This window comes from Macaca mulatta, chromosome 10 (assembly GCF_049350105.2).
Source record: "Macaca mulatta isolate MMU2019108-1 chromosome 10, T2T-MMU8v2.0, whole genome shotgun sequence".
NCBI lineage: Eukaryota > Metazoa > Chordata > Mammalia > Primates > Cercopithecidae > Macaca > Macaca mulatta.
In genome coordinates, this window is record NC_133415.1 from 20,464,997 (window position 1) to 20,905,000 (window position 440,004).

Sequence of the window (440,004 nt, forward strand, 5' to 3'; positions counted from 1 at the left end):
CTGCTCATCTGGGCTGTGGGGCGCTACTCCCTACTCAACCTCCTGGCTCTGCTCCAGGGGGCTCTGGCAGATCTTGTTGGGAAAAGTAGTAAAAGAGAACATAAAATGAGTGTCTCTCATCCATGCTGCAATAATTCCTAGGGACTTTTTTTTTTTTCGCATGCATTTAGCTGTAAAATTCATAACAGAGGATGATTTCAATCCATCGACCTCTGGGTTATGGGCCCAGCATGCTTCCGCTGCGCCACTCTGCTGACTAGTACTGCAATAATTCCTAATTCTAAGACTTTACTCATGTAATGTGGTCCACGGAGTACTTCTCTAATCAATGCTTAATGTGTCTTTGGTGGCCAGTGTGAGGTATCAGGAGGAGTTACTTCATAACTGTGAGACCTGCAGTAAGTCACTCATCTCATCCATCCATCCATCCACCCACACATTGGGCACCTATCTGTGCCAAGCACATTAGATACAGACTCTTCTTCCAGACTGGAAACTCCATGAGAATTGCAGACCAGGTGTCAAAAGATAATTATTCAGGGCGGGCATGGTGGCTCATGCCTGTAATCCCAGCACTTTGCGAGGCTAAAGTGGGTGCATCACATGAGGTCAGGAGTTTGAGACCAGTCTGGTCAACGTGGTGAAACTCTGTCTCTACTAACAATACAAAAATTAGCCAGGCGTGGTGGCGTGCACCTGTAACCCCAGCCACTTTGGAGGCTGAGGCAGAAGAATCACTTGAATCCAGGAGGTAGAGGTTGCAGTGAGCCAAGATCGTGCCAGTGCACTCCAGCCTAGGCAACAGAGTTAGACTCTATCTTAAAAAAAAGAAACAAAAAGATAATTATTCAATCAATATCAATGGGTGGTATAGTCTCAATGTGTCTCCTCCAATTTATATGTTGAAATGTAATTGTAATGTGGTGATATTAAGAGGTGGGGCTTTTGGGGGCTATCACTTAATGAGGCTCCATCCTTATAAATGGGATTAGTGCCCTTAAAAAAGAAGCCTGAGGGAGTTTGTTCACCCCTTCTACCATGTAAGGACACATAGAAGGCGTCATCTACGAGGAACAGGCCCTCATTGACACCCAATCTACTGACACGTTGTTCTTAGACTTCTTGGCCTCCAGAAATATGAGCAACATATTTCTGTTGTTTATATATTACCGAGTCTGAGGTATTTTGTTATAACAACAGGAATAGGCTAAGTAAGACAATGAACCAATGGGCCAAGGCTTGTCCTTACTACAGACCTGGTAAGGCTGTTATCATTATCACCCCCATTTCACAGTTGAGAAGCCTGACACTCAGAGAGGGGAAGTATAAAGAACATACAGCCAGAGATGAGTGGAGCTGAGACTTGGCCAAGTTCTTAACCACTGGCGGTTCTGCCCCACTCCTAACAGAGGGAGGAACTATGCTGAGGGGCAGGCCCTGGAGGAGGACAGGGACCATTTCTCCTTCAGGTCTTGGCTTCCTTGGCAGGAAGCGGATTAATTCTTTCTCTTGTCTCCCTCCTAACCAAGCCTTTGAGGGTGCCCATCCCAGCTCAGAGTCTGCAAAGTCCTTTTCAAGGTTTCCAGAGCCCTCCTCTCAGCCCTGTAGAGGATTCAGGGCAGGGGGGCCCTTCCCCGTGGTTCAGATGGGAGAATTGAGGCCTCCGTACTGCCCACAGTCACACACCATATTAGGGGCCTGGAATCTCATGCTTCAAGAGACTGAGCATAGAACTGGCTGCTAGAGGCCGGGCGTGGTGGCTCAAGCCTGTAATCCCAGCACTTTGGGAGGCTGAGACGGGCGGATCACGCAGTCAGGAGATTGAGACCATCCTGGCTAACATGGTGAAACCCCGTCTCTACTAAAAAATACAAAAAACTAGCCAGGCGAGGTGGCAGGCGCCTGTAGTCCCAGCTACTCGGGAGGCTGAGGCAGGAGAATGGCGTAAACCTGGGAGGCAGAGCTTGCAGTGAGCTGAGATTCGGCCACTGCACTCCAGCCTGGGCGACAGAGCGAGATCCGTCTCAAAAAAAAAAAAAAAAAAAAAAAAAAGAACTGGCTGCTAGATATTTCCTGTAGGTGTGGTATGAAGCGCTTAGAGTCTGACGGGTCGTAGCTCTGCCACTTACAAGTTATGCAGCCTTAGAGGAATCACTTCACCGCGCTGAACCGCAGACTTCTCCCCTGAGTAATGAGGACAGTGCTAGTACCTATTTGAGAGATGTTGGGAGGAAGAAATGAAAAAACGCTTGTGAAGCACTTAGCATAGTACCGGGAACACAGTGAGTGCTCCAACAATGAGGCTATTATGGTACTAAGTGCCTAAAATAGAACATCAGACTGGTATGAGTATCCATGCTGAGGGTAATATTAGCTAATGTTTCTCTTTTTTTGAGACAGAATCTCGCTCTGTTGCCCAGGCTGGAGTGTAATGGCCCGATGTCAGCTCACTTCAACCTCCATTTCCCAGGTTCAAGCAATTCTCCCGTCTCAGCCTCCCATGTAGCTGGGATTACAGACACAAACCACCGCACCTAGCTAATTTTTGTATTTTTGGTAGAGACAGGGTTTCACTGTGTTGGCCAGGCTGGTCTCCAATTCCTGGCCTCGAGTGATCCATCCTCCTTGGCCTCCCAAAGTGTTGGGACTATAGACGTGAGCCACTGTGCCTGGCCAGCTAACGTCTTTTTTATTGCTACTATGTACCAGACACATTCATCTGGATAATATCCCTATAACTTAGTGCCATTTTACAGATGTGATAGCTAAGGCTTGAAATTTACTTGCCCTAGCTCCTTGCCCAGCAAGAGGAAGAGTCTGGGCCTGAACCTGAGTCTAAGTCCATGATCTCAGGAGCTCTGATCCACTGTCCTGGATTCTCCAACTCCATCATGCTGAAGCCCAGAGAGGAAAAGGGAGTTTCTCAGGGCCCCATGGCAGGTGGGGGTAGGGCAGACCACATTGGGGAGGCTTTTTTTCTTCCTGGCAGCTCTGCATGGGTCTGGATAATTCTCCAGCTTTAGGATTAAGGCAGAGCCTGACTAGCACATTCACAGTCCTCTGGAAGAATCCGGGGATTGGTTCTTAGTCTCAGGCCAGTTAGCAGATTCTATTTCCACTCCCCCCGCCCAAGCTTTAATGACACCTTCAGCCCCTACTCTACTCTGTGACTGCCCATTCCCCACCCCCAGCTTTAATGCATGGGGGCCCCCCTTTTTAATCAGCTGAACCTTTGGCCAAAGAAAACTAATCGGTGCCCGCAAAACCAGCCAGCTGCCCTGGAATGTTGGAGGGGGGTCATCAAGCTGTTTGTGAGCTGCTGGCAGAGAAATGTGAACAGCTACCTTTTTTGGGGAAAGTCAGAACATCATCTGTGGGAAAAGATCCAGGGCAGGCCAGCTCAGAGGCTTGGGCCTCAGTTTCCCATATTCATCACCATGGCATGTATGCGGGATGAATAACTTCGGTTAAAGATTTAAGAACTATTGTTTGGGTGCTTGCTACGTGCCAGGTACTGCACTGGCTGCTGGGGACACATTGGAAACAGAGTTAAGCCCTGTCCTTGGGGGCTGACATTCTAGCAGAAGGCAGTCGCTCAGTAAGTGTCCCAACAGGCTAGAGGCAGGTGCCTCAGGTCCATGAGACCTGATCAACACACTTGTGGCTGGATAGGTTTCAGAATTCTTTTTTTTTTTTTTTTTTTGATCCAGGGTCTCAATCTGTTGTTCAGGCTAGAGTGCAGTGGCACAGTCATGGCTCACTGCAACCTCAAACTCCTGGGCTCAAGTGATCCTCCTGCCTTGGCCTCCCGAAGTGCTGGGATTACAGGCATGAACCACTGCTCCCAGCCTGAGAATTCAGGATTTTTTTTAGACTTTAAAATGTGATCCAGTGGAGTCTGGATCCATCCATCTCCAATGAAACATATGAATATTTCTGTAGCTCGAATTGTGAGTATTGACTCTAAGTGAAATGAACAGATTGCACAGCCTCAGTCAATCCAGGTCAGATATTGCTCCTGAATAAGTTTTCACTAAGTGTGCAGAAAAGCCTTTGGTTGTCTGAATTTTCTGGACTTGGAGCTGCAGGTATGAGACTGAGGGCCTGATTCCTCTTCCCATTGTACAGATAAGAAAACTGAGACACTAAGACTCGGGACCAGACAGTCACCTATCTCAGGCTCCCGAGCAAGCAAAACATGAGGTGGGTGGGAATGCAGGTCTTGGTGTCTCCAGATTGAGGGCTTGCCACTAACTGGGACCGTGCCTCAGAGAGAAGCAGGGACTGGGTGGAGAAGGCCCCTTGACCAAACCTTGGCCCAGCAGCCAGTTCTGCCAGGAAGGAGTTAAACATTAGCTGGGCCCCTGCCAGGCCTCTGCACCACAGCTCCTCACAGGGCCTGCCTGTCTGGGGCCTGTTTACCAGGCTGTGCTTGCATCACCGGCTCTGGCTCTGATGTGCAGTGCAAACACATTCACATTCTTGGGTCATGAGAAATGCACAATTGTGGTGACATCATGCCCAGCGAGGAGGCTTTCGACAGCCTCTTTCCCGCCCTAAGTCAAAGCTGTTTAATTAGTTCCCTTTAACTGGAACTCTCTCTTCTCGTAAAAACCGACTGGAGATACTGACCCAGTGCGGATGACGGGGATTGGAGTGTTGTGTGTTTCTGTGTGTGTGTGTGTGTTTTAAGGGATAAAAATAGCCCATCTGGGACTCCTTTTGGGGTATTTGTGAGTATTAATGCACCAGTGTTTATATTAAATCTATGTCACACTGGATATTTTCGTCCAAATTTGGGGCTTGGAGATGGAACAAGAGAAACCACCCATATCTTTTTGGTTCCCTCTAGGTTTTCCTTTTGGGAGGGAGACACATAGTCCAAGTAACAGGGCCCTCGGAGACAATTTAGATCAATCCTTCATTATACAGCCAAGGAAAAGGAGGCCCAGAGAGGGAAGGGCCTTGCCTGAGGTCACGTAGTGAGGCTCCCAGTTCCCATACCCCTGGGATGTATTTTGCAGCACGCCCCTCAGCCCCCATTTCAGCTTTATGAGCTGTTTTTCAGGGTGTTGGAAAGAGAAGTGCTCCTGGCTAGAGTTTCCTGGCTATGTTTTGAGATGAAGAATGAACATACCAGCTTGGGCAATATAGGGAGACCCCGTCTCTACAAAAATATTGTAAAAATCAGCTGGGCATGGTAGTGCGTGCCCATGGTCATGGCTACTCAGGAGGCTGAGGTAGGAAGATCACCTGAGTTTGGGAGGTTGAGGCTGCAGTGAGCTGTGATTGGCTATTGCACTCCAGCCTGGGAGACAGAGTGAGACCCCATCTCAAAAAAAAAAAAAAAAAATGCGGGGCAGGGGCCAGGCACAGTGGTTCACACAAGTGATCCCAGCTCTTTGGGAGGCTGAGGCAGGCGGATCACTTGAGGTCAGAAGTTTGAGACCAGCCTGGCTAACATGGTGAAACCCCATCTCTATTAAAAATACAAAAATTAGCTGGATGTGGTGGTGGGCGCCTGTAATCCCAGCTACTCAGGAGACTGAGGCAGGGGAATTGCTTGAACTCTGGAGTTAGAGGTTGCAGTGAGCCGAGATGGTGTCACTGCACTCTAGCCTGGGCGACAGAGCAAGACTCTGTCTCAAAACAAAAAAAAAATGTGGACACTTTTTTTGTGGTGGTGATGGTGGAGTCTATATGTGGTGTTGGGGTGGCAGCAGGGAATAAGAAAACAAGAGACCTCAACCTCCCCAATCTCCTGTCTTTCTTTTTTTGAGACAAGGTATTGCTCTGTTGCCCAGGTTGGACTGCAGGGTATGACTATATCACTCTGTTGCCCAGGCTGGAGAGCAGTGGTGTGATTACAGCCCACTGCAGCTTTGACCTCCCAGGCTCAGGTGATGCTCCCACCTTGGCCTCCAGAGTAGCTGGGACTATAGGCATGTCCCACCACACCCAGCTATTTTTTGTGCTTTTAGTACAGACTGGGTTTTGCCACATTGCCCAGGCTGGTCTCCAACTCCTGGACTCAAGTGATCTGCCCATCTCGGCCTCCCAACGTGTTAGGATTACAGGTCTGAGCCACTGTGCCTGGCCACCTCCTCTTTTTCTGTCCCAATGACTTGCCTCTCCTCCCCAGATCACCCTAGGTCTTCTTTTGTTTCTCTTTCCAAAGAAGTCCCCGTCCTTGCTGACTTCCTGCAATGGCTGCTGAAGCTTGTTTCTCACTTAGGGATACTAAATTGAGCCAATATAAATGTAGGATACCCAGTTGAATTTGAGTTCAGATAAACAACGTTTTAGTTTACGTCCCATGGAGTATCAGGATATACATTTATCGAGTAACCCTATTTTCTTCCTCCTGCATCATCCTGACTGTGGCAGATACTCTTGACTGCCTCCCCATTAACCTTCCTTCTCCTTCCTTGATAACTGAGCCCTGATTTCTGTCTGTGGTGCCAGTGTGTCCCAGTTGGTGAACTGTGATTGGTCTAAGCTAGTCATGACAATCCTGTTCTCTGTTGTTTTCCCTAACTCCCTTGTAGTAAGAAATGATCTGATGGTTATTATTATTATTATTTTTATAGACACAGGGTCTCACTCTGTTGCCCAGGCTGGAGTGCAGTGATGTGATCATAGCTCATGGCAGCCTTGAACTTGTGGCTGAGATCCTCCCATCTCAGCCTCCCCAGTAGATGAGACAACAGGTGCATGCCACCACACCTGGCTAATTAAAAAAAAAAAATGTGTAGAGATGGGATCTCACTATGTCCCATCTGATCAGCCCAGGCTGATCTCAAATTCCTAGCCTCAAGTGAGCCTCCTGCCTTGGCCTCCCAAAGTGCTAGGATTACAGGCATGAGCCACTGGGCCCAGCAGATCTGATGGTTTTAAGTTATGCCTGCAAGTTCCTTGACATCTCTCCTTTCAGAAGGTGGAGACTCATCCCTTCCCCTTGAAAGTAGGCTGGACTTAGTGATTCATTTCAAAGAGTGACTTCTGAGGGCAGCTCATAAAAACCATTGTTGCTTCTGCCTTGCTCTCTTAAATTACTCATTCTAGGGGAAGCCTGATGCCATGTTGTAAGGATACTCAGTAGCCCTATGGAGAGGCCTGCATGGGGAGAAACTAAGTCCTCCCATCAACAGCTAGCCCCAGCTTGCCAGGCATGTGAGTGAGCAACCTTAAAAGTGGCTCTAGACCCAGGCAAGCCTTTGAATGACTGCAGCGTGGGCCAACATTCTGACAACAGCATAAACCAGAAATATGCCTGTATTAATATTTTTATTTTCTTTCTTTTTTTCTCTCTCTTTTCTTTTTCTTTCTTTTCTTTCTTTCCTTTCTTCCTGTCTTCCTTCTTTTCTTTTCCTTCCCTCCCTTTCTTCCTTCCTTCCTTCTTTCCTTCCTTCCTTCCTCCCTTCCTTCCTCTCTTTCTCTCTTCCTCTCTTCTTTCTTTCTTTTTCTTTTGTTTTTTTTGAGACGGAGTCTCACTCTGTCACCTAGGTTGGAGTGCAGTGACACAATCTCGGCTCACTGCAACCTCTGCCTCCTGGATTCAAGCGATTCTCCTGCCTCAGCCTCCTGAGTAGCTGGGATTACAGGCGTGTGCCACCACGCCCAGCTAATTTTTGTATTTTTAGTAGAGATGGGGTTTAACCATATTGGTCAGGCTGGTCTCGAACTCCTGACCTCGTGGCCTGCCTGCCTCAGCCTCCCAAAGTGCTGGGATTATAGGTGTGAGCCACCGTGCACAGTTTCTTCTTCTTCTTTTTTTTTTTTTAGAGACAGGGTCTTGCTCTGTTGCCCAGCCTGGAGTGCAGTGGCATGATCATGGTTCACTGCACTCTGGAACTCTGGGGCTCAAGTGAGCCTTCTTTCATCCTCCTGAGTAGCTGGGACTATAGGCATGCACCTCCATGCCTGGCAACAGAGTCTCTCTCTGTTACCCAGGTTGGGGTGCAGTAGCACAATCTCGGCTCACTGCAACCTCCACCTCCCAAGTTCAGGTGATTCTTGTGCCTCAGCCTCCCGAGTAGCTGGAATTACAGATGTACACCATTAGGCCTGGCTAATTTTTGTATTTTTAGTAGAGATGGGGTTTCGCCATGTTGGCCAGGCTGGTCGTGAACTCCCAGGCTCAGGTGATCTGCCTGCCTCGGCCTCCCAAAGTGCTGGGATTACACGTGTTAGCCACTGCACCCACTCCCATGCCTGGCTAATTTAAAAACATTTTTCTTTTTTTTTTTGAGACCGAGTTTTCGCTCTTGTCACCCAGGCTTGTGTGCAGTGGCACAATCTCAGCTCACTACAACCTCCACCTCCGGTTCAAGCAATTCTCCTGCCTCAGCCTCCCAAGTAGCTGGGATTACAGGCACCTGCCACCATGCCTGATAATTTTTTTTTTTTTTTTGAGACAGAGTCTCGCTGTGTTGCCAGTGGTGTGATTTTGGCTCACTGCAACCTCTGCCTCCCAGGTTCAAGCGATTCTCATGCCTTAGTCTCCCTAGTTGCTGGGACTACAGGCGCGTGCCACCACGCCCAGCTACTTGTTGTATTTTTAGTACAGACGTTGTTTCACCATGTTGGCCAGGATGGTCTTGATCTTTTGACTTCATGATCTGCCCACCTCAGCCTCCCAAAGTGCTGGGATTACAGGCGTGAGCCACTGTACCCAGCCTAAAAATATTTTGTAGAGATGGGGGTCTCCTTATGTTGTCCGGACTGGTCTTGAACTCCCAGGCTCAAGTGGTCTTCCTGCCTCAACCTCCCAAAGTGTGCTGGGATTAGAGATGTGAGCCACTGCCCCCCATCATTTTTCATTTTCTTCGAGTGTGCGTGTTTCCGTGTGTGTGTGTTTTAAGGGATAAAAACAGCCCATCTGGGACTTCTTTTGGGGTGTGAGTATTAATGCACCACTGTTTATATTAAATCTATGTCACACTGGACATTTTCTCATATTTTATGTTGTTTTTGACATATTTAAGGGAGGGTTTGCCGACTGGAAAGAGACTGCTGCTTTTAGGGGTAGGTAATTTCTAGAGACAGTGAACAACTTGTCAGTGAGCCCACGTTTTATACACAAACCAATGAATTTCAAGTCCATACCCTCAACCTCCTTTATCCAATTCTCATATATCCTGCCCTAAATCAGTCTAGGGCCAGGTACCGGACAACTAGGGACAGCCCCTATTCCCCACAGCTATCTGGAATGATTCAAACTAGGCAGTCCTAAACTGTTTACCACACCCTGCTTTGCCTTTCCCGTGGAAACCACAATAAACCTGTGGCTATGCCTTCTCCTTATTCCTTTCTGCCTTTCTACTGATGCTAGTGCTTCTCCCTGTGGCCCCACCTGGCATGCTATACCTCTGATTTTACAGAACTGTAAGTCCGTAAACCCCGTCTCTACTAAAAATACAAAAATTAGCTGGGCATGGTGGCGTGCACCTGTAGTCTCAGCTACTCCAGAGGCTGAGGCAGGAGAATCGCTTGAACCTGGAAGGTAGAGGTTGTAGTGAGCCGAGATCGCAGCACGCCACTCCAGCCTGGAGACAGAGCGGGACTCCATCTCAAAACAAACAAACAAACAAACAAGAAACCCAATAAAAAAAAAAAAAAAACCTGGCCACAAATCAACTCAGAGATTCTGAGCTAGAATCACCTAACTAAGCCATTCCCAATACCTGACCCACAGAAAGTTTGAGATAGTAATCCCAGCCTCCCAAAGTGCTGGGATTACAGGTGTGAGCCATTGTGCAAAGCCAGAATGTAGCAATTCTAAGATACTCCAGAGCACATTTATTCTGTTATCTCTGTACTTCATAGATGGTAATCTAAGGCCCTAGGGTGGGGAAGGCACAGCCTAGAATAGCATAGGAGACCAGTGGCAGAGTGGAGATTAGAATCCAGAACTTTGAACTTTCCCTTTCTCTAGGCTGTGAGGAAGGCAGTGTGGATTCCCTAGGACCACCCAAACATTTCCTTTCAGGAAGCGATTCTTGACCCAACGCTGCTACCAGCTCCCCCTGGGTCAGGAAGCTCTGCCTGCCCAGGATTTCCTGTGTGTGGGAAAGAAACAGGAAGAGTAGATAAATCCTCCAAGGCTTTTTCTCCCAAGTGCGTGAGGTCCTCTCCCTGGTAAGTCTGCGGCAGTTCTAGCCAAGATGATCAACCCATTGACATGTGTTTTGTGTGTTTCTAAACAGTAATAAAAAAGAATGAAGGAGGCCGAGGCAGGCGGATCACAAGGTCAGGAGATCGAGACCATCCAGGCTAACACGGTGAAACCCCGTCTCTACTAAAAATACGAAAAATGAGCCGGGCGTGGTGGCGGGCACCTGTAGTCCAGCTACTCGGGAGGCTGAGGCAGGAGAATGGCGAGAACCTGGGAGGCGGAGCTTGCAGTGAGCTAAGATCGCGCCACTGCACTCCAGCCTGGGCGACAGAGCGAGACTCCATCTCAAAAAAGAAAGAAAGAAAAAAAAAAGAATGATTGGCAAGTCACAGTGGCTGTCACCTGTGACCTCAGTATTTTGGAAGGCCAAGGTGAGCCGATCGCTTGAGCCCAGGAGTTTGAGACCAGCCTGGGCAACACAGTGAGACCCCATCTGTACAAAAAATACAAAAAATTAGCCAGGTGTGGTGGCGCGCGGCTGTAGTCCCAGGTACCTGAAAGGCTGAGATGGGAGGGTTGTTTTAGCCCGGGAAGTCGAGGTTTCAGTGAGCCAAATCGCACCACTGCACTCCAGCCTCAATAACAGAGTGAGACCCTGTCTCAAAAAAAAAAAAAAAAAAAAAAGAAAGAATGATTGTGTGTGCATGAAGCACAAGACAGGAGGTAGGGGAGAAGAGTCCACGTCACTGTCCCTTGTCCCCGCTGTTGGGGAGCTGCCTGTGTTTGGGTCCTCCCATAAGCAGGCCCTAAGACAAGTATTTTAAGTTCAAGTGATCTGTCTGGGAGGTGGTCCCAGGGAATCCCCTGCAGGGGAGTGGGGATGGGGAAAGGAAAGCAGCCAATAAATTCAATAAATAAATTGAAAGCATACCGCAATAGGCAACTGCAGCTCAACCCCACTAGGGAAAGCTCAGAGACATTCATCCCAACCAAGGAGCAAGGCAGCTGGAGTATCTAGCCACCAACATCTCATCTTTCACTGGTTGAGGGATGCTTCTGGAACTCAGCCTTCCTGCTTGCCCGAGGAGAGGCCCAAGTGTGCTCCCGAGGTCAGAACAACACAGTCAAGCAGTTACATTCACAGTAAGAAGCCTTTGACGGGTAGAAGTATCATCAGGGGCATATGGGTGGTATCTGCTCCAGAGGCTGACCACTAATGAGTTTTCCATCCACAGGAAAAGGCAGACAGAGGCCCAGGAGACACGCCTTCCCCTCCCTGAGTAGGGTTATAGAGGCCATGTGGAGTGCATAGTGGGCCTTTTGCCTGTCCAGGCCCCCATCACCCCTTTCTTCTCATTTTGAGGAACCACCTTACCCCACTGTGGTCCACATCCTCCTCTTCAACACTGTACTAGACCGCATTTCCCAGCCTACCTTGCTGTTAGGGGACCATGTGACTGATTCCAGCCAATGAAATGTGAGCAGAAGGGACATGTGCTGTTTTCAGGCTTGGTCCATAAAAACCAACCACTCACTTCCTTTTGCTTTTTCTCGCTTTTTAATTTTTTTTTGAGACAGGGTCCCACTCTGTTACCCAGGCTGGAGTGCAGTGGCATGATCATGGCTCACTGCAGCCTCCACCTCCTGGGCTCAAGTGATCATCCCAGCCTCAGCCTCTTGAGTAGCTGGGACAACAGGTATACACCACCACACCTGGCTAATTTTTTATTCTTTATTTTTTTTTGTAGAGACAAGGTCCCACTATGTTTTTTAGGCTGGTCTCAAACTCCTGTGCTCCAGCAATCCTCCTGCCTTGGCCTTCCAAATAGTTGGGATTATAAGCGTGAGCCACTGTGCCTGTCTCACTTTTTAGAATGTCTTCAATGGTGCTTTGGAGGAAGACAATATCATGTGACTACACAAATCACTATTGTCAGTTGGGAGTTAGCTCTGAGAGGAAAAGTTTAGGGTGTCTTGAGCACTTTGACTTGAGATCCAGGCAAAGGAAGTCATGGGCAAAGGCCCTGAGGCAGGAAGGAGGAGTCTGAAGTGGGCCATGGTGACTGAAGGTTATAAGTGAGGCTGAATGGCCTGAGAGGAAGGCACATGATCTTTATGTAAAACTCACAGGTGTGTGTATTAGTCTGTTTTCACGCTGCTGATAAAAACATACTAAGGCTGGGAATAAAAAGAGGTTTAATTGGACTTACAGTTCCACGTGGTTGGGGAGGCCTCACAATCATGGTGGAAGGTGAAAGGCGCTTCATACATGGTAGCAGCAAGAGGAATGAGGAAGAAGCAAAAGCAGAAACCCCTGATAAACCCATCAGATCTCATGAGACTTATTCACTATCACGAGAATAGCATGGGAAAGACCGGCCCCCATGATTCAATTACCTCCCCCTGGGTCCCTCCCACAACACATGAGAATTCTGGGAGATACAATTCAAGTTGAGATTTGGGTGGGGACACAGCCAAACAATATCAGTGTGTGAGGAGTTAGATGGATATGGGCTGGACACTGCCCCGGCACCATTCTTCCTCTTTCTGGGGACAGAGAGCCAGTTTGAGAAACCAGATTATAACCAGGAGGGGCTGAGCCTAGAAATTCAACAGAATTTTGGTATATATGTGGCTTGCAGGGACATGGAATTCAGTGGTCCCCATGCCTGGCGCCCCCTGCTCTGGTCTATAGTGGGGGAAGGGCTTTTCTGTCTTCCAGACACAGCTCAGTCTCACCTCATTCTCAGGTCATGTGACCTGAATTTGATGGGTTTTCAAATCGTGTGCCCCGACCATCTTGTGTATGGGCTGGGTACCTCTCATCCCACACAAGTGACTTTCCAGGTCAGGTGCTGTGGCTCACACCTGTAATTCCAGCACTTTGGGAGGCCGAGACGGGGAGATCACCTGAAGTTGGGAGTTCGAGATCAGCCTGGCCAACATGGTGAAACCCTGTCTCTACTAAAAGTGCAAAAATTAGCTGGGCATGGTGGTGCAAGCCTGCAATTCCAGCTACTTGGGAGGCTGAGGCTATGAGAATTGCTTGAAACGGGAGGCAGAGGGGGTTCAAGTGATGGCACAGTGAGCCGAGATCGCGCAACTGTACTCCAGCTTGGGTGACACAGAGAGACTCTGTCTCAAAACAAACAAACAAAACAAATGACTTTCCAATATCTGTGCAATAGGCTCTTCTTGAGGGCTAGCCTGGGAGCCTTGCTCCGTGGTGTTGTTAAACCTCAAGTAACTGACTTAATATTGAACTGCTGGGCCAGAGCTGCAAGCCTGACCTCAGGGGCTGCCTTTCTCCTGCCCCACTCCCTCCCCTGAAGCAGTGTCCTCTGGGGAAATGCAGCTGACCCAGCTGCATCCGTGGGAAGGCCTGGCCCCCACACTTCACCTTCTCAGCCCTGCCTCTCGGCCACAGGAAATGACCCTCTTAGCGGCCACGAGCTGTGATCCAGAGGACAATGACAGAGGGACGGAAGCCCCGTTTGTCCCAGCTAACTTGTTCCCTTGGGTGGGTGCCAGCTGCTGGAAACAAAAAACTGAAGATTCAGTGGAAAACATATTTTTTACAAAACAAACAAACAACCCTGCGGGCTTTAGCCAACTTCTGAGGCTGGGGGGGGGGCGGCGGGGGTGGTTTTCTTTACTTGCTTGTGTGTGTGTGTGTTTAAAACACAGATAAGGCTCAGAGAATCAAATAATGTAAAGCTTGGAAGAAGGCCGGGGATCCCACCCAAGCAGCAGAGCCCCCCTGTGGTGTCTGTCTTCACACGGCTGGGCCCCACCTCTCCACACCACTGTTCATCATGTCACTTGGCTCTGACCACTGCCTCCACCCCACCTCCATTCACCACCCAGAAGTCAGAAAGCTCTGCTCAAACCCAAATCAAGTCACCCTTCCAGGGCTCTGCAGGCCACCTGTCTCAGTCTTCAGGTCTCCAGCGCAAATGCCACCTCCTCCAAAGGGCTTCCCTGACCATTCCATATGAAACAGCACCTCTCAGTCTCTCTCTCTCTCCCGTAGCACTTGTAACTCTTACTATATTTGGAATGATCTGCTTTGTTTCCACGTGCCAGGCACATAGTAGCTACTCAATAAATGTTTGTCGACTGACACTGTTTCTCAGTGTTTGCTGCATTCAGATCAAAACTGGCTTAGAAAATCCATATTCCATTGTATTTCAATAAACATTATTGGCCACAAACTGAGTGCTAGGGACCAGAGGGAAGTTAGTTGGGATTCATTCATTCACTCACTCACTCATTCATTCATGAGAAGGGTAGAACCCACAGTAAATGGTGACCCAGCCAGGGGGTGCAGAGAACCAGGAAAGCTTTAGGTGGGAGGGGTTGTTGGTCGGTTTTCCCCTATGAAAGTGGGGTTTGAAGGTGTGAGCAAGAAAGTGTTTGGAAAAACAAGAAAACCTTGGGGTGTGGAATTTAATTTATTCCCACTTAGGACCCCCAGGGAAGGCAGAGACCCGATTTTATCTGGGGCTGCGGAGAGGGCACTATCCATGTGCTTGTTGAAGGAATTGAGGGATGAGGGATGGTCAGGTAGTGTATGAAGTTTATGACTGTTCAGGAGGTTGCTGTGAAGTCCTGAATGCCAGGCTATGCAGTCTGGATTTCCATATACAGGCAACAGAGTCTAATCAAAATAAGGATTTTGGGGCTGGGTGTGGTGGCTCATGCCTGTAATCCTAACACTTTGGGAGGCTGAGGCAGGAGGATCGCTTGAGCTCAGGAGTTCAAGATCAGCCTGGACAACATAGTGAGACGTAGTCTCTAATAAAAAAAAAAAAAAAAACTAGCCAGGTGTGGTGGTGCATGCCTGTAGTCCTAACTACTGGGGAGGCTGAGGCAGGAGGACCATTTGAGCCTGGGAGGTCGAGGCTGCAAAGATGTGTGATTGAGCCACTGTACTCCAGCCTGGGTGACAAAGTGAGACCCTGCTTCAAAAAAAGAACAAACCGGTTGCCAGGCACGGTGGCTCATGCCTGTAATCCTAGCACTTTGGGAGGTCGAGGCGGGTGGATCACCTGAGGTCAGGAGTTCAAGACCAGCCTGAGCTACATAGTGAAGCCCTGTGTCTACTAAAAATACAAAAAATTAGCCAGGCATAGTGGTGTGTGCCTGTAATCCCAGCTACTTGGGAGGCTGACGTAGGAGAATTGCTTGAACCTGGGAGGTGGAGCTTGCAGTGAGCCGAGATTGTGCCCCTCATTCCAGCCTGGGTGACAGAGCAAGACTCCGTCTCAATAATAATAATAATAATAAAATAATAATGATGTGCAAAGCCTGTTTGAAGTGCCTGAATGTCACTGACTCCTGAACTCCAGTTCACTAGCTACATCAGAGTATTCCAGCCCCGTCCTAGAAGAGTCTGATTCTCCGTAAGTTGGAGTTGGGGCCTGGCCATCTGCCATTTTCACACACTTGCCAGATATCCTTGCCATTCACTAGGTTTGGTGACCACTGAGGCTCAGAGAGGTGAAGGCACTTACCCAAAGTCTGTAGGTGGTGGGGGTGGGGGCAGAGGCCGGTGTTTGAACCTGGTTGGCCTGGCCCTCCACATTCACCAGCTTCACTTCAGCCTCCCCCTGGAATGGCTCCTTTCTCCACATTATTTTCCCCTGGATGCAGGAATCTGGGCTGTGGCTGAGCCTGCCTGCCCTGTCCTCTCTTCCCATCCCCGCCCCCAGCCTCAAAGGTCAGATACCTCCCAGCCTCCCTCGGTCATGTCCATTTATGGCTCTGTTGTTCCAAAATGTGGCCAAATTTATAAACTCCCCTTTCCTGGAGACACGAAACAATTTGTGCAGAGTGCAGTGCGGGGGCAGAGCTGGGAGCTTCGTCTGAGACCTGGACTTCAGCCCAGGCCCAATGAGCTCTGGCGTTGAACAGGCCCCAGTCCCTCCCTGGACCTCAGTTTCCTCACCTACAGAATAAATATACTGGACTAGATCATTCCTTAAGTCCTTCCTATGTCTAGATACAGCCACACATTTTTACTTCTTCAAAATACCAATTCCCTAAATCCGTGGGCTCAATAATTACAAAAGAAGGTGCTGGGGATGGAGTGCAGTCTCTACTGCTATCTTTTGCATTTTTTTTCTTTTCTTAATTTTATTATTATTATTTTTTTAAGAGACAAGGTTTCACCATGTTGCCCCAGCTGGTCTTGAACTCCTGGACTCAAGTGATCTGTCCAGCTTGACCTCCAGAGTGTTGGGATTACAGGCATGAGCGACGGCACCCAGCCTCTTTTTCTTTCTGGGGGCTAGATTTTTTTTTTTTTTTTTTTTTTTGAGACTGAATCTTGCTCTGTTGCCCAGGCTGGAGTGCAGTGGCCGGATCTCGGCTCACTGCAAGCTCCGCCTCCCGGGTTTACGCCATTCTCCTGCCTCAGCCTCCCGAGTAGCTGGGACTACAGGCGCCCGCCACCTCACCCGGCTAGTTTTTTGTATTTTTTAGTAGAGACGGGGTTTCACTGGGTTAGCCAGGACGGTCTCGATCTGCTGACCTCGTGATCCGCCCGTCTCGGCCTCCCAAAGTGCTGGGATTACAGGCTTGAGCCACCGCGCCCGGCCGATTTTTTTTTTTTAATTAAAAAAATTACCCAAATAATTAACTTTCACTGTAAAGTAAATGTCCCCCTTTCCAGCCACCCATTCCTGCTCCCTTTCCCAAAAGTATGGGGTAGAGCTTTCACGACAGGTTTCTCTGCATTTATCAGTATATGTACTCATGTTCCTATGGAGGTTTTTCCTTTTTACGTAAAAAGGAATTATGGTATATTTTGTTTGGCATTCTGCTTTTTTTTTTTTTTTCACTTAATGTCTTTTTTTTTTTTTTTTTTTTTTTGAGACGGAGTCTGGCTCTGTCGCCCAGGCTGGAGTGCAGTGGCGCGATCTCGGCTCACTGCAAGCTCCGCCTCCCGGGTTCACGCCATTCTCCTGCCTCAGCCTCCCGAGTAGCTGGGACTACAGGCGCCCACAACCGCGCCCGGCTAATTTTTTGTATTTTTAGTAGAGACGGGGTTTCACCGTGGTCTCGATCTCCTGACCTTGTGATCCGCCCGCCTCGGCCTCCCAAAGTGCTGGGATTACAGGCGTGAGCCACCGCGCCCGGCCACTTAATGTCTTATTCTTTTTCTCATATCAATCTCTTTTTTTACTTTTTTTTTTTTTTTCCTGAGATGGAGTCTTTCTTTGTTGCCCAGGCTGGAGTGCACTGACACGGCCTCAGCTCACTGCAACCTCCACCTCCTGGGTTCAAGTGATTCTCCTGCCTCAGTCTCCCAAGTAGCTAGGATTACAGGCATGTGCCACCACGCCCAACTAATTTTTGTATGTTTTAGTAGAGATGGGGGTTTTACCATGTTGGCCCTGATCTCAAGTCATCTGCCTGCTTCAGCCTCTCAAAGTGCGGGGATTACAGGCATGAGCCACCGCATCCAGTCTCAATCTCCTTTTCACAAAACTGTTTTGGCTGGGCACAGAGGCTCATGCTTGTAATCCAAGCACTTTGGGAGGCCTAGGTGGGTGGATCACCTGAGCTCAGGAGTTCTAGACAAGCCTGGGCAACATGGTGAAACCCTGTCACTACAACAAATACAAAAATTAACTGGGTGTGGTCCCAGTTACTGGGGAGGCTGAGGTGGGAGGTTCACTTGAGTCTGGGAAGTGGAGGTTGCAGTGGGCAGAGATACTGCCACTGCATTACCACCTGGCTGACAGAGTGAGAACCCATCTCAAAAAACAATAACAACAACAACAACAACAAAACTGTTTCACTGAGCCATAATTAATACAATATGTAGCTCATTCATTGTGAGTATATAGTTCAGTGATTTTTTTAGTAAATGTATAAAGTTGTGCAACCACTAGCATTCATTTAGAACATTCAGACCTTTTCCAACCCCCTAACAAATAACCATTTTCAAGTCAATTCCCACTCCCACCCCAGCCCCAGGCACCCCAATCTACTTTCTGTCTATATGGATTTGCCTTTTCTGGACATTTTTTTTTTTTTTTTTTGAGATAGAGTTTAGCTCTTGCCACCCAGGCTGGAGACAATGGTGTGATCTCAGCTCACTGCAGCCTCCGCCTCCTGGGTTTAAGTGATTCTCCTGCCTCCGCCTCCTGAGTAGCTGGGATTACAGTGCCCGCCATCACGCCTGGTTAATTTTTGTATTTTTAGTAGAGACAGAGTTTCACCATGTTGGCCAGGCTGGCCTTGAACTCCTGACCTCGGGTGATCCGCCTGCCTTGGCCTCCCAAAGTGCTGGGATTATAGGTGTGAGCCACCGCTCCCCACCAAGACATTTGACATAAATGGAATAGTGGCTGGGCATGGTGGCTCATGCCTGTAATCCCAGTACTTTGGGAGGCCGAGGTGGGGTGCATCACCTGAGGTCAGGAATTCAAGACCAAATAAAGGCTGGCCAGTCATTTCCAGAGGATGTAAAGGTCTCATGGAAAATTAGGCTCCATGGCTTCTGAGCTAGTAATGTGGCTGAGGGCTTAAGAAAGTGGGCTTTGCTGGCAGGGGCCCCTGGTTCAAACCCCAGTTGTGCCCTTTCCTAATTCTGTGACTCTGGGTAAGTGAATTCAGCACCCTCAGCTTCAATTCTGTCAGGTGTAAAATAGGGAAGCAACTCCACCTCCCATTCTTTCTGGGAGAGGTCAATGACATCATGTGGGTGAGGGCTCAACTGTTGGGGCTATGATTGTGACTCCCTTAGTCCTGTGATAATGAACTGTGCTGTCTGGGGACTCCAGGAACTGGACATGAGAAGACAGTGATGTGTGCCCAGTCACCTCCATGGAAGGAATGCCCTCAACAACCCTCATGACTTGGGATTCACACCCAGGCTCTCCCGATTTCCAGCTATGTGACTATTCTGTACAACAGTAATGGTACTATACTACTAACCTCACTGGGCTGTTGGGCAGTGAGAACAGGTTCAACTGCATGTGTCAGAAAACCTCCAAATGATGGTGCTGATATGGTTTGGATATCTGTCCCCTTTAAATCTCCTGTTGAAATGTCATCCCTAGGGTGGGCACGGTGGCTCATGCCTGTAATCCCAGGACTTTCGGAGGCCGAGACGGGTGGATCACTTGAGGTCAGGAGTTCGTGACCAGCCTGACCAACATGGTGAAACCCTGTCTGTATTAAAAATACAAAAAGATGCGGGGAGCGGTGGCTCATGCCTATAATCCCAACACTTTGGGAGGCTGAGGCAGGTGGATGACCTGAGGTCAGGAGTTCGAGACCAGTCTGGTCAACATGGAGAAACCTCATCTCTACAAACAACAACAACAACACAAAATTAGCTAGGCATGGTGGCGCACACCTGTAATCCCAGCTACTCAGGAGACTGAGGCAGGAGAATCACTTGAACCCGGGAGGCAGAGGTTGCGGTGAGCCGAGATCGTGCCACTGCACCCCAGCCTGGGCAACAAGAGCAAAACTCTGTCTAAAAAAAAAAAAAAAAAAATTAGCCAGGTGTGGTGGCACGTGCCTGTAATCCCAGCTACTCAGGAGGCTGAGGCAGAACTGCTTGAACATGGGAGGCAGAGGTTGCAGTGAGCCGAGATCAAGCCACTGCACTCCAGTCTGAGCCACAGAGCAAGACTCCATCTCAAAAAAAGAAAAAGAAAAAAAAAAAGAAGTGTAATCCCCAGTGTTGAAGGTGGGGCCTGGTGGGAGGTGCTGTTTGGATCATGGGGGCAGATCCGTCATGAATGGCATGGCTTAGTAGCAACCCCTTGGTGATGAGTTCATGTGAGATCTGCTTTCTTTTTTTCTTTTTTTTTTTTTTTTTTTTTTTTTTTTTTGAGACGGTGTCTGGCTCTGTCGCCCGGGCTGGAGTGCAGTGGTCGGATCTCAGCTCACTGCAAGCTCTGCCCCCCGGGTTTACGCCATTCTCCTGCCTCAGCCTCCCGAGTAGCTGGGACTACAGGCGCCCGCCGCCTCGCCCGGCTAGTTTTTTGTATTTTTTTAGTAGAGACGGGGTTTCACCGTGTTCGCCAGGATGGTCTCGATCTCCTGACCTAGTGATCCGCCCGTCTCGGCCTCCCAAAGTGCTGGGATTACAGGCTTGAGCCACCACGCCCGGCCGAGATCTGCTTTCTTAAAAGTGTGTGGCACCTTCTCCCCCATCTCTCTTGCTCACTTTCTTGCCATGTGGCATGTCTGCTCTCACTTTGCTTTCTGCCATCGTTGTAAGTTCTTTAGACCTCACCAGAAGCTGAGCAGATATTGGTGCCATGCTGTACAGCCTGCAGAACCGTGAGCCGATTAAACCTCTTTTCTTTATAAATTACCCAGTCTCAGTTATTCCTTTGTAATAATGTAAAAACAAAACAAAACCCAGCCTAATGTAGTGGCTCACCCAAGAGAGACATCCATGTCTCTCTCTCATACAAAGGAAGTCCGGAGTAGAGCAGTGAGCTGTTCAGAGCTGGTATGATAGCTTCATGGAGTTGTTAGGGAGCTAGTTCCTAGCTCTTCCAACCTTAGGCTACAGCCGTAGTCCTCATGATCCAATGTGGCAGCCAGGGATCCAGCCATCACATCTATATTCAGAGGGCAGGATGGAGGAAGATAAGGCCAAAGGGGCAAACAGTATGAACTAGCCCTTATAAGAGGCTTTCTCCAACTGTCACCCAACAGTTCCACATACATCTCCTTGACCAGAACTTTATGAAGTGGTTACACTAGTGGCAAGAGAGTGGGGAACAAATATTGGGCACGTAAGGAACAGCTTTGTCTGTTCTTTCCAGCCCCTAGCCAACCACTGTTCTGACTCCTCTCATCATAGATTTATCTTTTCTGTTCTAGAACTTTATACAAATGCCACCACATAGCAAATTATCTTGTGTCTGGCTTATTTCAACATTATGTTCATGAATTCTTGAAGTTTTTTTTTTTCACCATCCAGAAGGAGACATTCATCAACATTCAGTCTTTAATTTTTTTCCATGGAGTCACTCATTCATATTTCTTGAGCCCCTACTGTGTGCTGGCAGCTGGCCAAACAGCCACCTATGTCAAAAGGCTGAGTGTCCCAGGGTGCCCTCTGACCCAAATCTATTTTGGCTTCACATAAGAATTGTGTCAGCCCTACTTTAAACATCCCTCAGCATCAGGGAGAATCTCTGGTAAACAGAGGCTGAGCAGGCCTGTGGGGAGGAACTCAGGCTCAGGTGTACACAGTTAGGAACCTAGTAGGTCCTTCATAAATAATGGCTAGAAGGTCGGGCATGGTAGCTCACACTTGTAATCTCAACCCTCTGGGAGGCGAAGTGGGAAGATTGCTTGAGGCCATGAGTTCAAGACCAGCCTGGGCAACATAGTGAGACCCACCCCCTCCCATCTCTACAAAAAATCAAAATTAGCAGGGTACGGTGGTGCACCTGTCGTCCTAGGTACTCAGTAGGCCGAGGTGGGAGGATCATTTGAGCCCAGGAGTTTGAGGCTGCAGTGAGCTGTGATGGCACCACTGTGCTCCAGCCTGGGTGACAGAGAGAGAGCCTATCTCAAAAAAAGATAAATAAATAAATAAATAATTAGTGACTACAACTATTTCCTTGGCACAGGTGCATTGTAAGGAGCAGTACTCTTCTATTTTCTAACCCTTCACTACACTATAAGGTAGGTACCAGGACAACCTACATTTTACCAATGAGAAAAGGATGCTCAGAGAGGTTGGATAACTTGCCCAAGGTTGCACAGCTTGTGAGTAGCTGAATTGGGATTCAAATCCAGTTCCATCGAGTATCAAGTCCAGGCTTTCATCCTTCCACTTTGGGGAATCAGCTGGTACCTCCTGGCCCTTCCTTTAAGCCTAGACTCACTCCATGGAGAGCCCAGGATTCCTATGGACAAAGGCTGTGCCCTTGGCTTCGTTGTGTTTCTTGTCTTTCTCCCTCTTTGGGGGTCCATCCCGGATGTTTTCCTGGCTTTGGATCTTGTCTGTTTCAGCTTAAAATGAGACACTTGGGGAAAGGCATATCTTACCATCAGCCCCCTGCACTGCTTAGCCTTGGGTTCTAGACGGTCTCACCACCCTTCGCCCCCCTCCATCCTGTTCCCTTGGAACTGTAGACCTTGGGGCTCTCTTGGGCCCTCATTGCAGCTTCCGTCCAGTGATCCCAAACAGCAGCATTTTTCTAAACATTTTTCTAAGCAATGAGCATGAGATTTCACATCTGGGCCAGTTGTTACTGACGCCCTGAGTCACCCAGCTCTCCCACAAGTGAATGAGCCTTTCAGTTTAACTGCTGGCTTTTAAAAGGCCCATGCATGCCTCTGTTTTTCCAAATATGTAAAAATCCATTAGAGAGGAGGAGAATGTGGTTCAAAGAAAAAGTTAAGTTCTCTCCATGGGAACAAAAGTTTTCCAGGGAAGAAAATCTGTAAATCCTACGTTATAACTGAGTGGCTTTCAAAAAAGAGTTTTTCCAGAGATGAGCCCTGTTGCAGAGGCTCCTTAAGTTGAAGGTCGATGTACAAAATGGTCAAAGTGGAGCTTATGGGATGGAAGGAGGAGGGCTAGGGGTTGCCCAGTGACGTAGCTTCCCTCTTGTTCCCTCACTACCCACTTCTCTAGGAAACCTGCCATTGGGGGTGGAACCCAGTTTGAGAACCCCTGAAAAAGCCCTGGCCCAGGAGTTCAAACCCTGGCCCTGAGTCTCAGAGCCATCCTTTGCTGTTGTGTAACCCCAGGAAAATTAGTAACCTTCTCTGGGCCTCACTTGTCCCATCTGGGAAATGTCATGGCTGGATTAGACATTTTCTAAACTTCTTTCAAGCCTAAGATTCTATCTTACCGGGGAAAATTCAGCCTGAAGTTGGCAACTGTTTGAAAAGTAGACTTTTTGAAAAAAGAAACAAGAGTTCTCTTGTTTGAGGCGATCTAGTAACAAACCAACTGCTAAGAAAGTGTTTTCCAAATAGAGGTGCTGTGTGCCTTCTTGTGTGAATGGACAGAAAATGACCAACTTCATTATTAGGAAGTAGGTTAAAGATACTCCCTGCTCTCTCATCTGTGTGAGTAATTGGTCAGTAATCCTTCCTTCATGAAAGGTACCAAGTAATGAAAAATCAAACTGAACGTTAATAGAGACATCTACTGATCAGTAATGTAGACAGTTTTGTTTAAAATATCAGGCCTGACATGGTGGCTCAACGCCTAGCATTCCAGCACTTTCAGAGGGTGAGGCAGGAGGATCGCTTGAAGTCGGGGGTTTGAGACCAGCCTGGGCAACATAGTGAGACCCCATCTCTCCCTAAAAAAATTAGCCAGGCATTGTATCTGTAGTCCCAGCTACCTGGGAGGCTGAGGTGGATGGATTGCTTGAGCCCAGGAGTTTGAGGCTACAGTAAGTTATGATTGAGGCACTGTACTCCAGCCTGGGCCACAAAGCAAGATCCCATCTCTTAAAACAAAACAAAACAAAACATGTCAAACATACATATATGGCTACAATGACAAACTGTCCTGCTTTATGTGATTGAGGGGTTTCCTGGGATGCAGGACTTTCTGTGCTAAAACCAGGAAGGACGCAGGCAAATTGGGATGAATTTGTCACCCCACATATAGCACTTACTATGCACTCAACACTGTTCCAAACATTGTTGACATACTCTAATTTTATTTTTTAATTTTAATTTTACTATTATTATTATTATTTTTGAGACAGAGTCTTGCTCTGTCACCAAGGCTGGAGTGCAGTGGCACAATCTCAGCTCACTGCAACCTTCACCTCCTGGGTCCAAGCAATTCTCCTGCCTCAACCTCCTGAGTAGCTGGGATTAGAGGAACGTGCCACCACGTTTGGCCAATTTTGTATTTTTAGTAAAGATGGGGTTTCACGATGTTGGCCAGGCTGGTCTCAAACTCCTGGCTTCAGGTGATCTTCCCACCTCATCCTCCCAAAGTGTTAGGATTATAGGCGTGAGCCATAGCGCCCGGTCTTATTATTATTATTATTAGAGATAGGGTCTTGTGTCACCCAGGTTGGAGTGCAGTGGCGTGATCATAGCTCACTGCAGCCTCCAACCCCTGGGCTCCAGTGAACCTCCTGCCTGAGCCTCTCAAAGCGCTGGGATTACAGGTGTGAGTCATGGCACCTGGCCAACTAACTTTTTAAATCTGCATCACAACCGTATGAAGAGGGTACTATTATTATCTCCATCTCACAGATCCTCAGTGGAAACAGGCTCAGAGAGGGTTAGTGGACTTCCAAGGCCACACAGCTGGTTGGAGGCAGATCCGGGATGAAAACCCACCCTGTCTTGCTCTGAAGCTGGGCTAGTAACTGCTATACCACATTGTCTTGCTCCTAAATTGTGTCTTTGGTGAATCACAGAGCCATGGCCAGTCTGTGACCAAGGCCAGCTGGACGCTCAAGGAGACCTGAACCTGGCTCTGTGCGTGTCACCGAGGAGCCCCCAACTTCTCCGGGAGCTTCCTTTCAGCTCGGTGAAATGAAGGGGCTGGTCTGGAACAATAGTTTGTCCAGTTTGTTTAAGCGGTAGAACTTGTCAGACAATTTTACTGGGACCTCAATATATAAAACAGACCACAGTCCCAAGTTTACATCTTGAGCGTTGAGCTAAAAATTCTTCCTGGCAAGCAGAATTCTTGAAACTCTGCCCCATAGCCTGAGGCTTCCAGAAGCAGAGTATAAAAACTTGTGGTTTAATTGCTCTCTAAGGACCTTTCCAGCTTTAAAATTAAATCCAACACGTAATTCAAACATTTCGTTCGTTCATGCAGCAAAAATGTTTGAGCTTGAGCCACGTACGATTTGCTAGGCGCCGGTCCAGGCGCTTGGGCATCAGAGACGAGCTAGACCAGGGTTACTTTCACTGTGGCACTGTTGTTATTCAAGGCTGGATAATTCTATGTGGTGTTCTCTGTATTGTAGGATGTTTCGTGGCATTTCTGGTCTCTACTCGCTAGATGCCAGTAGCAGCGCCCGGGTGTGTCAGCCCAAAGTGTCTCCAGACACTGCCAAATGCCCTCTGGGGGTAAAGATCAAACCTGCTTAAGAAACACTGAGCTAGACTCATAAAGATCTCTCATCTCATCAATTAGCCTATGTTCCCTGAGGAGAAACAGAAAATAAATATATTGAAAAAAAAGTGAAACGATTAGATAATGATACACGTGTGATAAAAATAAAACGGGATGATGAGAAAGGGTGTCACTGGGAGGCCCTTTCAATTTCTTCAGGCAGCAAAGCCTGAGAAGCTGGATGTAGCCTGGCTAGTTTAAGGAACAGAATGAAGGCCACTGTGGTAGAAGCATGGATAATGAGAAGCAGAGTAGGGAGAGGTGAATTGGGCGGTGTAGAAGCGTGGTAGGAAGGGGAGGATCAGATAACCGAGGGCTTCATGGGCCGGAGATGGGAGGTTGAATTTTATTTATTTATTTTTATTTATTTATTTTTTGAGACAAGGACTTGCAGTGGCACCATCATAGCTCACTGCAGCCTCAACCTCTGAGGCTCAAGTGATCCTCCTGTTTCAGCCTCCCGAGTAGTTGGGATTACAGGTTCACGACTCCAAACCAGGCTAATTTTTTATTTTTATTTTTGTAGAGATGGGGTCTTACTATGTTGCTTAGGCTGGTCTCAAACTCCTAGGCTCTAGTGATCCTCCCACCTCAATCTCCCAAAGTGTTGGGATTACAGGTGTGACCCACCACACCTGGCCTGGAATTTTATTTTTAAACATAAGCATCTATTATGTGCTAAGTCCTGGGCTAGGTGCCAGGGACACAAATGTGAATAACATAGTTCACTTATGAGCCCACAGAGAATGAGGCAATTAGTTCTGAGGTCAGTCAAGGAGTGCTTTGTGGTGGAGGTGATATTGGAGTTCACCTTGAAGGATGAACAAGAACCCATCACACAGAGAAAAGGGAGCAGCAGAAATTGCCTCGCATGACTCTAAGCGAGTGACTGTATGTAAGCTGTTAGACTGTTGACTCTCAGGTCCTATCCCCAGTGGTGCTAAGGCACAGGAGTCTGTATTTTTTTTATTTTTTTATATTATTATTATACTTTAAGTTCTAGGGTACATGTGCATAACGTGCAGGTTTGTTACATATGTATACTTGTGCCATGTTGGTGTGCTGCACCCATCAACTCGTCATTTACATCAGGTATAACTCCCAATGCAATCCCTCCCCCCTCCCCCCTCCCCATGATAGGCCCCGGTGTGTGATGTTCCCCTTCCCGAGTCCAAGTGATCTCATTGTTCAGTTCCCACCTATGAGTGAGAACATGCGGTGTTTGGTTTTCTGTTCTTGTGATAGTTTGCTAAGAATGATGGTTTCCAGCTGCATCCATGTCCCTACAAAGGACACAAACTCATCCTTTTTTATAGCTGCATAGTATTCCATGGTGTATATGTGCCACATTTTCTTGTTTTTTTTTTTTTTTTTTTTTTTTTGAGATGGAGTCTTGCTCTGTCACCCAGGCTGGAGTGCAGTGGCGTGATCTCGGCTCACTGCAACCTCTGCCTCCCAGGTTCAAGTGATTCTCCTGCCTCAGCCTCCTGAGTAGCTAGGATTACAGGTGTGTGCTACCATACCCAGCTAATTTTTGTATTTTTAGTAGAGATGGGGTTTCACCACGTTGGTCAGGCTGGTCTCCAACTCCTGACCTCAAGTACAGGAGTCTGTATTCAACCAACACTGTAATGATTCTAATGCAGATAGAGGGACCCCACTTTGAGAATAGTGCTCATTGGCTTTTTTGCCACTTGTTTAGTGTTCAGTGATGTAGAAATGTCTTGACAAGTCTTATTTCACCTGAAAAGCATTCATTGAGGGTCTTTTTCTTTTGTGTGCCGGAACCTGGGGATAGAAGATAAAGGCAGAAGGGCTGGGCGTGGTGGCTTACACCTGTAATCCCAGCAATTTGGGAGGCTGAGGCAGGTGGATCACCTGAGGCCAGGAGTTCCAGACCAGCCTGGCCAACATGGTGAAAACCATCTCTACTAAAAATACAGAAATCAGGGCCGGACGCGGTGGCTCATGCCTGTAATCCCAGTACTTTGGGAGGCCAAGGCAGGCGGATCACGAGGTCAGGAGATCAAGACCATCCTGGCCAACATGGTGAAACCCTGTCTCTACTAAAAATATAAAAATTAGCTGGGTGTGGTGGCACACGTCTGTAGTCCCAGCTACTTGGGAGGCTGAGGCAGGAGAGTCGCTTGAACTTGGGAGGCAGAGGTTACAGTGAGCTGAGACTGCGCTACTGTACTCCAGCCTGGCGACAGAGCAAGACTCCATCTCAAAAAAACAGAGGAAAGGCTGGGCGCGGTAGCTCATGCCCATAATCCCAGCACTTTGGGAGGCCAAGGCAGGTGGATCACGAGGTCAGGAGTTCAAGACCAGCCTGGCCAAGATGGTGAATCCCCGTCCCTACTAAAAACACAAAAAATTAGCCAGGTTTGGTGGCATGCACCTGTAATCCCAGCTACTCGGGAGGCTGAGGCAGAGAATTGCTTAAACTTAGGAGGTAGAGGTTGCAGTGAACTGAGATCGCACCATTGCACTCCAGCCTGGGCAACAGAGCAGACTCCGTCTCAAAAAAACCAAAAGAAAACCCACAAAAATTAGCCAGGTGTGGTGGTGGCACATGCCTGTAATTCCAGCTACTCAGGAAGCTGAGGCAGGAGAATTGCTTGAACCTGGGAGGTGGAGGTTGCAGTGAGCCAAGATTGCACCACTGCACTCTAGTCTGGGTGACAGAACAAGGCCTTGTCTCAAAAAAAAAAAGAAAAAAAAAGTTAAAAAAAAAAAAAAAAGACAAAGGCAGAAGGACCCAGTCTCTGCCTCTCTATGTCCCCAGTTACCCACCTCTCCCATATGAAGACACGGAGACTCAGAGAGAAAGAGTGACTCCCACAAGGTTGCACAGCTCCGAAAAGATTCATCCTGATACTGAATTCAGGTCTGTGGACTCCTGATCCAGTGCTTTCCCCTCCCTGCACCATCCACACTCAGGATGTTCTTCTCTGCGGGAGATCCCTGTCTTCCATGGAGCCAGCACCCTCCAATTTCACAATCAGCTCTGGCTCACACCAGAGGGAGCCACGTGAAGCTGATCAAGCCAGTCACCAAAAGGCTGGGGGAGAGAATCTACACACGGTGCCACACACAAGGCCATGAATACACAAGTTCCTCAAATGCTGGCTGTTTTCCTTCCAACGAGACATACGTGGAGACGAAGAAAAAAAAATCCCACAAAAACGTCCAGACCGTGGGAAATCTGTTGGCAACTGTTGGAGGTGTGGACAGGGGCTCTTGCAAGAAAAGCTGGTGTGAGTCAGGCGCCAGGGATGAGAGTGGGCCTGACTGCTAACTAAGAGCCTGCCTTCTCTGAAATCCAACCCCCTTGCATTTCCCCCTTGGTGTCTTTGCAGCTGGGCGCTGGCAGATCTGGAGCTGTATAAGTGGGTAAGCATGTCATTGTGTAAACTTGTAATCATATAGTGTGTGATTATGTCAGTATGTGTAAACGGTAAGTGTGTGACTATGTAAGGGACTAAGCGAGCATGTAAAACGAGATAAACAAGTAAGCATGTAATTGTGTTACTATGTGAGACTGATATAAAAGGGACACGTGTAAGGAGGTAAGCATGCAGCAAGTAAGCAGGGAAACGTACAAACAGGTGAATGTGTAAATATGTAAGTGGGTAAGCATACAACCAGGTCAGGGGTATGTAATTGTGTAGGCAGAAATTCTGGTTGTTATTGTTTTTTGTTTTTTTTTGACAAAGTTTTGCTCTGTTGCCCAGGGTAAAGTGCAATGGTGCAATCTTGGCTCACTGCAATCTCCACCTCCTGGGTCCAAGCAATTCTCCTGCCTTAGCCTCCCGAGTAGCTGGGATTACAGACGCCTGCCACCACACCTGGCTAATTTTTGTATTTTTAGTAAAGATAGGGGTTTTGCCATGTTGGCCAGGCTGGTCTTGAACTCCTGACCTCAGGTGATCCACCCACCTCGGCCTCCCAAAGTGCTGGGATTATAGGCATGAGCCACCGCACTTGGACAGAAATTCTGTAAATGAGTATACATGTAAGCAGGCAATCACATAAGTGGTAAGTGTGCAAGACGTGTGTGTGAGCAGATGATCACATAAGTGGGTCACCATGTAAGCAGGTAAGTGTGCAAGCATGTATTTGACCTGCTGCTTGAGGCGAGACATGCAGCTTCCACAGGCTGCACTAATGAGTACCTAGGCTCCTTTCAGAATTTTAACCCAGTTATCATTTCAGCTTGCAATATGGTGAAGTGACAACATCCAAAACGCTTTCTAGAGGGTTCTCAGCACATGGCCTTAGATAGTTGGGAGTTTATTTCTACTCACGCCATTGTCAGACAGGACATACCAAGCTTCACTGTGCTATTGGCCCAGTCTCCCAAAGTGGTCTTAGACGTTCACGTAGTGATTTTCGAGGATAAACATTTTTTCCTATCAATCATTCCATGTGTCTTAGAGGAAGATTTAAAACTGACCCTCCAAACTCATAATTTCATTGTGGCCATCATTTATTAGGATGAATTAAAATTGCTAATATATGTTTGTTTGTTTGGTTTTGAGACAGAATCTGGCTCTGTCACCCAGTCTGGAGTGCAGCGGAGCAATCTCAGCTCACTGCAACCTCTGCCTCCCAGGTTCAAGCGATTCTCATGCCTCAGCCTCCCAGTAGCTGGGATTACAGATGTGCACCACCATGCCAGCTAATTTTTGTATTTTTAGTAGAGATGGGTTTCACCATGTTGGCCAGGCTGGTCTCAAACTCCTGATTTCAAGTGATTGCCCACCTCAGCCTCCCAAATTGCTGGGATTACAGGCGTGAGCCACCACGCCCAACTAATGTATGCATTTGTAAAAGGGAGTTGAGGCTGGGCAAGGTGGCTCACGCCTGTAATCCTAGCACTTTGGGAGGCCGAGGCAGGTGGATCACCTGAGGTCAGGATTTCAAGAGCAGCCTGACCAACATGGAGAAACCCCATCTCTACTAAAAATACAAAAATTAGCTGGGCACAGTGGTGTGCGCCTGTAGTCCCAGCTACCCGGGAGGCTGAGGGAGAAGAATCGCTTGAACCTGGGAGGCGGAGGTTGCAGTGAGCCGAGATCGCACCACTGTACTCCAGCCTGGCGACAGAGCGAGACTCTGTCTATAAAAAAAAAAAAAACAAGCCGGGCACGGTGGCTCAAGCCTGTAATCCCAGCACTTTGGGAGGCCGAGACGGGTGGATCACGAGGTCAGGAGATCGAGACCATCCTGGCTAACACGGTGAAACCCCGTCTCTACTAAAAATACAAAAAAATAAGCCGGGCGAGGTGGCGGGCGCCTGTAGTCCCAGCTGCTCGGGAGGCTGAGGCAGGAGAATTGCGCGAACCCGGGAGGCGGAGCTTGCAGTGAGCGGAGATCTGGCCACTGCACTCCAGCCTGGGTGACAGAGCGAGACTCCGTCTCAAAAAAAAAGAAAAACAAAACAAAACAAAACAAAACAAAAAACCTAAGACAAAGAAAGATATTAAGAGCAGCCAGAGAGAAATGATACATTTCCTCTAAAGGAACACTAATTTGAATGACAGTAGATTTCTCATCTGAAACCATGGAGACAGGAGGCAAATGGTACAGCATTTCCCAAGTGTTGAAAGAAAAGAACTGTCAGCCCCAAATTCTGTAGCCAGTGAAATTATCCTTCAGGAATAATGGAAAAAAATAAAATCATTCTCAGAAAAATAAGAACCAAGATAATTTGTTAACAGAAGACCTAGCATTAAGGAACGGCTAAAGGAAGTTCTCCAGTCAGAAAGAAAATAGTAAGAAAAGAAGGCTAGGGCCTCTAAAAAGGAAAGTACAATGGAATGGATAAAAATAGAAGTAAACTATCCTTCAGTTCATGATTTTTTTTTTTTTTTTTGAGATGGAGTCTCACTCTGTCACCAAGCTGGAGTGCAGTGGTGTGATCTCAGCTCACTGCAACCTCTGACTCCCTTGTTCAAGTGATTCTCCTGCCTCAGCCTCCCGAGTAGCTGGGATTTACAGGCACACACCACCACACCCAGCTAATTTTTGTATTTTTAGTAGTGACGGGGTTTCACCATGTTGGCAGGATGGTCTTGATCTCCTGACCTCATGATCCATCCCCCTCGGCCTCTCAAAGTGCTAGGATTACAGGCGTGAGCCACTGCATCCAGCCAGTTCATGATTTTTAATTATATTTTATGGTTGAAGCAAAAGCTACCATATCCTTCTGATGTGGTGTGCAATGTATGTAGAGGAAATCCTTAAGACAATTATACTTTAAAAATGGGAGCATTAAGAGACCTAATTGGGAAGTACGGTTTCTACACTTCACTCAGATTGGAACTTTGATACCAGTAGACTGTGATGAATTATATAAATATATGGTAATGCCTAGAACAATAATCACAAAGCAAACAATACAATGCAATACACTCAAAAAACATTATAAATATTAGGTTGATGCAAAAGCAACTGTGGTTTTTGCCATTACTTTTTGTTTTTTGAGATGGAGTCTTGCTGTGTTTCCCAGGGTGGAGTGCAGTGCTGCAATCTTGGCTCACTGCAACCTCTGCCTCTTGGGTTCAAGTGATTCTTGTGCCTCAGCCTCCCAAGTAGTACAGGTATGTGCCACCATGTCCAGCTAATTTTTTTTTTTTTTTTTTTTTTTTTGTATTTTTAGTAGAGACAGGGTTTCATCATTTTGGCCAAGATGGTCTCGAGCTCCTGACCCCAAGTGATCTGCCTGCCTTGGCCTCCCAAAGTGCTGGGATTACAGGCATGAACCACCCCACCTGGCCAGTTTTTGCCATTATTTTTAATGTAACGGCATTACATTAAAACCAAAACCAATGGTAAAAATTGGCATTACTTTTGCACCAATGAAACAGATCAAATTGGAACTCTAAAAAATGTTTAAATAAAATAATCCACACAAAGGCAAGTAATAATGATAAACAGAGGGATAAAACAAAAAAACACATAATAAACTGGCAGACTTGAGCTTGACCACATCAATAATTATTTTAAATGTAAGTGGTCTAAATATACCAATTAAAAGACAGATATTGCAAGACTGGATAAAAAATTACTCAAATATGGCCGGGCGCGGTGGCTTTCACCTGTAATCCCAGCACTTTGGGAGGCGGAGGCAGGCGGATCACGAGGTCAGGAGATCCAGACTATCCTGGCTAACACGGTGAAACTCCGTCTCTACTAAAAATACAAAAAATCAGCCGGGCGTGGTGGCGGGCACTGGTAGTCCCAGCTACTCGGGAGGCTGAGGCAGGAGAATGGCGTGAACCCAGGAGGTGGAGCTTGCAGTGAGCTGAGATAGTGCCATTGCACCCTAGCCTGGGCGACAGAGCAAGACTCTGTCTCAAAAAAAAAAAAAAAAAAAAAAAAAAATCCAAATATATACTGTGTAAAGGCAGTTCGTTGTAAATGTAATGACATAGGTAGATTGAAAGTAAAAGGATGGGCCGGGCGCGGTGGCTCACGCCTGTAATCCCAGCACTTTGGGAGGCCGAAGCAGGCGGATCATGAGGTCAGGAGCTCGAGACCATGGTGAAACCTTGTCTCTACCAAAAAAATACAAAAAATTAGCCAGGTGTGGTGGTGGGCACCTGTAGTCCCAGCTACTCGGGAGGCTGAGACAGGAGAATGGCGTGAACCCGGGAGGCAGAGCTTGCAGTGAGCTGAGATCACGCCACCGCACTCCAGCCTGGGCAACAGAGTGAGACTCCGTCTCAAAATAAATAAATAAATAAATAAAATAAAATAAGAAAGTAAAAGGATGAAAAAATATATATTATGCATTTTTTTTAACAGGCAGGAATGGCTATATTAATGGCAAAGTAGACTTCAGAGCAAAGACAATTACCAGAGACAAAAAGGGACATTATGTAATGTAATGATAAAAGGGTCGATCCACCAGAAGATATAGCAATCCTAAATGTGTCAGAGCTTTAAAATATATAAGCAGAAACTGACAGAACTGAAAAGAGAAATAGGCAAATCCATAATTATAGCTAGAAACTTTAACATCTAAATTCCTGGCAATTACTAGAACTACCAGGTGGCAAATCAAAGATAAAGAAGATTTAAACAACACTATCAACCAAAAGAATCTAATGGAAATTTATAGACTAGTCCACCCAACAACAGCAGAATATATATTCTTTTCAAGCGCTCAAGTAACATTTACCAAGGAACATAAACCATATCCTGGGTCATAAAACAAACCGTAACAAATTAACAAAAAATCCAAATCATACAGCATATTCGTTCTGACCATAATGGAATCAAACTAGAAATCAGTAACAGAAAGACAACCAGAAAGGCTCCAAACGCTTGGGAATTAAACAGCACACTTTTTTTTTTTTTTTTTTCCGAGATGGAGTTTTGCTCCTATTGCCCAGGCTGGAGTGAAGTGGCACGATACCAGCTCACTGCAACATCCGCCTCCCGGGTTCAAGCGATTCTCCTGCCTCAGCCTCCCAGGTAGCTGGGATTACAGGCATGTGCCACCATGCCTGCCTAATTTTTAAAATATTTTTAGTAGAGATGGGGTTTTACCATATTGGTCAGGCTGGTCTCGAACTCCGGACCTCAGGTGATCCACCCACCTTGGCCTCCCAAAGTGCTGGGATTAGGGGTATGAGCTACCACACCTGGCCAACCGTACACTTTTTTTTTTTTTTTTTTTTTGAGACGGAGTTTCGCTCTGTCGCCCGGGCTGGAGTGCAGTGGCCGGATCTCAGCTCACTGCAAGCTCCGCCTCCCGGGTTTACGCCATTCTCCTGTCTCAGCCTCCCGAGTAGCTGAGACTACAGGCGCCCGCCACCTCGCCCGGATAGTGTTTTTTTTTTTTTTTTTTTTTTTTTTGTATTTTTTAGTAGAGACGGGGTTTCACCGTGTTAGCCAGGATGGTCTTGATCTCCTGACCTCGTGATCCGCCCGTCTCGGCCTCCCAAAGTGCTGGGATTACAGGCTTGAGCCACCGCGCCCGGCCCAACCATACACTTTTAAATAATACATGGGTTAGAGAAGAAATACCATTTTTTTTTTTTTTTTTTTTTTTTTTTTTTTTTTAGACGGAGTCTTTCGCCCAGGATGGAGTGCAGTGGCGCGATCTCGGCTCACTGCAACCTCTGCCTCCCGTGTTCAAGCGATTCTCCTGCCTCAGCCTCCTGAGTAGCTGCAATTACAGGTGCCCACCACTGCGCCCAGCTAATTTTTTTGTATTTTTAGTAGAGACGGGGTTTCACCATGTTGGCCAGGCCGGTCTCAAATTCCTGACCTCATGATTCGCCTGCCTCACAAAGTGCTGGGACTACAGGTGTGAGCCACTGTGCCCGGCCGAAATTTTTTTTAAAAATAGAACTGAACGAGAACAAAAACACAGTGTGTGAAAATGTGTGGGATATCGCTAAAAGAGCGCTGAGAGGGAAATTTACAGCAATAAATGTTTACTTTAAAAAAACAGCAAAGGGCCAGGCACGGTGGGAGGCTGAGGTGGGCAGATCACTTGAGGCCAGGAGTTGAAGACCAGCCTGTCCAACATGCTAAAACCTTGTCTCTACTAAAAATACAAAAATTAGCTGGGCATGGTAGCGTGCACCTGTATTCCCAGCTACTTGGCAGGCTGAGGCAGGAGAATTGCTTGAGCCTGGGAGGCAAAGGTTGCAGTGAGCTGAGATCGCACCACTGCACTCCAGCCTGGGCTACAGAGTGAGACCCTGTCTCAAAACAACAACAACAACAACAACAACAACAGCAACACAAAAAACAAAACAGCAAAGGTTTCAAATCAATAATATAGGTTTCTATGTCAAGACACCAGAAAAAGAAGAGAAAAATAAATGTAAAGCAAACAGTGTAAAGAAAATAATAAACATAATAGCAGAAACGAATGAAATTGAAAACAGAAAAGCAATAGAAAAAAAATTAATGAAACCAAAATGTGTTTCTCTGGAGAAATATAAAAAAATTAACAAACCTCTAACAATAGTGACAAAAAAGAGATAAATCACCAATATTAGAGTGAAATCGGGGATGTCACAGCAGATTATGTAGCTACAAAAAGGATAATAAGACTACAAGCAACTGTACACTATTGCACTTAACAGAAATGGGCCAATTCTTTGAAAATCACATACTACTAAAACTCATTCAAGATGAAATAAATAACCTTAATAATTCTATAACTATTGAAAAATTGAATTTATAATTTTAAAACTTTCCAAAAATCCACCAAACTCCAGGCCCTGATGGCTTCACCAGAATATTTTTTAAACTAATATTCAAAGAATAATTACCATCAACTTTACACAGTATCTCCTAGAATATTAGAAGTCGAGAGGTCGCTAACTCATTTTATGAGACTAGTATTAGCCTGATACCAAACATAAACAAAGCTCAAAAAAGAAAACCATACACTGATATCTCTCATCAATTTAGACACAAAAATCCTCAAAAAAAAAAATCAAATCCAACAGAGTATAAAAATAATATGCCAAGACAAAGTGGATTTTTTTCCAGGTATGCAATGCTGCTTCATTATTTGAAAGTCAATTAATGCAATCCACCATTACATTTTAAAATGATATACTTGGGTATAAGTCTAGCAAAACATGAACAGTATCTGCTGGATGAAAGTTTTTAAAATTTTGAGGAAAGAAGTTAAAGAAGACCTAAATTCTTGGATTGAAATTCCATGTTCATGGATTAGAAGATTCAACAGAGTAAATATGACAGTTATCCCTATGTTTGTTTATATGTTTAACAAAATTCCTGTCAAAATTCCAGTAATTTTTTTGTAGATAGAAGCAAGTTTATTCAAAAATTCATACGGAAAGGGAAGGACTCTAGAATAGCTAAAACAATTTTAAGAATAAGGTGGGTGGGAGGAATCACTGCTCTCAGCGTGAAGGTTACTAAACAGCCACAGAAAGAAGTGGTGAGATAGACACACAGACCAATGGAGCAGAAGAGAGAACCCACACACATATCCACACAAATATGCCCAATACTTTTTGAGAAAAGAGCAAAAGCGATTCAACGGAGGAGAGATAATTTTCAACAAATGGTGCTGAAATGGCCAAAAAAAGGGGAATGTCAATTTAAACTTTATACCTTATAAAAATTAACCCAAAATGGATCAGGAGCTTTGTTTTTGAGACAGGAGCTCTGTCTGGAGTGCAGTGGTGTGATCTCACCAGGCTTGAAATCCTCTTGCCTCAGTCTCCCAAGTTGCTGGAACTACAGGTGCCAGGCCACCGCGCCCAGCTAATTTTTCTGTATTTTTACTAGAGGCAGGGTTTTGTCATGTTGCCCAGGCTGGTCCTGAACTCCTTAACTCAAGTGATCTGCTTGCCTCGGCCTCCCAAAGTGTTGGGATTACAAGTGTGAGCCACTGTGCCCAGTCAAGTCATGAATTTATGTGTAAAATAAAACTATAAACATCTAGGAAAAAAAACACAGGAAAAATTCTTTGGAACCTAGGACTGGGCAAATAATTCTTAGATTTGACACCAAAAGCATGATTCATAAAAGGAAAATTTTGATAAACTGGATCTCATCAAACTTTTAGGCCAGGCACGGTATCTCACATCTGTAATCCCAGCACTTTGGGGGCCAAGACAGGCGGATAACTTGAGGTCAGGAGTTTGAGACCCACCTGGCCAACATGGAGAAACCCCCTCTCTACTAAAAATGCGAAAATTAGTCGGGCATGGTGGCGCTCCTGTAATCACAGCTACTAGGGAAGCTGAGGCAGGAGAATAACTTGAATTCAGGAGGCAGAGGTCACAGTGAGCCAAGATCTCGCCACTGCACTCCAGCCTGGGTGACATAGCGAGACTCTGTCTCAAAAAATAAATAAATACATAAAAATAAAAAAATAAAGTGCTTCCTCTTTCCTACCTTAATTGTTTTTTTTTTTTTTTTTTTTTTTTTTTTTTTTTTTTTTTAAATTTGCTCTATGGGAGACCAATGAGGATGAAAAGACAAATTATAGGTTGGGAGAAAATATTTGCAAACTAGATATCTGACAAAACAATCACATCTAAAATATATAAAGAACTCAGCTGGGTGTGGTGGCTCATGCCTGTAATCCCAGCACTTTGGAAGGCCAAGGTGGGTGGATCACCCGAGGTCAGGAGTTCGAGATCAGCCTGGCCTAAGTGGCGAAAACCCATCTCTACCAAAAATACAAAAATCAGCCAGGCATGGTGCTGCATGTCTGTAATCCCAGCTACTCGGGAGGCTGAGGCAGGAGAATTGCTTGAACCCAGGAGGCACAGGTTACAATGAGCTGAAATTGCACCACTGCACTCCAGTCTGGCCGACAGAGCAAGACCCTGTCTCAACAACAACAAAGATAAATAAACAAATAAAATAGGCTGGGCGCAGTGGCTCACACCTGTAATCCCAGCACTTTGGAAGACCCAGGCAGGCAGATCACAGCATCAGGAGATCGAGACCATCCTGGCCAACATGGTGAAATGCTGTCTCTACTAAAATACAAAAATTAGCGGGCGTGGTGGCACTCGTCTGTAGTCCCAGCTACTTGGGAGGCTGAGGCAGGGGAATTGCTTGAACCTGAGAGTCGGAGGTTGCAGTGAGCCGAGATCACACCACTGCACTCCAGCCTGGTGACAGAGCAAGACTCTGTCTCAAAAAAAAAAAAGAATAAAAATAAAAATAAAAATAAAATAAAATAAAATAAAAAATATAAAGAACTTCCATAACTGAATATTAAAAAACTAAACAACCTGGGCTGGGTGCAGTGGCTCATGCCTATAATCCCAGCACTTTGGGAGGCTGAGGTGGGCAGATCACCTGAGGTCAGGAGTTCAAGACCAGCCTGGACAAAATGGTGAAACGCCAGCTATACTAAAAATACAAAAATTAGCCGGACGTGATGGCAGGTGCCTGTAGTCCCAACTACTCAGGAGGCTAAGGCAGGAGATCCCTTGAACCCAGGAGGCGGAGGTTGTAGTGGGCCAAGATCATGCCACTGTACTCCAGCCTGGGGGACAGATAGAGACTTTGTCTCAAAAACAAACAAACAAAACAAACTAAACAATATGATTAGAAAATTGGCAAAAGACAGGCCAGACACAGTGGCTCACACCTGTAATACCAGCACTTTGGGAGGCCGAGGCAGGTGGATCACAAGGTCAGGAGATCAAGACCATCCTGGCTAACATGGTGAAATCCCGTCTCTACTAAAAAATACAAAAAATTAGCCAGGGATGGTGGTGGGTGCCTGTAGTCCCAGCTACTCGGGAGGCTGAGGCAGAAGAATGGTGGGAACCCGGGAGGCGGAGCTTGCAGTGAGTGGAGATCGCTCCACTGCACTCTAGCCTGGGCGACAGAGTGAGACTCCATCTCAAAAAAAAAAAAAAAAAAAAAAAAAAAAGAAATAAAATTGGCAAAAGACATGCACAGATATTTCACCAAAAGGGACATATACAGATGGGAAACAGGCATATGAAAAGGTTCAACACAATTAGCAATTAAATAAAAGCAAATAAAAACCACAATAAGCTAACACTACATAGGTAAAAGAATGGATAAAACAATAAATAGTGATAACACTAAGTGCTTGTTGAGGATGTGGGGAAACTGGTATTGCCGGTGGGAATATAAAATGGTATAGACCTTCTGGAAGACAGTTTAGCAGTTTCTTTTAAAACTAAAAATAGACTTACCATATGACCCAACAATTGTACTTTTTTTTTTTTTTGAGATGAAATTTCGCTCTTGTTCTCCAGGCTGGAGTGCAGTGGCGCAATCTCGGCTCACCACAACCTACGCCTCCCAGGTTCAAGTGAATTCTCCTGTCTCAGCCTCCTGAGTAGCTGGGATTACAGGCATGCGCCACCACGCCCGGCTAATTTTTGTATTTTTAGTAGAGACAGGGTTTCACCATGTTGGTCAGGCTGGTCTTGAACTTCTGACCTCAGGTGATCCCCCCTCCTCAGCCTCCCAAAGTGCTGGGATTACAGGCGTGAGCCACTGCACCCGGCCTCAATTGTACTGTTAGGTATATATTCAGAGAAATTAAAAGTTATTTTCTTACAGAAACATGTACACAAATGTTCATAGTAGCTTTATTCATAATACTGTTGACCCTTGAACAATATGGGTTTGATCTACGTGGGTGCACGTATACACAGGTTGTTTTTCAATAAAAGCTATGAGTGTCCCAGCCTGGGCAACGTGGTAAAACTCTGTCTCTACAAAAAATACATAAATTACTTAGGCATGGTGGGACGCACCTGTGATCCCAGCCACTCAGGAGGCTGAGGAGGGAGGATTGATTGAGCCCGGGAAGCAGAGGTGGCAGTGAGCCGAGATCACGCCACTGCACTCCTGCCTGGGTTGCAGAGTAAGATCCTGTCTTAAAAAACAAAAACAAAAACAAAAACAAAGAAAAGGCCGAGCGCAGTGGCTCACACCTGTAATCCCAGCACTTTGGGAGGCCAAGGTGGGCGGATCACCTGAGGTTGGGAGTTCACGATCAGCCTGACGAACATGGAAACCCCGTCTCTACTGAAAAAAAATACAAAATTAGCCGGGCAAGGTGGCACATGCCTGTAATCCCAGCTACTTGGGAGGCTGAGGCAGAAGAATCCCTTGAACCCGGGAGGCAGAGGTTGTGGTGAGCTGAGATTGTGCCATTGCACTCCAGCTCTGGGCAACAAGAGCAAAACGCTCTTTAAAAAAAAAAAGAGGCTGGGCGTGGTGGCTCACGCCTGTAATCTCAGCACTTTGGGAGGCTGAGGCGGGTGGATCACCTAAGGTCATGAGTTCGAGACCGGCCTGGACAACATGGTGAAACCCCGTCTCTACTAAAAAACACAAAGAAAACTAGCCGGGCGAGGTGGCGGGCGCCTGCAGTCCCAGCTGCACGGGAGGCTGAGGCAAGAGAATGGCGTAAACCTGGGAGGTGGAGCTTGCAGTGAGCTGAGATCCGGCCACTGCACTCCAGCCAGGGCAACCAAGCGAGACTCAGTCTCAAAAAAATAAAAATAAAAATAAAAAAATAAAGTACTTAGATATACCGTATGAAAAGGATGGTAAGGCTTGTACACTAAAAATTAGAAAATGTCACAGAGAAATTTAAGAATGTCTAAATAGGTGGAGAGATATTCATGTTCATGGACTCAATATTGTCAAAATGGCAATTCTTCCCAGATTAATCTACAGATTCAATATGATCCCTAGTAAAATCCCAGCAGGAATTTTTTTTTTTTTTTGTAGAAATTGTCTAATAGATCTCCAAATCCATATAGAAATGCAAGGGCTTAAAATAGCCAAAAAAAATTGGATGAAGAACAGCTGGGGAAATGTACACAATCCAAATTCGAACCTTACTATAAAGTTCCATATGGTACTGGTGAAAAGCTAGACATAGATCAATGGGACAATATCAAGAGTCCAGAAATAAACCCTTACAATTATGGTCAATTTATTTTTGACAAAGTGTGAAGGCAATTTGATAAGGAAAAGAGTTTTTTCAACAAATCCTTCTGAGACAGTTGGGTATCAAAATGCAGAAGGATGAATTTTACACTGTTATCTCAAAATATACAGAAAAATGAACTAAAAATGAATCACAGACATATATTTAAGTACAGCAACTATAAAATCTCTAGAAAACACAGCAGAAAATGTTTGTGACATTGGGTTAGTGAAAGTTCTTAGACATGACAAAAAAATTATCCGTAACAGAAAAAAAATGATAAATTAGACTCCAACAAAATGAAAAACTTTTGTTTTGTAAAAGACTCATTTATTTATTTATTTATTTATTTATTTATTTATTTATTTATTTTAATTTATTTTTTTTGAGATGGAGTCTCACTCCTGTTGTGCAGGCTGGAGTGCAGTGGCGCGATCTCGGCTCACTGTAACCTCCACTTCCCGGGTTCAAGAGATTCTCCTGCTTCAGCTTCCCGAGGAGCTGGGATTACAGGCATGCGCCACTATGCCTGGCTAATTTTTTGTATTTTTAGTAGTTTCTCCATGTTGGTCAGGCTAGTCTCGAACTCCCGATCTCAAGTGATCTGCCCACCTCGGCCTCCCAAAGTGCTAGGATTACAGGCATGAGCCACTGCGTCTGGCTATTTATTTATTTTTTGAGACAGAGTCTCACTCTGTCACCCAGGGTGGAGTGCAGTGGTGTGATCTCGACTCACTGCAACCTCTGCCTCCCAGGTTCAAGCGATTCTCTTGCTTCGGCCTCCTGAGTAGCTGGAACTACGGGCACCCACCATGCCTGGCTAATTTTTGGTTTTTGTTTTTTGTTTTTTTTAAATTAGAGACAGGGTTTCATCATGTTGGCCAGACTGGTCTCCAACTCCTGACCTCAGATGATCCACCTGCCTAGGCCTCCCCAAGTGCTGGGATTACAGGCATGAGCCACTGTGCCCATTTATAAAAGGATGAAAAGTGAAACCTGGGAGAAAATATTTTCAAATAATATATTTGATAAGGGACTGTATCCACAATATACAAATAAATCTTACAACTTAATAATTAGAAGACTACCCAGTTTTAAAATGGGCTAGACCAGGCGTGGTGGTGTGCACCAGTAATCCCAGCTACTCAGGAAGCTGAAGGAGGAGAATCACTTGAACCTGGGAGGTGGAGGTTGCAGTAAGCCGAGACAAAGCCACTGCACTCCAGCCTGGGTGACACAGCAAGGCTCTGTCTTGAAAAATAAATAAATAAATAAATAAATAAATGGCTAGAACCCAGCAACATATACAACATGACCAAGTGGGATATGTCACAGCATGCCAAGTTTGCTAAGCACCCAAACATCAATTTATACAACACATAATATCAATAGCATAAATTATAAAAACTACACAGTCATCTCCATGGATGCAGAAAAAAGCGTCTGACAACCTCTTACATTCTTTCATGACAAAAACACACATGAAGTAGGACTAGAAGGGAGCTCCCTCAAGTGACAAAGGGCATCTATGAAAAACCTACAGCTAACATACTTAAGGCAGAAAGGACTGGATGCTTTCCCATGCGATGATTTGAATTTATCCCCAAAAAGTGCGCGTGTTGGAAACAGAATCCCCAATGTAACAGTATTAAGAGAATGGGCCTTAGCTGGGCATGGTGGTGGACGCCTCTACTCTCCTTGTCAGAAGCATCTGAACCAGAGCAACTCCATCTTGAATAAGGGCTGGGTACAATAAGGCTGAGACCTACTGGGCTGCATTCCTACAATAGTTAGGAATTTTTTTTTTTTTTTTTTTTGGAGACCAATCGCTCTGTCGCCCAGGTTGGAGTGCAATGGCACAATCTCGGCTGACTGCACCCCCCGTCTCCCAGGTTCAAACAATTCTCCTGCTTCAGCCTCCTGAGTAGCTGGGATTACAGGTGCACGCCACCATGCCTGGCTAGTTTTTTTGTATTTTTAGTAGAGACGGAGTTTCACCACGTTGGTCAGGCTGGTCTCGAACTCCTGACCTTCTGATCCGCCAACCTCAGCCTCCCAAAAGTGCTGGGTTTACAGGCATGAGCCACGGCGCCTGGCCAGGAATTCTTAGTCACAGGATGAGATAGGAGGTTGGCACAAGGTACAGGTAACGAAGACCTTGCTGATAAAAGATTGCGGTAAAGAAGCCTGCCAAACCCACCAAAATTAAGACGGCAATGAAAGTGACCTCTGGTTGTTCTCACTGCTCATTATATGCTAATTATAATGTATTAGCACGCTAGAAGACATTCCCACCAGTGCCATGACAATTTACAAATGCCATGGAAATGTCCAGAAGTTACCCTATATAGTCTAAAAGGGGGAGGAACCTTCAGTTCCAGGAATTGTCCACCCCTTTCCTGGAAAACTCATGAAGAATCCACCCCTTGTTTAGCACATAATCAAGAAATAGGCTGGGCGTGGTGGCTCATGCCTATATCCCAGCACTTTGGGAGGCTGAGGTGGGCAGAGCACTTTAGGTCAGGAGTTCAAGACCAGCCTGGACAACAAGTCGAAACCCTGTCTCTACTAAAAATACAAAAATTAGCTGGGCATGGTGGTGCACACCTGTAATCTCAGCTACTTGGGAGGCTGAGGTAGGAGAATCACTTGAACCCCAGAGGCTGCAGTGAGCAGAGATCACGCTACTGCACTCCAGCCTGGGCAACAGAGTGAGACTCTGTCTCTAAATAAATAAATAAATAAATAAGTCTAATCAGCTGAGCAGCCCATGCTGCTGCTCTGCCTATGAGTAGCCATTCTTTTATTCCTTTACTTACTTAACAGACTTGCTTTCCATAGAGTAAGACTCTATGGATTCACCTCAAATTATTTCTTGTGCAAGATCCAAGAACCCTCTCTTGAGGTCTGGATTGTGACCCCTTTCCCGTAACACCAGCTACTCGGGAGGCTGAAGGAGGAGGAGGATCATTTGGGCCTGGAAGGTTGAGGCTGCGGTGAGCCATCATCACACTGCTGTACTCCAGCCTGGGTGACAGAGTGAGATCCTATCTCAAAAACAAACACAAAACAGGGCGGGGGCAGGCACTGTGGCTCAGGCCTGCAATCCTAGTGCTTTGGGAGGCTGATGTGAGTGGATGGCTTGAGCTCAGGAGTTTGGGACCAGTCTGGGCAACACAGTGAAACAAAATATACAAAAAAATTAGCTGGGTGTGGTGGCATGTGCCTGTGGTCTCCACTACTCATGAGGATGAGGTGGGAGGATTGCTTGACCCTGGGAGGCTGAGGTTGCAGTGAGCCATGATTGCATCACTGAACTCCAGCCTGGGCAACAGAGCCAGATCTTGTCTCTGAAAAAAGAAAGGTGGGGCCTTTAAGAGGTGGTGGGTAACGCAGGTTCTGCCCTCATGAATGGATTAATGTATTAATGAATTAATTCATGTATTAATGAATTAACAGGATATCATTGGAGGGGGTTAGCTATCAGAGTGGGTATAAAAAGTCAGTTTGGCCCTCTCTCATGAGCCCTCTTACCACGTGATGGCCTATGCTGCCTCAGGACTCTGCAGAGTCCCCAACAGCAAGAAAGCCCTCACCAGATGCAACCCTTTGACCTTGGACTTCCCAGTTCCAGAACTATAAGAAATAAATGTCTTTTCTTTATAAATTACCCAGTCTCAGCTCTTCAGTTATAGCAACAGAAAATGGACTAAGATAAATCTGTTACTGAGAAGTGGGGTTGTTGCTATAATAAATAATCTGAAAATGTGAAAGTGGCTTTGGAACTGGAAAAAGGGTAGAGGCTGGAAGGATCTGAAGGAGCAGACTAGAAAAAGCCTGTATTGCCATGAAAGGAGCATTAAGGGCAATTCTGGCAAGGTCTCAGAAGAAGGCAAGAAGACTAAGGAAAGTCTGGAACTTCCTAGAGATTATTTAAATGGTCATGACTAGAATTCTATTAGAAATATAGACAGTAGGGGCTGGGCACAGTGGCTCACACTTATAATCCCAGCACTTTGGGAGGCCAAGGCGGGCAGATCACCTGAAGTCAGGAGTTTGAGACCACTCTGGCCATTATGGTGAAAACCCGTTTATACTAAAAATACAAAAATTAGCCGGGTATAGCAGCGGGCACCTGTAATTCCAGCTACTCAGGAGGCTGAGGCAGGAGAATCACTTGAACCTGGGGGGCAGAGGTTGCAGTGAGCTGAGATCGCACCACTGCACTCCAGCCTGGGCGACAGAGTAAGACTCTGTCTCAAAAATAAATAAATAAAAGAAATATGCACAGTAGGCCAGGTGCGGTGGTTCACGCCTGTAATCCCAGTACTTTGGGAGGCCGAGGCAGATGGATCACTTGAGGTCAGGAGTTCAAGACCAGCCTGGCCAACATGGTGAAACTCCATCTCTATAAAATTACAAAAAAATTAGCTGGGCATGGTGGCACAAACCTGTAATCCCAGCTACTCGGGAGGCTGAGACAGGAGAATTGCTTGAACCCAGGAGGCAGAGGTTGCAGTGAGCCAAGATTGTGCCATTGCACTCCAGCCTGGGCGACAGAGCGAGACTTCATCTAAAAAAAAAAAAAAAAAAAAGAAATATGGACAGTAAAGGCCATTCTGATGAGGTCTCAGACAGAAAGATAAACAAGGTATTGGAAACTGGAGTAAAGACCATCCTTGTTATAAATTGGCAAGGAACTTGGCTGGATTTTATCCATGCCAGAGGGTTTTATGGAATGTACAACCTGAGAGCAATGAATTAGGTTATCTGGCAGAAGAAATATCTAAGCAGCAAAGCATTCAGTCTACTTACAAAAAAAAAAAAAAAAAAAAAGAGAGAGAGAGAGAGAGAGAGACAATGTCTCACTGTGTTGCCCACGCTAGTCTTGAACTCCTGGACTCAAGCAGTTCTCCTGCCTTGGCCTCCCAAAGTGCTAGGATTACAGACATGTGTCCTGCCATGCATGACTACTTTTAACTGATTATGTTAAGCTTTGCGAGGGGAAAAAAATTACTTAATGACAGACTTCAAAAGGGAAGCAAAGCAGAAAGATTTGGAAAACTCTCAGTCTGAGTGAAAAAGTCATTCAGGAGAGAATACCAAGGGTGTGTCCCAGAGACCTTTTGCTACGGAGATTAGTATGCTAGAAGGGGGCCAGGTGCTAATCATCAGAACAGGAGAAAAACCCTGAAGGCATTGCGGAGATCTTCAAGGCTGCCCCTTCCCTCACTGGCCTACAGTAGTAAGAGGGTAGAATGGTAGGATGGGCCCAGAGTGCTCTCAATGGGTTTGCAGCCCGGGGATGCCTTGGAACTCTTGCTTCCTGCATTCCAGTACAGGACAACCTAACCCTGACTCAAAGGGCCCCGGGCTCAGCTTGACCAGTTCCTCTGGAAGACATAAACCATAAAGCTTCGTGGCGTCCTTATAGTGTTAAGTCTGCAGGCACACAGAATGCAAGAGCTATGAAGGCATGGCAGCCTTCACCTAGATTTCATTTTTTTTTTTTTTTTTTTTTTTAAGACCAAGTCTTGCTCTGTCGCCCAGACTGGAGCGGAGGGCAGCGGTGCGATCTCGGCTCACTGCAACCTCTGCCTCCCGGGTTCCAGCGATTCTCTTATCTCAGCCTCCTTAGTAGCTGGAATCACAGACATGTGCTATGACACCCAGCTAATTTTTGTATTTTTAGTAGAGATGAGGTTTCACCATGTTGTCCAGGCTGGTCTTGAACTCCTGTCCTCAGGCAATCCACCCGCCTCAGCCTCCCAAAGTGTTGGGATTACAGGCATGAGCCACTGTGCCCGGCCCTTTTTTCTTTTTTGGAGACAGAGTCTTATTCTGTCACCCAGGCTGGAGTGTGGTGGTGCAATCTCAGCTCACTACAATGCAATCTCCTGGGTTCAAGCCATTCCCCTTCCTCAGTCTCCCGATTAGGTGGGATTACAGGTGTGTGCCATGACACCCAGATAATTTTTTTATTTTTAGTAGAGATGGGGTTTTGCCATGTTGGCCAGGCTGGTCTTGTACTCCTGACCTCAAGTGATCTGCCTGCCTCAGCCTCCCAAAGTTCTGGGATTACGGGCATGAGCCACCGCACTCAGCCCTCCACCTAGATTCAAACGATGTATTGGAACAGCATGAAATCTCAGGCAGAAACCTGCCACAGGGGTGGAGCCACCACAGATAGCCCCGACTAGGGCAATGCTGAGTGGAAATGTGGGGCCGGGGCTGCTGCAGAAAGTCCCCACCAGGACTAGTGCAACCATGGGAGCGGCAATGCCATCAAGACCCAGAACTGTAGTGCGACCAGCGTGCATGCTACTCTTCGTAATGCTGCAGGAAGTGGGACATGAAGTCAAGGAAGATTATTCTGGAGCTTTAAGATTTAGTGTTGTTTTTCCCTATTGGGTTTTGGATTACTCGTGGCCAGTTATTCTTTTCCTCTTGCTTAATTATCTCTTTTGGAATGGGAATGTCTGTCTTAAACCTGTCCAACCACTGCATTTTGGAAGAAGGTAATTTGCTTTCACAGAAATTTGCCCCAAGGTGAATAGTGCCTTGAGTTGCATTCATATCTGATTTAGATGAGACTTGGAACTTTGGACTTTTGAGTTGATGTTGAAATAAGTGAAGACTTTAGGGCTGGCTAGGTGAGATGGCTCATGCCTGGAGTAATCTCGGCACTTTGAGAGGCTGAGGTGGGAGAATTGCTTGAGTCCAGGAATTCAAGACCAGTCAGGACAACATAGTGAGACCTCTTCTTTGCAAAAAATACAAACATTAATTGGGTATGGTGGCACGTACCAGTAGTCCCATCTATTTGGGGAGCTGTGGTGGGAGGGTGACTTGAACCTGGGAGGTTGAGGCAGCAGCAAGCAGAGATTGTGCCACTGCACTCCAGCCTGGGCTATTGGGATAGAAGGAATGTATTTTACATGTGAGAAGGACGTGAGAAGGACATGAATCTTGGAGGTTAGGACAAAATGCTGCTGTTTTAATGTGTCCCTCAAAAGTTCATGTGCTGGAAAGTAATCCCCACTGTAACACTATTACGAGGTTGGGCATTTAAAAGGTGATTGAGTAACGAGGGCTCTGCCCTCATGAACGGATTAATCTCAGTTCGCTTTTTTGGAGAAAGTGACAAGCTGATTCTAAATTTCACATGTAATTGCAAAGGACTCAGAATAACAAAATAATCTTGAAAAAGAACAAATTTGGAAGACTCACACTTCCTGATTTCTAAACATATTACTGTGAGAAATGGGAAAGCTCTTCAAAGATTATAAAAAGTCACAATTCTTTTTTTTTTTGAGACGGAGTTTCGCTTGTTGCCCAGGCTGGAGTGCAATGGCGCGATCTCAGCTCACTGCAACCTCCGCCTCCCAGGTTCAAGCGATTCTTCTGCCTCAGCCTCCCTAGTAGCTGGGATTACAGGTATGTGCCGCCACGCCCGGCTAATTTTGTATGTTTAGTAGAGATGGGGTTTCTCCATATTGGTCAGGCTGGTCTCGAACTCCCGACCTCAGGTGATCTGCCTGCCTCAGCCTCCCAAAGTGCTGGGATTACAGGCATGAGCCACTGTGCCCGGCAAAAGTCACAACTTCTTACCATAAGATGGCTAGCCACTATTAGTGTGTGTGTGTGTATATATACACACACATATACACGTATATATACACATATATACACACACACATATGTGTGTATATACACATACACACACACATGTGTATATACACATACACACACACACACACACACACACACACACACACACACACACACACACACACACATATATATATATTCCAAATCAGTTGTCCTAGCTTGCTCTGGCATGCCTGGACAGAACTAGACAAGCCCCAGCCCACAGTGCATGCCACTCCTCATGCACTCCCAACATTACAAAGCAATAATAATCAAGACAGTGCAGTCCTAGCATGAGGAAAAACATATAGATGAATGGAATATAATTGAAAGTCCAGGGGAAAAAAAACCCACCTGTCTATGATCAATTGATTTTCAATATGGGTGCCAAGGCTGTTTGTAGAAAATAATAGTTTTGAACTCAGATTTGGCAATGGATTCTTAGATACAACACTAAAAGCATGAGGAACAAAAGGAAAAACAAATAGATAAATGGACTTAATCCAATTTAAAAACTTTTGTGATTCGAAGGACAATGTTGGGCAGGCATGGCTTACTTAATCCCAGTGCTTGGGGAGGCCAAAGCGGGAGGATTGTTTAAGGCCAGGAGTTTGGGATCAGCCTGGGCAACATAGCAAGACTTAGTCTCTATGAAAACTAAAAAAAAAAAAAACAAAAAACTAGGTCGGGTTCAGTGGTTCACACCTACAATCCTAGCACTCTGGGAGGCGCGGGTGGGTGGATCCCTTGAGCCTAGGAGTTTGAGACCAGCCTAGGCAACATGGTGAAACCCTGTCTCAACAAAAAATACACAAATTAGCTGGACGTCGGCTGGGCATAGTGGCTCACACCTGTAATCCCAGCACTTTGGGAGGCTGAGGAGGGCAGATCACCTGAGGTCAGGAGTTCGAGACCAGCCTGGCCAACATGGTGAAACCCCATCTCTGCTAAAAATATAAAAATTAGCCAGGCTTGGTGCCAGACACCTGTAGTCCCAGCTACCTGGGAGGCTGAGGGACGAGAATCACTTGAACCCAGGAGGCAGAGGTTGCAGTGAGCCGAGAACACACCATTGCACTTCAGCCTGGGTGACAGAGTGAAACTCAGTCTCAAAACAAAAAAACAAACAAAACAAAACAAAACAAAACAAAACAAAAACCAAATTAGCTGAGGGTGGTGGTGCATGCCTGTAGTCCCAGTTACTCTGGAAGTTGAGATGGGAGGATCGCTTAAGCCCCGAAGGCTGCAGTGAGCTGAGACTACACTCCAGCCTGGGTGACAGAGTGAGACCTTGTCTCAAAAATAAAAATAAAAATAAAAATAAATAAATAAATAACAAAAGATCAATAACTCAAAGAATGGGGAAAGGACTTGAACAGATATTTCTCTAAAGATATACCAACAGTAAACACATGAAAAGATGCTCAAATTCATTAGTCATCAGAGAGATGGAAATCAAAACAATGAAACACCACTTCATACTTACTAGAATAAAAAAGTCAAATAATGACAAGGGGTGGTGGGTATATAAGGAAATCAGAACACTTATACACTGCTGACGGGAATGTAATTTATAATAAACAGAAATTTATTTCTCATAGTTCTAGAGGCTAGGAAGTCCAAGTTGAAGGTAATGGCATCTGGTAAGGGTCTTCTTGCTGCATCATAACATGGCAGAAGGCATCACATGGTGGAAGTGCAAAGAGAGGGCGAGAAGTGCAAAGAGAGGGCGAGAGTGAGACAAAAGGGGCCAAACTCATCCTTTTTTTTCTTTTTTTTTGAGCCAGAGTTTTGCTCTTGTTGCCCAGGCTAGAGTGCAATAGCGTGATCTTGGCTCATTGCAACCTCTGCCTCCCAAGTTCAAGCAATTCTCCTACCTCAGCCTCCCAAGTAGCTGGGATTACAGGCGTGTTGGCTAGGCTGGTCTTGAATTCCTGACCTCAGGTGATCCACCTGCCTCGGCCTCCCAAAGTGCTAGGATTACAGGCGTGAGCCACTGCGCCCAGCCTGTTGTTTTAAATCGCCTAATCTGTGGTAATTTGTTATGTCAGCTTTAAGAAATTAGTACAGGGCTCTGTAACTATTATTTCTACTTTTGTGCATGTTTGAAATTATTCATAATAAAAAGTATTTTTTTTTGTTGTTTTTTTTTTGTTTTTTGAGATAGTCTTGCTCTGTCACCCAGGCTGGAGTGCAGTGGCGCGATCTCGGCTCACTGCAACCTCCATCTCCTGGATTCAAGCGATTCTCCTGCCTCAGCCTCCCTACAGGCGTGCACCACTGTGCCCAGCTAATTTTTGTATTTTCAGTAGAGACAGGGTTTCACCATATTGGTGTCAAACTCCTGACCTCATGATCTGCCCGCCTCAGCCTCCCAAAATGCGGGGATTACAGGCGTGAGGCATGGTGGCCAGCCAATAAAAAGTTCTAAAAACACCCTGCAAGCCAGTTCATTGGCCTCTATGATGGGGAACAGTGGGGAGTGGTGGGGGCTGTGGCACATGCTCACAGAGGGCACATGCTCTGTCTAAACGGGGTCTCTCAGCTCCAGTGATTGTAGCACCGTGGAATATGCACCCAGTGATTCCAGAGCTTTCAACTTGCCAAAAGCAACTGGAAATCCATATTTTTACATGAGACCTCCTGAATTTGAAATATTGTAAATTCAAAATCTTAAGAAATTTGTGTGGCTTTTCATAGCAAGAGCATGGCAACAGCATGGCATGTATTAATTCTTTAAATCCCCTCATCAAAGCTAGGATGAAACCCAGCATGGTGGCTCAACTCTGTAGTCCCAGCACTTTGGGAGGCCGTGGTGGGAGGACTGCTTGAGCCCAGGAGTTCAAGACCAGCCTGGGCAACATAATGAGATCCTGTTTCTACAAAACTAAAACAAAACAAAACAAAAAAACAAAAAAATTACCCAGGTGTGATGGTGTGTGGCTATAGTTCAAGCTACTTGGGAGGTTAAGGTGGGAGGATCGCTTTAACCCAAAGGATGAGGTTTTGGTGAGCTGTGATCACTCTCCTGCACTCCAACCTGGACAACAGAATGAGATGCTGTCTCAAAAAAGAACAAAAACACCTAAAGACCTAGGAATGCAAAAGAGTCCCCCACTCCCCCGACAGCCTCTGTTTGGGCCAAATGAGATTTTTGCTGGCTGGATCTCACTCTCAATCAACATTGGGAATATGGATTTCTTAAGTGCCTATTATACGTCAAGCACTTTGAAGGTATTTTATAGGCTGTATTTTACTTAATGATCACAAGGCAGATATTCATGGGAAATTTTTTACACATGAGGAAACTGAGGCAAGGAGTTTGCATGTACTGCTCTCTCTGTTCTACCATATCCAATGAGCTGTTCCAAGAGGTCTTCATGGGTCAAAGGAATGAACCCTGGGATCAAATAGACCCAAATTCTGAAGTTAAATACTATATGACTGTGGGCAACATACTCAAACTCTCTGCATCTTGATTTTCTAGAGTGTAAAATGAGGATGATATCAGTGCTTAATTCATAGGGCAATTAAATGAGACAGTATATTTCATATACTTAGTCTATTTCCTGTAAATGTAACTAGGAAGTAGTATGTGCCAGCTATCATTATTGTTATCGTAAAATACTATTGCTGGGTTCAAGAGTTTGTTTCTTTAACTTCTCCCTAACACATTCAAAATTACTGATTACAAAAAGCCAACCAACACTAAATTTTCTTGGAAATCCCTTTGTGAAGGGATCTTTTGGTTTTCTTTCAAAGCAAAATGGTTATAACTATTGTTTTCTCCATGTAAAAACAGTACACATGCTCTGTAAAATGCCATGTTGCTGAGCCTTGCTGCAGATCACTTGGTTGCCAGGAACAAGATTCCTTCCTCTCCACCATGCAGTGGGACAGGAACTCTTTGTCCCTCCAATGATTCCTGGTCTCTTGACAATTTCTCCCTGCCTGCCCAATACATGGCAGCAGATGGCTACTGAGGTTTTTGGTGTTTTTTTTTTGTTTTGTTTTTTTTGGGTTTTTTTCGAGACAGAGTCTCGCTCTGTTGCCCAGGCTGGAGTGCAGTGGTGTGACCTCAGCTCACTGCAACCTCCGCCTTCCACGACCAAGCGATTTTCGTGCCTCAGCCTCCCAAGTAGCTGGGATTACAGGCATGCACCACCATGCCTGGCTAATTTTTGTATTTTTTTTTTAATTAATTATTTTTTTCTTGAGATGTAGTCTAACTCTGTTGCCCAGTCTGGAGTGCAGCGGCACAATCTTCATTCACTGCAACCTCCGCCTCCGGGTTCAAGTGATTATCTTGCCTCAGCCTCCCAAGTAGCTGGGATTACAGGCATCTGCCATGATGCCCAGCTACTTATTGTATTTTTAGTAGAGATGGAGGCTCACCATGTTGGCCACGCTGGTCTCGAACTCCTGATCTCAAGTGATCTGCCCGTCTTGGCCTCCCAAAGTGCTGGGATTACAGGCGTGAGCCACTGAGCCTGGCTGCTGCCGAGGTTTTTGTTTTCACCTCAGCTTACTGTCTGGAGCTGACTTTCAAGGGAATAAAGAAGTCCCAGGACAGAATCTCACTGGTTCAGCTGAAATTTGATGTTCACTCCTGGACCAATCAGCTGTGATCAGAGAGGGTCATCTCAGCAGGTGGCTCTTGGGTGCTGACTCTCTGAGAATCAGAGGTTTGGCTACCACTGACTGACAGGGTCATCTGTTCATGCAGCCAGGCGAGAATTGCTTGGATGTAGCTGGCACTTCAGACTGATGCCAGAGACAACCACCATGGCCTACTGGGGCACAGTACTGGGAGATGTTGTTGATAAATTTTCTTCATTTGGATATGCACCAGATTTATTAATGGTTATCTCTCAGGATTAGGAATTCAACACAGAAGAGAAATAACTTCCTACACTTTAGTGTTAGGTTTCTAAAAACTATATACTTTATTTTTATTTATTTATTTATTTATTTATTTATTTATTTTGAGACAGGGTCTCACTCTGTTGCCCAGGCTGGCGTGGAGTAGCGTCATCATGACTCACTATAGCCTTGGCCTCCCAGGCTCAGGCGATCCTCCCACCTCAGCTGGAACTATAGTGGTGTGCCACCAAACCCAGCTAATTTTTTGTATTTTTTATAGAGACAGGGTCTCGCCATGTTGCCCAGGCTGGTCTTTAACTCTAAGGCTCAAGCAATCTGCCCACCTTTGCCTTCCCAAGTGGTGGGTACACAGGCATAGGCCATCATGCCCAGCTAAAATATACTTTATTTTTTAAAGAATTGCTTTAGCCAGGTGTGGTGGCTCACACCTGTAATCCCAGCACTTTGGGAGGCTGAGATGGGTGGATGATGAGGTCAGGAGATCGAGACCATCCTGGCCAACATGGTGAAACCCCGTCTCTACTAAAAATATAAAAATTAGCTGGGCATAGTGGCACACACCTGCAGTCCCAGCTACTTGGGAGGCTGAGGCAGGAGAATCGCTTGAACTCGGGACGTGGAGGTTGCAGATCGCACCACTGCACTCCAGCCTGGGTGACAGAGTGAGACTCTGTCTCAAAAAAAAAAAAAAAAAGAAAGAAAGAAAAAAAAATTGCTTTAGATTTACAGAAAAATTGAGAAGACAGTATGAAGAGTTCCTATATATTCTGCATCCAATTTCCCTATTAACACCTTACATTAGTATAATCCATGTGTTTACAATTAATGAATCAATATTGATAGGTTGTTATTAACTGAAGTCCATAGTTTATTGAGATTTTGCTAGTTTACCCAATATCCCTTTTCTGTTTGAGTATTCCATCCAGGATATCACATTACATTTAGTGATCTTTCCTTAGGTTCCCCTTGGCTGTGACAGTTTCTTGTATTTTCCTTTGTTTTGAAAACTTTGACAGTTTCAAGAAGTACTGGTTAAGTTATTTTGTAGGATGCTTGTATTATTACTCTGTTTTCACACTGCTATAAAGAACTGCTCGAGACTGAGTGACTTAGAAAGGAAAAAGGTTTAATTGACTCACAGTTCGGCATGGCTGGGGAGGTCTCAGGAAACTTACAATCACGGCAGAAGGTGGAGGGGAAGCAAGGTACCTTCTTCATAAGGCAGCAGGAATGAAAGCAAAAGGAACTACCACTTATAAAACCATCGGATCTGGCCGGGCGCAGTGGCTCATGCCTGTAATCCCAGCACTTTGGGAGGCCGAGGCAGGTGGATCACCTGACGTCAGGAGTTCAAGACCACGCTGACCAGCATGGAGAAACACTGTCTCTACTAAAAATACATAATTAGCCAGGCGTGGTGGTGTATGCCTGTAGTCCCAGCTACTCGGGAGGCTGAGGCAGGAAAATCGCTTTAACCTGGGAGGTGGAGGTTGCAGTGAGCCAAGATCGTACCATTGCACTCCAGCTTGGGCAACAAGAGCAAAATTCCGTCTCAAAATAAATAAATAAATAAAATAAAATAAAAAATAAAATAAAATAAAAATAAAACCATCAGACCTTGTGAGAACTCACCATCACGAGAACAGCATGGAGGAAAGTACCCCCATGATTCAATTACCTCCACCTGGTCTCTCCCTTGACACATGGGGATTATGGGGATTTCAATTCAAGATGAGATTTTGGGTGGGGACGCAGCCAAACCCTATCAGCGCTTGATAAGTCAAGGTGTCTGCAAGGTTGTGCTTCTGAAGACTCTAGGAAGGAATGCTTACTTTCCTCTTTCACCTTCTGGTGCCCCCAGGTGTTTCTCGGCATGTGGCAGCATAACTCAAATCCCTGCCTCCACCTTCAGAACACGACCTTCCTCTCTGTGTATCTCTAAGTCCTTTTTTTTTTTTTTTTTTTGAGACTGAGTCTCACTCTGTCACCTAGGCTAAAGAGCAGTGATGTCATCTCAGCTCACTGCAACATCCGCCTCCCAGGTTCAACCAATTCTCAGCCTCCTGAGTAGCTGGGAATACTGGTGCATGCTACCACACTTGGCTAATTTTTGTATTTTTTTTTTTTTTTTTGAGATGGAGTCTTGCTCAGTCGTCCAGGCTGGAGTGCAATGGCACAATCTCGGCTCACTGCAACTTCCGCCTCCCGGGATCAAACGATTCTCCCACCTCTCCCTCCCGAGTAGCTGGGATTACAGGCATCCGCCGTCACGCCCGGTGACTTTGTGTATTGTTGTAGAGACGGGGTTTCACCATGTTGGCCCGGCTGGTCTTGAACTCCTGACCTCAGGTGATCTGCCTGCCTCGGCCTCCCAAAATACTGGGATTACAGGCGTGAACCACCGCACCCGGCCAATTTTTGTATTTTTAGTAGAGTCAGGGTTTCGCCATATTGGCTGGGCTGGTCTGAAAGTCCTGACCTCAGGTGATTCGCCAGCTTTGGCCTCCCCAAGTGTTGGGATTACAGGTGTGTGCGCCGCTGCACCCGGGCCTTCTAATTTCTGTTCTTTTTTTTTGAGTCAGAGTTTCAACCTTGTTGCCCAGGCTGGAGTGCAATGGCGCGATCTCAGATTACGGCAACCTTCGCCTCTTGGGTTCAAGTGATTCTCCTGCCCCAGCCACCCGGGTAGCTGGGATTTTAGGCATGCGCCACCATGCCCGACTAATTTTGTACTTTTAGTAGAGATGGGGTTTCACCATGTTGGTCGGGCTGGTCTCGAACTCCTTACCTCAGGTGATCTGCCTGCCTCAGCCTCCCAAATTGCTGGGATTACAGGTGTGAGCCACCACACCCGGCCTCCTCTTCTTATAATGACACCAATCACTGGACTAAGGGCCTACTCCAAGTAGGTATCCAAGTATGATATCTCAAGATCCTTAACTGATTGCATCTACAAATACCCTACTGCCAAATAAGGTCACATTCTGAGATTCTGGTAGACATGAATTTTGGGGGGGACACTATTTAGCTCACTCCGTTCTGCGTGGGAGATTTGTCTTTTTCCCCTCATTTAGTAATTTATCCAATCATTTATATCATTATGGATGATATGATTTGGCTGTATTCCTACCCAAATCTCATCTTGAATTGTAGCTCTCATAATCCCCATGTGTCATGGGATTGACCTAGTGGGAGGTAACTAAATCATGGGAGCAGGTTTTTCCTGTGCTATGCTTGTGATAATGAATAAGTCTCACAAGAGCTGATGGTTATTTATTTATTTATTTATTTATTGACATGGAGTCTTGCTCTGTCACCCAGGCTGGAGTGCACTGGCACAATCTCGGCTCACTGCAAGCTCTGCCTCCCGGGTTCACTCCATTCTCCTGCCTCAGCCTCCCGAGTAGCTGGGACTACAGGTGCATGCCACCACACCCGGCTAAATTTTTTTTTTGTTGTATTTTTAGTTGAGATGGGGTTTCACCATGTTAGCCAGGATGGTCTCGATCTCCTGACCTTGTGATCTGCCCACCTCGGCCTCCCAAAGTGCTGGGATTACAGGCGTGAGCCACTGTGCCTGGCCGAGCTGATGGTTTTATAAAGGGCAGTTCCCCTGCATATGCTCTCTTGCCTGCAGCTATATAAGACATGTGTTTCTTCCTCCTTAGTCTTCTGCCATGATTGTGAAGCCTCCCCAGCCATATGGAACTGTGAGTCCATTAAACCTCTTTTTCTTTATAAATTACCTAGTGTCACTGGGCGTGGTGGCTCACGCCTGTGGTTCTAGAACTTTGGGAGGCTGAGGCGGGTGGATCACAAGGTCAGGAGTTCGAGACCTGCCTGGCCAACATAGTGAAACCCCGTCTCTACTAAAAATACAAATATTGGCCAGGTGCGGTGGCTCATGCCTGCAATCCCAGTACTTTAGGAGGCTGAGACAGGTGGATCACCTGAGGTCGGGAGTTTGAGACCAGCCTGACCAACATGGAGAAACCCCTTCTCTACGAAAAATGCAAAATTAGCTAGGCGTCATGGTGCATGCCTGTAATCCTACCTACTTGGGAGGCTGAGGCAGGAGAATCGCTTGAATCCGGGAGGTGGAGGTTGCAGTGAGCTGAGACCATGCTCTCTGTCTCAAAAAAAAAAAAAAAAAAAAAAAAAAATTACCCAGTCTTGGGTATTTCTTCATAGCAGGATGCAAACAGAATAATACAATGGACTAGTGGATACTTAGTTTCATATTTTGGGTTATAATCCAATATTATATTTTTACTCAAATTGTTTTTCATCTTTGGCCATTGGGAGCTCTTCCAGTTGGCTCCTGTGACACACCTTCATTAACTTTTTTTGAGCACTTCCTTATTTTCTTGTACTACAAGATGCTCTAGGCTCATCTTGTATATTTCCTGCCTGACTCCTAGAATCACTGATTCCCCCCAAGAGCTCTTTTTACTGGTAAATGGCATTAGAAACCAAGATCTGGGCACTAAAACTCCTTATGGTTACTGAGATGTCATTTATTTTAGGTCCTCTCAGCTGGCAGAGCAAAAAATGTATGCATATTACTTATCCAAGTATATACACATATCTAGAAATATTTCTATGTGTAACCATCTGTATCTAAATTAAGCTAAACATGAGTTCATACTGATGCATTCAACTTGAATCCATTACCACATGGTTCATTCTAGCCTTCTCACTTGGATTATCTGTAAATTTCTACTCCAACAGTGAGAAACCTGACTCCCACAATCTGACATCCACTTACTTACTTGTTTTGTTTCATTATGTATGTAAAGTAGTATCAAAATTAATCTGTAGCCAATAGGTAACAACTTTATCAACTAGAGTACAGTGCTTATGTGCAGTTCCTTTTGCCTTTAGTCTATAGACTTAACTCATTCCAAAAATTTCCTTAGGTCAACACCTAATCCTTTCCCTGGAGTCCTCTTCAGGGAAGTTGTTGTATACAATCATAAAAATTCCTTAAAGAGACAAGGACATGTTCTGTTGCCCAGGATGGAGTGTAGTGATGCAATCATAGCTCCCTGCAGCCTTGAACTCCTGGGCTCAAGCGACTCTCCCACCTCAACCTCCTGAGTAGCTAGGACTATGACTGCATGCCACCACTCCCGGCTATAATCACACTCTGCATTTTTTCCTAGGATCTCCCAACCTCCTAAACAATTTTTAAAAATTTGCATATTAAAGTTCACTGTGCTGTACAGTTATACGGGTTTTGACAAATGTAATAATGAATTTTATCCATTGTTATGGTTTTATACAGTTTTACTGCTTTAAAAATCCACCGTGTTTTATTATTTATTACTCCCATGGAACCCCTGGCATCCATTTTTTTTTTTTTTTTTGAGATGGTGTCTCACTCTGTCACCTAGGCTGGAGTGCAGTGGCATGCTTTTGGCTTACTGCAACCTCCAACTCCAATGTTCAAGCAATTTTCCTGCCTCAGCCTCCTAGGTAGTCAGAATTACAGGTGGCTGCCAACACACCCGGCTAATTTTTGTATTTTTAGTACAGATGGGGTTTCGCCATGTTGGCCAGGCTGTTTTTGAACTCCTGACCTCAGGTGATCCAGTCGCCTTGACCTCCGAAAGTGTTGGAATTACAGGCGTGAGCCACCATGCCTGGCTTCCACTGATTATCATCTCTATAGTTTTGTATTTTCCAGAATATCATATAGTTGGAATCGTAAAATATATAGCCTTTTCATACTGGTCTCTTTCACTTAGTAATAAGTATTTAAGGTTCTTCCATGTCTTTTCATGGATTGATAGCTAATTTCTTTTCTTTTTCCTTTTTTGAGATAGGGTTTCATTCCTGTCACTCAAGCTGGAGTGCAATGGTGTGATCTCGGCTCACTGCAACCTCTGCCTCCTTGGCTCAAGTAATCCTCCTGCTTCAGCCCCCCAAGGAACTGGGACTACAGGTGTATGCCACCATGCCTGGCTAATTTTTGTATTTTTTGTAAAGGTGGGGTTTCACCATGTTGCCCAGGGTGGTCTCAAACTTCTGAGCTCAAGTGATCCACCCGCCTTGGCCTCCCAAAGTTCTCCTGGCCTCAAGTGATCTGCCTACCTCAGCCTCCCAAAGTGCTGGGATTATAGGCGTGAGCCACCATGTCCGCCTCATAGTACAGGTGTGAGTCACCACATCTGCACACCTGGCCACTATCTTCTTTTCTTTTCTTTTTCTTTTTTTTTTTTTTTTGAGACAGAGTCACTTGCTTACCCAGGCTGTAGTACAGTGGAGCGATCTCGGCTCACTGCAACCTCTGCGTCCTGGGTTCAAGTGATTCTCTTGCTTCAGCCTCCCAGGCATACACTACCATGCCCAGCTAATTTTTTGTAGAGACAGAGTTCGGCATGTTGGCCAGGCTGGTTTCAAACTCCTGACTTCAAGTGATGTGCTGGTCTCAAACTCCTGACTTCGAGAGATCCCCTGCCTCAGCCTCCCAAAGTGCTGGGATTACAGGTGTTATCCACTGCACCCAGCCCACTTATTTTTTTATATTGCTGAATACTATTTCATTGTATAGACATACCAGTTTGTTTATCCATTTATCTATTCAAGGACATCTTTGTTGCTTCTAGTTTTAGCAATTACAAAGCTACTATGAATATATGCACGGTTTTTTTTTTTTTTTTTTGAGACTGAGTCTCGCTCTGTCGCCCAGGTTGGATGGAGTGCAGTGGTGTGATCTCGGCTCACCACAAGCTCTGCCTCCTGGGTTCACACCATTCTCCTGCCTCAGCCTCCCGAGTAGCTGGGACTACAGGCGCCCGCCACCACGCCCGGGTAATCGTTTTGTATTTTTAGTAGACACGGGGTTTCACCGTGTTAGCCAGGATAGTCTCGATCTCCTGACCTTGTGATCCACCCGCCTTGGCCTCCCAAAGTGCTTGGGATTTGTTTTTTGTTGTTGTTGTTGTTTGTTTTTTGAGTTATCGCTGTTGTTGCACTCAGGCTGGAGTGCAGTGGCGTGATCTCGGCTCAGTGCAACCTTCACCTCCCATGTCCAAGAGATTCTCCTGCCTCAGCCTCCTAAGTAGCTGAGATTACATGGTGTGCCACCATGCCCAGGTAATTTTTTTGTATTTTTAGTAGAGACAGGGTTTCACTGTGTTGGCCAGGCTGGTCTCAAACTCCTGGCCTCGAGTGATCTGCCCGCCTCAGCCTCCCAAACTGCTGGGATTACAGGCGTGAGCCACCATGTCCGACTCATATGCAGGTTTTTGTGTGAAATGCTGGTAATTTTGGGGGACCTTGGATCCTGGTTTTCACTCTTGCTGATTCATATTCTCAAGGGTCATATGAGAAACATGATTCACAGGCTTGTAGTTGTATAGTGGTGGTTCTGAGGTTCACAGGCTTGAATAATCCTTCTTTTCCTCTCCCAGCCCATTGCTTAGACTGCTCAGCACACTGACACCTTGACTGTCTCTTCAGCAGCCTTCCCCTTGAAGTGCCCCCACTCACATCTCACCTAAAGTCCCCTGCCTGCTCATTCTTCCCCCACCTCTAACTTGGTGAATCCCAACCTGAACTCATTACCTCTCCCCTCAGACCTGCACTTGCTGCTGCTGCTGCTGCTGCTTTTTATTTTTGAGACAGGGTCTAACTCTGTCACCCAGGCTGGAGTGCCATGGCACAATCATGGCTCACTGCAACCTTAGCCTCCTGGGCTCAGCGATCCTCGCACCTCAGCCTCCTGCGTAGCTGGGACTGCAGGCACACACCACCACTCCCACCTAACTTTTGCATTTTTGGTAGAGACAGGGTTTTGCCAAGTTGTCCAGGCTCGAGCAATTCTATTGCCTTGGCCTCCCAAAGTGCTGGATTACAGGCATGTGCCACTGCACCAGCTATGCACTTGGTTCTTTATTCATTGGTTTGGTGAGGGCATGCCTCCTCCATCACCCATGTCCTCCTTCACTTCCCTTTACCTCCAGTTAGTTATCCAGCCTGTGGATTCACCCTGATGTCTCCACATCCTGTGACCCATCACCATCAGTGCTCCTCGGGGGAAATTTTTCTCATCTTCTTCCCACCCTTTGAGCTTGGGGCTTCAGACAAACCAGGCCATGTCATGCCTATGCATCTCTGCATAGGATAGTCCCTCTTCTAGAGTATACTGTTCCCTTCATTAACTGTCTCGGAAATTCTTGTTCATCTCTTGAAACTTGCTTAGGTATCTGTAAAACTTTGCTTACTTCTATCTATACTGTTGTTACTCAAAGTGTGGTCTGCAAATAAGTGGTCTTGGCATCACCTGGGAACTGGCAGAAATACAGAATCTCAGGTTCCACACCAGACCTTCTGAATCTGCATTTTATTTTATTTTATTTTACGTTTTGAGATAGAGTTTTGCTCTTATTGCTCAGTCTAGAGTGTAATGGCACCGTCACAGCTAATTGCAACCTCTGCCTCTTGGGTTCAAGCAATTCTCCTGCTTCAGCCTCCCAAGTAGCTGGGATTACAGGCTCCCGTCACCACACCCGGCTAATTTTTGTATTCTTTTTTTTTTTTTTTTTTTTTTTTTGAGACGGAGTCTCGCTCTGTTGCCCAAGCTGAAGTGCAGTGGCGTGATCTCGGCTCACTGCAAGCTCCGCCTCCCAGGTTCAGGCCATTCTCCTGCCTCCAGGACTACAGGCGCCTGCCACCACGCCCGGCTAATTTTTTATATTTTTAGTAGAGACGGGGTTTCACTGTATTAGCCAGGACGATCTTGAACTCCTGACCTCAGGTGATCTACCGGCCTTGGCCTCCCAAAGGGCTGGGATTACAGGTGTGAGCCACTGCACCCGGCCTGAATCTGCATTTTAAAAGATCCCCAGGTGTTGTATGTGTACGCTAACTTTCGAGAGGTCTTCTATTGTGTGTTTCTATTGTAGCATGAGTTATACTGTTTTGCAGTAATCCATGTTTGTTTTCTCCTCTGGACTGTGAGTTTCTTTAGGTCAGGGTCAGGGTTCATGCCCCATTCAGGAGCCAGCTGATGCTGGGGCAACAGGAATGGAGCCCAGATACTTGTTTGACCTTCAGTGTTCTTCAGACCTGGGATCTAGGCCTGTGACAAAGAGAAGTGCTACAGAAGTAAAGTTCTTTTCAAACATTATTTTGCTTTATCTTCTCAAAGATATATATTTTTTTGTTTTTGTTTTTTGAGACAGGATCTCACTCTGTTGCCCAGGTTGAAGTGCAGTAGTGTGATCACAACTTACAGCACCCTCGGCCTCCCGGGCTCAGGTAATCCTCCCACTTCAGCCTCCCAAGTACCTTGAACTATAGGCATGCACCACCATGCCCAGCTAATTTTTGGATTATAGGCTCCTGCACCTAGCCACAAATATATTGTTAAACAATGCATATCCTTTCTTTTCCCATTTAAGATGAATTCCAGTGAGAATCAAATGGCAACATGAACAAGGGTTTGTGTGTAAGACTGTTCCTAATTATAAACAATTATAAAAACTTGGCTAGGCGTGGTGGCTCATGCCTGTAATCCCAGCACTTTGGGAGGCTGAGGAGGGTGGATCACGAGGTCAGGAGATTGAGACCATCCTGGCAATGGTGAAACCTCGTCTCTACTAAAAACACAGAAAATTAGCTGGGCATGGTGGTGGGCGATGTAGTCCCAGCTACTCGGGAGGCTGAGGCAGTAGAATGGCGTGAACCTGGGAGGTGGAGCTTGCAGTGAACCGAGATCGCACCACTGCACTCTAATCTGGGCAACAGAGCAAAACTCCGTCTCAAAAAAAAAAAAAAAAATTAAATTATAAAAACTTGAATGTCTAACTATATGGAACCATTAAAAATAGTGTTATATGAATATATATTTATTTAGAAAGATATATAAATACAGAAATTTTTATAATTTAAAAGTTTATAAAGTATGTACTTTTTTGTATTTTTAGTAGAGATAGGTTTCGCCATGTTGCCCAGGGTGGTCTGGAACTCCTGGACTCAAGGGACCCACTCAGTGCCTCAGCCTCTGGAAGTGCTGGGATTATAGGCGTGAGCCACTGTGCCTGGCTGTTGTTTATTATTATTTTACCCAGGTGGCTAAAAGCCACACTGCTTAACACAGTAACATCCTTCACTGGCTTCCTTACAGATAACATTTCTGAGGTATATGTTGCCATGGTAATTAATGATTGCTTAGGTTGCTTTTCAGGAACTTGGGGACAGCTCCTGTCCAGTTCAAACTGGCTGAGACCACTAACCCTTCAACTTGGCATGTGCAAATGGCCATAAGGTAGCCTTCTGACATCACGGGGACAAAAACTCTACCCTCTGATGATGCTAATGCAGCCATTTTCTGAACATGCATCCTATAAAAAGCCATGACCCCAACTACACTTGCACAGATCACCAATTCATTTTTCCTCAGTGTCAATCACCTCTTTCTATGCCTTAGACCACTCTGCTTCTCTAACCCATAAACATTCCTAAACCTTATTTTCAGGGAGGCTGACTTGAGAGCTATTCTCCTACCTTCTTGCTGGGCTGCCCTGTGAATAAACCTTTTCTGTTTTCCAAAATCTGGTCACAGTTACTTGTTTACTGCGCATGAGCAGAACGAACCTGGTAGGTATCAACTGCTAATTTAAGGGAAACAACATATCATGAAAACTTTATTTTTTTTTTGTTTTTCGTCATCAACGTTAGAAGGAAAGGACGTTGAAGTAAATGTTGTTGGAGAACCCGCTGTACATTAGTTATTTCACTTAAAGTTGTGGTTTCCAAGAACCTAACTACGATGTTAAATGACATTCTGTAATGCATTATTTGTTGTTAAAATTTTAAGTTACAGAAAGGCATAATGTATACAGATGAAAATTTTAAAATCATCCTTAATTCCATCAGTATGAGACACTGAGTTTCAGTTTTTCTTTCTTTTTTTTTTCTCCACCTCCTAGGTTCAAGCGATTGTCCTGTCTTAGCCTCCCGAGTAGCTGGGACTACAGATGCATGCCACCATGCCTAGCTAATTTTTGTATTTTTAGTACAGGTGGGGTTTTGCCATGTTGGCCAGGTTGGTGTTGAACTTCTGACCTCAGGCGATCTGCCCGTCTCGGCCTCCCAAAGTGCTGGATTACAGGCATGAGCCACCAGGCCCAGCCATCAGTTTTTTAAAATATTTATTTTACTAGAATTTAATAGAAGAAAAAGAAATGAAGTGAAACCAAAGCACCCCTTCTCTCTCTATTCTTCTAAATTTAAAAACAGATTGTGAAATAGTAAGAGCATGGGAACATCGTAATTTTGGTTAAACTTTGTTTTTCTCAATAGGCATGTCTTTAAATTTCCATGCAATAACATTTTGTCACCTGCCAAATTAAAATCAGAAGAGACTAATGATGGCCAAACAGACCACACACACACACACACACACACACACTACACCACACACAGTTGAAAAACTTATTGACAGGAACAAAATGTAAAACCTGAACTAGGCTACAGGCTACTCTGGGCACATTGTCTATGGAATTGCCCTGCTCTGCAAGGAGGAGTACAAAAAAAGTACACTTTCTTCAGGAGAAGGTAATAAAAACAAAGGCTGATCTCCAAGAAAAACATCCAATAAAAACGACAAATTGCTTGTAGGAAAAAAAAAAAAAAAGATACTTATGGAAAACACATCTATTTACTATCTATTATAAATCCAACAAAATCATTAATTCAGAATATTAATCTTACTCCTTCCTTATTGTTTTTGTCTACTAGGGGTTAGGCACTATTTCATACTTATTTAAAATAACAACAGCAACAAAAAACTTGCTAAGTTTTGAACATGCACATTAAGCACCTCTGATGAATGACCTAAGGTCTAGTGGAATCTTTTATAATCTATCTTGGACTTGCTTAAAATTAAGTTCCTAGTGTTAGTTACAGAGAACTTGAAGACGACTTAACAATCTACTTTGTGAGTCACTTGCAGGCCAAAATTCAGAATCTTGCCTTATTTAGTGCACTTCCTTTTTTCACTCCTATTTAATTTTTGCTGTCAAACTTGTGTTTGAGTGACATGGCTTTCACTTGCGAAGAAGGCAATAAATTCAGCTTTGTTTTAGATGGCTATTTAGTGGTCTTTATTTCTTACTCACTAGTTTTCTGAAACCATATGCATTTTAGCTTGACCATGATTTTCTAGCATAGCTTTTGTCCCCACAAAGCTTCTAAATGCACTCTCCTTTTTTGGTAGCAAAGGAGCCTTTGTCTGGATATCATCTTTAAGAACTTCTAGATTTTTACCTATTCAATTTGTGCAATGGCATCTATTTTCTTTTCTGTGTTTTGTTTTTGTTGTTGTTTGTTTTGTTCTCCTCCACAGGAAATGAAGCATCTATTTCCTTCTTGAAGTTTTTTTTGTTTTGTTTTTTTTGAGATGGAGTCTTGCTCTGTTGCCAGGCTGGAGTGCCGTGGCGTGATCTCGGCTCACTGCAACCTCCGCCTCCCAGGTTCAAGTGATTCTTCTGCCTCAGCCTCCTGAGTCGCTGGGATTACAGGCACACACCACCACTCCCGGCTAATTTTTGTATTTTTAGTAGAGATGGGGTTTCACCATGTTGGTCAGATTGGTCTCGAACTCCTGACCTCGTGATCTGCCGGTCTTGGCCTCCCAAAGTGCTGGGATTACAGGCGTGAGCCACCATTCCTGGCCTTCTTTCAAGTTTTTATCCCTGAGACCTCTTACTTCCAGTTCTAGTTTTGATGGATTGCATCTTAGGTCTGCTGCATAGCTATCAAGTTAGGATTTTTTCCCAACTCTCTCTTGCTTTAGTTCCACTGTTTCTTGCTTCCCAAATCTTTTCCCTGGATTCCTTTATTAATTTGTTGGAGCATATCCTCAAGTAATTTTTTTTTTTTTCCAGAGAGTGCATGGGAGGGAAGTTTCAGAATCCCTGCTTGTCTTCAAATGTCTCCTTTTGCCTCCACATTTGCTAGATTAGGATATGGAAATTTCTTTCAAAATAATTTTCTCTATACAAAGGTTAATACAACAAATGGAAATTTCATTATGTTAATAACCGGCACCAAAATTCATCTAAGGGAAAAGATTATCTATGGGATGAAAAAAATACACTGATAAGCTCATGTGGGTAGAAGATAAAGGCAGGAGTGTTTCAGAGAGACCTGGAGGAAAAGGAAATCAGTTACACTGCTCATTATGAGACAAGAGGAGGAATCTGTACCGGTTCCAAGAGAGCAGAGGGTTGAAGAGAGAAAGAGGGGGGTCCACTACTCAATGTGAAGTGGACTGTGCTGTTGTGGTGGTACTTTTGAAAAATGTATGTCCACAAATTCTTTGAAACTCTTCTCTTCAACAGTTGGAGCTTAATTCTCCTTCCCTCAAGTATAGGTAGACTTAGTGGCCCACTTCTAATGAACAGAATCAAGCAGAAGTAATGGTATATGACTTTGAAGAGCAGGTCATAAAAAGGTACTGTGGCTTCCCTCTGGGTTGCCTTTAAGAGGGGTGACAGTTTCCACTTTCTCTTGTGGAATGTTTGCTTTGGGAGAAGCCAGCTGCCATGTAGAAGTCTAACAACCTTAGATTGCCATGCTAAGAGGAAGTCCAAGCTAGCCATGTGAAAAGACAGCATCACCTTGCCCACAGCTACCCAGCTGTTGCCAGCCCACATACCAGACATGGAAGTGAAGGAGCCATCTTGAACATTTCCTGCCTGTGATGGGTTAATATTGAGTGTCAACTTGATTGGACTGAAGGATGCAATGTATTGTTCCTGGATGTGTCTGAGGGTGTGGCCAAAGGATGGTAGCATTTGAATCAGTGGACTGGGAGAGGCAGACCCACCCTCAATCTGGGTGGGCACCCAGCAGCTGCCAGTGCAGCTAGAATAAAGCAGGCAGAAGAATGTGGAAGGACTTCACTTGCTGAGTCTTCTGGCCTTCATCTCTCTGGTGTGGGATGCTTCCTGCCCTTGAACTCCAAGTTCTTCAGCTTTTGAACTCCTGGACTTACACCAGTGGTTTGCCAGGGGCTCTCAGGTCTTCAGATGCAGACTGGGAGCTGCACTGTCGGCTTCTCTGCTTTTGAGGTTTTGGGACCCTGACTGGCTTCCTCACTCCTCAGCTTGCCGATGGCCTACTGTGAGACTTCACCTTGTGACTGTGTGAGTTAATACTCCTTAATAAACTCTGCTTTTATATACATCTGTCCTATTAGTTCTGTCCCTCTAGAGAATCCTAACTAATACACCGCCCTAGAAGACGCATTGTGGAGAAGAACTGAGGCCCCAGGCACATGGCCCCAGTTGAGCTGTCCCAGCCATCTTCAGCCATCATCACTGCACTGCACTGTAGCTGACGTCTTAGGTATCTAAGAACAGAGATGAACTATCCATACTGTGTCCTGCCCAATTCCTGACCCACAGAATCATGAGTATATAAAATGCTTGTTGTTTTATGACACTAAGCTTTGGGGTGGTTTGTGATACAGCAATAAACAACTGGAACAATCATAGTTTACAAATGTTAAACTAATTATTGAAAGTGACCTCGGCCACAATCCCAGCACTTTGTGAGGGTGAGGTGGGCAGATCACTTGAAGCCAGGAGTTTGAGATCAGCCCGGCCAACAAAGTGAAACCCCATCTCTACTAAAATTACAACAATTAGCTGGGCATGGTGGTGGATGCCTGTAATCCCAGCTACTCGGGAGGCTGAGGCAGGAGAATCGCTTGAACCCGGGAGGTAGAGTTTGCAGTGAGCAAAGATCGTGCCACTGCACTCCAGCCTGGGTAACAGAGTGAGACCCTGTTTCAAAAAAATAAATAAATAAATAAGCAAATAAAGTGACCTCATGCTACCTCATCTCAATAGCTCTACTACTTAGCATAGGGGTCTGGTCTTCCAGAGGCCTGATGAAAGTTTATTGAATAAAATGACTCCTGCCTTCCTTCTTCCTTCCTTCTCTTTCCTTACTATCTTCCCACTCACATTTAAAAGGAAAAGGCTGGGCCAGTGGGTCATGTCTGTAATTCCAGCACTTTGTGAGACCAAAGCTGGTGGATCCCTTGAGCCTGGGAGTTCGAGACCAGCCTGAGCAACATGGCAAAACCCTGTTTCTACAAAGAATAAAAAATCAGCTGGGTGTGGTGGCAGTTACCAGGGTTGCTGAGGTTGCAGGATCACTTAAGCCTGGGAGGTGGGGGTTGCAGTGAGCTGAGATCATGCCACTGCACTCCAGCCTGGGTGACAGAGTGAGATCCTGTCTCAAAAAATAAATAAAATAAAATAAAATAAAATAAAATAAAACAAAAGAAGCCCAAATGCTCAGAGTTCTGAAATGATACTCCAGGAGTTGATTTCAGTTGCTTAGGGGACCAGGGAAGAATTGGGCCTCATGGATGGTGGATGGCCAGATCTCAGTCAGAGGGTTCTAGCTTCTTCCTATTCCAAGTCCCTCCAAGCACCTCCCTTGATTGGAGATGAGGTTGTGGCTTTAAGGAACTTATGTCTGATAATAATTCCAAGGGTAAAGCTTCGGGGCACTGTGTGGGTTTTGGGAATACAGCAGCTAAGCTACGATGTTATGAGGAATTTGGAAGGAGGGAACTCTCTGGGTGCCAACAGCCTATCTGACCTTGTGCATGTCCTCCCCTCTCTGGCCTCAGTTTCCTTTTAATGAGTCTCCTTTGCCAGAGCCCACTCTGGGAAAAACCTGAGGTCATTAAAAATGGAATCTGGTAATGCCCCAAAATGCCGGAAATAAACTTACCCCTCTGATGCTTCAAATTCTTCAGAAAATGTGGGCTAACACTGTGGAAAGAGCAAGTTACAAAACAGTGGCATACAGAACATTCTCTGTAACTTTATCCAGCCTCCTTGTATAGAACCAAGGTGGTGAAGGCTGCTTGCCAATGTGTTATCTGTGGTTATCTGAGTCGGCAGGAGGAAATTATTCTGGGTAATTTTTATTTTGTTTTTGGTGTGCTCCCAGATTTTCTACAGTGAACATCTATTACTTTTGATAATCAAGAAATTAAAAAAGTTTAAAAGCAGGCCTTTTGGCACATGCCCTTTGTCATGCTCAGTAAGTACACAAGTTGCTTCTGGGTAGAAGTAAAAAAGAGAGGAAACCTCCATGCAGCCTTGTGGGTGAAGACTGCAGGGTTTTCTAATTTATAGATTTTCCCTTGCTATACAACAAATTACCACAAACTTAGTGGCTTAAAACAGCACACATTATCGCAGTTTCTGTGGGTTGGGAGTCCAGGCATGGCTTAGCTGAGTCCTCTGCTCAGGGACCCACAAGGCTACACTCAAGATGTTGAGTGGGCTGTGTTCTCATCTGGATGTATGAGTGGGGAAGAATCCACTTCCAAGCACACTCAAGTTGTTGGCAGAATTCATTTCCTTGGAGCTGTGGGACAGAGGGCCCCAACTTCTTGCTGTCCTTTGCTTGGAAGCCACCCTCAGATCCTAGAGGCTACCCATACCCACAGTTTCTTGCCATTTGGGATTTCCCAACATGTCCACTTTCTTTAACAAACCAGCAAGGAGAGCTTCTAGAGCAAGACCCTTTTTTTTTTTTTTTTTTAAAGCAGGGTCTTGTTCTGTCACCCAGGCCAGGCTGGAGTGCAGTGGCATGATCTTGGATCACTGTAACCTCCACCTCCCAGGTTCAAGTAATTCTCCTGGCTCAGCCTCCCAAGTAACTGGGACTACAGGCACATGCCACCATGCTCAGTTAATTTTTTTTTATTTTTAGTAAACACAAGGTTTCACCATGTTGGCCAGGCTGGTCTTGAACTCCTGACTTCAAGTGATCTATCTGCCTTGGCCTCCCAAAGTGCTGGGGTTACAGGCGTGAGCCACCATGCCCAGCCAAGACACTGTTTTCTAAAAGGAAATCATAAAACCCACCTCAAGGGGAAGTCAACTGAAAAGGAAGGGATGACACAAAGGTGTTGTTATGGACTGAATATTTCAGTAAAATTCATGTTGAAGCCCTAACTCTTACCCCTGCAGTGTGACTATATTTGAAGATGAGCCTCTAAGAATGTAACATTAAATGAGGTCACAAGGATGGGGCCCTGATCTGATAGGATTAGTAACCTTGTAAGAAGAGTTCTTTCTATGTGCATGCACCAAGTAAAGCTATATGAGGACATATTGAGAAGGCAACCATATATAAGCCAGAAAGAGAGCCCTCATCAGAAACCAAGGCAACTGATCACCCTAATCTCAGATTTCCAGCCTCCAGAAATACTCCGTGTTGCAGGGTCATGCAAAGGTTTGAAATAAGAAGGGGACAGGATTTGAGGATGTTCAAAACATGAAGGAGACCTGATTCTTGCTTGTCCTTACAGCCAGAGAAGGTGAGCGTCCAGGTGTATATCTGAAGTCAGTTGGGGGACTGGAATGAAGGAAAAGCCAGTGTCCCTGGACACCAGAAGGAAGCGTCCTGGGCATGATGTCTAATAGCAGGTGAAGGAGGTGCTTTTTTTCTATGTGGTGACCACCAAGGGAGGTGCCTTAGTTTTTTGTCATCACAGAGTCATGGCTGGGATTAGGGCTGCGTGAGCAAGTAGACTCAGGGCGGCATGATAAAGGTATGGGAAACTTCTTGCGCTAGGGCTATGGAATAAAATTCACACCCGAAACATGTCAAATGAGATGACGTATATAAATTGCAGAGTGTGTCTGGCACATGCTAAGGGTTTGATAAAAGAAAGCTACTATTCTGTTATCAACATCTCCTAGTTGAGTGCCTAAAAAGCCTCTGTTCTTATTCATCCACCATCATGGGTCCATTGTTTTCCACGCTGAAAAAGATATATGGCTCGGAGGATGAGGTTTTGGTTAGAAGCCTGCGTAGAAGATCATTTACAACCTAGGAGACTCTAGTTTTCCTCCTCGGCAGTGCTCTGAGTATTAACTGACTACACATCTGTGGGTCCTCTATATGGAAGAGATCCTCATACAGTGGATAAAAGCAGAGATCTTACATTCCCAGCCCCAATCAGTTATTATCATGTATTGTAATAATGTTACTGAATGCTATCCAGAACTGGGAGACGGGGTGGTATGGGTATGTTTATATGCTTAACCAAGGATATTTGAGCAAAATATACAATCAGGGCCAGATTCCTGGGCATGCAACCTGTGGAGTCACACAAGTATCCATACTTAAAAGGGCCGTGCTCCCAGAAGGGCCTCACATTTGTTTTGTGCTCTGCTGTCACCATCTTGAAATTTTTTTTTTTTTTTTTTGAGACGGAGTCTTGCTGTGTCGCCCAGGCTGGAGTGCAGTGGAGCAATCTTGGCTCACTGCAAGCTCTGCCTCCCAGGTTCACACCATTCTCCTGCCTCAGCCTCTCAGGGAGCTGGGACTACAGGTGCCCGCCACCACACCCGGCTAATTTTTTATATTTTTAGTAGAGACGCGGTTTCTCCATGTTAGCTAGGATGGTCTCGATCTCCTGACCTTGTGATCCACCCGTCTCGGCCTCCCAAAGTGCTGGGTGGGATTACAGGCGTGAGCCACTGCACCTGGCTCATCTTGAATTTCTTAATAATTTTTGAACAAGGGACCCTGCATTTTCATTTCGCACTAAACCCAACAATTTATGTATATGTCCTTGTATACCACATCTTGATCTCAGTTCTTAGTAGCAAACTGAATGTGAAGTTTCCGAATTTCTTACAGCCCTTTATCTTCTATGAGTCTTGATAGATGTTGAGCAACCTTCCTCCTTACGAAATTTCACAAGGCAGGGGTAGAAGATGGACATGACAGGTTTAGGGGAAGGGGAAGGAGCCAGAGCCAGGGAGAGTGTGTGAGGATCCCCTCCACACAGGGCACCCAAAGATGTATAAAAGAAGTGGCCTATGTGGAAGGCCTATGTGGAAGACACATGGAAGTCTGACTCAAATTTTCCAAGTGGAAGAAAGAACAGGAAATGAGAAAGGCAAGGAAAGAAGGGAACAAGCAGGTTCTGCCTCTCCTTCTTAGGCTGTTAGGGTCCTAAGGACAAGCACAGAGGTGAAGCAAGAGTATGTGGTTATCATCAAAGGGGTCCACAGGGCTGTCAGGACACAATGCTATTGGAGCAGGGTTCTTTGTCTTAAGAGAGGGTACTGGGAGAGGTATCTTGGCAAAGAGCTATAAACACAGCAGCCTCAGCCGTCATTCCCTTTTTGGGTGCTCCAGGCACAAGGAAATAGCAATCCATTTGGCGAAGTGCTAAGAACAACTTGGTATCAATTTGCTTTTCGGCCAAAGCCAAGGATACTTGCTATTATAGACTTGAGGTTTCTTGAAACTTTTCCACAGTCATTTTTTATCACTGTGAGTTTTCCCATAGTTAAACATAACGTAGCATCTCAAAGTGGTTGGGGGTGGGGCTTGCTTTGGGCCAGAAAGGGATGGGAGAAGCTGTGTAACTCAACCCAGTTCTTCTGTAGGACCTGCAATGAAGCCTGTTGTACTACAAGCTGCCTTTCATCAAGACCTCTTCTAGGCCCTGTCTCTGGGGCTGGTTTCCAGGGCTGTCTCATGTGTGCATGTGCATGTTTACGTGTTGCTCTGACCTCTTGATTTCACTCTTGATTTCTCATACACTTTCCAAAATTTGTGGTATAACTTAAGTGATCACATTGGAAAATGAATATTGTAAAATACACACAGAGTACACTGCAGTATAATTGTGCTGGTTACAAGGCAAACAGAGATTTAAAACATGAGTTCATAGTGCACTCCAGTTCATAGTGCACTCTTAGGATAGGATGCAAGTTGAATGTCATTTTGAGGACCATCATTGTTGTGTTGTTGAGTATACCAGTAAATATTTATGACTGGAGCCTGAACTCGATGGTTCTCCTGTCTCCCCAGCTCCATGGAAGCCATGTTCTATGTATGTCTCCTGAGTCCTAGAAGACCTAAAACAGCCTCTGATCTTCTCTGGCCAAACCATCTTCTCTCCAATTCCAAAGAGTTCCAGGCATCATCTGAACTTGAGAAATCAGACTCTTGTCCAAAGAGGCCGAGTGTTGAATCAGGCAAACGTGATTCTGCTCTTTTTTTTTTGAGATGGAGTCTCGCTCTGTCACCTAGGCTGGAGTGCAATGGTGCAATCTTGGCTCAGTGCAACCTCCACCTCCCAGGTTCAAATTATTCTCCTGCCTCAGCCTCCCAAGTAGTTGGGATTACAGGCACCTGCCATCATGCCCATCTAATTTTTGTAGAGATGGGGTTTCACCATGTTGGCCAGGCTGGTCTTGAACTACCGACCGCAGGTGATCTGCTTGCCTCGGCTTCCCAAAGTGCTGGGATTACAGGAGTGAGTCACTACACCTGGCCTGATTCTGCTGTTTCTGTTCCTCTTCTGTTGACTCAGGAGAATGGCAAAGATAAGCCCAGGAGTCCTTAAGGTTCTCAGGGTTTCACTCTTGATATAAGTGTTGATCTAGCTTCAGCCCATTTCCCTGACCTAATGACTGGGTCTTATTTCAGGTACTTTAAGACGTGGAGATCTGCTGGTTTGGGATGGCAACCTGGGATAAAACTGTGAGGGCTTCTGGGATATTTTAATTGTTCAGAATTACACCTAAGCAGAAAAACACCTTTTATTATTGTTGGTGTAAAGGACCAGGACTCTTCTGACTTAAATAAACCTGTGGTTTTTTTAATATCAAGTAGCAATCGAGGGTATGGGACCTTGATCTGATGCAGTCAGTGCAGTGGTAAGTCATTTATCCCTCTGGAGTGTGCCCAGCCTCCCAGGACTGTCCACCTGCTCTGATAGAGATGAGAAAGGTCATGTTTCCTTTTTTCTTTTTTAATTTTTTGAGATGGGAGTCTCACTTTGTCATCCAGGCTGGAGTGTAGTGGTGCAATCTTGGCTCACTGCAACCTTCATCTCCTGGGTTCAGGCAATTCTCCTACCTCAGCCTCCCAAGTAGCTAGGATTACAGGTGTGCACCACCACACCTGGCTAATTTCTGTATTTTTAGTGAAGACAGGATTTCACTATATTGGCCAGAATGGTCTCAAACTCATGGCCTCAAGTGATCTGCTCAAGAAAGGCTGTATTTCTATGAATGAGAATTGGACCTTCCTTTTTTTTTTTTTTTTTTTTTTTTTTTTGAGACAGAGTCTCGCTCTGTCGCCCAGGCTGGAGTGCAGTGGCCGCATCTCAGCTCACTGCAAGCTCCGCCTCCCGGGTCTACGCCATTCTCCTGCCTCAGCCTCCCGAGTAGCTGGGACTACAGGCACCCGCCACCTCACCCGGCTAGTTTTTTGTATTTTTTTAGTAGAGACGGGGTTTCACCGTATTAGCCAGGCTGGTCTCGATCTCCTGACCTTGTGATCCGCCCGTCTCGGCCTCCCAAAGTGCTGGGATTACAGGCTTGAGCCACCGCGCCCGGCCATGGACCTTCTTAATCCAGGCCTCCTACCACATTTGCTAACTGGCCAACTGGCATGAGTGGCATCCAAGGACCTCAGTCCATGAGAGAAATGGAATGTGACATGCTTTTCTGTCAACAGCATTCCTGAGGGTGGTGGGGTAAATAAGAAATTGCTTTTCCTTATAAAACAAATTGAATGTGATAGCATGTGCATGTCATTTACACCAGCAGTTTGTGGCTGTGGTTAAAAATGTCAAGGGAATGGCTGGCTGAGCTAAGTCTTCCAGGATATTGTTACCTTAACAGCATTATTGCTAACAATTGCCATTTGCTGAGGCATGATAGTGAAACCCCATCTCTACAAAAATATAAAAATTAGCTAGGCATGATGGCGGGTACCTGTAATCCCAACTACATGCCAGGCACTGTGTGTTCACATCTCACTCCCTAATCCTCACAATATTTGAGGTAGAGATTGTTACTACTTCTTACCTACCCTCTCTCCCCTTTTTGAGATGGGGTCTTGCCATGTGGCACAGGCTGGAGTGCAGGAGCTATTCATAGGAGCAATAATAGTGCACTACAGCCTTGAACTCCTGGGCTCCAGTAATCCTGCCTCAGCCTCTTGAGTAGCTGGGACTACAGGCATGTGCTACCAAGGCCAGCTACCACTCCTTTTCCTATGAATAAAGAAACAGAGTCAGAGAGGTTAAGTAGCTTGTCAGCCTCCTTGGCTTTGCTATTGCAGAAACTTGCTTGGCTCTATCTACTGGAATTGACAGGTTCTAAGTTTCTGCCTCTTATAAACTGATCTCATATTATTTCCTCAACACCTTCTATGTGTTAGGTGCTGGTAATAAGTTGAAATGGGGATAGTTTAGTTAGGACTCTGTCCATTTCATAAAAACAGAGGACAACTCAAACCGAATAAGCAAAAAGCAAATCTACTGGCTTGCAAAAGAGTCCAGGGTGAGCTTCAGGCATGGCTAGATCCAGAGGATAACAATGTCTTTAGGATTCTTAGTCCCCTACACAGATTCCACTCTCAAATGAGCAATCTCCTTGTAGTGGCAAGAGGGCTGTCAATAATGCCAGCCTTGCAACCTTACAGTTCTAAATTCAATAGATTAAAAAGGAAATTCCCTCACCCCCATTAGCTGTATTTGTGTAAAACTGGCTTGGCTTAGATTAATATACTCACTCCATATCCAACTACCCTGACCAAGGGGCTGCAGTGCTCTGGTTGGTCTGAGTTACATCCTTAGTCCTGGAGCCAGGGGTAGTGAACAGGCAGAAAGTGAAGGAGGGTTGGAAACTCAGAGAGCAACTAATATTCTCTTATCAAAAGAAGTGAAGATAGATACTGAGCAGACAAAAGCAATGGATGTCCATAACAGTGGAATTCTGAGAGCATAAAGGAGGGCCACGAAACTAATAAAGAGACCAATTTATTAATTTATGATTTTTTTTTTCTTGAGATGGATCTCACTCTTGTTCCCCAGGTTGGAGTGCAATGGTGCGCTCTCGGCTCGCTGCAACCTCCGCCTGCCGAGTGGCTGGGATTACAGGCACCCTCCAACACACCTGGCTTAATTTTTGTATTTTTAGTAGAGACGGAATTTTACCACGTTGGCCAGGCTGGTCTAGAACTCCTGACCTAAAGTGATCTGCCCGCCTCGGCCTCCCAAAGTGCTAGGATTACAGGCATGAGCCACCGTGCCTGGCCCTATTAATTTATGACTAAAGATAATAATGTGGCTGGTTCATGACCCAACCAGTTATCTACTCTTAGTGAGTCCAGCTAGGGGCAGGTTGATTCAGTAGTATAAAATCAGAACAGCTGGAATTAGATGTTCCTAAGAAATATTTCCAGCAAAATATTTATGGGCAGACTAGGCTCAGTTGTGAGGGAGAGAAAAACCTCAAATACTAATGATGTCAAGTGGACAGAAATTAGTTTTGTAAACGAGGTCCAGAGATAAACAGTTCAGGCTTGGTAAGGTGGCTTCACATTCATCAGGAATCTAGGCTCCTTCTAACTTGTTGCTCCATCGTCATTGGCACAGAGCGCCTTCTCCTTTATGGTCCAACAGTGACAAATTCCAGTCATGGAATTCTAGTCAGCGGGGTGAAGACTACATTCTAGTCAGGAGGGTGAAGGAAGGAGATGGGCTCACTCCTTTTTTTTTTTTTTTTTTTTTTTTTTTTTGAGACGCAGTCTTGCTCTATCCCCCAGGCTGGAATGCAGTGGCCGGATCTCAGCTCACTGCAAGATCCGCCTCCCGGGTTTACACCATTCTCCTGCCTCAGCCTCCGGAGTAGCGGGGACTACAGGCGCCCGCCACCACGTCCGGCTAGTTTTTTGTATTTTTTTAGTACAGACGGGGTTTCACCGTGTTAGCCAGGATGGTCTCGATCTCCTGACCTTGTGATCCGCCCATCTCGGCCTCCCAAAGTGCTGGGATTACAGGCTTGAGCCACAGCGCCCGGCCAGGCTCACTCCTTTTTAAGTATAAGTCCTAGAAGTTACTCAGGTCCCACTGGCTAAAATTTAGTCAGTGGGTTATACCTGCCAGGGATACTGAAAAATGTGTTTATTCTGGGAAGAACAAATACAGGGAGACAACACATCTTTATTAGAAGTGGCACCCTAGTGGACAACCCTTTCTCTGTTGTAGGGAGTGGCCTATTCAAAGGCTGAAGACCAGACACCTGGAACCCAGGCATCTACAAAAGGCAACCCTGAATATAAAAGAGTTAACCAGCTGTTACTCTTTGTTGCCTTTTTTTTTTTTTTTTTTTTTTTTTTGAGACGGAGTCTCGCTCTGCCGCCCAGGCTGGAGTGCAGTGGCCACATCTCGGCTCACTGCAAGCTCCACATCCCGGGTTCACGCCATTCTCCTGCCTCAGCCTCCCGAGTATCTGGGACTACAGGCGCCCGCCACCTCGCCCGGCTAGTTTTTTGTATTTTTTAGTAGAGACGGGGGTTTCACCGTGTCAGCCAGGATGGTCTCGATCTCCTGACCTCATGATCCGCCCGTCTCGGCCTCCCAAAGTGCTGGGATTACAGGCTTGAGCCACCGCGCCCGGCCTGTTGCCTCTTTTTTGATCCCTTAGCATATGCTAACTTGAAAAAGTCTAGGCGCAATTTAATCGCTTTAAATCTTATATTTATGGCTCACGCCTGTAATCCTAGCACTTTGGGAGGTCGAGGAAGGTGGATCATTTGAAGTAAGGGGTTCAAGACCAGCCTGGCCAACATGGTGAAATCCTGTTTCTATTAAAAAAAAAAAAAAAAAAAAAAAAAAGAAATACAAAAATTAGCTGGGCGTGGTGATGTGTGCCTGTAATCCCAGCTACCTAGGATGCTGAGGCAGGAGAATTGCTTGAACCCAGGAGGTGGAGGTTGCAGTGAGCCGAGATTGCGCCACTGCACTCCAGCCTGGGCAACAGAGTGAGACTCCATCTAAAAAAAAAAAAAAAAAAAAAAAAAAAAAAAAATTATTTCCCTTGAACTCTTAAAAAAAAAAAAAAGATGTACTCCCACAACCAGTGAAACAATGTCAGTATGTATAAAGTACCAAGTTTCTCCAAACCCTTCAATTTGGTGTATCCTTCCACTTTTCTTTCATGTTCATTTAGATACATTTGTAGGGCTTCCAGCCCTTCACCCCATAAAATGGGCTATTATGATACACATTACTCTGTAATTTTTGTTTGTTTTGCTTAATACATCATGGACATGCCACAGGCTAAGAACTAGAGGTCTTCTTTGTTTTTTTTTTTTTTTTTTGAGACGGAGTCTCGCTCTGTCGCCCAGGCTGGAGTGCAGTGGCCGGATCTCGGCTCACTGCAAGCTCCGCCTCCCGGGTTCACGCCATTCTCCTGCCTCAGTCTCCCAAGTAGCTGGGACTACAGGTGCCCGCCACCACGCCTGGCTAACTTTTTGTTATTTTTAGTAGAGACGGGGTTTCACTGTGTTAGCCAGGATGGTCTCGATCTCCTGACCTTGTGATCCACCCGTCTCGGCCTCCCAAAGTGCTGGGATTACAGGCTGAAGCCACCGCGCCTGGCCTAGAGGTCTTTCTAACAGTTGCATAATATTCCACAGTATAGTCGTCCTATAACTGATTCAACCACTCCACTTTGATCGATGCCTTTTTAAATTTTTTGCTACCACAGGTTACGCTGCTGTAAATTTCTCATACTGATGTCCTTTTATCTTGGTGCTTTAATTCTTTGAGAGTCTTTAAAGTAGAAATGCTGGGTCCAAAAGTGTATATTTAAAAATTTGCAACAATATTGCCAGGATCTTCTAAAAAAATTGGAACAATCTACGTGCCCACCAACAATGTATAAAAGTTGTTACCCTAATTCTTGCCAGCACCGTATGCTACTGCTCTTTTAAATTCTGCCATCTGATAGGTGGCAAATGGTACTTCGTTGCTTTGATGTACATCACATCTCACTGACCTCACTGTCTTTCACATGCTTACTGAAATGTTGAAGAGCATCAACATTTCAAAGTACAGACTAACAAACCGTGTTTGAGTCATAGCTCTATCACCTATTGTGTGACATGGGCAAGTTACTTTATCCTTCTGAGCCTGTTTCCTGTAGCTGTGAAACAGGAATAATATTGCCTATCTCATAAACTGTGACGATTAAATAACACTTATAAAGTGCCTGAAAGAATGCCTAGTATGAAACACCAAATAAATGGCAATTATTACTTTAGTTATAAATTTGTAGGAACTCTCTGTATTAGCAATATGAGTCCCGAATCTGTCATTGATGTTGGAACTGTCTCTCCAATCACATCTTTTACAGAACCAAGATTTGTTTCATGTAGTCTTATATGTCTGTAATTTCCTTTATGGCTTGTAGGTTTTCTGCTTTATGAAAATCTCCCATGTCATAAGATTACAAAAATAGTTTCCTAAATATTCTTCTAGTGTTTCATTTTAAGATTTAAATCTGTAGTCCTTTTGGTATTTATCTTTGTAAATGTTAGGTAGGGATTTGGTTGCTCTCTAGGCACCTTACTGTAGCTCTCGGTATCATAGTTACAAATATAAGATTTTAAAAAATTTCATGGAAAGAAATATGGAAGAAAATAAGTTACAGTATTCATAGCAATAGGCTTTTGGGTTGTTCTGAATAATCATTTCAATCTTTTTTTCTTTTAATGAAAACTTCCCATCTCCTCTGCTTTAAAAAATGTGGAAGCCAGCCAGGCACGGTGGCTCACACCTGTAATCCCAGCACTTTGGGAGGTCGAGGTGGGTGGATCACGAGGTCAGGAGATTGAGACCATCCTGGCCAACATGGTGAAACCTTGTCTCTACTAAAATACAAAAAATTAGCCGGGTGTGGTGGTGTGCACCTGTAGTCCCAGCTACTTGGGAGGCTGAGGCAGGAGAATCGTTTGAACCTGGGAGGTGGAGATTGCAGTGAGCTGAGGTAGTGCCACTGTACTCCAGCCTGGTGACAGAGCGAGACTCCAGTTCAAAAAAAAGAAAAAAAAAAAAGAAAAAGTGGAAACTTTTTTTCAAATGAATACAGGAAATTCCAATATACAAAATTGAGTTGTTCCCGTTTGAAGTGGTGAAAGATGAATCTTGAGGAATAAGATAATGAAGAGCTAAAGAGTCTTGTAAACCAGGATAGTTTAGATTTTATTCTGAAATGATGGGGGAACTATTAAAAGATTAAGTAGGCTGGGCATAGTGGCTCACACATGTAATCCTAGTGCTTTGGGAGGCCAAAGTGGGAGGACTGCTTGAAGCCAGGAGTTCAAGACCAGCCTGGGCAACATAGCGACATGATGTCTCTACAAAATACATAACTAAATAAATGGCCAGCCAGGCATCGTGGTACATGCCTGCAGTCCCAGCTACTCATGAGGCTGAGGCAGGAGGAATGCTTGAGGCCAGGAGTTTGAGGCTGCAGTGAACTATGATTGCCACTGCGCTCCAGCCTGGGCAACAGTGATACCCTATCTCTTGCGGGGGGCGGTACTCAGCTGTTCTGTAGAGAAGACTGTATGTAGTGGGACAATAACAGAGGCAGTGAGACCACTAGAAAGGCATTATAATACTTATAGCAACAGATATATGTTCCCTTGGACAAAGTGATAGAAGTGGAGATAGTTTTAAGGTATATATTTACATGCTAACACCAAGACAATTTAATGACTAACAGGGACTCTGGGAGAGAGGGAAGCTTCGAGAATAACTCTCATGTTCTGGTTTGAGAAACAGAGTAGAGGGTGGTGCCATTTACCATGAAAGGGAACACTGGAGGAAGAGCAGATTGTAAGGAAAAAACGAAGAGGTCAGCGTTTATTATGTTGGGTGAGAGTATCTTTGTGTTAATCAAGCAGGGGACATCCAGATACAGGTGGGCATTCAGATCTGGAGCTCAAGACACGTATCAAGGCCAAAGGTAGGAATCTGGAAGTTATCAACATAGAGTTAGAAACCAAGGCCATGGGAACGGATGAGATTTTTCAGAGTCTACAGGGCAAGGAGACTTAAAGTCAGGAATCTGGGCAGGTGAAGGCCTCTCATATTGCTCTCAGAAACTCATATACCTCTTACACGTTATCCTCTGGGCTCACATGGCATGGGAAAGGGGTAGTTTCCCAAAGGAAAAGTGAAGTTTTTCTTAGAGGGGAAAAAGATAACATTGGGTAGGCAAAACGTACACTATGTGGACATGCATTCTTCAACATGAACAATCTTAATACCTTCACTCAACATAATCCCCTCTAAAGGGAGATCTCCCTCTTAAAGGGAGATAACCTAAAATAATTTCTAGTTATAAGCCTAAGATTTCCGGGTGATGCTCATTCTTCTCTAGTTCTTAACCCCATCTTGATAATCTGCAATTTACGGATTTCCTGATATATTTAAGCATCACCAACACACTCATACACATCAATGAGGGGACACTGCCATTAGAATGGCTCAGCTCCAATGGAGAAGAAATCTGACTGGATTAACTAGCATCATGCTCAAACTTCAGCCAGGAAATGTTAGGGCAGAATACTGTAATGAATAAAGAGGAGAGGGGGAAATAAAATAAGGCAAACGAAGAGATACAGGTTAGACTACAGATCTTACTTCTCCAAAGGTTATGAGTCTATAGCTGCTATTTATTTCTTCCTCTTTTGACTATACTTTTTTGTTTCATTCAGTCAGGGATTTTTGACTAATAGGGTTACCCAAACCTTCATTCCTGAGATATTTGGAGGATTGGGATTCTCTAAATCTTCTGATATCAGCACTCTATACATAATTTAGTCTCTTTTCTGATTAATACCTTAACTCTCACAAAAGAGACCTTAGTAATGCTACAAATTCAACCAGCATTGTAATTTTGCAATTTGAATAATTAATCTCCAAGTACTAGTTTGGATTTAAGCACAGAGATTCACTTATCCTGGACACAAAAAGACCCTGTATTTTATTCTATGCCCACAGGTCAGTTTCTGGGTTTGAGCTGATGCCCTTCACTTTAAAATAGCTAATGAAGCCAGGCGCGGTAGCTCACGCCTGTAATCCCAGCACTTTGGGAGGCCAAGGCAGGCAGATCACCTGAGGTCAGGAGTTCGAGACCAGTCTGGCCAACATCTCTACTAAAAATACAAAAATTAGTCAAGCATGATTGCATGTGTCTGTAATCTCAGCTACTCGGGAGGCTGAGGCAGGAGAACCGCCTGAACCCAGGAGGCAGATATTGCAGTGAGCTGAGATGGTGTAATTGCACTGCAGCCTGGGCATTGCAGTGAGACACTGTCTCAAAAATATATATACATAAAAATACAATTAAAAAAATAGCGAATGCATCAAAGTAACCATTTTAACTCAGTGGTCCTGGCCTGCTTTATCCACTTTATTATTTTTTTGAGACAGAATCTTGCTGTCACCTAGGCTGGAGTGCAGTGGCACAATCTCAGCTCACTGCAAACTCTGCCTCCCAGGTTCAAGAGATTCTCCTGCCTCAGCCTCCAGAGTAGCTGGGATTACAGGCACCCATCACCATGCCTGGCTATTTTTGTTTTGTTTTGTTTTGAGATGAAGTCTTGCTCGGTGGTGGTCACCTCTCTTAAGAATCAAAGTCCTGGTGGGACAGAACGAGCTTGCATTGCTCAAACCTCAGCCACAGGGCATGAGGCTGGAGTACTATCATCTATAATTCCAGTGACACCACATGAAATACGAAGGAGCAGCTTTCTAAAGGATAAGTGGGGATGTATCATTAAAGGAAAGGGGAAGTGATTTTTGGCAAGCCAAAGCAATGGATGTCCACTATACCTATATTTACATGATGGGGAGAAGAACCTACAATAAAGGAGTAGTCAGCAAGTTGAAAAGAAAATGAAAATTATTATAGCACTTAAGGGAAGAGTGTTTCAAGAAGCTGGTGGGAGTTATCTGTGCTGCTGAAAGTTCAGATAAGATGCATGTGTAATGGATTTACCAATGAAAAGGTCACTATTGACCTTAATTGCAGTGACATCAGAATAATTCAAGGATTTTTTAAAAAAGTGACTTCCCCCTGCTCTCTGCCTAATGTGGATACTGCAATAGAGTCTTGGATTAACATCAGTCAAGAACTAGAATAATCTTTGATCAACCTTAAAATCCTAAAATTCTGGTAATCCAAACAAACTCACTTGAAGGAGACATGCTTAAAAGATTAAGGAATAATTACTGAGCTCTGAGTTTTTCAAACAAGTAAAGGTATAGCAATCTGTCAACTTGAATAATGAATGATTTATATTTAATATTTACGAACATAAAAGTGGGTATTTTTAATCATTTGATAAAACAGGCTCAGTGTTGAATAACTTGCCAAGGTCAAACAGTAAGCACTATATTTAATTAAAAAAATTCTTTATTTAAAATAAAGTTTAAAAGTAATGTGGGTAGTGTAAAATATTAATACAGAAATGTATAAAGTTGAAAGTGTCATGTAATCTACACTGTTCAAAGAAAGCTGTGAATAGACTTTTTTATGCATTTATAAACATAAGCACACACATTTTAAAATGATTTCACACTGTACACTTTTCTATCAGTAGCTTGTTTCACCTAATGTATCATGGCCATTTTTCCATACACAATGAATGTACTTTATTCATTTTAATAGATACAAGATTTTCCTATATGGCTAAACCATACCTTAACCTATCCTTTAACGACAGACATTTAGGTTTTCTATTACTTTCTACTATGTCATTTTTATGCTTCTGTGGTATCTTAAATATTCTCTCAGTTCCTGTTTCATTTTGTCTTCCACTTTGGAAAGTAATTTCAGGGACCATGACCTCTAGTTTAATAAATACTTGGATCTGTCAAGTTTCAAAGTTGGTAGATGTTATCAGTCTGGATTCAATTTCAAGTAATAGAAACCCAACTCAAAAGTAACTTAAGCAAAAAAGGGTATTTATTGGTTCACATAACTGAAAAGTCCAGGGGATATACTAGCTTCAGGCACGGTTGGATCCAGGGGCACAAACGTTGTCATCAGGATTCAAGTCTCTCCATATTTTGGCTCTACTTTCCCCTGCACTGGCTTCATTCTCTACATGGCAGGCTCTGTTGGTTTGAGGTTTTCATCCTACAAAGCTAAAGCACCTCAGTAAAGAGAGCTTCTCCTCCACAGTTCAGATGGATTTGCTGATTGATGAGGTCTGAATTACACGTCCACCCACAAAGCTCAAGGTTGGGTCAGACTGTCCAAACCACAGACTGAAAATAGGAAGAGGTGGTTTTAAGAAACATCAGGGAGTTGTTACAATGAGATGGAACGGATGCTGGGCAATTAAAAACTACTGATGTCCAGGATAAGAACAGATATGAAAATGTCTAGGATAAGAACACATATGAAAAAGCTTAATCTCTGCTTAAGAAGTTGAATGGTAACAGCTGGCATGGTTTCTTCCTTGGTTATAAAAGTATTCTAAAAAAACACCATGAGAGATAAGTTTGTCCTGTCCTCAGTAAGTCTGTAATCCATTTGAATGAGATAATAATCAAGTCCAATAGCATACTTCAGATGAAACCACAGTTTCAATACAAGTAAACTCAGTGGTCATGAGTCTGAGAGTCCAACTGTCCTGCTGATGTGAAGCAAGACAACTAGCCTCCTATATCAAATAATTCTGTGAGGCAATTTGAGTCGGTGGTAAATTTTAAGTACAGTAGAAACTGTTCTTTTGCCAGGCTGAACTGGTACAGTTCTGTGTGTACTGGTGAATCAGACTTATTTCTGTACTACTGAAGAAGAGAAATGGACACAGCTTTCGATCTGCTGTATTCCTTCTAGACCTGATAGATGAGGTTCCAGGTGCTGAAAATGATCAAATACATACAGGAATAGAGGCTAACTCTGCACTTAAAAATATCTTTAAAAAAGCTGCTGGTCAAGTAGTATACAACATGGTCCTTCCTGTTGTGAACACTGAGTCCTAGCAGGTGAGGTGTGGGTTGTTTCTATTAAAAATCCTTGTTGTATTGGGCACAAGATAGACTAAAATTGGCTGTAGTCTTCTCAAGGTCAGTGAGTCTAACTGCAGCAACATGTGAAAAGGGCAGGCAAGAGCTGAGTCACGAAAATAGACAAGCAGGGCAGCTTCAGAAAGGCCAGCCATACCAATAGCCAGAATATGATCTGGAAGAACAGGCAGATCAACAAGGAAGCTCTGTAAATTAGTTTTTACCCTGGGTACTCAGGGGTTAATCCATAGGGCTTATTCTGGATACAGTTTTCTGATCTTACAGAGCCAGTCAGGTATATCAGCTTTCAGTTTCTTGCTCATCTGCCAAAGAACTTTCAGCTCAGGAGAAGGCCTTATCCTCAATCAGACTTGAGGTTCTGTTTAGGAGTCTATGCTACATCTGGGAATGACAGGGTCAGCAGAGCCAGGTTTGTCAAAGTTGGCCCTACTTTCTTTGGTAATCAAGTCGTCATCTTTTTTAACTCAGCCGATCTCTGAGAATCATCTTACAAGCAAGCCAAGGCCTCAGATTGGTTGAATGGTGCTGTTCAAAGATTCAGATGAGATCTGAAGCATGGAGACATGGAGATAGTAGGCAAACTCCTAGGTTTAAGTTTTAGGTTTTTTGCTTTTCTAATCACCAATTCTTATATACAATGTATATTTTAGACTCTTGAGCAGATGATCATCTTCATCTTAAGTCATTCATTTTGAATGAGTTGGCAGGATTAGAGGGATTGGCAGTATAGATCAATGTCTTTTTCTGTAAAGCATAGGAAAAATCAGAGAGGAAAAAAGCTGACAATTTGAAGATAGTAGAAAATTGAAGATAATTTCTTCTTAACAAATAATATTTGTATATACAAGCAGGCTAGTCATCCAGATTTTATTTGTTGAGGGTGAGCAGTCTACAGCAACCAGACTTAGGCCTTGTTTGACAAGATATAGAGTGGAGTCATGTAATCACAACTGGCCTAGAGAGAGAGGATATAAACTATCCCCAATGTTTAACCAGTGCATTCATTCGAGTAGCTCAGGATAGCTGGCCTTTAAATTGACTGGGAAGTAAAGGATGAGTTTTCTCATGACACATATCAAAATCTCCTTGTTCAACATGATCCGGTCTGAGAGTCCATAAACTGAATCCTTCCTGCTGAAACAGATAAGTTGTCTTAATGTCTGTTACAATGCCTGCCTTAAATATATATCATGGCAAGGAATGACGTCAGCTGCTCTGAGTCAGTGTAAAATGACAGTATTAAGACTGTTGTGGTTCCACTAAAATATCCACAAGGACAAAAGCTCTTAAGTCTACTGATAAAATCCTTAGCTGCAGTCTTCATAGATTTTGTTTTTCAAATCAGTCTGTTTCCAGCAAAAGGGTAGGCAATAAGCTATCTGAAATGCCCAGCAAGTAAGCTATCATGGCCTGCTCAAAGGGCCAGCCTCCAACTATCCCTACCACCTACAGTTGGTGGTATCAGACATCAAAAGATTCATCTTAAAAGAACATCTCTCGGCACAAGGCAGAGCAATTAAAAAAAATCTATTATTGGCTAGAAGAAACTTTTCCAAATGGTTTCACTTTAAATCACATGGGGGGGGGGTGTTCAAAGATTGTCTCTTGAAGATCAACTGTTAAAAGTGAGCTGAGTAGTCATAATAATTCTGGAGAATAGGCAGATATGCCAGTGATGAAGAAAAAATAATTGTTTTTTTTTTTTTTTTAAGGTTATTAGCTCATTTATCTTGGAAACAGTAGTTAAACTGAATAAAAACCAAGGGGCAATATAACTGCTACTGGTTGAGTCATACAGTGATGTGTAGTTTGGAAAAGATGATGATAGATATTGAGCCCCTTTAGGAAATGTTGCCAGTATTTGAATTCGGCTTTCATAGTTATCTCTTGTACACGAAGTAGAGTACCATGGCTGACAACAAGAGGTCAAATGTACAAGTTGCTCTAATATGCCCTCAATGAGGCACCAGCTTCAAAACCCGCTTGCTGGCAATTCAGGTATCCATGGAGGGTCAAGACTTCAAAGTCATGTACTTCAAGTACCAGTAGAGCATCTGGTGTTTGTGAAAGAAGTTGCTTAAGGGAGTCTGTCAGTGTAGGGTGCATAGAATTGTTCTCTGGCTATATCCCATTCTAGGAATCACTGGATATCCATCTGGAGTGGAGGGCTGTTAATCTAGGTTCACTTGACACCACTTTCAGCCCATGATCATTCCTGGGGTCAAAGACATGCCTGTCTTCTTGCACTTTTCTAAGTTCACACACAGTATTTCTAAGAATGTTCAGCATCAACTGAACATGAACTGTGCTGAGTGGAGGTACAGAAAAGATTGGAATGCCATTCAGGTCAAACATATTGCTGTCTGGGGCAGTGGTTTTCAAACTGTGTTCTGGAGAGTTCAAGCTGTTGTAAGGAAGTCCCCTTAGGTGTCACCACGGTGGTAAAGGAAGATAGATAGTTGTAGCAGGCTTCAGGCCCCTACTCTTGCTTCACTGCTTCATCCAGAGCAGCTTCACTTTTACTCTGGGCTTCTGCAGTTTTCACTCAAAGGGCTTCATGGCCACAAAGCCTCTGGAAAACCAATGATCTAAGAATATGTCGGTCACAAAATGCTGAAATACAAAAAATAGGTCACAGAAAGCAGAAACTGTAAGCAAAGCCTATGGTAAACCAAGGTGTTTTCCTATTCGTTCCCTAATATGGACCACATTACAGGTTGGAGTTAGAGCTCATCGGCTATAAATTTTGATTGCCTGCAATTGGGCTTGTAACTATCAGAGAATAAGGCTAATGATTTTCAGTTGCAACAGCACTGGGGTTTTTGCCCAAGGTTGCAAAATGCATCCAATTCTTTGTAAGTATTACTCCAAGAAGTCCATGGCTGGATGACTTCTCAGACGGTGATAAATCTGAAGAAAATATCTCCTTAACCCTTTTCTCCCCTTCCCAACCTCCTTAACCCACCTGAGATGCAATGCCCTTGAACTAAAGTTATGGTACAATTCTAGGGACACAGAAGTATATTGCTAAATGTCATAGAATTTATCCAATTTGGGGTGAATTAACTTTCCTCCATTCCTTTCCTATGTCTCCCCACACATCTTCTAGAGATTCCCTTGACAGAAAATAAAGGTAATTGTCAAGATGCAAGACTCTCAGATGACAGAGACATACTAATTCAAGCAGTTAATAACAAGGTATGAGAAAGGGGGATTTTGAAGATGCTATTTATTCTGGGGTGTCCAGGGCAATCTGTTGGCAATCAGGAAGCACTGGCTATACTGCTCTAAAGCAGTTTCTGCATTCCATTAGATGGAATGATGCAAAAAATACCCTTTTGTGTTTGATTAAACTTAGGACACAATGGGTTAAACAGCAAAATGGAACTCTTTGCTACAAGTCTTTTTTTTTTTTTTATTAGACTTCTGAATTTAAGCACGGAAGCAGTAGTAATTTGCTGCGAGTCTCCTGAGATCCTTTAATACACTACACCTCAATGTAGACTGGCGGAAGGGACATGTCTTACATACTTCACTATCTTAGCAGGTAACACCTTTCTCTATGTCATATTTATACACACACACACAAACAATACTACCTTTAAAAAAACCCAGGTGGCTCATTTTGTGTAAATACTAGTTGGCAGAGATAGGACCATAGATAAGCTTTTAGGGCCCAGGAGTATTAATGTCTTAAATGCCCTTAAACCATGGGATATTGCCATGGGATTCTGGTCTAGATGTAGCTATCATGTGATCACACTTAAGACATACTATGTGACTAGGGGCACCAGGAAGCTGGAAAATTTCCTGAGGTTCCCAATACCCAGTCATTTTAACACTGTGGGTAATTCCAAGGAGAATACTGGACTGGGAGTCAGAAAACCTGGCCTCTACCACTTTCACAGCTGTGTCACTTTCGATAACTGCTTAAGTTTTAAAATTTACATTCCCTCACTTGCAAAGAGAGATTATAATTCACTCTTATTTTGACAATTGAGATAAATGTATGTACAAGTGCTTTGAAACTGTAAAGTGCATTATAAACAGAAGGGATTTACCATAGAGGTTCTACCTTGATGTATCAAGAGAAGCCTTTTCTGGAATCTGATGCAGCCTTGTGAGATGCTTAGGTAAGGGGACTCCTTGGTAGAATTTCTTACATTTGTGTAAAAAGTTCTGGTTCCTGAGTAATTCCAAAGAAGATGCTATGAGGAGTTCACTGTGCCTTTGATTTGATCCCAATGGGTCAGAATATGTTTTCTCATTCAGTAGGCTACTACAGGATTTGAAGTAGAAAAAACAGGGTCCAGTGACCTTCATGGGATCCTAGATGTTCATGAATTTCAATCATTTGAGATTGTGGGGTATGGTCCAATGCTGCTCTCAAAAAGATGTTCCCTTTCTTCAGAGAGCATTAATAACTAAAAAATCCCCTGGTCCAAATTTATTATGTGTCTCTGAAGGCTTTAACTGAAGAAATGAAATGCACACTCATGGAACAAACTAGGCCTTTGTTGTGATAAAACAGCTTTAGCTATTTGGCTTGAGGACTCTGACTTCACTATAAAGGGCTGTGCTGAATCTGGGTAGAACAGGACAGGAGTGGAGGTAAAGGCCACATCATGATGGCTGAATGCCTCCTGGGTCACAGTGGTCCACTGGAATGGGTGTCTTCTTCAGTAGTAAGGTGGTAGGAATCATCTTGGGCAAAAATCCAGGTACCAGGTCTGTAGGCTGATGGAATAGCACAGGGAAGGTAGTCAGAAGGTCCAGGTGAACACTCAGCAATCAGGAAGCACAGGACTAGAAGGGGCAGGGACAAAACAGGTAAGATAACAAATGCATGGAATTACAAACACAGGACTCTAAGTGGGTCTGCTGTCAGCACATCAGTAGCCTGATGGCTGTTAATTCTTGATGAGCCTGGCTTAGGCAAAGACAAATGATAAATGAAAACAAACAACAACAATCCAAAAAAGAACACACAAAAGCCTGATTAACACTCTCAACTTGTGGCAACTGTCTCAGTGAAGCAGCAAACAAAAACTAAGCCTCATACTTTGGGAAACTAATCTGATTGGATTCAGGGTGCTGGGCATTTTTTGGTGGGGAGAAGAAGTGGCTCCACAAGTGGCATAAAAAGAAGTGAGATTTTAAATTTATATACCAACAATAAAACAAAGGAGATAATTGCCCCTCTTCCTCTTCCAATGCCTTCCTCAAATTGTCTTATGACCGTCTCCTTTTAAAAAGCTGTCCTTTCACCTTAACAAGATTTCATCTCAAGTAGGAGAAAATAAGGTCTTGGTCCTTCTGTATGTAACACCCCATTCAATATATTGGTTTCTCCTTATGTCTGAGGGCTCCCTGGATCAAAATTTAGAATCAAAAAACATTAAAACATAAAGAAACATGACCCATATCTAGCGACTTTTCTTCTCATTAAGAGTAATTTTAGTTATCACACAGCAATTAAGAAAACACTGAGTGGTTATTCTGATAGCCTGCTCTCTAAACTCCTCCTTCCTAATAAATGTTTCATGGTATGTTATGGAGTATGTGGGAAAGATGCACTAAACAAGGACTCTGCTTTCAAGGAGTCTGCTATCTGCAAAGACAGAAAATGCAGGCAAGTAACTATTTTACAGGATTCTGTATACAGATAGAGGATACATAACAAAATGTCATAAAACTTAAAAGTTCTATTCTGGCTAGTTAGGAGACTCATGGAAAAGAGACCATAAGAGTTGGATACTAAGAAAATGGCAGTTTTGACAGATGAAAAGCCAGAGAGGAGCATTTCCAAAGTAGAAAGAGAGTATGAACAAAAGTGCAGAGATGGTAAAGAAAAAGGCATTTTGGAAAATGGCAAGTACCATAATTCACTTTGGATGGAGTGTCCTCAGTTTCCACTGAGGGTCTGGACAGAAACTCAGGTCTTCTAATTCCCAGTAACAGTGCTGGTGGTAGTGCTTGCTCAGTCGTTGTCTCTTTTCTCACAGCAAGGTCAACAGTCCCAAAATTCAAAAATAAAAAAAATATCTACCTCCAGTGTTCCTGCCACATCCCGATAAGCTCTTTCGGGTTCCAAGTCCAGTTCTTGAAAATCTGGAAATCTGGAGTCCACGGCTGTGGCTACACTGAAAGTTATCTGCTCCAACTATTGTAGAACACTGTAGTGAAATCTTTTCAATCTCCAATCCTGGACATCTCATGTTTTGCCACAGAATTTCAAGCTTTGAGTTCCAGTTGTTTTTTTTCCTCCTTTCTGCTGAGGAAAGCATCTTATCACCACAGTCTTAAGAGTTTTTTGAGGTACATCCAGATTTAATTACAAAAGAGCAAAAAGACCAACACTTTTTTCCTCCAAAACAGTCATTTCTCTGGAAGTGAGATTATTTGTCTCTGCCCTTTAGGAAAAGGGAATAGTCAATTGATTTTTTCAGACATTTGAATGAAATAGCATAACCGGCTAACATCTAATCAGACAAAATACACTTAAATGTGTTTGTGTTCACTTGCTTAGGGCTGTACCACTCGGTGAGCACCACTCCACAAAACGAAAATGTTTGAAATCCAATTGTTCAAACATTTTTATAGTGTTTGTTGGATAATGGCCTAAAATTTGATAAAAGCAGCTGACAATTAACAAAGAAGCAAAAACTAGCATCTTGGACATCTTAGTATTACACTTGCAAGCAATTAGAACACAAGGAGGGCCAAGGTTAAAAAGTTAAGCTTTGAATCACTTCCAAATCTACTGATTTTGAGGTTCCGCAGTAGTTCTAACAAAACTTTTCAGAGAATGTTAACCTTCGATTAAGAAAGAAAAAAACCCCAAACATCTTCAGGAATTCCATGCCAGGTACAGTCTCTTCCAGTGAGCCCACTTGCTAAAAGTCCACGTGCACCATTAATTAGCTGGGCTTGGCAGCACCATGTGAAAAGAAGCCTATTCACCACCAACCACACAGACTAGACACGTAAAGTAGGATCAAGTAACGGATGACAACCATGGTCATGGAATATGGTCAATGAGAGTCAGAAAGGTAGTCAGGCACCGGTACAAGCAGCAGAAAAAAGTTGCCGGGCCAAAGATTAAATAGGCTTATTTAAATAGGATGCTACAGAACACATCCACTCCTAATTGCAGCTGCTTTACACTGGGTGCCATTGTACCATATGCATCAGCCACCCTTCAGGCACCCCATGGTGAAAGAAAAGGATTCAGAATAGAAGCTAAGCAGGGGACTGTTGTTACCCCGAATATCCATTATGCATAGAAACAGCTCACATATCCCAGGGACTCAAACAGGGGCTTCAAATTGGTTGTGAAGGGTCCCAAATGACATCTAGGCCTCAGTTTCCTCTCTGTAGCATAAAGAAATTGTGATTTTTAACTCTTCTGGGTCACAGCCCCCTTGGAAAACTTGCTAGCGATGGATCATCATTCCCCTAAAACGCACATTCCCACAAATTCCCATCATTCCCCCAAACCACACATTCCCACAATTTCAGGGAGTTTGGGGATCCCCAACTCCAATCCAAGGTTTCCAGGTTCAAAACCCAAGGATTGGGGAACTGCTAAGTTTTCTTACAACTCAAAAAAAAAATACAAACAATAACCATCCTTTACGTACATCCACGCTTTAGAGTTTACAAAGCGCTTTCAACCCCACACACATTGATAGGCAGAGGAGGAAACTGAGGCGCAGAAAAATTACAGAGTGACTCGCCTAAGGTCACTCCGCCAGCTGGTGGCTAGGCCCGGAAGCAAACCCACCTCTTCCGACTCCGGAGCTCGTCTCCCCACCCCGGGGCTGCCGCCAGAGCTCCCGCCCCTCACTAAGGCGGCATAAGAAGGAAAAGGCAAAGTAGAAATCCCACAACCAACCATCCTCCGGCCCCCTCCTGCCCCCCCAACTGGGTCCTTGCAGGCCCCGAAGGGTGGCGCCAGGCCTCCAAGCCGGCCCCGGCCACCCCCGCCTCCCCGGCCGCTCCAAATCCCGCGGCCGCTGCCGCCGCCGCCTCCCCCGGAGCGGGGCGGAGCAGCTGCCCGCCGCCGCCGACCACCCGGACGACTCCTCGTCGAATCGCAAACGCATAGGCCGCCGCCCGAGTTCTGCGTACGAGAAGAAAGACGCGGCGCGAGCGCCAACGGCCACCGGGCGCGCGCCGCGGCGGCCGGGCCTGCGCCCCAAGAGCTGGATGCCAGAGCAGGAGAAAGAGCCGCCAACCGATCGCTCGATCGACCGCACGCCCGTTCCTTCGCCCTACCAGACCCGGGAGGGGGGGAGGGCGCGCCAGGGCTTCTTCGAGTTAGGGGCCTGACTCCCCGGCGACGAGACAAGATGGCTCCTCCGGTCCGCACCGCAGCTACCGTCCCGGCTGCGTCGCTCGGCCCGCCCCCGGTACTGTTTCTTTAAATGGCGGAGAGGGTCAGGAAAGCAGGAAGAGAGGCTCACGCTCTCACGTGACAGGGGCGGGACCGGCCAACCAAGATCCGGTCACATGGGGACACGCAGTCCGCCAATCAGGAGGCTGTACATCAGGGCGGGGGCGGGAGGAGCTGCAGCTTTGTGATTGGCTGAATGCTCCGCTGAGGCCTCGGGGGCTTGGGGCGTCGGGGAGTGTGCGAGGTGGCCGGGGCTGTGTGCACTAGCGGAGACAAAGCGGTGTCTGTGGTGTCTGTGACGGCGGCGGCAGAACAGCTCTAAACGCCGAATTTCGTGTTGCTGAGTCCTGTCACCATCTCATCTAGCGCGGCGCGCGGGCGGCGGCGGAGGCAGCGGCGGCGGCGGCGGAGGCGGCAGCAGCAGCACATGGTTCCAAGAGCGCGCTGCGGCTGTTGGGTTCCAATTCCGCGGGGAGGGACAAAGGCAGTTGTGAAATCCGGGTAGTGCCCGGTCAGGTGGTGCGCTCGCCACTGCCCTCGATCCGGTCCTTGAAAACCGGGAGTAGCTCCTCTTCGTGAGGAGGCTGCCACGGGACCGAGGCCCGGGAAGGGCCTGGGAGGCTGAGGCTGTTGTCTGAGGGACGTGGGGGCAGGGCGCGGCCTGCCCGAGGTGCTGTGGGCGGGTCATTTGTGAGGTGTTTTTGTGGGCCAAGTGTGAGGTAATCTGACCCCCACCCTGAACTGGGTTTGGTCAGGCTTTGAAAAAAGAAGGCTTTGAAAAAAGAAGTCGTCAGTGCCTAGGAACTTTTTCAGTTGGGAGGTGGTGAAGCTGCGACTTGCGCCGTATAACACTCCATCGAGATCTTGGTCGCCGGTCTTGGGCCTGTTTAAGAATCCTGGCATCACGTGTGGCGAAGACATGGCTGATCAGTTTTCTAACAGAAGTGGGTAAATTTCCGGATTGGTAAATTTCCTGACAGGAAATTTCAGGGAACCAAAAAAGGCTCGAAGAACATGAAGATGGAGCAGTCATAAACCGCCCACTCAAGGACCATCTCCTTCAGGACCATCCGCACGAGACTCAGATTGTCTGAATTGAGCTATCACAACTTAATGCTAAAAGCTCCTTAAAACTACAGATTTATGACATAGTTCCTTCCAAAATATTACATCGTAATCATTGAGAAGATTAAAAAAAACACTTGAAGGAATTGTAGTTTTAAACATCTCTTTGCATATATTTTGGATAGTTACTAGGTTACTTTTAACTGTCATTAAGGAGCACAGACTTACTGAAGCTTTACTGGACGGAATCCTGGGAAACTGATTTCATTATAAGGTTATATTTCCCAGTTAGTGGAGACCTCATTGCAGTCATGGCTTTCACAAATTACAGCAGTCTGAATCGAGCCCAGCTAACCTTTGAATATCTGCACACAAATTCGTAAGTATCCTTTAGGTGCCACTGAGGTAACCAGTAACTCGTTCCGTGATATTATATGGAAATCGTTTCCCCAGAAAATTTTGCTTTTTTGCTTTTTGAGATGTATCCCACTGGAGTGAAATGTATCACTGGATATCTTGAGCTCTGTATTGAAGAACTGAGATCAGTGAAATACTAGTTGCTAATCCAGAAGAATCTGATTTTTGTTTATTGGATCAAAATTTTCTAAATGCAAACTTTAGTTATTTGAAGTCAATATGTTGAGTTGTTTCATTCAAGTGTTTATAGGAATCCAACAAGTACTACTCTATTGGATCGCCAAGTGTTGGACTATTTTAGTATCAACCGTTTCCCCTCTCTAGTGACAACGTCCTAAACAGGTTTATAGCAAGTATTTACTTTCTAACAAGAAAACAGAAGACATTTAAATGACAACTTTCAAGAAGAAAATTTTTATTTTTTCAGCAGTTGGCTTTATCTTCCTGGCAAAGTGCTCCCTACATCCAATGTTATTTGTATATGCTAAGCAGGAAACGACAACTTGTTTATATCTCGATTTAGATAGTCTTTCCCCAGAATTTCCACAGAAACCAGTGTTCATGGTTCTTGAGTTCATGAAGGAGTAATCTCATCACTCCAACATGGTCTGAAATGTTGCAGGTTTAATCCATAATGCCCACTCTCTTGGAGGTTGTCCAGTAGAGTCAAAACTTCTTTAGTGTTTTAAATACATTCACCTGTTACTTTTGAGATGAAGGTAAGTGTTCTACCATTCTAGTACCTGGAGAGGAGATGAGCAGCTACATGAATGGTCCAGTCTCTGAAGAACCCCCTTCAGAGGAGAGTATAGACTTCCATTATGTAGTAATAGTACAATGGTTTTTAGCTTTTTATGGAAAAGACAACATGTTTGTGATACCATAATGTCTGTAATATTTTTGCTATTTTTCCTTTAAAGGGAATAAAATTTTGCCACGTAGTGAAGCAAATTGTCAAATGGTGAGAGCCTGGTCTTATTTTGCTTAGGAAGTTTGTTATTTTTTTGAGAGACGGAGTCTTGCTCTGTTGCCCAGGCTAGAGTGCAGTGGTGCAGCTCACTGCAACCTTCACCTCCCAGGTTCAAACGATTCTCCTGCCTCAGCTTCCCAAGTAGCTGGGACTACAGGCATGCACCACCACACCCAGCTAATTTTTGTATTTTTTTTAGTAGAGATGGGGTTTCACTATATGTTGGCCAGGCTGGTCTCAAACTCCTGACTTCAGGTGATCCACCCGCCTTGGCCTCCCAAAGTGCTGGGATTACAGGCGTGAGCCACCATGGCCGGCCTGTAGCAGTCACCTAGGCTGAATTCTCACACTTAAGTATGATGGCCCTGAAACACAGTTAGGTGAGGTTGCTGATTAGTGATTATTCAGCTAGCATAGCCTTGGGAAAAACCTTTAGTGTCCTTTTTAATATTTGAACTGCCATATTAAGAACAAGCAGTTGAAGGACACTTAAATGTTCCTGGATGACTGTGTTTGATAAATGGTTATCTCAGCTCTGAATTTTGGAATGATGGCAAGTCTGGAATTACAGATTTTATGATAATCTTGGAAGACCATGAACTGGACTTCAGAATTTGAGTTCTTGTTCCAGCTTCACCAGAGACTTTATGGGATGATAATAGTAACAACAGTTAATTGCTTCATGCCAGTCACTATTTTAAACATTGTCCAAAGCAATCTTTACAGGAAGCCTTTGGGGTAAGGATTATTCCTATTTTGTATTTGAGGAAACTGAGGTTCAAAGAGATTAAATTACATGGTAATGGCTATATAGCTGCTAAGTGGCAGACTTAAACGGTGCCAACATTTAAGTCAGTAAGATTTATCTGACTACCATAGTTGGTGCTTTTAACCATTAGGCAGTGCCTACTTTAGTCAGTTTTACCTTCAAGAGCCTATTTGCTTGACTGTAAAGCAAAGGGCTTACTTCACAGTTTGAAAGTCTTCAATTTTAGTTTATCTCAATGAACCTCTAAGGACTCTGGGATATTTCTCCCTTCTTTTTTTCCCCTTTGCTATTTTATAGTTTATTAATGATAGATACTTGGCAGTGCCAAGGAAAAGAAAGAAACCAGTTAAGTCATTTGTTTTAAGTTGGGGAATTTTCTGGGACTTTGACTTACCCATGTTGAATTGGAACCACCTGCTTGCATGAACATTTGAGGGTTGGAGTATCATTTTGGAAGCTCTGGAATTTCTTACCTGGATCACAAATTCGACCTTAGAAGTTGTTCTACTTTTTGATGTATTAGTCCTACCAGAAGAAAGTATAAACCCTAAACCAACAAGATAAGTTTTTTATTTCTAATTTCAGGAGATTTTTAAAACATTGTGGTGACCTAATTGAAAGTTCATTTATACAGAAAATAAATTTTAAAATTCTCACATGAGGTGACTTGTAGCTCATAAAGATGAAAGATGAACCACCTCTGTGTAAAGTGGTTCAATAAGTCATTTTCAGAGAAGGGAAGATTTGTCTCTGTCTTCTCCTTTGTTCTGTTAAAATCTTAGGAACACGAGACCATTTCATGGTGTCTGACATGTACAGTATTGTGAATTAGGAAATAAATGGTCCTTTGCTTACTCATCATTTAATGTAGACTTACAAGCAGTGACCAGACGAGCAGGGTGGAAATCAATGTAGTGCAGTGAAAAGACCATGTGCTTGCAAACCAGCCAAACCTGGACTTGACTGTTTCCTGGCTCTGTCTTTGGGCAGGTCAACTTCTTGAATCTCAGTTTCTTCATCTATAAAATGGGGCTAATCTGACAGTTTTTACGAGGATTATGTAAAATGATGTTTATAAAGTTCTTAGCTCATACGGTGATACACAGTAAACATTGTGTGAATGGTGAGTGTTACTCTATAATATTAGTTTATATAAACCAGAAGTTGGTCAGTGTGGTGGCAACTTGTTTGGTGCTAGTCATTAGACAGATCAGTTCTTAGTAAATTCTGGAGCATCTATTGGAGACAACATCTCTCTTTTTTTTGTATCAGGTCTTTGATAACTTTTGATGGTTATTCTCTTGGTTACATCAGCTTTATAAGGCTTAACGCAGGCCTGGGAAATAAATTCTCATGATAACCTGAAAGTCTTGAGCTAATTTAGTATCAGATGTTGCTAGTATGAGATGATAAAAGTTAGGGTTTTTAAGTAAAAGGAGTTTTATGCTGTTACTTCTCTTTGGTGGTGGGTTTTGTGACTGTTACTTCAGATGTAGTGGGGGTAGTGATGTTCCTTTGGCATAAGATGGGTATATTAAGTCACCTTGTTTGCAGTACTGCTAAGTGGTCTGATAGAGCAGGATGCTTAGATATAAGATGTCTGCTATTTATTTTTGTTGGCACATTTAGTCACTTAACATCTTGGGCATATATTTCTGTTTTTTTTTTTTTTTAATGGAGTCTTGCTCTGTCACCCAGGCTGGAGTGCAGTGGTACCATCTCAGCTCACTGCAACCTCTGCCTCCCGGGTTCAAGCGATTGTCCTCCCTCAGCCTCCCAAGTAGCTGGGACTGCAGGCGTGTGCCACCACACCCAGCTAATTTTTTGTATTTTTAGTAGAGACGGGATTTCACTGTGTTAGCCAGGATAGTCTCGATCTCTTGACCTCATCATCTGCCTGCCTCGGCCTCCCAAAGTGCTGGAATTACAGATGTGAGCCACCGCACCCGGCCCTATTTCTGAATTTTATGGGTATGTGAAGTGAATGTAGAGGAGCCTGGCAACTCAGAGGCTTAGCTTACTTATTACTTTAAGCCTGTTGAGTAAGCTCATACCTTAAATATATTAAAGCCGTTTAAATGTAAAATGGTTGCTCCAGAATTTCTTAGCTTTATTTTCTAGCAATTAAGGCAATTAACTATTGTCAGCACGTCTAGGATTTTAGCAGAAGCTATCACTGTGTGATGGGCCTATGGATGATCTATTGGTTTACATTCAGGATGAGTATAAATAGGGAGACCATTTTCCTTACATAACAAGCTAATTTACACGTGAATTTGTCCCTGGAAATGCTAAGCTGCAAACTATACTGTGACACAAGTGATATAAAAGCCGTGATCAGCCAGGCGCAGTGGCTCATGCCTATAATCCCAGCACTTTGGAAGGCTGAGGCGGGCGGATCACTTGAGGCCAGGAGTTCTAGACCAGCCTGGCCAACGTGGTGAAACCCCATTGCTATTAAAGACACAAAAAATTAGCTGGGCATGGTAGCTTTTGCCTGTAATCCCAGCTACTCGGGAGTCTGAGGCAGAAGAATCGCTTGAACCAGGAGGCAGAGGTTGTGGTGAGTTGAGATCATGCTACTTCTCTCCAGTCGGGGCAACAGAGCAAGACTCCATCTCTCAAAAAAAAAAAAAAAAAAAAAAAAAGCCGTAATCAGTTGAAAGTGAACACATTTTCAAAAAATCTTTGTCTTTTTCCAGTTGACTTTTATTGGATCACATGCAAAGGATGTTTAGGTCTGTGAAGAAAAGAATTTTGATATTTATTCTATCCCAAATGCTAGCTAGCAATGAGTATAGTCTTGGAATGTTATTTGGGAAAGAAGAATTTATGCAGTTGGTATAATTTTGATTCTTACGATTTTAAGAAATATTTAGAACTCGATTTTAGCATCTAGAAGATCTATCTTTAATCAGTTGGAGGTCTGGAAGAGATTCTGAGTATTATCTCTGACTTTACCAACAGTGATCACAAAAGCCCTTTTTTATGGTACATACTGCCATCACAAAAGTACCCTTTGGCTACATTGTAAAGGGTACTATTAGCTTATCTGAAATATGTATGCATGGAACAGCACTGAGACTGTGTGGAACAGCAAAGACCATTTAGAATTTTTTTTTTTTTTTGAGACAGGGTCTGGCTCTTTCACCCAGGTTGGTGTGCAGTGGCGCGATCTTGGCTCACTGCTACCTTCACTTCTTAGGCTCAACCCATCTTCCCACCTCAGCCTTCCAAGTAGCTGGAACTACAGGTGTACACCACCACACCTGGCTAATTTATTTTACTTTTTGTAGAGATGGGGGTTTCGCCCTGTTGCCCAGGCTGGTTTCAAATTCCTGGGCTCAAGGCATCTGCTGGCCTGGGCAAAGTGCCAGGATTACAGGTGTGAGCCACTGCACCCTGCCCATTTAGAATTTTTTGAAAGCTCTAAATATGCAAGGCACATTTCTTTGTTTCTTTTCTTTTTTTTTTTTTTTTTTGAGACGGAGTTTTGCTCTTCTTGTCCAGGCTGGAGTACAATGGCGCGATCTCACAATGTCGGCTCATTGCATGCAACCTCCGCCTCCCGGGTTCAAGCAATTCTCCTGCCTCAACCTCCCAAATAACTAGGATTACAGGTGTCTGCCACCACACATAATTTTTTTTGTAATTTTAGTAGAGACAGGGTTTCACCATGTTGGCCAGGCTGGTCTCAAACTCCTGACCTCAGGTGATCCACCCACCTCAGCCTCCCAAAGTGCTGGGATTGTAGGTGTGAACCACTATGCAAGGCACATTTCCGAGCACTGTGTGGCAGGTGCTTTGTGCTTGCCCTTTTGAGATCTGCTTATTTGATTCTAAATTTCTCATTCTTGTGGGATGCTATCAGAAAATATGTATTGCTAAGAAGCAGTTGCGATTTCTGTTTTGGTTTTCTTGTCCTAATGGCAGAGGGTATCAAAATTAGTTTTCCAGATTATTCATATTGACCATTCTCACTGCCAAAGACTGGAAACTTCATTATTTATTCTGAAGTTAGTACATTCTGATGCAAGATGTGGTCTCATGCTTACTATGGTTGTGCTCTTGTGTTTTTCTGGTAGCTGTGTTTTTGAGATTCCTTGATTTACATTAAAAGTACAAACTCATGTTGAAATGAGAAGTATTGGGATAAAATTGGTTATTTTATATTTCTATATAACAATCCTCAAAATTAAAAATATTTAGGGTATATAAAATGAATTCACTTTGTAAGTTTCTAAGTCACTTCAACATTTGATAGGAAAATGACTGGTTGAAAGTTTGAGAACCAATATTAGATTCACTTTTAACCAACATTACCTTTGGCAAGTCACCTTAATTTTTAAGCTTATTTCTCCCTATTTGGTGGGGTAGTTTACAGAATACTTTTTGTTTATTCAGTTGGTAATTTGAAGAATTTAAAGTGATAATTCTAGAGACATAAATATTTTTTGTTCTTTAATTTTTTTTTTTTTAAATTTTTACTGAGGGGGCACAAGACAGATGTTTTAAATAATTAAACATATGGGCCGGGCACGGTGGCTCACACCTGTAATTCCAGCACTTTGGGAGGCTGAGGCGGGTGGATCACCTGAGGTCAGGAGTTCAAGAGCAGCCTGGCCAACTTGGTGAAACCCTGTCTCTACTAAAAATATTTAAAAAGTTAGCCGGGCACGGTGGCAGGCGCCTGTAATCCCAGCTACTCAGTAGGCTGAGGCAGAAGAATTGCTTGAACCCTGGAGGCGGAGGTTGCAGTGAGCCGAGATCGCACTGCTTGTACTCCAGCCTGGACAACACAGTGAGACAAAACAAAAAAACCATATGGCTGTTTTATGCACTTTTTTTTTTTTAGAAATCTGTCTTTACCGTCTGGGCATAGTGGCTCACGGCTGTAATCCCAACACTTTGGGAGGCCAAGGCGGGTGGATCACCCGAGGTTCGGAGTTCAAGACCAGCCTGACCAACATGGAGAAATCCCATCTCTACTAAAAATACAAAAAAATTAACTGGGCATGGTGACCCATGCTTGTAATACCAGCTACTCAGGAGGCTGAGGCAGGAGAATCGCTTGAACCTGGGAGGCAGAGGTGGCAGTGAGCAGAGATTGTGCCATTGCACTCCAGCCTGGGCAACAAGAGCAAAACTCCATCTCAAAAAAAAAAAAAAATAAGAAATCTGTCTTTTCCATGTAGTATAATTAATTAGATTTTATCCAGAAGAATTTGAGCTCTTATTTCCTAGGTGAATTGATGATAAAATTTCTTTTGGTTATAGCATATTTATCAGTGTTGCCTTTGGATTAGCAACATATATATTCACTGATCTTCGGGGGGAAAGGTCTTCCTATAATTCCATTAAGTGATAGCTTAATTCAAAATTTGCATTTGTAGGCCGGGTGCGGTGGCTCAGGTCCATAATCCCAGCACTTTGGGTGTCTGAGGCAGGCAGATCATCTGAGGTCAGGAGTTTGAGACCAGCCTGGCCGACATAGTGAAACCCCCTCTCTACTAAAAATATGAAATTAGCCAGGTGTGGTGGTGCATGCCTGTAATCCCAGCTATTCTGGAGGCCAAGGCAGGAGAATCACTTGAACCCGGGAGGTGGAGGTTGCAGTGAGCCAAGATCGAGCCATCGCACTCCAGCCTGGGCAACAAAAGCAAAACTCTGTTTCAAAAAAAGAATAATAATAAAATAAAAAATTGCATTTGAAAAATTTGGAGTTACTTGAGGAGGAAAAAACAATATTCCTGGAGAGTTTAGTTATGGATATTTAATAAATGTTTTACATTTTGTTTACAGTATGGTAAGTGATTAGAGATCCTAGATGCTGGTTATTTAATATTGATATATTTCATTTTAAAATTTTTACTTTAACTGAAAATTGGCTTAAACTTTTTACTTTGGCTGAAACTCTATGCAAAAAAAGTTGGAGTAACATGGATATTTTAAAATTGATGGTCATGTATTATATGGGTTAATTTTGTATTTTCTCTAATCAAAAGTCAAATTTTTTTTTTTTAGGTGATTCTATGTGGACACATCCTAATTTGATATCTCATGAGGACTGTTGTGGAAAAGACCACAAATTAAACAGTATAAATTGCACATGCTCAATGTATAACTTGTTAGCATTTTGTTTTACCAATACTTGTGTGTCATCTACAAGTGAAAAAAGGAAACTGATACACTTTTGTGTAATTTATAAGCAAAAATATCCCATTTGAAAGAGAAGGAAAAGAGAATAACTGATTTTATGACTTTCTCAGATTTTGACTAAACCAGAACATTCTCTCCATTAAAGAAAGTAATCCAAGACCTTTTCCAACAATTCCTTCTAGGATGACAGGAACTTGCTTGGTGTGGTCACCTAGGGCCCCTGTTAACATTAACCCCTTCAAGGAGGGGAACCAGTGGTCATCTCCTCTGGGAGGCTGCTTAAAGTTTGGATTGAGTAAATACACAGTTAACCATGTTATTCAAAACTTACTATACTCCAGCCTGAGTGACAAGAACGAGAACCTGTCTCAAAGAAAAAACAAAAAATTCAATATGTCTGCATAAGATATATCCTTACAATTCTTGCTCTGAGATACACAGAAACTGACCAGTGGTTAAGGCAATGAAAAATAAAATATACAGGCATTTTTCTAGGCAGAATATGAATAGTGAAAAACACTTTTAGCAGTTACTACACGTAGGACTCTCTCAATGCTTCAGGGTGGGTTTCCCAACTCAAAATAGGAAGAATAAACATTTCTGAATAGATGGCAGGACTTGATAAAGATTAACACTTTGGGAGCTCTGGAAAGCCTTGAGTACTATAAATCAACAATGTGAATGGTGGTTTTAAGATTTTTTCAAAAAACAAATATTGTATAACCATGGCTTTTTATTAGGAATTATAACTTCAACTCATAATTCTTTTGCTGACTTTTAGTATTTATCATTTCAGAACCACTCATGAATTCTTGTTTGGTGCTCTTGCTGAACTGGTTGATAATGCAAGGTATGTAGTCTTCAGGCATACAATCTGTGCTTGAAGTGGAAACACTTTAGGTAGCTGTGACCTTTGCTTTCTGAAGACTTGAGAGGAAGACATTTCTGTAGCATGTAGACATTCTGTAACTCCTAAGAGGCCTCTTACTGAAAAAAAATATTTTTAATAGCACATTGCTTGATAACTTCCACTTTCTTACTTAAATTCACTAATTGTTCTTTGTATTCTAGCCTAAAAATAGTGAATTATCACCTCCAAAACCACTTCCCTTGTGTATTAGAGCAAGATAATTGTAGTAAAATGCAGGGAATTAAGATGGACACTTAGGAATCATATTAATGGGACAGGCAGGCTCTGATTTAATTTGTGCTACCAGGATAGTACACCATCTAATGTCTTTAAAACTATGCTAAAGTTCTGTGTCTTCTCAAATTGTGTGTTTGTCAGATAACTAAATGATCACAGTGTCTTTCATTGTTAGCAGCTGTGCTTGGAAGGAATCATTGGTCAGCACTGTCTTATACTGAGTTCTTAGTGATAGAAACATATAAATGTTACTGTGTAAGACTGAATAGAAGTTTGGGTTAATTCTGATATAAATCCAAGTCCATATCAAGATTCTGTTTATAATTAGGAAAATATTGTCTCAGTCTTACTCCTGAATGCAAATGTAAAATTCAGACATATCATTTACTGACCAGGTTTTGATGACTAATGAAGGAAGAAGAGGATGAAAATTGACAGCAGAAGTACTTTCAAACAGATCTCCAGTTAATGTGCTTGCTGATAATTTCCTGTTTACCTCTGTCTATACAATAAACTTATTCTAATTACTTTTGTTATTGTTATTAGCTCGACTGCTCATGGAAGTGTGCTAGTTGTTTAACCAGAAAACTCCCATTTTGTTTCAATCCTGGTTGACTCGTCATTTTTCCATTCAATTAAAAAATATAGGTTAATGGAACTATGTTTGAATTTGCCACTTGTTAATTTAGTGAGACCATGATGTGCGGTGGCAGGCTGCTTTTTTGTGTATCATATGGTAAAATAGAGATTCTTAGAAGTACGTGTTCCTACTTGTGTATACATTTGGCCAGTATCTCTCATATTTGAAAATGTTTTAGATATTCGAGAATAGGTATATGTAGAGCTGCACGGATTTTTTGCACGTAAAACCAATGAAACGGTTTCATTTTCTTTGCCTGCATTGGCAGAATTGGACTAAATTACTTCTGAGCCTTTATGGAAGTCTTCATTGATAACTAAATCTGTATGACTTCAGCCAATGGTTGGAGTCTAATGGGGCAGGGGTATCCCAGCTTCCTTTTAAGGTTAGGGAGGTTAAGATTATGGGCTCAGGAATTGGTCTGCTGACTGCGGTGGTATACCACGAGATGATTTTTCACAGGTTTTGTGGGAGATTATTGTTTTCCTTTTTTCTTAAAATCTTGAGAAGAAAAAATGGACAAGTTATTGGAACATCTTTTTATGATTGCAATCAAATGAGTGAGAAAAACATATATTTGAATCATTTTTTAGGGTATAAAGGGAAATATTCTTGATTATCCTATAGATGTTTTTACCACAAAATCAGGATTAAAAAAAAATATCCAGGCCCCATGTCATGTGATTATAGTAATTTGGGGCTTTGGAAATGTTTTACAAGTATATAAAGAAAATTGTGTTGTCAAGTATAAAAGTAAAAAAATTCTAAATGTATATAGAATTTCTGTATGGCTTCCTGAAAACAGACTCGAAATACTCTGCATTCTACTCAAATCACTATGCATTTTGATGGTTGATATTTCATATTAATTCACGTGATTCTTTTAACTTTGCAGAGATGCTGATGCCACCAGAATAGATATTTATGCAGGTAAGTCAGGCTTTAGTCCTTCTAATGTCTAGTTCATCTTAATGCATTTATTACTGTGCCTAAGAAGAATCAAGTTGGAAATAACTGGATTCTGGAGCCTGGGAAGATGGCATGATTATTCCAGGTCATAGGTAGAAAAGGGGCAGCCGTAGTCAGGTATGGTCAACTCTGGTCAGGCATAGAAACCAAGAATACTAATTTCGAGAAACTAACACAAGGTATCCAAATCTGTGCAAATAGCTATCGGTAGAGTTATGGAAGTGATGGAGTAGAACAGTAGAGAGTGAAATGACTAAGTTATTTTACTGGTGGGAGTTAATAGGTGAATGAGGTTTGTGGTACCGGCAGCCAAGGAGAGATCTTGTTGGAGGCCACTTTGTTTTGAACTCTTGGTGAGCACTCGTCTCAACTTGGAGAATTGCTGGTATCAGTTGCAGCAAATACCAGTAACTGGATTGGCTCTGAGGTTTGCTGAGTTGTTCTCAGAGGTGTCAGGAAGGAAGGCTGCTTGGCTTGGAATTTACACCTGTCAGCATCCTATTTCATTTTGCTTATTTGGCTCTGCTGTTTTGTAGTAAGATCTTCTCCTTTTCCTAGAGTAAGTGCAACAGTCATTGGCCTTTTAATTAATTAATTAACTAATTAATTTTAATAGTTTGCTTTCTGCCTGGTATTTGTACTGGCACCTTTTTTACTCATTTGAATACTAAAAATTTGAAAGCAGAATGGAGGAAGACAGCTTTTTTTTTTTTTTTTTTTGAGAGGGAGTCTTACTCAGTCGCCCAGGCTAGAGTGTGGTGGCACATCTTGGCTCACTGCAACTTCCTTCTCCCAGGTTCAAGCGATTCTCTGGTGTCAGCCTCCCAAGTAGCTGGGATTACAGGCACCCACCGCCACGCCCAGCTAATTTTTTATATTTTTAGTAGAGACAGGGTTTCACCATGTTGGCCAGGCTGGTCTCAAACTCCTGACCTCAGGTGATCTGCCCGCCTCGGCCTCCCAAAGTGCTGGGATTACAGGCGTGAGCCACCCACACCTGGCCGGAAGACAGCTTTTAAATACAGTTTGACTTGTATGATGTGTTTTTTTTCTGACAGACTTTTTTGAAATCCTCTGAAATGTGTGAGGTGATATTTTGAGTAGCATGGACTAGGTTCTGAAAAGTGTGTATGTTTATATGGGAATGAAATAACCCCTCTCATGGACCCTTTTGATGAATGGGAACAAGCACACAACTAAGTAGTAATTCTCAGAACCACTAATGTCATATAATTATGAAGAATCTGCTCCAGATTTGATGAATTTCTCATGTCTGCTATACTTTGGAGCAAAGAAAATCCTCAGAGCAGCTAAAAGTCAGCCGTACTGCTTCAATTCTGAAAGCCTTTTGTTCAAAATGCTCCGCCAAAGTGGTGAAAATAAGGCTTCTTTTCTTTCTAGAAGAAAGTAACAGGAAATAGGGGCACATAGGTAAAGAATGTTAGAAGATGATTACTAAATGCTCAGGCCAGGGCTGGGCGTGGTGGCTCAACGCCTGTAATCCCAGCAGTTTGGGAAGCGGAGGTGGGCAGAACACCTGAGGTCGGGAGTTTGAGACCAGCCTGACCAACATGGGGAAAACCCCATCTCTACCAAAAATACAGAATTAGCCAGGCATAATGGTACATGCCTGTAATCCCAGCTACTTGGGAGGCTGAGGCAGGAGAATCACTTAAACCCAGGAGGTGGAGGTTGCCATGATTGCACCATTGCACTCTAGCCTGGGCAACAAGAGTGAAGCTCCATCTCAAAAAAAATAAAATAAAATAAAAAAATAAAAAAAATTTAAAAAGTGCTCAGGCCAGATGGAGGTGCCTTTCCAAGCTAAAGCTTGTATCTTACATCTGAGTGTGCTTTCTCAGGAGTGGCAACAGCTACCGCTGGAAAAATGGGGCTCATTTAATCAATGCACAGATGATAAAGCAGAGAATGGGCCTCTTCTTCAAGTGATGCTGAAGGTACAAATCATAACAGTCAAGTCTTCTTGGAAGACGTTTTTTAAAAAAAGATCATCTCTGCTCTCTCCTACTACACTTGGTGGGTGAATTTCAGTAAGGAAATTTAGTTCCTGACACTCAGAATGAAGTTGGATCTCAATTTAAATGAAAAGGACCCAGTGTCTTTATTGTGTGCTCAGTACAACTCCTGTTATGCTTTGGGAAAAGTCCAGGGAGGATGAGATGGGGGTCTTTGCTTTAAGAACTTAGTCTTTAATTGGAGAGACAATTAGTGCACTACAGATAATTGGAGAACAATAACTAGATCTTGAGGGAACAGTCAAGACAGTTAAGGATTAAATGGTGTGATAGAAGCACTAAGCACCCTAGCATTTTGGAAAAAGACTTGATTTACTTCAAGTACCAGGAGACTGGGATTCTTGGCTGAGGGATCTTTAACCCTACACTTTTCTACGACAGGGCCTTATTAACACATTCAACAGGAGAAATAAATCATCAGTGGAATCTTTTTTTTTTTTTTTTACCCAGGCTGGAATGCAGTGTGCTATCTAGGCTCACTGCAACCTCTGCCTCTCGGGCTCAAGTGATCCTCCTACTTCAGCCTCCCGAGCAGCTGGAACTACAGGCGCACACCACCATGCCTGGTTAATTTTTATATACATATTTTTTCACCATGTTGCCCCGGCTGGTCTCAAACTCCTGAGCTCAAGTAATCCGACTGCCTCGGCCCCCCACAAAGTGCTGGACTTACAGGCTGAGCCAATGCGCGTGGCCAGTAATAATCTTAATACTATAAAGTTCTTGTTGGTAGTTCACGGGGGAAAGTATTTTCTTATCTCCACTTCTGAAACTAAATTGGTAACTTGGACTTGGAAATCTTCCCAAACATCAGATGTAGTTTGAAGTTACCACAAAGTCACATTTTAAGGACTGTTTTTAAACCTAAAAAGGGCAAAAAAGGAGCCAGCCTCTCAAAGTGTAGAGGTGTTCATTTACCCAAAGCGTATTATTATTAGTTGGATTATTATTATTATAGACCATAATATGCCTGTCATAAGCAGACTGTTTTTGTTGACTTTCTTGACCTTCTGGGGTAGGTAGTGCCACCTCCTTGGAAGAAAGATCCTTTTTGTGATGCCAGGGCAATGATTAACACATGGAAAATTGGAGCAAATGAAACTGCAATTAATACTGCTCAAACAGATTGCAGAGTATGACGAAAAACTTGGATGTCATTTTATTACAGCCTCTCCTAGGGACACCATTATTTTATCACCTTTGACTTTTGGATGTATAGCTCCATTTGACATCTCTTGTCTTTTCCTGCTTTCTTTCTTTATTCTTCCCAGGGGGAGTTCGATGAGGAATGTCTGGCTTGGAGAAGCCAGACTTGGCCATGTTGGGAGATGTACAGACTTTCAGATTGGCTCTGACAGTCTTACGGAGCTGTTCCCAGGATATGAAGCACAACTGCAAAGCAGGCAGTTCGGCTTTGCCTTCTCTGTCTTGCTTTCAAGATGTGTGATGGGAGGCAGGGAACATACAACCTCCAGCTGTTTAGACTCTTCTTCATCCAGAATTCCCCCTCCTTTATCTTTGGAGGCTTCAGATATCACTTAGTTGACTGATTAAATATCAGGTGATAGGAATCTTTCTCTATGGTGGAATATATGAGGAGATAGTTTTGAGCAAGGAAGCCTTCAAGTTCTTGCTTGCTCTAGTTTAGTGCTTCTCAAAGGGTGGTCCACCCACGGACGTTGTCAATATCGTCTTAGAACTTGTTAGAAATGCAAATGCCCCACCTCAGACCTACCTAGACTCTCCAAGGGGAGCCCAGAATCTGTATTTTCACAAGCTCTTTGGATAATTCTTAGCCATACTACATTTTGCTCTAGCCAATACTTTTCTCAGCTTCCTTCAGCTTAAACCCCCCTCTCCTTTACTTCCTAGCTTATCTGCTGCAGGCAGTAGAATCCATTAGACTGTAAGCTCTGTGAAGACAGTGATCCCATCTGTATTATTCACTGCCCATGTCCTCATCATAACCAGGCACAGAAGAGCTGATCACTTAAGTAGTCATTAAATAAACAAGTGATTGGCGTAAGCATTAGAACAAGGTGAAGAGACCACACTGTCTGTTTACAGTTGAAGAAGTCAATGCTGTCTTAGTCTTGTTCCTGAGGCAGTATTGCATGTGACCATGGACCTAGACACTACTAGCCATTTACAGGCTGTCAGTTATACTATGTAGCCAGGAGGATCCCCCTAGTGTCATCTCTTAAGCCTTTAAACTACACAAAAAAGCTTTGAAATGAAGTCCTTGAGCCAGAAAAGGATGCCAGCCCCACTGTTAAGTGATGATTGTGTGCTAAAGCAGCCTGAGAGTTCTGTCCTAACACAAGGGCCTAGAAAGTAACTTCTTAGGCAGTGTCCAAAGAATGCCAGTAGTCCTTGGAACTTTTCAGAGGTGCTTCGCTTGAATCAATTTCTAGATCCCAAAGCAGAGTCTTCATGCACATTTTATGACTGTAGTGTACCGCAAATGGCTCTTGGCTAGGTTTAGAATGCTGCTTTTACCATTCTCTGTATCTGACCCAGTTTGAGTCTCCATATGACACTTGGTGTCCTCCAGATGGAAATTTTGAAGCTTTTTGGACTTTTAGTGTACTTGTTCTTGATTGCCACATCTCATTTGGATTCTCCAAACTCTGATTAGAGGCACTGCCACCAGGATAAATTTTATCTAACCAATAGTACCTCCAGGAAGATCCTCACCCTTGTACTTTCAAGAAGCACTTGTGATTAATGTTCAGCTTCCTGAACACTGAGTGGTACTTGAAAATCTCTGTGGTTTATAGCCTTGCTGAAGCTACTCTGGAGGCTGAGGCAAGAGACTCGCTTGAACCTGGGAGGCAGAGGTTGCAGTGAGTTGAGATCATGCCATTGCACTCCAGCCTGGGTGACAGAGTAAGACTCCATCTCAAAAAAAAAAAAAAAAAAAGGCATTTTAGCATTTTAATTTACGTTAATAGTCTGTTTAACAGGGGACCGTCCCTACTCACTTGAATTTTTAGCCTGAAGAAAGGACAAAGAGCATTTAAAACAGATTTCTCAGCTTAGATAGTTGTACAAAATTGGTGAACTGAAGCTTGGGGGAGATTAAAAAATCATCAGGGACCAGGCTCCAGAGCAGCCTTGGGCTTACCCCTGTAGTACCTTACACAGACCTCTTTCCTCTTAGAAATGCTACCTTTGTCCCCGTGCCAGTCAGTAGACTGAACAGCATCTATATGGGAAGTTGACTTGCTTGGCTTGTGTGGGTCTCCTGCCTATACCTCTGCGTCACATCCTTCTCTTCTTCATGTCTGCCAACTTCCTTGATTCCAAGGCTGGTTTCTCTTTTGCTCACCTAGTCCTCATCATTGGGACAAAAGGCACCTTGGAAACTAGTATAGCCTGTTTCCATATTTGGGAATCGCTTCTCCATTGACCATGACATGCTTGGACCCAGGCCACTTTCAGTTACCACTTGCTGCTGCAGAAGAGAACTGCTCAGAGAAGAGGTTCTTTTCCCTGGAATGGCAACCATAGTTTATTGTGTTCCTTTTCTGTTGGCCAGGAAACCCCGCCACAGCTGCTGTGCATCTTACTGTCAAAGGACCATTCCCTCTTCCCATCAGGCAGGTCCAGCTAGGAACCAGGCACCTCCCACTGCACCATGCGCCTTCTCACTATTGGGTTGGGAGCCCTTTCAAGGACCATAGCTAGCAGGGGATATGACAGTAAATGCAGATAGCCCAGAATGCCAGTCAACCTGGGGATGGTCATGTATAGACACAGTATTTCATCTTTTAGATAGCAGCTTCCACTGCTGTGCCCATACCATGTCTGGTTTCATCACTTTGAAGGCTACCCCAGACTTAATTCACAAAGGAGGCATCCTGTTGAGTTTGAGCAGTATTGATAAGGTACGGGGTATAGTAGTTGGAGTACTTTAGTGCTTGGGGTCTATGGCATAGGGCAGAAGTGATAGTAATCCAGGTGGAGCCAGCAGAAGGATAGGATGATTGAGATATGTGTGAGGTATGTGCATATTCAGTGGTGGCAGGTGTGATTAGATGCTAGACCAGATATTCCTGCCTTCATAGATTCTCCCAAGCTTTGTCATGAACTAGAAAGCATTGGAGAACCTTGGATGGGAATTTGCAACCTTAAGGACCCTGAAGTTTAATTCACACTAGTGTAGAAGCTTAGGCTTGACCTGACCTTTTTGGACCAAGCTTCACATTGATCTGCCTTCTGATCATAGGCATGTTGCTACCCTCTCGTGGGTAATGGCCCAGTAATGGCAGCTGCTTCTTTTACAGAAAGACGAGAGGACCTTCGAGGAGGATTTATGCTTTGCTTTTTGGATGATGGAGCAGGAATGGATCCAAGTAAGTGATGAGATTGTTGTTTTGTGTGGGGGGTGGAGGGGTGGCGATGTAACCATTTTTACAAAATACTTATTATGTGAACTTGTTTTTCTGTTGCCTGCAATGTTATGTCTAGAAGATCTACCTGGGGAGTAAGAAGTCTGTTGCAACATCTCAGGCTTAATTCTATTAATGTATTTGCCAGGTCTTGTCTTAACATGGAAGATAGGATCTGAAAGGCAATCTTAAGTCAATCAGATTACCTGTCTCTTGGCGTTGTATTTATCAGCTTGCACAACATTCTCGAGCTGGAACTACGGAGGCCTCCCCTGGCTGTCTTACCACATTCTGGAAATAGAACATAGGTCACAGTGATGGAGGTATCGACAGGCCAGGCAAAGCTGTGCCTCCATTTGCTTCATGGTAGTGAATTTCCTTGGAGAGAGATTTTCAGTAGACACACACCCTGCTTGGATTTAACAAGGCTCAGACCTTTGACTTTGAGGACCCCGGGAAAGAAATGCAAACTTTTCACTTTCTCTTGTGTCTGCCCTTTCAGGTGATGCTGCCAGTGTGATCCAGTTTGGAAAGTCGGCCAAGCGAACACCTGAGTCCACTCAGATTGGGCAGTACGGGAATGGGTTAAAATCGTAGGTATATTAGAAGCTTGTCACAGGGCTCAAACAAAATCCAGCAGTGCTGTCCTGCTTCTCTTAGATAAAAACTTTCCTTCTCCTTGTCCGTCTTTTGACTGTAATTCTGGAACTGGAAGAAAGTCAGAAAGTGTGGTTTTTGGAGTAGCTTACCAGCTGTTCCCAGGTGAGTTTGCTCCATAGATTGAAAAGTATGAACATCCAAAAACAGGGCAGGAGAGGCTGTACGTTTCTCTTGGCACTGTGCTCTAGAACTGCACCTGTCCTGTTGAAAATTCTTATTTTTACCATGTAGTCAAGGATGTGAGTGATTCTCTTGTGGTGTTGGGATGTATCTGAGATGATGAAGGGGTTGCCTTACTGTGCAGCTGTGTTCCCTGAGCACCTGCTACATGTCATGCTTTGTGCCAGGCACTGGGGATCCAGGGTAAGGAAGAGAGATGTGAGCCCTCGGTCCCAGAGGATGCTAAATGTACTGCAAGGCCCGTATAGCAGGGTCCTACCTAATGTCCTCAAATCCCATGGGACTTTTTCTTAGCCTTGGTTCCCACTTGGTTAGTGTTTGGAATGTGTTGTTCTGGTTTTGAGTGAAGCCCCAAGAGAAAGGTTTCTATTTCTGAAATGCTCACTTCCAGCTGTACATACCTTTGGATGGAATAAGATTTAGTGGAATTGGAGTTTGTGCAAATGGAATTGTGAGTCACGTTTCCAGTCTTGCTGTGGAAACGTGTTGTGTTTGAGGGAGGGTGGTGGTTTGATCAGTCAGCAGCATCAGTTGGGCCTTATGTGCAGTGTGCTTTGGGTGTATGGAGAAGAAAGAGAGTACATCCGAAGAAAGCAGGACCTGGTACCTGGACTTTGTGATTTTTCTTTCAGGGCAGGAACCAAATGGTAATAACAGATCCTTATCATGTGCCAGGCACTGTAATCATGTGCCAGGCACACGAATGATCTCATTTAATCCTCATGATAGCCCTATGAGGTTGTAGGTACTATTATTCTCATTTTCAGATGAAGAAATTGAGGTTTATAGGGGTGAAGTTACTTTCCCAAAGACATAAAAATGCCTATGTGTAGAGCGCTAGGGTAGAAACCAGGTCTTTCTGACTGCAAAATGGAGCTGCTGTGCATTTCACTTAAATGACAAACTAAGGTTCAAATCTCACTTCAGCTACTACGTCTCTAAGCCTCAGCTTCCTCCTTTGTAAATTGAGATGATAATGCATGCCAAGTAGGTTAATAATTACATGCTATTGTTGCTGTGAGAGCCTGGTTTCTGCCTTTATTTCTCCTCCTGTGATGTTTCCATGACAGATTGCTGGCCTGATTCATTGGATCTGGGTAGGGGCTAGGAATCTGTTTTTCACAGATGAAATGAATCACCTGTAATCATATGATTCTGATGCAGGTGATCTAAATCCCCCAAAACTGAGGTCTCTTAGAATCAGGGGAGGCCCTGACTTTTCATCTAGATTGTAGGTCAGCCTCCTCCTACCTGGTTCTGTCAGTTCTGTGGCCTCAGGCAAGCCATTTCACCTCTCTGAATGTCTGTTTCTTAATGGCCTCAGGCAAGCCATTTCACCTTCCTGAATGTCTGTTTCTTTATCTAGAAAATGGGGTTCTAATCTCTGACATTGTCCTTTCAGAGTGAGGTTCTGAAGCAAATGAAATGTGACTCTGAAAGTGGTTAGCAGACTGGGAAGGAAAGTGTATAGAAGTTGAGAGTGTTATTAGCATATTTCAGGGGAAGACTTTTGTGAAGGTCCCATTGAGATGGAGCCATCTAGTGTTCAGAGTAGACAATCAAATCATCTTGAAACCAGTTCAGAAGTTAAGTTTCAGGAGAAGGTGATTTGTGGGGAGAATAGGGCCGAGAAGCAAGGAAGCCAGTAGAGAAGTGATGTTTGGGCCTTTTGCTATTCAGAGGCTAAGGTCAGAATCAAAGACAGAAGGAAGATAGAGGCACAAAGTGAGAGTTTTTGCCAAATTAGGGCAAGGGCATGCTTTGACAGAAGGCAAGATAACGTGCCTTACTTGCTCCCCATATGCTTTAGAGAAGGAGGAGGAGGTGGTGTGTGAAATTGTCAGGGCAAGGAGCATTGCCAGCACTTTGGGTACTGGAGGAGGAGAACTAGGACTTGGCAGCCCCCAGGGTATCTTTGAATAGTGTCCTGGGAGTTTTCCTGAGTGGGGAAATGGGGCATGACATTCATTTGTGTGCTTGGCATGCCAGTCTGGTTTGTATTGGTACACAGAAGAGAGTAATGAGGCTTTCCACCTCCATCATCTCCCTGGAGTGTTATGAAGACTAATGAGATAATAGCCATAAAGCCCCAGAAGCTGCTGGAAGAAAGGAGCTGAACAGCCCCATTGTTCAGAGAGCAGTCCCTGTGCTGGTGCTTCACACTTCTGCCCTGCCCTGCATTGCCTGGAAAGGCCTGTCTCTGCCTGCCCCTTAGCTGGCTTAACGTGGCCAAACAGAGGAAGGAAGCAGTTGATTCCATTCAGACTTTTGCCTTTTGGAAATCAGCCTCAAGGCACAGTTCCCAGAAACCAGTTGCATCCAAAAGCAGGGAGCTGCCTGTGTCATAATGAGCTTGAGGTGGCAAAACAATTCTGGGACAGGAGATGGCTCTAGTTATTGGACATGAGCTGAGCTAATTACAGGCATCCTTGAATCCTGGTGGTCAAGAATTATATTTTATTAGCTGCGCCTTGGGTTCATACTGGCGTTTTTTCAGGCTTGTGAGTATAGGCACTGGGCTTTTCACTGGACAGTGCTGCTGCTGTTTCGTGAATGGAGGGGAGTTTGTGTCAGCTGAGGAAGGACATGGTGGGAACTGGGTGTGGTCAGCATGGAAGATGACGTGTTGAGGGTACCAGCTACTAAAGTCTGATGGTGGTACAGTCAGAGGGCACAGCACCTGTTGTGGCTGGGATGAACCCAGAGCTCAAAGACAGCAGGGTTACTCTTTAGTGTTGTGGCGGGGAGTGAGACTAACCTGGGGCTCGTGGTCTGCCATGAGCCTGCCCTGTATGGTGTGGTTGAGAAAGTTGTAAGTAAAGACTAAGGAGTTACAGGCCTGTGGAAAAGCAGAGCAAGGAGTGTTGGGGGATGGAGAGGGAATAAGGGCTATGGAACTCAGTGCACAGTCCTGGGACCTGGGGAGGCCTTTAGGAGAGAATAACATATTTCTGCTTCCTTTTCAGGGGCTCAATGCGCATTGGGAAGGATTTTATCCTGTTCACCAAGAAGGAAGACACCATGACCTGCCTCTTCCTGTCTCGCACCTTTCATGAGGAAGAAGGCATTGATGAAGTAGGTCCCATCCTCATGGTCTGAATCACCAGTCCCCATTTCCTGAGTATCCGCAGGCAGTTTTCATAGGTTGTTTGCAATGCTAGACTCTTTGGGGTTGCGGGATTGGAGCACATTCCCCCAACTGTTACTCAGTTAGCTGGCTGGATGAATTGGTTGAGGGGTTAAGGTAGATAACTTTAATGTGAGAGGAAGCAAAATCTCAGAGCACTTCAGAGAACAACTGTTTTTGATAATGAGACTGTCAAGTGGCAGGAATTAAGAGTTGGATTTGCAGCTCCTCTAGATCTGCCACTTGAATTCCATCTTGGGGGGAGTGTTACCGTGGAGAATTGTTTTATCAGGGGAAGTATTTTGGGCTTCCCTGATCGTGTGTCTTTCCTATTTGATGGTGATTTTGTGGAATGTGCTATGAGCTCATTTTCCTTTTGAGAAAATGTGTTACTCTATGTCAGAAACTATGACTCAGATACCTAGAGAGAGCCTGGGCAGGTAGTAAAGCAGGTGAGTGTATGGAAAACAGGAAAATAGAGCTGATGCTCTGGGTCTCACCTTGGGAATAGCTGCTACACAGCCCCAGTGATTATTGCTATGCTGGAAGGAAGGACTAATGAATCCAGAATATTCTGAGTTTAAATCATTTTGGTAATCGACTGTGTAAGCTAAACACATATTTGGCTGATTGTCCTTGTGGCTCAGATATCTACAGAGCTGTTTCTGGTGAGGTCTATGCCCCATCATTGTCGGGGATCAGGGCAGCTCTGTGGTCTAGCCAGCCTCAGACTGGGCTCTTATCTCCTTTCTTATTTAAGACATGGAGGCCAGGGCTTGAAGGAAGGGGGCTAAGAGGTTCTGTAGAAAGAAATCCACAACTTCCACAGAAGCAGGTAGTTTAATTCAAACTTACAATTTAATTCATCTGTGTTGATTAGCTGTGATGAAACTTGTTCTGGTTCTGTTTAGATCTGAGCCTTAATCATAGCAAACTTATTCAGGTAGGGAATGGTAGGCCTTCCATCATTACATAGCAAGCCAGTGGGTTTGTTTGCATTTTTGGTGTGGTATGTGAGTTCATTCTGCATACTTGAGAGAAGCGTGGCAGCTGGAAAGAGCAGGCTTCTAGGAGAAGTAGGACAGGAAAATACAGCCTGGGTTGGGGTTTTCAGGAATGTTTCCTGATATAGGACTGAGGATGGTGACAGGAGGGTATAGAAGTCAGTAGAAGCAGCCTGCTTAAGGCCCTGAGGGCTGTGGGAGGGGACTTGGCTGCAGGGCCACCTGGAGAAAGGTGGTGGCCTTTGAAGATCAAAGAGGGCCAAGTTAGGCTCGACCTCAGGGCCTTGATGAATGTGTGGGGCTTTATTAAACAAGGATATGCCAGTATCAGATTCTTTTAAGAAGGTCCATGTGGCGATTGTGTGGTGATTGGGTTGGAAAGGTTAGGGTGAGTGTTGAAGTGTTCCAGTTGAGAGGCCCAGGCTCTGTGTAGCTTGGTGGTACTCGCCCAAGGGAGGTGAGAGAAATACATGGAGTTTCCATCTCCTTAGGATGTGGGACCCACAGATTTGATGATTGACTGATTAGTAGAAGGCGAAAGTGAAGGGTAGGAGTCATGGATGACTCATAGGTTCTGCTGTGGCAGTTGGGGAGTGGGGTCTCTGGAGTTGGGAAGAATGAAGAGGGGAAGTATGGAGGGGAAGAGTAAGTTTCTTCTGGACATGCAAAGTGAAGTCTGGGTCTGGCGTTTGGGTGAAGTCTTGGGGCTTCAGGATTCTTGGTAGCAAATGAGGTCACCTAATGGAGAGAATAGAGTGAGAAGAGGACCTGGGACCCAGAGCATGCCAATATCTAAAGGTCGGGGAGAGGAGAAGAGGGACAAAGGGGTAGCCAGAAAGGTAGGAAGAAAACTGGGCAAGTGGTACCATTGAAACTAAAGGAGAAGTGTTCCTGAGGGGAGGGATGGGGTGCCCATGGGAGTGAACGCCAATGTTTAAAGTGATGCCATTGTCACCTGGGACTGCTGTGAAGAATGGGAGGCGTAGAGTGAGGTACAGGTTTATAGAACACAAATGGAACTCAGTTCCCCTGGTGGAGAGGCTAGGTTGAGATTTTTTTCCTTACTTGGTGCTAGAAGGTCGCTATTTTGGACTGGACTCTAGTGCAAACTCAGCCAAGATTTCAAAATAAGATCATTTTCAGCTGAGGAGGAATGTGTCCAGACCAGCCCTTGGGTTGAATACTTGCAGCACAAAGCTTCTTAGAAACCAGCAAAATGGGCTGGGCGCGGTGGCTGACGCCTATAATCCCAGCACTTTGGGAGGCCGAGGCGGGCAGATCACGCAGTCAAGACCAGCCTGACCAATATGGTGAAACCCCGTCTCTACTAAAAATACAAAAATTAGCAGGGCATGGCAGTGTACGCCTAGTCCCAGCTACTTGGGAGGCTGAGGCAGGAGAATCACTTGAACCCGGGAGGCGAAGGTTGTAGTGAGCCGAGATCATGCCATTGCACTCCAGCCTGGGCAACAAGAGCAAGAATCCGTCTCAAAAAAAAAAAAAAAACCGGCAAAATGTCTCAGACTCTTAACGGTTTATCACCCCAGCACTTGTTACAGAGTCCCTTTTTCCAAAGGGTTTGAACCCCTGAGGTACCTAGCCTGGCTTGCTCTGCAGAGCTCTGCAAGGTCTGCGGCCTCATAACCACGGAGGGAGGAGCCTCTGGGGAAGTGGCATATGAGGTTGGGTTTTTGAAGAAAGAGTAGGATTTTTTAAAACATCACTTAGACATTATTAAAATTAAATTCCACATAAATGGAAGAGAGTATTGAAATATTTGTGCAGTTCAGAGGACAATTTTAAAGCCAACACCTGTGTTGCCACCATCAGACTGATGTTAGAAGTGTCCTGTGTGCCCTCATCAGTCATTTCTTGTTGTGCCCCTGAAGGAACTGTCTTCAGGTAACTTTTGTGATAATGATTTCTTTCGTTTTCACTATAGTTTATCACCCTTGTATGCATTCTTAAATAATAGTTTAGTTTTGCCTATTTGTGAATTTTTTAGAAATGGACTCTTACTGTAGGTATTTTTTGTATCCTATTTCATGTAACACTGTGTTTATGATGTTCATCCATGTTGATGCTAAAAGCAGTTCATTTGTATCACTATGTAGTATTCCATTGTACTGTTTAATTTGGCCACTCTAGAATGGATATTTGGGTTATTTTTATTTACTCATTTATCTATTTTTGAGATGGAGTCTTGCTCTGTTGCCCAGGCTGGAGTGCAGTGGTGCGATCTCAGCTCACTGCAACCTCCGCCTCCCAGGTTCAAGCAATTCTGCTGTCTCAGCCTCCCGAGTAGCTGGGGCTACAGGTGCACGCTGCCACACCCAGCTAATGTTTTGTATTTTAGTAGAGACGGGGATTCACTGTGTTGCCCCAACTGGTCTCGAACTCCTGAGCTCAGGCAGTCCACCCACCTTGGCCTCCCAAAGTGCTGGGATTACAGGGATGAACCACTGCACCCGGCCTGGGTTATTTTTGTACATGTTTACTGGTACATATGTACAAAAGTTTCTCCTAAGTTATGTACTTAGGAGTGGAACTGCTGAGTTTTAGGTTATGTTATGTGTATTTACTGATTCACTAGATAATTGCAAATATATTTTCCTTAGTGGTAAGAGTAGAATTTTTACCAAATTAAGAAAATGACCAGAGACATCCCAAGCAGGGAACTTCTCATGCAGAGACCCTAAGCACATAAACCAACGTATCCTGAAGGAAGTAGTCTTGTGTGGCTGAGTCTTGGGAAGAGGCAGAGGCCCTGAAGCCCACAGAGCCTCTGGTGCCAGGCTGTGGAGCTTGGGCCTCACCTACAGGGCAGTGTGGAGCTACTATGGGGAGACACAAGAGAGATGCACATGTGGGAGGAAGGCTGTTCTGGGGCTTCCCTTAAAGTGCCTGCTCATGTTTACTCCACAGGTGATAGTCCCACTGCCCACCTGGAATGCTCGGACCCGGGAGCCTGTCACAGACAATGTAGAGAAATTTGCCATTGAGACAGAACTCATCTACAAGTACTCTCCCTTCCGCACTGAGGAGGAAGTGATGACCCAATTTATGAAGATTCCTGGGGACAGTGGTAAGTAGGCTTTGAGCCTGTAGCCCCTAGAATCTGGGAGCTCCAGAATCACAAGTGGTGTAGGGGTGGGCCAGGGGATCTGGCAGGACAAAGGATTTCTGTTTCTCAGGAACATTGGTGATCATCTTCAATCTCAAACTCATGGATAATGGAGAGCCAGAACTAGACATAATCTCAAATCCAAGAGATATCCAGATGGCAGAGACGTCCCCAGAGGGCACGTGAGTGTGGCTGGGAAGGGAGGGAGGCCCTGGAACTGGCGTTTGTGCTCTCAGGAGCTAGCTTCAGGGAAAGAGGGGAGAGCACATTCATTGCCCAGTGTTCTGTGGTACGGTAGTATGTAGGGCGAGGTCAGTTGCCTGTGGGGTACCTGTGCTGAGGACGTGAGAGGGGCGGGATGTGCTCACACTAAGGGAGCACCGGTTCAGGGCAGCAAGAGAAGTCAGTACCTAACATGGAAAGGTGGAGAGCCTGCAGAGAGGATGTTGTGCCCTTGGTCAGCCCTGTTGTGGAGCAGGTGACAGCACTTCTTTGTTCTTGCCTTCTCCAGGAAGCCAGAGCGGCGCTCATTCCGTGCCTATGCCGCTGTGCTCTATATTGATCCCCGGATGAGGATCTTCATCCATGGGCACAAGGTGCAGACCAAGAGGCTCTCGTGCTGCCTGTACAAGCCCAGGTAGGGGCCAGTGCACCCTGGCCTGCTGTCTCCCATGGGTTGAGGATGTGGCCGCGTTCCTCTGGGGCATTGTTGGAGGGATACTGTATGAGAGGCTCTGGCAGTGCTGACTACGTTTGGGGCTTTAAGTTGCCTGTGATTGGTCACGGGGTCAGTTCTGGGTCCTAGGGGAGGGACAGGTCAGCTGTGGAGGTGGCTTGCTAAGCTCATTGAGTGTGTGTGCCTCTGTGACAGGGAGGGTGCCCTGCCTGGCACAGTGAGCTGTCTGAGTCTCTCGGCTTCAGGGCCAAGGGGCCTTTAGGCACTATATAGGAAAGCAGTGGGCTTGGCTTATTCCCGAGGTTTGTTTCTGCTGTGGGATGAATGACACCCCTGGTGAATGGTGAGGTTGCTTATCAAAGACAGCCGGAGGCTAAGGGCAAGTGGAATAAGAAATTGCATCTTTTTGCTGAATTGAGCTTGGATTTGTCTCATCGCGAGGGGCCAGGACAGCATAGCTTAGGAGGAGGCAGGAAGACAGGGTGCTTCCTGTGCTTGGGTGTGCCACCTGCCCCACTGTTGCGTGGGCTCTCAGCTTGCTTTTTCTACTGATCAGGATGTACAAGTACACGTCAAGCCGTTTCAAGACCCGTGCCGAGCAGGAGGTGAAGAAAGCAGAGCACGTAGCAAGGATTGGTAATGCCACTCTGGGTGCAGGAGTGGGGTGGGGGAGGGGTGCATCTGGGGTATGCTGCTTGTCGGCAAAGTGGGGTTCCAGGAAAAGGCTGAGTCCACAGCTCAGGGACAAGGCTGGTCTCCTGAAGCATAGTTCAGTTCCTTTTCAGCCCCTTTCCCTACAGGCCAACTCCCTCAGCATTTCTTCTTTCTAGACTCCACTTTCTCTTCTTCAGCCATTTATAGGGCCTAAAAGTGTCAACTCTTTGGCTTATCCCACTCAGTCCTCTGACCCAAATACTTGTGAAATTGCTTTTCCTGACTTCAGGGCAAACATCTCAAGGGCTGTCTCGCTGTTCAGGGCTTCTCAGGGTTTCTCGACTGCTTGTTGGCGAATGATTGGCTGAAGACTTCTTTAGCTTCCAGCTCTTGCTGAGCATTTAACTGGTTGCCTTAGGTGTTTTTTTTTAAAACCTGTTCTGGTTCATTTGTAAAGTTTCCTTGGGGCCTCTATGATAGGTTTGAATGCTAGATTTTCCTTCTGCAACTAACTGCAGTCCAGGCACAGAGGCTGCCCTCATATTGCTCATCAGTCATAGCTCCCCCACCTCTTCTTTTCCTTGGTGGTATACACACTTCTTGTCCAGTACTGTGGATCCAGGAGGGATGACCAAGAGTTTTGAAGCTTTGCATTCCTTTCCATGTTCTCTTCTGGGTTTCAGCTGAAGAGAAGGCGCGGGAGGCGGAGAGCAAAGCTCGGACGTTAGAAGTACGCTTAGGGGGAGACCTCACGCGGGACTCCAGGGTAAGGTCCTGGCCCAGGTGGCTGTTCTCCAGCGTTTCTGGCATTAGGAGCCCATGTCCCATGAGCCTGGTCAAGTAAAACACAGCTTTTGAGTTTGTCCCCAGTGAGGGCCATTTTCTGTAGAAAGAAGTAAATTTCCACATCTTTGAGATAAATTGAGAAGTTTTAGATGTCATGTTTCAATATTCCCTGCTGTGGCCCAGGGTGCCTCCTCCTCTCACCTGATGCCAATGTGTGTGCAGGTGATGTTGCGACAGGTCCAGAACACAGCCATCACTCTGCGCAGAGAAGCTGATGTCAAGAAGAGGATCAAGGAGGCCAAGCAGCGGTGAGTGCCAGGCCTGGTCTTGGATCTTTTAAACTGACATAGCTTTTGGACTGATTATTGATAGGTTGCTATTCTGTCACCAGGACTGCTTTGTTTTAATGCCAAATGCTTGTTAAATGCCCCCTGCAGGAGGGAGGTCTTAATCTGAGCTCTCAGCCCTTTCTTGAGTCATAAAGACAGGGCAGGGCTGACAGCCTCGGATCGAGCACCAAACCATCCTTTGGCACTGTCTTACTTTTTTTTCCCTTTTGATTTCTTTTCATTTAAAGGATATATAAAATGCTCATTGTATAAAACTTGAAAAATATAAAATGTTTAAGGAATAACATTTTAAAACTCCCTTATACTTCTACCACCTGGTGATACTACCCTAGTTTTTATGTTACGTATGTATTTTGTCATACTCATTTTCTCCTCAGTGGTTACATATGTAGAATAATGCTGGAGATTGAGTGTTGTATACTTTTACATTTAGAACCATCCTTTGTCCTGGATCATTAAGTTATCTGCTTGTCCCACCTCCATGTCTGGATCCACTTTGGACTCTGTGGCTTGATTTACAGTTTTGCCTCTTGTTGGCCTCCTTGGCGCAGGCATGGGTTTCAGGTTTCTTCTCTCCAAGTCAGTCCACTTCTCATCCATCTGCTTTTCAGCTCCAAGAGTTTGTTGACAGTAATCACATGATGGTGTCTTCTTGCACATGCTTATTGTTCTTGTGAATTTTTACCTTTTAAAATAATAATAATTTACTGTCATACTAGTGGAATTTGGGGGAAGGTATGACGATAACCTCTTGTTTATTCCACCATATAATTGTCTTTGCACAGATTTGCAGCAGCTTCATAATAACCCATTCATATTTATACCCGTCCCTGTTGCCAAAAAGTCACATTCATGTTTTTAATTAGAGATGCTTCGAGTTGGTGCCCAGCGCATGTCTGTATCAAGTCTAACAGGTTACACATTGAATGGAGATACAAAACTTTTGGCTTAACATGTCTCAAGTTTAAGCTTAAGCTTAACACATCTTAAACACCATGATGCTTGTGTGCTGATGTGTAGATCTGCTTGAATTTTTTTGTCTTCTTAGAGCACTTAAAGAACCTAAGGAACTGAATTTTGTTTTTGGGGTCAACATTGAACACCGGGACCTGGATGGCATGTTCATCTACAACTGTAGCCGGCTGATCAAAATGTATGAGAAAGTGGGCCCACAGCTGGAAGGGGGCATGTGAGTACTACCCACGGAGAGCTGTCTAGCCCAGGATAGTTGGCAGGAGGGTGTTGCCAGTGGGGTGACAGAGCTTGTTCTCTTTCTCCTTGTAGGGCATGCGGCGGGGTTGTTGGGGTTGTTGACGTGCCCTACCTAGTCCTGGAGCCTACACACAACAAACAGGACTTTGCTGATGCCAAGGAGTACCGGCACCTGCTCCGAGCAATGGGGGAACACCTGGCGCAGTATTGGAAGGACATTGCCATTGGTAATGGGACTGGGCTGCTGGGCCTCTGCCTTTTCTCTTCACCTGAATGTAGGGAGAGAGAGAGGCTGGCTCCTAACATGATGTGTGGGTGTTTGCTTTCCAGCCCAGCGGGGAATCATCAAGTTCTGGGATGAGTTTGGCTACCTCTCTGCCAACTGGAACCAGCCCCCATCCAGCGAGCTGCGTTACAAACGCCGGAGAGCTATGGAAATCCCTACCACCATCCAGTGCGGTGAGTTGTGTGGTTGGATCCCCCTGACTCATTTCTATCAGCCTGCAAGCTTCTTTTCTCCATCTTCCTGCCAGCCTCCTAACTTGACTGACATTCATGGACTTACAGTCCCACCAGGGATCCAAGTCTGTTTGGTGCTGGCCCTGTGAGCGCAGTCTTGAGGCTTTGCTGAGTTTCACCTGTCCCTCTTGTGTGAGAAAGAAGGTCATCTGTCCTCCCAGACCTCTCCAGCTGCAGCCAGGCCAGGCTTACTTGGTTTGGTACCACATGGCTTCTGGTGTGCGTGGATGACTGGGCCAGGATCCTGATAAAGGAGGGAGAGGGGCTGGAAGTGTTAAGAGTCCACCATGTTAAGTTTCTATCCTTCCTGGAATCAGTGTCCTTGAGAAGAATTAGCATTCTCTAAGGATAGGCAGAGTTGGAGCCTGAGTGAAGATCTTTGCCTGCGAAGTGTGGGGCATCATTGTGGTGGGCCTGTGAGAAGCCCAGATTACAGACAGAGTTGGTGGGGGTGGCTGATGTATGGGGTTTTTTTGTTCTCTGCAGATTTGTGTCTGAAATGGAGAACCCTCCCCTTCCAGCTGAGTTCTGTGGAAAAAGATTACCCTGACACCTGGGTTTGCTCCATGAACCCTGATCCTGAACAGGACCGGTGAGCATATTCTCTAACAAGGGGATTGTGGGTACTTTTCTCCCTTGCCCCTCACCGTTCTCTCTACTCTTGGGATAAATAACTCACTGTGTTTCTTGAGGTCAGTGCACATACCTTATATCTCTGTCTTGCTATACCTAATAAGTGCCCAAGAAATAAGAATTGATGTATGTCCTGCAGGGCATATGATAATTCCGTGCATTGGGAACTCTGAGGTAGTTGCTCTTGTGACAGACAGTGTAGACTGGCTGAAGAGAAAGGTCCTTGCCCAGCTTGGGGCTCTGTTTGCCATGACCTCCCTAGTACCTTTTCTCTACAGGTGTGAGGCTTCTGAACAAAAGCAGAAGGTTCCCCTGGGAACATTCAGAAAGGACATGAAGACGCAGGAAGAGAAGCAGAAACAACTGACAGAGAAAATTCGCCAGCAGCAGGAGAAGCTGGAGGCCCTTCAGGTACGTGGGTCATGGTCAGTGGGCAGAGCCAGCCTGTGTCAGGGCTCTGCCTGGGACAGGAACCTTCAGTAGCTTTCCTGTTCCCTCAGGCTCAGTTTTACCCTCCGCTCACCTGTGTGTGTTTGCCAAAGCTTTCCAACCCCAACCTCCAGGTCCACGTGTACTATTTTCCAACAGTGTTATTTTAAGAATAACACCTTGCTTATTCTTAAGAAAAATTGCTTATATATTTCAAAGTGGTCCAATTCATTTAGAATTTATAAAACTCCAGAAAATAAAAATTCTGCCTTAGAGGTAACCATCATTAACCATACATCCTTCCAACTTGTCATGAACTCATGAATACCTACACATAATACACATGAATATATATTTTTTAATAGAAATAGGGAGAGAATGCCATATATATGTTTTATATTAATACACACACATGTACACGTTTTTTAGTGCATCATTGTTTTGATGACTTTCTAGAAGTGAATTTAAAGGACTTAAAAGGTCCATTGTAAAATTCTGTGGCTTTTTGCAACTATTTCTAAAGTACCCTCCAGAGATGTGTTAATTTCTATTATTTACCAGCAGTATATGAGAGTATTATTTTTAAATGTTGTTGCAAATTTCATAGGCAAAGATGCATGTTTTATAATTTAATTTCTTTAATATTTCTAAGATTGCATAATTTTTCATGTGTCCACTTTTTTTTTATGTGTCCACTTTTCTTTTAGAATTGCTTATTCACTTACATTTTTATTTTTTCTTTGTTTTTTTTTTTCTAGATATGTCTGTGATATCAGCTCTTTATCATATTTAGTACAAAACCATTTCCCTTTTTGGCTTCTGTGTCTGTGCAGATACGCTCTCACTAACCCATGATGTCTTATGCATGCCTCCCTGGCCAGTCTCTCAGTTGCTGGATTAATCACACAGTATCCTGTAATTTGCTGATAGTTGAGTATTTATGTATTTTGTGTCTCCCCAGTGAGAACAGGAGATTTGTAAGAGTAGGACTATGGTTTTCTATTTTATTTGTCCCTGGTTCCAGACACTATCCAAAAAGGTTGCTCAAGTATACTAAAATATGCAAACAACTTCATCATGATGTTTGCCTTGCAGAAAACCACACCCATCCGCTCCCAAGCAGACCTGAAGAAATTGCCTTTGGAAGTGACCACCAGACCTTCCACTGAGGTGAAGTCCAGGGCCTGGGAAGGGCTTTTCCTCAGGTGTCTCATGCTAGGATCAGTGTTCTCACTCTCTGTGGGCCTTTTTTTAGGAACCTGTGCGTAGACCTCAGCGTCCTCGGTCGCCCCCTTTACCTGCTGTGATCAGGAACGCCCCCAGCAGACCCCCTTCTTTGCCAACTCCTAGACCAGCCAGCCAGCCCCGAAAGGCTCCTGTTATCAGCAGTACCCCAAAAACCCCTGCTTTGGCAGCCCGGGAGGAGGCCAGCACATCCAGGCTGCTCCAGCCACCTGAGGCACCCCGAAAGCCTGCCAACACTCTTGTTAAGACTGCATCCCGACCTGCCCCTCTGGTGCAGCAACTGCCACCATCTTTACTGCCCAACTCCAAGAGCCCTCGGGAGGTTCCTTCTCCCAAAGTCATCAAGACTCCAGTGGTGAAGAAGACAGAGCCACCCATCAAACTCTCCCCGGTGAGAGGCTTGTCCTCGTCGATCCCCCAACCCAGTGTCAGTAGTGTAGGAATGGAATTGTGCAGTGTCACAGCTGTACTGGGGGAGCCTTGGGAAGATACTGAATCTAAAGCTTTGCTGCTGCCCCTGAGGAGGGGAAGCCTTGATAGCTGAATGGACTTGTTCAGGGCCAGAGAGCACATTGGTTGCCTGTACAGCGAGCTCTTCACTGCTCCCTCCGAGTTTTGGTCTGCCACAAACTTGAGTCACCTCCACTGGCTCTCGAAGTGTGGGCTTAGGTCAGTCATCATTTGACAGCCCGAGTGGGCTGCAGCAGTGGTCGGTGGTTCTTGGGAAGGTGACAGCTGGCTGGCCAGGCAGACTAAGGTGGGAAAGGAATTGAGAAGCTTCTCCTATGACAGCTTTGAGCAAAGATTCTCATGGCACAGGGGCCAGTGGGTTGCCTGTGTACATTCCAAGTAATGTCAGGGAGGGATTGCAGGGAGTACAGTTCCTCTTGGAACAGCTCCTTTAGGCTAGATGAAATCTTCCTGCCCCCTAGAGGCTGAACAGGGCCCCTCACATCCTTACGCTCCTCTTGCTCTAGGCTACCCCTAGTCGGAAGAGGAGTGTCGCGGTTTCTGATGAGGAAGAAGTTGAGGAAGAAGCTGAGAGGAGGAAGGAGAGATGCAAGCGGGGCAGATTTGTTGTGAAGGAGGAAAAGAAAGACTCGAATGAGGTGAGTGGTTGAGGTGAGGTTCTCAAAAGAGCCTCCCTCTCTAGGGCCTGCACCCCCCACCAGCAGTCTACACCCCCCACCAGCAGTCTATACCCCACACCAGCAGTCTACACCAGCTCTGTTTATATTTGTGTCATGAGCCTTCCAGAAGCCTAGTGATCTCTCAAGGACTCTCAGTTACACAAGTGACTACACATGGTGCCAGGTAGGGTCTTGAGTGAGACTGGCTTCTAGCTTAACCACAGGCCTGAAGTCACACAGACGTACATCAGGGAAACTTGAAACACATTATGTCCCTTGCCTGCTGTCTTGTTCATAAAGGTGGCAGAAGGGTAGGTACCTTGGACAGTGATTTTGGAGTGTGGCTCTCAGCAGGGCTTGGTGATTTAAACTGTAGCACAGGAAGTCGTGAAGATGGCTGATGGCCAGTAAGGCACAAGTCTGCTCTTGTGGGGCACTGGGGATGCCTCTAATAGACTGCTCTCCACACAGCTCTCAGACAGTGCTGGGGAAGAGGACTCAGCTGACCTCAAGAGAGCTCAGAAAGGTGAGCTGGGGGAGTGACCTGGCAGCCTGTGGCGGGGGTGGGAGTGGGAGTGGAAGTGGAGCCCCTTACCAGCAGCAGTTTACCAAAGGCTCATGGAGTCTTTCCTGGGTCTGGGCTCTTGTGCAGCAGTGGATCCAAGTCAAATCCTAAGCAGAATTCTGAAGGGATCACCCCTTTGTGGTTATTTTTAACACTAATTCCTTGGTGTTCACTCCTGGCAATCACTCATTCTTTTGCTCTTTGGCACCCTCATGACAGATGGGGAAGGAGACCATGGTGGCTGGTCCCTGGTTTCTGTGTCCCTGGTGTATTGGGGGCAAGCACCTAAGTGTTCCTGTCCTCCAAACCCTAGGAACTGCCTTTCTCAACGTGGCCCCGGCCAAGTGAGGGACTATAGGCTAGTTTTCTGACTCGCACCTCTGTCTACATTGTCAGATAAAGGGCTTCACGTGGAGGTGCGTGTGAACAGGGAGTGGTACACGGGCCGTGTCACAGCCGTGGAGGTGGGCAAGCATGTGGTGCGGTGGAAGGTGAAGTTTGACTACGTGCCCACAGACACGACACCAAGAGACCGCTGGTAATGCCCCAATCACGGAGGAGCAGTGGTTCCTTGAAGGAGGTATCCCCGGCCTCCCTGCCAGTAGCCCATCCTGGGAGCCCGGGTCAGATGTGACATAAGCTGTGTGTCTTCCACAGGGTGGAGAAAGGCAGTGAGGATGTGCGGCTGATGAAGCCCCCTTCTCCGGAACATCAGAGCCTTGACACGCAGCAGGAGGGCGGGGAGGAGGAGGCAGGCCCTGTGGCCCAACAGGCCATAGCTGTGGCAGAGCCCTCCACTTCCGAATGCCTCCGCATTGAGCCTGACACCACTGCCCTGAGCACCAATCATGAGACCATCGACCTGCTCGTCCAGATCCTCCGGTACATGTGTCTTTTGTCTTCCCACCCCAGGGCCAGCAGCAGCTCTCTGTCTGCTCCATGCCATTCTGAATTACTGTCCCTGCCTTCTTCAGGAATTGTTTACGGTACTTCCTGCCTCCAAGTTTCCCCATCTCCAAGAAGCAGCTGAGTGCTATGAATTCAGATGAGCTAATATCTTTCCCTCTGGTGAGTCTGGCCTGAACTTCGATTCCACACTCTTCATTGCCCCACCCCTGCCCCCTGGATTTGTTGTAACTGTTGTGATTGTGATTGTTATGCTTGGTGCAGTTGCTAGCTCTCAGCTGTGTGCTCCATCTCAGCCAGCCTCTCTTCTGCTGAAAGAAGAGGAGACTTTATGATGTGGGGAAAAAACTGGCTTAGCTGGATATGACTCTGGTGTGCAGAAAGCCAACCCCTTCCACCACAGGTGCTAGGAGTTGAGTCATCCCTTAGGGATAGCAGGTGTAGTCTGACATTTTATGACAAGCATACCCCCTTTCTTCTGCCCCAGCAGAGGGAGTAAACCTGTCCCAGGCAACAGTGAAGAGCTGAGGCTCAAAGTGCATAGAACTTGACACTCAGAAGGAGGTACAGAGAAGCTTGGACATAAGCACTGGGTCTTACTTAACCCAGCAAATGCTGAAGGGGTGCCTTGCCCGAGCAGGTGTCTGCTGGACCTCATAGTGAGCAGCAAAAGAGAGTCTTGCCTTAGTGGCTCAAGATTCAGTAGAGACTGAGTTGTTACCAGGTAGCTGGACATGAGGGCAGGAGCAGTGAGTGCTGAGAAAATGGATAGAAAGGCTATGGAGGGCTGTGGTGGCCTAGGGGGCAGAGAGAGCAACTGAGTTGGAAGAAAATGTGCATTTTGCCAAGTGCCTGCCTGTGTAAGTGAAAAGGAGTGTTTGAGGTGGGGACTTCTGTGAGCAAAGGCTCTGGGGGTGGGGTTAGGGCAGCAGGCTGTGTGGTGAGCATTTAGGGTAGAGGGGCCTGAAAGCCAGGATATGATGGGTTTTGAATCCCCAGTCTGTCATACTGGCTTAAACTCTGTATGAAGAGAAGAGCCTGCAAAAGTTTTGAGCTGAAGGAACTGTCATCCAAACCATATCTAGGGCAGCGGTCAACACATTTTTTCTGTAGAGGGCCAGTTGGCAAGTAATTTCAGGTTCACAGGCTATACAGTCTCTGTGGCAACTCTGCCATTATAGCATGAAAGCAGCCACAGACAATATGTAAAGGAACGGATGTCCTGTGTTCCAGTAAAGCTTTATTTACAAAAACAGTTGGCAGGCTGATTCGGCCCAGGGGCTGTAGTCTGCTGCTCCTGCCCCTAAGAGGGTAATTTGGGTAGCAGTGTGTTTGGGTAGAATGGGTGGATGGGAGATGCAGGGGCGAGGAGGCTGGTCCTATGTAAAAGGTCAGAGGTGAGGGAATGGGAACAGGAGCCAGTGTGGTGGCAGTGGGCTTGGGGGTGAAAGGGTTGTGTCAGCGGTTGTCAGCAGACTGATCATGGATTGTAGGCAAGTGACTCAGGCCTGTGGGAACTGGAGGTTGATGACAAAGCTATTAACTAGGAGAGAAAAATGGGTAAGTGCAACGAAGGTGACGAGTGGAGGTTTGTGTAGTGCCAGAAGTGCCCTCACTATGTTTTTGGTGATGTGCAGTGTACAGGTGGAAATCAGGGACTGGCACTTGGAGGGAGGGGGAGGCCAGGGCTGGAGATGGGGCTCTGGGAATTGTCCACATGAAGTGGGATGATTTTTTTCTATGATAGGAATAGCTAAGTTTTCTAGGAAAGAGGTTCTAGAGAAAGACAACTGGAATGGAAACTGCAGGATTAGGATTAGTATATTCAAGATGTCGGATCCTCATGGGGCAGTTGTGTGCTTGATAAAGTTTGCCAGAGATAAAAAAACATGGTGTTTGTCTTTATTCTACTTTTTAAAATGTGAAATGAAGCGGGAGTTGAAGAAACTAAGGCTCAGTAAAGAGTCTGTTGGTCAGTGACAGAGCCCAGATTTGAACCCAGGTACTTCTTAGGACTTGCTCTGTTCACGATGCTGCCTTGCTCTCCTGGCAAGATATGAAGGGGTGGTGCTCAGTGAGGGAGCTAGAAGGTGCAGAAATCACAGCTGCTTCACAGAAAGATCCACGCTTCAACTTTCGTCCTTGTTTAGGCTGCAGGTGCTCTCTGCAAATCCTAGGAGGAACAAGCAGCTAATAGGGTGGCTAGGTTGGCCTGGAGGCATCTTCTTGTCATATTTGTTGATTTTAGCTTAAAGTTATTGCCAAACTCAGAGTAGAGCCTAGGTGTAGCAGGATCTCTGCAGTGGGCTTGAATGCCTGGGCCCAAAACAAAGTCTGCATGAGTGTCTAAAAATAGTATATTAGGCTGGGTGTGGAGGCTCAGGTCTGTAATCCCAGCACTTTGGGAGGCTGAGGAAGGTGGATCACTTGAGGCCAGGAGTTTGAGACCAGCCTGGCCAATATGGTGAAACCCCATCTCTACTACAACATATAAAAAATATTAGCCAGATGTTGTGGCACAGGCCTGTAATCCTAGCTACTTGGGAGGCTGGGGCATGATAATCGCTTGAACCTGGGGAAAGGCAGAGGTTGCAGTAAGCTGAAATTGTGCCACTGGACTCCAGCCTGGGTGACAGAGTGAGACTGTGTCAAAAAAAAGTATATTAGGCCGGGCGCAGTGGCTCATGCCTGTAATCCCAGCGCTTTGGGAGGCCAAGGTAGGCGGATCACAAGGTCAGGAGATCGAGACCATCCTGGCAAACATGGTGAAACCTCGTCTCTACTAAAAATACAAAAAAAAAAAAAAAAAAAAAAAAAAAAATTAGCTGGGCATGGTGGCCGGCGCCTGTAGTCCCAACTACTCAGGAGGCTGAGGCAGGAGAATGGCGTAAACCCGGGAGGCGGAGGCTGCAGTGAGCCGAGATTGCGCCACTGCACTCCAGCCTGGACGACAGAGCGAGACTCTGTCTCAAAAGAAAAAAAAAAAGTATATTAGCTTTTTTTTGTACAAGGAGCTATAATACCAGTGGATCACCTTTGTTCTGCTAATTGTAATGTCTAAAACCACTCAAAGTTTCTTTTTTTTTTTGAGACAGAGTCTTGCTCTGTCGCCTGGGCTAGAGTGCAGTGGCACAATCTTGGCTCACTGCCAGCTCCACCTCCTGGGTTCATGCCATTCTCCTGCCTCAGCCTCCCAAGTAGCTGGGACTACAGGTGCCTGCCATCATGCCCTGCTAATTTTTTGTATTTTTAGTAGAGACGGGGTTTCCCTGTGTTAGCCAGGATGGCCTCTATCTCCTGACCTCGTGATCTGCCCACCTCGGCCTCTCAAAGTGCTGGAATTACAGGCATGAGCCACCGCGCACGGCCATCACTCAAACTATTTTTTTAGCATCAGGGATAAAACAAAGTCTACTGTTCAATATGTCCTTGTCAGTTATGTCCTTTATACTGTATTCATCAGGAGTTCCATAGAGCCTCAGGAGCCCTGCAATATTAGATTCAAGTATCATTTTGCAAAAAAACGAATGTAACAATTATATGTGAATCTACAATTACCTCAAAATAATTAAAAAAAATTATTACAAACCATGTCTGCTTTCAAGATGTTGTATACTGAATTTTAATACTTTGGGGATTGCTCCAGCATTTATTTTGTGCTGCCAAGGCAATTATTGTTTTGTGTAGAAGTTTCTCTTGCTATCTTGGTTTTAGTAGGATAAGGTGAATGACACGGTTCGATACTTGCCAGTAACAGTTTTAAAAAATGGCATCTAGAAGCCTCTCTAGGCTGGGCAGCTCATGCATCTTTACAGAAGTAAACACCAGAGTTGATAAGACTACAGTAGCCAGCTAGCACCTGCTGGTTGAGGTGTGTGTGTTCATCACAGTGGCCTCATCATTCTCAGTGATTTACGAGTAAGTCATCTTATAAATTTGAACTTGGAAAATAAATTGAACCTAAAGAGATACTACTTACATTGTTTTTCACACTGAGATTCCATGTGACATTTCATTTAAAACAAGTATTCTGCTTCAAAAGCCACTAGAAAAACTGCTTGTTTCCTACCTCACCCGCTGGAGGTTTCAGGTACTCAGGGAAAATAGTAAAAAGCTCTGATGCTGCAGAAGTATATACTGCTCCACAGAGCTGAAGATATCTGCTATTGGTTGGTAGGTGAAGAGAGAACTGATATGAGTGCTGACATTGTTGGGTATGTCTTGGAAGTGGATGGCACAGGGCTGTACTGAAGTCAGACAGGTTATGATTGAGCATGGAAGAGTGATTCTGTCAACCTTTTTTGCCACTTGGAATGGTAAGAATCACCCCTCATGTGTCCTCATGGCCTGCTGTCTGCCAGAGCACTGTGCTGAGTGCTTCACCTGTGTGCTAACTGTCTTCTTCCTTGTGGCAGCCCCTTATGTACCCTCCCTCTTGCTGTGCTCCCAACAGAAAGAGTACTTCAAGCAATATGAAGTAGGGCTCCAAAACCTGTGCAATTCCTACCAGAGCCGTGCTGACTCCCGGGCCAAGGCCTCTGAGGAAAGCCTGCGTACCTCCGAGAGGAAGCTCCGCGAGACGGAGGAGAAGCTGCAGAAGCTGAGGACCAACATCGTGGCACTCCTGCAAAAGGTGCAGGAGGTGAGCCCGGCAGCCTTCCTGTTGCAGCTGGACCACCTGGTCTCTCAGGGAGGGGGGCCTAGGACCTGTTCCTGTTCTCACAAGAATTTGTCCACTCACAGGAATCTGTGGTTCCCACCCTGGCTGCACAGCACCCTGGCAGGAGAGCTTGAGATGGTGTGGCTGCCTGGGTCTCAGCCCAGCCAGACCCATAGAACCAGGCTTTTTCCCTTTAGACATTCCGAGGTACAGCCTGGTTTGAGAACCCTCCAAGCCATAAAAATGAAGTTCTTTTCCACATGACGCCCAGATGGGATTGGGTAGCCCAGAAGTGGGGAGTGCTCCTTAGCTTGTTGGTCCTTCATCCAGGCAGTAAGCATGAGGGCCTGCTCTGTGCCTGTCCTGTGGATACAGAATGAATAAGACAAGCCAGAGAAGGTTCCTGCTCTCACAGCCTGCCAGTTTGGTGGAAGAGACAGAATTACTGATGGTGGTTCCTAAGGAGATACAGTAAAGTGTTGAGAGGCCACTTGACTAAAATGTTCAGGGGCTTAGGCATTTGGAGACACTGGAAGCCAGTCATGCAAAGAGTGTGACACGAGCATTCCACGCAGAAGGAAGAGGAGGACTTGAGGCCTGAGCAGGGACTTGGGGGCAGTAGGAGCAGAGGCAGGGCTTGAAAGTTGGGGGATTTGATCCTGAGAACAATGGAGATCACTGGAGGGGTGTGGCATGATCCAGTTTTCAGTCTCAAGACACTTACCTGGTTGGTTGGAGGAGGCCTGGAGGGGTCAAAGTTAGAACCAGAGCCTCCTGTGAGGAGGCTCCCACAGCTGTCTGAGACAGTGGTGGCCTGGACCTTGGGCAGTGACAGAAGGGAGAGAAGTGGGCATATTTGTAGGATCTGAGGGAAACGTACATCTAAGACAACTGGGAACATGGGGTAGAGGCACGGCGGGCACAGGAAATCTGGGCATCATCCGTGCACAGTAGATGGAGGAGGGGAGAATAAAGATAGGACAGAAGCCTGACATCCAGGGTGGGGTGGGAGGTGGGGGAGGGGACTCTAGGCTCTGTCCCAGAAGCTGAGAGAAGGTGTAAAGGTGGGCCCCCCAATCACTTTCTGGCCCCCCGTTGACTCCTGCCCTGCTCTATTCCAGGACATAGACATCAACACAGATGATGAGCTGGACGCCTACATTGAGGACCTCATCACCAAGGGGGACTGAAGGCGGGAGAGAGAGCAGCTCCCCTGCCCACCTGCCCTTCAACCCTGTAGCTGCAGGGGAAGGGGGCTTCATTCATGGGTTGGTGGTCGCACCTTGGTTTGACTTACAGGGGACATTTGTGTTTTTGGAGGGAAAGATACCCTGATTCTTTGAATCTTCCTCCTTAAGTTTATAAATATTTATTTTTTAAAAGAAGATGCTGTGCCTGTGAGACCATACTTTTTCTTTTTTTTTTTCTTTTTTGGTGACTGCAAAGGACAGAGAACCTTTCCACTTTGGCCACACTGGGTTGCTAAGCCGGAGTCACTTCAGCTCTTGGCTCCTCAAGATAACGGCGAGTTCAGTGCCATCTTAGAGAAGCTCCAGGGGCAGGGCTGACGTTTCTCCTAGAGGAGGAACAACGTGGGGATCTGAGGGATAGGAGGGAGACTTCCCCCCAGAGTGGTGGTCCTGCTGGGGGCTCAGATCCAGGGACCCAAAAGGGGGGCTGTGTAGGAGGTTCCACATTGGAGGGGCTCTCTCTCGCAGCTGTCCGAGTTGGTCCTGGCTGTGGCGTTGTCCAGACAGCTTGGGGGAAAAAGATCCTGTCTAACCACCTCATCTACCACTCAGGTTCTTTCTGAAGGAGGGATTTCTTCAGTTAACCATGGTCAGTGAGGTTTCTTACCGCAGTAACTTGAGTCCAGGTTGAAGGGGAGACAGATCTGTGGTGAATCTCTGATTTGGGTAGCACACTGAGTGTGGAACCCCACAGGACTCCTTAGGGACGGAGCTTGGGTGTGAAAAAACCCCTGGGGCTGAGCTAGTGACCTCCATGTGTGGGTGCAGCAGGGCCCTGGATGGTGCCAGTTGATCTGGACAGCCTGTTGATGTTTTTCTACTTCTACCCTTTGGCCGGGCCCCACTGAGCCCCATCGAGGTGCCTGAGGAGGGGGCCAGTGAGGTCCCTTGGCCACAGGGACTCCAGAGGCATCTCTGCAGGAAGCACACCATGCGTTCCCTCCATGTCCCATCATAGTGCCACAATCTGTGTCCTGTAACTTCTCAGGGTCAAAGACAAAGGCAAGGGTTGCTGAATTTTCTCTTTAATGGCCACTGGAAGAATCTGGTTCAGTTTTTCCCAACTCTCTTCCCACTCGGATTTGGGGCCTCTGGGTTTTCTGAAGGCACAAGGACTATGACTTTGTACCACTAACTTGTGGTTCAAACCTGGGTGTGTTTCTGGCATCTCCCTAACCCAGATCAGCAATGGCTACCCTGCTGCTCCGAGGCCAGCAGAAGACTGGAAGCAGAGGTGAGGGATGCAGGCCACACTGGAATGGGAAGTCTTTCCCCACTGGATGTGCCTATGTCTGGTGGGTTTTGGGCCTTCCCAGACTACATCTCTGGGAGAGGCCTGTTTGGGGTAGTACACTGAGAGACCCTGGCCTCTTCTGCTGGAAGACTGTCCAAGTCTTGGGGTTTCTTGAGCTGGTGATTCCTCTGCCATCCTGCTGTCTCTGTTCATCTCAGGCAGCATGGGGTCCACTTGTGTCCCCAAACCTAATGTTTTAATCCAAATGCAAGTTGGTTCTGCATTTTTACTGGAGGGTAATCAATTTTTAAAATTCACACACATGTAATCAAAATGCAATACTATAAACTTCTACTGGTGAGACTCCTGAACTCGGTCTGTTTTCTTCTTAGTAAAATTCAGCACCTTCCTTCTCTTCATTCTTTGTACCACTGTGGCTTTAAACGGTCTTCAAGTTATTCCTCATCACTTCCATTGTTTTATCTTCACCCCCTAACATCCACAGAAACAGACTGGAGTTCTTGAATGTTTTAGCTTCAACTTCTAGATGTGCCCACTGTGCTTTGTTAATGCTACCACAGTTGTGCTGAATGCAGCCTGTTTCCCAGGCAGAGATCCTGCCACTCCCAATGGGAAGATAAAATGCAGGGGTCCTCTTTGCCAGTTTCCTGGGAACATCAAGGGACAGGTGACCAGCTTGGAACTCTTTGATGACTTGGGAGGAGGAAGATGGTCTGGCTGATCTGTGGTGAAAAGGTCCTTTGCACAAGGCTGCAAGAAAGTGAAGGGCAGCAACGCTGGTGTTTAAGGACCGAGAGGAGTGGGTACTAGGGTGTTTTGTTTGAGATGGGGGTCTCACCCTGGTCACCTAAGCTGGAGTGCAGTGGCACGATCTTGGCTCACTGATACGTCTGCCTTCCAGACTCAAGTGATCCTCCCACCTTAGCCTCTCTAGCTGGGACCACAGGCACGCACCATCACGCCTGGCTAATTTTTTTTTTTTTTTTTGTATTTTTGGTAGAGTTTCATCACGTTGCTTAGGATGGTCTCAAACTCCTGAGCTCAAGTGATCCACCTGCCTCGGCCTCCTAAAGTGCTGGGATTACAGTGTGAGCCACCATGCCTCACCTAGGGTGTTTGATTTTTAAGTGACACATGCACATGGTAAACATTAAAACCGTCTAAAAGGCTGGACCATGAAAAGCAAGGCTCCCTTCTCCCACCCAATCCCTGAATTCTCCCTGGAGAGTATCCCTCCTAAGTGAACACACTTCTACTCTGTTCCCTTTCTGCCTGTTAACTACTTAGTGTAGCTTAAGTGTAGTGGAACCTGCTTCAGAATAACCCATATGGGTCTTCTTTATTCTCATGAACCACAGAGCATTTCATGTGTTGATATATTGTCTCCTATTTATGGACATTTGGGGTTGTTTCCATTTTTTTTGTTGTTGTTTTGAGACGGACTCTTGCTCTGTCACCCAGTCTGGAGTGCCGTGGAATGATCTCGGCTCATTGCAACCTTCACCTCCTGGGTTCAAGCAATTCTCCCCCATCAGCCTCCTGAGTAGCTGGGACTACAGGTGCATGCCACCATGCCCAGCTAATTTTTGTATTTTTTGGTAAAGACAGGGTTTCACTACATTGGCCAGGCTGGTCTCAAACTCCTGACCTCAAGTGATTCACCCACCTTGGCCTCCCAGTGCTGGGATTACAGGCATGAGCCACTGCACCCGGCCAGTCACCATTTTCATCCAGTAACTTGCAATGCACCAGGCCTTACCAGGGCCACTGATGGGTTCAGCAGACATTTCTTTCTTCAAGCTGGCAAGGCCTCAGATAAGTCACTGCCCATTTTGGCTCCCCGTTCCTCCTCTAAAATAAGGGAGTTGGGTGATGGCAGAGGCTTTCCAGCTTATTCAGCCTCAGGGCCTGTTACCTACCTAAAATTTATCCAGAAGCCCATATGGAAATCCAGGAGTCCTGGAACTGCTCTGGTTGAAGCTGGGATGGGGGCCCAAAGCTCCCTGCTGTTCTTGACCCCCACGTCTTTGCTTCCAAGATTTCACTGGCGCCTACCTGCTACCTGTAGGCCTTCAGCTGCTTACTCTTGTCCTATGTGGGGGTAAAGTGCTTACTCAGCAGCCATCCTCATGGCCTAACCATTTGGCCAGTTTCAGTGTCCCTGAAGGATGGAGGAGGGCTGGGCTTCCATGGAGCCTGAACCGCAGGTGCCTTCAGCACTTCCTGGGGCTCTGGACATGTCAGCAGCTGCCCACCAAGGCCTGGAAGGTAAGGGGGTTCATACCACTAGGGCAAACTTGGATCAATAAGAAGGGAAGGATGCGACAGACCTTATCCCTCCTCTTTTCTTGTCCCCTCTGGATTCTACTGAGATGCTTCCAGGTATTCTCCAAGGCCCCTTCCTGCCCCAGTAACTGCAGGTTTCTGGGGAAGCTGTGGCCAGCTCTAATCCCCTACTTTTTTTTTTTTCTTTCCCTTTTTAGACAGTCTTGCTCTGTCACCCAGGCTGGAGTGCAGTAGCGCCATCTCGCCTCACTGCAACCTCCGCCTCCAGGGTTTAAGCAATTCTCCTGCCTCAGACTCTCTAGTAGCTGGAATTAACAGGCGCGTGCTACCACACCTGGCTAATTTTCATATTTTTAGTAGAGACAGGGTTTCGCCATGTTGGCCAGGCTGGTCTTGAACTCCTGGTCTTGAGATCCATCTACCTCAGCCTCCCAAAGGGCTGGGAGCCACAGCGCCCGGCCTAATCCCCTACTTTGATTACTATCCCTCCCCACATCATTTCTTTCCTTATTGAAAGCTCTGGGTCCTCCCCAATGCTACACCATGTAAACCAATCTGTCCCGCTGGGTTTGGGGCACCGCAGTGGGTAGGGGGGAACCTGTTTGTCAGAAGGTTCAGAGTTTTTGAGTTCCTCATGTTTGTTTGTTTGTTTGTTTGAGACGGAGTCTCGCTCTGTCGCCCAGGCTGGAGTGCCGTGGCCGGATCTCAGCTCATTGCAAGCTCCGCCTCCCGGGTTCACGCCATTCTCCTGCCTCAGCCTCCCGAGTAGCTGGGACTACAGGCGCCCGCCACCTCGCCCGGCTAGTTTGTTTTGTTTTGTTTTGTTTTTAGTAGAGACGGGGTTTCACCGGGTTAGCCAGGATGGTCTCCATCTCCTGACCTCGTGATCCGCCCGTCTCGACCTCCCAAAGTGCTGGGATTACAGGCTTGAGCCACCGCGCCCGGCCAAGTTCCTCATGCTTAATTATCAGCGACCACAGCACAACACGTGGCCGAGGGTGGGTTGTAAATTCTCACCTGGCCTAGAGGACGCAGCCAGGACTCCAGCACTTGGCCATCTCTGTAGAGGCTTCGCGGGTCTGTAGACTGGTCATGCTCAGTCTAACACGGCGTGGTTATGAACGCCCGTTATGAACGGTTCATACCAGTCAACGGTTATGAACTGTAGAGGGCTTCCCCAACCCCGCCGCACGCTCGAGGCGGAAGCGACACGGCGCCTGCGCGGTTTTGCTGGCGCGCCGCACGTGCACCGTGACCTGCGCATGCGCTTTGGAAGCCTCGCGAGCTTGCGGCGGCGCTCAGGGTTTGCTGCAGGTACCTGTGGCCTTTGGGGGTTTCTTCGCATCTTTTAGGTAAGTACTTCCAGGGATTCTCTTTTTTTTTTTTTTTTTTTTTTTTTGAGACAGTCTCGCTCTGTCACCTAGGATGGAGTGCAGTGGCGCCATCTCGCCTCACTGCATCCTCCACCTCCAGGGTTCAAGCAATTCTCCTGCCTCAGACTCTCTAGTAGCTGGAGTTACAAGGAGAGCAAGGGCCCACTCACACCCCAAGCAGAAAAGCGAGGATTTTTTTTTTTCCTGCAAGCTGCTGAGCATTAATTAAGTCAAAGTGCAGATGAAATCTTTCCCCCCCCGGTTGTTTTCCAACTTTTGGGGAGTCACTGGGGAAAACAGTCGTTGAACAGATGTCCTTAGGGTCGGCGCTTTTATCTTTGCAAGGAAGAACAAACACTAGGAAAGGAAGCTGCGTGTTTTTCCTTTTGCCGGGATGGGTGTGTGCCTGCCTTTGGACCTGAGGCCGAGCGCCTGAAGCCTCTTGGACTTAACATTAGTCTGTTTTCTATGCGTTTGTCCTTGGCTTGGTTTATGGTGTTTGTTGAAAGGTAAATGTTTTAAAGTTTTGGGGATTCCTATCATGCTTAGGGAAATCCATCCCCTTCTCTCTTCTCCCCTTCCCCCGATATTCTCTTACATTTTGTTGCAATGTTTATTTTTTATTTTTTACTAGACAACCTGTAGTCCTCATGGAATATATTTTGTATAAGCTGTAAGAAAAGAGTCAAGCGTCCCCTGCCCCCAGGTGGAAATTAACTCATTCCAGCCCTACTTATTAAATGAGACTCTTATTAAATGAACCAACAGGTGTGGACTTGTTGCGTTTGAGATGCCCCTTAGACCCCAGTGGAGACATCTGTGGTCAGTTGCACAAGTGAGTGTGATGTGAGGGGTGAGGTTCTGGCTGAAACTATAATTGTGGGCATCATCAGCATCTAAATAGATCAATCTCCCTCACTTGTTAAAAAATGATTTTCCAGTCTTAGAATTTATTCTCTCACATGAAATATTTAATCGCACTATCCAGTTCTCTCCCATCCCTGCCTAAAAGAAAGTGTTCCATTGGGATTTAAATTATAATTGCATTAAATTTAAATGTAAGTTTTGGGAGCATTGACATTTTTATGATATTAATCCTCCCCCAGAGGATAAAAATGGCTTTCCATTTACTCAAGACTTCTTTTAGGTCCTCCAATAAGATTTTATAAATTCTTTATACGGGTTCTATAACTTTCTGGTTAAATTTATTCCTAAGTGTTTTATGGTTTTTGTCTATTGTGATGAAATACTTTTTCCCATCTGTATTGCTCACTGATTATTAATATGAAGAAAAGCTAATATTTAATATAATTCACTTTCTATCTTAGGAATTCTGGTAGTTTTAATAAGCCTGTTTTTTATAGATATAAATTTGCAGGGTATACCAATTTATTTTGTCAGTTTGCTTTAGTTAGAACCTCTGAAACAATGTTGAGTAATGATCCCAGGCTTGTTTCTGATATGGGTGGAAATCCACATGTGAGAGCTGAGCAGTGAGAGTTTCGGCAAGTGGCTTTTAAAATGTTGGGGTTTCCTTTAGTTTCTCTTGGGGCTGCTGGGACTCACCGGTAGTTGCCAGTCCTGCCTGAGTCGGGCGCCAGGGGGCACCAGTCACACATAATGAAATGTGAGTTGTGCCCGCTGGAAACTGGCTGAATTTTGTCAAATGTCTTTACACCTTCTATAAAAAAATACATAGTTTTCTCCTTTATGCTGCTGTTTTTATTTTCCATTAGACATTGAGTAGCTATGAAAGAATACTGTATAAAATATTTGTAAAGTGGCCGGGCGCGGTGGCTCACGCCTGTAATTCCAGCACTGTGGGAGGTCAAGGTGGGCAGATTGCTTGAGCCCAGGAGTTCAAGATGAGCCTGGGCAACATAGCAAGACGTCGTCTCTACATTAAATACAAAAATTAGCTGGGTTTGTGCTGAGGCTGAGGTGGGAGAATCGCTTGAGCCCGGGAGGTGGAGGCTGCAATGAGCTATGATTGTGCCGCTGTACTCTAGCCTGGGTGACAGAATGAGAAACTGTCTTAAAAAAAAAAAAATTGTAAAGCAGAAAAAATATACATCCAACAACCATCACCTGGTTCGTTATTTTATAAATCCTTGTGTGTCCTTCCTGGACCCCTTGTCTCCCTGCTCAAAGGTCACCATCATCCTGAATTGTGTTTATTACTCTTAGGGTGTTTCATTTTATAATTGTGTTTCTTTACTCTTCATTATATTTGTATGAGCTCTGTGTATTCCTGTTTTATTTTGCCCTTTTATTTTGTTTTGTTTTTGAACTTAGATGGACACAACGTTTTATTTACTGTTTTGCAGTTTTGTTTTGTTTTTCAACATTGTGTTCCAGAAACTCATCCATGTTGTTGGATGTAACTGTAATTTATTCATTTTCACTACTGTGTAGTATTCGGGTTGTTAACCTAAATAACAATAAAGAGAGGTTCTCAAAAGAAAATATACTTATTTGGGAACAAAGCATTGCAAATTTATGTATATATGTCTTGTCTTTTAGAGAGCCTCTTTGTTATTTAGGTTGCCACATCACTGCCGAATACTAGACAGTAATGAAAATGAATGAATTACACCTGCAATTGAACATAATACAATTTTAAATGCATGCCTCTGAGACTGGCAACTGCATTGTTTAGTTTATGTCTCCTGTTGCATGTATGCAGGACTTTCTCCCTGGGACAGCTGTCCCCAACATTTTTGGTACCAGAGACTGGTTTTATGGAAGACAGTTTTTCCATGGACTGGGGTAGGGGATGGTTTTTGGGATGATTCAAACACATTACATTTATTGTGCACTTTATTTCTGTTATTATTACATTGTAATTTATAATGAAATAATTATACAACTCACCATAATGTAGAATCAGTGGGAGCCCGAGCTTGTTTTCCTGGAGCTAGATGGTCTCATCTGTGGGTGATGGGAGACAGTGACAGATCATCAGGCATTCGATTCTCATCAGGAACACGCAACCCAGATCCCTCGCATGCGCAGTTTACATAGGGTTCTTGCTCCTGTGAGAATCTAATGCGGCCGCTGACTTGACAGGAGGCAGAGCTCAGGCAGTAATGGGTAATGGGTAGCGGCTGTAAATACAGATGAAGCCTTGCCTGTTTGCCCACAGCTCACCTGCTGTGTGGTCCGGTTCCTAAGAGACCATAGACTGGTACTGGTCTGTGGCCTGAGGGTTGGGGACCCCTGCCCTAGGATATAATCCTTGGAGTAGAATTGCAGAATCATAGTTCATGCCCATTTCCACTTTAAAAGGTAATGCTAGAATTGGTTGTGTTAATTTTCACACCCATTGGCACTCGATAGTTGCTTTGTTTCTCCACTTTGTTGCCTGTGCTTGATATTGCTAGACTTGAAATGTTTTGCCAGTCCGATGGGGATATAGTGGTATCTCAGTGTGGTTTAATTTAGATTTTTCCGATTTCTAAAATGTGGTTGAGCACCTTTTCTTATATTTGTTGACCATTTATTTATTTTTATTTATTTTTGAGACAGGGTCTTGCTCTGTCGCCCAGGCTGGAGTGCAGTGGCACGATCACAGCACGCTGCAACCTCCACCTCCTGGGCTCAAGGAGTCCTCTTGCCTCAGTCTCCCAAGTAGTTAGGACTACAGGCATGTGCCACAATGCCTGGCTAATTTTTGTATTTTTAGTACAGACAGGGTTTTACTATGTCGCCCTGGCTCATGTGCCACAATGCCTGGCTAATATTTGTATTTTTAGTAGAGACAGGGTTTCGCTATGTTGCCCTGGCTGGTCTTTAACTCCTGGACACAAGCGATCCACTTGCCTCAGCCTCCCGAAGTGCTGGGATTACAGGTGTGAGCCATTGTGCCTGGCCTTATTGACCATTTAGGTTTCTGTGATGAAGTGTTTGCTCAAGATTTGGGCCCATTTTTCTATTTTATCATTTTCTGATTTGAATTTTGTATATTCTGGAGACAAGTTCTTTATAAGTTATCTGTGTTGCAGATTTCTTCTCCTGTTCTCTGGTATGCCTTCTTTTTTATTCTCTTTTTACAGAGTCTTTTTGAGGACTAGGAGTCCTTAATTAAAAATGTAGAATTATAATTTATCAGTCTTTTATTTATAGTTTTATTATAACTTGTTTAAGAAATACTTCTTGGCCGGGCGCGGTGGCTCACGCCTGTAATCCCAGCACTTTGGGAGGCTGAGGTGGGCGGATCACCTGAGGTCAGGAGTTTGAGACCAGCCTGGCCAACATGGTGAAACCCCGTCCTCACTAAAAATACAAAAATTAGCCGGGCGCGATGGTGGGCGCCTGTAATCCAGCTACTCAGGAGGCTGTGGCAGAAGAACTGCTTGAACCTGGGAGGTAGAGATTGCGGTGAGCCAAGATTGCACCATTGCACTCACCTGGGAGACAGGAGCGAAACTCCATCTCAAAAAACAAAACAAAAATAAGAAATACGTCTCTACCCTGAAGTCATGAAGATGTTTTGTTTTATCTTCTAAAGCCTTTATAGTTTTGTCTTTCATATACAGATGGTCCCTACCTTAATGATGGTTTGACTTATGATTTTTTTTGACTTTATGATGTTGTGAAAGCAATAACCAGTAGAAGCTGCACTTTGAATTTTGAATTTTCGTATTTCTCCAGGCTAGCAATATTCTGTAAGATATTGTGGTGCCGGGCAGTGGCCGCAAGCTGCAGCTGTCAGCCACAAGGGTAAACATTTGATACTCTATAATGTACAGTGTTCGATATTCAACACTCTGTTATAAAAACAGGCTATGTGGGCCGGGCGCGGTGGCTCAAGCCTGTAATCCCAGCACTTTGGGAGGCCGAGGCGGGCGGATCACAAGGTCAGGAGATCGAGACCACAGTGAAACCCTGTCTCTACTAAAAATACAAAAAAATTAGCCGGGCGCGGTGGCGGGCGCCTGTAGTCCCAGCTACTCAGGAGGCTGAGGCAGGAGAATGGCGGGAACCCGGGAGGCGGAGCTTGCAGTGAGCCGAGATCGCGCCACTGCACTCCAGCCTGGGCAACAGCGTGAGACTCCGTCTCAAAAAAAAAAAAAAAAAAAACAGGCTATGTGTTAGATGATTTTACTCAACTGTAGGCTAAGGTCAGTGTTCTGAGCTCATTTAAGGTAGGCTAGACTAAGCTATGATGTTCAGTAGAAGTATGAAATGCATTTTTAACTTATGATATTTTTGATTTATGGGTTTATTGGAACATAACCTTATTGTAAGTTGAGGACCATCTGTATAGTTGTTTTTTTTTTTCTTTGAGACGGAGTCTCACTCTGTCGCCCAGGCTGGAGTGCAGTGGCGTGATCTCAGCTCACTGCAAGCTCCGCCTCCTGGGTTCATGCCATTCTCCTGCCTCAGCCTTCTGAGTAGCTGGGACTACAGGTGCCCGTCACCTCGCCCGGCTAGTTTTTTGTATTTTTTAGTAGAGACGGGGTTTCACCATGTTTGCCAGGATGGTCTTGATCTCCTGACCTCGTGATCCGCCCGTCTTGGCCTCCCAGAGTGCTGGGATTACAGGCTTGAGCCACTGTGTCCGGCCTAGATTTTTTTTTTTTTAATTATTTAAAAAAAAGACTCTATCTCAAATTATTTTTTGAGATAGAGTCTTATTCTGTTGCCCAGGCTGTAGTACAGTGGCACGATCTTGGCTCAATGCAACCTCTGCCTCCTGGGTTCCAGTGATTCTCCTGCCTCAGCCTCCTGAGTAGCTGGGATTACAGGCATGTGCCACCACACCCAGCTAATTTTTTGTATTTTTAATAGAGATAGGATTTTGCCATATTGGCCAGGCTGGTCTCGAACTCCTGGCCTAAAGTGATCCGCCCATCTTAGTCTCCCAAAGTGCTGAGATTATAGGCATGAGCCACCTTGCTTGGCCTAGACCTTTATATACCCAGAATTGACTTTCATGTATAGTGTGATGTAGAGGTCCAGTTTTTCTCCTTCCGTCCTCCTTTCCTTCTTCATTCCCTCCCTTCCTCTTCTCTCCTTCTATCCATATGTATACCTGGTTGCCTCACCACCCTTCATTGAGTAGTCTTTTCTTTCACTGTTGATCTACAGTGCTACCTCTGTTATATATCAAATGTTCATTTATGTATTAATCTGTTTCTGAAATTTTAATTTGGTTATATTTGTCTATTGTCTCTTTCTCTATGCCAATACTAATTTATAGTTTTACATTGTTTTGATAGCTAGTAGAGCCAGTCCTCCTACTTTTTTTTTTTTTAGACTGAGTCTCACTCTGTCACCCAGGCTAGAATGCAGTGGCGTGATCTCAGCTCACTACAACCTCCACCTCCTTGGTTCAAGGGATTCCCCTGCCTCATTCTCCCAAGTAGCTGGGATCACAGGCATGCACCACCACACCTGGCTAATTTTTTTGTATTTTTAATAGAGATGGGGTTTCACCATGTTGACCACAGACTGGTCTCGAACTCCTGACCTCAGGCTATCCACCTGCCTTGGCTTCCCAAAGTGCTGGGATTACAGGCATGAGCCACCACACCTGGTACTTTTCCACTTTGATAGTGTCTTGACTACTGTTAGGTCTTAGCATTTTCGTGTACATTTTATAATCATCAAGCTCCATGAGAAAACCTGTAGGGGTTCCATTGGAATTGATTATATCTGTCCTCAACTGAGAAGAATGTATACCTTTGTAAGTCTTCCCAACCATGAATATGGTATAATTCTCAATCTAGAGCTTTCTTTAGTGTCTCTCAAAAAAAGTATTAGTTTTCCCTTTTGAGGTCTCATATATCTTTTGTTAGATAAATCTTTGGAACCTGATGATTTGTAATGCTACTGCAGATGAATGACAATTTTAAGTTACATTCTCTGATAGTTTGTTGCTAGTATATAAAAATGTAATTGATTTTTATATATCCATTGACTGTTATCTGCAGAATTCTTTTGGATTTTTTAGGTCACATCATCAGTGAACAGTGATAATTTTACCAATTCTCATACTTTATATAAATATTTTTCTTGCCTTATTGCATTGGCTCTGAGTACAATGTTGAATATAAAGAGGGAAAGTGGGCATCTCTTTTTGCTCCCTGTCTCACAGGAAAAAGTGCGTGTGTGTATGTGTGTAGATATCAGATTATGGAAATTTTCTTCCGTTCCTGTTGCTAAACCTTTTATTTATTTATTTTTATTTTTTTGAGACAGAGTCTCACTCTGTCACCCAGGCTGGAATGCAGTGGTGCCATTTTGGCTTACTGCAACCTCCACCTCCCAGGTTCAAGTGATTCTCCTGCCTCAGCCTCTCGAATAGCTGGGATTACAGGTGCCCACCACCATGCCCAGTTAATTTTTGTATTTTTAGTAGAGATGGGGTTTCACCATGTTGGCCAGGCTGGTCTCGAACTCCTGACCTCAAGTGATCTGCCTGCCTCAGCCTCCCAAAGTGCTGGGATTACAGGCAAGAGCCACTGTGCCCGGCCTTTTTTTTTTCCTTTTAAATATCATGGATGTGTGCTGAATTTTACCTGAAGTGTTTTCTGCATATTAGTATAACTATGTAGCATTCTCCTTTAATTTGTTAATGTGGTGAATTATATTGTTTAGTTTTTCTCAGCATAAACCTTGTATTTTTGGAATAATAATTATTTTTCTATATTGCTAGATTTATTAATATTTTATTTTGAATTGTACCATTATAAGTGACATTAGTTTGTAACTGTCCATTCTCATACTGTTTGTCAGGTTTTTGTGAGCAGGTTATGTTAGCTTCAAGAAATGATTTTGGGAGTATTCTCTCTTTCCCTCTACTCTGGGAAAGTTTCTCTAAGATTGGAATTATTACTTGGTCATCTGTGTAGAATTTTGTGTGTATATGTTAGGACTGTTTTTGAGACGGAGTCTCGCTCTGTCACCAGGCTGGAGTGCAGTGGATCACGGCTCACTGCAACCTCCGCCTCTCGGGTTCAAGTGATTCTCCTGCCTCAGCCTCCTGAGTAGCTGAGACTACAGCTGTGTGCCACCACACCCAGCTAATTTTTATATTTTTAGTAGAGGTGGGGTTTCAACATGTTGGCCAGGATAGTCTCGATCTCTTGACTTCATGATCCACCCACCTCGGCCTCCCAAAGTGCTGGGATTACAGGCATGAGTCACTGTACCCGGCCTGTTAGGACTACTTTTAACTGATTTTTAAAAAGAAATGGTTATAAGTCTTTATAAGTCTTTTTTTTTTTTTTTTTTTTTTTTTTTTTTTTGAGACGGAGTGTTGCTCTGTCGCCCAGGCTGGAGTGCAGTGGCGCAATCTTGGCTCACTGCAAGCTCGGCCTCCCGGGTTCACCCCATTCTCCTGCCTCAGCCTCCTGAGTAACTGGGACTATAGGCGCCCACCACCACGCCCGGCTAATTTTTTTTTTGTATTTTTAGTAGAGATGGGGTTTCACCATGTTAGCCAGGATGGTCTTGATCTTCTGACCCCGTGATCTGCCTGCCTTGGCCTCCCAAAGTGCTGTGATTACAGGGATGAGCCACCGTGCCCGGCCCAACCTCAGCTTTCTTCATTCTTTTTATTATTTTCCTATTTAATGAATATCTAATCTTTATTTTCATTCTTGTCCTTTTCTTGAGTTTATTCTAATGTTCATTTTCTGACTCAAATTGGATGTTTAAAAATCTTTTAGTCTTTTACATGAGCCTTAAATGCTGTAAATTTTCCTCAAGGTACTGCTTTACCTGTGTTCTGTACATTTTGATATGTAGTATTTTTGTTTAACTGTATTTTCTGATTTCTTTTGTTTTCTTCATTGACCTATGAGTTATTTCAAAATATGTTTCTTAATGTTCTAGTCTGTTTTTTCTCCCAGTTTTTTGTCATTGTCATTGATTTTGAACTGTCTTCATGCAAGTCTGAGAATGTGGTCTGTGTATCAGTCCTTTGAAATTTGCTGAGGCTTTATGACTGGATCAAATATGTGGTTAATATTCATAAAAGTTCCGTGTGCATTTCAAAAATACGTATTCTGCAGTCACATGTAATTCCCTGTATGTGTCCATGACATCACGTGTGTTAATGTAGTAATTAGCATAATTTGTTGTCTGAGCTCTCATTACTGGGAGAAATACATTACAGTCTTCCATTATCATAGAGGATTTATCTTTCTCTTTATCCATTTTACTTTATACATTTTGAGATGTTATTAGGTGCATAAGAGTTTTAGAAATTTATGAGTTTTACCTTCTATCACTACAAAGTGACTTCAAAAATTCTAGTAGTTGACGTCTAGTAATATTTTTTGCCTTTAAGTCTGTTTAGTTTATATATTTATGTTTTAGGTGTATTCTTGTAAATAGCATATAGCTGGATTTTTAGTCCATATTGTTTCCTTGAAGCATTTAGATTGCTTAATTTTATGTAATTACTGAGGTATTATTGATGAATTCTCTTATTTGTGATTTTTATTCTACATTCTTTTTTCCTCTCCTCTCTTGCCTTCTTTAGATTTACTGAGCTTTTCCTCCCTGCATTCAATGTGTTTCTTCTACTGCTTTGGAAGTAATTTAGTATTGTTCTTCCTTCTGTGATTACCTGGTAAGTTTTATGTAATCTTAACTCATAGTCTCACTCCACATGACACTACATATATATATTTTTAAAAAATATTTTAATACACTGTTTAGTATGTTAAATTTAGTTATACACACATACATACACACACACACACATATATGTGTGTGTGTATATATGAGAGAGAGAGGGACAGAGAGACAGAGACAGAGACAGGATGATTGTGTAGCTCACTGTAGTCTTGAACTTCTAGGCTCAAGTTATCCTCCCCCCTCAGCCTCCCAAGTAGCTGGGACTACAGGTACACGCTACCATGCCTGGTTAATTATTTTATTTTTGTAGAGATGGAGTCTCGCTGTATTGCCCAGGCTGGTCTCAAATTCCTGACCTCAAGTGATCATTCCACCTTGGCCTCCCCAAGTGTTGGGATTATAGGCATAAACCACCACACGTGGCCTGTGGAAAATATATTTTGACTGAGGAGAATACTAACATTTTCTTCTCTATTTTGGAGGTAATACTTGTCTTCTGACTTCCTTTGGAGGCTAACTCTCAGTCTAATCTGTTCTCGGTCTAACTGGCCTTCCTTTGGAGATGAATTTTCAGGATCTCACTCTGTTGCTCAGGCTGGAGTGCAGTGGTGTGGTCATAGCTCATTGCAGCCTCAAATTCTTGGGCTCAAGCAATCCTCTAGCCTTAATCTCCTGGGTCGCTAGGACTACAGACACATGCCACTATGTCTAATTTAGTTTTTTTTTTTTTTTTTTTTGGTAGAGATGGGGTCTCTTCTATTTTCCCACGATGGTCTCCAGCTGCTGGTCTCAAGCAATCCTTCTGCCTCAGCCTCCCAAACTGCTGGTATGACAGGTGTGAGCCACTGCACCCAGCCTAATTGATGCTCTTTGAAGGTAATTAAAAAAAAATCTGCTTGTAAGGTTTTGTTGTCTTAGTAATCTTGCAGTTTTACTATATTGTATTTAGCTGTGGATTTCTTTTTATTTACCATAATTAGGATTTGTTGAGCTTAAGTTTATATATTGGTGTTTTTTATGATTTCTTGAAAAACTTTTAGCCATGACTCTTCAAAGATTGCTTCTGTTCCATAAAAAATTATTTTCTCCTTTTGAAATAGATCAGACATATATGGGATCTTACCTTTCATGTCTTAACTTCCCTTTGATATGTTTCACCTCTTTATGTCTCTGTGTTGTATTCCAAATTTCTTCAGATCTCACTTCTGCTTCACTAATACTCTCTTCAGCTGTGTAATCTGTTGTAAAACTATTCACTGGATTATTTTTAGTGATTTTAAAACGTTTTCTTGAAATTTGTTTAGTATTTTTGAATATTTACTCTTCACTTGTTTTCAAGCTGCCTGTTTCTAGAAATATATTAAACGTGCTTATTTTCTCTTCTGTATCTGATAATTTCACTATGTGGAAGAGTTTTCTGTCTGATTCTGATATCTGTTATTTCTGGTTGCCCTTTCTTGTGGGTGCTTGTTGCCTTGTGTGTTTGAAGATTTTATACTGTGAGCTGCTCATTTTCCCTGCAATTTCATATCTGAGGTTCTCTAAGGCCTAGAATGAAGGAGATATCTTCCAGAGAGGACTTGTTTGCGTCCCCCAAGTGACTGGGAACATTGCCAGCTTGGGACCATGTTACGTTCTCTATCAGAGGTTTCATTGGGCCATTCAGGTAGTGTGTATTTGGGCTACAAAACTAACTGAGGGTCCACTCCTGATTACAAATTCTTAGGGGGATTTTGTTTTTCTCTGCTCAGGACCAACCTTTAAGACAAGTGATTTTTCTTGTATTTTATTTTAGATTCACCATTACATTGAAGGTATAGCCCTTGGGGGCCCCAAATCTCTTATTATATGCCCTACCTTTGGAGGCTTTTTTGAGGCAGTGAAAACTTACAGTTAAGTTCATTAGGCTTTGTAAATAATTGCAACATAAAATATTTCAGACCTTTTCTTAACTCTCCAGGTTTTCATACCCACTTAGTTTTTGACTTGAGTATTCCTCATATTGTTTCCAGTTGATGGATGCATTTAACATGTAAAAAAATCCTTTTTTTTTTTTTTTTTGAGACGGAGTCTCGCTCTGTCGCCCAGGCTGGAGTGCAGTGGCCGGATCTCAGCTCACTGCAAGCTCCGCCTCCCGGGTTTATGCCATTCTCCTGCCTCAGCCTCCCCAGTAGCTGGGACTACAGGTGCCCGCCACCTCGCCCAGCTAGTTTTTTGTATTTTTTTTTTTTTTTAGTAGAGACAGGGTTTCACCGTGTTAGCCAGGATGGTCTCCATCTCCTGACCTCGTGATCCGTCCGTTTCGGCCTCCCAAAGTGCTGGGATTACAAACTTGAGCCACCACGCCCGGCCAACATTTAAGAAATTTTATCCAACCTGTCTAGTTTTCCACAAAGGAATGTTTTCCAGGAACCTAGTTTACCTATGGCCAGAAGGAGAAGTCCTTTGGCTGATGTAATGAATTATTTACCATGGAAAGCTTCACAACACTGAGCCATTCTTGCATTTCTGCAGTAAACCTAATTTGGGCATGGCCTTACCAACCTGAGATTCAGTCTTTTCTATGTGGCTAGATTCTATTTGCTATTCCCTTGTTTGGATTTATGAAAATTCTTTTCTTCCATGAGACTGAACTATATATTCCCTTTATTTTCACACTGTCTTTATCAGGCTTTGTTGCTGAAGTTATGTATGCTGGCTAGCTTCATAAAAGCAGTAAGTTAAATAGCATTGAGTTTGTCTCTGGTCCTGTTCTGTGTTCCACTTTGAAATGTATCTCTCCATTGTCCACTCCTCCCAGCTCCCCTCATGCTGAGCCATGTTCCTGGAGATGAGGGAACCTCAGGCCTTCTCTTCCCCACTTACAGAATCTGACTCCTATCCCACAGTCTGTCAGGAGCAGCAATTTGGACTCCAGAGTTTGGGGGAGGCAGGAGTTTCCTGGGTCCCTGGGCGTGGCTCTTCCCCAGTTCCATTTCTGAGTCTCCTCCCAACATGGTACTGCAGTCACGCCCCCCACTGCTCAGGTGTTGTCCTACTGAGTGTTTGCTGTAGCTGGTCTTCCTGGCCTGGTGTTGATTCTTTCGACAGCTATTCATTGAGCACTTACCATGTGCCAGGCAGTGGGATGCTACAATGTGTAAGACCAGATTCCTTTTCTCATGAAGCTCACAGTCCATTGGGGTAGGGAGGCACACCATCAACAAATACACTATATGGCAGCCAGGTGGTGATCAGAGTGCAGTGGAGAAAAAGGAAGCTGTGTGTCCCCAGTAGGCTTCCAGCTTGTTTGGGCATCTGCAGGTCAAGCCCACATGGTCCCCTCATCGTCCCCCGAGTTCTTGCTGGAGTACAGTGGCATGATCTCAGCTCACTGCAGCCTCTGCCTCTCAGGTTCAAGCAATTCTCTGCCTCAGCCTCCCAACTAGCTGGGATTACAGGTGTGTACCACCACCCCCGGCTAATTTTTGTATTTTTAGTAGAAATGGGGTTTTGCCATGCTGGCCAGGCTGGTCTCGAACTCCTGGCCTCAAGTGATCTGCCTCCTAAAGTGCTGGGGATTACAGGTGTGAGCCACTGCACCTGGCCCCTTTTCGCTTTTTTTTTTTTTTTTTTTTTTTTTTTACAATTACTTTCTCATATAAATTTCACAATCAACTTGTCAAGCTTTTGAACTACTGGTAGGATTTTGATAGGGATCATGTTGAATTTATAGGTTTGGGACTAACATAACTGAATGTGAACCTATCTATGAAGATGTATTTCCCCTCTTAACTAAGGTCCTCTTTGTCATATCCATAAAGGTCTTTTACAGGTTTTGTGTATTTTTGTCAGATGGCCTATGTTGTAGATCTTTTTTTCTATTATATTTTCTACTCAGCGATGGCTGGGGTATGTGGGACCACTGAGTGTAGGTTGATCTTGTGTCCTGCTGGTCAGAGTAGTCTTTCTAAAACATTGCCCTGATGTCACTTCCTGTTCAAGCTCTTCAGAACCCTCTCTTTGCCTCAGTAGACTGGCCTTTGTCCCCTCCCTTGCCTTCTGGGTCAGGTGCATCCTGAGGTTCCATCTCACTTCTATTCCAGTGAGACCTGCCCCACCAGCTCCTCAGCAGGGACCCCCTGCTAGTGGCCACCGCCCCACAGATGGGGAAGCCTAGCCAGGGAAGGAGCTGTGCAGGGCCAGCCCCAGATCCCACAGGGCTAGGGTGTGGAGGCAGATGGTGAGAGCACTGGCCCTGATGACCCTGGGGTGCCCTGCTTCACCCATCCCTCACCTGGAAGTGCAACCCAGGCTGCTGCTGTCAAGTGACACGGAACTCACCAGGGCTGGCCTTCCCCCTGAAGGCCTCCCATTAGACAGCTCCAGGAACTGAAACACGGGAGGGGGATGCTGGTGGTCTCCACCTGGCTAAAACACTGCCCTTCCGAAACACTGCCCTTCCAAAGGGCAGAGCTGGGTTCAGGTCAGCCCTGTGACCACAGCATCAGGGCAGCCTTTGACAGAGCTGCAACTCTCTCCCCAGCCCTTTGGGCAGTTTCCTGGGTCTCCTACCTCCTCTCTTCCCCGACCCCCCTGCTGTTTCACCCCATGCTCTATCCCCATGCCACCTTGTAGGCTGTCACCTGTCCTTCTATGTTAGCCCCCTCCACCCAGACACAGAGAGACTGAGGGACAGGGCAGTGGAAAACTCCAAAGCCAAGGTTTTTTATTACTGGTCAAAAGGTGCTTGCTAACAAAACAGTGTTGGGGAGAGGTACATTCCACAGCTCTGTGGGAGCCCCAGTGGGGCCGTCCTGCCCTACCCCACCCCGCCTCTCCAGTGGGCATCGTAAGGCATTTCACACATTGGTGTTTTCACTTTTTTTTTTTATGTATATATAAAAACAAAACCAGTCCTGGAGTAGAAAGAAAAACCCTGTGATGAACTTTTAGGACTAAACTGAAATGGAAAGGATTGGAGTGTGAGATTCTGAGGGGCTGGGTCAGTGACCATGGTAGTCCAGCCCCCCATGGTTGGCAGAAGCCGCTGGAAGGGGGCATGAGGAGAGGGAAGGGCACAGCTGACATGAGGGCCAAACTCAGACAGGTGTGCCCGTCTTCATCATTTTTTCACTTTTACATACTGTAGAAATTTAAGCAAAATAGCTATTTTATATATATTTATATATCTCTCTATATATAAATTAGGCAAATAAAGAGTTCAGGGGGCACTGAGATGGGGCACCCCTAGGGGCCTCCTAGGATGAGGAGGGATGCAAGGTCTCTGGTGCCTGGGTCACCAGCCCAGGCTGGGCCAAGGGTTTGTTCATTATTGCTGATTTGGGGCCTGGGTCTCAGGGCGGGGAGCACCTGCAGGCCCTGCCTTCCAGCCCTTCCTGGCCTCTTGGGGCTAGGGAGCCACCTGGGCTGGCTAGGGCGAGGCCAGGGACTGCTGCCCTCAAATCCACATGGGGGATGCCATCAGTACCCTCTCGCGCATCTGTGGGTGGGAGCTCGAGAAACTCTCTGTGCTCTGCTGGGCTGGGGCAGCCCCCTTCTGTTTTGGGCTCTGTGGGGCCCTGGCAGGTGGGGGTGTGGGCAGCTCAGATACCATCGAGGACTTGATATGTTGAGCTACAAAATTATCCCAACTCAAAGGGGTCTGGCTTCCTGATGTCTTAAAAATAAGGGGCTCTTGCCAGGACACTTTTGTGGCAAGAAAGCACACTTGGAAAGCTGTCTGCTAACTGCGGTACTAAAAATATTTACTAAACATCATGGCTGGAAAGAAATGGAGATCATTTTTCTAAAAAAGTCGAAGAGGCTCCCTAGGAGGGGCCAGTTCCTCCCTGGGTTGGGGGCTGGTGATTTGCGCAGCCCGTGGCCCGGGCCAGCCGGCCTGAGTTGTGGTAACTGGGGCAGGGGTTCCAGTAGGGCCCAGGTCCATAATGAAGGGGCACGGGTGACCCGGCGCACCTGGGGGCTGAAGAGAACCCAGGTCAGCCCTTCCTCCTTCCAAGGTGGGAGTCCCAAGAAAGTGTGGGGGGAAAAAAATAGGAAAGGAAACAGGAAGGGCTGGGAATGGGCTGGGAGAAAGACCATTCAGTACTAAATTGAGTGCATTAATAAACAGGTGGGCCGGGCTGTGCAGGCGCCTGTATTTGCTGCAGGGGTGGCGCTCAGAAGATGTTGGGGCACATGTGCCAGTCTTGCTTCTCCTTGGCCTCCCAGTAGCCGCCCTTGTACACACAGGCCATCTCCCCGGTCAGCGGGTCCAGCCTCTTCTCAAACCACAGTGGCGTGTAGGCATCCGCCTCCTTCTCTGCTGGGCAGGCACAGTGGGCTGGTGGGTCGGCAGGTGGCATGCTCCCCCGGAATCCGTCCCCGCGGAACCCCCACCCGGGCACCCCTTTCCTCCCGTGCGGGGCGCCCTTCCAGTCACCGGCCTCACCTTCCTCCGAGCTGCAGCTGCTGCCGGGCCCGCAGGCCTCCAGCCGCCGGCGCCGCGACAGGCGCTGCTTCTCTTCCAGCCGCTGCTTCTCGGTATTGGCCTCGTCCCAGCAGCCCTTCTCCATCAGCCGCTGGTCGGGCCGCAGGCGGCTGTCGGTGGGCGCTACGCCCTCCTCGTGCTCGTTGAGGGTCAGGGCCAGCTCTGAGAAGTAGTACATGTTCTCCGCGTTCTCCCTGTGGCGGTGGCAGTGGCGGTGGTGGAGGTGTGAGCGGGACCACACCTGCAAGGCCGCCCTCCCCTGCCTGGCGGTGTGTCCCCACCCTCCAGCTCCCGGCCTCCAGGACTCCCTCTGGCCTTGGGCCCACCCAAGTGAGCCCACCCGGCGGAACCCAGTGGCTGCAAACAACTGCTTTCTGCTCCCCACACCTCCCATGCTCACATGGCCAACCTGCCGCGGTTTTGCCACATTAGACTCATCTGGGAATTGCCTAGCTTAGTATTTCCTGGCTTTTCTTCTTTTCTGTTTTTTTTTCTTCTTCTTTTTTGAGACAGTTTCACTCTTATTGCCCAGGCTGCAGTGCCTGGCCTTTTTATTTTTATTGTTTAAAGACAGGGTCTCCACCGGGCGCAGTGTCTCAGGCCTGTAATCCCAGCGCTTTGCCAGGCTGAGGCCCGTGGATCACGAGGTCAGAAGTTCAAGACCAGCCTGGCCAACAGAGTGAAACTCCGTTTCTACTAAAAATTAGCCGGGCATGGTGGCAGGCACCTGTAATCCCAGGTAATCTACTCAGGAGGCTGAGGCGGGAGAATTGCTTGAACCCTGGGAGGCAGAGGTTGCGGTGAGCCGAGATCACACCATTGTCTGGGCGACATTTCGAGACTCCATCTCAAAAAAAAAAAAAAAAAAAAAAAAAAGACGGGTCTCACTTTGTGGCCAAGGCTGGAGTGAAGTGGCCTGATCTCCGCTCGCTGCAACCTCCGCCTCCGCCTCCTGGGTTCAATCAACTCTCTGGCCTTAGCCTCCTGAGTAGCTGGGATTTCAGGGCGTACCACCACATCCAGCTAATTTTACTGTATTTTTAGTAGAGATGGGGTTTTGTCATGTTGGCCAGGCTGGTCTTGAACCCCTGACCTCAATTGGTCTGCCCATCTTGGCCTCCCAAAGTGTTGGGATTGCAGGCATGAGCGACCACGCCCAGCCTATATGGGGATTTTTCTAGTCATTTTTTTCTAGCATAATTGCCTTGGAGTCAGACAATATACTTGGCATAATTTCAGTCCTTTGAAATTTGCTTTATGGCCCAGTATATGGGCAGTTTTTGCACACGTTCCATGTGATTGAAGAGAACGCATTTGCCACAGTTGTTGAGTGCAAGGTTGTGTAACTGTCCAGCAGGCCTTGTTCATATTTTCTCTACTTGGGTTGTAGTTAGTCCATCTTTCCTAGTGTGTGTGTGTGTGTGTGTAAATTACGTAAGGGTTTCTTTTGTTGAAAAGATCCTTCACAAAATACCATATCCATAGATTTACTTTCTGTCATATAGCTGAATGTGTTGTGTTTGGAATTCCATTCTTACATTTAAAAATCAACTGGATTGCCCAGAAGTTTAGATGCATTTGTTTTGTTTCTTTATCTTATCCACATTGAAGATGTAAGTAGATGATCTGAAAGCATCAGGCTTGATTACACCACATAATGCATGTCTTTCTTAAGTACTGGTGTTACAGAAATGGTTCTTATCTCAGAAGCAGAGAAGCTGACAGGTGGAAGGAAGGAGAGAGTCAGTTCTGTGGATTGCTGAGGACTTGTAACACAGACACAGTAGGAGAAGCCAAGGATGACAGCCGGTGACCAATAACTAAGCACACTCCGCTGGGCGCCCCACCCTGCCATCACCCGGCAAGGGTCTCTTTCCTAGGACCTTGCTGCCAGCCACCCCCCAACTGCTCCTCAAAGGGAAGACTGGGATTTGGGTACTGAAGCATTTTTAATCTGTTCACACATAGGCATTCAAGCTCAAAAGCCTAACCCCTACCACTCCCAGGTAAGTGCTGAACCCTGCACATGGGAACAATCAAGTGTGTCCCCAAGATGCAGCCACAGACCTAGACAGCTAAAGTCCTATACGGTTATCTGAAGTTTCCTGACAGCTCTGCATAGTACAATTTCATTTATCAAAGGAAATGAGTAAAGTACCAGATTCTAGAACCATTTTGGCTATGAATTGAAGGGGAGGTGGGAAGCACAGTATCTCGTTGTGTTGTCTGTATTAGGAACAGATAAACACAAACACACAGGCAACAGGGATTTGGGGAAACGCTGTGTCAGCACTGCAGTCAACCAAGTGCAGTGCCAGCACTACCCCCAACCCCCAAAGTGCCTCGGCCCAGCAGAAAAGAAACCATCTGGCCATTCGCTGCAGCTGGCCAGAGAGGGGAACCTCGACCATGTCTGGTGAAAGGAGTGAACTAGCTGGGACACAACCTCGAAAGAGCAGGAACAAAAACACGTGAACGCATACGAACATTCACTGTATCTTCTCCATGGACTCCCTACCACTATTCCACAGTCTCCACTTTCAGGTCTCACTGTTTCTCATGTGAGCCTATCCCTTTGGACAGTCCACTTAGGGAAGGGGTCATGGAGCCAGGGCTCCCTCTCAATAGAAATGGAAAGGACCTTGCAAGGATTAACAGCTATTTTTATCCTAGTTGTGAAAACAAGGTGCCTCCAATTCTCTATGTCCATCACAGCTGAATACTATACTGCAGTTCAGTCTGTCAGTGACTTCTGGTTTTTGTTGGAAGCCAACGCAATACAGAACTCAACATGCAGGTCAGAAGAGAAACACTGAAGAAATGAAAGGAAACGCCTGGAGTCGGGCCAGTGTCTAAGGTAAAAAGAGAAAGCCAAGGAGAAAAATGATGCAGCACCGCAGCCCAAATGACTCCCCCACACAGCCACCTCCGATCCTCCGGTGAACCCCATGTGCTGCTAGGAAAAGAAGGAGCTGGGAGGAAGAGGACAGAAGGAAAATGGGGAAGCAGTGGTAGAAAGAAAAAAAACACACAAACAGGCGCTACATAGATACAGCAAAGCCCACCATGTACTAAAAACCACTTGTTAACAGCTGGCATGCACTCAACAAGCTGTGTTTTCACTGTGGGGAGGCCAGTGGCAGGCGCAGAAGTGGAAGCAGCAGGAACACAGCCCAGGGACTCACCAGGCTGTGGTCCTGCTCCAACCCCCCAAGTCCCACTCCCTCCCAACCGCAGGCTCATTCTTGCTCTTTGTGGATGAATTCCGCTCTGGGTTTGGCACCCCCGAAGATAGCAGAGTTGGGATTGGCTACTTGATTGAGGGGTATCACAACCGTTCAAGGTTTAAGCTGGAGTCATGTTCTTTGTGCTCTTCCCTCCTCTGTTGGTTCTTTGAAATCCATGTTGGATCCGTGGAGGGGAGGACCATCTCTGACATGGGTGCCCATTGCGGGGCCTGTTGGCCAGTCATCTGGGTGACTACCTCCCCTGCCTCCTAAGAAGTCATCCCTGAATCCTCGTCATCTGGGCCACCTTTTCTGAATCCAGAGCCACCTTTATCTTGTTTTCTGCCTTCTGCAGTGTCCACATGAAGTGACCGATTACCCAACAGTGTACCATCGTATGTCAAAGCTTCCTTAAGGGAATCCACTTCATTGAATTCTATATAGCAGAATCCTTTAAATTTATCTGTGTCTTTGTCTCTGACTACCCGTATACTCCTTATGCTTAGATCCTTAAAGATAGCATCTATATCACCCTGAACCATATTAAAAGGTAGATTTCCTATGTATATTGTATGGGGGGCTCTGTGGGCAACTCCTTCTGGCTACGGGAACCATGGCCACCAGTACTGCTGCAGCACCTTCTGCTTTTTTTTTTTCTTATTATATTGCTAAGATTTACCTATATTGCTTCATGTTACTAGGGTTTAGTTTTAGCTACTGTACATATTCCTTCATATGAACGTACCACAGTTATTCATTCAATAAATTTGTGTTGTTTCCAAGTTTTTATTAGAATAGTCTCATGCATAGTCTTATGCATAAGTCCTGTTGTACATTTGCAAGAATTTCTCTTGAGTATATTTTTAGAAGTAGAATTACTGTGTTATGATTGTGTGATTGTACATCTTTTTTTGCGGGGGGGGGTGGAGTTTCACTGTTGTCATCCAGGCTGGAGTGCAGTGCAGTGGTGTCATCTCAGATCACTGCAACCTCCACCTCCCAGGTTCAAGCAATTTTCCTGCCTCAGCCTTTGGAGTAGCATGTGGATTACAGGTGTGTGCCACTATGCCTGGCTAATTTTTATATTTTTAGTAGAGACAGGGTTTCACCAGGTTGGCCAGGCTGGTCTCGAACTCCTGACCTCAGGTGTTCCACCTGCCTTGGCCTCCCAAAGTGCTGGGATTACAGGCGTGAGCCATCACGCCTGGTGGATTTTTCATCTTTAGGAGGTAAAGCCAAACTGTTTTCCCGAGTGTTGTGCCAATTTACGTTGCCAGCAGCAATATATCAGAGATATTGTAGATCTATGGCTTCTTCAACATATATGGTTTTTATATGGTGACTGTCTATATATGTTTTTTCTGCAAAATTCTTGTTCATGACTCTTGTGCATTTTCCCATTACTTTTACATTATTTGTTGATTAGAAGTTCTGTATGTGGGCTGGGCATGGTGGCTCTTGCCTGTAATCCCAGCACTTTGGGAGGCAGAGGTGGGCAGATCACCTGAGGTCAGCAATTTGAGACCAGCCTGGCCAATATGGCAAAACCCCGTCTCTACTAAAAATACAAAAATTAGTCAGGCATGGTGGTGCACATCTGTAATCCCAGCTCCTCAGGAGGCTGAGGCAGGAGAATCGCTTGAACCCGGGAGGCAGAGGTTGCAGTGAGTTGAGATCATACCACTGCACTCCAGGCTGGGTGACAGAGTGAGACTCCATCTCAAAAAAAAGTTTTTTATGTGATCTTTTAAAAATTATTATTTTTAACTGTGATAAAATACTCTGTATTCTTGATAATAATCCTCTGTCAAGTGTAGGTAGGTATTATGATTACCTTCTCCAAGTTTGTTTATGCATCGTCTTTTCACTTTCTTTAAATTGCCTTTTAGTGAGTAAAGTTCTCAATGAACAAAAGTACTTTAATATGGTCAAATATATGAATGCTTGTGTCTTAATATTTCTTTAGGGTCTAAAAGATATTTATCCTTTTAAACTTATTAAGTCATTGTTTACAATAAGTCAAACTTAATATTATTGTTAGGCCATTATTTGGAGTTGATTTTCTTTATAATGTGAGGGAGGGATTAAGTGCATCTTTTTCCATAGGGATAATCATTTTTACCCATATCCATTTGGTGAGCCATTCCATGTTCCCACAAGATCTGATATGCCACCTTTGTCATATATCAGAGGTACATATATCCATGGGTCTGTTTCTGGGCTTACTATTCTGTTCCACTGGAGTTTCAAAATAAAAATCCTGGTATCTAGTAGGTAAGTCCTCTTTGGTCTTCTTCAGAAATGTCTTGGCCCTTTATTCCTCAATATAAGTTTAAAAATTCTAATATCAAGTTCCATGAAAGTCCCTATTGGGGTTTTGTTTGATTTACTGATTTTTTAGATCATGACATCTTTACAATACTTCCTATCCATGAACATTATATCTTTCTCCATTTATTTATCTCTTGTTTGGTATCTCTTATTAAAGTTTTATAATGTTTTCTATAGAGGTCTTGAATATATTATAAGATTTATTGCAAGGTTCTTGATGTTATATGCTGTTAATTGGTATTTTTTTCTTTTTTGTTTTGAGATGGAGTTTTGCTCTTGTTGCCCAGGCTGGAGTGCAATGGTGTGATCTTGGCTTACCACAACCTTCGCCTCCTGGGTTCGAGTGATTCTCCTGCCTCAGCCTCTGGAGTAGCTGGGATTACAGGCATGTGCCACCACGCGTGGCTAATTTTGTATTTTTAGTAGAGATGGGGTTTCTCCATGTTGGTCAGGCTGGTCTCAAACTCCCGACCTCAGGTGATCTGCCTGCCTTGGCTTCCCAAAATGCTGGGATTATAGGCATGAGCCACTGCACCCAGCCTTGGTGTCTTATCTTAAATTGCATTTTTCTAGTTGTTTGCTGAAGTGCAACTGGCTTTTGTATATTAATCTTGTATCTAGGCACCTAAAATGCTTTTTCTGAATCTATTGAAATCTGTTAATATGATTACTCTATGAATTTTCTAATATCATTCTGTATACCCAGGATAGATTCAATCTGATTATAGAATGCTATCTTTTTTATACACTGTTGGATTGGATTTTCTGATATCTTGTTTTAGAGTTTTGCTTATGTATTTATTTATTTATTTATTTATTTATTTATTTATTTATTTGAGACGGAGTCTCGCTCTGTCGCCCAAGCTGGGGTGCAGTGGCCAGATCTCAGCTCACTGCAAGCTCCGCCTCCCGGGTTCCCGCCATTCTCCTGCCTCAGCCTCCTGAGTAGCTGGGACTACAGGCGCCTGCCACCTCACCCGGCTAGTTTTTTGTACTTTTTAGTAGAGACGGGGTTTCACCGTGTTAGCCAGGATGGTCTCGATCTCCTGACCTCGTGATCCGCCCGTCTCGGCCTCCCAAAGTGCTGGGATTACAGGCTTGAGCCACCGCGCCCGGCCACGTATTTATTAATATAAGTGAAATCGGGTAGAACTTTTATTTTCCTACTGCTAGTTTAGTCTAATTTGGTATGAGGGTTATCTTGACCTCACAGTATAGGAGAGGTGAATATTTCCTTTTTCTATGATCTGGAACACTTTATATAAAATTGGAATAATAAGTTTCTGAAAAAATTGGGAGAATTAACCTGTAAAATTATCTGGGCCTTGTGTTTTCTTTATGGTAATTTTTAAACTATTGCTTCAGTTACTTTATTATAGGACTATTCGTGTTTTTAATTTCTTCTAGAGTCAGTTCTTTTTCTTTTTTGTTTTTTTTTTTTTTTTGAGACAGAGTCTGCTTTGTCACCCAGGCTGGTATGGAGTAGCAGTCACAGCTCACTGCAGCCTCGACCTCCTGGGCTCAAGTAACTCTCCTGCCTCAGCCTCCTGAGTAGCTGGGACTACAGATATGTACCACCACACATGGCTAATTAAAAAAAATTTTTTTTTTTGTAGAGACAGGGTCTTGCTGTTGCCCAGGTTGGTCTTGAACTCATGGGCTTAAGCGATCCAACTGCCTTTGCTTTCCAAAGTGCTGGGATTATAGGCATGAGCCACTGTGCCCAGCTGGAGTTAGTTCTTGTTATATTTTTCTAAGATTTGTCCCTCCGATCTAAGTTTTAATTATGTCTTTATACTTTATATGTCATATTAAACCTTTTTCATTAATATTTATTTCTGTCTTGCTCAGTCTTGTCAGTAGTTTTCTATTTTAACAGTTTTTTTGTGCCTCAAAGAATCAACTTTTGACTTTATTGATTTCTGCTTTTATTATTATTAATATAAAGATGGTATCTTGCCATATTGCCCAGGCTGGTCTCAAATTCTTGAACTCAAGCAATATTCCCACGGCAGCCTTCCAAAGTGCTGGGATGATAGGGTTTGGCTGTGTTCCCACCCAAATCTCATCTCAAATTGTAATCCCCACATGTCAGGGGAGGGACCTGGTGGGAGGTGATTGGACCATGGGGGTGGTTTCTCTCATGCTATTCTTCTGATAATGAGTGAGTTCTCACTAGAGCTGATGGTTTTGTAAGTGGCCATTTCTCCTACTCTGCTCTTTTCTTGCTGCCTTGTGAAGAAGGTACTTGCTTTTCCTTCGCCTTACGCCATGATTGAGTTTACTGAGGCCTCCCCAGTCAGGCAGAACTGTGAGTTAATTAAACCTTTTCTTCCTTATAAATTACCCAATCTCTGGTGGTATCTTTAGAGCAGTGTGAAAATGGAATAATACGGGAGATTATAGGCATGAATCACCATGTCTAGCCAAAATTATTATTATTATTATTTTTTGAGACAAGAGTTTTGCTCTTGTTGCCCAGGCTGGAGTGCAATGGTGTGATCTCGGCTCACTGCAACCTCCGCCTCCCAGGTTCAGGTAATTCCCCTGCCTTAGCCTCCCGAGTAGCTGGGATTACAGGCATGCGTCACCATGCACAGCTAATTTTGTATTTTTAGTAGAGACGGGGTTTCTCCATGTTGGTCAGGCTGGTCTCAAACTCCTGACCTCAGGTGATCCGCCCGTCTCGGCCTCTTAAAGTGCTGGGATTACAGGCGTGAGCCACTGCACCCGGCCAAAAATTATTATTTTTTGAGACAGGGTCTTGCTCTGTCACACAGGCTGGAGTGCAGTGGTGTGTTCACAACTCACTGCAGCCTCGACCTCATGGGCTCAAGTGATCCTCCCACCTCAGTCCTCCTGAGTATCTGGGACTACAGGCATGTATCATCATGCCTGGCAAATTAAGAAAAAACATTTTTTTTTGTTTTTGTAGCAATGAGGTCTTACTATGTTGCACAGGCTTTTGCTCTTGCTCTTATTTTTAAAGTATTTTTTCTTCTTTCTTTGGATTTCTATGTTGAACTTTCTCTAATATTAGAATTGAAACTCAGAAAGGAGAAAGCCTCAACATTATTTAAATGATTTAAGGCAATATATTTCCTTTGAAGCATTGCCTTTGTTGCATCCAGTCAGTTTAAATATCTTTTGTCTTTTTTTTTTTTTCCCCCCGAGATGGAGTCTTACTCTGTCGCCCAGCCTAGAGTACAATGGCATGATCTCAGCTCACTGCTACCTTTGCCTCCCAGGTTCAAGCGATTCTCCCACCTCAGCCTCCTAAGCAGCTGGGATTATAAGCGCATGCCACCATGCCTGGCTAATTTTTGTATTTTTAGTAGAAATAGGGTTTCACCACGTTTGCCAGGCTGGTCTTGAACTCCTGACCTCAAGTGATCCCCACCCCCAACCGCCTCGGCTTCCCAAAGTACAGGGATTATAGGCATGAGTCACCACGCCCGGCCAAATATCTTTTATATCATTCAGTTCTACATATTTTGCATTTTTTCATTCTAATTTATTTTGCCTGTTATTTAGCAACTTAATTTTTTTTCCCAAATATTTGGGATTTTTTGATCAGTTTGTTTGTAACTTCTATTTTAATTGTCTTATAGATTGTGGTCTGTATGCTACTCTCTGTAAATCTGTGAGGCTTCCATTAGGGTTTAGTACACAATCAATTTTTGCATACATTCCATGTATACTTGAGAAAAAAATACATTCTCAGAGTTTCATCCATGAGTCTGTATAGCCTATATTGTTTCAATTTCCATATACTTGCTGGATTGTTTTCAGTTGTTTCCATTTGACCTCCCAATTTCCCACTGTGGTGATGGATTTATCAATTTCTTCCTTAAGTATCAATATGTGCTTTGTATATTTTTGAGGCATTTAATTATATGCATAATGTTTAAAACTATTATATCTTTTTGATGAACTCAACCTTTATTATAGCAACTTTCCCTTCCTTAATAATGCTTCATTATAATTTTCTCTTACTATTTTAACAATCTTATAAATGTTTCTTCCTTCCAATAAGAACTTAGCATTTCTTCACATCCCTGAGGTTCTTCCCCTTCTCCTCAAATTCCATCATGCTAACATTATCTAAACTTTTAAATCTTCATTATTATGGACATATTTTCTCTTTTTCTTTGATCCTAGCAATTATTTTAAAAATAACTTTTAGGCTGGGTGTGGTGGCTCACACCTGTAGTCCTAGCACTTTGGGAGGCTGAGGTGTGCCGATCACTTGAGGTCGAGAGTTCAAGACCAGCCTGGCCAACATGGTGAAACCCCCGTCTTTACTAAAAATACAAAAATTAGCCAGGTGTAGCAGCATGCCCCTGTACTCTCAGCTACTCGGGAGACTGAGGCAAGAGAATTGCTTGAACCTGGGAGACAGAGGTTGCAGTGAGCCAAGATCATGCCACTGCACTCTAGCCTGGGTGACAGAATGAGACTCTATCTCAAAACAAAAAACAATGAAAAAGCAAACAAAACCCCTTTATTCATCTATTGTGACATCCTTGCTTCCTCCATTCCCCCTTTTAAGTACTATGTCCAGTGTTTTTTTTTTTTTTTTCTTCTCCCAGGCTAGAGTGCAGTGGCACGATCTCAGCTCACTGCAACTTCTGCCTCCCAGATTCAAGTGATTCTCATGCCTCAGCCTCTCGAGTAGCTGGGATTATAGGTGCCCACCACCATGCCTGGCTAATTTTTGTATTTTTAGTAGAGATAGGGTTTTACCATGTTGGCCAGGGTAGTCTTGAACTCCTAACCTCAAGTGATCCGCTTGCCTCGGTCTCCCAAAGTGTTGGGATTACAGGCATGAGCCACCGCACCCAGCCCAATACTGTTTTCATTGTGGGTTTTCGTGTGGTAAAACTTCTGAGGCTGTATGCCAAAGGATAGGGCCCCATATGTGAATGATACTTTGACTAAATAGAAAATTCTGCTTTCTAATTTTGTAACTTAGAAAATACTAATCCAATGTTGGTTGTTGAAAAATCTGATGTCAGTCTGATTCTTTATCCTTGACTAAAATCTTTTGCTCCTCTCTAGAAGCTATTAGAATATTTTTCTTCGGTCTTCATTTTGACTATCGCATGATCTAGATGAACATTTTTCTTTATATCTGGTCTTGAGCACACTTCAGTACAGGGTCTTTCATCCCTTTACTTTTACTCTGGGAAGTTTATCTTCATTATATCTCCCTCTTCGTTGTTTTCTTCTTCTTCTTCTGGGATTCCAGCTAAATGGATTATTTTAGCGGTTACCCTAGGAATAGCAATTAAACATACTTCATACAGTCAAGCAAATGTGCATCTTGATCCTCTTCCAGGGCAGCATGGGGGCCTTTGAGCAGTTTCCCTCCCTTCATTCCTCTTCTTACTGTGCAGCCGCATTCTAAAATGTTATACCCCACATTATTCTTGTTTGTTCAGCATTTATGTAGGTGCACAGTATCTGTTATTCATTCGTATGTCTCAGATCTTCCCTCTGGGGTCAGTTTCCTCCTGCCTGAGGTATATCCTTTCATGTAGGTCTGCTGGTGCCAAACTAAGCTTTTTGTTTGCCTGAAAATGCCTTGATTTCACCTTCATCCTTTAAAGATGGTCCCCCTGGGTGTATAATTCTAGGCTGGCAGTGCATCTTTCAGCTCACGGAAGATATTGCTTGACTGTCTTCAAGCTCCCATTTCTGTTGATAAGGGGACAGCTCCTTGGAAAGTGATGTCTTTTTAAAATCTGGCTGCTTAATAGTTTCCTCTGATTTAGTTTCACTGCATAGATTTAGGTGCAGGAAGTTCTTTGTTATTTTATCTTCAGGTACAGTCCCTCTTTCCTTTTGGGACTCTTGCTAGAAGTATGCCAAACCCTGCTCTCAATCTTGCTGAGCAAGCTTACAGAAATGTAGATTCCATTGCAGGAGGTCTGACGGGAGACTCTGCACTCAAACTAGCTCCCAGTGGAGACCAGGGAGCCTGCTCCAGGGACCTCACTCTGTCTTCTGCCTGTAGCTGCTTGTCTTTTCTGGGTTTTGTCTCTTTAAATTCAGTTCTATTGCGTCTTCTGACCTGTGTTCAGGTGATAGATTCTAGCTACTAAACCATTCCATAGGGTTCTCAATTTCAGTTATTTTTTTTTTCTGTGTCAAATTTCTATTTGTTTTATTTGGACTTTCCTATGCCACATTTTATAGTTTTCTATTTCCTATGGTTATTTTCAAGTATGTTTTTTATTTCTTGTAGGGAGTAACAGGGAGGGGCTCTGTCCTATCACCTCACTTAAAGTCTGTGCATAGTGTTTGATAGTTTCACATTTATTTACTGTTGGGTATCTGCCTTCACACTGGGATGTCGGCTGCATAATATTGTTCTCTGCCCACGTGTGGACTGAACCCTCCCGACTTCCTGTGCCTGTCAGTTGCTTTCTGTCCACTGTCCTCCTTCCCTCTCCTTTGACCCCTGTCCTACGCCTGTGGCGGGGCCCCTGCCAGCCCTACTCACGGCAGCGGGTACTTCTTCCACAGCAGCTTGGCTGATAGGGTCTGGTACACTGTCTTCTGCTTCCCGTCGGAGCTGGGGCTGCTGGGACTGCTATGCACAACCTTGGAGCACTCCATTTGTTCATCCCACGAGCCGGACAGCACATAGTGGGCCTTGCCCTGGCTGTCACTCACCACTCCTGTCACCTGTGGACATTGGCAGGACCAGCGTAGGTGCACACTCTGCCCTGGGCCCCCTGGGGTGCTCAGAGGTGGCTGGTCCTGCTTACCTTCCGGGCTGCCTCTTTGGAGAAGTAGCTGTAGGGCAGGAACTTCAGCTGGCACCGGTCATTGGTCTTATGGTTCACAATCTCGATGTCCCCTGACTGGCGAAGGAGGGCAGTGGTCAGTGGCCAGCCCCCAGGCCATGCACCCCCTCCCCAAGGGCACCCTGACCTGGTCGATCCAGAGCTTGCCCACGATGATGTTGTGCACAGTTGAGGTGCTCTTCCTCCACACATAGTGGTTCCCACTGGCCTGGAATTCTAAGTGGATGGCACCTGGAGGCGGGGGACAGGTCAGAGGTCATGCCCCCCATGCAGGGCTCTGGCCAGTCTGCCCTTAGGCCTGGTGTCTTGAGAACCAGGCTGGGGGTTGGAGAGGCAGGCCTACAGGGAGGCCTCCCTTGGAAGCCCCCAGCTGGCTTTTGCATCACCAGAATCCTCCCTCTTAGGCAGAATGTCTCTGTCCCAGGAAGGCACCGGGCCCCAGCTCACCTAGCGGCATGATGGAGATGTATTTTCCCCGGAACTTGCTGGAGATGGTGATCTCCTGCCAGAGGCTCCAGCCATGCTTGGAGAACACGTAGTGCGCAGCTGAGGGGGGGTGGTGGCTCACCTGAGACCAGACCCACAGGACGTGAGCATCTGCCAGACATGAGCCCAGGTTCCACCTCCCCCAGCCAGGGAGGGACAGCTTGCGCTGTCTCAGCAGGCACAGCTCTGTGGCCATAGGAGCAGTCCTGGCTGTTCCTCAGGTGGCCATGGACCCAAGGCAGGCTCCCAGGAAGGCACTGCCTTGAGCAGAAAAGCATCCGGGTGCGGTCCTGAGCCTCTCAGTGCCTGGCTCCTGGGCTGTGAAATCATGCCTCAAAGATGTGCCTGTGACAGGTGCACTGAAGACTGATAAAACAAAGGGTGTCACACTGTGCCGAGGGTTCCATGTCCACTTCTCATCTAATCCTCCCCACATGCCAGGTGCGGCTGCTGTGCTGTGTTATACCAAGGGGGCCCAGACTGGCAGTGTGATTTTAGCCAAGGGGCAGTTGGGCCCTGCCCCTGGCCAGCTTGGCTCCAGAGCAGGCATCCACATCAGTGCACTGCCCCCGGCCCAGCCCTCCCCTGCCTTACTGGCAGTGCCACCAAACCTCCCTTGTCTGTTCTTCCTTATTCCATGCTCTTCTGGCCGTGGGACCCAGGCTTCCCTCTCCTGAGTCTACTCACTCCCCAGGACAGCAGCCCTAGCCTAGCCCTGCCCCTCGCCTCCAGCTGCCCCTGAACACCTCCCCTCAGACAGGCAGAGCCCGACCAGGGCAGAGCCGGGCTCCCGCTGCCCCTAGTGTGCCTCACCTAACTTCCTGTCTCCGAAAAAGGTGCCTACTTGCTTCCTATGCCCCAGGAGTGCAGGCCCAGCTGCAGACCACCCTGGGAGATGGTGAGCTGGCCCTGAACTCAGCTGATGCCTCCCCAAGAGCCCGTGGGAAGCTCTTCCTCCTCCTCACCTACACTTCAGCATCCTGCCCTTCCAACCACTCACACTAAACGCTCGGCAGCCTCTATGGCTCTCCTAATGCTTCTCCTCTAACCCTGAGCAAAGCCTGCCTGCCCTTCCTTCAAAATGCATCCAGTATCTGCCCCCTCCACTCCCACCTCCACCTCCCCGGCCTCCCTGTGGGCCACTCCCTCCATTACGGGAGAGGGCTCCTCTGGCAGGTCAGGAGGCAGGCCCCACCCCAGGTGTACCACCCCTTCAGCTGCTGCTTCTCCACCCTCCTTTCGTTTCCTCCCTTCACTCTCTCTGCATCAGCAAAGCTGCTCCTTGACCACCCAAAAGAGCTGGAAGCAGCCACAGTATCCGCCCTGCTTTCCCAGCCCCATGAGAACTGGAGCCGTGTCTGTTCACTTCCTAGCTGAAACCTCCATGCCTGAGCAGCACCTGGCATGTTGAGGGCATCTAACGTCTGCTGAATGGAGAAATACATTCACTCCAGGGTTCAGGCCAAGGACCTGGGATCACCCTGACTGCCCCCCACCCCCATATCCAAAGCGTCGGCAAACCAGCTGGCTCATCCTTCAAAAGCTGCCAGTGTTCTGGCCTCCCCCTTCACCCAGGTCTGGCCACTGCACCCCTGTGTGGGTCACTGCAGTCACCTCCTAACAGGGCCTTGCCGCAGCTGCAGCCTCTTCAACTAGCACCAGGATCTGAATGGCCAGCGTCCCATGCTCATGCCAGGAGCCAGGGCAATGCTGGCACCAACGGAATCCCCTCGTTTTCAACCAGGACGCCCAGGTTCAGCATGGGGCTGCCACTGAGGCTCCTGAGCCTGGGTCTTGGCATGTCTCCCTGGGGAAGGGATGGCGGGGACAGGCTGCTGTCACTGGCTGGGGCAGAGTCCATCCCACTGCACCCAGGCTCCTCCTGCCAGCTGCCTTCAGCTCGGTGGTGACCCCATGCTCCTCCCCAGCAGTGCCCACAGATGCCCCTCCACCTCTGCTCCACAGCATCCTGGCCTGGAGCTTATCCTCCCGGTCTCTGCAACCAGGCCTGACCCTGTCCTCACCATGCTGTGTTCTCATGCCTCTCACCGTCTCCAGGAGGCCCTGTGCTGCCCCTGCCATGGGAGGCCGTGCTTCCTGGCTGGACCTCAGTTTGATGGCCCCTTGGGTATGGGCAGTGGGGGTCAGAGGCTGCATCCCATTTGTCACCTTGGGCCTGGCAGGAACAGCTTGGCCAGAGTGTGGGCGGGCACCACCCAGCGCCAGCCTAGCCCGCTCACCTGCTCACAGAGGGAGCGCAGGCCCATGTCATCGAGGCGGTCCAGCTCAAAGGTCTCCCCCAGCATGGGGTTGAAGGGCTTGGCGATGCGGTGCACCGTGGTGGAGTAGGAGGACACAGAGAAGGCAGCCACCAGGCACATCTGCTCCACTGAGCTGGTGCAGTGCACCGCCTTGTCCAGCAGGTGGTGGTACTCCAGGTCCTCTGTCAGCCGCTGGAGCATGGACAGGGGCTCGTTGAAGTTCACCTGTGGGTGGGCAGTCAGGTTGGGCACCAGCCCCGGCTTGGCATGGTGCCCTTGCTTTTCTCAAATGTTCAGGGACATCCCTGCTCAGGCGGCACCTTCACAGTGAGGCTCCTCTGATGGCCCTGTCCCAACACTGCGGCCCCCAAGCCATCACCTCCCTGGTCCCTTCTGCCTGTTTTCTTCATAGCCCTCCCCACTTTCTGGTCTGCTGCATCCTACACACTTTTATCATGTTTGCTGTCGCTCTCCTCTGCTCAGATGGACACCCGCCAAGGCCAGGGGTTCTGCCTGGCCCACTGCTGTATCTTCAGTGCCGAATCTTAGGAAGCAGTGAGAGAATGAGTGAATGAGCACATGAGTCTGTGGGTGGAGGAAGTGGGTCTTCCCCATGTTCTGAGCTGTGATGGGACCTGGCACAGGATGGGTTAGGCCCAGGGCCCCTGTCTCAGTGTCACATAGGGCAGGGTCACTCTCCCCACCATGATGCCATCGGGTACGAGTCTCAGCTTCCTTGTGTTATCTTGCTCCATCCTCCCGGACACTGTGAAGGGGGTGTTGTGATTCTCCCCACTCCACAGATGTGGACACAGAGGCTGGAGATGTGAAGGAACTCGTTCTGGGTCACACAGTAGAACCGTCTGGCCTGGTGGGATGCCACCGTAGCCAGGTGGCATGAAGATCCAAGTTCTGCCCTCAGCCCACTGTGTGACCACACCGAGTCTGCATTTCCTGGGGATGGCACCAGGGATGGCTGCCAGCTGAAGGAGGGCCCACCCCTCCACACACAGCCCCATCCTGCCACTTCCCATCTACAGATCGGGACAGCCAGGACATGGTAAGGCCCCGTGAGATCCAGAGGTGCTCTGGGGCTCCCTAGGTTGCTGATCCATGCAGAGCTTCTCCCTGGCTCCTTCTGTCAGAGCCCAAAGATCCCTGTACTTTGGAAGATTGGGGAATGCCTATGTACACGATTAGATAATTAGTTACATGCTCCTCAGGTGCCATTAAGAAAATGACACTCCAAGGCTGTGTGTACTTCACACAGGCCATTACTTCTCATCCATGCACAGGAAAGCAGCCCCAGAGGACCTGCCGGGGCTGCCCTGCCCGAGCCACCCACCGGCATGGGGATCCTGGAGAGCTCCCGACCGATGCAGTTCTTCATGATGCTCCAGAGGTTAAGGCTGTAGTTGGGCTTGTTGGGGATGCGGACTCGCCTCTTGACTTTGGATGAACCCTTGGGCACGAGCGAGGCACCATCTAGTACCTGCCACAGAAGTGGGGACACCCCCGTCAGCAGAGGCCAGAGCGCCCCCTCAGCTTCCAGGTATCTGCCCTCCACCCTGAGAACTGGCACACTGCTCGTGAAGGGCAGGGTGGCGCTCCTGGACTGGGGCATGGGCCTGCCTGCCGGCCCTTACAGTGCTCCCTCTCACTTACATTGTCTGCTGAGCTCCAGTCCACAGAACTTGTCCCCGTACTACCTTCAGTTTTTCTGCAGGAAACACAAAGCGGGAGGCAAGTTACTGATGAATCCCGAGGCCTCCTTGGGACCTGGCCCATCCTCTCTCTAGACAGCATCGTTTTCATTGCTAGTAAATGTCCTGGTCACTGCCGTCTGTTCTGTGTATAGACAGACACCGCATAACAACATTTCATTGGCGGATAGTGTATATGACAGTGGTCCCATAAGACTATCATACTATATTTTTAATATACCTTTTCTATGTTTAGATACACAAATCCTTAACCACTGTGTCACAATTGCCTACAATATTCAGTACAGTCGCATGTTGTACAGGTTTGTAGCCCAGGAGCAATAGGCTGTGCCATATAGCCCAGGTGTGTGGAGGCCCTATCAGCTAGGTTTGTGTAAATGAGGCTCACACAACAATGAAATCCCATCTGGAGCAAGACAGATTATTGATTTTTTGAGACAGGGTCTCTCTGTTGCCTAGGATAGAGTGCAGTAGCATGACCATGGCTCACTGTAGCCTCGACCTCCCTGGGCTCAAGCGACCCTCCCACCTCAGTCTCCCAAGTAGCTAGGACTGCAGGCCTGTACCACCACCCCTGGCTAGTTTTTGTATTTTTTGTAGAGAAAGGGTTTTGCCATGTTGCCCAGGCTGGTCTCGAACTCTTGTATTCAAGCAATCCTTTTACCCTTGGCCTCCCAAAGTGCTGGGAGCCAGTGGGCCTGGCCAAAGCAAGATTTAAAGGAAAGAAAACCCCAAGTAAACAAGTAGATAGCTGGTGAAAAGACCAGATGCAGCCTAAGACCAGGGTGGGGGAGGCTCTGCCCAGATGCAGCCACCTTACCTGTCTTCCTTGGCCTCAGTGATCACGGTGATGAAGGATGTGGAGTCTTCCATGGCATCAAAGTACTCGGTATCTTCATCTTCCTCACTGTCCTCTCCTTTGGGAGTCAAGAGGCTTCCTAGAGACATAGGCAGAGCTTTAGTTTGTAACTTCACAAAAGGCTCATCTTGCCTCCCTAAGTCCAGAGCCAAGGGCTCCCTCAACCCCCATCTGGCCTCACTCTCCTCCTGCTTCAGTCACCTGGGCAGCCCTGGGCCGCAGCCACCCTTGCTCCCTCTGCTAGAATCATGTGCTTTCAACACATTCATTGCACAGGGGCCTCTTTCTGGAAGCCCCCACCCCCCCGCCCCCGATCTCCCAGCATGTGGGTCAGTCTTTCTGTGGCCCAGCTTCCCTTTCTGTTGGACCCCTGTCCACGATCCCCATGACCCCCAACCCAAGGCTAGGTGGGTGGCCACCTGGCACCAGGACACCCCTGTCACACAAGGGACAGCTGGGCTCATTAAACTTAACTCTTGAGAATGTGAACCTAGGTGCAGAGAAACTGTTGCCAGTGGGTGATGGGCACGGGAGATACAAAGCACAAAAAGGCAGTCCAGAGTTGGCCAAGCCCAGCCCACACATAGACACAGCCAGGGATATGCATGTGGGGGAGCAGAAGTTGTATATGCAGAGCCAGCTGGCAGAAGGTCACGGGACAGCCCTGCCCTGGCCGCCCAGGCACTGACCCTCAATGAAGCTCTTAGAGGGGTTGGCCGGCCGGCCGGGGGCGCTGCGGAAGGCCCGCTCGAGGCTGTTGTGCTGCTTGGCCAGCTGCTCAATGGTTTCCTCCAAGTGCACGCGCTGCTCCTGCTCATACTGCAGTGCCCGCTGCCATTTCCGGCTGTGTATCTCTGCTAGTTCCAGGAAGTCCCTGCAGGCCTGGGGAGGGAGGGGTGGCGGTATGAGACCCTGGCCTCCGGCAGGGGTCCATCTGTCAGAGGCATGTGAACCAGAGCAACTCCATCTTCAACAGGAGCTGGGTAAGATGAGGCTGAAACCTACTGGGCTGCATTCCCAGACACTAAGGCATTCTAAGTCACAGGATGAGATACAAAATACAGGTCATAAAGACCTTGCTGCTAAAACAAGTTGCAGTAAAGGAGCCAGCCAAAACCCATCAAAACCAAAATGGTGACGAGAGTGGCCTCTGGTTGTCCTCACTGCTACACTCCCACCAGCGCCATGACAGTTTACGAATGCCATGGCAACATCAGGAAGTTACCCTCTATGGTCTAAAAAGGGGGGCATGAATACTCTACCCCTTGTTTAGCACATCATCAAGAAATAACCATAAAAATAGGCAACAAGCAGCCCTAGGGGCTGCTGTGTCTGTGGAGTAGCCATTCTTTTGTTCCTTTACTTTCTTAACAAACTCTCACTTTGCACTGCAGACTCGCCCTGATTCTTTCTTGTGCGAGATCCAAGAACCCTCTTGTGGGGTCTGGATCAGGACCCCTTTCCTATAACACATCTGCTCCCCCCACCCCCCCGCCATTCCCTGTGAGGACTAAGCTCTGATATTTTTTATCTTGCCCAAATTCCTATGTAAGGCGTCTGGGGAGTCATGCCCTAAAAACCATAAATTCTCATCAGATGGGTTTTATTTAACCCTATATATCGTGACTTACTTTCCAACCTGACTGGCATAACATTACGAGTCAAGGAAGACAAAGTATTTTATCCCAAAACATGCTTCTTGGCCATATTTTGAAGTGGCCCTGCAAAGCTGTCCTTTGTGCGGGAAAACGTGTATCTGTAAAGAATCCCTATTCACATAGATCGTTTTCTTCCAGGCTCTGCCAATCCTGAAGAGATTGAGTTTTAGCACCTTTTTGAAGCTCTGATTAGGAAACATCTGTCATCTATTGTCTCTAAGGGGAGCCACTATAAGACTGAAAAAGAACCTTGGTCTCCACAATCTTTTATCTTAACCTGAACATTTCCTTTCTATTGATCCCAGGTCTTTAGATGACTCAACCAAGTGCCAACCAGAAAATGTTTAACCCATAGCCCGGAAGGCCCCTCCCCACCTTGCTTTTGAGTTGTCCTGCCTTTCTGAACCAAACCAATGTATTTCTTAAATGTATTTGATTGCTGCCTCATGCCTCCCTAAAATGTATAAAACCAAGCTGCACCCCGACCACCTTGGGCACATGTTCTCAGGGCCTCCCAAGAGCTATGTCATGGCCGTAGTCACTCATATTTGGCTCAGAATAAATATTTTCAAATATTTTGCAGAGTCTGTTTCTGTTGACACCTGCAGTGAAGAAGGCCCTGGGGGCTGTCTAGCTTCCCCCTCTGCTGGGATGGTAACAAACATGCTCACTGCCCGCTTTGGCCTCCATGGGGATGTGGGAACCATAGCCGCCTCAGAGCCCACCCAGCAACCAGCACTCACCCTGGTTGGCCTCCCATGGTCAGGATGCCAGTTGGGGAGCAGCAAAGCCAGATGCCACGGGTGTGCACGCTGCCTCCCCAGCAGCAGCTCGCCTGGAGCTGAGGTGGCTGCTATTGCTCATCAAGGCAGGGGCTGAGCTCTCTGCAGCCACATCCTCCCTGCAGTGTTAGGCCTTAGGTTTGTCACTGGCCCTTGTCTACCACTGGGCCGGTCCCTGGCCGTGGCACAGAAGGAAGGAAAGCCACGTTCTGCTATCCTACCCAGCTCAGAGAGGTAATTGGTCTTGTCTGGCAGAACTGTGACTGGCACTTTCTACCAAGCTACCTCAGAATCTGAATCACATAACTGCTTTTAAGGTTTTCCCTTCAAGCTTGTGGTCTACTAAGACATCCGGATTCTTTTCAGCTTCCCAGGTCCATAGGTGGTTGCACCACACAGTTTTGAAGCAGGGGATGGTCGTTCTGCCATCATTACAGTGGAAAGGATGGCTCAGGCTTCAGCTGTCCATGGAGGCCAGTGAGATCCAATCTAGGAACCTCTGAATTTGCCCTTTCTGGACACATTCTTTAACCCAGTAGGAAGGGATGTTTCCTTGGCCCACAGCTGCATCAGTGGCCCCAGCTGCCACTCCCCAGCACTCCCTCCCAACCCAACTGCCACAGCTGACCTGGAGCACCCACTGAGCTCTATGCACATTGCAGGCTGTCCCACCCCAAAGGAGGAAGATGGGCACACCAGTCCTCACCTGTGACACAGAGATAAGGCAGCTGTTGAGGAAATATCAGGAGGTGATGTGGCAGGCGGGGCGAGGGAGCACTCAACAGATATGTCTTGTGGATCACCTCCCGCATCTGCCCCGGCACCTGGTGCCCAGGCCCATGACCGCTAACTCCCACCACTCCTCAGACCTCTGCAGCATCGCTCCCCCAGGAAATGGCCTGCTCCCTCAGTCATGCCCACTCAGACGCCTGCCCACTGGGTTGGTCTCTCCAGCGACTGTGCCAGGAATGGCCCTGAATCAGCAGCTGCTCCCAGATATTTGCTGCCGAATGACACCTACCAGGGGGGTGGGACTGACAGCAGTGGGAGCGAGCTGGGGGTGTCCTGAGGTGGCCTCAGGAGAGGATGGACCAGCACCTCCAAGGGTGGGAGGCTCCCCAAGGCTCTGCATTGGGGCACCCTGCCTGGGGGCTCAGCAGTCTCGCCCACCCCACAGGGAGAGCCCGAGCTCTGGTGGCCAGCCTGGCTTGGTGGAAAGGGTCCCCAGCCCAGCCCGCCCCTGCTCCAGAGCGCTGGCTGCACAGCCTGCTCCAGGGATGCCATTCCTTGAACAAGCCCTCCTCTGAGCACCTTCCCTTCCCCATCTCCCTCACAGCACCATGCAGGGTGGGCAGGGCAAGGCGTGCCTCCTTATCCTGGGGATGTGGAAATGGGGCCTAGAGATGCGGCATGGTCTGCCCAAGGAAGCCAGCAGAGTGTGGTGGCCAGGGGCGCACTATCAGGAGTTGGAAAACCTGGGTTCCAGCAGAAGCCCCTTGGCCCCTCTGAGCCCACGTCCTCTCTGTGAAACAGACAGTGGTGCCCGACAGATGCTGTGCCCACAAGCTGCCCTGTCTCTGCTCACCCAGCAAAATTCTCCAGGTGGGAGGAATGCAATCACCCCCATTGGACAGATGAAGGTCTCCTCCCCGCAGGTTGAGGCAGGGGGAAAGGTCTCCTCGAGGAAGGAAAGAAACCTCCTTATCTCATGCGCGTCATCCTGATGATGTGTGAGACTGAGTCCAGGATGTTGAAGGTCTGGGCTATTTTGAGTTTATGGGTCTATAAGGCTGTCCCTTGGGTGTGGGGCTATAGTCACTGTCCATCATGCAATTTGTAGACCCCATAGTGGGTCTGGGAGAGTCCTGGGAGACCCGGCTCCAGGCCTGACTCCACTGCTCCCTGGCTTGTGACTGGGAGCCGAGCCTTTCACCACCTGGGGTCCTACAGTGGCCTTCCTGCTTCACCCACAGCCCTGTCCCTCACTGCTGTAGGCCTTAGAGTGAGGACCCTGAAAACAGACTCAGAGACAGTGCATCTCAGCAGCCAGACCAGACGGCACCTCTTTGTTGGTTTTCTGCCAGTGGATGTAAGGGCGGTGGTGGAGGTGGGGGCACAGTATCCCTCTAGGTGCCTCAGGAATGTTCCAGACCCTTACAGAAGCCCCGTGAGGTGGGTAGACAGAGACTCCCACCCCATCCCAAGACAGCAAAGCTGGCTCTGAGGGCACCCAGCAAGGAGGTGGCAGAGCCAGATCCAGAACCCAGGTCCTGAACTGAGAGCTTGCTGTACCTCCTGCCTGGCTGCAGCTCCCACGAGACCCTCCTCCCCACATTGCCCTAAGCTTGGCCCAGTGCTTCGTCAAGTTAGTCTTGGTTCCAGCCACCTGTTCATGGCTCCCTGACGCTGCTGCCCTCCTGCCCCTGTGCCACCGGTCGGCTGTGACCCTGGCCCATGCAGGTCTCCAGGCTCTGTTGAGCTGGTCTCATGGCAGGTACAGAGTGCAAGTCAGGAAGCGCACCCTCATCTCCCGGGGTGCCACTTCAGGGAAGTCCCCTGCATCCTGAGACTGAGGGCCAGGGAGAAGGGGCTAATTAGGTCAGCACAGGGTGAACAGGATGGGATCTCAGGTCTGTCTGGCCCCAGGACCACCTCCACACAAGGCACGATCCCCACGCCTGCCTGATGCGAGCAGGGGTGCAGAGGCCAGGGCTGTGCTGTGCATGGTGAGAGTGAATGGGTGCTTCATGGTTTTCTGAGTTCTTACCTATCTGGGTGCACAAGGCCTCTGCACCCGCCCTCCCTCATCCCTGCACCATCGCTTCCTGCCAATCTTCTACAGCCCCCAGAATCGTCCTCTTCGTCCACGAGTTCTCACATAGTTGGGTGCTTTGTTTTCATATACCTCATGTCATTTACAGCAAGACTTACAAAAGAGCTATACAACAGCAGTTTAAAATACTAGCCAAAGGTCATGGTAAGAATTCCCACAAACTCACATCTGAGGGTGCCTGGGCTTCCCAGCAGCAAAAGCAAAGAGGGAAAGATGACAAGAGAACAAAGATGAATTAGGCCCCCTACGTCCTACCTTTGCTGTTCACAGGGGCTCCAGTACTTTAGAAATGACCATTTTCTCCTTCAAGGGAAAATGGAGGATTTGTTGTTTTTTCCAGAGATCCAGGCAGCTGACAGCCTCTCATAGACACGGTTTCCAATCCTCTCCAGCCTCATCTCCTGGGGCTCCATTCCTTCCCAGGGACCTGAGTGTGGCCCACCAGGTCTTCTTGCTTTTCCCTGGCTCAAATCCAAACCCACCTGCTGATTCTGGTGCCAGCCCCACCTCCCTCACACCTCAGGCCCACTGTGAGGCAGGCCATTGCAGGCATTCTTACAAGCACTGAAATAGATTTTTTTAAAATATAGTGTGCATGACCGAGGAGGAAATGAAGGCTCAGGGTGACTGAGGGACTCGCCCAAGGCCATGAGGAGGTGTGTGTAGGGCCAGGATCCAAGTCCCTGAGCATCTCACCTGCATGTCTCCCAGGACACGGAACCAGTGCTGTTACGGTTTACTTTGTAAGGCTAAGTCTTGATTGCTGTCTGGGACCCCCTTGAGGGCAGGGATGTTGTGGGATCCCAGAGCCTTCCTGGTGTGGAGTTAGGTTCCTGGGAGATACTAACAAGGCTGCCTGGGAATAACCCTGTCCAAGCAACAGAGCCCAGCCCTAGCCTCAGAGAGAAGGGGTGGCCTCCCAGCACCCTTAGCCCCAGCTGAGGACTTTGTTCACACAGCCAGGGTTGCTGGCTAATAACTTGGCTGTGAGTGACCTCGGTCCCCCTCAAGGCTACCAAAGGGCCGGCTGGCATCGTGCAGCAGGGAGACAGGAAGTCCCCGGGACAGCTGGGCTTCATCTGGGTACATGTGCCTAGGCTGGGCACATGCAGGTCATAGAGTGTCACAGTCACCTAAAAGCGGGACAGGGTGAAAGCTGCTGTGTGCTAATATCAAAGGCCTTATGTGTCTGCACCCAAGGCCTTTGCCATCACAGCAGATGAGCTGCCCTGGTCACCCTGTGGATGCAGAGAGCCTGTCCACCTCCTCCAGCCCAGATGCACCCACCTGGTGTCCATCCCCAACTCCCAGGGTCTCCTCTGCTGCTGCCAGCCTTCTCCAGGCCCCATCCTGGCTGTGCTGTGGGGAGAGGCAGGCGCCTGGCGTGGCCCTGCTGTTCTCAGAATGCTGAGCTGGGCTGTGTGCTGTGTGCTCAATAAGCTGGATTAGGCTTGGGGCCCAGCAGAGGGGCTGGCAGGGGGAGGTCCCCAGGGGCCCAGGGGGGGCCTGGCTGACCCAGCCCAGGCCTGAACGTGGTCTCATTTCTCTGAGGCTCTGTGACAACTCTACCTGGGGCCAGGGGACTCATGCTCAGCTGTAAGCGGGAGGAGAGACAGGCTGACCTGAAGCCCCTGCCCACACATTTGTGTCCTGCATTGTTTCAGGGGAGGGGAGTGAGGGGTCCTAGTGGGAGCTGGAGGTGGTGCCTGGGCCCACATGGGTGCTACCCCACTGCCCACCCTGGGACAGGCCTGTAATCTCCTGGCGCCCTCCTGGGCTTCTACAGAGTCCCTGATTCTGTGACCTGTCAGGTTGATTGTCCTCAGCGTGGGGACAGAGTTCCGGTCTCCCAGGCCTGCCCCTTCCACCTACCCCCAAGTGCTGCACAGAGGGTTCCGGTGAGAGGGGTGTTGGGGGTGTGGGTGCTCTGAGATGCAGGGCCCCTGAGCAGTGTGGTCCTGTCTCCATGGGGAGGGCAGGGAGCCTGTTGAGTTGCCCCCAAGCAGAGTGAGAACCACAAAGCTCGACAGACAAGGGGGGGGGGTCTCCACCCTGGGGTAGCCCCACCTGGGGAGTCCAGGCCCTGCTTGCCCACCAGGGACTCTCCCTACTGAGAAGTCCGGCCTGGGGAAGAAGGCTGTAAGGGCTGCCCACCCAGGGGAAACCAAGTCAGGGGCCATGCCATGTGAGGTCTGAGCGGGGGTTGCTGCTGGTCACCGGTGCCCCATGGGACAGACATTGAGCGTCTCTGACCTGGAAACCTTTGCCCAGATGTACCCCAGGAAAAGGAGGACAAACTCTAATCGCTTTTGCTGTTCCTAATCTTAATCCTGACAGCGATCTCACTGCTCCCTGGGACAGGCGGGAGAGCAAGGTGTGAGGTCAGCTAGCCTGGGTCCCCTGTGTGTGACCTAGGGCAGCCTCTGAAGCTCTCGGGAGCATGCAGAGCCAGGACCCTGTCTGGCCTTCAGTGGCTGCCTGGAAACTTCCCTCCTAGACAGGGATGTGAGGGAGGCACCAGAGGCCTGCTAGGCATTGATGTGGGCAGCCATTGGGCTCATGGAGGAGGTGGGGAGATTGGTCAAATGCCCAGATGGTCCAGGCTGGGCGACTGGCTCCAGCCATTAGCACACGCAGGAGGTCCCAGCACCCCTGGTGCAGGGATAATGGGAGAAAGTGCGGCTGGTCCAGGACCTGCCAGGCATCTGACGTGTCTGCCCTCCAGCTCTGGGCTCCCAGGTGGGCGGCCGGAGGACCCTCTGCTCTCCTGGTTTCTAGGGCCAAGTCTACCCACCCTCCACGCTGATCCTCACATCCCTTGTTGCCACAGACTCTGCCTCTCACCAGCCTGTGGTTCTGAAGGTGATGAGTGGTGAGATCACAGAGAGTCATGGTCTCCCTGAGCCCCTCTGCATGGCCAGGGGACTCACTGGAGTAACAGGACCTTGCCTCCCCTGCCATTGAGGAGTGGTGGGCTGGCCTCACCTATTTTTTTTGAGACAGAGTCTTGCTCTTGCCCAGGTTGGAGGGCAGTGGTGCCATCTCAGCTCACTGCAACCTCTGCCTCCCAGGCTCAAACGATTCTTGTGCCTCAGCCTTCTGAGTAGCTGGGACTACAGGCGCCTGACACCACACCTGGCTAGTTTTTGTATTTTTAGTAGAGATAGGGTTTCACCATGTTGGCCAGGCTGGTCTCAAACTCCTGACCTCAAGTAATCTGCCCGCCTCGGCCTCCCAAAGTACTGGGATTACAGGCGTGAGCCACCGTGCCTGGCCTGGCTTCACTTTACACAGGATGAAACCCAAGCTCAGCAGGTGCCTCATAAAGGCAGGAAGGAACTGCACTGTGATTCTGGTCTTAAGTGTCTAAGACCCAGACTGGGGACCTGTGGAGCCACAAGGGGAAGTGCTGGGCTCCCCCAGGGATCCCTTTGGCCCAGCCAAGCTGTCATGCTGTGTCTCCATCACCTGCCTGCCCCCCCGAGGCTGAGCTCCCAGGGCCTGCTCCTCACAGGAGCCCTTGGCACAGGCTGGTAGCACACAGGGGCCTCAGCCCTTCCCAGTCCCCACCGCGGGTCGATCAGAGTGTCTCCTTGATGTGACTCACTCTCGGCACTGGTGAAGCAGCTTTCCACTCCAATTAAAACTTCAAAATAGCCTCTCCACATTCAAAATAGTTTGTCACTCACACACAGGAACCAACACCATCTGGCTTCCAGTTTGCCAACTGATTTTAGACAAACCTGGAATCTATTTTTACCCATCTCCCCAGGTCCTGGATGAGCAAGCTGTCAGGAGCAGGACGGTGGTCAGCTGGGCAGAAACCTGCCCCACAGGCCCCAGAGGGACAACGGAGAGCAGCTCCGGGCCTCTCACCCCCGCCTGGGTTGGCCTAAGGAGCCCCACGTGACCTCCTGGGCCATGAGCCAAGCGGGGCCTCAGAGAAACCTCAGCATTTCTGGCAGTGGGGGCCCCTTCCGACAGGGGTCTTTGTTTCTACGATGCCCCACATCAGAAGCCCTGTATGAGGGCCCCAGGTTGCTGTCTCTGTTCCTGTGACCCTCTCCACAGCAGCCCTGCCTACCCCCGGTGCCCACTATGGCTATCTGGTGCCCCCAGTGTCTCCTACTTCCCCCTTGTACTTTGCCCTTGCAGCTGGAGTATCCCCAAGTGGAGTGTGCCCCGAGCCCACTCCATCGAGTGCTGGCTGTGCCGGGTGCCCTTCCTCCTCAGGGTTTCCCATGTCCTTGCCATCAGGATGTCGCAGGCACCCCATACTGCCCAGCCAGCCCTGCGGCAGGCACCAAAGTGTGTCTCCTGAGGGACACTACCTTCCTTGGTAAACCCAGGGACCAAGAGTGCGGCATCTGTCCCATCCAGGCCTGGTAAGCATCTACCCTCTGTTGGCCAGCCCTGCCCTCCCTGCTTTCTGCCTGCACTGGGCACCTCGAGCTAGCTCTGCCCACTCACTAGCTACACAAAACCCACTCCTGGGAAAGACCCTCCTGCATCCTGCAGAACCCGTGTGTGGGCCAAACTGGGCGTCAAACAGCAAGACCCCCATTCTGTAGGGGCCCAGGCCCCCAGCATGGGGTCCTTCCCCATGGCCTCTTCTCTCAACCACACAGCAACTCTGCTGTCCCTGCCTTCAGCTTAGAGCAGCACCGCCCATTCTCATGGGCGCCAGCTCTACTCTCACTGCCCAAGAGCCCCCGCAGGGCCTCAAGCACCTGCCCCTGCCTCGAGGATAGCACATTCTCCAAGCAGCAGAGGGGTCTCGCTAAAATGCACGTGGGATCATTTTATTTGGCCTTGAATCATTGACCTTGGCATTGAGTCACTTGGCATTGAGTCCCTCATTTCAAGTGGGAGCACAACGCTGTCAGCATGAGGTCCCTTGTGACTGGCCTCCTCTTCACTCTCACCTCCCCTCCTGTGGCTCCCAGTACACACTCCAGGGCGCCTGGCACCTGTGCCTCTGCTCAGCCCCCAGCCTGTGGCCTCTCACCCCATCCCACCTCACTGGCTCTTTCCTCTAAAGGTCTTTTTGCCGCTGACATCCCGTATCACCTATGTGGTTACAGCTCCCACAGGAGGGTGCAGGGCCCACAAGGCTGGGGCTGTGTTCACCCTCACAGCTCAAGGTTCCCAAGTGCCACAGAGGGTCATGTGGTCAGAAGGACCAAGTCCTGGGCCCAGCATGAGTGACCAACTATGAGGAACCTTCCAAGTTCAGGAATGGGGGTCGAGTCAGGTGCAGTCGGTCTGGGCTGGGACCTGCCTGCAGGGACTGGAGGGACAGCAGCAGGAACGAGCCCACAGGCTGCTAAGAAGCAGGATGGAGCCCAGCTGCCGGCCCACCCAGGGGGCTCAGGACTACAGGGGAGAACACGGCCCAGCCTCGCTCTGCTACCCTGGCCTGCAGACGGAACCTGCTCCTGCAGCTTTTTCACTTTGTGGATACTAACACTCCAAGCATGAGCTTGTAATATGTACAAACTCAATCATTTTCCACCTTAAGCCAAGTGACAGAAGCAGTGCCACTGTACAAGGTACACCCTGGTGCTCACGGAGGACGCTGCTGTGAGAGAGAATGTCCCCACCCCATGCCTGGCAGAGCACCTGTGCGCAGGCACGTTATGGTTCAAGACTCATTCTAAAAACCAAAGTCATTTAATAGTGCTACAGGGTTTCTCTTAAATGGCAGGCGAATTCACAGTTACCCAAAACAGTAATTCAAGCAAGGATCTGCTAGGCTGGCTTTTATCAGAGTCAAAAAAATTACCCACTAGGGAATTTTGCCAGACACTAAGCGATTCATTCATTTGCCCCTGTGATTTTTCACAATATTCTCTCCACCCCTCCTCTCTCTCTCTCATTTGCCGAGGCTCCCATGTGCTGGGCTCTGAGCCAGGCATAGAGGCCACAGGGCTACAGGGATTGTGAGAGATACTGTGTCCTGCCCTTGCTGGAAGGACAGGGTCAAGATGCTGCAGTAGAAAGATCTGTGAGACTCTGCAGGCCTGCAGGTGGGTGATCAGTGGTGCCAGGACAGGGATGCAGGGTAAGGGTGGACAGGGGAGGTTTTCTTGACCTCCTAACCCCGATCACGGGGAGGGTCAGGTTTATTTCTCTACCATAATGCAGCAGTGTAGCGGGCTCTGGAATCAGGAAGACATGGGCCCGTATCCTTTTCAGCTGGGATCCCGAGCCCCTCAGCCTCGGTCTCCCCATGCGCAAGCCTGCAGAGTGGGCAGGGAAGGTGCATGCAGAATGTTCGGCATGCCACTCAATGCATGGAACACTCATCCCCTTTCCCATCCTGGCTCGCCACTGGCAGGGCCTGTCCCAGCCTCTCATAGCCCAGTCCTTAGGAGCTGGGGCATGGGTGTTGGGGGAACTACCACCAGGGCAGGAAGACGCAACCAGGGACAGGTGGCCTGTGGGGAATGGGTGGGGAGACGCTGCTGGGCCCACCAGGGATGCTCAGGAATCGTGTGAACCCCATACCCTGGTTCTGTCTCATGGCTGAAAACCCAAGAGCCAAGCTGATCTCTCCAGGTTCCCTGAGCGGGAAGGCAAGGAGTCTACTCCCCTTTCCGGGCAGTGGGGCAGCGAGGCCACCACTCACACAATTGGCAAGCCTCGCCCAATGACTGGGTCCTGCCCACAGGCCCACCATGACTGGAGAACTGTCCAGAGGCCCAGGAAGGATAACCGAGTAGGCAGGTGGGAATAACAGAGGGGCTTCAGAGCCAAACTGGTACAGGTCCCCATCCCGGCCGAAGCAGAAAGACCTGTGCACGATGACAGCCCAGAAGGGAAAATATTAATATTTTCCTTCTCTGCCTGGGAGAAAGCCTACTTCCCATTCTGTGTCTGCTGCCTCGGCCCTCTGTAGGCCCAGCCAAGGCTTGCCCTAGCTCCTGCTGGGCTGTGGTCAGTTGGACAGGAATCTGCCTCCCTGCCAACTGGGAACCTTCCCGGGCTCTCCCTAAACTTGGCCTTCAAAAGTGGGCATGTGAGCTGGCGGCCCTGGGTCATCTTAGAACAGGTCACACCGATGAGCACATGCCTGGCAGCCTATCACTTTAAGAGTTTGCTGGACTGCCTGTTCCCTGTGAGTCCCTGTCTGGCACAGGCCTGGGCAGAGATCAGGAGGCAGCTGCTAAGATCTGATGTCAAATGCCCATCAGGCAGGGCTTTCCTAGCTTTGTGATGAGAGAGGGGTTGCCCTGAGTTCACGATGGGGCTACTGACTTACTCAAATGCTGACCCCAGAGGGTCCTTCCAAGGCCCACCACGTGCACCCTCCGAGTCTGGCTAGAAAGAACCCTGCCAGGGCTGGGTGCAGTGACTCACTCCTGTAATTCCAGCACTTTGGCAGGCCGAGGAACATAGATTGCCTGCGGTCGGGAGTTCAAGACCAGCCTGACCAACATGGAGAAACCATGTCTCTACTGAAAATACAAAACTATCCGGGCATGGTGGTGCATGCCTATAATCCCAGCTACTCAGGTGGCTGAGGCAAGAGACTAGCTTGAACCTGGGAGGTCAAGGTTGCGGTGAGCCAAGATCATGCCATTGCACTCCAGCCCGGGCAACAAGAGCAAAACTCTATCTCAAAAAAAAAAAAAAAAGAAAGAAAGAAAGAAAAGAAAGAACCCTGCCAATCAAAATGTCACAAGGCAGAGGGAGGCTGGAGCCCAGTGTGGCGTGCACATGGAAAATGTGGTTACCTGTACAATTTAATGCCATGAAATGCTGTTCCGGGCCAGGTGATCCCTCCGGAAGGGGAGTGCAGGGGGGTGCAGGGTACAGGGGTGACCTCGGCAGGCTGAGGCCTCGGGGCTGGGCCTCCACTTCCTCACTGACCTTGTTCAGGTGAGAAAATGGGACTAGAAGGGCTTTGTAAAAGGTAACATCACAGGTAAATGTGAGCCGTGGGCCACTTGGAGTCCTTTATCTAGAGACACAAGATCCACTATGAAACATCACTTGCTGGCACTCCCACAGGGCTACTGTCGGGGACACCCGTGAGTAAGACACTCAGCCTGACCTCAGGGAGCACAAAGCCCAGTGGGGAATGGTTGAAACAATGGATTAAATGCCACGCGGCAGGGTGCCTGGGAGCTGGGGTCCCAGCCAGGAGGAAGGTTGCCCAAAAGAGGCCTTGGAAAGCCATGGTGACGTCCCTGTGGGGTTCTGAAGGATGACAAGGGAGCTGCCAGTACCTGAAGGATGAGGAAGGAGTGTTCTAGAACGTACAGCACTGGCAAAGGCATGGGGGGTTGAAACGCAGTGTCACTGTTCCAGATTCCCAATCTAGAAACCACCTCCGAGCACCTTGTTCCCTCAAACACCTGGGGCCGAAGCCATACCTGATGTGAGGTGAGGATGGCTGCAGCACCCTGCGAGGATCTGTGGGTGCGTGGAATGGGCCTGCACCACTAGCCGTGGGTCCTGGGCTCTCGGGAATCATCCAGAATTCCCTCCTCTCTGCCCTTCTAGGATCTGAGGACCTAAAGGCTTATGGTATGTCCTTTCCCAAACTTGAAAGAAATTTAGAACTCACCTGACTTTTCTTTTCTTTTTTTTTTTTTTTTTGAGACAGTCTCACTCTTTTGCCAGGCTGGAGTGCAGTGGCGTGATCTTGGCTTACTGCAACCTCCATCTCCTGGGTTCAAATTATTCTCCTGCCTCAGCCTCCTGAGTAGCTGGGACTACAAGCATGCACCACCATGTCTGGCTAATTTTTGTTTGTTTTGTTTTTTTGAGACAGGGTCTCACTCTGTTGTTCAGGTTGGAGTGCAGTGGCGCAATCTCGGCTCACCGCAACCTCCGCCTCCTGGGTTCAAGTGAACCTGTCTTAGCCTCCTAAGTAGCTGGGATTACAGGTACGTGCCACCATGCCCAGCTAATTTTTGTATTTTTAGTAGAGACGGGGTTTCACCATGTTGGCCATGCTGGTCTTGAACTCCTGGCCTCAAGTGATCTGCCCACCTCAGTCTCCCAAAATGTTGGGATTACAGGTGAGTCACTACACCCAACCACCCTAACTTTTCTCCTGAAACCGGAACAACCCCAGATTCTTTGTGGTCTTAGAGAAAAGTGAAGATGGAGCAGCCAGCCTATCCTTGTAGGAAGAGAGCTGCCTGCCCCAGTGTGCCCTGAAGGAAAAAGGACACCCTCCATGTGGGCTTTGTCTGGCCAGCCGTCCCTCATTTTAGGCTCTACTTCTATGATCCGGCTCAATCAGAGCCCACAAGGTGGAAAACACACAGCATTTCACCAGGAGGAGGGTCTGCCCTGTCCGAGGAGCCAGTGGCAGTAGAGATTTCCCCAATGCAGGCATGGGCGCTGCTGGGAGCATCCCTGCACACATCACAGTCAGGGCAGGGCTGGGGAGAGGGATGGAGATGCAGTGGGGTCCCCACAGTGGGAGCAGCAGCTCCCTCTCACTGTGAGATCGGGAGAGATTGGGGGTGATGATTTCTACCTTGTGGGGACCGCGGTGTGTGGCTTCCATATCCAAGTCCCTGGCTTCCCAGGAGGGGCCCTGGTGGGGCTGCAGCCACGGTTACCACAGAATTTGAAGCTGAAAGGTAAGACACTCCAGGGACTTACAGAGATCTTTGAGGTTGGGATCCTGCCCAGGGTGAAGGTGAGGCTGCCCCGTGTCCTGGCCTTGGCATGTAACCACCGCAGGAGGGGGCCTCTGCAACTCTCCAAGGAGGTCACCCTTACCTCCCTGAGGGAACGAGAGGAAGGCCATCACTTTTCTTGCAGGCCACACAGACCTGGGTTTGCATCTTGGCATGGCCACCTACCAGCTGGGTTATGCTGAGCAGCTCAGGTGACTTCCCTGAGCCTCAGTTTCCACGCTGACACTAACAATCCTTCACAGGTGCTAACCAGGCTGTTGGAAGGAGTAAGTGGTTTGGTACCTGAATAGGCTCCCTGGAAGTTTGGAGGTGGGAGCAGCATGGATGTCCTAGTTACAGAGCCCTGGTCCAACACCTTCTCCTAACAGGTGCTGAAGCCATGGCCCGGCCAGGGGTGGGAACGCATGTGTCCCATGACCTTCAGGCAAGCGGCTGGCTTTGCCTACATGGCTCCTTTGCACACAGTGGGGGCTGAACCCTTGATGTCTGAGAGCTATGTAAACAGCCTTTCCAGAACTGCCCCAGTTCCTGCTAAGCAAGGAGTGGCTGTCAGGAAGGGTCCCCAGGGGAAGCACGAGCCTCTGGGCTAGCCTGGGCTACAGGCACAGTCTGTCGGGGCAGCACCGCACTCCTGCCCTCCCTGCCCCTGATTTCACAGCAGGAGCTTGGGGAGGGGCCCTCATGGCAGGCTAACACCAGCAGGTTTGGCAGAACCCAGCCCAGGGCACAGCTTCCGTCACTTAGGGCTGACTCTGCCGCCATGTTCCCCGGATGCTGGAGCTGCAGAAAGGAATCGTGACCAACCCCAGGGGGTTGTGCTTCTCATAAAACAATTCATTAGGCACTTAGACTTGGAGCTGTTTTGATGGCTTTGTAAACACAGATGAGCCTCTCATGTCTGATAAAAGACTGTGCAAGACGGCAGCCAGCTGAGACGCTCATTATCTCGGAAAAGCCAAAACTGCTTACTCAAGACAAAGCAGTTTTGGTCTCGGGTGGGGAGGCAGTGCCTGGGAAGCCTCTGGCGGTGGCTTCTAGGAGGGACAGGGAAATACAAACACATTATTATGTCATTCAGTGCTTCCCATGTGTGTGTGTCCCTGGTAGAAGTACAGCATAATCTGGTCTGTGGGCTGTAAGGAGGACACTGGGCCTGAGAGGGTGGACGTAGGAAAACAGTGCAGGTGACAATGGGGCCAACATGCAGGGTGGCCCAGCAGCCTCTCACCATCCTTGGCACATGGGGCCAACTACACCCTACCCCCCAGCACTGTGGGATCTGGGATGGAGAAGGCACACACATCTGCTGAGCTGAGGCGGGTGGGCACCTGCACGCTGAGTTTCCCAGCAGCCGGGAAGGTGGGCACACCTCGCCCAGCCTCAGGCCCCAGGGTGGGATTCCCAAGGCTGCATTTGGGTACTCCAAGCCTGAGCATATCTGGGCAGGTGTGGGTGGTGGGGTGGCCCTCCCACCCCACAATCATGCTGCCAACAGGCCAGTGAAGCAGGCTTGGGGCAGGTCTTGGATGCCCAGGGTTTAGCCTGGGCTCTTGGCCTGCAGTGAGCTCTAGCCTCTATCTTCCCACCCTGCCCTTGCATTTCTTGTGGGGCCTGGAGCTTGGTCCCAGCTCCCAGTCCGGCCTTGGTCTAACCTCCTAGTTTGGGGGCTGGGTCCCCCAGCTGGAGCTCACCCAGGCACAAGCACTGCCCACTGTCCCCAGCCAGCAAGATGGCTCTCCTGAACCCCCTTCTCTGGACCTCACTTTTTCCTCTGTAGCAGCCTCCATTTCTGCACAGCTCCTCTGCTCTGGTCTCCTTACTCCCACAGCAGGCCACCCCAAGCTCCTAGAACTGCACCCCTGGCCTAGATGTACCACCCTGTGGGACTGTCCTGGGAGGAGGCTGTCGCAGTCAGACTTGTGTCTGGAGGGTAGAGGCCTGGAGGAGCACGCACACTTCTGGGGAACACTCCCCAGACAGAAAGAGGGAAGCAGGGCCAAGCACTATCCTCCTACCACCATCGAGACACCCTCGTGGCTCCCAGTCATAGCCGTGTGGTTTCCAGACCGGGGTGAGCGGCTGACTCCCACGGCGGGGCTGCTTAGTTTACAACTGCGGTTACCCACTTCGTCTACCATCAGGTTGGCACGACCTCGGCAGGCTCAGCTCTGAGGCTCTTCTAGCTCAGGGAGCCCTCGACCGCAGCCCCCACCACACACCCTCCCTTGTTGTGCACAGCGTCTGCTCCCACTGCATCTGGGGAGTGAACCCAGGGAGGAGGAGTAGCAGCCACTGAGGGCCAGTGTGGCAGCTGTGTCCCTACCGTGTGGGCAGAACTGACCCACTGGGCTAGCTACTCAACTTGGGGCCCCGACCTTCCTTATCGAGGCAGGAAGTAACTGCAGACTGTACCAGAGTCCACACCCAACCCCAGTTTCCTCCAGACAGTGAAGAAGAATGTCCTTGCCCAACAACGGCCGAGTGAAGGAGATGATTTGAGAACCCGGAAGCTAGCTGGGGGGGGCGCTGGCTTTGGGAAACACCGTGGAACCGCAGGAAATGGAATGCTGACGCTTCAAGCACCCCTGGTCACCTGCTCAGGGACCCCGGGGCTGGAGCCAGGGAGCCCCGTGCCAGGGCGGTGGTGGGGGCGGGTACTCACGTTGATCATAGCATTGGATGTGATGCGGAAGAGGGTGGCCCGCTCGTTCACCACCTTCAGCTTCTCCCCACTCTCGGATGGGATCTTGAGGCCGTCCAGCTCCGTCAGGGAGCGCTGGAGCGCGGCGCCGTGCTTGGCGATGAGGTCATTGCACGTGCTGAGGTCATCTAACTTCAGGGAAAGATTCTTCAGGGTGTGGTGCAGCTCGTTCTTGTCGGCTGGGGTGGTAGCCTCGTCGTCATCCCCAGAGTCATCTGTGGAAGAAAATAGAGTTGTTATGGTCATTACGAACAGACGTGGTACCAAGAGGTCTGCACAGCCAGGTCAAGCAGGGCAGGGTGGATAGCGCCATTCAAAAAACATCACTCCCCGAGATGGTGCCCATTCCTGTTCCTGGCCAGGGTGAGGTGCCTGGCCCAGCTTTCCCAGGGTGGGGTGAGCAAGGGCCCACCTGAGTCAGTGGGAAGGACTGTAAAGAGAGCCCAGCTTGAATGGCAGGGCCAGGACTGGGCTTTGGAGGCCGCAGGACTGCAGGCACCCACCTGCGTGCAGGGCACCAGTTCCCTATGTTGTGGTGTGCAGGGAAGGATGGGCTATGCTGGGTGGCGAGGTGGAGACTACTCTGTGGGCACAGAGGCCTCTAGAATGGAGCCCAAGCTCCTTTCTCGGTGTCGCAGGCCTACCCCAAGCCAATCCCTCCCACCCAGTCAATCTCACTTTGCTCTCTGATCATGCCCATCCCCCAGCCACACCAGTCTGTCTGCTGTTCCCTGCAAAGGCTTGAGCACTCCTGTTTGGGGCCTTTCCCGCCATGTCCCCACTGCCTGGAACCTTCTCATACCTGCCCCCACCAGAGGTCCCACCCCACCCACCCCTTTGAGGGCCAGCCCAATGCCACCTTCTGTCCAAACTCTGCCAAAAGAACCTGGGAAACATGACAAAACCCTGTCTTCTACAAAAAACAGAAAAATCAGCCAGGCATAGTGGCATATGCTGGTGGTCCCAGCTACCCAGGAGGCTGAGGTGGGAGGATCACCTGAGCCCAGGGAGGTGAAGGCTACAGTGAGCCATGATCGTGCCACTGCACTACAGCCTGTGTAACAGAATGAGACCTTGTTTCAAAAAACAAAACAAAAAAACCCAAAACACAACAACAAACAAAAACAAAGTCTACTAAAAGACCCCATGTCACAGTTGAGGCTCCCCTGTCCCTGCCTTCACTGATCTCCCTGCAGGAACACAGCCATTCTCACTGATGGAATGCCTTCTGTGTGCAGACATGCTGTGGCCTCTCAGTGGCCTTGCAGGGTAGGGACCAGATCATCCCCAGGTGACAGATGAGGAAACTGAGGCTCTGAGAAGTGAAGTCATGCCCACGCTGCCTGGCTGGCCACCCTCTTCCTTTTGGGCTGCTGGGGCCTCCATGAGAGGGGCAGGCTGTGCCCTCTGCCAGCTCCCACGCCCCCTCTTACCTCTCTCTCACGCAGCTGCCCAGGGCCCTTTGACCTCCCTTTCCTGCCACCCAGCCTGCATCCAAGGGCATGGGGCTGTGGGTGTCTCTGTGGGGTGGTGCATCACAGTAGGTGGGGCAGGAGGCAGCTGGCCTAGGGCCACAGCACACCAAGAGGCTCACACCACCCCATGAGTCCCAGAGCCTGTAACTGCCAAGGGGTTTCTGAAATGCCTTGTTTAGAAATAATCAGCAAAAAACTTTTTTTAGATGAAGAAAATCTGTAACCCAAGATTTAAGATATTTTTGAAAAAGAATGCGTATTGTGAGAGAATGTTTCTTCCCACGGCAGGCAAGGTACACGGAGGTGGACATGGCTGAGTCACACATGGTGTCCATGGCAGGGTCAGGCCAGCCAGCTGTATGGGGCCTGAGCCAAGGGGAGCTGAGGAGGGTGCCCACGGCATACCCTGTCCCCCTCTGGCCACAGGGACCTTGGGCCAGCATCCAGCCAGGAGGCAGGGAGCCTCCCATCACAACGGCAGCCCCCAAATGACAATAACTTGTTATTCAAATGACCGCCTGCCCCTCTCACGGAGGCCCCAGCAGCCCGGAAGGAAGACAGTGGCCAGACAGGCGGCCTGAGCATGGCTTCACCTCTCAGAGTCTCGATTTCCTCATCTATTGCTTGGGGATGGGACAGTCCCTACCCTGGCAAGGCCATTGAGAGGCCACAGTGTGTCTGCACACAGAAGCCCAACTGTGACCCCCAGACATCTGGAGGCCACACCGGCTGGGCCAGGGTCTGGGCCACGGCTCCGTCAGTTGTTGCTCTGGGCCTCACAGTGGAGGTCAGTAGACAGTGACTATTCTTCCCTCCCTGCAGGCAAGAAAATGCAGGTTCCGAGAGGCCAAACCACCAGCTTAGTGCCAGCTATTCAGGGGCAGGGTTGGGATCTGAGTCCAGCTCTGTCTGTTCACAAGTCTTCCTCTCTCTGGATCGGCCTTAGAAAGGCTCTAATGGCTGATGTGTACCACACCTTTCCAGGTGCCAGGCTGTGGGTGAGGCGCTGCCTCAGTTAATGCCTGCGATGACCCGGCGAGGTAGATCTAGGAGCAGAAAGGTGCGTTGAAATTGCCCAGGGCCACGAGGTGAGGGGATTCCTGAGCAGCCAGGCCTCTGGCTTTAGAGCCTGTGCTCTTACCACCTGTGCCTGAGGCACGTGTCATCTCCCCAGGTTCAGTACATCTAATAACCAGAACGGCCAGCCCCCTATCCATCGGAATGGCCACCGGCTCAACACGGGGAGGGCCTCAACGGGGCATGCCCAACGCAGATGCGGGTCAGCCCAAATGTGACCCCTGCTCTGTAAGCAAGAGCTGGTGAGAGGTGCAGTCAGTCTAACCATAAGCATCCTTCCGTGTGGCGGGTGGAAGCAGGTAGCCACATTTCTGTATAACTTGCTTTTCAACAGTACACCTTAGTAAGCAGCCCTTAAGGTCCAAATTCAGGTCCCCAGGGACACAGGGACATGCTGTTCTGGCCTCAGGTCACTGGCCATGTTGTTGGGGCAGGATGGGAAGGCACTTGGGCCAGCGATTACCCACGAGCACAGTCTGTTCTGCAGAGACAGGCGGGGAGAGGTCCCCTCAAAGGGACGGAGAGATCAGGAGAAGGAGGGAGGGTAGGACAAGAGAGGGAACGAGTGAGCGAGTGAATGAATGCTTCGGGGCCCGTCTAGGCCCATGGATTCCTCCCGGGGTTGGCGCGTCACACACAGGAAGGCAGGGTTTGAAGAAGGTGGGGGTAGGGGGTGGGACACAGAGGAGCAGGTTGGAAAGGGGAGAAGGTGAGGGGCTTCTGGCACAGACCAAGGAGCCTGGCCCTTTGTCCTCTGGCAAAAGGGAGCATGTGGCAGTTGACACAGTCCATGGGAAAGACAAGACTGCTGGCAGGTGGAATCACAGGCGGAGAGAGGGACAGAGAGGCCAGGAAGGGGTGGGCTTGGGCAGGAAGGACCCCTGCACCCAGCCCAGGCACACTGATGGTGGCTCCCACCCAGCTCCAAGGCCATGAACGACCTGTCACAGGCACGCTCCCATGCGTACCCACACGCGCACCACCCCTCAAGGAAGGTGGCGTCACCCACCTCCCATGTTCTCACAGCAAGATAAGGATGCTGGGACACACACTGAGCACAGGGGTGTGGGCCTCACCCCAAGCCCAGGCAGAGGCAGAGCTGAACAATGAGGGGGCTTGGCCTCCACATTAGTAAACTCTGGCCACCCTGAGTCCAGAAGTCTCAGTTCAGAACCGAGAGAGAATGATTTCCTGTTGTTTTAAGCCACTTGTCTGTGGTAATTTATTATGGCAGCCCCTGGAAATTAAGACAATGGCTTGAAACAACACATTTTTTTTTCCCGCTTTTTGAGACAGAGTCTTGTGCTGTCGCCTAGGCTGGAGTGCAGTGGCGCAATCTTGGTTCACTGCATCCTCTACCTCCCAGGATCAAGCGATTCTCCCACCTCAGCCTCCTGAGTAGCTGGGATTACAGGTGTGCACTACCACGCCTGGCTAATTTTTGTATTTTTAGTAGAGAGGGGGTTTTACTATGTTGGCCAGGCTGGTCTTGAACTCCTGACCTGTGATCCGCCGGCCTCAGCCTCCCAAAGTGCTGGGATTACAGGCGTGAGCCACCATGCCCGTCTAGAGTTTACTTCAAATCACAGAGGCTCGGAACCAGGGGAGCCCTTGTTTACTGTGCCCCCACACCCCGTTCCCCACTCAGGGCTCTCTTTGACCCCTGCAATAGGTGGATCTGGCTAAGGAGGCCACAGGGTACCCCCTCAGGGCTGGGACCCTTCTATCATCGGGAGGCTCCTAGGAAGGAGTGGGTTGCCATGGAAACATCTAGTGCAGGGGAGCCAGGTGGGCTATTTTTAGAAGTGGAGCTTTTTTCTCATCTTTGGAGGAAAACAGATCAAGTTTCTCATTGGGGAAGCCCTGTTGGGGGCAGCTTTTTGAAACCAAGAACCTGAAAGGCTGCCTAGGCTGGTTATGGATTGGGAAGGAGGTGACCCAGTGGTGGTGTTAGGGCAGAAGCCCTGTGGCCACCCTCTGTGCACTGCTTGCTTATTTCGGGGAAACTAACTTTGCCCTCACCTGCCCATGAGCTCCTCCAGGGTTAAGGCACAGATGTCCAACAGGGACCCATCCCCTCACGTGTCACTGGAGAGGAGAGCAGCCCTGAAGGGTGGAAGGATGGCACTCACCCCGCTCACTGCACCCACACCCAGTGCTGGCTGGACGAGTTTTGGGGGACGTGCTGCTAAGAGGGGTCCTGGCAGGGGACAGGCCGGTGGGGCCTGGGGGTGGGGAGTGGCAAGAGCAGGGGCCTGGTGGAGGATGCTGGGAGCACTCGCAGGGTCCTGGGTGGGGAAGGACATTCAGACAGCCCATGTCCAGCAAGGCTGGAGCAGCACCTACCAGCGCCCTGTATCCTTTCTCCTTCCTGGTTCTTCAGCCCATCCCAGTGCCACATGCGGAGACCCTGCACCCTTGGTGCTGACTTGGGCACTTTCCCACTCCTGTGCCGCACTGCACACAGGCATTGTGGGATGTCTTTCTTTCCTCCTCTGCCAGAGCCCCAGTGTGGGTCACTTCAATGGTGCAGTGCCTGGGGCCCTCAGGTTCCCTCCTTTGGGCTCCCCAGCACTGGGACCCTTCACCAACCTCTGGCTAACTGGAGTCACATTTGGGGTGTCCAAATATTTAAAAGAATGTGATGTAATCCCAGCACTTTGGGAGGCCGAGGCAGGCAGATCACCTGAGGTCAGGAGTTTGAGACCAGCCTGGCTAACATGGTGAAACCCCATCTCTACTAAAAATACAAAAATTAGCTGGGTATGGTGGTAGGCACCTGTAATCCCAGCTCCTCGAGAGGCTGAGGCAGGAGAATCGCTGAATCTGGGAGGCAGAGGTTATAGCAAGCTGAGATTGTGCCACTGCACTCCAGCCTAGACGACAGAGACTCCGTTTCAAAAAAAAAAAAAAAAAAAAAAAGAACGTGGTGGCTTCTTTGAGGACATGGCTCAGAACTTGTTCATCTCCTACATGTCCACAGACCAGGCAGGGCCCTGGGGGGAGCAAAGAAAGAGAAACCTTGCCCTGCTCCCCACTCCCCATAGCAGGTGTGCCCGCATCAGTGCAGTGTAGGGGCTGCTGTGCCGGGGGCTGATATCCAACTGTCAGTCACCTGCAGGATTCGCTCTGACCCGTGGACCTCCCTCGGGCCCACAGTGTGATTAATGGAGACGGGCACTGCTATCCCTCCCCTCTCTGCAGAGCTAAGTTCAAGTATGCAGGACTGGGAGTGGGCAAGGCCTAGTTCCTGAGCCCTGGAAACTTTCCAGCCCATGACCTCGTCCTCAAGCGGTCACTGCTCTCGGGGACTCCTATCACAAGTCTCCAGACCCCCAGAGCAGGGTGTTCATTCCATCCTGAGCGCTACCAACTTCAAGCAGGGCATGCATCCTATTTTGTTACAGTCTGGCTATGCAAAGAGACACTCCACCCCCACGTGGGGGCTCTGAGGAGAAACAGTGCAACGGTGTCAGTTTCCAGTGTGGACTGTGGGGGCGCTGCACCCTCGCCAGAAAACAGCCATTCCCAGCCCGTGTGGTTAGCGCCTCCAACATTCAATTACAGCAGCTTTGGTGACTTTGATTTAGATTTTGGGAGGGCTGTTAAGCTGCCTGAGCCCGATCACAGAATCCAATCAGCCAGATGCTGATAACAGAGAGAAATGCTTGGGGCTGGAGTCCAGGGGATATCAAGTGACGTCACCATGTTTGAGAATGAACAGCCCGGTTGCTGGGTGACTGCCTCCTCCGCACTTCCAGCTGTTGGGTGGTTTCCACATGTTACATGTATTCTGCAAGTGTTACCCCCAGAAGAGGAAAGGGTGGCATGTAGAGTTAGGAGCCCACCCAAGACCCCAAGGCTTTTTTTTTTTTGAGACAGAGTCTCGCACTGTCACCCGGCTGGAGTGCAGTGGCGCAATCTTGGCTCATTGCAACCTTTGCCTCTCAGGTTCTAGCAATTCTCCTGCCTCAGCCTCCAGAGTAGCTGGTATTACAGGTGCCTGCCACCATGCCTGGCTAGTTTTTTGTATTTTCAGTAAAGATGGGGTTTCACTAGGTTGGCCAGGCTGGTCACGAACACCTGACCTTGTGATCCACCTGCCTCAGCCTATGAACCACTGTGCCTAGTCTTTTTTTTTTTTTTTTTTTTCTTTGAGACACAGTCTCACTCTATCGCCCAGGTTGGAGTGCAGTGGCGCGATCTCAGCTCACTGCAACCTCCACCTCCCAGGTTCAAGTGAGTCTCCTGCTCAGTCTCCCGAGTAGCTGAGATTACAGGAATGTGCCAGCAGGCCCAGCTAATTTTTGAATTTTTAGTAGAGACAGGGTCTCACCATATTGGCCAGGCTGGTCTTGAACTCCTGACCTCAGGCGATCTGCCTGCCTCGGTCTCCCAAAATGCCAGGATTACAGGCTTGAGCCACTGTGCCTGGCCTGCTGATCTTTACCGACAGCCTAGTGGCACCTGCCACCCCCATGGCCCTGGAGGCCAAGAGACCACAGCAGCCTGCTAGGCCAGGGGCTGTGGGACCAGGTGGGCCCCCTGCCCAGCCTGGCCTGCTGGTGTCCTCCAGCCTGGCCTAGAGTGGGCAGGTGGGGAACAGAAGCCCTGCCTTGGAGTGGCACCAGAGGAGGACCCACCTCCCTCCAGGCTATGGCTGCCAATGCTCTGCCCACTCAGGCAATGGAGAAGGAGAGTCTGAGAGGTCTTCTATGAGCTTCTGAAAGAACAGGGAGTAGCCGGGCGCGGTGGCTCAAGCCTGCGATCCCAGCACTTTGGGAGGCTGAGACGGGCGGATCACGAGGTCAGGAGATCGAGACCATCCTGGCTAACATGGTGAAACCCTGTCTCTACTAAAAAATACAAAAAACTAGCCGGGCGAGGTGGTGGGCGCCTATAGTCCCAGCTACTCGGGAGGCTGAGGCAGGAGAATGGCGTGAACCCGGGAGGCGGAGCTTGCAGTGAGCTGAGATCCGGCCACTGCACTCCAGCCCGGGCAACAGAGCGAGACTCCGTCTCAAAAAAAAAAAAAAAGCACAGGGAGCCTCTGAGCAGACACAGGAGTGGTCATACAGGAACCACTGGGTGAGAGTTGGGGAGATGACTTCAGGCTGCAGGTAGGGCTCTGAGAAGGCTTTTGGGAGGAGGTGGCAGCTTTACAGCTGGTGCAGGATGATGACTTAGTGGTGGGTGGCACAGGAGCAGGATGCCGCTCCAGGGAAAGGAAAGAGCAGGAGCCCCAGGACAGAGGTGGAATGGGCCAGTGCTCGGAGCCTGAGCCCCCCGAAGCTGCAAGTGGGAGACAGAAGTGGCGAGGGCCCCTGGGAGCAGGAGCAGCGCCCCTGAGGCACCGCCAGTCCTTCCTGACTGGGGAACCCAGAAAGATAACAGATCTGCCTTACCCAAAGTGGGCCCTGTGGAGTTTCTGCCACAAAAGGGATCATTCATTAAAAAAATAAAGACCCCTGGGTAACTGGACAAGTGACGCCGCTCCTCTACAGGAGGCAGGCAGCTGGAGACTCCCAGAATTTCAACCCGAGGATGCTGGAAGGCACGTCAGGATCTAATCTGATGGAAAATCAGATAATAAAAAATAATAAATCACGAAACTCTGGCAGGCAGATGGAAAACCCAAGCCAGAGCACCAGGGTCATCTCAGTTCTCGGGGCCTCTCGGTAAGCCCCTCCCCCCTCGTCTCCTGCTGCAGCCAGTGCTGAGTGTGCCTGGGGCATTGCGGGAAGCTGAGGAGACAACATCTGGGCTCTCCGACAACTTCCCCAGGAGACTGGTGCAGGGCTTCCGCCCTATGAGGGTCACCTATAACCAAGGCCAGGGTGGGGCCTGTGGGATGGGGCACCCAGGCCTGCCATATAAATATCAGGCTTTGCTTCCATTTCACCGGAGCTGCCGCAGCAGAAACCCCATCAAACATGAATCTGCTGGCCATGGTGGCTCACACCTGTAATCCCAGCACTTTGGGAGGCCGAGGCGGGCGGATCACGAGGTCAGGAGATCGAGACCATCCTGGCTAACACGGTGAAATCCCATCTCTACTAAAAATACAAAAATAAGCCAGGCATGGAGACGTGCGCCTGTAGTCCCAGCTAGTCGGGAGGCTGAGGCATGAGAATGGCGTGAACCTGCGAGGCGGAGCTTGCCGTGAGCCAAGATTGCGCCACTGCACTCCAGCCTGGGCGACAGAGCGAGACTCCGGCTCAAAAAATATATATAATAATAAAATAAACATGAATCTGTAGGCTGGTCTCTGTGGGGCTGAGTCTCATGACTTCTCAGGGGAAATCACTTCCCAATACCCCTGGGCTGGCTAGAGAGCTCAACACACACAAATCTCGGAGGATAAAGAAATTCCCCTCCTTCCCTTTCACTGGGGGAACCAGGGCACATGGTCAAAGTCATGAACCAAAATGAGGGGTGAACAATAGAGGCACATGAGACAAGCCAGGGCGGCTCCTCACTCGGAAGAGGGCTGTGACCTAGAGCTGCATTCTTTGCTCGGCTGTCCTTGGGATGATGGACAGCATTGGGCAGCCAGGCCCACGCTAGGAAAGTCACACAGGTGCAGAAACGGAGCACAAAATAGCGGTGCCTGCTCCAATTCTGGCATCCGCCGTGGTGCTGAAGACGGCCTGCTGCCCACAGCTTCCTTCAGCCGGCAGAGCACCCAGCCCACCCACAGCCTCCACCCTACCAGGGTTTCCGCAGGGTCGTCTCAAAGGAATGAGGGTGCCTGCCCTAGATCCAGCTCTGTGGTGGACTCACTCACTCACCCTGTCCAGGTTTGAGTTTCACCCCAAGGTAGAGAGGTGGCTGCCCAGGCCAGGACTTCCACAGAGCTGTTCTCGGGCCCAGCCTAGCAGATGCATGAAGGACAGACCCTGTGCCAGCTGGGCCCAGGAAGCTGCCTGGGGCTTCTGCCATGGGGCTGCAGCCCCCTCCTCCGGTGTGAAGTGAGCCTGGCGAGATGCTCAGCTTCTCCCCGAGCCCTGTGTGACAGCATGGAAGGGGCCCAGAGCTGAAGCACTCGGGCTCCCTCTTCCTACTCTGATCCCCTGCAGTTAAGACCAGCGGTCCACCTGCTTCTCAGCAAGGCCTTAGCTTCCTGGGTTGGCTGGTTTCTAGACAAGAGCCTCCTCTTGTCTAGGGCTCGCTCTAAACCCCAACCCACCCATCTGCCTGCCCACCATCTGCTCCGAGATATAACCAGAAACTCCTGCCTGCAGGCTCAGCCTCCTGGGAGATGGGACTGCCTGGTAACTTGCGGGTAGAAGGATATTGTTTTTTTTTTTTTTTTTAACTAATGAACTGAATTTAAGATTCGGGCATCAATATCATAAAAAAGATTCTCTAGGAGACTTTAATGCTGTAGCCAAGGTAAGATCCACTGGGTTAGATGCTACCTCAGGTCCTGCCAGCTTTAACACCCCATAATAGCAAATTCCACCTCCATCCATTGCTCTACATTTGTCCCTCATGGCCCAGGTGCTGCCTCCCAGCTCTGCAGAGAGGGGCCGGGGGCGGTGGCCAGGCATCCTGGCTCCAGGGCCCCCTCTCCAGTGCTCCGTGCTGCCTCCTGGGTAACCAAAGGAGAGGGAAAAAGCTCTCCGAGGGTCCTGACATCTCAGGAAATTAAACTTTCCTTTGTTCCACATTGAAGTCTAGCCTTTGTCCACATAACACAAATTCAGTTTGGTGTTTTACTTTTTCATCTGGCCCATCATGCTTTTCCCAGTCTCTAGGATTTGGTTCCTTGTTAGCGGCTGCCCCATATTCCACCTGGCTATAGGCCATGGCCTCCCATGGCACCAGCTCTTTGGGCCGTAGAAGGCCCTGTTTTTCAACCCTCGTTGGTGTGGAGAGGTGCTGCCCTTGGCCCATCTCCTAGCCCAGCTCCTCTGAAACCACTGGCCCTACCAATGGGCTCGCCACATGGCCTGGTGCCTAGCTTCTCCCAGCCAGTCACCAGGCACCAGCAGACCTGGTCACTCTGCTGATGGCTGTAGGATCAGCGATCCCTGACCAGTGAGGAGGATCCTTTAGTGGACAAGGAAGAGACCCGCCTATGTGAGCATTTCCTTTGACACAATGCAAACACCTGTCTCGAGGCCAGAGTAAGAGGGACTTTGTTCTAAAGTGAGTATCTGGCGACCCACACTGGAGAAGCCACTGATCTCGGAAGGTGCCAGGACTGTTGAGCAGGTCACTGGAAACTACTGGCATGGGATGCCACTTTCCTGGCCTAGAGACAGCCCCCGCGGCTTCTCCTTGGAAATCATCTGATGCCCTGGTAATCACACTAAACCATTTTCCACAGGCGGCTGCCTCTAGGTATCAATGTTGGAGCGCAAGCTGAGACAGAGGGCTCTGGCGGGGAAAGGGTTCTGCCACTAGGAGCCATGGGGCCCCGAAGGGGTGGGGGCTGTATCTGCCTGGTTGACGCTCACAGCCTGGAGCTGGGTGTATGGGAGGTGCTAAATAGGAACCTATTGGATGAATGGATGGCACGAGAAATATCAGAATGGGAAAGCTTATTACTATTATTATTATTATTGAGACTGTGTCTTGCTCTTGTCGCCCAGGCTGGAGTGCAGTGGCACGCTCTTGGCTCACTGCAACCTCCATCTCCCGGGTTCAAGCAATTCTCCTGCCTCAGCCTCCTGAGTAGCTGGGATTACAAGCACCCGCCATCACACCTAGCTAATTTTCGTACTTTTAGTAGAGACGGGGTTGTACCATGTTGGCCAGGTTGGTCTTTAACTCCTGACCTCAGGTGATCTGCCTGCCTCAGCCTCCCAAAGTACTGGGATTACAGGTGTGAACCACCATGCCTGGCCAGGAAAGGGTTTTGTAAACTGTGCAGTGTGCAGGTATTTGCCGTGAAGATAAGGGTGCTGTGGGGTTAGGAAGAGTACAGGTTTTGAGTTTTTCTTTCTGCTGCCCCTGCCTCTTGAGCTAATAAAGGAGTAAAAAACGAAGTGAATCACAACCGGATTATCTTGTGATTCTCTCCATGAGTGGTCCCCCTTGGCCAGGCCTAGCTGTGCAGTGCCTGCAAAGATCCTCTGTTTCCCCCGGCACACTTTCTCTGGACACCCTCCCGCCCCTTCTGGCTGCAGTGTAGTGGGCAGGTGCCCCAGGAGGCCTGTCAGCAACATTTACTGACAGGCTGGGTTGGCCGAGTTCTGCGGGGAGCAAGGAAGAGACCCACAGTGCCTGCTGAGGGGAAACCTCTTACTCCACAGGCAGATTCATGTGTCTTAAATGAATAGGGGATGAGGGGGCCTCCTTAGTTTACTCCAAGTAAGAGAGGCCTTTCCCTTTCGTGACTCAAGCAGACCTGGGAGTCCCACCTTATTTCCCACCCCATGACCCACAGTTATTACTTAACATCTTAACCTTCAGTCTTCTTCTGTAAAATGGGTTAATGCCTGTAAAGTGCTTAACACAGAGGCTGGCCCGCAATGAGGAGGCTACAAGCATTGGCCATTGTTACTTGGCTATAAAATGGACCCACGTTCAAGGTAGAAAAATAAAAATGCTCTGTAGAGAAAAGCAAAGCACAAAGTAGCAAAGAAACAATCTCCAGTGATTCTCGCCAAGATAACCTCAGCCAACCTGTCCCATATCGGTTGTGACTATTTCCTGCCCGTTCAAATGCACTGCAGAGAATGGGGTTCTCAGCTTAAAGCATTCATCTGTCCACCAATAGGCTGTGTAACTTCACACAGGTACCCTCTCCTGGGCCTTGGAGTTTGCTCCTGTAAAAGGAGGAGCTCCCAGGGAACAAGCCCACATTTCTCTGTAAACAAGGCCCCAGCTGCTAACACAAGCACTAGCCCTCCAGGCCCACCATTGCTTCCCTCATCCCACCTCCTGCACCCACATGCCTGCTGGACTGAGGGGGGGTGGTCACCCCCATCGCCTAGAGGGTCCCTGCCAGGAGGGCTGCTGCAATCACTACTGTGGGCTGGTAGCTTCCAGGGCATGGCTTGGTGAAAAGCTATCCAAGCAGTTTTTGCAAAGGAGAAAAATCAATCTCAAAATAATGAGGCTCCAGAAAAGACCACATTCAGGAAGGAAGTTGCTTAAGAGGAGCTTAGCCAAAGACAAATGAGGTGGGACTGAAGCCAGTCCCGTTCCTCGAGAGGGAGAAAATGCAGAATGTCAGCCCCAGCCTGACAGCCCCTTGCTTGGGTCACCTCCGCACCCAGCCACTGGGAGGCCAGCTGCTTCCTGAGGGGCCAGTAGGCTTCATTCTCTGGGTTCTTGGCAGTTACATTTTTTACTATAAATTCATAATTTTTTTCTATTTTCTGAAAGAAATGAAAATGAGAAATTCTAAGATATGATGGTATTTTTCAAAAACCTAAAGGTGAATAATTGTTCCTTAAAAATGAAGGGCTTTTGGCTGGGCACAGTGGCTCACGCCTGTAATCCCAGCACTTTCGGGGGCTGTGGCAGGCAGATCATTTGAGGTCAGGAGTTCGAGACTGGCCTGATCAACATGGTAAAACCCCGTCTCTACTAAAAATACAAAAATTAGCCGGGCATGGTGGTGCATGCTTGTAGTCCCAGCTACTCGGGAGGCTGAGGCAGGAGAATTGCTTGAACCTGGGAGGTAGAGGAGGTTGCAGTGAGGTGACATCACTCCAACCTGGGCTACAGAGCAAGACCCTGTCTCCAAAAAAAAAAAAAAAAAAAAAAAAAGAAAAGAAAAGAAAAGGAAAAAAAAGGAGGGCTCTGTTTCCAACTGCCAAGTCTCAGTGACTAGTGGCTAGGAGCTGGTGCTCGGGCAGAACATTCTGATTCAGGAACCTTCTGGTGTGGAGGCATAGTGGAGGTGATAGGCCACAGTGAAGCCAAGGGAGAGAAAAGGGGCAGAAATGGAGAGATGGAGGGGTGAAGGGGTGTAGGGGTAGGGGGCAAAAGAAGGAAAAGAAGATCCTTATCTCAGAGCAGGGCTAGAGTAGGGGCCACCTGCCCACCTCAGGCCATGCCAGCGGATTCTCTAGCCCAGTTCTCAGGACCCCACTACTCAACAGCTGATCCCTCAGCCCACAGGAGGATCCTCAAAGCTCAAGCAATGCCAGGTCCCCAGAGCCTGGCTGGGACCTTCCTCTCAACTCCCCAGGGGCCCCTCACATAGCCTACAGGGATGAGGAAGAAACCTGGACACACCCAACAACGCACATACCACGCCGTCTATGATGATGGCTGAAAATGACCTGGCAAAATCTGAACTCTCCTAGTCAGGCAGGCTTGAATTACAACCAGTCTGCAGAGGTCCAGCAACTCTGGGCCAAGTTTCCACCTAAGACCTATTTCAGATTAACTCAATAATGGCCTGGATGGGCCTCCTCTTAAATAGGTCACCCTGTGGCTGCGAACTTTCTGGTGTCCTTGCCCCAGGCCTACTAGCGCTAGAAGAGACAAGCTCTGATTAGCATGTAGTGGGGGCCATGAGGCTTTGAAGGGCTGTGCTGAGGAATATCAAAGGCTGCTTAGGACCAGAGGGCCTTGGAGCCTTGGAATAAAAGGCCCCTTTTCTTAGAGCAGGTCTTGAAGACAGAGACCTGCGTAGCACCAGCAACAGCTACCATTCTTGCTGACAGCACAGAGTCACTTTACTGTTCATTAAGTATTTGGCAAGACAGTCCCCCTGGGGTAACCACACTCCTGTGCTGTGGGCTCTCCTTCTGGCCTCCTTTAACATTAAGGGTGCTGAGGTTCTGTGAGGTAAAGGTGCCGGCCCGTGGTCATCTGGTGGGCACCTTTCGCTCTGGGATTCTGAGAAGGAATGGGCAAGGGCAGTAGGGCGTGTAAGCCAGAAGACAAAGAAACAGCATCTTCACTCTGCTGAAAGAAAAAAGCCTAGAACTATATAGCTTGTTAGAAGCCCCTTCCAAAATGAAGGAGAAAAAGACATTTTCAGACAAGTAAAACCTGTGAGAATTTGTTGCCAGCTGACCTACTGATACGGTTTGGCTGTGTCCCCATCCACATCTCATCCTTAATTGTAGTTCCCATAATCCCCACATGTAGTGGGAGGGACCAGGTGGAGATAATTGAATCATGCAAGCAGTTTCCCCCATCCTATTCTCGTGATAGTTCCCATGCGATCTGATGGTTTTATAATGGGCTTTCACCCAACTTCGCTCTGCTCTTCTCCTTGCTGCTGCTATGTGAAGAAGGAGATGTTTGCTTCCCCTTCCACCATGATTGTAAGTTTCCTGAGGCCTCCCAACCCATGCTGAACTGTGAGTCAACTAAACCTCTTTCCTTTATAAATTACCCAGTCTTGGGTATGTCCTTATCAGCAGCGTGAGAACAGACTAGTACACTTACTCCATAAGAGGTGTTAAAGGAAGTTCTTCAAGCTGAAAGAAAAGGATACCAAATAAAGGCTCAAATCTAGACAAAGGCAAGAAGAGAGAAAGATAAATACGTGAGTAAATATAAAAGATGCTGGGTTTTTTTTTTTTTTTCACTTTAAATGTTACTTAAAAATAACCATATAGGGTGGGTGTGTTGGCTCACACCTGTAATCCCAGCACTTTGGGAGGCTGAGGCGGGTGGATTACCTGAGGTCAGGAGTTTGAGGTCACCCTGGCCAACATGGTGAAATCCCATCTCTACTAAAAATTCAAAAATTATCTGGGCATGGTGGTGCGTGCCTGTAATCCAGCTACTTGGGAGGCTGAGGCAGAAGAATCACTTGAATCTGGGAGGCAGAGGTTGCAGTGAACCAAGATCATGCCACTGCACTCCAACCTGGGCAACAGAGTGAGACCCTGCCTCAAAAAAATAAATTTAAAAAAAACTGTATAAAGAAAACAAAGTATATTGTAGAGTTACATCCATCACAGGTAAAACAGGACACAGTACACACAATGACACAGCAAAACAGGACACAGCACAGACAACAGAAGTACACTGTTGTTAAGTTTCTTAGGGTTCAGCTGAAGTGGTGAATTATTTGGAAGGAGACTGCTGTAAGTTAAAAATGCATACTGTAAACCCTACAGCAACTACTAAGAAAAGAGAAGTGAGGCCGGACGCAGTGGCTCACACCTGTAATCCCTGCACTTTGGGAGGCCAAGGCGAGTGGATGATGAGGTCAGGAGATGGAGACAATCCTGGCTAACATGGTGAAACCCCATCTCTACTAAAAATACAAAAAATTAGCCAGGCGTGGTGGCATGCACCTGTAATCCCAGCCACTTGGGAGGCTGAGGCAGGAGAATCGCTTGAACCCCCAGGAGGCGGAGCTGAGATTGCACCATTGCACTCCAGCCTGGGTGACAGAGCAAGACTGTCTCAAAAAAAAAAAAAAAAAAAAAAAAAAAAGGTGAATAGCTTATGAGCTAATAGAAGAGAGAAAATTGAATACTGAAAACAACAGGAAGGGAGGAAAAAAATGAAAAGTAGATGAGACAAAACAGCAAAATAGATTTAATAATTACATTAAAATCGTCTTAGCACTTCAATTAAAAGTCAGAGACTATCAGACTGGATAAAAAAAGCAAGATTCATTATATGTTAACAAGAATAAAACTCCTTTAAATATTAAAAAATAGATAAAATAACCAATCATATGTTTTCTGCAAGAAATACACTTTAAATATAGTGATACAAATGGGGTAAAAGACTGGGAAAAGAAACACCATGCAAACAGCAATCACAGGAGAGCTGGAGTGGCCTTATTAACTTTAGAAAGCAAATTTTTGGACAGGGATAAAATTTATTTTTAGAAAATAATATTTAAAATTTCACTATGACAAAAGAGTCAGTTCATCAAGATGACGCAAACCCCTCAATGTGCACGTGCCTCGTGACAGAGTTTAAAGGTACTTGAAGCAAAAACAGAAATAAAAGGAGAAAGACAAATCTAACATTATAGTTAGGGGTTTCAATACTACAATACAATATAGTTAATAGAAGTAGACAAAACTAGTATGGATTTAGAACACATAAATCTTCAAGCCTCCTTTATCAACTGAATTGACCTAATTGACATTTACAGAACTCTACATCCTGCAATGGCAGAATACACACATTCTTTTCAAAGATACATGAAACATTCACCAACACAGAATGTATGCTGGGCCATAAACCAACTCTCAAATTTTAAATGATAAAGAGTATCTCCTCTGGACATGAAAGAAGTACCATTAGACAACAATAACAAAAATATATCTGGAAAAAACCCCGAATATATGGAAATTAAACCAGACACTTTTCAATAGCCAATGGGTTGAATAACCGGAAATTAGAAAACATTCGGAAATGAAAGATAAAAAAATACAACATATCAAAATCTGTGAAATGAAGCTAAGGTAGTGCTTGGAGGAAAATTCATAGCTTTATGTATTTATTTTTGGAAAATAAAGATTTAAAATTAATAATCCAAGCCTCTACATTAGGAAGCTAGAAAAAGAGGAGTAAATTACATTCAAACTGAGTAGAATAGAGATAAAAGCAGAAATCAAAATAAAAACAGAATTTAAAAAGTTAAACTAAATACTTTGAGAAGCTTTTCTTCGAAAAGATCAAGGCCGGGCGCGGCCCGGCACAGTGGCTCACACCTGTAATTCCAGCACTTTGGGAGGCTGAGGCGGGTGGATCACGAGGTGAGGAGATCGAAACCATCCTGGCTAACAAGGAGAAACCCCGTCTCTACTAAAAATACAAAAAAATTAGCTAGGTGTGGTGCAGGGCACCTGTAGTACCAGCTACTCAGGAGGCTAAGGCAGGAGAATGGTGTGAACCTGGGAGGTGGAGCTTGCAGTGAGCCGAGATCGTGCCACTGCACTCCAGCCTGAGCAACAGAACGAGACTCCGTCTCAAAAATAAAAAAAAAATAAATTAATTAAAAATAAAAAAACAAGAAAAGATCAATAAAATTGATAAACCTCTAGCTAGGACAGTCAAGAAATAAAGAAAATACAAATTATCAATGATAGAAATGAAAGAAGGAACATTATTATTGATCTTGTTGACATTAAAGGATATAAGGATATTATGAAAAAAGTTACACCAATAAATTCAACATTTGATTAAATGGAAAATTCCTTGAAAGAACAAATTACCAAAAATGACACAAGAAATAAAAATCAGATAAGCCCTTTATAAAGAAACTCAATTTAAAAACCTTTTTCTCAGAGAAAACTCAGGTCCAAATGGTTCCACTGGCAAGTTCTACCAAATGTTTAAGGAAGAAATAATATAATTCTTACCCAAAGTTTTTCAGAAAATAGGGGGTAGAAACAATTCACAATCATCTTATGAGGCCAATATTACACTGAAAGCAAAAGCAGGACATCACAAGAAAACTACAAGCCCCCAAACCCTTATGAATATGGATGCAAACGTCCTTGACAAAATATTAGCAAACAGAATTCAGCAAAAAAGGTAACACATTATGAACAAGTGGAGTTTATCTCAGGCATGCAAGGTATTTGAAATACAACTCATATTAATGGTATTAAGAAAAATGTAAATTCAATAAATACTGAAAAAGTTTCTGGCTGTAAGATTATTTAAAAAACAGAAATACTAAAAATGCATTTTAAAAATTTAATAAGCATTCATGATAAAAACAGAAAACTAGGAAGAAGGAGGAACTTCCTCACCATTATAAAAGGCGTCTATAAAAATCTTACGGTTATCATACTTCATGACGAAAATTTGAACTATTTTCTCTAAAATAATTTTTCCCTATTCCTAAAACCAAGAGTAAGGCATGTCTGCTCTTATTACTTCTACTCAACATTATACTAGAAGTTCCAGTCAGTGCAATAAGGCAAGAAAAATAAACCAAAAGCATACCGGTTAGAAAAGAAGAAATGAAAAAGCTTTTACTTACAGATAACATGATCACATCGTGTTAGAAAGTCCTAAAGGAATCTAAAGAAAAGCCACTTGAACTAAAATGTGAATTTAGAAAGACCGTGGAATAAAAGGTCAATATATAACAATCATTTTTCTAAAATACTAGCAATGAACAACTGGAAAATAACATTTAAAAATAATACCATTTGGGCCAGGTGCGGTGGTGGCTCATGCCTGTAATCCCAGCACTTTGGGCGGATTATTTGAGGTCAGGAGCTTGAGACAAGCCTGGCCAACACGATGAAACCCCATCTCTACTAAAAAAAACAAAAAAAAACAAAAATTAGCCATGTATGGTGGCGTGTGCCTGTAATTCCAGCTACTCAGGAGGCTGAGGCAGGAGAATTACATGAACCCGGGAGGAGGAAGTTGCAGTGAGCTGAGATCACGCCACTGCACTCCAGCCTGGGCAACACAGCGAGACTCTGTCTCAAAAAACAATAATAAAAAATAAAAATAATACCATTTAAAATGACATCAAAAGCCGTAAATACAAATAAGTTTAACAAAATATGTGAAAGGCAACACATGGCTAAGATAAATTAAAGACCTAAATAAATGGAGAGATATACCAAGTTCATGGGTTGGAAACTTAAATACTGTTAAAATATCAATTCTCCACATATTAATGTATAGATTCAATGCAATCCCATTCAGTAACCCAGGAGACTTTTTGTTGAAATTGACAAGCCAATTCTAAAATTTATATAGAAAAATCAGGCCAGGTGCAGTGCCTCATGCCTGTAATCCCAGCACTTTGGGAGGCCCAGGTGGGTGGATCACTTGAGATCAGGAGTTCAAGACCAGCATGGCCAACATGGTGAAACCCTGCCTCTATTAAAAATACAAAATTAGCCAGGCATGATGGCACGTGCCTGCAATCCTAGTTACTTGGGAGGCTAAGGCAGGAGAATCGCTTGAACCCAGGAGGCAGAGGTTGCAGTGAGCCGAGATCACGTCACTGTACTCCAGCCTGGATGACAGAGTGAGATGCTGTCTCAAAGAAAAAAAAATTATATAGATAATCAAAGGATGAAGAATAACCAAAACAGTTTTGGAAAACAAGACCAAAGCTGGAGGACTTAAATTACCTACTAACATGATTTACTATACAACTAAAATAATCAAGGCAGTGTAGTAGTGGCGTAAGTATGGACTTATAATGGAACATAGCAGAGTTCAGAAATAGACCTGCACATATGTGATCAACTGCATTTTTTTTTTTTTTTTTTTTTTGAGACAGAGTCTAGCTCTGTCACCCAGGCTGGAGTGCAGTGGTGCGATCTCAGCTCACTGCAACCTCTGCCTCCTGGGTTTTAAGCGATTCTCCTGTCTCAGCCTCCTGAGTAGCTGGGCCTACAGGTGCACAGCACCACACCCAGCTAATCTTTTTGTATTTTTAGTAGAGACGGGGTTTCACCATGTTGGCTAGGCTGGTCTTGAACTCCTGAACTCAAATGACTCACCTGCCTCGGCCTCCCAAAGTGCTGTGATTACAAGTGTGAGCCACTGTGCTCGGCCTGATCAACTGAATTTCAATAAAGCCGTCAAGGTAAGTCAATGAGGAATAAGCTTCATTTAAAAAATAGTACTTGAACAACTAAATATACATATGGCAAAAAGTAACCTTGACAACTATGTCACCCCATACACAAAAACTGAATAAAAATGGAACATTAACCTAGATGTAAATGTTAAAACTATAAAACATCTAGAAGAAAACATAGCACTATCTTTAGGTAGGCAAAAATTTCTTAGAACACAAAAAGCACTAATTGTAATAGAAATATCTGATAAGTAGATTTCATCAAAATTAAAATCCTATGATCTCAGAAAGATACCATTAAAAAACGAAAAGGTAAACCACAGGGGAAATTTTTCCCAATATATGTTCCTGATAACTTGTATTCACAATATGTAGAAAACTACAAATGCATAATAAGGCAAACATCACCCTCCTATATCTGAAAAGCAAAATATCTGAAAAGGTGTTTTACAAAAGAAGATACATAAATGACCAATAAGAACATGAAAAGATGCTCAATATCATTAGTAACTAGAGAAATATAAATTAAAACCATAATGAGATACCATTAGATGCCTACAGCAAGATGTGAACTTAAAAAGACTAACAATACCAGGTTGGCTGGATGCAGGACAACAGAATTCTCATACCTTGCTGGTGGGGATGTCAAATGGTACAACCACTTTGGAAAACAAAGTGTGGCAGTTTCTTTTTTCTTTTCTTTAAATTATTTCTTTTCTTTTTTTGAGATAGGGTCTCACTCTGTTGCCCAGGCTGAAGTGCAGTGGCATGATCATAGCTCACTACAGTCTTGATCTCCTTGGGCTCAAGCAATCCTCCCACCTCAGCCTCCTGAGTAGCTAGGACTACAGGCGTGCACCACCATGCCTGGCTAATTTTTAAATTTTTTTGTAGAGATGGAGTATTGTTAGGTTGCCCAGGCTGGTCTCAAAATCTTGGCCTCAAGTGATTCCCCTGCCTTGGCCTCCCAAAGTACTAGGATTACAGGCATGAGCCACTGCACCCAGCTGGCAATTTCTTATAAGGATAAATATACACTTACAATATGACCCATAATTCCACTTCTAGATATACCTAAGAGAAATGAAAACATATGTCCATGAAAATACATGCATTTTAAATGTTAACAGGAGTTTTATGGCTCATAGCAGCCCCAAACTGAAACAACTCAAACATCCATTAACAGATGAAAAATTATGGTATATTCACACTACGGAAAATGAGTTAGCAATAAAAATGAACAAATTACATATTTACATAACATGGATGAACCTCAAAAGCATGATACTGAATGAAAGAGGGCACACATCCTATTGTTTGATTTCATACAATGGAATTCTAGAACAAGTAAAACTATAGTGCACAAAGATCAGTTGCTATCTAAAGCAAGATGTTGGGGGATATGGACTGCAAAGAGGTAAGAGAAAACTTTTGGGGATGATTAAAATGTTCTATATCTTTTTTAGGGTGGTGGCTACACAGGTATATACATGTCAAAACTCAAAGAACAGTTAAAATCAGTTCATTTTGTTGTATTTAAATTCAATAAGGTTGATTTAAAAAGAAAAAAAAAGGACAACCATTTACTGATCCAGTTCTAGTTATTTCTCCTACAGACATGCAGATATACACATGACCAAATATTGATATATACAAATGTACATTCCAGCACTGTTTGCAATAGCTTTTAGGATAGTTTTTGGGATGGAAACATTCAGCACTGTTTGCAATAGCTTTTAGGATACTTTTTAGAATGAAACATCCTAAAAGCACTATTTGCAACAGCAAAACATCTGGAAACATCCTAAATGCCCTTCAAAAAGATACTGGTTATTTAAACTATGAAACATGAATATAACAGAATATTATGTAGCTGTTAGGGAATCTAATGGACCTCTGTATACTAATATGAAAAAAGTCTTTAAGACATAGTCAGTGAAAAAGATCAAGGAGCAAAACAGTATGTATACTATAATTCTATTTACTTATCATAGGGTATCTACAGTATATGTTTTGAAAGAATATATAAGGAAAACAGTAGATAAAAATAAAACAAAAATTCAATTCTTTGAAAATATCAATAAAATCTATAAACCTCTTGCCAGATTGAGGAAGAAAAAAGAATGACACAAATGACTAATATCAGCAATGAAAGAGGGGAAATCACTACAGATCTCACAGACAAAGAACAACAAGGAAATATCATGAACAACTTTTTGCTCACAAACTTGACAACTTAGATGAAATAAATCCTTGAAATACAAACATACCAAAACTCACTCATAAAAAAATAACCTGAGGAGTCTATTAGTGAAATTGATTCTATAGTTTAAAATCTTACAACAAAGAAAACTCAGGGCTCAGAAGGCTTTGGTGAAGAAGTCTACCAAATATTTGAGAAATAGGCTGGGCACGGTGGCTCACACCTGTAATCTCAGCACTTTGGGAAGCCGTGGTGGGCAGATCATGAGGTCAGGAGTTTGAGACCAGCCTGGCCAACATGGTAAAATCCCATCTCTCCTAAAAATATAAAAATTAGCCAGGCGTGGTGGTGGGCACCTGTAGTCCCAGCTGCTCGGGAGGCTGAGTCAGGAGAATTTGCTTGAACCTGGGAGGTAGAGCTTCCAGTGAGCTGAGGTCATGCCACTACACTCCAGCCTGGGCAAAGAGCAAGACTCCATCTCAGGGAAAAAGAAAAAAGAATGAGGCTGGGTGCAGGTGCCTCAGGCCTGTAATTCCAGCACTTTGGAAGGCTGAGGTGAGCAGATCACCTGAGGTCAGGAGTTTGAGACCAGCCTGGCCAACAAAGTGAAACCTCATCTCTACTAAAAATACAAAAATTATCCAGGTGTAGTGGTAGGTGCCTGTAATCTCGGCTACTTAGCAGGCTGAGGCAGGAGGACTGTTTGAACCTGGGAGGTGGAGGTTGCAGTGAGCCAAGATTGTGCTACTGTACTCCAGCCAGGGTGACAGAGAAAGACTCCATCTCAAAAAAAAAAAAAAAAAAAAAATTAAGAGTGAAATAATATTAATTCTACACAAAGGACCAAAACCAGACAAAGATCACAAAAAAAGAAAACAGACCAATATACCGCATGAACAAAGACACAAAAATACTCAGAAAAGTACTAGCAAATTGAATCCAGCAATACATAAAAAGTATAACACATATCAAGTGACATTGCTTCCAGAAATGAATGTTGGTTCAATGATGAAATATCAATAAAAGATAACCAAACTTAAAAATGGTATTAGAATAGACATTTTTCCAAAGTAGATACACAGATATCTTCTTTGGTCAATAAACACACACAAAAAATGCTCAGCATCATTATTTATTAGGGAAATGTAAATCAAAACCAGAGTGAGAGGAGGGAAGGGGATTTAAAAAACCCCCACAGTGAGATACTAGCATTTCCCACCTACTAGGATGGCTATTATCAAAAGAGCAGAAAATAACAAATATTGGTAAGAATGTGGAAAAATTGAAACTCTCATACTGTGGAAATGTAAAATGGTACAATCAGGCTGGGTGCGGTGTCTCACACCTGTAATCCCAGCACTTTGGGAGGCTAAGGCGGGTGGATCACTTGAGGTCAGGAGTTTGAGACCAGCCTGCCTGGCCAATATAGTGAGACCCCGTCCCTACTGAAAATACAAAAATTGGCCAGGCATGGTGGTGCATGCCTGTAATCTCAGCTACACGAAAGGCTGAGGCAGGAAAATTTCTTGAACTCAGGAGGCAGAGGTTGCAGTGTGGCAAGATCGCACCACTGCACTCCAGCTGGGTGACAGAGACGGACCCTGTCTCAAAAAAATAACGTAAAATAAAATAAAAAATAAAATGGTACAATCACGTTAGAAAACAGTTTGGCAGTCATTATATAACCCAGCAATCCCACTCATAGGTATACACCCAAGAAAAATGAAAACATATATCCACACAAAAACTCACACATGAATGTTCATAGCAGCATTATTCATTATGGGCCCAAAGTTAACGTCCATCAATTGGTAAATGGATAAAGGCAGTATACAGGCATACCTCTTTTATTGTGCTTTGCAAATACTGCCTTTTCTTTTCTTTTCTTTTTCCTGAAAGAGTCTTGCTCTGTCACCCAGGCTGGAATGCAGTGGCATGATCTCAGCTCACTGCAACCTCCGCCTCCTGGGTCAAGCAATTCTTCTGCCTCAGCCTCCTGAGTAGCTGGGATTACAGGCACGCGCCACCACACTTGGCTAATTCTTGTGTTTTTGGTAGAGACGGGGTTTAACCATGTTGGCCAGGCTGGTCTTGAACTCCTGACCTTGTGATCTGCCCACCTCGGCCTCCCAAAGAGTTGGGATTACGGGCGTGAGCCACCGTGCCCGGCTGCCCCCTACTCCCACCTTTTTTTTTTTTTTTTTTTAAACAAATTGAAGGTCAGTAGCAACCCTGCACTGAGCAGGTCTGTTAGTGCCATTTCTCCAACATCATGTGCTCACTTCATGTCTCTGTGTCATTTTGGTAATTTTTACAATATATCAATTTTTTTTTTTTTTTGAGATGCAGTCTCACTCTTGTAGCCCAGGCTGGAGTGCAATGGCGTGATCTCAGCTTACTGTAACCTCCACCTCCCAGGATCAAGCAATTCTCCTGCCTCAGCCTTCCAAGTAGCTGGGATTACAGGCACCCACCACCATGCCTGGCTAAGTTTTTGTATTTTTCGTAGAGACGGGGTTTCGCCATGTTGGCCATACTGGTTGCAGACTCCTGACCTCAGGTGATCCGCCCGCCTTGGCCTCCCAAAGTACTGGGATTGCAGGCGTGAGTCACTGCACCCAGCTAAACTTTTTCATTATTATATCTGTTATGATGATCTGTTATCAGGGATCTTTGATGTTACAGTTGTAATTGCTAGAGTGCAACAAACCACATCCATATAAGATGGCAGACTTAATAAATGTTGTATGTGTTCTGACTGTTCCACTGACCAGCCATCCCCCCATCTCTCTCCTTCTCCTTGAGCCTCCCTATTTCCTGAGACACAGCATTATTGAAATTAGGCCAGTTAATAACCATACAAAGGCCTTGAAGTGTTCAGGTGAAAGAAAGAGTTGCAAGGCTCTCACTTTAAATCAAAAGCTAAAAATCAGTAAGCTTAGTGAGGAACTCACGTGGAAAGCCAAGGTAGGACCAAAGCTAGGCCTCTTGTACCAATTAGCCAGGCTATGAATGCAAAGGACATGTTCTTGAAGGAAATTAAAAGTGCTACTCCAGTTAACACATAAATGATAAGGGAAACAGTTTTATTGCTGATAGAAAGTTTTAGTGGTCTGGATAGAGGATCAAACCAGCCACAACATTCCCTTAAGCCAATACCTAATCCAGAGCAAGCCCTTAACTCTCTTCAATTATATGGAGGCTGACAGAGGTGAGGAAACGGCAGAAGAAAAGTCTGAAGCTAGCAGAGGTTGGTTCATGAGGTTTAAGAAGTCATCTGCATGACATAAAAGGGCAAGGTGAAGCAGTAAGTGCTGATGTAGAAACCGCAGCAAGTTATCCAAAAGATCTAGCTAAGACAATAGATGAACGTGGCTACATTACACAACAGGTTTTCAATGTAGATGAAACAGTCTTCTGTTGCAGGAAGATGTCATCTAGGGCCTTCATAGCTACAAAGGAAAAGTCAACGCCTGACTTCAAAGGACAGACTGACTCTTCTTAGGGGACAACAATGTGGCTGGTGACTAAGTTGAAGCTAATATTCATTTACCATTCAGAAGACCCTAGGGCCCTTAAGAATTATGCTACATTTGGGCAGGCACGGTGGCTCATGCTTGTACTCCCAGCACTTTGGGAGGCCAAAGCAAGCAGATCACTTGAGCACAGGTGTTCAAGACCAGCCTGGGTGACATGGTGAAACTGTCTCTACAAAACATACAAAAGTAAGCTGGGCATGTTGGTGCACATCTGTGGTCCCAGCTACTCAGGAGGTTGAGGTAGGAAGATCACCTGAGGTTCCAGTGAGCTGTGATCTCTCCACTGCACTCCAGCCCGGGTGACAGAGTAAGACCCAGTCTCAAAAAAAAAAAAAAAAAAAAAAAAAAAATTGTTTGAGATAGGGTCTCACTCTATCACCAAGACTGGAGTGCAGTGACGTGATCCTGGCTCACTGCAACCTCCACCTCTGGGGCTCAAGTGATCCTCCCACCTCGGCCTTCCAAGTAGCTGGGACTACAGGCACACACCACCATGCTGGGCTAATTTTTATTTTTTATTTTGGTAGAGATGGGGTTTCACTATGTTTCCCAGGCTGGTCTTGAACTCCTGAGCTCAAGTGATCTGCCCTCCTTGGCCTCCCACAGTGCCGGGATTACAGGCATGAGCTACAGTGCCTGGCTGAATTATTCTAACTTTATTCTGTCTATGCTCTATAAATGGAACAATAAAGCCTGAATGACAGCACACCTGTTTATAGTGTGGCTTATGGAATATTTTAAGCCCACTGTCAGGACCTATTGCTCAGGGGGTTAAAAAAAAAAAAAAAAAGATTCCTGAAAAGGTGCTGTGGCTTCCAGCAGGGTCCCTGGGAGCACCGCCAGCTTGGCAAATGAAGCTCGCAAAATACTGGACAACGTGGGAGCCTGACTTCAGGGTGTCTATGAATTTGCCACCAATGAGGTCTCTGGAAATCATTCACCCTCCTAGATGCCATTAACAACATTGGTGATTCATGGGAGGAGGTCAAAATATCAACATTAACAGAAGTTTGGAAGAAGTTGATTACAACCCCTCCAGGATGATATTGAGGGGTTCAAGACTTCAGCAGAGGAAGTAATTGCAAATGTAGTGGAAATATCAAGAGAATCAGAATTAGAAGTGGAGCCTCAAGACGTAACTGAATTGTGGGCCAGGCATGGTGGCTCACACCTGTAATCCCAGCACTTTGGGAGGCTGATGCAGGTGGGTCACTTGAGGTCAGGAGTTTGAGACCAGCCTGGCCAACATGGTGAAAACCCGTCTCTACTAAAAAAAAATAAAATTAGCCGGGTGTGGTGGTGCACTCCTGTAATCCCAGCTGCTCAAGAGACTGAGGCAGGAGAATCGCTGGAACCTGGGAGGTGGAGGATGCAGTGAGTTGAGATTGCGCCACTGCACTCCAGCCTGGGTGACAGAGCCAGACAGGAAGGAAGGAAGGGAGGGAGGGAGGGAGGAAGGAAAAGTAGGAAAGAAAGAGGGAAAGAAAGAAAGATGTAGCTGAATTGCTGCAATTCATGACAAAACTTGAATGAATGAGTTGCTTCTTACGGATAAGCAAAGTGGTTTCTTGAGATGGAATCTAATCCTGGTGAAGATGCTATGAACATTGTTGAAATAACAACGGATTTAGAATATTACATAAACTTAGTTGAAAAAGCAGTGGCAGGGTTTGAGAGGATTGATTCCAATTTTGGAAGAAGTTCCACTATGGATAGAACGTTATCAAACAGCATTACATGGTATAGAGAAATCTTTTGTGAAAGGGAGAGTTGACTGATGTGGCAAACTTCTGTGTTGTCTTATTTTCAGAAATTGCCGCAACCACCCCAATCTTCAGCAATCATCACGCTCATCAGTCTCCGCCATCAACATAAAGGCAAGGTCCTCCACCAAGAAAAAAAACTGGCTGAAGGCTCAGATGATTAAGTTTTTAGCAATAAAGGTTTTTTTGTTTGTTTGTTTGTTTTTTAGACTGAAGTGCAATGGTTCATTGCATAGTTCATAGTTGGCTGCATTCATAGTTCACTGAAGCCTCCAACTCCTGAGCTCAAGAGATACTCCCACTTCAGGAGTTCGAGACCAGCCTGGATGACACGGTGAAACTCTGTCTCTACAAAAAATACAAAAGTAAGCTGGGCATGTTGGTGCACATCTGTGGTCCCAGCTACTCGGGAGGTTGAGGTAGGAAGATCACCTGAGCCCAGGGAGGCGAAGGCTCCATTGAGCTGTGATCTCTCCACTGCACTCCAGCCCGGGTGACAGAGTAAGACCCTGTCTCAAAAAAAAAAAAAAAAAAAAAAAAAATTGTTTGAGATAGGGTCTCACTCTATTACCCAGGCTGGAATGCAGTGGCGTGATCCCAAGTAGTCAGGATTACAGGTGCATGCCACAACTCTCAGTTATTTTTTATTTTTTATTTTTTTGGTAGAGGCAAGGTCTCACTATGTTGCCTGGTCCTTCTGCCTCAGCCTCCCGAACCACTGCAATGAGAGGTGTGAGCCACCATGCCAGGTCTAAATGAAGGTATATACATTGTTTTTTAGACATAATGCTATTGCTCACTTACTAGACTACAATATAAACATAACGTTAATATGCATCAGGAAACCAAAAAATTCATGTGATGCGCTTATTGCTTTAGTTGCTTTATCTGGAACTGAATCTGCAGTATCTCTGAGGTATGCCTGTATCTACGCAATAGAATCTTACTCAAAGGTACAAAGGAGAGAAGTACTGATACATGTAGCAACACGCATAAGCTCTGCAAATATTATGCTGATTGAAAGAAGCCAGTCACAAAGGTTGTACATTATGTGTTTTCATTTGTATGACATGTCCAAAGTAGGCAAACCTAGAGAGACAGAAAGTAGACCAGCAGTTACTTAGGGTTGAGGGGTCAGGAGAAATGGGGATTGACTGCTAATGGGTATTAAGTTTCTTTCAGGAGGGATAAAAATGTTCTAAAATTGAGTGTAATGATGGTTTGCCTAGCCTTGTAAATACAGTAAAAGACATTGTACATTTTTAATTTATTTTTTGGGTTTGTTTTTATTTTTTTGAGAGAGAGTCTCACTCTGTCACCTAGGCTGGAGTACAGTGATGTGATCTCGGCTCACTGCGGCCTCCGCCTCCTGGGTTCAAGCGATTCTCATTCCTCAGACCCCCAAGTAGCTGGGGTTACAGGTGCCCGCCATCACACCTAATTTTTGTATTTTTAGTAGAGATGGGGTTTCACCACGTTGGCCAGGCTGGTCTTAAACTCCTGACCTCAAGTGATCCACCTGCCTGGGCCTCCCAAAGTCCTGAGATTACAGGCGTGAGTCACCTCGCCCAACCCACATTGTACACTTTAAATGGATTATGTGGTGTGTGAATTACATCTCAAGAAAGCTGTATTAAAAAAAAAAAAAAAAAAAAAAAAAAACAACCTAAAACTAGCACGTAAGAAGCATTTTGTACGTGCCAGGGTTTTACATTATCTCATTAAGTCCTCCCACCCACCATACAGAAAGGAACAAATAGGTAAGATTTATTAAGCATTTACTTTGTGCCAGACACTATTCTGAGTTATTTCCCCATATCAACTCTTTCACTTCTTGCCTTATTATCAATCCCATTTTACAGATAAGACATAGGTTTGGCGAGGCTATGTTACACGCACACATCTGGTAACAGACAGAGCTAAGTCTGAACTCAAGCTGCTAACTGAGCTTTCGCCACTCCCCACCCCATCTCTCTCCCATCTCTTTAATGAAGTAGTTCTCAAATTGTAATCACTAGACCAGCATCATCTGGGATCTTGTTAGAAATGCCAATCTTCTATTCCAGAGCTAGTGAATCAGAAAAAACCTTGAGGATGGGACCAAAATATAAAAATCAAAGTAACTCACTATATTAACAGACTAAAGAAAAAAAAATCCAAGTGATAATAATTTTAACAGGCACAGAAAAAAGCACTGGGCAAAATTAAACATCATCATAAAATCTCTCAGAAAACTAGGAATAAAAGGGAACTTCCTTAACTTGATAAGGGATCTGTAAAAAACGTACAGTGCACATGGTACTTAATGGTGAAAGACTGAATGTTCTCCCCCAGGAGGTTCCAGCCAATGGAATAATGTAAGAAAAAGAAATACACAAAAGTACATTAAAGTATTTGTTTTGTGGGTTTATATACTTTTATTTCCTCATATTTTCCTATATTTTTCCAATTATTTCATAGATATGAATCAGACCTGGTTCTTATCCTCAGGGAATTAACAGTATTATGCAATCACATCCCCAGGGACTCCAAACACTGACACACAAGTCGGAAGAGAAGCACATTTAACCTTCCAGTCCCTTTCATGCCACAGCTGCATGCTCGAGATCTGCATGAGGCTGCTGCTGGGACCCTCTAAATTGGACAGCTTGCGGCCACACGAGCGATCCTGACAGGGTCTAGATCCTAAGAGGGTGAGCTCTGGCTTGCTGAATCTCACAGTTCTGCTATCTTTACCAAATGACTTAATCTCACTGCGTCTAGTTTCTTCCTCTCTAAAATCAGAACAGAAAAAATATGTACCTCAGGGGCTGAAATTAAATTTGACAATGTACATAAAAAGTACAGCATAGTTTTTGGCACATACAAAGCATTCACTAAAAATAACGATGATGCTCTTTCACAAAAAGCACATGTGAGCTTGGAAAAATGAAGACCTACATTATTCTAAAGAGGGTTCACATGCCCAACCCATGTGTGAGAAGCAGAGTCTTGAGGGCTGCAAAGGAAGCAACCAAGACAATGCTGGCATCAAGATTTAGCCCGGCCTTAGGTCCTGACTCCTCCTGTGGCTCACATCACCCTGTCACACCTGGGCTTTGCTCACCCTGAACCTGCCTAGAACCGTATCACAATCGCAGCCTCAGCAGCTGGCAAACGAGGGCAGGGCTCAGAGCCACACATGCTCAGGGAGTTGCAGGGTGACCCAGATTCTAGGAAATGCCATTTGGAATGACAAGGGATTCCATTCTTTCTGAGCTAGGCACCAAGAGAAAAGTGAGACATTTTTTTTCTGCAATAGTTTCTTCTTCACACAGTGCAGACTCTTGGAAGCCACAAGCTACCTACAAACCAGCACACAGCACTGCTGGGTAGAATGGCCCACCTCCTCATGGGGACAAGGAGGACCCCAGCAAAAGGGGTCTCAGTGGTTTTCCATGCTTCTGCATCACCACCTGGGTACACATAACCACTTCTCTACCCCCAGTGGAACAGATAAGGAAGCCAAGGTCCATTAGAATTAAGGGCAAACTTTTTCTTTTTCTTTTTTTGGAGACAGAATCTCACTCTGTTGTCCAGGCTGGAGTGCAGTGGCATGATCTTGACTCACTGCAACCTCTGCCTCCCAGTTTTAAGTGATTCTCCTGCCTCAGCCTCCCTAGTAGCTGGGATTACAGGGACATGCCACCATGCCTGGCTAATTTTTGTATTTTTGTTGTAGAGATTGGGTTTCACCATGATGGCTAGGCTAATATCGAACTCCTAAACTCAAGTGATCTGCCTGCCTTGGCCTCCCAAAGTGCTGGGATTACAGGTGTGAGCCACTGTGCCCGGCCAAGGGCAAACTACTTACACTAGCACTTGGCTGAGAACTTATCTCCTGGTCCCCAGCACACGGCGCACTGCTAAATACTGACTGATGACAGCAGACACAATGCAATTTAGCATCTTTTTTTTTTTTTTTTTTTGAGATGGAATTTTCACTCTTGTTGCCCAGGCTGGAGTGCAGTGGTGTGATCTTGGCTCACTGCAACCTCTGCCTCCCAGGTTCAAGCGATTCTCCTGCCTCAGCCTCCCAAGTGGCTGAGATTACAGGCACATGGCACCATGCCCAATTAATTCTTTTGTATTTTTAGTAGAGATGGGTTTTCTCCATGTTGGTCAGGCTGGTCTCGAACCCCTGACCTCAGTTGATCTGCCCACCTTGGCCTCCCAAAGTGCTGGGATTATGGGCGTGAGCCACCATGCCTGGCCCAGTTTATCATCTTTGATCTGTTAAATTGGTTCTTTAATCACATTCACCCACTTAACAAGAGTTGACTGAGAACCTGTCATGTGCCAGCTACTACATAAGGCACTGGGGACACAGGCGGCAGTCCCTAAAGGCCGCTAAGTCCCCAAGTCTCCTTCTTTCTGGCCAACATCAACCAGAACTCCAGTGATTATCACCTCTTGGAGCTTCTGGAGTCTCTCCTGTCCCAATTGCCTGCTGTGTCTGCTGACCCTGGGGCTACCTGCCCTGCTGCGTCCCACTTGCTCCACCAGCTCTTCACTGAACCACACCTGCATCAGCACCTTTGCCTGAAAGGTTGCCCCAAAGACAAACTTAGTGGTAAATACCTTTGAAATACTTTCCCTGAAATACCGGTTTGGCAGCAGCAGAAGGTTAAGCATTATATTCAGGGGGTTACAATGAAAATTTGTCTTCCTTTTGTCAGGCAAAGAAAAGAAAAGAAGAAAGGTCTTCAGCTGTTGGCCAGTAGAACAAATGTGAACCAACAACAAATAGCTTTGTATGTGCTTGCCATTAAGGGAAGCAGAATTCAGAGGCTAAGGGTATAGCCTGCAAGTCGGTCTGCCCAAGTTCAAACAAGCCTGGCTCTGCCAGTCATTACCGTCATGGCCTGGGACGTAACCTCTCTAGCCTGTTTTCCCATTTCTAAAACAAGAATAACAGCACCCTGATAAGCGAGCAGGGGGACTTGAATTACAAGATATCAAACTATATTGTAAAGTACTTAAGCCACTGTGGTACTAGAGCAGGGGGAAAAAAATGTTCTGTGAAATGAGAGAGAGCACCCCAAACAGACCCAAACGTATGTAGAACTCTGACAGTTGTCATAAGTGTTAGAGTGGATCAGAGGGGAAAAGAGAAGCTGCTCAATAAATAGCACTGAGATACTTCGTTGACTACATCAGAAAAATAAAATTAATGGCTGGGCGTGGTGGCTCACGCCTGTAATCCCAGCATTTGTAAGGCCAAGGCAGGAGGATCACTTGAGGCCAAGAGTTCAAAACCATCCTGGGCAACATAGCGAAACCCCATCTTTACAGAAAAAAAAAAAAATTAGCTAGGTGTGGTGGCACATGCCTGTAGTCCCAGCTACTTGGGAGGCTGAGGTGGGAGGATCGCTTGAGATGGGGAGGTCGAGGCTGTAGTGAGCCATGATCATGCCACTGTACTCCAGGCAACAAAATGAGACTTTGTATCTTAAATAAAAAAGAAAGAAAGAAAAAGATTAACTACATATTTCATATCATTTACATATGTATACAGAAATCAATTCCGGATACATTAAGGACTTCAGTGTGAAACTTGAAAACTTTTCAGGAGAAAATATTAGAAAATACCAATGTGGTCTCCAGGCAGAAATATAAAAGGTCCTATCTATAAAAACTGATAAATTCAACTACATTCAAATTGAGTGTCTTTTGAAAGTGTGGTGATGGCACAAGGATAGACACATAGATCACTGGAATAGAACTGGAAATCCAGAAATTAACCCTTACATTTACAGTTGATTTTCAACATGGGTGCTAAGATAATTAAATGGGGAGAGAAAAGTATTCTCAATAAATGGCATTGGGATAGCATGCAAAAGAATGAAGCTGGATGCCAACCTTACCCTATATTAAAAAATTAAAATGAATCATAGATCTAAATGCAAGAACTAAAACTATAAAATTCCTAGAAGAAAACCCAGAAGTAAATCTTCTTGAATTTGGATTAGACAATGGTTTCTTAGATATTACAAAAGGAGATGACAAAAAAAAAGATAAGTTAGACATCAAAATTAAATTTTTTTGTGCTGCAAATGAGACTATCAAGAATGAAAGGCCAGGCACGGTATAATCCCAGCACTTTGGGAGGCCGAGGCAGGCAAATCACCTGAGGTCAGGAGTTCAAGACCAGCCTGACCAACATGGTGAAACCCTGTTTCTACTAAAAATACAAAAATTAGCCAGGTGTGGTGGCGCATGCCTGCAATCTCAGCTGCTCAGGAGACTGAGGCATGAGAATCACTTGAACCCAGGAGGCGGAGGTTGCAGTGAGCAGAGATCGCACCGCTGCACTCCAGCCTGGGCAACCAAGCGAGACTCCATCTCAAAAAAGAAAAAAAAAGAAAAGAAAAGACAATCCATAGGAGAAAATATTTCTGAATCATGTATCTGATAAGGGACTTGTATCCAGAATATATAAATAACTCATATAATAATAAAAAACCCAAATAGATAATAGGCAAAGGATTTAAATAGGCATTTCTTCAAAGAAAATATAGAAATGGCCAGTAAGCGCATGAAAAGATGCTCAACATTATTAGTTATTAGAAAAATCAAAACAAAACCACCATGAAATATTACTTCACACCCACCAGGATGACAATGATTAAAAAACAAACAAAACCCAGAAAATAGCATGTGTTAGAGCAAGGATTTAGAGAAACTAGAACCCTAACACATTCCTTGTGGTAATGTAAAATGGTGCAGTCACTATGAAAAACAGTTGAGCAGTTTCTCAAAAGTTAAACTGTATTACCCAGCAATCCCACTCCTTGATATATAACCAAGAGTGAAGAAAACATACATCCACACAAAAGTTTATACACAAGTGCTCATAGCAGAATTATTTATAATAGCCCCAAAGTAGAAATAACCTAAATGTCCATCAACTGATGAGTGGATAAATGTTCTATATTCCCATACTGGAATACTATATGGCGATAAAAATGAATGAAGTTGAAACGCTGAAGTGGTAGGATCACCTGAGCCTAGAAGTTTGAGGCTGCAGTGAGTTATGATCACACCACTGCAACCCAGCCTGGGCGACACAGCAAGATGCTATCTCAAAAAAAAAAAAAAAAAAAAAAAGGACTGATGGTTAAATAGAGGGATTTATGGAAGGATAAGTGGTGATCAAGTACATATAGTAAAATGTTATTGGTAGAATCTATGTGGTGGGTATACAAGTGTTGATTATACAGTTCTTGCAACTCTTCTCTGTTTGAAATTTTGTATAACAAAGTGTTGGTAAAAAAAAAAAAACACTGATAAGAGAAGATCTTCTATAGAAAACATACTTTCCAACTACAATAATAATATCACTGTGGTTTAGGTGCAACGCTAGACAAAACTAGCACATGACGAAGAAGTCACAGACCTGCAAGAGGCTAATATACTAGAAGAAAAAAATTCAAACCCAGCAGAAAGCAAAGATACACCCATTAAACAATGAGATACTGTTTTCAATTCTCAGCACAATTTAAAATGCTATTAAATCCTGGTTCTGGTATATGGTGAGACTAGCGGCTGGCTCTGAGTCCCTTTACTATGGCTGTGTGATAAGGCAAATTCTGTCTCCATATCTCAGCTCCCACACGTACAAAATCAAGGGAGGGACCTCAAACCAGCTGAGGTTCAGGGTGACAGGTCAAGGGACAAGCAGAGCTCAATCACACATGTAGGTGTATGGCCCAGGCTTTCCATGCACAGTAAGCAGCTAGTATTATTTGTGGTTATCTCTGCAACAGAATTACACATTTTTAATTTTCTTTTAGATGCTTTTTTCTCCTATTGGATTTTCTACAATGAGCATGAACTATCTTGGTAACCGGGAAAAAAAAATGTCATGAATTATGTTAACAGCCAAACGGTGATGATTTGGGATCATGTCCTCTAATCTCTATCTCTGACAGCGGAGGGCTGGCTCCATGCCTTCCTAGCTGCACAGTTGTGTGTTTCTAGGCCTCAGTTTCCTTGTCTGTACCACAGGGGTTTGGTAAATCATCTCTAAGAACCCATCTGATGGTAACAGTCTAGGATTCTATGGCTATAACATTCTTTCATATGGGTGACTGAATCCTTCTCAACTCAGTGTGAGAACTCGCGCATTGACACCTTTCTGATTCAAACTTTGAAAAATGTGGAACAAGAACACAAGTATATATGGCCACATTTCCCACGAGAGTAAGAGCTAAATCAAGCCAAGGGCCATTTTAAAAACTCTAAACTCCATGCAATTCACAGGGAGACACTCCTGGAATGCAGCTTCTGCTGCTGCGCCTGGCTGGGCACTCAGCCCCAGCTCCCCTGCAGTGTGCCACTGCCCAGCCCTGAGACCGGGGTCACCTCCCCTTCCTTCTATGGAAATCCATCTAGTCCACTGAGAGTGCCAGCAGGTTTCGGAGGCCCCTGAGAAGTTAACACCCCGCAAGGAAACTCTGCTGTCTACAAGGAGCCCAGTGACCGTGATCACAGAAAGAACCTGGTATTTCCAATTAAGAGCAAGTCCAAACAATGATTCCAACTGCGAGCAGCTATCTGCAGCCACTTGAATTACCTGCTTCGCACAATACAAGCAGCAGCTCCTCCCAGCCCTGAGCTGGTAAGAAGTGGGCAAGGGCAGAAGGGCAGAGGGGGATGGTGGGAGTGAAGTAGGCACAACAAAGATGAATGCTCATACTGGAAAAAGTGCCCAGAATGTCCCAGGACAGTGAGATACTTCCTGGTCACTTGTTCTGCTTGGCCAAAGCAGGCAAAGAGGAGCAGAAGAAAGGTCAGATCATCACCAGAAAGAGCTACCAGGGGTCAGGGTGAGGTCAAAGCAGGCACAGAAAAGGCCATGGGAGAAGGCAATTAACTTTGGGCTGAGGAGATCCAAGAGGGTGATTAACAGGTTCTCCTGTGGTGCTGACTTTGAGTGCTGATCAGAGCAGCAGGATGGGGGCTGCTGGTGGGCATAAGTGGCCTCCCATCAGACTCTCACTCATGCTTGGATTGGGACCTCTGCATCTGGAGTGTCTCTTGGGAAAGTTAAGGAGTGGATTCAGAACAGTCAAGTGAGCTGCTTCCCACTAGATAACTCCAGAGAACAGGGGCAGTGCCAGCATTACGGCCCCAATTCAGAAGGGCCCCACCCTTGGTTTAATTCTCAGCTATTGCTGTCTTGAAATTCTTAATAATTTTTGCAAGGGGCCCTGTATTTTCATTTTGCACTTGGCCCTACAAGTCAAGAAGCAGGTTCTGCTAAAGGATGGTAGTTCCAGGGACCACTTCTCCGAACCCCAACCACCAAGGACAGTGGATCGGTGCCAGGGTCCCAAAAAGTCCTGTCTGGCTTGGGTTCCAGCCACGCACAACATAAACCAACTCCATTTAGAATGCTTTCCTTTGGTTTTCCACACAATGGCAGGAGACAGTGCAGCTGACAAGCCATCAAAGGGCAACAACAAATAATAACTGAACTAGTGAGGACACTTCATGCTTTCTGGTTAGTCAATTGCAAGTGAAAACACTAACAAGGCACATTATACTGGCCAAAGAATAATCTCTCAGAATGATGGAAGTCTAATGTAGGGAAGCTTACAGCAAGGCGTTGTCTATACCCACCCCAAGCATCATGAACCAGAATGCTCTTGCCAAGGGTGATGGGGCTGCCAGAGGAAAGCATTTACACCCTTTGACTCAGCAATTGCATTCTTGGGAACGTGTCCAGGAAAGAAACACAAAGGAAAAACTTTACATGCCAAAGATGCTCAGGCAGCAGTTGGCTACAGTGATGATCTGGGAAGAACCTAAATGTCTAACAGAAGGAAAAGGCATTCCGCAGCCTTCCAATGAACACGAAGCCTGCGATAACGTGGGACAGTGCTTATGATGTACAGCCATGTGAAAATGGCATTTTTTTGGATCTCAATAATATTAAAAGGATGTTTGTATAAAGGAAAAACATTGACCAAAAATAGAGACCTAAAAACAGTGGCAAAGGGATAATGACGTTATGGAAACACCACGCTCTTGAACATCTGGAATTGTTGTCTAACAGTAAATAACCCTTAAAAATAATGAATGCCCAGGGCACAGGGGATTGGTCCTGCTGAATCTCAGAAACTCTGGCCAAAAACAAAGCATGTGTGCTGGGGGACAGGAGGGGAGTGGGATTGGAGAAGGGATTTTGCCAGGCAGATGAGCAGTTACCAAATGGTTAATGAACTAAGAGTCACATTCCAGGGGCCCCGTCCCATATAAACTATGCTGCTTCTAATGTAAAAATATCCCCGGTGGAGGGATGCACCCAATGGGCCCGACCAGGAAAGACACTTGTCCTCTACCCAGCCCCACCTATGGCAGAAAGGCTGATGGACATGCCAGGCCAGGACGCGGCAGGCAGCCCCAGGGCGCTGTCCAGGTGGGGTTCCTTTCCCCAAGTCTGGGTGGCCTCCTTCCGCCTTGACACACCACCCAGTGTGAGCAGCTACTATTTCTGAAGATGTGCGTCAGGAATCATTACTCAACACACACGTCACAGGGAAACAGGACATAAAAGGAAATTTATCTTTGGCAGCCCAAAGCCCATAACTTCATCTTTATTCATATTGCTCATCTATTTCATCAGATGCTGCTGCTGGTTTGAGCTGACTGGCACTTTACAGGAAAACCAGGTGCCAGGAGAATGAATCTGCAGTGGGCAGGGTTGTGCCCTGCAGCACACTCCCTGATGAGGTCACAGGAAGATGCCCATCCAGCAAACCCCCCAGTCCCAGCTCCAGCCCAACCCCATGCAGCCAGACTCAGGCCCCTCTCCCCGTTTCACTAGCCGCCTTGAGACCTTTTCACTTAGTCTCCCAAGCCCTGCTCCCACTTTGGCCCCTGTCGGGTCACCTGTCTTAGCCTAGCACCTAGGCAGCCCTCTTTCTCTTTGCCCAGAGGCAACAGAGGTAATTGTGCTACCTTCAGAACCAGTCGAATATTATTCCTAATAAATGCTTTTTTAAACAGGGCTGTTGCATATGGTTGAGCAGGTTGTACATTGCACAGCCCTAGGGAATGCCAATCACAACAGACACTATAGATTTATTTTTATTACAATGCAAATCCAGCAAATGGAAGAGTCTTGTTCTGACAAATCAGTATATTACAACAGTTTAAAAATAAGTAGAGGTACGGGACCAGCATGGTGGCTCACGCCTATAATCCCAGCACTTTGGGAGATTTGGCTCATGCCTGTAATCCCAGAACTTTGGCGAGTAGATAATTTGAGGTAGGAGTTCAAGACCAGCCTGGCCAACATGGGGAAACCCCATCTCTACTAAAAATACAAAAATTAGCCAGGCGTGGTGGCAGGCACCTGTAATCCCAGCTACTTGGGAGGCTGAGGCAGGAGAATCGCTTGAACCTGGGAGGCAGAGGTTGCAGTGAACTGAGATTACACCACGGCACTGCAGCCTGGGAGCCTCCAGAGCAATACTCCGTCTCAATAAACAAACAAACAACAATAAGTAGGAGTAAAGGGTCTTGAGGAAGAGGCGTCCTTTCTAATCTGTGCAAGGTGCCAAGTGAGCCCACAGCAGCCCTGCACGCCAACCTGAGGCTGCCAATTGAACCAGCTCCCTGGAGAGCACGCTATGTTCTCCAGGCTTCTTGGGGCCACCAGTGGCAAAGAACCTTGACTGCCTGGCTGGGGGATCCTGGGCCTGTCCCAGCCCCATCGCCCCCACACTTTCAATACCTCCCTGTCACTGGGCGTGCTGTGGCACAGTGAACAGCCACAAGCGCACAGGGCTGGTGCTTGGCCCAGGAGGGTCCCCTCTTCTCTGCTGCACTCCACCATCATGACCCTCTTTCCTCTCCAGGCCCTTCCAGTCCAGCACAATTGCCCCCTCGCTACCCAGGGGCTCAGGGTTGGCATGAAGCCTGTTTGCTGACGGGGGTTTCTGCATAGCCAATAAAAGCACTGGGGGAAGCCTGCTCTGCCCACCTCTCCGTCTCCTCCCCTCCTTCCTTGAGCTCTCGCCCTCCCTACCTGTAGGCCTGCCCCTCACACAGTGAAACTCACATGCACACAGGCGTGCTGCCCTCCTGGCACCTCCAACATGTTGCTCCCCCTCCGGGACACCCTTACATACAGTGCCCCCAATCCACCCCTTAGCTGCCTGCCCATGTCGGGCCCTCTGCTGGGATCCCTGCCCACTCGCAGTGCCTTTCCTCAGAGCTCATGGACTCCTGCATGCCTCAAGCTCTGTGCATATTCTCAAATCTTCTCTACTTGGCATGGCCAGCACCTCCTGGACTCTGAGTGTGGCCAGCCAGGGCCATGCCAGTCCTCTCCTCCTTCATGGGAAGGGATCAGCGTGCAGGGTCAGAGGGATGCTGGCCTGGGGATGAGGCGAGCTGGGCTCTGCTACTCCCAGCCCCTCTGGGCTGGGTGCCTGTCACCTGGCTGTGGACACTGTGCCCTACGCAGCTGCTCGGACAGAGTGAGTGACTGACAAGACGCTGTTGGCCAGCTTTTCTGCCTAACAGAAAAGACAAATTCATCTTCTCTTACCATTGGCTGTTCTTCACTCTGCCTCAAAAGCGTTGAAACGTTCAAGACCCCCCTCTGGCATTGAGCCTCCTTCTAATGACAAGGAATCCCCCCAGATCACCTCTCTGTACTCCCCAGGCTCTGAGGTTCTGCCCCAGAAAGTGAGTCCCCAGCCCCACCCACTGTGGCCTTCCCTTGGGCCAGGCCCCTCGAGAGTTCAGTGAGCCCCCAGGCCATAGCCTTCCCCTTGACCACCATTCAACCAACACGTGGTTAAATGCTGGGTGTGCAGGCTCTGGCCCCACTCCTGCCTGTGTGATCTTGAAAAAGTCATCTCTCCTCCTTGAGCCTCAGTTTCCCCATCTGTACAATGATATGGCCAATGATCATCTTCCTTGCTACCATTGATTGAGCACCCTTCCGTGGGCCACAGGCTTCCCACTTTTCCCTCATTTCAAGTTGCAGAGGAGCGTCACCCCCCGATGAGGGAGCTGAGGTGATTTCTTCCATATCTCCCCTAGGTCTCATTTGGCTCCAAGGACTGGACTTGTCCCATGCCCACGGGCCCATGGTTGCCTTGACAGGTTGACTCCTTGAAACCGTTCTTGGCCTCTGTGCAAATTAAGGCAGTAAAACGTCACTTCCCCAACAGGTCTGCTTGTAAAATAATGTGCATGCCTATAAAGAGCCGGACTTATACTGGAGGAGATGGAAAAGATACTAAGAATAATGAGCAGCCACCATGTGCCAGGATGGGCAGGGGCTTCCATATGTATTACTGCCATCAGTTTAAGATACCAAGTAGAATTCTCACCACCTTAGGCCAAAAGCAAGTGGCCAGAGGCTCTGCCATGTTAGGTCTTCATGACAGAAGGTACCGCTTCACAGTGAGTCACACCAAATAACAGTGACAACTCGGTGTGGGAAGACATAAATGGGGTCAGCACTACCATGAGGCCTCCTTTCCATAAGCCACACACCACCTCCAGAGCCGGCAGAGCTGTGCTCTCACCACTCACTTCACATCCTTTCTTGCCCATCTGTCCTTTCTGATGTAGCCCACTGGTAAGTCCCCTTCCTATATCTCACCCATCATGAGGTCCTGACACCTCGCTGAAGCCTAACTGAGCATCCGCATCCTCACCCGCCTACCTCTTACTCATCCTCTGATACCCAACTGGGTGTCACCTCCTCCAGGAAGCTCTCCAGGATCCCCCCACCCCAGGTTCACCTAAGAGCCCCACTGCCCTCCCTGAGCTTCCCTGGTTATTCCAGAGGTTCACAGTGGGACCAGAAGGGAAAGGGTGGGGGCAGGAAAGACTCCAGCCTGAGTCAGGGAAGTCCCAGTGCACCAGGGAAATGCCCCAGAGGAAGAACAGGAAGCTGAGGCCCCCAACCAGAGAGGATGCTCCTTGTCCCCTGGCCTCAGATGGCCCTTCCCTTCGTTCACTTCCAGGTGGTGGGCTGGTTCCAAACACCAGTTAGACAAAAGTGCTGAGTGCTAGAGGGGAGAGGGTGGCATTAAGACACAGATGAAACCCAGCCTCCATGTCTGGGAGCCTACAGCCTCAAGGAGGGTGAGACTTGCATCAAACAACCCAGTCCTGCTACAGAAGGGGCCCATGAGAGGTCCGAAGGAGGGGGCACCTCCAGCCTTGGGAGGTCGGGGGAAGCTTCAGGAGGAACTAGAATGGGCATTGCGCCTGCAAGGATGTATTTATTATGAGGGAGGGGCAGGGAGATTGGGCCAAGTAGGCCGAGTGAGGGTGGACTGGGCATGCTATGAGACCAGGCCTGAGGAGTGGCAAATGTGAATCCCTGGGACATTCTGCAGGTGCAGGGAAGAGATTAGAGCACAGAGCCAGTCCCTTGCTTCAGGCCTTAGTCTTCCCTCCTAGGAACCTCAGCAGATGCCAAATATAGAGAGTGCACTTTGGCAAGCTGTCCCCTAAAAGTCCCCATTTGTGAATTTTTGAAGGACCCCGTATCCTCCATCAATTCCCAGCTGATGTTCCAAGAGGCTCTTTCTCTGTCCTGGCCTTTAAAGATGCAAACACGTCATCAAAAACAATAACCCCTCAGAACATTCCAGGACCTGGTGCTCACATCACAGCCACTCAGAGAGGCTGGCGCACCCTTGCCACCAAGTTTTCTGGGGGTCTGTGCAAAGAACCTAACCGCCTGACCTGGTATGTCCCCCTGGTGGCCCGTGTTGGTTGCCATCGCCCTGATCCCCTCCTGTTTCTGTGACACATCACCCAGTCAGCTGGAAGTTCCGCTCAGCTCTCTCCACTGGGCAAATCAGAGCTGGGCTCAGTATGAAGGCTGGCTCCTGGGCAAGCAGGGGTGCTTTGAGGCTGCAGATGAGAAAGTGATGACCTTGGCAGTACTATGGTCAGGGCCTGCCCAAGGCCACCAGACTCTGACCTCTGGTGAGCCCACCATGCCAGGGCATGGGGTTCATATGTTCTGGTCTCAGTGATTTATGTTCCAACCAGAAAAGATCCACGAGTCCAACACAGATCTGCACCTGTGCATACACACATAAGTGCACACATACAAAGGCAAAGGGGAGAATGGCCAAGGGCTATAGTCAGCACTTACAAGAGACCCCAAGTGGGTGCTTCCCCCTTTTGTGGCCCACCAGGCTCTGTTCGAAGCACACAGAGACACAAACACATAGGTGATTGACAGACTGGTAGGCACAGATGCATAGTATCTCATTTCAACTTCCCAGCAATCTTGCCAGGTAAGTAAGGTTTTTTGTTTGTGTTTGCCTCCTGAGTAGCTGGGATTACAGGTGTGCGCCACCACGCCAGGCTAATTTTTGTATTTTTAGTAGAAATGAGGTTTCACCATGTTGGAGAGGCTGGTCTCAAACTCCCGACCTCAAGTGACCCACCCACCTCGGCCTCCCAAAATGCTGGGATTACAGGCATGAACCACCGTGCCCAGCCAAGGTAAGTAGGTTTAATGCCATCTTTTAGATGAGGAAGTTGAGGCTCAAAAAGGTAAGAAGCTGGCTGAAGGCCAGGCAAGCAGTGATGCTGTGCTTTGAACATGCCATTGCCCATGCTTCCCTAGGGCTCCTCACATGCTTAGGCCTGGGAGCAGGGTGGGGACCTGTTTTTCTGGAACCTCTTTCAATCCATGCTTCCCCTTGTTTACAAGGGTGGGGGCAACGGAGACTCACAGACAGGCACAGACACACAGCCCAGCAGCAGAGTCAGGACAAGAAGCCAGGTCTCCTGACAGCTCAGCTATACCACGGGACCTCCAAAGTAGAGGCCCCTGTGATACATCTCCATAAGGTAAAACCCTGTCCTGCCACTGAAATGGGCACCACCTGGACCTCATCCCTTGGCATCCCAGAGCAGGCAGCAAGCCCAGCTCCCTCTTCAACTTGCACAAAGATGAGCTTAGGTGCATGATGAAATTTCATCAGAACCCTTTCCTCAGGGGAAACTTGTCTGCGGTGACACCTTACCAGAATACCCCCCAACATGTCTAAAACAGGAGGCCAGTCTCACCCTGTTTGCATGCTGAGGACGAGGACCCAATCAATTCCCATAACGATGTCAGGGGCTAGGTGGCTCCCACCTCCCAAAGCTGATCCCTAACCAGGCCTGGCAACCCCCAGCTACGTATGTGTTTGTATGTGGAAATCTCATAAAAACAGATTGCCAGCTTCTCTTGAAAACACCCTTCTGGTCTCCCCAGGCCCACTTTCACACAGAGCACCTGCGGGACAAACTCTCTGTTCACCCCTACGGCCTCCGACATGGAGGCTGAGTTCTGGCTGCTCTTGACTGCGGCTCTCGCGGCTGGGCCTCCTCCTGCTGGTGCAGCAAGCTCTGCTCCAGGCCCTGTTCTAAGCACAGTGCCTACCAACACACAACCTCCTGAGACTCCTCCTCCCCAGGCTTGCTGTGCAGGGCAGGACACCAACAGAAGGATAAGGTGGAAGGCTGGCCTGGAGGGGTCTGGCCGTCAAAAAGGTCACCCCATCACTGGTCTCAAGATACAGCTACTCTGGTCACACCTGAGGTTTCCTACAAAGGTAACATTCCCCCACAACCAAGCCGAATGCTAACAGACATCAGCTCCAACGCTCCTTGTTAACACTTCCAGACAAGGACAACCAAGAAAATCATTAGGTGAGCCAAGAGAAGAAAAACAATGTCTTTTCTTTTTTAAACTAACTCCGAAATTCTCCCTCAGAATAAATCCATCCAAACCGATAACAGAAACATCACTTAAACTTCGCGTAAAGAATATGACTGCTTTAGAAATGACGCTATATCCAAAATAAAAACTGTAAACTAAGACCAATCCTCTAAAACCAGAACATACACTTTGGACGAAATTTACTTGCAAGTTTCCTTAAAGGACCTTTAAGACGGAGGTGTAGTACCAACTCCTAATGAAATACATTTGAAATGTTTACAACTGCACACACCCTAAGACCTCATATGGTGTTTCGAGAGAACTCACATGGTTGGATGGGATTCCCCAGCCGAGGCGTGCAGCCTGCAACTTCGAAGTCCTCTGAGGGTCTTATGAAGCCATTAGCATAACCAGTAAGCAGGCAAAGTTAATTACAAGGTTTATTACAGATCAGAGAGTGCTGATTTCTAAAGCAGCTGTTTCTAATAAATTCGTGTTAAGTGAAATTCACCGCCTCTGTGTCTTTTAGGTCTACAAGGTTAAAGAATCCTAATTTTCCCCAGAGTTTCAGATGTTAACAGAAACACTCATCAAGGTAAATACAGTCAAGTTTCACTGACGCAAAATTTCCAGTAAAGAAGGTTTCAAGCATCAGAAATTGCAGGCAAGAGCTTAGAGAGTTTGCAAGGCCTCCATTTAAGACAGCTAAGGTTTTCCCCCATGCTAGGAAGGGCCCTTGGGCTTGTGAGCCTGCACACCCCAGGGCGGTCATTCAGGATCACCACGGGAGGGGGAGGGGGTGTTGCTCAAACCAGGCGGCCACTAGGAGAATCATGCACTGAGCAAAGCCGACACCACTGGTGGCCCCAGGACGAGGCCCTTGTGGGCAAATCAGTGACTGTACAGGGGCTCCAGGGGCATGCCGGCCCCAGGCCAACTCTGGGGAAGAAGAGGTAGATAGGTGGATTAAACACCGACCGCCGCTTCCCCCTTCTTTTCATAAAGATATAGATTATATTTCGTTTTCTTTTTGCATAGGTTAATTAGACGGACAAGTCTCTAGCCGCAGCCCCCTCTCCAAAATGCCCCGCGCGTGAAGCGAGCTGGGAGCGCACGCCGGCGGGGTGCGGGGACAGGGGTTCCCCAAGGCTCCCCGCGCTCCCCACGCCGCGAGGGAGTGACATCAGAGGCTCGCGTGGATCGATCACTCAGCAAAGCCCGGCACCGGGCGTGCATGCGCGGGAAGCCTGGCCTCCCTCCGGGTGGAAGCCCGGCAAGCACTAACCCTTTTTAAATTTATTCAGGCAGCCGGAGCTGCAGAAGGAGCGCAGGGAGGCCGTGTCCCAGCAGCCGCGTCCCTTCATTCCCGCGGCGGGGCAGCCTCCGATCGGCGGGGCGCTACATGGCGCCGGGTCCCGGGGGCTTGCACGGACGCGTGCACAGCTCGGTGGGCCGCCCGGCGGAGGCGGCGGGCACTCGTGGGTCCCGGCGCCGCGCTACCACAATGCACCACTGCCGCCCGCCACCCGGTGCACGAGCGCGTTAACCCCGTCCGCGCCGCGGGAGCCGAGCCCAGCCTGAGCGGCGGTGCAGCCTCCCACTTTCTCCCGCCCCAGGAGCGCTGCCTCGTCCCGCGTCGCCTGCTGGTCCGCGCGACCCCGCGGACGCCCGTGCAGGCTCCCCACTTCAATGTCACATTTTAATACTGTCCCCTGCAGCAACAAGCTCGGCGTTGCTTTATTTCAAAGGGCAAAGATGCCCTTGAGAGCTAAGGGGCACGTGGGAAATGGGGATGGCCAGGGGCCTGACGGTGATTCCAGGAAATTGGGGTCACCTCTGAGACCTGCTCATCTTCTGACCCCGCTGCGGTGGCTGGTGCACCTGTGTCTGGCCACCTGCAGCCACCTGGCCACCATGCGGGAAGAAGGCAATAGGCAGGGCCCGGGGGAGCTGGGTTCCCTCAACGCTGCTGCCACAGCAGGCTTCTGGTCATAACATCTGTATTTGCCCAGGCCTTTGAACACAACTCCCCCGTCCAGTTGCCCACAGGCATAACCAGTAAGCAGGCAAAGTTAAGTACAAGGTTTATTACAGATAACCAGCAAGCAGGCAAAGTTAGTTACAAGGTTTATTACAGATCAGAGAGCGCTGATTTCTAAAGGAGCTGTTTCTAATAAATTCGTGTTAAGTGAAATTAACTGCCTCTGTGTCTTTTAGGTCTACAAGGTTAAAGAATCCTAATTTTCCCCAGAGTTTCAGATGTTAACAGAAACACTCAACAAGGTAAATACAGCCAAGTTTCACGCAGGCAAAATTTCCAGTAAAGAAGCGCCCGCCGCCTCCGCCGGGCAGCCCACCGAAATCTCCCTAGGATGTGTGGTGGGCGTCAGAAACTCAACTGTCCAAATCTGAGCTTCCCTATCCCCGCACCCCCGTCCCCCATCCACTGCCATTTGTACCACACCCTTCCTCAACCTTCCCCACCTTAGCTAGTGACATCGTTCAGGTCAGAAACCCTGGAGTCATCTGTGACTTCTCTCTTAGATCCACATCCAGTTGGTCAGGACATCATGATGGCGGTACCGGTAGAATACAGCCAGGATCCCTTGACTCTCACCACCTGCATGCTGTTTCCGGGACCTACGATGCCCTCACCTTGCCTGTGGATTCTTACACAGCCTCCCTGCAAGTCTCCCTGCTCCCACTCTGGTCCCCACAGTCTCCGCACAATATAACAGCTGAGAGATCCTTCTCACGGTATGTCAGACGCTGACACTCTCCGGCTCAGAGGTCTTCAGCTCCACACATGGGCCTGCCCCACTCCTCTGCTGAGGCTCCTACTTCACTCTGCCCTGTTTATGTCTCATCTTTCCCACTGGACTACAGGTTCTGGGCCCTGGGACTGAGTTTTAACCACTGTTTCGTCTCCAACAGAACCCTACCTAACTGTGCCACCTTGCAGTAGCTCAAGCAAAGGAACTGATCAAATGTAATTTACTGAAACGGAATCCATTTTCACCAATTTAAAGCTTTTTCAAATACACATCAAATCTCCTGTTTTAACATCTAATAGACTCAGGGAAGGTGGTGCTGGGTCAATAATTCCCGTCCAGGCCTTTGAAGCAACTGAGTACTTCTTTCACCCAGAGAATTAATCCTTAACAACTGAGTTAGATTCACTGGCCCGGGGGGTTAGAAGGCATTTAGCCATTCTGGGCCTTGGTTTTCTGGCTGCAAAATGAAGAGCACCACGTGATGGAAATGGTCGCAGTGATGGAGTGTTGAGAACACCAGGCTGCATGCTTGACCTGCATTTCCTTGTTTCATTCTCACAGAAAAGGCTTGTTTGGTAAATTCCACCAACACCCTCTTTTACAGATGAGGAGATTAAGGCTCTGAGGTCAGGTGACTTGCCCAGGGTCACCAGGCTTGGAACTGGCCTGGTCTGGCTGATCTCGGAGGCCACACTCAGAGAACCATGCTCTGCAGGATCCCTTACAGAGACTACTGCTCCCTGGGCTCCCAGAGGCCTCTTGAGAAAAAATGCGGAAGTCTGGAATAGTGTTTTGGTTTCTTTTTAATTTTATTTTTAAATTATTATTATTATTATTATTGTTTTAGAGATGGGGTCTTACTCTGTCACCCAGGCTGGAGTACAGTGGCAGCATCATAGCTCACTGCAGACTCGAACTCCTGGGCTCAAGCAATCCTCCTGCCTCAGCCTCCTGAGTAGCTGGAACTACTGGGACACACCACCGTGTCCAGCTAATTTTTACTTATTTTTATTTTTTGTAGAGACAAAGTTCTCGCTTTGTTGCCTAGGCTGGGCTGGAACTCCCAGCTTCAAGCAGTCCTCCTGCCTCAGCCTCCCAAAATGCTGGGATTATGGGTGTGAGCCACTGTGTTCAGTCGGAGCAGTGTTTTGAATGTTTTGGGGAAACATTCAGAAACATACAGGCAATTTGTTTTTAAGGATTTGCATGTGTAAGAATAAATCCAACCCAAGGTATTTAACCAGGCATTATGAGTATTGTGGAATCTGAAATCTGGAGGACTCTCTAATGTAAAACTGTGCCTTCTGTCCTAGAGGCTGAAGAAGAGGAGGGCAGAGGAGCTGAGTGCCACGCGCCACCCTCACTGCTAGTGAACCCTGGTGTCACTGACCCTCTTTCTTAGCCCTGCTCTATTCACCCTCATCCAGAGCCATGCCTGGCTTACAGCTGGGTAATTGAGAAGAAAGAGAACAAAATATACCCCGGAACAAAAGGAAAATGGTACGAAAAAATATTTTTCAAAAATCATGTGGTCCCACTAAAGCAAACACACACACTATTTCTCTTTTCTATGTAATTATTTTACACTATAAGTCACAATAAAAAAAACTATCAGATTCTGCTCATGTGAAATACTGAAAAATCTACAGCCTAGCTGAACAGGCAGCCAGAAGGGTGCCAACTTGTCCTTAAAGAAAATATATTAGCTGCAAAGCCTTAGTTGAATTAGTTTGTCAAGGAAGCCGAAGAGACCGAGCCTAAGATGACTGATGGATTCTTCTAACAGCTCCACTGACTGCCCTGAATTCTGTCACAAAGTTTCCCTCATATAACCGTATGGATGAGGCTGAACTCCAGCCCCGCTCCTGTGAGCCATCTATACTTATGCATCAGGGGTGTCTTTTTTCAGTCTCCCTCTGTCATCCAGGCTGAAGTCCAGTGGCATGATCTCTGCTCACTGTAACCTCTGCCTCCCGGGTTCAAGCCATTCTCCAGCCTCAGTCTCCCGAGTAGCTAAGATTATAGACATGCACCGACACGCCCAGCTAATTTTTGTAGTTTTGGTAGAGACGGGGTTTCACCATGTTGACCAGGCTGGTCTCAAACTCCTGACCTCAGGTGATCCACCCACCTTGGCCTCCCAAAGTGCTGGGATTACAGGTGTGAGCCACGGCACCTGGCCCATGGGTGTCTTTTGAACAGGTCTAGGTTCAGGCCTCCAGCCTTCTTCTTTGTGACCTCCTAAAACCAAGTGCACCAACTCTGAAACCTTCCTGAGGTTCACTTACCCCAAATATCCTGTGCTGGCAATCCCAGAGGCAGCTGCAACCCTCCAGACTCCTATCTGACCCCACATCAAACTGGTTGCTCTGCTCACTTCGAATTCTTTGCTTTCCTTCCATGTCTACAGTTACCACTTTCCTTGTCACACCCCACCTGGCCTGCTGCTGCCGCAGCAGCCTCCCTAGAAGCTGGCCTCCCACTTCCACTTGCTACCAGAACATTACTAATCAGAATCAGTAATGAGGGGCTGATTCCTCTATGTTCCTTCCTTTGCTCAACAATGTGGCACACACACACTCAACAAATAATATTCATATTGATGTGTGTGTGTGTGTATCTATTATTCATCCCAGTGCTGGATAGAGGCAACAGAGAGGTATGTCCCCCAGGCACTCATGGCAGCCCCAGAAATTACTGCAAGGCCTCAGGGACAACATGCTAGTACATTAAGAATTGCAAGCACATCCACACCCTACAGCCCAGTAAGGTGAACTGGATTCATCACAAGTGCAAAAAGTTCTGCACCCAATGCCATCTGTTGCAAAAATGAAGCACCCTAACTCTAACAGCAGGTGAATTTCATCAACTCTATTTCATCAACTTCATGGAATATCAGGAAGCCATTTAGATTTATTTATCTATTAGAAGCTGTTTATATAGGTGACAGTGTCAGGGAAATAAGAAACCATGCTAAAAAAACAAAACGCTGAAAGGAAAAGAGCAAATCACACAACATATTTGTAACTCTATGAAAAGTATGCATATAGCAACATGTGAAAACAGTAGGATTGGCTGGGCATGATAGCTCATGCCTGTAATCCCAGCACTTTGGGAGGCTGAGATGAGCAGATTGCTTGAGCCTAGGAGTTCGAGACCAGCCTGGGCAACATGGCAAAACTCCATCTCTGTAAAAATATTTTAAAAATTAGCTGGGCACAGTCGTGGATGCCTGTAGTCCCAGCTACTTGGGAGGCTGAGGTGGGAGGATTGCTTGATCCTGGGAAGGTCGAGGCTGCAGTGAGCTAAGATCAAATCACTGCACTCAAGCCTGGGTGACCCTGTCTCAAAACAAACAAAAAACCCAGTAGGATCACAGGTGAATTTCCTCAAGTCTGAGCTTCCTGAGTGCCCTGAGCTTTCTTTCCCAGGACCTAGCACACTCACTATAGATTTCTATTTACTTGTCTGTCTCCCACATCAGACTTGGAACTCCTTCAGGGCAGAGTCAGAGGCTTTTCTCACTATTCTCAGCCTCCAGTGTGGGTCTAGCACATGGTAGGTGCAAGGGAATGAATAAATCAATCGAACTGCTCCACAAAAGCAACATAATCACTCATCAGGAGACCTTTTAGCTCCAGCCTATCAAACCACATCACCCCCGTCTTCCCAAGCCTTCCATCACTGTTCCCTCCTGTCTGCATTTCCGGTGCATTCCTCCTCACAACCCCCTTTCCCCTTTGCACCCCTGCCTCTCCATTGATGGGACCACATAGATGTCAGCAGCAACTTAGGAGTCCCATGGGAGCAAGATCCAATGGTGGCCTCCTGACCCAAGTTGGCCACAGCCCTCAACCGCTATGGGAACTGGGGATCTTTGGCTTCCCCCACTGGCCTTGGGCTCATCACTAATGAGGGGCTGGGGCCCACAGGGGAGAAGCAATGACCTTCTCTGTGCTTGTCTGGAGAATCAGGTTCTCCAAGGGTTTGTGAAGCATACATGGTCCTTGTGGGGATATCTTAAGAATGAAGCCCTTTAAAGCAGCAGTGTTCTAAGAATAGCCATTCTTAGATGCTGACTGCCATCCTCATTAATAAATGATTCTGCACTGAAGCCAAAGAATTAATTTGAGAGCAATTTGTGATAATGTGTTGCTAGGCAATTAAAAAACTTCCAACGGAAAAAACTTCCATTTATCATCGATTATTTTAGATCAGAAAAATGAGATGGGGCTGGGTGCGGTGGCTCATGGCTGGAATCCCAGCACTTTGGGAGGCTGAGGCGGCTGGATCACTTGAGGTCAGGAGTTCAAGATCAGCCTGACCAACATGGTAAAACCCCATCTCTACTAAAAATACAAAAATTAGCCGGGTGTGGTGCATGCACCTGTAATCCCAGGTACTTGGGAGGCAGAGGCAGCAGAGTTGCTTGAACTGGGAGGCAGAGGTTGCAGTGAGCCGAGATCACACCACTGCACTCCAGCCAGGGCAACAGAGTAAGACTGTCTTAATAAAAATTTTAAAAAATAAAAAAATAAAAAGAATGAGGGAGAGGGCACCGAGGGCACCATTCAGTTTGAAAAAAGGGAAAAGCTGGGGTGGTGCCGAGGCCTTACTGTCCACACACGCCCTCTGCTGGTAGGGGCAACAGGAGAGACAGAGGCCACCTCTCTGGGAGCTGAGCCTGGACGGTTTTGCCCTGGATCCAGCACGTGGTTTCACTGGCATCCCTGCATATGCATTTGGAAAGGGTGGCCTGCGGGTGGGTCAGGCTACCTGGAGGACCTGGATGGAGAGTTGGGATCAGTCCCGCCAGCTGGCTCTGAGGAGATCAGCTTCTTCTCAGGCCCATTCTATTGCTATGTCAGTTATTAACCAAGAGTCCTTTTGCTTGTTTAGGTCTAAATACTACTTTCACTGACAGATTCCTCAAGATAATAACAGCACTGGAATTCCCAAGGGATGACTGTCCATTTGTTTCATCTTCAATGATTCTTTTTAAAAAATAAAAGTGACAACAAAAGGAATTGAAAATACAAATCTATTGAACCTATTGTAGAATGTTCATCCTTTGTTGGTTCTTAAAGCAACACCAATTAAAGCAGCCTTGGCATATCCTTATACTAACATTGTCAAAAGTATATTTAATTATTTACAGCAAATGCCAGTGAGATTACAGTGCAGCTGGTATGTTCACTTGTTGGTGGCATGCGACATTGGCACGCTAGTTGCATAACATGATATTTTAGTTCATCAAGGTGCCATGGTGCTGCTGCAGCCCTTAACTCAGTAATCTGACTCCTGGAAATTTTCCCTCAGGAAATAATTCGAGAGAAGCAAAAAGCTTTCTGTACAAAGATATTTACTGCATCATTATCTGTAATAGCACAAATGGGAAACTCAAATGCTCGACAGCTGTAATGATTCAAAATATTAGAGTATGGCAACTCAGTGGAATATTATGCAGCCATTAAAATGAGCATTAAAAGGTAGGGGATGGCCTTTTGGGCTAAGAAATTTTTAAAAAAAGAAAAAAAGAGAAAGACAGAAACTGTTAGCTATAATGTGCGGTGAAAAGGGAAGCGCATGAAGGGCCACGTTTAATATGATGACAAACACGGGAAATACAAGCGTATGTCCCAAGGGGAGATGCAAGGTAACATGCAAACATCAAGAATACAGCTTTGTGAGGGAGTACGATTACTGGGGAATTTCCTGCATTGCAAATGCTCTATCACATTATGCAGTCTTTCCCGCTGCAACAGTAAAAATGTAACAAGCTATAATACATTCAACTAATTGAATTATTATGCAAAACCCTTTCCCAAGAGGACAGAGGAAGTGCAGAAGAGACTGAAGGAGTAGGTGTCCTGCCCAGGGAGTGTGAGTTATGAGGCCATGGGGTGGGGACACAGTTGGGTGACTAGTGAGCAGGAAGTCAGGGTAGTGGAGCCTAAAGAGGTTTTTTGTTTTGTTTTGTTAAAAAAGACAAGGTCTCACTCTGTTACCCAAGCCGGAGTGCAGTGGCATGATCTCAGCTCACTGCAACATCTGCCTCCCGGGCTCAAGCCATCCTCCCACCTCAGCCTCCCTAGTAGCTGGGACTATAGGTATGTGCCACCATGCCTGGCTAAGTTTTGCATTTTTTTGTAGATATGTTGCCCAGGCTGGAACTCCTTGGACTCCTAGAACTCCTTGGCTCAAGCCATCCTCCCGCCTTGGTCTCCCAAAGTGCTGGGATTACAGGTGTGATCCCAGCCCAGCCCAGCCCAAAGACTTTTAACACCAGTCAGGTCACCCAGAGCCCTGGGCTTTGGAGTCAAACACAGGAGTCTGAGCTCAGATCTACAAGCTGCTCATTGTGACTGAAAGCAAGTACAGGAGCCTCTCTGAGCTTCACTTCCCAGATTCTCATCCAGCCATGGTGCTATCTCCCTGTAATGGGTTGAAATGTGTCCCCCTCAAAATTCGTATGTTGAAGTCCAAACCCCCAGTATCTCAGAATGTGACTCTCTATGGAGACAGGCCCTTTAAAAAGGTAATTAAGATAAACAAGGTCATATGGCCCAGCACTGTGGGAGGCCAAGGTGGGCAGATCACCTGAAGTCAGGAGTTCGAGACCAGCCCGGCCAACATGGTGGAACCCCATCTCTACTAAAATACAAAAATTTGCTGGGCGTGGTGGCATGTGCCTGTAGTCCCAGCTACTCAGGAGGCTGAGGCACCAGAATTACTTGAACTTGGGAGGTGGAGGTTGTATGAGCTGAAACTGAGCCACTTCCCTCCAGCTTGGGTGACAGAGTGAGACTCCATCTCAAAAAAAAACAAAAAACAAAACCAAAAAAAACCAGCGAGATCATATGAGTGGACCCTAATCCATGTGACTGGTGTCTTCATAAGAAGAGGAGGAGATGAGGACACAAACATATACACAGAGGAAGGACCATGTGAGGACATAGCAAGAAAGCAGCCATCCACAAGCAGAGGAGGCCTCTGAAACCAAACCTCCCAACACTTGGAACTTGGACTTCCAGCCTCCAGAACTGTGACAGAATCAACTTCTGTTGTTTAAGCCACCAAGGCTGTGGCATTTTGTGATGACAGCCCAGGCTGACTCATGTACTTCCTTATGCAGAGCTGTGAGGATTGTATCTCCAGCACAGGCGGGCACTCAAACGTCATCTGGGGCCAGGTGTGGTGATTCATGCCTGTAATCCCAAAGCCGAAGCAAGTAGATCACCTGAGGTCAGGAGTTCGAGACCAGCCTGGTCAACATAGTGAAACCCTGTCTCTACTAAAAATACAAAAATTTGCTGGACGTGGTGGCAGGCACCTGTAATCCCAGCTACTAGGGAGGCTGAGGCAGGAGAATTGCTTGAACCCGGGAAGCGGAGGTTGCAGTCAGCTGAGATCGCGCCATTGCACTCCAGCCTGGATGACAAGAGTGAAACTCTATGTCCAAAAAAAATGTTATCTGGGAAAAGTGAGGTAAGGGTCGCAGCACCAGTTGTCCCCACACCACTGCCCTACACAAGGCTGGTGCTAGAAGACTCAAGTCTCAATGTCTGTCAAGGAATTAGTTTAACTGTGAAGATCTGAATGACTGTGAAGCCCCATCAAAGACGGCTTCTCCTGTGAGTCCTGTCATCACTGTGATCCCTGCAGCAGCTGGGCTGAGGATGGGCGGGACAGACAGCATGGCTATATAGCTTGCAAAATTAAAGTTGAAACAGTCTTGAGTTTTGAAACAGCTGAGTTTTGTTCAAAGTCAAAGAGCAAGCAGAGACTAGAGAAGGGTCAATAATGCAACATTGTGGCCGGGCACGGTGGCTCACGCCTATAATCCCAGCACTTTGGGAGGCTGAGGCGGGTGGATCACTTGAGGCCAGGAGTTCGAGACCAGCCTGGCCAACATGGTGAAACCTCATCTCCACTAAAAATACAAAAATTAGCACCTGTGATTCCAGCTACTCAGGAGGCTGAAGCAGGAGAATCACTTGAATCCGAGAGGCAGAGGTTGCAGTGAGCTGAGACTGCACCACTGGGCAACAGAGCAAGACTGTTTCAAAAAAAAAAAAAAGGAATGCTACATCGTAAGCCTCCAAGCTCCATTTTCCCCTTACTACTAAAAAACAAGCCTCTGATGGATAGACCTGACAACATAAACATTTAGAAATTCCACAGCACCACATAAACAGTGAAAAGATAAGCAACAAAGAAAAAACGCTTGCAAAATATATAACCAACAAAGGAGAAATAACCATAACTAGAATAAACTTCTACAAATCAACAGTTAAATCCACAAATATCCAGAGTAACAATGGCAACAAATATAAATATACAAGTCATGAAAAACACACGATGGGTAAATAAACAGATAAGAGTAGACACAGTCTCGGTGAGAATAAGGGAAATGCAAAATAGAGCAAGGAAATGCCTTTTCATTCACCCATCAGAGTAACAATGAGTAAAAAGAATGATGGGGTTGCCTCTGTGGATGATACACACTGTTGGATCATATCAATTTATGCATTCTTTTTGGCTGACAATTTTATGGCGTCTGTTGATATTTATCAGGTGCATCCCCTTGTAACATAGCAATTCCACTTCTAGAAATCTATGCAATGGAAAAATTCACACATATGTAAAAGATGCATGTAGAGGAATATTTGCCACAGCACTTTCTGGAATAGTAATAATGTGAAGAATCTACTGTTCATCAAGAGGAAAATGATTAAATACATTATAATACGCTATGGAATTCTATGCTGTTCTTTACAAAATGAGGCCAGGCGTGATGGCTCAAGCCTGTAATTCCAGCACTTTGAGAGGCAGATGCAGGCAGATCACTTGAGTTCAGGAGTTTGAGACTAGCCTGGCCAACATGGTGAAACCCTGTCTCTACCAAAAATACAAAAATTAGCCAGGCATGGTGGTGCACACCTGTAGTCCCAGCTGCTCGGGAGGCTGAGGCAGGAGAATCACTTGAACCTGGGAGGAGGAGGTTGCAGTGAGCTGAGATTGCGCCACTACACTCCAGTCTGGGTGACAGAGTGAGGTTGTCTCAAAAATTAAAAAATAAAAAATAAAAATGAGAAGGCTGGGTGTGGTGGCTCACGCCTGTAATCCCAGCACTTTGGGAGGCCAAAGCGTGAAGACTGCTTGAGGCAGGAGTTTAAGACCAGCCTGGGCAACATAGCAAGACCCTCTTTTTACAAAAAATAAAAAATTAGCTAGGTGTGGTTGCATGTGCCTATAGTTCTAGGTACTTCAGAGGCTGAGGCAGGAGGATGCCTTGAGCCAGGAGGCTGAGACTGCAGTGAGCTATGCTTACACCACTGCACTCCAACATGGGTGACAAAGCAAGACCCTGTCTTTAAAAATTAAAAAAAAAATAGGCTGGGCGCAGTGGCTCATGCCTGTAATCCCAGCACTTTGGGAGGCCGATGCCGGCAGATCACCTGAGGTCAGGAGTTTGAGACCAGCCGGGCCAACATGGTGAAACCCCATCTCTACTAAAAACACAAAAATTAGCCAGGTGTGGTGGTGGGCGCCCGTAATCCCAGCTACTTGGGAGGCTGAGGCAGGAGAATCGCTTGAACCTGGAAGGCAGAGGTTGCAGTGAGCTGAGATTGTGCCATTGCACTCCAGCCTGGGCAACAGAGTAAGACTCCGTCTCAAAAATAAATAAATAAATAAAAATTAAAAATAAATTTTAAAAATATAGCCATGCATGGTGGTGCATGCCTGTAATCCTAGCTACTTGGGAGGCTGAGGCACGAGAATCTCTCGAACCTGGGAGGCAAAGGTTGTGGTGAGCTGAGATCGCACCACTGCACTCCAGTCTGGGTGACAGAGCCAGACCCTGTCTCAAAAAAAAAAAAAAAAAAAAAAAAAAAAGAAATTAGAAACTAAAAAGAAATAAAAGAGGTATATTTGCATCAACATGTAAAGATCTCCAAAATACATTAATAAGGGAAAAAGCAAGCTCCTAATCAGTGTGTACAGTACAATCTCATTTTTATATATGTCAGTGTGTGGGGGGTTGCATGTACTTATATGGCTTTGAAAATGCATGGGAAAAGATCTGGAAAATACCACTACTGACAAATCGGTGCGTATATCTCTAGGGAGAGGAGGGAGATGGGGAGGGGTCATGAAAGATGACTAAATTTTATGTTATAAATTTTAAAATCTTGAAATGTTTCACAATCTTGTGTTTCCTAACTGAAATTAATGTCTCAACAAATTTACAATTGGACAGAGTGTGCCAGGATCAACTCCAGCTCACACTGAAACCCGTGAAGCCCTACGAGTGACTCTCCAATGGTGGAAGGCCAGGCATATAGAAGGATACTCCTTGGGTGAGTTTGCAGGCAGGAGGGCCCAGAGATCACATCAGAGAAGCCACCACATCAGTGCACACAGACCAACCTGGCAGGCAGCAATCAGAGAGGGGCTGGATCATTTGGCGCACCCGTGGCACAATTCCTATGAGGCGGAGGAGCAGAACCGCCCATGGTGATGGGCCCTGCAAAGAATGGACACAGCTGCAACCAGGTGTGGGGGCAGGGGCTCAGGTATGGCACCTGTCTTTTGGCCAGGCAGGCCTCACCTCACCGTCTGCGGCCAGGCTTCTGGCAGAAGCTCATGGTCGTGGACACCAGTTTCCTTGAGATTAATGGCTGTGGCTGCCCAGGAGAGGCTACCTGTGTAGGTGTCCAGGCATGCATCCGCATTCACCTCATCAGGTCTGCTCTGGACAGCATGGCTTAGAGAGGTGTCAGGAGAGGTACCAGACATGGATAGAGGGTGTCATAAGCAAGTGTACACAGAAGACACAGGGAAAGGCAAGAAACGACAAGTTGTCCCTGAGTCCAGTGGCCCTGTCTGATGCCCTCCATAGGCCACTTCCTGTGGAAGGTCTGAGTCACACCAACCACCCCTCTTTGAAACACCCTGGTCCTCTTGCCACATATCCACTGTCTTCTAACCTCCTCTGTCCTCACTTGAGGACATGAGTCAGTCCTCTCTCTCATCCTCTTCTCACTCCATGATGGGCCCAAGCGATGGTGTCCACGTCCATAGCTCCATATCCTATCCCCCGTTCACATTTCCCCATCGGTAGCACCAGCACAGTCTTGCCCCTCCAAGCTGTAGAGCTCCACTGTCTCTTGGATGTCTCCCACATTCCACCTGTCCCCAGCTAAGCCCGACATCTCTCCTCTGCTCCCTCCTAACTTTTTCCTCTCCAGACAATTCTTTCTTTTCCTAGGCACCAGCCAGAGACCTGAGGGTCAGTTCCTGCACTTTCTCCTTCTCCTTGTGTCCCTATAGGCAACGAATCCCCACGTCCTTACAAATCATTTGCAAATCCATATCCTCTTCTTCACCTCGACCAGCCACACCTCTAGCTCACTTCTGAGGTCTCAGCTTCCATGTGGTACCCCTTCAGATCCATCTTCCATGACATTATGGAGATGATCTACTAAAAATACCATCTGCTCCCTGTCATTTCTCTTCCATAGCTCCCTGATATGAACAGAGGCAAGTTCAAAATCGAAGTCCTTTGCAAACCACAGCCTACTAGGAGCTAAGCCTTGTGGGGCTCAGCACTCCCCAGTCCCAGGCCTTGGCTCCACTGGCTGCTCTCTGCTCTCATGCCTTCACTCACGGGGCCTGAGATAACCTGCCTTTTGCTCTCTGGTGGACTTCTGCTCATCTCTGAACGTGGGGTATGAGCCTTCCCTCCCCCAAGAAGCCTTCCTTGACAGTTGCCACCCCAGCAAGGGGCTGGAAGGCTGCTTGGTGGAGGGCCCTTCTCAGAGTCTTCATCACACACTTTTAGATTTCTGGCGGCACTCACCACACTGACTCATAAGGCTCCACTGAAGAGTCTGTCTCCCCGAAAAATATGCAGCACCTGGGCTGGGAAGGAGACCTACTCACTGTATTAGTTTCCCAGGGCTGCCAAAAATACCGTGGCCTAGAACAACAGAAAGTTATCTGCTTGCTGTTCTGGAGGCCAGATGTCTAAAATCAAGGTGTCAGCAGGGCCACATTCCCTACGAAGGCTCTAGGGGAGAATCCTTCCTTGCCTCTTCCTGCTCCTGGTAGCCTCAGGTGTTCCTTGGCCGTGGCAGCATAATTCCAGTCTCCGCCTCTGACTTCACACGACCTTCCCCTCTCTGTGTCTTCACCTGGTGGTCTCCTCTGTGTGTGTGTCCAAGTCCACATTTCTTTTTTTCTTTTTCTTCTTTTTTTTTTTTTTTTTTGAGATGAAGTCTCGCTCTGTCACTCAGGCTGGAGTGCAGTGGCACGATCTCAGCTCACTGCAATCTCTGCTTTCCGGGATTCATGCCATTCTCCTGCCTCAGCCTCCTGAATAGCTGGGACTACAGGCGCTCACCACCACGCCTGGCTAATTTTTTGTATTTTTAGTAGAGACTGGGTTTCACCATGTTAGCCGGGATGGTCTCGATTTCCTGACCTTGTGATCCGCCCCCCTCAGCCTCCCAAAGTGCTGGGAATACAGGCGTGAGCCACCACACGCGGCCTAAGTCCATGCTTCTCTCTTCTCATAAGGACATCAGACATATTGGATTAGGAATCACCCGAAAGACCTCATCTTGACTTGATTCCATCTGCAAAGACCCTATTTCCAAACACAGTCATGTTCACAGGTACAGGGGCTTAGGATTTCAACATCTCTTTTGTTTCTCTTTTGAGACAGGGTCTCACTCTATCACCCAGGCCAGAGTGCAGTGTGGTGATCACGGCTTACTACAGCCTTCACCTCCTGAGCTCAAGTGTTCCTCCCACCTCAGTGTCCTGAGTAGCTGGGACTATAGGAGCACCCCATCATGTCCAGCTAATTTTTTTTAATTTTCATTTTTTGTAGAGACAGGATCTTGCTATGTTGCCTGAGCTGGTCTTGAACTCCTGGGCTCAAGTAATTCTCCCTCCTGGGCCTCCTAAAGTGCTGGGAATATAGGTGTGAGCTACCATACCTAGTCTAACATATCTTTTGGGGGGACCTCCCTGTGTCTTCTGTGTATACCTTGCTCATGACAATTCAACCCACAACACTCGCTTTAGCATTATTGCTGCCCCACACTGTACCTGGCCCACAGTAAAATTCGGCTGGCTGGGCATAGTGGCCCACACCTGTAATCCCAGCACTTTGGGAGGAAGAGGCAGGAGGATCGCTTGAGCCTAGGAGTTCCAGACCAGCCTAGGCAACACAGCAGGATTTTGTCTCTACAAAAACATAAAAATAAATTAGCTGGGCATGGTGGCATGTGCCTGTAGTCCCAGCTACTCAGGAGGCTAAGGCAGGAGGATCACTTGAGCTTGGGACATTGAGGCTACAATGAAGTGTAAAACTGTGACTGCATCACTGCACTCCAGCCTGGGCAACAGAGAAAGACCATCAAAAAAAAAAAAAAAAAAAAGAAAAGAAAACAAAAGACCCAGCTGATCCCTTGAATAGCTGACTGAGCAAGCATGCTCTGGATTTAGGCAGGGAAAGAAAACTCAGGAAGCTCAGGGGAGGGAGGAAGGTGGCTTGGAGGAGGCAGCTCTAGAGCTGGAGGTGGGAGAGGGAAGGGACATGACCACGTGGGAGAGAAGAGCAGGCCCAGCTGCTGTGTGAGAGGCAGGGAGCTGGGTCAGTCTGCAGAAAGCCCTTCCAGGCCAGGTTGAGGCATCTGCCTTCACCCTGGAGGCAGTAGTGGGCGAGGCAAGGGTCAGCAGGAAAGCAGTGCTGACAGCAGAATCTGTGTTCCTGAAATATTAATCTGCTTGTGCACATAGGGGTAAGTCTACAAGAGACCCTATGCAGGGAGGTACCCCGGTTGAAGGGCATTGCAAAGAGTCAGTAATGAGGAGCCCAATCAGGGCAGTGGCAGCATGACTTGAGGGAAGCGACAGAATTCAGAGAAAATGTGGTAGAGAATGGACAGGGCATGGCCTCAGGTGGCAAGAAGAGGAAGGAGTTGAGTCTCGCAGGGGCAGGGGCTGGGGTTCAGAGTAGGAGACATAGGAGGATGGGGTCAGTAACTGAAAATGGCAAACTAGGAAAAGGAGCACACCTGCAGGAATAGCACAAGGTTTCAGCACCATGAAATGCCATTCATGAAAAGCAAGCTCACGGGTATACTCATTAAACCATCGAGGAACGAGGCACGGTATGTGTGCAAACAGCTATAAAAGTTCACACAGGCCTCGTAAACAATTCAAGTTTATGGGCAATAACTGCATCTTTTTATTTCAATGCCTGGAACTCAGGCTGTTGGCAGCAGGTGCTCTTGGAGAAAGAACTCAAGTCAAGGGAACCAAAAACTCAACTGAATAACCTTTAAATTATCTCATCACCCGGGAAATGGAAATCAATGCAGTCTGCAAACGGCAATCGTGTGCCAGCAGGGGCCAGATGGAGCTGCTAGGTGGGGAGGGAGAAAAAGGAGCTGTCCAGCTCAGTGGTATCTCTAGGATCCATGGAGGTCCCTGGACTTGGGCAGCCCTTTCTGACAGAGCCACCAGTAACACCCAGGCTTTCCACAGAGGCACTGAGGAGCAGTCCATTAGGAGGGGCTCCTGTCCAGGGCAGTGGAATAAAGATCTCTGTCCTCCCCGCAACACCTCCATGGATGAGTCATTTCCTCTCTGGGCCTCAAGCTCTTCATTCACATCATGAGAGGTTGGCCTAGTTGATTTCCAGCAGCTCTGCTCCACCTTCTAGCTCTGTTTACTGCTGCGGCTGCTGCCCCAGCTGCTGAGATCACAAGCCCCATCCTGGAGACAGGATGATGTGGCAGGCCAGGAAGGAAAGGTACCTGACACCAGCTCCTCCCCATTGCAATTCTGCCTGGCTGGCCCTAACCCCGGCTTATTATTCCTCCTCTTGCCACCAAGCAATGGGGCGCTCTCATCCCAATGTGAAAAGAGAGCACTGGATTGTGAGCCTGGAGACTGGGGTGACTCCGGCTCTGCTGCCCCTGCTTTCTGTATCATCAGTTCATCTGTGAGGTCCTCTCCTCATGCTGTAGAGGCAGGGCCAGAGTCAGACCTTGGGCACTACGACCTGTCTGAGCCTCAGTCTCTTCATTTGTATAATAAGGATGGCAATGGTTCTCCTCTCACAGGGTCATGATGATGATTGAGTTACTGCAGGAAAGCCTGGCCTGAAACAAGCACCTTCCCATTTTAGCTGCTATTTCCACAGGGCATACAGGACAGAAGCAGGAAGAGACACATATCACTGGAGGAAACCCAGTACCAGAAAGATAGAACATCAGGACAGAGAAGCCTCTCCATGTAACAAAACCTCCCTTGCCACAAAGCCTTTCTTGGAAGGGGTTTCTCTGAACAGACTCCTCAAGGCCTTTGGCATCTAGGCTTCATTCTCCCGGAGGGAACAGTTCCTTTGTCCTTTTACCCAAGCTCCAGGGCTGGCCAGCCAATGTTCCTGGATGACAACAGACCCAAGAAAAGTCCCTACCTTGGGAACACCACCTCCATCAGGCCTAGGCCACCTCAAGCTATTGAGTCCTTTCATGGCCTTCACAGTTTGAACATAAACACAAATTTGAGGTAATGTTAGCTAAACACACTCATGTTACTTTAATAACCAGTGGAGGCAGACAATGGCAAGGAATATTTAGAATAACATTGAACACCCACATGCCAATCCTGTGCAAACCAGCCAGGTATTATTTTCTCCATTTTACAAATGATAAAACAGAGGCTTATAGAGGTTAAATCATGGCGTACAATTAATAATAGGTTAAAATCAGGATTCAAACTCAGGTCTCCCAATCTGCAAAGCTGGATCTCTTTTCACTCATTTACACCACACGGCTGTTGCCACCATCCCTAACATTTAACTATTCTACCAGGAACCCAAGATCAATTGCTTTCACCAAAATGAAATGTGTTCTCTTGACAAAGAGTCATCACTACATCTTTGTTTGCTGCCTTGAGAAATCCAGACAGAAGTAGTGTTCATATTTTTCATGCACATTTTATAACTGTGCATAGATGCAGGCTTGCATGTGATGCAAGCCAGTCAGGACTTCTGAACAGAGACTGTGAGCTGGATCTAGGACTGTGTATCAATCACCCGGGGTCAACCCTCAAATAGTATCTTCCTCAGTTACAGAAGAGAACTTGATCCTACTTTAATTATTGAGGAGGTTTTAAGTTCCTCAGACTATGGGTTAAAATATATATATATAGATCGATCTCACTCAGTGGAAAACTTTTTTGGTTATAAATGTAATTTTCAAAACAAATAACATGCAAGGCTCAAATATACAATTTTCCCAAAACAAAATCGATGTCCTACTGCTTAGTTGCCCTGCCATTATGCTTCCGGACTTCATATTTTTATGAAACAAGTCAGCAAGAATGTCAAGTACAGTCATGAGTCAGCCATCCTTCCAGACAACCATTCTCTAAAGAGGTTCATTCATCTGGCCAAAATATAAAGTGTTTATATGGTAGTTAAAAAATACTTTTGGGTGGAAAAAAGTGGTCAAGAACAATGTAAATCAAGGATATGTCAGATGTGCAGTTATTATACTTTTCCCTTACGACCTTCCCTCTCTACAGAACATTGGTGAGAAACAAATGGTTCCTGGGTACCAAGTGGTCTGCTTTATGCAAGTAATGCTAACACATTCTTGGCATGCATTTCCATCAGCACTGCAGCACCACTGCAGCTCACACTGACCCTAAAACCAGCACATCATCTCACATATCTTCCCCCCTTCTCTTTCATTTCATCGGCACCATCAGGCATCCAATGATCCAAGGAAGCTGCCCACCAGAGTCATTTCTGATGTGCACAGCTTAAGCTAGACAGATGGAACAAAACACAGACCTCAGTCCTCCAGCAATGAACTTGTCAAGATCCAGAAGCTTCATTTACATCCATTGGGTTAGAACAGCCGTCTCACGCAGCTTGGAATCTAGCACAACTAGACATTTCCAGGGCCCTGGAGGATGGTCCCACTAATTCCACCTCCCCTCTCCACTCCCTCTCCTCCCTAGCACACCAAATGCCCTTTGTCTAGGCAGTAAAGCCCCCCAGAAGCCCACCCATCCAGTTCTAGGAGTTAAGACATCTATCTGTCTGACCTTGCCAGGTGATGGAGATGGGAACCGAATGCTGGTAGGATCGAAGGCAGAGGTGACCCATCAAGTTTAAACACATCTCCCCCTTCAGCAGATGGCTCAAGGCAGAAGGGGGGCAGCTGTAGGGGCTGAGGAAGCCCAAAGCTCCTCTGGCTGGGTAGTTGCCCAGTGTGACCCCGAACTGCTTACTCAGAGGCACAAGCTGGCTGGAGAAGGGCTTTTCCTGTGACAGGCACCACTGGAGTTTAAAATCCCTTTTGCTTGCTGGGAACACCACACACACACACACACACACACACACACACACACACACACCCCACTGGCAGGCAGTGTCTGCCCAGTATCCACTCCAGAGCTCCTCTGCCTGAGTCCAGCTTACTTATAACAGCCAGGTGCACTGAAGTGACCCTCGCACTGAAGCCCCGATCATGGCAGCTCAGGTGCCTATGGAGACTGGAAGGAGACAGGGAAAGGGCTTTACTTCTCGCCTGTAGCCCCAGTGAAGGCTGAAGCTTGCCTTCCCCTGCTAAAAGATGGCTGGCCTCTGGGCTGAATTCCAGTGGCTAGGTTGCTCGGGGCCAGGCCTCTGAACAGAGACCAGAGACGGGAAGGTGTCCCCCCTGTGGCACCAGCCTAGTCAAACAGCTTTTCCTGGTACCTTGTTGTGGGCTGCACCCAAGGTGGAGAGGAGGACATGCCTTGTGACTGTCTGGCTTCTGGCTAAACCCTTTGTCCCCTGGCTTGTGAGGGCAGAGGGGTCTGCCCTCTATCCCAGGACGGGGAAAGTGCGGAGGCATAGCTCTGAGCCCTTAGCCCTGAAAGCTGCTCAAGATCTGGGCTGGAAGAAATTTACAACGGGGAAGGGAAAATTTAAAGCCCAAGAGATCCCATGCCCCAGGACCCGTCCACCCCATCCCTGTTACGCCCGCCCTGACTCACCCCAGGGAGGGGCTCTCGGGTGTGGACGTGGGTCCTGCCCCGAGGCTGCGAGGGCTCTTGCAGCTGCTGCTGCCGCCGCCGCCGCCGCCGCCGCCTTCCCGCCGCCGCGCTCTCAGTCCATCTGGGTGCAGTGCCGGCTGCCACCGCCTCTCCGAGCCTGGGAGAAGGAGGGCGGTCCCGGGATTGGGTGTGCGCTGCCCGGCGGCCCCGGGTCCGCCTCCCTGCCGCGGGCGCCGCTTCAGCACCGCGGACAGCGTCCAGCCCGCGCGCTCCTAGAGCAGCCGGACCGAGAGGAGCCGTGCGCCCGCTCCGCCCGCCCGTCAACCTGAGCGCTGCAAGGGCGCGCCGCGCTGCGTCCTCATTCCTCCAGCCTCCTCCCCACCGCCCGAGGAGGCTCCCTCCGCCCCCTGGAACACTGCTCCGAGAGGGATGAGAGCCGTGCGAGGCCACCGATCAGTCCCCCGGAGGATCCGGCGCGCCTCAGCCAGCCCTGTCCCAAGCCTGGATTAGCCTTCTTCTGTCGCCCAGAGGGCTAAACAAAGCCGAGCTCTCCGTGGCGGGCCGCAGGCGGGCAGTGGAAGGCGCACCTCAGCCTCTTAAAACGCCCGAGCGTGGCCCGGAACCTGACCCGACACTAAGGGCGCTATCGCACCCCAATCGAGACTGGAGAGTGCCGGCCCTTTGCATGGACCCAGCAGGGGAGGGGCCCTTGGATGGCCCATGGCTCCAGCCCTCATTTCTCCAGTCATATGCTACCTGGGGTTGCAAGAAGTGATCCAGTTACAGGCGAGTCTATCTCGGGAACTAGGGGAGATGGGGTCCCATCCCCCCCTTGGAATCCAATTCCCTCTCCCAGCAACAACCAAACAGACGGGACTGCTAGAGCCTGATGACATCTCGCAGAACCGCTTCCACATTCTGTTCAAACCCTTCCCACACCTCCTCCTGCCCAGCCAGGAAAGTCCCTGGGGGTCATTGGTTCTGACTTGGCCTCTGCCACAGACCAGCAACAGGACTCAGGCCACCTGAGTCTCAAGTTTCTCCTCTGAAACATGAGGGTGGGATGGGGCTCCTTCTGGTTCCAGGCTCTGCCTACTTCATGGCCTCCCTCAGGCCTTTCTGGAGTCCAAGATGAGGATACCCTACTTTCACTGAACTAAATGGGAAACTTCCGTCATTTATTTATTCACTGATTCCATTTATGTAGAGACAGGGTCTTGCTCGATCACCCAGGCTGGAGTTCTGTGACATGATCATAGCTCACTGCAGCCTTGAACTCCTGGGCTCAAGCGATCCTCCTACCTCAGCCTCCTAAACAGCTAGGACCACAGATGTGCACCACCATATCCAGCTAGGATTTTGTTGTTGTTGTTGTTGAAATGGGGTCTTGCTGTGTTGTCCAAGCTGTTCTCAAACTCCTGGCCTCAACTGACCCTGCTGTCTCAGCCTCCCCAAAGCACTGAGATTACAGGTGTAAGCCACCGCCCGTAGCCCTGCCTAATGCTTTTTAAAGCAACCACAACTTTTTAATGTCACATTAATTCAAATCCAAAGACACCTTGATTTTTACCATTTGGTGAGCTCCCACTTTGAAGGAGAAAGATCGAATAGAATGCATTCAAGTTGAGGTTAATAATTGCTGTCCAAGCAGGCATAGGGGCCTCTGCTCAAACATTCATTGGCCACGGCTGCTACAAAAAGATCATGGAGCCAAAACTTTCATGCAGGGCATAGGTGGAACAGGAGTGGGCCTTTATCATTTAGGAAATGTGCTAGGCAGGAGGCAAGGGCTCCTTCAGATTTCACATCAAAGAAAGGAAGCACATTCCACATATGGTACCTTAAAAAAAACAAAAAACAAAAAAACCACTACCTCTACTTGAAAATTACTTCCAAGAGCTTATTTTTCTTTCTTCTCTTTTTTAAAGTAGTATACTGTCAAAACTCAATGACAAGAAACAAATCAGTGCTCACGAGCACCAGGTTACATAGACTTCCTGCTGCAATGGTCACAGGTATTAAATGTGGGGACAGGGTACACAATCACCTCCCAAACACCTGTTCGCCAAGTGGACAAGTCTTTATGCATTTCCTCATTTGGAATGGAATTCCTGGAAGGTTTTACGACAAAAGGTTTCTTCAATTTAACTCCGTTAATAGTCTAACTTATAAAACATTCAGAATTCACCAGCATGTCTATAACCCCACCTTCCAGGAGACCAGTGAGGAATCCAGAGAAGCCCATTTCTAAACACACTCACACAGAGACAGACACCCAAACACACACCATTAAAACAAAGCTTAGAATTTCCACTGACATGCCCACAAATTGAAGACCCCAAAAGATTCAGGGTTTGGAACCAACGCAAACAACCCAAGCCACACAGCAAGATTTTAAATCTCAGTTCAGTTACCCCATTCTTTTCTGGGTTCTGGAAAAGCCAAAGAACCGGAACACATACCATTGATTCTCACGCACAAAGGCCAGAAGACACTACTGCCCCAGGCTGTCTTCTACCTTCTGCCCCTCGCCACTACACATGCTCATCCCGGCAGGTAGACTGTGACTTCCATTGCTGCTGACAACTAGTAAACCACCCCCAACCTGCCTGGAACGCCACCTGTATCACCAATGTTGCTGTCAAATCTAAAGCAAATCCCCCATCCACCCTCCCAGCCCAGCTGTGCTTTGCTCTCTCAGGTGTTCTCTGAAGACAGAAGCATGTCCATGGCTCATCCCTTCCTCCTCCCTCACAACCAGCCTGCTCCAGGTTCTACCAGTGCTTCCTTGGCTCACCATTTCCTTCTGACACTTCTGGAGGCCTGGACCCAGCCCTCTTCCTCTCTCCTTCATCCCACATGGCAGCCTCTTCCCTGGGTCCCTGCCTCCTCTCTTAAGCTCCTCCAGAAAATCCGCAAGAGTTCTTGCCTTCTGGTTTTGTGAGGGGCCTGTCAGTTCCCAGCAAAGTGTCCACAATACCACTAAGAGGGGCTTAGTAGCTCTTGAATGAGCAAACCCAGCCCAGGAAATCCTAAGAATGGCATAATTTTAAGTCTGCTTTGGAATTTTGTCTAATTCATATTCCCTGTTGCCCCTATTCTCACCCCCAGCCCAGCCTCTGCCAAGACAATGCTTGGGAAGACAGCCCAGCCCAGGTCTGTCTTACTGGTAGGCATGATGGAAAGAGGCTCTAGGTTGCTGGAAAATTCAAAGATCAAGTTCCTTGCTGTAGGCAATAAAGACAAATGGGCACTGGGAAGGCATTCTGTAATAGGTTATTACATAGCCATATTCAGGACCCTTTCAAACTCTACAAACTAAATGTCAGGGCAAATAGGAACCCACAAAACAGGTGGCCTATTCTCCCCACAGTAATGCTTCAAAATACAGGAGCCGCCAGTGACGAACTGCTCCACAGGAGTAGTGAAGAGGATGGGTAAGCCACATACATTTTCTGCAGAATGAAAAATGCATTTGCCACTTCTATCAAAATAGTAACTGACATAACACTATTCTAAGAGCAAAGCAAACTAACAACTAGCTTTTAAAAGCATCAGATGTGGAGTCAGGCCTAGGAGGTACTTTCAACTCTATCACTACAAAACCCAGGGCAAGTTGCCCTTTGTCTTTGGGCCTCAGTTTCCTCATCTGTAATAAGAAGGCATTGAATTAACTACTGCCTGCAGTATCTTTCAGTCCTAAAACTCCAATGGCTCTTCAGAAATAAACCTCTGCAGGCTGGGAGCAGTGGCTCACGCCTGTAATCCCAGCACTTTGTGAGGCCAAGCCAGGCGGTTCTTTGAGACCAGCTTGTTCAACACGGTGAGACCCCGTCCCTACTAAAAATACAAAAATTAGCTGGGTGTGGCGGCCGGCGCCTGTACTCCCAGCTACTTGGTAGGTTGAGGCAGGAGGATGGCCTGAACCTGGGAGGCAGAGGCTGCAGTGAGCTGAGATTGCGCCACTGCACTCCAGCCTGGGTGACACAGGGAGACCCTGTCTCAAAAGAGAAAGAGAGAGAGGAAGGAAGGAAGGAAGGAAGGAAGGAAGGAAGGAAGGAAGGAGGGAGGGAGGGAGGGAGGGAGGGAGGGAGGGAGGGAAGGAAGGAAGGAAGGAAGGAAGGAAGGAAGGAAGGAAGGAAGGAAGGAAGGAAGGAAGGAGAAAGAAAGAAAGAAATTTTTGCATATATGGTTAAATTATTTCTTTTTTCTTTTTTTTTGAAATGGAGTCTCACTCTATCACCCAGGCTGGAGTGCAATGGCATGATCTCGACTCACTGCAACCTCCGCCTCCTGGGTTCAAGTGATTGTCCCACCTCAGCCTCTCAAGTAGCTGGGACTACAGACATGTGCCACCATGCCCAGCTAAAGTTTGTATTTTTTAGTAGAGACAAGGTTTCACCATGTTAGCCAGGCTGGTCTTGAACTCCTGACCTCAGGTGATCCGCCTGCCTTGGCCTCCCAAAGTGCTGGGATTACAGGTGTGAGCCACCATGCCCAGCTGATCAAATGACTTCTGACTAGTGTGCAAAGACCATTCAGTAGGGAAAAAATAGTCTTTTCAAAAAATGTGAAAAGTGTGTATCCACATACTGAAGAATGAAATCAAACCTTTACCTAACACCATATACAGAAATTAACTCAAATCGATCAAAGACTGAAATGTAAGAGCTGAAACTATAAAACAGTTATAAGCAAAATCTTAGTACAAGAGCTTCACAACATTGGAATTGGCAAACATTTCTTGGGTATGACACCAAAAGCACAGACAACAACAAAAATAGACAAAATGGACTTTGTGAAAATTTAAAAATTTATGCCTCCAAGGACACTATCAACAGAGTAAAAAAAAAAATCCACAGAATGTGAGAAAATATTTGCAAATCATATATATGATAAGGGATTAATAGTCAGAATACAGAATTCCTAAAACTCAACAACAAAAAACCCAATCCGATTCAAAAATGGGCAAAGGACTTGAGTAGACATTTCACCAAAGAAGACACACAAATGGCCAATATGTACATGAAAAGATGCTTGACTTCACTAATCATTAGAAAAATGCAAATCAAAAGCACAATGAGATACCACCTTATACCCATTAGGATAGCTACCATCAAAAAATTGAAAATAACAAGTGTTGGCAAGGATGTGGAGAATTTGAAACTCAGCGTTGGTGGAAATATAAAATGATGCAGCAGCTGCTGTGGAAAATAGTGCAGAGGTTCCTCAAAATATTAAAAATAGGATTATCATTTGAGCCAGCAATTCCACTTTTGGGCATATACCAGAGTCTCAAAGAGATATGTATACACCAATATCCACAGCAGCATCAGTTGGGTGTGGTGGCTCACACCTGTAATCCTAGCACTTTGGGAGACCAAGGTGGGTGGATTGCTTGAGCTCAGGAGTTTGAGACCAGCCTGGGCAACATGACAAAACCCCATCTCTCCACAAAAAAATACAAAAATTAGCCAGGCATGGTGGCAGGTGCCTGTAGTCCTAGTTACTCAGGAGGCTGAGGTGGGAAGATCACCTAAATCCAGGAGGTTGAGGCTGCGGTGAGCCTTAATTGTGCCACTGCATTCTAGCCTGGGTGAGACCCTGTCTCAAAAAAAGTTAGTTAAATAAAAATAAATAAATAGGGCCAGGCGTGGTGGCTCATGACTATAATCCCAGCACTTTGGGAAGCCGAGTGAGCCAATCGCGAGGTCAGGAGTTTGAGACCAGCCTGGCCAACATGGTGAAACCCTGTCTCTACCAAAGATACAAAAAATTAGGCGGGTGTGGTGGCACATGCCTGTAATCCCAGCTACTCGGGAGGCTGAGGCTGGAGAATCGCTTGAACCCAGGAGGCGGAGTTTGTAGTGAGCCAAGATTGCACCACTGCACTGCAGCCTGGGCGACACAGGGGAGACTCTGTCTCAAAAAAAATAAAATAATAAATAAATAAATAAACATAGCAGCATTGTTCACAATAGCTAAAACATGGAAGACACAAAATGTGGTCTATCCATACGATGGAATATTGGTTAGCCTTAAAAAGGAAGGAAATTCTATCACATGCTACAGCATGGAAAAACCTGGAAGACATTATGCTAAGGGAAATAGATCAGTCACAAAAAGACAAATACCATATGATTCCACTTATATGAGGTACCTAGAATAGTCAAATCCAAACAGACAGAGTAGAATGGTGGGAGCCAGGGGCTAAAGGGAGTGGGGCATGGGGAGTTACTGTTTCATGGGTCAAAAGTTTTGGAAACTGAAAAGAGTTTGGGAGATGGATAGGTGGATTATTGGTGGTCATGGATGCACAACAACACTAATATATTTAATGCTATTGAACATTACACTTAAAAGTGGTTAATATGGTAAATGTCATGATTCGTGTATTTTCCTACAACAAAAACAAATTTTGGCTGGGTGCTGTGGCTCACGCCTGTAATCCCAGCATTTTGGGAGGCCAAGGCGGGTGGATCACTTGAGGTCAGGAGTTCGAGACCAGCCTGGTCAACATGGTGAAACCCCTGTCTCTACTAAACATATAAAAATTAGCTGAGCTTGGTGGCATGCGCCAGTAATCCCAGCTACTCGGGAGGCTGAGATACGAGAATCGCTTGAACCTGTGAGGTGGAGGTTGCAGTGAGCTGAGGTGGCGTCACTGCACTCCAGCCTGGGCGACAGAGTAAAACTCTGTTTCAAAAAATAAATAAATAAATAAATAAATATTTTAAAAAATTAAACTCAATTGTTCTTATCTAAAGCACACATATTAACAAAGAATAGAAGAGAATTTAAAATAACATAGAGTAGTAGCATTTAATATCAAAGTTATTTCCCTTGTAAATGTGTTTATGTTTACAATGTTCTAAAACTTGAGATTCATAAGGAGTAAAAACAGGAAAAATAAATTCAACCCTGATCACCATCCTTGTGTCCTTGGTTAACCAAGGGGCCCTCAATGAGGTGGATCCAGCCCAGGAGATCAGCATTTCCCTTAGCAGTCACCAAGCAGCTATCTCCACATAAAGCTGGGGCCTTATGTGGCTGTCCTCCTAGACCCTAGGAAGTTCTCAAAGACTCAATGCCCTCCCTGCAAGAAGCCCATGGCAATCAGGGCAATCAGAGAAAATACCACACAAGAGAAATGTAAACTTTCAAAAATACAGATGGCTGAAATGTCAAAAACCAGTGAGAAAAACCACTTGGCATATCTATGGCATTCAAAGCAGCTTGATTGGCAAGGAGCCAACTTGAAAATAATTATGATTAATAAGTTTTTAAAAAAGGAAAGACAAAGGACAAAATGGATGACTATATGGAGCATTTCAACAGAACTGGAAATCTATACAAGTAATCAAATAGACATTCCAAGATTTAAAAAACATCTGAAGTTAAGAATGCATTGGAGGCCAGGTGGGGTGGCTCATCCCTGTAGTCCCAGAACTTTGGGAGGCTGAGGCAGGAGGATCACCTGAGGTCGAGAGTTTGAGACCAGCTTGACCAACATGGAGAAACCCCATCTCTACTAAAAATACAAAATTAACTGGGCATGGTGGTGCATGCCTGTAATTGCAGCTACTTGGGAGGCTGAGGCAGGAGAATCGCTTGAACCTGGGAGGTGGAGGTTGCGGTGAGCTGAGATCGCACCACTGCACTCCAGCCTGGATAAAAGGAATGCATTGGATAGGTTTAACAGCACAATGGATTAGGCTGGAAGCCGGCTTAGTGAACTCAAAAACTGGTCAATAAAAAATATCTAGAGAGAATAAAGAATGGAAAAGATGAAAGAGTGCATAAAGACATGGTTCAAAAAGTCTAACATACATGTAATTTGTGTCCCTTAAGAGGAAGTGAGAAGAGAGAACAGATTCAGAAGCAGTTGTGGATGAAATAACAGTGATGAATTTTCCCAAATAAGGTGAAAGACATTAACCCACAGATTCAAGAAGCTCAATGAGCCCCAAGAAGGAGAAAGAAAACAAAACCTTATCTATACACATCATAGTCAAAGCCCTGAAGACCAAAGATAGAAAATCTTAGGTCAGTCCCAGTGGCTCACACCTGTAATCCTAGCACTTTGGGAGGCTGAGGTAGGAGGATCATTTGAGCTCAGGAACTCAAGACGAGCCTGGGAAGATGATGAGATCCCATCTTTACAAAAAAAGTTAAAACATCACCTGGGTGCAGTGGTGTGTACCTGTAGTCCCAGCTACTTGGGAGGCTGAGGCAGGAGAATCACTTGAACTGGGAGGTGGAGGTTGCAGTGACAGGAGATTGTGCCACTGCAACCCAGCCTGGGTGACAGAGTGAGACTCTGTCTCAAAAAAAAAAAAAAAAAAAAAAAACCCAAAAATAGTAGTTATATAAATATTGATTGTTTAAAACAATAATTATAATGCTTTTTGGAATGTATATGTGTATGAGTAAAATATAAAATAACAATAATACAAAAAGTAAGGGGAATTTTTTTTTTTTTTTTTTTTTGAGACGGTCTCACTGTGTTGCCCAGGCTGGAGGGCAGTGATGCAATTTTGGCTCACTGCAGCTTCCACCTCCCAAGCTTAGGTGATCCTTCCACCTCCTGGAAATTTTTTTTTTTTTTTTTTTTTTTTTTTTGAGACGGAATCTCGCTCTGTCGCCCAGCCTGGAGTGCAGTGGCGTGATCTTGGCTCACTGCAAGCTCTGCCTCCTGGTTCATGCCATTCTCCTGCCTCAGCCTCCTGAGTAGCTGGTACTACAGGTGCCCGCCACTATGCCTGGCTAATTTTTTGTATTTTTAGTAGAGATGGGGTTTCACCTTGTTGGCCAGGATGCTCTTGATCTCCTGACCTCGTGATCCACCCACATTGGCCTCCCAAAGTGCTGGGATTACAGGCCTGAGTCACCGTGCCCAGCCGCCTCCTGGAAAATATTTAACTGTTGTTAGCTTCTTAAATTGTTTGGCAAGTAGCAAATTAATAATTTAAAGTAGATTACAATATATCAAATATTCATATTATAATCTCCTTCATTAAAAAAAGAAGGTACAGGGTGGGCGTGGTGGCTCACACCTGTAATCCCAGCACTTTGGGAGGCCAAGGCGGGGGGATCACTTGAGGTCAGGAATTCGTGACCAGCCTGACCAACATGGTGAAATCCTGTCTCTACTAAAAATACAAAAATTAGCTGGGCATGGTGGCGGGCGCCTGTAATCCCAGCTACTCGGGAGGCTGAGGCAGGAGAATCACTTGAACCCACTGGGAGACGGAGGTTGCAATGAGTCAAGATCATGCCATTGCACTCCAGGCTAGGCTACAGAGTGAGACTCTGTCTCGGAAAAAAAAAAAAAAAAAAAAAAAAGCTACAAATAAAATTGAATAGGAGAGAATAAGATAATTTTATTTATTTTTTAAATTATTTAAAAAAATTTTTTTAGAGACCAGGTCTCACTATATTGCCCAGGCTGGTCTTGAACTCCTGGGCTCAAGTGATCTTCCTGCCTTGGTCTCCCAAAGTGCTCAGATTACAGGCGTGAGCCACCATGCCTGGCCTGAAATAATTTTTAAATGCTTGCTTAATAATTTTTAAAATGAGAGAGAAGGGATGTCCATGTTATGGTATGTGTCAGAATTTCCTTCCTTTTAAACGCTGAGTAACATTCCGGTGTATGTTATACCACATTTAGTTTATCCATTCATCATAAATGAACGCTTGGGTTGCATCCACCTTTGGGCTACTGTGAACAAAGCTGTATGAACATGGGTGTACAATTTAAACCACTTTTTCTTAGAGATAGGGTCTCACTCTGTCATCCAGACTGGAATGCAGTGGTGCAACCATAGCTCACCGCAGCTCAAACTCCCGGGCTCAGCCTCCCAAATGACTAGGACTATAGGTGTGCACCACCACGTGGGTCTAATTTTTTTTTTTTTTTTTTTTTTTTGAGACAAGGTCTGGCTCTGGGACTATATAGGAGCATACCACCATGCCTGGTTAATTTTTGTATTTTTTTGCAGAGATGGGGTTTTGCCATGTTGCCCAGGCTGGTCTTGAACTCGTAAGTTCAAGTGATCCTCCCACCTTAGCCTCCCAAAGTGTTGGGATTACAGTCATGAGTCACCGTGCACAGCCTAGTTTTTTTGTAGAGATGTTTGTTGCCCAGGCTGGTCTTGAACTGCTGTCCTCAAGCAATCGTCCAGCCCCAGCCTCCCAAAGTGCTGGGATTACTGGCGTGAACCAGTGTACCCAGCCCTAAATCCTCTTTTTTCCCAGGCTGGAGTGCAGTGGTGTGATCTCAGCTCACTGCAATATCCACCTCCTGCGTTCAAGTGATTCTCCTGACTCAGCCTCCTGAGTAGCTGGGATTACAGGCACCTGCCACCACACCTGGCTAATTTTTGTATTTTTAGTAGAGATGGGGGTTTCGCCATGTTGGCCAGGCTGGTCTTGAACTCCTGACCTCAAGTGATCCACCCGCCTCAGCCTCCCAAAGCGTTGGGATTATAGTCGTGAGCCACAGCACCCGGCTCCTAAATCCTTTTTTAAGTCAATCTTTTAGCTGAACTACAACCTAATTTACTCTTACCTTCAGTTTTGAGACAATGTGGTGGACTGGATGAAGCAGAAAACCTGGAATCACACAGTCTTGGATTAAAATCCAGGCTCTGCCATTTACTAACTCAGTGATTGTGGGCAAGTCACTTGGAAGATGACCCATAATGCATGTAAACATGCCAGGCACACAGTAGGCACGCATGGCTGTGATTATTAACATTACTTGCATGAGCTCAGAGCACCTCCCCAGTGATAGGCTGGCTGGGGAATATTAGAGACTGTGGCCCTCGCAGTGCTGGTGTGGAAGACCGAAGGCTTGTGCTTTTCATAGGATTCACTTTCTCCCCAAGAGACAAGACAACCCAAAACTTGTAACAGCTGCCAATCAGCTTTTATCTCTATAAAACATGTTGCCAACCAATGATAATTGGCCAAAGAGTACAGTTCATTTTGCTTGAGAATATTATTTCTATTCATCTGACTTTAACTGCCATATGCTAGTGGCAAGACCAGATTATGAATGATTCATGCATAGACACAATGACTAATTAAACCCTAAAGAGACTATTCATTAAAAAGTATAAATGCAAACGTTTTACCCATGGGCATGTAAGTAGATGTCTGCAGGAAGCATTTATAGGAAGGTTTATAACCTCAGTTCTTCTGTAAACAATACTGCAGATGGTGAATGAAAAAAATACTTGTATTCATAAACTATTTCTTATCATGCAAACCACAGTGATTGAAACGTCTCTTTTTTTTTTTGAGACAGAGTAGAGTCTCACCCTGTTGCCCAGGCTGGAGTACAGTGGTGCGATCTCGACTCACTGCAACCTCCACCTCCTGAGTTCAAGAAATTCTCCTGCCTTAGCCTCACAAGTAGGTGGGATTACAGGCATGTGCCACTGCACCTGGCTAATTTTCTGTAGTTTTAGTAGAGATGGGGTTTCACCAAGTTGGCCAGGCTGGTCTTGAACTCCTGACCTCAAATGATCCACCCACCTCAGCCTCCCAAAGTGCTGGAATTACAGGCATAAGCCACCATGCCCGTCTGGTTGAAACTTCTGTATGCGGTTCCTAAATACTTTGTTTTTTCCTGTTTTGATTATGAAATTTTATCATAATCTCTCTGACTTTATATATTTGGTAATAAGTTATCTATATGCCCATTGAGTGATACTAATCTATATACCCATTGATGTGGGGGCAGACTAAGAGGGTTCTTAATCAAACCATCTATTATAAAAGCTCCTGAAATCTCCACTGGCCTGGACCTAGCCCTGAGATGATGATGACCTTCCTGTCTTTTTTTTTTTTTTTTTTTTTTTTGAGACGGAGTCTCGCTCTGTCGCCCAGGCTGGAGTGCAGTGGCCGGATCTCAGCTCACTGCAAGCTCCGCCTCCCGGGTTCACGCCATTCTCCTGCCTCAGCCTCCCGAGTAGCTGGGACTACAGGCGCCCACCACCTCGCCCGGCTATTTTTTTGTATTTTTTTAGTAGAGACGGGGTTTCACCGTGTTGGCCAGGATGGTCTCGATCTCCTGACCTCGTGATCCACCCGTCTCGGCCTCCCAAAGTGCTGGGATTACAGGCTTGAGCCACCGCGCCCGGCCTGACCTTCCTGTCTTGCAGCTCTTCCTAGCTAAGACACTCTTCCATTCAAAAAATCATTTTTCTCTATCCACAAAGCAGAATTAAGATTGACAATGTATTTCACAAAACTGTGGCATGGATACGTTAAAGAGACAGGACTGATTGTATTTAGAATTCACCAATATGGGCCGGGCATAGTAACTCATGCCTGTAATCCCAGCACTTTGGGAGGCCAAGGTGGGCGGATCACTTAAGGTCGGGAGTTTGAGACCAACCTGGCCAACATGGTGAAACCATGTCTCTACCAAAAATACAAAAATTAGCCAAGTTTGGTGGCACATACCTGTAATCCCAGCTACTCAGGAAGCTGAGGCATGAGAATCACTTGAACCCAGGAGGTGAAAGTTGCAGTGAGCCGGGATCACACCACTGCACTCCAGCCTGGATGACAGAGCCAGACTCTGTCAAAAAAAAAAAAAAAAAAAGGAATCCCCCAATATGTAAGCTCCTGCAGCTTGAAACACAGAAGTGTTTGGCTGGGCATGGTAGCTCACACCTGTAATCCCAATACTGTGGGAGGCCTAGGCAGGAGGATCACATGAGGTCAGGAGTTCGAGACCAGCCTGGCCAACGTGGTGAAACCCCGTCTCTACTAAAAATACAAAATTAGCCGGGCATGGTGGCGAGCACTCAGCTACTTGGGAGGCTGAGGCAGGAGAATCGTTCGAACCTGGGAGGTGGAAGTTGCAGTGAGCCGAGAATCCACCATTGCACTCCAGCCTGGGCGACAAAACAAGAGAGAAACTCCATCTCAAAAAGGAAGGAAGGAAGGAAGGAAGGAAGGAAGGAAGGAAGGAAGGAAGGAAGGAAGGAAGGAAGGGAGGGAGGAAGGGAGGGAGGGAGGGAGGGAGGGAGGGAGGGACGGAGGGACGGAGGGAGGGAGGGAGGGGAGAAGTTTGAAACAGGGATCACGTTGGCCTTGACTGTCAAAGTCCTTCCAAGCAACGGAATTTAAAAACCAACAAATGAATCTTATTTCCCCTTCAGTGTAACCACGTGATTCGATGAAGCAAACAGAAAGACAAGGGAAGAAACATCCCTTAAGGGATTTTTAAATTGTTGATCCAAAAGCCTATTGGTCCTGAAATGACCCTTAACCACATTTGTCAGTGGATTCTCGGTAAATTACCACATCTCAAAAAAATTTCCTTTAACCTACAAAGTATGCTACCTCTTTATTTATTTTTTTTATGCAATTTGACATATCTCTTCAGGTTTGCTTTTGCATCCGGCTTAGAGTCTTACTGAAAAACTGCCTGGAAGCTATAGACACATGAGCAAGCAGCAGTAGAAACTGCTTGGAGCAACCACACGCGCATGTGCGCACACAGTCTCTCCAAATGCAGCCACCAAACTGAAGTCTCCTTGAATTCCCAAGACTAATGAGGAGCCTCTGGCTTTGTCCTTTTTCCCGTGTCTCTCCAAATCCATCACAGATCATGTGTATGGAAACTAGAAGAGTGCCCAAAACCTCTACAAATTGGCTGACGTAGTTTCAAGCTGTCGAATCTTTTCTATGCTTCTCTCTCTCTCTCTGTCTCTCTCTCTCTCTCTCTTTCTCTCTCTCTCTCTCGCTTCCTAAAAAGTGGGTCGACAGCAGTGCCATGTATTTTCATGGGGCTGCAGATTCAAAATCTTTCCTGAACCTGGGAATCCCTGCAGGCCAGGGCCAAGAGTGAAGCTTGAGAGGGCACAAAGAATAAGCTCTGTGTGTCATCCACATCACCTCCAGCCCAAGGTACCCACACTCAATGGGCCACTCCAACAAAACCCATCTGCTGACCCAAGAGGCTGCGTCCCCCTTCTGTGGCCCAGTCACCTTGTAGCACAGAGATGGGGTCACCCTCTCCCCTTGCACGTCACTTCTTTCATATAATAGCTATTGTCACATGTATAAAGAGGCACATAAGAACAACATGTTTTCACTGAGATTCACATTCCTATTACTCTCAAGAGCATGGTGCAAAATAAAATTCAACTGTGACCTAAAACGGGAACAAAGTTTTTACTGGTGGAAGACGCAAAGCAGTTACAGAGAAAGAATCTCAAGGGCAGACCCTCCTTCTTAGCATTTCTCCCTGCGTGTGCTCTTGGAGATGGAACTGAAGTCTGTCCACCTGGTCACTGGTGCTGCCTTCTGGAAAGTCTGCACCCAAACCATCTCCAGCTAAACCATTTTATTCCCTCTTAGGGTCCTCCAACAGCCTTGGAAGCCTAAACAAATGCTTGTTCCAATGGGTGATTCACACACAGCTGTACCGGGCTGTCCGTAGGCTCTTCCCATCTTTTTCTGATTTTTACATGCTCTGTAAGTTAACTTCTCTTTTACAAGTGTCTGAGCTGATGGGGTCAATGCCGAGGAAACCACTCATTCACTTGTGTTAGCTGCAGGCTCCTGGAAATGGTGGAAAATGTGAACTTGTGAAGAGAAAGCAGACCAGAGCCCACTTCTAAAAGACAGCAGATTTCATGACCCATGAAATCCTGGCTTCTGAATGCCCGGAGAATGTGGCCCCCACTTGCTTGCCAGATTCAGGCCCCTTCTTTCTTGTCAAGGTTGGACATCTTCCCAGATCCTCTCTCCTACAACTTCTAGGCTGTATCTCAGAGATAACACAGTGAAGCCTCTGAGAGCCGTTGAGCACTGAAGTTCTTCTAAGAGGGAGCAACAAAACTTCCACCACTTAGCACGAGGAGCAAGCACTTCCTATTCACCTGTTCCTGCAGGGACATGGTCTCCCAGATGGCCAACCGATTCTCCAGGCATACTATAAATGAGCTAATGCCAAGTAATTTTTTTGCCCTTTCATGTCATCACATGTAGATTTGTCCAAAGCTATTAAAAATAAATTGTTCAGCTAGGTGTGGTGGCTCATGCCTATAATCCCAGCACTTTGGGAGGCTGAGATGGGCAGATCAACTGAGGTCAGGAGTTTGAGACTAGTCTGGCCAACATGGCGAAACCCTGACTGTACTAAAAACACAAAAATTAGCCGGGTGTGGTGGTGGGCACCTGTAATCTCAGCTACTCGGGAGGCTGAGGCAGGAGAATTGCTTGAACCCAGGAGGCAGAGGTTGCAGTGAACTGAGATGGTGCCACTGCATTCCAGCCTGGGTGACAGAGCAAGACTCCATCTCAAAAATAAATAAATTAATAAAATTGTTCACCCCCAAGGATGCCCTGACTTAAAAGTCAACATGTACAACTTACTAATTACCACAGTTCTTGGCATTAGAGACTCCTTATGCTGGAGCTATGGAGATAATCTAATTTTTCATGAAAGGAGACAGGTAATTGTGGGAGCTCTGCATATCTGGGCCACAGCAAAATCATTTTATGCTCCCTTATGTATCTGTCAGATTAAATCATATGAGAGGCCTTGGCTGGTCTGTCAGCTGCCCCAGAGCTCACTCTGGCTGTTTGACTGAGGGCTCTGAGTGATAGCTCCCCACGTTTCAAAGGGCTGGCCTCTCTCTACTGCTGGATTCTCCTTAGAGGAAAATTGTCCATGGGAACTGGGTAGGATTCTGTGTCCAGTGCTTTGGCAGCAACTGCAGAATGATTAACATGGCACTGGGGAAATTCTATATAAAAGGAGATGGTAGCACTCCCATCCTCTTCCTTTTCCTACTCAGCAGGAGAAGACACTTTGCAGCTCATCAAACTGTCCCCACCATCACAATTGCTGTCACTTGTACTGAGGCCATATGGGCCAGGTACAGGGCTGACACTTCACACATCCTCACAACAGCCCTAGTCTTCAAACAAAGGAACTGAAGATGGGGGAGGTTATTTGTTTCAGGTCACATGGCTGGTAAATGACATGGTTGAGACCCCAGTCCTGTTCAGTTAGGCCCAGACATGGAGCTTGGCTCTGCCTACTGAAGCGCCCTCAATCTCCATGCTTCTGTCCTTTCCCACTGTCAAGACCCTCCGATACTACCGTCTGTCACTAAGACCCACGGGCCCCTCAGCCACTGTCCTGCCTTGCTCTGAGGGTACCAGGCTCCAGCTAACACCCTTCCAAGGTTCTTTTGATACTCGAGAGCCAGTGGTGATATGGTTTGGCTTTGTGTCCCCACCCAGATCTCATGTTCAATTGTAATCCCATAATCCCCATGGTGGAAGGGACCCTGTGGAACGTAATTGAATCATGGGGGCAGTTCCCCCATGCTATTCTTTTTTTCTTTTTCTTTTTTTTAGACAGGGTCTCCTTCTGTTACCCAGGCTGGAGTGCAGTGGCATGATCTCAGCTTACCGAAACCTCCACCTCCCGGGTTCAAGTCATTCTCATGCCTCAGCCTCCTGATTCGCTGGGATTACAGGCATGCACCACCATACCTGCCTAATTTTTGTATTTTTAGTTGAGATGGAGTTTCACCATGTTGGCCATGCTGGTCTCGAACTCCTGACTCCAAATGAGCCACTCGCCTTGGCCTCCCAAAGTGCTGAGATTACAGTCGTGAGCCACCGTGTCCAGCCCCAACCCATTCTATTCTTGTGATAATAAGCTATCACGAGATCTGACGGTTTTATAAGGGACTTCCCTCTTCTCTTAGCTCTCATTCATCTCCTTCCTGTCGCCATGTTAAGAAGAATGTGTTTCCTTCCCCTTCCACCATGACTGTAAGTTTCCTGTGGCTTCCCCAGACATACTGAACTGTGAGTCTATTAAATTCTTTTCCTTTATAAATTACCTAGTCTCGGGTATGTCTTTATTAGCAGCGTGAGAATGGACTAACACAGGTAGAGAATCTGACTGGTAAGACCTTTCCTGGCCAGGCACGGTTGCTCACTCCTGTAATCCCAGCACTTCGGGAGGCCGAGGCGGGCGGATCACGAGGTCAGGAGGTCAGGAGATCGAGACCATCCTGGCTAACACAGTGAAACTCTGTCTCTACTAAAAATACAAAAAATTAGCCGGGTGTGGTGGCACGTGCCTGTAGCTCCAGATACACGGGAGGCTGAGGCAGGAGAATCGCTTGAACCTGGGAGGCAGAGGTTGCAGTGAGCAGAGATCGCACCATTGCACTCCAGCCTGGGCGACAGAGTAAGACTGTCTCAAAAAAACACAACAAAACAAAAACCTTTCCTGATGCATGTTTTGCCCTGCTAGTCTCTCCAGCCTCATCTTGAGGCATCCCCACCCCACCCCACCCCCGCCCTCTGCTCCTGCCACCAATGAGGTGTCTTTAGCTCTCCGAACAGCCAGGATCTCCCCAACCTCTGGGCCTCATTTTGAAACTGTACTCCTCCTATCTTCAACAAATGAATTCCTCCTCACTGTTTAGAGGATTCTCATGCCTCAGCCTCCCGATTCTAGGCTCCTCTAGGCAGCCTTCCCCGACCCTCGAAACTGGGCTAGGTGCCTCTCCTTGTGTGCCTTTCACCATGGTGAAGCACTGGGCCACTGCATCATGATTTTGTATTGGTTTGTCTGTCTCCCCACAGCAGGCAGTGGGGTCTCTGGCAGGTGTCATTGATTTTTGTCTTCCATGACTCCTCACCTCCTAGTGCTGTCTAGCACAGAGAGATGTACAGTCAATATTTATTGTAAATATTAACTGACTTAAAATATACTAACTGAGGCCAGGCGCAGTGGTTCACACCTGAAATCCCAGCACTTTGGGAGGCTGAGGCGGGTGGATCACTTGAGGTCAGGAGCTCTAGACCAGCCTGGCCAACATAGTGAAACTCCGTCTCTACTAAAAATACAAAAAATTAGCTGGGCGTGGTGGCGCACGCCTGTAATCCCAGCTACTCGAGGTTGAGACAGGACAATTGCTTAAACCTAGAAGGTAGAGGCTGCGGTGAGCCGAGATTGTGCCATTGCACTCCAGCCTGGGTAACAAAGCAAGACTCCATCTCAAATATATATATATTTGGGACCTAGTGGGAGGTGACTGGAGACGAATGAGAGCTAAGAGAAGGGGGAAGCCCCTTATAAAACCATCAGCTCTCGTGAGAACTTACTATCACAAGAATAGAACGGGTGGGGGCCGGACGCGGTGGCTCACGACTGTAATCTCAGCACTTTGGGAGGCCGAGGCAGGTGGCTCATTTGGAGTCAGGAGTTCGAGACCAGCATGGCCAACATGGTGAAACCCCATCTCAATTAAAAATACAAAAATTAAGCAGGCATGGTGGTGCATGCCTCTGATCCCAGCGAATCAGGAGGCTGAGGCATGAGAATGACTTGAACCCGGGAGGTGGAGGTTTCGGTAAGCTGAGATCATGCCACTGCGCTCCAGCCTGGGTAACAGAAGGAGACTCTGTCTGAAAAAAAGAAAAAGAAAAAAAGAATAGCATGGGGGAACTGCCCCCATGATTCAATTAAATTCCACAGGGTCCCTCCCACTATGGAGATATGGAGATATATATATATATATATATATATATATATATATATATATACACACACACACACACACACACACAGAGTATATATATAATATATATATACATACACACACACACACAGACACACACACACACACACAAACTGTATTAGTTCATTCTCATATTGCTACAAAGATATCACCTGAGACTGGGTAATTATAAAGAAAAGAGGTTTAATTGACTCACAGTTCTGCATGGCTGAGGAGGCCTCAGGAAATTTATAATCATTGTGGGAAGCAAAGGAGAAAGAAGCACTTTCTCCACAAGGCAGCAGGAGAGAGAGAGCAGGATCATGGGGAAGCGCCAGACACTTATCAGACAACCAGATCTCATGAGGACTCATTCACTATGACTGGAACAGCAGGGGGGAAGTCTGCCCCCATGATCCAGTCACCTCCGGCTCGGTCCCTCCCTGGATATGTGGGGATTACAATTTGAGATGAGATTTGGGTGGGGATACAGAGCCAAACCATATCACTAGCCTCTATAAAATTTAGCAAGAAAGCAAGTTTTCTAAATCAGAAAGATTAAGTTTTTTTTTTTTTTTTGAGACGAAGTCTCACTCTATCACCCACACTGGAGTGCAATGGTGCAATCTCGGCTCACTGCAACCTCCACCTCCTGGGTTCAAGTGATTCTCTTGCCTCAGCCTCCTGAGTAGCTGGGATTACAGGCACCAGCCACCACGTCCAGCTAATTTTTTTTTCTTTTTTTTTTGTATTTTTAGTAGAGACGGACTTTCACCATGTTGGCCAACTGGTCTCAAACTCCTGACCTCAGGTGATCCACCTGCCTTGGCCTCCCAAAGTGCTGGGATTACAGGCATAAGCCACTGTGCCTGGCCAGAAAGATTAAGCATTAATGTGTGCAAGGTACTCTCTGCTCCAAAACATGGCCCACACATTACATTGGTTACAGAGGAAAATTTAAATCTATGATTAAAATGTAATACCAAACAAAATCCCAGTGAGGTATTTTTAATACAACTTAAGCTGATTCTAACATTTACATGGAAGAGAAAACTCCAGTACATTTTAAAAATTAAAGAACAATAAGGAGGCCGGGTGCGGTGGCTCATACCTGTAATCCCAGCACTTTGGGAGGCCAAGGTGGGCAGATAACCTGAGGTCTGGAGTTCAAGACCAGCCTGGCCTACATGGTAAAACCTCATTTCTACTAAAAATAAAAAAATTAGCCAGGTGTGGTGGTGCACGCCTGTAATCCCAACTACTCAGGAGGCTGAGGCAGGAGAATCGCTTGAACCTGGGAGGTGGAGGTTGCAGTGAGCTGAGATTGCACCACTGCACTCCAGCCTGGGCAACAGAGCAAGACTTAGCTCAAAAAAAAAAAAAAAAAAAGAGGATTTATTCTACCAGCTGTCAAAATATATTATAAAGCCACAGTAATTAAACAGGCACAGGAATTGATAAAAAAAAAAAATCAATGAAGACTAGAGTATTCAAAATCAGAGTAAATGCTATTGAGAAAATCAGATACACTTTTGGAAAACATAAAAATTAGATGCCTTTCTCACAACTTGCAGAAAAACAAATTCCAGAAGGATACAATTAAAAGCATACTTGTCAACTGGGCACGGCGACTCATGCCTGTAATTTCAGCACTTTGGGAGGCTGAGGTAGTGGGATCACTTAAGCCCAGGACTTTGAGACCAGCCTGGGCAACATAGCAAGACCTCATCTTAAAAAAAAAATTTTCTTGGCCGGGCGTGGTGGCTTACACCTGTAATCCCAGCACTTTGGGAGGCCAAGGCAGGCAGATCATGAGGTCAGGAGATCCTGGCTAACACGATGAAACCCCATCTCTACTAAAAAATACAAAAAAATTAGCCAGGCGTGGTGTGGGCGCCTGTAGTCCCAGCTACTTGGGAGGCTGAGGCAGGAGAATGGCGTGAACCCGGGAGGCAGAGCTTGCAGTGAGCCGAGATCATGCCACTGCACTGCAGCCTGGGCAACAGAGCAAGACTCCGTCTCAAAAAAAAAAAAAAAAAAAAGTTTTTTTAAATTAGCCAGGCATGGTGGCATGTGCCTGTAGTTCCAGCTACTCAGGAGGTTGAGGTGAGAGGATCACTTGGTCCTAGAAGGTCAAGACTGCAGTGAGCTGTGATCGTGCCACTGCACTCCAACCTGGGTGACAGAGAGAGACCCTGTCTCCAAATAATAAATAAATAAATAAATAAATAAATAAATAAATAAATAAATAAATAAAATAAAACTTGTTGAATGGTCCCTTCTTTTCCAAGTGATTTGAATGGTACTTTCATCACTAAGTGAATTCCTAGAGATACATAAATCTGTTTCTGGAAATGCCATTCTAGTGCTAAGAATGAAAATCTAGGATTTGTACCTGCAGTATTTTAAAAAACAGGCCTTCGTGAAACTAAACACTCAGGACAGGATCATAGAAACCTACATCAATCCTAAAGATGCCATCCCTGCTTCTGAAGCCTCTTCCTAGAAGGAAACAATCATTCTGCAGATACACACTTAAGGCCACTTTCAAGAAACACGGTCCCAAGTGATTAAAATGGGCATTTCCCAGACCAAAGCTCTCCTCTTCAGCACCAGTTGGTTTACCTAAATAGGTACTGCCCTAGGAAGCTTCCAGGGTCAAGGGGTAATGTTGCGAGCAAGAGCACCAGGTTGAGAAAAGGCACATTTGCATTGAGGTGTCACGGTTTTTCTATTTCTAAGAAATCTCTGTAAGTTGCGTTCTTATGCAAGCATTCCCAGTGGCAAAGATTTTACATGACCAGGCAGATATGGGAAGCAACAGTATTACCGGTATTGCAGTTATTAATTTACCTTTAGACAAAATATGCTCTCTGGCCTGGTTTAGTGGCTCACGTCAGTAATACCAGCACTTTGGGAGGACAAAGTGGGTGGATCACTTGAGGTCAGGAGTTCGAGACTAGCCTGGCCAACATGGTGAAACCCTGTCTCTACTAAAAATACAAAAATCAGCCAGCCATGATGGCACATGCCTGTAATCCCAGCTACTTGAGACTGAGGCAGGAGAATCACTTGAACCCAGGAGGTGGAGGTTTGGAGTTTGCAGTGAGCTGTGATCGCACCACTGCACTCCTCCAGCCTGGGCCACAGAACAAGACTCTGTCTAAAAAAAAATAAATAAAAGGAGCTCTCTCTGCCTCGGAGATGTGGTATTTTATGTCCTCGGGGAATGAAAACAGGGAGAAGCAAGATCCTGTGTCTGCAGTGAGCTGCCTTCACTAAATTGCCCCAGATACCAATGAATAGGACCATATGCACATGGGTTCCTAGGCAATTGCCCTGTGATTCTCCCTGTATCCACAATAATTTGCCTTTTCTCCAGACAAAAAAAAAAAAAAAAAGCCACAGGTTCCCTACTATTTGAAGCAGAAAGGACATATCAGACACTGTCATGCCTGAGAAAACATACTATCGTTTTTGGTTTTGTTTTGTTTTGTTTTTGTTTTTGAGACGGAGTCTCGCTCTGTCACCCAGGCTGGAGTGCAGTGGCGCGATCTCGGCTCACTGCAAGCTCCGCCTCCCGGGTTCACGCCATTCTCCTGCCTCAGCCTCCCCAGTAGCTGGGACTACAGGCACCCACCATGCGCCCAGCTAATTCTTTTTTGTATTTTTTTTTTTTTTAGTAGAGACAGAATTTCACCGTGTTAGCCAGGATGGTCTCGATCTCCTGACCTCGTGATACACCCTCCTCAGCCTCCCAAAGTGCTGGGATTACAGGTGTGAGCCATCGCGCCCGGCCATACAATCATTTTTGAAAAGGCAAAATGAGTAGTTGCTCATCAGGAGAACCTGTTTGACACTTCCTTGGGTTGTCTTGGGATGGCTGATTTTGTCCCCCAGCCTGGGACACTCCCACACTGCTTATGGGAAGGTAAAATGGTGTAACTACTTTGGAAGATGATGTGTCAATTTCTTAGAAAGTTAAACATATATATACCCTATGAGCCAGCCATTCTATTCCTATTTACTCAAGAGAAAAAAAAAACACGTATGTCCACAGAAAGATTTGTACACAAATGTTAACCGCAGCTCTGTTATGGCCAAACCTGGAAACAACTCAAACGTTCATCCACAGGCAACAGATAAACACACTGGTGCGTCCACACAATGGAGCACTACTCAGCAATAAAAAGCAACACACTAGTGATGCAGGCAACAACACAGATGGATTTCAAAACTGTTACGCTGGGTGACAAAAGCCAACTAGAGTACATGCAGTACAATCCCATTTGTATGAAATCCTAGAAAATGCAGCCGGGCGCAGTGGCTCACACCTGTAATCCGGCACTTTGGGAGGCCAAAGTGGATCACCTGAGGTCAGGAGTTTGAGACCAGCCTGGCCAACGTGGTGAAACCTCATCTCTACTAAAAATACCAACAAATGAGCCAGGCATGGTGGCGCATGCCTGTAATTCCAGCTACTCTGGAGGCTGAGGCAGGAGAATTGCTTGAACCCAGGAGGCAGAGGTTGCGGTGAGCCAAAATTGTGCCACTGCACTTCAGCCTGGGCAGCAAGATTGAAAACACCGTCTCAAAAAAAAAAAAAAAGAAATCCTAGAAAATGCAAACGATCACACGAGAAAGTAGATTAGTGGTTGTCTGGGAGAGGTGGAAGAGGCTGAAGAGGAATTACAAAAGGGCATGGAGAGAATTTGAGTGATGAATGTGTACATTATCTTGATTGTGGCGATGGTTTCATGGGTGCGTAAATGTCAAAACTTATCTGACTGTACGCTATAGGCAGTTTACTGCTTGCAAGTTTTGATTTTTTGTTTTTGAGACAGAGTCTCGCTCTGTCACCCAGGCTGGAGTGCAGTGGCTTGATCTCGGCTCACTGCAACCTTCACCTCCTGGGTTCAAGCGATTCTCCTGCCTCAGCCTCTCGAACAGCTGGGAATACAGGTGCCCACCACCACACCTGGCTAATTGTTATATTTTTAGTAGAGATGGGGTTTCACCATGTTGGCCAGGCTGGTCTCCAACTCCTGGCCTCAAGTGATCCACCCACCTCGGCCTCCCAAAGTGCTGGGATTATGGGCATGAGCCACTGTGCCCAGTCTATGATTTTGGTTTTTTTAAGACATGGATTGAAAACAAAAAGAGTGGTTATCCATCAGGAAACTTTATATTCCCCACATCCTCCAGCTGGGACAATCACTGCAAGCCTGTTGAGACTGGAAGCCCAGAACCTTCCTGTGGTCAGACCTCCTGTCTCCTGCTAGAAGCCCAGTGTTCTCTTGGCTCACTTTACCACCAGTCCCCACCTTCCCCTACTGGGCAGACGCGGCTCCCCAGTCAGCCCACTTGAGGCCAGTGGAGTCCACAGTCCACTCAGTGTCACCATTCACATCCCCTGGATCTTTGCAGGAGGCAGAGGTATATCAGATAGGATTCCATTTGTGATCGCACGTCACCTTCTCAAGCTGGTGTTCCTGTGTCTCTCCGCAAACACACCTCAGGCTGGGGCCTGAGCCACAGGACAAATGACTCAGTGTGTGGCATGAACCAGGGCATTAACTAAAGTCAGGAATGGCTGCCTTGGGGAGCAGGATGGAAAGAGAGGAAGGTGGGGGGAGCAGGGCTGCTGTTTTTTGAGAGAAGCATGACTTCCATACTCCCTTCCTATGTGTATGAGTGGATGTAAAAAACAAAAACATTGGCGGGATGTGGTGGCTCATGCCTGTAATCCCAGCACTTTGGGAGGCTGAGGTGGGTGGACCACCTGAGGTCAGGAGTTCAGGATCAGCCTGGGCAACATGGTGAAACCCCATCGCTACTAAAAAACAAAAAACAAAAAGCAAAAATTAGCCAGGAATGGTGGTGGGTGCCTGTAATCCCAGCTACTTGGGAGGCTGAGGCAGGAGAATTTCTTGAACCCGGGAGGCAGAGGTTGCAGTGAACCGAGATGGCGCCACTGCACTCCAGCCTGGGTGACGAGAGTGAAACTCTGTCTCAAAAAAAAAAAAAAAAAAAACCACCATTTTAAATATTAAAATAAAAATTGTACATGAGACACAGAACCTTCTGTGGTCAGGCTTCCCATCTCCTGCTGAAAGCCCAGCTCCCTGGTCAGCCCACTGGAGGATTTTACTTTTGAGTTGTTTGAAACACCAGACCTTAGATCCACAAATGCCAAAGGGGTTCAATTTAAACAGTTTAGTTGTAGGCTAGGCACGGTGGCTCATGCCTGTAATCCCAACACTTTGGGAGGCCAAGATGGGCGGATCACCTGAGGTCAGGAGCTCAAGACCAGCCTGGCCAGCATGGCGAAACACCGTCTCTACTAAAAATACAAAAACTAGCCAGGCACGGTGGTGGGCGCCTGTAATCCCAGCTACTTGGGAGGCTGTGGCATAAGAATTGCTTGAACCTGGGAGGTGGAGGTTGCAGTGGGCTGAGATCGCTCCACTGCACTCCAGCCTCAGCAACAAAGTAAGACTCCATCTCAAAAAAAAAAAAAAAAAAAAAAAAAGAAACAAACAAACAAACAGAAAACAGTTCAGTGAAGTCTTAGTAGCCTGGGTGCATTACAACAATGTGGAAAATGCCAGAGTCCCAGAGCTGTGGCATTTACCCCGTGTCATGTATGTTGGGTTCTTTATACATAGCAGGGGCTGAGGAAAACTCACGGATGAGGTTGACTCCTCAGCAGCTGTGGCACTGCTGGATGAAATTTTTCACAGGACATGCTACTGGATCTTCACTGTGCCACATTCTGAGAGGAAATGGATCACTGTGGCATATTAGCAGCAGAAGCATTAGCACTGGGGTGCAGGAAATGGTACCAGGCAACTCGTGGTTTTCAAATAATGCTAAATAACAGTGCTTTTCTGCTCGCCCAGGGCTGTGGGCCCCTCAAGGACTGAACACTCAGCCTGAAAGATCCTTCAATTCTGGCATCTTGATTTGGCTTTGAATTGACTACAAAGAGATGAAAGGTTTTTGCTTCATACAGAAAGAGAATCTGTCTGGCACACATGAAACACGCATCTAAAAGGAAAAATAATGAGGAAAGGAACACCAAAGGGCAAGAGAGAGCCTGAGGAGGGAGGACAAGCTCGACTTCTGTGTCACAGGTGTGGGGAGAGAGGCGCAAAGAGCAGGGGCTGCCCAGGTGGGCCAGGGTGGGCAGCAAGGACCAGCCATCACCGAGGGAAAGACTGCCCAGTCACCAAAGAGGCTGGGGGTCCTATGGGTCCCCACACCTCAAGCATGAGACTGGACCCCTCCTTTGTCCCCTCAGCTCTATTTCTACTTCATTCTAGAAAGGAACTGAGGATACTTTCAAAAAAGGTACTTTCTTTTCTCTCTGGCAGTTTCTCAGTAAAGGGCAAGATGTGGGTTCTTGTCACTTGGGGTTACTTTGTCCAGCTCCTGCAGCTGCAAGTGTACCCAGGAAGGGAAGGGAGGCCAAGAGACTGAGGCAGGAGTGTGCTAGGTGACCATACCGCCCAGGACCACCCTCTGGAGGCATTTGCAAATGGCCCCATCCAAGAAACATGAGCTCTTACTATATGAATAATGGTTTATAGATTATACATATATTGTACTACTTGACTTACACTTTATGTATATTATACAACATATATAAAAACTAAAATTTTAAGGCCGGGCACCCAACATTAAAGGAGATTTAAAAGAAGAAATAAAAATATTGCCATGATCCTAGCCATATGCTGTTTCTTCAGGACCTGCTCATACTGCCCGTGTGCAGGTGTGTGTGCGCACACACACACCCCACTGACAGCACTGTGACCACCACTGTGTTCTTTCCCCGGGCATTCCAGCAACATCAGCATGCTGGCTGCTCTTCAGTTTTTGTTGTCACTTTCTGCTTTTACTTCTGCTCTGTGGACAGTCTGGCCCCAGTTTTCTTATCCTGTCGTCCAGTGGTTGGACACTTGAGCAGCCTGGGGTTACGGCCTGTCCGTGCCATGTCCATGCTTGAGCTCCCTTCATTGGTAACACTTTCCTAGGGAAAATTCTACTGGGTAGTGAATGTGAATGGTATTGTGGCTCTGGATTTCTCCTGTCCTCTAGCCCAGTTTTAAAAAATAGAAGTGAGTGCCTCCCCAGGAAGGCACAAGATACCCACTACAGTACGAGAGGAAAACATTAGAAGTTCTATTCAGGCCGGGTGCAGTGGTTCACACCTGTAATACCAGCACTTTGGGAGGCCGAGCCAGGTGGATCATGAGGTCAGGAGATCAAGACCATCCTGGCTAACACGGTGAAACCCCGTCTCTACTAAAATTACAAAAAATTAGCCGGGCATGGTGGCGGGCACCTGTAGTCCCAGCTACTCGGGAGGCTGAGACAGGAGAATGGCATGAACCCAGGAGGCGGAGCTTGCAGTGAGCCGAGATTGCGCCACTGCACTCCAGCCTGGGCGACAGAGCGAGACTGTCTCAAAAAAAAAAAAAAAAAAAAAAAAAAAAAAATTCAAAAATTAGCCAGACGTGGTGGCAGGTACTTGCAATCCCAGCTACTTGGGAGACTGAGGCAAGAGAGAATCACTTGAACCTGGGAGGCAGAGGTTGCAGTAAGCCGAGATTGCCCCACTGCGCTCTAGCCTTGGCAACAGAATGAGACTCTGTCTCAAAAAAAAAAAAATACTGATTTAATTTTATCTTTTAAAATTTTTGGTTTCATATATATATATACAGAATTTTGCTTTTTTGCCCAGGCTGGAGTGAAGTGGTGCAATCTTGGCTCACTGCAACCTCTGCCTGCTGGGTTCAAGTGATTCTCCTGCCTTAGTCTCCCAAGTTGCTGGGATTACGGGAGCCCACAACCACACCCAGCTAAGTTTTTTTTTTTTTTTTTTTTTTTTTTTTTTTGTATTTTTAGTAGAGACGGGGTTTTGCCATGTTGGTCAGGCTGGTCTTGCACTCCTGACCTCAGGTGATCTGCCCGCCTCGGCCTCCCAAAGTGCTGGGATTACAGCACTGTAAGCACTTTGGGAAGCCAAGGCGAGCGGATCACTTGAGGTCAGGAGTTTGAAAGCAGCCTGAGGCGGGAGAATAGCGTGAACCTGGGAGGCGGAGCTTGCAGTGAGCCGAGATCACGCCACTGCACTCCAGCCTGGGCCACACAGCAAGACTCCGTCTCAAAAAAAAAAAAAAAAAAGAAAGCAGCCTGGCCAACATGGTGAAACCCCATCTCTACTAAAAACAAAAACAAAAACAAAAGCAAAAATTAGTCGGGCATGCTGGTGCATTCCTATAGTCCCAGCTACTCGGGAGGTTGAGGCACAAGAATCTCTTGAACCTGGGAGGCAGAGTTGCAGTGAACTGAGATTGCATCAATGCACTCCAGCCTGGGTGATGGAGTGAAACTCTGTCTTAAATAAATAAATAAACTCCTTTAATGTCACTACAACCTTTATAATAGCATAGAAAATCAAGTTGAAGTGAATAGTGGAGGATCATTTTTTTCACCAATTCCTTCTTCCTCTCCTCCAAAAGACAGAGCATTGATTTCCTCCCCCGCTTCCTGGGCTTCCAGACTGATAAGCACGTGTGTGAACCAGCCCAGCTTCACTAATAGGGCTTTCTGTCTGCTTGCTCTCCCCAGCTGCTATCATCACTCTCCCTGATTGCTCCCGGCCCTCCCTTAGCAGAAGGGCTGCATGGGCTGTTGCTGTGGGCACAATGGCATTTTTATCCAGCATCTGGTTATCAAGCAATGGCCTTGAGCTGCTACTGCATCTGGAAGACCCTCAGCCCAGTGTGACCAGGCATTTCTTTACAGAGGGAAGAGTAGTTGTATTAGTCCGTTTTCATGCTGCCGATAAAGACGTATCCAAGACTGGGAGACTTACAAAAGAAAGAGGTTCAATGGACTTACGGCTCCACGTGACTGGGGAGATCTCACGATCATGGTGGAAGGTAAAAGGCACGTCTCACATGGCAGCAGACAAGAGAAGATAACTTGTGCAGGGAAACACCCCTTCTTAAAAACCATCAGATCTTGTGAGACTTATTCACTATCATGAGAACAGCATGGGAAAGACCTGCCCCATGATTCAACCACCTCCCACCAGGTCCCTCCCAGAACACGTGGAAATTCAAGCTGAGATCTGAGTGGGGACACAGCCAAACCATATCATCCCACCCCTGGCCCCTCCCAAATGTCATGTCCTCACATTTCAAAACCAATCATGCCTTCCCAACAGTCCCCCAAAGTCTTAATTCATTTCAGCATTAACTCAAAACTCCACAGTCCAAAGTCTCATCTGAGACAAAGCAAGTCCCTTCTGCTTATGAGCCTGTAAAACCCAAAGCAAGTTAGTTACTTCCTAGACACAATGGGGGTACAAGCATTGGCAAATACAGCCATTCCAAATGGGAGAAATTGGCCAAAACAAAGAGGCCACAGGCCCTATGCATATCTGAAATCGAGTAGGGCAGTCAAATCTTTTTTTTTTTTTTTTTTGAGACGGAGTCTCACTGTGTCTCCCAGACTGGACTGCAGTGGCGCCATCTCGGCTCACTGCAAGTTCTGCCTCCCGGGTTCACACCATTCTCCTGCCTCAGCCTCCCGAGTAGCTGGGACTACAGGTGCCTGCCACCACTTCCAGCTAATTTTTTGTATTTTTAGTAGAGACGGCGTTTCACTGTGTTAGACAGGATGGTCTCGATCTCCTGACCTCATGATCCACCCACCTCAGCCTCCCAAAGTGCTGGGATTACAGGCGTGAGACACCGTGCCCTGTAATCCCAGTAATCTTAAAGCTCCAAAATGATCTCCTTTGACTCCAGGTCTCACATCCAGGTCATGCTGATGCAAGAGGGGGGTTCCCATGGTCTTGGGCAGTAGTGGTACTTTTACTTGAGCTAGGGGAAAGGATTAACATGTGAATATTTCCAGGAAGTATCTTCCCTTAACTAAGTCATACATTTTCTGCCAAGGGGAGTGTAAACTGGAACAACATTGATGGAGGATAACTCAGCAACAGTATCAAAATGTGAAGCATGCACTTGACCCAGTCATCCCTTTTCTAAGAATTCACCCTTAGGAAATAACCACACCAGTTCCAAAAAAAAAAAGGGAAAAAAAAAAAAATGTGAGCACAGAAATGCTTGTCCCAGTGCCTTCTGTTGATAATAGAGAAATACTGCCAACAACCAGAATGCAACTGAACGAACTGGCAAACATTTTCAAAAATGTTTCAGTGAAGTACGTTATATCTATTTAAGGAAATATCATGCACCATTAACAATGATATTTATTAGGCCAGGTGCAGTACTCACACCTGTAATCTCAGCATGTTGGGAGACAGGCGCGCAGATCGTTTGACCTCAGGAGTTGGAGACCAGCCTGGGCAACATGGTGAAATCCCATCTCTACTAAAAATACAAAAATTAGTCAGGCATGGTGGCATGCACCTGTGGTCCCAGCTACTTGGGAGGCTGAGGTGGGAGGATTGCTTGAGCCCAGAAAGTGGAGGTTGCAGTGAGCTGAGTACACACCACTGCACTCTGGTCTGGGTGACAGAGTGAGACCCTGTCTCAAGAAAAGAAAAAGAAAAAAAAAGAAAAGAAAAGAAAAAGAAAAATGAGACTGGGCACAGTGGCTCACACCTGTAATCCCAGCACTTTGGGAGGCTGAAGTGGGAAGATCACTAGAGGTCAGGAGTTCAAGACCAGCCTGGACAACATGGCAAAACCTCATCTCTACTAAAAACACAAAAATTAGCCAGGTGTGGTGCAGCCTGCCTGTAGTCCCACTACTCGGGAGGCTAAGGCAGGAGAATCGCTTGAACCTGGGAGGCGGCAAGTTGCAATGAGCCGAGATGGCACCACTGCACTTCAGCCTAGGCAATAGAGCAACACGCTGTCTCAGAAAAAAAAAAAAAAAAACCTCCCCCCAAAAAACATCTTATGTACCCCATAAATATATACACCTATATGTGCCCACAAAAATTAAAAATTCAAAACAATGACATTTATAATTAGGGATTTGAACAATGATATTAAAGAATTGTGATTTCAGGTAGGAGTGTGGTCGTGAATTTATGGGTTTTTTTGTTTGTTTGTGTTTTGAGACAGAGTCTCCCTCTTTCACCCAAGCTGGAGTGAAGTGGCACGATCTCGGCTCACTGCAACCTCTGCCTCCCAGCTTCAAGTGATTCTCTTGCCTCAGCCTCTCCCAAGTAGCTGCCTCAGCCTCCCAAGTATAGACACTCACCACCACGCCCAGCTAATTTTTTTTGGTTTTGTTTTTTTGTATTTTTAGTAGAGATGGGGTATCACCATGTTGGCCAGGCTGGTCTTGAACTCCTGACCTCAAGTGATCCGCCTGCCTCAGCCTTCCAAAGTGCTGGGATTACAGGCATGAGCCACTGCACCTGGCCGAATTTATGTTTTTAAAAGAGTCCTGGTTTTTTAGAAATGCACAGTGAAATGTGCGCAGACGTGGTTTGCTGTAAAATAATAGCGGGGAAAGTAGATTAGTGGTTGCCAGCGGCTGAGAGAGAGGAAATGGGGAGTCACTGCTTAGTGGGTGCAGGGTTTCCTTTGGAGTGATGAAAATGTTCTGGAGCTAGGCAGAGGTGATGGCTGCGCAACACTGTGAATGTACTAAATGCCTTTAATGGAAAATTCAATGTTGTATGTATTTATCACAATATTAAAATAGTAATAACAGGGGGGAAATAGGGCTGAGATGAAATAAGATTGGCCATAATTGAACATCATTGAAAGCTAAGTGATGAGAACTGGACCATATATGTGTATATCTACATGCATAGAAATGTTAAATATTTTCCATAATAAAATACTATAAAAAGTGATGCTATCATCTCACACAGTTACTCATTGTTTGGTAACCATTTTATTATCTACTGAATGCCCTAAGAGTACACAATAAAATTTATCTTTTTAGAAAAAGTGGTGCCACAGATGTATACTCACTGACATGGAATGTCCATAACATATTGTCAAGTTTAATGAGTCAGTTATAAAACCAAACATCGGGATTATCCCATTGATATAAAATTCTATATCTAGATTGTCCAGAATACTTGGAGTAAAGATTTAACTGTCATTACTGCTGGGTTAGTAGATCTGAGGAGATTTGAACGGTCTGTGCTTTTCTTTTTCCGTTGAATATTTGTACAAAACTTGAAGTAGTTTTCTTAAAAGGTAGAAATGTTTAGGGACACATCTTTTGCTCCTAGCATTCTGACTGAAGGGCCCCAGGTGGTGGCACATTCATAACACAAACCACCTGGCTAGCTCGATGCCTGGGCACCTACTCCAATGACAATGCCCTCCACAATCACCGTCACCTCACAGAGGATCTGAGAGGGGCCCAACTTTATTGTTGGCTATCCCTGTAAACGACAGCTACCCCAATGGTGATCCTAGGCAACCCTTTTGCCAGCACACACTCCTTTGTCCCCACAGTGGTCGTCACGTAGGCTAGGGCTGGAACTGTCCCTGTTTTAGAGACAAGGCAGCTAGAGCTTGGAGGAGTTGGTGGGCTTGCCCAGGTACCACAGCTAAGTAGCCAAGGAAGGGCCCAGCCTCCCTGGGGAGTCCAAGCCTTGCCTTCTCTCTCTTATGAGCCACATCTCATTGGTGGTCAGGACTGTCCTGACCACCCATGACACCAGTCCTCCACTCGGGAGAGGAAGACCATTAAGCATTGATCTTGCATAGGCAAAAACTCAGACACCTGTGTTATCACGACAGCCAAGTATCCCTGGCCCCCACTGCACTTCACACAAATGACAGCAGCTGGAGGGCTAACATGGTGACTGCCCCTGGACTGCCCCCTGCTAAGGACTCCACTGCCCCTGCTGGAGTGCCTCTCTAGCTTAGCTCTCTGGAGTCACCCTGAAGTCCCTCCTGGCCTCCCACACTCGGAGCTATCCTTTGGAAGGACTTGCTCTTCCAAGCTGGCTCTGTGAGGACCCCGAGACTGCTTATCCAAGTGGCCCAGAGGCTCTACACCCAGAGCCTGTGGACCAGAGTGACCACTGTGTCTGGCCACAGCACCAGCGCCCACTTCTCACACTCATTCATTCATGCAGTCCTCTCTCTCTTCTTCCCTCCCCTGATTCCTCCAACAAATAATTCAAGCATGTCTACTCTGAGACAAGCAGGGTGCTAGTCACCGGGCATTCAGTGGCAAGCCAGTTGTCACAATCCCCACCCTTCTGTTGTTATGGATTATCAGGGAAGTCAAACATTAAATAAGTGTACAGGTGAATAATCAGTGCAACTGGGGTGGGTGCCATGGAGTCGTATAGCACTCTTCCCACTACATGGGAAGCCGACCTGGGCTGGGGAGTCAGGAGGGTGTCCTGGATAAAAAGGTGTTTAACAGGCCAGGCACGGTGGCTCACGCCTATAATACTAGCACTTTGGGAGGCCGAGGCAGGTGAATCACCTGAGGTCAGGAGTTCGAGACCAGGCGCATGCATGTAAGCCCAGCTACTCGGGAGGCAAAGGCAGAAGAATTGCTTGAACCCAAGAGGCGGAAGTTGCAGTGAACCAAGATCGTGCCATTGCACTCCAGCTTGAGCAACAAGAGTGAAACTCCATTTAAAAAAAAAAAAAAAGCGTTTAACAGGCCAGGCTCGGTCACTCATGCCTTTAATCCCAGCACTTTGGGAGGCCGAGGCAAGTGGATCACAAGGTCAGGATTTTGAAACCAGCCAGGCCAAAATGGTGAAACCCTGTCTATAATAAAAAGGCAAAAATTAGCCGGGCATGGTGGCAGGCAGCCTGTAATCCCAGCTACTCGGAAGGCTGAGGCAGGAGAATTGCTTGAACCCAGGAGACGGAGGTTGCAGTGAGCCAAGACCACGCCACTGCACTCCAGCCTGGGCAACAGAGTGAGACTCCATCTCAAAACAAACAAACCAAAAAAAATGCATTTAAAACAGCAGCCGTTGCCTGTGTGGTGTGTGACACCTCATAGTACCTGGGGCTCATGCCAGCTAACAGCCAAGAAGCTGAGGTCAAGAGAGGCAGAGGCCACAGAAGACATCACTCAGCTGAGGAGAGGGAAACCCAGACCTCAGAGTGGCCTCAAAGCCAGGCCTGACCAGTCCCAGGCTCGCCCAGAGCCAGCAGGGCTGCTACTAGGACAGGCAGGACTCAAGGGCTCCTGTGGCCAGGCCCTGAAGGTGACACTTCTGGCTGAGCTCACAAGACATCTCTGCACAGTTCTCTATGACACAGAGCTGCCTCACTCATGACAAGACATCCATCCCACGGGCCAGCCTGGCCTCCCCGCTTCTGGTGCTTAACAGAGACAAGGCGAGATGGGCTCATTTGTGGCTGCAGGTCTTCCACGGCGGGCACGGTACCAAGACTGAAGAGCCTAATTAAAATGAAAACCCTCGTTCCTCAGGAGAGGCTATCTTATTTCTGAGCAGTCAAGTGTTTCTGACTGTCTTCCAAAGAAAAATGTAAGGCAGCTGCTGTGGGGGGGGAAAACCCACCACTCAGTCACTAAAACCAGAGCTCACCCACGGGAGTCGCAACTTGCAGGATCCATCCTAGGCTCTCCAGAGGGCAGTGCCTGAGGCCGCAGTGAATTGTCAACTCCAGCCTGCAAGGTCAGAGCACAGCCTGCCCCAGGGGCTTGTCTCTGGCCTGATTCTCTGACATGCGGCTGCCTGATGGCCACTGTACCCTTCTCTGCTCTCACCTGGACTAAGGCAGGTTACTGGTATGACACTGTGCGCACCAAACATCTGGGGGCTGGAGAGAATGTTCCTTCTGTGTCTAGGCATTGAGGCCTGTGGAGGAGCACAGCCTCTGTCCTTTCCATGGAAGGAGAACTGGCTCCAAGCTGTGGAGAGCAGGGAGATCATGAAACAGCCAGGTCCTGCCTCTTGCCATAGCCTGAGCCCAAGCCTGAGCCCTTCCCACCTTCAAGCTCAGCCTCAGTTTCTACAGCCAATCCCGATTCAGGTGGAAGCTCTGGACCAATGGTTTTCAAATCATCTGCAGTGGACCTCATGTTGCAAACAGATATCCTTCACCCGAGACCACTGGCCACAGAACAAGGGAAGCAACCTAGGCTGACAGAGGAAGCCAGTCTGGATCCCACCTACTGGCACCCCCACTGGCAGTGGCCCCTACAGAGGAGTACAGTAGCTCACACCAGCCCAAGGCTCTGAAACCACATGGAAGCCTTGGGCTGCTGGTGCCACTGTATTCAGGTGTACCATACATGGACAGGGACCACCACTGTGCTGCCAAGAGCCAGCCTCCACTGGACTCAGCCCTTCCTGTGCTCATCAGGCCCTGCCCAGCACCCCAGGTTGCCCCTCCGGAGCCTCTGGAAGCTTCCATGATTCCTGCCTGTGCCTTCAGCAACTTGTCTTGTCTTCCAAGGCTTCTCTTCCACAATCTGTGGTTGTCATGCCTACCTGTCAGCCTGGCCTCCCTCCAGAGGAGGGTCTGAGCCCACCATGGTTCCTTGGCCTGGGCTGGACACAGGTGAGGGGGCAGCCTCAGTGGACATGGAGCCCCTCAGGCATGACCTTGCCCTGCTTTGACCATGCTGGATCGGGCCAGGGCAGGGAGCCTGCTCTGAGCTGTGCCAGAGCCTCTCATCCAAGAATTTGAAGCTGGAGCCAGAGATGGCAGCCACAAGGCCAGGCAAGAGCCAGGCCAGGCCAGGCCCAGCTACAAAACGAAATTACGGAGGAACAAAGAAGCCAGGCTACAGAGGGAAAGGACACAGAGGGGACACCGGGAGAGAACCAGAAATGGGGGTGTCAGAGAGAGCAGCTGCGGACACACCTCTCCCTATGGATGCTCCACTTTCTGCACCCTGAGCACAGGCCCCACTTGTGCTTCAGCCAGTCTCAGCGGGGTTTTGTTCCCTGCTACCAATTGACCCTGGATAGAAAACCATGAAAAAATAATTTTTTAAAAACTAATTAGTAAAACAGATCCCTATCTATATTAGTCTGTTCTCGTGCTGCTAATAAGGACATACCTGAGACTGGGTAATTTATAAAGGCAAGAGGTTTAATGGACTCACAGTTCCACATGGCTGGGGAGGCCTCACAATCATGGCAGAAGGCAGCCAGCCCGGTGGCTCATGCCAGTAATCCCAGCAGTTTTGGAGGCCGAGACGGGTAGAGCACTTGAGGTCAGGCGTTCATCAGCCTGGCCAACATGGTGAAACCCCGTCTCTACTAAAAAATACAAAAATTAGCCGGGCATGGTGGCACATGCCTGTAATCCCAGCTACTCAGGAGGCTGAGGCCTGAGAATTGCTTGAACCTGGGAGGCGGACGTTGCAGTGAGCTGAGATTGCACCACTGCACTCTAGCCTGGGCAACAGAGTGAGACTCCATCTCAAAAAAAACACAAAAAACAAAAAACCATGATGGAAGGTGAATGAGGATCAAATTCACATCTTACATGGTGGCAGGCAAGAGAGCATGTGCAGAGGAACTCCCCTTTATAAACCATCAGATCTTGCGAGACTTATTCACTACTTCGAGAACAGTATGGGAGAAACCACCTCATGATTCAATTATCTCTACCTGGCTCCATCCTCAACACATGCCGATAATTACAATTCAAGGCGAGATTTGGGTGGGAGACAACCGAACCGTATCACTATCTATGCAGGTGTATCCAGTGTGGGTAGAAGACATCCCACAAGCATAAGACCATCACACACAGATCTGTTGTCAACTAAGGACCTGAGCTGAAGAGCCTGGAATGGTAGTGATGATGACTGGCATTTGGAGGCTGCTCCACATGGTTCCCTCTCACCTAGACTTGTTTTGTATTATTTAATTTAATTTAACATTTTTTTTTGTTTTTGAGATGGAGTCTCACTCTGTTTCCCAGGCTGGAGTGCAGTGGTGCAATCCCCACTCACGCAACCTCTGCCTCCTGGGTTCAAGTGATTCTTCTGCCTCAGCCTCCCGAGTAGCTGGGACTACAGGTGCATGCCACCACACCCAGCTAATTTTTGTAGTTTTAGTAGATACCGGGTTTTGCCATATTGGCTAGGCTGGTCTCTAACTCTGGACATCTGGTGATGTGCCTGCCCTAGCCTCCCAAAGTGCTAGGAATACAGGCATAAGCTACTGTGCCCAGCCTAATTTTAAAAATATTATTGTTGTTGTTATTTACTCTCACAACCATCTCATGATGCAGACATTATTTGTCCCTATGATGGGCAAAGAATAGCCTAGAGAGGTAGAGTGCCTCGTCCAAAGTCACATAGTGACTCAAGAGCAATGCCAGGATCCCACATTTTGTGTCCCTTTTACTAAGCCATACTTGTTCATACCACCAGGCATGGTACTGTGATTCAGCAAACTGACCGAGGGGCCACCTCAGGGCCCAGCCTTCTAGTTCTGTAGCCCAGAATACTCAGCCTCAACCTTTCCATGACCATCTCCAGTCAAAGCTTAAACTCACAAAGTGAAATGCAGGGGATATCCAGGGAAATGTCACAGTCCTGCCAGCCTCGGGTTTAGGTCAGGCATCCGGTCTGGACCCCAGGACCCTCCATCTCTAGAATTAGTGACATCCTGAGTTGACAGCCTTGCCTGCATCAGAGTTCGGTGCTCATGCCCACGGATCCACGTGAAGGTTAACACCTAAACGGCAACAAAGAATAAACTTCTCCAATCTGATAATTACAAAGGAAAGTGCTATTATGCCTTCTAGTTACAAAGGAAACAATCAGTAATCAAGGTAATTGCCCTGGCAGGAAAATGATGCTTAAATTACCTTAATGGCAACAATGCTTTTTTTTTTTTTTTTTTTTTTTTTTTTTTTTTTGAGATGGAGTTTCTTGCTCTTGTCCCCCAGGCTGGGGTGCAATGGTGCGATCTTGACTCACTGCAACCTCCACCTCTCGGTTCAAGCAATTCTCTTGCCTCAGCCTCCCGAGTAGCTGGGACTACAGGCATATGCCACCACGCCCAGCTAACTTTTGTATTTTTAGTAGAGACGGGGTTTCACCATGTTGGTCAGGCTGGTCTCGAACTCCTGAGCTCAGGTGATCCTCCTGCCTCCACCTCCCAAAGTGCTGGGATTATAGGTATGAGCCACCACACCCGGCTGCAAGAATGTTTTAAACTATAGACAACCACTTTTCTTATGTTCAGACCTCTTCATAAGAAGAACTCCCACCCCCAGAGGCGTATTCCATAACGCCTACTTTTCTACTGAAATAAGGTGGCCACTTCTGGGCTGGCTCCTGGGCTTGGGTGGCCGGCTAAAGTCCCATGCGGAGGGGCTCAGAACAAACGCTGTCACCCCCAGTGTGAAAATCCAACTCAGTTTCTCTGAGAACTGAACATCAATCTCCTTTGAGCTCGGCACATGCATTCAAACTCACAGGTGACCCATTTACCCTGGGCCTCTATCAGTTAGCACTGATTTATACAGGTCTCTCAGGGGTAAGCCGCAGCCATCTGTACGGGTCATAGGGTCACTTCCAAATCCAAATTGTTCACACCTCCTAAAGAACAAGACCATCATTTTCCTGTTACTTTCTGGTGACTCTTCCTCCTCCAAATGTGGATACCTGGGAACTGACTGTGCTCCCATTAGTAACTCCCCAACCCACACCCCTCACCTTTTACCCTGCAGGGCCCCTGATGAAGCCAAGGGTCAGAAGACCACATCCTGCCAATGCCCAGCCCTCCTTCCTTGAGAAGGGCCGGATCCTCTCCCATCTGAGAGCTGTTAACCTCTTTTTGGTTTCTCTGAACTGAACAGAGCCCAGCTTGGCTGCTGGAAGCACATGTGCGGCCCCTTTCCCAGCCCTCTGCATTCCCTTTTCTACTTCCCGCAAACTCTCTAAGACAGGGAGAGGACTGCCTCCTTTAAATAAGCTTTATTCCAACCCACTGTTAATTTGTTGATATGATCATAGCACTTTGGTTATGTTAAAAAACAAAACAAAACAAAACTGAATTCTGATCTTTTAAAGATACATCCAGACATGTTAACAAATGGAATGCTATGACCTCTGCAATGGGCTTCAAAATGATTTAGATAGAGGAAGAGGATGGAGGCATAGAGACAAGACTGGCCATGAGCTGGTAGCTGGTAACTGTGGCATCTGGATGACAGGTATGTAACGATTCCCGAGAATCTTCTGTTCACTTCTGTTTATTCTGTATAACAACAACAATTTTTTTTTTTTGAGAGAGAGAAAGTCTCGCTCTGTTGCCCAGGCTGGAGTGCAGTGGCGTGACCTTAGCTCACTGAAACCTTTGCCTCCCAGGTTCAAGCAATTCTCCTGGCTCAGCCTCCAGAGTGCCTGGGATTACAAGCACGTGCCACAATGCCCGGCTAAATTTTTGCTTTGTTTTGTTTTGTTTTGTATTTTTAGTAGAGACAGGGTTTCACTGTGTTGGCCAGGCTGATAATAACAACAGTTAAAAAAAAAAAAAAATTAAATCCTGTCCCAGAGTTTTTTTTAGCATCCTTAAGCCCAACTTAAGCATCCTTAAGCCCAACTGTTCTGAGGTTTTCACCTGTGCCTCTGTCAATCAACACGTTTACGGAGCAGCAACTATATCCAAGGTGCAGCTAAAGCTGCAAACAGTGAGCCACCTGGCCCTGCCTGCAGTGAGCCCTCGGGATGCACCTCTGTCCCTGACCTGCAGAGTCCTGTCCTCTATTTTATCACAATCCCCCAAACCCTCATTTCCTAGACTGGGCACTGGTTTTTCTCTCTCCCAAAACCAAGATGGGCAGTCAGGTACTCCCCTTCCTGGCCATGTGAAGGAGACTGAGTCCAGCTTCCTGTCCTGGCATCATGGAGGGGAAACATGGACTCCCTTGCTCCTCCCTCAGTCTCACGGGATGAAATGGCCCAGGTGTGAGTCAGGGCAGAGAAGAGTTTGAAGGGAAGAGAGTCTGACCATCTGCTTTTTGGAGGGTTTAGGTGAGGTCAACCCCTCCATTCTGCAACCCGAAGACCAAGACCCAAGTGCCAGGACACGTCCTGCTTTCCACCGGACCAAGAGCGTGGAGGGAAGCCCTGGCACTACACTGGCTCCAGGCTTGAATGCCTGAACACTGCCAAATACAAAGGGCTGGAAACTTTAAGAGCACACAGGCAAGACAGTAACTAAAAACCCTATGAACTAACCTAGATATGTTTATTTGTTCAGAAAGCTGTGTGGCTTTGTTGGGAAAGCCCAAATTTGCAGCCGGTGAGGAAGGAATTTGCACCTTGAGCTGCTGAGCGATCAAGGAGCTATGGCTGCCCTGCCAGGTGCCATTCAATGTTCATTCCAGGGTCACCAGAGAAACAGAAACCAATCCCTTCCATGAGCCACGCCCTTCACCACTACCAGTTTTTTGTTTTTGTTTTTAGAGAAAGGGTCTTGCTTTGTCACCCAGGCATGATCATAGCTCACTGCAGCCTTGACCTCCTGGGCTCAAGCGATCCCCCCACCTCAGTCTCTCGAATAGGTAGGACTACAGGTGCATGCCACCACACCCAGCTATTTTTTTTTTGAAAGATGGGGTCTTGCTATGTTGTCCAGGCTGCTCTGCACTCCTGGCCTCAAGCGATCCTCCCACTACAGCCTTCCAAAATGCTGGGATTACAGGCATAAGCTGCCATGCCTGGCTCCACTATCAGTTTTAATGACCAATAATTCATGCTTATATTCCATTTTTTCAGTTCGAGTGAGAACCATGAAGAGAAAGTCTCTGATGAAGAAAGGGTATAGCCCTCCCGATATAGACACAAGCGGTTTTCTTAGGTAGAGAGAGGGGCTGCACCTAGGCCTAGAAGGCAGGGGCCAAAAACTCAGATACAATGCACCTGATGAACAATAGGGCCCTACACCATCACTTTTGTCTTCCTGCATCCAGCACATTAAATAAATATGTGGAGTAAAGCTGAATTAAACCCCCTCCAAGAAAAACATGGAATTTGGAGATGGGGGAAGAGAGCTAGCAGCAATAAGCGATCCAGGGAGTCTGACAGAGCAGACTGTGCTTCTCAAAGTGAGAGGCTTGGAGGGCTGGCAGGAGCCCTGTGTGGAATGTTTATTACAAAAATGGGCAAAGGCCGGAAGCAGTTGCTCATGCCTGTAATTCCAGCAGTTTGGGAGGCTGAGGTGGGCAGATCACTTGAGGTCAGGAGTTCAAGACCAGCCTGGACAACATGGTGAAACCCCATCTCTACTAAAAATACAAAAATTAACCAGGCATGGTGGCACATGCCTGTCATCCCAATTACTCGGGAGGCTGAGGCAGGAGAATTGTCTGAACTCGGGAGGTGGAGGTTGCAGTAAGCTGAGATCATACCACTGCACTCCAGCCTGGGCAACAGAGCAAGACCCCATCTCAAAAATAAATAAATAAAAATAAAAAATAAAAATGGGGGAGGGCCGGGTGTCTCATACCTGTAATCCCAGCAATTTGGGAGGCCGAGGCAGGAAAACTGCCTGAGCCCAGCAGTTTGAGACCAGCATGGGCAACATGGTGAGGCCCTGTCTCTATAAAAAAAAAATAAATTAAATTAAAAAAAATTAAAATGGGGGTTCCTAGGTGCCATATGACCATCGGATCTGAATCTCAGTGGTCCTGCCCTAGGAATTAGCAGTTTTAACATGCTCCCCCAGGAAGACTTCATGTCCATCAAAGCAAGAGGGAAGTTATTCAGGGTTTTCTTTTATTGTTGTTTAATCCATACCAGTCAAATTTTTACTCAGTGAGTTCATAAGAGAGCTCTTTATACCATCCGACCAGTTGGGAGGACGGGGCTTCTCTCCTCCTCAGGACCGAGGGGTCTGAGGGTCAATAGCTTGAATGCACCTATATTTCCCCTTTGTCCTGAGGACAGCATAAGCCTGTTCCCATCCAGTTTCTTAGGGAGTGAGGACAGAGGCCACAGAACAAGCTGGATCAGTATCTGCAGGCCTTCTCCAAGCACTAAAGAATGACTCCCACAACAAGTAAGAAATACTCTTCCTTCAAATGGGAAGAGAGGACTGTTGAGTGGACCAAGCCCACTTACATTCCCAGGCACACAGGCAGCAGGTTTCCTGAGAGCTGTTTACAGAGCCACAACAACGCCATACTCCCGGGGGATTTATTTCCACCTCGGTGGGATCACAGCCAACAGGAACAGGAGGAAAGTCTTTGAAGTCCTACCTTTTAGAGGATTTTCATTTTGGAGCAATAGGATTGCAGGCTGTCCAGGTATTCTTTAGGGCCAGCCTCTAGGGCCACCAGCCACCCAGCCCCCTCCTCACCCCCGACCCCCTCGCCCCACTCAACTGCCTGCCTTAGTTGCTCTAAGGGCAGAACCTGGGCTGCCTGGGATAATTCCAAGTGCTGGGCTGGGGCTGTGATATCAGAATAGAGTTATGACATCAATGGAAGGCAGGTGAGCCTAGGGGAGAAGCAAGAACAGAGGAGCCCCTGAGGCTCTAGGTTAGCCCCCCAGAAGGGAAGACCCAAGAGGGAGGTGGCCAACTCTGTATCAGCTTCTTACAGACCTGAACATCGGAAAATGACTCACAGGTACGGAGAGATTTGTTGCAAGCCAGCCAACCTGCTGGTGCTTCCCTAGACACTGAGTTACAGAAAAGAAAGCGAACAAGCCATCTTCTAGCGCCCCCCTGTGTTGAGTAAAAGGATACTCTCTCTTTTTGGACTTGGAGGTTTGCCTTTGGACCAGGGAGTTGGGAACACAGACCCAGAGTGGGCTGGGTATTGAGGTCCCCCAGGATAGGGTTAAATACTCGTAGATAAAATGCAGGATGCCCAGTTACATTTGAATTTCAGATACACAATAAATAAATTTTAGTATAAACACTACCCAAATATTGCATGAGACATCCTTATCCTAAAACATTATTCGTTTTGTATTTGAAGCTCAAATTAACCTGAGTGACCTGTGGGGTGTTTTTTTTCTTTTTGGCCACTCTGTTGCCCAGGCTGGAGAGCAGTGGCTCAATCTCAGCTCACTGCAACCTCCGCCTCCTGGGTTCAAGCGATTCTCCTGCCTCAACCTCCCAAGTAGCTGGGATTAGAGGCGTGCACCATTATGCCGGGCTAATTTTTGTATTTTTAGTAGAAACAGGTTTCACCATGTTGGCCAAGCTGGTCTTAAACTCCTGACTTAAGTGATCTGTCTGCCTCGGCCTCCCAAAGTGCTGGGATTACAGGTGTGAGCCACTGCGCCCTTCCAACCTGTGTTTTTATTTGTTGAATCTGCCAATCCCACTCAAGGAGCTTTTGAAGAAAAATACAAGTACTCCCTGCCCCCAAAAGTCATTCTCATTCTGTTTCAGCAGGGCAGGGGACTTGGGAACCTGTATTACTTTAAAGCTGCGAAAGCGACTATCAATAACTGCAGCTTACTTTAGTCGAGCATTTGCCAAGCCATGTGCCAAGATCTCTTCACACATTATCTAAGCTAATAGTACCTCTAAGAGTTGGTTCTATCATGAAACCATTTTACAAAGGAGAGAAATGAGGCAAAAGACAGCAAGCAACTTGTCCAAGGTCACATAGTGGGTAAGTGTGGGAGCCATGATTTGAATTCAGGCAGGCCGGCTCTAGCATCTCTGCTCCCACTGACTTAGAAATCTTTGATTGAAGGGATTCTGGGAAGCACAGAATTGAAGCTTCTAAGGGACTGACAAGTAGGGACTCTGAGGCTCTAGGAAGCCCATGCTCAGACTAACTGCTATGCCACCATGTTCAAGGGGCGGAGCCGAGGAGCAAACACCTGGGAGCCAACATCTGGCCCAAGCAGGAGGCTGGCTCAGGGAAGGCTTTCCTGAATGGTCTCTTCCTGGAGGGTAAACAGATTTAAGGAAAATAGGGTGTGGGAAGGGACTGGATACTTGGGAACAGACTTTGCCAACAAGAGGTACAGCATTCATGCTGGCTGGCAGCAAGATGGTGTGCCAGTGAAGACAGCAGAAGCTGGATGGGTCTAGAGGACAAGAGGAGCCAGAGAAGAGACATAAATCCAAATTGCATTTTATTTTTATTTTTTTGAGATGGAGTCTCACTCTGTCACCCAGGCTGGAGTGCGGTAGTGTAATCTCGGTTCACTGCAACCTCTGCTTCCCAGGTTCAAATGATTCTCTCCTTACTCAGCCTCCCAAGTAGCTGGGACTATAGTTGCACATCAGTACGCCTGGCTCATTTTTGTATTTTGGGTAGAGATGGGGTTTCGCCATATCGCCCAGGCTGGTCTCAAATGATCCACCCGCCTCGGCCTCCCAAACTGCTGGGATTACAGGTAAAAGTATTATAGTTGTATGGTTTACATTTTGAGTTAAATTGTATATAAATCAGAAGTATAAATCAAGATTCATTTTATTGCATATGGATGTCCAATTGTTCCAACACTACTTGTTGAAAAGACTATCTTTTCTCAATTAAAATGTTTCTGCACTGCTGTCAAAAGCCATCTATTTGTGCGGGCCCATTTCTGGACTCTCTATTCTGTTCCATTAATGTATATGTCTATCTCATTAATCTATATGGTATTTACCAACATCACACTGTCTTGTTTCTTTGTGGTAAGTCTTAAAATTGGGTAATTACTCCAACTTTATTCTTCTTTTTCAAAGTTGCTTTAGCTATTCTAATTTCTTTATCTTTCCATATAAATTTATAATAAGCTTGTCTATGCTGAGAAAATGTCCTGCTGGGATTTTTATTGGAATTGCATTCAAGCTACTGACCAGTCAAGGGAGAACTGATGTCTTTACTCTCTTGAATCTTCTGATCCATGAGCATTGTATGTCTCTCCATTTATTTTGGTCTTCTATTTCATCAGTATTTAACACTATTTACATACAGATACTCTATTTGTTTTGTGTATATCTAAGTATTTCATGGGGTCATTGTAAGTGATTTTTAAAAATTTTTTGTTACCAATTGTTCATTGTTAGTACACAGAAATATGATTGGCCTTTACATACTGACCTTGTATCCTGTGACCTTGTTAAACTCACTTACTCTAAAAATATTTTTGTAGATTTCTTGGGATTTTTCTTTTTCTTTATTTTTTTTGAGACGGAGTCTCGCTCTGTCGCCCGGGCTGGAGTGCAGTGGCATGATCTCTGCTCACTGCAAGCTCCACCTCCCGGGTTCACACCATTCTCCTGCCTCAGCCTCCTGAGTAGCTGGGACTACAGGCGCCTGCCACCATGCCCGGCTAATTTTTTTGTATTTTTAGTAGAGACAGGGTTTCACTGTGTTAGCCAGAATGATCTCAATCTCTTGACCTCGTGATCTCCCACTTCAGCCTCCCAAAGTGCTGGGATTATAGGCGTGAGCCACCGCGCCTGGCCTTCTTGGGATTTTTCTACACAGCCATCACGTCACTTGCAAATAGGGATAGCTCTGTTTCTTTCTTCCCAATCTGTGTGCCTTTGACTTCTTTTTTCTTGCATTATAATACTGGCTAGGACTTCCAGTGTAAGGATGAATATGAGCGGTGAGCATGCACATCCTTGACTTTACTGATCCTAGGGGGAAAGGTAAAGCATTCAGTCTCCTATCACTACATATGATGTCAGTTTCTTGAAGATGCCCTTAATCAGGTGGAGGAATTTCCCAGTTTGCTGAGAGTTTTTACCATGAATGATGTTAAATTTTGTCAAATGCCTTTTTCTGTATCAATTGATATTATAATGTAGTTTTTCTTAGATTGTTAATATTGTGATTCCATTTATATTGATTTTTTTTTCTTTTTCTTTTTTTGAGACAGAGTCTTGCTCTGTTGCCCAGGCTGGAGTGCAGTGGTGTGATCTCCACTCACTGCAACCTCCGCCCCCACCAGGGTTCAAGTGATTCTCCTGACTCAGCCTCCTAAGTAGCTGAGACTACAGAGGTGCACCACCATGCCTTGCTAATTTTTGTATTTTCAGTAGAGACAGGGTTTCACCATGTTGGCCAAGCTGCTCTTGAACTTCTGATCTCAACTGATCTGCCTGCAGTGGCCTCCCAAAGGGCTGGGATTACAGGTGCGAGCCACTGCCCCCAGCCCCATATATTGATTTTCAAATACGGAACCTATCTTGCACCTGTCTTGCACTCCAGCATGAAATCCACTTGATCGTGGATCACTATTCTATTATATTGCTGGTTTCAAATTGTTAACATTTTGTTGAAGATGTTTTCATCTATGCTCATAAGAAATATTGGTCTGAAGTTTTCTTTTCTTGTACTATCTTTGTTCAGTTTGGTTATCAGGGTATGCTGTCCTTATAAATGCTTTAGAAATTACTCACTCCTGGCCGGGCACAGTGGCTCACGCCTGTAATCCTAGCACTTTGGGAGGCTGAGGCGAGCAGATCACTTGAGGTCAGAAGTTTGAGACCAGCCTGGGCAACAGCGCAAGACTCTGTCTAAAAAAAAAAAAAAAAGCTGGGCGCTGTGGCTCACGCCTGTAATCCCAGCACTTTGGGAGGCCGAGGCAGGTGGATCATCTGAGGTCGGTAGTTCAAGATGACCCTGGCCAACATGGTGAAACCCTGTCTCTACTAAAAATACAAAAAAATTAGCTGGGCATGGTGGCACATGCCTGTAATCCCAGCTACTCAGGAGGCTGAGGGAGAAGAATAGATTGAACACAGGAGGCAGAGGTTGCAGTGAGCCAAGACTGCACCACTGCACACTCCAGCCTGGGCGACAGAGTGAGACTCTGTCTCAAAAAAAAAAAAAAAAAAGAAAGAAAGAAAAAGAAAAAAGAAAATTACTCACTCCTCTTCTGTTTTCTGGAAGACATTGTGTGGAAATAGTGTTATTCTTTTTTCAAATATTTGATAAAATTTACCTGTGAAATCATAGAGGCCTGAAGATTCGTTTTTTGAAGTGTTTTAAACTATGAATGCAACTTCTTTAATAGTTATAGGATTATTCAGTTTATGGATTTGATCTTGGGCGAATGTTAGAATTTGATTTTTGAGGAATTGGTTCATTTCATCCAAGTTGTCGAATTTGTCAGCAGAGTTGTCTGTAGCATTCCTTTTATGTATTTTTTAAATCTATTTTATGTTTTTGTAGTATTGTCCTTTTGTGTTTGTTTGTGCTATTAATTGTTTATTTCATTCCTGATGTTGGTAATTTGATATTTTCATTTTAGCAGTCTATCAGATAAGTTGGGTTAAAGTCACACGTAGGGACCAGCCTTCTCTGGGTGGTGGTTTCACTGTTTGTTCCATTTTCAAAGCCTTTGCAGTACTGTTTTTGTTTTTGAGACAGAGTCTTGCTCTGGAGTGCAGTGGTGCAATCTCAGCTCACTGCAAGCTCCACCTCCCAGGTTCAAGTGATTCTCCTGCCTCAACCTCCCAAGTAGCTGGGATTACAGGTGTGCACCACCACACCTGGCTAATTTTTGCATTTTTAGTAGAGATGAGGTTTCATCATGTTGGCCAGCTGGTCTCGAACTCCTGGCCTCAAGTGATCCACCCGCCTCAGCCTCCCAAAGTGCCAGGTTACACCATGCCTGGCCCTTTGCAGTACTAGTTGGATCTGTCCCACATGTGTGCCAGTCAGTGGCCACAGGGACGTGGGTATTCATGTAGCTTTAAGTTCAGTTCTCAAAATCTTTAGTACGCTGTTTAGGATCAGATCCATCCATGTGCAGCTTGGATGTGAAGCCAGGAGTTCATGAAAACAACGTTATGGGGGTCACTTTCCCAAGGTGTTCTCTCTCTGCAATCTCCTGTTTTTTTCTGGTTCTCTCAGGCTCTCTGTTTCAGTCCTCTGGTTGCCCACTTCCCACCACTGCACCTATTTCAGGGGCTAAGTGGTAGGAAGAGTGAGAGAAAAATGTAATGGGGGTTGCCTCACCTCTTGGTACTAGAGCTCTTCCTACTGGCATGGATGGATTCTTCTGAGTTTTTGACACCTGCGGGCCTCTCGTTGCCACTTCTATCACTGCCAGGGGACCCTTTCCTTCTTGAACCTGAACTAGAGGGCTTCTCCAGGAGTTTTATCTGTCTGCTTACTTCTGGGTCTCCCCTCAGTCCACTCTAGAAGACACTGGAGGGAAAAAATTGTAACCTCACCACCTGTTTGGTGTTACCGCAGATTCTGGTCTTCTCCAGTCTGCTTGTGGCTACTTAATTTTCAGGGTGCTCAAATAGCTGCTCTGTGCGTTCTGTCCACATTTTATTTTATTTTTGAGACAGAGTCTCACTCTGTCACCCAGGCTGGAATGCAGTGGTGCCATCTCGGCTATTTGCAACCACTTACTCCTGGGATCAAGTGATTCTCACACCTCAGCCTCCCCAGTAGCTAGAACTACAAATGTGCGCCACCACACCCAGCTAATTTTTGTATTTTTAGTAGAGACGGGGTTTCACCATGTTGGCCAGGCTGGTCTCCAACTCCTGACCTCAAGTGATTGGCCTGCCTCAGGCTTCCAAAGTGCAGGGATTACAGGCATGAGCCACTGCGCCCGGCCCTGTCCACGTTTCATAGCTGCAGAGTGAAACCTTCTCACTTAATCCTACCTGGAACTGGAACCGAGCAGAACTGAATTTTAAAAGACTCACTCTTGCTGTCCAGAATCTGGGAGGTCGGGTAGTGAAACTGGGTTGGAGGCCAGGCAGATGGAGGGCAGTGGGCAGATGTGAAAGTGCTCAGGTCTGGCACTAACAGGATCTACTGACAAGATGCACATGATGGATCAGGGAGGGCAGGACTCAAGGTGACACCCAGGTTCACTTCTTGGTCATCTGCCAGGTCTGGAAAGTGACCTGAGACCTTGGCTAGGACAGTTTCAAAGTAGCGAGTGGTGGGTTCATATGCAGTGGGAAGAGGCCAGGAGAGAGGCTGAGGCTACAGGAGAGAGAAGACAGTGATAAGGCTGGGTGCGGCGGCTCACGCCTGTAATCCCAGCACTTTGGGAAGCCGAGGCGGGCAGACCACTTGAGGTCAGGAGTTTGAGACCAGCCTGGCCCACATGGTGGAACCCTGTCTCTACTGAAAATACAAAAATTAGCCGGGCATGGTGGGGCCCACCTGTAGACCCAGCTACTCGGGAGGCTGAGGCAGGAGAATCACTTGAACCCGGGAGGCGGAGGTTGCAGTGAGCCGAGATCGTGCCATTGCATTCCAGCTCGGGCGACAGAGCAAGACTCTGTCTCAAAAAAAAAAAAAAAAAAAAGAAAAGAAAAGAAAAAAGAAAGAAAACAGCGATAAAACCAACTCCCCCAGCAAGATGGAGAAAATCACCCTTTGAAGTTGGGCACTACTGCAAAGGGCAGAAATGTCTCTATTAGAATCATTTGGGATTCACATGGCAGGGGGGATGCAGAGAGCGTAAGTGTGATGGCAGAAAGCTGAGGGGCTCAGGCTGTGGATCTGGTTTTGTTCTATGCATGAGGAAGCAAGATCTTTTGTGGTGTGGCAGGAGGTAGCAGTGAAAATACACAGAGTAGGCCAGGCGCGGTGGCTCAAGCCTGTAATCCCAGCACTTTGGGAGGCCGAGACGGGCGGATCACGAGGTCAGGAGATCGAGACTATCCTGGCTAACCCGGTGAAACCCCGTCTCTACTAAAAATACAAAAAACTAGCTGGGTGAGGTGGCGGGCGCCTGTAGTCCCAGCTACTCGGGAGGCTGAGGCAGGAGAATGGTGTAAACCCGGGAGGCGGAGCGTGCAGTGAGCTGAGATCCGGCCACTGTACTCCAGCCTGGGCGACAGAGTGAGACTCCGTCTCAAAAAAAAAAAAAAAAAAAAAGAAAATACACAGAGTAGCAAAGACTTCTAGAGCCACTGGGAGATGGGAGAGAAGGGTGGTGGGGGACTCACACGAAGGGGACAGGTACTGATCAAGGCCCAGCAGATACCCTGGGTTTGACGAGTGTGGTCTGCATGGCTGGAGGGTCACTGCAGAACGTGGCTGCATAGCATATGTACGTGTGCTCAGCAGAGGACCCTATCACCCCTGCCTGAAGGTAGAAGGTGCAGAACTGACAGGTCATCACCAAAAGACCAACAATGTCACTGCCGTCAGCTGAGTGGTCACCACACTCCAGTGACTGCTGGGCAGTTTGTAACATGATTTGATTTATCCCTCTTGACAACTCTAAGAGGTTTTTTGACTACAGGTGCACGCCACCACACCTGGCTAATTTTTGTATTTGTAGTAGAGATGGGGTTTCACCATATTGGTCAGGCTGGTCTCAAACTCCTGACCTTGTGATCTGCCCATCTCAGCCTCCCAAAGTGCTGGGGTTACAGGTGTAAGCCACCACACCCGGCCCCTAAGAGGTCTTTTTTTTTTTTTTTTTTTTTGAGACGGAGTCTCGCTCTGTCGCCCAGGCTGGAGTGCAGTGGCCAGATCTCAGCTCATCACAAGCTCTGCCTCCCGGGTTTAGGCCATTCTCCTGCCTCAGCCTCCCGAGTAGCTGGGACTACAGGTGCCCGCCACCTCGCCCGGCTAATTTTTTGTATTTTTTTGGTAGAGACGGGGTTTCACCGTGTTAGCCAGGATGGTCTCGATCTCCTGACCTCGTGATCCGCCCGTCTCGGCCTCCCAAAGTGCTGGGATTACAGGCTTGAGCCACTGCGCCCGGCCTCCTAAGAGGTCTTTATCACTACATACACTTTATGGGTGAGGAGACAGAGGCAGAGGGACCTAGCTTGTAAGTGACACAGTCTGGATTGGGGCCCGACCTGTCTAGTGCCTGGGCTGCCCCATGGTTAGAGAGAGGACAGACAGGTGTGAAGGAAGCCGGACAACCAGGAGAGACAGGAAGAACTCACCCCAGCAGGGGTGAACCACAGGGTGAGGCCAAGTGAGAAAGGAAAAGAAAAACGCGACTGCCGCCTGGAGGAGTCAGATCTGGAAGGGCACTGGAAGGGTAACTGCTCTGGTGGCCAGAAAAGCGCTTCTGACTTTCAGATTACTGAGCCAGAGCCCACAGGGTCTGGAGGTGGCCACGTGGGGCAGAGGTGGACAGGGCCTAGTGAGGTCAGGCTGCGTGGGAACTGGTGCTGCACGCTAAGGCATAGCTGAAGATGCAAGGGCATGCTGACCAGGGAATGAGGCCCAGGGTTTGAGGACAAGCTCCATGGCCAAGGGCCCTGGTGGACCTGAGGGCTGAGATGGGTGGGGTGCAATCCTAGCAGAGGCACCAAGACACCAGGATTTGGAAGAATGAGAGGCATGAGGAGGGGAACGCTGAGGAGGGGCACAATCGACCAGTCCCCGGGCCAAGTTTGCCCCTCTTGGAGGGTGGGGGCTGCGTAGGTAGAAGTTCCTTCTGGTTGGACTCTTCTCCCCAGAGGTCCCACATTCCGATGACCCCGCGGGGAGTTTAAAAAGACAGGTGAGCAAGCCAGCCCTGGCTGACTCAACATGCCCTCCGAAGGGCCTCAATCCAGCCACCAGATGGCAGCTGGAAACAAGACAAAGCTTCCCGAAGTCAAAGGAGGCCTACACTTTGGAAGCTGCTTGAATAGCCAGCCGATCACACAGTCCTGGGTTTGCCTGACTCCTCATCAGAACGACAGAAAACTCCATGCCCTTCCTCATATGAATTTTTCTAATAAAGGATAAGAAAGGAATTGAGAATCTGATAATAAGGACTGTTTTGAAAGGCTGCTTGGTCCTGTGGTGAGCTCTGGTTTCTCTGGTGATATCTCCAGACCAGCAGGGAAGTCCCCTAACTACGACCCAGGACATCATCTGAGGTCCCAGACATCAGCTGCCCAGAGCTCCACACCCTCTCTGCTCTAAGCGCCCCCTGGGTCTGGCATGCCCAGTGGGTGTAAAGCATGACTGTTTAGTGGCCACGGCCTACACAGCTATAGATGTTGTTCCTCCGCAGCTGACAAGATGCCCACAGGGGGACACAAGTGAGCTGATCCTGGCGAGGGCACTGGAGATGCATGTGCTGAAAGCCAAGAGGTCAGGAAGATAGGGTCCTCGCAAGAAAGAGGAGAGGCTGCCCAGCAGGAAGGGGTACACAGGAAGAAAGCAGAGGACAGGGAGTTTGTATGCGCTTGAAGACAGATGTGGGGAAGATCAGTGATGGGGATAGGAAGATGTAGTCAGCAGACAGCTATATGGCAAGCGAAGGCTTTGAGGTGGGGCAAAGGCAGCCCCAAGAGGCAATGACCAAAGCTGATCCAGAAGCCCGGGGGCTGGACAGGTGCACCCCCTGCCCCAGCACAGCGGCAGGACGTCCATGCAGAGGAGCTCCAGGTGGAGGAGTCAGACACCCATGGAGACCCCCAACATGAGGCCGGCAGGGCAGGACAGCACAGCACAGCACACAGGCTTCCCTAAGGACAAGGGAGAGCCCTCAGAGGTGACACAAAGGACGTGGGGAGGGTAAGACAGCTTGCTACAGAGCAGGGTGGGGTGTGAGGCAAGGGGCACAGGGAGAAGGTGAGGTGCCTACTCCACCCCAGGTACAGCTCTTCTCTCCTCCACATGGGCCAGCGTACCTGTGCTGCCCACACGAGTCTCTCCTCAGCCCCAAACAGTGAGCTCCTCAAAGGCCAGGTCCAAGCCTGTGCCTGTTTATCTCTGAGTTCCCTGCATCTGGCTCAGCCCCCAGGACACACAAGGACACCAATCAAAGCCTGCTGAGGGACATATGCATGCACTTTAGTGCATAAGAACCATTTTACCTTTGAGTGACCTTGCAGGATTGCCTTGCTTTCTTTCACAGAACAGGAGTCTTCCAATGTCAACAATAAACAGGAAATATAAACAGAGGCAGTGTGCAGGGAAAACACCATCTAGGGAGTTTCGGCATCTTCTCACGCACTTGGAAAAGTCTGCCCAATTTTTGGCTGAAGTCCATTTCTTTGAGTGATGATTTATAAAAAGATTCAAAGGAAAATCTATTTTTTCCCCAAGCAGCAGAAAGACCTAATGTAATTCACACAAGAACTGTGTGCCTCTGATTTCTCAGAGTTTGATCGATGTCACACAGTATTTGGGCATAACAATTAAGAACAAATAAATTCCACACAAGGAAAAATGTGTCATCCAGCCCCAAATACACAGGTGGAAGGGAATGTGAGAGTTGCCACCAGGCAAAACGGAAGGAATACCAAACTGGCTGGAGAAAAGGCCACTGAATTCCAGGGCTTTCTACAGGACATGCTTGCTTCGCTGCTTTCAAATCCCTCTCATAACTTGAAATATGTGAAAAAAGTTTGTTTCCCCCTGAAGGGCTGCAGGCAAATATGCCCTTCTCCTGGGGATAAGTCCAACAGTAACTCTTTTCAAAGGAAGCCAAATAACCCGTGTTCAAACCATCACATGCAAAAGCCTTGGAAAGCACATCATCCTGCTCTGTGGTGGCTGCTGACCAAAGATGGTCTGGCTTCCTGGGGTGGACAGGTGACTTCTACACTCTGGCCACTGAGCCTGTCCAGCCTTCCCATCCACCACCTTCCTGGGCAGATGGAGGCCCTAGTCCCAGATCCTGCCCAGGCCAATCCCCTCAGCTTCAAGGGAAGGAGCATGGAGCTGTCTCCACCAAGTTATCCTGAATCTTCCAAGGAAGGGCTGGAAGACCCTCCCTTCCAACCACAGAGGGTCTTGGTTCTTACCTCTGTGGGAGCTGCCATACCTTGCTCCTGAAGTTTGAGTTCACATAGGGCTGTAAACTGAAAAAAAATTCGAAGCCCCACAACCATGGAAATGGGCTCCTCCTTTCAGCCAAGGGCACTCCAAAGTTAACCTAAAAAAACTAGCTAGGGCCATGATGGGAAGTGGGGGTTGGACATGCCTCTGTACCCTCCTCCCTTTGGAATTCAGGCACAGCTGGCTAGCATTAACATTAAAGCAGAGATCTTAAGACATTTTGTAGCAATGACACCAAGTTCCAGCCTGACTCTAGTATAGTATCACATGACAAATAGTGGGCCCTAAAAGAGACCAAAGTATTTTACCTGAAAATACATTTCTTTGACATATTTTGAAATGGCCCTGCAAATCTGTCTCTTGGGAAAGTCTACGTTCTCTAGAGAATCTCTTTCCTTTTCCAGGTCTTTTCCTTGATCTAGGAGAGAACTAAGAGTGTGGCACCTTTTTAAGTCTGGTGAGAACCATTTACAATCTATCCTCTCTGAAGTCTGCTACTTGGAGGCTTCGTCTGCATAATAAGAACCCTGGTCTCCAGGACCCCTTATCTGAACCCAGACACTCCCTTGTATGGATTCCAGGTCTTTAGATAAGCTCTTTCAACCAACTGTCATTCAGAAAATCTTTGAATCCACCTATGACCTGGAAACCTCACCCACCCCTCCTACCCATTTGCACCCCTGTCCCGCCTTTCTGGACTGAAGGAATGTACATCTTGCATTGATTGATGTCTTATGTCTGCCTAAAATGTATAGAAACAAGCTGTAGGTTGGGCGCGGTGGCTCACACCTGTAATACCAGCACTTTAAGAGGCGAAGGCGGGCAGATCACGAGGTCAGGAGATCGAGACCATCCTGGCTAACATGGTTAAACCCTGTGTCTACTAAAAATACAAAAAAAAAATTAGCTGGGCATAGTGGTGGGCATCTGTAGTTCCAGCTACTCGGGAGGCTGAGGCAGGAGAATGGCGTGAACCCTGGAGGCAAAGCTTGCAGTGAGCCAAGATCGTGCCACTGGGCAACAGAGTGAGACTCCGTCTCAAAAAAAAAAAAAAAAAAAAAACAAGCTGTAGCCTGCTTGGGCACATGTTGTCAGGACCTCCTGAGACTGTGTCATGGGTAAGTCCTTAATTTTGGCAAAATAAACTTCTAAACTGATTGAAATTGTCTCAGATATTTTTTGGTTTATAGGACCACGCCATTTAAATGACATTCATTCCCTCTGAAAAGTTAATGTACAAGAGCATATAAGGTACAGAAGTCTACCAGGGATTTTTATTTTTATTTTTTGAGATGGAGTCTCACTCTGTCACCCAAGCTGCAGTGCAGTGGTGCAATCTCTGCTCACTGCAACCTCCACCTCCCTGTTTTAAGTGATTATCCTGCCTCAGCCTCCCAAGTAGCTGGGATTACAGCCACGCACCACCATGCCAAGCTAATTTTTTTTTTTTTTTTTGAGATAGAGTCTCACTCTGTTGCCCAGGCTGGAGTGCAGTGGTGCAAACTCAGCTCATGTAACCTGTGCCTCCAGGTTCAAGTGATTCTCCTGCTTCAGCCTCCTGAGTAGCTGGGATTACAGATGTGTGCCACCATGACCGGCTAATTTTTTTATTTTTGTAGAGACGGGGTTTCACCATGTTGTCCAGGCTGGTCTTGAACTCCTGACCTCAAGTGATTCACCCACCTCAGCCTCCCAAAGTGTTGGGATTACAGGCGTGAGCCACCGCGCCCAGCCTCCAGCTAATTTTTGTATTTTTAGTAGATATAGGGTTTCCCCGTGTTTGCCAGGCTAGTCTCAAACTCCTGACCTCAAGTGATCCAGCTACCTTGGCCTCCCAGAGTGCTGGTATTACAGGCATGAGGCACCTCACCTGGCCAGGGATTATTTTTATATGATAAAAATTATATTGTGGCCTAGGTCGGAGGCAGTGGCTCACACCCGTAATCCCAGCACTCTGGGAAGCTGGGGTGGGTGAGGTTAGGAGTTCGAGACCAGCCTGGCAAACATAGAGAAACTCTATCTCTACTAAAAATACAAAAATTAGCCAGGTGTGGTGGCAGTGCCTGTACTACTCGGAGGCTACTCAGGAGGCTGAGGCAGGAGAATCGCTTGAACCAGGAGGCGGAAGTTGCAGTGAGCCAAGATCACGCCAATGTACTCTAGCCTAGATGACAGAGCGAGACTCCATCTCAAAAAAGGAAAGGAAAGGGAAAGGAAAGGTAAGGGAAAGGGAAGGGAAAGGGAAAGGGAAAGGGAAAGGGAAGGGAAGAAAAAGTATGTGGCCTGGAAATAAGTATTCCTTTCCTCAGCTCATTTTAGGCAACTGGCAGGTTCAAGCCACAAATATAAAACTGGAAAACCCCAAAAGGTCAAATTTTAGGTGTATAAGCAGAGAATCACTACTGCAGTGAGCAGAGGGGGCTGGGTGCACAGCTGGGGAAGGGCTGGCAGGGAAGGGCCACCGTCCCCGCTTGCAGACTCCTCTGTGACTAACACAGGTCCTTTTTTGGGAAGTGTGAGCACGCCTCCCCCAGGATGACCATGGCTCTCCCTCCCGCGGCCACAAGCAGCATATCTTTGCCCTGAGCAGAAGGTGAATGTCTTTCCGGAGGTGAATCCCTTGGGGGCTGCTGCACCTCATTTTGGGGAAACACATATTGTTGGACATAAGTTGTTTGGAGACAGTAAAAGCAGTTTTTTCCCTTCACCTCTCAAACGCCCTGGGCGCCTAATCTCCTGCGGGTGATTCTGCCCCATCTCCTGCCACCAGCTGTGGGCAAATGATTTTATGAGTGCTGGGTGTCAACGAAAAGAGTCAAACTCTGTAAAATATTTGAAGAGGGCTGGGTGCAGTGGCTCACGCCTATAATCCCAGTACTTTGGGAGGCTGAGGCAGGAGGATCACCTCAAGTCAGGAGTTGGAGACTAGCCTGACCAACATGGCAAAACCCTGTCTCTACTAAAAATACAAAAACTAGACAGGCATGGTGGCGGGCACCTGTAATCCCAGCTACTTGGGAGGCTGAGGCAGGAGAATCGCTTGAACTTGGGAGGTGGAGGTTGCAGTGAGCTGAGATTGCACACTGCACTCCAGCCTGGATGACAGAGTGAGACTCCATCTCAAGAAAAAAGGAAAAAAAAAAAAAATACACACACACACACACACACACACACACACACACATATTTGAAGAGATTTATTCTGAGCCAAATATGAGTGACCACGGCCCCTGGCAGAGCCCTCAGGAGATCCTGAGAACATGTGCCAAGGTGGTTGGGGTACAGCTTGATTTTATACATTTTAGGGAGACATGAAACTTCAATCAAATACATTTAAGAAATACATCGGTTTGGTCCAGAAAGGTGCGACAACTTGAAGGGGACAGGGTTTCCATGTTACAAGTAGATTTAAATTTTTTCTAATTGGCAATTGATTTTAAGAGTTATCAATAGAGGCTGGGTGCAGTGGCTCACATCTGTAACCCCAGCACTTTGGGAGACTGAGATTGGTGGATCACCTGAGGTCAGGAGTTCAAGACCAGCCTGGCCAAGATGGTGAAACCCAACTCTACTAAAAATAGAAAAATTAGCCAGGCATGGTGGCGCATGCCTGTAATCTCAGCTACTCAGAAAGCTGAGGCAGGAGAATTGCTTGAACCTGGGAGGCAGAGGTTGCAGTGAGCTGAGATCGTGCCACTGCACTCCAGCCTGGGCGACAGATAGAGACCCATCTCAAAAAAAAAAAAAAAAAGAAAAAAAAAGAGTTATCACTAGAAAGGAATACCTGGGTTGGGATAAGAGGTTATGGAGACCAAACTTTTACCATGCAGATGAAGCCTCCAGGTAGCAGGCTTCGGAGAGAATAGATTGCCAATGTTTCTTATCAGACTTAAGGTCTGTGTTGATGTTAACATCGGAGAAGTATTATGAGGCATGAGGTGTTATGAGAGGTATTATGAGGCATGAGGTGTTATGAGAGGTATTATGAGGCATGAGACTCCCACTTCCCATCATAACCTGAACCAGTCTTTCAGGTTACATTTTAGAGTGCCCTGGCCTAGGAGGAAATCCCATGGAGACGGCTGGAGGGCCTTCGAATTGTATTTTTTTGTTTACATGGGGCATATGACCCGCCAGCAATGCCAGCGTGAATGGAATTGGTTGCATCCACAGTACAACACACTTCCCATTTACCATTGTGTAATCCTCCCAGCAACTAAGCAGGAATGCCAAAGACAGGGAACTGGAGCTCGGAAGCATTCACTGATTTGACCAAGGCCCCAGAGCTGGACTTGGGGAGAAGCTTGGCCAGTTGTTCATTCCATAGACAGGAGGAGGAGGCACCATGAGACATAGTGACTTATCCAGCGTCAGACCTGCCCCTGGGCCCACTGCTCTGTCCACAGTACTACAGAATATTCTACCAAATGTGGAAAGGGAACAGTTAAAGAAATGCCAACTTAGCCCAGAATGACAGCACTGAAACACTGGGAGGACCCTCAGGCCCTGCCTCAGGCCCAGCCCTCTGGCTCCGATCTTTCACTATGTTCCTCACTTCTCCCTCCCTCTCATAGTGAGCTCTGTTCTTGACCAAGCAGAAATCAGTCTCACTACTTCCACTCCTGGTTCTGCTTGTGTCACTAGAAACGAGTCTGTGGCCAGGCGCGGTGGCTCACGTCTGTAATCCTCACACTTTGGGAGGCTGAGGTGGGCAGATCACTTAAGGTCAGGAGTTCAAGACCAGCCCGGCCAACATGGCAAAACCTCGTCTCTACTAAAAATACAAAAATTAGCCAGGTATTGTGGCACATGCCTGTAATCTCAGATAATTAGGGGGTTGAGGCAAGAGAATTGCTTGAACCCGGGAGGCGGAGGTTGCAGTAAGCCAAGATCGCGCCACTGCACTCCAGTCTGGGTGACAGAGCAAGACTCCATCTCAAAAATAAACAACAAACAGAATTAGAAACGAGTCTGTGGCTTCATTTGCACACCCTGAACCTTCAAACTTGCAATTCAAGCAGGTTCTGCCTGGGCTTCCTTTCTCCAGCCAAATGTCACAAGTTCATTTGTTCCAGTGGTGACAGTGTCAGAGGCATCCTAGCCACAGTGACTCCATCTTGGATAAAGCCCAGATAAAGCCAAACCTGCTGGGTTACATTCCCAGGAGTTTGGGCAGTCCTGGTCACATGTTTATAGTTGAGGGAATGAGCTAATGATATTAACCAACTAAAGACTCAGAATTTATGGAAATGTCCCAGTACTTTAAGAACAAAAAAGCATTCTTAGTTTAAGAATAGGTTTTGATTTAAAAATAATAGTACACTGATAAATTCTTGCTAAAATCAAGAATTAGTAATAATAGGAAAGTAACAATACTAATAGTCTGCCACTAGTTAATCACCAGCCTTTGTAATAAATACACGATTCTTTTTTGTTTGTTTGTTTGTTTGTTTGTTTGTAGGCAGAGTGTTGCTCTGTCTCGCCCAGGCTGGAGTGTAGTCACTGCAACTTCTGCCTCCCGGGTTCAAGCGATTCTCCTGCCTCAGCCTCCCAACTAGCTGGGATTACAGGCGCGCACCACTACGCCCAGCTAATTTTTGTATTTTTATTACAGACGGGGTTTCACCATGTTGGCCATGCTGATCTCGAACTCCTGACCGGCCTAAATACACAATTCTTAACAACCTATATAAGCAAGCACTACTTTTAAGGTAGCGCATTGCTCCTTTTGCTTTGTGAGGACACCCTACTCTGTAATTGAGTAGTCTGTAATAAGTGATCTTAACTTCACTCTGTGACTCGCCTTGAATTCTTTCCTGCGACAGATTCAAGAACCCACTCTGGGGATCTGGGACCAGACCCCCTTTTCTGGTGACAACAGGTGGAAAGGAACTGCAACACCACAGTCTTCTTCTGCAAGGACACTGCTGGTGCTGCCAAGGGTGTCACGGCACACTGGCCCCACAACAGATCCTTGCTGGGCACCAACTCCAGTAACAAACTCAGGGCCTGGCCCTGAGGTCACCATGGAAACAAGACATATAGGCTCTCTCTGCCCTCAAGGAACTTAGGTTCTATCGAGGAGATGAACAATAAAAAATTTAAAAGGTTCCGGGGTCTTAGAAGTTTTTTAGTTTAGGCCGGGCGTAGTGGCTCACACCTGTAATCCCAGCACTTTGGGAGACTGAGGCAGGCAAATCACCTGAGGTCAGGAGTTCAAGACCAGCCTCAGGAGGCGGAGGTTGCATGCAGTGAGCCGAGATCGCACCACTGCACTCCAGCCTGGGTGACAGTGTGGACTCCATATTAAAATAAATAAATAAATAAAAATAGGCTGGGTGCGGAGGCTCATGGCTGTAATCCCAGCACTTTGGGAGGCAGAGGTGGGTGGATCATTTGAGGTCAGGAATTCGAGACCAGCCTGATCAACATGGTAAAACCCTGCCTTTACTAAAAATACAAAAATCAGCCAGGTGTGGTGGCGGGTGCCTGTAGTCCCAGCTGCAGACTGAGGCAGGAGAATCACTTGAACCCAAGAGATGGAGGTTGCAGTAAACCAAGATCACACCACTGCACTCCAGCCTGGGTGATAGAGCAAGACTCCATCTCAAAATATAAATAAATAAAAATAAAAATGACAGCAGATGGCAGTGAAGAAAATATCCAGGGTCCTATAATGGAGATGTCTCAAAAGAGAGGAACAGCTTAAAGTACTTTGAGGTGACATTAGGCTGAGCTCTGAAGATGGGACACCAGTCAGATGTGTTCTAGGCAGAGATACCAGGAAGTACAAAGGCCCTGAAGCAGAACTGAACCCAGTGGGCGGGGCAGAGAAGAGCAGGAAAGGAGCTGCCAGCAGGGGCCTGATCACAGAGGGCCTTACCTCCGAGGTGAGGAAGAGCGTGGATTTTACCCAACGAGCACCAGCAAGCCACCTAAGATAATTTTGGGTGTGTGTGGATGTAAACATACATAACGTTTACCATTTTAATCATTTTATTTTTATTATTATTATTTTTAGGGACAAGGCATTGCTCTGTCACCCAGACTGGAGTACAGTGGCGTGAACGTGGTTCAGTGCAACCTCAAACTTCTGGGCTCAAGCAATCCTCTTGCCTCAGCCTCCCAAAGTGTTGGAATTACAGGCATGTGCCACCATGTCTGGCCCATTTTAAAGTGATATTTAGTACGTTCATAACGTGCAACCACCACCTCTGTCTAGTTACACAATATTTTCATTACCCCAAAAAGAAATCCTGTACCCATTAAGCTGTCACTTCCTATCTCCCCCTAGTTCCTACCAACCACTAGTCTGCTTTCTATCACTATGGATTTACCTGTTCTGGATATTTTATATAAATGGAATCACACAATATGTGGGTGTTCTGTGTCTGGCTTTTTTCACTTACCATAATGTTGTCAAGGTTCATCCATGTTGTAGCATGTGTCAGTGCTTCATTCCTTTTCATGACTGAATAATACTCCATTGTATGGATATACCACGTTTTCTTTATCCATTCACCCATTAATGGGCATGTGGGTTCTTCACACCTTTTGGCTATTGTGAATAGTGCTGCTATGATTGTTCGTGTATAAGTTCTTGTTTGAGCACCTGATTTCAATTATTTTTTGGTATAGACCCAGAAGTGGAATTGCTGGGCCACAGGGGCAATTCTATTTAATTTATTGAGAAAATGCCAAACTATTTCCACAGTGGCTGTATCATTTTACATTTCCACCAGCAATGTATATGGGTTCCAATGTTTCCACTCTCTTGCCAACACTTGTTACTTTTCTTTTTTGATGTTGTTATTTTCCATCCTAATGGGTGTGAAGTGTTTTTTGGATTTGCATTTCCTCAATGACTAATAATGTTGATTCTCTTTTCATGGATTTGTTAGCTTCTTTGGAGATGTGTCTGTTCAAGTACTTTGCCTTTTTTGGTCGGGGGGCGGGTTGGGGGAAGACAGGGTCTGGCTCTGTCACCCAGGCTAGAGTGCAGTGGCACAATCTCAGCCTCTGCCTCCTGGGCTCAAGCCATCCTCCCACCTCAGCTTCCTGAGTAGCTGGGACTACAGGTATGTACCACCACACTGGCTATTTTTGTTGTTGTTGTTTGGTTGGTTGGTTTTTATGTAGAGATGAGGTTTTGCCATGTTGCCCAGGCTGGTCTCGAACTCCTGAGCTCCAGTGATCCACTCAGTTCAGCCTCCCAAAGTGCTGGGATTATAGGCATGAGCCACCACACCCAGCCATGTGTCCACTATTTTATTTTATTATTATTTTGAGACCTAGTCTTGCTCTGTTGCCTAGGCTGGAGTGCAGTGGTGTGATTTTGGCTCACTGCAACCTCTGCCTCCCAGGTTCAAGTGATTCTCCTGCCTCAGCCTTCCAAGTAGCTGGGATTACAGGCACCCACCACCACACCCAGCTAATTTTTAAATTTTTAGTAGAGACGGGGTTTCACCATGTTGGCCAGGCTGGTCTAGAAGTCCTGATCTCAAGTGATCCACCCACCTCAGCCTCCCAAAGTGCTGGGATTACAGGAGTGAGCCACCGCGCCTGGCCTGCTCATTTTTTTAAATAGGTAATTTTTCTTTTAGGTGTTGAGTTGTAAGAATCCTTTATATATTCTGGATGCTAAACCTTTATTAAATATATGATTTGCATATATTTTCTCCCATTCTGTGAGCTATCTTTTCCTTTTCTTGATAGTGTCTTTGATGTACAAAATTTTTAAATTTTGATGAAGTCCAATTTATCCATCTTTTTTCTTAGCTGCTTTTTAGTGTCATATCTAAAAACTTATTGCTGGCCGAGTACGGTGGCACGTCTGTAGTCCCAGCACTTTGGGAGGTCAAGGTGGGCGGATCACTTGAGCTCAGGAATTTGAGACCAGCCTGGCCAATGGGGCAAAACCCTGTCTCCTAAAAATACAAAAATTAGCTGGCCTGGTGGCTCGTTCCTGTGGTCCCAGATACTCAGGAGGCTGAGGCAGGAGAATCACTTGAGCCTGAGAGGCGAAGGCTGCAGTGAGCTGAGATCTCACCACTGCACTCCAGCCTGGTTGACAGAGTGAGATCCTGTCTTAAGTAAATAAACAAATAAATAAAAATTAAAAATAAAAACTTATTGTCAAATCCAAGGTTTTGAAAATTTACTCCTGTTTTTTCTTTCTAAGAGTTTTGTTAGTTTAACTCTTATATTTAGGTCTTTGATTCATTTTGAGTTCTCTTTTTTTTTTTTTGATGGAGTCTTGCTCTGTCATCCAGTCTGGAGTGCAGCAACACAATCTTGGCTCACTGCAACCTCCGCCTCCCAGGTTCAAGCAATTCTCCTGCCTCTGCCTCCTGAGTAGCTGGGACTATAGGTGTGCACCACCACACTTGACTGATTTTTATATATTTAGTAGAGATGGGGTTTCACCATGTTGGCCAGGCTGGTCTCAAACTTCTGACCTCAGGTTATCCACCTGCCTCAGCCTTCCAAAGTGCTGGGATTACAGGTGTGAGCCACCATGCCTAACAGATTTTGAGTTAATTTTTGTATATGGTGGTGGGGACAGGGGGGAGTCCAACTTCATTATTTTGTATGTGGATATCCAATCATTTCTGTATCATGTGCTGAAGAGACAGTCCTTTCCCTATTAAATGATCTTGGTACTCTTGCTGAAAATCCATTGGTTAGAGATGTATGGGTTTATTTCTGGACTCTCAATTCTATTCCATTGATCTGTATGTCTATCTTTACTCAAGTACCACATTGTCTTGACTACTACAGCCCTTAGCAAGTTTCAAAAGTGGAGTCTTCCAACTCTGTTCTTTTTCAAGACTGTTTTGACAATTTGGGGGTCCTCTGAAATTAATTCCATATGAATTTTAGAATAAACGCTTCCATCTCTGCAAAAAAGGGTCAGTGGATTTTGATAGGGATCACATTGATTCTACGGATTGCTTAGGCAGTTCACCATGTTAATAATATTATGTCTTTCAATCCATGAACATGGAATGTCTTTCCATTTATAAAGGTCTTTTTTTTTTTTTTTTTTTTTTCACCAGTATGTTTTAGTTTCAGTTTCCTTTTCACATCCTTGGTTAAATTTATTCCTAAGTATTTTAAATTTTGATGCTATTTATTTATTTTTTATTTTTTATTTTTGGAGACGGAGTCTTGCTCTGTCGCCCAGGCTGGGGTGCAGTGGTGCGATCTCAGCTCCCTGCAACCTCTGCCTCCCAGGTTCAAGCAATTCTCCTGCCTCAGCCTCTGGAGTAGCTGGAATTACAGGTACGTGCCACCACACCTGGCTAAGTTTTTGTATTTTAGTAGAGAGGGGGTTTCACCATGTTGCTCAGGCAGGCCTCAAACTCCTGAGCTCAGGCAATCTGCCCATCTCAGCCTCCCAAAGTGCTAGGATTACAGGCATGAGCCACTGTACCCGAACTTTGATGCTATTTAAATGAAACTGTTTTCTTCATTTCCTTTTTGGGTTATTATTTACAACTATGTAGAAATACAAGTATATAGAAAACCCTACACCTTTGCCGAATTCATTTATTAACTCTAATAGTTTCTCTTTTTTTTGTAGGTTCTTTGAGTTTTTCTATACATACGATCATATGTGTGCCAATAAAGTAAGTTTTACTTTTTCCATTCCAAATTTTCCTTTTGTTTATTTTTCTTGTCTAATTGTTCAGTCTAGAACTTCCAGTAGAATGTTGAACAGCTTTGGGGAACTGGGCATCCTTGACTTGTTCCTGATCTTAGGGAGGAAATTTTCATTCTTTCGTCATCAAGTATGATGTTAGCTGTGGGTTTTTCATAAATGCCCTTTATCATGTTGCTAAAGTTGCCTTCTATTCCTAGCTTGCTGAGTGTGTTCATCATGAAAGGGTGTTGAATATTTGTCAGATCTTTTCTCTGTATCAGTTGAGATGGCCACATGTGGCTTTTTTTACACTCAATCAAATTGGTGTACTACATTGATTGTGTTTTGGTTGTTGTTGAACTACACTTCCACTCCTGGGGTAAGTCCCACTTGGTCATGGTGTATAATCCCTTTAAATATGCTAATGGATTTTGTTTGCCAGTATTTTGTTGAGGGATTTTGCAGCTATATTCATAAAGGATAATGGTTTATAGTTTTCTTTTCTTGTGATGTCTTTGTGTGGCTTTCAGGGCTGGCCTCATAAAATAAATTAAGTGTTTCATCCTCAGGTTCTTTACCTACTTCCTTCAGGTATAAAATTTGGTTTTTCATTTGAGATTTATTTTCCTTCTTTTAAACATATACTTTTAGAGCCATACTTTTTTTTCTTTTTGTATTTTTTCTGGCACATAAATGAGGAATAGATAGAGCTATACATTTCTCTCTGGGCACTGCTTTTTCTGCATTCCAAAATTTTGGTATATTGTGTTCTTGTTTTCATTTATCTCAATGTATTTTCGAATTTCCCTTGTGACTTCATCTTTGATCCACTAGTTGTTTAAGAGTATGTTGTTTAACTTCCATGTATTTCTGCATTTTCTAGTGTTACCTCTGTTATTGATTCCTACCTTCATTCCACTGTGGTCAGAAAAGATACTTCATATAATCTCAATCTTTTAAAAAATTATTGAGACTTGTTTTGTGGCCCAACATATGGTCTATCCTGAAAAATGTTCCATGTGTACTTGAAAAGAAATTATATTCTGCTGCTGTTGAGTGTTTTGTATATGCCTGCTAAGTCTAGTTGATTTATAGCACCTAAGAGTTGATTTGTTTGTTTGTTTTGAGACAGAGTCTCACTCTGTTGCCCAGGCTGGAGTGCAGTGGTGTGATCTCAGCTCACGGCAACCTCTGCCTCCCAGGTTCAAGCGATTCCCCTGCCTCAGCCTCCCGAGTAGCTGGGACTACAGGCATGCACCACCATACCTGGCTAATTTTTGTATTTTTAGCAGAGACGAGGTTTCACCATGTTGGCCAGGCTGGTCTCGAACTCCTGATAGATATTCAGGTAGGAGGGGATTGCACTTGGATTAGGGCATGGCAAAAGAGCTGGGGAGTAGCAGGTGATTTCAAGAGATAAGTAGAAGTAGGAAGTAGGCTTCCAGCAGGATGAGACAGGGTCCTCAGTTCAGGAAAAGAAAACAGGCCCCAGGATAACCCACAGTGGCCTGCCTAAAGTGCTATCTGTGTCCTTGACCCAGCTGGCCACCATCAGCCAGGCCCAAGGAGAGCGACATTAGGCCATCTTCTCTCATTCAAGGCTGCCCCAAGCTGACTCCAAGACAGGCAAAAAGTTACAAACCACAACTCTCTGACATCAGCCTGAGAGCTCAGAGAGGAGGACCTTGCCTTTAACAGAAAGCCAACAAAAGGGCTATGTTCCAAGACATAACCAGGTGGTCCCAATCTTTCTACAAACACAGAGTAGCTGCCTGAAGGCTTTTCCTTCACAAACATGGTTCATTCGTGCTTCAAAAAGCCAACAAGAGAGGAATCCTACCTTGAGTGGTACCTGGATGTTTGTTTCTGTCCTGTGGCCTTGCCCAGAAGGCTGCGCTCTTGGCACATGTGCTGCATCTCATACAATGAGGGAAGCTGAGGCTAAGGTTACTCCCTCAGGGGTCCCTTCTCCTTTAGATGAAGTCTGGGCTAGCAGTCTCTAGCACTGCCAGCTGAGTTAACAAGCACTTCCCTGCTCCCTGCTCTCACCCCCCGACCCCACCAATTGCAAAAACCCCTCGCATTGGCTGTCGTAGGAAAACTGTTCCAGGATGACTAATCCCATGACTGCCACCTGCTGCGTTATTTTCAAGAAGTTCCTAAAAAATAAGGCAATTTATCATTTATTTATTTATTTATTTATACTTAGAAAAGCAAAACCAAGAAGAGGAAGCTAGATCTCTAGTGGGCATCCTCACTTGGCCAGTACGAGTGCCCTGAGCCCAGCTGTGCCACCAGCCACAGCTTTTGCCACAGTGGCTTCCCACAGGCACACAAACTGAGACCACGGGTCCTTCTGGGGGTCCCAACACAGCCCATGTCTGAGATGGTCTCACCTGCCTCCTTCACTCGGTAACGGAGTGGTACCTGGGGGACCTCTTGTCAAACTCAGCATCACTGCTGACGCACAAGAGCTACATGAGTGCTGACCTCAGGGAGAACAGTCACCAAGCAGGTGGCCCATGCTCCAAATGAGTGAGACAAAAGAGAAAGCCAGACTGGTTTTCAGTGCCCTTTAATAGTCACTGAGACCCTAGAGCTGGGGGACAGACCCCAACGTGGGAGACAGGGATGGGGTGTAAAGCCCAACATCACTAGCCCCTCTCATCCTGCTGAATGCCGAGCTCCTTCCACAGGACTCACCATCTTCCCACCCAGTCTCCAAGATAGTCCGGGAGAGCAGGGGCTGTGCCCCCTTCTCACCTGGAGCTCTGCCTCCCCAGACAAACACATAGGTCTGTGGAATATACCATTCCGCTAATGACTTCAGAACGATCACAGCTGCGTGTGTAGACACATTTTTTTTCAACATCAGAAACATTTACTGTAGCTCTGGCCAGGCAGGGCTGTGGGAAGTGTGTGTCCTCACACACTCCTGTTAACATTCCATGGCACAACCCCTGTGGAAGGCAGTTTGACAATACCTTGCACAATTACAAATGTACACGCCCATTGACCTAGCAAGCCGGCTTCCTGGAACATAAATTTCATTTATACTCATATGTGCATGAAATGAAGTACTTGCAAAGGTTACTCACGGCAGCACAGTATGTCATAACAAAATAAGGAAAACAACCCAAATGCTCATCAACAAGCTATAGGTTAAATAAACTATGGTCCACCCATACAATGAAATACTACATTGTCATAAGAACAAAGAGGAAGCTTTTTACATATTGACAGGGAAATTTTCCAAGACATATTGCTAAATGGAAAATAAGGCGGTGAATGCAGTTACTCTGAAATAAGTACCTATTTGAATATATATGTAAAGATACATATATCTCTGGTTGCCTCTGGGTAGGAGAATGGGGTAGGTGACTGGGAACCAGGAGTCAAAGACAGACCTCACTGCACAGGCTTTCGACGCTGTTGGTTTATGAGTCATGTTAAAACATTTTTTTTTTTTTTGAGACAGTGTCTTGCCCTGGTGCAATCTCAGCTCACTGCAACCTCCGCCTCCTGGGTTCAAGCGATTCTCCTGCCTCAGCCTCCTGAGTAGCTGGTATTACAGGCACATGCCACCACGCCCAGCTAACTTTTTGTATCTTTGGGTTTCACCATGTTGGCTAGGCTGGTCTCAAACTCCTGACCTCATGATCCACCTGCCTCAGCCTCCCAAAATGCTGGGATTACAGGCATGTGCCACCACGCCCGGCCGAACATTACATATTTAAAAAATAAATTTATTGGCCCGGCGTGGTGGCTCACGCCTGTAATCCCAGTACTTTGGGAGGCCGAAGTGGGCATATCACCTGAGGTCAGGAATTTGAAACCAGCCTGGCCAACATGATGAAACCCTGTCTGTATTAAAAATACAAAAATCAGCTGGGCATGGTGGCGTGCGCCTATAATCCCAGCTACTTGGAAGGCTAAGGCAGGATAATTGCTTGAACATGGAAGGCAGAGGTTGCAGTGAGCCGAGATCACGCCACTGTACGCCAGCCTGGGTGACAGAGTGAGACTCTGTCTCAAAAAATAAAATAAATTTATTAAAGTAAAAAATAAAATGTCTTGCTCAGGACATCTGAGCTGGCCTCCCTAATAAGCAAAGGCAGCAGCTTTGGCTAAATGGTTTCACTCTCCACTATAGGGGAACCTAGGGAAAAGGCTGGCTTGAGGCACACACTGACAGCTGCTTCTGGACCTGACCCCTGCAGCGTCTGAAGGGTCTGCTGAAGTCCTGACTAGCGCAAAGAAAGGCACACACAGTTCTTGCCCATCAAAAACATTTCCATGCCAAGAACTGCTGGCCAGACAGAATGGCTGAGCCTCTCACTGCTGACGATACACAGAACATGCACGCACCTTGACCTTCCAGATTGATCCGGGCTGGCCTGGGTCTCCTGGCCACCACTGGCCACCAGCTGCTTGCAATTCCCACTTCCTCCACTCATGACACCACCATATACACACCCGCTGTCCCAAGCGCTCACTACCTGAATGAGTGTTCATCACGCGGACAGCCTTGGCCTTGGCCAGCTCCAGGGCGGTGATCCACTGCTGCCGGTCCACCTCTGAGCCGGCCTTGAGGTGGTAGCTCCTGGCCCCACTGGTCAGCAAGATACCACAAGAGTCCTCTGTGTCAATGTGCGCGGTGGACAGGTTGATGGTTCCACGGCACGTGTGGGCCATTTCACCCTGATTTCTGTAGGATGTAAGAGAAGGAACGGGGTGAGGCTCCTAGTCTCAATGGCTCCAGACTAAAGAAACCCTCCAGGCAAATCTTCAGAATCTCAGACCCTCAGAGCTGGGAGAAGCCCTGGAGTCAAAGTTGGGAGATAATGCCTGTTGGAACTGCCTGGTCATGGCTTGGGTAAAGGGGACTTTAAGACCACAACTGCTCTCTGTGGGGAGTGGCAGAGGGACGGGGGCCTGCATCGGTGCCACGTGTGCAGGGAGTGTCTGGTGTAGTCTAAAGCCTCGCAGACACCAGGAAATGGCAGAGTGACTGCCCAGGGTCTCTCAAGACAGATCAGCCTTCGGTCTCTGTGCTAAACTCTTTTCATTAAGTCTTAGAACCACGGAGTTGGGGCCAGGCGCGGTGGCTCACACCTGTAATCCCAGCACTTTGGGAGACCGAGGAGGGTGGATCACTTGAGGTCAGGAGCCAACAAGGTGAAACCCCGTTTCTACTAAAAATGAAACTGCCTTTGCAAAATTATGACTGACACAGTGAAAGAGATCTAACTTAACCGACTCTATCTTGCTTCTAATCTCCAAGCTGTCTTTGTTCATTCCTGGGCATAGGCTGAACTAACTAACTTTGAGATAAACTTAGTTTGTAGTTTATAGTTTTTTGTTTTGTTTTGTTTTGGTTTTCTGTTTTTGTTTTTTTGTTTTTTTTGCGATGGAGTTTCACTCTTGTTGTCCAGGCTGGAGTGCAGTGGCGTGATCCTGGCTCACCGCAACCTCCGCCTCCTGGGTTCTAGTGATTCTCCTGCCTCAGCCTCCCGAGTAGCAGGGATTCCAGGCATGCGCCACCACGCCTGGCTAATTTTTTGTATTTTTAGTAGAGACAGGGTTTCTCCATGTTGGTCAGGCTGGTCTTGAACTCCCAACCTCAGGTGATCCGCCCGCCTTGGCCTCCCAAATTTGCTGTGATTACAGGCATGAGCCACCATGCCTAGCTTGTAGTTTACAGTTTAAACAAAGATGAGAACAGCCCTTTCCCAAAGCAGACCTCCTTCTCGCCTGGGGACTAGAGTAACATTAGCCACAGGATTAGAAATTATTGCTTGGGAGTCATACATTTGGAGGCTATAAGATTCTGACCCTCCCTAAACTGCTCCTAAGAGCAGTGCTTGAGATATTTTGCAAACCCTGCACTTGATGGATCAGCTGGCACCACCCACATAGATAAACTGACTCGTCTGATCTTGTGGCCCCCACCTAGGAACTGACTCAGTACAAGAAGACAGCTTTGACTAACTATAATTTCATTCCTGACCAATCAGTACTCCTGGTTCACTGGTTCCCCCAACACCCACCAAGTTATCCTTAAAAACTCTGCTCCCCTCTGTTGGGCGCAGTGGCTCCACCTATAATCCCAACACTTTGGGAGGCCGAGATGGTTGGATCATCTGAGGTTGAGACCAGCCTGGCCAACGTGGTGAAATCCCATCTCTACTAAAAATACAAAAATTAGCTGGGCATGGTGGCGCTTGCCTGTAATCCCAGCTACTTGGGAGGCTGAAGCAGGAGAACTGCTTAAACCAGGACGGGGGAGGCAGAGGTTGCAGTGAGCTGAGATCGCACCACTGCACTCCAGCCTGGGCTACAGAGTGGAACTCTTTCTCAAAAACAAACAAAACAGAACAAAAACTTTGCTCCCCAATGCTCAGGGAGACAGACTTGAATAATAATAAAACTCCTGTCTCGCGCACAGCAGGCTCTGTGTGGATTACTCTTTCTCTATTGCAATTCCCCTTTCTTGATGAATCGGCTCTGTCTAGGCAGTGGGCAAGGTGAACCCCTTGGGCAGTTACAAAATTACAAAAATTAGCTGGGCGTGGTAGCATGCACCTGTAGTCCCAGCTACTTGGGAGGCTGGGGCAGGAGAATCACTCGAACCCCGGAGGTGGAGATTGCAGTGAGCCAAAATGGTGCCACTGCACTCCAGCCTGGGTGACCGAGCGAGACTCCATCTCAAAACAAAACAAAAAAAGAGAACTATGGAGTTGGAGCAGGTTGGGATCCTGCCACTAAAACTGAAATTGGAGGCCCAGAGCCTGAGGGGGCAGATGGAGAGGCATCTCCTGCTGGGAGGCACCTGGGACCACTGTCTCCCCGATGCTGTCCTTTTGTTCTATCATGAGATCTACAGAGCAAGGATGCCCCATTTCCTGGCTCTACATGGATTAGTTGAAGGCACTGGTTGGGCAAACACAGTACAACCTCATGACAAGGGACTGGGCCCTCTGCTAGTTATAAGATGATGGAGTTAATGGTATCAAAATAAGGACAGGGTAGGTGACTAAAGTGTATGCCATTTCCAGTTACAATTAATGTCAGAAAATGGAGATCCAACTATCATGACTGGACCTAACTCACTCCTTAGACACTTGAAGGAAATTCAGAACCCCTATGACATAATAAATCTTTTCCCATGTAGGGCATTAGAAAAGGAAGAGTGATTGGCCAGCATTTAATACGTCCAGTGGTAGGAGCTCATTTGGTAATTTTCTGCTACCTTTTAATGCGAATTTATTTTCCCTGGCAGCTCATCATCTGTCATTTTTTTAATTCTTCTATCAGTTCTAAAGTCAAATGACTCGACACTCAATCAGACATTTGTCAGCTGGGCGCAGTGGCTCACTCCTGTAATCCCAGCACTTTGGGAGGAGGAGGCGGGTGGATCACTTGCAGTCAGGAGATTGTGACCAGCCTGGCCAACATGGTGAAACCCCATCTCTGCTGAAAAATACAAAAATTAGCAGGGTATGGTGGTGGGTGCCTGTAGTCCCAGCTACTCGGGAGGCTGAGGCAGGAGAATCGCTTGAACCTGGGAGGCGGAGCTTGCAAGGAGCCAAGATGGCACCATTGCACTCCAGCCTGGGCGACAAGAGCGAAACTTCGTCTTAAAGGAAAAAAAAAAAAAGACATTTGTCTTTTTTTGAACAGCGATTGTCTTTTCCGATTCCCTTGTGCTTTGGGCACATTCCTTAGAGAAGATGACACGTAGCTGAAGGAAAGCCCAACTCTTAGCTGCTGGTATGTTTTGCTCGAAGGAAAGTCACTCTAATTTAGAAAACGGGCGAAGCTGGGCATGCCTGTTGGAAGCCTGACATTTTCAGATTTAAGGACATTTTAGGCTAGAAATTGTTCAGGTGTTAGTGTAGTGACTCACCAAAAATGACATTATGGCTTAGCTCAGAAATAAGAGGTGGATGGGCAGTGTTCTGGAGAGAGAGAGCAGCAGGGGCAAAGCCCACGAGGCAAGCAGCAGTTCTCAGCTTCCAAGGAATAGAAAGAAAGGTCCTTTGGCCAGAGTGCCGAGAACAAGAGAGCAGATGAGGGAAAAATGAAGCAAGAAAATCAGGCAAGTGGGTAAGCATATTTCTAAAAAAAAAAAAAAAAAAAAAAAAAAGGAAAAGAAAATAAGTCAGGGACTCAATTCAGTACCTTGTAGGCTACGTTGTTTTAGAGTTTCAGCCGTGCACGGTGGCTCACGCCTGTAATCCCAGCACTTTGGGAGGCCAAGGCCGCAGGATCACCTGAAGTCAGAAGTTTGAGACCAGCCTGGCCAACATGGTGAAATCCCATCTCTACTAATAATAGAAAAATTAGCCGGATGTGGTTATGCATGCCTGTAATCCCAGCCACTCAGAGGAGAATCGCTTGAATCTGGGAGACGGAGGGTGCAATAAGCCGGGATTGCACCATTGCACTCTAGCCTGGGCAACAGAGCAAGACTCCTTCTCAAAAAAAAAAAAAAAAAAAAAAAAAGAGTTCCAGAAGTTCCTGTGGAAAACTGGAGAATCAAAGTGACTTGTGCAGGGTGGGAGATGGCAGCCAGGCCACTGCATGAAATCAGGGCTGGACTGGAAGTTACCCAGCAGTGATCATACTAATTATAACCCATCAACTAAATAAATGGGGGAGAGGGGACAGATATTCCTTAACAAAAGTAGATTAAATTATGGACACAGAAAAATCACTAAATGCAATACAGAATCTTGGATTGAATTATAAAATAGAAAAAAAAGACTAGTGAAATTTGAATAATGTTTGGAGTTTAGTTAATAGTATTATAATGATGTTAGTTTCCTAGTTTTGAGACTTGTACTTTGGTGAAGTAAGATGTTAACACTAAGGGGAGCTAAGCGAAGAGTATACAGGAATTGTCTGCACTATTTTTCTAACTTTTCTGTAAATCTAAGTTATTTCAAAATTTTAACAATTTAATGCTGCTATCATCTTCCCAGGGTCACAGCTGATAGCAAAGTCTTGTAGCCAGAACCTGAACTCATCTGCCTCCAGGGTCAGGGACTGGATTGGAGATACTCCCAATGTCACTCAAGGGCAGAAGCCCCAAGCCCCCATCATAGGATCTGGTTCTAGACGGGACTCCCAGGAGACTAAGTAAAGGCATTTAAAAAAATCACTAGACAAAGAAGAGTAGATGAGGCTGAGGAAGGGAGGGAGGGAAGACCTCCCAGTCGAGATGAGACTGAAAACCAAAATTCAAAACCTGTGAAGAAAACCAATGCTAATAAAGAAGCCAGCGAAGTCAATGCTTAGAAGATGAATCACTTCAGGCCAGGGATGGTGGCTCACGCCTGTAATCCCAGCACTTTGGAAAGCCGAGGCAGGGGGATCTCTTGAGGTCAGGAGTTCGAGACCAGCCTGGACAACACGGTGAAACCCCGTCTCCACTAACAATACAAAAAGTAGCTGGGCATGGTGGTGTGTACTTGTAATTCCAGCTACTCGGGAGGCTGAGGCATGAAAATCATTTGAACCTGGGAGGCGGAGGTTGCAGTGAGCTGAGATCGTGCCACCGCACTCCAGTCTGGGTGACAGAGTGAGACTTTGTCTCAAAATAAATAAATAATAATTTTAAAATACCAAAAATTAGCTGGGCATGGTGGTGCACACCTGTAGTCCCAGCTACTTGGGAGGTTGAGGCACAAGAATTGCTTGAACTTGGGAGATGGAGGTTGCAGTGAACCGAGATCACACCACTGCACTCCAGCCTAGTCAACAGAGTGAGATGAGACTCCGTCTCTAAAAGAAAAAAAAAAAAGGAAGGCTGGGCGCGGTGGCTCACACCTGTAATCCCAGTACTTTGGGAGGCCGAGGCAGGCAGATCACGAGGTCAGGAGATTGAGACCATCCTGGCTAACATGGTGAAACCCCGTCTCTACTAAAAATACAAAAAAATTAGCCGGGCGTGGTGGCGGGCACCTGTAGTCCCAGCTACTCGGGAGGCTGAGGCAGGAGAATGGTGTGAATCTGGGAGGTGGAGCTTGCAGTGAGCCAAGATTGCGCCACTGCACTCCAGCCTGGGTGACAGAGTGACACTCTATCTCAAAAAAAAAGAAAGAAGAAGAAGAAGAAGAATCACTTCAGCCATAATAATATGAAAAGTATTTAATATAAATAGGTTTAGGATTCTCAAAGATAAAGGAATAGCATCAGTAAAAGGAGGAATAGGCTGGGGCGCAGTGGCTCATGCCTGTAATCCCAGCATTTTGGGAGGCTGAAGTGGGAGATCACTTGAGGCCAGGAGCTCAAGACCAGTCTGGGCAACATGGTGAAACCCTGTCTTTACAAATACCACAAAAATTAGCCAGGCATTCCAGCCTGGGTGACAGAGTTAAGATCCTGTCTCAAAAAGAAAAAAAAAAAAAAAGAGAGAGAGAGAAGAGAAGAAGAAACAATTTAATGAAATAGAAGTTGATAAAAATGAAACAAGAGCAGGTAGATACGAATAAGTAACATGAGCACTTCAGAAAATGAAAATATAGCAGATTAGTTTTTCTAGTCATGCAGCATCCAAATCTAAATTGATCCTTTACTCATTCTAGTTAGGGTTACCTTTTATTAAGGGTTTTATATTAATTTGTTTTTGAAATAGAGTCTCACTCTGTTGCCCAGGTTCAAGTGGAATGGTGCAATCATAGCTCACTGCTGCCTTGAACTCCTGCACTCAATCTTCCTGTCTCAGCCTCCCAGGTAACAGAGACCATAGGTATGTGCCACCATGCCCAGCTAATTTTTTTTTTTTTTTTTGGTAGAGACAAGGTCTCAGTATGTTGCCTAGGCTGTTCTCGAACTCCGGAGCTCAAGTTATCCTCCCACCTTAGCCTTCCAAAGTGCTAGGATTACAGGTATGAGCCACCACACCCAGCCTCTTACTTTTTCAGTTTTATCTTTCTACATTATTTGGAAAGAATTATATAGTGAAATATATAAATGTGGGGGCTAACAACCCTTAAAATTATCAAGATCTGATACGTTTGCCAGTCTTAGAATTTAGCTCTGCTCTTCTCTTTCATTTAGGTATTTTATGTTCAATCCATTTTTAACCTGTAGCAAGGTATTATTTTTATCCTTTTTATTCAGTTTTAAAAAATTTTCAATGGCTTCAAACTCAGTACTGAAAAGGTCTAAAATTTAGGGACGTATCCTAAAATTCAGATTGTTGTTTGGGAGTAGTGCACCTGCTCATGTTGTAAATAAATGATTTTGTTTCTCCCATTGTGAGTCCTAGCTGAGGTAACCCTCTCTATGAAGGTTAACCTTCTAGGGAAGTCCAATAGTCCAGATGGTGGCAAACTTAAAGCTCACAGTACATTATGGATCTGGGCCCTGCAAGCTATAGTGGTAACTCCTCTCCCCCAAGAGCCTATGGAGGTGTGCAACATTCCAGAACCATTTGCTCTCACTGAGCCCTGAGCAGCTTCAGTGGCCTTATTACCAGGCCATGTCCTAGGGCCTCCCAGTTTTAACAGCGCTCATATCCAAAATACATGATAATGTGGCCAGGCATGATGGCTCACTCCTGCAATCCCAGCACTGAGGTGGGCAGATCACTTGAGGCCAGGAGTTTGAGACCAGCCCGGCCAACATGGTGAAATCCTGTCTCCACTAAAAATACAAAAATTAATCAGGCATGGTGGTGCATGTCTGTAATCCTAGCTACTCAGGAGGCTGAGGCAGGAGAATTGCTTGAACCCAGGAGGTGATAGTTGCAGTGAGCAGAGATCGCACCACTGCACTCTAGCCTGGGTGATGGAGCTAGACTCCGCCTCAAAAACAAAAAAAAAACAAAAAAAAACATGATAATGTATCTTCTGCCATTTTTAAGGAGACATGTTTTGAGGCATTACTTTGATATCTGATATATTTAGAACAAATATAAACAAAATGATAAACATCTGCAGTACAATTTAACTGCAAGAGAATTTACCACAACCAACCTCCCACTAAGTTAACTACACCGATTAATAATACTCGCAATGACCCCAGTCACACTCTCACCTCTGTCAAGGATTCCAGCTATCCAAACTTGGAAGCCTGTAATAGTTAATGTATCACTTTTTAGGCCACAGAGACCATCTGTGGTTAGCGACTAACACAGCTGTATTGGACACAAACCTTGTGCACCAACTCAGAATGGCGCACCTCCTCCGTCCCCTCTCTCCCTCCTCCATTTAAGCCAAGTTGCCCCTGCATTTTTGGGCTGGGGAGTACTGCATTTCAGAGTATGCAATCTGGCTTCCTGAGTGGTCACCAAGAAGCTGGATTTTTGCAGCTCACAGTATGGAAGGGTTAGTGACTCACAGGTTAAACAATGAGCAGTGGGAAATGGGAAGTGGATGGGAACAAGGCCAGGAAATGCTCTTCCCTGCAGATCTCTCTGAGGTATCCTTGCAAACCTTCCAGAGAAGTCCATAAGCCCAGAGAACATGAGTGGCCTCTGTGAGCCTTGCAGTTTGCTGCAAAGCGGTGGCCAGGCCTTGAAGCCTCATGTTAGTTTGTATCCTCCCCTTGCTTTTCTTCCTCTTTTGCCTCCCCAGCACCAAGGCTCATCTTGCGACTCCACTGAATGCCCAATCTACCAGCAGTAGAGACCAACATGGAACCCTCCTTGAGATGGCCCATCCTTGGGAAGGGCCAGACAGCCACTAACTATATCAGACCCCTTCCACCTTGGAGGGATACACAATTTATCCTTCATGAAACGGAAGCCCTTTTTGGTAATGTAGTTGCCTTCCCTGCCTGTAGTGCCTCCAGTAGCACCATGGTCCAAAGTACTGAATGCCTCATGTGCTGGCCTGGACTTCCATTCAACACAGCCTTATACAAAGTGGCCCATTTCAGCCTAGCAGCTGTGCCAATGACTCCTCATAAATTCACTGGAATCGGTGAATTTATGATTCCAGCTGCACTAGTGGGCAGCGAACCTGACAAAACAATGGAATGCCCTACTGGCTTAGCAGGGGCACGAATGGAGAAATGCCCCTCAGGTTTGGGCCTCTGTCCTCCAGGATGCCTTAAGCTGACAACTGATATCTGGTACCATGTCCCCCACAGCTACAGCAGACAGGTCCAAGAGTGGCCCTGCTCACCATCATGCATGGTTGCCCTTTGCAAGGTGTGTGCTTCCCGTCCTCACACACTTGGGATCAGCTGCGTTAGAGGATCTAGTCCTGGGGTAAGGGAGGAATGTGAAACAAGGATTCCACTGACCTGGACACTGCCACAACCACTTGGCCACCTATGGCTCCTCATGCCAGTGACCAACAAAGAGGGGAGTGACTCTACTGCCAGGGGTCACTGATCCTAATTGCTATGAGGAATTAGGTGAGTGGCCCATTTGGGAATGGGAGGAGAATGTCTGGAATAAAACCCAGAGGACTTCTTGGGGTATCTCTTCTTTTGTTTTTTATTTTTTGAGAGGGAGTTTTACTCTTGTCGCCCAGGCTGGAGTGCAATGGCAGGATCTCGGCTTCCTGCAACCTCTGCCTCCTGGGTTCGAGTGATTCTCCTGTCTCAGCCTCCCGAGTAGCTGGGATTACAGGTGCCTGCCACCAAACCCGGCTAATTTTTGTATTTTTAGTAGAGATGGGGTTTCACCATATTAGTGAGGCTGGTCTCGAACCCCTGACCTCAGGTGATCCGCCCACCTTGGCCTCCCAAAGTGCTGGGATTACAAGCATGAGCCACTGCGCCCAGCCCCGGTATCTCTTAATAATTCCATGTTTGGTGACGGCTGATAATGGGCAAGGCCAACAACATACGCAGACCCCTCAGTGCAAACATCGCCGACCAGCCCGAGTGCTGGCGGAGAGTGGAGAGGGACTAGGGTGCGTAGTGCAGGAGAGAAACAATGAGTAACAATGACCGCATCAGCACCGGCCACAGCAGCAGCAGATGACCTTGTTTCACCACCTTCTTGCTTTATCCTTCCTGGTAACCCCAATGGGCCAGCACCAGGAAACGGCTTGTGTCACTGATGGGACTTGTACCATCCTGCTCAGGGAAGGGATGAGGATGTTTTTGTTCTCCAAGGAAAATGGAGATTCCCACATTGAAGCAGGAGAGCTGATATCATGGGAGGGCACGAGCAGACCTGAGTAGCGCAAGGTGTGGACTGTATTGGACACAAACCTTGTGCGCCTTCTCAGATTCCCTCGACCACCTCCTTCTTTGTCTCTCTCGGTGATGCCTCATCCAGGTCATGCCGTCCCTCCACTTCTGGGCTTGCATGAAATGCCACAGTGGAAAATAGGAGATGAAAAGGAACAGGTCAGATAAATCTCCCTCCACTCTTCCCTCCGTGGATGGCTCTGAGGTGTATTTTCTTCTTGCATATGTTCTGGAAAAGTCCATGTGCCAGGCAAGCATGCTTGCTGAGCGACCCGCCGTGTCTCTCTGTAGCTCGCTGTGAAGTGTCATCCAGCAAGGGAATGCGTTGGGTGATCACTTTGATCTCTCCTCTGCCACTTGCCATGGCTGGTTCACAGCCCTGGGATTGCACCTCCCAAAGTGTCAGCTCTTTATTTTTTATTTATTTATTTATTTATTTATTTATTTATTTATTTAAGACAGAGTCTCACTCTGTCGTCCAGGCTGGAGTGCAGTGGCGTGATCTCGGCTCACTGCAACCTCCACCTCCTGGGTTCAAGCGATTCTCCTGCCTCAGCCTCCCGAGTAGCTGGGACTATAGGCGCATGCCACAACGCCCAGCTAATTTTTTGTATATTTAGTAGAGACAGGGTTTCACTGTATTAGCCAGGAAAGTCTCAATCTCCTGACCTCATGATCAGCCCGCCTCAGCCTCCCAAAGTGCTGGGATTACAGGCATGAGGCACCGTGCCCGGCCAGCGTCAGCTCTTTAATCCCTGCCTTGGGCTATGTTTTCCAGAAGACCTTCCCCAAAAATGTCCATGGGAAAAAAAAAAAAAAATATATATATATATATATATATATATGTATATACACACACACACACACACACACACACACACACACACAAACACATATATACAGACAGGGCAGCAAATCTGAATCCAGATGCACAGAAAGACCAAAAGCTACCACTCTGGAGCAAAGCACTTAGCCATATGTGGAACTTCCATTCAACACAAGCTCAAGGTGACCCTGATCCACTGTGAAATTCCCATCCAACCTTCTGCATTCTAATTCAGCAAGCACTTCCTGTGGGCTACTATATAAAGGAACTGTGCTAGAAACTGGGGAGGGAGTAGATACAAAAATAAAGACACAGCTTTCTGGCCTCAGTGGTCTAGCTTGGGAAGGACACAGGCCTATAAATGACAAGCCACTGTTTGTTAACAATAAGTGGAGGGAAATAAATTCAAAATAAGGGAGGTGCTCACTCCATGAAAATTCACTAGCTACATCCTTGTAATTGACTAGTTTTTCTGCATGTATGTTATACTTTTATACTTTGTAAAAATTGGCTTTAAAAGCAAACTGGAGGCTGGGTGTGGTGGCTCGCGCCTGTAATCCCAGGACTTCGGGAGGCCAAGGTGGGCAAATCACTTGAGGTCAGGAGTTTGAGACTAGCCTGGGAAACATGGTGAAATCCAAAAATTAGTCAGGCATGGTGGCACACGGCTGTAGTCCCAGCTACTTGGAAGGCTAAGATATGAGAATTGCTTGAACCTGGGAGGCAGAGGTTGCAGTGAGCCGAGCGAGATTGTGCCACTGCACTCCAGCCTGGGTGACAGAGGGAGATTCCATCTCAAAAAAACCCCAAAAAACAAAAAACCCAGAAATTTATTATCTCATACTTCTGGAGGCTAGAATCTCATAATTAAGGTGTTGAAGTCCACAAGAGCTGAAGTCCACAAGAGCCTGGCTAATTTTTGTATTTTTAGTAGAGACAGGGTTTCACTATGTTTGCCAGGCTGGTCTCGAACTTCTGACCTCGTGATCTGCCTGCCTCAGCCTCTCAAAGTGCTGGGATTACAGGCATGAGCCACCATGACTGGCCAATTTCTTACCTTTTTAAGGCTACTGTTCTGTTGTATGTGTGTGTGCCTTTTTTTTTTTTTTTTTTTTTTTTGAGATGGAGTCTCTATCACCCAGGCTGGAGTGCAGTGGCACGATCTTGGCTCACAGCAATCTCTGCCTCCTGGGTTCAAGCAATTCTCCTGCCTCAGCGTCCCGAGTAGCTGGGATTACAGATGCCCACCACTATGCCCAGCTAACGTTTGTATTTTTAGTAGGGACGGGGTTTCATTATGATGGCCAGGCTGGTCTCAAACTCTGACCCCAGGTGATCCTCCCAAAGTGCTGGGTTTACAGGCATGAGCCACCGTGCCCGGCCAATAATTTTAGATCCATCCATCCATTGATGGACATTTAGGTGGGTACTGTGAATAATGCTGCAATGAACATGACAGTGCTAATATCTTTGAGATCCTAATTTCAATTCTTTTGGATAAATATCCAAAAGTGGAATTCCTGGATCATATGGTAGCTCTATTTTTAATTTTTGGGGGAACCTTTATGCTAGTAAATGAACCAATTTAAAATGAGTAAAAAAGTTCAGTAGGTACTTCACAAAGGAAGATACCCAAATGGCTGATAAACATATGAAAAAGCACTCAACCTCGTCAGTTATCAGTGAATGTATATGTGTCCCATGATTAAGCAACTTTACTCCTGTGGATTTCAGCATTAGAAATGTGCACATATGCTTACCAGAGGGCAGGTACCAAAATGTTCACAACATTATTCCTAAAAGCCAAAATCTGAAAACAACTTGCAGGTCCATAGACACTAGAATGGACAGATAAATGGTGGTTTATCCATTTTGTGGTTCATTCAAACGGTGGAATATAATACAGCAATGAGAACAAATGAGTCAGTTACATATAAGAACCTGGAAGAGGCCAGGTGCAGTGGCTCACACCTATAATCCCAGCACTTTGGGAGACCAAGGCCGGAGGATTGCTTGAAGCCAGAAGTTCGAGACCAGCCTGGGTAACAAAGCGAGACCTGTCTCTATAAAAATAAGAAAAAGCCAGGCATGTTGACATGTGCCTGAAGACCCCGCTACTTGGGAGTCTAAGGCAGAAGGATCCTTTGAGCCCAGGAGTTTGAGGCTACAGCGTTCTATGATCGTACCACTGTACTGTAGCCTAGGTGACACAGCAAGAACCTGTCTCTACAAAAACAAAAAATGAACAAACAAAAGAACCTGGAAAAAAAGCTCACAAATATAATGTTGAGCAAAAACAGCCATGCACTACTGTGCCCAGCTACTTTTTGTATTTTTTTTTTTACAGATGGGGTTTCACCATGTTGGTCAGGCTGGTCTTGAACTCCTGACCTCATGATCTGCCCGGGTCGGCCTCCCAAAGTGCTGGGATTACAGGCTTGAGCCACTGCGCCCGGCCTTTTTTTTTTTTCTTTCCTCTTTGAGACAGAGTCTTTCTCTGTCGCCAGGCTGAAGTGCAGTGGTGCAATCTCGGCTCATGGCAACCTCCGCCTCCCAGGTTCAAGTGATTCTCCTGCCTCAGCCTCCCAAGTAGCTGGGACTACAGGCACGCGCCATCATACCCAGCTAATTTTTGTATTTTTAGTAGAGACGGCGTTTCACCATGTTGGCCAGGATGGTCTCGATCTCTTGACCTCGTGATCCGCCCGCCTCGGCCTCCCAAAGTGCTGAGATTACAGGTGTGAGCCACTGTGCCCGGCCCAGGGTGGTCACGTTTTATTTCTTCATCCAGGTAGTGGTTATTCAGGGTGTTCATTTTATGAACATTCACTGAGCTGTACACTTATTTGTCTACTTTTCTCTACACATATTAGACTTCAGTTAAAGTTTATATTTAAAAAAAACAGGAATGAGAATTATTTCCTGGCAATGACAGCAGCAACAATGACTGGTTCTTAGGGGCAGCAGAGGCACCAGTGCCCAGGTGGCGTCAACATGCAGTGCCCAGGTATCAGTGCCCTCTCTGAGGTGGTTCTGTGGCATGACTTTGTCCACGGAGCTCGCTGTCCAGCCTCCCTTTTCTCGCCTCTCCTCTGAGAGCTATATTTCCCTGCCTTTCCAGAGATTCCATGAGCTACCCCAGATCCCTTCCGCATATATATGAGTTTTTTTGCTTAAAATATCCAGGTTTAGTTTTCTGTGGTTTTTGACTAAAAACCTGCTGGTGTACTTGGGCATTGGCCACAGAAGGCAGGAAGGGCAGTGTTTAAGAGACACAGACAGCAGGAAAAGCAGTTTTCAGTTCTTCTACCTCTCAGGTCAAGGGGACACCGTTAGGAGCCTCCTAGGTGGAATGAAGGAAGCTCAGCTTATTCATCCTAACTACCACATCCTGAGGACTTACCTTAGCAATGTCTCACATGGATAGCCATTTAAGATGTGATGGAAAAGTAGGGATGGTACCTCCCTGTTCCACACGCATAGGCTGGAGCCCCACAGGGCACTGAGCCACCAGAGCCAGGCCCGCCTACCTGCTCCCAGCCCCTTCCATGTCTTACCAATTGGGCTGCACAGATTTTTGTCCCCCAGGTTCACTTATACTCTCAAAAGCCATTCAAGCTGGTCAGATGGTGCCACTGAGACGATGCTCAACATCACAAATGTCAGTCGTTGCCCATCAAACAGAAGCCTCTACTTACACAGTGTTCACTTTGGGAGATGAGGCTATCACTCTGAGACCTGACATCGTTTCATTTTTCTACTGGCCTGATTCTTTGCCATTTAAAGTTTCCCTTGAGAAATGTTAAATAAATGCTACTACAAGGACACTTCTAATGTAATTTTAAAAATAACAATTAAAAAGGAGGCCTGGAAGCCATTCTCCCATCACTGAACATCACATCACTACATTTATTTATTTATTTATTTATTTATTTTTTTATTATTTTACTTTAAGTTCTGGGATACATGAGCAGAATGTGCAGGTTTGTTAGGTAGGTATACATGTGCCATGGTGGTTTGCTGCACCTATCAACCCATCATCTAGGTCTTAAGCCCCACATGCATTAGATATTTGTTCTAATGCTCTCCCTCCTCTTTCCCCCAACCCTCCAACAGACCCCAGAGTGTGATGTTCCCCTCCCCATGTCCATGTGTTCTCATTGTTCAACTTCCACTTATGAGTGAGAACGTGGTGTTTAGTTTTCTGTCCGTGTTGGAATGCTGAGAATGATGGCTTCCAGCTTCATCCAGGTCCCTGCGAAGGACACGAACTCATTCTTTTCTATGGCTGCATAGTATTCCATGGTGTAGATATGCCACATTTTCTTTATCCAGTCTACCATTGATGGGGATTTAGGTTGATTCCAACTCTTTGCTATTGTAAATAAACATCACTACACTTTTACACAAACATAGGATGAGAGTGATTTATGAAGCACAGCATTCCTATCAATACAACTTTCATCTATGTAGCACCTCACCTTCTATGGGAGCCTATTACAAACATGACTCTTCTGGCCGGGGGGCTCATGCCTGTAATCCCAGCACTTTGGGAGGCTGAGGTGGGTGGATCACTTGAGGCCAGGAGTTTGAGATCAGCCTGGCTAACATGGCAAAACCCCATCTCTACTAAAAATACAAAAATCAGCCAGGCGTGGTGGTGCACACCTGTAATCCCAGCTACTTGGGAGGCTGAGGCATGAGAATCACTTGAACCTGGGAGGCAGAGATTGCAGTGAGCTAAAATTGTACCACTGCACTCAGCCAGGGTGACAAAGTGAGACTCTGTCTCAGAAAAAAAAAAAAAAAAAAAAAGACTCTTTTGACCCTTGACCCTCACAAGGGCCATAAATCAGAAAAGCAGACATTGATTCATTTAGCAAATATTTATCAAGTATTATCAAGTATATTCCATGTGTCAGGTACTTGTTGAAGGAAATTAGCCCCATTTTACAGCCAAGAAAGGGGAGGAGACCAGGAAAGGACAAATCACATGCCCTGGTCCATAGCACTGGTGAACACCAAGGGCAGAACTAGAATTTGTTTTTTGTGGGCTGTTTTTTTTTTTTTTTTTTTGGTGGAGGGGGCTGAAGAGTCTCACTCTGTCTCCCAGGCTGAAGTGCAGTGGTGCGATCTCGGCTCACTGCAACCTCTACCTCCTGGGTCCAAGTGATTCTCATGCTTTAGCCTCCCGATAGTAGCTGGGATTACAGGTGCATGCCACCATGCCTGGCTAATTTTTATATTTTTAGTAGAGACAGGGTTTCACCATGTTGGCCAGGCTGGTCCTGAACTCCTGGCCTCAAGAGATCTGCCCACCTCGGCCTCCCAAAGTGCTGGGATTACAGGCCTGAGCCACTGCACCCAGCCTATAATTTGGTTTCTTTGCCACCAGCACAGGGCTCTTTCCATGGAGCACACTGGGGTATCTGTCCAGAAATATTATTTTGGTTTACTTGGTCATTGTCTATTATGCACAGCTCACAAGCTAAAGCACAAGTTCCATGAGACACGGACGTGGACTGTCTCGTCCCTGCCCTGCTCATAGCAAGACGTGTTAGGTCCACACAAAACCCTGTAAATGGGTGTTTATAGCAGCTTTATTCATAACTGCCAAAATATGCATGCAACCAAAATGTCCTTCAGTGGGTGAACAGATAAACTATAGCCCATCTAGACAATGAAATATTATTCAGTGCTAAAAAGAAATGAGCTAACAAACCACAAAAAGACATGGTGGAAGCTGGGCATGGTGGCTCACGCCTGTAATCCCAGCACTTTGGGAGGCCAAGGTAGGCGGATTACCTAAGGTCAGGAGTTGGAGACCAGCCTGGTCAACATGGTGAAACTCCGTCTCTATTAAAAATACAAAATAAACTAGTCAGGTGTGGTGGCACGCACCTGTAATCCCAGCTACCCAGGAGGCTGAGGCAGGAGAATCAATTGAGCCTGGGAGATGGAGGTTGCAATGAGCTGAGATCGCGCCACCGCACTCCAGCCTGAGCGACGGAGCGAGGCTCCGTTTCAAAACAAACAAAAAAAACCCAGACATGGTGGAAACTTAAATGCATATTACTAAGGGAAAAAAAGCCAATCTGAAAAGACTACGTACTGTACATACTGTGTGATTCCAACTACCTGACTTTCTGGAAAAGGCAAAACTAATGGAGACAGTAAAAAGATCAGTGATTGCTTGGGGTTAGGGGATGGGGAGTGATGAATAGGCAGAGCACAGACTGATTTTTAGGGCAGTGAAAATACTCTGTATGATTCTGTAATGGTGGATACACGCCAATAGACATTTGTCCAAGTCCATAGAAGGTACCGCACCAACAGTGAACCCTAATGTAAACCATGCACTGTGGGTGATAAAGATGTGGGTTCATCCACTGTAACAGATAGACCACTCTGGTGGGGATGTTGATAATGGGGGACAATAGGCCTGCGTCGGGAGAGAGTAGATGGGAAATCCTGTACCTTCTGCTCAATTCTGCTGTGAACCTAAAACTGCTCTTAATAGGTAAAGTTTTTTAAAATAAAAATCTGGCTAGGTGCGGTGGCTCATGCCTGTAATCCCAGCAATTTGGGAGGCCAAGGCGGGTGGATCACTTGAGGTCAGAAGTTTGAGACCAGCCTGGTCAACATGGTGAAACTCCATCTCTACTAAAAATACAAAAATTAGCTGGGCGTCATGGCGCTTGCCAGTAATCCCAGCTACTTTGGAGGCTGAGGCAGGAGAATTGCTTGAACCTGGGAGGCACAGGTTGTAGTAAGCCGAGATCACGCCACTGCGCTCCAGCCTGGGCAACAGAGCGAGACTCTGTCTCAGGAAAAATAAATAGATAAATAAATAGGGCTGGGTGTGGTGGCTCACACCTGTAATCCCAGCACTTTGAGAGGCTGAGGCAGGTAGATCACGAAGTCAGGAGTTCAAGACCAGCCTGATCAATATGGTAAAACCCCGTCTCTACTAAAAATACAAAAATTAGCTGGGCTTTGTGGTTCGCACCTGTAGTCCCAGCTACTCAGGAGGCTGAGGCAGGAGAATCGCTTCAACCCAGGAGATGGAGGTTGCAGTGAGTCGAGATCGCACCACTGCACTCCAGCAAAAAATAAAAAACAAATAAATAAATATATAAATAAATATCTTAGAAGAAATATCAACCAATTGTAATGTATGAAAGTTATTTGAGGCAAGTGGTTATTGGTGGCTCATACCTGTAATCCCAGCAACACTTTGGAAGGTCGAGGCAGGAGGATCACTTGAGCCCAGGAGTTCAACCAACCTGGGCAATATAGTGAGATCCTGTCTTTACTAAAATTCAAAAAGAATTATCCTAATGTGGTGGCACATGCATGTAGTCCCAGCTCTTCGGAGGGCTAGGTGGGAGGATCACTTGAGCTCAGGAGGTAAAAGCTGCCGTGAACTGCGATCATGCCACTGCACTCCAGTCTGGGTGACAGAGTGAGACTCTGTCAAAAAAAAAAAAAAAGACAGAGAGAAAGAAAGAGAGAGAGAAAAAGAAAGAAAGAAAGAGAAAACGAAGGAGAAAGAGAAAGAGAGAAAGAAGGAAAGAAAGAGAGAGAGAAAAAGAAAGAAGGAAAGAAAGAAAAAGAAAGGAAAGAGAAAGAAAGAAAGAAGGAAAGAAAGAAAAGAGAGAAAAGAGAAAGAAAAGAGAGTAAGATCAGGATCTTGATTTCTAGAAACGATAAACAAAACTATAAATCAGTGGGGAAATTTGAGTATTGACTAGATATTTGATAATATTAAGTAATTATTGTTAAATTTTTAGGCATGTTGGTAGTATTTTGATTACTTTAAAGAAACTCTAAAGAGATACACACTATACTAAAACATTTATAAATGAAAGTTAAGGATGTGTGGGATTCGACTGAGTGTGGACCCTAGATTAACCCTAAGGTGAGACTTGTTGACACTGGGTGATGGGGCCAAGGATTTCATCACACCAACATCTCCATTTTTGTATATTTTGAAAATTTCCAAAATAAAAAATAAAATCTGTAAGTATGTTTAACTCTTCCCTGTGTAGAGCCATGACAAACAGCAGCACTGAATGACTTTGTTGACAAAGGGGACCTCTTGAGTCCCAGGGAGCCAGGCACAGGAATGAGGCTGCACATTAAGTGTCTCAAGGCAAGAAGCTGGGAGCTGGCAGGGTCTCTCGGGCACAGGGCTGGATCTATTTCAAGCACAGCTGTAGGCCTATACATCCAGGTTCTCCTCCACAGAATTCAGGATACTTGAACAGATTTGTTTTTTAAATCATCACGCAATTTGGTAGCTGCAGCCACAATCTATAGGATATTCCTGCAACCCAGATTCTTCCTTTCACAAGCTTAGAAGTCCCACAGCACAAAAACCTACCAAAATACTACACTAAGCAAAGAAGTTTCTAAAAAAGAAAACCAGTCACCACGCCAAGTGAAAGATTGAAATGCCATGAATTTGAGACAATTAAGGAAACATTTAACTCCAAATTTAACACACCAAGGCCAATTATAAATTTAAATGCTCAGATTACAATATGAGTTTACAGATCTGATGGTGAGACATACAATTTATGCAGGAATTTTGCTTCTTCCCTTCATGGCCTCCAGTATTATAGACACTGACACGAACAATATATGAAATGGTCTTATGTAAAAGCAACTCCCATCAAGCTTCACTTGAAGCAGGAATGGCAAGTAAACTCCTGTCGAAACACAACAGCAGCCTGCAGAACCAACGACCCCACACCATAGGCAGTTGCAGACTCCCCAAACAGAGTCTGCGTGGAAGACCATCTTCACCCCTGCTCCGCACACTCGTTCTTCACTCAGTCAGCACGGCATTCACTGAGGGCCTGCCACAGGCCGGGCCCTGGGCTCAGAGTGGTGAAAGAGACAGATGAGGTCCTGGCCTCCATGGGGCAGCTACTCTTCCGGGCCCCCGTAGCACCCAGCAACCAACAACATGTGACCTTCTTTCTCCCATGCACCATTTGTCTTTTGGGTTTTGTGTGTGTGTGTGTGTGTGTGTGTGTGTGTGTGTGTGTGTGTGTTTTGTTTGTTTTGTTTTGTTTTGTTGTGAGATGGAGTCTCCCTCTGTCACCCAGGTTGGAGTGCAACGGTGCAATCTCAGCTCACTGCAACCTCTTCCTCCCAGGTTCAAGCAATTATCCTGCCTCAGCCTCCCAAATAGCTGGGATTATAGGCACCCGCCACCAGGTTAATTTTTTTGTATTTTTAGTAGAGACGGGGTTTCACCATGTTGACCAGGCTAGTCTTGAACTCCTGACCTCAAGTGATCTGCCTGCCTCAGCCTCCCACAGTGTTGGGATTACAGGTGGAGCCACCATGCCGGGCCTCCCATCCACCATTTGGACTGAGCAAGGGAAGGACTCCGTCAGCAGAGAAGGGTCTCCCATGACAAGGTTCCACAACCTAGCTGCTCCCCAAGGAAGCCTCAACTATGTCTTCCTCATCCTCTGGCAAATCCAGTCCTGCTTTCCTGTTAAACAGGAATACGGGAGTTAAACAGGAGGGTCTCATTAGTTAAGCATTCATTACTAGCAAAACCCTTATATTCAAAAATATCCCTTACACTTATGAAACAGTTTACCAAGTACTTCTTCCCTTTTTGTTTAAAATAGCCAAGCAGGGCTGTTGAGAGATAAGGAAAGTGAAGGTCATGGACATGTGACGTTTTCCTCCCACACTGAGCAGGGATCACCCGTGTAACTAAGAGCATACTGAGCGTGGATTTCAGGGTAGGCACACTGGGGGTCCTGCCTAGCTCCGTCTTGGCTCACGCTTCCTTAGAAAAGCCAGCTGTCATGTCGTGAGGATGCTCAAGCTGCCCTTTGGAGAACTTCACAGGGTGAGGAACTGAGGCCTCCTGCCAATTGCCCGCACCATTTTGCCAGGCATGTGAATGCGCCACATTGGAAGTGGAGCCTCCAGCCAGTCAAGCCTTCAAATGACTGCAGCCCTCAGGACAGATTCTGAGCCCACTCAGGATCACCCCAATTAATCACCCATATGTGAATTCCTGATCCATGGAAACTGTGAGATAATGCTTATTGTTGTCTTACAGTGCTAAATTTCAAGGTGATTTGTTATGCAGCAACAGATAATACACAAGAACACTGAGACAGCCCCTCTGAAGATGAAAAGTACAGCCATGTGGAAGGGATAACCCCAGCTGTGTGGGACAGAGAAATATCCCAATGAGGACAGAGGTTGCTCGGAAACCTATCTCAGCTCAACAGAAGGATTTTCTAACATTCAGAGTTGTTTAAGGAATAATCAGCTTGTCTTAGAGGTTTGCTCTCTGTTACCTGAGAGGTTTGCTCAGAGGCTGGTGAAACAGGGGGTTGAGATGCTATGGGAAGAAGTCAATGAACAGAGAGATGGTTGGCTTGATGGCACTTTTTGTTGTTGTTGTTAGTTTGTTTTTGAGAGATGGGGTCTATGTTATCCAGGTTGGTCTTGAACTCCTGAACTCAAGCTATCTCGGCTCTGCCCAGGATGGAGTGCAGTGGTGCCATCTCAGCTCATTGCAACCTCTGCCTCTTTGGTTCAAGCAATTCTCATGCCTCAGCCTTCCAAATAGCTCGGATTACAGGGGTGCGCCACCACACCCAGCTTATTTTGTATTTTTGGTAGAGAAGGGATTTCGCCATGTTGGCCAGGCTGGTCTCAAACTCCTGGCCTCAAGTGATCCATTCGCCTCGGCCTCCCAAAGTGCTGGGATTACAGGTGTGAGCCACTGTGCCTGGCCTTGGTGACTTTTAAGTTCCTTTCCTACCTAGAGATTCTTCTGCCACCACATCATGCAACTTTTCCAGGGACCTGGAAAATCTAATCAGCTTCCCATTCATGGCACATCTGTGCAGTGTGTGGCTGGCTATCAGTTACTGAACACTGATTTATTGTGGCCTGGGACTTCTGAGAGGTAACAGACAAAACATGAGCTACTGGTCCTGCCACACAGCTGCACATGCACACATAATGACACATTGCCACCGAGCACAAACTAAGGCTGAAAGACGGGGGAGTGAGGATGGCAGTAGCCTGAAGCCAGGGATAATGTTGAGAGGGCTGCGAGGCACTTAGGTAAGTACAGGCTGGAGAGAAGGCACAACGGGAATCAGTTCAAGGTTAAGAACACTCCAATCCCATCTCTAAAAGGCAAAGGCTCAGTAAGCTGACAGATAAAATAAATTTAAACTTAGGAGAACTGCAGGATTCAAAAGAAGAAAATTGCTTCCATGCCTGTATCTAGCAAAATTATTTTATTTTCTAAAAATAAAAAATTCAAAGTTGCCTTTCCTGTCACAGTGCATGAACAACTCAGCAAAAAGTTCCTATTCAGTCTGCCCGCAAAGCTCCCAAGTCTGAGAACCAGAACACACCATCAGCCCTGTTCCCATGCCACACCAGGGCTCAGGAGCAAGGGCCCAGGCCATTACTGCAACAAATCTGTTAGTAATGGCGGGGGAAAAAAAAAAAAAAAAAAAAAAGGAGACAAGGACCCGGATGCTGTCACTGCAACTCCGAAGCTGTAAAGTTGCAACTCCAACAGCAGTGCCCAGGGCCTGTGGCCCCAAGGGCAGGAAGGCCAGTGAACACCTGAGGCCCAGCTAAAGCATCCCCCATTCCTTCCCTACCAGGGTCAGTCACCAGATTCCTGGCCTCCTGGACTCAGATCTCCAAGCCATTAAGTCAACGGACATTTTCCGAATCCCTTGATGTGTCAAGCCCAGTGCCAAGTATACAGATGATCTTTGATATCTCATCCCTCCTCCTCCTCCTTCCAGATGGTTTCCCATCAAATTTTCAGAAAGGTAAGACTAGAAGGAACCCCAGACATCACCTAGCCCAGTCCTCTTATTCTACAGATAAAGAGACTAAAGGGTGTGATCGTTAGAAGGGAGGTTAGAGGCTGTGGCAGACTGAAGCATTTCTCCCAATTCTTTCTGCCATCCCTGAACTACAATTATAAGTCCACAACCTTTGCCACTGGACTTTGCAGGATCCTCTAGAATGGGGAATGGATATCTTCCCACCCAACTGATACTGGACAGGGCCGTGTGCCTTGATTCAGCCAACGGAACGTGGCATGGAGTGAGGGTATGCAGGCTCAAGCTGGGATGCTGTGACTCCCGTTTACCCTCCTGTACTTCTGCCATCACAACGGGAAGACACACTTCCTAGCTTACTCCCAAGTGCCACTGCCTGAAGGAGACCTGCCCTCGTCATCTGCGGACCCTCAAGCAAGAGTAAACCACTGCTGCTTTAACATCTGAGTTTAAATCACCTCTGGGCAATGTGTTTTGAAGTTGCTTGATCCAGGAGCACAGGTGAGCTGAGGACTTGATTCTAACTCCCGCCCACCCTCGCCTGTCAGAATGCACACATAGCCCACTGTCACTGGGGTGTCACAGTGGAGCATGGGATCAGCAGCAGATGATGATGCTGGAGAGGCAGAGATGAGGCCAGTCCTGAGTGGGAGTCATGGTGGCATATATCTGAGATGAATAGAAGATGAATAAGGAGACCCTAAGTGTCAAAATACGAGTCTCAACCAGCAATCTTTGTCAGCAATCTAAAGATCTGCTTTTGACTTCCATCTACTTTCTTACAGGCTATGGCAATCACTCTTTTTGTAAGTACAGGGCTTTATAGCTAGTTAGCAAAACCTAGAGATGTGAGAAGGGACCTTAGAGGTACACCTTCCTGGATGTAACTTCCCGTCTGGTCCTGGATGGCATAGCTGCAGCTGGCCATGGAAACATGCTGTCATTTCCCCTTAGTGTAGGTGTTTTTCAAAAGGCCTTGATTTTCTCCCTGGTCAAATGATCTTTGACAGGGATGCCAAGACCACTCAGTGGGGGAAAGGACAGTCTCATCAACAAATGATGTTGAAAAAACTGGATGTCCTTATGCAAAAGAATGAAGTTAGACCCTTATCTCACAGCATATGCAAAAATTAACTCAAAATGGGTTAAAGACCCAGCAAGGTGCAGTGGCTGCCTGTAATCCCAGCTACTTGGGAGGCTGAGGTGGGAGAATCACTTGAGGCCAGGAGTTCAAGATCAGCCTGAGCAACATAGGGAGACCCTGTCTCCACAAAAAATAAAAAAATTTAAAAATCAGTAAAATTAAAACAAAATAGATTTAAATGCCTAAATGTAACATCTGTACAACTCCCAGAAAAAAAATAGGCAAAAAGTTTCATGACATTGGATTTGGCAATGATTTCTTGGATATGACACCAAAAGCATAGGAAACAAAAGCAAAAACAGACAAATGGGACTACATTTAACGACACAACCTATGCCCATCGAAGGACACAATCAACAAAGTAAAAAGGAAACTTATGGAATAGGAGAAAATATTTGCTAATCATATATCTGACAGTGGGTTAATGTCCATAATGTAAGAAGAACTTCTACAACTCGACAACAAAAATCAAATAAATGATTAAAAAATGAGCAAAGGGGCCAGGCGCAGTGGCTCACGCCTGTAATCCCAGCACTTTGGGAGGCTGAGGTGGGTGGACCACTTGAGGTCAGGAGTTCGAGAACAGCCTAGCCAACATGGTGAAACCCCATCTCTACAAAAAATACAAAAAAGTAGCTGGGCATGGTGGTGGGTGCCTGTAATCCCAGCTACTCAGAAGGCTGAGGCAGGACAATCGCTTGAACCTGGGAGGCGGAGGTTGCAGTGAGCCAAGATCGCGCCATTGCACTCCAGCCCGGGCGACCGTGTGAGACTCTGTCTCAAAAACAAAAACAAAAACAAACAAACAAACAAACAAACAAAGGACTCGAATAGACATTTCTCTAAAAATGTTATACAAACGATCAACAAGCATATGAAAAGATGCTCAGCCGGGTGCAGTGGCTCACGCCTGTAATCCCAGCACCTTGGGAGGCTGAGGCAGGTGGATCACCTGAGGTCAGAAGTTCGAGACCAGCCTGGCCAACATGGAGAAACCCCGTCTCTACTAAAAGTACAAAAATTAGCTGGGTGTGGTGGCGGGCACGTGTAATCACAGCTACTCAGGAGGCTGAGGCAGGAGAATTGCTTGAACCCAGGAGGTACAGGCTGCAGTGAGCCGAGACTATGCCATTGCATTCCAGCTTGGGAGACAAGAGCGAGACTCCGTCTCAAAAAAAAAAAAAAAAAAAGAAAAAAAAGAAAAGAAAAGATGCTCGTGGTTGGGCATGGTGGCACACGCCTATAATCCCAATACTTTGGGAGGCTGAGGTGGGATAGTTTGGGAGGCCAAAGTGGGAGGATCACTTGAGCCCAGGAATTTGAGACCAGCTTGGATAACACTGCAAGATCCTGTCTTAAAAAAAAAAAGAAAAAAAAAAAAAAAAGAAAAAGGCCAGTGTGGTGGCTCATGCTTGTAATCCCAGCACTTTGGGAGGCCAAGGCGGGCAGGTCACCTGAGGTCAGGAGTTCGAGACCAGCCTGGCCAACATGTTGAAACCCCGTCTCTACTAAAAATACAAAAAATTAGCTGGACGTGTTGGCAGGCGCCTGTAATCAATCATAGCTACCCAGGAGACTGAGGCAGGAGAATCGCTCGAACCCAGGAGGCAGATATTGCAGTGAGCCGAGATCACGCCATTGCACTCCAGACTAGGCAACAAGAGTGAAACCCTATCTCAAAAAAAAAAAAAATCTAAAAATTAGCCATGTGTGGTGGTGTGCACACCTATACTCTCAGCTACTCAAAAGGCTGAGGTGGGAGGATCACTTGAGCCCCAGAGGTTGGGGCTGCAGTGAGCCATGATCATGCCACTGCACTGCAGCCTGGACAATGAAGCAAGACTCTGTCCCCTCCTCCCCGGCCAAAAAAAAAAAAGAGAGAGAGAGATGCTCAACATCATTTACCATCACAGAAATGCAAATCAAAACCACAATAGAGATCATCTCACATCCATTAGGATGGCTACTATCAAAAACAAAGACAAAGAGAAAATAAAGCATTGGCAAAGATGTAGAGAAACTGGAATCTTTAAGAAACATTGTTGGGCCGGGCACAGTAGCTTACACCTGTAATCTCAGCACTTTGGGAGGATAAGGAGGGAGGATTCTTTGAGCCCAGGAGTTCCATACCAACCCGGGCAACATAACGAGATCCCATCTCTACAAAATAAAATTAAAAAAAAAAAAAAAGAAACATTTTCAGTGGGAATGTAAAATGGTATAATCACTATGGAAAATAGTTTGGAGGTTCCTAAAAAAATTAAAAATAGAACTACCATATGATACAGCAATCCCACTTCTGCATATATAACCAAAAGAACCAAAAGAAGGCTGGGCGTGGTGGCTCATGCCTGTAATCCCAGCACTTTGGGAGGCCAAGGCAAGTGGATCACTTGAGGTCAGGAATTCAAGGCCAGCCTGGCCAACATGGTAAAAACCCGTCTCTACTAAAAATACAAAAATCAGGTGGGCGTGGTAGAACATGCCTGTAGTTCCAGCTACTCAGGAGGCTGAGGGAAGAGAATTGCTTGAACCCAGGAGGCAGAGGCTGCAGTGAGCTGAGATTGTGCCACTGCACTCCAGCCTGAGCAACAGAGCGAGATTCCATCTCAATAAATAAATAAATAAATAAACAAATAAATAAACCAAAAGAATCGAAAGCAGGGTCTCGACATATTTGCACATCCATGTTCATAGCAGCACTATTCCCAATAGCAAGAAGAGCGAGCAACTGAAATGTCCGTCGACATTTAATAATAAATGAATAAGCAATAATAAACGAAAATAATAAATGAATAAGCAAAATATGGTCTATACACAAAATGCGGTATTATTCAGCCTTATAAAGGAAGGAAATTTTGACACATGCTATGACTCCTATGAAACTTGAGGACATTATGCAAAGTGAACTAAGCCAGTCACGAAAAGACAAATACTGTATGATTCCATTTTATGAGGTATCTAAAGCAGTCAAGTTCACAGAAACAGCAAGTAGAATGGTGGGCCAGGGGCAGTGGCTCATCCCAGCACTTTGGGAGGCCGAGGTGGGCAGATCACCTGAGGTCAGGAGTTCAAAGCCAGCCTGGCCAACATGGTGAAACCCCATCTCTACTAAAATACGAAAATTAGCCGGGCATGGTGGTGGGCCCCTGTAATCCCAGCTACTCGGGAGGCTAAGGCAGGAGAATTACTTGAACCCGGGAGGCAGAGGTTGTAGTGGGCCAAGATTGTACCATTGCACTCTAGCCTGGACAACAAGAGTGAAACTCTGTCTCAAATAAAAAGAAATAGAAAGTAGAATGGTGGTTACCAGGGGTAGGGAAAGGGGAAAATGGGAGGAGTTATCCAATGAACATAGAGTTTCATATTTGCAGGATGAAAACGTTTTGGAGATGTGTTTTACAACAATGTGAATATACACAATGCTACTGAACTGTACACTTAAAAATAGTTAAGATAGTAAATTTTATGTTATGTGTTTTTTACCACAATAAAAAAAAATCACAAGGAAAAAAATCAGAGTGTTGAAGAGATATCTGCACTTCCATATTTATTGTAGAACTATTCACAATAGCCAAGATATGGAATCTGCCTGAATTTTAAATCACAATGATATTTTAAAATTATTTTATTTTTATGATTTTTTTTTCTTTTCTTCCCAACATGGGTTGGGAACCAACAGAGTATTTTGTTTTATTTTTTAAAATGTTATTTATTTATTTATTTAGACAGGGTCTTGCTCTGTTACCCAGGCTGGAGTGCAGTGGCATGATCACAGCTCATTGCAGCCTCAACTTCCCAGGCTCAAGTTGGGGGAGGGGCTTGATTTTCTGCTGTCTTTACAGCCTAGAGGATATTACAACCTAGCAACCATTAGACACTATGAAGGATGTGGTTCTTCTATGCATGATCTGAGAGTAACATTTCAGTATGATACTTAAGAGCTAGGCAATCTGGAACTGCGAGAAACGCTGGCACCCAGGAAGAGTCCTAAAAGATGCTTTCAACATGTTCCACCCAGGAAACGTATACTTAAAAGTATATTAATGGAATATACTTAATTAATGGAATATAATGGAAAATCCACCCAGCAGCTAGACTTAACTTACCACATACTTAAAGCAGACAAAGGGTATATTGGAAGGACCACTAATTCAAACACATTTATTTTCAAAACTTTTAGGGGGAAAGGGGTCAGGAGAGTGTAGTAACTAAGATGTAGTAAGGCTTTGGACTTGGGACTTAGCCGGTCTGGGCTTCACTCTGGCTATGCAATTCACTAGTTGTGAAATCTTGAACAAGTCTTTTTTTTTTTTTTTTTTTTTTTTTTTTTTGAGATGAAGTCTTGCTCTGTCACCCAAGCTGGAGTGCAGTAGCACGATCTCAGCTCACTGGGCTCACTGCAATCTCCACCTCCCAGGTTCAAGCAATTCTCCTGCCTCAGCCTCCTGAGCAGCTGGGACTACAGGCGTGGGCCACCATGCCTGGCTTCTCCCCAGAATGACAAATACAGAGAGAAACCCAGAATCCCAGATGCTTCAAAACTATTATACAGTTTTTTTTTTTGTTTTTTTGTTTTTTGGTTTTTTTTTTTTTTTGAGACGGAGTCTGGCTCTGTCGCCCAGGCTGGAGTGCAGTGGCCGGATCTCAGCTCACTGCAAGCTCCGCCTCCCGGGTTTTTTACGCCATTCTCCTGCCTCAGCCTCCCGAGTAGCTGGGACTACAGGCATCCGCCATGTCACCCGGCTAGTTTTTTGTATTTTTTTTTTTTAGTAGAGACGGGGTTTCAACGTGTTAGCCAGGATGGTCTCAATCTCCTGACCTCGTGATCCGCCCATCTCGGCCTCCCAAAGTGCTGGGATTACAGGCTTAAGCCACCGCGCCCGGCCTATACAGTTTTTTCGTTTGTTTGTTTTTGTGTTTCTTTGTTGTTGTTGTTTAGCTAGAGTCTCGCTCTGTCGCCCAGGCTGGAGTATGCAGTGGCGTGATATTGGCTCACAGCAACCTCTGCCTCCCAGGTTCAAGCGATTCTCCCACCTCAGCCTCCTGAGTAGCTGAGACTACAGACACATGCCACCACATCCGGCTAATTTCTTTTGTATTTTTAGTAGAGACAGGGTTTCCCCATGTTTGGGCACGCTGGTCTTGAACTCCTAACCTCAAATGGCCCACCCGCCTCCGCCTCCCAAAGTGCTGGGATTACAGGGTTGAGCCACCTCACCCAGCCTGTTCTACAGCTTCACTGAATGCTCACTACTTTCCAAACATTTTATGTTCATTATTTCATTTGGTCCTCAAAACAAACATTTCTTTTTCTCAAAATTTATTATTAACATTTACTTATTTATTTTTAGAGAGAGAATCTTGCTTTGTCATCCAGGCTGGAGTGCAGTGGTGCCATCATAGCTCACTGTAGCCTCGAACTCCTGGGCTTAAGTGATCCTCCTGCCTTAGCCTCATGGGTCACTAGGACTAAAAGCTCATGGTACTGTACCTGGCTAATTTTATTTTGAGATGGGGTCTTGCTGTGTTGCTCAGGCTGGTCCCAAACTCCTGGCTTCAAGTGATCTTCCTGCCTTGGCCTCCCAAAGTGCTGGGATTACAGGTATGAGCCTCTGTACCCAGCACAGACTTTTCTTTTCTTTTAGATTTTATTTATTTATTTATTTATTTATTTTATTTTTTACTGCATTTAAAATTTTTTTCAATAGGTTTTTGGGGAATAGGTGGTGTTTGGTTACATGAATAAGTTCTTTGGTGGTGATTTCTGAGATTTTGGTGCACCTGTCACCCAAGCAGTGTACACTATACCCAGTGTGTAGTCTTTAACCCTCACGCTCCTCCCATCCTTTCCCCAGAGTCCCTGAAGTCCACTGTATCTTTCTTATGCCTTTGCATCCTCATGGCTTAGCTTCCACTTATGAGTGAGAATGTATGATGTTTGGTTTTCCATTTCTGAGTTACTTCACTTAGAATAATGGTCTCCAATTCTATCCAGGTTGCTGCAAATGCCATTATTTCATTCCTTTCTATGGCTGAGTAGTATTCCATGGTGTGTGTGTATATATATATATCTCCACATTTTCTTTATCTACTCATTGATTGATAGGCATTTTGCCTGGTTCCATAAACTTTTCTTTTATTCCCATATTTGAGATGAGGAAACTGGGGATAAGAAGTAAGTTGCCAGAGTGACACCTACTAGATAGGTAGTAGACAGGTAACCGAGATAGTCTGACAGTTTCGCTCATGCTCTCTCTGGTGTGTAGTACCATACTGTAACTGAGAAGCTGCTGATGTGACCAGATGTGCTAAGATGAGGCATGTGGAAATGGGAATTTGTCTTGATAACAGTCTGCTTTGACTTGTAAGAATCTTTGAAAAGGGGGAAGACAGTTATAAAACCTCAGTGTTCTTTTTTTTTTTTTTTTTTTTCCGAGATGGAGTCTAACTTTGTTGCCCAGGCTGGAGTGCAGTGGCAAGATCTCAGCTCACTGCAACCTCTGCCTCCCAGGTTCAAGTGATTCTCCTGCCTCAGCCTCTCGAGTACCTGAGATTACAGGCACCTGTCACCACACCCAGATAATTTTTGTGTCTTTAGTGGCGATAGGGTTTCACCATGTTGGCTGTAGAACAGGCTGGGTGAGGTGGCTCAACCCTGTAATCCCAGCACTTTGGGAGGCCGAGGTGGATGGATCATTTGAGGTCAGGAGTTCGAGACCAGCCTGCCCAAACGTGGGGAAACCCTGTCTCTACTAAAAAATACAAAAAAAGTTAGCTGGGTGTGGTGGCACATGTCTGTAGTCCCAGCTACTCAGGAGACTGAGGTGGAAGAATCGCTTGAACCTGTCACTGCATACTCCAGTCTGGGCTACAAAGCGAGACTCTGTCTAAAAAAAAAAAAAAAAAAAAAAGCTGTAGAACAGTTTTGAAGAATCCGGGATCCTGGGTTTATCTCTGTATTTGTCATTCTGGGGAGAAGCTACAATGGCTTCTATACCTCTGCTGCCCTGGGATGGAGGCAGCTGCCAGAGACATTGTTTATTTGGGGGACTCACACAAGCACCACGCATGGGCAGTTGCGGACCTGTCTACATGGTTACATACACAGTTAAAAGCTGGTCAGCACTCAGCAACCAGACAGCCTGAAGCTGAGCTCTCATGGGAAGCCTTCTTAAATTAACCAGTATGCTCCAGGAAACAATCTGTGCTGGTTAATTTAACTGATTTTCTTTCTATACTTGTTGAAAATCTCTGTGGGAAAAAAAAAGAAAGTGAATCTGAGTTTCTGCCAAAGTTCAGGCAACTGGCCCCTGCCTGAGAGGCTCAGGGTCTGCAGGTACAGGACTGAGTGTAAACACCAGGGCTCCAGCCGGGCACCGTGGCTCACTCACACCTGTAATCCCAGCACTTTGGAAGGCCAAGGCGGGTGGAGTGCTTGAAGACAGGAGTTTGAAACCAACCAGGACAACATAGGGAGGCTTAATCTCTACAAAGAAATAAAAAATTAGCCAAGGGTGGTGATGCATGCCTGTAGTCCCAGCTACTCTGGAGGCTGAGGTGGAAGGACTGCTTGAGTGCAGAACATCGAGCCTGCAGTGAGCCGTGATGGTGCCACTGCACCATTCCAGCCTGGGTGATAGAGTGAGACTACATCTCAAAATAAACAAAAACAAAAACAAACCAAAAAACCAGGGCTCCTTCCTTTACTGGCAGCCCAAGCAGGCCTGTCGCATAGAGAGCACTAGATAAATATATTGCTGGATAAATAAATAAAAGAATAAAGAGCTGAGGTTATGTCCATAATGACCCCAAGATACAACATATATATGGAAGCAAATGATGAACAGTGATGCAAGTTGCTGGGCCTTAGACAAAGCAACTACACTTTCTGTGCCTTGTTTTCCCCATCTGTAAAATGAGCGTGATCATGGATGCTCCGGTTCCCTCCCAGGTCATGAAGACTGGAAGTGTGATGAAGTAGATCCACACACATATAAAACATTATTTCCTGCAATATTCTATTCTTGACCAGTTTTCTGCTTTTCATTTCATACAATGTGCAAAAGGATGAGAGCGGATGCTGAGGTTCCATAGCAGCTGGAAGCCCTGACCTCATGGAAATGGCTATCCACATCCTTACATAATACTTTCAAAGGACCCAGAACCAACAAATACACATCTGGCACTCTCCTCCCAGGGCAAATGAAGGAGGTGGGAAGGCTTGAGCACATTTCAGTTCAACAAGAATTTCCTGGGCTCCTCCTCTCCCAGTTGATGTACTGCTCTAGAGGAACAAAGATGTCATTCTGCCAGGTGGGAGGAAAAGGTGAGGTGGGAGGATTAGTTCAAGTCCCAAGGTTTGGAGAAGAAAGAGGAGGAGGGTGAGGAGGAAGCTGGAGGCAAAAACTACCAATGGTAAAGGAGATCTAGAGAACAGGGTCTGAAACAGTCTGACATGCTCTGTCTTTCTCAAAGAGTTGCTTCCCCATGGACCCACTTGCCACTGATCTCCCTTTGGGTCACTTGCATTATCCTGAGTGTTATACCAGTGTGGCCTGCACTTTCGTGTCACATGAGCACCTCTGGGAGAGATGTATGAAGCCCAGTCTGGAGTCTGAGCATTAGCTGAATAAAGTGACAAAGATCTTTCTACAGGTCTCCAGAGACCTATGTCATCACGCCGGCTCTGAGATGATGATTACCAACCTGTCCAGCTAAAGAGGACCAGGCAAACACCACGGTAGGCTTCAGCAAGGAGATGAAACACAGAGAAAATGGGTTCTACCTAAGCAAAAACACCGTGGACTTCATTCCTTTTTTTTTTTTTTTTTTTTTTTTTGAGGTAGGGTCTCATTGTGTCACCCAGGCTGGAGTGCAGTGATGTGATCTTGGCTCACTGCAACTTCTGCCTCCCAGGCTCAAGCAACCCTCCCACTTCAGCCTCCTGAGTAGCCGGGACCACAGGCACACACCACCGTGCCTAGCTAATTTTTGTATTTTTTGTAGACATGGGGTTTTTGCCATGTTGCCCAGGCTGGTCTTAAACTCCTAGACTCAAGGGATCCACCCACCTCAGCTACCAAAGTGCTGGGATTACAGAACTGAGCCACTGAGCCCGGGCTGGTCTTAATTTTGTGTTGAGAATACCAGTATGAACTGATAATATATTCTATTTTTAAAGATAACAAACATATTGTACTTTTTTTGTTTTTTTGAGACAGAGTCTCGCTCTGTCGACCAGGCCGGACTGCAGTGGTGCTATCTCGGCTCGCTGCAAGCTCCACCTCCCAGGTTCACGCCATTCTCCTGCCTCAGCCTCTGGAGTAGCTGGGACTACAGGCGCCCGCCACCACGCCCGGCTAATTTTTTGTATTTTTAGTAGAGACAGGGTTTCACCGTGTTAGCCAGGATGGTCTCAATCTCCTGACCTCGTGATCTGCCCGCCTTGGCCTCCCAAAGTGCTAGGATTACAGGTATGAGCCACCGTGCCCGGCCATGTTTGTTTTATACCAAGCTAGGAGATAAATGTATTTGTATATATATGTATGTACATATATATCAAACATTGCATAAATATATATATTTCCTAGCTCTGTATAAAACAAATATAGATATTTCCTAGCTTTTATAAAACATACATAAATATGTATATATTTCCTAACTCTATATACTAAAAAAACCTAAAAACAATGACCAACTGGGTGACAATGACCCCTTATGGCACCAAGATTATGATCTTCAAACACTACTTCCCACCAAAAAGAAATGTGGCTCCTTGGCGAAATGGCTGACTCCAGGCCTGGGACAAGACAAGTACAAGGCTGGGCGCGGTGACTCACGTCTGGATTCCCGAGGCGGGCAGATCGCCTGAGGTCAGGAGTTTGAGACCAGCCTGGCCAACATGGTGAAACCCCATCTCTACTAAAACTACAAAAATAAGCCTGGTATGGTGGCACATGCCTGTAATCCCAGCTCTAGGGAAGCTGAGACAGGAGAATCGCTTGAACCTGGGAGGCAGAGGTTACAGTGAGCTGAGATCGCACCACTGTACTCCACCCTGGGTGACAGAGTGAGACCCTGTCTCAAAAAATACATACATATATATATATATATAAAAATAAAACAAGTACAAGAAGAGCCAGGAACATGTTTTCAAGCCAGACAGCAATGAAGCTATTAAACCCTAATTCTACCAAGGGTCCTTCCAAAGGACTCTAGGGTCAACTTGAAGAGCCTTCCACTAACTAAAGACATGGCCAGACAACATGAGCATCTTTAAGGGTAGTGATAGTAGTGGGAAACACATCAAACATGCTCATATCTATGAGAATGTAATGATACTTAAGAAAACACAACTAATTGGCCACCACTAGAAGAGAAGCACCAACTCATTATTTTGAAAACTTGTGGAAAAAAAAAAAATTCAAGAAAGAGTCAAGCCCTGATTCTGCTCTTCCTGCACGAACTGCACCTCTGAGTAACCAACGAGTGGCAGATGAGGGGAAGTTTCTCTTTGTAGAAGTATTCTTGCTAAGGCGGGGCACAGTGGCTCACGCCTGTAATTCCAGCACTTTGGGAGGCTGAGGAGGGGGATCACCTGAGGTCAGGAGTTCAAGACCAGCCTGGCCAACATGGTGAAACCCTGTCTCTACTAAAAATACCAAAAAAATTAGCCAGGCATGGTGGTGCACGTCTGTAATCCCAGCTACTCAGGAGGCTGAGGCAGGAGAATTGCTTGAACCTGGGAGGCAGAGATTACAGTAAGCTGAGATTGTGCCACTGCACTCCAGCCCGGGCGACAAAGCGAGACTCCATTTCACAAAACAAAAACAACAACAACAAAAAACAGTATCCCTGCTAATAAATGAGGATGAAATGATAGAATTAGACTAATCTGGGCTGGGCAAGGTGGCTTACATCTGTAATACCAGTGCTTTGGGAAGCCAAACATGGGATCACTGGAGCCCAGCAGTTCCCAGACCAGCCTGAGTAACACAGCAAAACCCCATGTCTTTAAAAAGAAAAAAATTTTTTTAAGAAGTAGACTAATTTTGCCAGGCACAGTGGCTCATGCCTGTAATCCCAGCACTTTGGGAGGCTGAGGCAGGCTGATCATGAGGTCAAGAGATTGAGACCATACTGGCCAACATGGTGAAACCCTGTCTCTACTTAAAAATACAAAAATTAGCCAGGTGTGGTGGCGTGCACCTGTAGTCCCAGCTACTCGGGAGGCTGAGGCAGGAGAATCACTTGAACCTGGGAGGCGGACTTTGCAGTGAGCCAAAATCGCACCACTGCACTCCAGCCTGGCAACAGAGTGAGACTCTGTCTCAAAAAAAAACAAAAACCACTGGCCAGGTACGGTGGCCCACGCCTGTAATCCCAGCACTTTGGGAGGCTGAGGAGGGCAGATCACAAGGTCAGGAGATCGAGACCATCCTGGCTAACGTGGTGAAACCCCGTCTCTACAAAAAATACAAAAATTAGCCGGGTATGGTAGCACATGCCTGTGATCCCAGCTACTCAGGAGGCTGAGGCAGAGAGTCACTTGAACCTAGTAGGCAGAGGCTGAAGTGAACCAAGATCACACCACTGCATCCCAGCCTGGGCGACAGAGTGAGATTCCATCTCTAAAAAAAAAAAAGATTTAGACTAATCTAAGATTGATCATCACTAGCTGCTAACATCACAAAAAAAGAGAAGCCACCAGCTCCTGATAGAAGAACACGCCACCACCTATTCAACTTTCTAGATCCATCTGTCAAACTAAGACATTATGGAGGAGAGAGGAACATGTTAACCTACACCAAGAAAATGCCATCAGCAAAATCCAAACTGTGGGAAATTCTATGGGTAGATGTTGTTTGAGTCCCGATACAAACAAACGTATCAAAAAAAAAAAAAAATTCATGACATTTGAAACCACTGAAACTGTGAACACTGATTGGATATCTGATTATAAGGAATTATTGTTAATTTGTTTTAGTTGTAATAGTAGTATTGTGGATATGTTTTTATTTATTTATTTTATTATATTATTATTATTATTTTTGAGACAGAGTTTTCGCTCTTGTTGCCCAGGCTAGAGTGCAACAGCGCAGCCTCAGCTCACTGCAACCTCCACCTCTTGGGTTCAAGTGATTCCACCCACCTTGGCCTCCCAAAGTGCTGGGATTACAGGCATGAGCCAACCCCCCTGGCCTGTGGATATGTTTTTAAAATCCTTACCCTTGGCTGAGTGCGGTGGCTCACGCCTGTGAAACCCCATCTCTACAAAAATAAAAAAATTAGCCGGGAATGATGGGAGGTGCCTATAATCCCAGCTACTAGGGAGGCTGAGGTGGAAGAATTGCTTGAACCCAGAAGGCAGAGGTTGCAGTGAGCCAAGATCATGCCACTGCACTCCAGCCTGGGTGACAGAAGAGACTCCATCTCAAAAAAATAAAAATAAAAACTAAAAAATCCTTATCCTTGAGAGATATATACTAAAACACTCACAGGTAAAATATCATATTTAGAATTCACTTTAAAATGATATGAGGGGGATTGAGATTAAACAAGATTGGCCTAGAAGTTAATAATTGTTGAAACTAGGTAATTGGTACATGGGGGTTCGTTATGCTATTGCCTACTCTTATATACGTTTAAAATTCTTCTTAACAAAGAGTTTTAAATATACATTAATACGATGAGCTCTCAATATCCTCACATATTCTTAGCTCATGTAAGCCTTAGAAAAGGGGCTGAACAGCCAGGCGAGGTGGTTGTCGCCTGTAATCCCAGCACTTTGGGAGGCCGAGGTGGGTGTATCACCTGAGGTCAGGAGTTCGAGACCAGCCTGGCCAACAGGGCAAAACCCTGTCTCTACTAAAAATTCAAAAGCTAGCTGGACATGGTGGCAGGCGCCTGTAATCCCATCTACTCGGGAGGGTGAGGCAGGAGACTCGCTTGAACCCAGGAAGTAGAGGTTGTAGTGAGCCGAGACTGCGCCACTGCACTCCAGCCTGGGCAACAAGAGCAAGACTCTGTCTCAAAAAAAAAAAAAGAAAAAAGAAAAGGGGCTGAAGAAGCTGGGCCATGTGTAGCCTCGTGGTCACTGCGTTCTCCTAGCAATTTATTGACTCCCCCTGGGCTACCAATGGTTCAGGCCGCATGTTGGGTCTTTATACTAGGAACAAAACACAAAATTACAAAAAGTAAATTTTCTTTTTTCTTTTTTTTTTTTCTTTTTTGAGAAGGAGTCTCGCTCTGTCACCCAGGCTGGAGTGCAGTGGTGCGATCTCGGCTCACTGCAAGCTCTGCCTCCCGGGTTCATGCCATTCTCCTGCCTAGCCTCCCCAGTAGCGGGGACTACAGGTGCCCGCCACTGCGCCTGGCTAATATTTTTTGTGTGTATTTTTAGTAGAGAGGGGGTTTCACCATGTTAGCCAGGATGGTCTTGATCTCCTGGCCTTGTGATCCACCCTCCTTGGCCTCCCAAAGTGCTGGGGTTACAGGCGTGAGCCACGGCACCCGGCCCAAAAAGTACATTTTCTATAAAAATGCTTCACTTAAGGCCGGGCGCGGTGGCTTATGTCTGTAATCCTAGCACTTTGGGAGGCTGAGGTGGGTGGATCACTTGAGGTCAGGAGATCGAGATCATGCTGGCCAATATGGTGAAACCTCGTCTCTACTAAAAATACAAAAATTAGCTGGGCGTGGCGGCGCGAGCCTATAATCCCACCTACTCAGGAGGCTGAGACAGAAGAATCGCTTGAACATGGGAGGCGGAGGTTGCAGTGAGCTGAGATCACGCCACTGCACTCCAGACTGGCGACAAAGCTAGACTCCGTCTCAAAAAAAAAAAAAAAAAAAAAAAAAAAAAAAAGCTTCAATGAAATTTGAGAGTCTTCCAAGTATAAGGCCCTAGGCCCAGCACTCTAGAGGACACTACATTGAGAAGACATGGCCCCATGTTCTGGTGGGGAGGAGGGAGGTATTGATCTAACGGAGAGAGGACGAATACCCAGCTGATGGGGTGCATGGCCAAATGAAATAACACACAAAAAGGCATCCAGAGGAAGAACAGTTCCTCCAGATTGCTGCAGAAAATCCATATAGGTCCATGCTGATATGACCCTGGGATTAAGCCCAGGTAGGGATTTCAGCAGCAATGAGGAGGAGTCCTTCTGGCTAAGGGGATGGCAGGAAGATCTGGAGTGAGGAATGAAACACATGTGGCTTGCAAAGGGGGAGTAAGGCAAGTTTGTTAGAAGAAGGGTCGAGGCTGGAGGAAGATGAGTGATAGGGAAAAGAGAGGCGGGACCTGGCTGTGAAGGACAGTGACTATCATGCCCAGGGTCAGGGCTTCATCTGGTGAGCCCAGGGAAACCACACACTGTATTAGGAAGGCAGCACCTCCTGCTGCTTCAAAGGACAACGCAATCTGGCAGTTTCCTATGCAAGCTCAGCCATGCCATCTGCCCTCCTCTTGGTTTCAGGCAATGGCCCAGCAATGCAGATCGAATGGTGTGAGTCAAGATTGTTAAATCGGTATTAAATGTAGAGCTGTGGCTGCGCATGTGACAAGATGCCAAATGGAATGAAGCATCACTAAGCAATCAGAACTCCAAGTACTCTTTAAAAAAAGTGTAAGGCAGCATGGCAAAGCATTGCACATAAAAGAAAAAAGTGTACAGCACCCAGCATGACCCCAAAACTTATTGACAGTTTGCTCCATCTGTATGATTATGAAAGGAGCCTCTTAAAGCCACAACTCTGTGTGGTGACACCTGCTGTGTGATTCACCACACACCAAGCTGCCAATTTCAATTTTATTCAGAGGTGTTTCTTACCATCTACTCTCTCCATGTGTCAGCATCCAGCAGTCATCCAGGGAATAGGCCCACTTCCCCTCTCTTTCCCCTTGGGATAAGCATATATTGATCTTGTTCTAGGGAACCTCACAGTCTTTTCACAGACCTCTCCTTCTCTACTGACGTAGTTTGCCAGCTTTATCCCAAAAGACTACAGGGGAAGTGAAAGCCACATGTTTGACTATCCAGGGGCTCCCACAAAGCACTTTGCCTGAACCTTTTGGCCTCTTACTGAATGACCAGGGTGTGTGCACACTTCCCCCCTTCTCCTCCACTCCAGTTGTGTGACAGTGGTATGCAGGTCTGTTACACGCATTGCCTTGCACATTGTGGTCACTGCAGGAGATCAATAAACAGTAAACAATATGACCAAAGCTAGTGTAGGCTGAAATGTCACAAACATTTCAGACTTCTTGTCAGGCCCTAATCTTGGATTAACAGACCCTCCCTGAGAAAAGCACAAGGTTCAAGAGCAGCAGCTGAAGAACTCACAGCTGATACTCCACCAAAGGCGCAAACATACTGGGGAGGCCGGACGCAGTGGCTCACACCTGTAATCCCAGCACTTTGGGAGGCCAAGGCGGGTGGATCACGTGAGGTAGGGAGTTCGAGACCAGCCTGGCCAACATGGAGAAATCCTGACTCTACTAAAAATACAAAATTAGCTGGGCATGGTGGTGCATGCCTGTAATCCCAGCTACTCGAGAGGCTGAGGCAGGATAATTGCTTAAATCCTGGAGGCAGAGGTTGTGGTGAGCCGAGATCACGCCACTGCACTCCAGCCTGGTAAACAAGAGTAAAACTCCATCTCAAAAAGAAAAACAACTACTGGGGAGGAAGGGGTCCATGTGGCAAGTGTACCCCAGTCACATGCAAAAACCATGCTGCCAGATGGCCTTAGGCAAGGTCTAGATCAGACAAGTGTTTGTGAAGCAATCAAGGGCTAATCACACAGCCAGGAGTGCCACAGAGCAGGCACTCGGTACACAGAGCAGCAGACATGCTATGTGTTTGACACCCTGCAAGACTGGCACGTGGCCTTCTCTGATCAGAGACAGGAGGCCACTCCATCACTCAAAGCCAAGTATGGGCACTCTCCCTGAACCAGCCCTTACCCTGACTGATGTCACTGATGTCTGCGAGGAGGAAGGAATTCACACCTGTGCAGAAAAGAGTTCACATAGCAAGCCTGAGACTGCCCGTCCTTTGACACGCCTGCTTCCAAGGGGCCTTTGACTGGTGTCTGGGAGCTTGAATTTGGGGAGGTTTCCCACCATTCTCTAACTGATAAGCGTGGCTCACTGTGCCTATACTGTTTGTGCAAACAATGTGATTTATGGCAAATATCTGCTTTCCAGCTGTAATACCAGCACTTTGGGAGGCTGAGATCACCTGAGGTCAGGAGTTCGAGACCAGCCTGGCCAACATGGTGAAAACCCATCTCTACTAAAAATACAAAAATTAGCCAAAAATCTCTTGAACCCAGGAGGCCGAGGTTGCAGTGAGCCAAGACTGCACCACTGCACTCCAGCCTGGGCAACACAGCAAGACTCTATCTCAAAAAAAAAAAAAAAAAAAATCTGGTTTCCTTCTGGGAATCTGGAATTCAGGTATGTGCCAAACAGAAGGTGCCCACATGATGAACCCCCAGTAAAAACCCTGGGCTCTGAGTCTCTAAGGAACTTCCCTGGTTGGCAGCATTTCACGTGTGTTGTCACAACTCGGTGGTGGAGGGATTAAGTGCGTGTTGTGTGACTGCACTGGGAGAGGATCCTTGGAATATTGCAGCTGGTTTTCCCAGACTTCACTTTGTTTCTTTGCCATTGTGCTTTCTTTGCATCCTTTCATTATAACAAAGCATAGCTGTGGGTACAACTATTAGGTTGGTGCAAAGGTAATCACAGTTTTTGTCATTAATATATGCTGAGTCCTGTGAGTCCTCCAAGTGGGTCATTGAGCCTGGGGTTACTCTTGGAGACCTCCGACCCAGGACCCCAGAGAAGAGTCTCCCCAGTGTGAGGTAGGTGGACACCTTTGCGTGGGCTGAGTCAGAAGACTGTGATTGAATCCTGGTGCTGTTCATGTACTTCTAGTTTTTTCCCCATGTAACAGGATGGCAAGACCAGCACCCCTGCACTGAAACCATAAGCTGGAAACCACTCTGACACTTGCAGAATACCCCACAAACAAAAGATCCTATTATTCTGTTGGATCTAACATTTTAGGGTAGAGGCCCCTTCTTTGATCAATAGCTGGCTTCCAACAGTGCAAGGGAAACCAACAGATGCACAGAAAACTACTTTTAAAAGCTACGAGGCCAGGCCAGGCACAATGGCTCACACCTGTAATCCCAGCACTTTGGGAGGCTAAGGCAGGCAGATCACTTGAGATCAGGAATTTGAGACCAGACTGGACAACATGGTGAAACTCCGTCTCTACTAAAAATACAAAAATTAGCAGGGCATGGTGGTGGGTGCCTGTAATCCCAGCTACTCAGGACACTAAGACAGGAGAATTGCTTGAACCTGGGAGGCAAAGGTTGTGGTGAGCCAGGATCATGCCACTGCACTCCAGCCTGGGCAACAGACGGAGACTCCATCTAAAAAAAAAAAAAAAAAAAAAAAAAAAAAGCTATAGGGCTGGGCGTGGTGGCTCACGCCTGTAATCCCAACACTTTTGGAGGCTGAGGCAGGTGGATCACTTGAGCTCAAGAGGTTGAGACCAGCTTGGCCAACATGGTGAAACCCCATCTCTATCAAAAATACAAAAATTAGCTGGGTGTGGTGGTGTACGCCTGTAATCCCAGCTACTCTGAAGGGTGAGGCAGGAGAATCGCTTGAACCCAGGAGGCAGAGGTTGCAGTGAGCCAAGACTGTGCCACTGCACTTCAGCCTAGGCAACACAGTGAGACTCCATCTCAAAAAATAAAAAAAAAAAAGAAGATATTGATTCACTGAGTAGCCTACTACAACACGTTCAAACCTAGAAACGCATTATATCCACATTCCCACTGCTGCTTTTCTTGCACTCCTGGCTTAAGCCTGCAATCTCCAATTTATCTCCCTAGTTAACTTATTGCAGGAAACAAGTTTTTGAAATGGAAGACAAATTAAGAAAAATCCAAGTTTGGCATGAACATACTTGGCTTTCTGAAATCCCATAAACTCACAGGCAACTGTAATTCATTTACTTGCTCATCCATTCACAGACTAACCAAGCTACTGAGGATGTATCAGTGGCAAGTACTGTTCCAGGCTCTATGTGGAATACAAAGAAGATGCCAAACTTGGCCATGGTATCCTCCTGACACAAAGTTATCTGCAGAGAAGCTCAGACACACCCTGTAAATTCCGAAAGGAGGAAGACCTGGTTCTTTGGATCAGTAGGGGGCTATTCTAGGTATTTCAAACAGAAGAAATTCAATACAGGGATCTGCTTACACAGGAGGAGGTACTGTTTTGTTTTGTTTTGTTTATTTTTTTATTTATTTTTTGAGACGGAGTCTCACTCTGTCACCCAGGCTGGATTGCAGTGGCGTGATCATGGCTCACTGCAACCTCCACCTCCCGGGTTCAAGTGATTCTCATGCCTCAGCCTCCTGAGTAGCTGGGGTTACAGGCACCCACCACCATGCCCAGCTAATTTTTGTATTTTTAATAGAGACAGGATTTCGCCACGTTGGTCAGGCTGGTCTTGAACTCCTGACCTCAGGTGACCCACCCGCCTTGGCCTCCCAAACTGCTGGGATTACAGGCGTGAGCCACCACACCCGGCAGAGAAGGTACTATTGAAAGAGAATCCTGGAGAAGGTGAGACAACCCCAGGGTCATGGAGGTGGGGCACTAGCACCACAGCAGGGATGCACTGTCCAAGACAGAAGCTGGGACACCAGGTAAGCAGAAGGCAGACCTGAACCATGATGTGGCAGCTGAGATGGAGAGGAGGAGCTACAGAAGATAGACAGGCAGGACTTGGAAATTTCATCTGGTGTGGGATGAGGGAGGGAAGAGGCAGCAAGTATGACTCAGAGGTATTCAGCTATTCATAGAAAGAGGAGAGTTAGGAGGGGGAGGCAAGTTTGGTGGGGAAAATGACAATTCATGTCACTAGAACTTGCTGAGAATGTTGGTGTGCACTGTGCTCCTCTAAAATATGCTGCTAGTCCATTTATCACCTCTTTGCAACAACTCTGTGCTAAATGCTAAGAAAACATACTTCAAATACTCACACATGATCAACCTGTGCATTCCTTTTCGACCTCCTAACAGTCTCAGAGTATGTAACACTGAATAATAATTTCAAATTCAAGCTGAATTCAATAAAGCTACCTCCTGGGGTATCCAGCCCATTATGTGAGAACTAACCCTGCACACTTGCACCCTCAACTTCATGTTTTCAGGGACACTTTGCAACTGGATGGACTTTTCCATCTCCAGCCTTTGAGTATTATCAAAATTGACATTGAAAACAGTAGTTGCTCGTCATCACTGGCCATCAGAGAAATGCAAATCAAAACCACAATGAGATACCATCTCACACCAGTTAGAATGGCAATCATTAAAAAGTCAGGAAACAATAGGTGCTGGAGAGGATGTGGAGAAATAGGAACACTTTTACACTGTTGGTGGGATTGTAAACTAGTTCAACGACTGTGGAAAACATTGTGGCGATTCCTCAAGGATCTAGAACTAGAAATACCATTTGACCCAGCCATCCCATTACTGGGTATATACCCAAAGGACCATAAATCATGCTGCTGTAAAGACACATGCACACGTATGTTTATTGAGGCATTATTCACAATAGCAAAGACTTGGAATCAATCCAAATGTCCATCAGTGACAGACTGGATTAAGAAAATGTGGCACATATACACCATGGAATACTATGCAGCCATAAAAAAGGATGAGTTTGTGTCCTTTGTAGGGACATGGATGCAGCTGGAAACCATCATTCTCAACAAACTATCACAAGAACAGAAAATCAAACACCGCATGTTCTCACTCATAGGTGGGAATTGAACAATGAGATCACTTGGACTCGGGAAGGGGAACATCACATACCGGGGCCTATTATGGGGAGGAGGGGAGGGATGGCATTGGGAGTTATACCTGATGTAAATGACGAGTTGATGGGTGCTGACGAGTTGATGGGTGCAGCACACCAACATGGCACAAGTATACATATGTAACAAACCTGCACGTTATGCACATGTACCCTAGAACTTAAAGTATAATAACAAAAAAGAAAAAAGAAAAAAAAAGAAAACAGTACAATATTTCTCGATGCCCAGTTTTCACAGCGGTTGGCTTTTGGGAACTGAGTTCGTGAGAAGGGTGAGTACACAGTCTATCCCAGAGGCAACAATGTCTTGGTGCTACATCTTCTGTTACCTGGCCACTGTCCCAAAATGGGTGCAGCTCACCAAGTGTTCAGTGGTCTTCCTCAGCCAAAGGATTTCTTTTTTTTCTTTTTTTGAGACGTAGTTTCACTCTTGTTGCCCAGGCTGGAGTGCAATAGCACTCAGCTCACTACAACCTCTGCCTCCTAGGTTCAAGAGATTCTCCTGCCTCAGCCTCCTGAGTAGCTGGGATTACAGGCATGCGTCACTACGCCTAGCTAAATTTTTTTTTTTTATTATTTACTAAAGATGGCGTTTCACCATGTTAGTTAAGCTGATCTCAAACTCCTGACCTCAGGTGATCCACCTGCCTCGGTCTCCCAAAGTGCTGGGATTACAGACATGAGCCACTGTGCCCAGTCAAGGACTTTCAAAATTTATTTTCACTTGACTGCAGCTATCTTTCTTATAGACCCAGGCTAATTTCTGGGAGGCATTCCTTGCTAACTGGCTTAGCCATTACTAAGCATAGATCAGTATGAACAATAAATAAATAATTTAAAATGCTTCTGTTTGAAATCATTTCCTGAGAAATAAATGTCATTTATAATGTCACCAAGCAGACAACTGGCATACAACAAAACAGAAGTTTGTCTGACCTAATAATTGTTGTCATTAATGTAGATAAAAATTATGTTTGGAACACTTTCTCTGTAAAAACTTGCTGATGACAATACCTTTGAAAATTCTGTATCATTTAGGAATTCTTCTCTAATTTTATGGACTCACATGTTTCCTGTGAGATAAGAACTAGGGATAAATTTTTTCAAAGGGAACTTCCTGCAATTAAAAAAAAAAAAAAAGCCAACATTGAACAAAAAACCATATTCCTATATTCTCCTTGTTAGTATCCAAATAAGCATATAATTAAGAATGCCAAGTAATGGAATAAGAATCTTGCCTTCTAGGCTGGGCTCGGTGGCTCACACCTGTTATTCCAGCACTTTGGGAGGCCAAGGCGAGCGGATCACGAGGTCAGGAGTTCGAGACTAGCCTGGCCAACACGGTGAAACCCTGTCTCTACTAAAAATACAAAAAAAAAAATTAGCTGGGTGTGCTGGCATGCCTCTGTAATCCCAGCTACTCGGGAGGCTGTGGCAGGAGAATTGCTTGAACCTGGGAGGCAGAGGTCACAGCAAGCTGAGATCGTGCCACTGCACTCCAGCCTGGGCGACAGAATGAGACTCCATCTCAATAAAAAAAAAAAAAAAAAAGAATCTTGTGTTCTGTCTTATTTATATTCCAATATAAATAAGATATATTCTGATATATACTGTCAGAAAGAAGTAAAAATCTGCCAACAATTATCAATATCTCATAGAAACACTTTTTACACGTGATATTTATAAAGAGCATTTTAAAAAATTCCTAATAATATGAATGTTACTAAGCCCAACTATTGGTAAAATGTGCTTTCTTCCTTAGAATATACTTAAGCAATCAAATGAGCTTCTCGAGCAAAATCCAGGGCAGAAGTGTACCCGAGGAAGTCACATTGAAAGGAGAAATTTTAATCCAAACCCCCATTCTTTCGCTATTAAGGTAAAAATAATGGAAATGGAAATGCAGGTCAGGACCACAATGAGCGATCATAGTTCCTATTCGAATGGCAAAATCAATACTAACAATATCAAGTGTTGCAAAGGATAAGGATCCACAGAATCTCTTTTTTGTTACCGGTGGGAATATAAATTTGTGCAACTGCTTTGGGAAACAGTTTGGCATTATGTAAGATGAACATTCACAATTCTCTACAACCCAGAAATTATACCCAAGAGAAATTCCTGCACACATACAAGAATGTTTGTAGTGACCCATCGTCAGGAATATGCATAAGTAAAAGGTGCCACATTTGCACCCTGGGCTTTATACAATAGTCAAAATAAGTCCTGCAAAAATAACATACTCTATATATTAGAAACCCTTTTTAAAATACGGTTAAAGATGACTGCATAGCCAGGCGCAGTGGCTCATGCCTGTAATCCCAGCAGTTTGGGAGGCTGAGGAGGGTGGATCCTTGAGGCCAGGAGTTTGAGACCAGCCTGGCCAACATAATGAAACCCCGTGTCTACTAAAAACACACAAAAAATTAGCTGGGCACAGTAGCGTGCGCCTGTGATCCCAGCTACTCAGGAGGCTGAGGCATGAGAATCACTGGAACCTGGGAGTGGGAGAGTGTAGTAAGCCAAGATCAGGCCACTGCACTCCAGCCTGGGCAACAGAACAACACTCTGTCTAAAAAAAAAAAAAAAAAAAATTGCAATGAAAAATATGGGTTCTTAAAAATTACACCTAGATGAGATAAAATTAAATAAAATGCGGAGAAAAGTGGATGGTGACCAGGATTTGGAATGGTGGCTATCCTGGAGGAGGGGAGGCCAGAAGGTGGGATGGGATGGCAGGGGGCACAAGAAATAGTTGCCCACATTTTCTCCAAACACCAGGCTTCACTTAGTTAAAAATTAAAAAGTTGGCCAGGTACGGTGGCTCATGCCTATAATCCCAGCACTTTAGAAGCCAAGGCGGGCAGATCACGAAGTCAGGAGTTTGAGACCATCCTGGCCAACATGGTGAAACCCTGTCTCTACTAAAACACAAAAAATTAGCCAGGTGTGGTGGTGCGCGCCTGTAGTCCCAGCTACTCAGGAGGCCGAGGCAGGGAAATTGCTTGAACCCAGAAGGTGGAGACTGCAGTTTGCTGAGATCATGCCACTGCACTCCAGCCTGGTGACAGAGCAAGACTCTGTCTTTAAAAAAAAAAAAAAAAAATTAAAAAATTAAAAAGTTGAGAGTGGTCTTTCCGAAAGGGGAGCCAGCAGAGAAATGGCTCTGATTCCTTCTTCACCAGCCACATTGCCCAGCAGGTAAGCCTGACTCTACCCGCCCCCAAGGAAAAGAGATCATGAATTTAAAAATTATTTCACTCTGTTTCCAACTCACGAGTACCCTAATCTCACCTCTATCCCCAGCCACACCCATTTGGCCAACTGCTGAGAGCTGGGTGTCTGGAGAGGGCTGGAGGAGATAACACACATGCACGGCGCTGGGCACAGATGGCGCAACTGAAAACCCACCCTGCTGCTCTCAGGGTTACATGACAGACCTGGAGGATGCTCAGTCCTTGATCCCAGCTGGCAGGATGGCCTGTTCTGGAAGGGGGGGATTCAGATCAGAAGCGGGGACAGGAGAGCAGCGTCAAACATCTCAAGTGGCAATTCCAGCTGCACCTCAAATGGGCCTTTTCGGCACATAAACTCATCTCTGGTGGCGTTCGGACACTCAGCCTGCAAGCTGGCTGCCTCTGGGGAGGCCACTGAGGTTCATTCATTCAGCCTCAGTTCCCCTTTCCTGGCCAGCCTTGCATGGAATGCAGTGAAGGCACAGGGTCCTATAAATGTCAGGAATCGTTCATTCTACCTGGGTGAGGTCAGCAACAATTTGAACCACCTTAGAATCTCGAAAAGTCTGAAGAGGAAATTGCAGAGCTGGACTGTACACGCACACACACAAGAAGCTTGTTCTTACTCCCTCCTCCCCCCAGAACTAGCATTTATCTTCACAACATTATCAGCAAGCAGTAAGAATTTTTCTTAGTTACCCAGAGAATCTACACATTTGAGATTACTCTGAAATGTCAACTGTCTACACATGTTATTTTAAGAAAAGAAGATTTGAGAGGCCGAGATGGGCAGGTCATGAGGTCAAGAGATCAAGACCATCCTGGCCAACATGGTGAAACCCCGCTTCTACTAAAAATACAAAAATTAGCTGTGCATGGTGGCATGAGCCTGTAATCCCAGCTACTCGGGAGACTGAGGCAGGAGAATTGCTTGAACCTGGGGGGCGGAGGTAGCAGTGAGCCAAGATTGTGCCACTGTACTCCAGCCTGGGCGACAGAGCAAGACTCCATCTCAAAAACAAAAACAACAGAAAACAAAACCCTGTAGTGGGTGACTTGAAGGGATACTGTTGGCTGAATGAAGTGAATGAAGTGACCTGAATTTCAGCAACAGCAAGTCAAGGTCCTTCTGTGTGCAACAGTGAAACAGTGCTTCTCAGAGTGTGGTACTGGACCAGCATCACCGGCCACGCCTGGGAAGTTATTAGAAAAGCCGAATCTCAGGCCCTTCCCCTAGGCCCACTGAATCAGAAACTCAGTGGGGAGGCCCAGCACTTTGTGTTCCAACAAGCTCTTCAGGGAATGCTGATGCACACTCAGGTTTGAGAACCACTGGCATAGACTGATCTGAGTTCTCAAGGCTTAAACCAACCATCCCCAGGAAGCAGACTCAGGGAAGAGCCAGTAAGAAAGCAAAGGGAGGCTTCACTAACCTCCTCCTTTCAACCACTTTCAGTGGGAAGACAATGTTAGCTCTCTCACTGCTGGACTTCAATTTTGAATCCCATGCTGGTTCTGGAATAAGAAAGGAGGGCAGCAAAACACCTCCTGGTTCTCCGCAAAACACCAAGATGGACTCCTGAAGGCCAGGAGCCCTGTCCAATACATCTGTGAGTCTGTGGTGCCCAGCCCAAGGCCTGGCAACCAGAGGCATCAGGAAAGGTGGGAGTAACTGCCCCAGGCGGGAAGAATAAGCAGCCCTTCCTAAGCGTGTGGGTCCTAAGGACTGAACAAGGTGACTGTCTCCCTCAATCCCAAACACACAATGATGTTAGCTCCCGAACCAGAAAGGGCAAGGACTTTGAAGGGCTGACTCTAGCTAACTGCCCCAAGCCCCACAACTGCCAGGCAGGAGAGAACTGAGGCCCCAGATCACTCCCTTACTCCACCTCCCCACTTGCCCAAAAATCCAAGTTTGCCAGAGGTCATGTCCACAGATTACATTCACCCTTGCCAGAGGTCAGGGCCCCCAGCCCTTGGCGGCGGGCCAGAAGTGTGCCTTGTCCTGCTGGAATGCACGCCCCTAAACATCTCTAGACTAGCGGCAGTGTCCCCCAACCCTGGAGGCCCTCCATCACCATCCCTGCAGCATCATCACCCTCCAATCCCCATGTCCCACCCTGGCGCTGCCATACCTGTAGTAAGAGAGCAAACCATTGCCCAGCACGAACCAGCGGCGCTGGTAGCCCTTCAGATAGTTGGTCCACTTGAGGAGCCAGCCCTCGAAGCTGTCCAGAGGCAGTAAGGCCAGTGGGGCACTGGAGGTCGTGCCAGTCCCCGACATTGGAACCCCAAGAGGAGTCTTCGCCTGTCCTGATCGCAGAAGAGGCAGGGGCTTTAACGCTGGCAGCGATCCCGACTCGGGTCTGAGAAAGGGCGCGCTCCCCACCGATCGGGAGAGCGGCTCTGATGCGGCCTTAGTGAAGGGCCCAGCCCCTACACCTGAACTTGACTCTGACCCTGGCCGCGACCCCTGCAGCAGTTCCGATGCCTGCCCAGCCCCTGGTTCCGGCTCAGACGTCGTCTCGGACACAGGCTCCGATCTTGGCACTGCCTCCGAAACTGCCTCTGACACCTGTTCTGACAGCGGTCCCCGCTCCGGTTCGGGCACAGGCTGGGGCTGGGGCTTGGGCTCCGGCCCGGAGCCGGACGTGGAAGCGCTCATGCCCGGCGCCGCCGTGTGGCACGACAGGCAGGGGACAACCGTGAACAGCGACGAGAGCCCGCGGGAGCGGCCGCCACAGCCGCCGCCTCGGCTCGGAGCGGCCGCTTTCCCCATAGAGCCGACCGACCCGCGCGCGGCCGAGCGGCCAGTGGGGGCGGGGGGCAGGCCGGGGGCGCAGTCACGTGCGCGCGGCACGAGACGGGGGCGCGCGCGGGTCCCTCCGCGGCCCCGTGCGCCCCGCGCCCGCCAGCGCCCGCCGGCTGTTGTGCTCTCGGCCAGCAGCGGGCCAGGTTTGGCTTCTAGGTCCTCTCTCTGTCCGGCGGGTGGAAGGAGCCCTGGAAACACCTGTGGGCGGCGAGCTCGGCGGGCGGGCAGGCGACGCGAAGGGGATGGCGCGCTTCAGGCCACGGTCCCTGCTGCGGCCCAGCCCGTGCCAGGCGCTGGAGGAACAATGATGAATGCGGAGCCCGTCGGCTCCCAGCGCAGCTCTGCCCACGGGACCCTGCGCCGACGCCCCCTCCCCCAATCCGGGCTGGGATGGGTTCGCTCTCCGCCACCCAGGAAAGCCAGGCGGGAAGCAGGTACGGCACCCAGAGGCCATGAAATGCGCACGAAGCACAGGGGCCAGCCGGGTGGCGCTAAAAGCTAAGGACGACGCCCCCGCCCCCCATGGCAGCCATTACCTGTCTGTGGGTTGCTCCTGCGGCCACCAGAAGCGGAGGCCCCCAGCCGCCTCCACCTCCGCCTCCACCTCCTGAGCCAACTGGACTACGGTTCATGCTAGGGCGCTTCGCTGCAAGTGGCGACATCGTTCGGGTTCTCTAAACAAATATGGGAAGACTTTTTGTAAACCAAGCTTCTTAATACAAGAAACATCTCAAAGTGGGGTTCTTAACTTGGACCTCCTGGGATTCCTGGGTAGGCTGGCAGTCTGTGAGGCTTCCGCAGTAGTTGTGGAGGTTTACCTGTTTGTGCCTTTTTCCAGAGTAGGTCCATAATTTTCATGGGATTCCCAAAGGAGGCTGTGACCCCAGAATGGTTAAAACATCAGCGAATTTCGCCCCACCCCACGCCTTTTTTTTTTTTTTTTTTTTTTTTTGAGACTGAGTCTCACTCAGTAGCCCAGGCTGGAATGCAGTGGCGTGATCTTGGTTCACTGTAGCCTCTTCTTCCCAGGTTCAAGTGATTCTCCTGCCTCGGCCTCCCTAGTAGCTGGGATTCAAGGGCCCGCACAACGCCCGGCTAATTTTTGTATTTTTAGTAGAAACCGGGTTTCACCATGTTGGTTAGGCTGGTCTTCAACTCCTGGCCTCAGGTGATCCTCCCGCCTCAGCCTCCCAAAGTGCTAGGATTACAGGCGTGAGGCACTGTGCCCTGCCATCAGTGATTTTTTTTCTGAAGAATCTATTCGGCCGGCGGGCGCGGTGGCTCAGGCCTGTAATCCCAGCACTTTGGGAGGCCGAGGAGGGCAGATCACAAGGTCTGGAGATCGAGACCATCCTGGCTAACACGGTGAAACCCTGTCTGAAGTTTATGGTTACTACAAATAATCAGAAATACAAATGGAAAGACTGAATATTGGGTTTCTGTCCAGACCTTTCCAGCTTAGACCTCTCTGCAGACTCCCCTTAGTTCATCATCATGTCTTACTCTCCCCTTACCCACCTATCCTTTCCTGATCTTTGCTTGTGACAAGATGACCTGTGTAAGGACTGCCTCCTACGTGAAGTGGTCCCCAGAAGGAAGCGGATTGGAAGGTCCTAGAAATAGGAGGTGTAGACATGCACTGAACAGGAGCCCCTGGCATCTTTGCTGGTGACTTTGAGACCTTCCTCAGGCACTTGTCTTTGAATGGTGGTCTTATCTGCAATTTTGGTGTGAGCTCTGGAGTGCAGAGAACCGCCCATCTTGGTCTATCCCGTATGTATGACGGTGACCCTCAAACTTCAGTGTGCTGAGTCACCCCAAGGAAAAGTGATTGCCTCTGGAGTACAGTGGGGGACAGAACTGGACAACTGAGAAATGAGGTGGAATGCTTGCTTTTCACTTACGCTTTGAACCTTTTGTATGTTTTACTGTGTATGTTTCACTGTGTGTATGTTTCACCTATTCAAAATAATGATAATAATTGTTAAAATCACCCTAGAGAGGTTTATTAGAAATTCGCTTTTCCAGGGCTGGGCACGGTGGCTCATGCCTATAATCCCAGCACTTTGGGAGGCCGAGGTGGCAGATCATGAGGTCAGGAGTTCGAGACCAGTCTGGCCAACATAATGAAACCCTGTCTCTACTAAAAATACAGAAAATTAGCTGGGTGTGGTGGTGTGTGCCTGTAATCCCAGCTACTTGGGAGGCTGAGGCAGGAGAATCACATGAACCCAGGAGGCAGAGGTTGCAGTGAGCGGAGATCACAACATTGCACTCCAGCCTGGGCAACAGTGCGAAACTCCATCTTAGTAAAAAACAAAAGAAAAAGAAATTCGCTTTTCCATCCCCAGTAAATCAGAGGTGGAATCCAGGAACATGCTTTTTTTTCTTTCTTTCTTTCTTTCTTTTTCTTTTCTTGAGACAGTGTCTACCTCTGTCACCTAGTCTGGAGTGCAGTGGTGCAATCATGGCTCACTGCAGCCTTGACATTCAGGGGTCAAGTGGTCCTCCCACCTCAGCCTCCAGACTAGGTGGGACTACAGGCATGTGCCACCACACCCGGCTAATTAAAAAAAAAAAATTTGTAGAGATGGAGTCTCCCTATGTTGCCCAGACTGGTCTCGAACTCCTGGGCTCAGGGAATCCTCCTGTCTTGGCCTCCCAAGGTGTTGGGATTACAGGCATGAGCCACCTCCTCCAGCCAGGAACATGCATTTTATTATTTATTTATTCATTTATTTTGAGATGGAGTCTTGCTCTGTTGTCCAGGCTGGTGAGCAGTGGTGCGATCTCGGCTCACTACAACCTCTGCCTCCTGGGTTCAAGTGATTCTCGTGCCTCAGCCTCCCAAGTAGCTGGGATTACAGGCATGCACCCTCAGGCCCAGATAATTTTTGTATTTTTAGTAGAAATGGGTTTTTGCCATGTTGGCCAGGCTAGTCTCGAACTCCTGACCTCAGGTGATCCACCTGCCTTGGCCTCCCAAAGTGTTAGGATTACAGGTATGAGGTACCACGCCTGGCTGGGAACATGCATTTTAATGATTTCCCAGAGGTTTTGCATGTGGGTGGATCATGGAGCACATTTTGGTGGACAGTGATGTAGAGGGAACATCTAGGGCTTTGTGAGTCAGACCCACTAAAGAAATCCCAGTTCGGCCACTCCCTTGCTGTGGGTCCTTCAGTGACCCCGCTGAGCTTCCACTTGCTCATCTGTAAAATGAGGATAATAACAACTACCTCTCAGGTTGTAATGAAATCATGTGTATAAAGCATATTTGACATAGTAAGTTCTCAGTAAATATTCTCTAGTTATGTACTAGAGGGTTCTCTATGAAATATTTGGTGAAATGAACTAAACAGAGGCCAGAGCAGAAGATCAGTACAAGGTTGACAAGCTTGGGAAATAACCACAATGGGCAAAGCTCAGTGCCTGCTATGTATGCATCAGATGTGTCTGCAACCCTTAAGGAAGGAAGCTGTCTAGTAAACAAATACTTAAGGATATGTTTTGACTGCTGCAATAAATTGCTAAGCTTTCAAAGATGACAGGGCCTGCCATCTTTTTTAGTTCTGCCAGAGCGAGTGAAGAAGGAGTCACAGAAGGGACAACATTTGCACTGAGTCCAAGGGATAAGGAGTGAAAGGGCATTCAAGGTGAAGGAACCAGCGTACTGTAAGTCCTATGTTGGGAAAGAACAGCTTGTCTGGGAAGTGATAAATAGCTCATCATATTTGGAAGAGTAAGACGGGAGATGAGTGGGCACCACACTGCGAGGAATGCTCTTTAGCCTGCAGAAAGAAGGACTCCTGGGGACAAAGGAGATTTTTAAAATTTTATTTATATATGCATTTATTTGTGTATTTGCTCTGTCACCCAGATTGGAGTGCAGTGGCCCGATCTCGGCTCACTGCAACCTCTGCCTCCCGGGTTCGAGCAATTCTCCTGCCTCAGCCTCCCGAGTAGCTGGGATTACAGGTGTACACCACTGCACCTGGCTAATTTTTTGTATTTTTAGTAGAGATGGGGTTTCACCATGTTGGCCAGGCTGGTCTTGAACTCCTGACCTCAGGTAATCCACTCACCTTGGCCTCCTAAAGTGCTAGGATTATAGGCTTGAGCCACTGCGCCCAGCCCAAAGGAGATTTTTTTTACCAACTACAAGTCCAGGGCAGGAAATATGCAAGATGAGCCTGCCTGGGACATTTTGTCATGCCAGAAAGTGAAAAGGCTATTCAACACCACTGTTGTGTCAAAAGCACTCAGGGGCCAACTTAAAGGGGCTCGCAGTGGCCAAGGTGGAAGAATACGAGCAAAAAGAATAATGATTGCAATGGGCTGAAACATCAACTATATTAAAATCCATAAATTAAATGCATAAATTCCTAAAGTTACACACACACACAAAAACCCCACTAAAACAAAAACCCACCTATTGGTCATATGTGGGGGTTACCACAGTACCAATTGATTATTCTGAAAATTGATAAAGGGAAAGAATTAAGTCTGTATCCTATCCTTGTTTTACAAACTATCTCATAGTAACAAAGAGTTCATGAAGGAAAAATGTGTATAGAAGAATTAGCTAGACCAGGTGCAGTGACTCATGCCTGTAATCTCAACACTGGGAGGCCAAGGCAGCTGGATCCCTTGAGCCTAGGAGTTTGAAACCAGCCTGGGCAACACAGTGACAACCCATCTCTACAAAGGAAAAAATAAATAAATAATTAGCTAATAAATGCAGAAGGAGGCCAGGTGCAGTGGCTCATGCCTGTAATCCCACCACTTTGGGAGGCCAAGGCAGGTGAATTGCTTGAGTCCAGGCATTTGAGACCAGCCTGAGCAACATAGTGAAACCCCATCTCTACAAAAAATACCAAAATTAGCTGGGCATGGTGGTGTGTGCCTGTGGTCCCAGCTACTCAGGAGGCTAAAGTGAGAGGATCACGTGAGCCTGGAAGGTGGAGGTTGCAGTGAGCTAAGATCATGCCATTGCACTCCAGCCTGGGTGGCAGATCAAGGCCCTGTCTCAAAAAATAATAATAATAAATAAAAATAATAAATGCGGAAGGAATTAAAGAACTAGAAAAAAATGATATTTGCCAACTCCTGATGAAATACTGTGATGGACCAAATAATCACCGATAGTTACTAAGTAATGGGGTTGATGGGGAACTTCATAAAGGATCAGGCTGACATCAGCTGATTCTACCTGTTGATCTTAGCATCACCAAAAGTACAACAGGATATTGTGTGCCTCCCCATTTGACCAAGTAGGAAAAACAGCACCACCTATGATTACTTTTATGCCACCTCCCTCCTTTCAAAAAAACTAAATCTGTTTAGTTTTTAGTTTGAACAGTACTTTTAAAATGCAGGAGACAGAGGGACATGCTAAATGACCCAAGGAGTCAATCAGTCAAATCCGAAAATAGAAAAATCTACATCCTAACGACAAGCTTTATTCAATAAATGCATGGCCTAGGAAAAGGAAGTGAATTGGAAAATGTTATCACCAGATACAGTGTGTGAACTTTATTTTAATCCTAATTCAAACAAACCATTAAAAAAAAATACTGCTGGGCATGGTGGCCCATACCTGTAATCCTGGCACTTCAGAAGGCTGAAGCAGGTGGATCACCTGAGGTCAGGAGTTCGAGACCAGCCTGGTCAACATGGCAAAACCTTGTCTCCACTAAAAATACAAAAATTAGCCTAGCGTGGTGGCACATGCCTGTAATCCCAGCTACTTGGGAGGCTGAGGCAGGAGAATCACTTGAACCCAGGAGGTGGAGGTTACAGTGAGCCAAGATTGCACCACTGCACTCCAGCCTGGGCAATAAGAGTGAAACTTCATCTAAAAAAAAAAGGCTGGGTATGTTGGCTCACACCTGTAATCCCAACACTTTGGGAGGCCAAGGCGGGTGAATCACCTGAGGTTGGGAGTTCAAGACCAGCCTGACCAACATGGAGAAATCCCATCTCTACTAAAAATACAAAAAATTAGCTGGGCATAGTGGTGCATGCCTGTAATCCCAGCTACTTGGGAGGCCGAGGCAAGAGAATCGCTTCAACCCGGGAGGCAGAGGTTGCGATCAGCCGAGATCGTGCCATTGCACTCCAGCCTGGGCAACAAGAGTGAAACTCCGTCTCAAAAATAATAATAATAAATAATAATAATCCATCTTGGGGACAATTGGGGAATATGGAACATAGATCGTGTTTTAGAAAACACTGATCTGTGGACTAAATGTTGTCCCCTGAAAATCGGTATGTTGAAGCCCTAACCCCCAGTGTGACTGTATTTGGAATAAGGAAGTTAATTAAGGTTAAATGAGGCTATGGAGTAGGGCCCTAATCCAATAGGATTCATGTCCTTATTAAAAGAAACACCATTGTTTCCTGTTATTTCAGTGTTAGAACAAAATAAAAAGAGGCCAGGCGCAGTGGCTCACACCTGTAATCCCAGCACTTTGGGAGGCTGAGGCAAGCAGATCACTTGAGGTCAGGACTTTGAGACCAGCCTGGCCGACAAGGCAAGACCCCCATCTCTACTAAAATACAAAAATTAGCCTGGCATGGTGGTGTGTGCCTGTAATCCCAGCTACTTGGGAGGCTGAGGCAGGAGAATCGCTTGAACCAGGGGGGCGGAAGTTGCAGTGAGCTGAGATCACGCCACTGCACTCCAGCCCAGGCGACAGAGAGAGACTCCTTCTCATTAAAAAAAAAAAAAAAAAAAAGATGGCCTGGTGCGGTGGCTCACGCCTGTAATCTCAGGACTTTGGGAGGCCAAGGCTGGCGGATCATAAGGTCAGGAGATCAAGACCATCCTGGCTAACATGGTGAAACCCTGTCTCTACTAAAAATACAAAAAATTAACCGGGCATGGTGGCAGGCGCCTGTAGTCCCAGCTACTCGGGAGGCTGAGGCAGGAGAATGGCGTGAACCCAGGAGGCGGAGCCTGCGGTTAGCCGAGCCAGCCTGGGCGACAGAGTGAGACTCCATCTCAGAAAAAAAAAAAAAAAAAGAAAAGATAAAAAAAAGGCCTGGTGCAGTGGCTCACACCTGTAATCCCAGCACTTTGGGAGGCCGAGGCGGGTGGATCACCTGAGGTCAAGAGTTTCAGACCAGCCTGGCCAACATGTCGAAACCCTGTCTCTACTAAAAATAGAAAAATTAGCTGGGGGTGGAGGCATGCGCCTGCAGTCCCAGCTACTCAGGTGACTGAGGCAGGAGAATTGTTTGAACCCGGGAGGCAGAGGTTGTAGTGAGCCGAGATAGTGCCACTGCACTCCAGCCTGGGAGACAGAGCGAGACTCCGTCTGAAAAAGAAAAAAAAAGAAGAAACACCACAGAGCTTGCTCTCTCTCTTCATCCCCAAGTGAGGACACAGCAAGAAGGCAGCCATCTGCAAGCCAGGAATAGAGACCTCGCCAGAAACTAAACAGGCTAGGCCCTTGCCCTTGGACTTCTGACCTCCAGAACTGCAAGAAATAAATTTCTCAGTCTATGTCAGTAAGTCTACAGTATATCATAATAGTCTCCCAGTCTATGGTACCGTCACATACACATGACATTTCAGTCAACCACAGACCAAAGATTTGACAGTGGTCTCATAAGATTATAATACTGTGTTTTTACTGCACCTTTTCCATCTATAGATATGTTTAGATACACAAATACCTACCTTTGTATTACATTTGCCTACAGTATTCAGTACAGTAACTTTCCATACAGGTTTGTAACCTAGGAGCAATAGACTACATCATATAGCTTCGGAGTGTAGTAGGCTATCCCATCTAGGTTTGTGTAAGTACAACAGGTCATCAAATCACATCATTTTGTTTAACATCCTTTTGTTATAATGTTGATGAGAAGCCGGGCGTGGTGGCTCACGCCTGTAATCCCAGCACTTTGGGAGGCCGAGGTGGGCAGATCACCTGAGGTCACGAGTTCAAGAACAGCCTGGCCAACATGGTGAAATCTGCTCTCTTCTAAAAATACAAAAATTAGCCAGGTGTGGTGGCATGTGCTTGTAATTCCAGCTGCTTGGGAAGCTGAGACACTAGAATCACTTGAACCTGTAAGGCAGAGGTTGCAGTGAGCTGAACCACGCCCCTGTACTCCAGCCTTGGTGATAGAGTAAGACTCTGTCTCAAAAAATAATAGTAATATTAATAATAATGTTGATGAGAAAAAAAATCAATTCCTAACAGGGAGCCACTGTCTGTGTGGAGTTTGCGTGTTCTCCCCAGGTCTATGTGGGTTTTCTCCAGGTAATCTGCTTTCTTCCCACATCCCAAAGACATGTGTGTTAGGTTCACTGGTGTGTCTAAATGGTCCCAGTCTGAGTGAATGTGAATATGTGTGCCCTGCCATGGAATGGCATCTTGTCCATGTTTGGCTCCTGCCTTGTGCCCTGAGCTGCTGGGATAGGCTCTGGCCACTCACAAACCTCAACTGGAATAAGCAGGTAAATAATTACCTTACTTGTTTTTTATTCATGTTTCTTAAGCATATATATAGCTCACATTTATTTTAATATTTAATATTAGAAGTGTTTTGGATCTTTATTTAGATGTTTGGTGATATTTTTGTGGCAAGAAATATGTAGTAAGAACTTAGCCCTTGTTTATATCAATTAGCCTATGGCAAAATTGGTTTTATTATACACTGTTTTGTTTAAAGGTGAAGTTTCCGGGCCGGGCCAACATGGTAAACAGCCTGGCCAACATAATGAAACCCTGTCTCTACTAAAAATACAAAACTTAGCCAGGTGTGATGGCATACACCTGTAGTCCCAGCTACTTGGGAGGCTGCGGTGAGAAGATCACTTGAACGTGGGAGGCAGAGGTTGCAGTGAGCTGAGGTCCCACCACTGCACTCCAGCCTGGGTGACAGAGCAAGACTCGGTCTCAAAAATAAACAAACAACAAGAAAAAAGAGAAAATTAGTGTCCAGGCTAGGTGGCTCACACCTGTAATCCCTGTACTTTGGGAAGCTGAGGCGGGTGGATCACCTGAGATCAGGAGTTTGAGACCAGCCTGGCCAACATGATGAAACCCCCTCTCTACTAAAAATACAAAAAATTAGCTGCCTGTGGTGGTGCACGCCTGTAATCCCAGCTACTCAGGAGGCTGAGGAGAATCACTTGAACCCAGGTGGTGGAGGTTACAGTGAGCCAAGATTGTGCCACTGCACTCCAGCCTGGGCAACAAGAGCAAAACTCCATCTCAAAAAAAAAAAAGAAAATTACTATAAAATGCTTCTGTTTTACAAATGAAGGCCTTTTATATACATCACCTCCCACCCATAAAACAACCCTGTAAGATTGGTTTCATAACCCCTATGTTTATGCAAGAAGAAATCAAGGCTCACAAAGCTAAAGAGGCCTGCCCAGACACACACATACACACTGGCAAATGGGGAGCCAAGATTCAAACAGAAGGTTCTCTAGTCCCAAAACCTGCTCGCCTCTGCAGTAAAAGAATCTAGACCTAAGCCTCCAACCCCAAGGTGCCTGCCCACCCAAAACAAACCCTGCCAGACTGTCCCTGAGAGGCTCAGGAGAAGGAAAAGCTAAAAGATGGCAAGGAGCAAAGTCCCCTTGGGCTGGAAGGCTCTGGAGTAGCTGATGATCCTTGTTTTGGAGAACTGCTCACAGCCATCACTTCCACCTGAGGTTAGCCTTGTGAGATGTCTAATACCACTGTCCCCCTCTGCCCGAGTCCAAGGTCACATCACTGACTGGATAAAAACTCACGTCTCCCAGCTGCCATCCAGTCCTCATTCCAAAATCCAGACAGGTTCTCTTACGAGCTTGTGGCCACAGATATAAAAGTAGATGCTGGGCCGGGCGCGGTGGCTCAAGCCTGTAATCCCAGCACTTGGGAGGCCGAGACGGGCGGATCACGAGGTCAGGAGATCGAGACCATCCTGGCTAACACCGTGAAACCCCGTCTCTACTAAAAATACAAAAAACTAGCCGGGCGAGGTGGCGGGCGCCTGTAGTCCCAGCTACTCCGGAGGCTGAGGCAGGAGAATGGCCTAAACCCGGGAGGCGGAGCTTGCAGTGAGCTGAGATCCGGCCACTGCACTCCAGCCCGGGCTACAGAGCAAGACTCCGTCTCAAAAAAAAAAAAAAAAAAAAAAAAAAAAGTAGATGCTGGTGTGTGTCTCATTTTATCCAGGAAAGGTCTGGGGTGACTTGAGCCATACCCCACTTCAGAACTGGCCCTAAGTGGGAGTCAGGGCAGCATGTAGCTAAAGGCACAAGTCTGGAAGTTTCAAATCCCAGGTCTGCCATTTTCTGGCTATAGGCTGGAAAAAATCCTTTAATTTATTTTTTTTTTTTTTTTGAGACAGAGTCTTGCTCTGTTGCCAGGTTGGAGAGCAGTGGTGTGATCTCAGCTCACTGCAGCCTCCGCCTGCCAGGTTCAAGCAATCCTCCTGCTTCAGCCTCCCAAGTAGCTGGGACTACAGGTACACACCACCATGCCCACCTAATTTTTTGTATTTTTAGTAGGGATGGGGTTTCGCTATGTTGGCCAGGATGGTCTTGATGGTCTTGATGTCTTGACTTTGTGATCTGCCTGCCTCAGCCTCCGAAAGTGCTGGGATTACAGGCATGAGCCACCGCACCCAGCCTAATTTAACTTTATTTATTTATTTATTTATTTATTTAAGACAAAGTCTCACTCTGTAGCCCAGGCTGGAGTGCAGTGGCGTGATCTTGGCTCACTGCAACCTCCACTTCCCGGATTCAAGCAATTCTCCTGCCTCAGCCTCATGAGTAGCTGGGACTACAGGTACGTGCCACTATGCTCAGCTAATTTTTTGTTTTTTTGTTTTTTTGAGACGGAGTCTCGCTCTGTCGCCCAGGCTGGAGTGCAGTGGCTGGATCTCGCCTCACTGCAAGCTCCGCCTCCCGCCTCCTGGGTTCACACCATTCTCCTGCCTCAGCCTCCCTTGTAGCTGGGACTACAGGCGCCCGCCACCTCACCCGGCTAGTTTTTTGTATTTTTTAGTAGAGACGGGGTTTCACCGTGTTAGCCAGGATGGTCTTGATCTCCTGACCTCGTGATCCACCCGTCTCGGCCTCCCAAAGTGCTGGGATTACAGGCTTGAGCCACCGCGCCCGGCCAATTTTTTGTATTTTTAGTAGAGACGGGTTTTCACCGTGTTAGCCAGGATGGTCTCGATCTCCTGACCTCGTGATCCGCCTGCCTCGGCCTCCCAAAGTGCTGGGATCACAGGTATGAGCCAGCGCTCCCAGCCTATTTATTGTATTTTGAGACGGAGTCTTGCTCTGTTACCCAGGCTGGAGTGCAGGGGCTCAATCTTGGTTCACTGCAGCCTCTGTCTCCCGGGTTAAAAGCGATTCTTGTGCCTCAGGCTTCTGAGTAGCTGCGACTACAGGCACGCGCCATCATGCCCAGTTAATTAAAATCCTTCATTTTAGTTACCACTTCTTCCTGCCACCCTCCACCATGACCTATTGGCTTTGAACCCAAAGATTCCCTATCTTCTTTCAAGCCACTGGCTCCCAACTTCTCTGAACTCCACTGTAACAATGTTCTTGGCTGCTGTCTCCACCCATTTAATCCATTACACCAGCTCTCACCCTCTTTCCATATTCCAAGCACTTATTGTTTTGTTTTGTTTTTTTTTGAGATGGAGTCTCTCTGTCACCCAGGCTGGAATGCAGTGGCACGATCTCGGCTCACTGCAACCTCTGCCTCCCGGGTTCAAGCGATTCTCCTGCCTCAGCCTCCAGAGTAGCTGGGACTACAGGTGCAGGCCACCATGCCCGGTTAGTTTTTGTATTTTTGGTAAAGACAGGGTTCCACCCACACTGACCAGGCTGGTCTTGAACCCCTGACCTCAAGTGATCCGCCTGCCTTGGCCTCCCAAATTTTTTTTTTTTTTTTTTTTTGAGACGGAGTCTTGCTCTGTTGCCCAGGCTGGAGTGCAGTGGCCAGATCTTGACTCACTGCAAGCTCCGCCTCCCAGGTTTACGCCATTCTCCTGCCTCAGCTTCCCAAGTAGCTGGGACTACAGGCGCCCACCACCTCGCCTGGCTATTTTTTTTTTTTTTTGTATTTTTTAGTAGAGATGGGGTTTCACCGTGTTAGCCAGGATGGTCTCGATCTCCTGACCTCGTGATCCACCCGTCTCAGCCTCCCAAAGTGCTGGGATTACAGGCTTGAGCTACCGCGCCCGGCCCTTTTTTTTTTTTTTTTTTTTTTTTTTGAGACACAGTTTCGTTCTCGTTGCCCAGGCTAGAGTGCAATGGTGCGATTTCAGCTCACCACAACCTCCACCTCCCAGGTTCAAGTGACTCTCCTGCCTCAGCTTCCCTAGTAGCTGGGATTACAGGCATGTGCCACCACGCAGGGCTAATTTTTTATTTTTAGTAGAGACGGAGTTTCTCCATGTCAGTCAGGTTGGTCTCGAACTCCCAACCTTAGGTGATCTGCCCACCTCGGCCTCCCAAAGTGGTGGGATTACAGGCGTGAGCCACCGCGCCTGGCTTGGCCTCCCAAAATTCTAAGATTACAGGTGTGAGCCACTGCGCCTGGCCCAAGCACCTGCTGAAATCTCTCATCCATCAGTGACTCATCTTCATCTAAAATGAAACATTCCAACACGGAACTCCAAGCTTTCATTACTGTTTTCTTTTTCTCCAAAGCATTTGTCACCAATTTTTTTTTTTTTTTTTTTAAACGGAGTCTTGCTCTGTCACCCCGGCTGGAGTGCAATGGTACAATCTCAGCTCACTGCAACCTCCACCTCCCAGGTTCAAGAGATTCTCCTGTCTCAGCCTCCTGAGTAGCTGGGATTACAGGTGCGTGCCACCACGCCCAGCTCATTTTTGTATTTATAGCAGAGATGGGGTTTCACCATGTTGACCAGGCTGGTTTCAAACTCCTAACTTCAGGTGATCCATCCACCTTGGCCTCCCAAAGTGCTGGGATTACAGGCGTGAGCCACCGCACCCTGCCCCAAAGCATTTTCACCTTCTAAATGATTTATTTGGTTTATTTCTATCTTCTGTTATTAGAATGTAAGCTCCAGGATGGCAGGAATTTTTGTCAGATTTCTTTCACTGCTGTATCATCAGGTCCTAGAAGAAGACTTGGCATGTGACAGGAACTCAATGAATATTTGCTGAATAAAGTCTTTGTTCTAGTTCTCCTTGCAGTTGAGTGGTTAGTGGTTAGAGGGCCATTGCACTCCAGCCTGGGTGACAAAGCGAGACTCCGTCTCAAATAAATAAATAAATAAAAATAAAGTTTTGCATATAATTTATGAAGCCCATAAAGGGCATCTTAAGGGCCTGTGCTCTTAGAACATTTCTGGAAGGACACACAGAAATGGTTATTGCGGTGGCCTTGGAGAGGACGAGGGGAGTTTTCCTTTATTAAATACTCTTTACACTGAATTTTATTTTTTTTAATTTTTTAGAGACGGAGTCTCACTCTGTTGCCCAGGCTGGAGTACAGTGGCATGATCTCGGCTCACTGCAACCTCCGCCTCCTGGGTTCAAGCGATTATCCTGCCTTAGCCTCCTGAGTAGCTGGAATTACAGGCACCCACCAGCATGCCCGGCTAATTTTTTGTATTTTTAGTAGAGATGGGGTTTTGCCATGTTTGCCAGGCAGGTCTCAAACTCCTGACCTCAAGTGATCCACCCGCCTCGGCCTCCCGAAGTGCTGGAATTACAGGTGTGAACCACCGTGCACGGCCAACTAACCAGTTTTAAAAACTTTAAAATTGGCCAAGGGAAGTGGCCCACACCTGTAATCCCAGCACTTTGGCAGGCCAAGGCGGGTGGATTACCTGAGGTCAGGAGTTTGAGACCAGCCTGGCTAACATGGCAAAACCCCATCTCTACTAAAAACTACAAAAATTAGCCAGGTGTGGTGGTGGGTGCCTGTAATCCCAAGCGATTCAGGAGGCTGAGGCAGGAGTATCGCTTGAACCCAGGAGGTGGAAGTTGCAGTGAGCCGAGATCGTGCCACTGCACTCCAGCCTGGGCAACAAAAGCAACACTCCGTCTCAAAAATAAAAAACAAAACCAAAAAACTAGTTCATTTTTTGTTCGTTTGTTTTGAGATGGAGTCTCGCTCTGTTGCCCAGGCTGGAGCGCAGTGGTGTGATCTCGGCTCACTGTAAGCTCTGCCTCTCAGGTTCATGCCATTCTCCTGCCTCAGCCTCCCAAGTAGCTGGGACTATAGGTGCCCACCACCACGCCAGACTAATTTTTTTTGTATTTTTAGTAGAGACGGGGTTTCACCATGTTAGCCAGGATGGTCTCGATCTCCTGACCTCGTGATCCGCCCGCCTTGGCCTCCCAAAGTGCTGGGATTACAGGCGTGAGCCTAGTTAATTATTTTAAAGGAAGTGCTGTTCTAACACTTTGGTTTTTGTTTCGTTTTGTTTTTTTTGAGATGGAGTCTCGCTCTGTCACCCAGGCTGAAGTACAGTAGTTCAATCTGTAACCTCTGCCTCACAGGTTCAAGCAATTCTCCTGCCTCAGCCTCCCGAGTAGCTGGAATTACAGGTATGCACCACTAGGCGTGGCTAATTTTATATTTTTAGTAGAGAGGGGGTTTCACTGTGTTAGCCAGGCTGGTCTCGAACTCCTGACCTCAGGTGATCTGCCCACCTAGGCCTCTCAAAGTGCTGGGATTATAGGCGTGAGCCACCACATCTGACCCTGTTCTAACACTTTGGAGTGATCACTAACTCACATGCCTTCAGGGACCAGAGAGAATACATGCACTTAGGTTTAGGAAGATGGCAGTGGTGGGAGCTCCAGCTAACTGCAGCTTGCATTCTACATCCAAAGTACTTAAATTCATCACCATGAGAAGCAGTGTTTGATCAAATCAATGCCCCACTATTGGCCCCAGGAGGACTAGTAATTAGCAACCTCTGCTTAGAGTGATAGTGACAGGTTTTATTTGAAAACCTTTCAGAGGAGTCAGTGATTCCTTAGTGAAGTATACAGAATCTCCAAAGCAATGTGGGATCAGGGGGACCACCATGGACATTACCTGAGAGCTCCAGAGAATATGGTTGGTTCCGCATAATGCAATTTTTACAAAGAAAGGGTTATCCATCCAAGCCTGTCTTTTCCTGATGTGTCCATCCCCTGCCTGGTGGAAGCTCCCTGTCTGATGGGAGATGGACAGAGTCTAGTCTAGGAAGGCAGAGCTCATGTCAGGGCAGGCCCCGAAGGGTCTGAGCTGACTTTCTCAGGTAGAAATGAGGGTAACTCTATATTCCTTGCACAGCAAACAGTAGAATCAAAAATTCTGAGGTGGGCCGAGCATAGTGGTGCACACCTGTATTCCCAGCACTTTGGGAGGCCCAGGCAGGAGGATTGCTTGAGGCCAGGAGTTCAAGACCAGCCTGGGCAACACGAGACCCCCATCTCAACAGGAAGTAAAAAAAAATTAGTGGGGCTTGGTGGCACATGCCTATAGTCCTAGCTACTCAGGAGGCTGAAGTGGAAGGGTCACTTGAGGCCAGGAGTTCAAGACTGTGGTGAGCTATGATCATGCCAGTGTACTCCAGCCTGGGCTATGGAAGGAAGGGGAGGGAAGTGGAGGGGATGAGGGAGGGATGGGGATAGAGGGAGGGATGGGGGTAAAGGAAGGAGGGAAGAAAGAATGGAAGAAAGGAAGAACAGAAGCAAGAAAGGAAGGAGGAGAGGGAGGGAGGGAGGGAGGGAGGGAGGAAGGGAGGAAGAAAGTTAGTTCCAAGGTGGAGAATCAAGGGGCCTGTTTGAAGAAGTGAGAGAAATCATGGGATCTGGCTCATGGGAAGAAGTATAGGAAATCAGGTTGGAAAGGCAGGTTCCAGGGGATCAGGCCCTCCCAGCCCTCTAATATGACAAAGCTAAGGAACAATTCTTCCTAGTGACCACTTCATTCTCGTGGAGCAAGTGCACTCAGCCCCCTAGAAGTACCTGAGGAGGGCTTGTTGGAGCCCCAGTGACCAACCATTGCTCCCAACCAGGTTCCCAACAGGCAGATGCTGGCTTGGGGTGCTCCAAGGCCCCCTGGAGGATATAGATCTGTCTCAACCCAATTTCTTCCTCCTAAGGGATTAACTGAATATGAGAGAAGAGAGCAGATCACCAATCCTCAGAAAAGGGATTTAAGGGCCAAGTGTGGTGGCTCATGCCTGTAATCCCAGCACTTTGGGAGGCTGAGGCAGGTGGATCACCTGAGATCAGGAGTTCAAGACCAGCCTAGCCAACATGGTGAAACCTCACCTCTACTAAAAATACAAAAAAAAAAAAATTAGCCAGGCGTGGTGATGGGCGCCTGTAGTGCCAACTACCCAGGAGGCTGAGGCAGGAGAATCGCTTGAACCTGGGAGAGGGAGGTTGCAGTGAGCCAAGATCGTGCCATTGCACTCCAGCCTGGACAACAAGAGCAAAATTTCGTCTCAAAAAAAGGGGGGGGATGCATGTTACCCAGGGTCTCAGAGCAAACTGAGGAGTCATAGAAACTGAACTCCCACCTCTAGATTCTTATTCCAAGGCCCACTCCCCAGCATCAGGCTGCCTCTTGAATTGTATGTGTCAACTCCAAGTACAGCACAACAATTACAGTTGCCAACACAACCCCCTTCCCGTTCACTGTGAGACACCAGGACTTGGGCTAGGTTCTTGTCAAGCTTACTGGGTTCTCAGAGCAAGTAGGTTTGGTTTTTGTTTCGTTTTGTTTTTTTGAAGTAGGTACTACAATTATTCCCAGTTTCCAGATGAGGAAGGTGAAGCTCCGTGGGGCAAAATGACTTTCTTGTGCAAGGCAGAGCTGAGATTCCAAACAGAGCCAGCCATCTGACCGCAGAGGCCATGCACATCACATAAAGGAAGCCTCACTGCAGCAGAGAGGGAAACACACAGCCTTCCAGGCCTATGGACAGCATTTCCAGAGGCCAAAGGATTGCACGGAGAAAATACTGTGCAAACCAGGTTTTCCCCATAAAGCCCAAAGGAGGCATCCTGCCTTCAGCCAGAGGTGTCAGACTCCAGCAGCCAGGGGTTTCACCTGATTCCTTTTCTTCCTACTCCACCACCACCCTCAAGACTATTCAAATACAAGCTCCATGGAAGCAGAGGATTTGAGTCAGTTTTGTTCACTGATGATTTCTAGCACCTACAAGAATGCCTGGTACATATGAGGAGCTATTAATAAATTAACACATGCTGGATTAAATGGAAGGTGAGTGTTTTTTAACCATAGGGAGATATTTTTTATTTTATTTTATTTTACTTATTTATTTATTTTTGAGATAGAGTTTTGCTCTCTCACCCAGGTTGAAGTGCAGTGGTTCAACCTTGGCTCACTGCAGCCTTGACCTCCTGGACTCAAGTGATCCTCCCACCTCAGCTTCCTGAGTAGCTGGGAGTACAGGCACATGCCACCACATCAGGCTGATTTTTCATTTTATTTTTTGTAGAGACAGGGTCTCGCTATGTTACCCAGGCTAGTCCCAAACTACTGGCCTCAAGTGATCCTCCCGCCTGGACCTCCCAAAGTGCTGGGATTACTGGCATGAAACACTGCGCCTGGCCAAGCTCCTGTACAGGGGAACTTCCATTAGCTGGGAGACCCAACGTGACCCAGTGGGGAGGTGCATTTGAATGACAGTGGCTTGGTGCAGAAGCTTTGAAAATGCTCCTGGATGAGCAGACCGGATAAGGAATACCACTGGGAATCACTTTGTAAAGTGATAAACACATTAGTTAAGTAAAACTCTCCCTGAGTGATCATTTTGGATGAGCCTGGATTTTCTGGCTTTGCTCAGAGCAGGATTTGTTCCTTTCCACTCAGCAGATGTTTGTGAAGCATTATGTGTGCAAAGCTCTGTGCCACATCTCAGGATCTGAGAAATGGAAGGAAGTGCAGAAACCACCCACCAGCCCCACTGTCCCTGAAGAGCAAGTGGGAGAGCTGAAGCCCAGAAAGAGGTTACTGGGGGAGGCAGGAGGTCCGAGTCCAAGACCTGCCCCTGGCTCTGTCCCTTCGGCCCTCATAGGCCTGCAAACTTTCAAAGAACTGCTGGATCAGGCCCAGAATTCTAATAGCCAGAGTAATACTTCCTAATTTAACAAAGGGCTGGGCTGGAAAGCGTTCCTGTTTCTTGTTCCTGCTAGGGGTCCCCAGGAATTAAATGACTTTGCTGGCCAGGCACGGTGGCTCACGCCTGTAATCCCAGCAGTTTGGGAGGTCAAGGTGGAAAGATCACCTGAGGTCAGGAGTTTGAGACCAGCCTGGCCAACGTGGCGAAATCCCATCTCTACTAAAAATATAAAAATTAGCGAGGTGTGGTGGCACATGCCTGTAATCCTAGCTACTCAGGAAGCTGAGGCACGAAAATCATTTGAACCAGGGAGGCAGGGGTTGCAGTGAGCTGAGATTGCACCACTGCACACCAGCCTGGGCAAAAGAGCAAGACCCCTGTCTCAAAAAAGAAACAAAACAAAACATTGAGTGATTACCCCATTTACTAGGCATTGTGATTACAGGGATGAGTAAGTCAGCATCGCTGCCATCAAGACATTTATAACCAGACCGGGTGGCACGGTGGCTCACGCTTGTAATCCCAGCACTTCAAGAGGCCAAGGTAGGCAGATCACCTGAGGTCAGGAGTTCAAGACCAGCCTGGCCAACATAATAAAACCCCATCTCAGCTGGGTGAGGCGGCTCACACCTGTAATCCCAGCAGTTTGGGAGGCCAAGGTGGGCGGATCACGAGGTCAGGAGATTGAGAACATCCTGGCCAATATGGTGAAACCCTGTCTCTACTAAAAATACAAAAATTAGCTGGGTGTGGTGGCATGCGTCTGTAGTCCCAGCTGCTCGGAAGGCTGAAGCAGGAGAATCGCTTGAATCTCAGAGGCAGAGGTTGCAGTGAGCACCACTGCACTCCAGCCTGGCGACAGAGCAAGACTCCGTCTCAATAAAAAAAAAAAGGACAAGCCAGGCGCGGTGGCTCAAGCCTGTAATCCCAGCACTTTGGGAGGCCGAGACGGGCGGATCACGAGGTCAGGAGATCGAGACCATCCTGGCTAACCCGGTGAAACCCCGTCTCTACTAAAAAATAGAAAAAACTAGCCGGGCAAGGTGGCGGGTGCCTGTAGTCCCAGCTACTCGGGAGGCTAAGGCAGGAGAATGGCGTGAACCCGGGAGGCGGAGCTTGCTGTGAGCCGAGATCCGGCCACTGCACTCCAGCCTGGGTGACAGAGCGAGACGCCGTCTCAAAAAAAAAAAATTAAAAAAAAAAAAAAAGGACATTTACAACCTGACTGGAGCGACAATATGCAAACAAATGATGGTGTGCACTAAGCACTCAGTGTGGAGATAGGGGTGTGGGCACTCAGAAGCACAGGAAAGAATGGCCTTTTCTACTGGGGCCAGCTGTCGGCATCAAAGAATAAAAGAGGCCTGAATTGAATCTCAGAGGATCCTTGGTCCCTGCCTTCAAACAGTGTTGGGAGAAAAGCCAAGTGTTGAGAGAGAAGCTGAGGCAGGGCTTGCATGTCTGCTAGACTTGCTAGCTCCTTGCTTCTAGCACTCCCATTATCTCAGCAGCCATGTTTCTCATTCACTTGATACACTGTTTCCTTTTGACCCCCACATCCTCACCACCTGTTTCTTTGTTTGAGCACCAATAAATAGTGTGGGCTCCCAGAGCTTGGGGCCTTCTGAGCCTCCACACTGGCGATGGCCCCCTGGTCCCACTTTCTCTCTCAAACTTTTTTCTCATTCCTTTGACTCCACCGGACTTCATCATCCCCATGACCTGGTGTTGGGTCTGATCACTACAACATTCCTGGTTGCCCAACGTGGGGTGACAAAGACCCTGGTGAAGGAACACTAGAGCGTGTGAAAGCGGAGGACGCAGTCAGAGGACACCCGAGAACGTCTAAAAGAAGCTTGGCAGGAAAGCTGAGCACTCGGAAGAACCAGGGTAACAATGGGACAAAGTGAAAGCAGACATTCTGCTTATTTAAATTTTTTAAGGCATTTATTACAAAGAAGGGGAGTGAAAGTTAGTACTCACAATTTGTTATCACTCTGTAGTACAGTAAAGCAGTTTTGCCCATGGTTTCCTGAACAAGGGACTATGCAGTTGAATGAATGGGAGAGAATTGGAAGAGATTTTTAAAAGGCGTATAAAGAGGGAGCAGAAGTTCTAGTGTCCGTTTGGCCAATGTGGGCACTAATAAAGGCAGTTCTTGAGCCGTTTCAAACAGATCATGAGGCAGATTCAGATGAGGAAGAGAAGGACGAGTGTAAAAAACTAACTTCAGATCCTGAATGTGAAGAACAGCTACTGGAGGAGATTAAAGAAAAGAAAGTAAAACTAAAAGAAGTATGTTTTATTAGCCTGTCGGCTCCACCTGCTGAATTAAGTGAATGGCCACCTCCTCTGTCTCCCCTTAACGGGCGAGAAAATAAATTAACTGAAAAATGTACTGCTCCCATAGTTGCAACATTAAAACCTGGAGCAATTGGTGATGCTATACAAAATCCTATTCAAAAAACTAGAGCTGAGGGAGACCTTGAAGCAGGGCAATTTCCCATTACTATAATCCAGCAGGGAGGACAGAATATAGCTAATTGGGCCACTTTTCCTTTTAGGTGACTAAAGGAATTTAAGCAAGCCATTAGTCGATACGGACCAAACTCTCCTTTTGTGCAAAACTTATTTTAAAATATGGCTCTTGATAATAGATTAATACCATATGATTGGGATACTTTGACAAAATATGTTCTCACTCCGTCTCAGTATTTACAGTTTAAAACTTGGGCTGATGAAGTTCAAACTCAGGCAAGGGAAAACACACAAGTACAGCCACCTGTGCCTGTTTCCTTTGACCAGTTAATGGGAGTTGGCCCTAACTGGGGTCAACTAGAAAATCAAGCAGTAATGGAAGATGTTGCCATTGTTCACCTGCACTTTGTGTGCTTACCGGCATGGGAAAGGATAAATGTTACAGGGGAAAAATATCTTTCTTTCAGTTCTATCTGACAATGACTTATATAACCATATATTGATTTTATTGATCAGCTCCAAGAGGCTGTATATAAAGACATAACTGATAAAACAGCTCAAGATGTTGTAATACAGTTTCTTGCATACGATAATGCTAATGCAGAGTGTCAAACTGCTATTAGACCCCTGATAGGGAAGGCTCATTTAGCTGAATATATTAAGGCTTGCTATGGCATTGGAGGTAACTTACATAAGGCTACTCTTTTAGATCAGACTATGGCTGGATTACGAGTGAGAAAGAATGTGCCCTGTTTCTCAGGCATTTGCTTTAATTGTGGGCAATTTGGACACACAAGAAAGGAACGTAGCAAAGGAAATCAAAAGGCAAAAACTACTACCATCAATCAACAGAAAAGTTCCCGTGTATGTCCCCGGTGTAAGAAAGGCAATCACTGGGCAAGTCAATGTCATTATAAATTTAGCAAAGATGGACAGCCTCTTTTGGGAAATGAAGAGGGGCCCACCTTGAGCCCCTCAACAAACCGAGGCATACTTGGCGTAGCTGGTACCCTTACAAACATACAACAATTGTCCCCCGCCTCAGCAGGTAGTGCTGCCGTAGACCTCTACAGCACAATTCCTGTCTCCTTACCACCTGGGGAGCCACCAAAGAAGGTCCCCACAGGAGTTAGGGGACCCTTACCCTCAGGAACAGTCAGTCTATTACTTGGAAGGTCTAGTCTAAATTTAAAAGGTGTTACTGTACATACGGGAATAACTGACTTATTATACCAGAGAAATTCAATTAGTTATTAGTTCCTCGATTCCGTGGTCTGCCTCCCCAGGAGAAATAATTTCTCAGTTGTTGCTGTTACCTTACGTAAAACTAGGAAGGAGCACAGTGAAAAGAACAGGAGGCTTTGGTAATACTAATCCAGCAGGAAAGGCTGTGTATTGTGTTGTCTGATGAAAGACCTATTGGCACAGTAACTATTCAAGGAAAAGATTTTGAAGGACTAGTAGATACTGGAGCTAATGTCTCTATTAGTGCTATAAATCAATGGCCCCGGCACTGGCCTAAGCAAAAGACCTTCATTGGTATTGTTGGAGTAGGAGTGCCTCAGAAGTTTTTCAAAGTTCTTTGATTTTACCATGTCAAGGGCCAGGTGGTCAGGAAGGGACATTTCAGCCTATCATTACACCTATTCTTGTCAATTTATGGGGCAAAGACTTACTGCAATAACAGGATGCTGAAATATCTATTCCTATGGATCAACATAGAAATAATAATAGACAAATGATGAGAAATATGGGATATCACCCAGGAAAAGGAATAGGAAAAGATAAAAAATGGCCAATCAGAACCTTTAGAATTAAAAAGGCAAACAGATTGGACTGAATTGGGGTGTCATCTTTAGGAGCGGCCGTTGTTGAGCCTCCGGCTCCCATTCCTCTTGTTTGGCTAATGGCCAAACTGGTTTGGGTGGAGCAATGGCTGCTGAAACAGGAAAAACTGGAGGTTTTAAAAGAACTGGTGCAGGAACAATTGCAAAAGGGACCTATAGAGCCTACTTTTTCCCCTTGGAATTCTCCTATATTTGTCATTAAGAAAAAAATCAGGGAAATGGAGAATGTCAACAGATTTAAGGGCTGTTAATGCTGTGATTCAACCCATGACTGCAGCTGAACAACACCTGACAGGACAAAAGGAAAATAAAAAGGCTGGACAAGATATATGGTGGAGGGATGCACATATAAAGAACTGGGAAAAAGGAAAGATAATTTTATGGGGAAGAGGATTGGCTTGTGTCCCTCCAGATGACAATCAGGTGCCCACCAAACATCTGAAGATCTATCATGAACCAGAGCATCTAGTGGACCCACCCGTACAGTGCAAATTGAAGGTTTAAGTATTGCTTTTAAGACTCAATTTGCTTTCTCTGTGCCTTCTGTTACAAGTGGCCTGCTTCTCCTATTCAACAGTAAGTTTTACTCCATGGTGATTAACCAAAGAGGCAGAAGCTGAGTTACAAATGCCTCCCGGCTACAGCCACATAAGTTTTTGCTTCTGTTTCAGTAGATTTACTAACGTGGGGGTGAGGGTTTTTGCAAGAGATGAACAAACTGTGTAGGTGCCCTCAAGATGTGTACCTCTTGTGTACTGGTTCCCCCAGTACAAGCCATGCTGAGAAACTGCTGGAGCACCAATGTTTTACCTGTAGATGCTTAACGGACCAATGCTTTCTGACTGAACTCCTCTCTACCCCGAATACAAGACACCCTAATAGGTAGGCAGGGAGTATCATTGCCCCTATTCAGCATGAAGAAGTACAGAAGACGTACCTTCGTCCTTCTGCTACCCTCCTAGGATTAAGGGTCCTCTATGTAAAAGGGGAGATAAGTAGGAAGCATTCAAATCAGAGCAACTCCCTTTTGAATAAGGGCTAAGAAAAATTAAGCTGGATCACCAACTGGCAACTAAGGGCTGCACAGCCTGCAACTGCCTTGCTCGATTAATTTAAAAAAAGAGGCCACCTTGTGCTAGTAATAATAGCTGTGGTGATTTTTACAAAAACAGAAGGGAGGCATGTTGGGAGAAAAGCTGAGCATTGGGAGTGAAGTTGAGGCAGGCCTTGCATGTCTGCTAGACCTGCTCCTTGCTTCTAGCACTCCCATTATCTCAGCAGCCACATGTTTCTCATTCACTTGATACACTGTTTCCTTTCAACACCCACATCCTCACCACCTGTTTCTTTGAGCACCAATAAATAGCCTGGGCTCCAAGAGCTTGGGGCCTTCACAGCCTCCACACTTCCAATTGTCCCCTGGTCCCACTTTCTCTCTCAAACTGTCTTTCTCATTCCTTTGACTCCACGGGACTTTGTCGCCCCCACGACCTGGTGGTGGGTCTGATCACACCAACAAAAGAGTGTGTAATCTAATCAGGAGTCAGGACAGATACACAAACAGCTACTATGCAAGGCAGAATGAAACCACCACAAGTAATCAAAGTTCAAAGGGGAGAGGAAACCCGTATGACTCAGGTGGGTTATGGGCAGAGGTGGGCAGGAGACAGGATGAGGTCAGAAAATGCTGTGTAGGAGGCCGGGTGTGGTGGCTCACACCTGCAATCCCAGCACTTTAGGAGGCCCAGATGGGGGGATCACTTGAGGTTAAGAGTTCGAGACCGGTCTTGCCAACATGGTAAAACCCCGTCTCTATTAAAAACATAAAAATTAGCCGGGTGTGGTGGCACACACCTGTAATCCCAGTCGCTAGGGAGGCTGTCGGGAGAATCTCTTGAACCTGGGAGGCAGAGGTTACAGTGAACCGAGATTGCACCACTGTATTCCAGCCTGGGTGACACAGTGAGACTCTGTCTCAAAAAAAAAAAAAAAAAAAAAAAAAAAAATGCTGTGTAGGAAATGGCATTGAGATAAGTCTTGAAGGATGAAGAGAGAGCTAAAGAGGCATTCCGGATGAAGGGTCTTCACAATAAAGGTACAATGTGGGGACTATCAGTGTGTAGTCTGGATAGCAGGCAGAATGGGGAGTGGGGACCATTGGAAGGCCACTGGATCCACCATGATGACAACCACTGGAAATGATGAGCCCTAGGCTGAGCACTTTACATCCTCAAGCCAGACCTTGGAGGTAGGTTCCCTTACTACTATGGCATTCTTTCAGATAAGGAAACGGAGGCTCAAGGAGGTGACAAGGCCACACGGTGGGACTGGTGGTAGAAATAGCATCTAAGCCAGATCCTTCTGATGCCTCCCCCACACCTCTTTACCACTGGAATGCCAGGCAGTGGCATTACTGAGGCCTTCTCCTCTAAGGTACCACTGTCCCAGCACACCTCGCCTGGCATGTCACGTCAGACAAGTGGGTCAATCTTCACCTTAACCATGGAAGCTAGCTTGATCCCGCCTTTTTGAGGTGAGCATCCACAAGACTATCAGAAACTCCTTCACCAGAATAGGGGGGATGCATGGGGAAGGAATATGAGGATTGCTGAGGATTTGTTATGCCCTGCTGTCTGCTGGTCTCCGTCTATTGTTTTACAGTCGTGTAGGCTGGCTAGTTTCTAGTTCTCCTCTGGTCACACTAGTGTCATCGTGGCCCTGGGGCAGATCCCTTTGCCAGAACTAGGGTGGCTGGTCTTTCTTGGGAGACTGGAGGTTTCAACTATTCCTGGAACACTCAAAGGTTATCCAAGTACTGGTGGATGTTCATGGATTCCCGTCTCCAGTGCCCCAGCTTTCTGAGCTGGTCTGTCACAAATTTTTTATCAGGTGGTCTGATCTTCATTAGTGGCTCATCTTCTTGCTCTTCTCTAAAGCTCTCTCATCTTAACACGATATTCATTCCATAATCACTTTTGACTCACGGGGAGCCTATTTCTCTATTTGTAAAAAGTGAGCATTGGCTGGGCGCGGTGGCTCAAGCCTGTAATCCCAGCACTTTGGGAGGCCGAGACGGGCGGATCACGAGGTCAGGAGATCAAGACCATCCTGGCTAACATGGTGAAACCCCGTCTCTACTAAAAAATATAAAAAACTAGCCGGGCGAGGTGGCGGGTGCCTGTAGTCCCAGCTACTCGGGAGGCTGAGGCAGGAGAATGGCGTAAACCCAGGAGGCGGAGCTTGCAGTGAGCTGAGATCCGGCCACTGCACTCCAGCCTGGGCGACAGAGCGAGACTCCGTCTCAAAAAAAAAAAAAAAAAAAGGGGGGGGGCATTAAGCTTAGATAACTCCAAGGCCCAGCACAGTGGCTCACGCCTGTAATCTCAACACTTTGGGAGGCCAAGGAGGGAAGATCACTTGAGGTCAGGAGTTTGAGACCAGCCTGGCCAATATGGTGAAACCCTGTCTCTACTAAAAATACAAAAATTAGCCAGGCATGGTGGTGCACGCCTGTAGTCCCAGCTACTCGGGAGGTTGAAGCAGGAGAATTGCTTGAACCTGGGAGGCGGAGGCTGCAGTGAGTTGAGATCGCGCCACTGCACTCCAACCTGGGTGACAGAGGGAGACTGTCTCAAATAAATAAATAAATAAAAAAAAAAAAGGAAGCTTCTGGACAGGTGAAAGTTGGCACAGCCCTCAGGTATACATAAAGCCAATTCAGGAGCTTCCAGGTAAGAGTATTTCAGAGTTCCTTGCCCCACCTAAGGTGTACAACATTCCCCACCAAATTGGCCCCCAACCTATCGTGAGCCACTCAGAATATCCCACACCACCTGGCCACAGTGATTAAAACAGGGACGGGCCCATGAGCCAACTGGGGCCAACTGGAGTCCTTCTTCAGGATTTGTCTAACTGGGGCAGTACTGGAAGTACTCCTTGTGGTCTACAGGCCAGGGTTTCCTGTGGCTCTGCTCCCCAGGTTCAACCAGCCTGATAATACCAGTGTTCAGAAAGTCACAAAGAGTTGGGCATGGTGGCATATGTCTGTAATCCCAGTACTTTGGGAAGCAGAGGAGGGCAGATCACTTGACCCCAGGGGTTTGAGACCAGCCTGGGCAATATGGTGAAACCTCATCTCTACTAAAAATTCAAAAAATTAGCCGGGCATGGTGGCACATGCCTGTAATCCCAGCTACCTGGGAGGCTGAGGTGGGAGGATTGCTTAAACCCAGGAGGTTGAAGCTACAGGGAGCCTCATGCTACTGACCTCCAGCCTGGGCAACAGAGTCTCAAAAAGAAAAAAGAAAAAAGAAAAAAAGAACAGTATAAAGACAATGAAGAGAGGCAACGGAAGACATACCTGGTGGTAGTACAGCCCCTGGCTTCTCTCTCCTAAAACATTGGTGACTGTGCCCTATCCATCCTTGATTATGTAAACCCAACTTCTCTATTTTGCTTGAACTAGTTCAAGTTCAGTTTATATTACCTGCCACTCAGAGGATCTTAATAGATCCTATTTTTACAAATGAGAAGGCAGAATCTGGAGGAAGTGTGATTCACCCAAGGTCACACAAAGCTGGCCTGCCCATCTATTTCCACTACATCACACCACTGGAAGTTTAGCAGAAGCAGAAATGCCCAGGTCCCTACTCTTCTTTTGGTCTTTGTGACCTTCAAGAGGATCTGGCACTGTCTCTTGAGGATCTCCAACTGTTTTCGATGTCAGAATCCTGTGGGCCCATGCAGACTTGACCCTGGAACATGGGGAGAAGTCAAGAGAGTCAAGGAGGGGCAGCAGCTCAACCCCGGGCTCCCTGCTCTGCTTGAAAAAATGAGTATGTTCTTGGAGTCCATCTTGTTCATTTGTCTCTTCCTAGTGCCCAACAGTAGCTGTCCCAAGCAGGCCCTAAGGACAGGTTTAATGAATTCATCAATCAGGGTCTATGGGAACAGCGGGGTGACAGCACTCAGGCTTTTGACTAAGCAGGTCAAACTCTTACCTGTCCATAAGCAAAAAGTGGGAGAAGAGCCTCAGTTCTCATCTGGAAAATGGGGATAATCCCTGAAGGAAAAAACTGGCAAGATGGTGTTCATGCTGATTAAAACTCTAGGACCCAAGACCTTAGCTTTTTGGGGTTTTTGTTTTTTGTTGGTTTTTTGTTTGTTTTTCTGAGACGGAGTCTTGCTCTGTTACCCAGGCTGGAGTACAATTGCAGCTTACTGCAACCTCCACCACCCGGGTTCAAGCAAGTCTCATGTCTCAGCCTCCCATGTAGCTGGGATTACAGGCACCCCCCACCACACCAGGCTGTTTTTGTTTTGTTTTGTTTTTTTTATTTTTGAGACAAGAGTCTTGCTCTGTTGCCCAGGCTGGAGTGCAGTGGTGTGATCTCGGCTCACTGCAAGCTCCGCCTCCCAGGTTCACGCCATTCTCGTGCCTCAGCCTCCCAAGTAGCTGGGACTACAGGCACCAGCTACCATGCCCGGCTAATTTTTTTGTATTTTTTTAGTAGAGACGGGGTTTCACCATGTTAGCCAGGATGGTCTCAATCTCCTGACCTTGTGATCCACCCGCCTCAGCCTCCCAAAGTGTTGGGATTACAGGCGTGAGCCACAGCACCTGGCCCTGGCTCAGTTTTGTATTTTTAGTAGAGACGGGGTTTTGCCACATTGGCTAGGCTGGTCTCGAACTCCTGACCTGAAGGGACCCTCCTGCCTCAGCCTCCCAAAGTGCTGGGATTACAGGCATGAGCCACTGTGCCTGGCCTAGAACCCAAGACTTGGGTATGGGAGAAAATAAGAATCCATTCATGGATTTCCTAGAGAGATAATGTGCTTTCAGGAAAACAAAAACAAAAACAAACCCCAAGAAACATGGAGTCTTTCTGGCTTCCGTAGCCCAGGAACATGTGTGACACCTTGGGCAAGTCAGTAACCTCGAGTATCCACTGTCTCCTCTGTAAAATGGAGCCTGCCTTAGAGCACCTTGAGGACTTCCTATCACCTCTATGGTCCCCCAGGATATAGGGAGAATGAAATGAATATGGGTCAAGCCACTAACACCTAATGCAAAACCTTGTGGCTACTTTACCTCCACCTCATGGATTCATTGTGCAATGAGGTTGTCATGAAAAACCACCTGAGATAAACTGCTCTTGAGTAAAAATTTTTTCACTGCTGCTTCACTGGAATTCATTAAGCTGGAGCAGGGAGGGAAAGGTGATACAGGTTACAGATGGCTGAGGCCAGGTCCAGAGCAGATTTGACAGGGTCCCGGGGGAGTGGCTGAGGCTTCCCCAGGTATCTTAGGACAAGTGCAGCTCTGTCACAATTTTCAAAGGAGCAAGGGAGTAACCACAGTTTCTTTTTGCGGAAAGACATGCTAAAGGGGTGTTTCATGGACACTCAGAAGAAAAGCAATTCTGCGGATGTAAAAGGACCCAGTGCAATCCACAAGAGAAGGGTTATCAGGAACTCAGAACCATCTTCAGAAGCAGTCATCTTTTTTTGTTTTTTGAGATGGCGTTTCATTCTGTCTCCCACGCTGGAATGCAGTAACACAATCTCGGCTCACTGCAACCTCCACCTCCCGGTTCAAGCAATTCTCCTGCCTCAGCCTCCCGAGTAGCTAGGATTTACAGGCATGCGCCACCACACCTAGCTAATTTTTGTATTTTTAGTAGAGACGGGGTTTCACCATGTTGGCCAGGCTGGTCTCTAACTCCTGACCTCAAGAGATATGCCTGCCTTGGCCTTCCAAAGTGGTGGGATTACATGCATGAGAGCCACCATGCCTGTCCAGCCAAAAGCAGTCATCTTGATGATCCTTAAGGATGAAATGGGAGAGAAGGGTCTTAGAGGGAAGGAGTAAAAGTTGTAGGGTAGGGTTTGGAGGATGAATTTGAGAGGTGTTTAGCTTGGGAGGCACTTGCCCTAGACCCTATGCCTAAAGAGGATCTGGGAGGCGGGGGTTTGGAGGCGTATAAACCAGAGCAGGGAGAAATAAAAGTGAGGAGTTTGGACAGATGTTAGGCTGGTTAATAGGCGAATTCTGGAAGAAGGTTTGGGGAAAGTTTAGAAAAGTGAGGGAGGTGTAGGGTGGACAGGGGTTTTAGGAGACTCTGAAAGGTGAAAGGTCAAAGATGGGGTGGGGTGGGGTAGAATGGAGCCAGGTACTCCGGGTGAAAATATAACAATCTGGTCAAAATGAGGAAATGGCGAAGAGTGGATACACTTCTAGGCACTGCATTTTCACTTTTTGATAATCTGGTTACACCATGAAGTAGTCTTATAAACATATACCTTTAAATGGTTTTGCCCATTTAAAAATAATTCTTCAGGATCAGGCACGGTGGCTCAGGCCTATAATCCCAGCACTTTGGGAGGCCAAGGTGGGCAGATGACTTGAGGTCAGGAGTTCAAGACCAGCCTGGCCAACATGGTGAAACCCCATCTCTACTAAAAATACAAAAATTAGCCCGGTGTAGTGGTGAGCACCTGTAATCCCAGCTACTTCAGGAGGCTGAAGCAGGAGAATCGCTGGAACCCAGAAGGCACAGGTTGCAGTGAGCCAAGATTGTGCCACTGCACTCCAGCCTGGGCAACAGAGCTAGACTCCGTCTCAAAAAAAAAAAAAAAAGTTCATATTTTATTTCTAAAATGTAGAAACAAAATGTACAATATGGAAGCAAATTTTGGTATGTCATAAAATAAAATACATGTAATTGTGTATGAAACAGATGGGTGGTATATTAGATGGGAGAAAAAAGCAGGTTACTAAAAAGTGAACTTTTGTGATGTATCGTTTTTTAAGTATAAGCATGTTTTAACACATATATATGTGAATGGATTCTGATCAAAATACACCAAAATGTTAACAGTGATTGTCTCTAGCCACTCATGCTGCTCGTCTGTCTTGTCTTTTCTCTTTTATTTCTTTGAGACGGGATCTCACTCTGTGGCCCAGGTTGGAGAGTAGTGGCACAATCTTAGCTCACTGCAATCTCCACCTCCCAGGCTCAAGCGACTCTCCCACCTCAGACTCCTGAGTAACTGGGACCACAGGTGAGCCACGACGCCCAGCTAATTTTTTGTATTTTTTGTAGAGATGGGGTTTCACCCTGTTGCCCAGGCTGGTCTCAAACTCCTGAGCTCAGGTGATACAACCGCCTCAGCCTCTCAAAGTGAAGTGGTGGGTTTACAGGCGTGAGCCACAATGCCTGTCCTTACTTTTCTGTAAGTGTACACTACTTTTATAATTAGGTCAAAAAAGACAACTGTAGAAGAATAAAAAATATTGAAGGACTAGTTTTTCTAATTCATTTTCAGCCTATTTGGAACTGGAGTGTTGTGAATGTTTTTCTATTTACAAACTAGTATGAACAACCCAGCTTCCCAATCTGTCATTTACATTTTTCTGACCTCTATGCATAGCCTAGGTATGACGTGATGGAAAAGGCTGGTTTAGAGATCAAGATGCTCCAACACAAAAGTCTCCCAAATCCTGAGGGTTTTTTGTTTTAAAAAAACAATCATTAAAACATTTAAAGACACATAAAACTACACCCACTCAGTGGCGCAACAAATTTACCAATACTAGAAGGGGAGGAGGCTGGCAACTCCTGGAAATACTCTCTTTCAAGTAATAAATAATGGTCATTTTGAACCAAATTGCTTTCTACCTCAAGTCCTCCATGGATGGGAGCCTGGAGGATGCAGTGATGGGTGTTGTGGAATGGAAAGGAGCATGGGTAACTAGGTTTGTGAGGATCAGGGCCAGGCAGAGGGAACTGTGGGCTTTTCCAGGATCACTGGGGAACACAGAGGCTGAGGAGTGTGGGTCGGGTTCGAGCTTGGGAGGACCTCGGCCTCTCCAGGCTCTAAGGAGAGTCAGGGCTCACCACCTAGGGCGCTGGGACCACACGACGGATGTCATGCCTGGGAGATTGAACGGCCGGAACTGATTCTGAGAAAATGTGGATGGGAGATGGGGATTCCGGGTTCTCCCGGGAGTCTGGGTGATGGAGTTCAGGCTTCAGGGAGTCCGAAGAGCTAGACTGGGAAGGGGCTGGTGCCCGGGGCTGGGAGAAATCCAGACTCCGCCGGAGTTGAAAAAGGGCCGGGGTCCGGCTGAGGGAGCGCGAGTCCTCTGAGAGTTCGGGCTCCCTTGCGGGTCCGAGAGTCTAACGAACGCTCCGGGCACCCAGGCCGCGCCCGAAGAGCACCAACAACTGCGCGGTCTGCGGCGCGAAAAGTAGATCTGCGGCTGAACCCCTACGCCGATTACTTAGCCGTGGCCCTATCGAGCGGGTGGTTCGAGCCCGAGGTGGCGCCGGTCCTGTAAATCGTGGAGGATCTCAGGTCCCCTGTGACCCAGGGCGTAGTCTGCTGTGTCATGGTGGCCTCCCTGTTCAAGAAACAGTTGGAAACTGGAGGTCGGTTGGGAACCATGCTTGTTGGGCGCGCGGAGGCCGGTTGGGAACCATGTTCGTTGGGCTCACGCAGACCTGGAATTAGTCCCTGGGCGGAGCCTGGAGCCGAGCGCGGCTGGTTGCCTGGGAGAAGCATAAGGGGGCGGGGGGGGGGGGGGGCGGGGGTGGGGGGGGGGCGGGGAGAGGGTGTCGCACATGCGCACAGAGCCCGGGCGGCTACGGAAGGGGCGAGATTGTCCCTCGGCTGCAGCCGTGGTGCGACCCGGCCCGTTGCCGTAGAGATGGGCAGGGCTGGATGGAGTAGGGTGCGGTGAGCTGAGCTGACCCTGCTTCGCCACGGGGACTGCAGTGACCCCGGCTTGCCGGCAGGGCGGGTAACCAGTTGAGCCAGGGTGGGGCTGCTCAGGGGCGTGGAGCGGAGGCCAGGATTTCTCTGAAGACCCAGCACAAGCGATTCCTTTCTGCGACGAGACCATTGCTATGGAAACCAAAGCTCCAGGCCAGCGGAGATTGAGGATCCCGGGTCGTGACTGGTCTTTCGCCCGAAGAACCTCGCCTGAGGCTTCCGGAAGCGGCTACTTCCTGAACGAACCCGCCCACCCTCCTGAGGGAGAGAGGTAAGACCCTCGGGGTCTTGACACCACGCAGGCGAAGAAGCCTGTTCCAATGCCAGCTCCCCCAGGAAACCTACCCGGCCCACCCCTAGAAGTGGTGCCTCGCTCTCCTTAACTCTTGGACTTTGTTCCACGTTCATAACTTAGTATTTGACGAACGCCCCGTGATGTTTGTTCTTTTTTCCCACACATAATAGACCATAAAGATTGGCTTCCTTACTTTATGACTGAACAAGTCCTTTTCCCCGCTGTGTCTCAGCTTCCTCTTATGTAAAATGGAAATATTAAATCTAGACGCCGGTCTGATTAGGTTGCTTTGAAGATCGAACCGGATGAGGGAAGCCAAAGACTTCATAGGCTGTAAAGTGGTTAAACTGAACTGCTACCCAATTGCTATTTTTTTCTTCTCCTCTCCCCCCCTCAAGCTAAATATTCTTTAGATCTCTTGTGGTTTCTTCAGGCGGTCTTTGCGACTCCCTATGCTCCAACCTGGAAGAAATCTCTTTACACTTCCCTTTCACAGAGCCCTGCATTTTAACTTCCCTATCAGAAGCAAGAAAAATATTTATCATTTTTAAAGGGCTTACTCTATGCCAAGCCCTGATAAAACTCTACGTGGGTTATCTCATTTAATTTCACAACATCCTTGTAAGGTAGGTACTGTTATCCTATTTTCAAGCTCTGTCTGCCTGTAATTGCCTGTTTACTATCTGTTTCTCCCGCTAGACTTTGAGCTCTCTGAGAAAAGGGGCCGTGCCTGTCTTGTACATTTCAGTATCTCCAACACCTAATACAGTGCCTGATAGATATTTCTTTTCTTTTCTTTTCTTTTCTTTTTTCTTTTCTTTTTTTTTTTTTTTTTTGAGACGGAGTCTCGCTCTGTCGCCCAGGCTGGAGTGCAGTGGCCGGATCTCAGCTCACTGCAAGCTCCGCCTCCCGGGTTTACGCCATTCTCCTGCCTCAGCCTCCCGAGTAGCTGGGACTACAGGCGCCCACCACCTCGCCCAGCTAGTTTTTTGTATTTTTTTTAGTAGAGGCAGGGTTGCACCGTGTTAGCCAGGATGGTCTCGATATCCTGACCTCGTGATCCACCCGTCTCGGCCTCCCAAAGTGCTGGGATTACAAGCTTGAGCCACCGCGCCCGACCTCTTTTTCTTTTTTTTTAGATAGAGTCTCACACTGTCACCCAGGCTGTAGTGCAGTGGCGGGATCTTGGCTCGCTGCAACCTCTACCTCCCGGGTTCAAGCAGTTCTCCTGTCTCAGCCACCTGAGTAGCTGGAACTACAGGCCTATGCCACCACGCCTGGCTAATTTTTGTATTTTTAGGAGAGACGAGGTTTCACCATGTTGGTCAGGCTGGTCTTGAACTCCTGACCTCTGCCTGCCTCAGCCTCCCGAAGTGCTGGGATTATAGGCATGAGCCACCATGCCCAGCCCTGATAGATACTTCTTTACTAGCATGAAAATGACTCCCCCTATCACTGCCCTCACCCACAAGAGCATTGTCACTTCTGCAAACTTTTAGTTGCTGTGATGAACAGCACATTCCTGTATTCCCGTTACCCACTGGGCACTGGTTTGGGGGGACGTCAGTTCACTTCTCTCTGGATTTTCTGATGAGGATCCAGAATATTCCTTAGCATTTAGGCTTCCATCTGGGTTCAGGAGGCTTTTTCTTTGCCCTTCATATCACCTTTATAACAAGCCAGCCCTCTCTGTCCTTCCTGGGATGAGTCTGATGCATTTGAGTCTAGGGCATTGGCAGGTAGAATTTGCCTATACAACCTTTAGTCTTTCTCTTTGGTAGCCTCAGAACCACCCCCATCCCCACCCAGCCCCTCCCTGGAATTCTAGAGAAACATGGCCAGAGAAGTCATTCTTTCCAGAAAAACCTCTCAGAAGGCAGAGTCATAGCTGTTGGGAGTTATTTCTTCATTCAACAAATATTTATCAAGCACCTACTTGTGGGGACACAGCCCTTGGCACTAGTTGGTGATAGAGTGGGAGTGAAGATAGACACCGTCATATCCCTAGAGGGCTCACAGTCTGTGGGAGAGACAGACATTCATCAAATAATCAGGCAGATCAGGGCAAAACCACATCTTCAATAAGTGTTAGGAAGGAGAGAACACAGGGCTAAGAAAGCCTGGAGCAGAGAGTCGGTCAAACATGAGGGAGGGGTGTGATCTAAGAAGATTTCCCTTAAAACAGTTACCTTTGAATTGGTATCTTAAGGCTCCTCAGAATTCTGCAGTCTTCTGCTGAATGGACCACATCAGGATCTAGTAAGTTCATAAGGAAAGGGACTGAGAGATCAGCAGAGGCAAAGGCCACTAGCTGGAGAGGACAGGCTATCCCTAAGGAACTGTAAGTGGCTCAGTTCACCTGAGGCCCTGCAGAGCATGGGGAAGCCTAGTAAGAGGCTAGAGAGACAGGCAGGAGCCAGGTCACAAATGGCCTTGACAGCCAAACTAAGTGGCTCCATCTTATCCTGACAGTGGATAGCCACTGAAATATATTAAGCAGGGAAACAAAACTTTGGCTCCTCATTTCTCATGCCTGGTGAAGACTGCCATTTGGCCTTGAAAGGTGTGATCTAAATCCAAATGGGCCTATTTCAGTGGGACGTATAAAGATGTCCTGGTTTTGCAGCTTTGTTTTAAGACTGAGAAAGTGAGGGTCCGAAAGTCTTAAGGAACGCTCCAGGGACCTGGGCCGCACCTGAAGAGCACCAACGACTGCGTGGTCCGCGGCGCAGGAAGCAGATCTGTGGCTGAACCCCTATGGCGATTACTTGGTGGCTGAGTCTATCAAGTGGGTGAAGGCAGGGAGTCGGCCTCTCCTTGGGGTGCATTTCCCAGCTCTGCTGCAGGCAGCATGATGCAGGTGTGGCAGGTCTTCCTGAGGCCCTGCTGCCTCTCTGTGCTTGCCCGTGGGGTTGCTGTGGTGCCCATTATGCTGACTTCAGGAAGCTTTTAGCCACTCCCTTTCCCAGGCCCTCTTCAGAGGCAAGGTGCAAGAGCATGTCTAACAATTTAGGACTTTGTATTTGACATCAGCTTCACATGGGCATATCCTATCTCTTTAAAGAGATTGTTCTTAGGGGGGGAAATGGGGACCCTCCCTACTCTTAGACCAACCGTTTCCTCAGTGACTGCCAGCACAATCGGCTCTGGTTCCATGCCACTGGCTCAGGGCCTTATGATTTGGGCATAAAGTCGGAAGACTGAGGAGGAAGACTGTACAAGTGGTTCCCATTCAGAGGGACTGGAAGGAAGGAGAGAATTTGGAAGAGCAGCAAGAAGAGGGCTGTGTGAGCTTAAATGGAGAGTCAGACCAGGGCACACTTGAGGGACACAAGTCATCTGCCCAACTAGAACTGTGGGACCCCTCAAGGGAGGCCTCAAGTGCCAGACTTGGGGACCTGCCCTTTGTCCTATAAGGCAGTGCACATTAGACCACCTGAGAAGCATGCGGAAAATGCAGATTCATGCTCTTCACCCTGAGAGTCTGACTCTGGGGGTTTGGAGAGGGACCTGGGTATCAGTGCTTTAAATGAGTTTGCTGGGTAATTCTGCTGTGATGATCAGAGGACTACCGCGGGGAATGCTATAGGCCTATCCATCCATTTCCCAGGGATCCCCTGGATTTGGCCCTCTGGGCACCTGCCCTCTAAACATCCTCTCCCTCCCTGCAGTTTTCCATGGACACAGCCTAGCAGAAAGATGCAGCCTTCATGCTTCGCTGACTACTGACCTCTGACCGACCGCCTTGATGACAGCACCCTCGTGTGCCTTCCCAGTTCAGTTCCGGCAGCCCTCAGTCAGTGGCCTCTCGCAGATAACCAAGAGCCTGTATATCAGCAATGGTGTGGCCGCCAACAACAAGCTCATGCTGTCTAGCAACCAGATCACCATGGTCATCAATGTCTCAGTGGAGGTAGTGAACACCTTGTATGAGGATATCCAGTACATACAGGTACCTGTAGCTGATGCCCCTAACTCACGTCTCTGTGACTTCTTTGACCCTATTGCTGACCATATCCACAGCGTGGAGATGAAGCAGGGCCGTACTTTGCTGCACTGCGCTGCTGGTGTGAGCCGCTCAGCCGCCCTGTGCCTCGCCTACCTCATGAAGTACCACGCCATGTCCCTGCTGGACGCCCACACGTGGACCAAGTCGTGCCGGCCCATCATCCGACCCAACAGCGGCTTTTGGGAGCAGCTCATCCACTATGAGTTTCAGTTGTTTGGCAAAAACACCGTGCACATGGTCAGTTCCCCAATGGGAATGATCCCTGACATCTATGAGAAGGAAGTCCGTTTGATGATTCCACTGTGAGCCATCCCACCAGCCCCTGCATTGGAGTCAGGGGTACAGGTCTATTGTTGATTCTACACCAAGATCCAAACTTGAACATTCTACTTTTGTTTATACAGAAAAAAACAGATGATGCCTTTTATGAGCACAAGGAAAAAGAGTTGCTGTAGCTTTTAACTTTATAATCCATTATTTTAAAGAGTGAACTCACTAGTTGTGAAATGGTGAAGGTCAGTTTTCTGCCCTGTGAGTGACAGGCCTCTGCTGGCCAGGGGATAGGTTGAGGCAGATGGTGCCCAGAAGAAAGAGGCCAGCACCCATTGCACATGGCAGGCCTGGAATCCTGCAGCCCTCCCCAAAACCGAGTGACCCAGGAATGAATCTGCTACAATTCCACCTCGTTCTTTCATACCCAGAGCCAGAGCCAGAGCCAGAGCCTTAAGCATCATGGTACCTCTTGCGCTTCTCACAGTAAGTGCCAATCTGCTAGATAAATGGCCTTCAGGCAGTGCTCCAGGAATCCTGGGGGGTCCCAGGCCACCGGTGCTTCCACCTTCACTACAAGTGGCCCAATTCTGGTTTTCTAGATTGTACTTATGCATAAGGTAGTTTCTAAAGAAAACATTCCACTGTTTAATTTTTTTTTCTTTTTTTGAGACTGTCTTGCTCTGTCACCCATGCTAGAGTGCAGTAGTGTGATGATGGCTCACTGTAGCCACAACCTCTCAGGCTCAAGTGATCCTCTTTACCTTAGCCTGCTGAGTGGCTGGGACTACAGATGTGTGCCACCATGCCCGCCTCATTTTTTTTCTTTTTTTATAGAGATGAGGTTTTACTGTGTTGCCCAGACTGGTCTCAAACTCCTGGCCTCAAGCAATCCTCCTGCCTCAGCCTCCCAAACTGTTGGTGAGCCACTGCACCTGGATACCACTGTATAAAAAATTTAAAAAAAAAAATTGTGAGTACTATTGTACATGGCAAAGTTTCAAAGAGCTCTTGGCCATCCCTCACCAAACTTTGACAAAAGATGGTGTTGGTCCCCTTCTCCAGGGCACATGAGAAAAACAGGCCTGACATCAGGCCTCGGGTTCCTCTCTTGGGCCTTGGCTTGGAAGGCTGGAGCTTTGGACCAGTGCCCAGCCCTGTCACCTCCTCTTCATGCGACCTGGACCCCTGGGAGCATCAGTGTCCTCATCGGTCCAATGACATCCCTTTTCTTACAGAGTTGTCATGAAGATTCAACAATTTCTTGGCATAATGCCTGGCCCATGGTGTGTGCTTAGTGCAAATGGCAGCTCTCATCATGAATGATAGACTCTTTAACCCTGCTGGTCCCAGGTCAGCACACACATCCTCATAATGGCATTTCTCCTTTCTGTGCACAGCCCTTTATTGTTATAAAGTACTGTTCCAAAAAGTTACCCTGTGTAAAAGAAAAAAAATGGTTTAAGTCCTTTCAGACCCTACCTCAGAGGAGGCCTAGACTTAGAGCCTTTTGAGAGCTTCCATCTTGTTTAATCTAGGTGCAATCTAGGGGTCCTGAAGCAAGGAGCACAATTCCAGTGTCCCCCAATTACTTCTAAACAGTGATTGCAGCCTTGTTTAGAATCAATATGAAAACTTGGCACCCTGGCTGACTACTGGGATTCATAAGGGGCAGTGTCAAAGGGACTAACGAGCGGACTCCATCAGTAGGCCCTGGAATTCAGGATTGTTCACATCCCCTCGGTGCCAAGGACCTGGCTCAAGACCACCTGTTCTGATCCAGAGGTTTTCAGCAAACAGCATTTGAAACAGAAGCACAGCTGCTCTGTTTGACACCGAACTGTGGCTCCAGATTCCAGTGGAAGCCAAATGCTTTTTCTTTTACAGCTGGGTGCCTGTAATCCCAGTTACTTGTGAGATGAGGCAGGAGAATCACTTGAACCTGGGAGGCAGAGGTTGCAGTGAAACGAGATTGCACCATTGCACTGCAGCCTGGGCAACAAGAATGAGACTCCATCTCAAAAAAAAAATAAAAAAGGGAAAAGAAAAGAAAAGAAAAAGAAATGCCTGGGACCAGAAATATTTGGATTATTTTCAGGTTAATATTTGCTTTACCTGAAGCAAATACTAGTTGAGCATCCCAACTCGAAAATCCAAAATGCTTAAATAAGTATTTCCTTTGAAGTCATTTCAGCTCTCAAAAAGTTTTAGATTTTGAGCATTTCAGATTTTTGGATTTGAGATCCATGAATGGGTCTCAAACTATATTTCACTTGCGGGGGCTGTTGTAGTTTTTTTCCACTTGCTCATTGTTAGTATATAGAAATACAATTGAGGCCAGGCGTGGCGGCTCATGCCTGTAATGCCAGCACTTTGGGAGGTAGAGGTGGCCAGATCATTTGAGGTCAAGTGTTCGAGACCAGCCTGGCCAACATGGCAAAAGCCTCGTGTCTGCTAAAAATACAAAAGTTAGCAGGGCGTGGTGGCAAGTGCCTGTAATTCCAGCTACTGAGATTAGAGGCTGAGACAGGAGAATTACTTGAACCTGGGAGGCAGAGGTTGCAGTGAGCCAAGATCATGACATTGCACTCCAGCCTGGGCAATAGAGCAAGACTCCATCTCAAAAAAAAAAAAAAAAAAGAAAAATTGTTCTGTGCCTTCCGGCCCCCATGGTTTTTTCTCAGAAATCCAGAGGCATTCTAACTATTGTTTCCCAACAGGTAATGCTTTATTTTTCCCCAGCTGCTTTTTAAGATTTTCTCCTTGTCTTTGGTTCTCATCAGTTTTTGACTATGATGTATATGGACATGGATTTCTTTGGGTTATCCTTATCAGAGTTCACAGAGCCACCTGATTGTGTTTCAGAAATCTGGGAAGTTCTCAGCTATGATTTCTTCAAATATTGTTTTCTGCACCATACTGTCCTTTACTTCTGTGTCACTGATAATATGAACATTAGACCTTCTGACATTGTCCATGAATTCCTGAGACTATTCATTTAAAAAAAATTTTTTCTTTAGGTGGGTGTGGTGGCATGCACCTATAGTCCCAGCTGTTTGTTGGGGCTGAAGTGAGAGATCACTTGAGCCCAGGAGGTCAAGGCTGCAGTGAGCCAATATTGCGCCACTGCACTCCAGCCTGGGTGACAAAGTGAGACCCTGTTTCAAGAAAAAAATTTTTTTTTCTCTCTGCTGCTCATTTTGGATAATGAGCAGTTTACTCTTGGTGCTGTAACAAATTATCACAAACTTGGTGGCTTAGTGGCTTAAAACAACATCCATATATTTTCTCACAATTTCTGTAGGTCAGAAGTTTGACTGGACTTGACTGGTCCTCTGCTTAAAGTCTCACAAGGTCAAAATCACGTTTCATAAGGCCAAAACCAAATGTGTTTTTCCCTGGAGGCTCTGAGGAAGAATTTGCTTCCGTGTTCACTTGGGTTCTTGGCTGAATTTAGTTCATTGCAGTTGTAGGGTAGAGGACCCTGTTTTCTTAGCTATCAGCTGGGGGCTGGCCTTTTGTCTGTAGAAGCTGCCCACATTCTGGTGCTTTCTATGTGTCCCCCTCCAGAAATAGGTTGAATTTTTCTCACACTTTAAATACCTCTAACTTTTCCTTCTGTTAGCATCTAAGTCCGGCCAAAGAGAATCACTCTGCTTTAAAAGACTCACGTGATTAGAATGAGCCCACTAAAATAAAAATAAAATCAGTTACATCTGCATAAGTTACATCTGCAGTCTCCTTTGTCATATAAAGTAACATTCACATTTTCCAGGGAATAGGTCAGAAACATCATTTCCAAATCTTGATTCTTATGTTTTCTTAGTTTTAAAATTCTTATTTAGCCTGTAATCCCTCCAGTTTGGGAGGCTGAGGCAGGTGGATCACCTGAGTTCAGGAGTTTGAGACCAGCCTGGTCAACATGGTGAAACCATGTCTATTCTACTAAAAATACAAAAGTTAGCCAGGCATGGTGGCACATACCTATAGTCCCAGCTACTCCAGAGGCTTAGGAGAATCACTTGAACCCAGGAGGCGGTGGTTGCACCACTGTACTTCAGCCTGGGTGACAAGAGCGAAACTCCATCTCAATAAATAAATAAGTATTAAAAAAAGAAACATTTTAAAAAATAAAATTCCTATTCGATTGTTTTCTTTGTCCTCTATTTCTCCGTTAAGACTTTCCATCTTTCATTTTTAAAGTCTTTTTCTGGGCTGGACGTGGTGGCTCATGCCTATAATCCCAGCATTTTGGGAGGCTGAGGTGGGTGGATTACCTGAGGTCAGGAGTTCGAGACCAGCCTGGCCAACATGTTGAAACCCCGTCTCTAAAAATGCAAAAAATTATCTGGATGTGGTGGCGGGCACCTGTAATCACAGCTACCTAGAAGGCTGAGGCAGGAGAATTGCTTGAACCCAGGAGGTGGAGGTTGCAGTGAGCCGAGATCACACTATTGACCTCGAGCCTGGGCAACAGAAGTGAAACTCCATCGTCTTTTTCTGATAATTCCAACATCTGGGTCATCTCAGGGTCCAGACTTTCCTCATTCTTTGTGTGTAATTTTGATTGTATCCCAGGCATTTTGAGCAGGTCTTGTTTAAATCCCACGGAAAATGTCGGGTTTTTGTTTTAGGAGGCAGTTGACCCTCTTAGGTTCAGTTCTGATCTGTCTCCTGTGGGCTGTTGTAGTTCCAATATCAGTTCAGTTTCAAAGCCTTTGCCATGTAAATCAGAACAGTCCTAAGCTTATGCCACCCAGTGACCAGTCTGAAACCTGGGTGTTCTGCCTAATAGTTCAGTTCTCATTCACTGGAATACTGTTTAGAGTCAGATGCATGCATGTGAGCCTACACATTCATGTGCAACTTAATGGGATCTGTTTCACAAGCTCTCTCCTGTCCACATTCTCGCCCACACTCTCCAGCTTTCAAGACCCCTCATTTTCCTGGCCCTTTAGCTAGAAATTGGGACTTTTAGTCTCCCTGCTCTGTTACGTACCTTCCATGGCGGGGTGTGCTCTTGGGCCAGGTGACAGGATGAAGAGAGAAAAAAGGCAACAGAGATTCCCCTCTTCTACTTTTCAGATCGCAGATGCTTTGGATAGATGAAAGGATTCCACTCTGTCAGAGTTTTAGGTGCTTTTCTGGCCGCCACTGCTACTGCTGCTACCAAAAAAAAAAAATTTTTCTGGAGACAGAGTCTCACTGTGTTGCCCAGGCTGGTCTCTAACTCCTGGCCTCAAGTGATCCTCCTGCCTCAGCATCCCAAAGTTCTGGGATTACAGGCATGAACAACTGCACCCAGCCTTGTTAATACTTCTTTTTCAGAGTCCTCAGATGCATTCTTTCCAGGGCTTTTAGTTGCAGCCAGTGGGAGACACAGACTGTGCTTTATCTATCTTACTTAGAACTGGAACCCTGAGGACTTACTTTTTTTTTTAACTGAAAAAAAAAATTTTTTTTTGAGATAGTCTTATTCTGTTGCCCAGGCTAGATACTGTGGTGTGATCACCACCCACTGCAGCCTCAACCTCCCAGCCTCCAGTGATCCTCTTACCTCAGCCTCCTGAGTAACTGGAACTTAGAGGCACTCACCACCATACCCAGCTAATTATTATTATTATTATTTTTTTTTTTTTTTTTTTTGAGACGGAGTCTCGCTCTGTCGCCCAGGCTGGAGTGCAGTGGCGCGATCTCGGCTCACTGCAAGCTCCGCCTCCCGGGTTCACGCCATTCTCCTGCCTCAGCCTCCCGAGTAGCTGGGACTACAGGCGCCCACAACCGCGCCCGGCTAATTTTTTGTATTTTTAGTAGAGACGGGGTTTCACCGTGGTCTCGATCTCCTGACCTTGTGATCCGCCCGCCTTGGCCTCCCAAAGCGCTGGGATTACAGGCGTGAGCCACCGCGCCCGGCCTAATTATTATTATTATTATTATTTTTTGAGACAGAGTCTTGCATTGTTGCCCAGGCTGCAGTGCAGTGGCACAATCTCAGCTCATTGCAAGCTCCGCCTCCTGGGTTTACGCCGTTCTCCTGCCTCAGCCTCCCGAGTAGCTAGGACTACAGGCGCCCGCCACCACGCCCGGCTAATTTTCTGTACTTTTAGTAGAAACGGGGTTTCACCGTGTTAGCCAGGATGGTCTCGATATCCTGACCTCGTGACCTGCCTGCCTCGGCCTCCCAAAGTGCTGGGATTAGAGGTGTGAGTCATCACGCCCGGCCTATTTTTAAAATATTTAAAAAATTTTTTTAGAGACAGGGTCTCACCATGTTGCCCAGGCTGGTCTCAAATTCCTGAGCTCAAGTGATCTATCTGTCTTGGCTTCCCAAAGTGCTGGGATTATAGGCGTGATCCACTACACCGGCCAGAATTTTTTTTTTTTTTTTTTTTTTTTTTGAGACAGAATCTTGCTCTGTCACCCAGGCTAAAGTGCAATGGCCTGATCTCGGCTCACTGCAATCTCCGCCTCCCGGTTTCAAGCAGTTCTGCCTCAGCCTCCCAAGTAGCTGAGATTACAGGTGCCCGCCACCACACCTAACTAATTTTTTTTTTTTTTTTTTTTTTTGTATTTTTAGTAGAGACAAAGTTTCACCATGTTGGCCAGGCTGGTCTCAAACTCCTGACCTCAGGTGATCCATCTGCTTTGGCCTCCCAAAGTGCTGGGATTACAGGTGTGAGTCACTGCACCCAGCCCAGAAATTCATTTTACATGCTCATTCGTAGAAAAGGGGAAACAAATACGGTCGAGCCACAATATCCCCATCTTCCTAACCAAGTCAACATGTTAGTATTGTGATCTAGGTCCTTCCTCCTGAGCATTTTTTCATAGTTGAGTAAACATAATTTTCATTCCTCCTTTTTTAAGTTTTAATCACTTTTTATATTGTTATACAAAATAGAGAGAGGGTTTCACTATGTTGGCCACGCTGGTCTCGAACTCCTGGGTTCAAGTGATCCTTCCTCCTCAGCCTCCCAAAGTGCTGGGATTACAGGCATGAGCCACTGGGCCCAGCCATTCCTCCTTTTTAACTCTCTTTTTAAATATTCAGAATTGGACATGATGAGATCAGGATTTCATCTCCTAAGTGGGAGAGGTTAAGGTTGAGGGCTTTTGAGAGGGTCCACGTCCTTTTCCCAAACAGTTCACGCTGTTCTTTTGGACTCAGAGTAGAGCAACCTTTTACTCAGACAACCTAGGAAGAAGGTCATGTTGAGGTTTGAATGCAGTCCTATAGTAGGGGAGAAAGAAATGGTCCCATAGCCTAACACCCTGGCTTAGAACAGGGATTCTAGGCCTCTGTTTGATTACATGAACCTTTAACATTCTCCAAAAGTGAGGAAGCACTTTCTTTCCAAAGTCAATTAAATTTGGTTTGAGAAGTTTCTCTGAAGTTTATAATGCCCTGTCAGATAAACAGGAACATGCTGTTGGCCCTGAGGATTTCTCGGAATGACCAATGTTGAGATGGTGATCTAATTACAAATCCCAGGGGGCAGGTAGCTCTTGACCTTAAAGCACACAGCCCTGCTTTCCTATCCTGGGATGTTAAATCTAAATGTCCTTAGAGGCCAAGTGCAGTGGCTCATGCCTGTAATCCCAGCAATTTGGGTGACTGAGGCAGGAGGATCACTTGAGCTTGGGAATTTGCTATCAGCCTGGGCAACATAGTGAGGCTCCTTCTCTACAAAAAGTTAAAAAAAAAAAAAAAAAATAGCCCAGCATGGTGGTGCACACCTGTAGTCCCAGCTACTCGGGAGGCTGAGGTGGAAGGATCGCTTGAGCCCAAGGAAGTCAAGGCTGCATTGAACTATGATGGCACCACTGCACTGCGTCCTCGGCAACAGAGCAAGACCCTTTTTTTTTTTCCGTATTCTGTTACCCAGACTGGAGTGCAGTAGTGTAATCATGGCCCACTACAGCCTCCCACCTCAGCCTCCCAAGTAGCTGGGACTATAGGCTCTCTCCTGGGCTTCCTGACGGCCATGGTGGCTAAGAAGGCCCGAAGGTGGTGGTCATACACTGCGGGGACATCAACATTTCTGGCAATGTCCATAGAAACAAGTTGAAGTACCTGGCCTTCCTCCGCAAGCGCATAAACGGAGCAACCCTTCCCGATGCACCTGCCACTTCTGGGCCCCCACCACTTCCAGGTCCCCGGACGCATCTTCTGGTGGACGGTGGGGCAAGGAAACCAAGGAGGCCAGGCCGCCCGGGACTACTTCAAGGTGTGTAATGGCATCCTACCGCCCTATGACGAAAAAGCGGGTGGTGGTTCCTGCTGCCTTCCAGGTCGTGAGTCTGAAGCCTACAAGGAAGTTTGCCTACCTGGGGCACCTGGCTCACAAGGTTGGCTGGAAGTACCAGACAGTGACAGCCGCCCTGCAGGAGAAGAGGAAGAAGGCCAAGATCCACTACTGGAATAAGAAACAGCTCATGAGATGGCCGGGCGCGGGGGCTCACGCCTGTAATCCCAGAACTTTGGGAGGTGGAGGTGGACAGATCACAAGGTCAGAAGATCGAAACCATCCTGGCTAACACGGTGAAACCCTGTCTCTACTAAAAAAAAAAAAAAAATCCGGGTGTGGTGGTGGGCACCTGTAGTCCCAGCTACTCAGGAGGCTGAGGCAAGAGAATGGCGTGAACCTGGGAGGCAGAGCTTTCAGTAAGCCGAGATCACGCCACTGCACTCCAGCCTCTGCGACAGAGCGAGACTCCATCTCAAAAAAAACAAAAAAGAAACCAGCTCATGAGGCTACAGAAACAGGCTGAAAAGAACGTGGAGAAGGAAACACAAATACACAGATGTACTCAAGACCCATGGACTCCTGCTCTGAGCCCAATAAAGACTGTTTATTCCTCAATAAATAAAAACAAATAAAAACAGGGAACTTTGCTTTGGCTTGATTGATTTTGGGCTCCAGCGTAATAAGGGTTCTTCTCCAGAGAAAGTCTAAACATACAAACAGAAATTCCCAGCCTAGGCAGCAGGTGCAGCTGGGATGCTGGCAGTGCTTAGGGAAGGAGGGAGGCAGCCAGGCATGGTGGCTTAGGGCTGTATCCCAAGCACTTTGGGAGGCCGAGGTGGGCGGATCAGCCTGGCCAACATGGTGAAACCTAGTCTCTACTAAAATACAAAAAAATTAGCCGGGCATGGTGGTGTGCAATTGTAGTTCCAGCTACTCAGGAGGCTGAGGCAGGAGAATCGCTTGAACCCAGGAGGCAGAGGTTGCAGTGAGCTGAGATCGCACCACTGCACTCCAGCCTGGGCAACAGAGCAAGACTCTGTCTCAAAAAAAAAAAGGAGGAGGAAGGGGGCACATGAGGGTTGTGGTAGTTGGGATAGGATAGGGCTGCAGGAGACCTAGACACTGAGAGACGTAAGCAGGCATAGAGAACAGGGGTGGTCCCCAATAGCCGAAGGGTTCAGGGCAGTGGGGTAGGCTTAGAAACATCAGAATATCCAGGGCTTCACATACCAGGCCAGGGAGCCCAGGCCTTGTCCTGCCAGTGGTGGGGAGCACAGAAGGCAGCCACTAGCCCTCATTGAGGAAACATCTACTAAGTGCATGCTGCGGGCAAGGACTGTGCAGTACTTGGTTAGGGAGGATGCAGAGGTGTGGCTGACAAGACCCCACCCAGAACAGAATGCTCCCAGGCTAATTCCTCATAGGGCTCCAGGCTATGTCCTCAAGTCCTCAATCACTCATGCGACAGATATTCACTGATACTGTAGCTAGCTTCAGAGATGTCCTCAGTAATCCCGTCTTCCTGGTAGTCCTGCCCTTGTGTAGTCAATGTGGGAAGGGCTCATATTAAATAGACTGGTAACCAATAAGATACTGGAGAAATGACAGAGTGTGACCTTTGAGATTAGATTTAAAAGGACTTTGTGGTTTCTGGCTCTCTTGAATCACTCACTCTGGTGGACACCAACTACTCTGTGTTGAGGACACTCAAGGGGCCCTATGGAGAAGGCCCCATGGCAAGGAACTGAGGCCTCCTGCCAACAGCCACGTGAATGCCTCATTTCTAATGTAAATCTGAAACCATCTTTGCAAAACTGTGACTGACACAGTGAAAGAGATCTAACTTAATCGACTCCATCTTGCTTCTAACCTCCAAGCTGTCTTTGTTCATTCCTGGGCATAGGCTGAACTAACATTCGGAGAAACCTAGTTTATGGTTTATAGATTAAAATGAAGATGATAACAGCCCTTTCCCAAAGCAGACCTCTTTCTTGCCTAGGGACTAGATTGCCTATATAGGACTAACATTAGCCACAAGATTAGAAATTATGGTTTAGGAGTCGTGCAGCTGGAGGCTGCAAGATTCTGACCCTCCCTAAACTGCTCCTAAGATCAGTGCTCGAGATATTTTGCAGATCCTGTGCCTGATGGATCAGCTGGCACCACCCAGATGGATAAACTAGCTCGTCTGATCTTCTGGCCCCCACCCAGGAACTGACTGGGCACTAGAAGACAGCTTCAACATCCTGGGATTTCATCCCTGACCAGTCAGCACTCTTGTCTCACTGGCTTCCCCCAACCCACCAAGTTGTCCTTAAAAACTCTGCTCCCTGAATGGTCGGGGAGACTGATTTCAGTAATAATAAAACTCTGGTCTCCTGCACAGCAGGCTCTGTGTGAGTTACTCTTTCTGTATTGGTAATTCCCCTGTCTTGATAAATCGGCTTTGTCTAGGCAGCAGGCAAAGTGAACCCATTGGGGGATCACAAATCCTCCAGCCCCAGCCAAGCTTTCAGATGACTGAAGCTCAGGCCAGCATCTTGACTACAATTTCATGAGAAACTCAACCAGAACCAACCCACTAAGCCACTCCCGAATTCCTGATCCACTGAAACTGTGAGACACTACATGTTTGTTGCTCTAAGCCATCAGGTTTTGAGATTAATAGTTATTCTAAATCAATACAACCGATACCCACTCTGCCCCAACACTGTCCCCACCATCATGTAGTTACCTAGACCACAACAACAGGTCTTCCCTAATCTCCCTGCCTCCTGTCTCGAGCCCCTCCAATTTTTTCTCTACATAGGGTCTGTCATGTGCATCCGTGGCTCAAAACCTCTCGTGGGCCTCCATTAAGTGGCCCTCAGTTAAGTATTTTGTGCTATTTCCAGGAAGTTATTTAGTGCAGTGGTGGAGGATTTGACATCCCTGAGCTAATTTGAGGGCAGCGTAGCATGAAGGAGCTGCTCCTTCCAGGGGGCCAGGGCAAACAAGGACTCTTCATGATCCTTGTTTGCCCTGGCCCCCTGGAATGCCAATCCAAGGGCCACTAGGGGAGGGTAGAAGGGGCACCAGGCAGCTGGGCCTGAGACAGGTCTTTGTTTCGAAGTCCACAATGGCAGGATGCCCAGCACAGACCCAGCTTCCCAGGCTTCCTCCGAGGCAGGACAAGGGGACTGGAGGCTTGGCATCCACACTGCTGTGCTCTGGCGGGAGCATCCCTGGGGGACTCTCAATGTGCTCCGGCAGGCTGAGGAGGGGTGGGGCAGATAACAAGAGAAGCCTTGAGGAGGAAGTGGAAGCATCTGTGATAAGACTGAGGCCTTCCTAGGCCTTTGTCCATTACAGCTCCAGAAGCTGGTAGGGGGTTAAGTTCCACTGCTGCCCCCACTCAATGCACAGAGGCACAGGTGGGGAGGACCTTGCGCAAGATCACACAGCTCAGATGTGCTGAAGCCAGGATTCAAGCATAAGTCCAACTCCGAAGCCCTTGTTCTTTTTTATTTATTTTTATTTATTTTTTGAGATGGAGACTCATTCTGTCACCCAAGTTGGAGTGCAGTGGCGCGATCTTGGCTCGCAGTCCAAGCTCAGACTACAGGTGCACCCACCATACTCTGCTGTCTGTTCTTGACTCATCTCTCCTGCCCACTCCATGCCACATGCTATGCCGGTGCTCGGGAGAGAGCAGTGAGCCCTCCTGGAGCCCAGTCCAGTGGAGAAGAGAGACGAGAATCCAGCCCTGATGGTGGGATGTGATCAGGGCCCTGCCTGGAGAGGTGCAGGGAGCTGGGGTGAGCTTTGGTTGGAGCTTCAAACTCAGCTTGGCATGGAATGGGGTGGGGTCTTGTGGGGAGAGCAGAGCTTCCTAAGGGAGGCAACACCTGTTTACCTAAAGAGAAGGCTTCGCAGCAGGGACTGGATGCAGAGATTGAGGCTCAAAGAGGTGAAGAGACTTGCCTGAGGCAACAGAAATATTGAGGAGCAGAGCCTGGAGGGACAACGACCGTTCAATGGGACCCTCCCTCCCCACTGTTATCTTGGTGATCTTCACTCCCAAGGATACTGAGAGGAAGAGGCCAGCCTGAGGTCACATCATAAGTAGGAGGGGTCAGGACTCAAACCTGGACTTTTGTTTTTGAGAGGAAGTTTCGCTCTGCCACCCAGGCTGGAGTGTGATGGCATGATCACAGCTCAATGCAACCTCTGCCTCCTGGGTTCAAGCACTTCTTCTGCCTCAGCCTCCCGAGTAGCTGGGATTACAGGCACATGCCACCACACCTGGCTAATTTTTGTATTTTTAGTACAGATGGGGTTTCACCGTGTTGGCCAGGCTGGTCCTGAACTCCTGACTTCAGGTGATCCGCCCCCCTCGGCCTCCCAAAGTGCTGGAATTACAGGCGTGAGCCACCACATCCTGCCAAACCCAAGCTTTTTGACTCGCAATCCAGTGCTCTCTGTGCCCACTACTGGGAGGGGTGATAGGGATGGCTTTGGCTGTGGCCTTGAGGGAATCACCTCAATGTCTAATGGTCCTGAATCTGGTGACAAATCAGCTCCCAGGTCACACACAACCCCAGTCACCTGTCCCCACAACCACCAGGGGCAGGCTTTAATCTGATGTGAGGCTCACTCATTAGCCAAGCATCCCACAAGGCCTAGAAATGAGGGTGGTACAGGGAGGTCCCTACTATGGCAGTGGGTGCCTGTTGGATGGGAAAGGGTCCTGAGTCACCAAGGAGGATTTGACCACAGCCATCCATCCCTCCATCCTGCCTGGCAAAGCCTGAGAGTGGAGGCCAGAGGTATCCAAGCTGCTCAGAGACTGGGCTGGGCCAGTGGCATCTCTGAGTCAGAGGGTGGGTGATGAGTGACTCAGCCCAGGCCCACTTCCCCTTCTGTAAGGCAGCCTGGGCGGAGCCTGGGGCCAGGAAACCCCACACCGGTCCTCCTAGGCCTTCTCTACCCCCCCCAACCCCCTACCTCCCACCCCGCGGTGGGCTGGCCCTTAACTCAGCCCTGCCTAGCACTGGCTGGCACTGTGGTCCCTTACGAATTCTGGTTACTGAATCTGAATGATTCCTCCCTGAATCTCAGTCTCCCCAGACCACAGCCCCAGCCTGGTCTAGCTCCTGCTGCTCACACAAATGGGAGACATTTTGCAGATGGTTTCCAGAAAGGTTGGGTGACTACCCCAAGATAGAAGCAGAGCCAGTTGGTGCCGTCACCTCCTTCCTCACTCCTGGCCCTGCTCAGCGCTCCTCATTCAAACCCTCTCCAAGGGGATCATCAGTTCCATTTTGCAGATCTGGAAGCTGAGGCCTAGGGAGGGGAGGCTCTCAGTCAGGTGGGCAGAGCAGGATTAGGTCCCAGGTGTTCTCACTCCAGCCTGGGTCCTTATCATCTTTAACAGGTGGTCTCCAGGAAAGGTAGCTGGGTGGGGAGAGTTAAGTGTTACAAGTGCCAAGGAAAGGCTCAGAGGTAAATAACAAAGCTGACACTGGCTGGTGGGTCAGGGAGCTCTGGGGGTTGGGACTCCTGTCTTAGGTTCCCTACATGGGAGCCCTGCTCTCCTGCACCCCTGCAAGCCTCCTGAGCACAGTCCCCTGTCAAGACCCTCATCAGCCCTTCTTTTTTTTTTTTTTTTTCAAAGAGATACTGTCTTGCTCTGTCACCCAGGCTGGAGTGCAGTAGCATGATCATAGTGCACTGCAGCCTCCAACGCCTGGCCTCAAGTGACTGGATTTTTTTCTTCTTTTTTTCTTTTCTTTTTTTTTTTGAGACGGAGTTTCGGTCTTGTTGGCCAAGCTGGAGTGCAATGGTGTGATCTTGGCTCACTGCAACCTCCGTCTCCTGGGTTCCAGCATTTCTCTTGCCTCAGGCACATGCCAGCAGGCCTGGCTAATTTTTTGTATTTTCAGTACAGATGGGGTTTCACCATGTTGGCCAGGCTGGTCTCGAACCCCTGACGTCAGGTGATCTGCCCACCTTGGCCTCCCAAAGTGCTGGGATTACAGATGTGAACCATCGCGCCAGGCCTGGATTTCTCTTTTTTTTTTTTTTTTTTTTTTTTTTTGAGACGGAGTCCCCCAGGCTGGAGTACAGTGGCGCAATCTCAGCTCACTGAGAGCTTCGCCTCCCGGGTTCACGCCATTCTCCTGCCTCAGCCTCCTGAGTAGCTGGGACTACAGGCGCCCACTACCGCGCCCGGCTAATTTTTTATATTTTTAGTAGAGACGGGGTTTCACCGTGGTGTCGATCTCCTGACCTTATGATCCGCCCGCCTTGGCCTCCCAAAGTGCTGGGATTACAGGCGTGAGCCACCGCGCCTGGCCTGGATTTCTCTTTTTAAAAAGAGTTGCGGGCCGGGCGCGGTGGCTCAAGCCTGTAATCCCAGCACTTTGGGAGGCCGAGACGGGCGGATCACAAGGTCAGAAGATCGAGACAATCCTGGCTAACACGGTGAAACCCCGTCTCTACTAAAAAATACAAAAACCTAGCCGGGCGAGGCGGCGGGCGCCTGTAGTCCCAGCTACTCAGAAGGCTGAGGCAGGAGAATGGCGTGAACCCGGGAGGCGGAGCTTGCAGTGAGCTGAGATCCGGCCACTGCACTCCAGGCTGGGCAACAAAGCAAGACTCTGTCTCAACAAAAAAAAAAATAAATAAAATAAAAATAATAAAATAAAAAAAATAAAAAGAGTTGCATGTTTGGGTTTTCTCCTCCAGGCAAGGGTTTAAGCCATGAGAAGGGAGGAGGTTGTTGTAGGAATGGGGGACTGAACAGAGGGAACAGCATGTGCAAAGGCTTCATTGAGCAGGCCTGGTATCACAGGGAACCAAAAGAAGTCAGTGAGGCTGGAAGACAGAGCCCAGGGGAAGGGAGATGAGCTGGGTGAGGCTGCAGGTGCCACGTCCTGAGGGACTAGGGGTCTGGGGTAGGAAATTCTGACTTTGTCCCAGGAGCAGTGAGGAGCATCAGAATGTACATGTTTTAGTGAGATCCCTCTGGGTGAAGGGGGCTGTGTGTAAGATGGAGTAGAGGGGCCAGGGCAGAGCAAGGGGGAGGCCACTGCCACTGTCCAGAAGATGGGCAATGGTGGCCTGGCCAGTGGAGGGATTTGAGGGAATAGCACTGGGCTCGGGGTGGGGGGCCAGACAGACCGCGATGGGTAAGGGTAAGAGAGGATGTCCTAGTTTCTGTGTGGGAAGGCTCCCACTCTCCCTATATCCCCTCTGTACCCCCAACAAATGACACAGGCATACAAGCAAAAATAGTGTATTTGAGGATGGATGACCCAAAATTGGGGGGCCCAGGGGTGAGGCCACAGCAGCTGCCTGCAGTTGGCATAGACTACCCCAACTCCCTAGGGGAGCCCAGCAGCCTAGAAGCCCCCCTGCTGGGCCTCCTAGCTGCCTCCCCTCCAAGAGGAAGGATTGTGTAACCGCCAAGAATCATCATCATCGTCATCGTTAACACGTTGAGGTCTTCAAAGTCTGGCCAGCAATTTTTGGCATCATAGTTGATATTAATCATAATGACTCTGACAAGCACAGGGACTGTGCCAGGCTTGGACGCACCATCCAGTGGTGAGCAGAGTCTGTGGCAGGGGTGAGGCAGGCAGGGATAGGAGGCAGGTCTCCCTGGGAGTCCCCATTCCAACCTCCAAGCCAGCCCTTCCAGAAAGCTCCCCCAACAGACGTCACTGCCTGTTCTCCAGTTTTTTTTTTGTTTTTTTGTTTTTTTTTGAGACAGGGTCTCGCTCTGTCTCGCAGGCTGGAGTGCAGTGGCATGCGATCTTGGCTCACTGCAGCCTTGATCTCCAGGGCTCAAGTGATCCTCCCACCTCAGCCTCCCATGTAGCTGGGACTATAGGCACACGCCACCATGCCCAGCTAATTTTTGTATTTTTAGTAGAGATGAGGTTTTGCCATGTTAGCCAGGCTGGTCTCAAACTCCTGGTCTCAGATGACCCACCCATCTCGGCCTCTGGAAGTGCTGGGATTATAGGCATGAGCCACCATGCCCAGCCCTGTTTTCCATTCTTCCTATGGCCATGGCTGAGGGTTGGATTCAGGCCAGGGCCATCCCAGGTGGCTCCTGAGATCCCCTAGGTCTCAAAGACCCTTGCTGGGCTGGTCCCTCCGCCACAGCCCCCGACGGGCAGCCCAGGAGGCCACAAACTCGCAGTTGTGGTAAAGGAACATTCCTGAAAGAGTGAGTGCGATGCCCACGTAGCTGAGGGCACTGAGGCGGCTGCCAAACAAGAGCCGGGACAGGACGAGGTTGCCCACTACGGTGAGGTTGCCCAGGACGTGGACGGTGAGGGCAGAGGTGAGGGCCAGCAGGGAGAAGCTGGCCAGGTTATAGAGAACAGACAGGAGGCAGCTGAGCAGGATGCAGGCCCAGAGGCGAGAGTCACCAGCAGCGGGCGGTGGGGTGACGCCAGCCTCCAGCACCAGGGCTGCACCCGCCAGCAGGCAGAAGCTGGGCAGCGAGGTGGCGTAGAGCAGGGTCACCGCGTCCAGCCTGTCCTCCTGCAGCAGGGCACCTGCAACAGGACAACCACCATGAGCACCCAGAGGGACACAACCCCCTCCAGCCACCCCACTATGACCCCTATGGCCGATCCGCTAAGAAGTCTACCCGGACCCCTCAGGCAGGGCGAGTGGCTCCTGATCTGAAACGTGACAGTCAAGAGTTGGAGTCAGACCACCTGCGTTTGTGACCTGTGTTCACCCCTGACTAGCTGTGACCTGGGCTTATGAGAGGCGCTTAACCTCTGTAAGCCTGAGTTTCCTCCCCCGGAGAGTTGGGTAATAATCAAACCTAATCATGGGGTTGTTGTAAACATTTTAAAGGACAGCATACGTAAAGCTCTTAAATGGGAAATGCTCAGTAAATATAAAAAACTAAACTAAAATAAATAAGTCTGTTATCAGCCACTTCAAACCGCCTCCCACGAGCTGAAACAATGATCTGCTTGGGATATCTAAATGATCAATGAGTATGAAGACTAATGGCTGAAAAAAAATTACAAAGGCCGGGTGTGGTGGCTCATGCCTGTAATCCCAGCACTTTGGGAGGGCAGATCGCTTGAGTCCAGGAGTCTGAAACCCGCCCGGGCAACGTGATAAAACCCCATCTCTACACAGTACAAAATATTAGCCGGGAGTGGTGGCACATGCCTGTAGTCCCAGCTACTCAGGAGGCTGAGGCAGGAGGATCTTGAGCTCAGGAGGTGGAGGTTGCAGTGAGCCAAGATCACATCATTGCACTCCAGCCTGGGCAACAGAGTGAGACCCTGTCTCAAAAAAAAAACAAAAAATCGACCAGGTGCAGTGGCTTGTGCCTGTAATCCCAGCACTTTGAGAGGCTGAGGCAGGAGGATCACCTGAGCCCAGAGGAAGGCTATAGTGAGCTATGGTGATGCTACTGCAGTCTACTTCAGTGACCAGAGCAAGACCCTGTCTCTAAAATATAAAAATAAATCTTCAGGGGCTGCCCTGGCCCTGAAGGTCCTAGGTTCTTTTTTTTTTTTTTTTTTTTTTTCCTGAGACAGAGTCTTGCTCTGTTGCCCAGGCTGGAGTGTGGTAGCATGATCTCGGCTTGCTGCAACCTCTGCCTCCCAGGTTCAAGTGATTCTCTTGCCTCAGCCTCCCAAGTAGCTGGGATCACAGGCACGCACCACCACACCTGGTTAATTTTTGTATTTTTAGTAGAGATGGGGTTTTGCCATGTTGGCCAGGCTGGTCTTGAACTCCTGACCTCAGGTGATCCTCCCACCTCATCCTCCCAAAGTGCTGGGATTACAGGCGTGAGCCAGCGCACCTAGCCCAAGGTTCTTAACCCAGCTTCGAAGACTGCATCAACTGGCCCCAACCACCCGGGCCACAGCCCTTATTACTCCCACACTGCAGTTCCAGCCACCATGAAAGGGCAGGCCAGCAGAGGGTCCCAGCTCTGCCACTTACTAGCTACATGGGGGCCTTTGCATTAAAAAATAAGAATTTATAAAAGAAAATAATAAATTGGGTCAAAAGGGTGACCCATTCATTGCTTCATTCACTTATGACCACTGGAGTGACAAGGGAACAAAAGGTCATTGTGGGATCTTGGCTCTCACTCACTGTTTATAACTGATAATCAGCAATTTTTTTTTTTTTTCCTGCTAATACTGGGGCTTGTCAAGATGAATCCAGGACTAAGAGGAAACCTTTTCACTTTGTAAGGGAAGAGAGGATCTTGCTGCTTTGCCTATGTCTGACTATATCTGTGTGTACCTGCGTGTACACGTGCCACCATCAGCCAATTCAAAAAGGGGTGCCCAGATGAAATGACATTATTATTATTGCCTGGCCTCCCAAAGTGCTGGGATTACAGGTGTGAATCATTGCGCCTGGCTGAAATGACATTATTTGCATGAGGGCAAGGATGGCATGGGGCCTTCGCCAAGTTAGTGGAGAGAGATGAGTAGTCGACACAGGTCCCCTCCCGGGCCTCTGCGAGCCTCTATGCATTTTCTGACACACACTTTCCAAAAAGCCACAGAGATGCTTACTCATAGGCTGTGCTTAGAATAGGAAATGTTATTTCTCTCTCAATTTCATTCTGATGTTTTAGCTTTGTTCTCTAGGCAACAAACAGTCCCTCTGGCTGAAACGTTTCTAGAAATGAACAGATAATCAGAATGCCTCCTGCTCGCAGGCTCGAAAGTTAACACTGTTATGAGCTGCCTGTGGCTTCCACATTAAACGTCCCATCACAGGAAGGCATGTGGGTTTCCAGGTGAACTTCACCTTTGGCAAATTTCACCCTCTGCAAGGCAGCCAGGCAGGAAGGTCCTAACCTTCCCACCCATCTCCTCGCACCCATTGTACATCCCACCCACTCCTCCACCTCCCCTTCCTGCAGCCCAGGGAAAGGGCGGCGAGTCGCTGTCAGAGGCGGCAACTGACTTCTACCTGGGGACCCCAAAGTGTCAGCCTGTTTGTCCTGCCTCATTGTCACTTCTCCTTCTAGTGGAACATGCCCAGGTTTCTGCCACAGGTAACAGCTGACCCTTCTCTAAATCCTGTCTGCTTGCTATTGGCTTGTCCCTTTTGCTCTTTCACAGGCGGTGTGACACTGTCTCTCTCTGCATACCTCAGTCTCCTTGTGAGTAGTGTGGTTCAGGTAGCAACATCTCCCTCACATGTGACGTGCTGAACACGGGGCCTGATGCCCTGTGTGATGCCCTTGATGCCAGCTCACCCCGGCAGCTGGCATGATCCCCACACCCTGCTCCTGCTGGCTGACACCCCGTGCCCTGGGACAGCCTGTTTCCCATTCCCAGATCACCCTTTCCTCCTCCATCAGTATGAAGAGCTGGGCATGGTGTGGGCACTTAGGGAGGCCCCAACAAATGTTTGCTCTCATGGTTACATTATTGTCATCCTCACTGCATGCCTCTTCCCCTAGGCAGCCTTCTCAGGGCTCCCCAGGAAGAAGCAACCACTCCCCAACACCTGTGACCACCTTGACTCTAGAACTTCTCTTTTGTCATTGTGATCTCTATATCTGAGTGCATCTCCCCCATCACACACAGCCTGAGAGCTCAGAGGACAGGGGTTGAGTCCGCCTGCTCTGTGATGTGGGGCGGGGTGGGGGGGTCCAGCTAAGAGCAAGCTCAGCAGGCTGGCGCCCCACTTCCCACCCTTTCTGTGGGTAGGAAGACGGCACTCTCCTCGTGCAGGCCCCCTGGGCCTACAACTGGCCCAGGAAGGAGGGAAGCTGCTGGCCCTGCCGGCAGCTGTCTGGGCTCTCCTCTTTCTGGATACTTTTTTTTTTTTTTTTTTTTTTTTGAGAGAGAGTCTCGCTCTGTCACCCAGGCTGGAGTGCAGTAGTTCGATCTCGAGCTCACTGCAAGCTCCGCCTCCCGGGTTCACGCCATTCTCCTGCCTCAGCCTCCTGAGTAGCTGGGACTACAGGCACCCGCCACCATACCTGGCTAATTTTTTGTATTTTTTAGTAGAGACGGGGTTTCACCATGTTAGCCAGGATGGTCTCGATCTCCTGACCTTGTGATCCGCCTCAGCCTCCCAAAGTGCTGGGATTACAGGCGTGACCCACTGCGCCTGACTTTTTTTTTTTTTTTTTGAGATGGAGTCTCAGTCTGTCACGCAGGCTAGAGTGCAGTGGTGTGATATCTCGGCTCACTGCAACCTCCACCTCCCCGGTTCAAGAGATTCTCCTACCTCAGCCTCCCGAGTAGCTGGGATTACAGGCATGCACCAGCATGCCCAGCTAATTTTGTTGTATTTTTAGTGGAGACGGGGTTTCACCATGCTGGCCAGGCTGGTCTCAAACTCCTGACCTCAAGTGATCTGCCTGCCTTGGCCTCCCAAAGTGCTGGGATTACAGGCATGAGCCACCATGCCCAGCCTTCTTTCTGGATACTTGCCCTCTGCTCCCACAGACTCTGCTCTCAGGAATGGAGCTGGCATCAGCCACATACACTTGAGTCTGAATCTGGCCCTGGTGCCTCTCCAGGAGCCTCTTGCTGTAGAAACCTCCTTTTGTTCAAAACCTATTTCAGGCCGGGTGTGGTGGCTCATGCCCGTAATCCCAGCACTTTAGGCTGAGGTGGGTAAATCACTTGAGTCTAGGAGTTGGAGACCAGCCTGGGCAACACGATGAAACCCCATTTCTACAAAAAATACAATAATTAGCTTGGCATGGAGGTGCGCCTATAGTCCCAGCTACTTGGGAGGCTGAGGTGGGAGGATTGCCGGAAGCTGGGAAATTGAGGCTGCAGTGAGCCACTGTGCTCCAGCCTGGATGACAGAGCAAGACCCTCTCATAAACAAACAAATGAGCAAAAAAAAAAACCTATCTCAGGCCCTGGCTCAAGTCTGTTCCTCCCCATCTCTGCAGGGCTCCCATCTCTGTTAGTGGGGCCTCCAGCCCTCTAAACTCCCTCCTGAACCATGCAGCCCAACCATTCTATGAGATCGGCTCGCCTGTCAGAGCCATCAATAAATCTATCCATCTGGGCATGTTGGCTCACACCTGTAATTCCAGCACTTTGGGAGGCCCGGAGGGAAGATCATTTGAGGCCAAGGGTTCGAGACCGCCTGGGCAACATAGTGAGCCCGTTTCTACAAAAAAAAAAAAAAAAAAAAAAAAAAAAATTAGCCAGGTATGGTGGCATAAGTCTGTAGTCTTAGCTACTCAGGAGGCTGAGGCACAAGAATTGCTTGAACCCAGGAGGCAGAGGTTGCAGTGAGCCGAGATTGCGCCACTGCACTCCAGCCTGGGCGACAGAGATTGTCTCAAAAAAAAATAATAAAATAAAATTTAAAAATTATAATTTACAAAGTATGTACCCTCTGCCAGGCCCCGGGGCTAGGTTCCAGGAACACAGAGTTGCCCAAATCTGTCTGGCAGACAGCAGACATGTAACCAGGTGGCGATCATACATGGCATTTGGAGCCATGATGGGGTGAGCAGAGGGTGCTTCAGGAGCCTAGAGCAAGGACCCGACCTCCCCAGGGGTCAGGGAGTTAAGACTGGGGAGGGAGGGAAAGAAGGAGCTGGCAGGAGTCAAGATGCAGCCCGATGCCAGGCACATGCCACTCCATGCCCAAGTGCCTGAGGCCTGGCCAGCCATAACCCCTCTTGAAGGTTGGGGCTGCCTGGGTCCCAGCGTGAGGAGCACTGACTGTTTCTCAGCAGGGGCAGCACAGGCCTTGAGGTTAGGACCTTTGCAGCACTGTGTCCTGCATGGGGGGGCCCATAGGTCAGGTTTCCCAGTGCAGACTCAAGCCCAGAGCTCATGCCTGTGCTCAGCCTCCAGCTATCATGTAACCTGAGGGCAAAAAATAGAACTGGGTTTTGGCCCTGCCTCGGGGCCAGGGAGGATAGAGACAGGGCCTCTGTGTCCCAGCTCTGAATATGCCAGGGCAGGGCTGAACTCTGACTTCAATCTTCCCTGGCTGCGGGCTGCCATCAACCCCAGCCCAGCATTCTTGGAGTGCCCACTTCCTTCTCCCAGGCCTGGGTCACAGGATCTCAGGGCAGGAAGGGAGAGCAAGAGGCCCCTTGGACTCCATCAACTCCAACTCTCCTCCACTGACAGATGAGGAAAGTGAGGCCCAGATAAAATCCTGATCTGTCCAAGGTTGCCCAGCAAATATGAGCAAAGGTATGGTTGGAACCCAGACCTCCCCACTCTGAGTGGGCGCCCTGGCCTCCCCTATATCTCCTTGAGTTGAGGCAGAGAAAGGGTAGAGGCTGCGACTCAGATGCTCCTCAGTAGGAAAGGCGGGAAGCCAGCCCTCAGGCAGAATGATCTAGCGGGTCTGGGCCTGGAACCTCTACCCTAAACTGCCCAGAGCCCTGCTGCAGTCACACAGACCATGCTTCACGTCATTAGGGACCCTGTGACCTCTGTGTAAATCATGAACTTCTTTCTTTCTTTGTTCTTTGTTCTTTTTTTTTTTTTTGAGACGGAGTCCCCCTCTGTCCCTAGGCTGGAGTGCAGTGGCGTGATCTCGGCTCACTGCAACCTCTGCCTCCTGGGTTCAAGTGATTCTCCTGCCTCAGCTTCCCAAGTAGCAGGGATTACAGGCACGCACTGCCACGCCCAGCTAATTTTTGTATTTTTAGTAGAGATAGGGTTTCACCACATTGGCCAGGATGGTCTTGATCTCCTGACTTCATGATCTTCCCACCTCGGCCTCCCAAAGTGCTGGGATTACAGGTGTGCGCCACTGCGCTGGGCCGAACTTCTTTCTTTTTTTTGAGACAGAGTCTCGTTCTGTCACCCAGGCTGGAGTGCAGTGGCATGATCTCGGCTCACTGCAACTTCCTTCTCCCAAGTTCAAGCAATTCTTATGCCTCAGCCTCCCCAGTACTTGGGATTACAGGTGCACGCCACCAGGCCCAGCTGGTTTTTTTTTTGTTTTTTTTTTTTTTTTAGACAGAGTTTCGCTCTTGTTACCCAGGCTGGAGTGCAATAGCGTGATCTCGGCTCACTGCAACTTCTGCCTCCTGGGTTCAAGTGATTCTCTCGCCTCAGCCTCCTGAGTAGCTGGGATTACAGGCACCCACAATCATGCTCAGCTAATTTTTGTATTTTCAGTAGAGACTGGGTTTCCCCATGTTGGCCAGGCTGGTCTCAAACTCCTGACCTCAGGTGATCCACCAGCCTTGGCCTCCCAAAGTGCTGGGATTACAGCTGTGAGCCACCACGCCCAGCCCAGTTTTTTTTTTTTTTTTGAGATGGAGTCTCACTCGTCATCTAGGCTGGAGTGCAGTAGGGTGATCTTGGCTCCCTGCAACCTCTGCCGCCCGGGTTCAAGCTATTCTCCTGCCTCAGCCTCCCAAGTAGCTGGGATTACAGGCGCCTGCCATGGCACCCGGTTAATTTTTTTGTATTTTTAGTAGAGATGGGGTTTCACCATCTTGGTCAGGCTGTTCTTTTTTTTTTTTTTTTTGAAACGGAGTCTCGCTCTGTCACCCAGGCTGGAGTGCAGTGGCCGGATCTCAGCTCACTGCAAGCTCCGCCTCCCGGGTTCACGCCATTCTCCTGCCTCAGCCTCCCGAGTAGCTGGGACTACAGGCGCCTGCCACCTCGCCCGGCTAAGTTTTTGTATTTTTAGTAGAGACGGGGTTTCACTGTGTTACCCAGGATGGTCTCGATCTCCTGACCTCGTGATCCGCCCGTCTCGGCCTCCCAAAGTGCTAGGATTACAGGCTTGAGCCACCGCGCCCGGCTGGGCTGTTCTTGAACTCCTGACCTCATGATCCACCCATCTCAGCCTCCCAAAGTGCTGGAATTACAGGCGTGAGCCACCGCACCTGGCCCCAATTTTTGTATTTTTAATAAATACAGGGTTTCACCATGTTGGCCAGGCTGGTCTTGAGCTCCTGGCCTCAAGAGTCCTCCCGCCTCAGCCTCCCAAAGTGCTGGGATTACAGGCATGAGACACCATGCCCGGCCTGTCAAATCATGAACTTCTCTGGGTCTTAGTCCCATCATCTGTAAAATGGGGATAATGTTGGTGGTTGCCATGAGAACTCAAGGTCAACACCCAGCACCAAGCCTGTCACACTGTAGCTCCCAGTAAACATCAGCCCTCCCCAGACTTAGGCCTGAACCCTGACCTTCCAAATCCCAGCTCAAGGCTTTACCTCCTTTTCTCTCCCTGGCCCATGCTTTCTGGCTTTCCTCTGGGTCTAAAGCCTTAGGCCACATCTCTTGGAAGGATGGAGTCCTCCTATCTGGGTTCAGATCTTGCCTCTGTTGCTCACTGGCCACATGGCCCAGAGCAAGCCTCTTCATCTATCAAATGGGAACAAAACAGTGAGATAAAGGGCTAGTCAAAGCATAGATCACTGGCTATCACTAAATACCGGTTTGTAATTCCAGAACTTCAGGAGGCTGAGGTAGGAGGATCACTGAGGCCAGGAGTTCAAGACCCACCTGGGCAACATAGCAAGACCCTGTGTATACAAAAAAAAAAAAAAAAAGCTGTGCAGTGACTCACGCACTAATCCTAGCACCTTGGGAGGTCAGGAGTTCAAGACCACCCTGGCCAACATGGTAAAACGCCTTCTCTAATAAAAATACAAAAATTATCTTAGCATGGTGGTGGACACCTGTAGTCCCACTTACTTGGGAGGTGGGGAAGAATCGCTTGAACTCGGGATGCAGAGGCTGTAGTGAGCTGAGATCTCACCACTGCACTCCAGCCTGGGCGACAGAGCCAGACCCTGTCTAAATAAGTAAATAAACAAATAAACACGAGTTGGGCCTCCAGAGCCTGAGTTTGGGGCCTGGAACTCACTGAGCTGTTGGCCCTCTCTGAGCCTCAGTTCTGCTTCCTCCACAGCCATGAACCTCAGTTTCCTCATCTGTAAAATGGGACAACAGTCATACCCCTCACAGGGCCATCCAGGCCACACACCCACCCGGATCCCCACCTTCTCAGTTGGCCACCCAGGCACTTACTTTGCTGAACCGACTTGAGTCCTCGGAGGCAGGTGGCTGCCAGCAGGAAGCCACAGCCAGTGGGGGGTGTCCGGAACTCTCCAGCCAGGCTGCAGGCGGCCCCCAGGCAGAGCGGACCCATGGCCGCCAACTGCAGCGGGTGGTGGCGGCGGCCCAGCAGCAGTGCCGACAGGGCCAGGGTGAACAGAGGCGTCGTGGTAGTGACTAGTTGTGCCAGGTCCAAGGGCACAGCCCTTAGGCCCACGTTGCCACAGGCCATGGAAGTGCCGAAGGTGAGGCTGAGCAGTAGGACTCGGCAGCGAGTGCCGCCTGGCATGGGGCGCCGTGCCCCCCGGTGGCATGCCAGGGCTGCCACCAGCATGTGCAGCGCGGACAGCAGCAGGGGCCGCCCAAAGCCGTGCACTGTGAAGATCCACTTGTTGAGGCTTGACATGCTGGCTCCGGCCAGCAGCCACACCAGTGCTGCCATGGCCACCCGGGCCCGGCCAGGCTGCCGGAGGGCCTGAGGGCTGCCAGGGGGCCACTCGGGGGGCCCAGCCACCCGAGCACCACCAGCTGCTGCTGCTACTTCGGTTGAGGTCATCCTGCCATCATGGTGCTCCGGTGGGCAGCGGCACATCCGCACCAGTGGGGCTAGGGCAGGAGGTAGGCTCCCCAGTGACCACCTCTGGGCCACCAGAGATCTCCGCTTGGGGCCAGGCTAGATCCTGGTTCCTCCGACCCCGTGTCCCGTTTCAGACAGGTGAGAACACTGCTTACTTGTGCCAGGCCTGTGCCAGCGATGTCTAGGAGCTAAGCTGTATTTCCAACTCAGACAGGGTAGAGCCAAGGTCGCGACTGCTAGGATGCCAGGGTCTCCGATGCTCAAGCGTGGGCTCCAGGCACCTCTGCCCGTGCCAGGTGGTCTCCACTCGCCTCCTCGCCTAGTGCCCACGCTATGCTTTTAGATGAAATCCTCGTTCCTTTTTTCTCTTCGGTCCCCAGGTCATTAGGGTGCGCGCAGATCCAGACCCTGGGAACTCCTGCGTGCTCTGGCCGTGACCAGGTCTGGCAGGGGGGCGATCCGGGCTCCGCGCCTGGAGGTGCCCGGCCTGGGGGGTCGCGGGCTCGCTGTCTCCCACACTGCCCGGGCAGTGAGCTGACACCACGGCCCGTGCTCCGGCCGGTGCCTGGCGGCGAGCTAGGCGCGGTTCCAGCAGGGCCTGCGCTCCAACTCCTGCTCTTGGAGGCTTTGCGGCTCTGGCTGCGGCTGTGACTCCGGCTGTGGCTCCTGCTGCGACTCACGCCCGGCTCCAGCTCAGGCCCGGCACGGCGGGCGTGGTGGTGCGCCCTTGGCTCCGCCTCTGCCTCTGCCTCCTCCTCCTCCGCCGCCGCCGCCGCCCGCTCCCTACACGGAAAATTGGGCTGAGCACCCCCGCCAGGCCCCGCCCCAGGCCAGGTCCGGCTCCCGGAGCCGGGAGGGAGATCTCGCCCCGCCCCAACACCTCCCGCTCACAGCCCCTCCCCCATTGGCCTGGCATTTCCCCCATCAGCCCTCCTCTGCCCCGGGCCTGTGCATCTGCCCAGTAGAGCCCCACCCCGAGCTGGCGTGGTCAGCCTCTCTTCGCCAGCAAGTCTCTTCCCACCCAGCGCCAAGGCGAGCCCCCCATGGAGATCAACGCGCATTGCTGGAGACACTGGGGTATCCCGCACAGCCGCCCAGGCTATCTTCAAGAAGCAGGGTAGTGAGGAGGGGCCTACAGGCCCCATCCCAGGACCAGTCTCGCGCCCACCTGATCTCTGGCCACAATTATCGTAGAACCTCAGCATCCAGCAGAGCTGGATTACAGAGTCCCTTAAGGCACCTCCACCGCCCCTCCATAGCCCCAGCATCCTCCCCAGCCTCCCAGTCCAGGGCGGCGCCACCTGGGGACCCTCAGAGGGAAGCTGAATCACCAGGCAGGGCTACCCGCAGCTGCGGAAGTAGGTACCGCCGGCCGGCATCCTTCCCCGGCCAGCAGCCTCTGTCCCGTCCCCTGAGCACTCGGAGCTGACTCATAGCAGAACTTCCTGGGGTCCACCCTGTGCCCTAGCCCCGGCAAGACAGAGCCCTGGTCTGGAAGGCAGAGCAGTTGCCACTGAGCCCTTGCCCCTGTCTCGGTTTTCCCACGGGAACGACAGACGCTCTCTGAGCTCAGGACTGGGTAAATGGCGTGCCTTAGGGCAGAACAGGTCCATCCAGATTCCAGGCCAGGCCTGGCCCTGGCCCCTCTGAGCTCTGAAGTCCAGGGGCACGAGGACCAAGGCCCAGCCATGTGCCCAATACCAGATGTGAGCCTCTTTCCTGTTGTCGGGCTTCCTTCCCTAGGCTTCTGCCCAAGGGGACCCAGCTCACCCCTTGCCTGTTGTCTAACCAGCAAATCCTTGATTACAGCAACCTGTCTGGAGACACAAGCTCTTAAAGGGGGACCGCTGAGCCCAGCCCGCTGCGCCCTCTGGTGGCCAGGCGCGGAATATGGTCCTCAATCCCCATCCCAATCACCGGACGCGGGTTTAAAACCTCCAGCCTCACAGGAGGCCTGCTGAATCACACGCTCTCTGTCATGGGTGGGCCCGGGAATTTACATGGTCACATTTGCCTCTGTAAGTCCGACGCCTGCTGGAGCCTGCAAATCTCTGCTGAATAACCTAAGCTACAGGGCAGGGGGTGCAGATAGGGAAATTTCCAGGACTAAAAAATGGGGGCGTTTAGAGTTTCTCCAGAAAGGGTTGTGGGAAGGAAACTAAGCCAGCCAAAGCAGGCGGCCCCTCTCCACACCCCCTTGCCATTTCCTGAGGAGGAGAAATCTGGGACCCCTAAGGGTTATAATTATCTTTGAGATTTTGTCAGATTTGTTTGTTTGTTTGTTTTCCAAGACCAAGACCGAGTTTCGCTCTTGTTGCCCAGGCTGGGGTACAATGGCGGGATCTCGGCTCACTGCGACCTCCGCCTCCCGGGTTCAGGTGATTCTCCTACCTCAGTCTCCCTAGTAGCTGGGATTACAGGCGTGCACCACCACACCCAGCTAATTTTTGTATTTTTAGTAGAGACAGGGTTTCACCATGTTGGTCAGGCTGGTCTCAAACTCCTGATATCAGGTGATTCACCCGCCCTGGCCTCCCAAAGTGGTGGGATTACAGGGGGAAACCACCACACCCGGCCTGGATTTTGTCAGTTTCCTAGTAAGTTTCCATTAATAAAAAACAACAGGCTGGGTACAGTGGCTCATGCCTATAGTCCCAGCAGGTTGAGAGGCTGAGGCATGAGGATCACTTGAGCTCAGGAGTTGGAGACCAGCCTTGGGCAACATCAGGAGTTGGAGACCAGCCTTGGGCAACACGGCAAAGCCTTGTGTTTACAGAAAATACAAAAATGAGCCCGGAGGCTGGCCGAAGTGGCTCACGCCTATAATCCCAGCACTTTCGGAGGCTGAGGCTGGCAGATCACTTAAGGTCAGGAGTTGGAGACAGCCTGACCAACATGGTGAAAC

The 440,004-nt window shown here is 47.1% G+C and overlaps 5 protein-coding genes, 9 long non-coding RNA genes, 1 other non-coding gene and 2 pseudogenes across 38 annotated transcripts; 6 read left to right on the top strand and 11 right to left on the bottom strand.

Annotated features, from left to right (window-relative positions):
* Nucleotides 1–83,507: 83,507 nt before the first annotated feature.
* On the bottom strand, nt 83,508–93,552 carry TUG1 (taurine up-regulated 1). The gene is given in 3 exon segments (NM_001435972.1): nt 83,508–87,763; nt 89,226–89,956; nt 91,030–93,552. A coding segment is annotated over 1 exon segment (462 nt). The 5' UTR covers nt 93,461–93,552; the 3' UTR covers nt 83,508–87,763; nt 89,226–89,956; nt 91,030–92,998.
* A 229-nt stretch (nt 93,553–93,781) lies between these two features.
* On the top strand, nt 93,782–135,356 carry MORC2 (MORC family CW-type zinc finger 2). 10 transcript variants are annotated; one of them, XM_015150019.3, is made up of 26 exons: nt 93,782–94,992; nt 103,725–103,778; nt 105,611–105,645; nt 112,010–112,078; nt 112,617–112,707; nt 115,921–116,029; nt 120,011–120,170; nt 120,280–120,391; nt 120,721–120,846; nt 121,442–121,521; nt 122,223–122,305; nt 122,548–122,633; nt 123,724–123,864; nt 123,960–124,114; nt 124,218–124,346; nt 124,893–124,998; nt 125,318–125,450; nt 126,564–126,638; nt 126,724–127,104; nt 127,691–127,822; nt 128,315–128,369; nt 128,805–128,946; nt 129,066–129,290; nt 129,383–129,476; nt 133,768–133,947; nt 135,096–135,356. In XM_015150019.3, exons 1-26 carry the CDS (start codon nt 94,925–94,927, stop codon nt 135,162–135,164), a joined length of 3,090 nt encoding a protein of 1,029 aa, XP_015005505.1. In that variant the 5' UTR covers nt 93,782–94,924; the 3' UTR covers nt 135,165–135,356.
* A 4,775-nt stretch (nt 135,357–140,131) lies between these two features.
* Nucleotides 140,132–176,138, top strand: LOC107000648 (uncharacterized). 2 transcript variants are annotated; one of them, XR_013399284.1, is made up of 4 exons: nt 140,132–140,973; nt 149,635–149,724; nt 150,475–150,608; nt 172,620–176,138. It is a non-coding gene; the product is annotated as an uncharacterized LOC107000648 (long non-coding RNA). The 2 variants fall into 2 exon arrangements; XR_013399283.1 differs by lacking the exons at nt 140,132–140,973; nt 149,635–149,724 and having other exon boundaries at nt 150,444–150,608.
* On the bottom strand, nt 154,416–375,600 carry OSBP2 (oxysterol binding protein 2). Of its 9 annotated transcripts, XM_028827841.2 has the most exons (15): nt 375,284–375,600; nt 375,002–375,139; nt 325,001–325,209; nt 191,508–191,761; nt 174,597–174,789; nt 173,869–173,986; nt 172,990–173,044; nt 172,670–172,816; nt 171,304–171,549; nt 169,025–169,145; nt 168,705–168,808; nt 168,539–168,634; nt 168,271–168,455; nt 156,166–156,398; nt 154,416–156,036 (listed from the first exon to the last, which is right to left on the bottom strand). In XM_028827841.2, the coding sequence occupies exons 3-15, from the start codon at nt 325,194–325,196 to the stop codon at nt 155,894–155,896; spliced, it is 2,091 nt and encodes a 696-aa protein (XP_028683674.1). In that variant the 5' UTR covers nt 325,197–325,209; nt 375,002–375,139; nt 375,284–375,600; the 3' UTR covers nt 154,416–155,893. The 9 variants fall into 9 exon arrangements, with proteins under 9 accessions (XP_028683674.1, XP_015005649.1, XP_015005648.1 ...); XM_015150163.3 differs by lacking the exons at nt 375,002–375,139; nt 375,284–375,600 and adding an exon at nt 373,789–374,771; XM_015150162.3 differs by lacking the exons at nt 375,002–375,139; nt 375,284–375,600 and adding an exon at nt 373,789–374,771 and having other exon boundaries at nt 154,416–156,039.
* On the bottom strand, nt 159,297–160,124 carry LOC144331565 (eukaryotic translation initiation factor 4H pseudogene; annotated as a pseudogene).
* On the bottom strand, nt 197,713–199,135 carry LOC144331814 (uncharacterized). The gene is made up of 2 exons (XR_013399318.1): nt 199,012–199,135; nt 197,713–198,113 (listed from the first exon to the last, which is right to left on the bottom strand). It is a non-coding gene; the product is annotated as an uncharacterized LOC144331814 (long non-coding RNA).
* LOC144331809 (uncharacterized) lies at nt 239,580–248,269 on the top strand. The gene is made up of 2 exons (XR_013399312.1): nt 239,580–240,682; nt 247,644–248,269. It is a non-coding gene; the product is annotated as an uncharacterized LOC144331809 (long non-coding RNA).
* Nucleotides 266,564–279,587, bottom strand: LOC144331792 (uncharacterized). The gene is made up of 3 exons (XR_013399291.1): nt 278,978–279,587; nt 276,628–276,928; nt 266,564–266,985 (listed from the first exon to the last, which is right to left on the bottom strand). It is a non-coding gene; the product is annotated as an uncharacterized LOC144331792 (long non-coding RNA).
* LOC144331786 (uncharacterized) lies at nt 313,129–318,027 on the bottom strand. Its single transcript, XR_013399285.1, has 2 exons — nt 317,949–318,027; nt 313,129–314,508 (listed from the first exon to the last, which is right to left on the bottom strand). It is a non-coding gene; the product is annotated as an uncharacterized LOC144331786 (long non-coding RNA).
* MIR3200 (microRNA mir-3200) lies at nt 334,622–334,731 on the bottom strand. The gene has a single exon (NR_128288.1). It is a non-coding gene; the product is annotated as a microRNA mir-3200 (primary transcript).
* On the bottom strand, nt 336,404–339,354 carry LOC144331818 (uncharacterized). Its single transcript, XR_013399322.1, has 2 exons — nt 338,260–339,354; nt 336,404–337,458 (listed from the first exon to the last, which is right to left on the bottom strand). It is a non-coding gene; the product is annotated as an uncharacterized LOC144331818 (long non-coding RNA).
* Nucleotides 375,392–391,705, top strand: LOC144331791 (uncharacterized). Its single transcript, XR_013399290.1, has 4 exons — nt 375,392–376,345; nt 384,831–384,947; nt 388,919–389,031; nt 391,222–391,705. It is a non-coding gene; the product is annotated as an uncharacterized LOC144331791 (long non-coding RNA).
* LOC144331812 (uncharacterized) lies at nt 375,762–377,255 on the bottom strand. The gene is made up of 2 exons (XR_013399316.1): nt 377,025–377,255; nt 375,762–376,672 (listed from the first exon to the last, which is right to left on the bottom strand). It is a non-coding gene; the product is annotated as an uncharacterized LOC144331812 (long non-coding RNA).
* A 14,827-nt stretch (nt 391,706–406,532) lies between the features above and the next one.
* Nucleotides 406,533–421,881, top strand: DUSP18 (dual specificity phosphatase 18). 5 transcript variants are annotated; one of them, XR_003719781.2, is made up of 3 exons: nt 406,533–406,946; nt 410,642–411,735; nt 421,610–421,881. XR_003719781.2 is itself a non-coding variant. In XM_077948853.1 (3 exons), the coding sequence occupies exon 2, from the start codon at nt 410,719–410,721 to the stop codon at nt 411,283–411,285; it is 567 nt and encodes a 188-aa protein (XP_077804979.1). In that variant the 5' UTR covers nt 406,533–406,946; nt 410,642–410,718; the 3' UTR covers nt 411,286–411,318; nt 421,634–421,881.
* On the bottom strand, nt 415,462–418,003 carry LOC144331797 (uncharacterized). Its single transcript, XR_013399297.1, has 2 exons — nt 417,876–418,003; nt 415,462–415,508 (listed from the first exon to the last, which is right to left on the bottom strand). It is a non-coding gene; the product is annotated as an uncharacterized LOC144331797 (long non-coding RNA).
* On the top strand, nt 419,225–420,137 carry LOC718163 (large ribosomal subunit protein uL13-like; annotated as a pseudogene).
* A 2,761-nt stretch (nt 421,882–424,642) lies between the features above and the next one.
* Nucleotides 424,643–437,794, bottom strand: SLC35E4 (solute carrier family 35 member E4). 2 transcript variants are annotated; one of them, XM_077948852.1, is made up of 2 exons: nt 436,496–437,794; nt 424,643–424,823 (listed from the first exon to the last, which is right to left on the bottom strand). In XM_077948852.1, the coding sequence occupies exons 1-2, from the start codon at nt 437,112–437,114 to the stop codon at nt 424,768–424,770; spliced, it is 675 nt and encodes a 224-aa protein (XP_077804978.1). In that variant the 5' UTR covers nt 437,115–437,794; the 3' UTR covers nt 424,643–424,767.
* Nucleotides 437,795–440,004: the final 2,210 nt, after the last annotated feature.

What these genes read in the sequence shown, in the direction of transcription:
- MORC2 (XM_077948961.1), top strand. Translation starts at nt 94,925, where the DNA reads ATGGCTTTCACAAATTACAGCAGTCTGAATCGAGCCCAGCTAACCTTT. An exon ending in GAGACGTCCCCAGAGGGCAC is followed by an intron (nt 120,392 to 120,720) that starts GTGAGTGTGGCT and finishes TGCCTTCTCCAG; the next exon opens with GAAGCCAGAGCGGCGCTCAT. An exon ending in ATCAAGGAGGCCAAGCAGCG is followed by an intron (nt 122,634 to 123,723) that starts GTGAGTGCCAGG and finishes TTGTCTTCTTAG; the next exon opens with AGCACTTAAAGAACCTAAGG.
- OSBP2 (XM_077949968.1), bottom strand. Translation starts at nt 374,432, where the DNA reads ATGGGGAAAGCGGCCGCTCCGAGCCGAGGCGGCGGCTGTGGCGGCCGC. An exon ending in CGTGATGAACACTCATTCAG is followed by an intron (nt 191,762 to 325,000) that starts GTAGTGAGCGCT and finishes TTTCTTCCACAG; the next exon opens with ATGACTCTGGGGATGACGAC. An exon ending in ACTGGAGCTCAGCAGACAAT is followed by an intron (nt 172,817 to 172,989) that starts GTAAGTGAGAGG and finishes CTTCTGTGGCAG; the next exon opens with GTACTAGATGGTGCCTCGCT.
- DUSP18 (XM_077948853.1), top strand. Translation starts at nt 410,719, where the DNA reads ATGACAGCACCCTCGTGTGCCTTCCCAGTTCAGTTCCGGCAGCCCTCA.
- SLC35E4 (XM_077948852.1), bottom strand. Translation starts at nt 437,114, where the DNA reads ATGTGCCGCTGCCCACCGGAGCACCATGATGGCAGGATGACCTCAACC. An exon ending in ACTCAAGTCGGTTCAGCAAA is followed by an intron (nt 424,824 to 436,495) that starts GTAAGTGCCTGG and finishes TCCCCTCCCTAG; the next exon opens with GCCTCAGCTTCCAGATCTGC.